Below are 576,716 nucleotides of genomic sequence, written 5' to 3'. Positions count from 1 at the left end.
ATATTAATGGAATAGAGAACTTTCAAGTATTCCTGAGGAAAAGACCAGAACTGAAAAGCAAATTTGACATTCAAAAGAAGCATAAAAAGGTAATCATGAAAAACTAATTATAAAGAATTCAATGGAAATAAACTGTATAAATTCCTATATAGAATGATGATTTAACTCCAAAGACATTTACCATTATGAGGATAGTTAGAAGTCTGAATATACAAAGTACATGGGTATGAGTCAATTATGATGAGAGGATTTCTGAAAAAAAAAGATGTAGGGATGAAAAAGAGGGATCCTATGGGAGAAGGAAGAAAGGAAGAATTAGGAAAATTTTCTTATATAAAGGGGGTACACACATTAAGGAAAATTTTTATACTGAAAGGGAAATGGATGTAGTGATGATGGGAAATGCTTCAGCTTTGCATTGGTATTGATTCAAAAAGGAAAGAATATACTCATATACAGAGAGAGAGAGTTAAAAAAGGGGGAAAAGCAGAATCTATCATGCTTCAGTTGAAATAAAAAAGATAGGGATAGCAATCATGATCTCAGACAAAGCAAAAGCAAAAATAGAACTAATCAAAAGAAATAATCAGGAAAATTATATTTTGCTGAAAGGTACCATAGGCAATGAAATGATATCAAATATGTTCATAGAAATTTCTCTGATAAAAGCCTCATTTTTCAAATATATAGAGAATTCAATCAACTTTATAAAAATAAGAATCATTCTCTAATTGATAAATAGTCAAAGGATTTGAACAGGCAGTTTTCAAAAAAAAAATCAAACTATCTATGGTCATATTAAAAAAAATGAATCACTATAGATTAAAAGAAGTCAAATTGAAACAATTCTGAGGTACTACCTTGCTCCTATCAGAAATGACAAATGCCTAAAGGAATGAGAAAAATAGGTACATTAATGAACTATTGGTTCAATAATGAACTGCTCTAATCATTCTGGAGAATAATCTGGAAATATGCCAACAGGGCTATCAAACCATTCATATATTTTGATCCAACAATGTCACTACTAGGTCTGGACCCCAAAAAGAGACCAAAGAGAAAGGAAAAGGACCTATATGTACATAAGTAATTGTAGAACCTCTTTATGTGATTGATGGCAAAGAATTGGAAATCAAGGAGATGCTCATCAATTGGGGAATGACTAAACAACTTATGGTATATGATTGTGATAAAATACTATTGTGGTATATGATTGTGATAATAAAAATTGTGGGGAAGGGGCAGTTTCAGAAAACAAACAGAGCAAGAACTATATGAACTGATACAAAGTGAAGTGAGAAGAACCAGGTTACCATTGTGCAGAGCAATAACAATGCTTTAATAATAATCAATTGTGAAAGTCTTGATTAGTCTGATCAATATAATGATCCAAGACAATTATAAAGAATTCATGCTGAAAAAAATGCTGGAAAAAAAAAGAGAACTGATGAACTCTGAGTGCAAACTGAAACATAATTTTCTCACTTCATTTTTTGAAATATGGCTAATATGGAAATGTTCTGCATGATTTCACATGTATAATTGATATCATATTGTTTGCCTTCTCAGTGGGTGGGAATAGGATTGGTGGGAGGGAAAAAATCTGGAACTCAAAATTTAAAAAGAAAAGAATGTTTGAAATAAATAAATAAAAACTTAAAAAAAACTTAGCTAAAATATTCATTGTCTGTAGGTGGCATTTCCTTGTTTCCTCATCTTCTAGTGTTTTTCCATCTAAGGTTAAATTGTAACAGTTTTTTTTATATATTTTGTACACACACACACACACACACACACACACACACAGACACACACACACTCAAGCTCACAAACACAAATATATGTCTATCTCCCGTGAGAGAAACATGTTCCTTGAGAAAAAGGTCTTTTGTCACTTTTGTCTTTGCATCCTCAGTGCCTGACACAGAGAAAGCACCTAACAAGTGTTTGTGATTGATTTTAATATGTATACTACTTCAGCAGACCAAAAAGGTATGTAAGGCATAAGAAGTATGAGCACACGGGTATTGAGAGACTGAGGAACTAGCTATTAGGCTAGATGAGAGAGCATCATTATGTATGAATATACAGATTATAGTGTTCTAGCATGAAGGTATGAGTTAAGCTTGAGAGAAAGACTCTGACCCAGGATCTGAGGAAGAAAGGAGAATACTCAGGGGGGATCAATAGATAATGACCCCAAGAATCTGAATTTGGTAACAAATTTGAATAATTTGAATCTTAAAGAAGAAAAATTGCTGAATGATGGTGGTAAAGGGTATTCTGAAAGTGGAAATGTACAAGGAGAATTTTGACTTTTCCACCATGACCAATTTGAGTAGGGTAGAAGTGAAAATACCATCAATCCTAGAAAGAATGACCAGGGATTAATTGTCATAGGTAGGACCCAGTCTCAATTAATGCCAGAAAGGAGCAATTAAAAAAACAGGATTAAGATGAAGGGAAGTTTGTCAGTTATGGACAGAGAAGAAGGAGTGGATAGGGTTGAGGTAGATAGGAATAAGGAAGCAGGCAACTGAGGAGAGGGAACAAGATTTTTATATTAACAATCAGGAGATTCCGAATCACTGGGATGGGGAGAGGATGAGGAGCTGGGAGTGTACCAACTTTTGCACAATGTGTTCAGGCAAAGTATTAGTGATTGGAGAGTGGCTTGTGATGGTGGTGGGAAATAGGGATCAGAGGTAGTGATTTGTGGTGCTGGTGATTAGATTGTTGAAGGCTTTCTCTCAAGGTCCAATCTTGTGACAGATGGCAACGTTATATGTCCTGTGAAGACAAAGGAAGGTCACTTCACCCCTTTCGGAAGTGTGAGTGTGTGTGGTTCTGGCAGGAGGCAAAGCAATATGAAATAGGCTGGTTGAGACAGGATGTCTGGTCTCTGGAAAACAGGCTACGGAAAAGCAGTAGTGTTGCAGGAGACCTTGGGTTGAAAATAGATCTAATAAGATAATAGATTGGGGTTGTTACAAGGTTCCATGAGGATCCTGAGGTAAAGATGGAATTTCTTTTCCAACCTGGCCATTTTCTAACCTGCCAGCTAGGATGGACTACCTTCTTGTCACCTCCAAGATTAATTCTGAACACTATAATCACACTACTGCCCTAGAGAGGGTGTTTTGTTTAACTATTTTTGTGTGTTCTCATCTTTGTAACTATTTTCCTTGGCTACCATTCCCCTAAATGTGTTATCTTCCCCATTATAAAATAAGCTTCTTGAGGGCAAAGACTTAAGCCATCTTTTTGAATTTTCAGTGATTCGCAACATGCTTATCATAGTTCCATCATACAGGAAGCTTCGCAAGTGAGGAAATACTTTCTACTACTGCAGATGATCACCTCCTCTGCAACTTATTGTCTGGCATAGTTTCTTGGGGATGTTGGTAAGTTAAGTTCCTTCTCAGGACAGATGGCCACTTTTGTAATAGTAGGACCAAAACAGAAGTCCAATCAATGTGTAACAAAAATCCTTAATTAACATTTAGTTCAGTTTCAGCTATTACTGAACTTAGCAATTTCAAAATTGAACATTAAGGCATTAAAGAAGCACAAGTGTAAAATGCTATTGTCATTAGTAATTTGTGCCTTAATAAATCTCCCCCTTTCTTACTTGATGACATATTGGGAAGAAAAGTGAAGATAGCAGAAATTGTACTTGAACCTATATCTTCATATTTTTCTCTTCCCTCTATCCACTTTGATAGAGTGAATATAAATGTATAGGTATATAATGTATAGTATGTGTTTTTATGCATGTCTATATCTACATATATATGTAGAAAAGTATATATAGTGTATTTAACATGTGTGTGTGTGTGTGTGTGTGTGTGTGTATACACATGCTCTCTTTGTTGGGAATGATCTATCCTTCCATAAGTGTTGTATCCTGCTTTCTAGAGCCCCCAAGTTGGGGTGACAAAACATACTGTGCTTTTTAGAGCCCCCATGCTAGGGTGATTAAAGTATACCATCTCAGTGGAGAAGTAATGAGGCGAGACTTCTGAGGATGGTGGGAAAATGGAGTCCATTTATTACAAGGTCTTTTCTCCTTTTATACTCTCATACCCTTAAGTAACAAAAACACTGGGCATGCGCTAAGTATATACTGCGTACATGGGACCATATGAACAACTTGCTATTGTACGTAGTTTGCCACCTCTGCTTCAATCACAATACAGGTTTTCACTGCCCCTTGACTTCTCAGGAAGGCTGAGAACCCTTAGGAGAGATAGGGAGCCAAACCAGACATTGTCAGAAGGTTCTCTCTGGGCTGAAGGATCTTATACCTCACCCAGAGTTTCCCCGCTGTCTGTGACCCTCTACATCTCATCCTTTCTTTTGTTTTTAATTGGTTAAATCCATCACTATGGGAGGAATCACACAAGCAAGTTGTAATATCAGATAAGCAAGTAGTAACAAAACAAATAATATGAATAAACAAAATGTTATAAAAATTTCCACAAATCCCAGAAGAAGGTATAGAAAATAACTATCATTTCACAACCACACATACACTTCCTTTAGCAGCCAAGAGATAATCCAAAGCCAATCTATTTATTGTCCATTACTTCATGTGTCAGGGAATCCAATGATTCCTGCAGGTTTTGTAGTCCTGCATCAGTCTTATTGAGAATAATTTTTGATGTTCATGACTCAATTGCCATACACAAAGGGTTAACTGCCAGGCTCTTTCAGTGGTAGGCACAGTCAGCGATGGAACCACGTGATGTTTCTTGGGTCTTCTCCTTTGTTTCAAGGGTCTGCTCCGTCTCTCTCTGATGGACAAGGCGAATACGGCTTGCTGGCACCCATCTGATTCCTTCTCCATCTGTAGAGATACAAGCAAACCCTCTCCCCCAAGCAGTTAGCCTATCTGGTCCCTTCCATTCACCACTTTCTGGGTCTTTCCACATCACCTGGTGATTATCTAAAGAGAGTGGAGATGCTTGCACTGGACACTGCCCTTCTGGTGGGTTATAAAACCTGTCTGCCAGAGTCAGTGCATCTTTGTCAAAAATCAGGAAGTTAATAGTATAAAGAGCTAGATTTAGAAGTTCTCTCTGGTTACCTGTGGCTCCCCCTTTCTTTTATTTTTGGAGGATCATCTTGATGTCTTCAAATTTCCATCTCAAAAGAGCAATACTAAGTTCAGCTGCTATTGATTCTCCCATGCCAGACACTTGGGTGTTTGCCGTAATCTTTGGTGAGTGACTCGGATATTAGTTACACATTCCCCAGTTTCCCACATCAGTGCATAGACACTGTTTTATAAGCATTCTCAAAAGGTGAAAGGGTCAAGACAAAGGTGAATGGAGGCAAGGGATCTATAGACCAGACAAGGACAGATTTCAGTTCTCCAGGGGATCCCTCAGTAGTTCCAGCAGCATTTAGCTCTATTCTTCCTAATTGCAATCTCCCTCCTACACTGGCTTGCTTAAAGCCTCTGTGGGTGCAATGGCAGTTGCCATCATGCCCCAAATGTTTTTTGCCTGGGGTCCTGGAGCCAAGCCTCACTTCTTATAATGAGGACATAGAGGGTGGGCAAAACTGCTTCATGGGTGGTACTGATGGTGTCATCCTCCTCCTCCTTCTCCCTCCCCTCCCTTCCCCCCTATGAAGGTGGAGTTGAGGGAGGAGGGTCAGGAGATGGGGAATACCCTAAGGGCACATGCTCAGGTGTAGGCAAAATTGAAAATGAGCTTTGAAGGTGAAAATCAAGCTCATCAGCAAGGTACTTAATTTCTTTTCTACCCAACAGATCATGGTACTTAAGATACTTAAGTATTTTCTCACCAGATTGGCTGTGTCTTGCAGAGTATTAACAAGCAGAATAAATCAGTAAAATGCTAAAAAATACTTTTTTACCTCTGCCTCACGTGCTGCATTCTTTGGGGCTACAGGTACCAACTCTCTGCTTGATTTTCTCTTCATACTTCCTTGTCTAGCTGTCCAAGTTAAAGTCTTTCCTCTTTCTAAAACTTGTGGGATTCCTTAATCCATTGTATTCAGTTAGTGTTCTCCCACTAACTTCCACATTTCTAGCTCCAAACTCTCCTTACAAAGCCACGTTGCACTCAGAGCATCTGAGAAACTCAGTGATCTGCTTCTAAGTTACCAACAAATCTTGCTTCTCTGTTAACCTAACTATGCCTGCTTCATATTTCCCTTGGAGGGGAGGCTCTTTTCTTAGTATTTAGCTCATTTTGGTTGAAAAACAGAAGTGACTAGATTAGTCCTTACTAATTCTTCCCACTTGCCTATTTTTCTACTTAGCCTTCTGGGTCTCAGGGACTTCTCCACTGAGTTCTGCTGATGGCCTCAGCCAAGCTAATTTGTATAGGACCTCACCTAGAGCCTCATGTTGGGTGCCAATTATTTTGTCTTGGTTTCTAGAGCCCCCAGGTTGGGTTGGTTGGTTAAAATATACCATTCTAATGGAGAAGTGTGATGACCGCGTATTTAAAATCAGCCAGAGTCAGGAATTCAGGTTAAGGGAAAAATCTTCTATCTTTATTCTCAGTAGAGGTGAGAGAGGATTGTGATAGCAATATGGGCAAGAAGGATTGTGATAGCAATATGGGCAGCTCCGACAGGGAGCCAGATAACAGAGTGGGATCTGAGCTGAAAGGGCTGTTGCAATAGCAATGCGAGCAGTCTCTCCTTCCCCTTCCTTTTCCACTCCCCTGCCTCCACCCACCAAAATCGTCATTTCCTATACAACACATCAGGACTTGCACAAAGAGTGGGCGGGGCCATTCTTTCTCCAAGCTTATATTTTAATAGAGTATGGTCCAATTACTATTTAGCCTCATGTGCTTGGGACCTCAGTGCATCAACTAGAGCCTCAGACCATTACAGAGAAGTGATGAGGTGGGATTCCTGAGGATGATAGAAAAATGGAGTCCGTTTATTTCAAGAGCTTTCCCCTTTTTTATACACTCACACTCTTATGTAACAAAAACACTGGGCATGCGCTAAGTATATACTGAGCACGTGGGACCACATAAACAACTTGCTATTGTACGTGGTTTGCCACAGTATCATTCTTCCACCTGGTATTATTCTGCTTCAATCATAACACAGGTTGTCACCACCTCCTTACTTCTCAGGAAGGCCTAGAACCCTTAGGGGAGATGGGGAACCGAACCAGACACTGTCAGCAGATTCCCTCTGGGCTGAAGAGTCTTATACCTCAACTAGAGTTCCCCCACTAACTGTGACCCTCTACACATAAGTGTAGGGAACTCTCAATGAAGCAATTCCCTCTACCAACAAAATCAGGAGTTGTTCTATAACTTTTATAGAATATACAGTACACAGAGACATGAAGTCATGTTACCAAATGTTGCTAATACAGCGCAGGGCATCCAGTGGGTACCTAATTAATGTTTGCTATAATAAAGCTTTCTGTTTTTTCCTCCTTCTTCAAAACTTTATATACACTTATTTATTTACTTTCCATCTTTTTTACATCCCTATGGGGTAGAATGTAAACTTCAGGAGGACAGAGGATATTTTTCATTTTGACTTTGTCTCCCCAGTTCCTAGCACAGTGACTTGTACATAGTTGATATTATGAATGCATATTGCAATACATTGTCAGATTACATAGCTGAGGAATGTGTATTTATTTTACTAATAACTAAAGTCATACAACTACTTAAGCAGGTGCTGCAGTGAACAGGATGCTAGATCTGGACTCATAAAGACTCACTTTCCTGAGTTCAAATCTGGCCTCAGACTTAGCTGTGTGACTCTGGGAAAGTCACTTAATTCTGTTTGCCTCAGTTTCCTTTTCTATAAAATAAGCTGGAAAAATAAATGACAAACCATTGCTTTTGCCAAGAATACCCAAAATGTTGTCACAAAGAGTTGGACATGGTTGAACAATGGCTGAACAATAACTATTGGAAATCATAGATAGAATCAGAAGTTATGTAATTTGGCTCATATTTAAAACAAAATTCCTTTCTATGAGACCCCTGATAAGAATGTTCTAGCTTCCACTAGAAGATCCGTAGTGATGGGATTTGGTACTTCTGAAGGGATCTTATTTGACTTTTGATTGCCTTCAACTTGAGGCAACTTTCTTTCGCTACATCAAACCATACTCCACATTTCTTCAACCTTTGATCATTGCTTCTGTTTCTACCCTCTGAGACCAAGTGAAAGAAGTTTAATCCATTTTCCATGTGATAGTCCTATCAGGACAAAGATCATATCATATCCCTGGTTCTACCCCCTCTTTACTTTTTCTAAATAACTTGCCCTCATCCTTGTTCCTTGTATTCTATGGTTTTGATGCTTCTCACCCATCTCCCTAGCTTGTTAGTATCTTTGTTGAAATGTTACTTCTGCCTAAAGGAACATTCTGCTTTTCTTTATTTTTAAAAAAAAGGTCTGTGTTCATATAAGAACAAAAATGATTTGTTGTAGCAAGTAAAAGTCACTGAGCTTTCCTTTGCAGAAAACTTCATTTAAAAATGAGGTCATGTGACCAGAAATAGCCCTCTATTATTAATTCTACTGTTGAAAGGAAAGCCAATTTTTTTTATCAGAACTCTTCAGGTGGGTAAAGAAATATAATAAAAGAATGATTAAACAGGGGACATTTTAAGTTGGCTCCACATGTAAACAAATTTGAAAATAGATATGTCATGTAAATTGATTTGAGCAATTATAGGAAAGCAGTCCTTAAGCATGTTGATATCTCAAGGCCTAAAAAAGGCCTAAGGCTGAAATGCCAAGGCCAGTGGACTAAAGATGGAAAAAAAGTCTGGTTATCAAAGATAGATGGCACTTATTTCTGTATTTGAGAGAAACCAGGAGAGAAATTTTGGTAAATATACCTTTTCATCCTCGTGCCTCTGCACACAGGGGAGGAGGGATTTTCTCACCAGCAATATTGGCTCCAGAATCGCATCCTCATACACACCATGTGCTATCCCATGTGTCCCTTTGCCATCCGGAAAACCCCTGAGTAGGCAATAGTGGGTGATGAGATAATCTCCAGAAGAGAAAACAAGACATTTTTGGCCAGAATCAGAGAAAAATGGGAGGGAAAGAGGAGATCCATGTGGATACCTCCTTCTATCTAAGCAAATTGGAGAGGTCTTTCCCCTGATTCCTGCTGACATCTCCTGATGGAAATTTCTTCCCTTGACAGAGATACAGATGGAGTTTACCAACATGGGTACTGTAGGAACATTCTGGGATAATGAACAAATGCCCAAGGTAGCCATATGTTCAGTGGCCCTTCATTTGAAGTAACTCCAGTTGGGTGAATGTACAATTGCATTTTTGGCAACATTGGCTGAAGGGGGATCCTCAGTATTCTGTCTCTTGGTATTTTTTTCCCACATTTCCTTGAGTTTTAAACTGAAATACCAATTACTAGCACTCAAAAAGCAGTTATTTTCTTTTCTCTATCACCCCTTTCCTTTTATCCTGAACCAGGAATGTTTTCCTAAAGGTCAGTATGACTTGGCTAATGCCCAAAGTCAGGAAATGAATTCCATCTTTCATCTTTCATCCTTAAAATCATTTAAAAATATGTTCTGTATGTGACATATGCTGCCCTCCCAACTGCATAAGATTGTAAACTCCTTGAGATAGTATCAGTGGCTGCCCCTTTTTATCTCTGCATTTAGCAAAAGTTCTTACACATAGTAGGCTTTTATGAGATAGTTGCTAAATACAGTTTAACTGAATTGCAGCCATGAACTTTCCTCTTTTCCTGGTTGAAGGTGTTGGAGTAAAGGTGAGGACTGGGGAATTTGTAAATTATATCCTTTTTCATGGCCAAATATTACAATACTCCTATGCTGGAGGCATCTTGGTACAGAGGAAAGAACATTCATTTTGGAGTCAGTGGGCTGTGTTCAAATTCTTCTCTTTGGCCCTTTGTCTCTTGTTAGCTTATTGCCTGAGTGACTTTAGATAGGTTTACCTCCCTGAAATTCATTTTATCATTTGTGAAATGGAGAAGGTAAACTAGATAACTTCTGAAGTCTCTTTCTGATCTATATGCTTAATTAATTTTCTTTCCTAGTCACCTCTGAGAACTTTTCCCAGAATCATTTCTTCCCTCACTTTTGTCTTTATTTTTTTCTTATCCTTTGTTTTCCCTGATGCTTACAGACATGTGTAGGTTTTTTCTATTCTTAAAATCCTTTACCTTCACTCTCCCATTTTTTCAAGCTTATCCCCCCCATTTATCATTTATGATCTATGTGTTTGGGGGTAAAAGCCTTAACTTTTCCAGGCCTTGACTCAAAAATGACTGCATTGGATTAGATAGTCTCTCTTTATGATCACATGCTACTATTTTCTTTTCCCTGTAAAAGCCTAACTCTCAGAAATAGCCACTTACAGTCACTCATTCCTTTTATTTCCTCTTTTCCTACTCAACACTTCACAACCTGACTTGCAACTGTTCCCCTAAAGAAAATAACCTCTCTCCCCCACTTGTCATTTTTCAGCTGCTAAATTGAATTATTTTTTCTTAGTTCTCATCCTACTTTACACCTCTCCGCAAATTTTAATTCTGTCAATTACTTCTTCCTCTTTCTCTCTCTTTACATGGATTTTTTGCGATTTTCACTCTTGATACTTTCCTTGCCTGTCTGTTGACTGCCTCTGCTTAATCTTTATAGCTAGAACATTATAGTACAACTAATAATAGCACACACACACACACACATACACACACACACACACACACATATATATATATATTATATATGTTTACTTTGTCTCAGTTAGATAGTAGCTAGATGGCAGAGTGGATAGAGCACCAGGCCTAGAATCAGTAAGGTTCTTCTTCCTGAGTTCAAATTCAGCTTCAGATACTTATTAGCTATGTAAGCAGCAAAAGTAATTCAATTCTGTTTGCCTCAGTTTTCTCATCTATAAAATGAGCTGGAGAAAAAAAAAAAGGCAAACTACTCCAGTACCTTTGCCAAGAAAACCTCAAATGGAATTATGAGACTTTGTATACCACTGAAAAATGACTGAATAACAGCAACAGCATGTCAGTCAATGTACTAAGAGCTTTACAAATATTACTTCACTGTATCCATCTTCCATTTATTGTGTGAGTGGCATTTAAGGTTTTGTCCTGGTCCTTTTCTCTTTTTAAAGTGAGTTTTCTTTACTAGTAATTTCATCAAGTCTAGTGCATTTAATCTTATCAGTGGAAATCACCTCCAATTTTATACACTCATTCCCATTTTCTCTCCTGAACTGCAGTCCTGTGCTACTTCTGGATGTGTCCATCTGGATATTCCATTTGAATTGCAGATGAAAACATGTCTAAAAAAGCATTGATTATTTTTCTTCCTAAACCCACTCTTTTCGTAATTTCTCTCTTGCTTTTGAGAATATCACCATCTTTCATTTACTCAGATTTTCAATCTCAGATTCATCTTTGACTTTTTTCTTTTCATTACTAATTAATCAATGACCAAGCTTCATTGATTTCACTTCCACAACAATTTCCCATTCTCTCTGACTCACTGCTATTCACTCAACTACTCCCTTAGTTCAGGGCCTCATAGCCTCATACATTTCTCTTTTCAGTTCTCCTGCATTAGATTGTAAGCTCTTTGAGGACAAGGAATATTTTTCATTTTGCTTGTATTTTTATTCCCAATAGTTAACACAATGCTTGGCACATAGGGCTTTATAAATGCTGTTACTTTCTCTCTCTTCCCTCCCTCCCTCTCTCCCTTCCTCTCTCCCTCCCTTTTTCCCTCCTTTCCTTCTTCTCTGCCTGCCTGCCTTCCTTCCTTCCTTCCTTCCTTCCTTCCTTCCTTCCTTCCTTTTTTTCTTCTTTCCACTAACAAATTCACATTATAAGACATAAAGCCATTTTAATCCTCTGTTTTAAGAACTTTATTCATTCTCTGTAGCCTGGACAATGAGCAGATGTCCTAAATATTATATATATATTATATATGTTTACTTTGTCTCAGTTAGATAGTAGCTAGATGGCAGAGTGGATAGAGCACCAGGCCTACAATCAGTAAGGTTCTTCTTCCTGAGTTCAAATTCAGGCCTGAATCAGATTAAAATGTTGGGAAATTTGAAAAATGTTTAACAAAATAAATAAAAACAGAATACAGCATCAATGATGCTAATTTACTATTTTCTAAGTTCTATTATGTACTAGACACTATGCTAGGTTTTTGGGATACAATGAAAAAAATAAAAACAATCCCTATTCTCAAGAAATTTAAGGTAAATCAATGAGATTATGCCATATGAAGACCAGTCAAAAGAATTAGCTATATTTATTCATGAGAACAAAAGCAAAAAAACAAATCAAATCAAACTTTGTGTATATGTGGGAGGGGAGGGGGACAAGAAAGCCTCTGAAGTTAGAATGTGGAAGAGGAATTGTTTTGTTTGATTGCAAAGAGCATGAGTAGGAGCAATGCCTAGAAGCTGTGGAAAAGCTACTTTAGATCTCATGTAATGACAATTTTGCTAACAGAGTTATTCAAAGATGAAATGGATTGCTTCAGGAGATAATGGTTTTCTCCAAACCAGAGGACTTCAAGCAGAGGCTAGAGAATCACTTGTTGGACATATTGAAAAGGGAATTTTTTTTTTCAAACATAGGTTTAAAATCCTTCTCAATTCTGAAATGATGCAATTTTGTTTTTTAGTCTGCTACTTAAAGCAAGGATGTGCTGAAAGCTGCCATTTATGCTTCTTAGTGCTGATTGTTAAATTTTCAGTGTGGTCATTTACATCTCAGGAATTAGCAAACACTGCAAATCAAAACTTGATTATTTTGTTGCTTACCTAGACTTAAGAAAGGAAGAAAAAATGTTTATGGAGATTCATTTAAGTGTGTTCTGTATGATTCTCCCTACCTTCCCTATTCTATATCTAGTTTTTTTTATCAACATATACATATTTTATACAGATTTACCAGCATACTCACTACTTAATGCTCTCTTAAACCTGGCTTTCATTTATATTTTCAGACTTTAGTATAATATAGGGGGAATGAGCATTGGATTTAGAGATCTTCTTTAGAAGAGCAAGATTCAAATTTTACCATTGCATCTTACCACATGTGTGAACTGGAAAACAAGACACTTCACAGGTATGGATTTCAGTGGCAAGCACAAGAGTAGAGAAGTGACTGTGAGTGGAGAGAAGGGATAGGATGCTAGAGATGTGTAGACAGAAACAAGTTTTGATATCTGAATGATGGAGAATGAAGATTCAAGGTTGTCTGCCAAGTTATGTAATTCGAGATTATTGATTGATTGCTTTTGATGGAAAATTGGGAAGTTCAGAAGAGGGGCAGGTTACTTTAATGAGTTGTGTTTTAGACATGCTAAGTTTGAGATGTCTACAGCAACCAGTTTGAAATGCCCCAGGGGAGATTTGGGATGCAGGACTAGAGTTTAAGACAGAGATAGAGGGTTAGTTTGTTCTTCTACTGCTAAATTTAGGATACTGTTGTCTTTTTGATAAGTGGCACAGTGTATGAAGTAAAGAAAGAAAAGGAGGAAAAAAGCATTTTCAAAGTGCCTACTATATAGACACCTTGTAAGCTCTTCATAAATATGATCTAATTTGGAGCTCACAAAAAACTCTATAATGTGAGTGTTATTATTGTTCTCATTGGACTAAGACAGACAGAGTTTACATGACTTGCCTAGGATCACATAGCTAATAAATTTCAAAGGTTATATTTAAGTTTAGATAAGTTTTTCCTGACTCCAGGACCAGAGCTCAAACCATTGAACTGCCTAACCAGACGCGTACTTGCTCTGTGACTCTGGGGAAATCACATAACCTTTGTTCGCCTCAGTATCCTTATCTGTAAAATGGGGATGATAATAGCACTTATCTCCCAGTGTTTTTGTGAGGAGTATTTGAGATAATAATTGTAAAGCCCTTACCACAGTGTCTGACAAATAATAAGTATTGTATAAATGTCAGCTGTTGTGATAATGATTATGATGTCCCTACTATAAGTTTCTACTGAACTATAAAGTTTCTGAAAATAGAAGATAGTTCTCATTCATTTTGATTACTTCTGTAAGCCATAGTGCATTGTACATTGTACACAATCAAGCTGTGTAAATTTGAGTACACCACTTAATTCTTTTGAGTTTGTATTTCCTGATCTCTATATTTTTTTAAACAAGGTATTTTTTCCAATTACATATAAAGATAGTTATCAACATTCATTTTTAAAATAAGATATTTAGTTTCATATTGTTCTCATTCTTTTCCTTCTCCCTCCTTGACAACAAGCAGTCTGATATAGGTTATACCTGTGCTATCATTTTAAGTATGTGTCCAAATTAGTGTGGATATTAATTAGTCAATTAGTGTAAAATTGTGAAAGAAGTAACAGAACAAAAGGAAAAAAAACATGAGAAAAAACACCAAAAAAATAAAAAAATAAAAGTAGTATGCTTTGATCTACATGCAGACTCCATAGTTCTTTCTCTAGATTTGAATGGCATTTTTCTATCCCAAGTCTTTTGGAATCATCTTGGAAGACTATATTGCTGAGAAGAACTAAGTCTATCATAGTTGATCATTGTTCGATGTTGCTGTAATGTATGTACAATATTTTCTTGGTTCTGCTTGCTTCACTCAACCACCATATTTTTTTAAAAAGGGAAATAAGTGGGTCCTGATTATTGCAAATAATGAATTACTTAGAGCATGCTTGAATTTACACTATTTGAAGTTATAATTATGTAAAATATGGTAATTGGTTCTAGCCCAATGGGCATTAATTGGGACCAAGCAGTAATAATAGCTATTATGCCTACCTCATTGGATTGAGATGAAGGAAGTTATTTTCCTATACAAAGGTACTATATAAATGTAAATTGTTGTTTTAATAATAATAATTATGATTATAGCTATCAGCTTTTAATATAATCAGTAGTAAGATTTGTCATATTGAAGAATGAATAAATGATTGAATGAACTTGTGACATATTAGCTATGTGCTTTTTTAGGTCAGAATATTTTGGGTTTGGAGACTGCCTATGGTGACTCTTATGTATTTGTATTTGTGTGGTGTGTGTTTGGGTCCCAGTGAGTTGTATACCTTTTTGCTATCTCTGATGTCAACAATTGGAATCCTTTTATTTTAGTCTCTGAAGCAAAAGGCTGAAATATTGCACTTTTACATGAGATGCTGGCTGAGGGAAATATAGAAAAGGAAGAGGCAAAATAGCGGGTAGTCACATTAGAGGCAGCCATAGTAAAATAAGAAGAGAATTGGCTTTGGAGATAAGAGACAGAGGTTCAAATCCCAGGTCAGTTATTTATTATCTGTGTGAGCTTGAGCAATCAAACTTTCTGGGTCTCAGCTTCACCATTTGTATACAAAATGAGAAGGTTGAACATGAATCTAAGTTCCCTTCCAATTCTACATTCTGGTTTTTTTTGAACAAAAGATTAACTGTATTTGTGAAGGAGGGACAAAATTAAATGTTATTGTAATGATGTATGACTAAAAACTAATCTGAGCCAGTCATATAGTGGGAGTAAAGGAAAATCTAACTTCCCAACCTCCTTTTGCCAACTAAAAATCTCACTTGCTATAGGAAGCTGTCTCCAACCCCTCTTTATTTTGGTGCTCTCCTTCTGTTGATTATTTCCTAGCTATCTTGTGCATAGCTTGCTGTGTATATATGCATTTGTTTGTTGTCTGCCATGTTAAATTGTAAGCTCGTTGAGGGCAAGGATTGTTTTTTATCTCTCTTTTCCTCTTCAGAGTTAAGCACATAATTCAGTGTTTATTAATTATTGATAATTAATGGAGAAGGGTTCATAGCCTTATAGGTTTGCATGTTTAGAGTAGGGAAAGAACCTAGAGATAGCCTAATTTATACTTCTTATTTTACAAAGGAGGAAACTGAGGGTCAGGGAGATCAAAAGTCATGAGATTATTGATTTAGTTCTGGATTCAGAATTCAAATTCAACTCCAAATTTAGGACTCTATAAATTATGCCATGTTACCACCCCACTTGCTCTGTTGGTCCCCATGCAATGCTTACAGGAAGGTTCCTAGCACATTGGATGAATATGCCCTTCCCTCTATGGAAGATTTGCCTGAAAAAAACAAAAATGGGTTGTGTGTGATATGTACTACTGTAGAAGGTAGAAATGGGGTGCCTTTCTGGAGAACCCATGAGCTTTAAGAATGCATGATGAGTGGAATGCCTTGGGCTTCCTGATAGAGACTGCTTTGATTAGACATTGAATTGTGTGGCTATTTTTTTTTTTTTTGGCACAGATAAATTCCCCATACCTGGGTAAAAAAATCTTCATGAACTACTATGTCCCCCCATTCCCCAGAATTCCAAAGAAAAAAAAAACCAAACACTTGATGGTTTTACTTCTGATGCTCTTATTGACCATGGAGATAATGGAAGTCTCTTGGAGCTGGGCTACTGTTGTCCTTGAGCAATAGCCAAACTAAATTTCCCTAGGATATTTTGATGTAAATGTGAATTAAAAATGGGTGTGGTCTAAGAGATATTCAGTAAATTCAAGGCAAAGGGGCACCCATGGGACATCCATTCCCCAATATAACAATTAAGTCCTCTCTATAAACCCTATTACCATCCTATGTGCTAAGGCAGAACTGTGCCCTTCCTTATTTCAGAATGAAGGAAAGAAGGGCAGCCTGTTCAGACGGAGGTAAGCAGCTAATTCTGGAGATGTATTTGCTTCCTTCTTTTGGAAATATTCATAAAGAAAACATACCCTGCAGGTTTTATATCCTCATTTTCAACCCTCTAGTGTTGCTGTGCAAACTCCCCAGGTCTGGCTTCCTTTCTGGGGAATGACTTGGCACATACCTAATTAAGTTAGTCTAGCTCATTCCTCGGTAATATAAAACATATTTATAAACCCAGATTGTCTACTCAGGCCCTTGATTTGCCTAAAATTTCATCTGTCTTTTTTCCCAAGGTCAGCTCTTTTGGGGAGAGTGGGGTGGGGGAAAAAAGCAATAGGGATGAGAGATTGATGTCTTTTTTATTTTTTAGGTTTTTTTTTTTTTATTTTCTGGATGACCTGAACAAGACTTTGTAGGGTAAGTGGGGGAGTGAGGGGGAAAAGACAAATGTAGTTTGGCAGGACATTAAGGAAAACCACAATATTGCCTTGTAATGGAGCTCCTATCTGATCAAGGGAGTCAAATATGGTCCCGGAGTTGTGTCTCAGAGGAAGCTAAATCTGCCAGCTCCTGTCCAGTTGATGGCCTAGATCCTTGCAGAGATAGCTCACTGTCTGTCTGCTGGAGATACCAGCTGCTTAGACATTCCTGGCGTTTACTTCTAATCCTTTGTCAAGGCCCTCCCTTCTTCCATAATCCCCAGAGTAGAGGTTCCTAAAGTTTTAGGGTTGCTGAATATCTATTAGGAGTTGTTTCGTTCTTAATGGGTGCAATGATGGGATGGCACCTGTGAATCAGTGACTGTGAGTGTATAAGTCAGTGTTAGGGTATGACTGAGTTTACAGAGCCATGGGAGGGAGCGGATAGAGAAGGGGAATGTTGGCTATTATGGGTGAAGGGCAGATATATTTGAGATTACCTATTAGGAGTAGAATGTTATCAGTTTTCCTACCAGGAGATTACTTGATCACAGACTTTTTCAAGTTATTGCTCAGTTCCCTAGAATTACTCCCTTCCTTCCCCACACACTTTGTTTACCACTGTCCTGGAGGCTCTGAGAAGAAAATCTGCAGCCCTAGCCCCCATCAAAGCAGCAGGGCTAGTTAATAAAAGAGACTCCTATCTTCTGTTTTCCTTTTCTCTCCTGTAGCTCTCAGGCTCCTTCCCCTTGACAGTACAACCCCCATTTCTTTCTTTCTCTACAGGAGATGAAGATGTGTTGGCTGTTGCCTTCATTCCTGGGACAAATGGCCTAGTCATTTCCCTCAGAAGAGTCCATGCCAAGGCCTACCAAAAACATGAGGGGTTGCTATAAAATTTGTTTCAAGGGGCAGGCAGCAAATCTGTTCCCTTGGCAGAAAATAGAAGTAATAGCTTGTGACTCTCTCCTGATAATCAAGCCAGGCCATGGGACAGCCAGCATTTCAGCAGGAGGGCTGATATGTAAACAGACTATGCTCACTGGTAGGAAGTTGTTTCCACTGACATTGTTAGTCACACATGAGATGTCCAGGCAGCATTCCAAGCTTGTCTTAAGGGTCGGGAGAAGGGGATGCAAGAACATCTCTCTTGCTCTTTACATAAGGGGAAACCAAGTCTCTTTTAGGACTATAAGTCTCGTTGCAAGCCCCACAAATGAAGGCATAGCACTGTTTCCTGATATTTTATAATCTGGTTCTCTTAGCACCTCTGAGAGACAGGTGGTGAAGATTTTATTATACATTATCTGTTTTATAATTGAAGAAAAAGGCTCAGAGATGAAATGACTTGCTCAGGGTTTCATAGTTACTAAGTCATTTATTCATTCATTCAATCAACCATTTGTTTATTTTATTAAGCTCCTCCTATTTATTAAGCATTTATTAAACTCACAACCAAAAAACTGAAACATCCTCCTACTGATTCTGCCTCCATCATCTTTTCTGCATCCCTTCTCCTTATGTAATCATTCTGTCATCCTGGTTCAAGCCTCATAATCTCTCTCCTGGACCATTACAAGAAACTCCTAACTGACCTCCCAGTTTCTCTTCTCTCAGATGCACCCACAACATGACTGCCAAAGTGATCTTCCCAAAGTGCAGGTGGATCAGGCCACTCTTTTGCTCAATAAACACCAATGGATACCTTTTACTACTAGAATCAAAGAAACACTTCTTTGTTTGACTTCTAAAGTGCTTTACTACCTAAATCCGAACAGCATTTACAGCCTGATTATTTATTCCCTTTTATACATCCCATGGTCCAGACAAATTGGTCTTCTTGTTCCTCTTCCACATAGCATTGCAACTATTGTCTCTATGCCTTTATTCATGTCCTTTCTCCCTGGAACGCATTTTCAACTCACCTCTGTTTTCCTTCAAAGCATGATATAAATACCATTTCACACACAGGTATGCTCTGCAGCTGTTACTTTTCCCTTTGAAATAAGATTGTATTTATTTTGGATACATTTTGATTATGTTTCTATGTATAGTTACTTTCCTGATATTCGGATCATTTGATGCCAGATCCAGTGTTTGCACTCCATATGAGCTGTTCTTGATCTTTCCCTTCCTCCTATCAGAGGGTCCACCAGACCCCTTCCTCTGCCCCATCCAGTCTTAAGTGGCTTTCTCCAGGTGCACAGTCTATAACATGTCTATAACCCAAATCAGAGCTACAGATTGGAAGAGCTCTGATATCATCTAATTAGGTAAACACATTACTGCCATGTACAAACAAACAACAGATTAGCACGAGGCACAGCAAGGAAGCCCTGCACAGCAACCACCAAGTAGCAAAACTGTGTGCAGGGAGGCTCAGCCGTGAGATCGTGTAGACAGCTCACGCTCCCAGCACGCTGTCTTCCTGCTTTCCAGGATCCCCTCTGCTATCTTTCAGGTGTCTTTCTTCCTTTCTGGAGAAGATGACTTTGTCTGAAAGAGATAGCCTGTTCTTTCTTTTCTGGGCAGTGAAGTTATTTTTGAGGCTCTCAGGAGCAAAAATATATTAGGTTAATATTCCAATTTGTATGAGTTTGGGTATTCCTTGACAAAATAATAATGCTATCAATAATTTTATCAATAAAAATACTATTAATAAAATAAAGATTAAACACAGAAAAATTTAATCACCATAACATAGCTATAGGGCTAATTTTATGTATATATTTTATTTAAAAGAAGAGGAAAATTCCATTACACTATGCCTTGGTTATACAATTTATAGTTCATTGAGCTGAATTCTGGGTACCACATGTTAGGAAGTTTTTTGAAAAGCCAAACCATGTCCAGAGAAAGCTAAGTAGGATAATCCCATGAGCTAAAAATCATGCCATTTGAGAATGGAATGGAGGAAATGAGAGATGGAATGGTTAGCCTGGAGAACAGAAGGCATAAGGAGGACATATTTGGTGTCTTGAAATATATGAAGTCCTGTCACAAAGAAGATGGATTAGATTTATTCGGTTTGGTCCCTGATGGCACCACTAGGAGCACTAGAATGCTTCAGAGAAGAAAATTTCAGTTCAATACAAATAGGAAAAAGTTTGGCATAATAGAATGTGAGTTGGATTAGAAAGCTGAGATATGAGCTCAAGCCTTAAAACTATCATTTAGAGAGAGTTGCATGATCTTGGGTCAATGACTCAACCTATGACAACCTTGGTTTTCTCATCTGTCAAATACAGAGATTTAACCAGATTATCACTAAGATTTCTTCAAGCCCTAATCAACTCCAATTAGAGTCAATATGGAATCAGAAGTACAATGTGATGGTTTGGAATGAATTCTCTACAATTGGAAATCTTCAACTGGAAATTATGTGACCACTTTTAAGGGGAGATTGTAGATGGGATTCCTGCTCAGGTATAGATGGGATTGAGGGTTTTTTCAACTTTGAAATTCAAAGTTCAAGTCATGTGTTATATCTGCCAGTCTGATCAAGAACATGTTTTTGCTCCTTAAAAATTAATTTGGCACATCTTGGTTAAATTCAGTCCATGTATACTCATGTGTGTGTGTGTGTGTGTGTGTGTGTGCGTGCGTGTGTTTGTGTTTGTGTTGGTAGCAGAAGGATGTCTTTTCTCTAATACCATACAAAACTTAGTAAAGAATTCATAGGGTTATTCTCTAACCTGCTTGTCCACTCACACAACTGTTATCCACTTGCCTACACTCCAATATTTTGATGAATCTATGGCCTTAAATTTTTCCTTCTAAGGGCTCATATTTTTTTTGTTACTTATTTTTTACCTCTCATTCTTGTTATATGACTGATCCATCCCCCTTATCAATTATACACTTTCTTGGTGTCATCTTTTATATCATTACTTGTATGTTAGTCCTTAATAGTGATATGCTATATGACCTATTTACTTTCCCTATGCAAAGATTTCCCCCTTTCCTTTTGTTTCATCTAGTAATTTACTTCTGAGAAAATGGCATTTTATAATTCATAAACATAAGGTACTATTGGGAGAATATTGAGGCTAGACAGATGGACTTTTGAAGGAGTGGGCACTTCTTAGGATTATTGGGTCATACATAGATTTAGAACTGGAAAGAATCTTAGAGGTCTTTGAATCTAAGGTATTTCTAATAGAGGCAGAAACTGAGGATCAGAGAGATTTAGTGATTTGCACAAAATCACATGGGCAATAAATGTCAAAGCTAGGACTTTCACCTGAGTAGGTGCTTTGAATCCAAACCCAGTATCCACTGACAGTGTCATGCAACTTTCCCAATACAATCCAGCCCATTCTTTCCCTCCTCTGTAGCTCAGGGACCACTACATAGTCAATTTGTGGATCCTGTCCAACATATGTTTTACTCTTATGGATCAATCAATCAGACAATTAGAAATTATTCAGTATTTTCTATATGCTAAATGCTAGGGCTATAAAGAAAAGCAAAGATTGTGTGCAGAATTTTCAGATTTAGTCTCTTTCTTTTCCAATTCTAAATGATTATGCTACATATTGCCCCATTTGTTCTTAAGTATAATTACAATTGTTGCCATTTACAGGATGAAAATATATTGCATTTGTTTTAAAGCAATCTGGATGATAATAACTCATAGCTATATTGTGGTTTATGATTAAAAACACTTTATATACAGTATTTCATTTGATCCTCACAAAATCTCTTCAAAATAGTATTGGTATCATTACTTGAAAACAGTGTTGAATTTGGAAGTGAGGATTTGGGTTTAAATCCTAACTGAAACCTCTTAGCTATTTGCCTTTGGAAATTAGCCTCTTCAAACCTCAATTTCTTCATCTATAAAAGTGAAAGGTTTTCTTCCAGGAGTAGAGCCAGAATGGCAGAGTAGAGAAAGCACTCAACATTTCCATCCAAACAACTTTAGAATAATGCCTCAAATCAAGTTCTGGAGAGGCAGAACCAACATTTGTCCAGCTCAAAACAACAAAGGAGCTTGGATAGAGACACAGGAGTATTACAAAGAGTGAATACTGGCTTGGAGCCCATGTGAATGAAACACCAGTGGTAGGATTAGATGGTAGTGATAAAAGTCATAGCAGCTTTTGGAGTTCTCAAGCCAGACAGCTGGCAGGTGGCAGCTAATAAGTGACAATTGGTCAGAAAGAGATTATAAGGTACCTCTGTGCTGTGCAGAACCAGACACTACTTGCCAACTACATTGTCTATACACACTTCTGGATAATAGTTCAAGACTAGAAAAACGCACTTTTGGTGAAAAAGGAAGTCCCAAGAGACACTATCACTTCTGGCCCTAAGATATCTAAGACTCTAAGGAACAATATTATTTCTAATTCACAGGGAAGAGGCTCCCTGAAGAACAGTTTCAATTGCAATCCCAAGGGATCACAGATCTTTCCTGGATAAGCACCAGAATACAAGCTTGACAACTTTCCCCAGACTACACCACCATGGAAACACCAAAAACTTGAAAAACTCCAGAATTAGTATAGAAAATGCAGTGCAAAAAAGCCAAAAGCTTAATACTGAAACAAATTAGACCTTTAAAAATGAAATTGATCAAATGGGAAAAAAAGATACAAAAGAGCACTGAAGAAAGTAATTCATTAAAAATTAGAGTTGGGCAAATAGAAGTTAATGACTCCATGAAACACCAAACCAAACCAAACAAAAAAATAAAGTCAAAAGAATGAAAAAGTAGAAAAGAACAAATCATAGAACCAATAATTTCATTAAAGAGAATGACAACAATGTGACAGCAATCCAAAATAAGTTTCCCCAAGGGGGACTTAGGGGGAAATTTATATCTTTAAAATACATACATCAATAAAAGAGAGAAAAAGCAGATCAATGAATTACGCATGTGACTAAAAAAAAAAGACAGAAAAAGAACAAATTAAAAATTCCCAGTTAAACACCAAAAAGAGAATCTTGAAAACCAGTGGGGAAATTGATAAAATTAAAGATAAGAAAACTGTTGAACTAATAAACAAAAACCATGTGATAAAACCAAGTAGGATTTATACTAGGAATGTAGAACTGACTCATTATTTAAAAAAAAAAAAAAACTATCAACAAAATTGATTGTGTCAATAAAGATAACAACAAAATTGCATGAGTATGTCAATAGATGCAGAAAAGACCTTTTAAAAAATACAACATATTCTTATTAAAAACTCTAGAAAATATCAAAAGGAGAATGGCTGAACAAGTTGTGGTATATGATTGGGATGGAATATTATTGGGCTATAAGAAATGATGAGCAAGAAGGTTTCAGAAAGACCTAGAAAGACTTATTTAAACTGATGCAAAGTGAAATGAGCAGAATTGAGAATGTTGTAAACAGCAATATTTTATGATGATCAGCTGTGAAAGATTTAGCTACTCTGACCAAGACAAAGGTCCAACACAATTCCAAAGGACTATGATGAAGAATGCTATCCACTTTTAAAGAGAGAGTTGATCAAATCTGAATGCAGATTGATGCATACTTAAAAACAGCAACAACAACCACCTTTATATTTATTGTTTTATTCTGTTTGTGTTTTCTTTTTCAATGTAGCTAATATGGAAATGTGTTTTGCATGACTTCATATCTAAAATCAATATGAAATTATTTGTCTAAAGGAGAGAGGAGGGATGTGAGTAAGGAAGAAAATTTTAAAATATGATTGTTTAAAGTGTCTTTATATGTAATTGGAAAATATTTAATAAAATAAAAATAATTTTAAAAAATAAACTAAAAATGAGATGTTTTTATATTTATGAAGTTTAGATCTCTAAATTCCTTTCAGCTTTAAATCCTTGATCCATTATCTTTCCTGCTAAATATTGTGCCTTCTTCCTCCTTCTATTACTATTGAGAGTATCACCATCTTCCTAGTCCTTCAGGTTTACCTTCTAGTTATCACCTTGTATTCCTCACTCTCTCTCTCTTCCCCAACCAATATTCATTCTGTTGTCTAGATCAGTTGATTTCACCTTTGTAACCTCTTTTGAATATATCTCCTTATCTCCTCTCACACTATTACCATTATGGTCCAGGTTCTCATTACCTCACATCTAGATTATTCTAATAGTCAATTGAGGGGCCTAAATACCTCAAGTCTACTCTTTTCAATACATTCTCCATTCAGCTACTAAAATAATTTCTCTAAAGGTTAGGTTTGATCATGTTATTCCCTTAATCAGTAAATTCCAGTGGCTCCTTACTACCTCCAGGATCAATAACAGCTAATATCTATAAAGCACTTACTATGTGTTAATTACTATGCTAAGTGCTTTATAATCATTATCTCATTGATGGTTAGGTTCTATTGTTGTTACTATTTTTTCAGATGACAAAACTGATACAAATGCATGTTCAATGACTTGTTCAAGTTCACACAGCTAATAAGTGTCTGAGTTTGGATTTGAGCTGCCAGACCTGGTACTGTACTCACTATACCATCTCTCTAGCTGCCTGCTCAAACATAAATGCTTTGCTTATTTTCTTCCTTACTCTCCAACATGTACTTCTTGCTCTAGAGAATCTTGATGATAGAACAGCCAGGGGGCCTGGAATCTTCATCTCCATCTATTATGTTCTCTGATTACCTTAAAGTATTCCTCTCTTTTTTTTCCCCTAGTAAAAGTATTCATTTTTAATACACATTGTTTTATGAATCATGTTGGGAGAGAAAAATCAGAGCAAAGAGGAAAAACCATGGGAGAGTTTAACAACAACAACAACAGAAAAAAGAAGTGAACATAACATGTGTTGATTTACATTCAGTCTCCTTTCTTTTTCTGGATGCACATGGCATTTTATGTCCAATGTATGTTGCTATTGCTTTGGATCACTGAACCTCTGAGAAGAACCATGTCTTTCATAGTTGTTTATCACACATTCTTGCTGTTATTGTATACAATGTATTCCTGGTTCTGCTTTTTTTGTTCAACATCAGTTCATGTAAATCTTTCTAGGACTTTCTAAAATCAGCGTGTTCATCATTTTTATAGAACAATAGTATTCCATTGACTTCATATACTACAACTTATTCAGCCATTCCCCAATTGATGGGCATCTACTCATTTTTCAATTCTTTACTATCACAAAAAACCCTGCTACAAATATTTTTGCACATGTGGGTCCTTTCCCTCCTTTATGATTTCCTTGGGAATATAGACATAGTAATGCAACTGCTGCATCAAAGGGTATGCTCAGTTTTATAGTCTTTTGGGCATAGTTCCAAATTATACTCTCCAGAATGATTGGATCATTTCACAATTCTACCAACAATGCATTAGTGTCCCACTTTTCCCACATTTATCATTATCTTTTGCTATTATCTTAGCCAATACCTTAAAGTCTCAACTAAGATTTCCTCTTCAATAGGAAGCTTTTTCCAACTCCTATAAATTCTACTGCTTTCCCTTTTTAAAAATTATTTTCCATTTAGCCCGTATGTGGCTTTTTTGTGCATATCTGTCTCTTATTGTGTCTTTCTCTAGATTGTCAGGTCCACTAGTGCAGAGATTGTCTTTTGCCTGATTTTGTATCTCCATATCTTAGCACAGTAACTGACACATAGTAGGTACTTAAAAATGTTTATTGATTGACTACACTTTCCATTTTCCAAATGAGGAAACTGAGCCTCAGTGACTTTTATAATTTCCCCAAGAATCAGGCTATTCAAAGTTTTTAGCTCTAAGTACATCATCTTTTTTCTATCCCAATTGCTACTTGATTTCAAGATAAAAGCAAGGTAAGAAAATTTTTTAAAAGACCTATTTTCTAATAAACCCTAAATCCTCTTCCAATCTTGTGTTTGAACATATTATTATGATATATAATACTTTCCCTACTTTCACAATTTTTTTTTGGTCATTAAAATAACTTCTACATGGAATATTGGACACAAACATTGTATCATTTTTGTTTTACTGCCACTTTATATATAACTTACATATTTCTACTTTTACAAAGTTCTGTGAATTTTTCTCAAACATTTTGATAACATGAGGCCTTTGTATTATATCCCCAGGATTAATGCTCTAAAAAAAAAGTTACTTGGCCCATCCAAAGAGCATGTAGTAAAGAATAAGACAATAAGTTTCATTTCTACAATATTAAAGATTGCAAGATTACTTGAACTTTGAGGTCAGAAAGTCAGCAATTAAAGAAAATATTTCTGCAGTCTGCTTTAAAGTGGGGCCATTGAAAGGAAAAAAAAAACAGAATTTTTTTACTTATGTTTACAAAGTTGGATAATTCTATTGTAGTTAGAAATGTGAATTTCTTGGAGGGAGGGGAAGAAGAAATATAGAGAAGGAGGAAAAGAGGAGACAGAGAGAGACAGAGAGAAGAGAGAAAGAAAGACAGACAGAGAGAGAGAGAGAGAGAGAGAGAGAGAGAGAGACAGAGACAGAGACACAGAGACAGAGGACAGAGACACACAGAGAGATACACAGAAATTTCACATGAAATGAAGCTTCTTGTAATAGAGTACTGAAGTTTCAGTGATATTTTTCTTTGACTTTCCCTGTGTCTCTGTCCTTTGTTATCTCTGTCTCAACGAACGTTTTGTATGCTGAATCACACTGTAACCTTCCTGACTTCTGAGGCAGAAAGAACATGGTGGTGAATCTGTGCCATAAGGTCAGCAACAGCTTCATCCTTGACAACACTCATACTACCCTTTTTTCTCTTGGTGTGCTTGTGTCAATATTCATTAGATATTGGTAGTTAGAGATCATTGAGACTTGATATACAGAGCTTTATCTAACAAAGCACATTCCTTGCAATAATGCCATAGTAATGCAATATTGTCATCTCCATTTTAGAGATGAAAAAACTGACATATAGATAATTTAGGGCATTTTCTCAGGGTCAGACAATAGTAATGTAGTCTTGGGACTAGATTTTCTAAATAAATCCTTTGCTGATATTATTCCACACACTGCAAAACAACAGCATGACTCAATAGTTGGTATTTCTTTTGACTTTTTTTTGATGTTCTGCTTTATTGCCTTTTTAAAAAATACTAGCTAAATACTAGTATTTTGGGAACCTTCACTCATAATGAATACAAACAAGCAAAATTGGCCCACAAAACTACTAAATCTGCTATCATATCCAAGGTTTTGCTCCTGTAGCTTTCCTCTTCTCTACTAGGAGGAGAAAAATGTGTTTAATCACCCATCTTTAGGAGCAAGTTTGCTTATTGTAATTAGTCTGAGTTCTGTTACCATTTATTAACATTTTATCTTCAAAGCTCTCCAAAAAGAAGCATTCACTGTCATGATAATATACTCCCTACTTTCCCCTTTTCAAGCCCTATTTCCCTGAAAGGAGAAACCAAGAGCCATAGCTATTAACAGCCACCATTTACAAACATTCCATTAACAGACAACATAGCATGTAATGATGAATGGAAGCTAGAAGGCCCCTACTCACAACAAGAGGGAGTCTCCCTTTCTCAGAATTGAGGTAAATGGCAGGAGTGTCTAAATTCTTGGCCATATAGAGCTGCTGAAAACCATCCTTCCTCTAATGGGGACCTTTTAGCTAAAATTGGAGGAAACAACAGCAACAGCCTTAGTGTGATTGTCCCAGCAGTGAGCCCATTATCAAGTAAGGGAGCTGTGGAAGGCCATTTTTAATTGAGCTTATTTTAGAATGTGGTTAGCAGAGAGGGGTGCAGAGTGGGGAGAGAAGGAGGAATAGGGGAAATGTGTTGGCGGAAGTCTGAAGGGACCATCACTCAAACCTGAACCAAATAAAATAAAAATAGAGATAAATAAATAAAAGTGAGTTTCAGCCAAAAGGGGGGGCTGAGAAGAAAAAGGGAAAAAAAAAGCTCACATTACCAACCAATAAACCCAATAATCCATTAGTGACCAAGGTTGCTGAATAATATAGTACTTTTCCAGTGCCATAATTTATACTGCAGACTAGAGAATAGACACGGTTATTAGAGTGAGGGCTACTGGATGACACATGATGCATGAGCGAGCGGCATTGATCTTCACACAACAGGAAGGTGTCTAGACCGGGAGATATATGGCTGTGTGATTCCGAGCGGGGCATATTTCATGTGGGGCCTAATGGAGTAGTGGAGCCAATGATAGATGGGCTTGCCGAGTTTCAGTAGCAGTGCAGTTATAGCGGTGCTAATGTCTGACCTCTTCTGAGCCTCTTGTCCTTCATTCAGTCAGGGTGACCTCATTGAAAAGGATGGAAAAGGAGATGGTGAGAAGAGATAGGGAGGGAGGGAAAAGGAGGGGAAAGGGAGAATGGGGGCTGAAATGAGCAAGGAAAAAAAGATTAAAGGAGAAAAGGGAAAGGAATTTGAAGTACTAGAGAATGAAGCAGAGAAGAAAAGTGTAAGGTAGAAGGGGAGAAAAAGGAAATGGATTGAGAGAGATAGCAGAAAAGAAGAAAGGCAAGAGAGATAAGAAAAGCAGGAATTAATAAGGAAATGAGAAAGGAGGGGAAGACAGAAAGAGAAAGGGTAAGGGAAGAGAGAGAAAGAGGTGGGGAGAGAAAAAGAGGGAGGGAGAGGGCAAGGCACACATCAAAGAGAGAAGATGAAAGGGAAAAGGAAAAGCAAGTTTCATAGGAAAAATTCTCTAGTGTAAGAGAAGCTTCTTACCTCTCCCCCCGCCCCCCCTTCAACCTCTAGATTTTATGGAGGTTTTCTTAAAAGAGATTCATTTAAAAATGAACTTCTCCCCTCCCTACTCTCAGTTCCATTGACTTTTGGGAAAGCCTCCACTCCCCCTCACTGAGATAATTCTTTTCATCCCCTAGGGAGAAGAAACAAGAAGTAAGAGGCCAAATGGGCCACAAGGACTGGGGTTGGCGCTAATAGGGTGAGGCATTCTGTGATCAAGTTTGAGAGATTTGCATCGATCTTCCAACAGTGGAAAGCCTCAGACATGTCTTTGGGCTTTCCTTTTCCACCCCTCCCGTTCTTTAATCCCCCTTCCCCATTCATACCCTGTTAGATAATGCTGTATGCATTTTAATGCCATGTCAGAGTATCCCCAGGGAAAAGTGTATGCCTTGTGTATTGCCAATGCAAACCCTTTTATCCCACTTTCAGTGCAGGAAGGATAGGGCAAGGACCCTTCTCAATTCTTATCTGATAGTCATGCTTACTTTCTACTTCTCCTACAATCTTCATCTCTTCAAATAGGCTTCTCATACATGAACAAATTGATGAATTGGATTAACTGAGAAATCCAACTTCAAATCAGAATATTCTCCCTGGAGAAATCTTCAGGATGCATTTAAGCAAACTCCCTCTTTTGTAGATGAGAAAATTCAGATTGTGAGAGTATAAGTGACTTGCCCAAAGTCATATGTCAAATTAGTATCGAAGATAAGACTAGAACCCAGATATCCAGAGTCCCAGTCCTTTCCTTAACCTATTCTATCCCAGTCCTGTCTTAAGAGCTATGTATTAGCCCTGACGTAAGAACTCAGTTAATGGTTTTAATAGAGAGATAATATACATAAAAAAAACATAGGAGTGAAATTAGAAGATCTAGATTCAGATCCTGGTAGTTAATATAAACATTATTGTGTCTTCCTTCCGTGAGGAAACTGAGGTTCAGAAGGTAAAATTGGAGCCACAACTAGCATTCCTCCTTCATGTCAAATGATAGCCACTATGGAATAGAGAACAGGGCAATAGAAAGACTCAAATGGTTTGTAGTCGTTGAAGGAAGACTGGGTTCACAGGACATCAAGTGATTTCTGTGCTGCTGAAAACTAGCCAGTGATTGGGATAGAACCGGTGTCCTGATGGGGAAAGGAAATGTTCTACAGAATACAACAAAGTTCTTTAACTGCTGAAAGGAGAATGAGCAGATTCCTGAATAATGGACTTTACTGCCTCCCCCACAAACTCTGAGGGTGAGGTTGGTCAGAAAAAGTAAGCTTTCAACATTTTCTAGATTTCTTATTCTGAAACAAAGTTTTGATCACTCTGTCTTAATTGCATTTCTGAGAATACTGGCTTGATTAGTATCATTGAGGGAGTATGTAAAAATTCTAGTGTAATCAATGAGGGGGAAAGAAACTATTCCTTCTCAGGGGTTTAGATAGAATCTTCTCTCCACTAACTTGAATCTCTCAGGTTCTGAGCTAGCTAGCTTATTTTTTTACTGGCCTCTCAGCCAATCAGGACATATTTCTTGTTCAAGATCATTCCAGTTAATCCAGGACAGTTATTGTCCTTGTTTTAAAATCTATGATTGTTGTATTTATTGAGATTTGTTTTCACTGGGTTAAGGTATCATGGTGTAGCATATTACCATTTACTTAAAATAGAGAGATGACTTGTATTCCATCAACCTTCATCTTTATACTAGGTTTTGAGCCTAGTTCTCCTAAGTCTAGAGCTTTTCTCACTGAATTCTGATATATAATTTCCCCGTTAGTTGCAAGAGGGTCTTTTATTTATTCTCTCTCTCTCTCTCTCTCTCTCTCTCTCTCTCTCTCTCTCTCTTTCTCTCTCTCTCTCTCTTTCTCTCTCTCTCTCACTTTCTCTCTCTCTCTCTAACACACACACACACACACACACTCAGATCTATTTTTAAAAGCACTATTTCCATGTTCTAGTATTTGGTCTTGGACATCAATTGTTCAGCATAACATGATGTAGACAAAATGGTATAGCATCAACTCTAAAGACTTACAAGTCATAGAAGGAGCCCAATTAGGAGGGTCCTTAATTTTGCATGTGCTTAGTAAATGTTACTTGTTATTATTTTAATTCATATTCTATAAATGTCACATTAATGCTTAACAATAGCTACATTGTATCACACAATAGTAATGGTGCTGATCCACAGAAGCAAAGGTTATATGACAGATGTTGGAGATCTGTTGATTTTTCATTCTGTTAATGATTCTCTGGATAATCTATGCTTGGGAGATCTTGACAGAGAAATATTTTAGGGCAGAGCTTGGAAGAAATGAATGGTATAGTGAACTCTTTTAATTGTTCTTGTGCTTTTACCAATGAGACCAATTCAGGCTTCAGGGCAGGAATTCCAAAATCCTTCAGGACATGATCTTTTGAGTCCAGTGGTCTGTAGGGTGCAATGGCATGGTGAATAGTGAGAAAATGATCAGACTGGAAGGCAGATAACCCTTTCTTAATTGTGAGCAGGATTTGGGGAGAGGTAACTCCCTTCTTTTTACCATTATAAAAATTACCATAAGTTACTGTCACTATGATCAAGGACACTGTAATTTGAGGGAAATGAATCTTCCTCACCTCCATCAGAGCCTGCAGAACTTTTCTTGTATGGATGGATGTTCTGAAAATAGAGTGATCTGTAAACTACATAGGAAATACTTATCTTTTGAACAGCTTATTTCTCTAGATTTAAAATTAAGTAATAGGAAAGAGGACCACTTTTTATTTATCTGTAAAAAGTACTAAACTCCTTAAATTAAAAACATTATATCTCAAAAGACATATAATTTTTGAGAAATTAAAAAAAAAAGGATGCTCATTCTTCCTCTAACATGTGCAGATAACATTAGAGAAGGGAGAAGACAAACAGAAGTGTCAGTTTGTTGTATTACATTTACACCTTCTGGTATCACCTCAGATGGCTGGTTCCTAGAACAGTATGTAAAATAGTTTCCATCCAATATTATGCAACAGAATCTTCTCTTTCCAAGATCTTGAATGATCTCTTAAATTCTAAACCCAAGGAACATTTCTTCACAAGGAGCTTCGATGGCTCCCTGTTTCTTCTAAAATAACATATAACTTCATCTGATTGACATAGTTGTGTTTTTTCTATATATCTATAGCTATATTATTGAGAGAGAAAGAGACAGAGACAAAGAGACACACACTTGTATTGATATTGATGTACTTAACTGTATTTCAACAGTATGCTGGATCTATTTCCTACTAGCTTGTGAAAGATAATTTTGAAATTTTCAGAGTGACCATTTATAACTCATAAACACAAAAATCATGGCTTTATTATTTCCTTGACTATATAGATTTAAGAAAGTGATGTATAAAATGTTATTCATGCAGATTAAATGTTAAGAATACACTTTTCTTCTCTGGAGAATTAGTTATCAAACATCTGACAGCATACCCCTATGTATAATTAATCTATTATTCTCTTTTGTATTCTCTGTATGTGGCATCTTCTCTCTCCTTGCCTTTTCATATGGCTAGAATGTTCTCCTGCTTACCTAGTACTTTTAGAAGCTCTGACTTCCTTCAAGGCTCAGATCAGATGACTCCATCTTCAAAAGGCCTTTCCAGATTTCACCAGTTATTAATGCTCCCCACTCTAGTTACTTTGTTGTATATTTAATTATTTGTACAGAAGTTGTATTCTCTTTCTTCCCTTTCCTTCTTCCCAGTCCCTTTTCCTAACTCAACAGAATGTAATCCTCTTTAAGATAACTACTCTGTTTTGTACTCTTTTTTGTTCAGTGCCTTCCCCCCACCCCCAATCTCTTTCTGTATATGACTTTTTCTCTATTTATATGTCTTTGTCTCTACCTGTGTCTCTGTCTCTGTCTCTTTTTCTCTCCGTGTCCCTATCTCTGTGTCTCTGTCTCTCTCTCTGTCTCTCTGTCTCTGTCTCTCTCTGTCTCTCTGTCTCTCTCTCTCTCTCTCTCTCTCTGTCTCTGTCTCTTCTCCAAATTCTGCATGTCTTTATGTCTTGTCTGTCTCTGTCTCTTCCTCTCTTGATGACATAATGATGTAGCTATAGATATATTGAAGAAACAAAATTCAGGCCTTCTATTTATTGTAGAAACAGACAAAACTATGGATAGAGGTTTGCAGTATTGTACAGGAGGCAGCAACAAAAAAAAATTCCAAAGAAAAATAAAAACAAAAAAGCAAAATGACTTTCTGATGAGATTTTCTAAATAGCTAAGAAAAGAAGGAAAACAAAAAGTAAAAGAGGAAGGGAAGTGAATGCAAACTTTCAGCAAATTACAAAGAAAAATAAGATTTCCATAAATGAACAATGTAAAACAAAATGGAAGACAATAATAGCATGGGAAAAACAAGAAAATTAGAGACATCAAAAGAAAATTTCATACAAAAATGGATGTGATAAAAGATAAAAATGGTAGAGATTTAACAGAAGCAGAAGAGATAGCAAAAACACATAAAAGAACTTTACAGAGAAAGATCTTAACATTATCAGTAACCATGACAATGTCATTACTGACCTAGAGCCAGTCGTCCTTGAGAATGAAATCTAAGTGGGCCTTAGGAAACATTTCTAATAATAAGGCTGGTGGAGGTGATGGAATTCCAGGTGAGTTATTTAAAATACTAAAAGATGATGCTATTAAGTTCTATACTCAATATGCCAACAAATTTAGAAAACTCAACAGTGGCCAATGAGTTGTAAAAGATCACTTTACATCCCAATCCTAAAGAAGGGAAATGCCAAGGAATGTTCAAATTTTGGGGCTTATTTCACATGCCAGAAGGTTATGCTTAAGATTCTGCAAACTAGGATTCAGCTATATGGGAGCTGAGAAGTATCAGAAGAGCAGACTAGTTTTTGAAGAGGCAGAGGAACTAGAGACCAAATTGTCAGCATTTGCTGGATTATGGAGAAAGCAAGAGATTTCTAGAAAAGTAGCTACTTGTATCTCATTGACTACATCAAAGCCTTTGTATGAATCACAAGGTGTGGCAAGTTCTCAAAGAGATCTTACATCCTCTCTGAAAAAACTTATATAAGGTCAAGAAACAACAATTAGAACTAAACATGGAACAACTGGTTTAAGATTGGAAAAGGAGTATAACAAAGCTATATATTGTCATCTTATTTATTTAACTTATTTGCAGAATATAGCCTGCAAAATATCAGGCTGGATAAATCAAAAGCTGGAATTAAAGTTCCCAGGAGAAATATAAATAATCTTAGATGTACAGAAGATAGAATTCTGATGGCAGAAAGTAAAGAGGAATTAAGAAGCCTCTTGATGAGGGTGAAAGAGGATAATATAAAAGCTGGATTGAAGCTTAACATCAAAAAAATGAAGATCTTAGCAATTGGTCCTGACATATAGAGGAACAAGAAATGGAAGTAGTGTCAGATTTTACATTTTTGGGCTCATAGATCACTGCAGATGGTGACCATATCCATGGAATCAAAAGATACTTGTTCGTTAGAAGAAAAGTTATGACAAATCTGGACAACCTACTAAATAAGTGTGAGATCATCTTGCTGATGAAGGTCTAGATAGTCAATGCTATAGTTTTTCCAGTAGTAATGTATGTCTGTGAGAGTTAAAATTTAAGGAAATTTGAGTGCTGTAGAACTAACACTTTTAACTTATGGTGCTGGAGAAGACTTTTGAGAGTCCTTTAGATAGCAAGAGGATTAAACTAGTCAATACTTAAAGAAATTCATTCAAGCTACTTTCTGGAAGATCAGATACTGACACTGAAGCTAAAATACTTAAACATTGAAAAAATGGATCAAATACTGACACTGAAGCTAAAATACTTAAATATTGAAAAATGGAACTCATTGGAAAAGAATGATATTGGGAAAGATTGAAGGAAAGGAAAAGAGAATGTCAGAGGGTGGATTGAATAGATAGTTTCATGAAAACAATGAATATGAACTGGGACAAACTTTGAGAGAGAGTGGAGCATAGAAAAGCTTGGTGGACTGTGCTCCATGTAGTTATGAAGAATCAGACATGATTGAGCAATTCAACAACAACAACAACAACTACTACTACTACTACTACTTCTGGAATTAGAAAAAAATGATAGAAAAAATGGAAAGAGCTTATTCAAAAGCCCTATGGCTTTTTGTTGCTACATTCCTTCCTTCCACTGATCTAGATCATTATTCTTGTATACCTTAAGAGACAGTCTTTATGAAGTGCTTTTGCCAAAAATATAAATACTATGTTGTTCAGCCTTCTAGTTATAAGAATCTCTGTTCCAAATATTGGTCCACAAGCAACTATCAGTTACTGGTCCCATACCCACAGACTTCATTATCAAGATCTTTGAAACTCTGGATTGCCTTCTCACTATAATGAATAAGTCACTCAATAAATATTTAAATATTTAATCAGCACCTTCTATGTGCACCAGACACTGTTCAGCACTGGGAATATATGGAAGAACAAAAAGCAGTCCCTGTTCTCAAGAAGTTGACAGCAGGAGTCTCTAATGGGAGAAGATAACATATAGAAGGAAGATGAAAAGGAAAAATATAGGTGTGGAAGTGTGAATGAAGTCCAGAGGAGTGTAACCAGATGGAAAATAGAGAATTGTAGAAGGACTTGCACAGATAGTGTAGCTCTCACCTTTTGCAATTTGTGCAAATTTTGGCATAACATACAGGCCCTGGCATACACATTTGTCTCAGAGAATGGCAGAAGGCATCACAGTTCAGTAAAAAGAGCATTGGATTTGGTCTTTGGAACTGCTACTGATTCATTGTACAAAGTGAGGTACCTGAGCTTCGCTGAAGTTTTATTTCATTTTATTTTACTTTTTGAAGCAAATAGTGTTAAGTGACTTACTCAGGTCACACAATTCATAAATGCCTGAGAATGGATTTGGACTCAGTTCTTCTGACTCCAGAGCTAGCGCCCCTTCAATGAACTTCTAATGGACTTCAGAAGTCATAAAATTCAGCTTGCCAGCAGGAAAACTAGCAATAGTGACTTTTCACAAAGAAACATCTATCCTTAGCTTGAAGATTAATCTCTGGTCAGTTTGTGAGATAGTCCTAAATACTTTTGGAAAACATATGAAGGAGAAGGCATTGGAACTGAGATTTGAAGGGTACTAGAGATCCTAAGAATTTGCTTTTCTCTGTCCAAGACATTTCATTTTTTATTTCTGTCCAGGCTGTTTCTCATGTCCAGAATATTCTCTTCTCATTTCCACCTCCTGGAACTCTTGCTTCTTTCAAGGCCCATTTGAAGTTCTAAACCTACAAGAAGTCTTTCCTGATATTCTAATTATTAATGGACTCCACTCCCTTCCTCTTCCTCCCAGCTAATTTGTATTTCATTATTAACTTCCTTGTAATTCTCAATCATTTGCCTTAGTTCTGTTCTCTGGGACCAGTTCTACCAATTAAGATAGCTTGTTCATTCCTATACATTCTCCACCTCATCTCCTGATACTGACTTTTAAAACAAAACAAAAAATGACCCTTGTGAAAAAGTCTTTGTAATTATATTCTTGTGTCTGAATCTCTCTGTCTCCCTCTCTTTTTTTCTTTCTCTCTCTGCCTCTCTCTGTCTCTCTGTCTCTGTCTCTGTCTCTGTCTCTCTCTCTCTCTCTCTCTCTCTCTCTCTCTCTCTTTCTCTCACTGTCTGTCTCTCCTTTCTTCCCTTTGTTTATTTCTCCTTCTTTGTGGACAATATAGTTTGAAATAGGGTATATTTGGGAAGATGATATAACAAGATATCTAAATCCTGTTAAGTTAATAAGTATTTAACAGAAAGAATAAAAGATTATAAAAAGTTGAGCTTGAAGATCCTCAGAATGTCAAATGATAGAATGGTAAGGACATCAAAGAAGAAAATTACAATTAAAAAGGGGTGAGTTATTATTATTCAATAACTTCACTCCAGTTATAGGAGATCAGATCATGACCCAGACCTATTTATTTCTCAAACAATGAACCTTGAATGGTTGGATTGTTTTTTCAATAGGAAGAAGAATGACTAAAGAAATTGATTACTTTTTTTTTCTTTTCCAGCCTATCTTCTCTTGATGATAAGTAGTCAGAACAGTTCTCAGATACTCGTTTCACTTACTACTGATTTGTAGCCCTTCTGCCATATATACTCCCAGTTATCTGACTTCAAAGCACTCTAGAGATCTGCTTTTGCTCTATATTCCCACTTCTGATTAAATGAACAATTATAAGGAGAAATAAACCCTAGCTGTAATAACTCTTATCCTATGCAGTAGCTGCAAGGTAGACTATTGGTGACATTTTAATAGGATCATAAAAACCCCCGAAGGCAGAACTAGCACCAATGGATAGGAATTACAAAGAAGTAGTACATATGACTTTAAATACGGAGAGAATCTGAAATCACCAAACCCAAGCACATCATTTTACAGATGAGTAAACTGAGGCCCAGAGGTAAAATAATCAGAGGACACACAAATAGAAAACAGCAGGGCATAGATTTGAACCTAGGTCCTTTGACTCCAAATACAATAATTTTATTTTTGTAGTCAGGTTGTTTTTAGCGTTGTTTTCCCTGAGTGATGGCTATGGGGCCAGACTGCTAGTAGGGATAGTGGTGGTTGTGGCCAAGGGGAACCCAGCTGCTATTCCCAAAGCTCTAGAGATAGATAGCCTCTGAGTCCTGGCTTCTGTCTATATATGTCTGGGTAGAAGTCAAGGAGTAAGGGTAGTGATGGCTTAACTTGCCTGTCACAGACTACCTTCTTTCTTTTCCTCAGAGTCTGACTTCTTCTGTTAGGCTGGCTTACAGGCCCATAGGGAGAAGCTGGTGATGGCTGGCCCATTCTACAAAAGAATTGTCAGTACTTGGAGTTAAGAATAGAGTGCAATGGAGTGCTGTTTCTAGAAGTTCTTGAGTTTCACTATTCATTAGTGTCAGTTGGTCAAGATCGTGGTGGTCACCAGGTAGTGGAAATCACTACCATGGGTTGTTCTTCTTGATGATGACTGTAGGAGCAAGCTTAGAAGTGAGATTAGTATTTTGAAGAGCACTGCTACTCTCAAGGCTCCTGGGTTCCATTACCAGGTTGTGCCATTTTTATTCCTTTTTTTTTTTTTTTTACAATAACTCTTATATCTACCCCTTTCTTTCTATTCACATAATAATATATTAGTTCAAACTTTCATCACTTTTCAATTTGACTATTTTACTTCCTAACTGGCCTTTTGATTTCTAATTTCTCCTCTTTCCAAATCATCCTCTTCCCCACAACTGCCAAAATAAGGCAACCTTTTAATTTTCCCTGTTGCCTCTAAGATAAGATGTCCGTGACCTGATATATAAGATATCCAATCCCAACCTGGCTTTCCTGTTTTATACCATCTTATGCCAACTTGCAAACTCCAATTTCCATCAAAAATAGATTTCCGTTTCTTAAATTTAGTATTTCATCTTCTGTCTGTACAACCTGTACATACCTAGAAGACCCCTCCCTTTTTAAAACAATGCCTGTTCCTTGGAATTATACTCTTTCTGCTTCATATGGCTATCCCCAACACCTCAAACATTCTTTTCCATATTTGCCTCCTGGCTTCCCTGACTTCCTTTATATCTCAACTAAGGTTTGTCCTTGTGCAAAAAGACTTTTCCCAATTTCAATCTTTTCTTCTTGGACTACCCCCAATTTATCATATACCTATCTTGTTTATATGTAGTTGTTTGCTTCCTATTCTCAAGACATGAGTTCTTGAGGGTAGGGATTTTTTTTGTCTTTCTTTATCTACAGAACTTAATATTATGCCTGACACATAGTAGATGCTTAATAAGTTCTTATTGACCAACACTCCATAAGTACCAATGTTATGAACACATAAGAACGGCCCTCTGGCATTCAAAATCTCTTCCAGCCACCCACTTTCTAGATCTCTCTCTCTCTCTCTGTCTCTCTCTCTCTCTCTCTCTCTCTCTCTCTCTCTTTTGATTGACTTATTTGGGATGATGTCCTATTCCTTACTGTCTCACTCTAGCCACTTAATCTCTAAAAACAAATTGAGTTTTCTAAATTTCAGGACCAGGAACTCCAATTTGATGTAATTGAGTATACCTTTAACCAGGGGTACAGAAGTAAATGCTTAACAACTGACTCTCCAAAAACATACTTATCAGTTTCATATGTATCAATTAACATTTTAATAATGTTACCACTTTCTTAAGTCTAGGTAATCCATAATCCACACAATTATAAATTAAACTCTGATTTGTAGCACTTTCCTATTTCCAGTATATCAATGCTACCTAGTCATAATCACTGAATGAGCACAGTCTCATTTGATCTGTAAAAAGCCTGGATCTAAGTGAGTGCAAGGGATAATGCTGTAAAAAATTACCCTGGCATGGATTCTGTCAATAAAAAGTTATTAAAAAAAAAAGCCTGGATCTCCCAGGTGATCTTGCCCAGCCTCCCTCACTTAAATCCAATTCACTTGTACGTCATGGCGTCACTTGCCTGATGTCTTGGTCCTCTTTGAGAATGAAGGGCAATTTAATAGCTCATGCTGACAATTTAACAATCAACTCCCTCTAGCCTGTATGAACTGGCTCTAGTATACCCCCAACTTTAACTATCGTTGATTAGAAAAGACAAAACATGCATAAAAAACATGTAACTATTGGGTTTCAGCACCAAGTCAGAGATACTACAGAGATATTATTAACTTTAAGCCTCAGCTCAGATATCCAGGAAACCTGTCCTCATTCCCTTAGTTGTTATTACTCTGTCCTTTCTCAAATTATCTTCTGCAAGCATTATCTAGCTCTAGCAGAATATAAACCTCTTGAAGACAGGAGCTATTCTACGCATTATCTTCTCCAGGACTAATACAGTTTTTTGTGCATAGCACAGCTTTCCTAAATATTTGATGAATTGGATTTTGCTGACGAGAAAACAGCTGGGGAAAGTGACTTGCTGACAGCCACATTGTAGCAGATTCGAGAATCACTGCTTCTTTTGTACTGCAGTGATCTTGCCATATTATTGATCTTAAAATGAACGATCCTTTTGATCTTACATCTCTTGCAGGTGTTCTCTTCCCTCTATTCACATAAACACCATTTTAGTAGAGGTTGCCATTTTTTTTAAACCTAGATTATATTATAAGAGCCTTCTAATTGCTGTCCCTGCCTCAAATCCCTCCGTAAGAGTAGCCCTTCTAATTGGGGGAGGGGGGGCAAGCATGCAAACAGATATATACCAAGTATGGTAAAACAGGAAATAATTAAGAGAGGGAAGGCACTGGAATTGAGAGAGGCTGGGAAAAGTTTCTTCTAGAAGGTGGGATTTCAGGTAGGATTTAAAGGCTTCCATGGATGGGAGTGAACAGAGTAGAGGAATGAAATTGTTGCTGACATGGGGAACAACCAAAGAAAATTCTTGAGGTGGAAGGAGGGAGTCATGCATTGCCAAGAACCCAGTGTCACTGAATAAAAGAGTATGTATTGGGGAATTAAAGTGTAAGAAGAATAAAAGTTGGAGGATCCTAGGTTGAGTAAATGCCAGTCAGAGCATTTTGTATTTGTTCCTGGAGGCAATAGGGAGCCAGTGATATTTATTGAGTGGGGAAGGATGACAAGATCAGATCTGAATTTTGGGGAGAATTCGCTTAATGGAGAATGACTTGGGGCATATCCTGAGCTCCTTTTTTCTCCTCCCATCCAGTAGCATGTTTATTCATGTAAAATCTGATGAAGAGGAACATCAAGGACTGTCTCGTGTTGACACATTTAGGAAGGCAGGCCAATGAGTTGTGGGAGAAAGAAGGCAGAAATTGTTAGCAAATGCCCTAATTAGCATGGCAGATTTTCTTCCTGTTCACCCTTCAAAGGCAATTTAGGTAGTAATGAAAATCAGGACCATTGAGAATTTTGGATTGGTATTATTAATTTCATCCATTCGGTAAAATTAATTGTATAATGATAATAATAGCTAGCATTTATGTAGTTAATGTTAAATACTGAGTTTTAAATATGATTTCATTTGATACAACTCTGGGAGGGAGGGAGGTACCACTAATATCCCCATTTTGCAGTTGAAGAAACTGAGGCAGTCAGAGGTTAAATGTCACACAGCAAGCAATTGTCTGAGGCTGAATTTGAACAGCTATGGATCTAGCATTCTATCTCCTGAGCCTTTTAACTGTCTCCTTAGAAAAATGGAGAGCAATGATTTCTTCATTGCACAGTGAAGCAATTCCAGGGTATACAATTGCCTAGATGACTTTTGCTTTAAGTCTATGTCTTATGTGTGTGTATGTGTGTGTGTACACATGTGTGTTTGTGTTATGTCCATCTCTGAAAAACCATCTTGCACATTGGGTTGTGCTACATAATGCTTGCAATATTAGTCACAGAACTTATCATCAAGGCTGGGAAATGATGGATTTCAAAAGGTCAGTTTGTGGTATGTACTTGACAATACCTTTTGAATCCTACTCCATTTTCTTGGATGTGACAACATTAGAGATTATAGGATACTGATACCTTAACAAGAAGCCTAGTATCGAAGAAAGAACACTGAACTTAGAGCTAGGATTCAGAGCCCATATTTCTTCTGGCTATGTGACCATGAACACATCACTTAGCTTTTCTGATCCTCAGCTTCCACATCTGTTAAACAGGGTAACTAATTTCACCATCATCCTCAAATCATCCTGAATAAAACTCTTGAAAAAGCCAAAGTTTTATGCAAATGTGAATTATTATTAAATCATGAAGCTCAATAGAGCAACATGAAACCCGTGGAGTATCTGTAATGATGCTTACTTTATCCTGGGTATAGAACTGATGGAGTATTAATAGGGAAATTTCCCTCCCTAATTCCTTCCTTAAAGAGAAAAATCAATCAAGTCAGTGACCAGGCCTAATCCTAAATGACAGCCACTCCTAATCTGAACAGTTGATGCTTAGTTTTCTCTTGCTGTTTACAGAGACAGAAAACAGTTCAAATGTTCCCTGCATCTCCCCTTTACCTTCCTTTCCACCCTATTCCCCATACAGAATACTCCTCCCTGTCTCTTATTCTCAGATACAGAGGCTGAATTGAGCAGATTGTAAAGGACACTCCTTGTCTCACAAAACCAGATTATAGGGAAAGTCACTTGAGCTTTCTAAACCTCAGTTTCATCATCTCTAAAATAGGGATAAACATATTTATATTACCTGTTTCACAGAAGTGATGGGGACTATTGTGAGCCTCATTCTCACAGCCCTGGGGACATTTTGATTGTGAAGCTCAACAGTGTCATCTCTTAATGATAACTTGACTCCTGTGAGTAGAGATAAAGAGATTGTATCGCCAGCATCGAGCTCTGTTTGCCATTGAACATTATAGGCTATTGCTTTGATGACAAAGAGGCAGCATCTGTTGATAAGAGCCCCTTTCAGTTGTGTGACTACTGCTGATTGCTTTGTATGTTTCTCTTTTTTTCTATCCCAGTGTGTTTTTGACAAATCCTTCCCTCTGAAAGACCTTCTCTTTGGAGCCATGGCTTTGATTAGGCACACATGGTTATATTTACTAGAAGGCTATGTTGGAGAATATATCAATAAAGTTGACATTATTTGGAATAAGGGAGCAAGGCATTCTTGTGAGACAGTTGTCTTGTTTATATGCTTATTACAAAAATGTAAACGCATGTTTTTGTCTTTAGTACTGATCATCAAAGGTCATATCTTCCTCTTCACTGTTTAACCCCATGCCTGGTCCTCCAAACATTTTGGGAATCCCCAAATCACTGGATCAGGGAGATCATCCCAATTTATCATAAGCAAATATTCTGTGACTATTATTAATTAATAGAAGCAAAGCAGAAAGCAAATAGCAAGCAAATATTGGGCATTAAAACTGTGACAAAAGAGGCATTAGTGATCATAAATGAAATCTGAAATCCACCATTCATTCATTCTAGAGTGATCTAAAGAGAATTTGGAGAATGGGAATGGTGGTTTGCCATCATTTTTAGTGCTCAAGTTTCCAGATTCTGTTGTTAAGAAGTTTGCTAATTCATTAGATAAACTTAACCTGTAATTATGGAATAGCAATCAATACCAATTAATCAATAAACATTTATTAAACATCTGCTTTATGCTAGACATTGTAAATGGTATTACTGATATGAAAAGAAGTAAAAGAGAGCCCCTGCCCTCAAAGAATTTACAATCTAATTGAAAAATAGATAAATATTATTCCCTGACCAGGACCAAATAATATAAACAGAATGATTCTTCCATAGACAGATTTTAATCTACATGAAGACAAGAATTGTATATAGTCCTCTTGGACTCTAGATCTACCTGTTATGGAAGATTTACAGGAAAAAAAAATTCAAGAATATTAGAGAATGAGGAAGATTTTTAGGAGTTAATGGAGGAATACCTACACCAATGAGATAATGTATTGAAAGAAAGATGTCAACTTATTCTTTTTTAAACATAGAATTATAACTCTTTGCTAAAACATCTAACTATAAAAATTGATGGTGAAAATAGTTGTATAAAACAAGTTCTGAAAAATTTACATCTATGTATAACTTGGCATCTTTCTCTCCAAGCCTTAATTATAATTCTTAATAACCTACAAGTAGTTGCTAAAAGACTTTGAACTTATATTAAAGACCATTGCATCCTGAGCAATGTCATTAATTATAAATCTTTAAAAAGTTTAAAAAATATGGTTAGAGTAATAAAATCAAGGATATATCGTGTCACTTCATTAATTATTAATGTCTATTGGTTTAAGTATCCTAGAATTAAAGGGCAACCTGAGGTTTCCAAATGAATGAAGGACAACGCAATTTGTTAGATCATACCTGACTCAAAGAATAACTAAAATGAACTTAGATTATGTCTGAAGCAGCAAGAATAAAGGATGAACACATCTCCCAGGCTTACTGTACTTACTATGAGAATAGGGAAAATGGGATTCATCTTCAGAGGAAGTAAAAAAAAAGTCTCTTCTACCCCAAAGAGTAATTCTTCCCAGAAAGAATTTATAGAACTCAGAAAATAATTTAAAAATCAAATCAGAGATTTAGAAAAAAAAACAAACAAACTTAAAAGGGACCATTCAAGAAAACCAAGAAGATTTGGGGGGGGGGGAATGTTAACTGAGCAGAAAAGGAGATACAAAGTATTAAAGAATAAAATAATTCTTTGAAAATTTGAATTAGGAAAGAGGAAGACAGTAAAGCTATGAGACTAAGAAATAACAAAATAAAATATAAAGAATGAAAAAGTAGAATAGAATGTGAAATATAAGGAAAAAGAACAGATCAAAAAGAGAAAATATAAAAATAATTTAACTACCTAAAATCTGGGACAAAAAAAAATTAACCTAGACACAATAATGTAGGAAATAATTAAATAAAATCGTCCTGGAGTGATAGAACATGAAAGGAAGTAGGAATAGAATAGATCCAACAATCATTACCTCAAAGAGATTTTACATGGAAAACAGATAGGAATATTAATGGATAAATTTCAAAACCCCCAGATCAAAGAGAAAATTCTAGAAAAAAACGATCAGACAAAAAAACCCAACATTCAAGTATGCTGGAACTACAACTTGGAATTGTTTAGGATTTATCAGGAGTTACAATAAAAGACTGCAGTTCCTGAAACTTTATATATCGACAATCAAAAGAACTAGACCTGTGGCTAAAAATGTCATATCCAGAAAAACTAACCATGACATTAAACAAATAAACAAACAAAAAGAACATTTAACAAACTTTCAGATTTTTAGGATTTTGTCTCAACCAAACCTGAGCTTATTAGAAAATTTAACGTATAAAAGCCAACATCAAAGACTAATTTCAAGAGACTCACTGAGGACAAACTGTTTATGTTTCACATGTGAAAATATAAATCATATGTGTAAGATTGACATCTGTAACTTAGTACTTCAAAAGAAAGACTGAATCAGACTTAAGTATAATCTGGCTCAAAAAAGCAAAACTGTTTAGGAAAAGGTAAAAATAGTAATAATAATATACAAATGAGGTGCAAAAGAAGAACCCAACATAGAGGCATTAGAGGGAGGAGGGCTAGTAGTTCTGAAGACCTACTTAATTTGAGAATGGGTTAAATTGGGAACCATGCATATATATACACAATGATGTATGTAAATATGTATATATCTACATACACATATACACATATACATACATAAAACATGAATGGTATTGCATCCTTAAAAATCTATAAAGATATATATATATATATATTTCCTCTATAAAGAGAGAAAGAATAAAATAAGATAAGGTATAGAAGGGTGTATAGATTTATGACACTGGGATAAGGTCTGTAGATTAATGGAAAAAGGATAAAGATGAAAGGGAAAGATAGCAGGAGAAGATTAGAGAGGGATCCCTGTGGAAGGAGGCTAAGTAATAAATAGCAAGGCAAGTTAAGAAGTGGAATTAAAGTAAAAGAATTAATAGAGTTAGAAAATAAGAGATATACACATACACAATAATAAAGATTAGGAATAAAATTTATTAGAAAAAAAAGTAGGACCAGAGCATAAAATTATAACCTACAATCAAACAGAAGATAGCCATGAATTTGTAATTTCTTCTATTATCATATATGCTTTCTTGAAATGGAAATCTATTGTTACATATTTTGAATCCTCCCCAATTTTCTGCTGGGCACATGATAATGTTTTATTTTCCATTTTCCTTTTCTTTCTTTTACTTTCTCCTTTCTTTTACAATTTTTTTTCTATTTTGTACTTAGTTTTAAATGGATTTTAAAAAAAGAAAAAGAAAGTAAAAAATTATGATTCAATCTATACTCAGACTTTATTGGTTCTCTCTCTCTGGAGATAGCATCTTTCTTCATGATTTTTTCAGAATTGTCTTGGATCATTATCTTGATTAGAGTAGCAAAGTATTTCACATCTGATGCCCCTTTCCTTCTGCCTCTGCTCACTTCACTTTTCATCACTTCATGTAGTTCTTACCAAATTTTTCTGGATGAATTCTGCTCATAATTTCTTAAAACACAATAATTTTCTGTCACAAGCATGTACCACAACTTGTTCACTCATTTACTGGTTAATGGGTATCCCCTCAAGTTCCAATACTTTGCCATCAGAAGAAATGATATAAATATTTTTGTGTATAGAGATCCTTTCCATTTTTTTATTTCTCTGGGATATAGACTTAAAAGTGGTATTTCAATATCAAAGGATATACACAGTTTCATAGCCCTTTGGTTGAACTCTAGTAGTTCACAATTACACCAACAATGCATTATTAGTATCCACATTTTCCCTCATCCCCTCCAGCATTTGTTATTTTCTTTTTTTATCATGTCAGCCAATATGATATGTGTGATATAATGTTACTTTGTTTTAATTTTCATTTTTATAACAAAAATTATTTCAAAAATATTTTAAGTGATTATAGATAGTTTTAATTTCTTTTTCTGGAAACCACCTGTTCATATTCTTTGACCATTTATGGATATAGAACAATGGCCCTTATTTTTATAAATTTTATGAGGTTTCCTATGCATTTGAGAAATTAGGCTTATATCAAGGAAACTTCCTATAAATTCCCACCCATCCCAGTTTCCTGCTTTTCTTCTAATCTCAGATGCATTGATTTTGCTTATGCAAATTTTTTTTAATTTAATGTAATCAAAATTATCCATTTTACATATTGTGATATTCTCTCTTATTCGATGATTAATTTCTTTACTTATCCATGGATCTGACAAGTAATATTTTTTCCATGTTCTCCTAATTTATTTATGATATCACCCTTTATGTCTAAATAATATACTGATTTTGAGCTTGTCTTTGTATACAATATGAAATGTTGGTCTATATCAAGTTTCTGCCAAACTACTTTCTAGTTTTCCAGGAAACAACTATTACAAAGCGAGTTTTTGACCCCAAAGACCAGATCTATCACATCCTAGTATTGATTGTATACCTAATGTATTCTAATGATCCATCATCCTATATTTTAGCCAAAACCAGATTGTTTTGATGATTATTACTTTATTATACAGTTTAAAAATTGGAATTGCTGACTACTTTCACATTTTTTTCATTGATTTCCTTGATATTCATGATTTTTTTATTTTTCCAGATGAGTTTTGCTGCTATGTTTTTCTAGAGCTAAAAAATAAGTAATTGGTAGTTTAATTGACAAGGGATTGAAGAAATATATTAATTTAAGTAGAATTGCCATTTTTGTCATACTTACTCAGCCTATCCATGAACAATTAATATTCTTCCAGTTATTTATTTGTCTTTATTTCTATGAAAAGTGTTTTGCAGTTGTGTTCACATAATTCCTGGGTTTGTTGTGGCAGGTATTTTATTATTTCTATAATCATTTCAAATGGGATTTCTCTCTATATTTCTTCCTGCTATATATTTTTTTGATAGTACATAGAAATGCTCATGATTTATGTGGATATATTTTATATCCTGCAACTGTGCTAAAATGTTACTTGTTCAATTAGTCTTTTAGTTGATTCTCTAGGGTACATTAAATATACCATCAATATAATTTAAAAAGAGAGTATTTCCTCCCCACAAGAGTTATTTTAATTCCTTCAAATTCTTTTTCTTATATTATTGCTATAGCTAGAATTTCTAGTACAATATTGAATAATAGTGTTGTTAATAGGCATTCTTGCCTCACCCCTATCTTATGGGGAAGGCAAAAACCTTTTTTCTATTAAAGATCATGTTTCCTTATAGCTTTAGATAGATACTAGTAATCATTTTAAGGAAAACTCCAATTATTTCTATGCTTTCTAAGCTTTTTAATAGAAATGTGTGCTGTTTTTTAGTCAAAAGCTTTTTCTGCATCCTTTGAAATAATTGTATGATTTTTATTGTTATTGATAGTTTTTCTAATACTGAACTAGCTCCAACTTCCTGGCAAAAATCCTATCTAACGATAGTGTATAATTCTTTTGATATATTTCTGGAATCCCCATGCTAGTATTTTATTTAAAAATTTTACATCAATATTCATTAGGGAAATTGAGCTATAGTTTTCTTTCTTTGTTTTTATTCTTCTTGTTTAGTTATCAAAACCATATTTGTGTCACAAAAATAATTTCGTATGATTTTTTATTTGCCCATTTTCCCAAATAATTTATATAATGTTGGTATTAATCCTTCTTTTAATGTTTCATAGGGTTCACTTGTAAATCCTTTTAATCCTGAGATTTTTTTCTTGGGGATCTCATTTACTGGTTGTTAAATGTCTTTTTCTAAGATAGGTTTTTTTCCTATTCCTTCTTCTGCTAATGGAGACAATTCAAATATTTTGTACATATTCATCCATTTCATATAGGTTATCAGATTTACTGCCATATAATTGGACATGATTATCAAATTTTCAGTGTGTGCAGTTATAGCTCAGAAATCAGAAGGTTGATTTATGGTTTTATTGATTTCTAAACAAGAAAGTGATAAAGAAAATGTTAATTACACAAATTAAATGTAAAAGCTCATGGTATACACATTTTTTTTCAAGAGGGATCTGATTGTTAAACATTGATCAGAAACCTTTCATTTAAAGAGCTATACCATGGAAGAGGAAATTGATTTGTTCCAAATGATTCCACAGGATAGAGTTGGGAGCAATGGATTAAAATTACAGAGAAATCAACTTTCACTCAATGTAAAGAGAAGCTTCCTAACAAAAGTGTGATAAGCTGACTTGGTAAGTAATACATTTCTTCTTGGGAGAGCTCTTTAAGGAAAGGTTAAGGGATCAAACTTTAAGAATATTGTACAGAAGATTCCTATTCTTGAATGATGGCATTAAATAAGGCTCCTTCCTATCCTGAGATTCTGTGTTGCAGTGATCCTATCATGAGGTTATCATAGTTTTACTCATGACTTTAAACACCTCTAAGCAAAGGAGGAAGACTAGTGCAACAGACTGTATGATCATAGGGAAAAATATTCCCATAAGATACTGAGAAGTTATTGAAATCTCTGTCAAAAACCAAGAACAATTGGTTTTTATTGTGACTAAATATACCTCACTGTAAGATGTAGAAAAAAATTTAAATGCATGATTATAAAATGAATTTTTCAAAAACCAACCATATTTTGCTTACGTCCAGAGGAACATTTAAAAGAGTTATTTAATAAATTGTTTTGAAAAGAAAAGAGCTGTTTCATTAAATTAAAGAAAGATTTATGTGCATATACTACCCACATCTAGACATATATTGGGCTTGCTTAAAGAGTTTTATACTTCTGTTGCCCCAACTGACTGGGCAATGTATATCTGATTGTGTATTTATGAATTATAATATAAAGTAGAACTATCTTTGAATCTCTCAAAATTGTCTGATAATGGACTTGGGGATTTGATTTTGGGGCAGCTAGGTAGAGTAATAGATAGAATACCATAGTTTGTAGTCAGAAATCTGGCCTCAGACACTTACTACTTCTGTGACTTTGGACAAAGCTCTTTACCCTCAGTTTTCTCATCTGTTAAGAGCTGGAGAAGTAAAAAAAAAATAAACTATTCCAGTATCTTTGCCAAGAAACTGCAAATGGAGTAATAAAGAGTTGGATATGACTATAACAATTGAACAAGAGACTGTAGTAAGGAGTTTTTTTCCCCCTTCTACTTTTATCCAATTCAATCTGACAAGTACTTATTATGTACTTATGATCAGTTTCCTAAGTGCGAAAGATATAAAAGCCAGTTGAGAAAACTACTCTTGCTCTCAAATGGCTTACCATTTTTTTGCCAGTAACTTAGCCTGAGAACATTTTTAGTTTTTAGATTATAAAGTGGGATTAGTGCCTCACTACCTCAAAGGGGATGTTATATCAAGATATCTATTTATGTAGCCATTCCTTTATTTCATCCATCTATTCATTGTGTTCCCTATGTCTTTATCACTCTTTCATCCACTTACTCTTTGAATAAGCATTATTGAATACTTCAATCATCCTATCTATGAGGAAAAAGAGAGTTTAGAACATGTGTTCCTTGTTTTTAGGAACCTGCAGCCTGGTGAGGAAGATATAATAGCCAAAGCCATTAGAGAACGGTTATAAAATCAACCTGTGTAAAATATGGGAATATATTTAAAATCCACTATTTCCTCACTTCCAGTATGGGAATCATCTCCATAGATGGACATCTTTTAATAGTTTACTACATCAGTCCTAGGGATTATAAAACAAGAGTTAAGGGACTTACCAAACTTTCTGTGACTAGAGTCATTGCTTGCATTATAACTTCCCTTTCTGCCTCTAAACCCAACACTGTTCATTATGCCATACTTCATCTCGATATGTAAACTGTTACTTAATAGACTTCATGTAAGTATTAGGAGGAATGGAATAAAAACAGGAGTATTTTGGAACCAGCTGAATTATTCTAGATTATATTTATATACTCTAAACTGTCTCAGTAACTCTTGGTTATTGTTTTCCCCTTTGGGGCAGCTTGATGACTCAATGGATAAAGTGTTGCCCCTAGAAGCAGGAAAATGTAAGTTTTCATTCTGCCTCAGACACTTATAAGCTATGTGACCCTGAACAAGTCACTTAGCTCTATTTGCCTCAGTTTTCCCACCTATAAAATGAGCTAGAGAAGAAAACAACAAACCACTCCTTTGCCAAGAAAACTCCAACTGGGGTCATGAAGAAATGGACATGACTGAACAACATAGTCCCTCTCGGGACACATTTTTGCTATCCTCCTAGGAATTCTACTGGCTTCCTAGTTTGTGGTGTGAAGACACTAATTCTGAGCTCTGTCCTCCCAAATGAATTTATTAAATATAGTTCCGCGGCAAATGAAAAAAATATGCTGAAAGCAAATAAAGGGAGTGACATGAAGGGCCAAGGAAAAGTCTCCACATACTTTTAAAAGGTAGGATGGCCATCTGGCCTGGCAGATATACTCGTTTTACATTTCCACTGGTACATGACTGACATCATTTACCATTAAGTTCTATTTGAATAAAATGGCAGTAGACATTTAGGTAATATTACAGGGCAATAAATGTTTAAGAGCCTTAGGGGTATGAGCTTTCCAAATGCAGTCCAGATCCAGATGCTAAAAATACTGCTAATATATTAACCTTTTTCAAACTTTTGAACAAATGATAGAGGTTTTCCCCCCTCCATACATACACCCCATGCCCATCCACCCTTTCTTTTCTCACTCTGAATTGTTTAAGAGTTTCCTGGTTACAATTTTCCCTCCTTTTCCCTGCTTTTTAACTGCACTGGATAGAAGAAGCATGAGGGAAATGTAGTTAAAATTCAAAATGCTTCCCCTTTATCATTACCATGAATCAACACAATAAATGAGCCCCTTCAGAGCACGGTAATAAGAATTTGATAAATCATCAGCCAAAAATTAACTAGATGTCAAAACAATCTTTGGGAAGTGTGATGGATTAGGGGTGATAGCAGCAATTAATCTCCCAGCATGACTTCACGGGAGAGACACAACTAGTGAGATGGATAGAGGGGGGGACTGAGGCCCTGCAAGGTCAGGACACTGCAGAAAGGAGAAAGGGAGCAAGTAGTGGGAGAGCAGAAGGCGGAGAGAGGGGAAGAAAAGAGAGATGGGGGCAGCGCAGGAGATGGAGAAAGGAAAGGATGAGAGAGAGAGAGAGAGAGAGAGAGAGAGAGAGAGAGAGAGAGAGAGAGAGAGAGAGAGAGAGAAAGAGAGAATGAGAATTCAACTGAGTCTGCAATACCCAGGCATCCAGCAGCTGAGCTAGAGGTCAGTTACATGCCTTTGAAAAGCTTTTCTGTATCCAGCTGCTCTCTCTGATGAGGCAAGCATTTTTCCGCCTGTGCTAATAAATGCCACAAGCCAGCTCATGGGGCTCAACACATGGCCAGGGTGAGCAAGCAGGAGACCAAAGAGCTCCTAATATGGGGAGATGGGTATCTTTGTAAACAAAAACAAGAGAAGGAGACCCAGGAGGAGCCCTGTAAGGGCTGGGTGGGGGTAGGAAGGGACAGGTAAGAGAAGGGAAAAGGAGATCCAGGGCTTAGAAAAAGGAGATGAGGGAGCCTCTTCCTCCTTTAATTCCCTTTCCCCTTACTGTATCTACCTCATAAACCCCAAACTATCTGAATTTTGCCCTAGATGTGCTCTGATGGAAGCGATGGGACTACTGAGAGATTTCAGTTGAGCAAGAATGGAGAAAGGGTATGCTGCAGGGAGGAGCCTGGCCCAGGAGCCTGGGGGGGGGGTGTGTGTGAAACTTTCTATTGTAAATTTCTTCATCTTTTTGATGGGATTGATTCCTGCATTTCTTCTTCACAAGAGAGTTTATGAAACTGGAAGCAATAGCAGCTGGGAAGGGGCTTGGGGAAAAAGCCCAGGAAGGGGAGAGGGGTATGGTAGGAAGGCTCTTATCTCCCCACTTTTCTCACCAATGGTAAGGTCTAGCATCCTGAGGCTGTGCCTCTTGTCTCCCACTCTCCCTAATGAGGGCCTCCAGGGTGGAGAAGAGTGGTCCTGAGAGCTTAGTGCTGAGCAGGCAGGCTGAACTGATGGGAAGAGGATGGGATGTGCTGGAGGGAAAGTGGAGAAATGAGCACAAAGCTAGATGTGAGTAAATTACCCAGGAAAGCCAAATGAAGGGAGAAAAGGGAAAAAAATGTTTCATTCTAGTAGGAAATCAATTAGAATTATGGGATTTCCAGTCTTAGACATATTCAATTCAATTTAACAAACATTAAGTGCCTCCTCTATGCAAGGCTTTCAGGAGGCAGTATATCATTATGGAGAAGACAGTCATCCTCAGAGTCCTGGGTTCAAAAGCCACTTCTGATGTACACTGGCAGTGTGACCCTGGGCAAGGCACTTCACCTCTCAGGGCTGCAGATAACTCTAAGACTATAGATTGCTTAGAAGATATTGTCTTGGGTTGATGAATAGGATTTCCTCATCTGAACGTTTTTTATACTAATAAAATTACAATTCTAATCTCTATCTCTAGCTCTTTCTTTCTAACTACAAGGTTCTATGCTACAAATTCAGAATATAAGGACAAAAGCAGAAAGGAAAAGGTTAAGGTTAAGGACTTTGCATCTTGGGGTGGTGGTGATGGTGATGGTGTAACATATACCATCAGTAAATTTAGTGATAGTATGATGCAGGTCTTATTAGTCATTCTTATTCACCCCTTAAATCTCTTATGTGGCGGCTACCCTTCCCTTGAAGCCTGATTTCTAACCACTTCTTCATCTCTTCCCTTCTGGGAAGAAATTTTCTCTCCAACAAAATCCGGAAAAGATAACAAAAAATCCTACCTCAGTGCAAACCCAGCTAATTGGCTCACCCCAGGCACTGCTACTTTCACTCACTACTTAGAAGTCTAGGATAAGTGATCTCCTTTTGCTCTGAGAAATTGTAAAAAAATGAACCAGTAGTTTCCTCTACATGTCCAAGCACCCAGCCAGAAATAATACTCTGGAAAAACACCCAAGTTACTTTTTTCTTTGCTTAAGCCTCATGAAAAGCCCCCCTCTCAATGCATTCAGTGATCAAGAGCTTTTATCACAATTTCTGGGAAAAAATAAATAAGATGTGAAATAAAATTTTGTGAAACAAAGATTTTTAGCACTCCAGAATAATGAACAGAAAAAAGTCTTCTTCTAAGACAAAGGGAGATAAAATGGAAAGGGGAATGAAAGTTCACTAGTCTAGTCTTGGGACTTGGGAGTTCTGACTGGTTCTAACAAGGCAGCACCTGTTCTGTGTCTCTGATGCAGGCTATAATCACAATATTTTGGCATAAGGAGTTCAGAACTACTCATGACAGCTATTTCCTACTCCCCCACAGTCCTGCCCCTGCCCTGCTAGCTTATTTTCTCCAATTCAGTTTAGCTTTTCTTAAGATTCTGCTTCATAACCCTATTTTTAAACCTTTATCACTAACATTTAAAAATGTTTTTATTTAATATTTTGAGTTCCAAATCTTATTCCCCCTCCTTCCTTCCCCTCTCCCCTCCCTGAGATGGTAAGCAATCAGATAGGCTATACATGTGTAATTATGTAAAACATTTCCATATTAGTCATTTTGTACAAGAGGATTGACATAAAAAACAAAAAGGAAAAAAATGAAAAATAGAATTCTTCAGTTTGTATTCAAACAGTATTAGTTCTTTCTCTGGAGGCAAATAGTATTCTTCATCCTCATTTTGGATCATTATATTGCTGAGAATAGCTAAGTCATTCCTTCATCAAACAATATTGCTGTTCTTGCTGTTCTTGTTCTGTTTACTTAACTATGCATCAGTTCATACAAGTCTTTCCAGGTTTTTCTGAAATCATCCTGCGTATTATTTCATATAGTACAATAATATTCTATTACAATCATATGCTACAGCTTGTTTAGACATTTCTCAATTGATGGCAATCCTTTGATTTACAATTCTTATTCACCAAAAAAGAACTGTTAAACAATGGATAGAATACCCACCCTGAAATCAGGAGGACCAGAGTTCAAATCTGATTTCAGACACATTCAGCAATGTTATTGCTAGGTCAAAGGGTAAACACAGTTTTGGAGCCTTTTGGGCAGAGTTCCTAATTGCTTCCCAGAATAGTTGGATCAATTCACAATTCTACCAACAGTGCATTAGTGTCCCACTTTTCCCATGTCTCCTCCAACTAAAATTTTTCTTTTTTGTCATATTAACCACTCTGATAGATAGATGTGAGGTGGTACCTCGGAGTTTTCTTAATTTACATTTCTATGATCAATAGTGATTTAGAGCATTTTATAAAATATGACTTGGATTGAATTGTCTGAAAACTGCCCATTCATATTCTTTGATCACTTATCAGCTTGGAAATGGCTTTTACTTTGATAAATTTTACTTAGTTCTTCATATATTTGAGAAACAAGCCCTTTATCAGAGATGTTGCAAATCTCTATTCCTCCCTTTAGTTTTCTGTTTTTTTTTTTTAAAATAATTTTGGTTACATTGTTTTTGTTGATGTAAAAATGTTTTTATATAATCAAAACCATTCTATTTTACATTTTGTAATGTTCTCTATATCTTCTTTGATTCAAAATTATTTCCTTATCCACAAATCTGACACATTCTCTTAATTTGCTTATGATTTTATAAGTAAATCATATACTCATTTTGACCTTATCTTGGTATATACACTATCAGATATTGGTCTATACCTAGTTTTTGCCATATTCTTCCCCAGTTTTCCCAGAAACTTTAGTCAAATATTGAGTTTTTGTGCCAAATGCTTGGATATTTGAATTCATCACATACTTTATTACTATGATAATTTACTATAATGAAATACAATGTATTGTAATGTAATTTATACCTAATTTATTCTAGTGATCCATCAATCAGTACTAGATTATTTTGATAATTACCACTTTATAACACAGTTTGATCTATGGCTAAGTCACCTGCTTTTTCATTTTTTCCATTTTCTCCATCTCCACTCTCATCTTTTGTTCTTCCAGATGAATTATATTATTATTTTTCTAGTGCTATAAGATAAGTTTTTTGGTAGTTTGATAGGTATAGTATATGTAGATTAATTTAGGCAGAATTGTCATTTTTATTATGTTGGCTCAGCAGACCCATGAGCAATTAATATTTTTCCAGTTGCTTAAAATGGACTTTATTTGTATGAAAATTGTCTTATTTTTGTATTCACTTAGTTTTGGGGTTTGTCTTGATAGGTAGACTTCCAAATATTTTGTATTGTCTACAGTTATTTTAAATGGAATTTCTCTTTCTATCTTTTGAGAATGAAGTTTTTTTTTGGTAATATATGGAAAAGCTAAGGATTTATGTGGGTTTATTAACAACTTTGATGAAGTTGTTAATAATTTCCAGTAATTTTATACTTGATCCCCAGGATTTTCTAGTTAGCTTTGCATTTTGCAATTAGTAAATTGAACTTTTAAAGAGGTGCTTTGTTCTTTGGATTTTTTTTTCCATTACACAAATTCTGTTTTTCAATGAATTGGTTTCTTTTTCATATCTATTTTGTAAGGAGTTATTTGCTTTTTTCCATTTTATCACATCTATTTTGTAAAGAGTTATATGATTTTTCTATTTCAATAAATCTATTTTAAAGAGTTTTCTTCAGATATTTTCTGTGTTTTCTTTTCCAAACTCTCTTGTAAAGTTCTCATTTCCTTTCTCCATTTTTTCTTTTAACTATCTTTTAAGATCCTTTTTGAATTCTTCCAAGAGAACCTTGTGAGATGGGGACCAACTCATGTCACTTTTTGGGGCTTCATCTGGAGATGATTTGTCTTTAGGATCCTCAGGGTTTAAAATCTATTCTTTTTCTCCATAAAAACTGTTTATGGTCAGAATTCTTTTTGCTTTTTTCATCATTTTTTAAAGGTTAAGGTCTCTTAGGGCTTCTCAAGTTTCCTCTACAGGTGACAGCAGTCAATGCTGCAATTCTGTTGGAATCCTTACAGACTGCTAAGATTAGAGTTGATCTAATCTTACAAGAAGATGTTTTGGGCAGAACCTGAAACAAGGTACTAATTAGAACCAATTAGTACAATGCTTGTGTTTGCACCTTTACTCACTGGAGTTCACAAGTATGCCAGCTTCACAAAGTAAGCTTTGTAACTTTGGGAATTCACACCTCCCTTAAAGCTCTTAGGGCCAGAGAGCACTATGGGAGAAAACCCATAATCCCTCTCTCTCGTATCCCACAATTCATCCCTCTTGTATAAAAGAAACAGACAGAGGCTCTCGGTCAGATTTCAGTGGAACTACGCCAGAAGCCCTCTCTCCGAGGCAAGGCAGAATATTTTCCACTTGGCTGGCTGGTGGCAGAAGAAGAGTTTTCAGAGGAAGAAGCTACAAGTCGAGAGTTCAGTGGACAACCAGATTCATCTTCATCTCACACCACTGTGGTAGGTGGCTGGGCTCCTGCATGCCCCCCACTGAGACCAAGCTGGTCTGAAAGACTCACCAGAAAGCTAGCCGAGCCCCAAGTGAAGGAGCCAAGAGATTCATTCCATCTCTGTGCTGGTTGGAGGCTGAAGAAATTAGAGGCAGAGGCTGAAGGACAAAACCTTTGGATTTGGCGACATTCGGAGGGAGCTCTTGGAACCAAGCAGAGAGATAGACCTCTAAACTAACCGGGCTATATTGGAGATAATAAAAGATCTGAACTTTTATCACCTGGCTGCGTTTTGAGAAGAAAAAGCTCACCACATTTTGGCGCCCAAACAGGGACCGACAAAATCCTGATTCCAGGGAAGGCACCCAGAGAGAACTTTTATAATATTTTATAGAACAACAAGAACCCAACATTTGAACTCACAACACAATTCCTTCCCACCCTGGGTGGGTATGGCATGTTCCCATTATTGTGGGATTCTGAGGCTCATTATTTGCCCTTTGTATTTGTGTTGGATGTCTCACAGCTAATCTGTTGATCTAGTGGCATATAGCCAGGATAGAATAGCCAACCCTGCTGTATTTTGGCTAAGGACCTCCCCCTAGATTCCTATGCAGAAAGACATTACACTGCCTTAGGTCCCTGCATTGTACCTGCACTCGGCTACTTCCCCACTACACCCCGCCTCCTCCCCACCTAATTGAAACAGACATTTTCTGAAATTCTTCCAAAATATCTTCCGCTGGAAATTTATTACACTCCAAATATTTGTGGGGTTTATCACTCCAAAACAAGTTCAGAGGCTTGATCTGATGTTGATTTGGGGAACACTATCTGGGAGAACTCAGATAAAGACCTATCTTCTCTCCTCCATCTTGGTTCCATTCTCCTCCAGGATTTTCTAAGTATGACATCATATCTGCAAAGTGTGAACATTTTGTTTGCTCATTGCCTATTCTAATTCCTTTAATTTCTCTTTCTTCCTTTATTGATATAGCTAACATTCTAGTACAACATTAAATAATAGAAGTAATAATAGGCATCCTTGCTTCACCCTGATCATTTTAGGAATGCTTCTAGATGATCCTATTTTTCAAATAATGCTTGCTGATGGTTTTAAATAGATAATACTTATTATTTTAAAGTAAGCTGTATTTATTCCTATGTTCTCTAATGTCTTTAATAAGAATGGGTGCTGTATTTTGTCAAAGGCTTTTTCTACATCTATTGAAATAATCATGATTTGTTTTATTGTGGAAATGGTCAATTATTTTGATAGTTTTTCCAAAATTGAACCAGTCCTGCATTACTGGTATAAAATAGTGTGTATTATCCTTGTGATATATTGCTGTAATCCCTTTGCTCATATTTTATTTAAATGTTTTTGCATAAATGTTCATTAAGGAAATTGGTCTATCATTTTCTTTCTCTGTTTTGGCTCTTTTGGTTTGGATATCAGCACACCACTATCTTATGTTAAGGACCATGCCTGGGTGAAGAGACAGGGCAATTCTCCAAGAGCCCCCGCAGCTGTGGATCGTGACACTTGAAGGAGTTGCAAAGCAGCCTTTATTGACACAGGTGTTACTTGTGGGCTGGGAATGAAATAAATTGGAGGCAGAGGGAAGAGGAAAGAGAACAGCAACTGTCTCTCAGTCTCCTTGTATCATCATCATCATCCTCTCACATGAAGAGATCCATTCTACAGGTCTGAGTTAGACTTCCAACAGCCAATGGCAGGTGACTTCCTTATCACAACAATTTCATCCTGTAACTCATTCAACTTCTTCAAAAATTTGGGTGATAATACCTTTTGGTGCACATATATTTAGTATTGATATGATTTCATTGTCTATAGTATCTTTCAGCATGTTGTAGTTTTTTTCTTTATTTCTTTGATCTATTTTGAACTTTTGCTTTGTCTGAGATCATGATTGTTACCTCTGCTTTCTTTATTTCTAAAGCATAATAGATTCTGCTCCCTTACCTTTACCCTATGTGTATCTCTCTACTTGAAATGTGTTTCTTATAAACAACACATAGGATTTTTTCAAAAGCCATTTTGTTATTTAATTCCTGATCACTACCTTCAGTGATATACCCTCTCCTTTTTCAGTCCTCCTTCCTCTTCTATTATCATCAATCTTTTTTACTTCTTTATAGGATAAAAATAGAATTCCTTATCCAACTACGTGTGTTTGTTATTTTATTTTATGTTTTAAAGCCAATTCATTATAATTGCTTTTTCATGCCTCTTTTATAAAGTGAGACAATATATTGCATTCCATCTCCCCCCTATTTCTTCTTTTAGTGAAAATTTCTTTCTTATCATTTTTTTTTGGGGGGTGGTATCAAATCCATACTCTCTAATCATATATACTCCTAATGTCTCTTATACTAAGTTGCCAGTAGTTACAAATATTATCTTGCCATGTAGAAATATGAAGTTTAACCTTATTCAATTTCTTATGTTTTCTCTCTCTCTTTTTTTTAATTTTCTGATTTTTTCCTTGAGTCTTTGGAGGTCAATTTTTTAATTCAGCTTTGGTCATTTAATCAGAAATCCTTGAAAGTCTTCTATTTCATTAAATATCCATCTTTCTCCTCTCTCCTTGCCCACAAAGGCTATATACAATTTTGCTGGATAGGTAATTTTTTGTTGTAATCCTAACTCCTTTGCCTTCCAGATATCATATTCCAAGCCCTTTGGTTCATTAACATGGAACCTTCCAAACCCTGTGTGTTCTTTACTGAAACTCCATGATCTTTGGATTGTTTCTTTGTGGTTACATGAACTACCTCCTCTGACTGTGATCTCTGGAATTTGGCTATGATGTTCCTGGGAATGTCTTTCAGGTTTTAACTGGTACATTCTTTTAATTTATAATTTCCCTCTGGTTCTAATATATCCAGAGCAGTTTTCTTTGGTAATTTCTTGAGAGATATTATCTAGGCTTTTTTAATCATATTTTTCACATAGTCAAATACTTTTTAATATTAACTCTCTTGCATCTATTTTCAAGGGCAGTTATTTTTCCAATGAGAAGTTTCATATTTTCTTCTTTTTGTTTTTGTTGTTTTTGTTCTTGCTCTTGTTCTTTTTAATTTTTTGATTTTGTCTTTATCATATTTTCCTGTCCCATAGAGTTATTAGTTTCCACTTGTTCAATTCTAATTTTTAATTAATTATTTTCTTCAATGAGCTTTTTTGCTTTCTTTTTCATTTGACCAATTCTATTCTTAGGGAGTTATTTTCCTCAGTAAATGTTTATATATCTTTCCCCATGCTATTGATTATACTTTCATGATTCTCTTGTATTAAATTCATTTCTTTGCACAATTTTTTCTTCTACTTTTTTAACTGTCTTTTTAAATTCTTTTAGATTTCTTCCAGAAATTCTTTTTGGGCCTGAGACAAAATTCAACTTTTCTTTGAAGCTTCACATGTAGCCATTTTGACACTATTGTCCTCTTTTAAGTTTATGCCTTGGTCCTCCTTATCATTGCTATAACTTTCTATAATCAAAATATTTTTTGCCCATTTTCTGCCTTTGTTGATGATTTGATATTTGGTGCCTTGGCTCTGTTCCTGTGCTGTCCCACTGTTTTCATGCTGGGCTTTGCATCTTACTTCTAACTTTCACTGAATTTCATGACTTAGATGCTCTGGAGGGCAGCATTTCCTTCTGGCTTGTATTGGAGTAGAGTCTTCTCTGGAATCTGAGATTTTAGATTTCTTACTCCAGAGATCAGGTCTCACTGCTGGGTTGCTATGATAACAGAATCTCTCTGGCAGTTGACCCTGGAGGAGGGATATTATTGCTTTTCTGCCCCTGGGGTGCTCTGCTCATGAGCTGCAAAATCTCTGTGCTAGAAGATGCCAGGGGTGAGGTCTCATTGTTGGCCAGCTGTTGGGCAAGGCTTCACTACGGCTGGTGACTTGTGCTGATGGTGGGGGGTCTCTGAGGTGGAACCTTGCTGTGCTCACATGCTGAAGGCCCCCCTGCTTCTGCTACTATTGCTCCTTGTAGACGTTGCTTCTCTCCCACTCCAGTGAGATAGACCTTTTTTCAAGTTCTGAAAAACTTCCTCCCTGCTCCTAGATCAATTCTGAGGTACTTTTCTACTTCTTTGGAGGAGAATGTGGAAGGACTTCAGAGGATTCCTTCCTTACTCTGCCATCCCAACACTAGAAATATATAATACTATTTTTTTTTTTTTTGCTGCCACATAATCCTTTTCCATGGAAGGAGCTAGTTTGTCACTTTAGGTCAGGACTCACCAGTAGCAGGGTAAGGATAAAGCTGGAGAGGAGGAGGTAGGGAGAAACAAGAGAAAGGGTATGTTAAGAGTTTCAGAATACTGACTCTGGAATCAGAGGATTTGGGTTCAAATCGGTATGTCTTTGGTCAAGTTACTTTCCTGTGTGCCTTGGTTGCTTCATCTATAAAATGTGAGTTTTAGTTGATAGCTTTTAAAGCATCTTCTGAGCCTAGAACTATGGTTTATGATTATATGGACACCCACCTCCAACATTTTGATCTTGTTGGCAACATCATAACAGCATTACTTAAGAATGAAGGGTCTGGTTCAAAGACAGGCATAGAAAACAAAACAAAAATATTTTGAGAAAATCTGGAGAAAAGGAGGGGAAGGGGGAGGGGGAGGGGAGGGAGAGGGATATCTAAAGTATGGTAGTTAGTGGGGAAAAGCAAGGGAAGTAGAGAAGCAGAGATCAGGAAAAACTATAAAGAAAGGGGTTAATCATGATGAGACAGATAAAGATTTTATAAGGCAGAGTGACAGAGAGAACAAATTCTAGGAATAAGGGACAGGTCCTATATATGAAAGAAAAAGATTACATGACGTATTGGAAATATGTCAAGCAGCCCAGTCTGGGTGGAATATAGAGAAGAAGATTGTGCAAAATACTTAGGAAGGTAGGTTGGAGCCATATGATGGATGAAGGTTCTTAGCTGTTGGGATAAAGACATTTGCTTCCTCTAAATCATTCAAATCAGGGGAAAATACTGAAACCCAATCTTTACCATCAGCTCAAAATTGCTTTCTTTCATAGGAAGGACCCTTAGTCCTAGTTTCTGGACTCAAATATATGTTGAAAGTTGTACTCACCTAAATTTTATGACAAGAAACCTTCACCCTAAATTGCCAGTGAAGTGGATTTGGCCAGTATACTGACCTACTCTCTGACTTCTGAAGAGTATAACTGACAAATGCTATTGCTTTCCTTTCCCTGGCCGTAGCTCTCTGTTCTGAGTGCTGATAGATTTGGGCACAGTGCTTCTGTTCTCAGTGGCCAGGTCAGAATCGGAGGTTATACGGCTAATGGGCTTAGGCCAGCACTCCTGCCTCCTTGTTCTGTTTCAATGTGTACAGCTCAGCATTTGTGTTTCCAATGGAGCCTTCCCGCAGCTCTGCAGTAAATACACACACACACACACACACACACACACACACACACGCACACATATACACACATATATACATATTGTCTATAGGAGCAAGGAACGGGAGCAAACTTTTAATTGCCTTTTTTAAAAGGCCATATGTCAAGAATGAATCTCATTTCCCCACATGTTGTTAGATTGTAAGCCTCATGTAGATAGCTAGGGCACACAATCATTGCCATAGGTCCCTGACTTTGTATTTTTTGTGCTCTATGAATATTTGATAAATATTTTCTAACAGATTGAGTGGACAAATTAATTATTGGGTTGGATGAGAGGCAATGCAAGCTACCGGAAGGAACATCACAGGGTTTTTCAGGATTGATGAGTTAGAAGCTTCAGCTCTATTCCAGACATGCTGTGTGACTTGCTGTGTGCCTCAGGTCTTGTATCTATAAAAGGCAGAGGATAGCATCTACCCCCTACTGCTCTCTTCATGGAATTGTTGAAAGGATGAAGTAGATGATGCATTTAAAAGTGCTTTAAGGTTTTTATACAAAAGGTACACTATGGAAATGAGGTATTATTACATACACTAATGGAAGTGTATATCAGCCAACAACTGAAGTCAATCTGGACCAGCCTTAGAATTTTTCCTCTGGCAGACCAAGTCTAAGTACTTGGAAAGACTATGATGCAAGGAATAGTTTTTCTCATAATTTCTTCTTTTTTATTATTCCTTGAATTTCAGCACTGGTGATTCTGGTAAAATGATACATCCCCATATTTGTAGAACAGGACATTGGTGTGAGACTATGGAACTTAATAAGGTATGAATCATAGGATTTTAGAATCTTACAGTTGGAAGCAATTTCAGAAGTCATCTAATTAAGCCTGAACAGGAATTCCTAGTACAACATCTCTGACCAATGGTCATCTAATCTTTCCTTGAAGGCTTCCAACACTGGGAAATTTACCTACATTATGAAACAGCTTCTTCCAGTCTTAGCCAGATCTAATTTATATTGGGCCCAGCTCTGCCTCTTTAAGGAGAACTTCTAACCATTTTTACTACTCTGGAATAAAACAAAAGAAACTTAATCCCTTTCCCACATGCCAGCTCTTTAAATATTTGAAGGATGCTTATCCCCATCTCTTGCCCCACCAAAAATGTCCCTCAAAAAAGCACAATCTTTTAGAGCTAAAAAGGATCTAGGGATTACACAGCTCATTCATTCAACAATTGTACAGGCTAAAAGTAATTGAATCCCAGAAGAATGAATTTGTACAAAGCCATTCAGGTAGAAGGTAGCAGAAGAAGGACTAAGAACTGATTCTTGAACTAGTGTTCTTTCTTTTATTACTTTCTATTTCCAAATTTAGATAGAATAGTGGTATAATTAATTATACCAAACTCCAAAGCTTTATCCTTCCCCCCAAAACCCCAACTCTCCCAAGTATCCAACTTAATTTTCCTGCAGCATTTGCTGAGCAGTTGAATATAGAGCTCTGTAATATCTCTGGGTTAAAAAAAAGCATTACATGACATCAGAAGCACCAATGCATAAAAAAACAACCTGAGTACAAATTCCCAATGGTACTGTTTCCTTTTTCCTGTAGTCTTAATTCACATCTTCCTCTCAGTGCCCTTTCCTGTCCTGAAGAAACAATGTAACACCACCTCATCTTTATTTAATCTAATAATATAGAAATAACACACAAAATCAATTGTTTCTTCATCTTTGAGTCCAGATACTTATTGGGATCATCCCACCTTGGTAGGGAATATGGTGGAAGTATCATCAAATGCTATCTATGATAGCTTACTTTACCTGAAAATACAGTTTCTTCCCTTCCTCCCTTCCTTTCCTTTTCTTTGCGTGCTTTTTTCCCCCCTCACCTGAAGCATAATGTATTCTGCTCTAGCCTTTTACCTGCACTTTGTATGCATCACTATACTTTAAATGTGTTTCTTGTAAACAACATATTGTAGGATTCTGGCTTTTAATCCAGTCTGCTGTCCACTTCCATTTTATGGGGGAGTTCATCCCATTCACATTCACAGTTAAAATAATTAATTCTATATTTCCTGCCATCTTATTCACCCCAGGTTATGTTTTTATTTCTTTTCTATCCCTTTCCTTCCTCCCCAGTATTTTGCTTTTGATGACCACCTTCCTCAGTCTTCCCCCTTTAGACCCCCTCCCCCGCTTTTTACACCTTTCCCTAATTCTTCTGTTTTCCCTTTTATTAGTCTTTCCTTTTCTTTTCCCCCTTTCCCTTCTACTTCTCTATAAAGTGAGACAAATTTCTTTACGATACCAAACGTCTGATATTCTCTCTTAGAGCCAAATCTCTTTCTCTTATTTTACCTCCTTTTTCCTCCTCTTTCAGTATGATCCCCTTGCCATCTCTAGTTTCTTTTTCATATTATCATAAGAAAATCAAGTTATACCTGCATGCTCTAAGTATACACAAATATAGTTCTCAAGAGTTCTTTCCTTTTTACCTTTTTATGTTTCTCTTGAGTTCTGTGTTTGGAGATCAAATTTTTTGTTCAGTTCTGGCCTTTTCATTAGAAATAGGTGAAATCATCTATATCATTGAATGTCCATCTTCTTCCCTGAAAGATAATGCTCATTTTAGCTGGATAGCTTATTCTTGGCTGTAATCCCAGTTCCTTTGCTTTTCAGAATATCAGATTCTAGCCCTTCGATCCTTTAAGGTGGAAGCTGCTAGGTCCTGGATCATGCTCATTCTGGCTCCTCAGTATTTGAATTGTTTCTTTCTGGCTTCCTGCAATATCTTTTCCTTGATATCATAGTTCTGAAATTTAGCCATGATATTCCCTGAGGGGTAAATTTTGGGGTGTCTTTCAGGAGGTGATTGGTGGACTCTTTCAATGACTATTTTACCTTCTGATTCTGAAATATCAGGGCAGTTTTCTTTTATGATTTCCTGTAAAATAATGTCTAGGTTCTTTTTATCATCATGGCTTTCAGGCAGCCCAATAATCCTTAGACTGTCTCCTAGATATGTTTTTGGTCAGTTGCTTTTCCTAGGATATATTTCATATTTTCTTCTATTTTTTCATTTTTGTTTTTACTTGATTGATTTTTTGAAGAACACTTCAAGAACACTTCATTGAGTCATTCACTTCATTTGTTCAATTCTCATATTTTGTATATTATTTTCTTCAGTTACCTTTTTTAGCTCCTTTTGCAATTGACCAATTAAATTTTTTTGTTCATTGCATTGTTTTTCCATTTTTTTCCACTTCTTCTTGCAATGATCTCATTTCATTTCCCCATTTTTCTTCTAACTCTCTTTTAAGATCTTTTATGCAGTCTTCAAAGAAAGGTCTGTTTTTCTCTCTTTCCATTTTTCTTTTTTTGTTTTTTTTTAATTCATTTTTTAAAAGCTTGAGGTATGTTCAATGTAAAGGAAGGATAGCTGCTTTAATATGTGCTAGGGCAGTTCTCCTGATTGATTTCTGGTGCTGGGTAATGACAGCTAGGTCCACAGTTCTTCTAGGGTTCAATGGTTGGCAATTTGTCTTTTACAAAAGGAAAATCTGCCAAACCACCTGCTTGTAACCAGGTCTGAGTGACCTAAGAGGCTCACAGAAGATTTCCAGGTGTGTTGAAGCTACAACACTGATTTTCCACTCAAGCTTCTCACCCTGGTCTCCCTATGCTTTGGTCTGGGCTCAGCAGACTGTTCCCCAGTCTGATTGAAACAGACCTGTTCTGAAGATCTTCCAAGGTATCTTCTCTTGGGAATGTGTTGTACCACAAATATTTGTGGATTGTTTGGCTTCAAAACCAGTTTAGAGGCTTAATCTGCTGTTGGTTTGAGAGAAGGTTAGAGGAGGTTACAGAAAATCATGTCTGCTCTCTGCCCTCTGCCTCCCCTTCTTCCCCCTCTTTTCCTCTCTTCCTCTCCTCTCCCCCCTCTCCTTTCAGATTGTTTGTAGCTTGATTTTTGAAGACTGTGTGAAGATTATTTTTCCTTCCCTGATTTTTGTTCTTTGGGAGCAGGGATGGGGATATTATAGCTTACTCACAGACAAATGTTCCATACTTGGTGATTGATTAACAACTTAATTCTTATCACTTACTGAATTGATTACTTTCCCCTAGTCTGTAAAATAGGGATTAAAATATTTGTTCTACCTAACTCACAGATTATAGAAAGGAAAGTACTTTGCAAATTATAAGCATCATAAAATTTTGAGTTGTTGCTATTAATATTGGTAAATCGGTGCAAATCCATCACCACTATTGGAAAAGCAACCCAAAGCACATCTTATCAACAGTAAATCATTAGCTATGTTATTCTCATAGAATAACTTTGTAAAGTACCAACTTTATTTTCCTCCAAATCTCATAACATTCATTGCTTATTGTTTTTCAGTATTTTGCAAAGCACAATTCAAACTTAATTCTTGTTGCATTTTAAAATAAAATAATTTTTATCCCATCTTAAAGCATAACACTTCCAAGTTCATCATTAGGATTTCCCATAGTCTTCAATTTGTTGGGGATAGGAAGGAGAGAAGAGTGTTGACATGGGAGGGACATCATAGCAGTATTCCAATTTTGGAAAACTGGAAAAAAATATAAAGTTTCAGCTATTCAGATAAAAATCTAACTTAAATGTTACTCTAAAGTATCTTATCTTCTATGTTTAAAAGTGATAGTCAAATGAAGTCCTTGAGAAATGATTACTAATAATGAATATCTTGGGTAGTTTGAGAGACTCTACCCTTCCCCCCCAAAAATTCCTTATTTTAAAGAGTTCCCTATTCTAAGACATTACTGATAATAAGATTACAGGAACTCTCCTGATCTTGATCAGCCCCCACCCTACCTTGCAAGGAATTTAATCTAGAATGGAGGATCTCATTGTGTTCCACTCAAGCTTGGATGGAAACACTTTGTCTTAGAGAGCCAATGGCTGAGTATGGTCTGAGTAGAGACTGTGCAAGCATCATTCTTAACCCTTTCAAAGAGTCTAATGCCATGATTGCCTTTGATCTAAGAGAGTAGTTCAAATGAACATTCTTTTATTAGTAAACTGCTGGCTTCATTAATAAAAGGATTAAAATACTCAAAAATTATGTCTTTAGAACCTCTTTAAATATCATAACTGGTAATAAGAATTTCAATAAGCATTTATATAGTTATTTAAACATTCGTACGTACACATATATCTACATATCTATATGTACACACACATACACACACACACACACACATATGCCCTTTGTCTATTTTGAGAATCTACCTCATTGGGTTGATTTGAAGGTTATTGAGAAAGCAAGTCTAAGGGGAATTGAAATTTAGTGAATATTTAGTTTGTTTACTCCTCTTTGCTTGATAGCTTGCTGCCTCTATAATTTTATATTTGTGGGAAATTAGGAGGCTAGTCCAGATGATTTTTCTGTGCCTTTACCAGGTCTTATTGGTTACATTTTGAACAGAGAATGCTAGAAATCACAATAGCAATGAAAAAGTGATGAACAGAAGACTTGGAGCTTTTCAGGATGTTTTATGCATATTCATATAAAATGGAGCCAAAAAAATGACCAAGCCATGATAAAAAAAATTCTAAACTCTGATTATATTATCTAGTAGCTCATGAAAGAAAACAGTGACTTTAAAAGTGAAATGAAACAAAACTGAAACTACCTTGTAGCCATGGATTAGAGCAAGGGGAAGAGTTGATTAATGAAAAGTTGGGTAGTACTAATAAAGTTGTTCCTGAGCAATCCCTTGTTTGATTCACTAAATCCCAAAACAAATATATTTATTAAGTATATATTATGGACGAGGAACATAGAGAGATGGTTGATATAGTGGGTCATGTATTGGTCTTGATGTCATTAATATCTGAATTTAAATATTATTACAAATATTAATTGTATGACCCAAACAAATCATTTGACATCTCTGCACTTTGGTTTTCAACTTCCGAATTTATAAAAAAATGAGATATAATTTGACAATCTTTAAAGTCCCTCTTAGCTCTATGACTCTGTGAAGTCATTTAACCCTCAGTGTCCCAAATAAATCTTCAAGAACAAAAATAATAAAATAGTTACTAATTAACATTGGTGAAGAGACTTTTCTTATTTGGAGTTATCTACACCCATGAAATCACAGTTCTGTACCAAAATGAAATAAATGCAAGATGCTGTCCAAGATAGTGAGGGTGTAAAAGCAAAACCAGTTTAATTCCTAATTAATTCCAATTAATGCCCTCATGGAGTTTCCATCCTGGAAGATTTTCCCAGTTACAGTAATTTACTTGCTACTAATATGATCTGTCAAATTATTTAATTTTTCTTGGACCATTTCCTCATTTGAAGAGGAGGTGATGATTAGGGTAAATGTTTTCTAAGTTCTTTCTAGTTCTTAGTCTATTGTTTGTTGTTCTATTAATAAAATTTTAAAAATAGGTTTAAGAGTAAGGTGCATGTGACAATAAATATGACACTTTGATCATAAATTCAGTGTAATACATGCAATTTTACATATCTTCTAAAATAGACAGGGAAGAAGTGATCCCAATGAATTCAATCTAACAGCTTCTCTTTTTCCTCCTCCTCTCTTCCCTCTTTCTTCTCTCTTTCCTGTCTTCTTCCTCCTGTCTGTGGCAAATTAGGTTAGTTGGTTAGGACATGGTGCTAATAAAGTTAAGATCTGGAATTCAATTACCAGTTGTGCCAACAACTTTGCTGTATTCTGTGACCATCCCTTGCATCTCTAACCTTGACCAGAAGAAGATGGAGGTGGGAGGAAGAAAGGGGAAGAAGGATTTGGATGAACGAATGTGTGTGAGTCAGAACAAATCTGTTCTCCTATAAGATATTTAACTTGCATTTTATATCTTACTGTAGATGAGTCTTTAACTTTGGTCCTACTTGGTTCTACTCTGACCCATCCAACCAGATGATAAATTTTGTTGATTTTAATCTCAGCAATTATTCTGAAATTTCATATCTGTCTCCTCTTTACTAAATCCCACTGGCATCAACCCAATTCTTACTCTTGTTACTTCTGACTTGAGAATTGTCAGGATTTCCTATTTAGTTTCCCCTTCTAGGGAATCTTATCTCTAATCATTTTTTTTTTTCACACTAATCCTAGATTAATCTTCCTAATATACTTACTGGTCTAATCTTGTCATACAATTGCTCAAAAAACTCTCAGTGGCTCCCCCTGACCTGAATATAATCCCCATTCCTTAATCTGGCATGTAAGGTTCTTCACAATTTGGCTCAATAATATATTTCCCATCTTATTTTACAGAACTCCTTTATATTGGATTCTAGCCAAACTCTAATGATTGTCATACTTGGGACACATCCATTTCTCATAATATTTCCTATACTTGGAATGTTTTACCACTTTCCCTTTCTCCTAGCTATTGGAATCTTTCCCTTGGAATTTCTGTTCTCTAAAGACAACTAAATTTTCAGTAATAAAGGGATTTAGTGTAAAGTCTGATAGACTTGAACTCAAGAAATCCCAGTTTGAATTTGAGTATTGACACACATTAGCTGTGTGACACTGGCAAGTCAATTTACTTCTATGACATTCAATTTCTTCATCTGTAAAACAGGGATAGGGAGCTAAGATGGCAGAGAAAAGTTCAGTGACTCACTGAACTCTCCCCCAAACCTTCGAGAACACCTTTAAATAATAAAATAATTCCTGGAGTGGCAGAGACTACAAAAGGCCAGGGCAAAATAATTTTCCAGTCAAAAATTTTCTACAGTCACATTAAGGTAAAAGTTGAGCACAGTCCAGCACAGATAGGCCTTAGCAAAGCAGGAACAGACTTTGGGAGCCACTGAATCTGCTATTTGCAGAACTCTCAGCCCATAAATAGTAAGAGGTTAGAACAATTGATCAGAAGGAAATCATGGGGTTCATTTTGTTAACATTGGGTGCAGCACACTCTTGTTTTACCCATACTCAGACCTGGGTAGCAATCCTGAAAGGAAATCTCAGAGTGAAGAAAAACACTAACACACAAGAATTTGTGACTGCAATGGAATAAGAACTCTCCCCATAGTTCTAGGGCAGAAAAGAGTGCTTGTGGTCACTCACAGAGCAGAGCACAGGCCCAGGAGACTAGCACCTTACATCATATCACCTTAGAAAAACTGAAAATTTACATATCCTAGAAAAAAAAACAGCTGGATAAAATCACTGACATGTGGGACTGTGTATTCTACATCCTGAAATCAGAGCCCCATTTTAACAGAGTTAAAAGTCAAAAAAGATTTGAAAAATGAGCAAATAACAGGAAAATTTGGGGCTACAGAAAGCTACTATAGTGACAAATAAGATAAAAACATACATTCAGAAAAAGATAATTGTAGAGGGCTGCAAATAGTGGGAGAACTTTGGGTAAGGTGTAAGAGCCTTCAGTTCAGAGGAAATCTGCCGACAATATCTGGTTTGGCTCCCCATTTCCCTTTGGCGTCCTCACCTCCCTTCCTGAGAAGTCAAGGAGTGTGTGACCACCTATGTTCTACTTGAGGCAGGGGATATTTACAGCAGGGCTGCTGTTGAAGCCCTGCCAGCACTCTCACCTGTTCCTATTCAATGGAAAACTGATACACCAGTGTGGATAGAACAGTGGCCCTTAGCTAGTGAAAAAAATCAGGCCTTATTAGATATAGTACAGGAGCAAGTTGATCAAGGACACTTACAATATTTTCTAAGTCCTTGGAATTCCCCAGTATTTGTTGTAAGAAAGACATATGGAAAATGGAGGATGCTGATTGATTTAAGAAAGGTAAATGAACAGATGGGAATTCTTCAGCCTGGACTTCTATTGCCTACTCAGTTGCCTAGAGAATGGCCTCTTTGGGTTATAGACATTAAGGATTGTTTCTATTCTATCCGTCTAGATGAGAAAGATATGAAAATATTTGCCTTTTCAGTACCCAGCATTACCTTAGCTGAGTCTTATAAAAGATATGGACAGTTTTGCCACAGGGAATGAAAAACAGCTCTACTATGTGTCAAATGTATGTTGCTGCTGCTCTTACTCCAGTAAGAAAAGCATTTCCAAATGAATGGATGCCCATCAATTGGAGAATGGTTGAGTAAATTGTGGTATATGAACATTATGGAATATTATTGTTCTGTAAGGAATGACCAGCAGGATGAATACAGAGAGCACTGGTGAGACTTACATGAACTGATGCTTAGTGAAATGAGCAGAATCAGGAGATCATTATATACCTCACCAATGATACTGTTTGAGGATGTATTCTGATGGAAGTGGATCTCTTTGATAAAGAAAGCTAATTCAGTTTCAATTGATCAAGGAGGGACAGAAGCAGCTACACCCAAAGAAAGAACACTGGGAAATGACTATAAACTGCTTGCATTTTTGTTTTTCTTCCCGGGTTATTTATACCTTCTGAATCCAATTCTCCCTGTGCAACAAGAAAACTGTTTGGTTCTGCACATATATTTTGTATCTAGGATATACTGTAACCTATTCAACATGTAAAGGACTGCTTGCCATCTAGGGGAGGGGGTGGAGAGAGGGAGGGGAAAAATCGGAACAGAAGTGAATGCAAGGGATAATGCTGTAAAAAATTACCCTGGCATGGGTTCTATCAATAAAAAGTTATTTAAAAAAAAAAAGAAAAGCATTTCCAAAAGTAATGTTATTACATTATATGGATGATATATTGGGATGTGCACCTGAGGAATAAATGTTAGAAACATGTCTACAAAAGACTATAGAAACACTAAGGAACTACAAATTGCACAAAGCTCCAGAAAAAATTAAAAGATATGTTACTTTTCAATATTTAGGATATGAAATATACCCTAAGGTGCTTATAGTACAAAAACTTTCCTTAAGAACAGAGAAGCCAAACACTTTAAATGACTTTCAGAAATTGATAGGTAATATCCAATGGATGCATCCAATATTAGGCTTGACTAAATTGCAACCATTACATGACATTTTAAGGAGAGACATGCTTTAAACTCACCACTCTAGCTTACAAAAGAAGCTCAAGAGGATTTGAGAGAAGTTGAACTGGCTTTATCCAATGTGGTTGAAAGAGTCACCTGAAAACCCTTGGAAATATCAGTTTTTGCTACACAAGAAGCACCCATAGCAGTCCTTCATCAAGGAGACAGTGTGATAGAGTGGGTGAATTTCCCAGCACAACCAGAACAAAGTCTTACTCCTTACTCAATCTTGTGGCTAGAATTTTACTAAAGGCCATTAAGCAAACAGTACAATTATCTGGGATGAGACCTGACAAAACATAACCTTTTATACTAATGCACAAATTAATGTATGCTGTGAAACCATACCAGAGTGGCAAATTTTAATGGTTGCACCTCCAAATTTTACACACGGGTCTCCATTAAAGATAACCAGACTGTTACATAATTGGTGATGGATTCTTGAAGAAAAGGTTTCTAAGGTTCCTCTTAAAGGACCAACTATCTTTACAGATGCATCCAAACATAATATTTGTGCAATATACTCTCATGACTTACCTATAAAGAGAGTAGTCATAACTCTTTTTCGGTCCACTCAGCAGAATGAATTGTATGCAATTATGCTAGCTCTTACTTATCCAGGAGATGTAAATATAATGTCTGATTCTGCTTATTCAATAGGTGTGGTCCAGTCTCATAGTGGACTTCCAGGTCTTATTTTTGATGGTATTTCAAAGGCAGGGAGCCTTCTAACCATGTTGGCCAATACTCCTTTATTTCAAGCAGCCCAAGAATCTCATTCTAAATATCATCAGGCTGCTTGAGCTTTACATTTACAATTTGGGATAAGAAGAGAGAAAGCTAGTAAAAATCTGGACAGCTTGCCTTCCTTTCCATGCTCCTACATGCCCTCCAGGGAAAAACCCTCATGGTTTGAGACCCAGTGAAATTTGGCAAATGGATGTGACCCATTATAAATCTTTTGGTCATCTGTCTATTATCCATGTTGTAGTAGACACCTTTCAGGATTTACTTTTGCAATACTAGCAGCAAAAGACAGCCTGAGTGGTCACTGAATTCCTTATATAAGCATTTGCAATTATGAGTGTTCCACAAGCAACAAAAACATATAATGGACCTGCATATACTTCTAAACATTTTGCACACTTTTGTGCACAATATAAGATTTTACACACCACTGGCATACCCTTTAATCTTCAAGGACAGGCAATAGTAGAGAAGAGAAACAGTGACATCAAGACACTCCTCTAAAAACAAAAGAAAGAGGGAGCCACAGGTAACCCTAGAGAACTTCTAAACTTGTAGTTCTTTATACAATCAACTTCTTGATTTTTGATAAAGATGCACTGGCTCTGGCAGACATGTTTTATAACCCACTGCAAGGGCAGTGTCCAGTGTGAGCAGCTCCACTATGTTTAGATAATCACCAGGTGATGTGGAGAGATCCAGAAAGTGGTCAATGGAAGGGATGAGATAAGTGAACTGTTTGGGGAAGAGAGTTTGCTGATATCTCTACAGATGGAGAAGGAATCAGATGGGTGCCAACGAGCTGTATCGATCTTGTCCATTTGGAGAAAGACAGAAAGAGAGAAGTCCATTGAAACAAAGGAGAAGACCCAAGAAACATCAGGTAGTTTCATCTCTGACTGTGTGCACCACTGAAAGAGCATGGCTATTAACCCAATGTGTATGGCAATTGACTCATGAACATTAAATGATTGTTGAGCTTGATGCAGGACTTCAAAACCTGCAGGAATCATTGGATTCCCTGACACATGAAGTGATGGACAATAGATTGGTTTTGGACTACCTGTTGGCTGCTGAAGGAGGTTTATGTGTGGTTGTTATTTATATATCCTCCTTCTAGGATTCATGGAAATTTTTTATAATGCCATGTTGATGCATATTGCTTGTTACATAGTTTGCTGTAATGATGTAATCATACTGAGGTATTTAAGGGCTGAGAGGAATGGAAATAAAGAATCCATCTTTGACCATCCTCCTGGTGGCTCTCCTGCCTTCTTCACTCCTTCACTAAGATCAAAGCTGGTCCCAAAATCCTGCAGAGAGCTAGTTCAGACACAAAGTGAAAATTCCTACATCCAAAGCCTCCAAGAAAAATGTTAATTGTTTTCAGGCCATGGAAGGGCTCAAAAAAGATTTTGAAAATTAAGTAAGAGAGAGAGAGGAAACATTTGGAAGAGAAATGAAAGCAATGCAAGAAAATCATGAAACATGAGTCAACAATGTGAGAAATACTCAAAATTAGGTTTTTCACAAGATATTGCAAATTTCATGGTAATGTAAAATAACAACATTACTGATCAATCAGTTTTCAGAAGAAGGAACTAGCCTAACCACAAAGCCCTGATAAAGGGGCTAAGCTAGAAAATGGCTTAAATTAGCCAACTTCAGTGACCTGGAGAAGGCTTTTCTTCACTGAGCTTACTTAATAGGCTCATTACATATTATCTGACACATCCTTAGGGCAGAAATAGTCACTATTTTTAATATAGGATGTATGAACAGGGAGGGGAAACATATATAGGAGTAACATGTAAAGTTTGGATTTCCTGACACGTGAAGTGATGGACAATAGATTAGTTTTGGACTACCTCTTGGCTGCTAAAGTCCTTCTAGGACTCATGGAAATTTTTTATAATACCATGTTGATTCATATTGCTTGTTATATCACTTCTTGCTTGTGTAATACCTCCCATGTTGATGTATTTATGTATGCCTGTTTCAAGTAAAACAAAAGCAGAAGATGTAGAGGGTTGCAGATAGTAGGGGATCTCTGAGTAAGGTATGAGACCCTTCAGCCCAGAGGAAACCCACTGACAATATCTGGTTTCACTCCCCATTTTCTTTTGGTGTTCTCACCTCCTTCCTGAGAAGTCAATGAGGGCTTGATCACCTGTATTCTACTTGAAGCAAGGGATACATACAGTAAAGTGCTTATAGTTTGCACATATTCAGTGTGATTGATGATATAATGGTTCTCTTATTCATTTACTGCATCCTTTTTGGGATTCATAATTTTATTTATAACAACAACTTGGTAAAGGAGACACAAAAAATACTGAAGAAAGAAACAATTGAAATATAATGGAGCTACAGTCAGGATAATACAAGATCTAGAAGCTTCTACATTAAAGGATCAGACACCTTGGAATATGATATTTCAGAAGGCAAAGGAGTTAGGATTGCAACTAAGCATCATCTAGCCAGCAAAACTGAGGATAATCCTTCATGAAAAAAATAGATATTCAATGAAATAAAGGACTTTCAAGGATACTTGATGAAAAAAAAAAACAGAACTGAATAGAAAATTTGACTTTCAAATACAAGGTCAAGAGAAGCTTGGAAAAGTAAGCAGGAAAGAGAAATGTTAAGTGACTTAATAAGGTTAAATTGTTTGTATTTCTCTATGTGAAGTTGACATTTTTAACTCATAAGAATTTTCTCATCATTAGGGTAGTTAGAAGGAGTATATTTATAGACAGAGGAATTAGAGTTGAGTTGAATAGGAAGGAATGCTACCTAAAAAATAAAATTAAAGGGTGAAAGGAAGGGGGAAGGTAGAATTGGGCAATTTATCTCACATAAAATATGTGAAGTGAAGATTTTAAAGTGGAGGGTAAGATGGAGGAGATGAGGAGTGAGTGAACCTTATTTTCATTAGAATTGGCTTAAAGAGGGACTTCCGGCCAAGATGGCGGAGAGGAAATACACTTCTGTGTAATCTCCGTGTTTTTCTCTCACTATTCATTTCATTTCATGCCTCTGAATTAATGCTCGACTGAAAAAAAAACCATACAATTACTTACCAAGAGAAACCATCCTTGAGACTCGTCAAGAAAGGTCTGTTTTTGCGCGAGGGCGGGGACGGTATTTGGAAGCAGTCTGCGGGTAGCAGCAGCTGCAACCAGAGCACAGATAGCAGCTCAGAACCGGGTGGAGCGGAGAGGGGGTAGGACCGCAGCCGTCTCTGCGGTGAGAGCTTTGCTATAGGAGCAAGTCAGCAGCCCAGCAGAGAAGCTAAAAACACCGGGGGTGAAGAATACAATCCCAAACAGCTGGAGTTTCTAGGGACCTGGCCACCCCTCCCCCACAGTGTCTTAGCCCGCTCGGATCTCAGTGCGCAGGCGCCATAGCACAGTAGGACCTGTGCCTCACGAATACCCTGCCCCTCCCCCAAAGAAAGCAGCCTCCATTCAAGGGGTTTTTTTTCCTTCTGTTTCTTTGATAGTTTGTCTTTGATAAATAGACAGAATGAGCAAGAAACTGAAAAAGAATTTAACCCTGGACAGCTTTTATACAGATAAAGAGCAGACTCCAAACCCTGAGGAGACTAAAAACAAACAGTCCCCAGGTGAATCCCCGAAGGAGGAGACCTTATATCCCCCAGCACAGATGAATCTCATGGAGGAAATTAAAAAGGCTCTCACAAGGGAGCTAGAAAAAAAATGGAAAAGGAGAGGGAGGCTCTGCAAAAGGAGAGGGAGGCTTGGCAAAAGAGCCTGGAGAAGTCAGTTAAAGAGAGAGTGGATAAAGAAACCAAATCCTTGAAAAATAGGATTAGTGAACTGGAAACAGAAAACAGCTCTCTAAAAAACAAAATTGGCGAAATGGAAAAAAATTCCACAGAACAAAAGAACTCAATTGGACAATTAGAAAAAGATCTTAAAAAAGTGAGTGAAGAAAATACCTCACTGAAAATCAGGGTCGAACAATTGGAATTGAATGACTCGAGGAGACAAGAAGAATCAGTCAAGCAAATCCAAAAAAATCAAACAATGGAAAAGGATGTGAAATACCTTCTGGGGAAGACAACAGACCTGGAAAACAGATCCAGGAGAGACAACCTGAGAATCATCGGACTTCCAGAAAAGTATGATGAAAAAAAAAGCCTGAACACTATCTTCCAGGAAATTATCAAAGAGAACTGCCCAGAAGTCATAGAAACAGAAGGTAAAATAGACATTGAAAGAATTCATCGATCCCCTACTGAAAGGGATCCTAAAATCAAAACACCAAGGAATATAGTGGCCAAATGCCAGAACCCTCAGGCAAAGGAAAAAATACTGCAAGCGGCTAGAAAAACCCAATTCAAGTATCAAGGAGCCACAATAAGGATCACCCAGGATCTGGCAGCATCCACATTAAAGGATCGAAGGGCCTGGAATATGATATTCCGAAAGGCTAAGGAACTTGGTATGCAACCAAAAATAACTTACCCAGCGAGATTGAGCATCTTTTTCCAGGGAAGAAGATGGTCATTCAACGAAATAAGCGAATTTCATCTATTTCTGATGAAAAAGCCAGAACTTAACAAAAAATTTGATCTACAAGCACAGAACTCAAGAGAAATCTAAAAAGGTAAAGATTAATCTTGGGAACTATATTTCGGCTGTAAAGATGTATAAAAAATACATGTATACCTTGTTCTAGAAACTAGTTGAGGAAAGGACATTGTACTAGAAAAAAGGGAAAGTGGGGGTACTACATTTCATGAAGAGGCAAAGAAAACCTAGTATATCTGAGAGAAAGAATGGAGAGGAATGAAAATAGTGAGTATTTTACTGCTTTCAGAATTGGCAGTAAGAGAAGAATTTTAGACATATTCAATCTATGGTGAAACTTCTCCCACCTCATTGAAAAGTGAGAAGGGAAAAGTGAAAAAGGAAGGAATAAGCTAAGTGGAAGGGAATACGGGAACTGGGAGGGAAAGGGGTAAGTTGGGGGGGGGGAACTTTAAGGGGAGGGGAGGGATACTGAAAAAGGGAGGGCTGTGAGAAGCAAGGGGAGCTCACAAGCTTAATACTGGGAAGGGGGGTAAGGGAGGGGATAAGGGAGTAAGAAGGGAGAAAAGCATAAACCGGGGTCAACAAGATGGCAAGTAATACAGAATTGGTCATTTTAACCATAAATGTGAACGGGGTAAACTCCTCTATAAAGAGGAAGCGGTTAGCAGAATGGATTAAAAGCCAGAATCCTACAATATGTTGTATACAGGAAACACACCTGAAGCGGGGTGATACATGCAGGTTAAAGGTAAAAGGTTGGAGCAAAATCTACTATGCTTCAGGTGAAGCCAAAAAAGCAGGGGTAGCCATCCTGATCTCAGATCAAGCTAAAGCAAAAATTGATCTAATCAAAAGAGATAAGGAAGGGCACTATATCTTGCTAAAGGGTAGAATGAATAATGAAGAAGTATCTATATTAAATATATATGCACCAAGTAGTGTAGCATCTAAATTCATAAAAGAGAAATTAAGAGAGCTGCAAGAAGAAATAGACAGTAAAACTATAATAGTGGGAGATCTCAACCTTGCACTCTCAGAATTAGATAAATCAAACCACAAAATAAATAAGAAAGAAGTCAAAGAGATAAATAGAATACTAGAAAAATTAGATATGATAGATCTCTGGAGAAAATGTAATGGGGACAGAAAGGAGTACACCTTCTTTTCAGCAGTTCATGGAACTTATACAAAAATTGATCATATATTAGGACATAAAAACCTCAAACTCAAATGCAGTAAGGCAGAAATAGTGAATGCATCCTTTTCAGACCATGATGCATTGAAAATTACATTCAATAAAAAGCCACAGGAAAGTAGACCAAAAAATAATTGGAAACTAAATAATCTCATACTAAAGAATGATTGGGTGAAACAGCAAATTATAGACATAATTAATAACTTCATCCAAGAAAATGATAATAATGAGACATCATACCAAAATGTATGGGATGCAGCCAAAGCGGTAATAAGGGGAAATCTCATATCTCTAGAGGCCTATTTGTATAAAATAGAGAAAGAGAAGGTCAATGAATTGGGCTTGCAACTAAAAATGCTAGAAAAGGAACAAATTAAAAACCCCCAATCAAACACTAAACTTGAAATTCAAAAAATAAAAGGAGAGATCAATAAAATTGAAAGTAAAAAAACTATTGAATTGATTAATAAAACTAAGAGTTGGTTCTATGAAAAAACCAACAAAATAGACAAACCCTTAGTAAATCTGATTAAAAAAAGGAAAGAGGAAAATCAAATTGTTAGTCTTAAAAATGAAAAGGGAGAACTCACCACTAACGAAGAGGAAATTAGAGCAATAATTAGGAGTTACTTTGCCCAACTTTACGCCAATAAATTCGACAACTTAAATGAAATAGAAGAATACCTCCAAAAATATAGCTTACCTAAACTAACAGAGGAAGAAGTAAATATCCTAAACACTCCTATCTCAGAAAAAGAAATAGAACAAACTATCAATCAACTCCCTAAGAAAAAAACCCCAGGACCAGATGGATTTACATCTGAATTCTATCAAACATTTAAAGATCAATTAACTCCAATGCTAAATAAACTATTTGAAGAAGTAGGGATTGAAGGAGTCCTACCAAACTCCTTTTATGACACAGATATGGTACTGATACCTAAACCAGGTAGGCTGAAAACAGAGAAAGAAAATTATAGACCAATCTCCCTAATGAATATTGATGCTAAAATCTTAAATAAAATATTAGCAAAAAGATTACAGAAAATCATCCCCAGGATAATACACTATGACCAAGTAGGATTTATACCAGGAATGCAGGGCTGGTTCAATATTAGGAAAACTATTAACATAATTGACTATATCAACAACCAACCAAACAAAAACCATATGATCATTTCAATAGATGCAGAAAAAGCATTTGATAAAATCCAACAGCCATTCCTAATAAAAACACTTGAGAGCATAGGAATAAAAGGACTTTTCCTTAAAATAGTTAGGAGCATATATTTTAAACCTTCAGTAAGCATCATATGCAATGGGGAAAAACTGGAACCTTTCCCGGTAAGATCTGGAGTGAAGCAAGGTTGCCCACTATCACCATTATTATTCAATATTGTATTAGAAACACTGGCCTCTGCAATAAGAGTCGAGAAAGAGATTAAAGGAATTAGAGTAGGCAATGAGGAAACCAAACTATCACTCTTTGCAGATGATATGATGGTATACCTAGAAAACCCCAGAGATTCTACTAAAAAGCTATTAGAAATAATTCATAATTTTAGCAAAGTAGCAGGATACAAAATAAATCCCCATAAATCCTCAGCATTCTTATACACCACCAACAAAATCCAAGAGCAAGAGATACAAAGAGAAATTCCATTCAAAATAACTGTTGATAGCATAAAATATTTGGGAATCTACCTACCAAAGGAAAGTCAGGAATTATATGAGCAAAATTACAAAAAAGTTTTCACACAAATAAAGTCAGACTTAAATAATTGGAAAAATATTAAGTGCTCTTGGATAGGCCGAGCAAATATAATAAAGATGACAATACTCCCTAAACTAATCTATTTATTTAGTGCTATACCAATCAGACTTCCAAGAAAATATTTTAATGATTTAGAAAAAATAACAACAAAATTCATATGGAACAATAAAAAGTCGAGAATCTCAAGGGAATTAATGAAAAAAAAATCAAATGAAGGTGGTCTAGCTGTACCTGATCTAAAATTATATTATAAAGCAGCAGTCACCAAAACCATCTGGTATTGGCTTAGAAATAGATTAGTTGATCAGTGGAAAAGGTTAGGTTCACAAGACAGAATAGTCAACTATAGCAATCTAGTGTTTGACAAACCCAAAGATTCTAAATTTTGGGATAAGATTTCATTATTTGATAAAAACTGCTGGGATAACTGGAAATTAGTATGGCAGAAATTAGGCAAGGACCCACACTTAACACCACATACCAAGATAAGATCAAAATGGGTCCATGACCTAGGCATAAAGAACGAGATTATAAATAAATTAGAAGAACATAGGATAGTTTATCTCTCAGACTTGTGGAGGAGAAAGAAATTTGTGACCAAAGATGAACTAGAGACCATTACCAATCACAAAATAGAAAATTTTGATTATATCAAATTAAAAAGCCTTTGTACAAACAGAACGAATGCAAACAAGATTAGTAGGGAAGTAACTAACTGGGAAAACATCTTTACAATTAAAGGTTCTGATAAAGGCCTCATTTCCAAAATATATAGAGAACTGACTCAAATTTATAAAAAATCAAGCCATTCTCCAATTGATAAATGGTCAAAGGATATGAACAGACAATTTTCAGATGAAGAAATTGAAACTATTACCACTCACATGAAAGAGTGTTCCAAATCACTATTGATCAGAGAAATGCAAATTAAGACAACTCTGAGATATCACTACACTCCTGTCAGATTGGCTAAGATGACAGGAAAAAACAATGATGAATGTTGGAGGGGATGCGGGAAAACGGGGACATTGATGCATTGTTGGTGGAGTTGTGAACGAATCCAGCCATTCTGGAGAGCGATCTGGAATTATGCCCAAAAAGTTATCAAACTGTGCATACCCTTTGATCCAACAGTGTTTCTATTGGGCTTATACCCCAAAGAGATACTAAAAAAGGGAAGGGGACCTGTATGTGCCAAAATGTTTGTAGCAGCCCTGTTTGTAGTGGCTAGAAACTGGAAAATGAATGGATGCCCATCAATTGGAGAATGGCTGGGTAAATTGTGGTATATGAACGTTATGGAATATTATTGCTCTGTAAGGAATGACCAGCAGGATGAATACAGAGAGGCTTGGAGAGACCTACATGGACTGATGCTAAGTGAGATGAGCAGAACCAGGAGATCATTATACACTTCGACAACGATATTGTATGAGGATGTATTCTGATGGAAGTGGATTTCTCTGACAAAGAGACTTAACTGAGTTTCATTGGAGAAATGATGGACAGAAACAGCTACACCCAAAGAAGGAATACTGGGAAATGAATGTGAACTATTTGCAATTCTGATTTTCTTCCCGAGTTATTTTTACCTTCTGAATCCAATTCTCCCTGTGCAACAAGAGAACTGTTTGGTTCTGCAAATATGTATTGTATCTAGGATATACTGCAACATGTTTAGCATATATAGGACTGCTTGCCATCCTGGGGGGGGGGGGGGAGGAGGGAGGGAGGGGAAAAAAACGAAACATAAGTGATTGCAAGGGATAATGTCGTGTAGAAATTATCCTGGCATGGATTCTGTCAATGCGAAGTTATTATTAAATAAAATAAAATTTATTATTAAAAAAAAAAAAAAAAAAAAAAAAAAAAAAAGAATTGGCTTAAAGAGGGAATAACATACACTCAACTGGGTATAGCATCTTTCTTACCCTAAAGGAAAGTAGGAGGGGTGGGGTAACAAAAAGTAGAGGGGTTGACAGAAGGGAGGGCAGATTCAGGAAGGGGATAGTCAGAATCAAAACATTTTTTCAAAATTATTTATTTAAGACTAACTACAAAATAAAAAAATAGGGAAAGAATTACAGAAATAGCAAATTTTAAAACAAAGAAACAAAAACATTATCATGTGCCTAGCAGAACATCAGGAAAGATTCAAAGTATATAACAATAAATTTCCATTTCAAAAAAGCATACTTAATAATAGAAGAAATTATATTCATGACTGTTCAACTTTTTCTTTTCTTTCTTTTAGGTTATCCTTTTGTTCTCTGGTGTGCATTTTTAATTTTATTCTTTTCCCCCCCTTTCATCTTCACTATTCCCCCCAAGCAGGCAGTAAAGGAGGAACAGGGTGAAAGGAGATACTAGAATAAATAGTTGGGAAATAAAATAGAGGGAAATGTAACTATGAAAAAATTTTGAAGCAAGAATCTCTGATAAAGGATTCATTTCTAAAATATATGGAAAATGGAGTCAAATTTATAAAGATAAGAGGCATTCCTCAACTGATAAACCATCAAAAGATATGAAAAGTTTAAAATGAAGTGATCAAAGCTTCTATAGTCCCATGAAAAAAATGCTCTATTTGGCTATTGACTGGAGAAATGCAAATTGAAACAAATTTGAAGTACTGATTTACATCTATTAAAATGGCTAATAGTATAGGAAAGGGAAATGACAAATAGTGGAGGGGATGTGGGGAAAATCAGGCATTAGTACATTGATAGTAGATCTGTTACCCGATTTAACCATTCGGTAGAGCAATATGGAACTATGTCCAAAAGATGATAAAACCATCCCTTTGGTCTAGCAATACTATTACTAGGTTTGTATCCAAAAACAGATTTAAAAAAGGAAATGGGCTTATATGTATGAAATATTTATAGCAGTTCTTTTCTGGTGGCAAAATATTGGAAGTTGAGGGGATGCCCATCAATTGGGTAATGATTGAACAAATTGAGGTCTGTGACTGATTGGGAATGATATTGTTCTATAAGAAATAATAAGCATAATTCTCTTAGAAAAACCTGGAAAGATTTACAGAAACTGATACAAAGTGACATGTACTGGGTACAAAATAATGACAATGTTGTTGGTTGATTAGTTGTAAATGACTCAGCTATTCTCAACAATGTAATGATCTAAGACAACTCAGAAGAACTTATAATGAAAAAGGCCATCCATCACCAGAGAAAGAATTAAGAGTGTCTGAGTATGGATTGAATTGCAGCTTTTTTACTTTATTTTTCCTAAGGTTTTTGTGGGGGGGGGTGGGGGAGGGGTTTTACAATGTGACTAATATGGAATATATATTTTACATGACTATACATGTGCAACCCATATCGAATTGTTTGCTTTCCCAATGAGGGTAGGGAGAGAGGAAGGGAGAAAATTTGGACCTCAAAGTTTTATAAACAAATGTTAAAAATTGTTTTACAGGTAAATGAGGAAAAATAAAATACGAAACAAAAATATTAATAACCAAATTAAATTAATTTGTAAGAGATGATAGTTAGCTTTTTAGTGTTAATGTTTATACCTCAGAATTGGCAAACAGCATAGAGATTGATTTATTGTTTTATTGATTGGCTAGAGTTAAGGGAGTAATAAAGAAACTGTTAATAATGAAGATTAAACTTAAAAGTATATCCTGATGTACTTCTTTTTTGAGAGCTGAATGTTAAAAGATTTATTAAAACACTGCAACTTACAGCAAACTTTCAGAGAGAACATTACATAATGATAGGCATAGCTGTAAAAGAAATACTAAGGTTCAAGTACCTTCTCTGAAATAGACTGCATGACCAAAGAGAAGAGATTAATTTCTCACCATCCTGTGTAGACTCTAAGTGGCAGAAAAGTTGCTGATCTGTGTTTCCAGGGAGTTTCCTCAAATAAAGTTCCCTGGACTGAGGAAATCTTGGATTGAAATTCTCTTTCAAAACAATAATGACAACAAAAAACTGAAGCAACTTTTTTTTTTTTAAACCAGTGTACCTCACAAGGCTATGGTAAAGAAAGTATTTATAAGGATTGCACATATTTAACCTATATCACATTGTTTGCTGTTTTAGGAAGAGAGAAAAAGAAGGGAGGAAAAGCATTTTTTTTTCTGATTGCAGATGGCATTTTCTATCCAATGTTTACTGGGATTGCAGATGGCATTTTCTATCCAATGTTTACTAGGATTGCCTTAGGTCACTGAAGCATTGAGAAGAACAAAATCTTTCATAGTGGATAATTGCAAAATCTTGATGTTAGTGTGTATAATGTATTCCTGGTTCTGTTTATTTCATCCAGCTTCAATTCATGTAAATCTTTCCAAGCTTTTCTAAAATCACTTTTTTTCATCATTTTTATAGAATAATAATATTCCATTACCTTCATGTGCCACAGCTTTTCCAGCCATTCCCCAATTGATGGGCACCTACTCATTTTCCAGTTCTTTACTACCACAAAAAGAACTGCTACAAACATTTTTCATATGTGGGTCCTTTTTTTTCTTTATGATTTCCTTAGAATGCAGATGCAGTAGTGACATTGCTGGGTCAAAGGATATATACAATTTTATAACTCTTTGAGCATAATTCCAAATTGCTCTCTAGAATGGTTGGATCATTTCACAACTCTACCAACAATGTATTAGTTTCCCATTTTTCCCACATCCCCTCCAACATGTATCATTATCTTTTCCTGTCATCTTAGCCAATCTGAAAAATGTTAGGTGGTACTTCAGAGTTGCCTTAATTTGTATTTCACTAATCAATAATGATTGAGAGCATTTTTTCATATGACTACAGGTGGCTTTAATTTTGTCATCTGAAAATTGTCTGTTCATATCTTTTGACCATTTATTAATTGGGGAATGCCTTGTATTCTTTTAATTTTGATAGGCTTTTATGTATTTTAGAATGAGACCTTTATCAGAAATGGTGGCTATGAAATATTTTCCCCCAGCTTTAAGCTTGTTTGTGTTAGTTTTGTTTCTGCAAACCCTTTTTAATTTAATGCAATCAAAATTGTTCATTTTGTATTTTATAATGTTATCTAGTTCTTCTTTGGTCATAAATTCTTCCATGAGGAAGAACACTTTAGAAAACAAAGTCTTATAAAAATGAATGTTGAAAACCATCTTTACATGCATTTGGAGAAATAAAATACTATTAAAAAAAGAAAGTACTTCATAAATTTTAAAACATAACAGAAGCATCATTTATTTAATTGTTTACATTCCTCTAATGCTTTAATGTTTTCAGAGACCTTTTATATATTACTTTGCTTCTTTTAGAGAGCATGATAGTTTCTATTACTTCAGTAAGCAAGAAAATTTATTCATACGTGCATTCAGCTGACTAGGAAAAATTTACTATGTGTGCTAGCTGGGAATGGCCAAAGGCCACTATGGAGAAAAGGCTGGCAGTGATACAGATGTTTCACATCTTCATCTTAATGTATCAGTCATACATGCTTTTCCTTATTGATTGAAACATGATAGGGTGGGTACCTGCTACATGTGTACAATTTTGCTTCAATCTATGAGTTCAAACCTCTATGTATGGAATTCTCTATCTAGGAGTGGTCTTTTTATGATTGCCTTCCTTTACATGATATATACATTTTATCTTCTTGTGCCTGGATCACCAAGATAGGTAAGCTATTCCTTCCTCTTTGATTTGTGGTTAGGTTTAAATTACCATTGGCCAAACACTGTTCTGTTAGCAGTGCCCTCATGCTTCCTGATGGCCATTATTTTCTAAAAATCCTGTCTCCAATAATATCCCCAGTTGTACAACCCCCATTCATTATAGCTTTCCTCCTTCACTTATCACATCACCCACCTCAAATCCTATCTGTTCTTCAAACACGGCTCAAATGTCACCTTTCATAGTATTATAGGTTTAGAGCAAGAAGGGACCTCAGAGTTGTAGTCCAAATATCAGGCACACACACATACTTCAATTTATTAGATAAAGTTTAATATTATAGCTTGTTCTACAATCCAATCTCTCAGTCATTCTTTCCATTTTTTCCTCTACTACGTCTTTGCTTTTCATCTTGAAGCTGACATCAGTCCTTGAATTCATACACTGGAAGTACCCTACATTTCTGTAGCTTCTCTCTTCCTTTCTGATTGGATGTTTTTTCCTAGAATCTTAATTTAAGGATAGTACTCTGCCTAATATGTTGAATCCTCTCCAGGATGCTCTCTGGATTTCCTCTACCATGTCTCTATTTCAGATACCTTTGTTTCCCCTTTCCCTACAGTTTTCTTTTTTTGTATTGTTTTTACCCATTAGAATGTCAATTATATCCATAAGATTACTTTGGTGTGTGTGGACAAGGGTGTATTGATAAAAATTTAGAAAACTGATAAAACAATAAACCAGCTTCTGGTTCACAATGTTTGCTGGTTTCTGAAATGTATTTGTTCACACTGAAAAACTGAATAATTGGTTTCCCCCAGCCAGCCTGAATTGGCTCCAACATGTCCTGAGTGTGGGGCACAGATCACAGAATTTTAGAGTTAAAAGGGACTAATGAGATTATTTGCTTCAACTCAAACAAGAACAGAAATGATCTCTATATCAATCCATACAAGTTGTTCTTCAGCCTCTCAGAAACCATTACTTCCCAATTCTATTTTTGCATAATGCCCGTTGTTAGACAGTTTTCCCTCATATCTAGCTTAAATATTGCACTTTTCAGTTTCCATCTATTTTTTCTAGTTCAATCCTCTGGGGATCTCTTATAAGTCTTTAGTTATCTTCAATGATATACTCATATGCTTCTTCTTATAGGAAGTCTTTCCTGATTTTTCTAGCTCTTAATGTACTTTCTTCCATCAAACTATTTTGTCCTATATAATTTAAAAATTATATGGTGCAGTGGATAGTTCACCAGATTTGGGAATCAAAAAAATCTGAACTCAAATCTGGCCTCATATTAACAAGCTGTATGATTCTGGGCAAGTCACTTAGCCCTGTTTGCTTCAGTTTCCTTTTCTGAAAAAAAAAAAAATGAACTGGAGAAAAAAAATCCCTTCAGTATCTTTGTCAAGAAAACTCCAAATGGGGCCATAAAGACTTGAGCATGATTGAAAAAACTCCAACAACAATGAAATGCTTCAGTAGAATGTTAACTCCTGGAGAACAGGGATTATTTTTTATTTTTTTCTTTGTTATCTTCAGTGCTTGGTATAAGGTAGCTAGATGTTTCAGTGGACAGAGTGCTGAGACTGGAGTCAGGAAGTTGTCGTTCAATTGTTTAAATTATCAGGGAATCCTGAGTTCAAATTCAGGCTCAGGTACTCATTAGCAGGGTGACCCTGGGCAAATCATAATTTCTTTCTGTCTCAACTGCAAATGTAAAATAATAATAATATGTACCTGTTCAAGTTATTCTGAAGCTCAATTGAGATGATATTTTTAAGTCCCTACATAATATTAACTCGATAAACTTCTTATTATAGAAGCACTTGCACATACTCAATATATGAAGGTACTATGATTTCTTTGGCATAGATTTGGCCATTTATAACTTAGAAGGAAAGCCTGAGAGAATTATTTGAGGATTAGACAGGGTAAATGACTAATCCATGGATATATTCTAGTGTGAGAGGCAGAATTTGCATCAGAGTCTTTATGATGTCAAGTCCAGCATTCTATCCATTCTGCCTTTCTTGCACATAGTAGATATATCATTCATGTATATTGAATTGAAAAAGATCAAGTCTAATTGTTACAAATTTAATTCCTTTATTTTGTATGACAGACATTTAAATACTTGAATACAGTTATGATGCTTCTCCTAAACCTTCTCTTCTCTAATCTAAATATCACCAGTTCCAGCTGCTGATCCTCATCCTTGTATGACATGAACACAAATGTAGGACTTGACATTTACCAGTATTAAATTTCATATCGTTAGCTTTAGCTTATTGTTCAAATCTGTCAAGATCTTTTTAGATCCTGATTCTGCCAGTCAATATGTTAACTTTCCCACCTAGTTTTGTGTCATCTGTAAATTGAAAGCATGCCATCCATCTTTGTTTCCATGCCTGTCATTAATAAAAAATAGTGAACAACACAGAGCCAGGAAGAGATTCCTGGGGTACTCTATAAGAGACACCCCTGCAAATTGACATTGATTCATTAATGAATATTCTTTGGCATAAATCATTAAAGCAGTTCCAAATCCACCAACCTGTACTATCCTCTCCTCCAGATCCCTCAATTTAGTCCATATGGATTACATCATAGATAATGGATTTGTCAAATACTTTGTTCAAATTCAGGTTTACAAAGTCTATCGCATTTTCTACAAAACTTTATTATTTCTAGGATGTGTGACTTCCTCAGCATATTTACTCCCCTCCCCTCAGTATCTTATATTATGTTTAAAAATCACTTTTGCTAGGATATTTTTAATACTTTAACCAAACTGCTAATGAGTTTTTCAAAATTAGCAAAATTGATCCCCAGAAGGCTGATATACAGTTTTTCACTGTATGCATATTGGAAGACTTTTCATGATTCCCTGGAGGATCTGATAGAATCTGTTCTTTTCTAACATAGCCTTTAAAAAAAAATCAGTGAGGGAGAATTCTGGGAAGATGTCAGAGTAGGTTGGTAAATTTCAAGCTTTATAGATTTCCCTCAAATAAAACAAATTTGCACTTCAGGGCTAAAATAGACTGATGAAAAATCAAAAAGACTTGGGGTAGAACAGGGGTCTTCCAGGTATAACACAAGAAGATCTGAAGAAAGACCCAGGCAGGGATTAACCAGGGTGAAGTGCAAATACCTCCAGGCTATCTCCAAGCAAACACTTGTGAAGCCCATTGGGAAAACTGGGAGTAGCTGGAACCTCAGCAGAACCACATTAAGTGAGGAGTCAGGGATCTGAGTCTAATAAGACAGAATGAATTTTGACTGAGCTGTGTTGCAGAACTGTGGCACGAGGCAAAAAGGAACCAGCTCCCAATGAGTTTAGAAGCAGCAGGGCTGGTAAACTGCTGGCACTTGCTGCAGACACTTGCTGAAGGATGGAGCTCTTGGTTTAGGATTCCTGGTCAGACGGTGAGCTGCAATGAAGCCAAAGGCTCTATCCCGCCATTCTATGATTAGAAGTGCTTACGTATTAGTGTACCTTTTATTTAAAAAATGTTGAATTGACAAAGAAGAAAGACCCAAAACACAGAAAATTACTATTGGATCAGGGAAGACTAGGTTTATCCTCAGAGGAGGACACTGAAGTAAAAAGCTTTTATCCCAAAGAGTAATGTGAATTGGCTCCCTTCTTAGAGAGAATTTTTAGAAGAACTCAAAAAATAATTTTGAAATCAAATGAGAGACATTGAGGAAAAACAAAAAAAAAAGCCAAGAAAAACAAGTAGATTATGAAAAAAAAGTGAACCACCTAGAAAAGGAGATAGAGCCTCAGAATGAAAATAATTTTTTGAAAATTAGAACTCGGCAAAGGAAAACCAATGAAGCTATAAGAGACCAAAAAAATAACAAAACAGATTATAAAGAATGAAAAAATAGAACAGAATTTCAAACATTAAAAAAATGACAAATCTGGAGAACAGATTAAGATGAGTAAATAGGAGTAGCTACGTGGCACAATAGATAGAGCACCAGCTCTCAAGTCAGGAGGACCCAAGTTCAAATGTGACCTCAGACACTTAACACTTCCTAGCTGTATGACCCTGGGCAAGTCACTTAAACACAACTGCTTTAACCAAAAAAAAAAAAAGTTAATAAAAGAATAATTGGGCTGCCTGAAAGTTGTGGCCCCCCAAAAACCTCGACACAACAATGCAAGAAATAACCAAGAAAATTGTCCTGGAGTGGTAGAATGGGAAGAGAGAGCAGAAATAGAAAAAAAAAATCCACTGATCACTATCTCAAAAAGATCCTTTGTGGAAAACACATAGGAATATTATTGCAAAATATCAAAACCCTTGAATTAAAGAGAAAAATTTGCAAGAAATAAGAAAAAAATTAGAATGTGTTGGAGCTATAATTAGAATTGTCCAGGGCTTATCAGCAGCCACAATAAAAGACTGTAGGTTCTGGAATCGTGTATACTGACAATCAAAAGAACTGAACCTGTGGCCAAAAATATCACATCCAGCAAAATTGCTCATAATATTGAATGATAAAAAATAGACATTCAACTAACTTTCAGATTTTCAGGGCTTTCTAGCAACCAAACCTGAACTATTTTTCTATTTTTCTCTCCAGGTCAATGTCAAAGATTAGTTTTAGGAATTCAACATGGAAAAATTGTTTATGCTTTATTTACATGGGAAACTATATGTTTAAGATTGATTTCAACAATAGGTTGGCTCAAAAGAAAGACTGGGTAGAGTTAAGGTAAAAATATTGATTATATTATATAAATGAGGTAGAGAGGAAGAATTGACGTAGAGGCAATAAAGAGGTAAGGAGAGGTTGTAGTTCTGAAAACCTACTCACACTGGGAATGGGTTAAATAGACAACACTACATATATCCTATGTAGGGTATAGCATCCTCCACAATCTATAAAGAAACAAAGCCGGGGGAGGAGGGGTGTGGGCAGACAGGGAAACAAAAGTAAGGGAAGACCAGAGTGGGTGAAGGAAGGTTAAGTAATACCAAGAAAAATTAAGAAACAGATTAAAATAAAGAGTCAGCAGGGAAAGGAAAAATATGTGTGTATAGGGGCTGTGTTTGTGTATGTATGTGTATGTATATATTTACATATGTATATATAAATATATTTTCTTAACTATAGCTTGCTTGGGGGGTTAGGGATGAAAGGGGAAAAAGAATAAAGTTAAAAAGGTACACAGCAGAGAACAAAAAAAAATTTACAAGGAAGTAAAGAAAAATGGAAATTCATGAATATAATTTCTTCTACTAACATATATATATATATACATATATACTTTCTTGAACTGGTAATTTATTGTTATATATTTTGAATCCTTTCTGATGTTCTACTAGGTATATGACAATGTTCTCTTTTGCTGTATTTTCTTTTGTTTAATATTCCTTTTATGTTTATCTTTTTTTCTCATTCTGTTTCTTTAAATAAAATAAATAAAAGGAATCAGTCATGTTAATATCAGTATAAGGCATCAAAGATGAAAATGCATAGAATTTTAGAGTTAAAAGGGACATAAATAGAGATTTAGTTTAACTCATGCTCAAAAAGAGATGATGAGTTTTATACAAACTGACAAGTTTGTCAACTATTCTTTTCTTAATATAATTAATCAATTAACAAGCATTTGTCAGGTACTCACTATATGACACATGCTGTGCTAGCCACTCAGGAAACGAGATTGTCCCTGTCCTCAAGAGGCAGGAGGAAAACCAGTATCACACAAGGAAACCCATCCACTTTGTGATGACTCTAATCCTAAGGAAGTTTTTCTTTTTTAAATTTTTTTTAGTTTAATTACTTAATTATTCATTTTCCCCAGTTACATTCAAAAAGATTTTTACATTTGTTTTTTTAAGTTGTCATTTTTATTAAAGCTTTTTATTTTTCAAAATATATTCATAGATAATTTTCAACATCCACCCTCGCAAAACCTTGTGTTCCAATTTTTTTCCTCCTTTTCTCCTACCCTCTCTCCTAGATGGCAAGTAATCAAATATATGTTAAATATGTGTAATTCTTCTATGCATATTTCCACAATTATTATACTGCACAAGAAAATCAGATCAAAAAGGGAAAAAAATTAGAAGAAAACAAAAACATGCAAACAATATCAAAAAAATGAAAAAACCTCTGTATTTTGATCCACACTCAGTCCCCATAGTCCTCTCTCTAGGTGCACATGCATCTCTTCATCACAAGGCCATTCAAAGTGTTCTGAATCATCTCATTGTTGAAAAGAATATTTTTCATCAGAATTGATCATCGTATCATCCTACTGTTGCTTTGTACAGTATTCACCTGGTTCTATTCACTTCACTTAATAATCATGTAATTCTCTCCAGGTCTCTTTGAAATCATCCTGTTGATTGTTTCTTAGAGAACTATAATATTCTAGAATATTCATATACCATAACTTATTAAGCCATTCTTCAACTGATGGGCATCTACCTAATTTCCATTTATATTTATTTTTAAGATTTTTTGAATTCTAGGTTCTCTCCCTTATCCCTACCTACAATTAAGAAACCACACATGAATTTATTCAAAACATTTTCATAATAGTCAGGATGTGAAAAAATATATAAATCTCCCACCTAATGAAAATAAAAACTCTTGAGAAAAATTAAGTTAAAAATAAAGAGAGAAATAGGGTAATAGAGAATGCTTTGATCTATATTTATATTTGATCAGTTCCTTCTCTTGGTATGGATAGGATTTTTCATCATAAGTCCTTCAGAGAAAGTATAGATGATTGCACTGTTGAGAATAATAAAGTCATTTTCACCTGGTCATGCCATAACATTGCTATTACTTTGTATACAGTATATTTCATTTGGTTTATGGAGGACTTTCCAGGTTTTTAATTTTTTTTTTCCTAAGGGCATCCTGTTCATTATTTGGCAAAGAACAATAATATTGAATTAGAGAAACTTGCTTCATTTTTTTTTTTACAATGATTATTGCTAATTGTATTTTCCCCCATTTATTCTGTCTCCTTTCACTATGTCCCTTCTTAAAGGTGTTTTGTTACTGACAACTCCCTCCCTCAATATGCCCTCTTTTTTTTATCATCCTCCCCACCTCTCACATCTCATTCCCTTCCTATTTTCCTGCAGAGTAAGTTAGACTGCTATACCCCTATTGAGTACGCATGTTACTTCCTATTTCAGCCAAGTCTGATGAGAATAAAGTTGACTCACTCGCCCTTTTCTCTTCACTTCCCTTCCACTGTAAAAGCTTTTTCTTGCCTCTTTTTTAATGGCAGATAATTTGCACCATTATAATTCTCCCTTTCCCTTTCTCCCAGTATATTCCTCTCTCACCCCTTAATTTCATCATTAAAAAAAACAAAGATATTACCCTTCATGTTCAACTCACACCTGTGTCCTCTATTTATATATATTCCTTTTAACTTCTAATGAGTTACAAGTATCATCTTCCCATGCAGGAATGGAAATGGATAAACCTTACTAAGTCCCTTATGATATCACTTTCCTGATTACTTCCTTATGTTTTTCCAAAGTCCTGTATTTGAAAAACAAAATTTCTGCTCAGGCCTGGTCTTTTCATCATGAATGCTTGAAAATCCTCTTTTTCATTGAATGACCACCTTTTCCTCTGAAGGATTGCACTCAGTTTTGCTGGGTAGGTAATTCTAGGTTGTAATCCTAGCTCCATTGCTCTCTAGAATATCATATCACAAGCCCTGTGGTCTTTTAATGTAAAAGCTGCTAAACCTTGTATTATCCTGATTGTGGCTCTATTATACTTGAATTATTTCTTTCTGGATGCTTGCAATTTTTTCTCTTTGACCTGGTAGTTCTGGAATTTGGCTATAATATTTCTGGGGGTTTTAATTTGGGATCTTTTTAAGGAAGTGATCGATGGATTCTTTCCCTTGCTATTTTACCCTCTGGTTCCAGAGGACCATATGGTTTTCCTTGATAATTTTTTTCCCCTGAGACAATTGGGGTTAAGTGACTTGCCCAGGGTCACATAGCTAGGAAGTGTTAAATATCTGAGGCCAGATTTGAACTCAGGTTCTCCTGACTTCAGGGCTGGTGCTCTATGTACTGTACCACTTAGCTGTCTCTGATAATTTCTTGAAAGATGATGTCCAGGCTCTTTTTTTGATCATAACTTTCAGGTAGACTAATAATTTTTAAATTTTCTCTCCTGGATCTATTTTCCAGGTCAGTTGTTTTTCCAATGAGATATTTCACAGTTTTCTATTTTTACTTTTTGGCTTTACTTTATTGTATCTTGATTTCTCATGTGGCCATTGATTTCCATTTTCTCGATTCTCTTTTTTAATGAATTATTTTCCTCAGTGAGCTTTTGTAACTTCTTTCCCAATTGACCAATTTTGCTTTTAAGTCATCCTTCTCCTTATTAGCTTTTTGATTTCTTTTTGCATCTCTCGCAATGCTTTTCCTATTTTTTCTTCTATCTCTCTTATGTGATTTTCAAAGTCCCTTTCCAACTCTTCCATGGCCTGAGTCCAATTTTTATTTTTCCTGGAGACTTTGGATGTAAGAGCTTTGACTTTATTATCATCTTCTGAGGGTATGTTTTGATTATCCTTGTCATCATAATAACTTTCAAAGATCAGAAACTTTTTGTTTTGTGCTCATTTTCCTAGCCTGTTACTCTGTTTTTTAAACTCTACTTTAGTAGGGCTCTGTTTCCAGGGTAGAATGTGCATTGTCCCAGGCTTCAGGTGTTTTGTGCAGCTGTTTTCAGAAATCCTTCTGAAGAATCTGACCACTAGCCCTCTTTTCTGCCCTAGGGCTTTAGGTGTTCCCAGTGGAGATGTAAGATCTAGTGTGCTGGCTGAAGCTGGGGCTCTGCTGACCAGGAGTGTGCTGGGACTGTACTCCAGACCCCCACTCTATTGCCACAAACCCTTTCCACTGACCTTCTGAGTCCTCCCTGATGTCCTCAGTTTGAGCCATCCAGAAGCCTCCAGCACTGCTGCTGACTCCAAGGTCACTCCTCACTGATGCTGGGGTCCTGGCCAAAACTGGGGGCTGCGCCTGGTTCCACAGACCTTTTCTGCTGACCTTCCAGGTCCTCTTTGGTGTCTCTGAGCTGAAGGTTCCAGAAGCCCCCAGCACTGCCGCTGATTCAGAGGTTGGGCCTGGGCAAGATTTGGGTCTAGAGCCGGGCTGCCCAGCATGTCCTGCTCTGGGACAGCCACCCTGGAGTCACAGGCCTTTTCTGTGGAGCTTTCAAATTATCTTGGGCTGGAAAATGTTCTAACCCATCTTTTGGGGTGTTCTGATGCTCTGGAATTGGTGCAGTTTAAACAACTTAAAGGAATTTAAATTTAAATTAAAGGAATTTGGAGCAATTTGGAGGAGAGGTTGGGCAAGGTCCTGACTTTATTCTGCTATCTTGGCTCTGCCTCCCATAAGGAAGTTGTAACTGACATCAAAATTTCACTTGCATCTTTGGAATTTCCATCCATTATGCCTTTTATTAATTCTTTGAACTGCAAATCTAGTATTTCTAGTATTTCTTCCACGTGACTGTCTTTCAGATACTTGAACAGATATGTCATGTACACTTCTGAGTCTTCTCATTTCTAGGCTAAGCTTCTTTAGTTTTTTCAATGGTTCCCAAAGGATGTGGACTGAAGGCCAATTTCCATCACAGATGCCTTCCTCTGGACATGTCTCAACTTATCACTCTCTCATGATGTGAAAAACAGAATTCAATATGTCAGATATGTTCTCATCAGGAAGAGTACAAAGGAATTATCATCTTCTTATTCCTGAAATGTATCCTCCTTCCTGGAAATGAAGATAACATTAACTTTTTTGGCTCCTACAATACAAATGATTCATATTGAGTTTCCAGTTCTATAAAACTCCTAGTTCTTTTTTAGACAAATTACTGTTTAACCTTGCCTCCCACATCCTGTACTTGTGAAGTTGATTTTTTGAACTCAAGTGTAGGACCAGTCTATAAACTCTGTCAAGAACAGAAATGAGCTTAGTTTGGGAGTATGATTTGTTCTTGAGGAAAGCATGCTGATTTTCAGTAATTCTTTTGTTTAGTTCTAAATGATTATGAACCATCCTTTAATGATATGATTTTGAATTTTGCCAACAATTAAATTAATTTACTTTTAGTGTGAAATATTTTTATTCCTCCTCTTCTTCATTCATTCTTCTTCTTCTTCCTCTTCTTGTTCTTGTTCTTCTTCCTCCTCCTCCTCTTACTCTTCTTTCTCTCCTCTTCCTCCTCTTTCTCCTCCTCCTCCTCTTCTTCTTCTCTTTCTTCTCTGGAATTGCTAATTGTATCATTCTTCTTCTTCTTCTTCTTTCTTCCCCATCTCCTCCTTCTCCTAGTAATAATGAAATTTGTCCTTTTTAAGTCTATTACTCCTTTTTGTCTTTGTCAATAATTTTTCATAGCTACCTTGACAGTGTCCTGCCAATCAAACCCTTCTTTTATGCCTAAAATTTAGTTCATTTAGACAAGCTAAGATCATGGAAGAAAGACAGATGCTCTGTAATAACCATAATACTTATTTACAATATTAATTTTGTTAACTATCTTAGAAGTAACACAAATTCATGTTAGGTATGTCTGTATTTCTCTAAATCTTTTGTTCCTATAGAGGTGCAATTTAGGATTGCCCTTACCTGGCACTCTGCAATGATAGCACCAGTTCCTCTTATAATCCTCAGATTCACAGGGCATCCAACATAAGACAGATCATGTTTCTAAAATTAAAATATACAAAAGGAACTTAATACCTGAGTTACTCTAGGATTCTTCCAGTAGGCTCCATTTCATCCCACCTCAGACTCAGGGTGGAAACCCCTTAATATCCAAAAAGAGGAAAGTTAGTGTCATGCTTCCCTTTACCTGTCAGTGCCAAGCATACCTGTCTCTTTCTCCTCTTTCTTCTTGGTGCCATTGCAGACATCCACTACTCCAACTTGTCATTGTCCCAGACATCCACTGCTCCATCTTGTCATTGTATTCATTGCTACTTCACTGGTTCCATCCTCCCAAATTGCTATCAGCTGAATTATGGCCATAATGATCAAGTCAACAAAGTATTCCCATGTTCACTTCTGAATGTGACATTTTAGGGGAAAAAAACACACACCCCATAAATTACTTGATATTCCATCTTGTGTAGAAGGGGATGGTTGGGATGTTGAGAAGACCAGAAAATATGTCACATAATAATGAAAGAAACAGAGAATATTGAGAATAGAGAAGAGAAGACAGAGATAATATAATGACTATCTTCAAGTCCTTGAAGGGTCATCTTATAAAGCAAGGAATGGGTTGTAGCTCATCACAGATTAAGGGCTAGAAGGGACTTCAACAGCTATCAAGTTTGTTACCCTCATTTTGTAGATGAGAAAACATTCTAAGAGAAGTCACATCCTTTTCTCAGTGTCAGACAGATAGGAAGCACCAGAGGAAGTATTTGAACCCCATTTCTTTGATTCTAAGGCCAGTGTTCTTTCTCTTGTAGCATTCATTTTGTCTCACTCATCTTGTTCTGATGATACCAGGGGAAAAAAAGGAAAGCATTGGATATAAAATGCAGAAAGACCATCTCAAGTTAAATGTAAGTTTAAACAGACAAGCAGAGAAACCAAAAATGTGCAATAAGAACTATCTGAAAGTAAAATAGATTTCTGCTTTGAGGTATAGTGGGAATTTTATTGCTACCCTAAGATCCCATCTTAGGAAATCTTCAAGCAAAGACTGTGCAGCCAGGTGTATCAGAGATGATGTAGGAAGAATTCTGGCACAAGTTTGATTTGTACTTGATGGTCTCTCACAGTTCTTCAAGGTTTTAGAATGCTTGAATCTGTGAGATTATTTGAAATCCCATGTGATTGACAAGGATATAACTCTTTCTTGCCTCTTAAAATTGAAATACTCTGGGCTATTTGATTCTTCTGTTCTAGGATCTATGTTCTTATATATAAAGTTGTCACTGAAAACCAAAGCCTTCTTCTGATATTTTGGGAATTTTTCTCTGCTGATCTTGCTGTATTATCCATTTCCTATTCCTGGTAACATTAGGGTGAAACTTTCAACTTTGTCTTGGCTTTCCCCCAGGACTTGTACCTCCCATTCAGTGAACTTCTCCTAGTATATCTCTTTGGAACTAAGAAAAAAACAAAACCAAAATTTGTAGTCCTTATATGCCTTTCCTTCTCCTGGATTCCTCAAGGCTGCTTGAGGTTCCTGTCAATGAAAATTATCTGGGGTGCTCCTTGGAAGAGCTCCAAAAAGAAGGGCAAGGGGAAAAACCATGGCTGGCTCCCAATTCTTACCATCTTCAGAAAAGGATGGGTGACTCTCCTGCAAAGGTTAAGATCCTGTCTTTTCCAAATATGTTTGAAGATTATACTTTCTGGAAGCAGAAAAAAATAATCAAAATAAAAATAACTTTATCTTCTTTCTGTCAGCCATCATTATCAATCTTTCCAGTTGTCCAAGCATTGTAGCACTTTTATTTAGGATCTTCCTATCCTCCAAAACCAATGTCTTAAAATGTTCTTTTTGTTGCCATTATTATGATATTCATTCTGAGTAAGATACTATGATGTCAAATTAAGCAATCTCTATAGGAATCAGGAAATACTATATTTTTCTTTCCTGTGGGTTGACTCACACTTGCCAATAATTTGAGTCATCACCTAGATGAGAGAAATTGGATGGGCTCTGAATTGGGATGTGAGCAAGTATAAACCAAAATGACAGGATTTCCTCAAAATACTGAAATCAAAGAAATTGATATAGGAATAGGGAAGTAGTTTCAAGTGCAGTAATTCAGGTCAGGAGATCAGAACTAGATCAAGGGTCAAGATTCTATATGATTCCTGATCCTGGACCATTTGTCTGAATCAATTTGGCTCCTCAAAGATTCATTCTTTTTGATGTCACATATGTGACTGACCCCTGACTTTTTCTGATTTCAGTGTAGTGTTATGGATCAGATTCATTGATTTCCCTTCTGCTCTACCTCCTATTCACACATTTGAATATTTTTGAATATTTCACCTAAAGCCTAGCTGTACATTTTATAAAATGTGTTTAACATTTATTTGTTGAAGAATAAATTAATGAACATGAAAACAGTAAATGACAAAACCCATGGATCTACTATGGATACTATTATACTTCATGAATCAACATATCTTAAGACTCATTTTATTGTTACCCTCATCTGTCAAAGAAATTGACCGGATTCAGGGTAATCATAAAAAGAAATGGTTGGGGGTATAGAGGGTAGAAGGCTGGGTTTGAAGTCTGGAAGACTTGGATATAAATATGATCTCAGGTAATTATTAGCTCTGTGTACCTGGATAAGGGACTTAACTTCTGTTTAACTTAGTTTCCTCAATTCAATTATTATTTACAGTGGGATAATAATTCGAGTTGTAGTGAGAATCAAATGTAAAAGTACTTAAGAAAGTGTCTGGCACATAATAGGTTTTTATGGAAGAAAAAGAAAGGGAAAAAAAGGGAAAGAGAGAGACAGAGACAGAGAGACAGAGTAAGAGAGACAAAGAGAGAAAAAGAGGGAGGGAGAGGGGGAAATGGGAAGGGAAAAGGTAATAAAGGGAAGCAATAGTGTGAGTATGTGTGTGTGTGTGTGTGTGTGTGTGTATGTATAAGAGAGAGTGAGAGAGAGAAAAAAGACAGACAGAAAAAGAGAGAGAGAGAGAGAATCAATGTCTTAAAATCTTCTTTTTGTTGCCATTATTATGATATTCATTCTGAGTAAGAGACTATGATGTCAAATTAAATAATCTCTATAGGAGTTAGGAAATACTATATTTTTCTTTCCTGGGGGTTGACTCACACTTGCCAATAATTTGAGTCATCACCTAGATAAGAGAAATTGATGGGCTCTGAATTGGGATGTTACCCAAAAAGAGAGAGAGAAGAAGAAAAAGAAGAAAGAAGAAGAAAGAAGAAGGAGAAGAAAGAAGGAAAGAAAAACAATGAAATATTGGCTTTGTATTTTGAAACTGATGCCTGGGCTTAGAAATCACATTATTTACACTAGTCACAAAATACATGTGTGATCATTACTTCTATAGGAGACACCATATTTTTTATTCACTGTATTTTGACATTTTAGTTTAAATATTTATTCAAATAATTATATGACTGACTAATCAGAATGATTATCAAGCAGCCTTACATAAGTGAAACACCTTCTAAATAATAATACTGTTCATAAAGGACATGTATTATATTTGCCCTTCACTAGGAAAAAACAATTAAAATGTACTGAGTCATCACTGGTTGCAGAAACAGTGCATTAAGGGCTAAGAGATAGGGGTTTGTAATATTAAAAAAAAATTCTCTAATGCTGTCATTAATTGACATGCTTAGAGAATAAGATTTTTTGGTTAACCCTCAGAAGTAAGTGTTTAGCACATAGGGGCTTAAGAAATGTTTGTTGATTTATTGGTTTTTGATCGTTTGACACTTTTTGTTTCATAGGCTATCAGAGGAGCTTCCAACTTTTTATTTACTCATCCAACATTCCATTTAATACATGGACCTATTGCTACCCTTATTGAAAATCTTTCTAAAATATATATTCATTCACTTTATGTTTTGGTAATTATACATTGACTGAACATAATTGGCCATCTCCTAATATTTGAAAATCTTGCAAGATTGCATTTAACATTGTGAGTATCCCTGACCATTACACTTACCTTTAGGTTTAGGTATTGGAGACTCAGCTTAATTTTACCTGAATCTATAGCTTCTAGAAGCTCATTCTCTGAGCTTGTTTCTATTTAATTTTTTCTTTAATTATCTGTCTTGAATAACACTGTATATATTTATGTATAAACATGTCTAAATACATATTGATGATATTTTAATGGATTTATATTTTAATTAGTATAGGTATATCCTCTACCAGTACAAATGATACTTTATCCATATCTTCTTATCCTGTGATATTATTGTTTATATCCTCAATAGAAAGTTTGCTAAATTCTCTAGTGTATGTGTCTTCCTGTTTGTCTGTATATAAACACCCACTGTTTGTCTTACTTTGTGCCTCATCATGATTTGGAGGGATCTTTGGATTCTCAAAAGTATGCTAGAAGATTACAACTTTTAACTGGCCCTAATAAGCTGGAGAGACTTTGACAACATATTCACATTATGAATATCTTTTTTAGGAATTAATTTAGGAAGGAATTTAAAAAAACAAAGGAAAAGGAAGGAAGGAAGGAAGGAAGCAAGGAAGAAAAGAAGGAAGGAATAAAGGAAGGAAGGAAGGAAACTTTGTTACACACAATCACAGTCAGGAAAAAAATATTTTTTACATTGGTCATAGCAAAAGTTGATACACAGCGCCCCATTATTTCTCTGTTAAAAGGTGGGCAACATTCTTCTTTATCAATCCATTGGAATCATATTTGATTATTTAATTGATCAGCTTCTTAAATCTGTCAAAAATTATTTTAAAAATTTAATTTATAGAATAAAGCAAACATTTTTATGACATAAAAGATTGTACATTAAACTGAAAAAAATCTACTATATACAACTTGTTATTCCTTTTAAATATATAATAAAGTTATATTATAAAATTTCTTTTTTTCTTCATTTTTTCTCCTCAAGGTGGCTACTATTTGACATAAACACACACACACACACACACATTTATGTACATACTTCTTTTTATTAGTTCTTCTTTGGATGCATATAGTATCTTCCTTCATATGTCCTTTGTAGCTAATTTGGGTATTTGGCAATAGTCAAAATGACTTCTTTGCTCAAAGTCAGTTTTAAAACAATATTTCTTTTACTGTATAAAATGTTCTCTTGTTTCTGCTCATTTGATCTTCATTATTTTGTACAAGACTTTCCATATTTTTCTAAGATCATTGAATTCATTTTTATATTATAGCAGCATTTCATCAAAACTGTTCCTTTTTAAAAAAATTAATATTGATGTTATAATATAAATTGTTCTGTTTCTGTTCACTTTAGCCTGTATTAGTTTGTACAAGTCTTTCAATTTTGGTTTCAATGAAACCATCTTTTCCCTCATTTCTTACAATGCAAGAGTATTACCTTTAATTAATATATCACAATTTTATTCACCCATTCCTCAATTAATAATATTCCTTTGGTTTCTATTTTTTCTTTTTTCTTTTTTGGCCTCCACAAAAAGAACCAGTATCAATAAAAAATATTTTCTTCTTTCTTTACTCTTTTTGAGGATATAGATCTAGCAGCTATATTATTTCCAATCTGTGCATAATTTTGACTTGCTTTTCAGAATAGTTGAGCCTATTCATGGTTCCACCAACACTATATCAATATGCCTGTTTTCCAGAAGTCCTTCCAATATTTGTCATTTATTTTTCTCTTTTTTGATCTTCTTTGCCAATCTGATAGGTATAAACTCAAAATTGCTTTAACTTGCATTTTCCATAATACTATAGATAGCATGGATTTGTCCCTTGAGACCTACCTATTTATAGCCTTAAATCATTTATCATTCAGAGAATTATAGTTTATTCAAAGAAAAATAAAACATATAATTTGGAAGAACAAAAATGACCTTTTAAATCCCTTCTTCCATCAAATGGTTCTCATGCATACATAATTCCTCAAAAGATATATTGACAGGAACAATTTCTTAATAATCTATTGATCCCTTATCAAATAACACATAAAATTAGAAAATGTAAACTCACCTACTTTATCATGAAGGTCATGCCTTGTATAAGTGGAATTGCAGTGTACAAGTGGAATTAAGATTTCTAGCAAATAGAATGTTCCTCCAGAAATTCTTATTTGTGGATATTTGCTAATCATGTCAAGTTATAGGATTTTGCAGAACAATTGATATCAATTGAAATCCATAAAGACTGAAAAAAATTTGGCCTAAATAGCCACATAGTAAAATATGTGAATGAAAATGCCTACTGTCCAAATTATTATATGCAGTTGAGATAAAAAAAAGAGCAGGTCCATTAATACATACATTTTGGATGGTCACTTTAGATGGACCATGAACTGGGCCTTGAATTGAATAAAAGAACAGTACAACAGAGAACCTGACAGAAACTGAAAAGTACTTTTATTGAAACCAAGATTTTCCATGAACAAAATCTCCAAGATTTTAGCATCACTAAGCTTCCCACAATTTGGTTTGACTTTAATTATGAAAGACAATTATCTCTGAAAAATAAACTCATTTTTTATTAATTTATTGATAAATATAATTACATGTAATAAATATAATTAAATTATTATTGATTTCCTCATTAATAAATTAAAATTTGGAACCAAAAGTCAAAATGAGAGATTCATGGTGGTTATGAGTAATTTTCAACAAAATGCCAAAAGAATTGCACAGAATGCAATCAGAGAGATTTCTGATAAGAATGGAGATGGGCCAATCATGAAGCAAGAGGAAGGCTAGTAATAATCAGTGTGTGTGTTCCACTGGGAGTCTATAATATTTAAAAAATCAAGGAGAAAGTCTTCAACATGTTGGGTGGACCTCTTGTGGGGGATTTAGGGAAGGACATAAGCAAGAGACATGGTGAAAAGATGTCTATTGGTTTACATTTGCATAATTGGAAAAAGCATCCCCTATTGATCAGATCTCAGATCCATCAAAGTGTTGAAATATATAGAGGTTAATTTGCATATATAATACAATGTATATGTAAGTATGTGTATATATGAAACTACGTGTATGTGTATGTGTGTGTGTGTGTGTGTGTGTGTGTGTGTGTGTGTGTGTATAGTCTGTACAATATCCTTTTACATTATCTCCTCATGATGTAGAAGGAACAATGGATTCTTGAAGGCCAGGCCAATGTATGATAAGCTTTGGCAGGTACTCCTAACCAACTAAATGCAAAGGCCAAATAGGTACAATAGTGCTTTCAGTGTCTGCTACTTGAGTATCAGACTCCCTAAGTACAGAGAGGATATTTGCTGGGCTGGTTGCAAGAGGGTAAGGTTTTTTTAAATCATCATCAGTAAATAGGCAACAAATATTAATTAAATATTTACTGTACTAAACTTTGGAGATGCAAAAAAAAAGCCAAGAGAAAGATAATTCCTGCCCTCATATTTTATTAGAGGCAGAATATGTAATATATATATATATATACACACACATATATAGAGAGAGATAGATAGATAGATAGATATAGATATATATGTAATTTATATATAAATTAAAAAATAATAAAAGGGAGCTGACAGGTAATGGTACAGGATCATAGTGGTGAAATCTATAGTCAGAAGGGTAATCTATTAGTCAATAGGATAATGAAGCAATATTGCTTAACTAGATCAGTTCCCAAAACAGAGGCAGAAAAAAGGAACTCACTGAAAGGAGAAGGGGCTATTGCAGTGAAGGATATTCCAGGGTGAGAAGGCCCTAAATCTGAGGAACATTTCAGGGTAAGAAGACAGAAAAAGTCAGTAGTCAATAATCACATCTGTGATGGGGATGAAGCATGACCAGTCTTCAAAATGAACTTCAGGGAAAAGACACAACAACAATAAAACTGCATTTTTCTTTTGATGAGGCAATTGGGATTAAGTGTCTTGCCATGGGCCACACAGCTAGGAAGTGTCTATGAACTTTGGCCCTCACAAGATTAGAAGGGAAACAATAAACTGGGAAAACATTTTTACAATCAAAGGTTCTGATAAAGGCCTCATTTCCAAAATATATAGAGAATTGACTCTCATCTATAAGAAATCAAACCATTCTCCAATTGATAAATGGTCAAAGGATATGAACAGACAATTCTCAGACAAAGAAATTGAAACTATTTATAGACGTATGAAAAGATGCTTCAAATCATTATTAATCAGAGAAATGCAAATTAAGACAACTCTAAGATATCACTACACACCTGTCAGATTGGCTAGAATGTCAGGGAAAGATAATGGGGAATGTTGGAGGGGATGTGGGAAAACTGGGACACTGCCACATTGTTGGTGGAATTGTGAACACATCCAGCCATTCTGGAGAACAATTTGGAACTATGCTCAAAAAGTTATCAAACTGTGCATACCCTTTGATCCAGCAGTGTTTCTACTGGGCTTATAGCCCAAAGAGATACTAAAGAAGGGAAAGGGACCTGTATGTGCCAAAATGTTTGTGGCAGCCCTGTTTGTAGTGGCTAGAAGCTGGAAAATGAAAGGATGCCCATCAATTGGAGAATGGTTGAGTAAATTGTGGTATGTGAATGTTATGGAATATTATTGTTCTGTAAGGAATGACCAGCCGGATGAATACAGAGAGGACTGGTGAGACTTACATGAACTGATGCTAAGTGAAATGAGCAGAACCAGGAGATCATTATATACCTCAACAATGATACTGTTTGAGGATGTATTCTGATGGAAGTGGATCTCTTCGATAAAGAGATCTAATTCAGTTTCAATTGATCAAAGATGGACAGAAGCAGCTACACCCAGAGAAAGAACACTGGGAAATGAATATAAACTGCCTGCATTTTTGTTTTTCTTCCCGGTTATTTATACCTTCTGAATTCAATTCTCCCTGTGCAACAAGAAAACTGTTCGGTTCTGCACACATATATTGTATCTAGGATATACTGTAACTCATTCAACATGTAAAGGACTGCTTGCCATCTGGGGGATAGGGTGGAGGGAGGGAGGGGAAAAATCGGAACAGAAGTGAATGCAAGGGATAATGCTGTAAAAATTACCCTGGCACGCGTTCTATCAATAAAAAGATATTAAAAAAAAAAAAGAAAGAACTTTGGCCCTCCTGACTTCAGGCTGGTGCTGTATCCACCGCACCCTCCACCTATCCCCCAAACTGTACATCTTAAATGGATCCTTCAGTGTATCTGAGATTACATCAATGCCATTACTGCCTTAGTGCCACTATTGTATAAGTCCAACAATTTTTATTCTAGCCAGCCCTCGTCCATCCCTTTTCATAAATCTTCCATAGTGGAGCTATCCATTGTAGTGTATATCTTCCTCTAGATTATTTTTCTTTCATCAGCATGTGGATAGCCAGTTAATTAAAGGTTCTGGTATCTGGGCTACAGCTAATAAAGATTTTACTGTCATAGAAACAGTATCTGTCTGCCCTTGAGGAATTTACAACCTAAAGGGAAAAATAAGAAAAATACACATGAAAACCATGTATTGCATACTAAAGAAATCATAAATAGGCACTTTAATTATAGCTGCAGAAAGCTATGTACATAAATGTCATAGAAATGTTGAAAATGATTGGAAGGCCTAGAAAATTGTAGGATCCTAGATTTGGAGGCAAAAGGAATCTGAGAGCTTGTGAAGTCCAACCTCATTTTTTTTTTTTTTTGGTTGATTGCATTTGGGATTAAGTGACTTGCCCAGGGTCACACAGCTAGGGAGTGTTATGTATCTGAGATCAGATTTGAACTTCAGGACTGGTTTTCTACCCACTACATCATCTAGTTGCTCCAGTCCAACCTCATTTTAAATGTGAGAAAATACTCACAAAAATTACTTACTTAAGGTCATTCAGCTAGAATGTACCTGAAGTAGGAAGAGAACCCAATTGTTCTTGGAGCCAAGTGCCCTATTCAGCTCATCATGGTTAGTTAGAATGATTTCTTGGGATAGGCAAATTCTATTAATGGTTTTGAGAAAGAGGGACTTAACCTAGCAAAATGGAATAAAGAGTCAATTATTCCCTATTAGTTTGTGGGTGGAAAGAGGTGGTGGTACAGATATTTGAGCACATTTTTGAGATTTTTAAGGAAAAAAAAAACCATGAAAACAGCAATGAGCAAGTGCCTTTCAGTCCATTTGTAGACATTTCCATCAAGGTCACCAAGATGTTGTGTGATCATTAATGTTGCAAGGGAATTAAGAATCAGATACCTAAAGTTCTCATCCTAGTTTTGACTATCTCCCCTATGATTTTTATAAGGGAATATGAGACACAGGTAAGGTGGAGTAGCATATAGTTATATATGTATTGTATTAATCAGAGTCATGTAATCATTGCTGCCAGTGAGTCATAACCATAACTTAATTTGAGAAAGACAAGATTTGTGGTCCAAATCACCACAAAACTGAGGGAAAAATTCTTAACTTTCACTGTTAATAGGTTAAGAGCTGGTTTAAGATGAAGAAATTGACATTAAGGTTAATAAGGTAATTGGCCCAAAGTCAAACAGATTCAGGATTTGAACTTCAGGTCTTTTGATATCAAATCTACAGCTCTGTCACTATTTCATGCTACCTATAGCTTCCTTTTAGAATTAGGACTCTTAATCTAGGATCTAGAGGTCCATTTCAAGGGGATTTTTTTAACTTAGAAGGGGAAAAATATTTCATATTTTTTCTAAATTCTGATTTACACTAATTACTTCCTTTAGTTATTTAAGAAAATGATTCTGAGAAGGGTTTCATGGTCTTCAGAAGACAGAATGTGAAAGAGGCTCATGATTCATAAAAGGTTAAGACCCTCCTTTAGATTGTCATGAAGAAGAAAAAAAATATGCCCCAATGCTTTGACTTCTTGATCGAGATCCAAATTTGTTTGCTTCCTTTTTGTTGGCAAGCTTAGTCAAAGGCATAAATGTTTCCTTACTAGGAATGTACTAGTAACTTCTCAGAGTCTTTTACTATAGTCTGACAATTGCTACAGAGCTCAGGCAACATCTGTTTAAATTCCTGAAGCAAAGTTAACATTGTCAGGCCACAGGAAATCTGCCTAATATCTGAAGACATACATATGATCTCTCTGCCAAAATGATCAAATAACGACTTTTAAGTTGCAATCCTTGTAAGTCTCATGCTCTTTGGGCTATGTGGATTTTATATTTTCTCAGGAATTCTCCTTTTTAAAATGTTTTAATATAGAACTGTAGCTTCTCACTTATGAATGGCAATGACTACTTTTAAAAACATGGTGTGTGTGTGTGTGTGTGTGTGTGTGTGTGTGTGTGTGTGTGTAAAGGACACTAATGAGGAAAAAGCTCTCTTATAAAAATACTCTTGATTTATATTGAAGTTTAAGACATTGGGCCCTCTCTGATTGACCATGTTCATACTCTGGAACTTAGAAAATGATTATCTTTTGGATTCTGGTAACATTGTGCCATCCTATGATGTATAAATCCAAATTACTTGCTTTCAGTAACGTTCAATTTAATTAAATTCAACAAGCATTTATATAGTACAGACTACAAGCTTAATACAGTCCTAGGTGGTGTGGACACGAAGACAAAAATTTAAATGATGTCTACTCTCAAGAAACTTTTGTTCCCCTTGGAGTGGTAGTAAGGAAGTAGCTCTTGGGCAGAATTTTTTTTTTTCCAAAAAAAAAATTATTTTTATTCAAGTAACTGCAAGAAAATAGGATACATACACAGAGAGACAGAGACACACACACACAGAGCAAGGGAGACAGAGATAGACAGAGGGGGAGGGAGGGAAGGAGAGAGGAAAAATATGAAAGGAGACATCAAGTCAGACAATGAAGGAGGGATGAAAGGAGGGGGAAAAAGAGAGAAAGCAAAAATGTGCCAAGATTCTCATGTATTAATATTCATTTAGAAGTTCCCCCATTTACCCTTATTTTTCTCTTTTGATAAATCTATTTTCCTGAAATCTTATGTGGTTCTAATATTTTCATTAGAGTATCCTTTTCCTCTGTCACCTTTAAAATGCTATTATTGCCTTTACCTCCACTTCAATTTTACAAACCCAGTCTCATGTTTGTCATGTCAAAGAAGGCTAGGACCAAAATGGAAAAAAAAGAAACAACCCAGAATCTTATTTTAAATGTTTTTTAACCTACATTTATCCTAGAATTCTGGTACTTCTTAAATCTCTGTAGCTTTTTTTAATCAACAACTCCTTTTTTTGTTTCTCTATTAGTTGCCTAATGAATCTTGTACAGAAGACTTCACGTGTGTAAGTGGCTTTAGGAGGGTCCCCAGTAGAGTAGAATCATATTTCAGAGAAATTTTTACCGGTAGGGTTTGTCTTCTTCTGACCAAAAAAAAAAAAAAAAAAAAAAACTTTTGAGGGATGGAGTTAATGTAATGAAGTACAGAACTTTTCAGATTGCTCTTAATATATCCATCATGTCCAGACCTCTTATTGACATGTTGGCTTTCTTGTTTTTGATTTAAATTGTCAGACTCGCTAACATGGCCCCAACATCCTTAATGTTTGTGGCAGAACACTGACAAGATGTTACTTACAGTTAATTAAGGCTGAGAGCATAATAAACAATCCTGGGATCCTAGCAGCCTCTTTTCCTCTGGTGTTGAGTTGGCTGGATCTTGACCTCCATGCTTTACAATTAAGGCAAGGCTGGCACAGGGTGCAAGGTGGAAACGGTTGATTAAAACCTTGGGCAAACTAACATCCTTATGGGAAAATAAGACAAGCCAAAAGACCTGGGGTAATGAGGAAAGGAAGGGTCAGGGCAGGAATATAGAATAGGAGATTATGACCCCAGAGTTAACTTCTAGGTCCAACGTGAATGTGATTAAAAATCAGAAATTACATGGGTTATAAAGGGAAAATGCTCACAAAAAAGGGAGATGGTCAGAGAAGAAAATCACATACATTTGTTTTCAATCTGCAGGTAGCATGGTGTGGTAGAACAATCACAGCACTTGGGATGAGAGGATCTTTTTTTGGTTTTGTTTTGTTTTTCAGAACCTTTCCCATTAAAAATGCTTTCAGATTGAGTGATCAATTTGCCCCAATCTTTTTATTCTCTTCACGTAACATGGTACCCAGCACATAATAGTCACTTAATAAATGCTTATTAAGGGAATGAATGAATTTAGTCTTTGCTACTTATCTCTTGAATGATCTTGGCCCAGTCACTTAATTTCTCTTGGTCTCAGTTTCCTCATCTATAAAATAAGAGATTCAGTACTAAATTGTGGATTTTCAAATAAGCCATGGGTAGATTCTGGGGGAAAGTGGAAACATTTCAATTATTTTTCTTGGCTTATCTTCAGAAAAGACACTAAATGGATAGAATCTTCCCATTTTGGTCAGGAATTTGAGCTTTTGTTCTCTAGAACCACAAGTCTGCTACTGTCTTTGGGCCTTAGTGTCCTGCTAACATAGGGTCTCTCTCAGTGATAGGACTTCAAGTCTCATCAGATATATCAAAGGGACATTGTTAGATGCTACTAAATGGAGGAGAGTTTGAGAATTTTTCTTCTTCCCTGATATAAATCCAGTTAAGAGTGAAATTTTGTCATTTCCTCTGTGGGACACAGAGGTTTTATTCAATGATAAGTGAATGGATTTCTTTTCTGCTACAAATCTCTAATTCTTATGTAGTTGCCAGAGAAAAGGGGGGAAAAACACTATCCTCCTTTGGCAATAAACAATTTTTTTTGCCTTCAAAAATAATTTTTTTTTTTACATTTGTGTTTTTTTTGGTAGGAGATGAGGGCAAAAAGTGAAAAAAATAAAAGAGAGAAACGATCCAGCTCCTTGTAAGATTGATCAATGAGTCTTTTCTTTATCGCTTCCTTTGCCAGCCTTGGGGTCCTGTGAATTCCTTGGCAGAGCCCTTGTCCTCTCTTGTAGTAGGTTCATTTGCTAAGCACATTTATCCTCCAAGATCTGAACTCACCAGCCAGGAGTTTAGGAGTGTGTTTTTGGACTCTGATCACTCCAGGTGTTAGTACTGCTTGGAGGAAATTAAAGGGGAAAAAAGTGCATGTGTATACATGCATGCATATGTGTGTGTGTGTGTGTGTGTGTGTGTGTGTGTGTGTGTGTGTTTTAAAAGGAACATTTGCTAGGGGGTGACCCATACATTTAGCAAGACAGCTGGTCTTTTTGGAGAAGGAGAGTCCCAGTATGCAGGAGGGGCTGAGGTAGGTAAAAAGTTAATAATTATCAACAAATCAAATGAAAAGCTTTAGGGGCTAATATGTTTTAAATGGAGAACTTCTCTATGGGCTCCTTGTAAAGCAAATGACATCATACCCAGCATGGTAATACATTTATTGGTTAGTCTAGCGCCTGATTGAGGGGAAAAGGGGGGTGTTTAATAAGAGAGCTGGATGTTCTGCCACCTTCATCACAGAGGGTGATAGATTAAAAACATACGTGCACAAAAACCTTTATTTTAATGAAGTAAGAGGCTTGGTTTAGATTGCTTTGCTCAGTGACTTAGAACAATAGGAGAAGATACTTTCTTTGGCAGTGGCAAAACTAAAAATGGTAACCATCATATACCTAACTTGTTTAGGGTATAGTTATCTACTGTAGCCTTCTTCTAAAAAAGGGGACAATACTTCAGAGTATAAATTTTGGCCCTCTTACCAATGACATCTGTTCATGGAGGAATTCTACTATTTTATTTGGCTCCCTGTTTCTCACCAACTACACTGTCTTTGGACTTCTTTGTATCACTCCATCTCACCTTCCCCAAGAAATTCCTTAAGGAAAATCTCATTATCCTGAAAGTTGAATCTTCCTGAGGCTCATATCTCATCAATACCCTATATCCCTTTGGATGGACTTTCTGACCAGGGAACAGGACAATGATCTCTAGATCTCCATTTCAGAAAGGGGTTTTAGCACAGTTTGCTCCCTATTTCCTATCAGTTTCTCTGTTTTTGGACTTACATGGAATTCTCCATCATTCCCTGCAAACCGATACCTCTTTTTTCTTCTTGCCTCCAACCCCATCCCAAACTTTCTTTTATGCTTTATTTTCTTCTATTAGATTATAAGATCCTTAAGGGCAGGGACTGTCTTTGTGTTTTAAACAAACAAATTTGTATTTGTATGTATCTCTTAGCACAATATCTGACACACAGTAAGTGCTCCATAAAAATTTATTGATTGATTGATCAGTGTTGTCTTTTCAAACATCCTAGGAAGACTGACAGGCTCTTAAAGCTCTAAGAAATTATACACTGTTAGAGCTGGAAAGGACCTTAGAATTCACCTAATTTAACTTCTTCATTTTACAAATGAGAAAATGGAAGTTCAGGGAAAAAATGTGACCTGAATAAAGAAATCAGTGGTAGATTAGAACTCAGTTCTCCCCTTCTTATTGTAATTGATTTTTCATTCAACTTGACTTAGTGGCTTGGTGGATAGAGCATTGAACATAAAGTCAGAAAGACAGGAATTCAAATCCTGTGTTAGAAACTTCCTAGCTCTGTGGTCCAAGTTTCCTCATCTATAAAATTATTGTGAGGATTAAGTGAGATTTTATTTGTAAAATACTTTGCAAACCTTAAAGTACTATATAAATACCATCTATTATTAATAAACTAACTTCACTAATCCATGCTTACAATGTTCCAATTGGAAACTATTATAAGAAAATGTGGTATACATTTCACTCTGTACTCTGTATCTCAAGTTAGCATTAGAGAAGAAAAAAATAATCATAAATTAAACATATTTTATGTTAAAATATAATACTAAAAGTAGCACAAAAAGGGTACAAACAGGAAATTTCATTACTATAGTAAAAATGTTGTTTTAGAGTTAAAAATAAACATATCAAAATGTATTTTTTATATAATTCTCATTTTTATTCTTTGTTGCATATGGATGTTTTCATAATTATTCAATGATTATTAAGTTCATAATAAAAAAGAACACATCTTTAAAAGAAAATAAATTATGACATAGTGGAGACCAAATTCCAGAAGACTTATAGTAAATTCTAGCTCCAATTTAGTACATAGCTCACCATATAACATGAGCACAAGTCATTTCCCCCTTTCCAGGCCTCAATTTTTTAATATATAAAATGAGGGATCTTATTTATTTATTTATTTATTTATTTTTTCATGTTTCATTTTTTATTTGCTCAAACTTATTAGTAATTGTTTTTTTTTTTTTTTAATATAACTTTTTATTGACAGAATCCATGCCAGGGTAAAATTTTTTTACAACATTATCACTTGCACTTGCTTCTGTTCTGATTTTTCCCCTCCCTCCCTTCACCCCCTCCCCTAGATGGCAAGCAGTCCTATATGTTAAATATGTTGCAGTGTATCCTAGATACAATTATATGTTTTCAGAACCGAACAGTTCTCTTGTTGCACAGGGAGAATTGGATTCAGAAGGTAAAAATAACCCGGGAAGAAAAACAAAAATGCAAATAGTTTACATTCATTTCCCAGTGTCCTTTCTTTGGTGTAGCTGCTTCTGTCCATCATTGATCAATTGAAACTGAGTTAAGTCTCTTTATCAAAGAAATACACTTCCATCAGAATACATCCTCATACAGTATCGTTGTTGAAGTGTATAATGATCTCCTAGTTCTGCTCATTTCACTTAGCATCAGTTCATGTAAGTCTCTCCAAGCCTCTCTGTATTCATCCTGCTGGTCAAAATGAGGAATCTTAGAACTAAAAAGGATCCCAAAGAAGGAGTAGAAAAGACCAATGTCTCAAAAACCTTGAAAGAGAGAGTAAGAAGGAAAAAGATGGATCAATAGTATCAAAAGTTGAAAAGAAGAAAAACAAGGAGTGAGAAGTGAGTAAAGGTCATTTGATTTGTCAAGTAAGAAATCCCTGGCAACTCTGGAGAAAAGAGTCAATTGAATGATGGGGCTTGCAATGTTCTTCCCTCCTCAAGTCTGCCTCCTGACCTCCCAGGCTTCATTTAGGTGCCAACTAAAATTCCATCTTTTATAGGAAGCCTTTCTTAATCCCACTTAATTGTTCCCTCCTCCTGTTAATTTTTTTCCTATCTGTCCTGTATATAAATTACTTTAACTACGTTTGATTTCATGTTATTTTTCTTATTTGTAAGTTCTTGAGGGCAGGGACTGTATTATGTCTCCTTTTGTATCCTCAGGATTTAGTATAGAGTCTGGCATCTAGTAGGAACTTAATACATGTTTATTGATTGATTGATTAGTTTGTAGTCAGATTGTAGGGAGTTCAAAACACAATGATAGGAAGGGGGAGGTGCTGACTTCATATGGCTTATCAAGGTCACAAAAGAGAGGAAAAATACAAAATCATAGTAGGCATGAAATTAATTAAGGGAAGTTTATATTTTGTATAATTTGTTGTATGCATATGAGTATGAATACAAGTATACCAAATCAGTTTGTAAATGATTAATGAATCTCCTTATTCCGATAAACTTAATTTGCTGCTTCACCTTACCTAGAGAATGAAATGACTTATCCAAGCTCCAATTACTAAAGTTACCTAACTGTAATCCAAAGAGAGGACATTAATCTTTACTGCTCAAGGTACTTTCCTGATCAGGAGTTCCCTACCAATAAAATCAAAAGTCCATTTCCATGCCATACCATCAAATCCCATCCTCAAGGTATCCCAAGAAAATAGAATTTGTACTTAGGTTTTCTGATTCCTAGTCTCCTTCCACTGTGCTCCCTTTCATGTACTAGACAATTTCCAAGCTTTCTTCCAGATGTATGATTCTACTCTATTTCTGTAGATAAGAGGTATTACTGACTTTGTTTGAGCTGCTGAAATATGGAGAGAGTGGAGAAGTAAGACTCATTCAGATAAGCACCCATTTAAATATTGGTCCCAACCTATCAGGTCCTTGGGCACATTTCTAGAAGGGATTCTGTGTGTACTCACTATTTAGGTATTAGAGGTATCAGGAAAACTGCTTTTCCTGAGATATGTCAACACATTTCTTAAAGGCCTTTAAAGGATTCAAAATTGCCACTTGGCATGGATTTAGTAGAGGGCAATTTCTGATCAGGTTTACCCTAAACTCCATGATTTTGGAGGCCCTTTCCTCAGAATTCTGATATTCTGTCATTAATTATGAAAACCAAAAACGTAGGATCCAGAAGTTCAGTCGCTGAAATGAAAAGTGAACAGGAAAAGAAAAAAAAAAAAAACACAAAACCAAAACTCTGGGATATTCACATTTCAGGACTTCAAAGGTTCATAGTGTCAGCTGTGACTACTTAGGGGCAGGAAAGTAGACAGAATGATGGATTTGAAGTCAGGAAGAGCCAAATTTGAATATTGGCTCAGATACTTATGAGCTAAGTGACTCTGGGCAAGTCATCAGCTTCAGTTACCTCACCTGTAAATTGAAAATAATAGTACCTACCTCACCGAGTGGTTGGGAGTATCAAAGGAGATGCCATATGTACTTTGTAAAACTTAAAGCACTATAGAAATGCTAATCTTATTAGTAGAATTATCTGGACATAGATAACAACCTGTTTATGCTTTTTAGCACATGGTTCTTCATGAGCTTAGTCAAAAGCTCTTAGTGATTCATCCTTAGTCAAAAGAAATTCATCCTTAGTGATCAACCTCTTGAAGGAATGTTTATCTCTGATCTTAATTAGGCTGGTCTTTGGTTGCTATGTATAGTGCCTCCTAGCCCATATATAAAAGGCTTTCTAACTTGGTGAAAAACAAATAGGCTTTTCACTTTGTTAGCATGCTTTTTGAGTACCCAACCTTATGCTTCATAAACTCTGAAACTGTATTCAGGAAGATGTGAATTTTATTTTGCCCTCAGATTCTTAACTATTTCTGTGAGTCTGAGTAAGTCACTTATGTTTGCCTCAGTTTTCTCAAGTATAAAATGGGGATAAGAGCACCTACTTTGCAGGATTGGTCTGAGGATCAAATGTGATAATATTTTTAAAAAACGTTTAGTATAGTGTCTGGCACATATCACATGCTTATTCCCTATTCTTCCCTGGTAAGAATCAGAGAAAGGCTTTAATGATGAGGTATATTCATAATTCACAGAAATTAAATTTGAATTTTTGGGAAAGACTTTAAGTAGTTCATCTTTCTAATTCATAAAATTGAATACTGGAAGGGACCTTACAAGAAGAGAAGAAAATGTCTGGTCTAAGGTTATGCATGTAGGAAGTAGTACTTGCTGGGATTCTAAGCAAGTTCTCCCAATTTCAAATCCAAAACTCTGTTCACTTTGCCATGTTTCATCTTCCCAGAACTCCATACTCTTGAGCACAGATGTGTCGGTCTGGTCTCTGGTCTGCGGTTAGACACCTGGATGGTGCCACTGAAAAGTGCCTGGCAAATCAAAAACATGAGCTCTGTCCATTTAAGCAACATACATTTCTTTTGCCCATGAATGAGCCTGAAAAGAGAGTTTATGGAAAACAAATAAATTGGATGTATCTCAGACCTGGCACCCTCACATTAAAAGCTCACAGGTCTCTCTGCTGCAAAGAATACAGCAGACACTAGAATGAGGCCATATTGTGTCCTGTAGTACAACTTCATTACTACCAAGGAATTTCTCAGTCTTCACAACAGGGCAGGGGGATGTGCCCAGGAACTAGGAATAGGTAGGAATATGCAATTCCAGGGCAGAAACTGCCAGAATTGAACCTCACTTAAGTAAACCCAGATCTTTGGGTTCAAGGGAATCCTTATATTCAGGATGATGGTTATCTTTTTAGGGAACTGCTCATCATCTCACATAGCCTTACCCATAGTAGACCCTTGATAATAAATATTTTTTGTTTGATTAATTTAGCAGGGTGGGAATAAAGGCCCTTTTCTTGTTCTCCTCACCTCTAACTTCCCATCTTTCACTTTCAAAAGAAGAGGAAAAATTACAACTATACCATTTCTTGCCTGCTTTAGGTTTCTGGGGAAAATTTGGAACTGCCCCCATTTTCAGCTTGTGTTTGCTTGGGGCTCTCAGTTATTCTGCTCCTTTCTTCTTCACTGTCAGCCTCTCTCCTGCTTCCAGCTGGGCCTTGTGTGTGCATTAGGGATTCAGTGGGAAAGGTGATGCTTGCTGACCCCCAGTCATTAATCAATCTACTCGAGCCAGGGCCTTTTTCACAGCCAGAGGCTGCAACTCATTGGCCCTGGGGAACTGCCTAATAAAATGACAAGAGGAATGAGTTTATTTCCTGTCCTCAAGTTCTTGGTGGGAACCAATGGTGGGGTGTGGATGAGGGTTTGAACTGGAGTGGAAGGTAAAGGGGAGTAGAGAAGTGATTTGGGTGTTGAGTGACATGATGGGAGTGATGGTAGGAGTGGGAGGGAGGAAGGAGGTGGGGTTGGGAGCCATTCATGATACTTGCTCAGACTAAATTTTCTGCCTTCTGGAAAGACATTTGGCAACATGTTTGGGGGTGGGGGAGGTGGAGAGTGTTTATTTGAGAAACCATGTTTCCTGAGCCTGAGTTCACTCTGTGGCTCATGGTGTCTGTTTTTCCCTCCCCTTACGCCCACCTTGTTGCCCAGTACTGCCCTTCTAAAGGAAACTTTGCAACAGGAGGGGAAGAAGGAGGATTCTTTGAGCTGTTGCTAGCCTACAGTTGCCAAATACCTGTCCCCGATTCCAGGAACCATCTGAATTGAGCACAGCGTTGAGAAAAACCAAGATCAACACAGTAGGTATTTATAATCAGCCATCCAAACTTCCAGCTCATTAATCATCAGGTCAGCCCGGGAAGCTGGGTCCTTCCAGTCCTGATGTTCCCATCCCTGGGGAACACTTTGAACATTGCACAACTGGTAACAATTTTCTCAAATTGGAGAGGGTTTTTTTTTTTTTTCTATTTCTTTCACTCCCCTTGAACAGCCCCCAGCCCTGCCTTGCCTCCCACCAATCCCAGTTAATGGACCTTTTGTTCTGCCTGCTATTGCCTCACTAATCAGGTTACATCATATGGGAGCTATCAGCAGAGAGAGAGGGCAGGCACTGGGAATGGAAAATCAGGCAATCACAGAGCAACCTTTAGTGACTCTATGACAGTATGACATCCAAGAGATAACCAAGCTGGGCTGACCTGGGCTACAGATCACTACCCCTGAAGGTGAATGTCTGTAGCTTTCACTCAAGGGCTTCCCCCAATTATCTAGATCATGAACAACCACACCCAAAGTGCCTCCAGTGGTTCAATTTCCCTCTATGCTTTAAGAAGGGTTGTCTTTACTCGAGTTGTTGTCTGTTACATGAAAAATGAAAGTATTTCCCTGGAAACCCTGGCCTGACTTTCAAATTAGAGTCTGAGAACTGCACTAGAGAAGCATTCTCCCAGGGAGTCCATAGACTCCACTGCAGTGGGGACCAACATAATGAAGGGAAAAGTGTTCTTTATTTAAACTCAAAGGACCTGAGTTCAAATCCTAATTGACATTGACAAACTGTATTAACGTGGACAACTTATTTAAACCTCTCTGGGTCTTAGTTTCCTCAACTGCAAAATGATGGGGTTGGATTTCTAAGGCATCTTCCAAATATGAATCTGTGAATCCTTCAATGGGAAATGAAAAGAGCATTGGACCTGATGTCAAATGATTTGGGAATCTTATTTAATCATAAAATATTCGTTATGCTTTCAGGCAAATCACTTAACCTTAGGCCTCAGTTTACTCTATAAAAATGAAGAGAGTTGACCTGGATGCAGAAATAGTTCCAAACTCTAGTTTCTATGATTCAGTTAATTTTTTTTTATTGCTGTTTGGCAAAGACGTGCCACTGGGGTCTATATTTAATTTTGAACTAAAAGTTCCTTGATTACAAGAAGCACATTTTTCATTTTAGTATAAAATTATCAAAGCTCAGAGCTTAAAAATGACTTTAGGATATTTAATCTAACTTTTTGCTGAAATACAAAACCTCACTACGATATCCTCAACAGATATAGTTAAGCATGGCAATGTTTGAAAATAGGAAGGAAAATTAAAATCAAAGGTCCTGTGTTTGGATCCCAGCTTTGTTGCTTATTAACTATGTGAGCTTGTAAAACTCTAGGTAAATTCTAAACTTCCAGCTAGCCATAATTTCTATAATCCTAGCCATGCAGCTTGTGCTTGATGTTCTCCAAGAGTAGGGAACTCATTACTATTCCTATCTCCCTTCCTACCCCTATTTCAGACCAAGAAAGCTAATTCCATTTTTTGGGCAACTTCATAATGGTTAAAAATTTATCTCCCCTTGTACCAAATCAAAAATCTATCTCTGAGTAGTTTCTACTCACTGGTGCTCAATCAGTCTTTTTAGGTTGAAAACAAGCTTAATAACCTAATTTTTCAGATACTTGAGGATAGTCATTACATCTTCTTAAATTTTATCCTCTCCAGGCTCAAACTTCTATTTTTAAATTTTTTCCAACAGACCCTTAATCTATGGTATAGTTTTGAGTACAACTTTCCATCTTTTCCATCTTCCTCTTGATATTCTCTAACTTACTGCTGTTCTTAAGATGTTTAGCTTTGAGCACCGTAAACTAAATGAAGTCTGAACAGGACAGTCTATTACAAAGAGTATCTAGTACAGTGATAGACATTAATCATGCCTCAGGAGAGATACTTTTATTAACTGATTTATGTCTATACCATGTAAAGCTTTGAGATCATGCTTAGGAGAATCAGAGCTTGTGGAAAGGAGTCATAGGATTATTGATATAGACCTTGGAGGATAGACAGGAAGTCACCAAATTCAATCCCTATCCTTTACAGATAGGTAAATTGAGGCCTGGAGAGATTAAGTGTCTTGCTCAGGGACATAGAGCGAGGAAAGGTTTGAAGTGAGATATCGATGAAAGTCTTACTGACTTCAAGTTCTACACTCTCTCCACTTATGGGTGCTGCTCAAACATCAAAGGGCTTGTTGATAAAGGGGACCCTACCTTAAGCTGATGCATTTTCGGAGTTTTCAGCCAAGAAAGTGAGTCCATCCTGCAAGTCAGAAAAGTTCTTCACATGGCCTTTGGCTCAGCTAAGGTACTGTTTTATCTCTTTTCAACCCTGTCATTGAGATGAAGGGAGTTGGCCTGGATGTGATGGGGGATGTGAGCAGGGCTGTCATTTCAGTGTTGTCTGTTATCCATCCACAAGACCCCTGGGGCCAGATTTTTCAGACTTGTCTGCTTGCCCAGAAAGGGGCAGGCCTAAGCCCTACAGAAATTAGAAGCACATATGCTTGGCCTAATAGAAATGGAGAAGAAGAACAGGCTGGTTCAAACTAATGCTTTGAATCATCACATAGAAGTTAATACAGCTTGGGGAAACTTGGGGAACTTTTCTTCCCCTGTACAAAGGAAAGAATCCATAATTAGGTTGACAGACTCAGAAAATGTCAGAGTTGAAAGAAATCTTGGAGAACATTTAGTCTAAGGCCTTCATTTTACTGTGGAAGAAATGCGACCCAAAGTCAAACCTTCCTCTTTTAAATTCTGAGTTCTTACCAACACACTCTGTGTATGAATATTGGTGGTCATCTGGTCCAGCTTCTTAATTTTTTCAGACAAGGCCTAAGTATCAAAAGGCCAAGATTACAGAAACTCATACAAGCAGAGGTTGAATTCAAACTCGGCTCTAAGCTTTTCCCCATTTCCCAACGTCTCCCTCAGAGCCGGTTTTAAAGATGCTCAGACCTTGGTGACCATTGGATTAGAAGATCTCCATTTCTGGGCTAAAAGCTGGTTTTTGTTCGCGCCTGTCTCTCTTAACGTTGGGCCCTCTGGGAGCTGCTCATGGTGGAGGGGAGGAGGTAGATCAAGTTCCACAGTGGGCAGGGCTCCATCCCTCCCCAAGGGAGCATCTTTGTGCCCGAGAAGCGCCTCTTTGCAAGCTGCTCTCCCCACCCCCCGGACCTCTTCCCTGTTGCAACTATATCATACCTTTTACAAAAAGTCACTTTGAGGTCACTGTTTTTTGTCCAGTATTTCAATACATTAAATGCAATTACTTCATTGTTGATTTACCTGTCATTACAGGCATGTGTTGGGACATGATTTATTGAGTGAGCTTTGTGCCAGTTGACTTGCAGTGGATTGTGCAATATTCAAAGGGCCTCATTTGCTTGGCATTACATTAGAAGCATGATGATTGCAACACAAAGCAATGTAAATGAATTCTGAGAGGCTCCATCATTCATGTTGTCATGTACTGAATCCTATTATTATTTATTACCATAATTGTACTGTGTTTCCTGGGGCGATAAATTAGGACTGATGGGCCCCGCTGACAGTCAAGGGCTGGACTCGCTCTATATAATTTAATAGGGATACTGTAGGGTCTGTGTTGTGTGTTCAAAGAAGATTGGGGAGTGAATTTGGTAACTAGGAAAAAAAAAAAAACATCCCGAGTTCCCCCTCCCCCTCCCACTATGCTTCCCCCAGCCTTCTGCAGGGTAGTGGTGCTAGGGGGGCCTGTTTGGTTTGGTTTGGGTTTTTTTTCCTTCTGCAGTTTAGGGTCCTGATATAAGCTGGGTAAGAAGGAAAAGCTGACTGAGCTGGAAACTCATGTAGCACAGTAGCAAAACCTGGTTTCCTGTCCCTCTTTGATACATAGTAACGTAAGTCACTTAACCTCAATTGTCCAAAGCAACTTTTCAGAGTGTACATTACAGAAAAGATACTTATTTGCATTGGTAGAAGCTTCTACACCTGAAATCATAGATCTAGTCACGAATGTTCTTCCATTGCATCTCCTCAACCTCCCCCCAAGTGGAGAGAGCACTAATGTTCCAAAGGAGGGAAAGATTCACTGCTTCCCATCCCAGTGCACCGTGTTTAGATGCTAATAAGTTGCTGTGATTTGCATCAGACAAGGAACAAGCCCTTTTCTTGGTCTCAGTCAAGTGAAATTGTCCTTGGGTCTTAGATCAATGTGATGGCTGCCAAGATAATGTTGTTTAAAAAAGAAGTCACAAATCAACCATCACAACCCTTTTATGTTGCAGGTAAATTAACCAGAGCACAGAAAGGAAAGGAATTGTCCGAGCCCACACAGCTACCCACCAAGCCATTTAAGTGTTCATTCTTCTTAAGAGTAAAACAAAATTGAGATAATAAAAAAAAGGGAAGATACCCAAGAAGGTGGTGAAGTATTAGCTTCACTCCCATACTACCTAACTCCAAAAGTCACAGCCTTTATTTAGGTCTTGGAAATGCAAGCATGAGCTGTGTGTCCCACAAAATCCAACTCAGATGAAGAGCAATTGAATAGAAACATTTTAATTAAAAATAACTGATTTTTCTGAACACTTTCAAGGTATGTGAAGCTCTTTATAAATATGAGCTCATGTGAAAATGGGCACGTGATGGCCAAGGGCAACTCCCCCCTCCCCAAATCCAGAAAATTCAATGTTTCAACGAAACAAACATTTATTATTACGCACCTGCTGTGTGTGAAGTGGTGAAGTATATACACTGGAGAGTCACCAAAGAGGGTGACGTCAAAGGAAAGATCCAGATGCCTTCCCTTCTAGATCTGGAATCCTCATTTCTTACTTTTAGAAAAAGAACACACTAGAGAATGGTATAGAAGTATTGCCAGACAAATAAGTCTCTGTAAATCTCCATTAAGCACAGATCCTACCAAACCAACTCATTGTTATAGTCTACAAAAGCATTATTGTATCTAGCTCTGAACCTGGGACCCTTAGCAAACATTTATTAATTACCTACTCTATGGCTTTACAACAACTCTGTGATATTGATGGTATAAAGATGGATATCTCTGTTTTATAATTAATCAATCCTCAAGTATTAAGTAGCTACTCTATGTCAAGAACTGTGCTTGAAGCTGGAGATACAAAGACAAAAACAAAAATCTCTTTCTTAAAGGAGTTAGCATTCTATATGGGGGAGAGGAGGAAAAGCACAAAACATATGGAAATCAGTATATACAAAGTAAATATAAGGCAATTTTGGCAGGGAGACAAGAGGATTCTGGGATGATCACAAATGACTTCATTTAAGAAGTGGCATATATATATATATATATATATATATATATATATATATATATATATATATATATAATTAGGGAATAAAAGGGAAAAGGAAAGAGAGAGTATATTCTGGGCAAGAGAAAAGTGTGGAGGTAAGAGATGGACTATAAGTCATTTGTGAGAAATAGCAAATAATCCAATTTTGCTAGAACATGAAAGTATGAAGTATGTAGTACGACTGGAAAGGTCTCTAGATAATGAAGGACAATAGTGAACCACTGGAATCTTTTGAGCAAGAAAGTGATATCATTAGCTCTGTGGTTTAGGAATACCACTTTGGCAGTTGAGGGAGGATGGATTAGAGAGAAAAATGACTTGAGACAATACATATAACTAAAAGTGACATATGATGAGGGTTTGATTAGGTAGAAAAAGTTTTTCTGATTGGAGAAAATAGTACTGATGCAAGAAATGACATGAGGATAAAATTGACAAGACTTGGCAACCGATTAGTTATGCTAAAGATGTCTCAAAGGTTGTCATTCTAGTTAATTAGAAGGATGGTCACACCCTCAATGGAGAGAGGGAAGGCAAGCATGAGAGATGTGGGGAGAAAAGTGGTTTCTTTGGAGTATGCTGAATTTGAGCAACCTACTGAACATCAATTTGAAAATGTCTAACAAAGGGAAGTAGGACTGAAGCTCAGAAGAGAGACTAGGTGGGATTTATTTATCTGGGCATCTGAATAGAGAAAATAATTGAACAATGAGGCTGAGGCTCAGAGGGATGAAGTATGTATGCAATGCAAATGTGAGCTGCTAGCAAACAGTTCCTATAAATGGCAAAATAATCTGATGAATCTATTTTATAAAATATAAAATATATTTAATATATGCATTGGTTGCTTTTCATATATATCCAAAATATGCTAATATGTAATATAGCCAACAATGCCAATATATACTATATTATACATATATTATACAATATATAATTATAAGGCAATTTTGACAGGGAAATGAGAATCCTGGGAGTATCAGAAATGGCTTCATGTAAGAGCTAGCACTTATACTGTATTTATGTTATATGTAATATATTGTAAGAAGCTGGTGAATTCTGCTTAAATTTTATATACATATGTATATGTACTTAGGATGTACATTGAATATTCCAACAAATGCAAATATATGACATATACAATGAATGCATATATATATATAATCTATGTTATATATATTTATATATATGTATCTGGTGACTCAATTCTACATTACATATCATATGTCTATATCTAACTGTGTTATATATATGTGTGTGTGTGTGTGTACACAAGGATATATATTCCACATGCCCAACGTGTACAAATATATGCAAATGCCATTTATATTATATTATTTAACATAAACTATATTATACTTGTATGTGTTGCTTATGTTGGACATATGCAATGTACATCCTATGTATACACACTTATCTGTCTATCTATCTATCATCTCTCTGTCTAAGATAGATTCATTAGATTCTTTTGGCCTTCATAAGATTTGATTGTTAAACAACTCACATTTACATTGTGTACTTTTTTCATCTCTTAGTCTCAGCTTTTTTATTAAATTATCATATATAATTATGTACATTTGCATTTGTTGGACAGATAAGGTAGATAGGTGATTCACTGAGCTTGAAATTGAATATGATATGAGTTTGGATAATATTCAGGAAATTGCTCCTTGTTTTTTAATGATTCTTAAACAGTTTGTTCTTGCAAATACCCATTTTTTTTTTTTTTGTAACCAGTATTCTACTGGTGATTATATATTTGGTTTTCAAATCAAGGAAAATCATGATTTTTTAGGGAAAAATATCATTGTATGTAATCCAAAGATCTAGAAAACTTTTCATGATATACATAAGGAATCTTTAGAATATTTCTAGAGATGGCTTGCACTTAACAACTGACCTAAAAGAGCATCAATAATTTGTCTGGCCAGATAAGTTGCATCTGCAGAATATTCAAAAGGAACAAAGAAAAGGCTTTAGTTTACTGGGTACTTCCCTCATAGAAAATTTGTGGGAGCATGTACATAATTAGAAAATATAGGAAGGCAGAGGTGAATTGTAATATATACTGGAAAGGGAGTAGCCATGGGGATGAAACAGGATCTTTACTAAAGTAAGAGCTATCCAACATGACCCAAAATCCTATCAGCAGATGGAATTTCTTTTTCTGCTTAGTTCTGGGTTCATGAACAAAATCTAACTCAGTATTATTGACTTGTCTCACCCTTCTTTTCATTTTAGTGTTCTTTGAAATGGCTTTCTCAGTGGTCATCAGGTATTTTCTTGTCTTACAGCAGGTGGCAGAGTCTGTTTCTAAAAGACCCAGGAACAGTCTGTGTAAGCTATAGAGGCTCACTTTAAAGGCCATAGTTTGTGAAAATTGTCAAAGTTAGTAAGCAAGTGATATTTAAACTTACCACACAGCTTTCTAATCCTAATGCACAGTCAACTCAATCAAAATTTTTCTGGGAGAATTCAGAGCTTTGGTCTTAGGATGGTGATTTCTATTTGTGTAGTGTTATAATAATAATGATACCCAAAACAAGACTATGTAGTATTTTAAAGATTATAAAGCACTTTCCTCAGAACAACCCTATGAGGTAGATAGTATAATTATTCCCTTTTATAGTTTAGTAATGTGAAGCTGTGTAGTATTATGATTTTCCTATGGTTACATAAAAAATGTTAGTTTCAGATTTTGAATCCACATATTCTGACTTCACATTATATGGAATAGAAGTTCTAAGCTACAAGACACTTCAGAGGTAATCAGTCCAATCCCCTCATTTTACAGTTGAGGAAACTGAGACCCGAATAGATTAAATAATTTGCTTAATGTGACATCGATAAACATAATGCAGAACATGACTTCTACTGCGGTGTTAATGAAAATTAAATGATATGACTATATCTGGGGTTGGATGCTAGGAACTTGGGGATCATTCTCAAGCACAAATTTATTTTCTTTTATAAATTCTATATTTCAAATAAATAGGACTATTAGCATTCCTAAGTTAGATACTCAAATATCCTTTTAAAATAAAATTCACCCAATGAAAAGAGCCATCTGCATCCAGATTGAGGACTGTGAGAACTGAGTGTGCATCACAATATAGTATTTTCACTTTTTTGTTGTTGCTTGCTTGAATTTTGTTTTCTTTCTCATCTTTTTCTCTTTTTGATCTGATTTTCTTGTACAGCATGATGATTGTGGAAATATGTATAGAAGAATTGCACATGTTTAACATATTTTGAATTATTTGCAGTCCAAAGGAGGAAATGGGGGAAGGGAGAGAAAATTTTGGAACACAAGGGGAAAATTTGTATATGTTTTAAAAATAAAAAAGCTTCAAATAAAAAATAAAAAATAATAATATTTATCCAAGTTATTCCCCAAGCCTAGATTTCACTTAATCCTTATCTTCACCTTTCAAGATTTTTCCTGTACATCAATATTCAACTCATATGCTATCCCTTCCCTGAAGTTTTCTCTATTGGCTACAATTAGTATTCTCTTCTTTAGTTTTCTTTATACCACACTTGTCTTCAGGATAGGTGTCTTCTTTTATATTTGTTCAAAAATGCTCCCCTAAACATAAATATTTGGCTCTTCTATACCAGAACCTAGCATAATGACTTGAATATAGTTAATTGTTAATAAATGCAATTATTGAATCGAAACTCTCTTTTCTCCATCTTCCCACTTTTTCCTTTTTCTCTTTACCCATACTATTTAGTTTTTTTTTCTCTCTTTAATCTCATCTGCCTTCTCCTAATCCCTCTCTTTTATATATACCATTCATAATGTCCACTTGCCACAAGAATAGAACAATATAAAACAATATATAAACAGAAGTGCAAAATAACTGAAGAAAACCAAAGGGACCTTCTTGATTTCCAGTTCAGACCAGATTAATAAGGATTAAGAAAAACAACTGCCACATTTATCCTATGTGGTTTCCAGTGTTTTGATTCTTGCTACATCAGTAAAGACTTATGTAATGTTCCCATTAAGCAGAAATGGTAGAATGATATTAGTATTTCACTGTCTGATTCATGTTCTTCTAAAGACATAGTTTTGTGGTCTAAACTGATAATAGATTCTGTTCATCAAAATATAGTTCCCTCTAGTGTCCTAGAATTTGAAGAAATGCAGAAGCTAGCAAAATGAGGCCTTCTATTTATAAAATGGTCATGGCCATTAGATAAGCAACAACAAAAGATATAACTCAAAACATCAACTATGAAATACCATTACTGGATCCATTGACCCCAAAGTTACATAACTGTCAACAATTAAAATATAACTTTTTTTTTCATGGTTCATGAGATTGTCTGTGAATTGGGATATGATGGTGTAGTGATATACTTGTGTGTGCTAGACAACTCTAAAAAGATTTACTAAGCAAAATCCAAGAAAAGATATGTAGACCCCAAGTAGGAACTCTAATTTATTATGGATCCACCAAAAATGAATCAGATTTACTAACATAATTATCAAAGCTCATGGTAGAAAGATTAAAAAATAAGTATTTCTAAATTCACTTTGTTTTTATATGACAATAATTTCGAATAGTTCTACACTCTGTGATGAATAATATTTTTCTAATTTTTTTTTTCCTTTTTTTGATCTGATTTTTCTTTTGCAGCATGATAAATGTGGAAATTTGTTTAGAAGAATTGCACATGTTTAACATACATTGGATTGCTTGTGGTCTAAGGTAGGGAAGTAGGGGAAGGGAGGGAGAAAAACTTGGAACAGGGTTTTGCAAGGGTGAATGTTGAAAACTATCTTTGCATGCATTTCAACAATAAAAATCTCTTATTAAAAAAGAACAATAAAAGAAAGTTATATGCTGAGTAAGCAGAGAAAAATATTATTCATCACAGAGAAGAGATGATGAAATGTATATCCCTGCTTTCAAGTGACAAGTAGAGGACTATGGGGCAGAATGTGGCATATTTTGTCAGATGTACTCAAAGTTATCACTTGCTTTTATTTATTATTTTTCATTATATAGGTAGATTCATTATCAGAGTGTGGAAGATGTATTCAAAATAAAACATAAACTATATGTTTTTTCATAACTATAAATATATTAACATTTTTCTATAACTACATAAATATGCATATATTTATGTAGTGAAATAAATTTAATATATAGTTCCATAAGTTATATGTAATTATACATATTTATATAACTACATATATAAAACTATATAACATAATGCTAATAATATTTATGTAGTTATAGAAATATATGACTAATTATATAACTCATGTAACTAACTATATAATATATAACTATATATTTAATTTATTTCTAGATAAAAATATTAACATATTTATAGTTATATGTTTATAGTACTATATAACAAGTTATATAATTATATATGCAACTAGATAAATAATTATTCCACTGGTTCTATTTGCCTTCCTTGTGTCAGTTCATACAAATCTTTCCATGTTTCAATGAATTCCTCATTCCATATTGCATATTCCATTATATTCTTATACTATAATTTATTTAACCATTCCTTAATCATTAGAATCCTACTATGTTTCCACTTCATTACCACCAAAAAATGCACTCCAAATAATAACTTGGTTTAAGCCTTTCTTTGTGATCCTCTGAGAATATAAACACAATAATGACTTTACTAGCACAGAAGGCATAATAGTGCCACTATTCTCACATAATATCAAATTGTTTCCTAATCTGATTAGATAAATTCACAGTGCCATCAACAGTTTAGTAATATTCCTGTCTTCTCATAGTCATTATAATCCTTCGTGCATAGTCCTTTTAACATCTGAAATCTTTTGTCCTCTTAGAAAGTTTTCATGTAAGATGAAATCTGTTTTACTTTGCAAGTTTTCATAGGAACATTGGGTCACTGATAGGTTTCAATTCCCCTGTTCAATTAGCGATAACAATAATTCTTATTAACTTTAATGATGCTTTCTTATATCATGATTATATTTGTGCTTCAACATCAGTTGGGAATTCAGCAGAATTTTTGCTACTCTCTCATTGGCACTCCTATGAAAATGCCAGTAGGAAGATCTGATACAGTCAGAGAAAGATATATATTAAAAGAATCCAAAACTTAAATTCTGAACAACTTACTATATACATGTATGTCCATGACAGTAGGAAAAGAAGAAGAGTATTGGTGACGATGAATTAGGGACAAGGGAAGAGTAAAATGAAAAGAAAAATAGGAGAAGTCCTATTGGACTAAGTTCTGAGCCAATTGCAGATGTGAATTATTCAAAACCTGGACCACATTCAAATCAGCCTGAATACTTCCTAGAAGCATCTTATTGCAACTTTTTGATTATTTGAGACCATTTTCCCCAAGTAAGCAGAACTAAAAATAATTAAAAATAGAACTATCCCTTAGTGGTTTTGAAAAATAAATTCTTAATATTTATTCCCTTGCCCCTTTTCTACCCTCAAAGAAAGCAAATGGCAGGTAACAGAATGCAGGCCAGATGTCTTACTCTAAATACTAAAGATAGATGAAGTAAACTATAATATTTTGCAGCAGGATGCTGTAAAAACTGAAACCCTTCAGCCTTGAAATCCTTCAGTAGAACATTTTGTAAAAGCTGAAGGTTATTTTCTATTGAGTATATATAGTTATACTTCTGTTGCTGTTAAAAGACTATGCTGGCATTCTTTCTAGCCTGAGAACACTCCACTATCAATTAATTTCCTTCATGGAGAAAAGGTGACCTCTAGGTGGAGCTGCTCAAAATTAGCCCAGCTCATCTGTGATGTTATTCATTCATTCATTCCGCAAACATTTATTAGGTATCCAATGTCCTAATGTTGACTCAGACATGTCTAGCTTTGAGAAGCCTGGACAAATCTCTTAATCTCTCAACCTTGGTCTCCTCATCTGAAAAATAGAGATAGTAGGTAATAGCATCTTCTTGAAAAAAGGATCAAATAAATATCATTAAAGCATTTAGACACTACCTGGCACATAGTGGGCCCTTATTAAAAGTTTGAGTACTTGACTAAGTCATCTTGCAAACCTTAAAACTCTATAAATGTTAGCTATTTTATTATTATTTATTATATTTATTATTAATATGTGTAGAATACTATTTTTGGAGCTAAAGAAGAAACAAAGTTTAGATAAGACATGATCCTTATCCTCATGAAGTTGATAGTTTAGAAAAAAGAATAAATACCAAAAAAGAACTTTAGTAAAGAACATTATATAAGTACATTTGAGAGATGTAAAACAAAAGATTATTTGAATTCAGAAATGGATAAGTAGAGGATTTGACCCCAAAGAGGGCAACCAACTTTAGGGACCAACACAGAGTTAAAAGATTTCATTGGATTTTATCTGATTGCTTTTGAACCAGTTCCAGTTTTGCTGTGATAAATCATAATTTATACAATTTTGATCTAGTCCTCATCTTTAGGGGACAGATATTTGCTGGTGGGCAACTAGCTTTCTTAAGGCTCCATCTGGCTCAATTTCATTTTTGAGTCTTTCTCCAAAAAGTGCTGTATTGGAGGCAAATGATTTGGATTACAATATTGGCTTTTTTGTGACCTTGGACAGATAAATTTGTCTCCCCAGTTCTCAATTCTGTCCTCAATAAAATGTGGGTTTGAACTAAATGACCTTTAATGGTCCTTTCCAGCTTCAAATTTCTATGGTTATAAGATCTCTTCTGATGGGGAGTACAATGTGTTTGTTCTTGGAATGAGTTCTAGACATTCTCTAAAATTCAGGCAGGCTGAAGGGTTGTGGTTTTCATGGATCTGGCTGGACATTCCCTCTTCATGGTGGGGTCAGGGAGAGCTTTGGGAGGGGAAGGGTTGAAAGTAGAGTAAAAGGAATGTAGACAAAGGTCCATAGGCATAGAGGAAAGTTTTTTGGGAGATTTCTGAAAATAATTCAATCGGATTTGCCTTCTTCCCATCCCAAATGAAATCTCACTTAGCATTTGTGGTTGGAGTTTCAGCAGGAAGGAAAATGAATCACTTTATCCCTTGTCCCACATTGTATAGACAGTTTGAATGATAATTTGATATCCAATTATCCTGGAATTATACTGGAAGGGAAATGCTTTATTGGGACTGGAATTGAGGGGTAAGAGTAAGGTGTTAATGAAAAACATATTTTGATTCCAAAGTAGCTGGGTTTTATGTTTATTTCAGAGAAAGTCCTCAGGGCTCTGAGGAGAGAAATGTAATAAAATGATAATTAGGGGCCCAGGGACCCTCACAAAGGTGTAAGTGATTACTTCATAGGAAGTTGCCTGCTGTTTCTCCCACTGTTATTGGCAGTCTTTCTATGTCCTTGGTTTTTTTTTTTTTTATTTTTGCCCCAAGTGGATACAAGAAAGTTGAATGAATTGCCTTCTTCATTCCCAGTTGTATTGAGCTCAAGTGTGACCTTTTATGTGTAATTAACTGTATATATGTGTGTATACACACACACAAAGAGAATGCTCTTCCTCATTCCATTTAAAATATATATATATATATATATATATATATATATATATATACATATATATATATATAAACACATTATATATCATAGTATACACATAAGTGTGTATATGTATGCATGTACGTATGGGATGGCAAATAACATTGTACTAAGTGTCAAGAGGCTGGAATCCTCAACTCTAAGACTGCATTATTTGGGCCTCCACTTGGAAAATCGGTTGGGGATAAAGGAAAGATATACTTGGAAATGAAAAAAATGTAAAAATCCAAATGATCAATAAGAATTAAAACTCACCTATTGGATAGTTGAGTCATATGTAGAAAAAAGCATTCAGGAAATGGAACTAGGAGATTTAGTGTACTATAAGCTCAAGATCAGTCAACAGTGGGTTATGATAACTAAAGGTAATAATGCAATCATGCTATATTAAAAGAAGTATATTGGAGTATCACAGACATTAAAAAATGGAAAATCAGTATCACAGAGAACAATGAAGAGATACATGATGGATGTAAATAGGTTGCAATATTGAGAGGATTATGAATGAGATATGGGGTACGGGATATCATTACAGAAATATATGAGAAAACAAAAGAAGAAAAGAGAAGCTGGCCACATATTTAGAAGGAAGGATAATTGATGAACAGTTGCTGTATTTCACTCTGAATCTCAGGAATTTGAGAGAGAATAAGCAAGATCTCCAGCACAATAGGTGATATACTTATGGAAAAAGGTAAGTAAGAGTCACACAGGATGAACAGACATAGATGGGTTGGAATGAATACCCATATGGATGAGCTTATTCTTAAGTGGTGTACTGGAGTATGGGGAAGGGTGACAAGTACTTCTGTGCTCTAGTCTAACTATACCAAGAGTATTATGTTCAATTTTGCTTACCAAATTGTGGGAAACTGTAGACAAACTATTGGCCAAAATGGAAAAGTGACTTGAAATAACAACAATTATTATTATTGCCATTTTTAGGATGCTTCTAAGGTGAATAAAGTTCTATATATGCATATGATCATTTGCCTTAGTATTACATTCCCTCCATACAGTATTCCACACAGAATAATCCTATAGTATTCAAATTACCTTTGCCTTCATATTTGAAGATCTTTCTCCTGGATGCTTGCAAAATTTATTGATTGCTTTTGGGATTGTAAAAATTAACCATTGCAGGCCTTGGAGTTTGCAATATAGCATTATTTCAGGAGGCAGTCTGAATTCTTTCACACAAGGCTTTGCATTCTATATTTAGAAATTCTGGGCAAAGAGAAATTCTTGTATATTTCTTCATTGATAGTTTTAATTTTTAAAACTTATCTATATAATAGTAATAGGTGGCAACCCAAGAACACTTGGGTTCAAAAACCACCTCTCAAATATTGTCTAAAGTATTAATTGAATAAAAGGCATTACTTGCATCCATAAAAAAGGGGTTTCCTTGTTGAGAATTCCCCAGATCAATTAAATCAGAGGTCCAGTCCATATTTCTAGTTCTTAGATCTCTCTTCCTAGCAATAGGTAATTAGATTTCATATTCTTTTGTTCATTGATCTGGGTTTTTCTTTGATGTCACTACTGATCCTGTGAAACTTGTGATTCAGACATCAAAGTCCCTTTCCCTATGACCCATATGTGACAGAGGAACATTTAGGATTTGGGGGAAGAAGCTGGGGACATTGACCTGCTGTTTGGTAGAACTTTCTGTCTAAACACAGGACACAAACATAGTTACCAGACAATGGGACCATTGTGGTGAGGCAGATTCCTGCTTGGGCAGGTCTTCAGGTAATCTGATTTGGAAGGTATAAAATAACAGCCATGCATAGTTAAAACTCTTGGAGGCCAAGAGAAGCCTGTAATGGAGAGACGTTTTCAAGCCCACAGATTCAGGAACTTGCTCTACTGGAGCATAGCTGGTTCTGATTTCCAACATGATTTAAGGTTGTTGATAATGTTGATGTGTCCTTAAATAGTTCATTTCTGTTTTTAGCAATTTCAGTAACAGCCAACATAATATTTCCAAAGCCACTTTCCTATTTCCTCTCCTTTCATACTCCCAGGGGAAGAAACCCTGGCTCTGGAGTTGGAGGTTGTTGGTTGCTATGATTGTTCAGTTGTTTTCAGTCATGTCTGACCCCATTTGGGGTTTTCTTGGCAAAGATAATGGAGTGATTTGCCATTTTCTTATTCAGTCCAGTTTACAGAGTAAGAAACTGAGGCAAACAGGGTGAAGTGACTTGCCCAAGATCACATGGCTACTATTTTAAGTCAGATTAAAATTTAGAAAGATGCGTGTTTCTCACTCCAGACCCTGGACTCTGCATTATGGCCTCCCCCTAGCTGCCCAAGAGTACATTTAGAAGCCAGTTTTCTAGGGTGCTTTAGAACAAGTTTCCTTAATGGAGTTCTTTGTATAGTACCTCTGTGTCTAGATATTTTCTTGGTCTAAAATCCATGTCCTAGTGTCTTATGGTAGTTACTTTCTTTTTCATAAGCAACTAAGAAAGTTAGATTTCTTCAATATAATCGTATTTCTTTCTCCTAAAATTTATTTTTTTCTACTCCCTTCCTAATTCATAGCTCCCCTCATTTCTCTAATCTTCTCTGTACTATGAGAGACAATTGGAAAAAAATCAAAGAGTTGGATCCTTGTTCCTTCTACTTATCTAAGTCTCCCAATCAGTCCATGAAACTTATGTTATTTTTTATATGTGGATAAATGTATTTCAACATAGTTGGTTTCTCATATAATCCTATATAATTTATATATTAAAAAACATTATTCAGAGAAGGGGTTTTTATGTTTTCTCAATCAACCAAAGGGAGACCGACACAAAATGGTCAAGCACCCTTACTCCATTTTTCTTCCACAGTTTGTTAAAATATTCAATAATAATAACTGAGCAGCTAAGTGGCACAATGCCTAGAGTGCTAGGCCTGGAGTCAGAAAGATCCATTTTCCTGAGTTCAAATATGACCTCAGATAATTTTTAGCTGTATGATCCTAGGCAAGTCACTTAACCTTATTTGCCTTCGCTTCCTTATCTACAAAATGAACTAGAAAAGGAAAGGCCAAAAGGAAATGACATTTTTGCCAAGAAAATTCCAAATTGGGTTACAATGAAGTGGACATATCTCAAATAACTGAACAACAAGTCATCAAGAGCCCCAGCATTTCCTCAATTTCCCAGACATATCCTCAACTCTTCATTTTTTCTCTTCTCACATCCAATGTATTGCCCATTGATTTCACTTGGGTGACATCTATCCAGTGGGCTCCCTTCTCTCTTATGACTTTGCTATCACTGGCCTTTCTCATTGTGGACTACTGCAATACGCCTGGGGGTTGGTCTGCCTGCCATTAGTCTCTCCCTATTCCAAACCATTCTCCATTGAGCTGTCAAAATGATTTTCCTAAAGTGCAGGTCTGGTCATGGCAGCCCCTACTCAATAAATTCCAATGGTTTCCTATCACCTCTAGGATCAAATATGAAATTCTCTGTGTGATGTCTTTTATAATGTAGCTCCTACCTACTTTCCACTGATCTTATGTTTTTCTCCATGCTGTACACTCTTCATTATGGCGACATTGGCTTCCTGCTGCTCATTCAACAAAACACATTCTCTCTGGCTCCAGGCTTTGTTTCTGGCTGCCCCCCAACCCATGTATGTAATGCTCCCACTCCTCATCACCCCTGCTCAGTTTCCCTTGGTTATTCCAAAGCTCAATTAAAACCCTGCTTCCTACAGAAAACTTTTCTGAATTTCTAATGTCTTCTTTCAGTTGATTGCAATAGACCACTACATATCCCCAAAGAAGAATATTGTAAGAAAATAGCATAAAAGACATCATCAGAAATGTGTGATTGGAAAAAATATAAAAGCAAGTTATCATTTAATGAGCCCCCATGTATTAGTATTCACTGTGTATTAATAGGACCAAAGAAATGTCTCTTCCTCCTTGCAAAGATTTTCTATGGAAAATTTAAGGAAAACATAGACACAAACTACAGCAGAAACTACTGATGGTTGCCTTTCTTCTCTTATAGTAATAATTCATGCTGTCAAGATCTGGATCCAGTGGAATGTGTCTAGGTCACATGTATCTAAATAAAATATACTTCTACTTTGAAAGGGGCAATTTCTAAGGGAGCTTAGATGATTGCATATTTATTCCAATCAAATTTTAATTGTTCAATATTCTTGAGAATTCTACCCTTTCTTTTATTAATAGAATCACCTTCAGAGTCTGTGATTTTATCTGAAAATAGAGATAGCTCTGTAGTAAAGATATTTCAACTTGGCTGGAACAACACTCACCAATCAGTGAGTATTAGCAACTGGTCTAAGTCCATAGCTGTAGGTTATGAGACATGGATTCCAGGCCTGTGACAGGACTAGATATAACTTTAATTGTATAGTAGTACCTAACCTATTCATTTGTCACCCAATCCTAGTCTTTACTTTGAAATTCTTTGAGAATTTGCCAGACATATCATTTTGGTCAAGTTACTTATAATTTCTCTAGCCTCTGAGTTTCCCTTTGTAAAATGAAAAGCCTAGCTAACACACATTTTGGTGTGTGCGTGGAATATTTCCTTCTGGGGAGGCTGAGACTATCAGATCTCTTCACCTAGAGTTTTTTTTTAATAATATTTTATTTTCCCTCCAATTAACTGTAAAATAAATTTCTAAACATTTTTTAAAGTTTTGAGTTTCAAATTCTATCCCTCCCTCTCCTTACCTCTTCCTGAGTTGGTAATCAATATGATAAAGGTTATACCTATACAATCAAAACATTTTCATATTCATCATTTTGTACAAGAAGACTTGAAAAAAAGATAAAAAAAGAAAAAGGAAAATATTATATTTTACTCTGTATTCAAATAACATCAGTTCTTTCTCTGGAGGTGGATAGCATCTTTCATCATAAGTCTTTTGGGATTATCTTGGATCATTATATTGCTGAGAATAGCTAAATCATTCACAGTTGATTATCATGCAATATTGTAGTTGCTGTATACAATGTTCTTCTCATTCCGCTGACTTTACTGCATCAGTTCATCTAAGTTTTTCCAGATTTTTCTGAAATCATCATGCTTTTCATTTCTTATACAATAGCATTCCATTATAAACATATACCACAACTTTTTCAACCATTCTTTAATTTTTGCATATTAACCAATTCTCAGCTAGCACAAAAAGAGCTGCTATAAATTTTTTTTGTGCAAACAGGTCCTTTTCCTTTTTTTTTTTTAATCTCTTTGGGATTCAGACCTAGCAATGGTATTGCTGATATACAGTTTTATATGCTCCAAATGAGCTCAGGAGTTCCGAGTTACAGTAGGACTAAGATGAATGGGTGTCCACTCTAAAGCTGGAATTGAGATGGAGAGTCTCAGAGAATGGGAGCTGATAGATCATTTGAGGATAGGTGAACAGACCCAAGTCTGAAAATGAAGAAATGCAAAACTTCTTTGCTGGTCACAGTGGGACTTGGATGAGGAGTAGCCTCTGCACTTCCAGCCAAAATGTGATAGAGAGATCTAGTTTTCAATAACAAACAAAAAAAGAGAAGACTACAGTAGATGATCTCTAAGGTTCCTTCCAGTTGATAAATCTGTGATCCTATGGAAACTCTTGGGATTGTCTTTTCTAAATAGTGAAGCCTCATTCTTGTACCCTTAGGCAGATGTTTTAAACATTTAGTGACAGACTCTGGTACAATTGAAACAATTTCATAAGAGACAACTATGAAGTAAATGAAAGTGTTAAAAACCAATACAGCAGAAGAGCTAACATTGTTTTTACTAGAACATACTTATTCAAATGTTCTGTCCTTCTGAATAGTTTCCTTAGAAATCTGTAATTTTATTTTAGTAATGTTTAGTAATGTTATACCAGTCTTTAGAATATGATTAACAATGAGATTATTGAATGTCTCTGAAGATAATTCCAATGCACCTAGGCCAAAACAACACTTTTGTCTTTTGGTTCCTGAAAGGGAGAAGGGAGGGAGGAGAAGGGAGGGAGGACAGGGAAAATAGATAAAGGAAATGAGACACTTGGAGGTTTTGATTTACATAGCATCTCATAGGAATTTTGTTTCTGATCTGAGATTAAGAAACTATACTCTTACTCTGCATACTTTTCCCAAGTAGCTGATTAAAGGAATACCAGGTTACTTGTATATTCTGGATATCCATTTTCTTTTTTCCTATTAGATACTATACTATCAATTTTGGGGGGGAGGGGACATTGTGCTGGTAGAGTACGCCAAGATAATGTGGAACAGAGGGTAAGAGATTTGCTTTTTCTTCCTAATCTTCCTGGTTGGTTATTGAAGGATCTGAGCCTGTATCTTAAACTTGATGAAGGGCATCAGCTTCCTATGATAACAATCTCTTTCTAGAATTAAACTAGAGAATCCTTGCCATTGACTCAGGATTTTCTTCAATAGAATATAAACTCATTGAAAATGGAAAATGTTTTTTTTTTCTTTTTCTTTTTTAAGAAATCTTTGCATACATAGTATCTATCACCATCACTGTGCTGGTAAATGTTTAACAACTGGCTCTCTGAAAAAAAAATTCACATGCAGCACTCTTAATGTTAGTTTGCACGAATATTTTCTTCATTGTTTCTTTTAAGCTGCATTGACAAAATCTGTATTACATTTTTCCACATGCGCTCTTAAGTCTAGGTAATTTGTAAATCCAAAATTTTCAGTGTTTTAGTATTTTTCAAGTGTAAATACTTTCATTGAAAATTTAACAATTGGTTCTCTAAAGATATTTAGAGCTGGCTCCAGCTTAATTCTTAGTGCTTTAATCAGTAGGTTATACATATCCACATGCTCAAACATTCTATGATTTCATAAATGTGAATGTTTCCTTTGATCATGAAAATTACAATCCATGATCTTGACCTTCCTAAAGCAACTCTCCTTTTCTTATATTTACTGGGTGGGGGAGGGGTCCTCCCAATAAGCTAGGTATATTTTTCTATTTTTCCTGAAATCAATATTTTATCAAGAAATTATACAGGCTGTCTACTTACTATTCTTTTGTTCAAAGTTAACTTGTTCATGCCACAGATACATTATAAAGGCAGTAATGTGGTTACAAGCATAGATGATTACCTAGCACTCTTAGCTTAGTTTTTATGCTTGTTTAAGTTCATTTCTGTGTTAAGTTCCACTGAATTTGTGGGAGATTCAGAAACAGACTGACCCTTGAACTTTGCTGTAAATATGATTCTTTGCAATTCTCTCCATTCCTCCTAGCTCTATCTTCTAGGATCAAATATAGCATACTCTAGCTCTTCATAGCTTGCTTGAAGATAGCTATCAAGTCCCCTATAATTCTTCTTTTCTCCAAGATAAACAGTATCTGTGTCTATACTAATTGTTGTATGGCATCATATTTTTCCCTTTCGCCATCTTAGGCTTCTGCTTTATACATACTTCAATTTGTCAATATCGTTCTTCTAATGTGGTCTTAAGTACACATGGTATCCTAGCTGTGGTCTGACTAGGACAGTGCCTCTAGCTTAATTAGCTGATCTCTAACTTTTTAAGATATTCTTTTTATGGGGAAAGGATGAGATGGGGAAAGGAAGCTGTCTGGGAGCTATATAACTGGGGAAAGAGGCGAAGCGGGAAGTCAGGAATCCCGGGTGCTCAGGCGGCGGAGGCTCTGTGGCTGCAAGGAAATCTTGTGGCAGATGGAGTGCAGCTTCCCTCGGGCACAGTGTTCACTCCTCTCCATCACCAATCCAATGTAGCCCTTGTCGGGCCCCTGGCAGAGGCGCACGGACTGTTCCACGAGGTCCTTGTCTTGGTGGCAGTCGTCGGCCGCTGGGAGCCCCAGCCCAGCCCTATACCAGCTGCACTCTCAGATGCTCAGCCCCTATATCCTCCGGGGCCTCGATGCCTGAAACTGGCCAGGTGAGGGCTCCGGAAGGATTCCAGGCCTCCTGCCAAGAGATCGTGGCCGGGATAGACTGTGAAGCCCTGATGAGCAAGACGTAGCTGCACCGGCAGATGAACAGGACCCGATTGTCAGTGAGCATCTCGGAGCTGAGAAAGGCGATTCCTCTGAAGAAGTGGAGGATCTTGGCCTCGAATCTAGAGCATGGGCCATCTACGGGCCTGACCGAGTACTGGAAGCAGATGTTGTTCTGTTGACCATCTAGGGCCACGCCAAGTGATTGTCCTTCTTGGGGGACCAATTGGCGGTGTGCTGTAACCGCCTTGTCCTGCGATGTTGGCCCCACGTGTCCTCCGGGGTTTTTGTGTCCGGGCAGAGCTGCAGGTCCCTGCAATGCATCTTGAGCTTTTCCCGGGTCGGCTCTGTGAGGAGGAGGACCAAGTTGGCTTCGATTCTCAGGACGAAGCTGGTGGAGCCCCGGAAGCTGCCGAGATCACTTTGATATGCTCTTTAATCTTAAAGTGCTTCTGCGGCTCTCAGAAGGCCAGCTGTAACCATCGCTGAGCTGCTAGTATTAGGGCATGATGGTGACCTGGAGGCTGACCACCCAGCTCCTCAGGTTGATGAGTTCATCTTCCCTCCCTTATACCTAGTCTCCAGCCATTGTCCTCTATGGACCTGCAAGTACTGCAGGGCTTCAGGATGCTCCTCAAACTGCTGCAGTTTGGCGAGTGAGGTACACCTCTGATGAGAGCCAACAGGCGAAGGTCTTGAAGAGCCCTTGGGGCTGTAGCGGTTCCCCTGGAAGAGGTGCAAGTCTCTGTCTGTTGCTACCTTTTCTCCCAGGAATCAGATCTTCTGAGCACCCAAGAGCTTTCTTTGGGGGCAGCCTCTTGAGCCTCTTCCTCTTGGAGAAGCCCTCTTTCAGGGCTCTGGAGGCTGTGATGAGGCTATAGTCAATGTGAGGATTCATCTTGAGGGAGCCGGGCTCAGAGAAAATCAACTGAGCTATGTCATCTCTGACATAGGTGGGCACCCTGACGCCCACCCAGTTCTTGAGCTGCAGGCTGGAGGCCTCCTGGTGCAACACCTTCAGCAAGTCCCTGAGGTGAATACCAGCAGCTCTGGCACAGGCTGGCCACGTCTTGGTTGGCCTCCAGCACATGGTTGAGCTTGCAAACCTCCATGTTGATGTATTCCTTGAGTTATTCCGGAGCCACCGTGGACTTGATCTGCAGGTAGCTGTCAGTGAACCTGAAAATGGTGAACTTCTTCAGGAGCGTCAAGGTGGTGGCTTTTACCCATCTGAGCTTGTACTTGATGATCCTTTGTCTGGGATCCCAGATTCTGGGGAGCAGCATTTGCTACTGAGGTCCTTTGGCAGCTGCTGGGAGGGTCTCCCTGGCTTCCTGTGAGGAGGGGGTGGCCTATTTCTTCATGAAATAGTGGGCCAGCTCCTCCTCCCTTTGATCCCTCCAGATGGTCTTGGAACAGTCTACTTGGGTGCTGGGGCCATGGAACCATCCTCTGCCTAGAATGTCCTCTGCTCCCACCTCCCATCCTATTTTCTCTTTCTCTTCCTCCTTAGTCTCATTTAAAATGAAGCCATGGTGTCTGGGCTTCTCTCTTGACTCCTCTTTCTCCTTCTTTTCCTTTTCCTCCTCTTTCTTTTCTTCCTCCTCATTTTCCTCCTTTTCTTCTTCCTCCTCCTTCTCTTTCCTTCTCTTCCTCCTCCTCCTCCTCTTCATTCTCCACTTCTCCCCAGTCCTCACTTTCCAACTCAGAATGGGATTCAAACTTGGATCTGGACTCAGACTCAGATTTGGAATAGGAACAGGACTTTGATGGCTCAGACTATTGCAGCAACTGCTGTATGCACCACCTGGCCTTGGCCCTCCACCTGTTTCTGTAGACTATTTTCACCTTTCACTTCTTCAGGAACCTTTGGGGTGCCAAGTTGAGACATCTTCAGGTAAGGCCATCTGGCCATCATCTCCAGGTAGCTTTCAGGTGCAGGTGCAGGTAATAGTGCTAGTGCTTCTGTTAGAATATCTCTGAACTAGATCACTGGGACCCAAGACATGCCAGTTCCTCATAGAATCCCTTGGGGCACCTGTGAACTCAATGAATTCACACCTTAAGGAGGAAAGTCATTCCACCTCAAGGGGGCAGCAGACAGGAATAATTCTGAAAGGAAAAGCAAGTCTTTGTCTTCTTGCAATTAAAGAGCAAGGGGAGGTGGGGCATTGAGCCTCCATTTTAAGGGCCATCAAAGACAAGTCCCTCTAATATGAAAATATGTCTTGCATGACTGCACGGGTGTTGCCTAGATCAAAGTGCTCGTCTTTTTCAGAAGGATCTAGAGGGAGGGAGAGAATTTGGCACTCAAAATGAAAAAAAAAAAAAAAAAAACAAAGAATGTTCAAAATTGTTTTTTAATTGTCTTTGGGGGAAAAACAGCTAAATGAAAACCCAAGGCACTGCCCTCAAGCAGCTTTCATCCCAATGGAGGAGACCACAGGCAAGAAATGGAGTCCAAACCAATGGATAGAAAAGTTGGACACAATCTCCAAGGGAAGATCCTGGCACCAAGGAACTGCTGTATGTGAAAACATTTCTTTGTTCTCTTTCTGGCTACACAATTATCTGTTAATTAAGGAGCATTTATTAAGCTCTTACACTGCTTCAGGCACTATGCTAAACAGACAAAAAGGAAACAGTGACTATCCTTTTCAAAAATAAATTTTACAGGTGTCTTTTGTCTTTCATATCTCTATATATCTATATCTATATATTTATGCAGTTCCATTTAGAAGATGCTTTGAGTCTTTAAGCTCTAATGATGGGGTCTAGATGTGGGGTAACTAAATGAAATTAGGGTTTAATTGAGGTCTAATGGCAGGTTTGGGGTTTAGGGAGTCAAATAGAGCTCCCCTGCAACCCCTTTGGATTCGGCACAAGGATACAGAATTAAAAGGGGTCTAGAAGCAGCGCGAGAGTTCCTTGCAAAGGAATTTACAGGCCTGAAAAGCTAGATTGATAAAAGAAGTTTATTATGGGGTTTGGAAGTAAGGTTAATGTATAGTTAAGGAAATAGGTGAAGGTAGAGATAAGAAGGACACTGGAAACAGGATTCCAGTGGACAGAGATTGCTGGTGTGCCAGGCATAAGGCTGGCATGTTTCAATCCTCTGCATAGAGACAGCCCCAGCTTGGATTTTTTATAATGAGAGATTCAGCTAAAGGGGCTTGTGGGTGGAATCCCAAGTTGGCTCAGACAGGTTGGAGCTGGGACAGGTCTGAATCTTCTATTGGAATTCAAAGGGACCAGGATTTGTGAATCGGAGGTCCTAGCTTCCTGGATCGATAATCCATCAGCTAGGAGGGGTGGGGAATCAGAAAGGAAGGAATAAATCAATTCTTAAAGGGACCACAATCCACATCATTACTATCACCAGTATTTTGTTCCATATCTCTCCCCTCCCCTTTTTCTCCTCTTATCTTTATGTTAAATTTATCCACAACTTCAAGAGGGATATTGAAGTCTTCATTACTATTGCTTTTCCTTGTCTTTTTTTTTTTTTTAAGTTCTGTTTGTATTACTTTGAGGACTTTAAGACTTTAAGATGTTAAATCTTTGGATTATATAAACTTATTAAGGACATTGGTTTATTGTCTATGACATCTCAAAACAATGTATTTTTCTTGTTCATTCATTTTTTATTTTTTGAATATTTGCATTTGCTTTATCAGGTGGCTTAGTTCCAATTCTTGCCCTTTTGAATACTAGCAGTAGGGAGAAGACCCATTGAAGGTTGGTGAATTGAATGCTTCCATTGTATATATAAAGAAATTGAGTCCTAGAGACGATAGATGACTTGGTCAGTATTGCACAGCTAGTAAAAATCTGAAGCAGGATTTGAAATCAGATCTTCCTGATTCCAAGTCCAGAATTTTTTCCTACTTGCCATCTACTTGAGTATATCTAGATAGTATTTTGTGATGTATGTTTGGTCCAGGAGAGAAATGTATTGATTTTTGGGATCTGTTATCATGGGGATGTTATTTTAATTGATATCAGCTGATGAGATTCGAAGTAGAAGGAAGAAAATGAACCTTGGGCAGAGCCTCAGACAAAGAAAGCAAGAAGACAAATAGGACAAAAAAAAAAAAACCTAGAAAATTAGTGTCATGGAAGACAGTGAAAGAATGTGTATGAGAGAAGTGATTTGAAGGAGTTATAAAAGTTATCAAAAATTGCAAAAAGGTTGTTAGAAGTATGTTACTTATTATACATGACACATTTTTATATACTTATTTTAGCTTCCATTTGAATATAAGCTCTTCATGTGAAGAAATTGTGTCATTCTTTTTATTTGTATCCCTATTGTATATTGGAATGCCTAGTGTATAGTAAATGCTTAATAATTGCTACTTAATTGATTGAATGATTAAGCTAGTTAGGAGTTATTGGGAACTCTTGGAGTAGATGCCCCTTATTGCCTCTACCACTGCCCTGTCTCCCAGAGAGCAACTGTTTCATTTGCTGCAAACATATGAAAAACATGTTTTTATCCATGGATAAAGCATGGTGCAATGGAAAAATAATGCTTGATTTGAAGATGGAAGAACTGGAGTCATAATCTCTTTTCATGACTTTTTACCTGTATGACTATTTAATCTCTTAGTCTCAGTTTTCTCAATTGTAAAATAAAAAGTTTAGATTTTAGTTCCCTCGAGGATTATTTCAGCTCTAATACAATTTGATACAATGTTCTCCATCCCACTTCTAATAGCTTCCCATTATGTCTAAAGGTAGGGCTGACCCTTAAGTCAATTAAAAGATTTTTTGAAACATGCAGAATTGTAGTTCTTGAGGGAAGCACATTAGAATGCTTGAGGAGAACATCATTAGGTTGTAAGGCCATGAAATAAAAAATGAGACCAAACTGGCACAAATTTGGAGGGAGCCAAGAAGGGTGATTTGCATTCTGCCAGTACATTACTGCAAGTTGTCTGTCTAAAATACTAAAAGTCAATGGAGAAGCTGTTGAATAAACATTTGGAGTATCATAAAAAAGATATTCTATTTATCTATACTTTCTCACTTGACTCTCTTATTTTCTTAATGCTGAGTACATATAGCTCCTTTGTCTTGACAAAAAAATAATAGCACCTTCTACAGGAGACTACTCAAAGCAATTTCACTCCTGGGCACGATCAACATCAAGTTTAGTAATCTATCTACAATCCCAGGCTTAATCTCTACCAATCAGGAAACTCATAAATGTTCTGGATTTTTGAGTATTCCTCTTACATTCCTTGTATCTATTTGGCTAACTAGATATTTCCTTCACCTCTACCCAAAAGGGGAAAGGATAAACAGAAAATTTTCATTAACTTTTGTGCCAATAGAAAACAAAATGACTTGAATTAATATACAATTCACAAGAAAAGATTCCATTTCTTCTTACCTTTGAAAGTAGAAAAGTCTCTGCAGAGTTAAGGAATCAGGATATGGAAGAGGGGGATAGGTTGACTTTACATATTTTAGACTCTTGCTTTGCTTGATTTGCTAAACATATCAATGGTGATCAAAGATTCTTTCCGCATTCTGTTTGTTTTGATAAGATCTATAGAAGCAAATAAACTCCCCCTACCTCCCTCAAGCCTTGAAGAAGTTAGATTTAGACACTTAATTAACAACAATCAGGATCTTTAGCCCAAGTATTGGAAACATTGACTTGTCTTATATATATATATACACACACACATATATTATATATATCCACATATATACAAACATAAATACACACACACACACATATATATATACATATATATTTATACAATGTAGTTCAAAAAGGAGAAAATTGTACAGTTACTACAATTATCACCTCCTTTGTTTTAGGCACTATGTTTCCATTAATTTAGCTTTAAATGACATTGATTTTTTTTGGCTGTCATGTTGCATTATTGGTGTATAAAACTTGTGTCCCATAATTACTTATTCTACTTTAGAAATAAGGAGAATCCTAGTCTGTAATCTATTTCTAATTATATTATTGTTGTTAGTTGTATCTATGTAGAGCAATAAGAATGAGGAGGAATAAGTACAATGACTGTGTATAGCAAGAGTATATTCATATATCTTGATTTTAATTTGCTGATCTTAAGCTTTATTTTAATGAAGATATCTCACTTTCTCTAAGAATCCTGAAAAGAGAAATTTATCCTAGAAATGGAGCAAAAGATTTTTGTTCTATTGGATTCAGAGAATAATTGGAAAATGGAATTAGATTTGAGCTAAGCTGCTTAAGAATGAAAGACATTGTTTTATTTTCACCAAGATATTCCAAATTAAGAGGTGGTGTTGGGCAAAGGAATGGAGCAAATTCATTTTATCACTTTGGTGATAGCATGAAGTTTGTGATAGGGAAGGATAGCTGATTGTGTCTTTATAATAATGATACCATATGAGATATATACATAAAAGAAACAATGTAGCAGAGCATAATAGAAAGAACACTGAATTTGAAATTTGAAAACTTGGTTTGAATCCTACTTTTAACATTTCATAATTAATTGTGTTACTATAAACAAATCACTTAACTTCTGAGAAGAATTGGGGTATTCTAAATTGGTATTGGAGGTGAATGAGTAAATGGTTCTATGTTAGAGAAAATGGTTGTACAATTTGATAAGCTTATTACTGTCTCGTTATTTACAGTTGGCTATGCTATTAGGATTTGATTGAATCCCTTCTAATAGGTTATGTGTATCAAAGTGGCCAAATCGAAGAATGTATAATGAATAATGAATGGAATTTCAAGGTATGAATAGAAGCCTTTTTGATTATACGATAAAACCATGGAAAAAATGGAAAATATCTTAGATTTAAGACACCTTGGCTCTAGTTTTGATATTGTTATTTAATTGTTTTTCAGTCAGGTCTAACACCTTGTGAGCCCATTTGGAACTTTCTTGGCAAAGATACTTGAGTGGTTTGCCATTTCCTTCTCCAGTTCATTTTACAGATGAGGAAACTGAAGCAAACAAAATTAAGTGACTTGCTCAGGTTCACACAACTAGCATATGATTGAACTTAGGAAAATGAATCTGTCTTCCTTGCTTTATGATGATGCAAGGCTATAGGCTGAACACATATGCATCTTGAAAATACATTTAAATGTGTGCTATTTGAAGTTACAGTTATATAAAGTGGGATAATTGGACTTGACCCAGTGAAAATATGCAGTACAAATGTGAATAATGCAGTCATTCACAGGATTCATTATTAGGACTCATCAGGATCTATCTGTCACATTTAGCAATACCAGTAGTAAAAGAAGACTTACTTTGGAATCAGAAGTGTTGACTCTTTCATTAACTAATTATGTGATTGCATACCACTGACTCTCAGTTTCTTCATGTGTAAAAGATGTGTGTAAGAGAAGATCATCTTTCAGCCTCTCTCCACCTTAGCCATTGAGGAATTGACTTACTTTGTCCTGTGTGCAAGTCATTCACCTCTCTGAATCTTAGTTTTCTCATCTATAAAATAGTGATAATAACTCTTTCTTTACATAACTGTGATAAAGCACTTTGTAAAATTTAAAATGCTATTGGAATTGGAGGAATTATTAGATTAAAGCCTAATAAAATTTTTGGAGTGCTTTCCTTTACATTGTCTCTTTAGCCCAAGTGGTTTGTGGCACAAGTTGACAGCTACCTTCCTTTCTCCAAGTGGCTGCTGTGGAAATGAGATGCTTAACTGCTGGGACTTTGTAGCTTCATAAAAATTATGGGGATTTGACATGAAAAGAGCTGTATTAGGTTTGGGGCAATGCTCATATCAAATCAAATAGAATCAAATTAACTTCAGTCCTTTTTTAAGGTCTTGTTAGTCATTACCAAGTATACCTAAACTACCAGTTTGGAATTCAGAAGCATCCCTTAAGTCACTGGCTAATTTCTTGTCTTGGCATTTCATAATATGGTAGATGCTTTCCTACGCACCTTTCCCAAGGAAGCACTATGACTGCTCTGAAGAGATTAAGATATTGACCATTTTCATTTTCAGGTGAGTTAGTATTCCCTTCTATCTTGTTTGAGAATCACTTACAGCGGAAAGAGTCTTAATAGTCCAATGACACTGAATACAACACATATAATTGTTCTAGGTAAAGGTGCATGGGGAAGATCCATCTCTCAAAAAAAAAAAAAAACAGATTTAGTACTTCTACAGACAGACTTAGAGACTGGGAAGTAGGTGCCCCTGCCCTGTTCTCCCCCTCTTTCATCCTAATGTGATGAAAAATGAGAGCATTATTTCTACCTGTTTCCTCAAATGCACACTCAGGAATTATTCCAATTTCCACTCCAGTCTTTTCTCCAGTCATGCACCTATTTAGACTTTTTATTCATTCATTAACACAGGGGGAAATACAGGCCATTATGACGGTTAGCAGACATAATTTTAGACAAATACAACTTCTTATCAAATAAGCCTGCAATAAGTGTTTGATGAACAGGGCCCTTCAATAGAACTCCCCACACTAATTTAATGAGAAGTATCAAATGAATTTTTTTTATTCTGATATCTCCCCTGAGACAAATGATACTTTGCAGGCCTATTTTTAACAAATGAATTATTGACTTAAACTGGCACAATTAATCACAATATAATGGGATCAGGGGATGTTAGGGGCTCATTCATCATAGCAGATGATGAGTACCGACTCTTCCGAGAAATGAAACTCTTTAATCACTCCCAGATTAACAGCTACACGCTTTCAAATTTCAATCATAGGAAGCTGGCAGTGTGGAATGAGAAGGAGCCAGAGCAGCAGAAGTAAAGGGAAAGGAATAGAGTGTGGAGTAATGTAGTGATACCTAGCAATCTAACTCCTGATCCTGGGTTATAGATGGTAGAATTGGACAAGCTAGGCGTACATTTATTAGGAGAGTGCCATGGTATGGGGGAATGAGCACCCCAGGGGCAGAATTTTTGTGTTTTTCTTGCCTGCCACAAACCAGCTGCGAAATCTTAGACAAGATACTTAACCTCCCTTGTCCTTGGCTTTTTCATCTCTGAAAAGGTGGGAATACTACCTGATTTTTCAGGATGTAGCAAAGACAAGTCAGATAATGGAAAAGAAATTGAAGTCATATATGACCTCCCAAATAATGCAACACAATGTATTAGATACTCTTCTCATTCTCTGACTTCAGGACTTGTGTTTTGATTTCCTGTTCTTGATGTGGTCAGAACCATGCACAAGAATCTGAACATAAGCTGATTGGATAAAAAAAGCAAATAATAAAAAGGTCTGCTAAATCTTTCATTCATTCAACAGACATTTATTAAACAAGTGTTATGGGCATGTGTATTAGGCACTGTAGGAGAAACTGAGAGTTTCTCACTTATCTATAACATTTTAAGGTTTTCAAAGTGCTTTCTTCATTGACAAACTATAACTTTGTTATTACCACTATTTTGTAAAAGAAGAAACTGAGGCTTTGAGAGCATATGTGTGACTCTGCAAAAAAAAAAAAAAAGAAATATTTCATTTTTCTGAAATATAAAAAGATCATAATAGCATTTTTTACTACAACATAAGCTTTGAGATTCAAGTTAGAGGGAGGATTTTAGCTGGAGGTCAGCTGGGGTCAGAGCAAGGCCTCTTGGGAGAGGAGGTACTTGAATTGTCCATTAAATGAAGAAAAGGATATATATATAGATATATGCATATCTATAAATATATAGATATGCATATATCTATATATCGTGTATATACCGTTTTTCACAATTGAGAGATAGTCTACCAAAAAGCATAATTTTGTTTTCTGAATTAGGTTATTAGCTTCTTGAGGGCAGAACTCATATTATTACCATCATCATAACTAATATTTATAAGGTGTTTACCAGATACTATGCTAAGTACTTTACACTTATTATTTCATATGATGCTTCCTGGAAGGTAAATGTTATTATTATCCCCATTTTACAAATGAGAAAACTGAGGCAAAATAGTAAAGTGTTTTGCTCAGGATCATACAACTATTAAATATTTGAGGTAATATTTGAAGTCAAATCTTTTTACTCCAAGCCCAGTGGTCTATCTACTGTTTCATCAATATAGATGGCATATGTTACAATTCATGTGAGACAGAATGGAATTAAGAGCTTAATAGCAAAGAAGGAGAGTGTTATATGATTTCAGTGAGAGTATTATCAATAATAATTATTATAATAGCATTTATATAGTGCTTTGATTTTTCAAACAGCTTTACAAATATTTCATTTTATCTTTACAACAATACCAGGCATATTGCCAAACACTTTATGAATATCTCATTTGATCCTTACAACAATTTTGTGAGAAAAGTACTATTATCTTCATTTTACAGATAAGGAAACTGAGGTAAAAAGGAGTTAATTGATTTGTTTGGAGTCATCTGAACCAGATTTAAACTCTGGTCTTTCTTATTCCACTTCTAAAACTCTATCCATCGTGCCATCTAATTGCCAATAGGATTAAAGTCACTGAAAAAGAATGTATAAAAAAAGAGAGGATTTGAACTGGATTCTAATGGAAGTAAGACTTGGGCGAGGGGGTGGGGGAGGAGATGAAAAATATCCCAAGAAGTAGCTTGAGCAAAGGTTTGAAACGGATTTGAGAATAGAAGTTGTTGTTTAGGTCCACAATCAGTGCTGAGTCTGAATATTTAGAACCTGACAAGCCATGATCTGATTGTCAGAATTCTACAACAGAAGATCAATATCTTTTATATTCTGACAAGCAAAAATCTCCCAACTTTACGTATATAGAACTCAAATATATGTAATAATTTAACCAATATGTTCTGCTGAAGCCAGTCTGTTAACAGAGAACAAATATGCTGTTTTATTTTAACATAAGTCCATAAAAACTTAAGAATAACATTGTATTAGCTATCATTAGCTAAATACAATTTCCAAGTTATATGATGTTAAATGCTTTTTAAAAAGAGAGATGTATCAGAATAAAAGAATGGAAGGAAGGAAGAAAGAAAGAAAGGAAGGAAGGAAGGAAGGAAGGAAGGAAGGAAGGAAGGAAGGAAGGAAGGAAGGAAGGAAGAAAGGAAAGGTTAGAAAGAAAGGAAGGAAACAATTATTTATTAAACACCAACTGTGTGCCAGGAACTGTGCTAAGTGCTTTAAAAATTTTATCTCATTTTTCCTTCACAACAACCCTTCAAGGTGAGTATAGATGAAATCTAAATCTTGGAGGAACAGGATGAAATGAATATTGTCCTTGTTGTTCTATCTGTTACCATGGTTGTACAAAGGATAGCCTTCTGCCTAATTTAGTAAACTGCAAGAAGCAGTTGTTTTATTTACCTTTACAATAATGTATAGAACATTAAATTGAAAGAATAATAGCAGGATAGTGACTTGTACCAGGACTATAAGGGGAAAAATGAAATAGTGACTATAATATTATACAGTTGAACCCAGCTAGGTGGGTGAATAGAGCACTGGGCATGGAGTCAGAAAGACTCCTTTTCCTGAGTTTAAATATGGTCACAGACACTTACTACCTGGATGATCCTGAGTAAGTCATTTAACCCTGTTTACCTCAGTTCCTCATGTATAAAAATAAGCTGGTGAAGGAAATGGCAAAGCACTACAGTATCTTTGCTAAGAAAATCCCAAATGCCATCATGGAGAATCAGACATGACTGAATTGATTAAACAACAACATTACATGGTTGATGCATTAGAAAGACGCAAAATAATCAGTGAGCTTCACTAATAACCAAAAATACTGGAGAAAGTTTCCTAAAGGAAGTGGAATTTCATAATTGAAAATGTATTCAGAAATTCTCTGGTCTAACCAGGACCTTAATAGAAATATATTGTTGAATGTTACCAGATAGTTTGAAGGCCCTTACCTTTTGAGGGAGTTCATTCTACTTTGAGGACAGTGGTCCTATTGCACTTTTTTATATCAGGGAATCCCTTTGCCATCTGTTGAAGCATATAAATCTCTTTCCAGAATAATAGAATAAAATATATAGAATTACAAAGGAAATCAATACAATTATAAAAAATATGTTTTAAAAACAATTTATGGACTTCAGGTTAAGAATTCATTTTAGGAATATTTTCATTCTATGGAGTCTAAATCTTTGTTTCTTTGATACTTATCCCCCCTTTCCTCTATTACCTTATTGCTCCTGCTTCTGAGGCCAACAAGGAAAATGTAATTCTGTGTGATAACCTCTTAGCTACTTGAGCTGTTTCATATATCCCACTCAAACTTTTCTTCTCTAAGGTAAACAATTGTCATTTCTGACAATTTCTAATTTTCTGACCAAGTGGGAATCTATTAATTTCTTTTAAGCCTTAGTATCTTCATCTATAAAGTGGTTAGTGAAATAACTGCAAGTAGGCATCTCATAGGGATTAAATAAGATGATGTTTATAAAACATTTTGTAAATATTAAAAAAACACAGCTATTATCATTAATATCATCTTCATCTTTATCATCTTCATTGTCATCATCATCCATCCATTGTTATTGTTGTTTCTTGACCTGATCTTGATCCTTCTCTACCACTCAGACTCCTTTCTCTAGCTTTAACTTGTTAATAACAATTCTAAACAGGAGACGGTGATTCAGTAGGGGAAGAAGGGGATGGAGGACATTCTAGGAACAATGTTAGCAAAGACATGGAGACTGGGAATCTCAGGATGGAGCCAGTCCCGAGCCATGAAAGGCCAATCCAGCCTCTTTGGCTTATGAATATTTGTCCTTGGTGGCCAATATTTGAAACATGTAGTGCTAAGCAATAGAAGGAATGCCATCCTGTCCTTTTCAGTAACTGGCTCTCCTCCCAGGGGTAGCCATCCCCAATCTGCAGAAGAGTTAGACATGTGAAACTTCACTTCTTCTATTACCAGGTGCTAATTGAATCCCCAGTGAAAAGACAGGAGTCCTGTGCAGACTGGGGGTGAATTAGCTGAAATTCATAAACTGTAAATACTGATGACAACAGAATAGCATCCCTCCTGTTGTTATTTATTTTGAGATTTTTGCTGGGGCAATAGCTTTACATTTGACATTTATATAGGTCACAGTGAGCTAATAGCCATCTGCCATCTGGGGACTTTTTATAATGAACAGTGCAGTAGACTCTGGGAAAAAAAAAATCTCTGGCATTTCCAATTTGAACACAAGCTGAGATAGGGCTGATCTTTACAATATGCTGGACCTCTCCTGTGCAGCTCACATTAGTCACTGCTTGGCCTGAGTATCCACTTCTGCACAAGTATCCTGTCCTGGGGGATGAGCGAGGAGGACCACTTGGTTTTCCTCCAGGAGTCATCCACACGACCCATGAAAACAAGCCCTGGTCTACATACCCCTGACCTGAAGACATCCAGGAGAAGCTTAATGAAGAACAGGCAGGGTAGCAAGTTGAATGAGTCTTTTTTTTTTTTTTAATATTCAGTCCTTTGATTACTATTTCCTTCAGCGTGGTTTTCAGGGAGAATATAGCGTAGAGTGGACACGCAAACTTTTTGTAGCCAGATTTTTCAGACTTCTTAGCTGTCTCAGAAGGAATCTCTATCTACCTGTAAGGCTTGGCTTTATATACTACCTCCATCAATAACTACATTATTGTTATTGATATTTTCAATTTAAGAACCTGGGAGAATCCATTCTCAAAGTACACAGGACTCTTGCCTCTCACTGGGGATTTATTTATCTGCTCTTAGCTCATGTCCTGCTACCATAGTAGTTTTCTTTTGAGATTTACCTAATTAAGAAGAACAAAGTATGGTCTACCTCTCTGATCTGTGGAGGAGGAATTTATGGCCAAAGAAGAACTAGAGAACACTAAGAAATGCAAAATGGATAATATTGATTATATTAAGTTAAAAAGTTTCTGTACAAACAAAACCATTGCAGACAAGATTAGAAAGGAAGCAGAAAACTGGGGAAAGATTTATATACATCAGAGGATTCTGAGAAAGGCTTCATTTCTAAAATATAGAGAGAGAATTGACTCAAATTTATAAGAATAGAAACCACTTGGTCCAGCAGTGTCACTATTAGGTTTATATCCCAAAGAGAGCTTGAAAAAGGGAAAAGGACCCACCTGTGCAAAGTGTTGACAACAGCTCTTTTTGTAGTGGCAAGAAACTGGAAGCTAAGTGGATGCCCATCAGTTGGAGAATGGCTGAATAAGTTATGATATATGAATGTTATAGAATATTATTGTTCTGTAAGAAATGACCAGCAGGATGATTTTAGAGAAGCCTGGAGAGACTTACATATACTGATGCTGAGTGAAGTGAGTAGAACCAAAAGAACATTGTGCAAAGCAACAAGATTATGTGTTGATCAACTGGATGTGGCTCTTTTCAACAGTGAGGAGATTCAAGCCAATTCAATTGAAGGAGAGAATCATCTGCACACAGAGAGAGGACTATGGGGACTGAATGTAGATCACAACATAGTATTTTCACCTTTTTGGTGTTCTTACTTGTTTGCTTTTTTTTTTCTTTCCTTTTTTCCTTTTTGATCTGACTTTTCTTGTACAGCATAATTGTGGAAATATGTATAGAAGAATTGTACATGTTTAACATATATTGGATTACTTGCTGTTTAGGGGATAGAATGGGGGAGGGCAGGGAGAAAAAATTTGGAAGACAAGGTTTTTCAAGCGTGAAGGTTGAAAACTATCTTTGTATGTATTTTGAAAATTAAAAAAAAACTTATTAAAAAAGATTTACCTAATTATTTGTATACTCTCATCCAATTATCATCTTATATGACTTATTTTTTTTTACATATTCCATCCCATTAGCAGAATATAAACTCCTCAAGGGCAGGACTGTATTTTTTTTTGGGGGTCTCCACAGGGGAAGTCCACAGTGACTTATACAGATTGGATGATTAGTAAATATTTGCTGGATTATACCAGCATGATAGGTTACTTCCTCTCTTGGGAACTATTACCTCCTCCCTAAAATGAGTGAGTTGAATTTCATGATCTGAAAGTTATTTTCCAACACTAAAATTGTATTATTCCATTATTCTAGCTATGAGCAAGTAATTTTATTTCTCTGGGACATGATTTTCTTACTTCTAAAATGAAAGGGTTAGCTTATATCAACAGTTCTTTACCTGGGATCTGTGAACTAAAAAATCTTTTTTTTTGGGGGGGGGATAACTATATTTTAGTAAAATTTAGTAAAATTGCAATCTTATGTATTTTATTTTTATGCATTTAAATACCTACTTCTGGGAAAAAGTCCATAGGCTTTACCAAATTGCCAAATAGAATAATATGTAAAAGAATTCTTAGACTCAATCATGTCTGAGATCCTTTCAATCTACCAAACAATACAATTTTATCATTCTTAGGGGGGCAAATAAGGATGTTTGTAAAGGCAAAAAACCTCAAAGTGAATGTATGTGTATTTTTGCATATGCATGTGTGTGAGTAAGAGGAAGGTATTAGTCTAACTTAACAAGTCCAAGAAAATTCAGTTAGCATAATAATTTTGTCAGAATATGTTTGAAAGGTTATATAGTTATATAGACAAGTACAATCAAAACTGTACAAGTGGAATTGTCTCAGCATCTTACAATAGGTAAGGTAGGGCAAGAGACTGTGACAAATTTTCCTATTATCTGCCTCATAGGAGAGTAGTTAAGTCTCTTCAGGAGACATTTTGCCATTGTATCTGCCATTCTCTTTGGGACCACAAATGACCTAGACGACTTTTAAAAAAGATTGTAATGATGGTAACTCATTTTTATTCATCTTTTTATTCAATTAGTCAACAATCATTTATTAAGTGCTTACTCTGTGCCAAGCACTTTGATAAGTATTGAAAATATAAATTATAAAACAAAGAAAAAAGCAAACAACAAGACAAACAAAACCAGTCTCTGCTATTAAGAAGTTACAATTCTAATGGGTGAGATAATATATAAATAACTTGGCACATACAATACTTATATAGTAGATAAAAATAATCAGAAAAGAGATTCATTCAACAAATTTTGATCTACTAGGTATAAAGTATATATTATATAACAGGGATGAAAAAATTCATGGAACCTTTGGTTAAACTTAGAATCTACTGGGGGGTTGTGAAGATATGACTTAAATAGATGTGTGCACAGTAGAATAAATCAAATGAAAAATAAGACAAAATTGTTTTTTTTTTAATTTGAGGATGGTTATGTCACTTTCAGTTTGATACTTAGCATAGTTAGGTAAGGATAACTTTCATGGGAGGGATAGTAACTGAAAAAAAAAACCTTAAGTAAAGAGAAAGATTTCAAAAGATAAAAGGAAAGGAGGGCAATCTCTGTGAATACCCAAAAGAGCAAAATGAGCTCAGGGAAGATACCCTGTGGGACTGGAATATTGAATACTTAAAGGGAGTGTATGGATAAATATGTCTGAAAAGTCATATTAGAATCATATTATTGATGCAAGACCTCAATATCAAGCTCAGAAAATGTTATGTTTTGTTATGAGCAGTAGGGAGCCATTGGCATTTTTGAGTGGAGGTGACAAAATCAAATCTGTGCAATTTAGAAAGGATCTTACAAGTTGACAAACCTTTTCCCCTCCTAATAGCCCTTTGCAATAGAAGGAACATTATCTCCATTTTACAGGTGAAACATTCAAGATTTAGACTGGTTTAGTGACATCCTACAGCTAATAAAAATTGGCAAATGTTGTTTAGCTGCTGCCTCTGTAAGGCTTGTGTTCTTTCTAGTACTCTCCTCATCTCCAACACACACACACACACACACACACACACACACACACACACACACACACACACACTCTGCAAGGAAACTTTTCCTCTTATATGCAGATATTGCCCTAAACTGAAGAACTTAGTATCTCTTTTTACTAGGAAATGAATTATCTTTTGTATTCAGGAAGCCATAAGGATTCAAAAGCAGAAGTGAGGATTTTATTTAATTCATACCAAGGACAGAAAATTGTGAATATAAGGACAGAAATTGTTAATATCAACTTTAGTTATCTGCCACTTCCTTAATGATCTTAGTAATGTCAGAATGACAGTAGAATTCTTAGCAAGTAGGGGATTAGGTTGTACAGGGTCTGACTTTAAGTCCTGAGATTTTGCCTTATGGAAGAATCTGGCTTAAGCTGGATCTAGTCCTCTGATGTCCTTGCTCCCTTCCATTGGGATCCATGATATGAAGGGCAAATCAGCCAAAATAGTATTCCTTTCTTGGATTGCTAAGAGTGGCTGGGATTTCATGAACAAGCCTTGGTACCTCATGTTTTCTCCTTCTCCTAAACTCCTCCTAATACTATAAAAAACATTTTTATGGATTTCATTGGTTGGTAAATTCATTGGACATTCTTCAAGGTGACATGATTTCTATCCTGTTATCTCAAATAAAGATGCTTTACCATTTCTAATCATATGAAAAAAATATTCTAAATCACTATTGATTAGAAAAATGCAAATTAATTCAAGTGTGAAGTACTATCTCACACATCTCAGATTGATTAAGATGATAGGAAAAGAAAATGATAAATGTTGGAGGGAATATGGGAAAACTGGAACACTAATGAATTGTTAGTGGGGTTAGTGCGATGCAACCATTCTGGAGAGCAATTTGGACTATCCCCAACGGGCTATAAAATTGTGCATACCCTTTGATCCAACAGTGTCTCCAGTGGGTCTGTATCTCCATAAAAGAAAAAAAGAAGCCACATGTGCAAAAATGTTTGTAGCAGCTTTTCTTGTAATAGCAAAGAACTGGAAATTGAATGGATGCTCATCAGTTGGGAAATGCCTGAATAAGTTATGGTATATGAATATAGTGGAATATTACTCTACAAGAAATGATAAGCAGGCTTATTTCAGAAAATTCTGGGAAGGCTTGCATGAACTAATGTTAAGTGAAGTGAGCAGAACCATTAGAATATTGTACAAAGTAAAAACAAGATTATATGATGATCAGCTATGATAGACTTGGCTCTTTTCAACAATGAAGTGATCCAATATGTTTGGAAATATATTTAAAAGAATTATACGCATTCAGCCTAAATCAGATTGGCTGCTGTCCTGGAAAGTTGGGAGGGGGGAAAGAAAGAAAAATTCGGAACCCAAGGTTTTGCAAAGGGGAATGTTGAAAACTATCTTTGTGTGTATTTGGAAAAATAAAATATATTCAAAATTAAAGATGCTTTATTCCTCAACTCATGACTTTGATTTATTTCAGGACTTGATACCAATTATAAACTAATTTACTTAGAAACTGAGCTTTGAATCTAAAAGACTTAGGAAATTAAATAAAAGTATTAATACACCTGAGTTTTTCAGAGAAGCTGCTCTAAGTAGAAAAACTACTGGGAGAGAAGAGGATTGAGAGCTAGAGACAAAATGTGACTCTGTGGTTCAAGACACAGTTTGATAGAATTAGGCTCAATTATGACTCTGCAGACACTGCACACCTTTAGGCAAGTTCATTCTCCCCTCTTACTTCTCTACTTCATCAGCCTCTTCCTCTGGGAGATTAATGATCTCTAAAGTTCACTAAAAAGCTCTAAATTCTATGTATTTAGATAACTTTTTGGACACATGAAGTTCCTCTCTGGTGTCATAGGACACTTTAGATAGTTGGTTTCCTACCACTGAGGAAGGACAGAAGAGAAAGACCAGTGGTCTCTGCTTCTGGTGCTTCCAAAGAAAAATAAAAACGGAGTAAAAAACATAAGACAAATATCAAACTCTTGGTTTTAGTACAGACTCTGCTTCCAAGTGACTGAGTAACTTTAGGGAAGTCCTTTAACTTTTGATAACTTCAGTTGCTTCATGTAAAAGATGAATGAAAAGGGGTCTCTAAGACCCCTTTAAGTTTCACGTCTTTTATTCAGTTACACAGCAATTAAAATTGAGGTTCTGTTTTATCCTAGACAGGCTAAAGGATTAAAACAAAGCAAAAAAACAAAAACAAAAACACTCAAATTGTTGATTTCCTCCAAATCCCTGCCAAGTTCCCTGCTTTCACTTCATTTCCTGGAAGCTTTGTGGAATGCTATATTCTGAGGGAATGGGAGGCAGGAGACCCTGGGAAACCATCCCCTTTGGTGGTCTTATTTACTGTGCATCCTGAGACTCAGCCCACTATTGCAATCTACTGGTTTTCTTGTCTGTTTTTAGGTTTCACTATCACTATTTGGTCGCTTTCAGCTGAATCGAAGAAGTTTATCTTATATACTGGTAATAAAAAGATGGTAAACTATGGGGAGGAAGAAGAGAATGACAATAATTGTGGCTAAATCCAGTTCCATGACCTCTATCCATTCCATTTCTAAGTTCTTTCCCAGATCGTCATCCCTCTACTGACTATATTCTCCTTCTTTCCCTATCTTAATCCTTCAACTCTCATTACCAGTTTCCTATTAGACTCCTCCAATTGTATGTGCCATAGATGTCTTAAATTCAATATATCTGAAACAAAACTCATCTTTCTTTCCAAACCCTGCCTTCTTTTGAACATTTCTATTACTGTTGAAAGCACCGCTATTCTTCTAATAACTTGGGTTCCCAACCCAAGTGCCATCATTGACTCCTCACTCACCTTCACTCTCCATAATCAATGTCTTGCCTAAAAGCAATTCTACTTTTACTATGTATTTTGCATGGGTCCTATTATCACCATTTGATACCACCCTGATTCAGGCCTTAACCACCTTATGCCTGGACTATTTCAATATTCTGTTGGATAGTTTTCCCATCTCAAATTTGTCCTCTCATCTCCATCAAAAGCAGATGAATTAGAAGAATTATACGCATTCAGCCTAAATCAGATTGGTTGCTGTCCTGGAAAGTTGGGAGGGGAGAAAGAAAGAGAAAAATTTGGAACACAAGGTTTTGCAAAGGGGAATATTGAAAACTATCTTTGTGTGTATTTAGAAAAATAAAATATATTCAAAATTAAAGACCCTGAAGCAGAAATCATAGTTAGGTAAAGCAATGGATAAAGTACAAGGCCTAGAGTCAAGAGGACCTGAATTCAGTTCCTGACTTTAATACTTGTTAGCTGTCCCGTACCTGTAATTTACTTGATCTCTCAGCCCCAGTTCCCTCATCTGCACAATGAAAATAATAATAGCACTTATCCAATAGAGTTCTTGTGAAAATTAAACTAATATAAGTAAAACATTTTGCCAAAAAATCATTCTATAAATGTTAACAAGTATTTTTAAACTCTAGTAGCTCTCTATTTGGCTTTTGCAAGCCTTCAAAACTTGGTTCCTTCCTACCTTTTCAAACTGTTTACCTTTTACTCTTTTCTAAATACGCTACTATTCAATGACAATAATCTGCATGTTTTTCCTCACATGCTGTTTTCTCCATTTTTTGACTCTAGGCCTTTCGTTTTGTACTTTGTAATTTCTACAAAATCCTAGACCTGACTTTTCCCTCTGGATTCTCCTTTTAATAGTTCTCTTTCTCTTGCTACTCATTATTTTTTGCCCTAAACTCTCTCTTGACCTCTGTGTTATTGTTGAGGGTACCACCATCATTTTTATCACCTAATCTCCCAACATAGGTATGATCTTCAACTCCTTATTCTCTCTTAGCCCCTATATCCAGGCTATTAAGAAGGCCTGCTAGCTTCACCTTTGTAAAAATTTTTCATATTATCAAAATCTCATATTTATTTTCTGAGGATGCTATTATTATGGTGGAGACCTTGATTACCTCACATTTGGCCTGTTGCAGTAGGCTTCTGGTTGATACCCTACCTTGAATTTCTGTACTATAGTTGATCCTCTACTCAACTAATAAATTTATCTTTCTAAAGTACAGGTATGACCATGTCACATCCCTCCCACCCCCACCCAATACACATACATTCTTGCCATTCAGCAATCTCCAGTGACTATGTATCATCTCCAGAATCAAACTTAAAGTCCTCTTTGGTGTTTACAGGCTCTCATAATATGGGCCCCCTCCTATTTTTCTAATTTTCTTTCATCTTATTTACTCTGTGATCCAGTGAAGCTAATGTTTTGCTGTTCCTCTCACAAGATACATCTCCTGATTTTGCATTTTTATTGGCTAATGTCAATGCCTGGACTTATTAACCTTCTCATCTGTACCAACTAGCTCCCCTGGATTTCTTTATGTCTCAGCTAAAATTCCACCTTCTAAAAAAAGTCTTTCCCAATCCTCTTTAATTGTAGCATCTTCTCTCTGTTGAGTTCTCCCAATTTATCTTGTATGTATCTTGCTTATAAATAATTGTTTCATGTTGTTTCCTCCTGTAGACTGAAATAGGGACTATTTTTGTGTTTCTTTGTATATCCACTATTTAGTACAATGCTTGCCAAGTATTGACACTTAATCAATTCTTGTTGACTGACTGTTGCTGCATGTCTGGACTAGATCACATACCCAGACAGTTCAGAGAGCTAAAGATGGGTAGAATTAGTACCTATGCATAACAGTACCTGGCTGGAAAACATGTATATTCAACCACCAGTCAGAACTCCAAAAATCCTGTTTATAAGAGCTAATATCAAATGCTTTCTCTGACATTTGCTACCCTTGTGCACCTGAAAAAACAACATTTTTTAAGACAGTAATTACCTCTTAGGATTAATGGAAATCCATTGCCACTTTTTTATTGTATGTATGTATGTACAAACTCAAAGATTACAGAATATTTGGAAAGTATTTTAGAGGCCAGCTGGTTCAAACTCACTCTTTCATGATAATTTCTTATTCTCCACATATCACAACATCTCAACAAAGTGATCACAATATCTTTTGGCTTAGTGTTCATTAGTGAGACAGTCCTCTACCTCCTGAGACAATCCAATCCACTTTGAGATGATTAATTTTTAGAAATTTTTCCTTAAACTAAGTCAAATTCTATATTTGATTTTTCATCCATTGTTTCTATTTCTGCCCTCTGGGGCCAAGAAGAACAAGTCTAATCCCTCTCAAACTTGAAATAATTTAAGATAGCCATCACATCCCTTCTGTCTTCTTTTTCATAGTATAATACCTCTAGTCTCTTTAGCTTATCCTCATATGGCAGGATCTAAACATTCTTTTGCTTGCCTTCATTTGAATGCTCTCCAGCTTTTCAAAATTTATCCTAAAATGTGGTGCCCAGAAGTAAGCCCAATGCAGCAGAGGGAGGGTCTGAACATTTTACCTTTCATTGTGGTGACTAAGATTTCATTAGTATTTTTTGCCACTATGTCAAACTGTTAAATTCAAATTTCACTTAAAATGTGCAAAAACCTACATCACTTTTTCAGAATAATTACAGTCTAGCAATATCTTCCTAATCTAGTGTTTGTGAAGCTCATGTGTAAGGTTTTTACTTTTATTGGCTCTTAAATTTAATTTTACTAGATTTGACTTAATTCTATCCTATTGATATATTTTTGGATTATTATTTTATTATCCAAATATCATTTGAAAATTCAAATCTTTGAAGAAAAAGAACTAAGCTCAGATTCCTACAACATTCAAATGAAGATCTTCTAAGATGAGAATGAACAATTGATGACAACACTTTGTATTAAGACACTCAATCAATTTTAAATTCTTCCAACTGGACAATTCCTCTAACCAATATATCTCTCTCTTATCTATAACCATAGCACAAGAAATTATCAAGTGCTTTGCTAAAACATAAGTAGACTATATTTGCAGCATTATGCTCGTCTACAAATCTAATAACACTTTCCAGATAAATGAGGTACATCTGACAAGGACATGCTGGATTTTTATCATTACTTCCTTTCCTCAACATTTATTAATATTTAGTATTTTATTGAATTTTTCTAGGAATCAGGGCCAATTTTACTGAGCTAAGTATTGTAGATGACTCCTCCTCTTCCTTCTCTTACTCCTTCTCTTCCTCTTTCTCCTCCTTCTTTCTCTTGTTCTTGTTCTTTCTTCCTTTCTTCTTTTTTTTCTTATGTTTCTTCATAAAACTGAGATAGGTGGCATGCTGTATATCTGTGGCTCTTCCTTTATTTACTAGGATCTTTCAAAGTACAAATGCAGTAGACTGATCAAGACAAGATATGAAGGATTGTATCCACCAGCTTTTTTTTTTTTCCTACTTGAGATGTAACTTGCCTAGTTTTGGTGATTTGAATTCATCAAGAGTAATTGATTAATCTCTAATTAAACCCTTAGGTTTCAACTTCCTATTCATTGTTATTGTTCTGTTACATTCTAAAGATTGTTCTTAAAAAAGAAACAAAATAATATTTGAGTATATTTTTGTTTTTGCTATCATCAATTATCATGTTTCTATCTACCACAAAGACTATTCTTTGTTCCTTCCTTTTCTTTTTTAATAATAATCTTTTCCAAATTACATGTAAAAACAATTTTTAACATTCTTTAATTTTTAAAAATTACACATTCTCTCCTTCCTTTTCTTCTCTTCCTTTCCCCTTTTATGAGATGGCAAGCAACTTGATAGAGGTTCTACATGTGCAATCATGCAAAACCTATTTCCACATTAGTCATGTTGTGAAAGAAAAGAGATCAAAAACATGAAAAACTAAAGTGAAAAATAATATTCTTTGACCTGTTTTCAGACTCCATCAGTTCTTTCTTTGGGTGGTAGACAACATTTTTATCATGAATCCTTTAGAATTATCTTGGATTATTATATTGCTGTGAATAGCTAAAATATTAATAGTTGATCATCATACAATATCATTGTTACTATGTACCATGTTCTGGTTCTGCTCATTCACTCCACATCAGTTCATCTAAGTATTTTCATGATTTTTCCTGAAACCATTCTGCTTTACCTCTTTATAGAACAATGATATTCCATTAGAATATATGCCACATATGCCACAGCCTGTTCAATCATTCCCCAATTGATGGACATCCCCATAGTTTGCAATTTTTTGCTTCCATAAAAAAGAGCTGCTGTAAACATTCTTATATAAATTTTTATATAAATAATTCCTTTTCTATTTTGTTTTTAGTCTGCCTGGGATACAGACCTAGTAGTGGCACTGCTAGGTAAAAGAGTATCACAGATTTATAGCCCTTTGGGCTTAGTTCTTCCTTTTCCCTAATAGAGCTGATACGCCATTCTTTGTTGTCCTTAGCCTTCTCTGTTAGCATCAGCTCATTCTGAGTTTTAGTGCTCCTGACACTATTCTTACAGGACAGTGCCATGTTTTTGCTTTCTTTGGCTTCCATCTTCTGTACATGTCTTTTTAATATCTAGGTTAGTTAATGACTTCCCTGCATAAATATATCTTTTTTTTTTGGACATCTATTCTTTTTCTCTTTGTTACTATGATTTCCCTTTTTTTCTCTTTAAAATCTCACTGTTTAGAATATTTATCCCTCTTGTTCTAACTTCTTCCACAGAATTTTATGGGTTGCTTCTCTAATCATTTTGAAATATGATCTATCAAAATCTGAGATAAATATCAGCCTATTTTAACATAGATTCTAAGATGGACTCTCCACATTTCCCTAAATATTTTTGGGAACTTTGCCAGTTTCTCTGTGTGGGTCAGAATCAGACTCAGAACTACAGTTCATTTTGTTGCTTTTTCCAATATGAAAGTTTGATGAAACTGTCATGAAGACATTTTAAAAAATTATTCTTAGGCAAAAAGATTTTAAATAGATACCTTTTTTTCTGAGGATAATCGAAGCTTCTCATCACTAATCTCTCACATCTCTGTGACAGCTTTTTAATCTGTTTCCTGAACTCCTCATCAATTTTCCTTTTCTACACTGTTGGTCTCTAGTGTACCTCCAAAGTAATAGTGTTTCTCTTTCTTCTTCTATTGATGTTCATGCAAAGACTCTCCTCCACATTCCTTCTCCCTGAGTCCTGATTTTTCATTCCTGTGCATAGCTTCTTAATAGAGTGTGTTATTCTAACCCTGCCTTTTTTTTGTCAAAAGATAATTCTATCATAGTGGTAACATATCCCATCTCACCAGGTTTAAGTGATATATATTTGATCAAATGTCCTTAGTTATGTTAGGCTCTCTAATTCCTCATATATGTTACATAGACTTTGAGCTTTTGTGTATAGGCAACCTAGGACTGTATTCTTGGATTTTTTCCCTTGGGAACTTCTCACCATTTCCCTGCTGTGGAGCTGTTCTCTATTGCATTTACTTTGGATTTTATTCTTTGTTGAGGACCAAAATACTCATTATTTTTAGCCATCACATTTGGAAAAATCATGATACTGAGGGAGTCATCCATTGCCTATCTCCTTCTAAATCCCCTTTATTTCATAGCACAATTTCTCGCACATTCCTTTTTCCCCATTTCTTGTCCTTCATTACATTTTTTTTTCTTCCCCATCCTTAAAGACAGGGAGATAATAATAACAATAACCATAGCTAACTTATTGCTCTTTTTATGCACAAGGCCCAGTGCTAAAATCTTTACAATTGTTATCTCATTTAATATTCATAACAATATGGGGAGATAGTTGCTATTGTTATCCCCATTTTACAGATGAGAAAACTCAGGTAAAGAGATTAAATGAATTGCTAAGGTTCATACAATAAGATATGAGGCTGAATTTGAATTTAAATCTTCTTGACTCTAGGTCCAGTGAGTCACCTAGCTGCTTTCTTTTATCTGTATCCCCTTTGGTTAGCATTGTGTCTGGCACATAAAAAACACTTTAAAAAATGATTTATCATTAATCATTCATTTTTACCCTGTCATTATTTTTTCTCTTACTCTGCTTTTTTAGTTCACTACTTTCCCCCAAAAATTATTGTATTTAAAATAATCCAGAAAACAATCCATTTTACCAGTCCCTTGTTAGGTTTATTCCATCATTGGCCAAGAGTTCATCATCCCCATGTTTTAAGCCACGAAGAAAAAAGCATCAGATGTCTGAGTATATGTATGGCAGTAATGGAGGTGGAAAGAGGAGATGGCTTTGGGCATTTGGTTTATATTTGTATCAATTCCAGTGACTGCCATGATTCAGTTATATATAAAATAGTCACCACATGGAAAAACTATCATGAGAGCTACTTTCCAATCACCTTCAATCATCTGCTTCCATGTTCCAACCTCACTTGCTTTCTCAGACAGTATGAGTCGGAAGAAGATTTTTTTTTTTTTGGACTTTTAGATCGCCCTAACTCTTACAACCAGTAACAACCAGTTCAGCTAACTGGATTTTACTACTGACATTTGCCCCCAGGAGGACAGTCTCAGAGAGCATGTGACAGCATCCAGGTGTTGATTCCTTCCTGCCCAAATGGAGATTTGAAAGGATATAGAAGATGGGGGTGGTATTTGCACCCTAGGCTGCCTGCTTATAAAATCCCCAAACCTAAACCAGCACGAAGCCATCAAGAGATTTCTTTCTCTTCCTCTTATTTGGATACTAATGGCTAGATGCTGTTTCTTATTAGGAAACTTCAGAGTGGGAACAAGGCTCTTTAAACAGAAACATGCTGTGTTTTGGCAGAAATCCTTAATGACTTAGAACATAAACCTTTGTCAGAGGAAGAAGGAGGGCCTTGCATTCCAGAGGCTGAATTCAGTAACTCATGCTGTAGCTCCTTCATCTTATTCTCTTTGCTCCATCCAGCTTTTGAGGAAAGGCTGGGGGCCTGGGATCTCCCCCTTGTATAAATTAGTTGGCTCTGTTGTGTCTAAGGAAAGGCCTATTTATTTTTCTGGGCTGAGGCTTTCAGGCCCCCTGGAGACCAACCTTCTACCTGATGAAAAGCATAGGGAGGGGAGGATCAGGACAGGGAATGTAACCATGGAGGAAAGCGCAAGGGTACAACCGCTACCCTGTGATATCCTTTGTCACTGAACCCCTCTTCCAGCCAGTGGAAGATTCTCCCATCAGAACCCTTCTATGATTATCAGAAGGATTAGAACAAAGATGCACTTGGTCTGCTGCTAGCCAGTCCTTCACTGTCAGACACTGGTTATTTATCAATGTACTATTAAAATTACAATCTTTCCTGTATATCTATTTTACTCTGTATATCCTTTTATACCCTGTATGTCTATTTTATACACGTCATTTGCATTGCTCTGGTGCATTTATTATAAAGGATTCTGTTTTCTAGGTAGCTAAGTTTGTGTAGCACCTTATTTCAGTGGAAGCTCATTGAGGACAGGGACAATTTATTTTTTATCTTTTTATCAGTGAAAATAAAGCCTATCCTGCAGCTTAAAGTCTTGGGTCATTAAGAGTCCAAGTGATTTACTCAATTGGATCATAAAGCCAACCTGTCTTAAAGGCTCTTTCATATGTAGATCCCTTTTGGGGCACTATTCATTCTTTTTTATTTAATTATCCATACATTCAGGTACTTATTTCTTTTAAAAAAATCTATTTTCTCTTCCTTCCATTTCTACCTTCCTTATGGAAAAAAAGAACATAGAAAAACAAAAGTCTCATAACAAATAGGCATAATCAAGCAAAAAAAAAAATCCCGCATTATGTTCAAAAGATATATGTCTCATCTGAACTCTGAGTTCATCAGTACCAAATCTCCAATAACCAATTTGATCATGGATCTATTTTGTGCATATCCCATATGATAATTTGAATCAAATATCATTATAACATCAATAGTTCACCATTACATTGATCAGATTTCTTAAAGCTTTAAGTATGTTTGTCTTCAAAATTGTTTGGTAATTGCATAAATTGTTTTGGTTCTGTTCATTTTCACTCTATATCAGTTTATATAAGATTTTCCAAGCCATCTCTGAAATCATCCCTTCATCATTCCATTAAAAAATAATTTTATTGATGTATTTTGTTATTTTGTTATTATGATTTCCTCTAGTGTCTTTCTTCCTCCTTCTTCCAGACAGTTATTCCTCAATTTCTAACTTCTTATGTAAACTATGCATTGCTACTGTTAGCTTTCATAACTCTCAGTGTATGTGTGTGTGTGTGTGTGTGTGTGTGTGTGTGTGTGTGTGTGTGTGTAGACAGATAAAGATAGATGGAGTAAGTTATAGATATATAGATGCTTGATTAACTAGAATAACACAAATTATTTTATCCCTATTATTGTATATGACACTATGTTTGGTGCTACAGATATATAAAGTTGATAAATGAATAATTGCTGATCACCAAAGAAATTATAACAAAATGAGAAATTCAATGTAAGTAAAGATATAACTATCATTGGATTTCTAAGTGTGTAGGCTAAGTGAAACCAAGAGGAGAAAGAGGAAAGGAGCAAAATTTTCAATGTGAAGCTTTGGATCAAGGATGGTTTCACTAATTAAGTTATAAATGAGTTAAAGGCAGACAAAACTTCCAACAGGTGGAGGTGTAGAGGTGGGTGACTATTCAAGGGATGGAGAACAATAATTACATTGCAATCACAATAACAACAAAGTTATGTGTATACTATGATGGTTTCTCCTTGATAGTCTTATTATTTCAGAGATATTGAAATAATCTGTGTAGGATCAGAGGAATATAGTATTTTTAAAGTTGTAAAATACCTTGGAGATACTTTAGTCCAATTCCTTTACTTAACAGATAAGGAAACTGAGACAAGACAGACAAAGTAATTGTATGATTCTCTGATTTATACAGAATCACACAGATTACTAAGTAAGAGAGATGGGAATTATACATAATTGTAGTAATATCAAATATCCAACAATCAATTTGATCATTGACATATTTTATGCATATCCCATATGACAATTTGAAACAAGTATCACTATAACATCAAAAGTCTGCTATGTAATTAAGTCATAATCACTCAAAGACAGTCAAATTGAATTCCTGGCTTGCTCATGACCTGTTTTGCCATTTGTCATGACTCTGAACAAGACAGCTATGCATCCCCCAAATTCTTCTAAGTAAGCTCTGCATGGTCCCTGCTCACCCCATCTAGGAGACTATAACTTAGTTCTTTCTTTACAGAATGAGCTGACTTCAGTAAAATTGGTTCATATGACAACATGTAGCCAGAATAATGATGTTTGAACTTGAAACCAGTAAACCTGGATCCAAATTCTGATGTTGACTGCCTTTATGATCCTAAGTAAACCCTTTCAGCTGTACGTTACTCATCTGCAAAAAAAGAATATAACGATTCTCATGATATTTATTGCAAAAAAGTTGTTATGAATGTTACAGTGCTTTGGGCTGCCTATGAACTTGGTAGTCGTTGCAGATGACAAATGGAAGTAGTAGCTCATAACTGGCCTATGTTAAGCTTTCTGCCAGCCTACAGGAAAAAGAAAAAGGCTTACAATTAATTGACCTGCAAAGAAGTATACAGTTTTTGCCTCCAGGGGCTGGTATACTCATCACTGGGCAAGTTGTTTCAACAGTGAATATTCCAGACTCAAGCTCTAGTTTACTCCAACCTATTATATCACCACAACTAACCAGACAGAATTGGCCAACAAGCCTTTAGACTACTCCCCATCTGACCAGAATTCACATAGCTTTTATTAAGGACAGTAAAATTGCTCCCATCTGAAACTGATGATGAAATATGGAAAGAAATAGAAAATTGCTCTAAATTATTTCTTTAATCATGGGAATCCAGAAAAGCTTCCTACAGAAAGTGAGATTTTAGTTGTGATTTAAAGGAAGCCAGGAGATGGTATTGAGAAGGGAATACATTTCAGGAATTAGAGAAAACATCCAAAGCCAAGAAAAGTATCTTGTTAGAGCATCAGAAGAAAGTACATTGTAGGGAGTAAGATAGAAACTTAAAAAGGCAGGGACGGTTCGGCAGCCACAGGTCTCCTTGACCCTCCTTTGCCTTTACTATGGAAGTTTTCAGTAGCAAGACCCAACTTCTGGAGCTTTCTGCTGCACAGATTTCACATTCTTCTAATTTCCTCCTGGACAAATAGAAGGATATACCCCACAGCCTTTCCTAAATGCAAACTCACAATAAGGAAAAGCGGAAAGGTTTAAATGGGGCATCCACTCACAAAGCTGGCACTATCTTACAACTTCTCACAGAGCTTCATGCCTGTCTTGAATTTATACTTGAGTAACTGTTCTCAAAATCCTTTGAACTCATATTTCCTTGTGGAAGATCCTCAGGCTTCTAGAGAAATGAAACCTGTTGCTTTGTAAATAGTAAATCACAGATATTACTTTATAAACTTTATAAAGGACTTCAGTGGAGAGTTTGGGGTTAAGCACTTTGCAGACCTCAAGTTCTATTATATGTGAGTTTATATCATTGAGATATTAACTTTAGTCAACTTTTGTCAGGATCTCATTGTGTATAGACTGCTTTACAATGTTTAGATAGCACATTTCCTTTGTCCTCAGAGAACTTATATTATGACACAAAATTACCCAAAAAATACATTCAGAGGTATAATAATAGTAAATATTTAATTACTGCCTCTCTAGAAAAAAAAATGATGCACTTTAAAATTTTAATTTACATTAAGTATTATTATTATTATTATTAATTAAAATCTAGATGATTAACAGAATAATAAATCAGGGGCTGATTTGTATAGCATTTGCCAGTTTCCAAAGTTTGAATGTTCATAGAATAATTCATGATAAATACTTTGAAGGCATGCCAGCAAAAGACTCTACATGAGATCTAAGGGGGAGGAAAAGCCATTCTTGAATGGGGGACTCAGAGAAGGCTTCCTGAAGGAGGAAGCACGTGGTCTATTTTACGAGATGGTTAGGATTCCAAAGTATAGATCTATACAAACTAGACTGTAGTGCAGATTGCTTGGAGCACAGATTTTTTTTTTTTTTGAAGGAACATGCTGTGATATGAGACAAGACTAGAAAGGTAAGATAATGCTGATTGTGAGGAATCTGTTGACCCCCTGATGCAATTGGGATTAAGTGACTTGCCCAGAGTCACATAACTAGGAAGTGTTAAGTTTCTGAGACAAAATTTGAACTCATGTCCTCCTGAATTCAAGACTAGTGATCTATCCACTGAGCCACCTAGATGCCTCCAGGCTGTGAGGAATCTTGCATGTCAGTGAAAGGAGGATGGACTTTCTTGGTAAGGCAGAGGGATCGCTAAGTGGTATTGAAAAGGCATTGTGCTAAGTGCTAAGGTGCTCTAAAGGAACTCACAGTTTCATGAGGGATAAAGTAGCACGTTTACATCTGAAAGAAAACCTAGCCAAGGAACATCCCAATTTTAAAAGTTTTCTAAGTTATTTCTTATCCCATCCAGGCTACATTATTGACCTGTTACTTGTACTTCCTTTTTTGCCCCTAACATATCATGTAAAAAGCATCTTTTTTGATTGTCCTTAGTTTTTGGCAAAGCCTTGTCTTCATCTAGGTTTATCCCTCCTGGAGCTCCCCTAATGGTGCTGCTGCTTCTGTGTATTTCTCTTCAGCAGAGTGTTTTTGAGTCTTCCTTCCCCAAAGTGGTGGTTGGGTAGGAAGTAAGTGGTCAGAATTGGGGATGTGGTTAGGTTTGGGAGGGTGTTGCCTGGTTTAGAGATAATGTGGTCAGGATCAGCCGGCGTGCTTATGGGGAAGGGGCAAGTTTGGTTCTGTTTGGTTTCTGTAGGATCTATTTTGGGGATTGTGTGGTTAGAGTTAGGAATGTGTGGCTATATGGTTATGTGGTAGTCTGAGTTCAGGCGATGCATTTAGTGCTGGAGATTTGGTCAGAGTTGGAGCAATGTATTCAGAATTGGGGATACAAAGCAAGGTTTAGGAGATCTGGGTTAAGAATGAGCTTGACATTGAGTAAAATTAAGTCAGTGTATATATTCAGAATCATAGTATTTGGTCACAATGCTAGTGTTATGGCACGATAATATTAAAGTGTGTTTATATGGGCAAATTTGAATGATTCTGAGCTGATGAAATATCACCACAGTCATAATTAGAATTGAGCTATGTATTCAGTTTTGAAGGTAGATCCTGTGTGATCTTGAGTAAGTAATCTTGAACATCAGTTTCCTCATTTACAAAATTAAGGGATCAGCGCAGATAGTTTTGATGGTCCCTTTTACCCCTAACATTCTATGATGATGTAATTGAGGTTTGGTGATGGTCATAGAAACTCTCAAGTTCTTTTCTTTCCAATCATTTGGAAACCTGGACAATTAATGGAATACCTGTGTATTCCTGTCTTATTAAAGTCATATTAGAAAGTAAAATAGCAGAGAAAACAACATTTTATTTTTTAAATTATTTATTATAGCTTTTTATTTACAAGATATACGCATGGGTAATTTTTCAGCATTGACAATTGCAAAAGCTTTTGTTCCAGTTTTTCCCTTCCTTCTCCCCACCCCCTCTCCCAGATGGCAGGTAGAGCAATACATGTTAAATATGTTAAAGTATAAGTTAAAAACAATATATGTATATATGTCCATGCAGTTATTTTGCTGCACAAGAAGAATTGGACTTTGAAATAGTGTACAATTAGCCTGTGAAAGAAATAAAAAATGCAGGCGACAAAAATAGAGATTGGGAATTCTATGTAGTGGTTCAGACTCATTTCCCAGAGTTTTTTTTTTTTTACTGGGTATAGCTGGTTCAATTCATTACTGCTCTATTGGAACTGATTTGGTTTATTTCATTGCTGGAGATGGCCACGTCCATCAGAATTGATCATCATATAATGTTGTTGTTGAAGTATATAATGATCTCCTGGTCCTGCTCATTTCACTCAGCATCCGTTCATGTAAGTCTCTCTGGCCTCTCTGTATTCATCCTGCTGGTCATTTCTTACAAAACAATAATATTCCATAACATTCATATACCACAATTTACTCAACCATTCTCCAACTGATGGGCATCCATTCAGTTTCCAATTTCTGGCCACTACAAACAGGGCTGCCACAAACATTTTGGCACATACAGGTCCCTTTCCTTTCTTTAGTATCTCTTTGAGGCATAAGCCCAGTAGAAACACTGCTGGGTCAAAGGGTATGCACAGTTTGATAACTTTTTGAGCACAGTTCCAAATTGCTCTCCAGAATGGCTGGATGTGTTCACAATTCCACCAACAATGTATTATTGTCCCTGTTTTCCTACATTCCCTCCAACATTCCGCATTATCCTTCCCTGTCATTCTAGCCAATCTGACAGGTGTGTAGTGGTGTCTTAGAGTTGTCTTAATTTGCATTTCTCTGAATTAATAATGATTTGGAGCATCTTTTCATATGTCTATACATAGTTTCAATTTCTTTGTCTGAGAATTGTCTGTTCATATCCTTTGACCATTTATCAATTGGAGAATGGCTTGATTTCTTATAAATTAGAGTCAATTCTCCATATATTTTGGAAGTGAGGCCTTTATCAGGACATTTGATTGTAAAACTGTTTTCCCAGTTTATTGCTTCCCTTCTAATGAAAACAACATTTTAGAGAGGCTAAAAAGAAGTTTAAGAGAAATATGTCAAGAAAGAGTTAATGTGCTATAGTGAAAAGAGCACTGGGGATTTTTATGAAAATATAATTTATCAAGTTAGGTGGGTGGCTCAGTGGATAGAGCACCAACTCTGAAGTCAGGAGGATCTGAGTTCAAATCTGACCTCAGACATTTAACATTTCCTAGCTGTAACCCTGGGCAAGTCACTAAATTGCTTCAGCAAAAAAAAAAAAATACAATTCATCATGTGCATAATAAAATCTTCCTCTTCTCCAAACTTTTCTATGTTGAGATTACTCTCATTGGTGGTGTGCTGTGAATATTTTACTTCCAGATATGAGTTAGGAAGTTGAGAAGAGGGGAGGAGAATTATACACACAAACCATTTTTTCATTTTATTTTATTTTTCACACAACCAACTTTTATATTGAATTTGCATTTTTAACATTTTCCCATCACTTTCTTGAAGTCTAGACAACCTACAAAACAACATCAATAATAAAACCAAGTCATTGTGAGGTGTCTCTAGCATACCCCTGACTATCACTCTCCTGGTCTTATAGATTAGAAACCTGGAATCACCCCTGGTGCATCATTTATCATACCATTTCCAAATAGTTGCCTAGTTTTGTTGATTCTACTGACCCAATATCTTTCACATCCAGACCCTTCTTTATTCTCTTATGACTATCAGTATCTTAGTTCAGATTCTTTTTTTTTAATTTAATTTTTATTTAATAATTACTTTATATTGACACTCGTTTCTGTTCCAATTTTTTTTCCCTCCCTCCCTCCACCCCCTCCCCTAGATGGCAAGCAGTCTTTATATGTTGGATATGTTGCAGTATATCATAGATACAATATATGTTTGAAGAACCGAACAGTTCTCTTGTTGCATAGGGAGAATTGGATTCAGAAGGTATAAATAACCCGGGAAGAAAAACAAACATGCAGATAGTTCACATTCGTTTCCCAGTGTTCTTTCTTTGGGTGTAGCTGCTTTTGTCCGTCATTTATCAATTGAAACTCAGGTCTCTTTGTCAAAGAAATCCACTTCCATCAATTAGTTCAGATTCTTAATACCTCCAATTTGGACAATTGTAACAACCTCTTAATTAGCTACCTTCTTTCTTATCTTTCTCCTTGTATTCTGTCTCTCAGATAGCTTCCAAAGTCATCCCTTTATAGAGCATATCTCACCGTGTCGTTCCCTCAGCAGTCTTCTGTAATTCTCCATTGCTTTTAGAGGAAATATAAAAAATTCCGAACTTAGTATTTGAGGTTGCCCTCAATTTGACTACAAAGTACCTTTGTAGCCTCATCTCATGTACCACATTTTCATATACTCTATCCCAGCCAGACTGATTCTATGATTATTTCCAGATCTCAAAAGCTCCCACCCCTGTGAATTTTTTCCAGTTATAGAATTAACTTCCTCATAATTTCTGTCTTTCTTCCTTCAAGGCTTTGCTCAGATACCATCTCTTCCATGTAACCCTATCTGATTGCTCTAGTTGAAAAAGTTTTCTCCATATTAAACTATTTCAAAAAGATTTTGCGCTTCTCCTTTCCTCCCTTTATATTCTGTCTTATCTGTATAATTGTCACATCGTAATCTTGTTATATTATGGACAAAGATTGTTTATTTTCTAAATGAGAGATTCACTATAAATGAAATCTTTCAGATCTTCCTACTTTGTGAGAGTAACACATTGTTACAAATCCCAGAACATTATATGATGTCATCATTGATGTCTATAACCACTAAAAAATGTTATCAATTTAACAATCTACACAGGAACAACCAAACAGAGAATATCTAGACTCTTTTTAGGAAGTATGAAGAATAACATCATTCTGCACTAGTAGCCAGAGAATCTTAAAAGATCTAGAGTGTAGTATATTGGATACTGTCTAGAAAATTTATATTAGAAAATAAAAAAAAATTGCAAAGGATGATAAGAAGTTTTGAAGGAAGTAGACATATCCAAAATTATTTGTTCATTGGGGTAATGGTGAGAGAAAGAAAGAGAGAGTAAGAAAGACAGAGAAGTGAAGGAAAAAGTGATGATAAGTATTAGGGAGGGAAAGAAGGATAGAGGGAGAGATAGAAGGAGTTGGGAGTGGAAGATGGAAAAGGAGGGAGAAGAAGAAATGTATGAAAATGATAATGGCCTTGAAATTAGGAGATGTAGGTTAATGTTCCATCTACACACAACATTAACTGTGATAATTAATTTCAAAAATGAATCAATAAACATATTCACATATTAAAATATATATATATATATATATAGACATATGCACACATGTATATCTGTGTATGTATATGTACCTATGGATTTCAGTCAGTCAGTCAAATAGTGTTTGACAGACTTTGTGCTAAGTGCTGGGAACACTAAGATTGACCCCTGAAAACATTCCTTGCTCTCAGGAAGCTAACCTTCGCTGTATTGAGACATCATGTGCAATTAGAAGAATATGAAAATGATAATATCTAGAATTTACATAGCACTTGCAATGTTCACAAAGGACTTTACAAAATTATCTTATTTTATACTCACCACAATCTTAGTTAGTAGATACTTTTATTATTTTCATTTTATAAATGAGGAAACTGAAGCAGACAAAGATTTAATGACTTAACTAATTACTCAGACATTCCAGATTCCAGGTCAAGTACTCAGTACCAAGGAAGAGCACTACGAGCTGAGAGGAGATCAAGAAAGGCTTCCTGGAGAAAGTAATGCTCAAAGTATATCTTTTTTTTTCCCATAGCTTTTTATTGACAGAATATATGCATGGGTAATTTTTCAGCATTGTCCCTTGCACTCAATTCTGTTCCAACTTTTCCCCATCCTCCTTCCATCCCCTCCCTTAGATGGCAATCAGTCTCATACATGTTAAATATGTTAAAGTATATCTTAAATACAATATATGTGTACATAATTATACAGTTCTCTTGTTGTACAAGAAAAATCGGATTCAGAAGGTAAAAATAACCTGGGAAGAAAAACAAAAATTCAAGCAGTCCACACTCATTTCCCAGTGTTCTTTTGCTGGGTGTAGTTGGTTCTGTTCATTATTGATCAATTGGAACTGATTGGATCCTCTCATTGTTGAAGATAACCACTTCCATCAGAATTGATCCTCATATAGTATTGTTGTTGCTATGTATAATGATCTGGTTCCTCTCATTTCACTAAGCATCAGTTCATGTAAGTCTCTCCAAGCCTGTATTCATCCTGCTGGTCATTTCTTACAGAACAATAATATTCCATAATATTTATAAACCACAATTTATTCAGACATTCTCCAATTGATGGGCATCCACTCAGTTTCCAGTTTTTTGGCCACTACAAACAGGGCTGCCACAAACATTTTTGCACATGTGGATCCCTTTCTCTTCTTTAATATTTCCTTGGGATATAGGCTCAGTAGAAACACTGCTGGATCAAAGGGTATGCACAGTTTGATAACTTTTTGCTCAAAGTATATTTTAAAGGAAGAAAGAGATTCTTCTGGGAGAAAGTGCATTCCAGGCATGGGCGATGGTGAATACAAAATTCTTTGCATTGATTATTATTGTAGGCATTTGTGAAACAATAAATAAAGATGGTGTTTGAATTCAGGGGAAATTATATTCACTAAATCTTGCTAATGATCTTTCTTTCCTCTTTGTAATTGATTAAATGAAATGTATGCTTCCAAGTTTAGTGTCTTGAGTTATTTGACAAAGATATTTTTTCCCTTTTTCTTTTATTCCTTTTCCTTTTTTCTTTTTTTGACAAGAAAAACTCTCCTACTTTCATATTATCATAATTCAAAAAGCAGCCCAGGGTATTTACCCAAATATGACATACATGTGTATATATTAGATAGATGGAGATGGATTATAAAGTACGTACATATCTACTTTTGGACTGGGAGCAAATATTTAACATTTTATGCAATGGGAAGCTATTTTTCCTGGTAATTTGTTGAGTGATAGGGAGCTGGGGTTCTAACAGGGGTTTCCCATCTGTAAACTTCTGAGATCAAATGGGTGTAGTCAAAAATAAGAGTGTGTCTGGCTACAGCTAGTGTCATTGGTGACACTTGAGTATGATAATAACCTAGCCCTACCAGTGAGTAACCTAATCAAGACATTATAGGAAACAGAAGACCTTTGCCCTATTTGATTTCTTTCCATAATGATGTAAAGTGCACATTAATGAAGTCACAGGGGTCTGGGCCTTTCCTTGTCCAACCCGTTGGAAGCAAGCCTATTGAGTCCCTACACTGGCATTCATCACCAGTCCTGTCCCCAATTGAGTCCCTACACTGGTATTCATCACCAGTCCTCTCTCCAACCAGCTGCCCCTCCCTGGTTGCATTGTCATGTTGGCTATCCAGTGAAGCTTTCTGGTGGCTGCAGCCCCCGCCTGCATTTTGTCTACATAAATTAGACCCTGTGCAGCATATTGGCCTGTCAGGGGACTAGGAAGAAACTGTATATTGTTTCTGGCATTCCTGAGCCCTTCTGCCCCTGACATCTGCTGTGCTTGTGACAGGGAATGCATTCTTGACTCATTATCCGAGCAAGTGGAATCCCACCCTGACAGCACCATTCATCAGAATCAAGCAGTCCGGCAAATAAAAGAGAGAGAGAGAGAGAGAGAGAGAGAGAGAGAGAGAGAGAGAGAGAGAGAGAGAGAGAGAGAGAGAGAGAGAGAGAGAGAAGGAGTTAGGAAGGGAGGAGCGAGGGAGGGAGCAAGTGAGAGAGAGGGAAAAAAAGAGAGGGAAAGAGAGAGAGTAAAGAGTAAGAGTGATGAGAGAGAGGAGAGAGGAGGGACAAAGGGAGAGAGGAAGGAAGGGAGGAAGAGAGAGAGATAAATACACAGAGAGAGAGAGAGTGAGAGAAAGAGAGAGAGAAAGACTTAGAGTGATGAGAGAGGGAGAAAAAGAGAGAGAGATGGAGAGAGCAGAAAGAGAAAGAGAAAGAAAAAATAAAGACAGAGAGAGAGAGAGAGAGAGAGAGAGAGAGAGAGAGAGAGAGAGAGAGAGAGAGAGAGAGAGGAAGAGAGGGAAGGAGGGAGGAAGGGAGGAAGGGAGGAAGGGAGGGAGAAAGGAGGGAGAGAGAGACATTTTCCAGTTCTGGCTTTGATGTCATTCAGGGGCCTGGACAACTGGCAATCTATCTTTCTGAGTGACAGCCCTGATGGATGGTATTATTTATGCTTTTGTGTATTAAAAGACAGCTCTGGCATCAGCTTGTCACTTTCACAGAGGTTTACAAAAAAAGTTGAAATTTAATTTGGAGGAAAAAGAGGGCAGAGATCAGAGGATGCTGGTGAATGAGTGCTCTCTTTGGAAGACAAGAAAGGGCATGGAGGGCGTTGGGGCACAATGACTCCCCTGGACCAGAGGTGGAAGTCTTGTAAGGCGTAGGGGACGTAGAACTCAGCAAAGTCCCATCTGCCTCTGGGTGTGTGGGGGTCTTTGTCAGTGTGGGCATCTGTATGTTATAAGGACCTAGATCTAGAGATAACACCGTATGTTAATTATTTCATTGACATGGCTGTGTGTGTGTGTGTGTGTGTGTGTGTGTGTGTGTGTGTGTGTGTGTCAGAGCAGAAAAGGAAAACTTATAAGTATTCTTGGTAAATATAATCAATTTGATTTTCTCAGTAGCCAACTTCTGTTGAAGTGTTTTACAAAGTAATTACTCTATAGGCGGTTTCTGTGAAATGGATATTTTAAATACCTAGTGGCATTACATACTGTGCATAATAATAAGCAGCAGATGATTATGATATTAATACAATAAAATTACTACAAATGATAGTTCTCACCATCATGTCAGATAAATCTCTCACTTTATTGATTCAATAGACATGTTTCCTTTGCATTTGGCCACCATCTTTCTAAGTCTCATTCTACCTCATATTCACAATCAACCAAACCGAAATATAGACATCCAAAGACATATGCAAACACATTGAAACACAATTTCTGACATACATATTGATGTTTTGTCTATCTTGACTGATGTTGAGTTGTCTAAGCTACAAACAGGCCTAACAATTTATAAACAATTAATACACTTTGACTATCACCCATTAAGTGTCAAGCACTATGTTAAGACCTTGAAATAAAAAGACAAAAGTGAAAAAAAAAATGTATGCTTCCTGCTCTAGAGTAAATTATATTCTAATAAAAGAAACAACTGTTTTTTTCCCTGAGACAATTGGGGTTAAGTGACTTGCCCAGGGTCACACAGTTAGGAAGTGTTAAGTGTCTGAGATCAGATTTGAACTCAGGTCCTCCTGACTTCAGGGCTGGTGCTGTATCTACTGCACCACCTATATGCCCTGAGGAGACAACTTTTAAGTGTGTATAGCCATATATACCTATCTATCTATCTATCTATCTGTCACCTATTTTACAAGGCTCTTCCACAAAGGATGCAGATATGTACAATAGCTTTGAGCATCATTTGTAATAGTGTGAAAATGAGAGCTTTAAATGCTACTCCCTTACTTGATAAATTCTAGTGACTTCCTACTGCTTCCTGGATCAAATACAAAATGCTACGTATTGTGTGTAAATTCTTTAGAACCTAGTCTTCTCCTCTATATCTGGTCTTCTTGCATCTTACTTCTCACCATGTTCTCTTCAGTCCACTTAACATTGAGTTTCTGGCTATTTCACAAAGTGGATACTTCATTTCTCAGCTCTCTGCATTTTCTCTGACTGTCTCTCAGGTCTGAAACGTCTTCTCTCCTCAACTTGTTTAGAGACTCCTCTGGTTTTCTTTAAATTCCAGCTAAAATTTCACTATTTACTGGAAAAATTTCCCAGCCCCTCTTAATTGTAATGTTTTCCATCTATTAATTATTTCCTAATATATATATATATATATATATTTATATACATAGCTGTTTCCATGTTGTATTCTCCAGTCTTCAAGACTATAAGCTCCTTGAGGAATAAAATGTCTTTTGCCTCTTTTTGTATCCCCAGTTCCTGGCCCATAGTAGGTATTTAAAAAAATGTTGGTTGATTATGGAACAAAAATATTTCAACTAAAATGTAGTTTTAAAACTGAGATGAAACAAAAACTAGGGATTCCAAGAAGTAAATGTAAAGAGGGATAATATTCTATTTTTGAGGGACAACTAGTACAAAGGCACAGAGCTGGAAGAAGGAATATCATGTATGAGGAACAGCAAGTAGGAAATATGGTTCAACTACAAAAAATAGGGAAGGAAATTATATATAAAACTGGAAAGGTAGGAAAGTGGTTGGAAGGTTATTGGTACTTTCAATAATAATAGGAAAGGCCCAAGAGAGGTATGTTTTGGGAAAGAAATAATGAATTTTGTTTTGGATATGTTTAGGTTTAAAACACCTATAAGACATTTAGTTCAAAATTCTTTTTTTTTTTTTAATTTTTTTTTCAAAATTCTTAATAGGAAGTTCATGTTACATTTATATAATATATTTAAGTTTTATAAAGTGCTTTCTCACAGAAACTGTGTGAGTGAGGTAATTTCTATTTTGGAGGCTTTTTGAAGTCTGTAAGGCTTATTTATGGCTGTCTCTCCCCTGATGGTTTCCTCCTCCAGTCTCTTTAATCTGTCTATTTTCTGTAACCCTCCTTATCTAGAATCTTTCATGCTAGAATCTTCCCTCCTGGGAACTTCCAGACCTCTTCCTCTATCAATTTGACCTGATTAGCCTCTCCCAAGCATATTCCTGGCTTGTGACTTCAGAAGTGAAAAGGCAATCAGAATCACCTGCTAGAAACTCTTAACCTTCCTCCAAAATGCGAGTAGGTAGAGTTAGACTTGGAATCAAAAAAATCAGAATTTGAATCTTCTCTCAGACATTTGCTAGATATGTTACTCCAGGAAAGTGACTTAAAGTTGCCATGTCTCTTTGTCTCCTCCAGCCTTGTGAGGATTAACTGAGATCATCTTTCTAAAGCACTCAATACAGTTCCTGACACTATGTATGTGCTACATAGTAGGGAGGGGATAAACAAGCATTTATATAGTGCCTATTGTGTGCCATTAATTGTGCTAAGAGCTTTTGATAAACATAATTAATAATAATAATAGTGAATACTTAAATAGCATTTACAATGTGCCAGGCACTGTACTAAGTGCTTTATAATTATTATTTCATTTGATACTTAACAACAACCCTGTGAAGTAGATGTTATTATTATCCCTACTTTACAAACCAATCAGTAGACATTTATTAAATATCTACTACATTTCCCTCCAGGAGCTTGAAATCTAATAGGGGAGAATAAGCACAGAGATATGCACAAACAAGGTATAAACAAATAAATAGGAAATAATTAAAAGGGCAAAACCAGTTGAATTTATAGAAGATGGGATTTTAGAGCGAGAATGTAGAACTCAAAAGTTTTAAACATACACACACACATATGTAATTGTTTTAAGTGTAACTGGTGGGAAATATTAAGTAAATGAATTTAGACCAGTTCAGAATTTACCTCAGACAGAAACTAGGGATTTCAAGAAATAAAGGTAAAGAGGGAGAGCATTGATCCAATATTTCTGGATCAAAGTACATTTTGGTTAGTAAAATGTAAGAAGACTGGGAAATATAGCACATAACTAGGTTATGAAGGGTCTCAAATGCCCAGAGCAAAAGCATTTTGTGCTTGATGTGGGAGGATGTGTTTATTGAGTAGGGAGTAGGAATGACATGGTTGGACCTATATTTTAGAAAAAGCACTTTAGTGGTTGAATGGAGATTGAAGTGGAGAGAGACTTAAGGCAGGCTGACCCACTACAAGCTTATTGCCAAAATCCAGGTGTGAGGTGATAAGGGTCTGCAGTCTGAACTCACATTTGAGCTAAGATCTTTCTGACTCAAGGCCCAGAACTCTGTTGTATGCCCTGGTTTTCTACTTTGAGGAGATTTTTACAAGGATTGAAGATTCTACTTTGGAGCCACTAAGGTCATATTCAACTCTGGGACTCTATGATTCTGTCCTTGTTTCCCTGACATAGAATGGATCTGGTATTCTAAAGCCTAGTGTAACCACGTCTTCTCCTCTAGGATAAGAAGGCTGCATTTACAGGGTTGTGGGGATAGACTTGGAAGGTTATCCAGTCCAATGCCCTCATTAGTTTCCTCACTGAGGAAACTAATAGGCAGAGAAATTAATTGGCTTGCTCAAAGATACACAGTTAATAAACATCAGACGATGGATTTGAATCAAGTTCTTTCAGCTCCAGAAATCTTTCCCCTGGACCATGCTGCCCTCTTTTGATTGGAGAAATGTGATGAGAGCAAGTAAATACACATCTGTACTTATAACATCTGGATATCCAGACCAAACACACACACACACACACACACACACACACACACACACACACAGATGTAGGGAGAGAATTTTAGTGATGAACAAAGATAGCATTTTATTCCAGAGTACTAGATATTTTGAGAAGTTTCTGTGACCAAAAATGGACACCTGATTGTCATGGAAGTATTTTTTCCTAACAAGAACAATCTTCAAATGACAAAAGTGGCATTTTTTGGAGTGAATCCATTTCAGTGGATGTGGAATAAAGGAACTATTGGAGTGGGAAGGAAACCAATTCTTTTTCTCTGGAAAAACAAAGGGATAAGTCAAAGGAAGAGCCATTTAGGAAGTCTGAGTTAGGGAGGGGCTATTTTGGAAAAGCCATCTCTTCAATTGGAAAGCTCATAATGAGAAGTTAATTTTCAGAAAAGGAGACTCTTTTCCCTGACTATTAATCCATAATTTCTATCCTTTTCCCCACTACCCATTCACCTCAGCTAATCTCTATTAGTTGGATGGTTCACTTCTGGTCCTCTGCAGTTCATCTGGTGAACTCAGCTGCCTGTGAGCCTTCAGGGAATTAGTTCTTCATTAACATCAGTGAGAAGTGCCTGACTAACATCTGGGTTGTTGGGGGCTGGGCTTGGTTAATTTTACTTGGAGAAACACCAGTATTAGTTCTGCTTGGATTAACACCAGCATTAATGATGACATAAGACTGACTTCATTAGCCTGATGAAGGGAAAAAATCTTTTGGGTTCAGCCACAGCCAAGGAAAAAGGTCCAGGTCTGTGGCTCAAGAACTGAACTTAATGAGTGGAACTATACTTAATGGGATGTAGTGACTGGATGGAGAGAGTTGGCTTGGGCAGAGAGGGAGAGGCTGTTCTGGGGAAGAGTGTGTTGAAATGTTCACTCTGCCATCAAGGCAAGTATTTTCTAGATGAGAGAATGTGCCTTTATTTTTCTTGTTTGTTGCTGTTTACTCATCAGTCTATACCCATTAAAATCATTTACTTTTTTATATCATTGATGTCAAGTCCAAATAGAAAAGAGGGGTAAATAAGCAGTATATAAAGATCTCTGTGGGTCTTAACTTAGAAAATCACAAATTATACTATGTTATATCATATATTTATTTTTAAAAAATATTTCCCAACTACATTTTAATCTGGTTTGGGGAGCACTCAGTATTGTAGGGCACATGGAGCTTTATATTTGACACTTCTGTTGTACATCACTTTCATTTCTTAGTAGTTCTCTTACCCTTTCTTTCCCCGTGAGTTGTCATTTGTAACAAAGAGCAAAAAAACAAAAGAAGAAAGTGGTTCAGCAAAACAAATCAACACATGTCAACCCAGTTTGACAGGTGTTCTATAGCAATGGTCTTCCGTCTCTGCAAAAAAAGCAGTATTTCCTCTTTTTTTAATCACTTCTCTGATCTAAACATAGACATTATAATTTTAGTGTTCATTTTTTCTTGCTTTTTAAAATTTTTTACAGTTAAATTGTTGAAGGAAAAAGAAAAAGGATCTCTCTATATATATATGTATACATATGTACTCATATAATGTATGTATACATATAATATATATTTATGAATTTTATATTTTATATATATATATATATATAAAACATTTTTTACTTTTTGTTGTGGCAAAGCAAAATGTTTTCCTGATTATTCTTAACATTTTTCGTGGTTGTTATTTAGTCATTTCTGAGATATCTGAATCTTTGACCCAATTTGGGGTTTTCTTGACAAAGATTCTAGTGTGGATTTTTATTTTCTTCTTCAGTTCATTTTACAGATGAGAAAACTGAGATAGAGTTAAATGACTTGCTCAGGATCTCACAACTAATAAGTGTCTTAGGCTGCATTTGAAATCAGGTCTTCTTGACTCTAGGCCCCAAGCCTTATCCATCATCTTGTTGCCCCATGCTTAATTTACTATGCACCAGTTCATAAGAGTGTTCCCATGCTTCTCTCTTTAGCCCAACTCTTATTTGAAATGTCAGAATTATTAAAGAGTTCCCTAGGAATTTTGGAAAGAGTTTAGGTCTTTGAATCAGATGATCTGATATGAATTCCTGTTTGTGACACACTCCAGGCAAATTACTTAACCTGCCTCAGTTTTCTCCTCATTGATAAAATGGACACAAGAATAGCTTATAATATTTTTAGGATGCACAATTAGAAAGAACCTTAGAGATCATTTAGATGAGCAATTTCCAAAATTTTTTGTCTTAGTACCCTTTTTTACTCTTAAAAATTATTGAGAACTTGAAAGAGCTTTTGCTTAAAGGGATTATATATTGATCTTTACTGTATTAGAAATTAAAATATTAATTCACCTAATACAACAACAAAATCATTATATTTTAATATATTTGATTTTTAATTTTTTTCAATTATGTATCAAAATTAATATTTAGTTTTTAAAATTTTGCGATACATTCTCTTTTTCCCTTCCTCCCCTTTCCTCCCCCTTCTTGAGAAGTCAAACAATTAAAATTATATCACACATGTGAAGTCCTGAAAAACATTTCCTTATTAGCCATGTTCTAAAAGAAAACAAAGGGCATCCCCCCCGCAAACAAACAAGAAAAATAAAATTTTTTAAAATTACACTTCAATATTATATTCAGACTTCAGTTTTTTCTCTGAAGAGGAATAGTATTTTCATAAGTCTTTCAGAATTGTTTTGAAGCATTATATTGCTGAGAATAGCTAAATTATTCATGCTTGATCATATACAATATTGCTCTTCCCCTATACAATGTTCTCTTGATTCTGCTCACTTAATTTTGCAGCTGTTTATATAACTCTTCCTAGGTTTTTCTGAAACCACCTTGCTCATGATTTCTTATAGAACAATTATATATTGAAACTTTATTTAGTCATTTCCCAATTGATAGTAATTCCCTCAGTTTCTAATCCTTTGCCTTTTTTTGTAGATCTCTTTGGGAGATAGGCAGGATGCAAAAATTGGAATAATAACAATGTATTAGTGTTCCAATTTTTCCATATGGTCTTCAACATTTTTCATTTTTCTTTTCTGTCATGTTAGCCAATCTGATATGTATGAAATAGTACCTTAGAATTGTTTTAATTTGCATTTTTAATCAATCGTGATTTCGAGTATTTTTATATGATTTATAGTTTTAATTCTTCTGAAAACTGCTTGTTCATATCTCTTTTGACCATTTATCAATTGGAAAATGCTTAGTATTCTTATAAATTTAATTTCACTTCTCTATATATTTGAGAACTGAGGACTTTTTAAAAGAGAAATGTTCTGGAAAAATTTCTCCTCAGTTTCCTGCTTTCCTTGCAATCTTAACTGCATTGGTTTTGTTTATGCAAATTTTTAAAAATTTAATGTAATAAAATTATCAATTTCATATCCCATAAAGTTTTCTATGTCTTGTTTGGTCATAATTTCTTCCATTATCAATAGAGCTGAAAGGTAAAATTTCCATTCTTCCCTAATTTTCTTTGGCTATATCTCTTTATATCTAAAATATATATCAATTTTGAACTTAGCTTGGTATATATTATGAGATATTGGTCTATATCTAATTTTTGCCAAATTGCTCCAAGTTTTCCTAGAGGTTTTTGTCAAGTAATAGGTTCTTGTCCTTAAAGCTTGTATCTTCAAGTTTATCAAACACTACATTATTATGGTCATTTATTACTGTGTATTGTATATCTTATCAAATCTACTGATGAACCACTCTATTTCTTAGCCAGTACTAGACTGTTTTGATGATTACTGCTTTAAAATAACATATTTTAATGAAAATAATTATATTTTCCAAAAAACAATTAGTGAGGGAAACTGCCATAATTTTTACATATTTTTGCATATCTCTTTAATGTTTGACTTGGTGAAAATAGCTGGATTTTCATATCTGTTTTTGCATTAATTCTAGTTTGGAAAAAATCAAGTTGTTTTGGTTGAAGTTTATGAAGAAAATCTGGCTTCACACATACATGTAGTTGGAAAAGGAATGAATCTTTTAAGAGATTAAGTAACATCTTATTATTAGTATTGAAATAATTTTGATCTCACACTTCTCCAAAAGGACCTTGGGATTCCCAGCAGATCTCAGATTATGTTTTGAGAACTGTTCATTTAGGTCAAAGATTCTCAAACTGTGGGTCATAATCCCATATGGAGTCATGTAACTGAATGCAGGAATTGTGAAGTATTTGGCAACAGCAAAGGATAGCAAATATTCCACCAAGATTTAATTCCTTATGGAAAAATAAACATGCACATCCATCTCATTAGTATGCAAATTTGCTTTCATATTTAATAAATGGAAAAGATATTACCATAAATAAAATTTTGTAAATTTTGAGAAATTCTTTGTAATACAAAGAATTGTATTAAAATAAACTTTATGATTTATTATTAGTAAATGTTTGGTTTATATGCCTATATACTCAGAGTCATATAAAAATGTCTCTGGTGAAAAGGGGTTGCAAGTGGGAAAAGTTTACGAAGGTCTAATTTAGACCAACTTCTACATGTACTGCTGAGAAAATTGTAGTCCAAAGAAGTTCATTGACATACTCAAATTCACACAAGCAATAAGGAGCAGAGTTATAATGGTAAGCCAGATCTTATTACTCCAAATTCAAGGCCTTTTCTACTATACCATGCTGTAAACTTATAAATATGAATTATTGTCTTTTTTTCCCTCATATGCTTCAATGTGTGTTAAAGGAAAGAAAAACTCACACCTTATATTGAGAGCTTGAAACAGGTTAATGGTTTATTTCTAAGTTTGGAAAATGGCAACTCTTCTGCCGACTCCTGTCCTCACATCGTATACACATTAATTTGTATTCTTACAGCTTTTTCAAAAGTTTTTCTGTCACATATTGTTTTCAAACACAGCTGACATAACACATATCTTAACATTCAAATTCACGGAGAAAAGAAATATATTTAGTAATACCTGTCTCCTTGGTTCCAACTGGGGCTGTCTGTCTCTTCCCATCCACCCTCTTCCTCTTTTTCTTTTCTCTCCCCTCTCCTTTCCCCACTCTTCCTCATTTTCTCCTTCTTTTCTTTTTCTCCATTTGAGATATTTCAGTACAGCTTGAACTTTGTTGTTTGGTATCCAGTGACTCTCAACGGGACCCAGCTATGGACCAGAAACACAGGTAGTGCTTGACAGGTTGGGACTGCCGCTAGAACCCACTAAATCCCCAGAATGAAGAGCTCTGGGTGAAAACCAAGGGCTGAGCCTTTTCCCTGAGAGTTTGGCTTCCTTATTGGAAACAAATCACTTCAGGCCATCTGATTGTAGCCAACCCAATACCCAACGAACGCCTACATGTTAAAGTTTTATTCCTTCTACTGTTTGTCTAATACTTAAGTCCCAATTGCATGTTTATGCAAATATAATTGAGCTGCTGTTTAAGTTATAAAAACAATCAACAAACTTGCTATGACTACTTGTCTGGTGCCATTAAATGCTTCCTAGGCTGCAGATGCTACTTTTCCCTTTTTATTTACATATTATATTAAGCCCGTGACTGGTGAAGGCCTGCTCAATGAATCAAATAGCCTCCCCAAGTTCAGTCGGAGCTCTGTTCTTTGGCAGCCCGCAGAACTCATTAGCCAGCAGAGAGACTGCAGTGTATCCTAGAATCAAACATCTCGTTAAGACAGGATTTGAGAACTTACAACTTAATTTCTCTAAACAAACAGAGAGCAGTTAGCCCGGGCTGCTGTAACCCAGTCGGGTTTATTGCAACTGACATTATTAAAATCAAATGTTTGGGGGGTTTGCCTGTTCTGCTTTTTACTGACCTGATGAAATGGAAAAAGGCAGGGGCAGGATGGTGACTTATTTTTTTTCCCTTCACTTTGTGGCAGAAGGAAAGCTGAGTTCTTAGTTTTGTTCAGCCCGGCTGGTGGGGTACGGGGTTGGTGGGGGAGGAGAGAAGCAGGAAGTACAGCAACAACACTGGACCGATTGGGCATCAAGAAGTATTGATTTAAGTCCAGGCTTTGGACTTGGACAATTCTCTATTTCATCAGCTATAAAATGGGAGTAGATGACATGATCTTGAAGATCCGTTCCTATTCTAAAATGCTCTGATCTCAATCCAGTGTCCCACCAGCTTTTCAAACCCAATTATTTCGTTTTTCTTTGCTAAGGCAATTGGGGTTAAGTGACTTGCCCAGGGTCACACAGCTTGGGAGTGTTACGTGTCTGAGGTCAGATTTGAACTCAGGTCCTCCTGATTTCAGGGCTGGTGCTCTATCCACTGTGCCACCTAGTTGCTCCTTAAACCTAAAATGTAGAACAAAACAAAACAAAGCAAACAAAAACCCTAAGCATGCTATCCAGAGTCCACTCTGCTCCTCTCCCTCCCATCTCCACAAAACAAACAAATCCTGATTCCTCAGGACATGGTGCAGCCCTTAGGAATGATGGAGCAAAACTTGACAGCTACCTAGCCTTAAGAATGATATTTCTTCCCTTAGACTATCTTGCCTTAGTTTACTCTATAGGGCCAGGATGCTGAGTCTAAAAATTGCTGGCTGTCAGGAACAGCCTGCTGGTCAGTGACAAAGGGGTTTCTGAAACTCAGTAGCATAAGTAATGAGGTGTCTAAAGTCAATGCAGGTGCAGAATAAAATTGGATGCCCACCACTTAACCTAGAAATGTGTCAAGCCTAAAAACATCCTTCCAGAAGGTATTCCCTCTTCTCCCCAGCTCTGCCCAGGGAACTGGGGGTAGGACACCAGTGTACAAAGAAAGAACCTGACCACACCTCAATTCTACTTCTAAGCCATAAAATTAGCCTATCAGTGATATGAAGTATCTGGTTTCTCTTACTTTTCCCTATAAATTTACCTGCTTGCTCCTTGTTCTTTTCTAGTTTCTTTTGGGATTTATCTTACTTTAATTGGTATTATATTTATAATAAATTTGGCCTCTTGACTTGCAGATTTTTTTGAGACACCTTGCCACACTGAGCTGGAATCTCCACATTTTAAGAGTCTTACTTAAATTGCTTTCCCTATTTTGGACAATGGCATTAACATTCTTTTTAAACTTTTTTTCTGGTTATACATGTATGTTAATTTTTAAAATATACATTTCTTTCTGAATCATGTTGAGAGAGAAAAATCAGAACAAAAGGGAAAAATGATGAGTGAAAAAAATAACAGGAAAAAGTGAACATAGCATGTGTTGATTTACATTTAATCTTCATAGTTCTCTTTCTGGATGCAGTTGGCATTTTCCATCCAAAGTTATTGAATGGTCTTATGAGAAAGAGTGTCATCTGTACCCAGAAAAAGGACTGTGGGATCTGAGTGTGGATCACAACATAATATTTTCATTTTTTTTGTTATTTGCTTACACTTTGTTTTCTTTCTCATTTTTTTTCATTTTTGATCTGATTTTTTTGTGCATTATGATAATTGTAGAAATGGTATAGAAGAATTCCACATTTTTAACATATATTGAATTACTTGCTATCTAGGGGCGAGGATGGGGGTAAGAGAGAGAACACATTTGGAACCCTAGGTTTTGCAAGGGTGAATGTTAAAAACTATCTATGCATATGTTTTGAAAACAAAAATCTTTAATTAAAAAAGCAACCTCTCCAAAAAACAACAAAATTTATTGGGATTGCCTTGAATCACTGAACTGTTGAAAAGCACCACGTCTTTCATACTTGATCATCACACAATCTTACTGTTACTTGTACAATGTACTCCTGGTTCTGCTTATTTTGCTCATCATCAGTTTGTATAAATCAGGCCTTTCTAAATTCAGCCTCCTCCTCATTTTTAATAGAATAATAATATTCCCTTACTTTCGTATGCTATAACTTATTTAGCCATTCCCCAATTGATGAGCATCTATTTATTTTCAAATTCTTTGTCACCACAAAAAGAACTGCTACAAATATTTTTGCACATGTGGGTCCTTTTTCCTCTTTTATGATTTCCTTGGGATACAGACCCAATGGAAACACTGCTGGATCAAAGAGTATGCACAGTTTGATAGCACTTTGACATAGTTCCAAATTGTTTCCAGAATAGTTGGATCATTTCATAACTCCACCAACAATTCATTAGCACTCCAGTTTTCCCACATCCCCTCCAAAATTTATCATGATATTTTTGACATTAACATTCTTTCTATCACTTACATCTCAAATGTTCAGTCATTTACTAAATCTATTGAGACCTTCAAAATATCTCTTGCATCAACTCCCCCCTCTATTCCTACAGCAAACAATCTAGTAGTAACTCTGATTATCACATATTTGGATTATTGTAATTATCTAATAAAAATCTTTCCATCTTTATTGTCTTTCCTCTCTTAAATATGTAGAAACCATGTTCAAATTTACTCTCCTTAAATCAAACTTGCATGTTTGACTGATTGGTTTTACTCTTTTTTTATATATTATAGTCTCTTCCTTTTAAAGTTTCTATCCTTTCCGCTCTGACATCTATTTCTTCCTTATTGATCATAATCAGGACTAGATTAGCAATGGACTTTGTCACTTTCTTTGTCATTTGAAGAATAAAAATTTCCCTGTGACAAGTTAAAAATTTATCATGCTCTGCTTTTGACAGATAGCTTAAGCTTATGTACAAATGACTGAAAAATCCCTTCACTATAAAACCAGATAATTAAAGTCCATGCTAGCATTGTGATTTGCTTTTAGGACTCATTAACCATTCTTTCTTCTATAAGAGTGATTTGTATCACCTCTCCTTATAATGTTATTTAGATTCTTCCTCCAATGGATCTTCACCAAAATTATATGAATATATCTTGTTTTTGGGGTCATTCCTCCTTTTTTCTTGAAGAAGATCAGTGACATCACAGGATTATGTCATGAGTATTGCATGTGAATTGAATTTAAGTGAAGCAGAATTTCATAAAGTCATCAGCCCCACTCTGTTCTCCAGAGCCATCAAAATTAGGTGACAAGACAAAAGTCAAGACAACTAGCATTGGCCCAGGATATAACAGAAAACCTTCAGATGGAAAACATTCTCTGAGGAAGGCACTAGTAGTGGGAGGGACCAGAAAAGGCCTCTTGGGGAAGGCAGGATTTGAGCTGAACTTTGAAAGAGATCGGGGAAGAGAACAGCAAAGGTGAGCTTCATATGTTGTGCCCCCATTATGTTGGGTGGACTCCATATGGAAGATTTGCTGGGAGACATCAATGAATATCACACAGAATGAGAAATAATGGATCATTTGCAAACTGCCCATTGCAAAGAATAGTCCTATTCATGAGATCAGAGAACCCTGAAATATACAATTGCATCTATTTCCCCTTTAAACAAATATTTCCTTATTCTAGTAATCATTCATATCCTACTAAATCTCATTGATACTTACTAGTCTAAGTTATCTCAAAGAATTATAGGATCTGAAGTTGGAAAGGTCCATAGAAATGATATAGTTCCAAATCCTCATTTTAGTACTGAGGAAATTGAAACCTACAGGGGCTAAATATCAGGCAGGTATTATATGAAGTAAGATCAGTGGTTCACTTTGTTTATTTGTCATATTTAACACTGCTTTTGGACAATTCCTATATATAGTGTTTTCTTAGATAAAGAATAGGAAACAAGCATGTAATCAGCACTTACTATGTATCAGGCACTGTGTCAAGTTCTTTATAAAATATTATCTTATTAGACCTTCGCAATAGCTTTGAGACGTAGGGCTATTATTATCCCCATTTACAGATGGGAAAACTGAGGCAAAGGTAAAGTGACTGGTCCAGGATCATACAGCTAGTAAATTTCTGAGGCAGGATTTGAACTCAGGTCTTCCTAGCTCCAGGCCCAGTGTGATACCATCTTTTGTACCACTTAACTGCCAATAATTTGTAATTAAACTTTATCTTATTAACTAATTTTTCATGTCTTTTCTTAACTATAGTGTAATATTTTTAAGAAAAAAATAATGTATTAAGTTTTTTAGTATCTTCCACAACTAATGTAACATAGTATTATACATGCAGTAAGCACTCAAAGAATATATATGGAACGAATGAATAGTTATAGCCATAGCAATCCATGGAACAAAGATACCAAATGACTGTCTTTTGTTATCACTTACTCTTTTTTTTGCACTGAAGACAAAATGGAAAAGAAGATGGAGGGTACTAAAAATTTCCCACAATTTTAAGACCAAATATCTATATCTACATATACACATACATATATACACATTAATTGAACTGTTAATAATTTACATGTGAGAGCATTGTCTTCTTATACATTTAGATAGCAATATAAAGTTTGCAAAGCACTTTGGAGATATTATCTCATTTTATACTAACAAGAACTCCAGGAGGTAGTTGCTATTATCATCTCCATTTAACAGATGAAGAAACCGAGGTAGACAGAGGTTAAATGTTTTGCCAAGAGTCACATAGCTATTTAGTGTTAGATGTCAGATTTGAACTAGTTTTTCCTAGCTCCAGGTACAGTGCTCTCCCTATTATACCACCTAGTTGTTTTACCAAAAGCATTCTACTGAAGAAAATGAAACACATCCATTTTAACATTTTCTGTACGTGCCAGAAAACAAAAGAAAATGGCAGATAAATAGAAGTATGGTTTGCAACGATGATTTGCAAAGTCAGTTTCATTGTATAGCTAAATTGGTCTCATTGTATAGCTAAATACAATGTATAGTTAAATGTGACAAGAAATTTCATTTCCCAGGATGCTTGATCATCTTTCTTTGCATTGCTTGTGATGATAAAGAGAAAGATCACCATAAAATAATTGGGGTTTATGGAACAACAATGGTTGGGAAACTCTGTGAGTACAATTTGACAAGAAACTCCAATTTAAGACAACATATGTGTTAATATCTGGTACTTCATTAGGAAAGTGAGCTAAGAGTAATACAGGAAACATACAATAGAGATTAAAAAAACAAAGGATGAAGAAGACCTTTTGACAACTCAGAAGTATTCAGTAAGTATAACATGAGTAATTTCTTAAAGAAGTAAATTTGAAAATTCTGCAAATATTGAGCATAACAAAGATCACAAACAAAGAAAAGAAATGGAATATATCTTAACAGAAATTTTAAAAAATGTTAGTTACTATTGTGGTGGTCACTTCAAAAATCAGTTGTCCATGTACAGTGAGAACATCTACTTCTTTTGTTGTTCAATTGTTTCCGTCTTGTCTTACTCTTTCTAACCCAATTTGGGGTTTTCTTGGCAGAGGTACTAGAGTGTTTTTGCATTTCCTTCTCCAGTTTATTTTATGATGAAGAAACTGAAGCAAACAGGGCTAATTGACTTGCCTAGGGTCACACAGCTGTTAAGTATCTGAGACCATATTTGAACTCAGAGGTGAGTCTTCAGAGAATATGTGCAGACCTGAATTTAGGTGTGGCAGTCTGACACTCTACCTGCATAGTGAAGCAATAAAACCAATCCTATATATTAGAAGAATGTAGGTTAAAGATGAAGAGACATTATTTTCAATCCCAATAGTTCCAATTTGACTTATTCAGAGAAGTTGTTGATGACAAAAATGGGAAATGAGTAAAGGACCAGGTGCACTCATAATCCATCATCATTTCCTGCTGACATCTAATGAAGCATTTTCTAAAATGAAGCAATAAAATGGTCCCCAAACTTTCTCATACAACAGTCTTGATCTATTTGTCTTGTAAATAGATATGGCAGTCAAGGGCAATATTAGGAAAACAGTTCAAAGGAGAATAGTAGGCTACAAGTAGTATGAAAGAAAAAATGAATTTGCAAGAATCTTGGCACGAAACCAAGATCATTCCAAGAATATTGATCAGTGAAATTAAATTAATGAAACTGGAATAATTCCACAAAACATAAGAAAATTTTAGACAGATCAGTTAGCATTTATGTGATAAATTATTTACATCAGACATAATAGTACTACCACATCATTTAGATTCTAAGATATCAGTACCTGTTATATTACTAAAGGACCAAGTGAAAATGGCATTAAAGAAGTGTAGGGCAGAAAAAAGAGCTAGGTAAGACCATGAAAACTCAGAAGACATATGTGTTGATGATGACACAATTTTTAAAATGATGTATCCATTTTCAAAATGTATGAAAAGTGGGAACATATGAACTACTGGAAAATCACAAAGAACATTATTACCATCCTCTCTCCTCCCCACCAAAAAAGACAATTGAAAGGTAATCAATAACTATTGTCTTATATGCCCATTTTCTCATCTTTATAAAACCTCTGGGGTAATAATAAACATGCATAGTAAGGATATTCTTTGTGAAAATATGAGAAGGAAATAATATGTAGACTTACATTACTGCCTTTAGCAACTCCATCTTTCCCCCACCCCCAATCCTAGCCTCAAGCACACAACTGACTGACAGGACCAGGGAAAATGATTCCACTGGGTTTTGTTTGACAATAGTTCAAAATGTAGCCTTAAAAGTTTATTATTTTTTTCTATCCAGGGGATGCAATTTTGTTTTTACACAATAATAAATGGAAAGCTACACTATTCTTAACAGATGAAAGAATAGAGATGATAGAATAAACATATACTTAAAAGCTAGGTTGGGCATAGAGTGAACATGAGAGCTGGATGGTCTAAAAGCTGTACTGATATCCATGAAATATGAAAAGACCAAGAGAAAAGGGAAATATACCAAGGGACAATATGAGGAAAGAAATATAGTCAATGGGTACAAACAGGTAGTTTTCAAGAGAAAGAATACAACCTATCAATAATTATATGGAAAAAAATAAAACATCCCCAAAACAAAAACTGCTATAAGTCAATAACAAAAAAGGGTTAAAAAAAGCAAGTTAAAATATCCATGAAGTTTCACCTTATCAAATTGCAAATGTCACAATTTTGAGATTCTTGGAAGACAAGCATACTAAGCACTGTTGGTAGAATGATTAATTGATCCAATCCCTCTAGAAAGTAAATCAGAACTTCAAAAGTCACTAAACTATGCATACTCTTTGACCCAGAGTTATCACTCTTAGGAATATATTACCAAAGAGATCAAAGCTTCGGGGAATAGAACACAAAAATATTTATAATAATTCTTTTGGCTACATCAAAGAACTGGAAAATAAAACAAGTGCCAATCACTTGGGGAATGTATATATAAATAAATAATGGTATAATAATGCAATAGAAGATTGTTACTCTGTAAGAGATGATGAATATGACAGCTCCAGAGAAACTTGGGAAAACTAGAAATTGATGGAGTGAACTGAGCAAAATCAGGAGAACAATTTACACAATGACCACAGTGATGTAGTAGAAAACAACTTTGGAAGACTTCAGAACTTTAATCAATACAGTGATTTATCATAACTTTAAAAAGACTGCAAATGGAGCACCTACGCCATTTTTGGAAGAGAGATGATGGAGACAAGAATGAGATATCCTCATTTTCATATGTAACCAATATGTGGCATGGGAGCAATTCTATTTATCAAGCAATTTCACAGTTAATAATAGGTGAGGGATAGTTGGTGAAAAAATGATAGAAAAAGTACAAAAGGGTATCAGTGGAAAAAAATACAGAAAAGAATATGTGCACAGCAGAAGAAAGTTCAGAGTAATATATATAAAATAAGCAAGACAGTTTTGTTGCTATTTTAATTTAATATAATCTATAAAAACAAACCATACAAAATAGAAGTTCATAGCTTCATATGCCAACCTCTTTCCCATTATCTGTATACTAAAATATTTAAGTGTTTAATAATAATTTTAAAGAAGAAAACAAAATTATAAAATGAACAGGTTTTGTCTTCATTTGCATAATTGGAAGAACTACTATCTAAGAGTTTCTGGATCCATTACGAAAATATTCCTCATGTTTCTGTAGCCCTTCAAGATTTAGAAAGCACTTCTCTATTAGCTCCAATATTCCAACAACAAGCATTTTTCCCTGGCTGTTCCCCATGCCTGGAAATCTCTACCCACATCATCTTTGCCTCTCAGCTTCCATGGTTTCCTTTAGGTCTCAGCTAAAATTCCCCTTTCTTCAAGAAGCTTTTCTCCATTTTGCCTAATGCTAATTCTTTCCTTTCCTTCATGAACTTCCATTTGTACTAAATATATCTTGCTTGTGCATGGTTGTTTCCTCATTAGACAGAGTTCCTGAAAAGCATAGGCTGTCTTTAGCTTTTTTTTTTTTTTTTTTTTGTATTGTCAATATTTTAGCACAGTATCTGGAACATATTAGATGCTTAATATATTCTAGTTGACTGATTAACTGATGTAGAAGTCTAAGTATTTTATCCTCAATATTAGAAGAGAAATTAAGAGTAAGAACATTATGATTTGACTATCAAAGTGAAATTATTGAACAGCATATTAATATTTGTAACTCTGAGTACTCTTTCCACTAGACAAAAGGAAGGAAGTAAGTTTGGAAATTTGAAAGGAATGAAAGAAGGAAAGGAAATTGATGGAAAATTCTGCATTTCAGTTTTATTTTGGAAACTTTTTTTATTTTTTATAATAGCTTTTTATTTTTCAAAATACATGCAGAAATAGTTTTCAACATTCATCCTTTCAAAATCTTGTGTTCCAATTTTTTCTGGCTCTATCCCCACTTCTCCCTCTTCTAGATAGCAAATAATCCAATAAAAGTTAAGTATGTGCAATTCTTCTATACATATTTCCTCATTTATCATGCTACACAAGAAAAATCAGATCAAAAAGAAAAAATGATAAAGGAAAAAACAAGGAAGCAAACAACAACAAAGGTAAAAATACTATGTTGTGATTCATATTCAGTCCCCATCATTCTCTCTCTCAATGCAATGGCTCTGTCCATCACAAGTCTATTAGAATTAGCCTAATAATTAGGTGATCCTCATTGTTGAAAAGAGCCAAGTGGATCACAGCTGATCATCACAAATCTTGTTGTAGAATCCGCAGACATAGCATTCAGATCAGTCTGTAACTGAAACTTCTATTTGAGTTTCTGAAGGGATAAGAATTATCAGTTTCAAAAAGAAATAAACAAACACCAAGCCAATTAACTTAAAAACACACAATTCCCTACCTCCTTATGATTCTTTATTCCCAGGAAAATTTAATGTGGGAAAAAATACTGGTCTTTCAAGCCAATATGTCAGGCTATTGCAAAAACCACAGTCTTTGAGTGCTGATTGGGATGGATCAGTTTTCAACATTGGCTTTAAAACCAGATGACATATTTGTTGCTAAACTATTTTGTCTCCTTGGGATTGTAAGATCAAAAAAGCCTGGGATAGGGATATTTACCTCTGAGGAGTCTAGAATAAGAAGGGGGATTCTTCAAACACAGATATGATGACCTCTTGTAGGACATGTTCTAGGGGAGATTGATTTTATATCTGGATTAGACTAGATGGCCACATAGTTCTCTGAGTCATATTCTATGATTTTGTGTATCATTGGATTTTATGTAGTCTAAACATCTCATTTTATGGAGGAGGAAACAGACATGCATTTAGAGAAATTCCTTACTAAAAGTCAGAGAATGAGTAAGTAGCAGAGGAAGCAAACTTAGGTTTCCCAGATCTGTTGCATCACTGGCCGCACTCATTGGTTTCTCAAACAATTATGCACAGAGTTGCTGCTGTTGGGTTGAACACAACTCTTCATTACCCATCTTGGGGTTTTCTTGACTAAGATACTGGAGCAATTTGTAATTTCTTTCTCCAAGTCATTTTATAAATGGGGAAAAAACGTAGGCAAATAAGGTTAAATGACTTACCCAAGATCACACAGCTAGTCAGTATCTTAGACTAGATTTTAACTCAAGAAGAGAAGTCTTTACTTTATAGCCAAAGCTCAAATAATTCAGTATTTTCTATTCCATGAAGTTTCTTTCTGGTGTCCTGCAAGAGATCATAGTGATATAGTAATATTTTTAAAGAAACATTTCCAGAGATGATTATAGCTAATTATCACATCACCATGTCATTATTATAAATCAATACATTACTGATATCCTCCTATGCACTATGGGTATAAAAAGGGAAAATACTTGTTCTCTATTTTTGGGAAGTTTACAAAAAACCCTAATATATATAAATGCCAAATGTCATATATGACATTGACTTTAATAGTAGTAAAATTTCAGAAAAGTCTAATACTAATGTGGAACATATTAGAAAAAAGCTTCATCAAAGAGGTAGGAGAAGCAACAAGTTATCAAACTGTACATACCCTTTGATCCAGCAGTGTTACTACTGGGCTTATACCCCAAAGAGATACTAAAGAAGGGAAAGGGTCCTGTATATGCAAGAATGTTTGTGGCAGTCTCTTTGTAGTAGCCAAAAACTGGAAATTGAATGGATGCCCATCAGTTGGAGAATGGTTGGGTAAATTGTGGTATATGAATGTTATGGAATATTATTGTTCTGTAAGAAATGACCAGCAGGATGAATACAGAGAAGCTTGGAGAGACTTACATGAATTGATGCTAAGCGAAATGAGCAGGGTCAGGAGATCATTATACTCTTCAGCAACAATGCTATATAAGGATCAATTCTGATGGACATGGCTATCTTCAACAATGAGAGGATCCAAATCAGTTCCAATTCATCAGTAATAAACAAAACCAGCTACACTCAGTGAAAGAACACTGGGAAATGAGTGTGGACCATAACATAGCATTTACATTCTTTCTGTTATTGTTTGCTTGCATTTTTGTTTTTCTTCCCAGGTTATTTTTACATTCTTTCCAGAGATATAGAACTCTTGGCCCCTAGATACAGACCTACTTCAAGAGTGATGATGTAGTTATGTTCTTGGTGGAATGGCTTGTCTTCAGGTCCATCTTTGAGATCTTAATCTTAAAACTTAAAAATGTCTGAGAATCTGAAAAAAAAAATTCTCCCTGAATTTCCTGGCAATGTAAAGGTCCAATGGATCACCAAAACAACAACAAATATTTCTTGAAATTGATGTGTAGCTTCCTGTCTTGGGGAGGGGGAAAGGGAGGAGGAAGGAGAGGAAGAAAATTTTGGAACACAAGATTTTGTTGAAGTGAATGTTAAAAAACTGTCTTTGCAAGTATTTGGAAAGATAAAATATTACTAAAATAAAAAAAACGATTAATGTGTGGCATTACATTATGTATGTTATGTAGAGTCATGTCTGACTCTTCATAACCGCATTTGACATTTTCTTGGCAAAAATAATAGAGTCGCTTGCCATTTCTTTTTTCCTTTTTCTTTTCTTTTCTTTTTTTTTATTTTGCTGAGGCAATTGGGGTTAAGTGACATAGCCAGGATATATTAAGTGTCTGAGGCCAGATTTGAACTCTGGTCCTCCCGACTTAAGGGCTGGTGCTCTATACACTGCACCACCTAACAGTTCCTCTTTCTTCCTTTTTTGGGGGGAAGAGAAGACAATTGGGGTGAAGTGACTTAAGTGCCCAGTGTCACATGGCTACCAAGTGTATGGGACTGTATTTGAACTCAGATCCTCTTATTTCAAGGCCAATATTCTATTTATTGTACCACCTAACTGTGCCTTTCCAGCTCCTCTAACTCATTTTACAGATTAGGAAACTGAGGCAAAGGGACCTGAGACACTTCTCTACGATCACACAGCACACAGCTAGTAGCATCTGAGGCTGTTTTTTTTTAAATTCAGGTGCTTCTGATGTGGTATTCTCTCCACTATCTCTTACCTGATGATATATCTCAAGGGCTCTATTCCAGGTGGATCTACCTGCTTCCTAAGCCCCTTTCCCCAAAATGCCTTAGGCATTCCTGTCTCTGTACTTTTGTTCCCCATCTAATTCCTACTTACTGTTCAAAGTCCAACTCAAGCCATCTCTTGACTACCCCAGCCTATCTGGGCTCTCTCTTAATGCATACACACTGGTTGCATCTTGTATCGACTTGTTTTGTTTAACTGAATTAAAATCTTATTTTTAAAAAGTACATCTAACTATATATACTACATGTCTTTCTTTCCATTTATTTATTTATTTATTTTTGTGGTACCTCTCGCCTAAAAGATGGTTCGTAGGCACTTTTTTTTCCTTTTTCTGGTGATTCAAAAGTAGCATAGAGGTTACAGAAAGATGACAGGAAACAGAGTCAGAATACTTGAATTCAAGACTTGTCCTTATCTCTAATTATTCAGCCTTGCATAATTGGTCAGACCAGGTAACATTCTTTTGCCTAAATTTTCTTCCCTGGAAATGGTTTTGGTTATATTTTCAGGACCCACCGCACAGAGATGTTATAAGGATTTAATTAAATAAAATATTTATATGGCTTTGTAGCCATAAGGGATTACACAAATAGAAGGTATCACTATTATTTATTGCATCATGGCTTTATCAAAAGGAAAAGTCATCTTCCCTGTTCCCTCCCCAACAATGACCCCTACCCAACCTCTACCTAGTCTGACCACCTGGGTTAGCTTAAAAATCTGCAAATAATAGTCTTCATGACTCCAAAGTTTATTTGTTTTTTTTTTTTTTTAATTTCTCTAAAATTTCAATTTAAAAGGTCAGCAGTAGGCCAACTGTTTAAATATCTCCACCAGCAAAGTAAACAGTGAATCAAATTACCTATTCACTCAAGAGTCTTTTAATTCTTTCTCCCTCCCCACCCTTTTATTGTTCTCATTCATTTTATTCCCCCCGGCAAGAAAAGTTAAATGAGACTGAAAAAATGGAACTGATTTGGACAGATGAACTAAGCTGGGGGAACCTTCTTGAAACCAATCAAGTCTTTAAAACAGATAAATGTTGTTATCCACAGACACCTTGGCACCTGGAACTGGAATAACTTTGAAAACCTCATTTTAATTTTTTTCTGGCTAAGATCACAGAATCTCAGAATTTCATAGTTGGAAGGACACTTAGAGGCCCTTAAGATCACCTACACCTGCCCATGATAACCGTCTATACTGTCCTTACAAATCAATCAACCTTTACTTTAAAATCATTAGTGATAGGGCTTCAGAGTTTAAGTTATTAGCTCTATAAATTACTTTTCCTTACATTAACCCTAAGTCTTCTTATAATTTCCATCCATTGATTCCATTCTCTTGGTTAGTTAAAAACTTGGTTAGTTAAAAAATAGGTTAGTTAAAAAACAAAAACAAAAAAAAATAAATAAACTTAATTCTTCCTATTCATGTCATCTCTTAAAATATTTCAATCTCCCTTATATTTGTCCCTTGTCTTTCATTTTTCTTCAGGTAAAATATTTTCAGTTTTTTCAGATTATTCCTATATTATTCTTGTATGGTGCAATCCATCTAGTTCTATGATCATTTTGGTTGTCCCTTTTCCAATTATTCTTCCACTTCTTAATGGTCTTTCTAAAATATTGTACCCCAAACACAACACAGTATTCTGCTTGTCCATGTAAAGGGACATTATCATTTCCTTTATTTTGTGACATGATACTTTCTTTATGAAAACTGGGGAGGAGTGAAATTTCCATGTAGTGTTTCATGATCTCTTACCTAATCTTCGCATTTCAGAGGGAAGGGAAGAAGTGAAATGAAATGAGATTACTTATCTGACCTGTGTTATCTATCCATCTGTATTTGCCTCTTGCCTCATCTCTAGCCTCCTCAGAAAAGAAATATGATACCTCACACTTAATGATGAAAATACTCACCACTGATCATATTCTACATATGTCAGTGATTCTAAAATCCTATCAGTCATCATCAAATCTATATATATTCCTCATCCCTCCCATCTATTTCTTACTCTCATTCACCACAACATTCCTATTCCAAAATATTAAACAAATGCCACCAACCCCTGCCCACTGTTCTCTGTTTCATTGGCAGCAAACTTAGCTTCATCCTCAATCTTTTCCTCTCCCACTGCTGCCATCTTCTAATTATCACTGGGACTTGAAAGGCCACCCTTTCCCTTTTCACTTATTCTCTTAGTTCATGGTTTTCATGGTTTGAGAGTTAAAATACTCCTTGCTCTTTATTTTCATTTCCAAATTTTCCCACTATCTTTATCACTCAGATGGAAAGCAAATGGATTATGATCAGATAAAGGAATTTCAGAATTCTTGAACATGGAAATGATGCACTTTGACTAATGCATGGTCAAGGGTATGGCCATCTTTAAAATGTGTGTGGCTGAGATCGGGTGGAAGAAAAGTTCATGGAAGCTCATGGGAAGTGAATAGATAGAGGAACTGAATGGCTAGATTGCTTGATGAGAAATACATGTATATATTTTTTTTCCCAAAAAATATACAGATATGGTTATAGATATCTATCTATCAATCTATCTATCTAATTATGTTGTATTCCCCAAAGACAAGAAGCCCAAGACAGTTTCCTTTCCATCCTTGGAATATAGCTCAATTTAAACAGAAAGAGAAAAGGACAAAAAAGAATCTGACCATAGAAAGTTATTATAATAACAGGGAAGCTCAAGATGCAAATTCAGGAAAGAATAACAATGTCAAAACACCTATGAGCAAAACCCCGAAGTAAATCAGCAAGTGGTCTGAAGCCCAGAAAAAACTCATAAAACTCATGGAAGAATTCAAAAAAGAGTTTAAAAACATATAAGAGAAGAAGATGAAAAAGTGAGAAAAGAAATGAGAATGATGCAAGAGAAGTATGAAAAGAGTCAGCAGTTTGGAAAAAGAAAGCAACTGTCTAAAAAGTGAAACTGGGCAAATGGAAAAGGAAGTACAAAAACTAACTGTGAAAAGCAACTTCTTAAAACTTAAAAGTAGGGAAATGGAAGCTAATTATTTTTTGAAACATTAATACTCAATCAAATGAATTGAAAAGAATGAAAAAAAATAGAAGAAAACATAAGTTACCTCATTGGGGGAAAAAAAAAAAAAAAACTGACTTGGAAAATAGATCCAGGAGAGACAATGTCAGAATCATTGGACTATTTGAGAACCATAATCAAAAGGATCTTGCAGGAAATTGTCAAGGAAACCTGTTCTGCTACTCTGGAATTAGAAGTCAAAATAGGCATTGAAAGAATCCATTGATTACTTCAGGAAAGAGATCTCCAAATAAAAACTCTAGGGAACATTATAGCCAAATTCAGAACTATCAGGTCAAGCAAAGAATAATCAAAATTATTCAGCAAGAAACAATTCAAATATGGAAGAACCACAATCAGAATTATACAAAATTATGGCAGCTACAACATTAAAAAAATCAGAGGTCATGTAACATGATATTCTGGAAGACAAAGGAGCCAGTATTACAACTAAGAATCACCTACTTGACAAAATTAAGCACAATATTTCAAGGGGGGAAATGGTCATTCAATAAAATGGAAAGATTTCAAGTTGTCATAAGAAGGCCAGATTTGAACAAAAAATATCAATTTTCAATATCAAGACTGAATTGATAACTAAAAAGGGAAAAAGGGGGAAAAGGAAAGAAAACCCAAGGAATTCAATGGAATTGAACTGTTTACATTTCTACATTGGGAAATGATGTTTATAATTCTTAAAAATTATGCCACTAATAGTACAAATAGTAGGAATATGCATAGACAGAAAGTATGAATATAAGGTGAATTTGAAGGAATGACAAAAATAACTAAGAGATGAGAAAAACAAGTACATGAGGTGCTAAAGGAAGGGAAAGGTAGGATGGGGTAAATTATTTCACATTACCAATTACAAGGGAGAGAAAGATAGGAAAGTGGATGATTGGCATCACTTAAGCCTTACGCTTATCAGTACTGACTCAAAAATGGAATAATATAGACAGTCACTTGAATATAGAAATCTATTTTACTCAACAGGAAGATAAGAGGGGAGCAAATTAAGTGAAAGAGAAGATTTAAAGACAAGAAGGTAGATTAGAGGTGGTGATTAAATCAAAAGACTGGTGAGAGGAGAGAAAGGGTAAACAGGATGAAAAATAGGATGGAGAGACATACAGGGTTAGAAATCAAAACTGTGAGTGTGGATGGGATAAACTCTCCCATAAAATGAAAGTGTACAGCAAAGTGACTCAGAAATGAGAATCCTATAATATGTTGTTCTTAAGACATACACTCGAAGAAGAGAGACACGCAGAGAGAGTAAGGAGCTGGAACAGAATATATTATGGTTTAGCTGAAATAAAAAACAAACAAATAGGGGTAAGTATCCTGATTTCAAAGAAAGCAAAAACAAAGATAGACTTAATTTAAAAAGATAAAGAAACTACATTTTGATAAAAGGTACCATACCTTTAGACAGTGCAGTAATATCAATATTAAACATATATATCAAGTAGCATAGCATCCATATTCTTAAGAGAGAAGTTAAGTGAATTACAGATTCATGATCAAGCAAGATAGAAAACACTATAAAATGTAAAAATAAATAATTTTGATTATATTAAATTAAGAAACCTTTTGCATAAACAAAACCAATGAAATCAAGATTAGAAGGAAACAGAATCCTGGGAAACAATCTTTATAGGAAGTTGCTCTGATAAAGGCCTCAGTTATCAAATATATAGAGAACTAAGTCAAATTTATAAGAATAACAGCCGTTTCCCAATTGATAAAGGGTCAAAAGATGTGAAAAGGTAGTTTTCAGATGAAGAAATCAAAGTTATCTACAATCATATGAAGAAGTGTCCTAAATAATTTTTAATTATGAGGTACTACTTCCTACCTATCAGATTGGCAATTATGAGAGAAAAGGAAAATGATTAAAATTGTGGAAGATGTGGAAAAATTAAACACTAATGCACCCATTCTGGAGAGCTATTTGGAACTATGACCAAAGGGCAACCAAACTGTGCATAAACTTTGATTCAGCTATACCACTACTCAGTCTGTATCCCAAAGAAGTCATAAAAAGGAAAAGAATCTCTATGTGCAAATGTATTTATTACAGCCATTTTTGTGGTGAAAAAATATTGGAACCTTAGGGAATACCCATTAATTGGAGAATGGCTGAACAAGCTGTGGTCTATGAATGTAATATAATATTATTGTGCAATAATTAATAGTGAATAGGACCATTTCAGAAAAACCTGGAAAGACTTGTGTGAACTGATGCAAATCAAAATGATCAGAACCAGGAAAACATTGTACACAGTTTCAGCAACATTGTGTTGATGCTCAACTCAGCTCTTCTCAGCAACACAATCATCAAAGACAAGTAAAAAGCACTCAGGATAAAGAACTGATATAATCTCAATGCAGATGGAAGCATACTGTTTTCACTTAATTTATTTTTATATTTTTTTCCTTTTAATTTGTTTTTTCTTTCACCACTGTAATTAATATGGAAATAGGTTTTACATGATAGCACATATATAATCCATATCAAATTGTCTATCATTTTAGGAAAGAAGAAGGGAGAAAAAAACATGGAAATTAAAATCTTGTAAAATGAACACACAAAAAAAATTGTCTTGACATGTAATTTGGGGGAAAATATCACTTTTTTGAAAGAAAGAAAATAACAGAGCCATTCTGAGTGGCTTACAAAAATCTCAACTAAATCTTCCCCACTGCTAACCAAATCTCCTATATCTCTGTGATCAACTCACTATAGCATAGACTCCATAGCAGTTTTTCCCAAACTTTTTCATGCCTTCTCAAACCTCCCATGGCTTTCTTTTCTTCCTTTTCTTATCTGAGATCCTTGCTATATAGTTTACAGCTAAAATTGAATTCATGTTTTTGTGAATTCCACTTATTCCCATTTCCCTCATTTCATATCGTATTCTTTTTGTTTTAAACCACTATCTCTTCCCTTCATCCTTGCCTCAGACAAAGAGATGACCTGACTTGTTACAAAACTAAATTCCTCTACTGTGCAATCAATCCCATTCTCCAGCAGACTGGCTCCTCTGTCAGATATCCTTTCTGTATCACTTATTTTCAATCTCTCCCTATCTACTGACTTTTTCCCTGTTGTTATTATTCAGCTATTCATTTGTGTCTAACCCTCTGTGACCCCATTTGGAGTTTTCTTGGCAAAGATACTGGAGAAGTGTGCCATTTCCTTCTCCAGCTCATTTTTAAAGATGAGGAAGTGATTTCTTTCTTTCTGCTAATAAGCATAACCATGTCTTCTCCATCCTCAGAAAACCTGTCCTTTGTCTTTTGTGGTTAACATCTTCAAGAAACCTCTACAAAAGGGGGGCTCCATTTTCCTCTCATCTCTTAACCTCTAACAATCCAGCATTTGATTTCATCATTCCACAAAAATTCTTCTTTCCAAAGTTACTCATAATTTCTTAATTCTCAAACCCAATGGCTTTAACTTTAAAGTCCTCTTCTGCAGCCTCTGACGCTGCTCATCGCCTTCTCCTTTGATACCTTCTTCTCTCAAGATTTTGGAACAATACTCTCTCTTGGTTCTCCTGCTACTATCTGATCTCTCTTGCTCTTGTCTCCTTCTTTGCTGAATTCTCTTCAGACCATGTCCCCTAACTACATATTGGGTAGAACTCTATCTTGGGTTTTCTTCTTTCTTTCTCTATACTACTCCACTTGCATTTGGTGATCTTGATAGCTCTCATGATCTACCTATTCTGCCCTAACTTCTCTGTTCATTTCCAGTCTAGCATTTCCAAATGCTTTCCACATTTTCCGTTGAGTAGACTCAATGTGCCTCAAAATGAAGTCATTATCTCTCCCTCTAAATCCTTCCCTTACCCCTCCAAATTTCCCTATTCTGTATGAGTTATTTACATGGACTACTATTCTGACCTGTGGAAGAGCATTCTAAGCCCATATTGGTCTGATCAGCCAGAGTCAGACACTATATCTCAATTCTAACATAGTGATATCATTTTGGTCTGCTTCAAAAATGAAGGACAACAACATCACACACATTACTGTATAAGTACCACTATCCTGCCAATCCTTCAGAGTCTAAACTAAGGTGCATTCTCTGACTCCTATCTCTCATTCTCCATCTCTTATCATTGCCAAGACCTGTCTATATTTTGCCTTTGTAACATTTCCCCAACAAGCTCTTTCTTTCCTCTGATTCTGTCTTTGCTCAGTACTAGCCTTCATCATCTCATGCTGAGACTATTACAATAGTCTCTTGCTGGATCTTCCTGTTTCAAGTCATTCACTACTTCAATCCTTCCTTCATTTAACCTCCAAATGGGTTTTCTTAAAGAGTAGATATGACCATTTTTCTCCCAAACCTTTCCCCCCAGATCAAACTCCAGGGACTCCCTCTCACCTGCAGGATCAAGTACAAAATCTCTGTTAGTTGGTCAGAGGTTTTCATAACTTACCTCCCCTCTGACCTTTCCTCTCTTTTTAATATTTATTCCTTTCTATATAATCTTTGATCCAGTGGCAATGGCCTCTTTTCTGTTCCACAAACAAAACACTCCCTCTCTAATTTCTAGGCATTTTCTCATCTGTACCCCTTGTTGAAAATGCTCTTCCTCATCTACTTCAACTGCTGGTTTATCTAGCTTCCTTTACCCCCCTAAGATACCATCCTCTACAAGGAAGCTTTTCCAAACTTCTCTTAATTCTAGTGACGTCCCTTTTATTTCTTATTTTTTCTGTATCTAGCTTGTTTATGTATATTTATTTGCTTATTAGATTGTGAACTTCTTGAGGGGAGAGCTGTCTTTGAAACTTCTTATATTCCCAGTGTTTAGTATAATTTCTGACAATTATGAGTATTAAATAAATACTTGTTAAATGACCAATAAAGCTCCAAATCATTAAATTTAAGTTATGTTAATTTTTTTTGCATTATCATATTATACTGTTGAATCACATTGACTTTGTAGCCAATAAAACCTCCAGACCTTATTCACAAAAATGGTTAGTATCTAGCTAATCCTTTTTCTATCCTGTACTTACAAAGTTCATTTTTGAAATCTCTATGTAGGGAAGCCCAGTGGTATAGTGGAAAAAAAAGTTGGTTTGGGGATCAGAGGACCTGATTTTGAATCTTACCTCTGACATTTACATGTTCAATTATCACTTCTATTTGGGTGACACATTAATTTTTATATCTAGTCCTTGTTTTTCTCCTGAACTCCTATACCATCTCATCTCTTTCCTTCTCCAACTAGATGTCCCATAAGTATTTCAAACTCAATATATTTAAAATTGAACTTATCTTCCACTCAACCCCAGTTCTCCTTTTTCTGACCTTATCTATTAAGATAAGAACCATCCTCCCAGTCAGCCAGTCTTACAACTGCAATCATAAGATACACCTAACTTTCACTCATCCCACACACTGAGTCTGTTCATAAATCTTGCCATTTCTATAGTCACTGTTTCTCGTAAGATGTTTCCTTTTTTTTTTACTCACATAGTCATCACTCTTGCTTATGATCTCACTTTTCAATCACACTATTGCAGTCACCAAATTGGTCACTGTACCTCAATCCTTCCCAATGATCTACTACAATGATCTATTCTCCAATAGCTGTCAAAAGTAATTCCTTAAAGCATAGCTCTACCCACCCTGCCCTCTTCAGGAAATTCCAGTGGCTCCCTGTTATTTCTAGGATAAAGTATAAAGTTCTGTGTTTGGCATTTAGAGCTCTTTAAAACCTAATAACTTTTTATCTTTTCAATTATATTCATTCTTTTCTCCTTTTCACATATTCTGTGATTCAACTATACAAGAATACCTGTTGTTTTTCATGCATCACATTTCATCTTCTATCTCTATGTCTTTGCTGCTGATGTTTCTCATGCCTGAAATGTTCTCCCTCCTCATCTCTGCCTCATTTACCTGGCTTTTGTTAAGACTCCATTCAAAAGCCATTTTCTACAGGAGGTCTCTCATGATTTCCTTTTCCCCCAGGATCCAAGATTACCTTCTGTCTATCCTGTAGATAGTATATATGTTACTAGATATTTTCATGTTGTCACTTCCATTCAAATATGAGTTTCTTAAGAGTAGGGACTGTTACTCTTTAAACTAGCACAATGCCTGACATATAGCATGTGCTTAATATTTGTTGACAGACTACTGACTATTACTCTTTTAAGAATTTAATTCTTTTAAATATGTTTATTCAACTAGTTCAGAATCCTCCAGAGGTGTAATATAATATAACATATTGTTTTATGTGTATATATATATACATATGTATGTACACACACACACACACAAATCCATCTTATCCATGATAATAGCATGATTTTTGAACAAATAACTTGCTGAATTCCAGGTATATTGTAACTGGAATAATAGTTAATTCTCATGGTAGTAATTCTTTTGAAATAGTAGTTATAGTAAGGCTATCAAAAAGAAATGGGTGAATAAGATTATCCTTTCATGATCTTTTCTTGATGAAGTCATGTTTCTTCTTAGTCATTGATGTCACCTTTTTTGTGTGTTCAAAAACTAGTAAATAAATATGTAATAGATAATATGCTGGATCGAAAGCAGTCTCTTATTCAATAAAATGATCGGATATTTGCTTTCTACAAACATCTCCAAATAAAATCCTCAAAAAAAAGCAATTATGTACCAGATAAAGTATATTCCATATTGCTAAATCCATGAGGTAACAACAGAGAATTAATCACATGGTTTAAATAGCTCATAAATTAACAATAAATCACTTGGATATTTTCAGTATCCCTATTCTTAATCAACTTCAAAAAAAGCACAAGCATGTTCATAGGCTTCTGACTTAGGGTTGGCCATTGTGATCCTATGTAATAGTAGCTTTAGCCCCAAACCCACAACACTGTAAGAAATGACAGGTATTGATTATGCTTAGCCATTATTCAAGAAAAAGGAGTAGAATTAAAGACGTTGGCAAAATGAGAGGGACTTAGAGCCACATATTAGAGGGAAATAGCATGCTAGACCCAAGAGAAGAGAAATTAGAAACCTAGTTGTGACCAGTTCCCTCCTTCCAGAGGTTACTCTGGGCAGGGACCTGAGTGTGAGATTGACCTTGCAGGAGTGGCTGAAGCTATCCAGCATCTCAGCCTCAGGGTGTGTGCAGTAGCAAAGGAATACAGTACAGAGAATCAAATAGATCCCCCAAAATGATGGAGTTGGACACATAAGAAAATCTAAGACCAAAAGTTTAAAATCAAAAGTCTACATAAAACCCCAAATTACAAGTAGAAAAACTTTGTTGTTGTTCAGTCATTTTTTCTTAGTCATGTCTGACTCTTCATGACCCCATATGGAATGGTTTTCTATTTACTGCTGTAGCTTATTTAACAGTTGAGAAAACTGAGGCAAACAGACTTGCTCAGAGTCACAGTTAGTGTCTAAGGCTGTATTTGAGTAGGAAGATGAGTTTTCCTGAGTCTAGACTTGGCACTTTATCCACTGTGCCACTTAGCTGTTTAGCAGATCTTAAAAATAGAAGGAATAATGTACAAAACCTCAAAACAAAACTGAAATGCTTTAAATAAAAGGCACAATACAATGAAACATGAACAAACTCTACCTGATGAAGAAACGTGGTTGAATCCCCAGAGAACATAGGAAAACAGCAACAGTTCAAAAAAAGTAATAAAACTCTCAAAATACAAATTCGGTATAAATTTATAACAAAAATCAAATCTTTAATTGAAAAATTGAAAAAACATGGTAAAAATGAATATGTTATATAGAATCTCTTTAAAAATAGAAATTCTGAAACAGAGAATAGTATATTTGTATGACCAAATATAATGAATAACAGAAAATTGGGAAGCGATACAAAATAAAACAACATAAACTATACATTTCCTTTAAGTTAATAATATATCCTAGAATTTTCCAGGAATTGAAATTAAGCTTACCAGAGACTCCATATTCAAGGCTTCCTTGGTAAAGAGAGATCATAAGTAAGGGAAAGAATTTTTGTTGCAATTCAGTTATTTCTCAGTCATGTATGACTCTTTTTGACTCCTTTGGGCAAATATATTAGAATGGTTTGCCATTTCCTTCTTTCCAGCTAATTTTACATATGAGGAAACTGAGGCTGACAGGGTGAAGTGAGTTGCTCAGGGTTACATAACTAGTAGGATTGGATTTGAACTCACAAAGATGAGTCTTCCTTACTCCAAGCCCAGCACTCTAATGTACTATCTAGCTGCCCAAGAGAGGATAACTGTTGAAAATGCTATTTTTATAATCATAGACTCTTGAGAGGTATTAAAGTAGAATGGATAGATAGTGAACCTTAAAGTCAAGAAGATATGGATTCAAGTCCCTTCTATTACATATGTCAACCAGGTAATCCTAGGGAAATCATTTAGCTTCTCAGGGCTGGAGTTTCTCCTTAAAATAATGAATTAGAGGACAATTAACTACAGCTCTATACCAGAAAGCATATTTTCTCCCTATGGTTTCTCTATAAAAATATAATCAAATGTCTGGATCCTACTTTATAATAATAACAATAATAATCTAGGGATGGAAATAACTTTAGAAATCACTTAGTCCAACCCTTATTCAAAGCATGTCTCCCATTTACATTTCTGATAAATGTCAGCTAGTTAAGGACTCCATGTGAATAGAAACCTACTTCATCAAAAGGAAGTGTATTTCAGTTTTGGACAAGTGTAACTGATGGAATTTTTCCCTCACAGAAGCCTGAAATCTGCTATTTTACAGTTTTTACTCATTGCTCATACTTCTTCCCTCTTGGATAAAGCAGAACCTGTCTAATTAATTTTCCATATTTTCCTATATTTTAAGATGTTTTCAATGTTCTTCAATGTTACTTCTCTTCTAGTCTTCCATTGATTTATTGATTTAAAGGTATTTATTTAGTAAATACTTTGTACTAGTTTAGGGGGTGAATGGAGTGTTCAGGGAGGATTACCACCTTTGGAGGAATACGGAGTCCTCCACCTTTTGTGTCCATCTATCACTTAACTCTTCCTTATCAAGAAACTATAGGATATTTTATGGCTATAGCAGCATAAAACCATTTCAGTACATGGGCTAAACCAGGTTGAGGATAACCAACAGGCCTCCCAACCACTAGTGAGTTGGGGGGTTGTCTACCACATGAAGTATGTAAAAATTCCTTGAGCAGAATGAGCAAATGAGAACAATTTATTCCAATGGTTATGAAAGAGCATTGAAGACACTAGGGTCCACTCCAGCCTGGGCTACCATCAATACATTTAGACTTTTGTCCTGTCACCAGACTTTTTTGATTTCGGAAGAGTGAAGCTGATGACATTGAATGATTCTGCCTCACTTAAATCCAATTTGTGTGTGAAAGGACAAATATTTTTAAACTAGACATCATTTGAATAATTAGGAACAAACAGAGAGAAGCAAAACAATACCTATCTGTTCTTAAGGTGCTCATATTCTGTTGAGGAAAAAATGCACATAAAAATCAAATTATAAAAGTAATTTCTAGGAAGTAGTCACTGTCAAATAGAATGATTAGAATAAGATTTCTTTCGCAAGTGATCTGAGTTTTGAAGAAAGCAGAAAATTTTTTGATATGGGAGTGAGCTGGGTGTATTTTCTAGCTATTGAGAGCAGGTTATACAAAGCCATGGAAATGAGAATAACCCCAATTAATATTTTGATGGCAGGGTTTTAAATATTTCCATTAACTTGATTATTCTCCTCTGGACATAGCATGTAGATGAGAAAGAACAATGGATCTGGAGTCAGAAAATCTGGCTTATCCCATCAGTGTAGTTTTTATGTCTTATTTTGTACCTTTAGTAACTTTAGATAAATAACTTCAATTCATTTTTCTCACTTGAAAAGTGAGGGGGTTAGACTAACTGATACCTACCAACTATATAACCTTATATTCTAGCTTGTCAGAATTCTTCTTAAAATTCTGTTACTTAAACTGAACAGAATATCTCAGATGTGTTCTCATAAATTATAGACAGGAATATATTGCAGTCAGCTTGTACTGGCTCAAGAGGATTGTTAGATTGTTTCATTATTATTACTTTGTAAATTGACAAGTGAAAAATCTGGGCTGAATTTGTTGTTTTGTTGATTGTCTATACTTCACAAAGTGACAGAGAAAATGTTGATAAAGGAGATTAAACTTAAAAATTTGTCTTGCACACATATACACACATATTCGGAGATGCTATTGTTAAATATTTACCAACACACCTCTGAGTATATACATGGTGCACAAGGGTTAGCCCCTGAAGTTTTGTTAGCAGAGGAATGAAGTGATGGCTAGAGATGTATCTTGTGGAAATTTATATGACTGTGGAATATAAAAGAAAGTGGAAGGCATAGACACTGATGGTAGAGGAATCACCAATTTCTATCAGGTCAGAAGGCTATTTCACTGTCATCCTAAGAGAAAATAGGCAGCTACATGGCACAGTGGATGGGAGGACTAGGCCTGAAGATAGGAAGACCTAAGTTCAAATGTGACTTCAAATACTTACTAGCTGTGGGACCTGGGCAAATCACCTAATCCTGTTTGCCTCAGTTTCCTTATCTGTAAAATGGTGTGGATTAGGAAGTGGAAATCCACTCCAGTATATAAACCAAGGAAACTCCATATTGGGTCACAAAGAGTTGGATAGGACTGAAGACTGGAATGACTGAACAATAACAAAAATAAGGAGGAAAATACTGGTGTTGATTTCAGAAGAAATTTCAAAAAGAACTGGAAACAAAGTGAATAGCTAACAAATGGGGTGGGAAAATGCCAATATGATTTGTAAGTGTAATAGAATTATATACCATAAAAATGATGACTATGACATGTCAGATAAAATTTTGTGAAAATTCATATGAATTGAAGCAAAGTAAAATGACCAGAGCCAGGAGAACAATTTACATGATGGCCACAATAATGTAAAGTTTAACAACTTTAAAAGGCAACAGAATTTTAATCAAAATGGGCAACAATCTGTTGCTATAAAATTGATAATTAAAAATGTCTTCCATTTCTTTACAGGGAGGTAATGGACTAGAGGTGCAAAATGAGACATCAATTTTATTTTTCTTTTATTTTGCCTATGATTTTAATCTAATTTTTCAATTAACAGGCATTTATTTTCTCTTTCCTTTCTGCTTCCAAATGAAAACATATTTGTATATATATATAATATAATAGACTGTTAATAATAAATATTAATAATAAAGAAAAATAAATTCTTTAATTGTACATGTCTAAAATATAGAAATATATGATATGATATGGATAATATGCTGATTTTTATTGCTCAATTATATTTATTGTTACAAATTTCTAATTGGAGGAGAGGGGAGATACCAGGTTATGATAAAAGTACACAAATAAAAAAATAACAGTAAAGCACTTAAAATCTATAAAAGATAAAAAAAATCAGAACAGCATTATAGGGGCTTTTGATACTACCTTATTAAATTTAAGTTCTTTTTCATATGCCATTCTTCTTTAGTTCTTTGAATATTGAAATGTTTACATTTATTGTTCATGTTTAAATTCACAAAGAAATAAATATTTCAAAAGTAGAATATATAGGATTTGATAATAATTTTAAGTAGAAAAAGAGTTTGTGATCAAATAAAAGAGATTACAAAAGAAAATGGACACTCTTGATTATATGACATTAAAATACTTTTGCACAAAGAAAACCAAATGTAGCTCAAATTAGAAGCAAAACAAGTATCTGGGGAAGCAAACTTGTGGCTAGTTTCTGTGATAAAGGTCTCATTTCTAATATAAATAGGACTGTGATTCAAATTTATAACAATAAGAGCCATTTCCCAAGTGATGAATAGTGTAAGGATATGAGCACAGAGATTTCAGAGAAAAATACCTGTTATCAATAACCACCTTAAAAAAAATACTCCAAATCACTAGTAATTATAAGAATACAAATTAAAACAACTTCCAGGTTCTGCTTCATACCTATCATATTGGCAAAGTTGACAATCATGACAACAAGAAAAGAAAAATTATAAATGCTAGAGGGACTGTGGGAAAATAGGTATGTTAATGTGCTGTTAGTGGATTTATGAATTATCAGCCATTTCAGAAAACAATTTGGAACTGTACCCCCAAAACTACTGAACTGAGTATATACCCTTCGATCCATCAATTCTACCTCTTGTTCTATATCCCAAAGAAATAAAAGAAATAAGAAAAGAACTCATGTGTGCAGAAATATTTAAAACAGTTCTTAGTGTTGTGTGAAAACACTGAAAACCAACCTGATGTCCATAAACTGGGAAATGGCAAAGTAAAATATTGTTTGTAATGGAATGGAATATATTATGCTATAAAAATAAAGATGCGGTTGATACCAGAGAAACTTGGAATAACTTGTATGAACCGATTGAAGTTAGTGAACCAGAACAATTCGCACAATAGCGTTTGTAGGGTCTGGAGTTCCTACATAGCTAACTTTCCATTTATGACAGTTGTGTTTTTTTTTTTTCTTATTCCATTCTACCTCCATCTCTTTAGCTAGCTTCCAGTTTTCACCCTTTAAATGGAAACTCCTATTAGGGGTTTCCTTTAATGTCATGATCAATGGCTACTCCACATCAGCTACCATCCCTTTACTGTCCGTGCCCAGTGTAATGCACACATTTCGACCAGAAGGGACCCCAGACCCCTCAGTTTTTTTGGGGGATATCCCTATATTCATGAGGTATTCCACATGTGTCCAACACGTGGACTACCCATCCCACATTGAGAACCAAAATGACTTTACTTTGTCAAAGTTCAGTGTGTCTGATTGTCTGATCAGACCAATAATGGGTTAAACATTTGGAGAGGAGATGTCTCTAAATTTGTGCATTTCACCTTTCTCTTGATTTATTACAAATATGCATTGTTAGGTGCAGGCACACCATGTGTGGTGATCCAAGCATCTTCTGTGTTTTACAATATATTCTGAACTCTTCAGAAGGAACTCGAGTATGACTTTGTATGACTTTTTGAGAGGTTATTTATTATTTATGATGATTTTAAATTTAAGAGACTAATATATTTCTTATTAAAAACACAAAATAACTATCTTGTGATATGTATTATAATAGTCAATTTTTAAACTTTATAAAACCTGTCATTAGATGCTGCTCACCAACTGAATGAATTGCTCTTATGTGCTTTAGCACAGGGTCTGGAGTCTGGACTTTTCATTTTCATCTTCAAGTTCAAATCTGGCCTCAGATACTCCCTGGTTGTATAATCCTGGGCAAGTCACTTTACTCTGTTTGCTTCTGTAAAATGAACTAGAGAAAGAAAAGATTAAACACTTCAGTATCTTTGCCAGGAAACCCCCAAATAGTGTCATTAAGAATTGGATAGACTGAAAATGACTGAACAACAACAAAATAAGATAAAGTTTTGATGTATATATGGTAATTTTAATATGGTCACATGTTGAAAGTTCTATGGTTAATAGATTAGTTGACCAAGATAACCAAATAAAAGAACTTCCCATCCTGATCTGCCAGTCTGAGAGTGTCATTCAGAGACTGCTGTACATAATATGCCTATTGTACTGTTTTCTTAAAAATAAAATTTTGTTGTGTAAATTTAAAATTTTTCTATCTCTGTTTCTCTGTTGCTGTCTCTTATCTGTCTCCCTTCTCTCCTTTTTTGTAGCTTCTTTCCCTATTTCCTACAGTGGAGTTCTATATGTTAGTAACATTAAGTAAGTATTTCTGAATTGTAGAATGTGTGGAGACAAGTAATGTTTAAGAAGATTGGATTTAGTCTGGGGGGTAAAATGGGATGATAAGGTCACACCTGCAGTTTAGAAAAATCTTCTTGGCAGCTTTACACAGGATAGATTAGAGTGAGAAGAGCCTCGAGGCAGGAAGATCAACTAGGATCTCTCTCTAGGGATGAGGTGAATCAGTGAAAACAGAGAAGATTTAAAGTAAGGAGGAGGAGAATTGAGGAAAATCCCTACAAGATGGCACTGGGTTTATTTGTTTGTTTATTTTTTAGTAAAGTTGGAAAGGAAATTATCACCTGAAAATAAGAGGCAGTATTGGGATAGAGATTTTAAAAAAATAGAAAAAGGCTTAGAACAAATACTTTGTGGAAAGAACTAGAGTATCAAAAAGTATTATATATATATAAACAAGTTTCAAAGGAAGAATATAAGGCCCTGCAATAGAAATTTATAATGGCACACCACAAACCATCTCCTAAATCAAACATGCTATTAATCTTCAGGGACAAGATGACTTTGGTTAATGTAGACCCTGCCTTTCTTTAGCCTGGGGTCATTTTTTTAAAGACACATTTTCTCTTCATGACATAGAGGGCTTTATTTTTTTCCTCTATCAAAACTATTTCTTCTTGCTCCTTTTCTGAACAAAGGCATTAAAAACCAGAGACTTTTAGAAGTGATAAGCCCATGATGTAAGGGCAAAGGGTGGGTAAAGTGATCTGAGATCTTCCAGATTGAATGGATTGGCAGGATAAGAAGAGGTTTTAGAGTTCCTTTAATATAACTCTTATTTTACAGCTAAAGATTATAGAATCTAGTTGTCCAAAATGGCACAATTGCTTGGAGACAGAGCTAGGACTGGCACTTAGGAATCCTGAACTCTAATATGACCATAAAAAAAAATGACTTTGCTGACAGTTTTCTTTCATCAGCTTACAGAAGTAGTGATACCTTTTTCCACGGAAGAAATGGAGAAGGCACCATGTTTACTTTTAAAGATCCTCTCTGTACTAATGAACTGTTCTAATTTATTTGTCCTGTTTTTTTTTTAAAGGAAGGAAGAGAGGAAGGAAAGGAGAGAGAAAGGAAACAGAGATATAAAACAAAAGAGAGAATAAAAGAGAGAAAGAAAATGGAGGAAAGAAACAGAAAGATAAAATAAAGAAGAAGGAAGGATGAAAGGAGGAAGGAAGGAAGGCAGACAGGAAAGAAGAAAGAGAGGAAAGAAGGAAAAGAGAAAGGGAGGGAGGAAGAAAGGGAGGGAGGAAGGGAGGGAAGGAAAGAGAGAAGGAGGGAGGGAGGAAGGGAGAGAAGGAAGAAGGAAGGAAGAAAGGAAGGAAAGAAGAGAGGGAAGGAGGGAAGAAGGAAAGGAGGGTGGGAGGGAGGGAGGGAGAAAGAGAGGAAGGAAGGGAGGAAAAAAGGAAGGAAGGAAGGAAGAGAGGAAAGAAGGGAGGAAGAGAGGAAGGAAGGTAGGAAGAAAGGAGGAAGGGAGAGAGGGAGGGAGGAAGTACATGCACACACATATCCGCTAGAATCCTATCCCTCTCTTGGAAGTCAGTTATGCCTTTTTACTTACTCTCTGGAGATTATCTGCTCTTCTATAATCAGAGCAAACTGTGGGAGCAGGAGGACACCAAGAGACAAGAAGCAAGAAAACCTGGAGCTGCCAGTGGAGCTGTCAGAAGAGACTGATTTCACAGGAATTAATTAGGTTGTAGGGAAGATGGAGCTGATAGAGGCTTCCTTCCCCTGGTAAGTATGCAGCTTCGAGCCCCTCCGTGCAACCTGATCGCCTGTCCCTGACCCAGAGGGAAAGCCCCTTGCTTGGCAGAGGGGCAGCAGCCGATAGGTCATCAGAGATGAAGAAGGCATGTTTCACCTAGCAAAGGCCTAAACAAACAGGGAACATGAAAGTGCTACCTCGGTTAATCCTAAACAGGCCTCAGCCAGCCAAGCAAGCGGCCAGTCATAACACTGTGTCACAGGATATCTCCAAGAGCAGGGACAGCTGGGCGACCTTATGTGCTGTAATCTGCCTGGAGAGCAGCCAGAGAATGCTTTTCTGACAGGGGTGGGAGGAGGGGGCAGGAGCGAAGGAAAGCAGAAAGGAGGGAGGGGGGGACATTGAGGTGGGCTTCCTATTCCTGAGGATTGAGGTCATCTCTTTACCATCTAGGAATGTCAGTTGTGCACATAGCACTTATCAGGTTTTCATTTTCCACCTTATCCCTCTTCCCTTTCCTCACCCACTGCTGCCCAAATGATATTCTGAAGGCACAGGTCTGGTAACATTCCTTACTTCCAGTCGTTTTTAGTCACATCCAACTCTTTGAGACCCCAATTGGGGTTTTCTTGGTAAAGATACAGGAGACGCTTGCCATGTCCTTCTTAATCTCATTTTACAGATGATAAAACTGAGGCAAACAGGATTAAGTGATTTTCTCAGTGTCAAACACCCAGTAAATGTCTAAGACTGGATTTGAATGCAAGAAGATAAACCTTCCTAATTCCAGGCCTGGCACTCTGCACTGTGCCATCTAGGTGTCTCAATATCTCTTTCTAGCCTAAGCAAGGACAGAGAAAACTGGGACAATTAACCGTTTCATCAAGTGTAATTTTACTTTATGATTTCTTGAACTATAGCTCTGGCAAACCAGACTTTGATAAAGCTCAGATGGAGATATTTGACTATGCTTTTAAACCACGTTTGACTCTCACTGATGGGCCAATAATAGGACCCACTCCTAGCCTTACTTACTCGTTGTTTGGATTTTGATGATTTGATAATTTTTTTTTTTTGTTCTGGTGAGAAATTTTGAAGGCCTTCTCCCTCCTTGACAGGTTCCTTTGTGAAGGTAAATAGGACCATCTTCTCCCTCAACTTACTTAGTCTTTAACTACTGAAAGGATGTTGCTTCAGATAAATTGAGACCTGAGAAAGTCCTTAGCTTAAAAAGGCCAAGGTCTCCCACTGCATCCAGGACCATCTCTGGTCCTTCTGATGTATGTCTTGTCATTAGACTAAAGGAGAGAGCCAGGCTATTTATTGACTTTGCTGTCTTACTTAAATCCAATTCACCTGCAAGCTAAGACATCCTCCTCCTGATATCATTGGTCCTTTTCAAGAAAGAAGGATGGACAACTAGCCCCAAATATTTCAGTGCTTCCCTTTTGCCTCTAGAATATGATAAACACTTGTGTGGGGATTTAAAGAGCTTTAAAAAAAGCTTTAAAAAAAAGAGCTTAAAAAAACAACTGGCTGTTTTACATCACTCCTGCTCATGCGACATACAATCCAGCCAGCAGCCTGCTTGCTGCTCCTTTGAATGCACAGGCTGTCTATGCCTTAATGCCTAGAATGTTTTCTTCTCAGCTCTGATTCTTGGGATCTCTTTTTTCCTTCAAGTCTCCATTTAGGTGCCATCTCCATGAAGACTATCATGATCACTCCAGTCAAGAGGACTTCTCCTCAACCACCAATCTTCTCTGAAATGACTTGACATTTATATTTTTCTATTTGTATCTTTTCTATGTATTTAAAAGAATTTAAGGTCCTTGAGGATGGAGATTTTTTTTGTTTTTATCTTTTTTTTTCTTTTTTATCCTATCAATGTAGACGCTGTAATGATGAGTATATTTTAGAGCTTCTCTCTTTCATAGGGGACTAGGACAAAGGATTTACACTTCTAGCCAATTGGAAGAGTTTCTGAAGCTCCAGCCTGCTTAACACACCAGTGATCCTTTATGAGTGAAGTCTAGCTGAAATTGGAGCTGCTTGTAGCTGCCAGGAACCACAAAACTAGCCTTAACTAGAACAAGCACAATCTTGACGCTACAAACTCAAGATCTAGCTCTGGATTTTCTAAACATTGAACTTACTGTGATTTCAAATGATCCTTCCTCTGATCACTATCCCCTCTTTGAGAGCCTTGAGAAACTATTAATATTTCACTGTTTTCCACATCCTGAGAACTCGCTGTCTTGCAAGGTTACTCTTACAAATTCTCTTCAGACAATAAATGCTTTGTAATATGTTGTTGCACTCATTTAGGGTCCTTCTTTTTGGGCTTAGGATATTTTTTTAGCAACCCCCAGCTCTAAATACAGTGCCTGGCACATAGTAGGCCTTTAATGGTGTCTGTTGAATAAAACTCCACTTTTATTATGTAATAATAAATAAAGATGATAAACAATCTCATCATTGGTCACAGAAAGGGAAACTATTATCAAAGAAAAATCCTGAAGTTGTAAAGGTTCATTTAGTTCAATGCTTCTCAAACTTTTGTTCTCTCTATCTTTATACTATTAAAAAGTATTTGAGCATCTGTCCAAAGAGATTGCATTTATTTGGATTATATTTGTAGATTTTGGCCATATTAGAAATAAAAACTAATTTTGAATTTGTAGACACTCTGGAAGGGAACCCCCAGGATTCTCTGTACCGCATTTTGGGAACCAATGATTTTGTTTAACCCCCTATTTGAACCGACATTCAAATTAACATAATTGATAAACTCCCTGTTTGAAAATGCCAAGTGATGGGGAATTCACTTTCCCTTGAGGTGGGCCATGTTACTCTTAGGTAGAATTAACTGCTAGAAAATGTTTCCTTTACATTCATGAGAGCTCCATCTCCATATAATTTCCAACTGGGCGTGTGCTGGAATAAATCAAACTGCTTCTGGAACTTATTGTTAAATTTTCAGTGTGAGAAGTTACACTTTAGAAACTGGTCCTACACATCAGAGATTGATTTATTGTTTTGTTCATTGTCTAGACTTAAGAAAGTGATGAAGAATATATTCACAATGTGGATTAAACTTTGTGTCTTACTAATGTTTTCCTGAGAGCTGATTGTTAGACATTTACCAGCACACCATTGCTTCCAGCCATTCCTTCTTGTTCTGTCTCTGGGGTCAAGCAGAACAACTGTAATACCTCTTCCACATGGACCTACAAAGTCTCTTCCTGTCTCTCAATTCCACTAGCCAAGAGATGATGCTATTTTGTGTCATTCTATAACATTCCCCATAGAAACTCATAGTATTTGGTAGACAGTTGCCAAATTCATCCTTGCAATTGGAGTTTAGCTTTTTGACTGTTAAATGGTATAGCATTTAAAAATTAAAAAAAATAACTCTCATTTTCTATGCTGTGCTTTCTTAAGTCATATGGAAGTGTTCATTCTCTCTGAGAAGCTGCAGAGATGAACTTACTGAGTCTGGGTGTCATGAAACTGCTTTCTTGGGTCATGTTTGGACAGAATGACAACCAGAAACAAATGTAGGTATCCCCAAGGCTATCTGTGCTTTCATTGTTATTGAGGAAAAGCTCTGATTATGATCACTTTTAGGTACCAGAATAAAGAACCTTGGGATAAAGTTTCTTAACTTTTCTTTTAAAAATGATAATTAAATTTTCAATATAACTTGATTCTTTTATAATCCTATATATTTTGTTTTATATCTTTAAAAAATGTTAGTCTGAGAAGGGGTATCATTAGACACTCCAAAGTTATGAACTCTTGAGGACTTAGTTTTACATTGACTGTGGAACTCCATTTCATAAGAAAATTTTGGAGTGAGGAATTAATAAGACAGGGTAAAGAATAGATGAAAATGGTAAAAGATTAACAATTAAAAAAACATCATTGGTAAAACACAATGCTCAAGGCAATATATAAAAGCAAAAGCTAAGCCTGTATGACACAGAATCTACTCTTAAGTTACATATTGTCTTAGAGAAGTGAAAACTATGTGTACAAATAACAGATTTATAAGGGAGAATGAAATAAGCACAATGGTCTAGAAATTCCAAGAGGGAAAGAAAGTTTTCACAGACTAGATCAAAAGAAAGGAGGGAAGAATTTTGATGAATGGTGGTGGTGGACATGAGAATAATCTATTCCAGGAATAAAGGGTGGCAAAAGAAAAGTCAGAGTAAAGATATATTTTATATTAAATATTTATAGTATGATAGGCACTGTGATAAGCATTGGAGGTACAAATGAAAATAAACAAAATAGTCCCTATAAGGTAGGGTACACCTTTCTGAGTCAAAACATGACTTCAGACACTGACTGATTGTGTTATCCTAGACAAGCTATTTAATTCTGTTTGCCTCAGTTTCCTCATCTATAGAAGCTGGAGAAGGAAATAGCAAGCCACTCTGGTATCTTTGCTCAGAAAACCTCAAACTGGTCACAAAGAGTGAGATATGACTGAAAAATGCCTGAATAACAAAAACAAGCTTCTAAATAAACACTTTATTGTAAATTGATCTATACCTTGACACTGGATCATCTATTAATATAAATTTCCTCACCTTATAAAATAATGGGTTAAAATATGTAATCTTCTAGGTTCCCTCTGATTTATATTCTATGATTGTACTCATTGTTCTCTAAAGGATTTACATTCCCTCCTGAAACATTTCTTCCAGAAATAGCCTTTCCCTTTCTTCTTTGTTCAATTAAAACCAATGTTCCTTATTCTGAAATCCTAGCTTCCTTAATCACTACATCTTCACTTAGTTTTAATACCATTCATTTGACACTCATTATGTTCTATTTCAATTTAGTTCAATAAATATTTGTTAGATACTTACTATTTGAAATTTACTTAATTTTATTTTTCAGTTTGTTAACATTAGAATCTCAATGTATTAGAGCATATAATGTGATGAAATTAATGGAAACAATTAGAGAAAGAAGAGCTGTAGAGGAAATCAAGTTAGAATAAATAAATAGAATGCTTTTAAAATGATTTTTTTAAAACATATATCAGTATTATGGAGGTGAGTCAGAAGTCTAAAGGAAATAGTTTCTATACTACAGAAACAAATTCTACTGGGAGTAGGGGGGAATTAGTATTATATATATATATGTATAATACATATACATATATATATGTATATATGGATGATGAAATACAGGAGAACTTGGGAGGGAGAGAATATTGACAAAAGGGGGCATTGGGAAAGAACTCAGGAGGGATGTGGGACTTAAAATGACACTTAAGGGAAAATAGCTATTCTAAGAGTTGAAGTTAAGGAAAGGTTATACTCTTAATGTGCTGGACTGGCTTTGAAACCAAGGCAGGAAAATAAGAGATATAAAGTGAAGTTCAGGGAGGTTCTAGCAAGTTGGTTTTCCAAGCATTTAAGGGCAGGGTTTCTTAATTTTTTTCCCACCAGCAACCCGTTTTTACCCAGGAAATTTTTATGTGACCCAAGGCATATAGTATATGAAATAGGTATCCCAATCAAATATATGCTGATAGTAAATCATAATGTGGAGTCTCTGCTAACTCCTTTTGGGGATTAGTCTGTTTGCTAACCATCACAATAGCTATTACCTATTAGGACTCTAAGCTTCTTTTAGAGTTATCCCTGTAAACCCCGACTTGCCATGTCTTAATTGTGTCTCCACTAGAGCAGCCCAATAAAATCTTTGCCTCTTGATTTGGAGGTCTAAGCCTACAAATTTTTTTGAGACAACTGGTGACATGGGCTGGTAACCTCAATATACTTTGGGGCTATCACCCTACACTACATTATTTTGAGGGATAATCTCATCATTTTGGTGACCCTGATATGGGGACAGTCTGACTGTACCCCATAACCTCAACAGATTAATATGAAATTTCTGGAAAAAATAAGAGGAAACAAGACTGTGGAGATTTTCATTGTAATACACTAATTTTAGTTGAATATTTTTTATATGAATCTCCTCTCACTACTCTAACTAGATTGTAAATAGCTTGAGAATGAGATATTTTATATCTATCTTATATGTGGGAGGTACTTAATAAAAATAATCAATCAATAAGCATTCATTAGGTACTGGATATAGTGGAAAGACTGATTAGATTTTTTGAGTCAAAGAATAATAGTGGAATGGTGTGTGTAGGAGGAACTGCGTACTAATTTGGCTGCAAAAAAGGAGTGCATGGAGGGAAGCATTTTATAGTAATCTTGGAAAGGTAGTCTGGTGCCAGAACATGAAGAGCTCTAAATATCAGAGAGCTTTGTATTCAAACTAGAGAAAACAGGGAGTTAATGAAACTTTTTTTTAAAGAAAGGAATGACTTGTTTAGAACTGTGCTTAAGGTATTACTTTGGCAACTATATGGATGACTGATTAGAGAAGAGACAGATCCGAGGAAGGGAGAACTATCAGAAAGCTCATGTAATAAATCAGTTGATGCTGAGGATTTGAACTAGGTGGTGGAAGTGAAGGGTGGGGTTAGTCAAGTGAAAGGAGAGAAGGCAATAAGGTGAATGAGAGAGTGGTGGTAGGATTGGTGAGACTTTGGGTATGGGAAATGAGTATCAAGCATCAATCTTAAGTTACCAAGCTTGGAGAAAGAAAGGATGGAGGTAGAAGAAATTTTGGGGAGAAAATTAAGTTCTATCTTAGAAAACATTGTTTTAAATGTCTATGGGATACCCAGGTCAAAAAAGTCTAAGAGGTGTTGTGGGACTGATGTTTCAGAGAGATTATAGCTAGTTATAATAGATCTTGGAATCATGTTAACAGAAATGATAACTAGACTCATGTAAGCTAATGAAATCATTGAGAAAAGGAGCTGTTCATCCTTCATTCAGATGAAAACCAATGACATTATGAGGGGAATGTCTAGGCTTGCCAGTGAATTGGATATGAGTGCGACAGAGTTACACAAAGTCATCCATCTCAATTCCTTCCCCAAAGTCATCAAAGTACAATAGAAAGCAGAGGTCGAGATGATTGGCCATGGACCAGAACTGGATGATTTTGACCTCTCTAAATTAAGAGCTTTTTCAGATCTGTTTGTTTGAGATAACGCCCATTCAAAGACTGGGGCTAAGTAAGAGTTGAAACAAAAAACAGCTCAATTTGCCATCACAAAGATATCCCTCTGGAAGGGGAAGACCCTCAGAGTTTCTGGCCAGAAGAGTAAAGAATTGCTTTTTACACTCATTCTAAGCCAGCAAAACCTGAACTGTGAGCCATGGAGGCTTACATTGGAGCTATTTGGGGGCATTCAATGAAAGCCAGAGTGATTTGGATTTTAAGGTGGAGGGAGTCTAGTAGCTCCTTTTAAACACACTAGGTCTCAGAAAGGGAGCATATATGCACTTTTGGGGTATATGTGAGATCAATACATAGGATGATGATCCAGCAAAGGAGCCCGAGGATTGTCAAGATGATAAGGAGAACCAAGGTAAAACAGAATGTCATGAAACCCAAGTTGAGGGCTTCCAGTCCCTGTCCTCCATTTACCGCCTCACCCCTCCCAGGAATTCAGGTGTAAAGAGGAAGAGATAAGGAATGAGAGACTAACAAGAAAATAGGGTAAAGTGAAGGGTCTTTATGCTGTTGTTGCTGTTATTGAAGAATGAAGGGGACCTAGGCATGTTTTTGATGATGAAGAATTGAACTCCTGTCAATGTTCTGTAGATTATCTGCACTTTGGAAGTGGATTTTACACAAATTTTGTGGCATGTTAGGGATTGCCTTCAATTCTATGGTCAACATTTGTTATTTTTGCTGTTGTTTCAACTTTTCTGGTATAAGAAATGCTGGGTTTTGTGTGAATGTTGCAGTGTTACCCCAAATGGGATAATAGCCAATGGGATAGGGGTAAAAAGTACAGAAATGCTTGTACTATATGACTATCCCATGGTAGAACTGATCCAAAGATATGTGATATTTCCCTTGAGCAGGGGTTCTTCATTTGGGATCTGTGAACTTACTTTTTTTTTTCTTTTGATAACTACATTTCAAGATAATTGGTTGCCTCCATAATGACATTTTATTTTATGCATTTAAAAACATTATTCTGAGAAGGAGTTAGTTGCCATCACCAGACTGCCACAAAAATCATTCAGAGACTCTCCCTGGAAGATTGCAACACCTGCTGTTCATCATTAAAAGGCTTTCAGATAAAAGCTCTCATTCATTGCCTAGACTTCAGGTTCTCCACTGTCCCCAAATGATGGTGAAGGAATAATTGGAGCTCATTGATTTAATGTATTTTCATTTGTCTCCAAAGGACAAGGGTAAGATCCAGGTGTTTCCCAGAAACACACAGAGCTTCAGTTTTTCATGACGGGGGCTTTAGTTTTTTGTGATGGGTTCAGGGACCCCAAGAATTTCAAGAATGATTAGTATTTGCTTGTCTGGATGGGAGGTGGTGGTGGTAATGGGAGCTCCAGGAACGCTTGAATAGAGCCTCCTTTAAAAACCCAAATCCCTGTCTTTGAGAAGAAAATGACATCCCGAGTCCTTCTCGACTATTCATCACTTCTTTTCTCATTCCGTTCTTTCTCCCTCCCAACGCTTTTTTTTCAGCATCATCTCCTCACCACATGGTCTCTGCTAGAATATTGCTATCACCTGTCCTACCTCTTAGCCAGCTTTTTTTTTTCTGCAGTGAGTTCCCATCTGCCAAATGAATGGACCAAGGAAGGAGGTGCTTGTTTTTTTTGTTTTTTTTTTTTTTTTCCCCAAGGGTGGTGTTGTAGACTAGTGTAGGTCACCAGGGTGCAATGGGGTGAGAAACAATCTGAGTATAAATGGGGGAGCCAGCAGTTCAGGGAAGAGCAAAAGAAGGGGGCTGGATGAAAGAAGATGCCATTCTCCTGCCCAAGATGCTGCCCCTCGGAGAGCACAGGTGTTTTTGTTCAGATGGGTGGAGAACCTGCTTCAGCTGAAGCCCTTCTTTCATCACTGGGTATTAGAGTCCAAAGCACTGCCTCGTTGCCTATGTACACAGTGCATTCTATATCCTGTCATTGCAATGACAGATTTGTCAGGCTCTGCGAATGAGTTGGCAGCTGGGCTATGTGGAGCAGAACTGGTCTTTCCATTGAGGGGGGCCTCCCTGCTCAGCGCCCCCCTTACCCCCCCACCACATACCGCTTCTCCCTCTCTGTCCCCCACCCATCTCCACTCTTCCCCCAGCTTTTTCAATCAGGGAACTTTCTTCTCTTCTTGCTGTCCTTCCTCCACCCCTCCCTTCTTCTCAGCCCGCCCTCTCCCAGCATCCCAAACCTGAGTGAACACTTCTTTCAGTAATGGGTTTTTTCCACCTGGTTGACTTGATGAAAGGTTTACGAGTTGACATTATGTGAAAAAGAACAAAGTGTGTGTGTGTGTGTGTGTGTGTGTGTGTGTGTGTGTGTGTGTGTACACGCAGGCGCAGGATAGCAGAGGGTGCGCCAGCTAAAGAAGAGCTGTTGAAAACTTTATTACAAACTAAGAGACATTGGAAGCAATAAATCACTCATATGTCTGCTATTAAGCAATAAAAACAGGGCAGATTTTCAGGAGAAATTGGACAGACACGTCCCTCCCTCATCTCCTCACTGTCAGGAGCCTGTTTTTCTTTTGATTTAGGTTTAGACATTGTTGTTTTCCTCTCTCATTCTTCTCTGTTCTTTCTTCCTCCAAAGAATAAATAAAAATCTCAAGTAAAATGAAGAATGAAATAAAAGGCTCTTAGCTTCCTGGGAGGTGGGACTTTTAGTACTTTCTAGTATGGGAATAAATTAGGAAATCAAAGGCAGGAAGCAAGCTCCCCTTGAGCTTTTACATGTCTGCTTTTTGGGGGTGATGGTGGTATGGGGGACTGGTGCATCCTCCTTCAAGGTTGGTAAAAGATAAGGCAAAGAGTCAGGGTAGAGCCAAGGAAAGACCACTCGATTCAAAGTCAAGAACTTGACCTCAGCAAAATTGTATAGATTTCAAATAAGATGGTATGTATAACGTTTTGTGAACTTAGAAGCACAACATTCATACCAGGCTTAATTATTACCTACTCAAGGTATTTTGCTTAGTGGCTATAGAGTCACTTATGGAGTTAGGAGGTCTAAGACATATATTACTTGTATAACTCTAAGCAAAGACCTCAAAGGGTCCCAGACAATTCTGTAAGAGTATGGCTTTGGCTATATGCTTAAATCTTAGTTTCCTTGATAAAATGAGGAAAATGGACTAAGGATATTAAAGTTCCATTCAGTTCTAGATTTTTTAAAATGATTTTGATGATTTTTCTCTTTTTTGAGCTGAGAGCTTGTATCTGATCATGTTAATTCAATGATTTCAAAGTTGTTTTCACTTATTAGGATTGAAATAGGATTTGAATGTTCTACTAGCACAGGAGCAAATCCTTAAAGTGTTGGGGTTTTGGAGAAGTTATCCATTGTAATGAATGTACCCCTGCACTTGTCATACTGTTCAGCATCCAGTGGGTGAATAATAAATGTATTTTGAAAGACTAGATGTATACACATATGGATAAATGAATGAATATTCTGGAAAAGAAAGGCGCAGAAGTATAATCTTGTTCAAATGAAACTCCCTTGAAGTGTGTTTGTAGGAATGGACCTAAACATTCCATCACAAGTCATATAGTCAGAAGCAAGAACCATCCTTTGTTTGATGTAGGAAAACAGGGACACTATTGCATTGTCGGTGGAGTTGTGAAATGATCCAACCATTCTGGAGAGCAATTTGGAACTATGTCCAAAGGGCTACAAAACTGTGCATACCCTTTATTCAGCAATGTCGTTACTAGTCTGGATCCCAAAGAAATCGTGAAAGGAAGAAAAGGACCAATGTATGCAAAAATGTTTGTAGCAGCTCTTTTTTGTGATGGAAAATAATCAGTTGGGGATTGGCTGAAAAAGTTATGCTATGTAAAAGTAATGGAATATTATTATTCTATAAAAAATTATGAGTAGGCTGATTTTAGCAAGGCCTGGAAAGATTTACATGAGCTGATGCTGAGTGAAACAAGCAGAACCAGGAACACATGGTATACAGCAAAAGCAAATTTGTGTGATAATCAAGCAGGACAGATTTGATTCTTTTCAGAGGTTCAGTGATCCAAGACAACCTCTTGGCATTTTGGATGGAAAATGCCAACCGCATTTAGATAGAAAATGATGGAGACTGAATTTAAAATAACACATGTTTTGTTCACTTTTTTTTTGTTTTTTTTCTTTCTTCTTTTTTTCCTCTCTTCTGATTTTTCTCTCCCAACATGATTAATAAGGAAATGTATATTAAAAATGAATGTATGTATAACCCCAAAATGTTGTTTTTACATGCAATTGGGGAAAATAATTCTTTTTTTAAAAAAGGATGCTGAAACAAACTTGGTGTGATAATTACTTGTCAGGTTTGGCTTTGAATAAATTACTCCACATAGGAGTTGAATAATCCCAGAATTTTAAACTTTGATTCTCAACTTGTATTTCTTTTTTTTTAATTTTAAATTTTATTTTATTTAATAATAACTTTGTATTGACAGAATCCATGCCAGGATAATTTTTTTACAACATTATCCCTTGCACTCGCTTATGTTTCGTTTTTTCCCCTCCCTCCCTCCACCCCCCCCAAGATGGCAAGCAGTCCTATATATGTTAAATATTCAACTTGTATTTCAATATGGGAATGGTAAAATTCTGATTTATTATGAGAAAATATTTGATTTATATGCCTATTTTATATACTTATATAGCTACGGTCATTTAAAAATTTCTCAGGTCAAAAGGGGTCAGGATTGGAAAAAGTTTGAGAAGCCCTGGGATAGACCACCACAATAATTTTTTCCTCCTCTATATCTCTTTGTGATTCTTTGAGAGCTGGAACATCTATTATAGGTAGTTAAGAAAACCAAAGTGACATGATAAAGGCAGAAATTTTCTGTGTCTCAGATATATCTGGAGCTATCCATTCCTCCAAAATTCGGAAGATAACAGCACGCCCTGAAGAAGAAATTGTTCTTTTGGGCTTCACCCCATTAGTCATCTCCTCAGTGGAAACATGCTATGGTTGGTGAGATCAGTTGTGAATGTGACAAAAGCACATAGAATTGTCTGGCTGGCTTCTGAGAAGGGGAAAAGGCAGCAAGATGTCAGGTGGACAATAGGGGAAAAAAGGACACCTATGCCCTTCCCGACCTTTGGCTGACTGTTGCTCTATTACTCTTGCCTTCCTGTCAGTCCTGTCTGCCCATCATGTTGGGAGATAACCCCCCAGAAGAGCTGTATTGACTATCCACCATACCAGCCCCAGAGGAGGTAATTATCAGCATGACCAAATTGCCAAGCAAAGCTTTTCATGAAGCGGCCAACCAACAAACAACAGACCCTCCTCCACCCCCAGGTCAAGCTGCTATGCTCAGCTCTACTCTCAGTCTCTGGGGCTCTGCTTACGCACTCTCTCTCTCTGATGCATTTTGCAGCATAAGCTATTCTCCTGCTCCTTGAAGCAAAGCAAAAAAAAATTAAAAGACAAGCTTGAAATTAGAGCTACCATAGCCCTGGGATTCAAAGAATCATGGAAACATAGAGTAGCAGAACTAGGAAGGATGGAGTTGGGAACATTACCCTCATTTCATAACTAGTGTAACAAATTGGGGGCATAAAACCAAACTAAAAAAAAAAATCCAAAATCATTAAGTCAAGTTTAAAGAGAAGATTAGGTGCTTGCTGGTGGGAGTAAAACCAAATTTAAAAAATATATATGTATCCAAAAAATCATGAAGTGAAGTTTAAGGAGTGGTGCCTAATGGTGGGAGTAAAACCAAATAAAAAAAATATCCAAAAGATCATGAAGTCAAGTTTAAGGAGTGGTGCCTGATGGTGGGAGTGAATGACGTTTCCAAATTGTGCAGAGATACTTTCATCTTTTAGACAATCATAGATTTATTTTGTTGTTATTGTTGGTCCTTCCTTTTTTCTAAGGGGAGTAATGATAACATGGGTGATGTCCTGACTTGCAAGTGATTGCAGTTAAGTAAGGCAGTTTTACAAAGTCATCAATGGCACTTTCTCTTTCAGAATTGTCAAAATCTAATTGCAGGACAAAAGTCAAGACAATTGAAGATGGCTTGGGAGGTAATGGATGGTCTTGGCTAGAAGGGACCTTACAAGTCCCTTATTTTCAAAATCCAGTGAATTTAGATTATTTGTTGGGAGACATAGATTGCTAATGTCTGAGGAGGTTTTTAACAGAGATCTTACTGATGCTAGGTCCATCCAATATACCACTGTACTTTGCATATAATTCTAAGTAGAGCTTGGAGAGTCTGAACAGAAATGGAATAAGTAAGAGGGCTTAAAAATCAGAATCAGCGTTTTGGGGTTGTTAGGAAGTAGCTTGGTCTTCTGACTAGCTCATTCTATTATATGTTGCCCAGGTTGTTACTATCCAAGAGAATCCATAATTCTCAGTGTATTTCTTAGGATCTATCTTCTCACTGAGGTAAATTCTGCTCTCCTCAGTAAGGGGCCCATGCCAACTGGTACTTAATATTGCTGGGATTCAAGAATAAGTTTCAGGCATAGTGAGGCAATTAGAAGGGCAGTATATAAATTCCTAGGGCTCTTGTCAGGACCTGATTAAAAATCCTGCCTCAGATCCCGATTGGAGGCTGTCTTTGAACTTTGGTGTTCCAGATTCCAGATGTAGCACTCTGCCACTCAGTGGTCTTTACACTACGCAGAACAAGGAGAAAAAAGAGTGGGGAGATAAAGTAGATTTCTAACTTCCTTCTATCATAATGCTGGGTTTTATAAGAGAAATACTCATTTATGTTACTTGTAATTTTAGATTCCTGTTCCCTTTCAACTTCCTAAAAATCAGGGAAATAAATATGGCTTACCTGAGACTTATAAGCCTTCTACTTGTAGAATATTAGCCAAAGAGGACCTTGGGAAATTATCTAGTCCAGTCCACTCATTGGAAATAGAAGGAAACACTCCCAGAAAGGGACAGTAGTTGGTCAAACAATGAGTTGTGATTTGGCCCAGACTATATAAATTAAGTTCCCTAAAGTTTATTTTTCCTCTTTATTTGTGCTACATCACCTACCCCCTAGCTCAAGTGAATATTGGATTAATTTTTTCACCATGTTTTAAATTATTTATGTCTTTTTTTTTATAATATGGTGCGAGTGGAGGGAGAACCAGGATATGTATTACATACTTTACCTGACCTAATAAGTTAGTATGAGCAACTTACCTATCTTTTCCCTGATACATCATGAATAAAGATTAATGAATGCATCCATTTATCTAAGTAAAGCAGTAAAACAAAAGCTTGAGTGGTATGCAGATAAGAATACACCAAATAATGCACAATGATAAAAGATGTCTTTGGGAGGGAACAAGGACTTGTGTCTTTTGATCCTAAAACCCTAAATAAATTTCAGTTACACTTCATCATACTACTTGGAGGCAAGTCATTAATGGAATGGACTAAATTTAAATTTAATTGTACTCGAAAGCAGCTTCCTTAAGGCCCTGATTCCTATTTTTACAGAACTTTTGACTCTAGAATTCAACATTCCAGGGTATGGTCCTTCTAGGTAGGGGAGAAAAGGAAGGTGATATCTTTCACATACGTGAAGGCTTCAGGGTTGGAGGTGCAATGGGCCGGGAGAATACATGAAGAGACAAACCTTCACAAAACATTGACCTGTTTCTGATTCCACAGCCCAATTTTTAGGGATTGGGTCCTTGCATTCCCTCTTCTTCTTGACTGTATGTTTTGGTTTCACACTTGTTGACTAACATTAACACATGAGTCCAACTGTTGCTCTCAGGGATCCCCATTCCCATGAATAGGGGGCAGACAGTGAGAACAATGAGTTTGTTTGCCACCTGTAGTCTTTGGGGAAGGTCTGTCATCCCTATTACCTGTGTCAAAGGGGTTTTCAGGCTTAGAATAAAAGAGAGGAGGAAAGCAAATTCAAACTTGCTGACATGGCTCTAGTGAAACCTTCTGCCTTTTCTTCTGTGCTTCCAGTGTTACAAACTTTGTTCTAGCTGAAGAGACTTTTAATTAGAGAAATTATAATAATCAGTGTTTTTCCTGGGGATGAGTAGGGAAGGGGAAGTAGTTCTACAATGTGTGCTTACCTCTATTCAAAGAGAGAAGACTGTCTGTCTATAGAGACATGACTATACACCCCAATACACTCACTTGTTCTCACCAATTTCCCTTTGGATGCTTTCTGGGCAAGAGGTAGACATATCTCTCTGGATGGACTATCACCACTAGTTGAAAGATGCAAAAAGGAGGGGAAAGATGCTAACAATCCCATTTCCAGGGAACTATTGCACTATTAGCAAAATGCTCAAGTGAGGCAGTCTGCAGGGATTTTAGTTATCCTCATATTTACCCTGAAACATTCTCCATGGTCTAATGTTATTGATGATCCTTTGCCTTTCTCCACTGGACAAAAACATATTTTGTTTTAGATGAGGAGATCTTGGAGATCAGAATGTCTCCCTTTTAGGGATGAATCATGAGGCTTCCCAGTTTAAAAGGAATGTAGTGATGATTTAGTCCAGTTTTTTTTTTTTTTTCCATTTTACAGATAAGGAAACCGAAGCTCAGAGAAGGAAGTACTTCGATAACTCAGTATGGGAATTTAGGACTTGGAGAAACCTTAAATTCCTTTCATTTTAAAAATGAGGCAACTGAACTCCAATGAAGAGAGTAACTTGTCCAAAGCCATAGAGCTAGAAAGTGATGGGGCCATGACCAGAATCCAGGTCAATTGACTATTAGTATAATTCTCTATGAGCTATGACCAGAATCTAGATCAACTCTCTCTCTCTCTGTATATATATATATAAAATATATCTCTCAATCATGTTAAGATCTCAAGGAAAGGGTGAGATTTGTAGCTGCTATGTAGTTTACCCAAAGACTTGAATGCTAAAGTTCTTTGTTTTAGATCTCATGTTTGTCCAATGTTTACTAAAGTATTTAGCTTTTAGGTGTCTCACATTGACCATACACTGGTCATAGAAACAGTCCTGATTAAAAAAAAATACAAAAAAAAACCATCCTAAGAAGTTATTCTTTCAATCAGAATACCTGGGTTTGAGTCTTAGTTTTGCCATTTATTAAGTCTGGGGAAGGCAGTTAATATCTTTAAGCTTGTTCCTCATTTGTTAAATAGGTGTAATAATGCTGGTAGTACCTAAATACTTGATAAGATTGTGAGGAAAGCACTTTACAAAATCTTAAATCAATGTAGAGGTTATTATTATGGCTTTAGAATACATGTTAAGGATAATGTAAGTGAAGGACTGGATTTCTTCTGCCTCCAGGCAGAACAACAAAATCCCAGAGAGTTGTATTAGAAATAACTTGCAGATTTGACTATAAGAAGCTTTGAGACTCATGGATAAAAGATACTACACATTATGCAAATATACTGAGGATAATATAGAAGGAAAATTTTTTAGGAAGGAAAAAAGGACGGCTATTAGAAAATGAAGATGACGGAAACAAAAGATACCAATAACTTTTTTTAATATGAAAGGGAGTAAGAAATGCAGAGAAAGAGTTTTTCAAGTCTAATAGGGAAAAATTAATTCTGTGATCCAACTTTAGCCTTTGGCACTTTTTCTTACAGCAGTGCATTACAGTGGAAAAAGCTCTGGATTTGGAAATAGAATCACAAAATTTTAAATCTGAAGAAGTGAAATATGGTGAGAGTATCCTATACAAATTATATTTGAAAAATAATTTCCATGAAAAGAAAGTCAACAAATATTCATCCATTGCTTGGGACGATTTTTGAGAAGAGCCTGTCATCTTCTAAGGCAATTCTTTCTACTTACAAATAGCTTTAATTATTAGAATGATTATTCTGATGCAACCTTATATTTTCCTGAGTTCAAATTTAGTTTTTGATTTTTACTAGATGTAGCCCTTTAAAGACTCACAGTTTTTTCTGGGTGCTAATTTGCCCATCTATAAAATGGGAAACTGGGATTTGACCATCAAGTCTCTCTAGTTCTAAATTTCTGATCTAAATCAATGACTTCTATCATATAGATATATTCAGATCATTTCATTACAAGGACAAACATTTTTAGTTTTACTAGCTACATAACTGTTTAGAATTGGCTTTCACTGTTAGACTATCACCTCTTTTCTCTCAGTGACAGAAGTATTCCCATAGTATATGAGATTATAGATACTACTTGATGTCTGAAAAAATATATATACACATACATTTTCTTTTTAAAAATGTAATTTTTAACTTTTGAAACAAAATGAGCATTCCTATAACATACTAGAATAATAAAAAAGATGTTTTGCACATGAAACTGCAAATCCATTATGTATAACTTGCTATTCCTTTTAAATATAAAATAAATATATCATGTAGAGTTTTTTTATTTTTTAAAAAATATTTATTTTAATCTTATTGAAAACAATAGCATTGGATTGAAAGGCAGGAGACAAAAGACTCCCATCCTATTTTGGACACTAACTTGTTGTATGACTGTGGGTAAATTATTTCAGTTTTCTGATGTTTGGTTTTCTCATCTGTAAAATAATAGGGTTGGACTCTTTTATGGAAACATTGTACAGTGATGGATAAAGACCCAGCTTCAAAGTATTAAAAAAAAATTAGTGTTGAATCTCGCTTCTTCACTCATAAAGGTCACGTGACCCTGGGCAGGTCAGTCTTTCAGGATTTGGAGCTACTTTCTAAAACTATTAGTTTCAGAAAAAAGTGTTGACTTGCATTGTTAGAGGGAGTTTCCTCACTTGGGAGTTCCTTATATCAGAGAAATAATAGGTCTGGTACCTATGCTCATATTCTTTGTGCCTCTAAATTCTCTTTCATCTTTAATGTCCTATGATTCTGTAATTCTTTGATCCTATCTGGTACAACTACCCCAGAGTACAGATAATAATGGTCACTTACTTAATTGGTGGCAGACTCTACGTAAGTTAAATATATTATTATGGGGAAATCTAACCTTCCAAAGGGCAGCGAGGTGGTGCAGTGGATAGAGCATCTCTCCTGAAGTTATGAAGACTCATCTTCCTGAGTCTAAATCTGCCTTACAGATGCTCAGACATGTGATTTTGGACAAGACACTTAATCCTGTTTGTCTCAGTTCCTCATCTATAAAATGAGTCAGAGAAGGAAATGACAAGCAACTCCAGTATCTGCTAAGAAGACTTGAAATGAAGTCATGAAGAGTTCTGAAATCACTAAATTAACAAAACAAACAAACCAAAAACCCAACCTTCCAAGGGCTCCATAGTTTTAGTGAGGCATATTTTAGTTTTCAGAATGTAACTTACTGTCATATATCACTTCTCATAGGCATGGGATTAGGGTAGGGGTAGAAATTACACTTAATTTCATTAGAGTGTAATGAAATGGTTGTCATTTACCCAGATATTTTGGAAATCATTTTTGAGGAAAGACCTGGACTTGTCATCCTCCATTGCTCTCCTGACTTTGTGTCTGATTCTCTGGATGTCACCATTATGTTTCACAAGTTCTCTCAGCTCCTGAGACCTTTTTACTCTGAGACATTTCTCCATCTACGCCTCCATCATCTTTCAATGGTGAGATCCAGAATCTTGATCATGTTTTGCTTCTGACTCTTCCCATTTTGTCACCATGCCCTTGTATAGAACCTTCAATGCCTTTATCTCATATGTTGCTTTCTTGTTATGTGTTATTCCAGAGGAGAGGGAAAATTTAGGGTGCTTTTCTGAAGCTCTGATTTATTGACATGCTAGACTAGTAATAATATCATTTTTGCTTAATATAGTGCAGCTGTTTGCTTCTTTTTGACATAGGCACACTTCCTACTCCAAGGATACCTTTTTGGAAAGATAGACCTTCAAATTTTGTTCTGGCAAAGCATGTGTGTTGGTATTGTAGCATTTATATTTTAAAATGAATTTGATTTAGATTCAGAAGATTCATATTTAGGGACTGATGCTATATTATTTTATTATTTATATTATTACATTATTTTATATTTTAATACATTATATATATTATTATTATATATTACATTTGCTAGCTAAGTGACACTGGGAAAGACTTATTTTCTTTAAGGGTGACTTTTCTCATTGGTTTCTTCAATGGAGGTTACATTAGCATAGGATTCTCTAAAGAACTTTGAAATCAATTGTGAGACATGAGAAACATTGGATGAGGATGTCCCAGAATGGCCCTATCAGAGCAGGTGTTGTGGTCTATGAGCAAAGCAGAATTGAAGGAGCTGAATGGAAAAGTGATATGTGCAAATTTAGGGAATCCTTCACCTGCAAATGCTCACATCATGCTATTTGTACCTAAACTAAGGTAGAGCCTTACAAGCTCACCTTGGTCAGATCAGTCATAGTTGGGTACATTGTACCTTAATCCCAACATGGTGATGTCCTTGTGGTCCTATTGAGAAAGAAGGACAACAAACTAGCCATCCTCAAGTCTTCTGACTCTGAGTATGTATGGTGCTTTTTCTACTATATTATGACATATACTGATATTCAAGATTTTTAAGATTATACACATAATAGATTAGCAACAATAGGATGTCAGATATCATCTATCCAGTGTTTCCCAATCTAAGTGTTAATGGATTGGAGTTATTGCAAAGAATTCAGAAGCTCATATACATATCCATTATTTCCATTTTAAATAATAAACTATAATAAGAAAACATACTATCTATATTTAATAATAATGTTTAATAATATACTTTTAAATAAGCCATGTTATTTAAATAATATAGATATTTTAGATATATATATACATACACTTGTGTATCTATATTGTTTAAATAATATAGTTCAATAATATGTCTAATAACAGGCCTTTAAATGAGCCATATTATTTAGATAATACAAACACATATCTATATTATCTAAATGATATGGTTCATTTAAAAGTGTTATGAATTGATTTCAATTTTTGCCCCCCCTGTATTTTCTTAAGCCACTTGTAATAATCGCCCTTATATGGAGACTGGCAAAATCTTTTGACACTGAAAAGTGATGTGCCTACTTGACCTTACCCCATCTACCTTCCCCATTAAAAATAGTAATGGTTTTATTCTTTATATCTTGGATACCCAGCCAGCTGAATCAAGGTGCTTTTCTGAAGCTCTGTAAGTAGATCAATGTGGGCAGACTACTTTTCTCCTCAGTAATATAGTGTGTGTACACTCACTTTATTCATGTATCAGATTCCTGAACGGAAAAACACTGCCAGGCCATTAATAATCTTCCCCCAAACACCTTGAATCTTGACTCAATGAGGGCACATTGCAAATGGGCTCTAATGGCTTTTATTTCTCATTCTTGTCACCTCAGATCTAATCAGCTATTTGGCCATTTTTTATCCCTGCTTGGCAAACTCTCCCCAATCTCCCTGGCCTCCTGAATTGGGACCTAGAAAAGAGGCCAGGCCTTAGGACTCGCCCTCAGAACAGCAGGGAGGGGTAATGGGAATAGAAAAAAATGGATTTATTTGCTAGTTCTGTCTGCAGTTTATGTTCAGTGTGTAGAGACCCCATCTGTCTCTGTATTCTTCTCCCAAACTAAGAAGGCCTTCTCCAATTACTTGCTGATGCTCTAAATTGAAAAAAATGAAATTCAATATAAAAATATGTCCAAGGAAGAATTGAAAAGTTAATTTAAATTCATACCGAAGTGAAAAAAGTGATGTAATAATCTTTCCTGAGAGGAAGCTTTGATAGATCATAAATTTAGATTTGGAAGGGACCTTGAAGGTCATAGGTCCAACTATCTCATTTTACATATGAGGAAACCAAGGATCAGAGAAATTAAGAAATTTATTTGGAGTGGGACAATTAGTAAGTGTGTAAAGGAAACTTTGAACTCAAGTTTTCCATCCTGAGCTTTGCTCTTCTGATTGGCGATTACTTGGAATCACCACCATGTGGAGACTGGCAAAATCTTTTAACATTTAAAAGCGATCTTCCTCCTTGACTTTACTCCATCTTCTTCCCCATTTAAAATAATAAATCATAATTTTTAAAGATTCCTAGCCATTCTGTTGCTTTCATTCCCACAGGCTGCTCTGGTATCCTCTCTATTACCTATTTTCCAGTCCCCCCTTTTTATTTTATCTTTCCCTTTCAGAATATAAATTCTTTGTAGAAGTGATTTTGTTTTCTTTTATTTATAGTCTTAATACTTAGAGTGCATGGTGCAGAAAAAAATCACTTAATAAATACGTTATCTATTCATCTATATACATGTACCACTTCAGTTATCTGCTCATTTATCCATCTATCCATTCATCCATCCCTCCATCCATCCATTCATCTTTCCCTTCCTATCTCCAATCCATATCTCTTTCTCTGTCTCCCTCTTTCTTTCTCCCTCTTCTCTATCCCACATGTAGTCTTCCATCCACTGTGCTACCTAGCTTTTGGCAAGGAGGGAAAATAAGAGGCAGAAAAGGGAAGAGGAAAACCCCAAGACACTTCATTTTCCTCCCTCTTTCTCAGATGCATCTTCAGCTGTTTATTGATCTCTTCCTTTTCTGAATCCTTTAGAATGCGTATTATACAATTTGGGACTTAGTTATATATTTTATAATGTTCTTTTAGATATTATTTCGTACATTCTTGACTCATACCTACATTGTAATGTCTTTATGGACCAAGTCCACCTCTTAAACTATCCTGAATTCTGGAAAGACATTGAAATAGCACTGGACTGTCATTTAGGAAAATGGGGGAGCTTAAAGTCAGTATACTCAGATTTTGAGTATAAGGATTTTGTCCTTTTATGAACTTTGGGCAAATTCACTGAAGTTCTTTGTACGTTGGTTTCCTCAAATATAAAAAATAACAGTCACATCCAACCCTCTTGTTTAACAAATTAAATTTAAATCAAAATTTGCTCAAGAGATACTAATTGTCACAATTAATAGCTATGTTAGGAAAACCTAAATTCATATCCAGGCTCAGATGTGTATTGGAACAAGTTACTTAACTTTTACTGGCCTCAGTTTCCTCAGCTATAAAATGGGGTTAATAATAGCATCTACCTCAGACAGTTATTATAACAATCAATTGAAATCATATTTTTAAAGAACTACCATAATTCTGGGCATATATGGCCAATTATTAATAAATGTTTCCTTCCTTCACTCCTTCATTCATTCCTTCTTTCCTCCCTTTAAATGTTTAGACTAGTTAATACCACCTCGTTGTCATTATAGAAAGCAAAATGAGGTTGGAGACAGATGAATACACTTATTTCTGGTTGTTGATTGATGAATAGCCTTTCTGTCCACAAAATTCTGTGGAGATTAAGGGGGGTAGGGGTGGAGAATAGTGGGCTAAATCAGAGTAGGCGATATTCAAATAAAAGCATTATACTCTGAATTATTTATGAAGTAGGAAAAGTCAGAGAATCAATATTTCACCTTCATATCATACTCTCTCTCTTGACATGAAGGACCTGTGAACTTTGGGAACTTTATATTTCTCTGACTTTTCACTCTACCTAGATCATCTGGATATTTCAGCATCTGACACCTATTTCCCATACAAGTGTACTGGCTCATAAGGCTTAAAAATGAATTTTTATTTATGAATGAAGTTAATAGTAAAAGAAAGAACTCATACTGAAAGCGAGTGACTTTGTCAAAAATCTATGTAATTTCAGTGACTTCTATTATGGTCCAGCAGGAGGTGCTGCAGATTTGATCTGAATTTTATCTACCTTGGTGCCCCTTTGACCTGCTATTGTTGCTCCTTTCTAAAGGAGATTTCCGCGCCCCCCCCCCCCCCCATGCTTCCTTCAGCAGTTAGAACTGGTTAATACTTTCTCATATCCTCTACCATTTTTCTTTTTCTCTTCATATTTTTACTCTACTCAGCTCCAGAAAAACATATTCTTTGTGTCTCAGGCCCCTATCCTTCACAGCTCTTTTATCCTCTTCAGTTTCCAAGGGGGGAAAAATATATATATATATATATATATATATATATATATATATATATATATATATATATATATTCAGTTTCCAAGGGGGGAAATATATATATATATATATAATATATATATATATATATATATATATATATATATATGAAATTACTTTCCCAAGTAGAGAAATTCTCCAACAACTAGACTACAGATTTTAGTAATTTACAGATTAAATAATAAACCTCCTTATTTTTCCCCCTTAGTCCTTCATTTGTACATGATTCACACAGCTGAAGGCCTCATAGCAAGTAGACTCCTGTAGTCTTAAAAAACCCTTTCTCCTTTCATCATGCAAATGAATTTCTTTTTCCCAACTTTACATAATTTTATGGTGACTTACTGCATACAGTTAGAATTTTCTTTGCCAGTGCCTAGGCATTGTAGTTATATGCAAGTTAAGGCTTTTTGTTGTGTCTAAGGAATTAATGGTACACTTATATTGTCTACAATATTTCCTCTGCCCCTTTCCATTCCCTGAGTTAATTGGAGGGGGTGTTATTCAAATGTCCTGAGATTGTATTTTGAACTATATAAGAAAGGGATTGAAACAGAGCTGGCTGCTGCTGACACATTTCTGGATGCAAGAAAGGATTTCAATTCATATTACAAATATCCCTCGTTTTTCTTTCCTATAACTAAATATTTTTGTTTTATTTCAAAGGAACTATGTAGCTTTGAAGAAAACAACAACAACAAAGGAATAACAGGTTTGTAAAGTACATAAGCAATGGCACTAATGTTAGATACAAATCATAAAATTCGCAGTGCAAAATTGAGCCCATTCACAAACCAAGTTCAGTTCAGTTCAATTGAATTCAACCAAACAACTATGTACTAAGCACTTATTCTTTCTAAGAACTGTGATAGGTGCTATGAACTTAAAAAATAAAATAAAAAAGTTTCTTTCCTAAAGGACATTTAATCGAACAGGAGAATATAAAATGTACACAGTAATTATCATCACCATCATTAGAATAACAACTAATATTTATATAGCCCGTGCTATGTTCCAAACACTGTGTTAAGTGTTTTGCCATTTTTATCTCTTTTGATGCTCACAACAACTCTGGGAAGTAAATTCTATTATTCTCCCCATTTTATAGATAAGGAAACTGAGGCAAACAGGTTCAGTAATTTGCTTAGAGCAATAGAGCTATTAAGTGTGTTTCAGACCAGATTTGAATATATACAGAGTCATTTCAAATAATGCATTCTTATCCCAAAAACTGGGGTCTTTGGGTTTGTCAAACATTAGATTATTAAAGTTATTGGCTGTTTTGAACTTTGAACCTAACCTATTCCATTGATCAACTAGTCTATTTCTTAGCTAATGCCAAATGGTTTTGGTAACTGCTGCTTTATAATATAATTTTAGATATGGTGCAGCTAGGCCACCTTCATTTGATTTTTTTTTCAATTAATGCCCTTGAAATTTATACAGAGTCATTTCAAGAAAGATAAAGGACAAATTCATGAGAATGGGAATTGATCAATATTATCTTCATGTAGGAGATGTCATCTGAGCTCTATTTTCAAGTAAAATAGAGATTCAACAAGGCAGAGATTAGAGGAGAATGTTATATGAATGGCTAACTATGTGTGCAAAGATCAAGTAGTAGTAGTGAGAGGTAGACTTTGTATATGAAAATAACTAAGAATTAAATAAGAATGAAGAGTGCTTAAAGGGAAATACATTAAATAAAATAAGAGGAGATGTATAGGAGGGGAGGAAAATTCTTAACATGCTTTAAATGCCACACAATTTTGTAATTCCTAAAAATAATAGGGAGTGATTAAATATTTTGTTTAGTAGGATTGCATGTTCATATCTGTTTTATGAACATGAATTTCAAAGTTATAGAGCTAAGGAGGAGAGAAGATTAGAGCTAACTGGATAGACTTACATTAACTGATGCCAAGGGAACACTGTGCACAATAACAACAAGATTATGTGATCATCAACTGTGATGGACTTGGCTCTTCTCAACAATGTGGTGATTCAAAGCTATTCCAATAGAGTTGTGATAGAAAGTGCCACCCACATCCAAAAAAAAGAGAACTAGGGATACTGAATATGGATCAAAACATAGCATTTTCACCTTTTTATTGTTGTTTGTTTGCTTTTTTCCTCCTTTCTTATGTTTTTTCCCCCTTTTTGATTGGACTTTTCTTGTGCAGCATGATGAATATCGAAATATGTTAGAAGAATTGCACATGTTTCACTTATATCAGATTACCTGCTGTCTTGGGGAGAGAAGAGAGCAGAGGAAAAAGGAGAAAAAAATTGAACACAATGTTTTGCAAAGGTGAATGTTGAAAACCATGTTTGCATGTATTTGCAAACATCAAATACTATTAACAAAAAGACTAAAGTTAAGAAGATAATTAGACTATTGCAACACTCTATTGAACTAGACCAAGAAAACTGTAGCAGTAATCTAGGTGAGAGATAATGGTAGATTGAACCAAAATAGTGGTTGTGTGAGTGGAGAGAAACAAATGTGAAAGATGGTGTGGAGATAAGGTTATGGAGATATGTTAAGTCAAGTCATCAACATTAAGTGTCTGCTTTGTGCCAAACATTGTTATAAAGTCTGGCAATTGATTAGATATGGCAATTTAGGTAGAGGAAAAATAAAGAATATTTCCAAAGGAAACACTGATTACTGGAATTATGATAATGTTATGATGAAAGAAATAGATGTTTGGAGTAATGGAAGGCTTGGGGAAAAACAAAATTATATCAGCTTTGGACATGTTGAATTCAATGCTTATAGGATATAATACCAAAGAAGAAAGTGTGGAGAAAGGAAAAAAGTGACCTGGGAGAGATCCTTGGGGTAAATCCATACTTAGAGGATAGTATGATGATCATCTAAAAAAGGACATTGAGAAATCCCAGTCTAACAGGTAGGAGGAAAACCAAGATGGAGTAGCATTACAGAAGCCACGGAAGATGAATGTGTCCAAGAAATGTGGATAGTCAATAGTCTCAAATGTTACGAAAAGACTGAGAAAAAAGTCATTATATTTAACATTTAACATAAAGCTGGTAACCTTGGAGAGAATAATTTCAATTGATAGGGTGAGGCAGTAATCATACCATAAGTGCTTTAGAAATCAGTGGAGAGTTAGGAAATGGATGTAGGAAGTGTAGATGACATTCTCTAATAATTTTATTGTAAAAGGGCAAAGAGCTGAAAGCTTGAGAAATGGCAAGGTGACTTCAGAATTTTTTTAAATCCAAGGAAGATTTGTGAATGTGTTAAGGCCAAGGAAGGCATCAGTAAATATCTGGCAATTGAAAATGAGAGAAAAAGAGAATAATTGAGGGAGTAAACTCCTGGATGTGAGATGAAAAAATGAGTTACAGAAAACAGGTGGAAGAGTTTACCTGGCATGGAGAAAGTTAATCTATACGTCAGAGACTGGAACATAAGAGAAGGGATTGGGGGATATTGGGGTTGTAGTGTGGAGTGAGAGGGCAAAAAAGGATCAATGTCTTCTAAAAATAGGGAAAAAGCAATAAGAAGATAGAAATTCATGAGAGAAAGGGTAAGAATTCTGAGGAGAGAAAAGGTTTAAAAAAATCTTTTGTGGAAAGTTTGACACAGAATCAATCAAGAATAGTCACATGGCAGGGAAAACCTATTAAACATAAGACAACATATTTGTGATGCTCAGTTGGGTTAATTATATCACTATCTCTAGGAATATCCAGTATACATGTGAGTAGAAATGTATGAGACATAGATATTATGATAAGCTAGATCCGGGTTTTGGAAATATGTGACTTACATAAAATGAAAGACAAAGAATCTAAAAGATAGTTAATGGCATATGACTGAACTTGCCAATTGCAAGGTTGCAAATATGAAGACAAGAAAGAAGACTAGAGCAATAAAAAGAAATACCTTAGAAAGCATAGCTTCTAATATGTATAACTTTCAAATTAAAAAAATACACTAAGCTGCAAAAATTTAGGTATATTTAGCCATTATACTCTATCATGAGAGCTGATTGCTAAATTTTTAGGAAACAGAATAGACCACAGAAATAAGCAAAGGCTATAAATCAGGACTTGAGTTATTGATTTGTTGATTGCATCATCTTAGTAAAATAATGGAGAAAATGTTAATGCTGATGAAAGTTAAAAGTTTGTGGTGTGTACGGTTTTTTTGAATAGTCAATTATTATATATTTACCAGCACAGTATTGTTGTAATAATAATAAAAAGAAGCAGTGGTGGTAGTGGTAGTGGTGGTGAAGATGGTAGTAGCTGTAGTTGTAATAGTAGTAATAGTATATATGTATGGAGAGAATGAAGGTAATTGATCAAAAAACATGTTTTTTCTGTCTTTACATTTGCTGATATATTTTTGTGCCAGTTTTTAAATCAAGTGGCATAAAATTGTGTAAAATGAAATTTAAAAAGCAAAATATTTGTTATCATTACTTGACTATATCCCTCATGTTGTCTACCATAAAAAGATAAGACAAATAGTTTAGTGTGTCAATCTTGCTGATAGAAATGTTTTTACAAAAGAGAGTTCTACAGACTTCATTCATGCCCATTGAAAGACTGCCAGTGAATTGGCATTACAAAATCTTCATAAAGTAGCATCAGATGGGACTGACATTAAAGATGCAGGAAGCAAAGCTGATGACATCACAGCAAATTCAGTGGATAAATATAATGGAGTGCAAGCAAACAATCTTTAGGAAAACAAATTTGCCCAATTTGTTTCATATAATCAAATTTTAGTTTAGCAGTTCTAATGTTGCTTCTTTTAATAATGTAACTCTTCCATTTTCACAATATTACAAAGACTTTTCATGTTAATTTTTTTCAAGATCTACCAGCTGCTGAGAAAATGTTAATGAATAAATTGCAGACATCTTTAAAGGTTATTCAGAAATGAGCTAGTTTTCTAAAATAAATGCCCTAAAATATCGCATTCACACAAGAATGGCATTTGAGGTATTGGAGGATACAACTGCAAACAACAGTAAAACTAGAAGCCATTTCCACCACTACACAAAATCTTCTCCATTGAATAACTTTACCAGGATGGTTCAGAAACTTGGCTGTAGTTTTACTAGTGTATCTGAAAAAAATCTAAACCATTTTCTAAACTGACATTCAAGGATTTGGTAGATTTGCCCTGATGTTTTCAAAATGGCTATTTGGATTGAATGGCAAATTCAGTGCATCACAAGGAGGAATAATTGAAAAAAATTTCATTCATTCTCAAAAAAATGACAAAATTGGGAATTCCCACAATTTTCTATCAAAGAAAAAGGAGGGGGTTGAACATAATGGAGATATATAAAATAGTACATGTAATACACAATAAAACTTAGAGGAATAAAACAAAACAGTGACAGTCAAATTAAATGAAGAAACTGGAGAGAGAACATTCAGAAGATGAAAAATGATTACTCTTCACATATTGGAAGGGCTGTCCTTTGGAAGAAGGATTTGACTTAATCTGCTTAGTCAGAACTAGGAACAATAGGTGGAAGATGCATCAGTAAATTTAGTCTTTTTATTAATAAAAATTTCGTAATAATTAGAAGGATACAACATTGGATTTACTATCTCCAGGTTATTATCTTAGGAAGTCTTCGAACAAAAGTTGGTTACCTGGTTACCACTTTATTAGATGGTATAGAGGAGACCAGTAAGTACAATCATTGAGATAACTTCCTTCTCCGAATTTTGAGTTCTATTCCTTGAGCTTTAACTGTTTTTTTCAAGTGGAAGCATGATAATTATCATGATAAAGAAAATTCATATGAAGAAATCTAGGAACAAAGAATCATAGGGACTTGGGGAAACATCAATGGAAAGAAAAATATGAGGAAAAACCTTGGTATATGCTACAGACTATCTAGACAAAAATTAGAAATAAATAAGAAATTCTAGAAACAGATTGTGGACTTGGCATAGAAGCTTGATATAAGAATAAGATATCTTTTGTAGCTCTGTTTCTACTAAAAACAGAGAAGCTAATAATTTGTTATCTTGCCCTAATAATATGTTCATCCTTCAAAGAGTAGAGGAATCAACAAAGGGAAATTCTGTTCTGTCATTGATATCAATAGGGATTGAAATGTGGGAAAACCAAGAGGAAAGTGACTGTTTCCTCCTAGAATTTGTGATGGTAAATGAATAGAAGGGTCTCATAGATAGCCTAGATTGGGAGAGAACAGATTTCAAAGAGTGCAGTGAAAGAGTATGGACAATTCCAAAGCCTAAAATTCTACAAGAAGAGAGATGGAAAACTTTTTTTTTTTTTATAACTTTTTATTGACAGAGCCCATGTCTGGGTAATTTTTTTTTTTTACAACATTATCCCTTGCACTCACTTCTGTTCTGACTTTTCCCCTCCCTCCCTTCATCCCCTCCCCAGATGGCAAGCAGTCCTATACATGTTGAATATGTCACCATATATCCTAGATACAATATATGTGTGCAGAACTGAATAGTTCTCTTGTTGCACAGGAAGAATTGGATTCAGAAGGTAAAAAATAACCCGGGAAGAAAAACAAAAATGCAAACAGTTTCCATTCATTTCCCAGTGTTCTTTCATTGGATGTAGCTGCTTCTGTCCATTCTTGATCAATTGAAACTGAGTTAGATCTTCTCTTTGTCGAAGAGATCCACTTCCATCAGAATACATTGTCATACAGTATCGTCGTTGAGGTATATAATGATCTCCTGGTTCTGCTCATTTCACTTAGCATCAGTTCATGTAAGTCTCGCCAATCCTCTCTGTATTCATCCTGCTGGTCATTTCTTACAGAACAATAATATTCCATAACATTCATATACCACAATTTACTCAATCATTCTCCAATTGATGGGCATCCATTCATTTTCCAGTTTCTAGCCACTACAAACAGGGCTGCCACAAACATTTTGCCACATACAGGTCCCTTTCCCTTCTTTAGTATCTCTTTGGGATATAAGCCCAGTAGAAACACTGCTGGATCAAAGGGTATGCACAGTTTGATACTTTTTGAGCATAATTCCAGATTGCTCTCCAGAATGGTTGGATTCGTTCACAACTCACCAACAATGCATCAGTGTCCCTGTTTTCCCACATCCCCTCCAACTTTCCGCATTATCTTTCCCTGTCATTCCAGCCAATCTGACAGGTGTGTAGTGGTATCTCAGAGTTGTTTTAATTTGCATTGAGAGATGGAAAACTTAAATGTATATCTAAGGACCCAAAGAAAAATATCTCATAGAGTTGGAGTTATTTAGGGCTGATGTGGATGCATAGAGAACTCACAAATCAACTTAAATGATAATATGCACACACACACATATATGCATACCTATTGTATATGTACACATTGTATATGTATATATAGTATGTGTGTATATGTTACATCAAAGACATCAAGGTTATCCACTGCATCCTGGTGCATCACAAGTCATCTTGACTTTCTTCTTGCCACTCGATCTCAATGATTCTTGAAGAGAGAGCAAGGCTAATGACTTTGTACAACTCTGCCTTACTCAAATTGAATTAATTGGTAAATGAAGATATCACTCCTTGATGTCACTGGTCCTCTCTGAAAACAAAATATGAACCACAAGAAACAATAGCACAAATATTCATGAATAACATATACATGTATATACAAATATGTGTATATACACACATGAAAGCAAGGGAAAATTACGGAGGATATATATAAGATAGATGTAAAAATATAAATAGCATGACATTGTCAGAATTGTATAATTCAAATTATAGAGCTTCGAAAGATCTGAAGCTGTTGAGGAGAGAAAAGGACAGAGATGGTTGGTCAGAAGTTCGGCTGAAAATCTGAATTGAGAAGACATTCCTTATGTGAATAAGAAGATTAAAAATGATATTAATATTAAAAATAATAATAAGTTAGCATCTATGTAGTACTTTCTACATGCCAGGCACTGGGTTAAGCTAAATATATCTTTAAATCAAATAATATTTCATTTGCCTATGAAATTTAATAAAATCTTATCTAGGATAAACATATTAGTGCTCTACTGCCCACACATAGACTTTTGTATTAGGGTTTGGTTACCAAGTTTTCAGAAGGGCAATGACAAATCACAGAATATCTAGAAAAAGTCAACCTAAATTGTGAAGGAACTTGAAACTATGCTAAGCTATATGACTCTTGAGGGAGTGGTAGACTATTCATGTCTTTAAAGGGTTATTATGTGGAAAAGGAACTGAATATATTCATTTTTTGCTAGAGGGAAGAATCTGGAATAAAATGTGGAAGTTACAGAGAACAATCTCTTTGTAATTTCCACACTTTATTCCAGCGATAACAAATCTACACACAACACAAGATCTTTGATACCTTGATTAGTTTTTCCCCTAAAATTGTGATCAAACTGTCTCAAAGACTTATTGGTCCAGAGCTCTAAAGTTCAAATTTTTAAAATGATTTTCCAGTCATCTAATGGATAAGAGTTCAGTATTCATATGCTTGATGAATTTCCCACAAGCATGAGAATCAACTTACCCTTCTGACCATGTATACCATTGTGGCAAATGAAGAGGTGAGGAGAGCTACAACAGGCTTCTGCATTATCTTTCCAAGATTTCACTCAGGAAACTTCCCTTTGTTAAAGTTTTTATGGTCTATGGCTGCCTCATTTCAATCGTAGGAAAATTTAGTCTGTCTTTCTGTCAGGAAAACATCCCTAATAATCAAAGCTATCTAAAAGAAAAATGGGTTCTGATGGGAGGTTCCTGCTTATCAGAAATCTCCAAGCAAAGGTGAAAATATTATTGGTTGAGGATATAATAGTGCAAGTTCTTTTTTCTGTTATCGGTTGGACTATGTGGCCACTGAGCACACTGAAATTGTTTAATTCTATTATGAAGATAAATCAGAGAAGTGATTGTTTCAAGAATCCCAAATGGATTTTGAATTCCTTTCTGGTTCTAAGGTTCACAGAATGGAACAGGCTGAGTTCAAAAGAGTTACTGAGCAATAAGATGTGAAAGTTAAGAAGGCGCTTGATATTTCAGAATTATGCTTATACTGTCAGTAGACAAGTTCAGACAATATACACAGAACTGACTGGCTCATATTGAATTAATAGCAACTCTTGATCTTTGCCATCTGATATGGAGATAAGCCCTTAGGGATTGCTTTCCAAGACACAGAATTGGAATAATGTTTTCATTTGACTTTGTTACTGCTTTACCCTATATATCATCTCACAAAATCAGAGAATCAAAGAATGTAAAAAGTCAGAAGGGTTCTCAGAGAACCAACTCCTACCTTAACAAGAATCCCCACTAAACCATATTTTGCTAGGGATCATATGGACAGGACATGAAGACAATAAGTCAGGAATAATCTACTATTTCCTTAGGAAGACCATTCCATTTTGCCATAGTTATATTTATTTTCCCCCTTATTTTGAGATGAAAAATGTTTTTCTCAACTTTTGCCCTTGCAAAAGTTCTGCCCTCTGAGGACAACCAATATAAATCTAACTTCTCTGTTTGACAGCCCTTTTAATACTTGCACACAGTCTGTACACAGATTAAACATATCCAGTTTCTTCATCTTATTCTTCTATATTCTGATCTCCAGCTCTTTTGCCAACTTCACTCCTTCAAATGTTTTCCAGTTTATCAATTTTCTTACTGAAATGTATTGCTTAGAATTGAATAAAGTACTCCAGTTGATTTTGACAAAAAAAAAAACAAAACAGGAAACTGAGGCAAACAGTGTTAAGTGACATACCCAGGGTACACAGCTAGTAAGTATCTAAACTCAGATTTGAACTTACAAAGATGAGAATTCCTGACTCCAGGCCTAGTACTTTATTCACTACATTATCTAGCTCCCTAATTCCTAATGCTCAAACTTTCCCAATTCCAACATTTTTCTCTTCTCTCCAGGATATACACACCTGAAGTATATTCCCCAGCAAATTAAATATTATTGCCAAGCAGTCACATCAGTTATTGTTATGGATAGTGCTTGTCTCTCTATGGTGGTATTTTAGTGTTAAGCTCCAAAATAAAAGATATGTGCTTTAACGTTATCTGATGTATTTTTCCACTTTTTGTTGTACTTTAGTATTGCCTTTATTTACATTATTGAGGCCATTTACTATATTGTTCTTCTGGCTTGGCTTTTTTCATTCTACATCATTTTAAACCAATCTTCCCATATTTCTCTGGATTTTTTCATGTGGTTCATTCCTCTAAGTGCAATAGTATTTTATTATATTTATATACCACAGTTTGCTCAGCCATTCCCTAACTATTGGGCACATATATTTCTTGAATGTGTTTCTTATTGTGAATAGTGCTGCTATTAATATTCCTATAAGTTTTTTTTTTCTTTAAAAATCTTTGCTCTGGCTGCATGGAACCTTCTTGTTATTAACCTTACAAGTCTGTGAGATCTTTGTATCAAAAGATATAAACAATTTGGTAGCTTTTCTTTTATAATTCTGTTTTGTTTTCCAGAGTATTTTATTTAATTTGCACCTCTACCAACAAGGAATTATTGTACCTATCTTTTTGAATTAGTCCCACCTCCTATTTTGAGTTTTCCTTCTTTAACATATTTTCTAATTTGAAAGGTCTGCGTGATACCTGTTATTTTTTTTTCCTGATTACTAGCAATTTCCAGATGTATAATGTGAGCTCCATGCTTTAATGTATCCATATTCATCTAACATAGCACCTTAAACATAAGTGCTTAATGCATATTTCTTGAATTAGTAACAGCAAATAGAATCTAAAACATCAGATTATCTTTTATTACCTTTTGCATAGGATTGATTGCTGAATTTATATAAACTTTCCATTGAAATCACTGAAAAACACATTTATTTTTATAAGGTAAACAATGACTTCCAAAAAAGCATATCTCTTTCACACTGATATGGAAGAATCAAAATTGCAAGTAATCTAGATCTCAGTGGAACTTTGCTTGATGAGCATAGGCAGGCAGGCAAGTGCCATGTTATTGAAGATTACGTAAATAAAAAAATGGTAGAAAAGGAAATGATATCAAGGGTATGTGAGACAAGAAAAGAAGGTAAATTGGTTAATTATAGCCAACAAGTATTTCTGAGGATTAAAAAAATCAATGTTCTATGAAGTCTCCCTAGAATGGTAGGTGGGTCTTCAAAAGAAGAATTATGAAAAGGCTTGGGTAGGAGTTGCATTTTGTTGTTGTTGTTGTTGTTGTTTTTAAAGGAGAGTGTAGGAGGGGCATTGCCATTTTGTACCACTAGAAGGAATGTCCATACCAAGGAAAGCATGGAGTCATTAAAGTAGGTCTCACTCTACTTGTAGGTTTAATAACAAGAAAGTTCGTGACATTCAGAGCAAAATGTTTTTAAAAGACCTATATGTATAGGAATATTAATAAAAGCACTATCACAATAAGAAAGACATTAAAATATATTACTTTCAAAGGAAAATAGTTATATTGTAATCACTTGTATTTCCCCTTCCCCTTATTTTCCCTTCTATCTCACTCACTTCTTCTTGCCTTTACTTCTTCCTTCAACCTAGTCTTACATGAAGAAGATGCTCTCATCTGCCCAAGTCAGACTGTTCCATTTATTTTTTCTCCCTCTGTTCTTAATTCTCTCTCTTGCTTCTGATCTCATCATTCAACTGAATTTGCTCCCTCTAAAATTACCAATGATCTCTTAATTTCCCAAGTACAAGCTTTTCCTTAGTCCTCATGTCTTTTGACTTCTCTACAAACTTTCCCACTCTCACTTCCCTTTTTCTCCTTAATATTCTTTTCTCTCTAGATTTCTGTGAAACTACACACTTGTTCTTCTTCTATCTGGTCACACTTTCTCAGTTTCCTTTGATGGATCTTTATCCAAATCATGTCTGCTAAAGGTGAGGGTCTCAGAGCTCTTTCCTAGGGAATTTTCTCTATGCTTTTTCTCTTGATGATCTCATCAGTTCTCATGTATTCAATTATGATTTCTATTGTCATGGTTATCCTCAACTCCTAATCTCTTGTATTCAGTTGTGGTCAAATTTACCTTTGTAACCTCTTTCCCATATGTCTCCTTTTCTCTTCTAAAACTGGCCACCATGGTGTAAGCCCTCATCATCTCATGCATAGTCTATTGCTTGCCACAAATCTTTACAATTCATCTTTTATTCAGCTATCCAAGTGATCATAAAGTGAAGGCATGTCAAGTTTTTAGTCAAACTTTAGTCAATGAACTCTAGTACAACCTTATTGCCTTTATGATCAACTATAAGATCATCTGTTTGGGATTCAAATTCCTTTCTAACCTGCCTTCCAGTTTTCCAGTCTTATTCCTTACAACAATGTACCAAGTGCTTTGCAGTCCAAAAACACTATCTCCTTAAGTATTCCAAGAAAATACCTTATTTCTTCACTTTAAGAATTTTCACTGATTATACTCTAATTGTGGAATGCTCTCCCTTCTCATCTCTGTACCTTCAAGTCCCAGCTAAAACTCTACCTTCTACAAAAAGCCTTTCTTAGTCCCTTAATATTAGGGGACTCTTTCCATAATTTATCTGTATATCTGTATATATCTTATTTGTAGATAATTATTTGCATATTATCTTTGCTATTAGATTGAAATTCCTTGAAAGGATTATTTTTTGCCATTCTTTGTACCACCAAAGTTTAACAGTGCCTTAAACAAAATAGGTAAGTAACATATGCTAATTGACTAGTTTAAAATACTGAAAGAAATGATTATTTCTCATATTAATAACCAATTATTAAATTGGGGAAACAACAACTTTTTCTCCCCAATTTAATTTTTTTGTCTAATCTCTCGAAGACAGGATTAGTATTTTCTTCATTCTGAGTATGGTTATTTTTATTTCTAATCTAAGATGAAACGCCTGGCCCATTTTCTTTTTCTCAGGCTTGGTTCAGAGATATAGATTCTTTGTTTAGAGTGTCCCAAGTGGGAATGGGAGTGGTAAGGGAAGGTGGGTATAATTTAGAAATAATGACATAATCCAATTGCATTAGAATAGATCCAGACCTTCTTTGTATTATTCATTCTTTCATTACCTGTTAGCTAATCATAATTGATTGACACCCTCTGGAACACCCACTTTCCTAAAGCTATATAAGTTTTGAACTTGTAGCCATAGGGTCTTTGGCATTTGAGAGTATCTAATAAATAAACAAACAAACAAATAAATAGACAAATGAATGAATAAATGAATAAATAAATAAATTAGTCACCTTTTTAATTACAATGCTGGCATTGTTAATAAAATGACTAATTATTTGGAAATTATGTTTCTTGAACTTTTTAAATGCCATGATACTTTCCCTCTTTTTCTTTAGTTTTTGGAATCTCTTGATCCCTTCAAATGCAACTCCAGTTTCATTTCCTATAGGTCTTAACTGACCTTTTCCAATTACTAATGATTTTTTTCTCCTAAAATTATACTTGCTTTGTGTATATTATCTATTTACTTACATATATTCATGTTATTTGCCTCGGGGAGTATTGCTTCATTTTTGTTTTTATATCCCTAACATCTCGCATAGTGTTTGACAAATAATAGATATTTTTAATAAGTGCTTGCTGAATTGATTTGGGCAACACCCTTAATTTCTATTAGCCTTAATTTTGTTATTGTAAAGTGAGTGCTTTTACTAGCTACTCTCTTTTTTTAGGTATTTTTAAAAATTTAGCTTTGCTATTATATGTGTTTTTTCCTTTTTTTCTCTTTTCCCCAAATTTATTTTATTTAAAGAAACAAAATAAGAAAAAAGAAAAACAAAACAAAAGAGAACATTGCTATTTACCCAGCAGAACATCGGGGGATTCAAAATATAGAACAGCAAATACAAGTTCAAGAAAATATATATATATATGTGTGTGTGTGTGTGTGTGTGTGTACACATATACACACACATATATATATTAGTAGAAGAAATTATATTCATGATTATCCATCTTTTCTTTATTTCCTTGTAAATTTTTTTTGTTTTTTTTTTTTCCTTTTTTCCTTTATTCTTTTTTCTCCCTTTCATCCTTGTCTACCATCCCCAATCAGGCTCTGATTAAGAAAGAATATATTTATATATACATATATATGTATATATATATATATATATGTATATATATATATACACACATACATACACAAAGACACATAAATATTTTTCCTATCCCTGTAGACCCTTTGTTTTAATTCTGCTTCTAACTTGCCTTATTACTACCTAATCTCCCTCCACTTATGGATCCTTCCCTTGTAAAGTATGAGCTAATTCCCTGGAGGGCTTCAGGATCAGCCAAAATCAGCATAAATCAAAGTCCTTGGTCTTTGTGGGGAGAAGTGAAGGAGGCAGGCAAGCTGCCACATGACTTGCCAAAGATATATCCTGGATTCTGGAGTCCAGAGTCTCCAGCCTCTCTCCTCCTTATCCTGCCGCCAAGTGTCTCTCATTTTTCTCCTTCTGCCCTCCAATCCTTGCCTATGATCATCTTACTACCAAACATTCAGCAAGCACCAATGGTGAGGAGAGCCATCATCTAAATATATGCTAATAGAGTCATTATCTCACATTGAATAGTTAGCCTTAAGTGCTCTCTTGTCTGATTCAGAGTTTCAGACCTCTACATCCCTTGTCTTCTTCCCTCACCCTTTGCTTTCCTGTCTGCCCATCCCTCCTCCCTTATTTCTTTATTGTTTTTGGAGAGTGCTATACTCTTCATAGTATATATGTAGTGTTGCCCATTGAACCCATTCCTAATTTGAGTAGATTTTCAGAACTATGAGCTCTCCTCCTGCTTCTAATGCCTTTGTGTCTATTCTTCCTCTGCACCTCAATTGTATGACAAAAATTTGCTATTTTTACCTTAACTCTGTCCTAATCTTTCTTTTGAGTTGTTATATTATTGATGTTAATCTTAAGTATATACTATAAACTATTTGTCCATATTGAGTTTCTTGAAAATAATCTTTGATGTTGGATCTTATATGTTAAATTTTCTATTCAGTTTGGATTTGGTTGATAGACCTTAAAATGTGCAAGTTTGTTTAATGTCCATTTTTTTCATTCAATATTATAGATAATTTTGCTACATATGATAATTTTGGCTGTAGATCTAGTTCTTTTGAAGTCAGGAGACATGATTCCAGGAGCTGTGATTTTTTATTGTTGCTGCTGATAAGTCCTGTGCAATTATAACTGTAGCTCTAGCTATTTGAATTTTTTTTTTGTTTGTTTGTTTCTTGCAAAATTTTCTCTTTCATCTGGGGCAGTGATGTTCCTATGTATTTTCCACAAAGGATTTCATTGAGATGGTGATCAGAAGATTTTTTTCTACTTCTAGTTTCCTCTCTTATTTTATCACTCCAGGACAATTTTCTTGGATTATTTCTTTCATTATAGTGTCAAGATACTTTTTTTGGTCACAATTTTTGTTTTCTTTTTCTTTCCTTTTTTTATTAACCAAATCAAGAAGATATGTGTATTAGTAGAAGAAATTGTATTCATGAATATCCATTTTTTCTTTGCTTTGTTCGGTTCTTTACTGTGTACACTATTAACTTCTATTTTTCCCCCTTTCATCATCATACACTACTCAAGCAAGCTAAAGTTAAGAAAAGATATGTTTATGTATACATATGTAGATACACACACACACACACACACACTACAAACACACACATACCCTACAAAACACACACATTCTCCTCAAGACTTGCCTTGCTATTATTTAACCTCCCTCCACCCAAGGATCCTTCCCTTGTCTTCTTCCCTCACACTTGGCTTTCCCATCTGCTCATCCCTTCCTCCTTATTTCTTTAAAGAATTTGGATGATATATATGTAGTATTGCCTATTAAACTCATGCCTGATGTGAGTAGATTTTCAGAACTAAGAGTCCTCTTCCTGTCTAATGCCTCTGCGTCTGTTCAGCCTCTGTACCTCATTTGTATAACATGATTATTATTTTTACCTTAACTTTGCCACTCTTCCTTTTGAACTACCCTATTGTTGATGTGAGCCTTAAATATATAGACTACATTTTCCATGTAAAAAACATAAATAATTTGTCCATGTTTAAACAGTTTGTCTATGCTGAGTTCCTTAAAAGTGATCTTTGATATTGGTTCTTATATGTTAAATGTTCTGTTAAATTCATAGTTTGCTTGATAGAAAGTACTGACAATCTTCAAGTCCATTGAATATCCCTTTTTCTCATTCGAAATTATAGAAAATTTTGCTAGATATGATATTTTTGGCCATAGTCATAATTCTTTTGATTGTCAGTAGATATGATTCTAGGACTTGTGGTCTTTTATTGTGACTGATGATAAATCTTGTACAATTTTAATTGTAGTTCAAGTGTATTTGAAGTTTTTTTTTCCTTGTTTCTTGCAAAATTTTCTCTTTGATCTTGGGGTCTCAAAATTTGGCAATAATATTCCTATATATTTTCCACAAAGGATCTCTTTGAGGATGTGATGGGTGAATTTTTTCTATTTCTACTTTTCCCTAATGTTTTATCACTCCAGGATAATTTTCTTGGATTATTTCCTGAATTACTATTTCAAGGTTCTCTTTTTGATCACAACTTTCTGGCAGTCCAATTATTCTTGTTTTCTCTTCTTGATCTCTTCTTCAGATCTATCATTTTTCTTTGAAGATGTTTCACATTCTGTTCTATTTTCTCATTTTTTATGATCTGTTTTGTTATTTCTTGATCTCTCATAGCTTCACTGCATTTCCCTTAACCTATTCTAATATTAAAATAATTATTTTCATCTACCTCTTTTTTCACTCTACCTCCTTTTCTAGTTGGTTAACTTTTTTTAATCATAATCTTCTTGTTTTTCTTGTATAATTTAAATCTATTCATTTAGTTTTTCCTCAATGTTTCTCATTTGATTTTTTTCAAATTAAAGCTTTTTATTTGCAAAATATATACATGGGTAATTTTTCCAACATTGATCCAAAACCTTTTGTTCCAAATTTCCCCTCCTTCCCCCACCCTTCCCCTAGATGGAAGGTAGTCCAATACATTTTAATATGTTAAAATACAATGTACTTGATTTTTAAATTCTGTTTTGTGTGTCCTTCTATAAATCCTCTCGAGTGTGGAGCTCTCCATTCTGACCAGGAACCCGAAACAAGAGCTCCATTCTCCTTTAAGTGCCCACAGTCAGCAGTGTCCCTGCCCTGCTGCCTCACAGGGTGCTAGTTCCTTCTCACCAAGGCTACATTTCAGCAGCACAGCTCTCTGTCTTCCTGAACTCAAATCCCAACTCAAAAAACATTCTGGGAAGTGAAAGTCTTCTGCTAAGGCTCCAGCCACACCCTACTAGTACCAGGGGTCCCCAATAGATGTTTTCTATGGAACTAGCCCGGAGGTGTTTGGACTTCAGACAAATTAATCCCTAACCTGGGGTCTTTCTTCTGAGCTTCTAGAGTTCTATCAAGAGGATTCCTGTACTGCCCCAAGTCTTTTTGAATTTTCACTAGTCTATGTTTGTCCTGAAGAACAAATTTGTTCTATTTGTGGGGAAAATCAGTGTAGCTTACAATTCACCAACCTATTCCACCTTCTTCCCAGAATCCTCCCCCTCACTAGCTAATAGCAAAAGTCACTAGCTACTCTTAATCCTATAAAATTGTGTGTGTGTGTGTGTGTGTGTATAACAAATGAATTTCATATAAATATACACACAGACACACACACATATATATATACACACACATACACATACATATACACAAATTCATTTGTTATAGAGAGGTGGAGTATACAAATAATTCTTGAATTTGAATTTCAAAATCTTACCTTGACATGTCTTGTCCTTACTATGAACATATGTTTTACATTTCATTCTGCTTACACACATAGGTACACATGCATCCACATGCACAGAATAATACCTCCCTCCACTACCTCATCGGAGCTCCCCACTAGCATATTGCTCCAGACCTTAAAACTAGTATAATGCATTGATCATAATTGCAGCTCTGCCAGCAGTCATGTAACTGCTTAAAGACCTCAACAGCCTTCTGGCACTTATAGGAAGAAAAAAAAACTATCTAATTAATCACAGGTGAAACAGCTTGGACTGTCTCCAAAAGCCCCTGAATTTACTGCCAAGCTTTGATGCTAATTTTCTTTCTAAGTAACCCCCTAAAGAAATTTACAATTTGGTAATTAAAGTAATGAATGAAGAGATACTTAGAAGAGAAGGGAGGAGAGAAAAAATGGGGAAAAAATGGGGAAAATCTTGTTTTTATTGTGTTATGAATGTATCTGTCTTCATCATCCACAAACTACAATTTGAAGTTTTCCAAAATATTTTCCCTAAAGCAAAAAAAAAATCCATATTTGAGGTGTTCAAATAAGCCATAAGCTGTAACAATGAAAATTGTTAATCTATCATATTGTTAATTTGGGGATGGGCATAAAATCATGAAGCAGAGAAAGAATTGCCTCTTCTATTTTCTTCCCTTGGACTTTTTTATATTCTAAGTGTCAATCTATGACTATCCCTTTTCCTAGTTGTTTAAAAGTGTCAAAGATTGGATCACCCCATTTTCTTATCTTCTGAAATGATCAATGTACATTTAGATTAGACAACAGGATTGAGTAAAATTCAGTGAGTTTGTTTGAGAAAGGCAATCAAAGCCTGAAATAGCACTCCCTCCCCCCCCCCCATTTGGGGGTTAGGAAGAGCAAGCTGTGAAATTGTCTGGAAAGTAATTGATGCTATTTACAATTCTAGGAAATAGAGAAGAGTGAGATTTTGTGATCCATCATAATCAGCCTCTTTTTAGGACTTCCATGTCTTCCCTAGAGAAAAGAAAGATATTGATAATAGGGCTGGGGTCAAATGTCCAGGACTCATCAATTCTGCCATTAACCTTATGTGATCCTGGACCAATTCCTTCTCTTTTTTGGACCTGTTTCTTCACCTTTAAAGAGGAAGTTGGGGAGATGGAGCCAAGATGGCGGAGTAAAGGCAGGAACTCAGGACCTCTTAAATCACTCAAAATTCCTTTAAACAATGACCCTAACCGAATTTTAGAGCATCAGAACACTCAAAAAGACAGAGTAGAACATTTCCACTGAAAGAAAACTTGGAAGGTCAGAAGGAAAGATCTGGGAAGCCAGAGTGGGAGCCCAGCCTAGTGCAGGCCATGTCAGCCCCAACTGGGGCTTTTGCCCAGTTCTGGCCCCCAGCCAGCAAAGCAGAAATTGGGTTATGGACCTCTGAAATAGCAGCATCACTGATGGTTTCTAGATCTCTCAGCCCAGAGACACCAAAGGCAGCTTGAAAGATCCAAAAGAAAGGTTTCTCAGTGGAGTGAAAGGGCTTTGGCAAACTGGGAAACCAGCAAGCCAAGAGTGGGTGAGGGCAATGGTGTCTGGAGGTCTCAACTTATCAGCAGTGAAGAAGGACTCTGTGGCTTTAGCACATTAGATCTTATAGCTACAGTGAAGTGGGGATACTCCCAACAGTGCCAAGGCAGAAAAGAATGCTTGTGGTTTGTTCCTTAGAACTGCACAAAATGATTGAAGCTTGGGATGGTGTGCCGTCTACCCTGGAAACAGAGCCTTACTTTAACAAAGAGTTAAAAGCCAAGTAAGAGGCTAGGAAATGAGCAGACAACAGCAAAAAAAGTTTTTGATCATAGAAAGTTACTATGATTTTAAAGAAGATTAAAACACACTCTCAGAAGAAGTCAAAGCTCCTACATCCAAAGTTACCAAGAAAAGTAAAAATTGGTCTGAGGCTATGGAAAAGTTCAAGAGGGATTTTGCAAATCAGGCAAGGGAGATAGAGGAAAAATTAGGAAAGGAATTGAGAATGGTGCAAAAGGAAATGAAAAACAAGCTAATGAGGAGAAGGATATTTTAAAAAACAAAATTGGCCAGTTGGGAAAAGGATGTACAAAAGCTCCCTGAGGAAAATAATTACTTAAAAATCAGAATTGAGCAAATAGAAACTAATTACTTTATGAGAAATCAAGGTAAAATAAAACAAAATAATTTTTAATAAATTAAAACAATGTGAAATATCTCATTGGAAAAAAACAAAAACAAGCAACTGACCTGGAAAATAGATCCAGGAGAAATAATTTTAAAATTATTGGTCTACCTGATTGTCATCTGGAAATTCTCTTTCTAGAAATTATCAAGGAAAACTATTTTGATATTTTAGAATAAGAAGGTAAAATAGAAATTGAAAGAATCCACCAATCACTTGCTGACAGAGATCCCAAAATGAAAACTGCCAGGAATATTATAGTCAAATTCCAGAGTTCCCAAGTTAATGAGAAAATAGTGTAAGAATCAAGAAAGAAACAATTCAAGTATAGTGGAGCTATAGTCAGGAAAAACATAAGATTTAGCAACTTCTAGATTAAAGGACCACAGGTCTTAGAATATGATATTCTGTAGAGTAGTGGAGCTAGGATTCAAACCAAGAATCACTTAACACTGCAAAACTGCATAATCCTTCAGGGGAAAAGTGGAAATTCAATGAAATAAAGGATTTTCAAGTATTTGTGATAAGAAGACTAGAACTGAATGGAAAATTTGATTTTCAAATACAGGACTCTAAATGAGCATAATGAGGTAATCAGGAAAGTGATATAATAAGGATTTTAATAAAGTTTATCTGTTTACAACCCTACATGGGAAGATGATATTTTTCATTAAAAATATTAGTTTATTAGTCAATATGAACATCATTTCTTTTATTCTTTCCCCATTTTACTTCTTCCCAAAGAAAGAAGATATAAAATTTCTACTTGCTCTCCCCTTCCCTTTTTGAAAAGATATTTTGTTTGAAAAACAGTAAGAAAAAAAAGAAAAACAGAAAAGGATTACAAAACAAAATAAAACAAAACAAAAGGGAAAATTGTCATGTGCCCAGTAGAACATGAGAGGATTCAAAATATAAAACAAAAAATTATCAGACCAAAAATTACATATATAATCTCTCTCTCTCTCTCTCTCTCTCTCTCTCTCTCTCTCTCTCTCTCTCTCTCTCTCTCTCTCTCCTTTTTAGTAGAAGAAATTATATTCATGAATGTCCATTTTTTCTTTACTTTCTTATAAATTCTTCTTTGGTTCTCTGCTGTGCAACTTATTTACTTTATTCTTTTTTCCTCCCGTCTCATTCCCCCCAACCCCCAAGCAAGCTACAGTTGAGAAAAAAAGTATATTTATGTATACATATGTAGATACATACATACATATACACACTCACACATAAACACAACTCCCCCCCACACACATGTTTTTCCTATTCCTACTGATTTTTAAATTAAATTCTATTCCACAATTTGCTTTGTTATTACCCCAACACGAGGATCCCTCCCTTTTCTTCCTCCCTGACCCTTTGCTTCCCCATCTGCCATCCCTCCCATTGTATTTTTTAAAAGATTTTGGAGGGTGCAATACCCTTCATGATAATATTTGTAGCATTAAACCTATTCCTGATGTGAATAGGTTTTTAGACCTGTGGGGCCTTCCTCCCTCTGTGTCTGTTCTTCCTTTATACCTCATTTGTGTAAAGTAATTACTATTTTTACCTTAATTCTGCTATTCCTTCTTCTGAGCTACCCCAATGTGGATATGAATCTTAAACATATAGTATACATTTCCCATGTAAGAAACCATAAACAATTTGCCCATGTTTAAACAGTTTATGCTGAGTTCCTTAAAAGTGATCTTTGATATTGACTCGCACATGTTAAATTTTTTGTTAAGTTTGGGTTTGATTGATAGAAAGTCCTAAAAATCTTCAAGTTCATTGAATGTTCATTTTTTCTCATTCAAAATTATTATTATTATTATTATTTGTTTACATTATTTTTATTATTTTTATTTTTTAATGTATTTTGTTTTATTTTATAATAACTTTATATTGACAGAATCCATGCCAGGATAATTTTTTTACAACATTATCCCTTGCACTTGCTTCTGTTCCGACTTTTTCCTTCCCTCCTTCCACCCTCTCCCCTAGATGGCAAGCAGTCCTATATATGTTAGATATGTTGCAGTATATCCTAGATACAATATATCTCATTCAAAATTATAGAAAATTTTGCTGGATAGATATTTTTGGGTATAAGTCTAATTCTTTTGATTGTAGATAAGATTCCAGGACCTGTGGTCTTTTATTGTGGCTGCTGATAGGTCTTGTACAATTCTAATTGTAGCTCAAGTGTATTTGAATTGTTTTTTGTTGTTGTTGTTGTTGTTGTTTGTTTGTTTCTTGCAAAATTTTCTCTTTGATCTTGGGGTTTCAAAATTTGGCAATAATATTCCTGTATAATTTTCCACAAAGTATCTCTTTGAAGTAGTGATGAGTGGATTTTTTCTATTTCTACTTTTCCCTAATGCTTTTTGCTCCAGGACAATTTTTTGGTGTTATTTTCTGTATTATTGTCTTAAGGTTTTTTTTTTTTTTTTTTTTTTTTTTGTCACAACTTTCTGGCAGTGCAATTATTCTAATATTTTCTCTTCTTGATCTGTTCTCCAGATTTGTTGTTTTTTTTATGTTTTACTTTCTATTTTCTCATTCTTCACAATCAATTTTGTTATTTCTTGGTCTCTCATAGCTTCACTGGCTTTCCCTTGAACAATTCTAATTTTCAAAGCATTATTTCTTTCAGATTCCTTTTTTAGTTGATTAGCTTTTTTTCATAATTTGTTTTCTTGGATTGTTTTTATTTACCTTTTAGATTTTCCTCAATGTCTTTCATTTTATTTAATTTTTTTTTTTTTGAGTTCTTTTATAAATTCTCTCTGAACTGGGAGCCATTTTATGTTACTCTTTGGAAAAGAAGCTTTTGTTACTAAAATATGTTCATGGGAGATAAACCCTGGTCTTTATACTTTTCAACCGTGGGGTTCTTTCTTCTTTGCCAATTCATTTGTTTAAATAAGAGGTATTTGTATAATCTCTTCTAATCCTGGGGTGGGAGTTTGGTGCCTCAAGCTTCCCTTCAGCTCTGACCTATAGCCCCAAACTAAGAGCTCCACCCTCCTGCAAGGGTCGAAGCCAGTAGTGTCCCTGCCTCACTGCATCTGCAATTACCTGGTGCTGGTTCCTTCCTGTCCAGGGCCACATCTCAGCAGCACAGCTGGGTCTGGTGTTCCTAATTAGCCAAAGTTTGGACTCAGATCCGAACTTGACAGTCTGAAAGGTGAAAGTCGCTGGTTCCTGCTGAGGCTCCAGCCATACCTAGCTAGCAGGAAGGGTTTCCGGGTAGACGTTTCTGCAGAGCTAGCTCGGAGGTGTTTGCATTTCAGACAGGTTAATTCTAGCCTGGGGTCTTTCTTCAGATCTTTGCAAGTTCTACCCAGAGGATCCCTATTTTGCCCTACATCTTCTAGATTTTTCACTAGTCTATATTTGCCCTGAAGTACAAATTTATTCTATTTGTGCAGGGAATGGGAGAGGTTGAAATTTATCAACCTACTCTACCACATTCCCAGAATCCTCCCACAGGATAACATTTTTAACTCATTAGAACACTCTCATTGTTATGGCGATTAGAAAAAGTATTTATAATTATAGGACACAGGTGTGAATTGAATATGAAGGAATGATATAAAAAATGAAATTAAAGAGTGAGAGAGGAATATACTGGGAAAAAGGGAAAGGGAGATGTGTAATAGTGTAAATTATTTGCTATCAAAAAGAGGCAAGAAAACGCTTTTATAGTGGAGGGGAAGAGAGGGAGGAAAGGATAAGAGAGTGAATCTTACTCTCATCAGAATTAACTCAAAGAGGAAATAACATACACACTTAATATGGGTATAGAAATCTGTGTAAAACTGCAGGAAAATAGGATAAAAGGATGTGGGAAAGGGAAAGGGGTGGTAAGCTAGAGAGAATATTGGGGGAGAGAGTGATCAATAGGGAAACATTTTTGAAGAGGGACAGGATAAAAGAAGAGATTGAGAGTAGAACAAATGGGGGGGAACAGTTAGCAATAGTAATTGTAAAAAGAATTTGAAGAAAGTTTTTCTTATAAGATCTCATTTCTCAAACATAGAGAAAATGAAGTCAAATTTATTAAAGGAAAAAAAAAAGAGCTATGCCCCAATTGATAAATGGCTGAAGGATATTGTAATGCTGGAGAAACTGAGGCAAGATAGAGATTAGAGAGTTTTAAATATTTTATTTATTGGAGAGCTTAATTGATTGATTGGATCAGACTCTCATCTCAAAGTATCCAACAGGAATGTGAGTTCTCAATAACAGATTTATAGCTCTTAGCTCAGATAGCTAAACTAAGACAGGGGGTGAAGTCCAAATTCTGTTGAGTGGGAATCTCCAGGCAGGGACCATCAATCCATTCTGACAGGTTGGTGGTAGGACCATAAATTCTTACAAACTGGGAGTTGAGGAGGTGTCCGGCTTAGATCCCAGAAGTCTGAAATTTAGAATTATAAAGAATGCCAATTAGTCATCTGAAATAGAACATCTGGAGTCTTAAACTGAAGCAGAACAATTTAGGGAAATTGAGGCAGGACAATTAGGGAAACTGAGACAGGACAATTAGGGAAACTGAGGCAGGGCCATTAGAGAAACTGAGTCAGGACAATAAAAGGAAACCGTGGCACAACATTATGAAAAGTCAGTTTTCAGATAAAGAAATCAAAGCTATACTCTAACTATTTATTAGAGAAGTGAAAATTAAGACAACTCTGAGGTACCATCTCATACTTCTAAGAAATGAGAAATGCTGGAGGGAATGAAGGAAAATAAGTATATAAGTGAACTTTTAGAAGAGTACTGAACCGGTCCAACTATTCTGGAGAGCATCTGAAATTATACCCAGAAAGTTTTGACCTAGCAACACCACTCCCAGGACTATTCCCCAAAGAGATCAAAGATAAAAAGGACTTGTATATATGAACATATTTAGAGCAGCTCTTTTTTGTTGGGTCAAAGAATTGTAAACTGAGAGAATGCTCATCATTTGGGGGGATGTGACTGAACAAGTTGTAGTAAATGATTGCCTTGGTTTAGTATTGTGTTATAAGAAATGAAAAAGATGGTAGTTTCAGAAAAAACATGACATGACCTATATGAACTAATGCAAAGTGAAGTTAGAAGTACCTGAGCAAGACACTTCTGCTTGCTAGTTTCTTCAAGTGAAAAATGAGAAAAATGATAGAAAAAAAAATAATAACCCTCCATGAAGTTGTTGTGAAGACCAAATGAGATGCTACTGTAAAGGTGCTTAGTAAAGTGCTTGGCACATGACAAGCACTTAATAAATGCTTATTTTTTCTCTTCTCCTTCAATCTTAATAAGTACAGTGAACAGAATAGAAGGTAGCTAGGTCGTACAGTGGATAGAGTGCTAGGGTTGGAGCCAGAAATACTCATCTTTCTGAGCTCAAATCTAGGCTTAGACACTAACTAGCTGTGTGACTCTGGGCAAATCATTTAATTCTGTTGTCTCAGTTTCCTCATCTATAAAAGGAGCTGAAAAAGGAAATGGCAAACTACTCAAGTCTCTTTGCCAAGAAAACTCCAAATGGGTTCATGAAGAGTTGGATACAGCTACAGCTGAATAACTAAACAACAGCAACACAAACAATGGAAATTAGCATTTTTGCTTCAGTTGTTTTATAATAGCCTAATTTCCAGGTTCTCACAGTGCTTTTCATTATGCTGAATGAATTTTCTCTTGTATTGGTGCTTTGTTTAAATAATGTTTGTACTTTTGTTGATGTTTTATGTTTATTTCATCTGGACAATTTGAGAGTAACTACATTATACAATGCTATACTTTTATACATTAAGTATGAATGCTATATATTTTATTTGATTTTATTTTTAATTATCCACAATATTATATACATAATAGCTTCTCATTAAAATTTATTATTTGATTACTTGTTTAAATAGAATGATGAAAGTTTAGTAAATTGGGATAAATGTGTATTTACCCCAGGACCTACCTGATATAAAAGCAAAACATAACAAAATAAATCTAAAAGTTGGGTTTGTTTTCTTGTCATTTATCTTTTTTTTCCTTCTAGATGGAAAGGAGAATTATAGAAAGTTGTTCTTGCTAAGTTCCTAGAGTCATATCAGCTAACTTTTTTTTTTTTTAAAACAAATTAAAAAACATACCTAAGTGAAGGGAAGTTACTTGGCCTAAGTCACATGGACAATTGGGGAAAAAAAGCAGAATAAATTTAGAATTAGAACCCAGATTTCATTATCCATAGGTCCAGATTCTAGGTAATTAAGAATGTATTTAGCTTTGTAAATTCCTGTTTTAAAAGTAGAAATGGAAAATGCCAAAGAAATACCACTGTTCCTCATTTCCTTTTCACAGTTGGAAATTCTAAAATGTGCACAAGAAAAAAACATATCTAGAGGCTGTGCTTAAAGTGAAATATTGCATATTTAAGCATCTATACAAATTACAAGATATATATCATGTCTTTCTTGTATCTAGAAAAGGACAAAGGATCCCTGATTCAGGGTTTTGAAGACCATTACTTTAGGAAATATGACTGTGTTCTAGTTTTTTCCCACTACCTACAAAGTTATCCATTACATTAGTTTCAATACCACCAGTCAGATTTCATAATAATTTTAGAACTACAGTGATTCTATGAATTTAAAGCATTTTGTTAGACTTTGAATATAAAGCATATTGTATTAGACCTAAAACAGACTTTAGAACAAGTGTTTTTAATCTTTTAACTGCTTGTCATCAATACTTTCAGCAAGCTGGTATAATTTAAGGGCAGATTTTCAGAATAATAATTTCTATATTCGTATTAAAGGAAATGCTAAATTTCAATTAAATATTAGTAAAAATTAAGTTGTATTTTTCCCCATGTAAGTTTATGCACTTTTTGCAAAACATCCATGGACCTGTGAGATGTTTGCATGCCTCAGGTTAAGAATCCTTGCTTAGAACATAGAACATTCATATTGAAACAATCTTGACAACACATAATTATTAGGACAAAACAGATATCAGAACAGAGATTATTGAGAAAGGAAAATGCCCTAGAATGTACAAATGTAGATTGTTAGAACTTTAAATCAGAGCATATAATTTAGAGCTAGAGTGGAACTTAAACTTTATATAGTTTTCTTTCTAATATATATATATGTGTGTGTGTACCTTTTAAAATTGAATATTCTTTTTCTTTTCTTTGATGATTAAGCTTAGAATTACTGGATAGGTCACATTAGATTGCATCTTGAGTTCCTTTGTTTTTTGCAACAGATTGTTCCATTCTCTCCTGCATTTTTGGTGGGTATAGAATAGTCTTGTGTTATTCATTTTTTCCTTTATATCTGAAATTATTTCTTGTCACTTTCAGAATTTGCTGTTTATGGTTGGAATTGTTTCTATATTTCTTGGAGTTTGTAGCACAGAGTCTCACACTCATTTTTTTTTCTGGAGATCATCTATAAACATTTTCAACTGGCACTTTGTTTTCTATATGCAGACATTTTGGACAGTTTTCTTGTATTTTTTTGCATTAGGATGTTCAGGATTTTAACTTGTTTTGCCTTTTTGGTAGCTCTATAATCATTAAATTATCTCTATGTATCCTATTTTCAATATATTTATATCATTTCTTTAGAATACATTTTTTAAAGTTACTACTTTTTAAAATCTACTACCATTTTGAACTTCACTTTCATGTATTTATAGGTTTAATCAGTTAGTCTCTCCCCCATCACCCTGCCCTCCTCTGGTGAGACATCATGAATTCAAGATTTTTTGTTCTATCAATTATTTCTGTTGTCTGGGTGATAAATTCTGCTTTCAAAATTCTTATTTCTCTTTTAAACTATTCAGGAATATCTATTTTGTATTTCATGTTCTCTTTGGAATCTACATTTTCTGCCTTATCAGGTAGTTGCTTAATATCTTTATTTGAGATTTCTTTTCTCTGATGTCTTAGTAATTTCAGTTTTCTCTTGCCTCCCCCCCTTTTTTTCTTCTATTGCTCACTTTCTAACCCTCTTTCCTTTGATGGAAATTTCCCTTGATCTCAGAACTGTCTGAATCTTCTCTAATATTGATGAACTAAATTCTCACAATTGATATCTACTTCAATTGGCTGTCTTGTCAGAACTGACCCCTACTAATGTCGAGCTCTTTCTGTCAGGCTAAGTGGAGTGCTACATAGCCTCATACACATTTCCTGTGACAGTTCCCTGTTTTTCAGTTCTCTCACTAAGCTGTGTTGGGGCTCAGACCATTACCAATCATTACTGCTGTCATATCCTGAGCAAATTTCTGTCATTTGGGTCTCTAAGACATAGAGAGTAAAAGAAAAGAGTTGTTAACCCTACTACCATAGTGTGGTAGATACTGGAAAGGGGGTGCTGAGTGAGGATGTTATTATATTATTATATTATATTATTATAATGTTATCATAAATAATATAGCATAATATTAAATATGTTAATATATTATAATATTGCATATTATATAATAGTTACATTAATTTATTAATTTGAGTTCTTTTTCTTAAGATACTAATGTATTTTTAGTTATGCACATCTGAAATTTGTGCATAATTCCTATTTTAGAGAGGTTTAAGAGATCATAAGGATCAGAAGCAAATGTCTAGTAATTCAGCTTGTTAGTCATAAGACCCAGTCAAAATGATTTTCTTAACAATATTAAGCTGTAATATGGTAAATATAGATAAATGTAACTGGGGTATGCTGGAACCAACTCATACAGACCCAAGAGAGAGCTGATTGTTAAACTTTTTTGGCATTCACACCTCAGATGTCATTAAATGCTGCAAATTAGGGCTTGATATATTGATTAGAAAAGGATGAAGAAAATCCTAATAATGCACATAAAAGTGAGAAGTGTCATGTATACATTTTTCCTCTTTATAATTGTTTTTTAAGCTTTCACATAAAATAAAACTGGTATAAACAAAAAGACCTTTAACATTTTTAAGAGTGTAAAGGGGTCCCAAGAACAAAGACTTTGAGAACTGCTGATCTAGTCCAATACCTTCATTTTCCAGGGAAAGGAGCATATGGGTCTTGGTTACCTGTCTCGGGGAATAGAAAGGGTCACAAACAAGAGAGATACCAATCATTGCTTTGAAAAGATTTTTGGTACAGCTGCTTGATGAGGTGTGTCTTTATAGTTATTGCCCTCATCTTAAAAGTGGGAAAAGGGCAGACACTACCATGATCTGGCATTAACTACCTTTTTACCACCCTCCTCTCTTTTCCGTTCCTCTTGCTTTTTCTCTTGACTGGCTGTTTGTATCCTTTAACTCCTAAATAGACACATTACAGACAAAGCTGTTGGGACAGAGCTAGAATGTTTTTTCAGTGTTATTTAATGGGATTGTGAAATCTAAGTGCTTTTACTTCCCCAACCTTAGCATGGAGGACCCTAATGGCTAAGGTAAGGGCCCTCTGTTCCCTTCCTAATTGGCTGAAATGTGAGTGCTAATGTAGGTTGAGAGACCAATTAACTACTCTTGTTTCTGTTGAAGCTGCATCTGAATGTCAATTATGCTCAACAGCACAGTGTATTAAGACATTGCCCTGCCACTCTCATTTGCCATGGGACATCGTGGTATGGGACAAAGAAGAGCCATTGCCAGCCTGAGTTTTGACCTGTCTGCCTGGTTGCTAAAGATACTCAGGGATTTTGTGTGCTACTGTTGCTTTTAATGATGATTTTTTATATGCTACTAAATGTTAATATGGGGGTCCAAAGTTGGATTTTCTCAGGGAAATCAGAAAAGGGAAGCCAGATTATAATATGTGAACCCTCTGGCTCTGACAGATTCCAGTGTGTATCTGAGAGGGAGAGGAAAAGAGAATTAGAGAAGGGCAGCAAGTTAGGTGAGATCATGGTAAAGTGGGTTGGAAGGATTGTTCCAATTGTATTTGCTCTTCCAGGAATTGAAAGTTCAAAAGATTTCTTTGAAAACTCAATTCTGCTTGGTGAGAGCTGGGAGGAGTGAAATCTAATATGGTTTTTCTCAAGTATCATGAAATTATTGGATCATTGATTGGGAGCTAGAAGGGATTGTGGAGGCCTAAGTCCAACTCCATCATCTTAAAGATTAGAAAACAGAAATCCGGAGAGATAAAGCAACTTGATGGCCCAGTGGATAAAGTGCTGCAAGGCCTGGAGCCAGGAAGACCTAATTTCAAATCCAATCACAGACTTTCCCAGTTATGTGATCCTGGCCAAGTTACTTAATTGCTTCCTGCCTCAGTTTCCTCAAGTTTAGAATGGGAATAATAACAGCACTTATCTCTCAGAGCTGAGAGTATCAGATGAGATATTTGTAAAGTATTTAAAACACTGTACTTGCCACTTAGTAGATGCTACATCAAAACTTATTCCTTATACCACAGATACTAAACTACAGAATTTCTAAATCATAGAACCACAGATTTAAAGCTGAAAGTGACTTTAGAGTTCATTTTTGTCATTTGACAGATTAAGATACTGAGGCCTGCAGTGCTTAAATGACATGCCCAGGATTATAAAATTAGTAAGTGCCGAGTTAAGTTAGAGCCTTTTAAATATTATTTCTCCTCACAATAATAACCCACTTTTATAAAAAAGATTGATAGTGAGTCTAAACAGACAGACCACGGCTGTTCCCCATGTGAATGGCACTGGCCCCCTTCCAGTGTGACCTCCCTCTATGGCACTGTATAGATAACAGACTCAGAAGATGATCTGTCTCCGAGGGCAGCAGTCAGTGGTTCTCTTACTATTCCAGATTTGTGACAAAGTGGATTATTTATCTTCCTCCACCCCCAACTCCTTGTCGAAGGTAAAGACAGGATTGTTGACATCAAAAATTTCCCTGCCTCACACATTCTACTTTGTTTGGAATCTCCTGTATGATTCCTCCATACAAAGCATTAAAACCTGCCTAACATCAAAAAGTCAGGTAAGACAAGCCACTTTGCAGGACCACAGTACATGTTTAATATGATTACTTCTCCCCTTCCTGGTGATAATAGAATTATGCAAAAGAGGCCTTGACCTAGTAAGGATTTTCCCTTTCTTTAAACTCGACATCCTCCCCTTTATCCTCCACACAGTTCCTCTCCTCTCCATCTATTCTACTTTCCTTTCCTGTGAAGCCAAAATATCTTTATCCTGCAACTGCTGCAAAACCAGGGAACAGCCTCATAAATCCTTTTGAATGATTGTAGGGGAAGGGGGGAGAAGGGCGGATAAAAAGTCTATAGTTAGCTCAGGTGGCTGCCCATAAACTTACTGAGTCTATTTAAGAATAGGTTCCCTTGCCCTTCCTGCCTCTGCCTCTTCTTGCAAATCATTCTGACACTGGGAGGTGTGAGCAGCTGTCACTGGTCATCAGCCACCCTTGTGATTGACAGTGAAGAAAGTGCCAGTGACATTTCCCCAGCTAGACAGCCCTTGGAGGTGAGATCTAGGAGATAACCTACTGAGCCTCAAGATTTCCTGTCACTCTGAAAGAAAGCTGTGCATGTATCTCATTACTAGTTGAGGAATAGGTTAGGTTAAATAATTTTGAGGTCATGTCAAAAGCAATGATAAATTGAGGGGGGGAAGGAGGGCCGGATGGAGAAACAAAGTGATGCAGTGGATAGAGTGCTAGTCTTGAAGTCAGAAAATCCTATTCTTCCGAGTTCAAATCTGGCCTCAGACACTTACTAGCTGTGTGACCCTAAGGATGTCACTTAATTCCTTTGCTAACTTGAGCTGGTGAAGGAAATGGCAAACTGCTTCTGTATCTTTGCCAACAAATCCTCCAAATGGGATCACAAACAGTTGAATGTAAGTGAACAAAAGGATGCTGAAGATAGAAAGGAGAATGAAAATAGTGGATTTTACTTAGTGATGGATATAGTTCTACAAGGAAAGCACAGTTCTATACCTAAAAAAGGCAAAGAAATGAGCAAGAGCAGCAGTTTCTTATAGAAAGAATATATAGGGAAAAGTAAAGATACTGGGTTTAGAGTTCCAGACTTAAGCTGGATGTTAGTTCTATCACTTAAAGAGGGGAATGATGAAAAGCAAGTCACTTACCCTTTTTTCATCCTGTTTTCTCACCTACAAAATAGGGATAACAAGACATATGTTACATATATATCCTATTTTGCTGGTGTACTTATAAAAACAAAAGCACTATGCACAAATGAATTATTATTGTTGCCACTGTTTGTTATATATTTTAAAGAGTTCTTATAAAATCAAATATAACTAATAAAATATATTAAAATATAAAGTGTTTTAAAAAGGTCATTTTATTACTATTTTCAGCTGTCTTCAAATATTTGTCTAAATAATAGATTATGTGGGTTTTTTTTAATCTTGGTGCAAAATTCAACATATGAAGATACCTATTTGTATATGATTTGTGAAGAATGTTGATGTTATAAGGAACTGCAGTTCCTTTTTCTCTTAAGCTTCCTCTGTTAAGGATTTTATATGATTACCTGTTCTAAAAACTGGACTTGTTCTTAGAAATAGTAGAGGCTTTGTTAAATAGGTTCTCCCTAAAGTCTCAGTGCAGTTTAAAGCTATTACAACTTAATTTAGAAGCAATTAAGTGGCTCAGTGGATAGAGCACTGACCTTGAAGTCTAGAGGTCCTGAATTCAAATCCAACCAAAGACACTTGACACTTACCAGCTGTGGGACTCTAGACAAGTCACTTAACCTAGATTCACATGCACATATACACAAAGAAAAGTGAAAATTTTTAATAAATTAATTTTATTTATTTCCTTATTTTTGACTGAGGTAATTGGGGTTAAGTGACTTGCCTATGGTCACAAAGCTACCAAGGGATCCTCAAACTAAGGCCTGTGGGCTAGATGTGGCAGCTGAGGACGATTATCCCCTCACCCAGGGCTATGAAGTTTCTTTATTTAAAGGCCCACAAAACAAAGTTTTTGTTTTTACTATAGTCTGGCCCTCCAACAGTCTGAGGGACAGTGAAATGGCCCTCTATTTAAAAAGTTTGAAGACCCCTGGTTCAAATTTCTGAGCTCAGATTTGAACTCAGGTCCTCCTGACTTCAGGGCTGATGCTCTATCCACTGTACCATCTAAATTTCCCTAACTTATTCAAGCTTAAAATTACATTGGTTTTAAGGATAACACGTTTTGACATCTTGGAGCCCTCTCTCTGTCTTTTCTACTCTAAATCTGCTAAGGTATAGAAGTTAATAAGTTATCAGTAAGATAAGGTATCAGGGGATCAAGTTATTTTCTACTAGCAAAAAGTTTAAGCAAAATCCCTTTACTTTTGGAGGAGTCAATTTTTTCATCTATAAAACATGAGAGATGGATAAGATAGTCTCTGTGGTGCCAGAATTTGGGCATACACTAAGCCCAAATGCTGGTGACGACAAGAGATTGAGGCTCTGTCACGCCTGCTAGCAGGAAGACTTATGTGACAAGTACGGATACAACAAAAAAGGGGTCACTGGTTTAGTAAAATTGTTTGCCTTTTGGGTGTGGTTTGCAAAAGATGGCATCATAAGTCTGGATGAGATAGTGTAGGACCTTTCTCATGGGGGCTTGTTGAAAGATTGACTCACTGGGTAGCCCAACCTCACCTCCCTTGAAAGAGAAACTTACAGGCTATTGTGAATTCTTTTTATCTTGGAATATTTTCCATGGTATGAAAAAAAAGTCTACCTTCACTTGTGATGGAGACAACCATCTGCATCCAAAAAGAGGAATATGGATCACTATATAGTATGTGCACCTTTTTTGTTGCTTGTTTGCTTGCTTTTTTCTTTCTCATTTTTTATCTTTTTTGATCTGATTTTTGTTGTGTAGCATGCTAAATGTGGAAATATGTAATGAAAAAATCACACATTTAAGCTATACTGGATTGCTTGCTGTCTAGGGGAGGGAGAAAAAATTAGAACACAAAGTGCACAAGGGTGAATATTGAAAACTATCTTTGCATATATTTTGAAAATAATTTTTTTATTTTATTAAAAAAAAAATTCAACATAAAAGAGTCTGTCTTCTACCCAGTATGTGATGGTTACCTTGAATGCTTGTATGGAAAGTATTAAGTTTATTGTTTGGATAAAACTAGGCACAAGCTAAACATAAGCTGTATTTGTAGATTTGTAGAATAAACTCTTAGTGGTTGCAATAAATAACTAAAAGTATGATCTTTTGCAGCAGAACCTTAGATTAAGACCTAGTTTAAGATGTCATAGAACTTGGGAGATGGGGATATCCTGCCCTGAGTAATGCTAATAATACTGTTAACTTTTCAACAGCCACCAAGTGTTGGTACTTTAAAATTAAAGAGTAAATTGGATGGTTTCACACACACACACACACACACACACACACACACACACAATAATGAACTTTCACTGGATTTGTTGGTAGTAAATGTCTGCTATACTAGCTACTGGATCTGAAGTAAATGGATGAGCTTTAATGGGCTAAACTGATTGGGAATCTACACTAAATCTAACATTGATGTGGTAAGCCCCTGGCCGCAGGGACCCACTAAGTTGCCTAAGGTAGGATGAAAGGTATACTTCAAAAATGTCAATGATTCCCTGACAATCAGAGTTTCATAAGCAGCACTATATTTCTGGCTTAACTATGATAGGCAGCTTGTTAGTATAATGGATAGAGCCTCAGGTCTAGGTGAAGAAGATCTGAGTTCAAATCTAGCCTTACATATTTCCTAGCTATATGACTGGGCAAATCACTTAACCTTGTTTTTCTCAGTTTCCTCATCTATAAAATGGGCTGAAGAATCAAATAGCAAACCAGTTCACTGTCCTTGCCAGCAAGACCTCAAAAGGGGGTCACAAAAAGACCCAGTCTTTAAAAAATAGATTCGCTATTATAAAAATGGCAAATGTATTGGGTTAATTGCTGGATATCTCATCTCTGTTTATTATACTTAGTTGAACTTTACAGTATTTTTTTTCTTTCTAAAGACAACATGCATCACAACAAAATATGATATATAGAAGGCAAAAATGATATAATGAAAGCATTAGATCAGGAGTTAGAATATTGGGGTTCTTGTCAAAGCTCTGAAATTAATCCTTTTTATGAAACTGGACAAATTATTCAGTATCTCTGGTCCCCAATTTCCTTATAGAATAACCAGTCTTTCCCAACTTTAACATTTCCATGATGGTACAAATCTTTGATTCTCTTATGATATTCTTATATTTCATTTTATTTTTAGCTGGCAGTGTCCAAGAAATAAAATGAGTTTTAAATAAAGAGAATTTTATTTTATGTACCTCCCAAAATGCATTATCATTCATGTGAAGTTTTGAACCTTCAACTTCACTTAAGGGAAGTAAATACTGTTGGGGCACAGAGAATAGATGTTTTGGCACTAAAAATAGATCCCTTTGTGCAAAGTAAAACAGAAAGATATGATTCAATGCAAGTCCTTGCATTTTATACTAAAGGTTCTTGCCATAGTGTTCCTACCCCTGGTCTCAGCTCTGGCTTTGAGGTACACTGTGGGATATACAAGTGTTGCCAATTATCCAATACTTGTGAATTATTTTCCCATCAGCCAAAAGGGCAGCCATCAGGCCATGACAAATGCCAGTCATTACTGCCCTGGGTCGACTCCTTGAGTCGACCAATCCTCCTTTTTGTAGTCTGTTTGCTTCTGGCTGGTTCAGGCACCACGCAGAGTTAAAATTCATGTGTAAAATCAATTAACTGCACAGGAGGGTTTTTAAGTCGATTGACTTTTGCAGTTGAAAATAATGGAGCTGCTCCTACTTGGGTGACACTTGGTTGGATACAGACTGGCCTCCTGAGTTTAGTTGTCTGCTCCTGGTAGAGTGGATGTATAGTTCCTGCTCCAATGATGCACTCTCTGCTTTGTAATTCTTCCTGGCTGAAGTTGTAGCAAGCCATTGAACTGGCTCCTCATAGGAGTGATCTTCTGTTTGAGCGTGTTTTTGACTTTGAGTCTTTATTCACAGAACAGAGAAAAAAATCTTAGAAAAATTATTTAAGAAAATCTCTGACTTGAAAATGAATAGTTATTGGCCTATATTTATGTACTTAAAAAAAAAAAACCTTATCTCCATCTAAAGATAGAGCAGCTAGGAGGCTCAGTGGATAGAATGCTGGGTTTGGAATCAGGAAGACACATCTTTTTGAGTTCAAATCTGGCCTCAAACATTTGCTGGTTATGTGATTCTAGACAAGTCCTTAAATCTGTTTGCTTCAAGTTCTCATCTGTGAAATGAACAGAAGGAAATGGCAAACCACTCCAGTATCTTTGCCAGGAAACCCCCATATAGGGTCAGGAAGGGTTAGGCCAAACTGAAGTGACGGAACAAAAACAACAAAATCAAAAGATATAAATAAGTCACCCAGAGAGATTTTCATTCACAAGCCATGGATCAAATAGGAAAGAGAGCAAAAAGGAAATCCAACTGTTTGGGACAAAAAGTCCTACCCAAATTGACTACTCAGAGATCACTCATAGAAAGCAAAATTATTTATTAGAATCTCGAGAAACGGACCCCATCCTGGTCTGTGAGCCAAATTTCACAGCAGGATATGGCCAGAGGCTTGAAAATGTTCACAGTTTTTATACATTTCAGACAAAGAACCTCCAAAATCCCACCCTCTACATGTTGTGATTGGTCACATAAGTCTCCTGTTTCCCTACTTGGTCAGTGGAATGCAGTAGACAAGGTGATGTACAGCTTCTTCGCCCTTAATCCCTTTGTTGGACAGTGAAATGTAGTCCAGGCCTTATCTAAAATCACGTGACTCAGGAAAAGCCGAAACTGAGGCCTATAGGCTTGATCTACTTTAGCTAATGGTCTCTGATCAATACATGCTGTAAGTTCTTCACCTTTTCCTACACACAATCATTTACTTTGCCCAAAATGTAGACTATCTATCTTTCCAAGCAAACAGGACTCATGACTTACATTGTCATCACTTAAGCAACACTCTCTTCCTTTCTCTCTCTCTCTCTCTCTCTCTCTCTCTCTCTCTCTTTCTCTTTCTCTCTTTCTATCTCTGTCTGTCTCTCTTTTTCTCTCTCTCTCTCTGTCACTCTCTGTATGTCTGTCCTCTGTCTATGTTTCAGTCTCTCTGACTCTGTCTCTGTGTCTCCCTATCTCTTTCCCCTTTTCCTTCTCCTCCCCACCCATTTTGGTCTCTATCTCTGCCTCTCTTTCTCTTTTTCTCTCTCTGTCTCTCTCACAATGATCTCAGATTTCTCTGAGTCACTCTTCTAATTAACCTAAGGTTTTTTTTTTTTTTTTTAACCTTATGCATTCACACCGGAATAATCATTTGGATGAAAAATGGCTTTTGTATAAATTATGATATGGAATTAAATATTACTACTATTACTGTTACTACTACAGTAACTATAACTACTACTATTACTACTACTGCTACTGATGCCAGCACCTCCACATTATTAGTTGAACGCAATATAATCTTGTCTCCTCCTTCTATTTAAATTACAAGGACAATTCAGCCACATTTAGGGCTAATTTGAAACACACGCATAAAGATATACACATATACATGCATAAAATAATACATATGCATATGTTTAGAAATACATATGTGTATATGTATATATTTGTATCTGTAAATTTGTCTCAGGCCCTAAAAAAGGATAATGAGTTGGCTCCAGTATTTAGAAAGAAAAAGACAAAACTCTATTGTCTTTGGGAAATTTCAAAGTTCCTTTCATAATCCCAAACTTGAATCTAAAACAAGAGCTTAACTTTTTAATATCATTTTTTACTGGTATTATATGGTAAGAAAAAAACAGGGAAAACTACAGTTTCCAAAGAATTATAAAAGCAGATCTCTCAAAGGACAATGGAGGGACACAGAGCAGACATCTAACAAGAAAATAAGAAGGAACAAAGTAAAAAATACCAACAGATAAATGTATTATTATTAATTAATTATTCTTTTAATATTTTATTTTATTTTATAATAACGTTATATTGACAGAATCCATGCCAGGGTAATTTTTTTTACAACATTATCCCTTGCACTCGCTTCTGTTCTGATTTTCCCCCTCCCTCCTTCCACCCCCTCCCCTAGATGGCAAGCAGTCCTTTATATGTTGGATATGTTGCAGTATATCCTAGATACAATATATGTTTGCAGAACTGAACAGTTCTCTTGTTGCACAGGGAGAATTGGATTCAGAAGGTATAAATTACCCGGGAAGAAAAACAAAAATGCAGATAGTTCACATTCGTTTCCCAGTGTTCTTTCTTTGGGTGTAGCTGCTTCTGTCCATCATTTATCACTTGAAACTCAGTTAGGTCTCTTTGTCAAAGAAATCCACTTCCATCAGAATACGTCCTCATACAATATCGTTGTCGAAGTGTATAATGATCTCCTGGTTCTGCTCATTTCACTTAGCATCAGTTCATGTAAGTCTCGCCAGTCCTCTCTATATTCATCCTGCTGGTCATTTCTTACAGAACAATAATATTCCATAACATTCATATACCACAATTTACCCAGCCATTCTCCAATTGATGGGCATCCATTCATTTTCCAGTTTCTGGCCACTACAAACAGGGCTGCCACAAACATTTTGGCACATACAGGTCCCTTTCCCTTCTTTAGTATCTCTTTGGGATATAAGCCCAATAGAAACACTGCTGGATCAAAGGGTATGCACAGTTTGATAACCTTTTGGGCATAATTCCAGATTGCTCTCCAGAATGGTTGGATTCGTTCACAACTCCACCAACAATGCATCAGTGTCCCCGTTTTCCCACATCCCCTCCAAGATTCATCATTATTTTTTCCTGTCATCTTTGTCAATCTGACAGGTGTGTAGTGTGTAGTGGTATCTCAGAGTTGTCTTAATTTGCATTTCTCTGATCAATAGTGATTTGGAACACTCTTTCATATGAGTGGTAATAGTTTCAATTTCATCATTTGAAAATTGTTCATATCCTTTGACCATTAGATAAATGTATTATTAAACAAGAAGATGGATTAGTCACATGGTGAAAAAGAGGGATAACCAATGAATCACCAACTTTTTCCCCTGTTATAGCTACGATGGCAAGAGAAAGCTAGAAAGGCTTTTACCCTATTAGGGCGGACACTCTGTGATAATGTAGTAAAACAAATAATCAAAGATTTTTAGGCAATTAAATAACATAGGGGCTCACTATCCTCCAAAAACAATCTGATCAGCAAATGTAGGTTCTGTAGAACTTACATCCGAGTGAATCTTTCACTCATGTCAGATGGGATCATGAAATAAGGGGGAAGGTTTCTGACAGCCACACCCACTCACTTCTCCCCCCCCCCACCCTTGCATTCTACTCCACTTTAGATTGGAGTAAAAATGGGAGAGAAACCCCCCCAGACAAATGTCCTGGATCTTTTACCTTTTCGTTCTTGTTCCCTCCTTTTAGGAGTGGGATACCCAATCTGGCCCAGCAACATGAGCCAGGACAGAAGCCAGTCATTATAAATAACCTATCAATAATGCCTTGAGAAACATGGTCCTCACTCTAGCCTAGCAGAAACCAGTACTATCAGCTTTGTACTAGAACTTGGTGAGTCTTATGCTATTTAGGAACAGAACTAGACTATGATCCTAATCCCACCTTCCTAACATCACCCCCCTCCAAAAAACAACCAAATAAACAATCAAAACTAAAATCAAAACCAAGATGGGTATTAGCAGGAAAATGTATGGTTGTTCTTGTTAAATCTTTGAAATAAATATCCCTAGCAGGAAAATGTATGGTTGTTCTTGTTAAATCTTTGAAATAAATATCCCTTTGTCAGTCGAATATTAAATAGTTAAAGGGAACTGGAATGGTAGTCACTGGAACTCTCAAAACTGTGGAAATATAGTAGCATAATATTGGGCTAATGGCAGAAAAAAGTTATCCATAATTCCCTTAATGTACCAGAGGAAACTGAGGAAAGTAAAATATTAATAGACTAGCCTTAAGAGAGTGTGACCAAGATCATCCTTATTACAATCTCATCAATTTTGCTGAAGTTCAGGAGAAATCATGGGACAAATTGCTATCCTGCTACTATTCTTTTATATGTAATGTTCCCACACTATTTTCTGTATGGATGAAATAATTACTGTAATTGAATAAAAGTACTGAGAGGGAGCTCAACTTTGTAGGCTTGCTGGAAATATTTTTGTTACAATTCTAATGCATGCTAATCAAGTAGAATATTAATAAGGATAATGTATCTCATCCTATTTTCACATGGTTTTAATTTATTCTTCTAGGTGCTTGTGCTAGATCTAATATTCATCATTGTTTCCATGATGAAGATTCTTCCCACCAACCATAAAATATGGAGATCCAGGCCCTTTATCTTTTCCTAGTCTTTAGAGATGAGCTTTTTTCTAAAAAAAGAGACAAAACTGCCTCAAGAATGGATTGTCTCATGACAATGGGTCTTGATGGGATTCTTTCCTCTTACTCCTAAGATAAGGTAAATTAAGACTACTCCTCTGGCAGATTTTTCTACAAAAAGAGATAAAGGGGCAGCTAAGTGACCTAGGTGAGAGCATCAGCCCTGAAGTCAGGAGGACTTGAGTTCAAATTTGGCCTGCAGACATTTAATACTTCCTAGCTGTGTAAGCCTGGGCAAGTCCCTTAATCCCAATTACCTTAGCAAAAACAATAAAAATAAAAAAGAAATAAATAAAAAGAAATATATTTGTCCTGATACCTAATATTTCCTGATGTTGATTTTTAGTCACTAAAGCATAAAAAGCCCTGGGTACTCGAAGTCGAATGTTCTCAGACTTGGTCAGTCCAGTGGAAGAGAAAAGTCAGGATGACTAGCAATGTCCCAGAATGAAGTGAATGACCAGGAGTGTTTGAGGTCTGACCAAGCTCTAAGGGCTCCACAGAGTCTGCTTTAGCTACTTTAATGGTCCATTTCACCAGGGGAAGTCATCACATGCATGGGGCAAACATCCCCTAAATCACCAATGGTTTTGAAGCCCATTGGTTGCCCTCAAGTTGGTTTAGCATCTGCTGAGAGGATGTTATGGAGGTATGGCTTTTGCACATGCTACACCTTCTTAGAGTCAGGATTCCAAGTAATTAAATACCAACAGATTAAAATGATGTTTTGGTACAATTTCCTTTTTGCCCTACAAGGAACACTCAATTATATTCAAGGGTGATGATAATATAATTAATGGTAGGAAGATGTAGCAGACTTAAAAGTCTTTTTCTAGGAGTAATCGCTCATATCAACTATTCTTAACTTATTGTGTTGGTGATGGGTTTTAAATAGTGAACAGTTTTCCATATGGACATCAGTTATTTTGGCATCCTTGCTAAACTTAGATTTAGTATATATACCTGTAGTATAAACTAAGCAATGAATGTAGAACTGAGTCAAAAAGTTTAAGTAAAGGCATCAACATTTCTGTATTTTTTATTACCTTGTTCAATAATCTTTGAATTGATGAGTAGTTTTTCCTTTTCTGGGACTTTCTGGCCTTCTTTTCTGCTCAGCCAAAATATTGTTTTATTGAAATATTTATACATTTGTTGAGTGGTAAAGCTTTGAATACTTAGAATAGTCTTGAATACTTTGAATACTTAGAACTGGTCTTCATTCTGAGGGTTAAATGTTGATCTTAGGTTGGTGGTAAAAAGAAATATAGAATTGGGGATTGGTTATAGATGTTAGTGCATACGAATAATATATGCACAACTGTGAAGTGTCTGAACCAATAATTGTATGTCTTATCTGAATCTTCCTACTTCCTAGTTTTTCAGAAAAACTAGAATTTTAGTCACCAGCCTTGGCATATCTACCAATTTTTTTTCTATATAAGGACATAGTTCACATGAGCCAGATGATTTAAATTCATGAAGGGAAACTAAACTCACTTTTATTGCTTGTTGATTTATCTTGGGAATTAGTCATTTTTGTTCTATTTTTTCTATCATAGATCATTCTCCTTGGCAAGCAAATATGTACATGAAAAGTTTGAAGACAGTCAATTCAGTCAGTAGATTGCTTCTGGACAGTTCTTTGTTTATTTATATCACTGCTGTATGAAGTTTGTGACTCATAAAAACATCATAAGAATGGACTGATTCACCATTGAATTATGAAAATCTCTTCTTCTTTTGAAAAATGAAGTCCTTGTATTAGTTGATCTACAAGGCCCCTTTCATCTCCAACTTTCACCATCTGCCTAGACTTAGGAATACTTAAATTCAAATCTATCTTCAGACACGACTTTGGGCAAGACAATTTTTTTGATTAAAGCTTTTTATTTTTAAAACATAGACATAGATAATTTTCAACTTTCACCTTTGCAAAACCTTATATTCCAAATTTGTTTCCTTCCCTTCCCCCTACCTCCTCCCCTTGCCAGCCAGTAATCCAATATGTTAAATGTGTGCAATTCTTCTATACATATTTCCATAGTTATCATGCTGCACAAGAAAAATCATATCAAAAAGGAAAAAAATTGAGAAAGAAAACAAAATACAAGCAAATAACCATAAAAAGATGAAAATAGCATTTTGTAGTCCACACTCAGTCCCCAAAGTTCTCTGCCTGGTTGCAGATGGCTCTCTTCATGACAATACCATTGGCTTGAATCACCCCACTATTGAAAAGAGTCATATTCATCAGAATGGATCATCATATAATCTTCTTGTTTCTGTATACCATGTTTTCCTGTTTCTACTCACTGCACTTAGCGTCAGTTCATGTAAGTCTCTCCAAGTCTCTCTGATTGTTTTTTATTGAACAATAATATTCCATAATATTCATATACCATAATTTATCCAGCCATTCTCCATCCACTCAGTTTCTAGTTTCTTGCCACTAAAAAAGGGCTGCTATAAACATTTGCACATATAGATCCTTTTCACATTTGGTATAGTGGGCAAGATAATTCCCTATCAGATTCCTCAATGTAAATTGTGGATAATAATAGTATCTACTTACTATGGTTGTTAGGGGGGAAATAATTTCTATCATTCAACATTTGAGATTCATCATATGACATAGATATCAAACTCAAGAGGGCAGAACCAAGAGCAAAAAAAGGTTAGAAAGAGAAACCTTTAAAGTAATGCTAATAATAATAGTAATAATAATGGTAATAACAAATAGCGAGTATTAATAAAGCATGTTAGAATTTGCAAAGTGTTTTACAAATATCATTTCATTTTATACTAATAGAAACCCTAAGAAGATAAGTGCTATTATTCTCTACATTTTACAGATGAGATAACTGAGGCAGACAAAGGTAAGTGATTTGCCCAGGATGACTCAGCCAATAAATCTGTGGTGTTTAACTATGGAATTATATTTGTATTCCTTACTTCAGTTTCAGGTTTCTATTCACTATGCCAGATACTTGATACCTTTTTATCTCATTGACTCAATGAAAACAATATTGGACTTTGAATTCCAAGACTTGGTTTTTAATTCTTTCCTTGATATAAGGTATCATTTGAGTCTCAGCATTTAAAATGAAGAGAATAGATTAGATGATTTCTCTGGTTCCTTCCAGCTCTGTCATTTTATAACTCTAAATGGCAGAAATCACTTTCATTTTATAACTCTACGTTGCAGAGATAAAGATGTCTGCTCTAGTTATGGAACACTTTCCTAAGTAAGAGAGCTAAGAGTTGAAAAGGCTGTTCTAAGAAATAGTGGATTTCCTGTCATGGAAGGTCTTGAAATAAAGGTAGGTTGTTCACTTGTATGAGATGTAGTATAAGACATTCCTGTTTAAAAAGGGACTGGGATAGTTGATCTCTGAAGTTCTGGGACTCTTCTGACTCTGAAGCACCAAAATGAAAGGTTAAAGCCCATTCTTTCTCGCCTGACTTGCTGTAGCTACTAAAATCTTTGTCATCCCAAACATCCCCTGCTCCTCTTGTACTCTCATCACACACCCACATACCAGACTGCTTTCCTTAAAAAGAAAACTTATTTTTTCCCAAAACAAGAAGGCTGCCAGGTCCTTCCTTACCTCTTCTCCCCTCTTTTAAGCTTCAGGGAACTGTTAATTGACTCTCCAGTAAAATTACAGAGGGTACCTACATGATAATGATAGCAAATAATGGACATCCCCATTTGTGACATCCCAGGAAAGTTTGCACTTAGTTTTGACTGAATTTTTCATCAGCTGCTCAGGTTCTATTCTTCTCATCTTGCTATGGCTGGACTTAAGCTGCCATCCTTCAGACCAAATTAGCATTAGGGTGTCTTTTTTCCAAGGTTGCCCCTCGATGTAGCCTTCAGTCTCTAATTTCTTATATCCCACAAACATGTGGGTCAAGATCCTAAATTCTACAATCCTGAGAAAGTTTCTTGCTTTTAATTAGCATGTGGTGAGCAGACTGAAATATAGAAGGTATGGAGATGGTGGTGAAGTGAGGATGTTCTCACTTTTCCTGGGAGAAATCAGGATTAATCATCTATATAACTTCTTCACACACTGAGGTAGTAGGATCATCCCATCATTTTTCAGAATTTTATGCTTAATGAAATTTATTTGGAATGGTTGTGACGTCAAAGAGCCAGAATGCAAAATGTAATCTTTCCAAGGGCAGCTTGGGATAGTAAAGGTAAACTATGGACTTCTAGTCAAAGTATCTCGGTTCAAATCCATATGACCATATATGGTATATAGGTGTATATATGAAAGAAATTAAAAGTTGGATGAACAAAGACTTTGGATTCAGGAACTCTAGGCTCCAGCTCTGCTGCTAGCTGAGCTCCCATATATGTCACTTAAATTTTATGAGTCTTAATTTTTCCAAATATAAAATGGAGACAATATTTTCACCAGCTACCTCAAATGATATGAGGAAAATACTTTGTAAGCATTAAAGTACTTATGAATTAATGTCTATAACAGATCAAGATGCAGTGGATTAGGAATCAATACATTTTCATACTTTCTATTTATTTCTCCTTTACTCCTCTATGCAAACATCATCAAAAAAAGGTAAAATGTGGTGAAATGGTCTAATAATTCATATGCATATAAAAGAAGTAAAGACTCTCAGACTAATGAAATGAACAATAATATGCCTACCAAAAAAAAAGATATTATAAGGATACCCAGAAGAAGAGAATGATTCCTCAGCAATTAAAAACAAAGTCCAAAAGAAAAACATATATACAAAATAAAGCAAAAATTAAAACTTTAAATGACTTTGTGAATGAAATGAGAAAATATAATTCAAAAAGAAATGAGAATTACAAGGAAATCACCAGGAGAATTAATAATCTCATACAAAAGGTAAAAAACTTTATTTAATAATAATAGACTCCTTGAAAATTAGAATGGGCCCAACAGAAGTTAATGACTCTGGGAGACAAGAAGAAATATTAAAACAAAGTCAAAAGACTTAAAAGGAGAAACTATAAGATTTATCTATCATCCATCTATCTATTTATCTATCTAGCTATGTATATTTATAAATATAGCTTTATAATTATCTATATTAGGAAATAGAACAAGGAAAGATAATTTACATGAAAGTTATGACCAAAGAAAGAGGGAACCGACATTATATTACAAAATATCATGCTGCTAACATCTACAAAGAAAGAGGTCAAGTATTAAGGATATGCTGTCACAAGATTTGGCAGCTATTATCATAAAGAAGCAGAGAGGTGTAATATAATATTTCAGGTGGCAGTAAGTGTAGTTAAGAAGACATATGTTAAAAGCAAACTAAAATCATCTCTGTGACCTTTGGCAAGATACTCAACATCTCTCAGTCTGTTACTTCATCTGTAACATGTTCCATCACCCAGAGTTGGTGTGAAGAACTATAGACAATCTACCAAAATGTGGGGGATGTAGCCAAAATAGTTTTAATGGAAAATTTTTATTTCTAAATATTTTCCTTAACAAAAGAGAAAAAAAAAGACCAATGAATTGAGAATGCAATTAAAAATGTGCTTAGAAAACTGGTCAATTGGAAAAAAAGATTAAGTACAAAAGTGAAAATTGTGAAACTCTAAGATAAACAAAATGGAAAACAAAGATTGAAATGAATTAAATTACAATAATGTTTAAAAGCAATACAACAGATAAAGCATTAGTTAATTTGATTTTTTAAAATGCTAAACTTTAAAAAAGTTATGTAATCAAAGTCATCCATTTTAATTCTTGTGATCATTCTATCTTATCTTTGGTCATACAATCTTCCCTTTCTCACATATTTGACAATTTAGTATTGCTCCTCCAATTTTCGTCTCATTCTTTATGTCTAAATAATGTGCTGATTTTGATTTCACCTTGTTATATAAAATATTAGTCTATACTTGGTTTCCATACCACTTTTCAGGTTTCCCAGCAGTTTTTGTCAAATAGCCAGTTCTTGCCCTAAAATCTTGAATCTTTGGGTTTATCAAACACTAAATTACCGTGATTGCTTTCTTTGTATGTGTACTTAATCTCTTGCACTGATCAACCATTCTATTTCTTACCTAATAAATAGATTCTTTTGATGATTATTGCCTTGCAATAAAATTTATAATCTGGTACAGCTAGATCATCTTATTTTCCTTTTTTTTTCCTATTGATTCCCTTAATATTCTTGATGTTTTGGTTCTTCCAGATGAACTTTGTTATTTTTTCTAATTTTATAAAATCTTTTCTAATTTGATTGGAGTGAAACTGAATATGTACATTTGGTAATTTTTTTTCATTTTTACTATATTGGCTCATGCTTTTTATAGTCAATTAATATTCCTCTAATTATTTAGATATCTTCATTTGTGTAAAAATATTTTGTAACTGTGTTCATATAGTGCCTGGGTTTGTCTTGAAGGTAGACTCATAAGTACACTATGTGAAGTTATTTTAAATGAAATTTCTGTCTCCTGCAGCAGAACTTTTGGGGCATGTGAGTGTATATGTGTATGCATGTCTGCATATATGAAAAGAGAGATTTATGTTTAGATATCTATTATATATAAATGCTTATATTTATGTTCAATTATTTTATATCCTGCAACTTTGCTAAAATTGTTAATTATTTCAACTAGTTTTTTAGTTAACTCTGCAGGGTACGTTAAATATACCATCATATAACTTTGTGATGATATAATTCTTTGTAAAGAGTGATAGTTTCTTGCCTCATTGCCTGTTCTTATTCCTTCTATTTCTTTGCCTTATTTTATTGTGATAATTAGTATTTCTATTGTGATATTGAATAATAATGGTGATAATGAAGATCCTTGATCATTCCTGATCTTATTGGGAAGTCTTCTAGCTTATCCCTCCTATAGATAATGCTTGTTTTTGGTCTAAGAGAGATACAACTTATCATTTAAGAAAAACTCCATTTATTCCTATACTTTCTTGTGTTTTTTAGTAAGAATGGATGCTTTATTTTATAAAAAGCTTTTTATACACTTATTGACATATCTATATCTATATCTATATATATATATATATAGATATTGATATGGTCAATTATGCTGATAATCTTCCTAATATTGAACTAGCTCGCCATTCCTGGCATAAATCCCATTTGTTTATAGAATATTATATCTAGAATGTATTGCTCTAATCTCTTTGATTAGGCACAGTGGAGCACCAGCTCTGAGGTCAGGAGAACCTGAGTTTAAATCTGGCCTCAGATACTTAACACTTCTGGGCAAATCACTTAACCCCAATTGCATCAGGGAAAAAAAAAAAAAAAAAGATTTTCTTTCTCCATTCTTATTGTTCCTGTTCAGGTATCAAAATCATATTTGTGTCATAGAAGGAATTTAGTAGGGCTACCTATTTTTCAAATAGTTTAATAGTATTGGAATTATTGTTTTCCAAATGTTTGGTAGAATTCACATGCAAATCCACCTAGTCTCGGGGATCTTTTTTTTTTTTTAGGGGGCTCATTTATAGATTGTTCTTTTTTTTTCTAAGATAGGGTTAATTTAAGTATTCTATTTCATCTTTTATTAGAATATAATTGGGAAAAATCTACTAAATTTGCTTTGATTTCATTTTAATTGGTACTGCATTTACCCCATTTTCTTAATTTTAAACCAAAAATGAATTATCAGCATTTCTATATGTTTCCAACAAAACCCAGTAGGGAGAGATGGAGAAATTCTATTTTAAAAAAAGACAGTCAATCTACCTGCCAAAACTAACCTAGGCACTATATGAATTCATTTATAAGATGCTTTTCTCCTAAATACAGATCTAAACAATTAAGAGAAATATTTGTTACTGGAAGGCTGAGCCAATATAATAAAAATGACAATTCTACTTAAATTAATTTAATTATTTAGTGTCACAACAATCAAATTACTGAATATTCATTTTATAAACCTAGAAATTGATATTTTGATGTTCTCTCTTTTTAAAATGACATTAGCTAATGGATTCTCGTTTTATTGTTTTTTCCCATAAAACTATCTCAAAGTTTTGTTTATTAATTAGTTCAACATTTTATTTTTTCACTTTTAATTAAATCAATATATCCTTTGATTTTAAAATATATGTATTGATGTTTAATTTGGGATTTTTAAAAAATGTTTTTTAGTATTTTTAGTTGCATACCTAATTTATTTGCTTTCCCCCTTTTTTATTGATATAAGCATTGAGATATGTTTTCCCTGAATTGCTGTTTTTCCCTGCATTTCACAAATTTTTGCATGTTATCTCATTTTGTCATTATATTTAATGAAATTAAATTCTATGATTTGCTTTTTGAACCATGCACTTATTAGATTATTTAGTTTTCAATTCATTTTTGATATATATGCTTACAAGGTACCTAATTGAATGTAATTTTTATTTCATTTTGGTCTGAAATAGGTAAATTTTGTATTTGTTTTTCTGCATGTGTTTGTAAGATTTTAATGTCCTAATATATAGTCAGTTTTAGTGAAGGTGCTGTGTAGAACTGAGAAAAAAGGTATTTCAGTTTCTATTAAGTTTTCTTCAGAGGCCTATCATATCTAACTTTTTAGAAATTTTGTTCATCTCTTCAACTTCTGTCTTATTTAGTTGATATTTAGATTTATCTAGCTGTACAAGAAATAAATTGAGTTCCTCCCACTAGTATAGTTTTCCTATTTCCTTCTGTAACTAATTTAACTATTCCTTCAAGAATTTGGATAATATGCCATATAGTGCATATACATCTTACTATCATATTACCTCATTAGTTAAATGTGATTTTACTTATTTCTTTTAATTAGGCCCATTTTGGGGCTTATTCTTTGTCTGAAATCATAATAAGGACCCCTGCCTTTTTTTACTTCAGCTATAATATAATAGATTCTCTTATAGTCCTTTTGGAAAAGTAAACTCTGTTTTACTGGGTAAGTTATTCTTGATCATAATCCTAGGTCCTTTGCCTTTTAGAATATTAATTCCAAGCTCTCTTATCCTTTTTGTAGTAGGTGCTAAATCTTCTGTGTTTCTGATTGTGACCCTATAGTATTTGAATAATTTCTTCCTGGCTGTTTGCTGTTCTTTCTCTTCACCTGGGAACTCCAGAACCTGGCTGTTTTCATTTTGGGATCTTTTACAGGAAGTAATCAGTAGTTCCTTTCAATTTCAATTTTGCCCTCTGGTTCTAAAATATCTGGGTATATTTCCTTTACCATTTCTTGATACCATATCTATACTTTTTGTTGATCATGGTTTTCATGGCCCAAGAAGTTTAAATAGTCCCCTTAAACTATTTTCTAGACCTGCTGCCTTTCCAATATTTTCCAAACATCTCACATTTTCTTAATTTTTCATTTTGTTGATTTTTATTTTAGTGCTTCCTAATGTCTCCTGGAGTCCTCAGTTTCCAATTCATTAATTCACATCTTTAGGGAATTATTTTCTTTATTGAGGGTTTGTATCAATTTCTCTTTTTTCTTTTCCATTTCATAAATTCTGCTTTTAAAGAAATTATTTTCTTTAGCACTTTTTGTGCTTCTTTTAAACTGAAAATTCTTTTTCCCCATAATTCTTTTGTGTTGTGATATGGGAGCCACCTGCCAGTGGCTGCTGGAAGTCTAATTCAGACCTATAGAATGGATCTCTTCATGTAAGAGGATGATGATTGAGAGGCAGTTGCATTGTCTAACCTCTCTCTTCTTCCCTCTGCCTTTCAATTTATTTCATTCCCAGACCACAAGCAACACCTGTGTCAGTAAAGGCTGCTTTGCAACTCTTTCAGATGTTATGATTCACAGCTGTAGAGGCTCTTGGAAAACCTGCTCCTTCACCTAGGCATGGTCCTCAACATTCTTGCATTCATATTATTTCTTTTCAAATTTCTCCCCTCTCATTTGATTTTCAAAAATCCTTTAAAGCTCTTTTTATCATTGGCTCTTCTAGTAATTCTTTAGGCCTTGTGTTAAATATACATTTTTCTTTAAGTCCTAGCCTGTAGATATTTACAAATCTTTGTTTTCTCCAGAGTTTGGGTCTTGAGTCTATCTTTCAGCACAGTAGCTTTTAATGCTCAGAACCTGATTCAATTTTTTTCAGCCTATTTCTTTACTTTGTACTTCGATTTTAAGGACTTTACTCACTTCCAGAGAGAAGGGTGGACTTTACTTCCAAGCTTCAGGCTTTTTTGTCCTGCTGCTTTCATATTTAATTCTGGGGGTATGTAAATTTTTGGTATTTCCAAGGTGATGTGATCTGCAAAGAGGTGTGATTATTGCTCTCCTGATTTGCATTCTGATCCTAATTCAGGAAGAGCCCCTTTATGATTGCAAATGCTAGCATTCCACTCTTTATCCTGGGTTTTGTATCAGGTAGTAGAGACCTTATTCTCTCTTAGCTCTGGAAAGGCTACTAGGATCTCTACTCCCTTAGGAGTGTAACAACCTCAAACTGAGTAATGGGCCATGGAGATGCTAAGTTATACCTGGTTCTGAGAGCAGTGCTTGCAAAGGGGCCAACTGTAACCTCTTTCTGACCAATTCCCTTACTATTTTTGGGCAATGAGAGCTCCTGAAATTGTTGCTATTACTGCTACTGTTGTCATGGCCTCCACACTAAAGACCTCAAGGTCCACAGATGGTGTTTCCTCCAGACAGTATTCTTGGCCAGCTTCTACCTCAGTGTCACAGACCTCATTTTCCAACCCCACTAAGTTTTCTTGGGCTGGACAAACGTCTCACCCAAATTTTTATCGACTATGATGCTCTAGAATTCAATTTAATATATTATTTTAAAGGTGTTTTATATGCAATGTTGGGAGAATTTGACTGCAATTCTCCCTCTACTTCACTACCACATCCCATAGAATGCATATTCATTCAGAATATGTTGTGAATATGACATAAAATTTGGTCTAAGCCCAAATTCTACCACATTGTTTTTCATTATTTCCATAAGATTTGATCAAATAGGGAGCCCTTACCCAAATAATTTATATTTTTTCACTTTATAAAACATTGCTTTATTGAGTCCTATTATTTCTAATATTCCTACTTCTTGTGTGTTCTATTTATCTACCTCTCTTTATTATTATTGAACCATTATTGAATAAATTTTTATAACTCTTGTTTTATAATATAGTCTGAAATTTGGAAATGTGATTTCCCCTTCACCCTCACTTCCCATTATTTCGCTAAATAGTCTAACTTTCTATTTACATGCTGCAAAATAACTACATTGATGCATTATTGGTGGAGCTATACATTGATAAAACCGATCTGGAAAGCAATTTGAAATTATGCAAACAATGATTAAAAGATACATATGCATAAGATACATACACAGTAATTTTATTACTAGACATATGTACCTATTGAAGCCAATTAAACAACAAAAAAAGATTAGTCACTAATGCAAAGCAAAGTTTTAAAATTTTGATAGGTCCAAACTTCACCAACACACTCTTAATTTTTTTCAATAACATATAAATTGAATTTTAATCTTTTTTGATTTAATTTTGAGTTCTAAATTCTCTCCCATCTTCCATTGTCTCCCTCTTCTATTAAGAAGGCCAACAATTTTATAAAAGTTATACATATGCAGTCATGCAAAACATATTTCTAAATTGTGAAAAAGAAAGCAAACCAAAAACGCCCTAAAACACATGAAAAACAAATTTTAAAACCCCTTATGCTTTGATCTGCATTAAGATTCCATAAGTTATTTTCTTTGGAGGTGGATAGCATTTTTCATCAGATGTCCTTCAGAATTATCTTGGATCATTGTATTACAAAGAGCCAAGTCATTTACAATAGTTCATTGTCAATTTTGTTATTGCAGTTTATAATAGAACCTGTATAGTTTTAGCTGCACTTTTTGTGGTGGCAGAGTGTTTGAATTAGGATATCCATAAAATTTTATTCATTTGTGTCTGACATTTTGTGACCCCATTTAGAGTTTTCTTGGCAGAGATATTAGAGTGGTTTGCCATTTCCTTCTCTAACTCATTTTACATATGAGAAAACTGAGGCAAAGGGGATTAAGTAATAGTACTCCATCCTACTCCATCCTAAAGATGTTGATAAACCAGTTATCGTTTATGGTTTACTCAATCCAAATTCTGATCAATGCTGCTTGGATCATAATGTGTCTCTCTCCTTCTTCCTACCCTCTTGTTGATGAGTTTCAAACGCTCATCTCTCATTTTCTCAACTAAGTCATTCATGACTTCTTCACTCCATCTCAGGTCCAAACACCTATGCCCATACACATTTACATGACTTTTAGTTCAACCATGGATTTATCTCAACTCTCAGCATCCTCTCTTCTCTGATTTGAGGGCTGGAAGCATTAAACTTTTGCCAAATCTTTACTTTATAGAGGAAGAACTTAAACTTTGCAATTCATTCCATTTCACCTCCACAGCCTTGTGAGGTCTTAAAACAAGATTCACCCCAATCTCACCTGACCCTCTAAACAAGTACCTTCTGGTAACCCTATTTCTACTTTCCAGTTTCCTTTCATGTATGGTTTTCCTCCACTAACTTTTAAGCAATTCGATATTAGGGACTATCTTTTTCTTTCTTATTTGCATGTTTCCTTAGAACCTAGAACAGTTCCTGGCTACTATTTATTGAATTGAATGTATTAGATCTTACCATTACCCACAAAAGGAACACTTCCATATTCATGAATTCTGTTTTCCTCATCTGATCATAGTCTGAAATTGCATCCCTTCTTTTCACCTGTAACCACAAACTCTGAATTCAACATTATAGTGACCTCCAATCTCTTCCACTCCTATTCTTTCCCAGGGCATCACCCTATATACCAATTACAACCTCTTTTATTTCCTATTTTGAACCCTTGGTGAATTAGTATTGATTCAATACTATTACCTTGAGTCCCTTGCTTCCTTCCTTACTTCCCCTCTCCTCTTGCCTTTCTAAATCTCGGCCTTATATAATATTAGCTACATTCACCATTGTAAGTTATTTCTCATGATCAGATACTACTGAATGCAGCTAAATGGATCATGAAATTGGGGCGACTGAATCCAATACAAATTTATGTAATCTCAACTAGGTCCTTACATGGCAAAGAAGTTATTTTATAAATCCTTATTTGACTTACTATCCCACTTAAAATAATGGGATATTTTCCATGCCACTTCATGTCTTCTCAAACCTCCCATAGCTCCTTTTTCTTCTACTATCTCAGATGAAAAACCTCCTTCATGTTTCATTGGAAATATGAAGCCATTCAGAGAGCTCCCTCTTCTCTACTCCTCACTTCACATCACTCAGATGCCTTCAGTTTTTCTCTCTTTCTTCACCCTCGTCTTAGATGAAGAAGTCATTTTCTTTTGAAGAAGGCAAAGAAGACTTCCATATCTTAGCCAAGGCAAACTTCTCTAGCATGCTCAAGTGGTGCCATTTCATCTCATTTTCTGTGGATTTCACCTTTTATCATTCTTACTATCTCACTTATCTTAGATCTTTCCCAACCAGTTGCTTCCCTACAAACATAACTACATCTCCCTCATCCTCAAAAATTCCTCAACTGATCTATTAATCATTTTCAGTTGCCTTTCCATATCTGTCCTCTCTTTTGTGGATAAATTTCTTCTTTTGCTTTTTATTGAAGTTTTTTTTTTCATAACATGTGCAAGGATAATTTTTCAACATTGACCCTTGAAAAAACTTGTATTCCAATTTTCCCCCTTTTCCCCCAACCCCTCCCCTAGATGGCATATAATTCAATATATGTTAAAAATGGTGAAGATATGTTAAATTCAATATAGGCATAATATTTATATAATTATCTTGCTGCACAAGAAAAACTAGATCAAAAAGTAAAAATAAAATAAAATAAAATGCAAACAAACCATAATAAAAAAGGATGAAAATGTTATGTTGTGATCCATTCTCAGTTCCCACAGTCCTCTTTCTGGGTGTAGATGACTCTTATCATTATACGATCATTGGAACTGGCCTGAATCATCTCATCATTGAAGAAAGCTACGTCCATCAATATTGATCACCATATGATCTTGTTGTTGCCATGTACAATAATCTCCTGGTTCTGCTCATTTCATTCAGCATCAGTTCATGTAAAACTCTCTTAGGCCTCGCTGAAATCATCCTGCTGGTCATTTCTTATAGAACAATAATATCCCATAACATTCATATACCATAACTTATTCAGCCATTCTCTAACTGATGGGCATCCACTCAGTTTCCAGTTTCTGGACACTACAAAAAGGGCTGCCACAAAATTTTTTGCACATGTGGGTCACTTTCCCTCCTTTAAGATATCTTTGGGATATAAGCCCAGTAGAGACATTGTTGGATCAAAGGGTGTGCACAGGTTGATAACCCTTTGGGCATAGTTGCAAATTTCTCCAGAATAGTTGAATCTGTCTACAATTTGTGGCTAAATTCCTTGAGATGATGTAAAATTGATGTCTCCACTGGCCTTCCTGTCTTTCCTTTTCTGAATTCTTTGCAATCTTTGCTTCTGAGCTCACACTTCAACAAAAATTGCTTTCCCTCCAAAGTTACCATTGAACTCTCATATTTATTTATTCATTCATCCATTCGTTTATTTATTTTGATCATATTTCCATATTTATCATGTTGTACAAAAAAATTAGGCCCAAAGGGGAAAAACAGAAGAAAACAAACCAACAAAAGGTAAAAATACTATGCTTTTATCCACTCAGTCTTCATAGTTTTTTCTCCGGATGCAGGTGGCATTTTCCATCCTAAGTCTATTGAACCAAAGAGCTCTTAGTTGCCACATCTCATGATCTTTTCTCATCATTTTTAATCTCTCTATATTCCTTGACACTGTCAGTTCCTTTCTTCTCACTGATAGAATCTTCTCTAGAGGATTCTATGGCCCCATTCCATTCTGATTGGCCATCGATTTATCTGACCACTCCTACTCTGGCTCTTTTGATGGATCTTCATCTATGTTAAGTCTTAAAGATAGGAATCCCACCGGATCTTTCCTGGACCCTCTTCTCTTCTCCAAATATATTATTTCCTTATTCATATCACTAGTTCCCAAAAATTCAATTATCTCCTCTATGCTTTTGATTATCAAATTACCTTATCCAACCCGCTTTCATGATGTCCACTCTTTCATTTTCAACTGTCTATTGGAAATCTATAATTAGATGTCCTATAGATGTCTTAAATTCAACATATTTAAAACAAAATTCTTTCCTCCCACTCTAAATATTATCCCTTAAAAAAAACCTTCCTTATTGTTAAGGGGATCACCATTCTCTCAGTCACCCAGGCCAGAAATGAAGCTATTTTCTTTTATTGCTCTGTCTCTTACCCTTCCCCTTATTAAGCAATCAGTTACTAAGCCTTTTCAATTCTATATTCTGAACATCTTTCATATATGCTCTTTTTTCCTTTGACACTGCCATTGCCGTGGTACAGAGCTTCATGACCTCAAGTCTGTGATGTTGCAAGTACATGCTGATAGGTCTCCCTGCCTCAAATCTTTCCTCATTCCATTATATTCTCTATTCAGCTGTCAAATATTTCTTCCTAAAGTGCAGGTTTGATCATATCACTCCCCTACTTAATAAACTCCACTGGCTCTATACCAATTCCACGATCAAATATAAAATCTTCTGTTTAGTTTTCAAAACCCATCATAATCTATTCCCTTCTTAGTCCCTTCCCTTTCCCGAACCCCTATCCCACTAAGCCTTGTACTCTGCACTGCCACTGATCTCTTTGGTGTTTCTCATCCTAGATGCTTTATCTCCAAGTTCAAGGCTTTTTTTTAGTGGTTTTCTCACACATCTGTAATTGTTTCCCTTCTGCTCTCTGCTTCCTGGCTTCCCTGGATTCCTTCAAGTCGTGATTATTTTATTTTGAACAAGAAGCATTTATTTCTCATACTGCTAAAGCCTTCCTGCTATAAATTAACTCAAAGTTATCCTGTATGTCTCCATCCATCTATCTATCCCTAACTGGTTTATATATAGTTATTTGAATATTGTCTGTCCCATTAGACTGTAAACTCCTTGAAAGTAGGGCATTTTCTTTTTTTTTAATATCACATTAATGTGCACATTAAGTACATTACAAATGCTTAATTAACTGACTGAAACCTAACTCTCTTAATACTATAAACACTGGTAAAATATTTTTTTTGTCTGTAAAAGTTGAAAAATCTTGACAACAGAAGATTCAGGGTAATTTGTTAATGTGATAAGTACATATTGAGTATGAAGTCAGTTATAAATGAGAAAAGGAGAGACTATATTTGTGTTCCAGTACCCTGCTGAGTCTTTGAGTTTTCCTTTGTAAACAAGTGTGGATGAGAGGGGAGGGGAACTACATGGGCTTAGAAGTAGGTCATCAGCAAACCCTATTAGCTAATTAATATTCTCTAAATAGACACAAAATAGACACGTTAGTCGGAACTCTTATTTTGTGGCTTTCAGATGGAGGTACCACAAGATAACTTGACCCTATAGTAGCCATTACTCAGTTTACCATTTGAGTAGGCTAATTTAATATATCTATATCTAATATATATATATCTAATATATATACATATCTATTCTATTATTTCTTCTTTTATTATTTATTATATATATACACCTATATATGTAGACACACATACATATATATGTACACACATAGACACCATATACATATGTGTATATATATATACATACATATATATAAATATATAATGCAGCAATATAATACATATGTATTTGTGTATGTATATGTAGATTTAGATATATATATGTACACAGACATACGTATAATTCTGAATACATGCATACACACGAGCACATGTAAATAATTAATATATGCCATGCATATAAAATTCAATAAGTAATAGTGATATATGCATATATATTTAAAAATAACAAGCATGTAAAACCACTATTTCTTTTTGAGAGATATAGAAAAAATCTGAGAAATGTTGGCCCCAGAAAGCAAAAGCAGGAATAATAAGTTAAAATTGCAAAGCAGCAAATTAAGTCTTCATGAAGGAAAATATTCCTAATCATAAGAACTATATGAATGTGGAAAGGAATATCTCATAATATAATAAATTCTTTGATTTTCCCATATTAAAGGTCTTCAGATTAACCTAGGTAATTATGGGGGATATTTTAGAATGGATTTCTTTTTAGGTACAAATTGGACTAGACGGGTTCCAGAGGATCTTTCCAAAATGAGTAATTTATGATGTTATGATAGGATTAAAAAGCACTAATTGTTTTAATTTGATCAAAATTCAGCAAAATGCTGATTTTGAATGGAGATGAAGAGGTAAAGAGAAGAGAAAAAAGAGGCAATATTAAGAGAACAGCTGGTACTTTGGATGAGATTCACTTAAATCCCAGGTCTTCTGACTCCTGAAACCCAATGTCCATTACCCAATATCACTCAGCTAGGGAGCCTTAGATGAAGATGAGTAACATGAATCTATTGTAAAGGACCTAAAGGTCCTTTCAGCAGGTGGGAAGGATGTAGTGGAATTTTGCCTCCAATGTTAATTACCCTTATTTAAATGCTGTATCAGTTCTGGTGAGTTCTAAGGCCAAAAGATTCTTGGTAACTAGGAGAGAGAAACAGTTGATAAATGGCAGGACTAGAACCCAGATCTTCTAATTTATAAGCAAGAACTTTTTTGCTTTTGGGAAAATTAACAAAGAAATTTTGCTGTAGAGCTGTAAGGAATTATCTATTTTTATTTATCCTAATGTATTCCTTTGCAATAACTCAAACTTTTTTTTTTTAATTTTATTTCACAGAGACTGGTTTGTCTGGTCTTGGTGCAGTTTTCCTGACATTTTGTTGCAATTCAATTGGCATTTCCAATGGCCTATTGCTACTAATCACCTAAACTATGTGATTTATGAATAACCGTCTCTCTCTTGGTTTGTTGCTTCTTAGTTTCAGGTCGAGTGGGTAATGTCTTCTTGGCTTCTGCCTCCATAGCCAAGAATAATGATTTACAGAGCATTGAAATCCGAACGATTGAATGCCTATTGAAAGAGGCTGCAGCTTGTGCTTGTGCTTCCTCATCTTCTTCTAAATCCCCTGTTTCTAACGCTATTCCTCTTTTTGGAGGTCTCCTTCCTCTTCTTTCTCCCTCTTCTATCATCTCTTCTTCTTGTTCTTTTTCTTCATCTTCTATTCTCTTTCCATGTAAAACCTCAGATCCTCTTATGTTATAACTAAATATTTTTGATTTAGATTCTGAAACTGACCTAATAACTGTACATGATTCACTATAATGAGCAATGTTGAATGGGATGGCACAAAACAGTAAATCTGTAGGCTGTAGTTTAAAATCATTGTCTGGCCGAGTGATCACAAACCTGTAAAAGAAATCAGAGTTGAGACTTTCACCAATCCCAACAGTGAAGCTATGCTTGGAGTAGGCATTGGCAATATTTCTACACAATTCAGTAGAATCAGGGGAACATGATTGTCAGGGGGAAAAAAGCCCATTTTTATGATTAAGATAGAAATTCAAGGCTAAAGGAAAAAAAAAGGATTTCCCTCCTTTATAGAACCTGACCATTACATTCTCATATTCAGTCATTTGGTTGGAGACTTATTGGGCATCTGGATTCTAGCATACAGTGTCAAAAGATGCAAAATGCTCATCCCTGAGGAAAGAGTTCTAACTGGTAAGGTCAAAGATGAAAATGAACAAAACTATGAAAGTCTCAAATCTTCTGGGTTAAAAAAGGGATTATCCATTGTCTGTACTTTAATCAATCGTTTACTTTAAAGATTCATCCCATTTTCCCAGTTCTCCTTCCCCTATAAGTCATCTCTTCAGCAACTTCTCTGTCTTTTCCAAACCCAAGCAGTTGGTTTATTCATTAATGACTGGAATTGAACTTAAACCAATTTTTTGTACCAAGCTGGGCAAACTACATTTTCAGAGCTAGTATACTCCCCTTCTTTGTAGTGGATTTTGGATTTCCTCATCTATCAGGCGATATATGCCAAGGCACAGGATACCAAAATTGTCCAATGACCCACAGAAGACCTCTCCAAAAGTATCCCTTGCCTAGGAGAAAAGAGAAAGCCCTATTATTATTGGATAAGTAAATCAGTCAACATAAATTTATTTTGACAACACTTGGTCTCCTTTAAAGCAGAAGTAGAGGTAGTACATCTGCTTCCTAACATCACAGTTTGAAGATAGTTACTTAGTCTAGTTAATAATTTTTAGAATCCTTCTCTGGCTAGTTTTATGTCCTACCTTCTAGAGATGCAAAGAAAAGTAAAAACAAATTGAAAAACAAAAACCCAAAGATCCAGTGCCTACTCTAAATTAGTATATCACAATCTAATGAAGAAAATAAAATCCAAATAATTATGTACAAGCACAATATGTCTAGTATAAGTTCAAGATAATATCAAAAGGAAAGCTTTAAGATAAAGTTTTGGGAAAATATTTTTTTTAATAGAGGATAGGACTTTAGCTAAGATATGAAGGAAGCCATGAAAGCCAGGATGGAGAGAGTTCTAGGTGTGGGTGACAGAGAATGAAAAGTACCAGAAGTGAGGAATTCAAGAATCATCAAAGAGGCTAATGTCACAGGATTTCAGAAAATATGGAGGGAGGTGACAGAAGATAATGTTCAAGAAGATTGGAAAGAAAGAAAGGAAGGAAGAAAGTTATGAAGGGCTTTGAAAATAGAGAAGCAGAATTTTATATTTAATCCTAAAGGGAATAGGAAGCATAGGATGCTTTTAAATGAAGGTAGGAGAAAGGACATGATGTTAGTCAGATCTGTACTTGAGGAAGATCAGTTTTACAGCTGAGTAGAGAATGAACTGAAGTGGGGAGAAACTTGAGGTAAGTAATACAACCACTAGGCTATTTCAATAGTGCAGGTATGAGGTGATGAAGTCCTTTACCAGGCTGATGGAAGTGTCAGGAGAGAGAAATTATATATAGGACAGAAATGATAGGACTGAGATAAAAAAACAAAAATCTTTAACAGACTTGAAAATTTGATTTTCAAGTTATTTAATGAGTTTGAGCACTGAGACATCACTAGGTCATGTTGTATATATTTTATGAAAAGGCATTATTATAACGTCATAGTCTCAAGGTACTCCCTAGAGCCCAAATGAATAAGAAAGTTAAAAGACTTTTAAATAGAAGTAATGGTCATTAGGATCAAACAAATCTAAGAGTTTCTCTCAGGTGGAAAAAGGAAATAAATCTAAACACCAAAATTCAAAATAATGTTCCACTGAGAAAGAATGAAATGAAGAAGTGATCCTTGCAAATCAATGTGATTTTTCCCTGACAGCATAAGGAATTTCAGGATGTCATGTTTTTCTAGATCATAATTACTTATTGGCACATATGCCAATATCAGTTGAAATATTCTGAACTAGGGAAATTATAAAAAAGGAAGCAAAACTGAGATTTAGTATTTCCTTTCACTTTGGGGATTTAGTTTCAGCCTCTGAAATTAAAATCCAAAAAACACAGTAAGATGTGAACTCCTTGAAGTGGGGGGGGGTTGTATTTTTGCTTTTCATTGTATTATAAGCATAGTGCCTTGTATATTATTGTTGTTGTTTAGCCATTCACTCATGCTAGTCTTTATGCTTCCATTTGGAGTTTTCTTGGCAAAGATACTAGAGCAGTTTGTCATTGCTTTCTTCAGCTTATTTTACAAATGAGTAAATTGAGGCAAGCTGGATTAAATGACTTGCTCAGTCACACAGTTAAGTATCTAAGTTCCATTTGAACTCAGATCCTCTTGGTTCCAGGGCTGGTACTCTATCCATTGCACTGCCTCGCTGTCCTACCTTGTACATAGAATGTGCTAAATAAATTCTTGTTGGCTTACAGTAATTTTGAATAAGCTGGAAGCTATATGCAGAAACCCACAGAAAGAAATGGTGATATCTTGGAGCCTGTACCCTGCACCAGAAGCAAGCTGTTCCATCTTCTGCTGCAAATTTTCTATTATTTCCCCAAAACATATCAATTATATATTTTTCACATTCTATTGGATTCTACTAAATATCAAAAAGTTGGGAGATCACAATATCCAAGTGTATCAAACATATCCACATATCGATCTACCCCAAGCCCACAAATATTTCTTTTTCTATTCTGATCCCCTAAATGTAAAGTGGATCTATTCACATTTATCAAGGTCACCCAATGCCCTTTGGCATCTTTATCTCCTGATTTCTCCATAGCTCAATGGATTAAACAAACAGAGAATCAGCCTTCCTAAACCACAATATCAGTTAAAATACAAGTTCCCCAGAAAACAAAGCTAGAAAGAATTGGTAAAGAATCACAGGTACTTTGCAATTCTTTTATGCTCACCTTCCTACTAATCCATCAAAATTTTTTTTGTTACCACTCTATATGAATAAATATTTATTCATTAGTTATTCTGAGCTTGAATTAAAACAGTTAAACTGATTGTTTTCAGATACCATCCAGACTGAGGAGAAAGAGAAATCGATAAAACAGTAAATTTTTAAAAAATGAACTTACAGGAAGTTCCAATAACATTGTTTGGTTCAAGGAGAGAAGAGCCAGCTTACACCGTCCTCTTCCAATCAAAAGTGAATAAATGCTATCATGAAAGCTATCACTGTACTTTTCATCATTTGGCTCCATTTCATAACTCAGTCCTCCTGTCACTAGCATTTGGAGTAATTCTAGGACACGGTAGTTGTAGAAAGCCTGAAAAAAGATAGACATAGGCAAGTGAAATCGTGAGTAAAGAGCTGATAATCAACTGATAGAGACTTAGAAACTGAGAGTCTGGGTAGAAATTTTTTAAACCCACCTTCCCCAATTCATCATTATCCTAACTCAAATGCCAATTGTTCCATGAAGCTTTTTTATATCCCTTGTTTATATACATCTTTTCCTTATTGGAGCTCCCATACTCATCTTAAGTACTTATTCTATTTTCTATTTTGGAGATTTACATGGGTCTTACAGCTCCTTTTTTAGAATGATGGGCACTTATATACTCAATGTTTTATGCTCATATTCTATCTTTCTCCCCTGACTATGAGTTCCATGAAAGTAGGGGCTATATCTTATCTAAACTTATAATCTTTCCCTATGCTGAGCATCATGGTCTGTACCCAGCAGGAGATTAATAAAAGTGTTTACTGAATTGAATTTGATTTCCAAAAAAATTTTTAAATTCCAAATTGTGTATAATACATATTAAACTAGATACAAAGGACATCACAGTGTCTAGTATCTGTCTTAGACCAGCTTATACATTAAGTAGGAAATAGAAAGGAGAAAAAAATGACTTAGAGATAGATAGGCACTAGTTCTAAATGATTTCACAAATTGAAAGAGAACTATTGAAAAAAAAAGAAAGAGAACTATTGTTAAATATATTACAATTTATGTTATTACTTGCATATTTGTTCATTTTATACCCTTTATTAGATTGTAAAGTCCAGAAAATAGCAATTTTGTCCAATTTTACCTGTATTTTGCAAGTTCCTGGCATAATTCTTTGTTCATCACAAATGTATATTTTATTAACTGAACTGAAAATACAATTTTTCTCACTTTTCCCCTACAAATTTGCATTACAAAGAGTTCTTGGTCACTTTTTTTTTCCATCTCTCTGTCGCATCTTCATCAGTCTGTCTATCTCCTATACTCATTTCCCTTCAACAATGAGAACAGAAGCCCTTGAACCAAGCACAATCAAATAAAACAAATCTTTACACTGGCTAAATCTAAAACTATGTCTCAATCTGAATCACTTTTCTATACCAAAAGTGCCATGGAATTGCTGTCATTCCTTTGGTTGATCAAAGTTGTCAAATTTTTCAAAGTTGTTCTTACAATAAAAACAGTTTTTATGATTTGACTGTTTATACTCTGCATCATCTCATATGGATTTTTCCATGTTTCTCTAAAACTCTTCATTTTGTTATTTTAATACCATAAAGTTCCATTATATTTATATATCATTATTTGTTCAGTATTTCCCTAAAGATACATACTCTCTGTGGTTTCCAGTTCTTTGGCATGACTAAAAAAGCTACTGTCAATATTTTTGCATATATGTCTTTTTCCTTTTATATAATTTTTTAAGGAATTTGCTCAGAAGATATATTCCTGAATACACACAGGACAGGCACAGTTTAGTAATTTCGAAACATACTTCCAGATTGTTTTCTAAAATGGCTTGTCTCAGTGCTCGATCTGACAGCACATATACTAAAATTGGAACGATACAGAGAAGATTAGCGTGGCCCTTGCGCAAAGATAACATGCAGATTCATGAATGATTCGATTTTTTTGAGAAAATAATTGAGGAAATATAATCAACAATAATAATTGTAAAAAAAAAGTTTAGAAGCTAGTTTCTTTGATGGAATATTATTGTTCTCTGGAAAATGATGAGCAGGATGCTCAGGAAAAAAAAAAAAAACAAAAACAAAAACAGAAAAACACAACAAAAATCTGGAAAATACTCCATGAACAAAGTGAAATATACTATATACAAAGTAATAGCAATGTTCTAGGATGACCAGCTGTAAATTACTTTTTTATTCTCAGTAGTATAATCAATCATCCACACCTACTCTGAATGACTTATGATGAAAAATCCTATCCATACTCAGAAAAGGAACTGATCGAGTCTGAATATAGATTGCAACATTCTCTATTGCCCTCTCTATCTCTCTTTTTATTTTCAACTTAATTTTTCTTGAGATTTTTTTATTTTTATTAGGGTGAGAGATCTATGTTTTCTTTAACAACTTAACTGTTATGGAAATATTTTGCATGTGGTTTCTTAATTGTGGGTGGGGATAAGGAAGAGAACCTAAGACACAAAAATCTTAAAAACAAATGTAAAAAAAAATTGAATGTAACTGGGGAAAATATTAAATAAATAAATTTAAATAGAAAAAAGCTAATATTAAAAATAATAGCTAGACTGATTCATAGCTCCACAAACTAGAATATTACTGTGCCTATTTCACATAGACCTTCCAACAATGACCATTTTCCTTTGTTGGCATCGTTGCCAGTTTGATGCATAAGAGGTAGGACCTAAGAATTGTTTTAATTTAACTTTTCCTAATTATCAGTGATTTGTACTATTTTTATGTGGTTATTGATTTATTAAAATGATACATTTCATCTACAATATGAATGGTTTAAAAATGTTCATTCATTTCATCTATTAGTTTATTGGCAAGAATAGCATTTGCTAGTTTATTTTCTCTTCAATTTTTAGGAATTCTCTTTTTCAACATAAAGAATTTTTTTTTCTTTTTAAAAAAAATTCAACAAGTTTACTTTTTGGATATGCTGTCTGAGAGCTGGATGGAAAAGAACTTGAAAGAAATTTTGGGAATCTTTGTAAACAAAATTTAAAAAATATATATTCGGTAATTTAATTATTTTTTCTTGTTGACTTTATTCATTTGTTATTAGTTGTTATGTTTGCTATATTAGAAGGTACTTTTGAAATGTGGAGGAAAGGGTAAGGTAAATTTGACAATCTAAAATCAAAATATGTCAATACAATGTACTTTGAAAATCAGAATAGTATTGTATTGGTTGTTTTCTTTCAGTTTTCTTATTCCCATATTTCATTTTGAAACTTCCTTTTTTGGTGATTAGTTAGTTGTGTGTGTGTATATGTGGAAAATTAATTCATCTGCTATTTCTTTTGTTGATGAAAGTATTTAGAGGCATATACACTTTCCCCAGGAACTGCTTTAGCTTTAATCATCTAAGTTTTATTAAATTACTTTATTATTGCCATTTTAAAATGAATTTTCTATTACATCTTTGTTTTATTCTTTCACCTATCAAAGAGAAATATGCAGACTCCTTTCTATTCCCATTCATTTAGTTCATCACCATATATATTTGTATATATTAACTATTTTGGTCAGTGTCAATTACACTAACTCAGAGTTCACTATACATATTGCATGGCACAGGAATTATGGCATGTTTATGATTTTATTGGACAAGATGTCAAAAAGTCTGTGAGCCAGGGTTTTCATTCCAACTATATTATTCACTAATGTTACTTTAAATGATTTTCTTTACTTCTCTTTCAGTGTACGTGCTTGCAAATTGAGGATAAAAATAATTGCTTTACCTTCCCCCAATAAGATTTTGGTGAGGAGCCAATAAGATTGTTATCTTTCCCCTAAGTCCCCCCTCCTTCTATTTTTCCTGTTATTTCAGAGGGTAACAACTTCTTCCCAGTTCCTCAAGCTCACAATCCAGGTATCATTCTGGATTCCTCACTATCCTTCACAACCCCTTCCACCATATCCATTTTTTTGTTTGCCAAAGCTTCTTTATTTCACCTTTGCAATGTCTTGATTATGACCCCTTATCTCCTTTTCCTCTATTCCTACTCTAGTATATGCCTTCATCATTTCACACCTGGATTATTGCTATAGTTCGCTGGTGGATCTGCTCACTTCAAGCTTTCCCCACACCAATTCATCCTCAAGTTTTCAATTAAGGTAATTTTTCTAAAATATAAAAGTGTGATCATAATCCTCCCCACACATATTCAATAAACTCTAATGCCTTCCTGTTGCCTCCAAAAACAAATATAAAATGCTTTGTTTGGCATTCATAGCCTATTCCCCCTCCAACTTTCCAGTCTTCTCACACCTTACTCCCTGACATATAGTCTTCAGTTCAATGATATTAGATTCCTGGTTGTTCCTTTCCACTTTCTGGCTCCAGGCATTCTGTTTCCCATGCCTGGAATGTTTTTCCTTCTTCTCTACTGACTTCTCTAGCTTCTTTTAAGTCCTAACTCAAACCCCACCTGCTACAAAAAGCCTTCTCCAACCCATCTTAATTCAAATAACTTTTGATTATTTCCTATTTTTCCTGTACATTGTTTTATATATTTGTGTGTGTATGCTATCTGCCTCATTGGATTATAAATTCCTTGAAGGTAAGAATTACTTTTGCCTCTTTTTGTATCCCCAGTTCATATTTGCATAGTGCCCAGACACATAGTAGACACTTAATAAATGTTTATTGACTGATTGATAAATTGTGCATATAAAAGACATTTAAAAAATAAATGGGAACAAGACCCACATGTAGCTGAACTTGCTGTATTTATTTTTTGACTATTTAGGCCAGAATTCATGAGCAGTATCCTATCAGGTACTGCTTCATCTATATAACATTAATACATAAACCAATGGGCCCTCTCTTTTAATTCATCTGCAGTTTGGTAGGTTTAATGGTCAGAAAAGCTATTTAATGAGTATATGAAATTATAGAAAGGAGGAAATAATGCAATGTTCTTGAGCAAAAGAATTCAATGCAGTTACTCATTCTCCATATTACTGCAATAGTTATACTAGAAAAATAATTGTAATAATATATTTTACTTGTATGGCATTCCTTTTCTCCCTCCTTTCCTATAAAAGATAATATTAAATCAGAAACAAAATAACTAGCTACGAAAAAAGCATTTTAACTTGGGTATGTATTTTTTTTAAAGCATGCCTTTTTTGTGAAAGTTAAAAGTCTCATTTCCTAAATCAATTTTTCTACAGATACAACCAGTAACATCACATTCTTATGGATGGTGTTACCTTTTCTTTTTAATAGTTTCCAAGAGAATGCTGGAGACCTGATTGTCAAATTTTCATTGTAAATGAATCACAGCTGCTCATAGGATGTTACCCAAAGGCTGGGGACTCACCAAAGACAACTTATCTTGCCTTCTAAGACTTATATTCCCTTTCCACATCTGCAGATTAGAAAGCAGAATCTTTCAGTTGCCTGCATCATTCCTTTGGAATTAGAATCTTTGTTGGTGAACATTGGTTGGTCCGTTGTCACTCAAACATGAGCCATAAGGGAGAAGTTGGACCTAGGATAACTTACTTAAAAATGCAATCTATCTTTCAAAAATGTTAAATTTCTTCTACTTTTTTTTTCCAAAAGAGATTGCCCAACATTAAGTCCTGTAATTATTTTAATTGGGGATGATGATGGAGAGATTTCTCTGTGTATATAATCTCTTGAGGTATAGATAAGCATTTTCACATATTTTTTTTCCCTCTTTCCTCTTTTCTTGACAATGGAATGTAGCCTAAAGCAGAGCAATTGATTGCCATTGGGGCCAGACTTAATAACTGATTAAGACTGTGCTCATTTCTTTTCATTTAACCAAAAATCAAGGCTGTCTTTTTGACTAAAATTAAGAGATATATTTTCTTATTAAAAATAAATTTTCATCATGAACATTCTATAAATCAGAGTTTCATTTATTACTTTGTTGATTGTACTTAATGTTGGTTAAACACTAAGAAAGTTAAGGAAAGGGAGAAAATTATAATAATTTTATATTTAATGTAAAGGGGCATTATGCAGAAATTTTTTTTCAGAGAAAAAATTTGCCAGCCTATCCCCTCTTCTGAACCCATGGTTTATGTATAAAAACTTCACTAAATGTAAATGAAATAGCCCTTCATTGGAATTGTTAAAGGAATGAAACACACATACCTATACATTCATCCATCCATACACACACTCACATGTTTCATAAAAGTTTTTTTAACTCAAATCTGAGTTTCTCCCTCTTGTGTTTATACTTTTTCTGAATTACTGATAAATTTGATCTCTCTATGGAATTCTGATTTTGGAGATCTCATAATTTGAAAAAGACAATGAGAAAGGCCCTGCATCCACTGTTGTTCACATGTTTAATACAGCATTCCTTGAGACCAAAGATCCTTAGTAGCATTCCATAGATAGTGGTATGATCTATTCAAGTAGAATCAAGGGAAATGAGAAGAAAAACACTGATTGAATACTTCCCAAATGCAATGAAAGTGTCACACTTCTATTTCTCCACCTTAATCTCTGTTTTCAAGACATCTCATAAGGGAATATGATTCTTCCTAATTCTCCTTTGCTCTCCTGCTTCTCAACTCACCAAAATCCAGACACATGCTTATGGAATATGCTCCCTTCCACCCCACCCTCTGCCAGTATTAAGGAACCAAGATGGGGATGAATGGAATTATTAAATTCTGTCTAAGTCCACAATCCGATTAAGATCATATGACCATATTGTAAAGTGATCAAATATAATGCGGTTAGTGTAATTCTCTACTGTTTAAAGTCAGGGTTTATATTCCCGCGTTATCCCAGAGTGGTCTGAGGGATTTTGCATTTTGCATACTTAACAGAGGAAGATTTTACTTTTAGAAGCAGCATTTCTTCATATTTGACATCAAAAGGATCATATTTCTATGCTGGGAGAAATAATGGGATTTATGTGTCACCCTTATGCTGGGCTTTCTTCTTTTCTCATTACAGCAGACTCAGGTGCGCATTCTGCCTTTATTATGGAAAATTTGTAAGTTGCAATGTGCTTTAAATGCTTTAGGACCTTTAAAATTCCAATATATGAATACTTGCTAAAATAACAGAAAAGATGTGAATCTAAATGGAAGCAGCTGGAAGACCAGTACCTGTAGACTGAGAGCTCTCTCAAGGGTAGATTAGCACTTAACACAATAGACAGAAATCCCTGAGCCATCTGGTGTACATTTAAAAAACAAAAATTTTTCCAAAGGAAATTCTGCAATGAGGCAACCTGGTTCTAGAGCACTAGAACCCATGGCACCTGAATAATTCCAGCTCTGCCATTAATTAACAATATGAATCTCAAACAAGTAATTTCTTCTTTGCTAAAAATAAATGGCAATGACAATCCTGACTAAGATGAATTAGCCCCAAATGAAGAGGTTCAGAAGTTTTCAAGTACATTCATATAGTGTAAATGGTGGCAATTAAGTGGGACAGTAATTAGAATGCTTGAGTTGGAGTCAGGAGGACCCAAGTTCCAATATGGCTTCAGATCCTTAATACTTCTTAACCTCACTGCAGTAACCCATTCTCCATATTACTGCAATAGTTATATTAGAAAATTAATTTTAATAATATATTTTACTTGTATGACAAGAACAATTTTCCCTCCTTTCCTGTAAACATAACCTCTATTTGCATCAATTTCCTCAATAATAAAATAGGGAGAATAATAGTACCCACCTCCCAGGATTATTGTGAGGATTAAATAAAATAATTGTTCAATAAGCATTTATTCAAACATTTTCTATGCATCAGGTTCTGTGCTAAGTACTGTACAAGCAAAGAAAGACAAAAGGTAGTCCTTGCTCTCAAGCACTTCATAATATAAGGATAGAGACAAGCAAATCTGTAAATTTACACAAGTTAAATAGTTGGGACTTGAAGGCAGCCAAAAAACCTAGGAGGCATAAATGAAGAGGGAGAACATTCCAGGAATGAGGGACAGCCAAAGAAAATGCCTGGAGCCAAGAGATGGAATGTCTTGTTGGTAGAACACCTCGGCAGTCAGTATTCTTGGATCAAAAAATTATTGGGTTACAGGGGAGGTTGTAAGGTGTAAGATGATTGGAAAGATGGAGGGAGAGGGACTCGGTCAACAAGGGCTTTGAATGCTAACAAGAGGACTTTTTGTTTGATTTTGGAGTAGATAGGGAACCACTGATGTTTACTGAATAGGATAATGGCATGGTTGAACATTCACTTTAGGGAAATATTTTTAGCAGCTGAATCAAGATGAATCGGAATGGGGAAGATGCGAGGAGGCTGACCTACTATCAGGCTACTGAAATATCCAGGTCTAAGGTGATAAGGACTTGCCCTTGAATAGTGGCAGTGAATCAGGAGAGAAGGGAATGCATTTAAGAGATACTTTGAATGTGATATTAGCAGATTGTGGCAAAAGACTGGATATGGTGGGGTAAGGGTAGTAAGAGATAGTAAGGTGAGAAGGGTTGTTAGGAATCAATTACTTTCAAATTCCAATGTTATAGACAGACCCAAAAGAATAAATGACACATCTAAAATTGCAAGGAAGTAAACTGAGTCAAAATTTTTCCCAAATCCACTGCTTTCCAAGGATACATTTAGACTCAAAACCTACTATTTCCAGAAAACCAGGAAGAAAATTAGGGTGTATAGTTTTTTTTTTTTTTTCCCTAGAGCTAAGGATTTAAATCTTTTTCTTTTATATTCTTTCCATCTTTTGGCTCAGAGAACTGTCTTCCTTATACTAATATAGTCTCCCTGGACTCCCCCTTTATTAATGGCTGTACTTTTATACATACCCCTTTTCACTATTCAAGTTGGGGGAGAATATTCCTTGCTTCCTGTTGCCGCTTGCATGATCTTACTCGATCATTCTCACCTCTATCATTCTTAAAGTTCACTCAACCATATCTATCACCTAATCAAAATTATAGTAGCTATTATCTACCAAATTCCAGGACATTTCCCTTCTTTTCTCAACTAATTCCATGTCAGGCTTACAAGCTTTTCCCATTCCACAAATCTTGCCTCCATACTGGAGACATCAATATACATATTGATACTTCCTGAAACACTTTACCTTCACAATTCAATTTATTCATTTCACATGATGTACTCTTCTACTCCTCCACATAAAGGGATAGATGGACCTACCTTTCATATTGCCACTATCCACAATTTCACCACTGCCATGATTACTAACTTTGAAATTCCCTTCTCTGATCACAATCTATTTTCATTCCACTTCTTCTTCATTGTTCTTGCAACTCCAAATTATTTTTTGACTTCTATACTGTCAATGCCTTCTACTGCCTTGTCGCCTCAGCTTTTTCTCAAGCATTCACCCTTAAACTCAAATTTGACTGTATCCTTTCCTTTTTGCTTGAGTTCTTTGCCTACTTAACTTAGTGACTATCTTGTCCTGCCAAAGATTCAGCCTTGAATCATTCAAACCATATGCTTCCTTTACTCCTATATAAATGATCCTGAACAAAGCTGTAGAAAATCACAAAACTGTGCTGAATGAGTACACTATAAATTTTTGTTATGTAGCCACAACCAGGTCTTTATTGCTTCAAGGCAATCTGTCTCTCTCTTTTTTTTAATCCTTTCCTAATTAACTCCATCTCCCAGCATTTTCACTGCCTGTCCCTTATGCCTGGAATGTTCTCCTCATTTTTACCTCCTGGCTTCCCTGGCTTCATTCAATTGACATACTAAATTCCATCTTCCCCTGGAAGCCTTTCCTAATTTCCTCTTAATACCAGTGCCTTGCTTATCATTTTCCACTTTACTCTGTATAAGCTTCTTTGCCCTTGTCTATTTACATTTGTGTCCACCATTACACTGACAGCTTCTTGAAAACTGGGACCATCTCTACTTTTCTTTATGTCTCCAGTGCCTGACACCTGGTAGGTGCTTAATAAGTGATTATGGACTGATTGGCCTTTATAAGGATGCTGGAGAGTAGAAGAAAATCGCACAAAAGAGAAATGTAAGGAAAAGAATTGTGCATTTATATCTTAAAATGTTTATAAGTCTTTTATTGAAGGAGAGAGTTCAGAGGGAGAAAGAGCTGCTTGTTGTACTCCAAGCTCAAGGGTACTAGGGCAGCTATTTGTCATTCTGATAATATCACTAGAGTAGTCTGTTCTCAACCTGGGCACCATACCCAAGACATAACTGAGAAATCCCCCTGAAAGTTATCAAGACACATGATTACTATGTACTCCTGATAATTTATGAGGCCATAAATAGCACTAACTGAAGGAACCCAGAAAGTGTTGCTAGAAATTATAAAGTCTTAGATAAAACACTGAAAACCCCAGTGTTATGGACTGTTTTCTTCAGTTTATCCATTACAGTCAATGACTGAAAAACAGAAGATCTGATTTTTTGTGAAATTCAACTCATGTCTAGAATATGATTCTGAGTGAATATATCTTATTAAAAAGATCAAACATACATAAAGGGAAAAGTTACTTAACTACATATTAAGAAGTTATGCTAATGTGAGAAGAAAGTATTGGGGAAAAAATAGCCGGCATGCTGATGGAGAAAGTGACATTGTTATGTGTACACTAGAGACCCTCAGGACAGAAGATAGACCGAGATGAGGAATTGGGGAAACAGATCATGCGCCTGACACAGAGACATGACATAGTAATGATTGGGGACTTTCTGTTTAGCCAAAATTACTAACAGCTCTGTGACTTGCCTTAATTAAAATTCTGTCTTTCAAAAAGATGAAAGAATAAACAAGGGGAAATTCTACTCTGGTTCTTATTCCCCTTAACAGGGAGAAAATGGACCTTGGTGTGAAAATATGGGGACCCTGAGAGGAAGTGAAAATTTTTTCTTAGATTTTGTGATAGAAATGTAGAGGAAGTCAAGTATAATTTAACATGCATGTTAGAATTAAAGAGGAAATATAGATTTCAGGGGCTTCAAATGAAATGCAGATAGGATTCTATGTGTTGAGATGTTAGTAGGAAATCATCCCAAGAAGTGGGTTGGGAAACTCTCAAGAATGAAATTCTGAAGACACAAAAATAAACAACTCTGATGTGGAAAAAAAGAAAAGATGGTATTTGTCTGAAAAGACTGATGTGTATGCATAGGAATCTTGCCAACCAAATTAGATTTTTAAAAGATGTACTAAAGATGGAAACAAAGATAGGAAATAGAAAAAGGATAGAAGATAATGGCATAGTTTTGAGAAAATACTGTCAGGAATGTGAAAACTCAGAATAAGTTGATGTTGGCAAAGAATGGTAGGGACAACAAAATATGTATATTTTAAAGCTAGATTGAGGGAAAGAGGAGTCTTCAAGAAGGACTGAGAGTTCTGTGGAAAGATAACTGATGAGAAAGTGAGAAAGACAGAGAGAAAGAGAAAGAGACAGAGACATAGAGAAAGAGAAGAGAGAGAGAGAGAGAGAGAGAGAGAGAGAGAGAGAGACAGAGACAGACACACACAGAAAGACATAGAAACAGAGAGAGAGAAAGAGACAGAGACATAGAGAGAGAGAAGAGAGACAGAGAAAGAGAGACAGAGACAGAAACAAAAACAGAGAGAGGAGAGACAGAGAGACAGAAAGGCAGAGACAGAGACAGAGAGAAACAGAGAGACAGAGACAGAGAGACAGAATGAGCATGTGCAAATTATGGCTCAATTCTTTTTTGTTTTTGTTTTGTTTTGTTTTGTTTTGTTTTATTTGTTTTGTTTTGTTTTTGGCCTACACAAATGATCTTTGTAGAGGTAGTGACGAGTAACAACAATAGCAAAAACACTAGCAGGAAGTTAATTCCCAAGATGTCAATAGGAATAAGCTTGGCAACCTTTTATTAGCTGAAGTCACATGTTCCAGATAGTCTTTCTCCTCAAATGTATGAAAATGACTAATAAATGTAATTTCTGAGTGAATATCCATGAAATGTGAAAGGTAATGGTGAAGAGGAAATGTACTCAAGGACTACAGAATAAATATTGTCTGTAAAAAAAAAGGAAGTTAATAGAACCTGCAAACTTTAGACCTGTAATCCTAAACTTCTATTTCTGGAAAAATTCTGGAACATATCAAGAAAGTGATGAATAGTGAATATGTAAGTAAAGGAAGAGGTGATGACAAAAAGCCTCCCAGGTTTCATCCAAGTTTTGTCAGATTAATTATCTAAGGTTAATTTTATCTTTTATTTGACAAGATTATAAATGGGTATTTTTGGGGGATGTTATAGATCTCTTGTTGTTCAGTCGTGTCAGACTATTTGTGAACTTGTGAATCGTGGAGTTTTCTTAGCAAAAATACTAGTGCCATTTCCTTCTCCAGTGTGTTCCCACTGAGAAAACTGAGGTAAATAGGGGTTAAGTGATTCCAAATTCTATGGGTCACCTATCTGTTCCAGATTTTACTTTGATTTTAGTAAAACAGTTGAGAAAATGCCTCATAATATTCTTATAGAGAACAGGGAAAGATGTGGACTAGATGCTAATGCAATTAAATGGATTCAGGCCTGATTGAATGATCAGATTCCATAGTCAGTGTACACTTGGCAGGAGGTTACAGTGGTGTTCCCTGGGCATCTGAGTTTGGCAGCACACTACTTGACTTGGATAAAATGAGAGGAATTGTTGAAGGAATTAAAGACATTTGCTCTGGAGGACAGAAGTCTAGGAGTGAAAAGTGGGCCATGACAGCTATATTCAAGGGGCTTTCATAGGGAAGTAAAAGGTATCAAATATTCTGCCAAGTTTTAATTCTTTTTGTAAAAATAAACAAGCACATCCATCTCATTAGCATCCAAATTTGCTTTCATCTTTAATAAATGGTAAAAATTTTATGTATGGCAAAGAATTGTTTTAAAATAAATTTATGATTTATTACCAGTAAATGTTTGATTTGTGTTCATATTTTATATACTTATATACCCAGGATCTCAGGCAAAAGGGGTTTCTAGTGAAAAAAGTTTAAGAAGCCTCAATGTATCCAAACAGTTGCTAACTTTTACTGTTCCTGCCCTTCCACCCTGCCCCTCAACATGTCTTGCATCAAAGCCTTTCTCGACATTCATACAACCACCACTTTAGTTTATAACCTCTCCACTGTTATTGAAACCCAACTCATTTCTCTGCCACATGTTCCTTTTTATTTCAGCTCTTCTACACGGATGACAACTGATTGTCCTGAAACAAAGATCTGAGCGTATCATTCTCTATTCAATAATTTATTTCATCTAGATTCAAATAAACTCCATTTAGCTTTTAAAGTCCTTCAAAACTTTGACACAAACTATCTTTCCTCTGCCCCCCCCTCAATCAAACCAAGCTGCCCTTCTTTCTGTTCCTCACGTGCTTAAAAAAAAGCCCTTCTATCTCTTGTCTCCCTGCCTTTGCACTGACTATTCCACAGTTCCTTTTTACATTTGCCCCAAAGAACCTCTCTGTTCCTTCAAGATATAATTCAAGGATCATCTTTGTCCTGAGATTTTTCCTGATCCCCTCAACTCTCCAAAATTGAATTGTATTTAACTCCTATGTATTTATTTATATCAATTATGTATATGTTTATATCTGTCCTTGTCTCTCCCTTTGGAATATTAATCCCTTGTAAATAGAGATGGTTTTCCTGGTAGTATTTTATCTCTAACACCTAACATAATATCTGGTGCATGGTACACAGTTATTTTCTTGTTGAGTGATTCCTAACAATTATAGAGATCTAAAAGTTGCATGATATGCCTTTGAAGATAATGGTCAGCCCCTCCTCCAGGTCAATTTCAGATCTTCAACTGGAGATGGGATGACCGCTTGTCATATATATTATATTGCAAAATGCCGTTCAAGTATGAACTAGGTTAGATGTCCAGAAAAATTACTTCTACTTCAAATATTCAACTGTTCTATGACTTAAAAGGTTACATGAGGTTTGATAGTGAGAAGCTGCTTGCAAAATAGATAATCATCCTAAAGAACATCAATACAAAAGGCATTTGCTCTTGGGATGATAGTTAACTGGTACTAAAAAAAAAATTTGGAGGGCTAAAAAGGATAAAGAAAAAATGAGTTTTCCTTAATTCCTCATCATAAATTTTTTTTAGCATCTGAGAATATGGATAGAATGCTGGACATGAAGCCAGGAAAATCTGAGTTCAAATTTATCCTCAAATATTTACTAGTTGTATGATCATGGGCAAGTCACATAATCTCTGTCTCCTTCAGTTTTTTCATCTGTCAAATGGGTATAATAATAACTCCTAGCTCCCAGAGTTCTTGAAAAGATAAAATGAGTTATTTGTATAAAGTTTTGCAAACCTCAAAACAATGAATGAATTAATAAGAATTTATTAAACATCTATTATATAGCATATACTGTTATAAGCATACCAAAAGTTGCAAAAACACAATTCCTGACCTCAAGGAGTTTATAATCTAGTGTGAAGACAACATTCAAATAAATCTATTCAAAACATGCTATATACGGGACAAATAGGAAATAGCAGAGGGAAAGTACTAGAATTAAGAGAAATTAAGAGAAAAAGAGAATTCTTTCTGTAAAAGGTGGGAGTTTATTTGGGAGTTGATGGAAGCCAGGGAAGAAAGCAGGCACAGTTGAGAAAATAGCTCATTGTTGTTTGTTCTTCAATTTCTAAGACAACCAATGACATTACAGGGTGATGTCTTGACTTACTAGTGAATTAGATTGAAATGAGGCACAGTTGCACAAAGTCATCAGCCTCACTCTCTCTTCTGGAATTATCAAAGTCCTGTGGCAAGACAAAGGTCAGGGTGACTAGTGATGGCCTGGGACGCAGTTTAGTCAAACACTAAACTCTCCACAGTGCCTGCTTCAATTAACCCCATGGCTCTTGGAACAAATTGTTCTCATCCACCCATTCTGCCAGATGATGTCTTCATCATATGCTTAGGGGAGACATCTCCCTAAATCATTGAAAGGTTTGATACCTGTTGGTTATTATCAGCCTGATGTAGCTCATCTGCTGAGATGGCTTACTGAGGGTGTCACCATTTCACTTGTGGCACTTTCCAAATTAATTATTTTAATGAAAATTATTTTATTTTTGTTATTATAAAATTATTATTAATTAATTAATATTAATGTTGTGTTTCCTCATTACTAATGCTAATTTCTTTTCACATACTATCTCCATCTTTGAAGATGGGGAGGGACATCTGTTCCCTTGGGGATAACTTCATGACTCCTGAAACTGCTTTAGTTTCCAGAAGGAGGGGTGGAAAATAGGAAGAGGATATATCTTCAAAATTTTTATCCATAGTTCAACTATGTCAATTTAATACTAAGTACTCCCCTATGTTTCCTTCATTTCCTCTTTTTTTCTCTTCTTTTCCACATCTTCCAGATCTTCACAATACTAGGACATTACCTGGCACAAGAACCACTTATGAAATGCTCATTCATGCATCTTTTGATTCCTCATCCCTTTCTTAAGTCTTCTTTTATCCTTTTACTATTCCCCTGTTATCTTCATTCTCTCTCCTCCTTGCCTTCCTTCCCTTTCTTCCTCCTTGGCTTCCTCCTTTTTCTCCTCCTTTTTTTCTTTCTCCTTTTATTCTTTCAGCCTAACCATCTTTTCTGGCATATTCTAAGTAACTCCTTGCTCCTCTTTATGAATAGACCATTCAATATTTGTCCAAGGTTCCTTAGCTACAGAAACACATTGCTGTCATATGAGCATTTCTGCAGAGAACTTGGATCTTAAACCCAGCAGCAATGTTACCCACCAGAGACAAGTCATGTTACATCTCATTGCTATCTTCCTGACAAAACTAGTCATTTATTACCAGATAGCTGACTGACATATCGGTGACAAACAGCAAAACGACACTTTTCCCAACAGTTCCACCATCCTAGGAAAGTAACTAGACTTTGCTCTCTCCTATTCCTCGCCAAGTTCTTTGGCTAAGATTTTAGCTAACTCTGCCTGCTTATCCTGTCAGAAGATTCATGGCATATTTCATTCCAAACCCTCATAGAAGCAGTATTTTATTTCTGAGATCTCACGGTGGTTGGTGATGCTCCTAGAGTACATATGATAGAGACCTAAATCTAACACACTTCTCTCAAGCCCAAATCCCGTTGAAACATAATGGTGGTTGGGATGGGCAAAGGGACACACCAGATAGTGTAGGGTGGACCATATGCAAGAGAAACAATGCTACAATAAGATCAGTCCAAGCAAGCTGTTTCTTGGGGATTTGTCTGTTATTGGTTGTTTCTGAGGAAGAGAAATAAATGGTTTAGATTCAGGTTTCACTCCTTGACTTTTTAATATGAATATTTCTTGCAAGCAGAGAGCATAGCCTGTAATCCTGTTCTTGTGATACTATCTGTATTTATATGGTACCATGACTTAAGTAATGTGTGCATGTAGGCTCCATGAGGGGGTATTCATTGGGTCAGCAGGGAATCTCAGGTGGAAGTCAATTCTTTTCAGTTCCTCCACTAAAAGTTCTTTGCAAACTTGGCTTTTAACAGATTATACCATAGACTTATTATCTTTGGATTGAGTAATTACTGAAGGAATATGTTTAAGTGCAAATAATTTATGCATCTGAATAATAGGTATTGAAGCCAGATATGTACCTCAAGAGAATGAATGGAAGGATAAACTTTGGCCTTGCATTTAAGGTATGTTACTACAGCCTCAATAAGGCAGCTAGATAGCATAGTAGATAGAATACTGGACTTGGAACCAGGAAAATAGTCATGTTACATCTCATTACTATCTTCCCGACAAAACTAGTCATTTGTTACTACTGGACTTAAACTTTACTAGCTGTGTGACTAAGCAAGTCACTTAACCCTGTTTTCTCTGTTTCCTTATTTGTAAAATGAGATGGAAAAGTTAATGGTATAGCACTCCAGTATCTTTGCCAAGAAAACCCCAACTGGGATCATGAAGAGTTGGACAAGACTAAAATGATTCAAAAACAACAAACACTCTCAAAATAATGCATCATTTTATAGGATTTAGAGAAAGAAGAGAATTTAAATGAAATATAGTTCTAACTCTTCATTGTTTAAGTGAGGAAACCAAGGCCCAGGGATGGCATATGAATGGTTCAAGAACCTTTAGGTAGAAAACAGCATTTCCCTTATTAAACCATGATATTTCCACACTAAATCCATTGACTTTTCTTTTACAGTGTCATTCTCTCATGCACTAAGATTTATTCTTGCAAGGTCCAATCATCAGTAAATCAATACTCTCTTGAAAAGGATTTAATAGCTGTGATTCAAGGAGCTTTTATAAAGAAAAGAAGAAAAGGGAAAGTCTAAGGTTGTGTTGTGTTGAAATGTGTTGTGTTTTGTCATTAACAGGTCTTTGAAGGTTAGAATCCAAAAGTGGTGTGGTCTAACTAAAAGAACCTGAAGTTTTCAAAAGGCAGACATGAGTCCTCTTCTGGGTTCTGCCGTCTTGTAGCTGTGTGTGACCTTTGTCAAGTTGTACCCCTTATATATAGTGCAAAGGGCAAATGAATTGGTATCAGAAGACCAGATTCAATACTGATTCTGCTATGTACTGTCTACATGACCTATAAAAATCACAAGCTAACCCTGGGTTATTTCCTCACTTGAAGAATGAGAAATTTGGGTTTAGATTTCCTAAATCTGTTAACTCCTCTTACTTCTTGGGCTTCAGTTTTTCCTATATTTATAATGGATATGCTGGACTAGATGATCTCTAAGTACCTTTCTAGCACCCAATCCCTGATGCTATTATTTCTAAAGTTTTTTTATGTATTAATTTCTTTAATATTATGACTACAACTTTCTCCCAGCATTACTATAGGTTCTACATTTTTTGAATAGGACTAGTGGTTTAATCTTTTTTTTTTTCTTTTGTAAGGCAATCGAGGTTAAGTGACTTGCCCAGGGTCACACACCTAGAAGTGTTAAATGTCTGAGGGCACATTTGAACTCAGGTTCTCTTGACTACAGGATCAGTGCTTTATCCACTGCACCATCTAGCTGCCTCTAACCAGCTAGATTTAAACTTTTTAAATTTAAGAAGAAACTTTCAAAAAACTTCACTTGTCAATGACTATCAACAGATTCTCTGCAACTTAAAAACTTAAAAAGTTGTAACTTAGAAATGGAGAAAGTTGTAACTTAAAATCTACTGAGAGGTTAAATGACGAACCCATGATCACACAATCAATAGATAAAAGGAACAAAAATTTGAGTCTTCTTGACAGCAAAACTAGATCTATGACACAACATTGACTCCCAACTGCACAACTGTTGCATGGTTTTCTAAGTATAGCCTTTTGATATATCATTTAATTTATTTTTGTTTATTTATTTTTGCTGAGACAATTGAAGTTAAGTGACTTGCCCAGGGTCACATAGCTAGAAAGTGTTAAGTGTCTGAGACGAGATTTGAACTCCTGACTTCAGGGCTGGTATTCTATCCACTAGCTGCCCTTTTAATTCTGTGGTATAATGATCCTATGGCAGACCATCCATGCAATGGTTGTACTTTCCATATCCCAACCCTACAGGGACAATATATATGGATATTCTTTGGTAACTTTACCAGTACTGTACACATGTTTAATTTCATAATTACTTTCTAATTCCTTAATCACCTAAGTCCCAAGCTCTAAAGGACTACAAACTTCAATATTCAATGTTAGGGATGCAAACTTCAATGTCACACTTACCGTGGCCAACAGGGAATCTAAAAAACTATCCGAAAAAACAGCACCGGTAGAGAAAGAGGTACTCAGGTGCAAGCTTGGTCCTAGGAGACCACCATGCATTCCACTGAGTTGCTCAATAAAATGAATGTTGGAAGGATTTTCTGCAAGGCAAGTAGACAAAAAGAACAGGCCAACAGGCTAGGATTAGAAACAAAGGAATTGACTCAGGAGCACCAATGTTTGTATCTGACCCTGCCAAAACATCTTACTTCAATGCCTTTGAAATGCATCTTTCTAATTCAATCTATATCCCTTAAACCCTTTTGTTTATGAAAAATATATATAGATATAGATAGGTACGTAGATAAATAGATGGGTGAATGGATGGATGGATAGACAGACAGATAGATAGATGGATAGATAGAGGGGTGTATGGATAGATAGATGGATGCATGAATGGACAGATAAATAGATATACAGATATATGGGGGCAAATAGGTGGTTGCAGTGGATAAATTGCTGGGTTTGGAGTCAGGGAGACTCATCTTCCTAAGATCAAATCTGACCTCAGATACTTCCCAGGTATGTTTCCCTAAGCAAGTTATTTAGTCCTGTTTGCTTCAGTTCCTCATCTCTAAAATGAGTTGAAGAAAGACTTGGCAAACCACTTCCGTATCTTTGCTAGGAAAACCCCAAATAACGTCATGAAGAGTAGGATATGACAAATGACTGAATTATAATTCTGCCCGCATTTATGTATTTATGTACACAGCTATATATTTTCTTTACATATGTATAGATATAGATATGTATATATAGCTCTATATAGATATACATAAATATATATATATATATGCTTATTTATAAACATGTATACAACATACTTTCTTATATTTTTAAACTATGAAGTACAGAAAGGATTCTAGTCTAGTACCCTCAAGGCTGTTGGCTACTTGACTATGAATCACACAGCATTCCATACTCTCATGCCTGAAACCAGGCTCAGAAACCCATAGTCTACCTTCCTTTCCAGCAGCTGAGAGAGGTAGCTCTCTGAAGTCAGAGTAATTTGATAAGCATAGTCTGCTGTCACAAGGTCCCTCATTTGCACTAGTCATTTTAGACTTCTCTGAAAACTGAATGCTGAAAGGAATCTCTCTTTTTTTGATTTCTCAATCAGTCTTACAATATGCTGCCAATTAAGACTTTTTAGTACATATCCACTTTAGGAAGAAGTTGTGACACAAATGGAGATAGAATTAAAGAAAAATTTAAGGGGGTGAATAGTAAGAAAGAATTTCTGTGATTAAGGGGGTTATGAGAGAATGAATGGTAATAGATAATAAGCTTCTGTACTCTATTTAGGATTAGAATATCCCAGACTCCTAGGATTACAGTGAATGCCATCATGATTCAGATTTGCTTGGGGCTTGGTATTACAGAATCACTGGTTAATTCCTCCTGATTAATTTTTAGAACTGCCCAGAAGAACTTCAAAGCCCTACCTATGGCAGAGTTTCATAGTAACAATAATGACAAATATTTATATGGCAACTTAAAATTTTCAAAAAACTTTATGTGTATTATTTTCTTACTATTACACCTGAAAATGCCATTTTAAAATACTTTGCTACCCCGTGCGTTTTTATCAGACTTAGATAAAAAGTCTGTTCCTGGGTCTGATCCTGGGCAAAATTGCGAAGCAATAGTTTGTTTTCCAAATTCCTACATCCCTGTTCTTGTACTTTTTCTTTCCTTTCCTTTTCTCTCCACTAATATCACCCCATTTCCAAATCACATCCCAAATACTATTTAGCTCCTAGTATCTTCAAATTAATTAGGACATAATACATTCAAAAACAGTATCAAGCATCTTAGAAGTATTGGATTTTACTAAAAAGACCTCAACAAATATATACCAATAACTCAACTAATGGAATGAATCTTGAAAAGCAAAATTTCAGCTATTAGAGGACTTAGAAGGGCTTTTGTAGGGCACAAGTCTCTTATGAGCACCCTTAACTTCCTTCCATAAATGTTCATTTTTTTTCTAGCAACTGAGGTCTGCCCTATTATAAAATCTCCTTGTACACAGAGATAAAAAGTTCATCCTTTTTCTTGAAGCAGGAAGAGCCAGACCATGAAGATGTTGACCTTATCTCTCAACATCAGGTTTATGATGGGCTTTTACTAGATAATGTCACCAAAGTTCTAAAATTTCAGTATGCCCCACTGCCTCTTTTCACGGTCACAGCATCTAGACAGACCATGAAGGTTTTTTTTTTTTTTTTTTAAAGATTATAGTTCTTTATCTGAGAATTACAAATAGAATCCAGGACCTCATTATATAACGACACAATAATCCTGGCTCCCATTATTCCTGTGAATACCACCTCCTTATGTATCTCCTCTCAAAAAACAAAAGGAAAAGAAAACATACTCAGTTCAGTTATGATGGGAATCCGTCTAAATTTTTCTTGAAATGTAGAATATGAGGTATGTCTAGAACACCTTTCTGTAAAAATAGGGAGCAAAAAAGAGAAAATCTGGTAAATGTGAAAACAATAACTTGAAGACTTTAAAAAATGTAAATATGCTCTAAGCACTTTTTAATGATACTATGCATGCCCCCAAATCATGTTATTTCCTATAGTTAGCTTTCTTCCTTTCTCTAGCTCTTTTTTTTCCTCTTTTGTCTCTGTCTCTGGTTGTTGCAGCTTCTTTGTAAGGTGAATTTATTTAGCTGACACTTCCAGGGATAGAGAATAAATAATTCTCTGGAGATTCCATTATTGACATCATAACAAAAACATAATTATGTTTTGTTAAATGGAAGTGCTGGGTGTCAGTTGTTACTTAGCAGCCCAACTCCCTCCCAACATTCTTTAGAATATTTTTATAGTGATTTTTCCATTATTTTTTATTTTTATTTTCCCAGTTACATATAAAAGAATATTTTTGTTATACATACACATTCATTGTTTTTACAAATATCCATATGAATCATGTTGGGAGAGAAAAATCAGGCAAAAGGGAAAACCACACACACACACACACACACACACACACACACACACACACACAACATAAAACCTAGAAGAAAAAAAATTGAATATAGCATATGTTGATTTACATTCAGTCTTCATAGTTCTCTCTCTTGATTAGAATGGCATTTTCTATCCAAGTTTATTGAGATTGCTTGGATCACTGAATTTCTGAGAAGAACCAAGGCTGTCATAGTTGATCATCACATAATCTTTTCTTTGTCTTATACAATGTTTTTCTGGTTTGTTCAGCATCAGTTTATGCTTTCTAAAATCAGCCTGTTGATTATTTTTAGTAGAATCTATCCCCCAATTAATGGGCATCTATTCATTTTCCATTTCTTTGCAACCACAAAAAGAACTGCTATAACACTTTTATATATGTTGGTCCTTTTCCCTCTTTTATTATTTATTTTGGGATGCAGACCCAGTAGTAGCACTGCTGGATCAAAGGGTATGTATGCACAGTTTTATAGCTCTTTGGGCATATTCCAAATTACTCTCCAGAATGGTTGGCTCCTTTTACAACTCCACCAGCAATGCATTAATGCTCCAGTTTTTTCACATTCCCTACAAAATTTATCATTATCTTTTCCAAGTTATCTTGGCTAATCTGAAAGATATGAAGTGGTACCTCAGAGTTGTTTTAATTTGCATGTCTCTAATCAATAGTGATTTATAATATTTTTTTCATATGAATGTAATTGGTTTTAATTTCATCAGCTGAGAATTGTTTGTTCATATCCTTTGATCATTTATCAATTGGAGAATAAATTATATTTTTATAAATTTGAATCAGCCCTTTATATATTTTATAAATGACTCCTTTATCTGAAATATTGGCTGTATTTTTTCTCATGCATTCTGCTTTCCTTCTAATATTAGCTGCATTGGTTTGTTTATGCAAACCCTTTTTAATTTAATATAATAAAATTACTCATTTTGCATTTCATAATGTTCTCTAGTTCATCTTTGATCACAAATTCCTCTGTGAGGCAAAGAGCTGATAGTAAACCATTCCTTGCTCTCCTACTTTATGTATAGTATCATTTTTTACCTAAATCATGTGCCCATTTTGACCTTATTATATTATGTGATGTGAGATGTAGGCTTATACTGGGTTTCTGATATTATTTTCCAGTTTTACCAGCAATTTTTGTCAATTAGTGAGTTCTTATTCCAGAAGCTGGAGTTGGGGATTTATCAAGTACTAGATTACTATAGTACTACAGTCATTGATTATTTTGTCATGTGTATCTAAACGTTTCCAATGCTCCACCACTATATTTCTTAGCTAGTATTAGATGGTTTCAATGACTGCTGCTTTATAATAAAGTTTTAAGTTTGTTACTGCTAAGATACTAATTTTTTTTCATGAATTCTCTTGATATTCTTGACCTTTCTTTTTTCCAGATGAATTGCTTTGATTTTTTTTTCTAGCTCTATAAAATAATTTTTGACAGTTTGGTATGGCACTGAATAAGTAGATTAATTTAGGTAGAACTGTCTTTTTAATTACATTAGCCCAGCTTAACCATGAACAATCGACATTTTTCCAATTGTTTGAATCTGATTTTGATTGTGTGAAAAATGTTTTGTAATTGTGTTCACATAGTTCTGGGGTTTGTCTTGATAGGTAAACATCCAAATATTTTTCTGCCTATTTTAAAAGGATATTTTTTTTTATCTTTTGCTACTGTATTTTGCTAGTATCATATAGAAATGCTAATGATTTGTGTGGATTTATTTATGTCCTGCGACTTTACTAAAATTGTGAATTGTTTCAAATGAATTTTTGGTTGATTCTATAGAATTCTGTAGGCATCCCACCATATAATCAGCAAAGAGTGATAGTTTTATCTTCTCATTGCTGAGTTCAATTCCTTTAATTTATTTTCTTTTCTTATTGCTTGAACCAATATTTCTAGCACAACATTGAATAATGGTGATAATCCTTGTTTCACCCCGATCTTATTGAGAATGAATTTAGCTTCTCCACATTACAGATAATTCTTGCTAATGGTTTTAGATGGATGATGCTTATCATTTAAGGAAAACTATTTATTTCTATGCTCTCTTGTGTGGTTTTTTTTTATTAGAAATGGGTGCTGTATTATGTCAATAGATTTTTCTGCCTCTATTGAGATTATCATATAATTTCTATTAGTTTTGTTATAAATATACTCAATTATGTCAATAGTTTTCCTCATATTGAACCAGCCCTGCATTCTTGGCATAAATCCCACTTGGTCAGAGTGTATTATACCGCTGATTAAAGTTGTTGTGAAAAAAATAATTAAAAAAAAAGTTGTGGTGATCTCTTTACTAATGTTTTGTTTAAAATTTTTTCATCAATATTCATTAGAGAGATTGGTCAGCAATTTTCTCTGTTTTGGCTCATCCTGTTTTAGACATTCAGCATCATATTTGTGTCATAGAAGGAATTTAATATAACGTCTTTGCCTATTTTCCCAAATAGTTTATAAAGTGTTGGAATTATTCTTTAACTGTTTGGTAGGATTCAATTGTAAATCCATTTGGCCCTGGAGAATTTTTTCTTAGGGATTTCTTTGATGACTTGTTTGATTTCTAAAATGGGGTTGTTTAAGTAATTTATTTCCTCTTCTATTTATCTGGGTAATTTATATTTTTATAAATAGTCATTCATTTCAATTCGATTTTCAGATTTTTTGGCATACAATTGAGCAAAATATCTCCTAATTATTACTTTAATTTCTTCTTCATTGGTAGTCATTTCATTCTTTTCATTTTTGATGCTGGTTATTATGTTTTTCTTTTTTCTCTCTTCTTGTTTATCTATTTTATTGATGTTTTCATACAACAAACTCTTAGTTTTTTTAAATTAGATGAATGTTTCCTTACTTTCAATTTTATCAATCTCTTCTTTGATTTTCAGAATTTCTAATTTGGTATTTAATTGGGGGGTTTTTAATTTGTTATTTTTCTATTTTTTAGCTGCATGCTCAATTGAGTGATCTTTTTTCTCTATTTTATTCATTGAACTATTTAGAGATACGAATTTTCCCCTAACTGCTTTGGCTACATCTTATAAGTTTTGGTGTATTGTCTCATCATTGTCATTCTCTTCAATGAAATTAATGATTGTTTCTATTATTTGCTGTTTGACTCACTCATTCTTTGAATTTATATTATTCATTTTCCAATTGGTTTTTAGTCTATCTTTATCTTACCTTGGTTATAATGTATTAATCACACTTGGTGATGGTGTATTATCCTACAGAGAAATTGTTGTAATCTTTTTACTAATATTTTATTTAAATCATTGCATTGATATTCATTAGGGAGATTGGTCTATATTTTTCTTTCTCTCTTTTGGCTCTTGCTGGTTTAAGTATCAGTACTATATTTGTGTCATAGAAAGATTTTGACAGGACCTGATTATCATTTCTTAAATCACAATATTATTCCATTACAATCATGTAGCAGAACTTATTTAGATTAATTAGAAATTAATAAGAAACCTTCAATTTCCAATTCTTTGCCATCACAAAAAGAGTTTCTATGAATATTTTTGTATGTAGAGAACTCTTTTCTTTTTTTTTATTTCATTAGTATACAGATCTAGTAGTTCTATTGCTGGGTTAAGGAATATATACTTTTAAAGTCCTTTGGGAATAGTTTGAAATTATTCTCTAAAATAGTTGAACAATAGTATATTAATATACCACTCCCTCCAACATTATTCTCTAGGACTTATTTTCCTTTTTTGTTGGCATATTATTCAATCTTACAGGTATGAGGTAGTATCTGAGTGTTTTTTGTTTGTTTGTTTTATTATAGCTTTTTTATTTACAAGATATATGCATGGGTAATTTTTCAGCATTGACCTTTGCAAAACTTTCGTTCCAACTTTTCCCCTCTTTCCCCACACCTCCTCCCCTAGATGGGAGGTAGATCAATACATATTAAATATGTTAAAGTATATATTAAATACAATATACATATACACATCTATACAATTATTTTGCTGCACAAGAAGAATCAAATTTTGAAATAATGTAAAATTAACCTCAGAAGGAAATAAAAAATGCAAGCAGACAAAAACAGAGGGATTGGAAATGCTATGTTGTGGTTCACACTCATTTTCCGGAGTGCTTTCGTTGGGTGTAGCTGGTTCTATTCATTATTGAACAAATGGAACTGATTTAGTTTATCTCATTGTCCATCAGAATTGATCATCATATAGTATTTTTCTTGAAGTATATAATGATCTCTTGGTACTGCTCATTTCAGTCAGCATCAGTTCATGTAAGTTTCTCCAGGCCTTTCTGTAATCTTCCTGCTTGTCATTTCTTACAGAACAATAATATCCCATAAAATTCATATAGGACAATTTATTCAGCCATTCTCCAATTGATGGGCATCCACTCAATTTCCAGTTTCTAGTCACTACAAAGAGGGCTGCCACAAATATTTTTGCACATACAGGTCCCTTTCCCTTCTTTAAGATCTCTTTGGGATATAAGCATAGTAGTAACATGGCTGGATCAAAGGGTATGTACATTTTGATAACTTTTTGAGCAAAGTTCCATATTGTTCTCCAGAATGGCTAGATGTATTCACAAGTCCACTAACAATGTATTAGTGTCCCAATTTTCCCACATCCCCTCCAACATTCAGCATTATCTTTTCCATCCTAGCCAATCTGAGAAGTGTGTAGTGGTATCTCAGAGTTGTCTTAATGTGCATTTCTCTGATTAATAATGACTTGCAGCATCTTTTCATATGGCTACAAATAGTTTCAATTTCTTCATCTGAAAATTATCTGTTCATATCCTTTGACCATTTATCAACTGGAGAATGGCTTGATTTCTTATAAATTAGAGTCAATTCTCTATATATTTTGGAAATGAGGCCTTTATCAGAACCTTTGACTGTAAAAATATTTCCCCAGTTTATTGTTTCTTTTCTAATCTTGTCTGCATTAATTTTGTTTGTACAAAAGCTTTTCAATTTGATATAATCAAAATTTTCTATTTTGTGATCAATAATGATCTCTAGTTCTTCTTTGGTGACAAATTCCTTCCTGGTCTGAGAGGTAAACTATCATATGTTCTTCTAATTTATTTATAATATCATTCTTTATGCCTAGATCATGAACCCATTTTGACCTTATCTTGGTGTACAGTATTAAGTGTAGGTTAATGACTCGATTCTGCCATACTAATTTCCAATTTTCCCAACAGCTTTTGTCAGTGAATTCTTATTCCAAAAGCTGGGGTCTTTGGGTTTGTCAAACACTAGATTAATAAAGTTAATGACTATTTTGTCCTAACCTATTCCACTGATCAACTAGTCTATTTCTTAGCCAATCAATACCAGATGGTTTTGGTTACCACTGCTTTTATAAATATAGTTTTAGATTTGGTACATCTAGGCCATCTTCATTTGATTTTTTTTTTCATTAGTTCATTAGTTCCCTTGAAAGTCTTGACCCTTTCTTCTTCCATATGAATTTTGTTATTATTGTTTTAGGTCATTAAAATAGTTTTTTTGGGAATCTGATTGGTATAGCACTACATAAATAGATTAGTTTAGGTAGTATTGTCATATTTATTATATTTGCTTGACATATCCAAGAGCACTTAATATTTTCCCAATTGGTTAAATCTGATTTTATTTGTGTGGACAGTGTTTTGTAGTTTTGCTCATATACTTCCTGATTTTCCCTTGGCAGATAGATTTCAAAATATTTTATACTTTTGGCAGTTACTTTAAATGGAATTTCTCTTTGTTTCTCTAACTGTTGGATTTTGTTAGTGATGTGTAAGAATTCTGATGATTTATGTGGCTTTATTTTGTATTCTGAAATTTTGCTAAAGTTGTAGATTATTTCTAATAGCTTTTTAGTAGAATCTCTGGGTTTTCTAAGTATACCTTCATATTATCTGCAAAGAGTGATAATTTGGTTTCCTCATTACCTACTCTAATTCCTTTAATCTCTTTCTCAACTCTTATTGCCAAGGCTAGCATTTCTAATACAATATTGAATAGTAATGGTGATAGCGAGCAACCTTGTTTCACTCCTGATCTTATTGGGAATGGTTCCAGTTTATCCCCATTACATATGATGCTTACTGATTGTTTTAAATAGATGCTACTGACTATTTTAAGGAAAAGTTCATTTTTTCCTTTACTCTCAAGTGTTTTTAGTAGGAATGGATGTTGGATTTTATCAAATGTTTTTTCTGCATTTATTGAGATGATCATATGTTTTTTGTTAATTTGGTTATTAATATGGTGAATTATGCTAATAGTTTCCCTAATATTGAACCAATGCTGCATTCCTGGTATAAATCCTACTTGGTGGTGGCGTATTATTCTGGGGATGATTTTTCCTAATATTTATAATGTTAACTTTTCTAATATCCCATTTATCTTTTTAGCTTCTTATTTGTTTTGTAGTTTGATTTATCTAATTCTGAGAGTGCAGGGTTGAGATTTTTCACTATTATAGTTTTGCTGTATATTTCTTCTTGCAACTCTCTTAACTTCTCCTTTAGGAAGTTAGATGCTATATCACTTGGTGCATATATGTTTATGAAGCATGATATTGCTTCATTGTCTATGCTACCCTTTAGCAAGATAGTTTCCTTCCTTATCTCTTAATTAGATCAATTTTTGCTTTTGCTTGATCTGAGATAAGAATGGCTACCCTTGCTTTTTTGACTTCACCTGAAGCATAATAGATTCTGCTCCAGCCTTTTATCTTTACTCTGTATGTATCACCCTGCTTTAAATGTGTTTCTTGTAAACAACATATTGTAGGGTTCTGGCTTTTGATCCAGTCTGGTATTTGCCTCCTCTTTATGGGATGAGTATTCTGAAAATTAATAAGATCGATAAAAATTCATTTGAAAAAAGACTTCTGATCTTTGCTCTAAAACAAGGCAAAAGTTATTTTGACATTGGAAGAGATCTTATAGATCATTAAGTCTAATTCTCTCATTTTCCAAATGAGGATATTGGCTCCGGATTTGATCAAGATCAAATAAACTTTAAGAGACAAAACTGAAATTTAAACTTAAGTCCTCTGATTTCAAATTCAACGCTTTTTCTGTTATATTGTTTTCTTGCCCAGGGCTCCCACAACTACCACTCCATACCAGTATTTTTTGAGCCCCTCAGCAGTCAGAATTTCTGATCTTTCTTCTCCTCCTTTTTTTAAGTTGGAAAGTCCTCAGAGAAAGCTTGTTATGCAGATTGTGCTAACTAGAAGTGTAGATATACATGATATACGAAGCATAGAGATAGATGAGAACCTAGACGTTATTGAATTTTCTTTCCTGATTTCTTCAAATTTGGGGCATTAGCTCGCTATATTTTTTCTAAAGAAATCAGGACTTATTTATTTCATGTAGTAGTTTTGAAGCACAATTATATCACATGGCCAACCAAAAGACTTTGACTGGGATCAGGCAAAAGATGATGAGATGATGGAACAGTATAGTTTTGTTTAAAATTCTTAAGATAAATTAAAAGGAGAGAAAAGATAACTATACAGAACAAGAGAAAATGAGAATTATAAATGTGTTGTTACCTTCTAGATTCTTTTTTTACTAGGCTAACCTCATAATTTCTTTGACTGCCATTTTCAACTAATGTTAGCAATTGTGATTTGTTCTTTCTCAAAAAAAAAAAAAATGGACAAAAGTGCAAGAAAAGTCACCAATCATCTTTTTAGGCCCTTCTAAAACTGGAGTGAGGAGTCTAATGCTGGGATAAGTAGAAGTACTCCAAATTTTCTTGCAGGGTATTTTTCCATGAACTATCCAGCTATATCCAAACCATGCTTCTTCCATAATGACCTACAACTCTTCTCACAGAAATCCAGCTGCTACTTTGGGGGCTTAACACTCTCTTTCTTCCAAGTCTGATTCCTTTATATATTGTCTTTTTCTATTAATGTACTCTCTTTTAAGGCAGTTGTTTGCTTTCATTCTTATTCCTAGAACTTAGAATTTAATATTCATTAATTGATTGATTAATTAATTCATTTATTTATTCACTTATTCATTCATATTTCCATTCATTCATTTAGTACTCCAAACCATACAAAACAAAGGATCTATGGGCTTCCTTGGAGCAAATGTGCTTATGAAAGAAAGGAGTATCACTCCCATAACTGTTCCTATCACAGCTTTAAGCATCTGCTGCTGATGCCAGCTGAAGGATAGGGAATGACTTACTACTTTTATTCCACTGTTCTCTGTTCAGTACCAGTTAATTTGAATATATGTCAGATCATAGCTAGGCTACATTTTCCTTATGTCAATATTTTTGCTGCAGAATAGTACACAGTACTCTACCTGAAATCTTACAGGCTGGCAGGGTGCTATTACAAGAGATTGCTTAATTGTAGATTACGACTGTACATTTAAATTTCAGTAGCATATTAAGTTGTCAGACTTAATTACCATTATATGTTTAGATTATGCCACAAATTATTTAGTTCAGTACCTAGGTTTGCCAACCTGTTCCCTTTGTGATATGACAGGGCAGTAATTAGAGCATTACAGGAAGACCTAAAATTTTCCATGCATAAGTTTGGAAGGCCTGGGCGTTGTTGCTGACCTTCAGGGAGGGCTCATAGTGAGGGCTGTAAATGCGAGCCTCCTGTATGGGCTATATTCTTGAAAATATATTGAGTAGCAGTACCCTGGTTCTCCAACTTGACTTTGGATATAAGCTAATTTCGTTGAAGACTTTGAAACCTCTACAGGTTCTCCACTTTAATTGCCCACATTCCTCCAGCCATAACCCAGAATCTGAGAAGGAAAGACAAATGAATGAGATGGGGAAAGAAGATTTTCAAAGTAAATCAGTTAGATCCAGTTGTGGGACTCAGTGCAAGGAAAGAAATCATTTACTTTCTTATCAAAAAGAAAAGACTTTTCATAATCCTTCTTTATTTTTCAGATCTATAATTTGTACACTCTCTTTCTCTTCCTCCCTCTCTCACTTCCATCCATCCTTCCTTTCTTATTTCCTTCCTTCCATCCTTCATTCTTTCCTCCCTCTTTCCTTTCTCTCTCCTTCTTTCCCTCTCTCCCTTCCTTCATTCTTTGCCTCTTTTCTTCCTTTTCCCCTTTCATTTCTTTCTCTTGATAGAACAATCTCATATTTTAATCTTATTTTAATTGTGAAAAAACAAGTACAGAATGATCTGTTGACACACTTTTACATTGAAAATACCAGATTATGCCAGACCTTAAGCTATATTATAATGCATCAGTCATCAAAACCATTTGGTACTGGCTAAGAAATAGAGTAGTCCATCTATTCTACATTAGGTTTACTGGACAAAATAGTCAATTACTACAGTAATCTAGTGTTTGACAAACCCAAAGATCCCAGCTTTTGGGATAAGAGCTCAATATATGACAAAAACTGCTGGGAAAATTGGAAACTATTATAGAAGAAATTAGGGCTCTATCCACACCTAATACCACATACCAAGATAAGATATAAATGGGTTCATGATTTAGACATAAAGAGTGATATCATAAGCAAATTAGAAGAACATAGGATAGTTTACCTCTCAGATCTGTGGAAAAGGAAGGAATTTGTGTCCAAAGAAGAACTGGAACCCATAATTGAACACCAGATAAATAATTTTGATTATATTAAGTTAAAAAGTTTTTGTACAAACAAAACTAATGCAGACAAGATCAGAAGGGAAGCAATAATTTGGGAAATTCTATTTATATTTAAGGGTTCTGATAAAGGCTTGATTTCTAAAATATATAAAGAATTGATTCAAATTTATAAGAATCCAAGCCATTCTCCAACTGATAAATGGTCAAAGGATAAGAACAGACAATTTTCAGATGAAGAAATGGAAACTATTTCTAATCATATGGGTAGGTGCTCTAAATCACTACTGATCAGAGAAATGCAAATTAAAATAACTCTGAAATACCACTACACATCTCTCAGATTGGGAAAGGTAACAGGAAAAGACAAAGACATATGTTGGAGGGGATGTGAGAAAATTGGGACACTAATACATTGTTGGTAGAGTTCTGAACAGATCCAACTATTCTTGAGAGTAATTTGGAACTATGCTCAAAAAGTTATCAAATTGTACATACTCTTTGACCCATCAGTGTTACTACTGGGCTTATATCCCAAAGAGATCTTAAAGGAGGGGAAGGGACCCACATGTGCGAAAATGTTTGTGGCAGCCCTCTTTGTAGTGGCAAGAAACTGGAAACTGAGTGGATGCCCATCAGTTGGAGAATGGCTAAATACGTTATATTGTATGAATGTTATATTGTTCTATATGAAATGATCAGCCGAATGATTTCAGAGAGTCCTGAAGAGACTTAAATGAACTGAAGCTAAGTGAAATGAGCAGAACCAGGAGATCATTATATACTGCAACAATAAGATTACATGACAATCAGTTCTGTTGAATGTGACTTTTTCCAACAATGAGATGGTTGAGCCCAGTTCCAATGATCTTGTGATGAAGAAAGCCATCTACATCCAGAGAGAGGACTATGGGAACTGAGTATGGATCATAGCATAATGTTCTTATTCTTTCTATTGTTTGCTTGCATTTTATTTTCTTACTTATTTACTTTCTTTTTTTACATCTGATTTTTCTTATGCAGCAAGAGAATTGTATACATATGCTTACATATATATATATATATATATATACATATATATATATATATATGTAAGAGAAAATCTGAAACACAAGGCTATGCAAAGGTCAGTGTTGTCAAATTATCTGTGCATATGTTTTGAAAATAAAAAAGCTTTATAAAAAATTAAAATAAAATAAAAAACCCACCAGATTATTATGTTGTTCATACAAAGTCTTTGCAAAGATGGAAGCTTCCTTCTTAGTCTCTTTGATTGGTTATAACCAAGTAACTTAAATTGTGGGGATAGTCTAAAGACCATATTTGACCTATTGCTTTCTCTTGTGTTTGTCTCTTCTTTTGATAAGACTTCTTGGCAGTTGGCATCAAATAAGAAATAATGCTAAATGTTGGGAAGCCCAACATCTTCTTCCTCCATGGCTAATATATTGTCCTCTGAATACAAATCTTGGTCCTTTGCTTTATATTCCTTCATTTTAAATGAAGGAGAATAATCTGGAGGCTATAACCTTGTGAATTCTGAAAGATAAGAGAATGAACTATAGAAGAGTTTTGCATCCAGCCCAACAATGATGCTCTGGGGAATGAGGAACCATTATTGGGACTTATGGCAGTAGCTAGGATAAAGATCCATTAAACTGGTAAGCTGTAATTGAACATGGATTTGGTAGGACCAAGTAGGAACTATATTAAAGATGAGCTCAGTGTCTTCAAGGGCTGCGGTAGTATATAAGAGAATGTATCTTTGGAGTGCTAGGAAGAATACTGGCACTTCTTTTTATACCTTCAAAGTAGTAAATATCCCTTAGGAAAATTGATATTAATTGGATCTATGGAAATGGAGTGCTAGTTAGTGCAATTGTTTTACAGCTGGGTAACACAGCAGAGGTGGGAGCTCTAACATATGGCATTAGTGAAAGATATTCTGAGTTCTCTGGAACACTGAAGGAAAGATGACTTTGTTTTGGGAGAGTCAGGCCCGAGAATATTTACTACCAAATGATACAAGTTTTGGATGAGAAGGAGGATAAGTTCTTTCGTGTCATCTTCTCTTCAACTTCTGCCAGGGGTTCTCTCCAACTCATTCATTTCTAATCTCCCAAGTCTGCAAGGACAGTAGGTCCTGCCAAGCCTGGATGATCTGTATAGTTTGAGAATTCACTTTCATTGGAAGTCTGAAGCAAGGAAAAGAGAGGGCTCTGAGAGGGTATGGGCAGCATAGGCAGAAATCCTGTTCTTTCTCCTAAGTATGAAAGGACCTTTGCAAACAATTTTGATCTCTAAGAAACTCTAAATTCTGTTCCATACAAAAATGGGTCCATTAACTTTTGAATATGAAGATTATAAGGCTGGTTATAGATTCTCTTCAAAGTCATAGATTTTCTCAAAACAAGCTAAATTCATTTGATTTTTCCATGATTTTTTTTTTTTTTTACTGAATGGAATGAACTTCAGCCACACACACATCTCTCGGGAAAATAACTTTTGTAAACTGAGTAGCTAATATTTTTATTTTAATCAAAGATTGATGTCTTAGCAATATCAATGCTATTTTTTTCTTTCAAACAGCAACATCATCAATTATGAACTATAGTGTAGGACCCTGGTACTGGGCTTATACAGACTGAGTTCAATCTTGAAGAACTTCTCAAAATTTACTCTTTGCCTCATATCCCCACCCAGTGTCTTTCTGGAGAATATCAGAGAAATAGCTATGTTCCTATCACTAGAGAGGCAGGGAAAGAGGGGCTCTCAACTCCTATAAAAGCACATAAGTTAACAGTATATATTTGATATAGGACAGTCTATATTTCACTCAACAGAAAGAATACCAAAAAAACCCCATCTATATAGAGGAGCTCATAAACATTAAGACCGAAGGTGTCAAACACACAGTAGCATAGCCTACAACATGCTTGAGTGAAGCCCAAACCAAATTAATATGTACCTGGGAAATATTTAACAAATAAATAAAAATATAATAGAATATTATAAATTATCAAACCTGGTTTCTAAGACAAAATAAGTCGAGCAGGAATCCTTCTGTACAGCTTAGTAGCCTTCTTTCTATTTGAATTTGATACCAGTGGTCTAGATAACTTTCATTCATTCCCCTGTGAATTCTATTTTCCCCTAGGGAACTGTAATTTCTTAAGACTTATAGCACCACCCTGTGGTTAATACTCAACTAGAAAAGAAATTTATCTGAGGCTCAATAAAGAGACCCTCTTTCCCAAAGAATGTACATTAAACCACAGTTTATTGAAATACCATAAGTTTGAGGTACCCTGAAACTCAGTCAGTTGATAAAGCTGATATAGAGTCAGCTTTCCCATTGGATCTTCACAGTCTGCATAATTTATAGAGTTAGCAAAGGCCAAGATCAAGGATTGCTCCTCCCACCTTATACCTCTGTCACTTGCTATTTCCCCTACCTCATGGCCATAGACCTATTCATCTTCTGTCTAATATATTTTATTTGTAAACTTGAATGGAACTTGTTCTTTTGCCTTCAGAAGATTAGGTCCAGGAACACAGAACTGTTAGGAACAAATCATCCTTTTTTTTCCCCAATGTGAAAGTTCAGGAATTCTTAGTATTCCACAACATTACTCTCACTCCTTCTCTGCAGTCTTTGGACATAAACTATTTTTTGGAAGGCTCTTTTGTTTTGAGGCCCAAATTCTCTTTATAGAATTCTTTCTCAGCTCCAGTGCTTCTTCATTTTAGCTCAAAAAAATTTAAATTTCTGGCCTTTAAATCTACTTTAATAATTTTAACCACCAAGTAGCATTGAATACCTCTTGATAGAAGATTGCTCAATTTACTCACTTATATATTCCCTTATGGGTAGAAGGACTGCACGACCAAAATCAATCCATATGGTTGAGCAGTTTTCTATGTTTTAGCACTAACTCAAAGAATCATGAAATTTGAAAATAATAGTAGGTCGTAATGGCCATCTAATCCAACTCATAGACCAAAAAAATATTCATTAGACCATATAGCAAATGCTAATAAAGCCTCTTCTTGAAAATCTCCAAAGAGATAGAACCTCAGCTGATTCTATATTTGAACAGTTTAAGCTATTAAGAAGTCCTTTCTGTGACAATAAGAACTAAAATTTCTTCTTTGCAATTTCTACTAATTTCTTCTGATTTTCTCTGAGAACAAAACATCTAATAATCTTCCACTTGAAACACCTTCCGGTATTTTAACACAATTAACATATCTCCTTTAGTCTAATTTTTTTATTTAGACCAAACATTCCTAGTTCCTTCCACCAGTTCTCATATGTCATGGGCTCAATGCCCTTCACTATTCTGGTTGCCCTTCTCTGAACTTTGTCCAGATGATTTATGTCATTTTATAACATGGTGCCTAAAACTGAACATAATATTCTAGTTGAGATTTGATGAGGGTAGAGTACAGTGGGATTATCACCTCCTTATTCCTGTAAACTATGCACTTCTGAATGAAGTCCAAAATCTCAATCATTTTTTTCTTCTGGTTGCCATATCACACTGCTGAGTCATATTGAGTTTGCCATCCAAGAAAACCCAAAGATTCTTCCAGACCAAATGCTGTCTATTTATGTAGCCTTTGTCTGTTACTTGAAAAGTTTAATGCTTTGTGCAAGAATTTACATTTATCTGTATTGAAATTTATATTATCAGATTCAAGCCAATGCTCTACCCTATCAAGATGTTTTTGGATCCTGTCATTCAGAAGATAAAAATAATACTTTCAGTTTTGTGGTCAAATTTGATGAGCACACCTATTATGCTTTTATCCAAGTCAAAAAGTACAAGCTAAGCACAGATTTCTTGGGGTATTCTACTGGTGATCTCTTTCCACACAGACAATGTGCTAATATTAATACCAACTCTAAGCCTGGACATCTAGTCAGTTTTGAATCTATCTGTTTAGATCATCTTCTACAGAATATATAGATATGACTCAATCTTTTCTACAAGAACAATGTAAAACACTTTTTCAACATTTATACTAAAAATAAGTATGTCTACAATATTTCCATTTTCTAGTGGTTTAGTAATTTTGTCAAAAAAGAAAAAAATATGTTTATCATGACTTGTAATTAATGAAACCATTCCAGCTCTTTGTAATAAAAGTTCCCTTCTTAAAAGTAGAGGAACCATAAGGTCAAAATGGGTTCATGATCTAGGCATAAAGAATGAGATGATAAATAAATTGGAAGAGCATAGGATAGTTTACCTGTCAGACCTGTGGAAAAGGGAGGAATTTATGACCAAAGAAGAACTAGAGATCACTATTGACCACAACATAGAAAATTTTGATTATATCAAACTGAAAAGTTTTTGTACAAACAAAACAAATGCAAACAAGATTAGAAGGGAAACAATAAACTGGGAAAACATTTTTACAATCAAAGGTTCGGATAAAGGCCTCATTTCCAAAATATATAGAGAACTGACCCTAATCTATAAGAAATCAAACCATTCTCCAATTGATAAATGGTCAAAGGATATGAACAGACAATTCTCAGACGAAGAAATTGAAACTATTTATAGACATATGAAAATATGCTCCAAATCATTATTAATCAGAGAAATGCAAATTAAGACAACTCTGAGATACCACTACACACCTGTCAGATTGGCTAGAATGACAGGGAAAGATAATGGGGAATGTTGGAGGGGATGTGGGAAAACAGGGACACTGATACATTGTTGGTGGAATTGTGAACACATCCAGCCATTCTGGAGAGCAATTTGGAACTATGCTCAAAAAGTTATCAAGCTGTGTATACCCTTTGATCCAGCAGTGTTTCTACTGGGCTTATACCCCAAAGAGATACTAAAGAAAGGAAAGGGACCTGTATGTGCCAAAATGTTTGTGGCCCCTGTTTGTAGTGGCTAGAAGCTGGAAAATGAAAGGATGCCCATCAATTGGAGAATGGTTGAGTAAATTGTGGTATATGAACGTTATGGAATATCATTGTTCTGTAAGGAACGACCAGCAGGATGAATACAGAGAGGACTGGCGAGACTTACATGAACTGATGCTGAGTGAAATGAGCAGAACCGGGAGATCATTATATACCTCAACAATGATACTGTTTGAGGATGTTTTCTGATGGAAGTGGACCTCTTTGATAAAGAGAGCCTTAATTAATCAAAGATGGGCAGAAGCAGCTACACCCAGAGAAAGAATACTGGGAAATGAATATAAACTGCTTGCATTTATGTTTTTCCTCCCGGGTTATTTATACCTTCTGAATTCAATTCTCCCTGTGCAACAAGAAAACTGTTTGGTTCTGCACACATATATTGTATCTAGGATATACTGCAACCCATTCAACATGTAAAGGACTCTTGCCATCTGGGGGAAGGGGTGGAGGGAGGGAGGGGAAAAATCGGAACAGAAATGAATGCAAGGGATAATGCTGTAAAAAATTACCCTGGCATGAGTTCTATCAATAAAAAATTATTAAAAAAAAAAGTAGAGGAACCATTTCTTTAGCAATCCTTTCTATTTTTTCCAGTATCCAAAATTAAGCTCATTGGTCTATGGTTGAAAGATTGGAATTATTTCTCTTTCTCTCTCTCTCTCTCTCTCTCTCTCTCTCTCTCTCTCTCTCTTTTTTTTTTTTTTTTTTTTTTTTTTTACAAATTGGAACATTTGCCCTTCTTTGATCTTGGGTAACCTCTCTTATTTCCCATGATGTTACAAAGATCACTGTCAATGTCTCAACAATGACATATACCACTTCTTTTAGTACACAAGGCTATAGATCATCTCGGGCAGGAAACTTTATCAAGAGCATCCAGGTGTTTTATTACATTTTTACTTATATTGGCTATCTGTTCCTTTTTGATTGGCTTTGTTGTGTCATTTTTAGTTTAAAGGACATTTGCTTTTGAAAAGAAAATAGAAATTATATTCAAGCAGTTTTACCTTCTTTTTCTGATAAGTCATCACTATCTTATATACTGCTAGTAAAAGTCCTATCACTTCTTTTACCCTTCTTTTACCCTTCTTTTTCCAAACTATAAACAAAACCCATGATATAGCATTTATTAAGCATCTATCAAGTGCCAGGCACTATACTAAATGCTTTACAAATATTTTCTCATTTGATTCTACCATCCTTTGGGTAGAGGCTATTATTATATCCAGTTTACAGATGATAGTAATGAAAATAGTTAACATATGTATGGCACTTACTATGTGCCAGGTACTAAGACTTTTTGAAATTCTGTCAGTTGATCCTCACAAGAACTTCCATGATAGTTGCTATTATTTTCCCATTTTATGGAAGAAGAAACTGAAGCAAAGAAAGATTACATGATTCTCCCACATTTTTACATCTAGTAAATGAGGCCAGATTTGAACTTAAATTTTCTGACAAAACAACCCCGCAACTTTTTTGTTTTCCTGAGCTTTCCTTGTCAGCCTTAATTAATTCTAAGCTTTAGCATTCCTGACACTATTTTTACAAATCATGATATACTCTTTTGTTATTCTTCTGTTGGCTGCCCTTTCTTACATTTATGCATATTTATTTTTTAAAATCTAAATTTCTTGGTGATCTCCATGCTTATTTACTTCAGTCTCTTTAGACAAATCTCATTTTTCTTGTTGTTGCAATGGTTACCCTTTGTATCTTCTGAATTTAATCCCTCTCTATCTTTCCTGTAGAACCTACTTTCCCAAAATCGCGAGTGCATGTTAAGATACTGTCCAGATTTCTTCCCCTTTGATATCATGAATTCTATTATAAAGTAGCAATCTCTTCCTTTATCTCATACACCTCTAAGATCCAATCATTTCTATCCTAATAAGATAGCTCTTCCTTATTTGTGAGAATTATATGTACCCTTTTTGGTCCCTTCATGTTCTTAAGGATTAAATTATCAATAAAAAAATGTCATTAAGTTATTAGCTGTTCTATTTACATGGATAACTGAAATACCTCGTCCCTATTATATCATGTTTCTATACCAGGTTCATGATATACTTCTCAAAGATTATTAAGTACTCCTTACCAAATAAGGGAGAGGGGCTTCTGGGAAAGTGGCACTAAAGGAGTCAATCCCAAATTATAGCTTAGAAACAAAGTAATCAATATCATCAAAATCATCATTCAATTATTCATTAAGCATTTAATATATATTAAGCAGTGTGCTACATACTAAATTGTGGAATCTAAAGAAATGGAAAATAGTATTCTTGCCCTCAAGGAGCTCACATTCTAGGGAAAAAACAACCACCAAACATCTATATATGTATAAACTATCTATCTATCTATCTATCTATCTATCTATCTATCTATCTACCTATCCATCTTAAATAGATATAGGCCCAGAGAACAAAGGCATTAGCTTAGGCAAGGATAGATGTTGTAAAGGGAGATTTCTTGCAGAAATTTGGTTTTGAGCTTAATCTTGAAGGGCTTCAGGGAAGCCAAAAGTAGAAATATATTAATATATCATTTAGGGACTAAAAAGTTTTATAAATAGTTCATATCTTTTTTATGCCATGTCCTTTACATAGTGAATCTTTTGCCTCTTTTTGTATGCACAACACAGTATATACATAGTGCCTAGAATATGGTAATCTTGATTGATTGATGGAATATTCTTCATTTCTGCCTTCTGACTTCCCTAGCTCCCTTCAGTTCCCAGTTAAAACGTCACCCTGTATAGGAAATAAAGCTCAATCTGTCTTCAGTTCTTCCTTCCTTCTCTTGATTATTTCCATACTTATCTTGTGTACAGCTTGTTTGTACACAAAACTTTGGAAATAGTTCACACTAAAAAAGAGAAAATGTCCCCTCTCTCAATTTATTGTCAAAAGGGTTGTCCATAGTTTGCTTTGGGAGATTTTTTTTTTTCAAAATCAAAATAAAGGTCTCGTATTTAGTCTTGTTAGATTGAGTAGGATATTCCTGATCTTACCATTTTTTACTACACTTTATTTAGTAGCTCTAATACTGCTGGGACTCCAATACTGTGGAGTCCCATGTATATTCAAGATAATTTTTTAGTAAATGTGTAATGCATTTCTAGTTTCTTCTTAATAGGAAAGAATGGATGAAGCTCAAAAAATAGGTGAACATGTGCAAAAATGTTTGTGGCAGCCCTCTTTGTAGTGGCAAGAAACTGGAAACTGAATGGATGCCCATCAATTGGAGAATGGCTGAATAAATTATGATATATGAATGTTATGGAATATTATTATTCTGTAAGAAACGACCAGCAGGATGATTTCAGAGAGGACTGGCGAGACTTACATGAACTGATGCTGAGTGAAATGAGCAGAACCAGGAGATCATCATACACTTCAGCAACAATATTATATGATGATCAATTTTGATTGACATGGCTCTCTTTTACAATGAGATGATTCAAACCAGTTGCATTTGTTCAGTGATGAAGAGAGCCACCTACACCCAGAGAGAGAACCATGGAAACAGTGTGGAACACAGCATAGCATTCTCACTTGCTGTTGTTTGCTTGCATTTTGTTTTCTTTCTCAGTTTTTCTTTTTCTTCCTTCTTGATCTGATTTTTCTTGTGCAACAATTTTTGAGGGCTCATTATTCTTTCAGTCATATTTTTACCTTGCCTCAAAGTTTTAGACCTCACCTTTATTTCTCTTTATTAACCTTCTTTCCATGGAAATCTGAAGCCTCACCTTCTATTTTTTATCTCTCTGTCTCTCTTTTTTATTAAAGGTTTTATTAAGCAAATGCATTGGTAATTTTTCCAACATTGACACTTGCATAACCTTTTGTTCCAAATTCAACAAATTTTTAATGTTCCTGTGTCCATTACATACACATGGGTGCATGTGAAGAAGAAGAAACTGAAATAAGAACTAATACTGCCATTCTTGTTTCCATATCCCAAGCTTAATGTAATCCAAGAGTCTCCACACCTATTTTCAAGCATTTCTCAAAGCCCAGTAAAGCACCTTTTCATTCCACTTAAGGCAGCAATAATGAGGCTACAGATGATATTATTTACCCTATTTCATTGCATTTTTAACAGAATCTCAGAACTAGAAAAGACTTCAAGGCCATCTTGTTTGATGTCCTACAGAATGTCAGAATCTCTTCTCTAATATCCTTTCTGGACTATCTAATCTCTACTTGAAGATTTCCAGATCCAGGAAAATAATTACCCTGGTAGTTCAAATCTTGAGATTTGTCAATTTACAAGAGTGCAAGATACGAGGATGCTCAAAAGGATGGCTACAGAGAGAAAAGAGAGATCTTAGTAGATACAAATTATATTAAGCATTATCATCCTTTGTAAAAGGTATGAGCCTGAGATGTCATTGTTCACATGCCTATGGAAAAGTAACCATTTAGATTTATTTGCATTTTATTTTATACCTAAAGACAAAAACAAAATACTAATTAAAAACAACAATATTTAGGGGAGGAGGAAGGCAGAAGAGAGGGAGAAATTGGAATACAAGGTTTTGCAAGGGTTAATGTTGAAAAATTATCCATGCATATCTTTTGAAAATTAAAAAGCTTTAACAAAACAACAACAACAACAACAACATTGTATATTTCCACAAATATTCCAGCAAGAAATCACAATTACCTATTGCTCAAATCAAATGATGTGTTTTGATGTTCCTTATAAAGAAAAGAGATATGAAAATATTTTGAAGTATTAAATGTACCTTAGAAAGACTGTACCTCAGATCTTATTTCCTAGCAAGATATCCTTTTCCATGTTCCAAGAGCTCCATATTATAATAACAGAATAGAAAGTTACTAACATTTAACTCAGATAAAAAGTAACTTTAAATTGTCCCCAAAGGAAGGAAATATTATGGAATATTACACTGAATACTACTACCATTTTTACTCTTGATGATGTTCCATAGGACTTAAGTAGCGACTATTTTAGAATCTTAACTATTGAAAAGAGCTATGAAGTTTTCAAGTTCAGCTTCCTTCTTTCAGATCACTTTTCTGCTTTAAAGAAGGATTTGCTTTCTTTTCTGTCTTCCTTTTTAGGAGAAATCTTACCTGATGTGTCGTGGTTTGACTGATTGCTAGAGACTCTAAGAGAACCAATATTGAGAGTAGCCAGGATAGACTCAGCATCGACCAAAGTTTGGTCACTTGATAGCTTAGATTGGTTGGACAGGATCGCACACATTGAACATTCTTGAATGTTGGCTGCAATTAGGTCTCCAGGATAGAGAGCAGATCCCTGCATGGAAATAGAAAGGGAGGAAAGAGACTAGGTTAGAAGTTAGGCAGTTACCTAGTTACCTAATCTTGTGGATGATAATGAAAGGAAAACCTAAAAAAAATAAAGGCATATTTACCCTAATTCTCAATTACCTAATTCTCAAGGCTCAGTCCTGAATGTGACTTAATCCTGAAGTCAGTCAATCAGCAAGTATTTATTGAGTGTTTATATTGTCTCTAGCACTGTTAAGTATTGGGGATATAAATGCAAGAAAAAAGAAAGACAGCCCCCTCCCTCAGTGAGCTTAATGGGGTCAGACATCACATTAAAAGGAACTGAAGAGAGTAAAAGTGGGGGAAGAATAGAGAAGAATATGTATACATTAACAATCAGTTACTTGAGAGTTGGCCAAGGAAGCAATTAATATAGGGTCCTAAAAATTCCTATATAATGGTGAAATATGACAATTTAAGTAAGTTAAAGAGTAAGACAGATTTAGAGGTGAAGCAAACTTTTGATTTGATTCTTTCATTTTACAGACAAGGAAATAGAAACCAAGAAAGTGGAAATAATAGGCCCAAACTTTCAGTCAATAAATAACAATAAGAATCAGAATTGAGATTTGGACCCAGGTTCTCTGACTCTGGATGCAGTATCCTTTCCACTGTATCAATAATGCCTACTAGAATTGAAAGTCCTTCATGAACAATTTTTGAGAGATTTCTTTCTTCCACTTTCTATTGCAAGGGTAGAAAAGCACATGGGGAGAAAATAAATTTGGCTGTGTATTGAGATCCATGTCTAAATCATGAAAATGTGTCCTTCCTTCCTTCCTTCCTACTTATGGATTTACCATGGCCCAGACATGTTGGAGGAATTCTTTATGCGTAACCAGGCTGGTTTTCAGGAGGCAGTCTAGTCTTAGAGCCAGAAGATTAGATTTAGAATCTTAGTTCTTTCACTCACTATGTGTCCAAGCTTTGGCTTGACCTCTTAAGACCTTGATTTACTCATAACCAAAATGAGAGTTGAACTCAGCAGAGCTTAGGATCCTTTCCAACTCTCTATTATCCTCCAAGGATAAACACATAGTTCATCAGCATCTCTGCAAAGTCAGCAATAATCTTTTTATTGCTAAATCCAATCACCTTTGTTAAGTCTTAAATCCTCTTGACTTCTCTAGAGCATTTGATATTATTAAGAACCATTCCTTCTGGATACTCTATACTATAATTCTGGTATGATTCTCTTCCTATCAGTTAGGCTGATTCCTCCTTGCTAAATCATCATCCATGTCTTGCTTCTTCAAGTATCTGTTCAAATCATATGTTGTTCAAGGAATATTTCTTAATACCTCCAGTTTTTTTTCCACCTTAAATTTGCATTTCTTTAATCAATAGCCTAATACCTCTACTTGCAGCTTCCCTTTACCAATCACTATATATTTTTTGAGGGGGGTGGTATAACCTTTAATCATCTTGAAGAACCTTTAAGAAAGAACTCAGGATTACCTTAGTTGCATGACCAGATATTAGAAATAGACTATTTTAAAGGATTTTATATAAGTCATTATATTTTTGTATCTGCTTTATTTTTCTTACAAGATCAGACTGTGATTACCATCAAGCCATCACCTATGTTATATTTTTATATCTCTCTCGCGCTGATTAGTACAGTCCCTTATATACAATAGACACTTTTAAAAAGCCTCAAAGGTCTTGTAATATTTGCTAAAGTTTGAATGCAAATATAAAAATACAATAATACTACATTAATAGTAAATCTATGGATTGTGACATACCACTGAAGAGAACATACACATTAATGAGAAAATAGATACACAAAATCTATTTCTGAAAAGCTCAAAGACTTTAATAACGCTAATTAAATAAAAATAACATGAAATTACATTGACATAAACACTTTAAGGTTTACCAAAGTCTTTCTTCCTAATTATTGTGAAGTTCTTTTTTCTTTTTTGTTTCATTATTCATATTGTTATAAATTTTTTATTCAAATTTTGACCCTCTTTATAGATAAGAAAATCTTGTTATCAAGAGGGGCCAATTCATGCTCAGATTTTTCCATCATTTTACAATCAGCATTGCAACAATGAAAAGACCACCTCTACTTCCTCCCCCTACATTCATACTTACTGGGAGGATGTACAGCTTGGGAAAATGTCTTAGGAATCTCCATTCTCTTTGCAGGTAATCCAAAGCCCCAATGAACACAATGTCCTTCAGTTCTTTGAAGGTATAGTTACTGGTTCTTAAGGGCATCACAAAATTCCGAAGGCCCAACAGAGGTGATTGAGAATCTCCAAAGACACAGACAACAATATGATTCTGAAATTTTACAGCATCAAGTTCAATATGTTTCTAAAAGAGAAACAACCCAAAGAAAAAATGAGAAGTTTTCTTTTTTAAATCCCCAAAGATACCATTTCTAGAAATTATAGAATGAATTTCCTACAAGTATACCCTTTTTTTCTGTTCCTCTTCCATAATTAAATTTGTCTTGGCTTAAATCTCTGCCTGTCTTGAATATGACATTAAGGCAAGAGTGGGTTCTGCTATGATAAATACTATCAAGTTCTAAAATTTGGATTAGGTAAATGATCAACATCACTGAGATGAAATTCACAGAACCACTAAGTACCACATAAAGATCCTTTTGGGCTGCAAATTGACTAAGAAACACACATATTAACATCATCGATATTCTATTGAATGTTTTTTTTTAATATTTTCCTATTACTTTTTAATCTAGTTCACTAATGTTATAACTCAGGAATGTTACAACTGTGTTTAACACTTCTGGGCCTACTTGTTCATGTGTATTCATATATTCACTGGGAGATAGTTAAGTGGTACAGTTGGTATCACACTGGATTGGAGTCAGGGAGACTTAAATTCAAATTAGGCCTCAGACAATTGCTACCTGTGTGACACTGGGTAAGCCCCTCAACCCTTCTCTACCTAAATTTCCTTCCCAATAAAGTTGGGATAATAATAGCATCTACGTCTCAGGATTGTTGTGAGAACTTAGTGAAATAATATTTTTAATGTTCTTTCCCAGGTTTAAAATGCTGTCTAAATGGGAGCTATTACTATTATTTAACTCATCCTTTTCTATATTATAAGCTTGTTAATGTCAAGGATCATGTTTTTTCTTATCTAAATTTAATATTTTTTTCAAAATTATTACAGTACACAATATACATTAATCTCTTAGTAAATGTTTATTACATTGTACTGTCTTTTAAAAACCTCAATCTAATACCTTGTGTAAAATGCTAAAAGATAACTAAGAGGGGTGGAAGATAAAATACACTGCCTGTCTGAGGTGGGTCTACTATCCCTTGGAACTCAGATCAGTATTCTCTAATTGTATAGCCTTCAGTGTATATCATGACTCATAAAAGTGCCTGGAGTTTCAGAGCTGATGTCAGTTATTTGGAAGTCATAAAAGACAAGGTGGTACAAAAGAAAAAGGTTTCTGTACAGGTACAAATTTCTGCTGTCATAGGAGGAGTATTTAGGATCTCTGGTCCTCAGTTTTTCCATATGTAAAATGAAGGACATGGTGAATGAACTCCCTGGATCTGGAACTCCTAGGAAAGTCCCTTTTGACAGTTCTCCACTGTATTGCATGTTCGGCTACTAAGTGAGGGAGGTGGAGGAAAAGTCAGGGACTGAGGCCTTGGAAGCAGATATTTCAACCAAATGGAACATGTCAAATTAGCATTAGTGCTAAATAAAACTGCCATTAAAGAGCTCCCCCTATATACTCTGCAAAAGGAAACATAAGCGTGTTGTCTGGGGGGTCCACCATGAATGATCCGAATTTTAAACAAATCTATTTAAAAATTGTTTTTAGCTAAGCAGATTAGTTTTAAGTTGAATAATGAAGCCTCTAATGCTATTTAATGTAACATGCCTGAAGTCCAACAATTACTCTTCTGAATAGAACTAAACAATTAGAAACAAGATGCATGGCACAGGGTATTAATAGGCACAGCTAGAGATGCTTCCCAAGAGAAGCTGTGGGACAAAGCTGTTTCTTAGCATGAAGAGCAGCCCTGGATTTGAAATTATAGGAGTTAAGTTTGAGATCTGGTTTTGAAGTTAACTGTCTGTGTGACTAGGGCTAACCACCTCTCTGGGTGTTGGCTTCCTCATATAAAATGATAGGAGTTTAATTAGATGTCACTAAAGTTATTATCTAATTCTCAATGCTAACCTCCAGTGAACTGAAAATAATAATGCTTTGTGAATGGAAGTATAATTGTATTTTTTCAGGATTAAAAGTCTTTCTTCCCCACCTCTTGCCCCTTTCCCCTATAGGGATAGGGTGGTAAAATGCATAGCATTTTGAGGTTGAAGTCCAGAAAACTTTGGTTGTAGTCCTGCCTTTGATGCATACATACTAGCTGTGTGGAATTCTAAAAGCCACTGTCTCTCTCTTCCTGAAGCAACTGTATATTCTAAAGCTAAAATGGATTGCAGACTACATTAGTGAAGGGAATTCCTATACTCTAAATTCCTCAGAATAACAAAATCATGGATTTTCCAAATAGTCCAAACATAAGAATGCTCAAACTCAGATAGATTCATAGATCGTTAGATACCAATGTATTTATCTATAGATATAGATACAGACATAGATATGTTTGGAGGAAGAGTTTCTGTTGACCCCAGGATAATCACTTAAGAGTTCACTTAGCATAATCCTCTAATTGTGTAGATAAGGAAACTCAATCTCATTGACATGGCCACTTCAACCAAAGCCAAACAATCCATGCCATATTTAGAAAAATAAGTAGATCTATTATAATTCTATGTACATTTGCACATCAAAAATCTCCAAAGAGGTTTTAGAATCTCTTTCTAACATCTCACAGTACAATTTTCACACCACAAATTCAATAAACAAGAGCTCACATTATTATTATTATTATCATTCTAGTAGTATGGATTTTCTCACAAGTTTGCTCACTGCTATCATCCAAGAGAGGTGTTTTTATACTAAGATCAGTTCATTAGAAGGCCCTGTGCAGAAGCTGATCTACTTGTAAGGAATGTTGTCATGGCTATCCTTTTGTGGGGGATTGGTTGGACAAGATTTCTTTAAACTCTGAAATTCTATACTCTATGATTCCCATCATATAGATTAGAAAGCAGATGTTTAGAGAGGGTTCAAGGGCTTGTCCAGTGTTCATAAAGTTCAGCCATATCTAAAAAGGGACATAACTGTTTCAGATTTGATTGCTCTTCCTGTTATAGAATTCCCATTATTAGCCTCTTGGATTCTTTTGTTCTACAATGAATTGCCCAACTTTCCCACTGAAAGCATGCTTGATTTCCTTCTCAAAGGAAATTTCTTTTGCTTAGTTTGGAATGAGACAATTATTTGCAAAAATGATTAGTCTCAGTCCCCCTGTGTTCCAATTGATACTACAGCTTGGAAGATTCCCTAGTTTTGATCCAATATTGGTTAAACTCTTGAAAAACTGGATCTTCTCCTTGACACAACAATGGCATCAAGGCACAGGAATGCGCCGTGTGTGTGTGTGTGTGTGTGTGTGTGTGTGTGTGTGTGTGTAGTATAATGAATATAATGTAGTATAGTGAAAACACACATACACACCCATACACACACACACACACACACACACACACACACACAAACACACGTGCCTATCTATATGTTTCTTAAATAGTATAAACTAACTGTATATGTCAAATAGATCTTGTTATAAAAACACCAAAAGTTTGGTTTACAACTAGTCACAGATGAAATAGCTATGCAAGGAAAAGTTCTATAATTCATTTATATTAATCATATCATACTTTAGTTTCTGCTGCTTGGAAATGAATTATGAAGGGAATCCACAAAACAAGCATCATAATTGGTATGACGCCAAAAGATCCTATAAGTCTTAGCTGTAAATGATCCTAAAGGTCATCTAGTCTGATTTTTCTTTTTACATAGAAGGAAATTGAGGCAAAGAAAAAAAGTGGTAAATTGCTCAAGTACACAAGTAGGATCATTTAAAACATTTTCCATGATCTCAGACTGATTTTAAGGCAAGATGGTAATGCATACTTGATTGGAAGGCATACTTAAGAAACTCAATAAATGAAAATCTAGACTGAGAAAACATACAATTAGGAAGTGTAGATGTGTATGTGCCATTATAAAAATGACAATAATAATGCTGCTTCATTATACAGAAGAACAGGCTGCAGGATTATTTTAAAGAGTGAGCTCCCTTAGTACATTAGAATTGATTGACTTCACAAATTTTTAAATATCTCTTTAGGAACACATTTACTTGATAAACCAGGTCATTTGATATTAATTCAGCTTGAAATCTAAGTCACATTTTAGAAAAAAGGAGGGGATCAGGGGCACATGGCACATGCTTATAATCTCTGCTTCTGGAGTAGACTGAATGTAATGACTAGCTGGAGTTTAAGATTTCTGATCTCTCCTAGGGCTAAGACCAATTGCATTTTCTCTATGTTTAGCATCAATATAGTGAACCTTCAGTGAAAAAGGACACATAAAAGACACATAGATACTGTCCTGGATCTACAATGAAGCTGGTCAAAGCTTCCATATTAATCTGTATTGTGAATGAACCCATGATTGGTGATACACTTTCAACCTAGACAAGATAAAAATCCTTAGTTTCAAATAAGTGAGTGGGGCTGGAATGTTAGAGAAGTAGGGAAGGCAATAGGGTTTTGTTGCACAAGTACCTACCAGAATTACATTTTCCAGGGGGACTGATTTACACCAGTGAAACATGCCACTGTTATCAAAAAGGTCGTTTTTCATATCACTCTCCAACGTCGACAGATCCCTAAGCAGAAACAGTAGAGAATTAATATTATAATTTTCTAGGGACTTCCCACAAAAATTCTAGCATGACAAATTCCAATTTAGCTCTGCTTTCTGGAGAAGTCCTTCAGGAATGAGGAATAGTCCAAAGAAACAAAGAGAAAATACCAATTAGCTCTCCTATTCTTTCCAAAACCATATAAGAAACAGCCTAAAAACTGTGGACATCTTTGAAGAGGCTATGGGCAATTTCATGTGTAGGAGTGCTAGGAAAACTAGATCTCAAACCAACATAATCTCCACATTGAGATTGGGAGAGGGACCTGAAGCCAGTGAATTTCTCTGTCGTCTGAACCAGGAACTGATAGCAGGACATGGGCAATCTCCTTATTTTGACCAAATAGTTGACGTCTACATTAGTAAAAATACAAAGAGAATGTCCAAGATCAATTTGATTTCCAATTGAAAAACTGTCAGGAAACAGGGGCTAATATTGCTGCCTATAGCAATAGGCAAGTCCAGATTTCAGCTCTAGGTTCAATTCTGTGTCTCAAGTCACAAAGTAGAGAGGAAGCAGGTTCTGGGCCAAACTGACTTGGCAAACAGGCCAAGAGTGAAAGAAGTCAGACCAGAACCTGGCCTTCTAATCCAAAATGACATCCGTACTATATGGAGTGAGGGAGGAGATAGTTACAGTCACTTTTTCTCAAGACTGTCAGAGGAAGTTAAAAAAAAAGCATCTGGTATGAATGACAGATAAGTGGAACAGTGGGTAGAGTTCTGAGCTTGAGTCAGGAAGACCTGAATTAAAATTCCATTTCAGTCCCTTATTAACTGTGACAATGATTAAGTGGTTAATGATTAAGACACACCACTTAAACTTTGTTGATTTTTTTTTTTCAGTTTCTTCATCTGTGAAATTTGGATAGTAACATCACCTACCTCCCAGGGTTGTTGTGAAAATCAGATAAGATAATAATTATAAAGTGGTTAGCATATTACCTGGCACTATATAAATTATATAGACACTAGCTATTATTAGTTATTATGTCTTGATCCATGAATTGAGGTAAAAGACAAGTCTAATATAAAGAAGAAATTAGGTAAAATATTTCCAAGGGGGAAAAAAGTCTCAAAAGAAGAAAATAACTCAAGCAATTGGAAATAGAATCTCAGAAAAAAGGATCATCCAGAAAGATCACATGAGTGATTAAAAAGTGAAAAGAGAACTGAAGAGATAAAGAGTGAAATGAGAGAATTGAAAGGAAACTGACTGAAATTCGAAAATGTTGCCCTAGTAGTGAAAGCTCTAAAAATAGAATACTCTTTAACATAAAGCAATAATTTTATGATAAAACAGTAAAAATATTGCAAATATGAGAAAACACTAAGTATTTAGCATCACACAAAATTATATAGAAATTATTATTAAAAAAAGAAAATATTGGAGTATATTATATTCAGGGATATACTAGAAACAGATATTATTGGCTTCTCACTATACAGTTAATCTGTTGTAACACATTGTCATTTTCTACCTCTACAACATCCATGTATCCCCTTCTTTTTGCTCACAAATTACCTCATCATCTCTCATTTGAATTGTTACCAGAGCTATGTAACTGGTCTCTTTTTTTCAAGTCTCTCCCTACTCAGTTCTCCACTGAGTTGTTGAGTTGATTTTACTTAGGTGTATTTTTGACCATACCGCTTCTCCTTTCCCTCAACTATCTCATTATCCTATTCCTTGATCTCTAAGTCCCATGGTTTTTTGCTGCCTTTGCTGGTCATTGTCCTTCATGCTCAAAGAGGAACAAGATGTCACCATCATGTTAGAATCTAAATTTCTGACTGTGACAATATAAACTCAGAAAGTCCTACCACAGTTCAGGCACCAATAGTCTATATGAACATTAGGAGTAAATTTGTGCATCTCCCTTTTCTTTTGAGCTACTATAATTCCATTTGTGTCATAGAACAAAGCACATGACCTTCTTTCATTGGGCTCACCATACTAAGCAGACCTGTGATGGGTCTCTCATATCTCACAATTTATTCCAAAGTTCTTCAGGAAAATCTTGACAGTGTCCTTGTGTTATTGTTTCAGTCTTCTGTGTAATCTCTTGTCTCGTGAGCTCTCTATAAAAATCTCTTTTAGGTAAATATACATGTGATATTCAAACAACATGGCCAGTCTATTGGACTTGTGCTCTCTGCAGGTGAGTTTGAATGCATGGCAGTTCTGCCCAAGAATGGACCTCAGGAACTTATCTTGCCAAGTGACCTTCAGAATCTTCCAAAGACAATTCCGTTTCTATGATTCAGTTTCCTGACATGTCATGGATATACTGTCCAGATTTCACAGGCGTAGAACAATGAGGTCATTGCAACAGTTCTGCAGTCCTTCAATTGGTTAGGCAGTCTAATACCTCTTCTCTCACCCACTTTCTTTTAGAGTCTCCCAAACACTGAGCTAGCTTTGGCATTATATGCATCCACTTCATCATCAATGTGGACATGCCTGGAAAGTATGCTACCAAGGTAAGTGAACTTATCCACAGCATTCAAACTCTCTCCATTTGCTATCACCAATGGTTCCACATATGGATGGTGCAGTGCTAGCAGGAAACGAAGTTTCCTTGGTGTTGATTCTTAGGTCAAACAAAGCACAAGTGGCAGAGAACTGATCGATACTGTTTCATCTCAGCCTTAGTCTGCAATGATAGCTGCACACTTTAATATCAGGTTATTCCAAATTAAATAATTTCCCATCTCTGCAGTAACTGACCTGATGTCATTTTTATCTTCACTAAAGGCATCAGAAAATATCACAGAACATATGCTAAAAAGCATGGGAGCAAGCACATAGTCTTGCTTCATTCTATTGGTGACTGGGAAAGCACAAGAGCATTGTCTATAGGCACACATGCTATCATGTAACTGACATACAATACTATTAATGAACTTCTCCATGCAACCAAGAAGACCTTGTCCACATCAATGAATTTTGTCTATAGAGCTTTGTTTGCTCCTGGCATTTCTGCTGAAGGTGTCAGGCAGCAAGCACCATATCCACTGTTAATCACCCCTTTTGAAAACCACATTAGCTCTTGGATAGATGACTAGCTTCCTGATGAAAGATGAGCCTTTTAAAACCAACTCTGGCTAGAATCTTGCCAGCAATGACTAAGAGAGAAGACATCCCTTGTCCCCTTGAATGTCCTTAAATAGCTTATTTTCTTTTTCAGGATTCTTTGCCACATCCAGGATCAAATGTAAACTTCTGTGATGGACATTTAAAGTTCTTCAAAACCTTTTCACTTTTTCCTCATGTTATTTCCCTTCATGTATTTTATGATCTAGCTATGATGTAGTGGCTATGCATTCCACTTGACATCTCTGCTTTAGTTTCAGTGGCCTCCATGATTGTTTGTTTTTTTTTGCCTCCTCACATTTCTTTAATTTCCCTTAATTCCTTTAGGACTAGAATCAAATACCACCCTGTGCAGGAGGCATTTTTTTAGTGTCCCCAAATTCTAGTGCCGTTTTCTAATAGAGATATTTTATATATTCTTAGTCATCTCCCCAACAGAATGTAAGCTCTCTGAGGCAAGCAACTGATTTTGCCTTTGAATCCCCAGGGCTTAGTACGTGTTGTGGTGAATAGTAAGTGATTTTTTAAATTTTTAATAAATTTATTTATTTTAATACATATTACTTTATGAATCATGTTAGAAAAGAAAAGTCAGAATAAAAGGGGAAAAAAAAACATGAGAGAGGAAAAAAAAAACAGAAAAAAGAAGTGAACATAGCATGAATTGATTTACATTAACTAGTTCTTTTTCTGTATGCAGATGGCATTTTCTGTCCAAAGTCTATTGGCATTGCTTTGGATCACTGAACCATTGAGAAGAACCAAGTCTTTCATAGTTGCTGATTGCCCATTCTTGCTGTAATTGTGTATAATGTATTCCTGGTTTTGCTTGTTTAATTCAGCATCATCCAAGCCTTTCTATAATCAGCTGTTTCATTATTTTTATAGAACAATAATATTCCATTACCTTCATGTATCACAGCTTATTCAGTCATTCCCCAATTAATGGGCATCTACTCATTTTCTCATTCTTTGCCACCACAGAAATAACTTCTACAAACATATTTGCACATGTGGGACCTTTTCCCTCCTTTATAGTTTCCTTGATATGGGACCTTTTCCTCCTTTATAGTTTCTTTGGTATAGAGAACCAGTAGTGACACTGCTGGTCAAAGGGTATGCACAGTTTTATAGCCCTGTGGCAATAGTTCCAAATTTCTCTTCAGAATGATTGGATCATTTCACAACTCCACCAACAATGAATTATCCAAATCCCTCCAACATTTATTATTATCTTTCCCTATCACTTTAGCTAATCTGAGAGGTGTGAGGTAATATGGATTATTCAATAAATGTGTTCATTGACTGATTAGAGGATGGAATAAAAGAAGGGATCATGGGAAATGATGTTTTGTGGATGTAAAATGAGAAGGAAAGAAAAGGGAGCTTACCAAAAAATATCCTTAATTTTTTTTCAGGAAATTATCAAGCAAGGTCTTCAGGCAAGAGATTATAGGAGATTAAAGAATACAAGAGAATGGTGAGACTTAAAGAATTATTAATCATTAAAATGAACAACTTAATGCTTCTAATAAGAAATGGCAATCATTGTTTCACTGAAAACAATTTATTAGGTAAGATGCATAAAAGAGAGAAGCCAGGAAATGGCACTGAACTTAAAGGTACAATATATTAGTAAAATACTATGGAAGCTAAATACATAGTCACTAAATTTTATATCTAAATACTTAAAGGAAAAGATAATCAAACTATAGAAAGGAAAAAAATAGTAAAACAATGATTGAAGGGGGCTATAATATTCCTTTTCAGATTTAGATACATTTAATTTTTTTAAAAAAAGATAATTTTATAATCAGGATAAAATGATAATTATATAGTAAATTCTATAATCATTAAAAATGAATTCTATTAAATTCATAAATGAATTCCATCATCATTAAAAAGGAAACAACTCAAGTATTATATAAATTATTAAAAAATAAAAAAGCCATCTTATTAAATGTCAATGAGACAAACAGCATTCTGATACTCAAATTAGTTCCTGGTACAGAAAAAGAAAACTTTAGTTAATCTATCTATAGAGAGTATTGATGCAAAAATATTGATGAAATATTAACAAAAAAGTCTATAGCAACATATTTAAAAGATTATGTTAGGATGTAAAGTGGACTTAAAGTTAAGAAAACAACACTTAAAGTCAGTTTACAATAAAACAATTCACCAAATCCAAAGATTATATAAAAATGTGGAAAGAGGTTTTAAAAAATTTTACAGGATATAAAATTCATTTATAATTTGAAAATAACCCAGAAAGGCATAGGAATGAACAGACCTTTTCTTAATATGGCAAATGTTATATTTCTTAAACAAAGAATCAGAATTTTCTATATACACATCAAGAAAGACTTTTCCAATAGGATTGGGGATAAAGCAAGTGCATTTATTGTAACTTTCTATAGTGTCTCAAAAATGATAGTTATAGAAATAAGTGAAGAAAAATAAATTAAGAAAATAAAAAATAGGCAAAAAAAGCAAATTTATCATTCACTTAGAGATCTCTAGAAAGTAAACTAAAATTAATTGAGGTGATTAATAACTCCAAGAAACTAGATATAACATAAACCTATGAAGCCATCAGCCTTCCCATACTTAATAATTCCTTAGCAAGAGTACTGGAAAGAATTACATTCAAAATTACTTAAAAATATATAAAATATCTTGGAGTATGTCTACCCTAAAAATACATCAAGGACTTAAGAAATAAATAGAAAGGTTACTTTATAGAATTAAAAGATTGAAATAAGTAATAGGAAATATAGTTGGACTATACTAATATAAAATATTTAATAAAGTTTTATTTAACTTAGTAGTTTTACTACCATAGCAATTAAACTACCAAGGTGTTACTTTTTAAACCAGGAAATAATTCAATTGGAAAAAATTCAAGGTTAATAATAAAAGAAAGAAAAAAGTGAAGAGGCCACAGGAATATCAGATCTAAATCTATCCTATAATACAGCAAAATTAAATTTTTTTGTTTGATAATTCTGAAACTTAGCTACAATATTCCTTGGCAGCTTTCTTCCCTTTTTGGGTGGGTGTTGCCAAGTCATGCATGATGCTACGGTTTAGAGATTCACAATTTGTCTTCTGTAGTTGCTTTGGAGATCTCACAGTTAATTTGCTGATTCACTGACTTCTGAATCAGGAAAGAGTAGTAATTGCTGCTGGATTGAGTATGAGCCTCTTATTAGATTCCCCTGGGAGACTGGAGGCCACTTTGCTCTGGGTCCCTGAGGTACACCTAGGTGTGGCCACTTTCCTCCCCTTGCCTGATTGAAAGACATCTTTTCTGAAGTTCTTCTAAAATATCTTCTGGTGGAAATTTGTTACAGTCCAAATATTTGTGAGTTCTGTCTCTCTGAAACTCATTCAGAGACTTGATCTGGTATTGATTTTAGGGAAGCCAGAAAGAGATTAGACATTTACCTGTCCATTCTCTGCTGTCTTGGTTCTGCCCTCCAAATTTTGTAATGGATTCTAAACTAAGAAAGTTGACCAAATGAGATCAGCTAGTAAAAAATCCAGAAGCAATAGAACATAGTATCCTAGCCTTGCACTAAACCAAACAATAACAGTTGAGAGTAAAGTCTTCTTATTTAATAAACCTTTTTACAAAACTGGATAACAGTCTGACAGAAATTAATTTTACACCAGCAAGTTATACCATATAGCATAACAAATTCCAAATGGATTCAAAATTTAAATATAAACGTTCATAATATGAAAAAATAAAATAAAAAAGGTAAGGAGATTCCTTTCACAAACAAGGGTGGGGGAAAATTCTAGGTCTGTATCAATTAGTGAAGACAGCTGATAATATCAGTAATATAAACTTGAAAATCCAATATACAATGCAAAATCAATATTTGAATAAGAAGTGAAAGATGGTTAACTGGGAAAACAATGCAAAAACCGTGTCACTAAGAATATCTCTGACAAATATCTGATATCCAAGTTATAAAAAGGATTGATAGAAATATATAATGACAAAATCCCTTTTTCTAATAGGTAAGTGATTCAACAATATGAACAGATAGTTTTCAAAAGAAGAAATACAGTATTCATGGCTGTTTGACAACTGTCAGCATGTATGAGCTTGTCCAAATGTATGGCATTCATTGGGAATATGGCAAAAGACAGGAAGGAGACAATGTTAATTAAGTTCAATAATTGGTATGCAAAAGTGTTTTATTGTAATGAGTTCTTAACAATGAAAATGGCAAAGAAGCATCAGCCTTTGCCCTCAGGAAGCTCACAGTTTAGCAGTTATGAATGACAAAGTAGAGAAAACATTAGCTATTGAATCAGAAAACCTGTATTTAAGTCATAAATATCATTTACTAATGATGCAACTCTAGATGAAATACTTAACCAGACTGAGCCTCAATTTCCCCATATTTAAAAGGGAAGCAATAGTGCTTTCATTATTTCCTTCAAAAGACAGTTATAAAAACCAAATAAGTCAATATCTGAGAAAAGCTTTACAAATTGTGAAGCACTATAGAAATGAATGGCCATTAATCATAGATCTTAACATCTTATGCCAAAAATCAAGAATCTAGGTAGTCTATGTTTGAACCCTATAGAATATTCAATTTTTTAAAGGTTCAAGAAGGTCATTAGTTACGGATACAATATAGTATCTGCCCCCTTTTTTTCTCCCCCCATGAAATATTTACATCTTGAAACCCATTCTAAGTAAAATTATTTAAATAAACTATTGTCTCTATGACGGATGCAGCACAATTTTAAAAGCACTCAGGTATTACTTTTTAAAGATATCTCAAATAGGGGAAAATGTTGAAAAGAAATGGGAATTATCAAGGATGATACTTTTATCCCCCCAAAATTTAAAAAGGACTAAGTTAATAAGCACTATAACATATGTCTACTTTCTCATTATTATAAATTCTTTATGAGAATGTCCTATATATGCAACATAGTTATCTTCTATGAAAAGAAAAGGAATAGACAGCCTTGTGCAGATTATTGTCTATACCCTTTCACATATTCATAATCTATCATACACTGAGAGATGTAAGGAGTATAAAATCTCACTCTTTCAGAATAACTGATGTAAAAACATATAACTCCATAGAATGAAATGTAGCCCTAATTTTTTTCCTCAAATATATGATCATATAAATATATAAATAAGCTTAAACAATTGAAAATATGTGCTTATATAAATGTTTATGTATGTCTATACTATGCATATATACACATGTAGTATATGTGTATATATTTCTTAAAAAAATCCCCCCAAATTCAGCTACAAATTTATTTATTGATCTGTACAGTGCTAATATCAAATGGACTCTAAAACATGGAGACAAATATGCATTCACCAGGATTATAGATTATGTCCTAAAAAGGTACAGATGAAAGGATTGACATAAATAAATATAAGAGGTTTTCAATTAAATAGAGTCTTAGAATATGATGCAGTCTCCTAAGTGAAATACAAAATAATATAAGAGGTTAGAAGGCTAACCACACATAATGAAAAACAAATATTGTTCAATTATGATATTCAGCGGAATAAATTCATCTACAGATATATACATACATACATATATAATACATACACATACACAATATCAGAATAGACTATATAAGGAATAGGATGGATGGGAGAGTACAGAAGGGAGTAATTTTGCCATTTTACCACTATTCTCTGGCACACAATAGATAAATGATGTATGTTCATTAAATGGAATAGAATTCAATATATATACATGCAAATTCAAACACACATCCAAATATATAGAATATAGGAGTAATCCTGACACCTTTGATCAATTTACCCAAACTGAGTTAATTAATCATAAAAGATAAGTGGCAGATCACAGAGTTAATACAATATTATGTTCTTAAAATGCAAAAAGTTGTTTAAAAGTGGTACTTCTCTATAGGGCATGGAGAAGTTTTCTGAGCAAAATTAAAAGGCAGATAGACATGTGATGGCTAAGGATTGGCCCTTTTGAAAAGTGGGACAGTTTCTCAATAGCCAGTTAAGACTAAAGACAGTATGAAGAAAATGTGGCAATAGAGAGAGTTAGTTATGGAAGAACCTAGCCTTTAAGAAAAAAATATTCCTCACCTTTCTTGGAATGAAGGGAATTTCACTTGCATCTCTTTTGTCAAATCATCCATAACTTTCCTTGGGGCTATTTTCCTAGAATAAGACACCAAAGCTAGTACAGAGCAAGTCTATTAAGCATATCACAATACAAAAGAGTATTTGTAAGTTTAAAAGTAAGTAGACCCTGGATATTGGTTGTTGAGGTACTGAGAGAAACAAAGTCTAGGCAACTCAGCTGAGAGAACTCCACCAGAGATATAATTTTGGACCCTGTAGTGCTGGAGGTATGAGTTGCCTTGGCCACATATATTTTCTAAAAGTATGTCTTTACACTAATATACTTAAAATGTGAGACTATTCCAACTGGCAATATTTGTGCTAGAGAAAGTGCATTTCAGTTTTATGGGGAAATTTTTGTTACTATTTTTTTTTTTTTAATCTTTGGGCTAGTTTTGCCTACTTTCTTCCCATTAAAGGTAAAAGTACCAGTTGAGGCACATGAGGTAGAACTTCATGAGTAAGATCTCACCCAGTTAGTTGATTCTGAGAGCACCAATTCCTCCAGGGCCCCAGAGTGTATGAGACTTGGGGGTTAACCCAAAGGAGGCAAGGCACTATATCACTACATATGTATGTGTGTATGTTTATCAGATATATACATATAAGCATCTTTATGGGTATAAATGTATACATCTTTATGTATTTCTTTGCGTGTATGTATATACACACATATAAATAATGCGTATGTGTCACTACTGCCAGATAGATGGTGGATAGGGATCAATGTCTTCTTACCCAGAGTTTTAGATAGCATGCATGTATGTATATTCTAACCTTATGAACAGAAGAATGAAAATTCCTGGTTGAAGAAGAAAAAAATAATTCATCACTAGAAGAGGGTGTTTATGTGTATGTATATACATAATACATCCTTCTATGCATGTATGTATACATGCATATGTCTATCGAAATACAAATTGAAATATATCAAAAATTGAATTGTAATTGGAGATAAGACTAGACTGCATTTGGAAAATTTTAAGATATATTCAATGATACCGATCTATACAGTGATAGAAAAGTTCATCACTTTGATAACAATATTCTCCTCGTGCTGCTATAGAATTTCAAAGCCAATAATATATTGGATTATAGATAAACAAGTAGAATGGAGCTTAGTGCTTATTTATATTATATCTTTTATTTTATTTAATGAAGAAACTGAGGCTCACAGATTATAATGTGACAAAGTCTGAAATTGACTCCACAACAAATGTTTTTCTGCATCATGAAGCTTTTCAAGCATAGATCCATTGGCTAATCAATTAACTTGAAAGATTCCACCCAGTGCTCAGACTAATGAATATTCATTCATTGTTTCAAGAGGAAAGAAAACTCTTATGCATTTATCCTTGGTAATTAGTAGTTAAAAAAAAAAAAAAAGAGGATAATGGTACATGGCCTTCATGATGATGAAGGAATATATATGGCCTTCCCATTACCCTGAACATCCCAATTCCCACCACTTTCAGGAGTATAGCAAATATGTAGCAGACTTTCCCCTGGCGTTATTGCAAACTATCCATATTTTAGAGCAGAGTTTCTTAAACCTTTTCTATTAGGGAATCCTTTTCACCTGAGAAATTTTTATGCAATCCTGGTTATATAAGTATATAAAAGAAATATACAAACCAAACATCTGCTGATAACAAATCATAATTTTGCAACCTCCATATTTGAGATTGCAAACTGCAGTTTAAGAAACTTTCTAGAGAATAAAATTCTAATATCATTAACAACTCAGATTGTTCCACTCAGATAAGTTAGCTTCCACACTGAGATTTGAGTTCAGATTCATGACAAAAATCTATCCATTTAAGGATATTGTATTTTGAATACTAAATTTCACCCGATCAAAGGAGAGAGAGAGAGAGAGAAGGAGAGAGAGAGAGAGAGAGAGAGAGAGAGAGAGAGAGAGAGAGAGAGAGAGAGAGAGAGAGAGAGAGAGAGAGAAAGAGAAAGTGAGGAGAGAGAAAGAAGGAGGGAGATGTGAATGTGAGGTTGGCAGAGAACTTGATAAAACCATACTTTGTTTTGCCTAATTTCCTCTTTCTCAGACTTAGGACAGAAACTTGGCAGTTTCTAAAAACTCAGTAGTTTGAGACATGTAGTATCACAGATCAAAAGGTTATTTCAACTCAAATGGGCTACCTTGTTCTCTCAAATTTATAAACATATAAAGTTCAGTACTCTACAAAGCTATTAAAAAATAAATAAAAACCTCACAGGCTCAATTAATAGAACAGGGCAGGTCTCAGAAGTCCTGGCTTTGATGATTACTCAGAATCTAGAAAATGGCTTTTTTATTAGCTCAAAAGATGATCCTTTTCTTTTCACCACCCTTGGCTTCCTCTCACCCAAAATTCTCTAAAAGGGTGTCAATAGTTCCATTTAAGCTTCCCTGAGCTTCCTGGTAACAAGGAAAGCTGGCACTTATAAGAATTCTCTGGTTATATTCAGTGTAGTGTACTAAAAAGAGTATGGGATTGGTTGGTGAGAGATATAAAATTTCAGATCTGGGCTCTAACACTTTCCAGCTGTGTGACCTTGTGCATGTAATTTTATCTGTCTGATCCTAGTTCTTCCATAAGTATAAATCGAGATGATACCTGCACTGAGTGCTACACAAGATGCTGTTAAGCTTTGCAAAGCTGATGATGCTGTAGAAATTTGAGAGAGATTATGCAGTTTATCAAATGCTTTCAGAATGAGTCTCCCACTGCTCCTCCCCTTCCACACAGGAGATTATGCCTCTTTGGCCCTTGGGCCTTTCCCTAATTCCCTTTTCTATTTTCTCCTTTTTTCCTCACAAAACCCAATGATAAATGGTCTTTGCCTTGGTGATTTAATGCTGTTTTGGCAAATGAGAGATGATCTTCTTACAAGCACTTTTAACTTAGCTCAGAATAGCAAATCAATCAGTGTACACTTTTCTATCATAATAAAAAACATGATCTATGTACACAGGCTGTCACAGATGACATCTTTCTTCATTCTGATGTTATGAGAAACAGATATGCCTTAGAGGAAACACCTGTTGGAGCTCCAAATCAGAGAAAAAGCTACAAGAAACCCACTTCATCAAAAAGGCATCCACCTGGTGTCCTTGCCAAGGCAAAAATTAATGTAATTTAGTTCACCATTCCTTAACTAAAGCTCCCTTCTGCCATATGCTTTGCAAATGACATGATCCTTGCAGAAATCTGCCTTCCTAGGGAGGCTAATAAATCATCTTCATGAATGCTCAGCACTGGGAGCCTAGGAATGGGAAGCCAGGGAACAGAACTGGAAGGCTGACGCCACTGGAGGGAGAAGGCAGCTGTGGGGCACAAGCCAAGCTCCAAGGGCTGGGGAGGGAAAGTCACATCGAGACTCCAGCTGGAAGCCTCTTGGCAGAGGGGGCTGAGAGAGCCTGGAAAGAAACCTAGCTGAGGGAGAAAAGTAGGGATTGGGCTAGAACAAGGCCGGACAACCCAAAAAAACCACGGTATATTAGGCTGGGGATGGAGTCATTCACCTTAATATCCCCGGCTTACCCAATATTTAGCTAAATCAATAATAATAATAACTATTTTTATTTATATCAATAACTTTTATTTACTACCTATTATATATCAAATATTTTACCAACATTATTTGATCCTCACAGCAATCCTGAGAAATATATGCTGTTATTATCCTTATCTTAAAAGTGAGGAAATTGAGGTTCAGAGAAGTTAAGTGACTTACATTCTCTTTCAACTATACCAGACTTCTTTTTAAAATCACTGCATGCTCCATTTCTATTAGAAATGTCTTTCAAATACCTTAGGACTCAGGAATTTTGAAAGCTAACTCTAGTAATTTGAAAAGAAAAAATAATTTCAAGAAATAAACACAGGCATAAATGATCTGCTTTGAGAAGTTTAGAGATTTGATAATGTTAGTAAATTATTATTTAAAATAGACTCAAATAAATCATTACTTTCCAATTTATTACTAACAAATCCCAGTCGGTAGTGATATAAAAATTCTATTTATAATAACTAAAGAAAATATAAAAATACATGGCAATCTGCCTATTAAACACAATAGGAATGAGATGAATAAAACTACAAAACACTAATTACATAAATAAGTAGAACTGTGTATTTGTAGACATATTATTTGTCTGTGGTTTGGCCTTGCCAATATAATAAAAAAAATCAATATTACCTAAATTAATTAGTTCAATGCCTTGGCAAACTGATAAAATTAAATTTTTTATTTTTTGTTGTAGGAAGATAGGCACATTAATGTAACGGCAGTGAAGTTTTTCTTTTATTTATCCAGAGATAGGTAGATGGCAGAATAGATAATTAGAAAGATCTGTGATTAAATTCCACCCCAGATACTTTCTTGCTATATGATCCCAAACAAGTCATTTAACCCCTGCCTCAGTTTTTCATTTATAAAATAGGAATAATAACAGCATCTTTCTCCCAAGATTGTTATCTTGATCAAACATGATATTTGAAAGTACTTTGTAAATCCTAAGGTACTATATAAATACTATGTGCTGTGTTTTGCAAATAGTAAGTGCTTAATGCATATCTTTTTTATTCATTGGTTCTGCCATTCTGGAAGGATATTTGTAATTATATTCAAAATATCATGTTCGGGAGATTGGGTTATAGTAGTGTTGTTAAATAAAAAGAAAAGGAAGAAAAAAGTTATCATGGTAGCATTTAAAAATGGATCAAAGAGAACAGAAATTAAGGATATATATACATATATATGTATATATATATACACACACACATACATATACATATATATATATATATATAGAATGCTTAGAAACTATTTTTTTGAATTTATTATGTGTTTAAAAATCACCAAAAAACAAAACCTAAAACTATATATAATAGAAACTCACTATTTCATATACAATTCATTTTTTTCAGAATTATAATATAGTATTCATGCAAATAAATTTGATTCCTTTTACTTATTATTAAACTGGAAGGGGAAATCATAAAGCAACGGGCTACTCTCTGTGATCTTAGCAAGTCACTCAATTCTCTCTACCTCAATTTCTCTAATTTGTAACAAGAGGAATTTTGTCTAGATGATGTCTACATTTCCCTCAAGTAAAATCTTACTATCTGATTATTAGTATTAGTTGAAAGGCCAGAAATTATCTGATTCAACCCATACCTGAGGTAACACTAATTTCTGTAACATTTCAGACAAATGTTGATCCAATCTCCTCTTAAATTCTTACTCAGGAGGGATAGCTTATTACCTCCTTTATTAATTCATTCTACTTCCTATTTGTCGGAAATGCTTCTTTATGTCAAACTTAAATTAACTTTTCTGTAACTTCCAAAGAGGGGTATGGTTGAATTCTCTCCAAAAAAATAAGTTTTTATTCATGAAAATTGTAATTAAACTCCTAAAAGATTCATCCCCTGGTGAAAAATCCCCAGTTCATTTAACTCATCATAGAAAAAAACATTGGTTAGAAGATTAAAAATCTGGATTCAATAATAATAATAATAATAATAGAATTTATAAAACTTTAAGGTTTTATTTTTTGATCACCTATATTCTTTCTGACCCTATTTGTCATTTTCTTGGCAAAGATATGAATGATTTGTTATTTTCTTCTCCAATTCATTTTACAGATGGGGAAACTGAGGCAAACATAGTTAAGAGATTTGCTCAGGTCACACAGCTATTAAGTATTTGAGTCCAGATGTGAATTAAAGATGAATCTTGCTTATAGTGCCCTAAACTACTGTATCTCACCTCTACTATAGAGATAATGCCCTACCTACTGTGCCACTTAGCTGATATATTCAGGTAATTACAAATAAATAAAATAGATCAAATACTGTGAGAATTCAGAGGGGAAGCTAAGTTTGCCCTCATAATAACTCTGAGAGGTAGGTATTATTATTACAAGTTTTAAAGATGGGAAAACTGAGGCAGAGAGTAAGTGATTTGTCCAGGGGTCACATAGCTAGTGAATATTTGGGACCATGTTTGAATTACTGTCTCCCTGACTCCAGCTTCAGCATTCTATCTAATAGGCTACTTTGCTGGCTCAGGGTTTGAATCCTGACTCTATTATTTAATATCTGTGTCTCCTTCGTGAGCAGGCTGTTTTAACTTTTCTTGGTCTCTGGTTTCCTTTTCCACAAAGTGAAAGATCTTTAATAGATTCTAAATCTTAATTCTATAACCCCAAGGTTTCAAATTCTTTCCTTACCCTGCTGAACTTCTTTTGGAGCTACTCTTGATCATCAATGACCTTTTTAAAATACAATCCTCAAACATAAACCATTCACAAGAGGAAGCAACATAGCAACCTTCTGGACATTATTATGCTCTCTTTGTATGTAGGTTGAGATCCCAGTCGATTTTTTCTTCATACACCTCACACATTAGATTTGCTATCCTCTTAAAACCTCCAGATAATTTTCAAAAAAAATAAATAAATAAACTGTTGCCTAATCACCTTTTCTGAAATTGCCTAGTTGAGTTTTTTTTAATCAAACTCTGTGACTTACATTTTTATCCATTTGATTTTATCTTTTTAGATTCAGTCCATTGTTCTAACCTGCTGAGAGTGTTTTGATTCCTGATTCTTTATTCCTACATACCTGATGTCACAACCCAGTTCTGTAAAAGCTATGCATATAAAATCAGAGATAACTCCAGGTTTTGTAAATATTACCAAGGAATAAAAAGGTTTTAGGTTTAAAAGGCACTTTCCAGAGTCACTTTATCCTGGGGAGGTAATTTTCTTGGAAATTCTTGCTACATAGGTAGGTAGCTGGCTTTCAAAATGCAAAGACCTATTAGAGTGTTGTGATGAATGCAAAGTATTAGAAACACTGAAGGGGACCTAATACTAAATGTAGATAGCATTAGAGGCACTCAAATTCTCCTGCATCTGGAAACCATCAGTGGAGGGAAGTCTGTTGTGGAAAGACATGCTGAGTGTTATAACATTTTACTTAGCACCAGTGACCTGTCAAGACTCAGTGGAGATAATGGAGATGAAGGCCAATTGGGATTTTTCATTGTGTTGTACTGCTGCCCTCTCTCTGCTTTCTTGGTTATATGATTCTTCTGATATTTTTAAATTGAGGAATCTTCAATAATGATTTAAAGTTAGAGAGTAGGACCTCTGGTGGGTAAGGCAAGATTGTGTTTGCTATTCCTTAATGGAAAGAAGTGGTTGAGTTTAGAACTTTGATTCTAAAACATTTTGTAACCCTTAAAGAAATTGTGTATTATTCTTATTAATATTATTTGGAGGTAAAAGGTAAGAGTTGGAATCAGGATATAAGAATCCAACAAGAGGAGAAATCGTTGGGAGAAAGGATCTAACGTATTCTATTGTAAAAGCTCTGGAGATTGATTTTGAATCACAGAATGAAGGATCTTAGATTTAGAAAGGCGCTCAGACGCCATTTAATCTAATTCCTAAGGAAAAATAAGTCTCATCTACAACATTCTCAGCAAGTGGTCATTTTTTACTCTGTTGAACATAGTAAATAGTGAAGAATTTGCAATTTGCTAAGGCAAGGTCTTTGACTTGCAGACAATACTAAACATATGGAGCATTTCCACATGTTGAGCTACAGAGTGACCTCTTAAAAGATTCCATTCACTGACACTAGTTAACCCTCAAGGGCCTAGAAGAACAAATCTAATCTTTCAAAACAATCCATTCAATCTTAATGAAAAAACCCTCAAATATTTCAGGATAACAGATATATTATCACCCTTACTTGAGTTCTCTTTTTTTCAGACTAAATACTCCTGGTTCTTTTAACTCATTCTTGTTCTTTATATTAAATATATGTTAGTACACTGCTAAAATTTTGGATGACCATGTCACTTTATTGACTCAAATTGAACACAGAGTCTTTAAATCACCCCAACATTTTTATATAAATTACTTTGTAGACAAATCTCACTCAGCTTGCACTTGTACAATTGAAGTTTGGAACCCACTTAAGGGACTTTGCACATATCATTTGGTCTTAAAGTTTGCCACATCATAACAGCATTAAAATTTGTTTGGATCCTTATTCTGTCATGAAACCTATTAGTTATCTATCTATCTTAGTTTCATGTAATCTGTAAACATCCACAAGCATCTATATCATCCATATCATATTCATACCATCTCAATGACTTTATCCAAATCACTGAGGAAAAAGTAAAGAATCCGTCTCTGTAGCATTCTACTTGAATTCTTTTTTTCCTGAATGATATATATCTATTAATCACCATTTTTTTTATCTGTTGTTAACTCATCCTAAAACTACTGAATGTGTTTGCTATATTAATACCTTCCTATTCTTGTCTATCAGTATACAAAAAAGGTTTTGTGAATATTTTATTGAAATTCTGTTTATACTATGTTTTTAGAATTTGAAAAATCTACCAGCCTAATAACTCTTTTAAAAAAAATGGTAGTCTTGCATGATCTAATTTTGAGGAACCCATGCTAACTTACAATGACCACTGTTTGGCCCTTTAAAAGCTTACAAACCATGGCTAATGGAATTTTGCTATGTTTACATGAAGCTCACTGGCCCATATTAATTTAATAAAGACAGGAAGAGAAGAATCTTTATTAAGTGTCTCCTATGTGCTAAAATATTTTACAAATATTATCTCATTTGGTAATAGGATAAACTATCTTTTTTATTTCTTGAACATGGAGTACTTTCTTGCTCTTTAATTTATGCAATGATTTCTTTTTTTTCCCATTCAGTTGACTTTTCTTGCATAGGATTCATCTCTATTATGCATTTTCACCAAATGTGGCTGTAATATTTCTATTACTAGTGAATTATCTCCTTCTATCAAAAATGTCTAGGTACCCAATCTTACTATTTATGAATCATAACTACATAGCAACAGAAGTCTAGCATTAGAAAAGATCATGGGAAAGGGCATATGGTCTGATTTTTATTTATCCAGAATTTTTTTCCCACACAGAATGACCTAGGTACAGTGTCTGGCACAGAGTTATCACTAGATAAATGTTTGTGGATTGACTGAAAGATTGCACAAGAGCTCTAGATAGATAACTGCTATATTTTGTGGCCAATAATAGACTGAGTGTACATGCTTCACTTAGCAATGGCATTTACAGCAGATGAAGCCCAACAGGCATTTTCCTTCTGAGGACAGCAATCTGAGATGTAACGTTTTCTGGCCAACAACCATCCTGATGACCTTGGTCAGCTGTTCTATAACATATACTTCTGGTCACAGACGCCCTGAGCAAGAGTGATGATAATTCCCAGAATACACCATTTCTGCCCCAACAATAACAAATCAAACTACAAAGTCTATTAATGATGAGAAATCTCTCTCTTTCTCTCTCTTACACACACACACACACACACACACACAAAATCTCTCTCTCTCTCTCTCTCTCTCTCTCTCTCTCTCTCTCTCTCTCTCTCTCTCTCATAGAAAGCCCAAGAAAGAACAAGAGAAAGTGTTGCAAAGGTGTCCTGTACCAGTCAAAGCCTGTTGTTCATTCCTTGCATTAGACTGCAAATATATATGCATGTAAAATAGCTCTTACTCTGTATAACATCATCACCTTTGAGTATAAGCATTGCTGATATAACTGAAATATGAAAAAATAGGATCTTGGAGCTTGGGTCATAGTCTTGTGAGAAAAGCCTTGGATTAGGGAGAAGGCAGTAAATAAGGTTCTCATTGGATTTCCAGTCCAGACTCACTGAGTGCTTTCTTTTCAACTCATATTCCAATCAATTAAAATGATAACCTTCCGTTTCCAGCTTCAGAGAAATAAAATGTTATGATGAAGATCATCTTAACCTTTCTTGTGCTATGATTTTCATATAAGAGAGTTTTCTGCAGGATAGTTTCAGAAATATGAGATTATTAGAATCTAACTTTTTTAAACTTTTTTTTTAATTTTGATTCTTTATTGTAGGAGATGACCCTAGGTTCTTAAAAGTTAGGAGAACAGAACATAAGTTTTGACATATCCTACCAAGTTGGAAAAGCTTTTGTTTATTTTGGCAATGGACTGTATCTTTTGTATCAGAATAAATGAATGAAATATAAAGAACCTTGGTAAAAAGAAAGACAGCTAGTTGGAATAGTGGATAGAATACTGGCTCTGGGGTCAATTGAATTCAAATCCATCCTCATACTTATTAGTTGTGTAAGCAGTAACTCATTTAATCCTCTTTACCTCAATTTCCTTACTTACTAGAGAAGAAATTAACAAAGCATTCCACTATCTTTTCCAGGGTACTCTAAATGGGGTCACAAAGACTTGGACATGATTGAAAAATGATATAATAACGGTGATAGGAAGTCAGCTTTTGATCATAGTTACTTTCTAAAGAGTATTTGCTAATATCTATGGGGATTGTGATCTAGAGTTTGGTAGAGAGAATGTTCCCACTGATGAAATATCAGATATTTTGACATTTTAATGAATTATATAAATTATATAATTATATAAATAAATTATATAATATGAATTATATAAAGAATAGGGGGTCAGATTTTTGGGGAGTATCCTGAATTAGCTAATTTTGCGGTCTGAACAATGACAAAACTTTCAAAAGGATGTAGGGTAGGATAATGAAAAGAGCACTAACTTAAAGACTATGTCACTAATAGGCTGCATATTCTTGATAAGTCATTTTCCCTCCTTGGGCCTTATTTTCCTTTTAGAAAATGAAGGGACCTCATTTTAAATTCTAGGTTAGTTACTTTTTATCCATGTGGCCAGTATGGGCATGTCTTGTTACCATTTTGGGAATCCTTTCCAAATTTAAAATTCTATGCATAATGCATTCTTTCCTTTTATGGGTGGTTGTAGCTCTTTTAGGTCTCAATAAGGAAAGGATCATCCAAAGAATCTCTTGTTAAGTTTTTGAGCATGATACTCTCTTTTTTAATGTACCATGCTTATTTGTTTAACTTAATGCCCTTCCCATAATTAAAAATATTTCCTTTAGGTGGCATTTGGGTATGATTTATGGCATTAGGATAATTGTCAGAATTACTCTAGGTAATTAAAATACAAAATGAATGCTGCCAAAGACTTCCAGTCACTCTCAGTTTCCTCATTAAAAACTACAAGCTGACCGAATTATAAATAGACTGGTTTGCACAACTTCCTAGCAAAACCTAATTATGAAATTTATCCATATTCTCTCAGAACTTACTCCATCAGCCATGCAAATTGTGAAAATAATGGAGTTATTTTTAATGCTAAAATTACAGAATTAATAATTCAAGGTTGGGAAACAGTAATTAAGCAATTGTGCAGGACTTTACTGCTCTTTTCACCATGACCTCAATTCTTTAACATGCTTTGAAGAGTTAAAGAATTAAGTATATGATTATTAAGCATATAAAGTATATAAAACAAACTTTCAATGAAATTCCCTAAGAGAAATACAAGATAAGGACAATGTGGATCATCAGAAAAACAGTGAATTTGGAGTCAGAGGAATGGGAAACAAAGCTCACCTTTACTAAGTACTCCTTATAGTAGTTTGTTGGTTAAGTCACTGGATTTTTCCTTTTTGATCTCCTTATTTTAAGATGTGTGTTGGACTTCCTCCATCCTTTAAGTTTATTATTCTATGAACTATATTCATTCAAAGGAATCTAAGAATCATATACTATGAGAGCTAGAAGGGCCTTCAATGAATATCTAGTACAATATCAACATTGCCCTGACAAAATTGAAAACAAGTGGTCATCTAGCTTCTGCATAATCATTACCAGCTATGTTAAAAAGAGGAGAAGGACATATAGAGATTTCCAAGATGAGAAGGCCATTGTATTAATGAGAAGAAAACATAATAGATTTTCTGTTAATGTATGAACTTGTTTGCTTTCGTGGATAACAATGAGAGCAGCAATCATGGATACGAGAGCTCTCTACATGAAAGGATTGCAGTGCAACTGGGAAATCACACTATTAATACATGCTCGGGCAAAAAGAAAATACCCATTTACTCAGAATAAAATCGCATGAAGAAGCTTGAGATATCTTTCTATAGAGACAGCATGGTGTAATGGATTGAGTATTGGACTCAAAGTTTGGAAGCCATATATAATCTCACCTGACATTCCATGTATCTCCGCAGGCAGGTCACTTAACTTTTATGAGCCTGGGTTTCCTGATTTTTTTCCATGATTTTTTAAAGTGGATAGAATATTGCCTATAGTATCAACATCACAAAACTGTTGTGAGTTGAAAGGGATTTATGAACTTTTAAATCCTATACATGTCAGCTGTGATTAGAGTTTGTTTGTCACAGATTCAATTTAGAATTCATTTTATCCAACCTCCTCATATGGATGAGGGAAGAGAGCTTATGTGACATAGGATCATAAGGTAAGAATTGAAAAGGATTCTAGAGGCTGTCTAGTACAACTTCTTAGGTTATAGAACCCAGGTGCTTTAATACTGAATCCAATGCTTTCTTTCATTATATGACAATGCTTTGCTCCCAATTACTTGCTCAGTACTGAAACCATACAGTAGGTATGTGGTTCATTGGTAGAATACTAGACTAGGAATCAGAAAAACTCATCTACAAGAGCTCAAATATGGCTCAAGTATTTATTAGCTGTGACCCTGCATGAGTCACTTAACCCAATTTGCTTTAGTTTCTCATCTATAAAACGAGCTAGAGAAGAAAATGGCAAACAACTTCAGCATCTTTGCCAAGAAAACCCACAGATGGGGTCATGAAGAGTCAGATATTGCCGAAATGATTGAAAACCACTGAATCATAGCTTACATTCTGGCCTTCACAAGTAACATGACTGTTTTTGGACTTTGCTAAGATTTACTGGTTTTGATCTCCCTTTCATATGAAAAAATTCCTGTCAAGTTGGCCCTTTCAATTGTCCTTTTGGGGCTTTAAGGACTCTCAGTTCTGCCTCCCAACTGTGTCCAGAGGAAAACAATTCCCTTTCTGCAACTCATAACTCAGAGAACTTCTATTAGAACTTTGAGTTTCAAAGGTTTTACTTCACTGATGTACTTACTGTCCAAACTCAGGATCTTGTCTCTTCTTACACTTGGAATAAATAAGTAAAAGAGTTTTTTAAAAGAGATTGGACTGGATATCTTCCATTCCAATTCCAAAATTGGACTATTTCTTCCAGACTTATTAAGTAGGATCATAAGAGGTCAGAAGGTGTTGGAATAGAGAGGTAATTTTTCCCCTCCATTTTCTACTTGAATTTCATTCTAATTCACATTAATACATAAATCCTATCTCTAATATATTCACATCTAATGCTTTATACATAGTCTTCTTAGTGTCTAAATGCTTGTGAATAATGGTAGTAGAATCAGGGAAAAGAAATAGAGACAAAGTGGTTGCAAAGTAGGTTTCATATTAATATATAAAAACTCAAAGGGAACTCAGAGGTTCATTTGGATGAAATAAACATGTTATAGTACAAAGCTTCCTAAAGTAGGACACAACCCAATATTGGGTTGTACAACTAAATTATGATTTATTTTCAGTAAATGTTTGATTTATAGACCTATTTTATATACCTAAATACCCAGGTTATATAAAAATTTCTTGGGCAAAAAAGGCTTGCAAATGGAAAAAAGTTTAAAATCACTGATGTAGTACACTGGATTTGAGAAAGACTGCTTTGGTCCCTGGTTGAGACAGTAGGTGTGTCTCTAGAAAAGCCATTTCTTCTTTTTCCTCATATGTAAAATGAAAAAGTTGAACTTGATAGTCTAATGAGTTCCCTTTCTCTTCTAAATCTATAATCTATTCAATAAGTCTGGAAGAAAGTGGAGATATCCAGGCCAATCTCTTTCAGATAACTCTTATCACTCATATCACACTTATATTGAAGTATAAGGGTGGAGCCAAGATGATGCTGTACAGCCAAGGACTCAGGCAAACTTTTCCAATATTTCCCTCCAAACAAATTTCAAATAATATCTCAAATTAAGTTTTGGAGCAGCAGAGCCAACAGAAAAGGGAGAGACAATTATCCAACAAAAGACAAATTAGGAGATCCATAGAATCTGTAACAGAAGAGGAGGTGACAGCAGCAATAGCAACTTTGGGTACTCTCAGTCTAGAGTCCATAAGGGGGTTGGACAACTTGTCAGAAAACTATTACAGGGGATTCTTTGCTGGCACTTGATGGAGTTGGAGCTAATTGGCAACTCTATAAACAGTTTGGGGTTGCAGTTCCATAGTGAAGAGGAATGCTTATTATATCCAGTCTACAAGGGAGCAGGGAACCTGTTCATAATTCCATGATCAAGAGAAGCACTAGTATTTGTGGCTACAGGACAGCGGGGAACCTTCCTAGGCAAAAACCAGAGTGCTCACCAGGGAACGGTGACCATATCTCTTTCAGGTTAATACTACTTTAGAAGTAACAACAACTTGCATGATCCCAGAACCCACTCTGAAAACAGCAGAAAAAAAGAATGCTTGAGGCAGTGTCTGAGCACTTTTGAGCAGAGCCCAACATAAAGCTCAAAGTAAGGAAATAAGCTGAAAAAATGAGCAAACAAAACAGAGCCAAGATGGCAAAGAGAAGCCAGAACATTGCCTGAGCTCTCTCCAGTTTCCCTCAGAATCAATACTAGATAAAGCCTCTGAATGAATTCTGGAGTGACAGAACCCATAAACATTTGGAGTAAAACAATTTTTCCAGCTTTAGGTATCTTGGAAGAACTTCACAAAAGGTCTGTCTCACTTGGGCAGGGAGCCCAGCACAGGTGTGGTGCAGGGAATCCAGGGAGGCTCTTAGTCAAATGCATACCAGCAGCTTTGGTCCCTTTACCCTGGAAGGCGAATTGCGAGGCCCTAAACCAAAGCACAACTGGGGGCAACAGGCCAGGCCAAATCAATGCAATGGAAAAGCCAGCAGCACTACTGGCCCCAGAGTGGAAAGCCAGTGAGAGGTCTCTGTCCTTCTGCTAAAGAAGCTTGGGACAATTCCTCCTGTGCTATAGGAGCAGAATTCAACTTTGTAAAAAGAGCCTGACCATAGAAAGCTGCTATGATGACATAGTAGATCATAAAAAAGAGAGCAATGACAAAATGCCTACATGTGAAGCTTCAAAGGGGCATGGGAACTGGTCTCAAGTGCAAAAGGTTCTCTTTGAAATGCTTAAAATGTATTCTAAAAATTAAATAAGTGTGATAGAAGAAAAAGTGGGACAAGAAAAGAGAGATATGCAGGAGAATTATGAAAAAGAAGTTACTAGCTTAGGAGAAAAAAAAAACATAACAGTTCGAGAAAGAAAGCACAGAAATTGATTGAAGAAAATAACTCCTTAAAAATAGATTTGGCAAAATGGAAAAAATATATTGAAAAAAATAACTACTTAAAAATAGAATTAGTGAAATAGAAAAAAAAAAAGTCCACTTAACCAAAAAAAAAAAAAAACCTTATTTAAAGGTACAATTGAACAATGCAAAAGGAGGTAAAAAAGCTAAACAAAGATAATAATTTACTAAACTTGTAATAGGACAAATGGAATGAGACGTCAAGAATCAGTCACAAATTTTTTTTTTAAAAAATGAAAACAGAAAAAAAACAACATAAAATACCTCATTGGAAAAACCATCAACCTGGAAAATGAACCCAGAAGAAATAATTTAAGAATTATTTGACTACTTTAAAGCCATGATGAAAAAAGAGTATGGACAACTGTTAGAATCCTAGTGTTAACTCAATGGGATTGATAGAAACAATGCTTGTGTTTACACCTTTGAGAGTTCACACATTGGCTCACACATTGGAGTTCACAAGTATGGGAGATACACAAAGTTAACTTTGTAACTTTGTGAATTCACACCTCCCATAATTCCATTCTCAGAGGAGGAGTCAACCTTTGAGTTTACATCTCTGAAAGAGCATAAAAAGAGTTGAGCTCAGTCAGGAGAGATCAGTTGAAAAAGATTGAAAGCCAGAAGTCAGTGAGTTTGGGAGATTGCCAAACTAGAGACTGCAGTCAGGCAGAAAAAAAGGATTAGGAGGAGTAGAACCAAGATTCATAGGGAGCTGGAGGTGACAAAGGACAAGCTGCAAGAACTCGTGGAACCAAGGAAGAAGATAGGCCTCTAAGAAAACTAACTGGGCTATTTTGGAAGAGACAATAAAAGACTGTAGTTAAATCCCTGCCTGTTTTTGAGGTGATTATTACCCTCAACTGAAACTAAGGCTGCCTCCAGAAAACCTCCCCAAGAAACCTGCTCCCAGAGAATCATCATATATTATAAAAAAAGAAGAGAATACCACAGACAACATCTTTCAAAAAAAAATTATCAAGAAAAATTGCCCTAATATCCTACAGTCAGAGGGCAAAATAATTATTGATAGAATCCACAAATCACCTCCTAAAAGAGACCACAAAATGAAAATGCCAAGGAATATTGTAGCTAAATTCCATTGTTATTAGACTGAAGAGAAAACACTGAAAGAATCCAGAAAGAAAAAAATTCAAACATACAACAAAAATTAAGTGTAATAAAAAGCAATGAAAAAATAGACCAAAAGTTAATTAGAAACTAAATCTAATCCTAAAGAATGAGTATTTGAAACAACAAATCATAGAAACAATTGATAATTTCATCTAAGAAAATGACATAATAATAAAACATACCAAAATATAAGAGATGCAGTTCTTAGGGGAAATTTTATATTTCTAGATGCTTACATGAATAAAATAGGGAAAGAGGAAATGAATCAATTGGGCATGAAACTATTAAAAAAAAAACCTAGAAAAAAGGGAAAAAATACCAAATTATAAATTCTGAAAATCAAAGGAGAGATTAATAAAATTGAAAGTAAGAAAACTCCTGAACTAATAAATAAAATCATGAGTTGGTTTTTATGAAAAAAAAAACAACAAAAGAGATAAATCTTTGATTAATTGATTAAAGAAAAGAAGAAAAATAAATTATCAATATCAAAAATGAAAAGGTAAAACTTACCTCCAATGAAAAAGAAAATAAGTCAATAATTAGGAAATATTTTGCTCAAATGTATGCCAATAAATCTGACAATTTAAGAAAAAATGTTTGAATGTTTACAAAGGTATAAATTGCCCAGATTAGCAGAAAAGGAAATAAAGTAAGGAATTGAAGAAACCATCAATGAACTTCCTATGAAGAAATCTTCAGGACAGGGGGATTTACAAGTGAACTAAAGAACATTTAAAGAACAGTTAATTCCAATATTATATAAATGATTTGGAAAAAATAGGGGAAAAAGAAGTCCAATCAAATTCCTTTTATGCCATAGATATGCTGCTGATAACTTAACCAAGAAAAGCTAAAACAAAGACAAAATTATACAACAATTTCCCTAATGAATATTGATGCAAACATATTAAATAGAGTATTAGTAAAAATATTATGGCAATTTATCACCAGAATAATATACCGTGACCAAGTGGGCTTTATAGCAGTAATGCAGAGCTGGTTCAATATAAGAAAAACAATCATTGACCTCATCAACAACAAAACTAACATAAGTCATATGACTATCTCAATAGGTAGAGAAGAAGTATAATACTTATTCCTAATAAAAACACTAGATAGAATAGGAATAATTGGAGTTGTCATTTAAAGAATCAGTAACATCTATCTAAAACCATCAGCAAGCATTATATATAATGGGATAAACTAGAACTATTCCCAATAAGATCAAGAGTGAAATAAGGATGCCCACCATTATCACTACTATTATTTAATATTAGTAATATTAATAACAGAAATATTAGCTTTAACAATAAAAAAGAAAGAGAAATTGAAGGAATTTGAATAGGCAATGAGGAAACAAAGCTAACACTCTTTACAAATAATATGATGGTATATTTAGAGAATACTAACAGACCAACTAAAAAACTACTTGAAACAATTAACAATTTTAGCAAAGTTGCAGGATATAAATTAAACCCATATAACTCAACAGAGTTTATATATGTTAATAATAAAGCTGAGCAGAAAGAGATAGAAAGAAAAAATCTCATTTAAAATAATTGTAGATAATATTAAATATTTGGGTGTCTACCTGCCAAAACACCTCAGAAAATTATATGAACACAATTAAGAAACACTTTTCACATAAATAAAGTTAGATCTAAACAATTAGAAAAATTGTTAATTGTTTATGGATGGGCTAAATTAATATAATAAAAATGACAATTTTACTTAAATTTGTGTATTTATTCAGTGCCATGCCACTCAAACTGCCAAATAATTACTTTATAGAGCTAGACAATATAATAACAAAATTCATCTAGAAGAATAAATGAGGGAAAATACAAAAGAAGGTGGTCTAGTTGTACCAGAACTAAAACTATATAATAAATGGGCAATTATCAATGCCATTTGGTATTGGGTACAAAATAGAGTAGTGGAATAGGTTAGGTACACAAGATATGATAATCAATGACAAAAGTAAGATTCCAGCTTCTGAAATACAAAATTGCTATTTGACAAACATTTCTGGGAAAATTGGAAAATAATATGGTAGAAACTAGACATAGACCAACATCTAACTCCCTATACTAAGTTAAGATAGAAATGGGGACATGATTTAGACATAAAGTGTAATACTATAAACAAATTAGGAGAGCAAGGGATAATCTACCTGTTAGACAATTTGCAGATGAAGTAATTAAAGTTATTTAGAATCACATAGAAATACTTTAAATCACTATTGATTAGAGAAATGCAAATTAAAATACCACTTCATACCTTTCAGACTGGTTAAGTAACAGGAAAAGAAAATGATAAATGTTGAAGGGGATAAGGAAAAACTAGATTAATCCATTGTTGGTAGAGTTGCAAACTACTCTGACCATTTGAGACAGCAATTTAGGACTATTCCCAAAGGACTATCAAACTGTGCATACCCTTTGACTCAGCAGTGTCTCAACTGGGTCTGTATCCTAAAGAGATCATAAAAAGGGAAAAGGACCCATATGTGCAAAAATATTGGTAGCAGCTTTTTTTTTTCCAGTGGCAAGGAATTGCTTGTCCATCAATTGGATAAGTTATGATACATTAATATAATGGAATATTATTGTTCTATAAGAAATGATTAGTAGATTCATTTCAGAAAAACTGGAAAGAATTACATAAATTGATGCTGAGTGACATAAGCAGAAGCAGGAGAACATTATACATAGTAGCAACAAGATTATGTAATGATCAATTATGATAAACTTAGTTATTTTCAGCAATGTGGTGAAATCAGACAATTCTAAATTGTGGAGTGGAAAATGCAATCATCACTCAGAGGAAAAAAAATTGGGACTGAATTTGGATCGAAGCATAGTATTTTCATCTTTTTTTTTTGTTTTGTTTTGTTGTTTACCTTTTCTTTCTCTTGTTTTTCCCCCTTTGCTCTGATTTCTTTGCATAGCATAACAAATCAAGAAATATGTTTAAAAGTATCAAACATATAAAACTTATATCAGATTGCTTGCTGCCTTGGGGAAGAAAAGGGAAAGGAAGGACAGAAAAATTTGAAGCACAAAAATCTTACAAAAATGATTATTGTCTTGACACGAATTTGGAAATTTGGAAATACTATTGAGAAAAACATGGGCAAGCAACAGCAACAGATGTTACCCTAAAGTATAACATTAAATGGCTACCTATCCAAAAAGAATTTGTAGAAGAATTCAAAACAAGACTTTAAAACTCAAATGAGAGAGATTGAGAAAAAACTAAAAAAAAAAAAAAAAAAAAACTATTTAAGAAAATCAAGATTATTAAAGGACTAGAAAACTAGAAAAGGAAATCCAGAGTGTTAAAGAAGAAAGGGTTTTTTTTTTTTTGAAAATTATAATGGGCAAGGGGAAGTCAGTAAAGCTATAAAAGAAAACAATAATAAAACAACATATAAAAAATAAAAAAGCAATATATGAAAATGTTAAAAAAAAGAATATGAAACATTTTATAAGAAACACAATAGGAAGGGTAATAAAAGAGAGGGCATTTTGGGGGGGGAGTGGCCAGTAGCAACACATTTTTAGGAGGGACAGGGTGAAAGGAGAGAGAGAATAAAGGAGGAAATACAGTTAGCAATAGTAATCATAAAAAAAAAAATTGAAGTCTCTCTGCTAAGGATTCATTTATGAAACAGAGAGAACTGATTTAAATTTATAAAGAAATAAGAGCTATACCTCAATTGATAAATGATAAATAGGTATGATCTATGCCCACAGGGATGTAAATTAATGCATATTCTTTGACCTAAAAATATCACTATTTAATATGAATGCCAAAGAGTTTGTTTTTTTTTAAAGAAAAAGAAACTAAATGTACAAAAATATTTATAGAAGCAACTCTTCTCAGGATAAAAAATTGGAAATTGAGGGGATGCCTATGAATTGAGGAATGACAGAATAAATTATAATTATGATGGAACATTATTGTTCTGTGGGAAATGATGAGCAGGATACTCTTAGAAAAAACCTGAAAAGTCTTACAGGAACTCAAGCAAAGTGAAATGTATTGTGGACAAAGAAATATCAATGTTCTAGTATGATCAGCTGTGAATGACTTTGCTATTCTCAGCAGTACAATGATCCATGATTACTTTGAAGGACATTTTAATAATAACTTTTTATTTTCAAAACATATGCAAAGATAATTTTCAAAATTCATCCTTGCAATTCTTTGTGTTCCAATTTTTCCCTCCCTTCTCCATCCCCTCTCCTAAACAAATAATCTACTATATGTTAAACATGTGCAGTTCTATACATATTTCCACATGCTGCACAAGAAAAAATCAGATCAAAAAGGAAAAAAATGAAAAAAAAGCAAGCAAACAACAACAAAAATGTTAAAAATGTTATGTTGTGATTCACATTCAATACCCATCATCCTCTTTCTGGATGCAGATGGCTTTCTCCATTCATCACAAGATCATTGGAACTGCCCTGAATTATCTCCTTGTTGAAAATAACCATCCATGTCCATCAGAGTTGATTATCATATAATCTGAAAGACTTTCTATAACCGTAGAAGGAACTGATTATGTTGGAATACAGATTGAAATGCTCTCTCTCATTCTTTTTATTTTTCTCTCTCTCCTTCTCTATCTCTCTTGATATTTGCTTATCACCAATGCCTTCCTTAATTACTTCATTTTATTACTCCCCCCAATATATTCCTTTTAAGCAGTTTAACTCCATGCATTCCCTTATAGATAGTGTTTGATGTTTATCTTTTTATGCTTCTCTTTAGTTTTGTATTTGAAAATTAAATTTTCTATTTAACTCTCATCTTTGCATCAGGAATGCTTAAATGTCTTCTATTCAGTTTTGTGTGTAAGGTGCTAAATCTTGTGTGATTTTGACTGTGGACTGCATCATAGAGGAATTGTTGCTTTCTAGCTGCTTGCAATATTAACTCGATGGCCTGAGAGCTCTAGAATTTGACTATAATATTTCTATACTTTTTTGATGTCTTTCAGGATATAATTGCAAATTCTTTCAATTTCTAGTTTACCCTCTGGATTTTGCATATTTTGGCAGTTTTCCTTTATAATTTCTTGAAATATGATGTCTAGGCTCTTTCTTTGATCATGGCTTTCAGGCCGTAAAATAATTTCTTCTCCCCCCCCCCCTTTATCTTTCTTTTCCACTCTTTCCCTTCCTCTTTATCTTATTCCCATTAATCTACATACCCTTCCATACCCCACCTAATCCCTCCCTTATTATTTTATAGATTTTGGAGAGTGCTATACCCTTCTTGGTATCTAATACCTATGTCTGGTTTCTTCCTTTGCACCTCACTCATATAATTATTATTTTTACCTTTTTTTCTAGCAATTTTGCTTTTCAGAATTGGATAATAGCTCTGCCACAATCTTTCTTTTGAACTACCCAATTATTGTTGTCAGTCTTAATCATATGTATGGCTTATGTTTCTGTATTAAAAAAAAATAAACAATTTGTCTTTGTTGAATCCCTTGAAATTAGTCTTTGATGTTGGCTCTTATATGTTAATTTTTCTATTAAGTTCAGGGTTTGTTAACACAAAGTCCTGAAAATCTTTAAATTTGTTGAATGTCCATTTTTTGTTCAATATTATAATTTCGCTGGATATGATACTTTGGACAGTAAGCCTAGGTATTTTGATTGTCAATATATATTATTCCAGAATCTATGGCCTTTTATTAAAACCATTATTGTAGCTGAAACATATTTAAATTGTTTTTCTTTCTTCTAAATTTAAAAATTCTTTTTGATCTGGGGTTTTGAAATTAAGCAATAATGTTATTATGTGTTTTTCTTATAGGGTCTCTTTGAGGTAATGAATGATGGGTTTTTTTCCTATTTCTATTTCCCCCTGTTCTTTTTTCCTTGATTATTACTCATTTTATTCTTGTATTATGTCAAGGTTCTTTTTTCATCACAGTTTTTGGGTAGTCCAAGTATTCTTATGTGCTCTCTTCTTGATTTGTTCTGCAGAATTTTTTCCTAACTAAGGAATAACTCCTTACCTTTATTTTTTTATTAAAGCATTTTATTTACAAAACATATGCATGGGTAATCTTTCAACATTGATCCTTGTAAAACCTTATGTTCCAAATTTTCCCCTCTCTCCCCTTACCCCTACCTCTAGATGGCAGGTAATCAAATACATATTAAATATGTTAAAATATATATTAAATTTAATATATGTATACATATATAGAGAGTTATCTTGATGCACAAGAAAAATTGGATCAAGGGGAAAAAAACTGAGACAGAAAACAAAATGTAAGCAAAAAACAACAGAAAGAGTGAAAATGTTATGTTGTGGTCCACACTCAGTTCCCATGGTCCTTTCTCTAGGTGTAGATGGCTCTCTTCATCACAAGATTATTGGAATTGATCTGAATCATCTCATTGTTGGAAAGAGCCATGTCTTAAATGGATATTTTTAAAAAAAATTTTCCATAAAATTCATGTTATGAAAGAACACATAGATTTCTCTCCTTAAAATAACTTCAAGAAAAAGAGAGACAGAGAGTTAGAGAAACATAGAGACAGACAGAAACAGAGAGACAGAGACAGAAACAAAGACAGAGATAGAGAGGAAGAAACAAGAAAATGAGATAAAGGGATATACTTTGAGATAAAAAAAAAATAATTAAAATAGATAACTAATTAAAGGAGATAACCAGGGAAACTAACAATTTGCTAACAGCTACCATAGACAATAAAGTTATATCAAAAAAAGTTTCAATAGGTTTCTCTGATAAATGCTTCATTTCTCAAACATATGGTGCACTGAGCTAAATTTATAAAAATAAGAACCATTCCCCAGATGATAAGGTCAAAAATATGAATAAGCAGTTTGCAGAAGAAGAAATCAAAATTATAGTCATATAAAAATGATCTAAAACATTATTCATTAGAGAAAGGCAAATTAAAACAAGGCTGAGGTACAAGTCTGATGAGGGAAATTAGGTACATTAAAGAACTGTTTGTGGAATAGTGAATTGGTCCAATCCTAAATTAGTCTGGAATTATGCCCAAACAACTTAAAATTTTGTATGATCCAGCAATAACACTACTATATCTGTATCCCAAAGAGATCAAAGAAAAAGGAATATGACCTATATATACAAAAACATCCATAGCACTTCTGGTTGTGGTGGCACATAATTGGAATTTAAAGAATTATCCATCAATTGGAAAACAGCTGAAACAAATTTAGGACTTCACATTTAGGCCTATTACATTTTATTCACTTAGATTTTGACCTTGTTTACAAATGAGGAAATAATCATTCCATAACTTGCCCAAATACATATAAGGGTTCAGTGGGGAAAACCCGGTATCCTGAGGTCCAGCCCAGTATTATTGCTACCGCATTGAAGTTCTCTCATGTGCCTGGAAAAATATTTCTTGGTTGCAGGACTTTTTGAAAATAATATGAAAATTTAAGAATCTTCAGTGACTCTAAATTAAAATATAAACTCCTCTATTTAGCACATAACACTTCAGAATCTAACTTCAACCAATACTTTCTAGACTTAGCAATCACTTGATAATTTCTGAGATTCCCCTGTACACATTCTGGGTTCTAGCCAAACCAGCCACTTTGCTATTTCCCCATCTTGCCATTCTATCTCTTGCCTCTTTGCTTTTGTCTGGATTGTACTCCATGGCTAAAATAATGTCCTTCTTCACCTTGTTCTGTAAAAAAGGGGGAATTTTAGTTTTCTTTGCCTATACTTAAGAGACAGAAGGAAAGAAAAAGGAATAAAAGCAGAATATCAGAAATAGTGAAGGGTATGATTAGAAGAAGGAAATTAGGGATGAAGCTGAGACTTAATTGACTTGCCTGAGGTCACATAGATAATTCAAATCTAAGTCCTTTAACTCCAGATCTAGTACTTAGTTTTCCATTACATTCTGGATTTTCTCCAGGAAGGCTCTGATTTGAGATGATGGGGTGTTGGATGGTGGGGTGGTGTGTATATTCATGGTAAAGATAAGGTATAGGATGAGTAAATCAGAGTATAGGGCATGTGGGGAAGAGTAGCTGTGTAGGAGAGGAGTCAGAGCCCAAGGCTGATTTCAGTTCATGGTACTCAATATTGGCACTGCTTGGGAGATAACTTAATTGAGTAATGTTTACATCCTTTTAATATCTTCTTCCTGAAAAATATGGTTAACTTTTTGCATGGATTAATAATAATAATAATAATAATAATAATAATTTTATAGTTGAGGAGACTGAGACACAAAGAGGTTAAATGACTTGTCCAGAATCACATAGCTAGAAAATATGTGAGTATATCTTTCTGATTTCAGGCCCACTGCATTAGCCATTGTGCTATCTAATTGTTTACTATTTATAATTATTTATAATTCAATTCATAATTATCTTATTTTATCTAAAAGGGCAGGTGCCCTTTCTGACAAAGAGAAATAGCTCAAAAATTTTTCTCATATGTGTGCAGAATTAAAAAAAAAAAGTTGAAAGCCACCAAAAACATATATCTTGCCTACTCCAGTACCTAAAAGCTTCTTTGGAGCTTACTTTATTTTTCAGAAATATTCTATGTGTATTTTTATTTTTCTACTAATTATTACTATTTTAGATTTCACTAAAGACGTATGGGCAGCTGATGGCAAAATGGATAAAGTACCAGGCCTGGAGCTGGGAAAACCTGAATTCAAATCTAGCCTTACACTCTTGATGATAATGGGCAAGTCACTTAATCCTGTTTGCCTCAATTTCCTTATCTGTAAAATGAGCTAGAGAAGGAAATGGCTTACCACTTGACTATTTTTGCTTGAAAACTCTGAAAAAGGTCATGCAGAGGTGGACAAAGGATTTTGGTTTTGAGAGACTGGAACATAGTCTGTAATAGGACCTTCCAAGTTTATGAAAGCCTGAGTCTTGTCAATTGTTTCTCTAGTTTCTCATCTTCATCCCTTTCTCATCATTTGCATGTTCTCCATGGGCTAGGTGACCTCAGCAGTTCCCAAGGATTTAATTTTCATCTATAGGTAGATGACTCATAGATCTCTCTATTTAGCTCTAACTTCTCTTCTGAACTGTGGTCTTTCACCATGAGCTAGTTTATCTCCCAAACCAGATTTCACAAAGTTATTTTATATGCAACATATTCAAAACTCATTAGTTTTCTCTAGATACCCATCTCTTTTAAAATTCTCCATTTCTTTCAAAGGTATCCCTATTCTTCAAGCTTCTCAAGCTCATAACCTTGGTGATATCTTCACTTTGTGGTATCTAAACTTTCCCTTGCTGCCATATCCAATTCAACCTTGCCATATCTGTTTCCACATCTTTTGTTTCCACTCATTTTCTTATTCACACAACTTCCTTAATTCAAAACTTCACCACCTTTTATGTGGATTGTTGTAGTTACTTTGTAATTGGTCTCCCTGTCTCAAAGTGTCTCCAGACTATCCCAATCTATCCTTCACATAGCAATAAAAGTGGTTTGCCTTAAGCTCAAGTCTGACCATATAGCTCTCTTGTCCAATAAATTCCAGTGGTTTCTTATTACCTCTAGAATAAAACAGATACTCCTTTGTTTGACTTTTAAAGTTCTTCACAAACAGGATCCAATCTCTCTTTCTGGCCTTGGTATAAATTCCTATCTTTTCTATTTTTTGCAGTCAGTGAACTGGGTCTTCTGTCAGACTCTCAACTTTGGTATTCCTTCTTCCACTTTTTTGCCAAGAATGTATGTCTTTTCATTTTTATCTTATAGAATTTCTAACTTCTTTCAAAGTACATATAGGTCAAATTCAATATTCTACATGCATTCTTTGTTACCCTGTCTGCTCAAGTGCAAATTTACTAACAACTTTTTCTTTAATATATGTACTGGCTTGCAGTTACATTACCAATATCATGGAAGACAAGATATTTTCTTTTATTCTAATAATCTTTTATATCACTCCAAAATAAGAATTTTGCAGAAAAAATAAATGATTATCAGTTATCTTCATGGTCTAGGGCAATAAATATTCAATCTTTCCTCTCATGCCTCTAATTTGATGCAAAAAGTACAATAGATAATCAGAAAATGAGTAATAGGGGAAAAAAAAGATAAAAAAAAGATTTAAAATTAATAAAGACCTCAGGAGGAAGACAACTCAATTAAAGACCTTGAGTATAAGCAGATAAATTTATTTATATGTAAAATATATTTAACAGTTATTAAATATTAAATATCAGTTATTAACAGATTAATAACAGAAGGGAAAATGGCCTCCAGTTCAGAAAAAATATTCTGGCATCTATGAATAAATATAGCACAACAAAGGAAAATTAATCAACATCTGATGAGGCAGAGGACCTTGTGAGTTCCCAAGAGAGCAGGGAAGCAAGCAGAATGTTCTTGAATGTTTAAAAGGAAAAAAAAAATTTTGAAAATAGAAATTTATGGCCTACATAGCAGAAATAATTGACAAAAATTATTGATGATCTCGCTAAAGAAAGAAAATAATTTCTCTGTTTTCCATTTATATTTATTATTGTTGTTCATATATGTTCAAGTTTATTATCTCTCTTGACAGAAAGTAAGAACCTAAAGAGAAGGAATTAGTTCATTCTTTATATTTGTATCCCTACCAGTGCCTGACACATAGGAGATGTTTTATAAATACTTGTGAATTGATGTTTGCTTGATTTAAGTCCTCATACTCTTTCAATAGCTTTCCAATTGATCTCCTCACATTCAGTCTCTTCCTCTCTCTATAACAGATCCTCCACATTGCTACCAAATTAAAATTCTTAAAACACAGAACTGACCATGTCACTCTAATACTCAAAAATATGCACTAGCTTACTCTTCCTTCTATGAGAAAATAAAACTTCTCAGCCTGACATTTAAAGTCCTTCAGAATCTAGTTCCCATTTTAATCTTATTATTTATATCACTCCTCTTCATAAACTCTTTGTTCCAGTCAAACTGACCTAGTAGCTATTCTGTACATAAAATCTCATTTCCTGTTTCTAGGACTGTTCCCCATCCCCTTCTCATTTATATCTTATATTTTTTCAAAGCTCAGCTGAAATGCCACATCCCATGTGGGACCTTTGTAAGATGTCCCTGGTTGTTAGCATTTAGCACTATTCTTGGCACATAGCATATGTTTAATAAATATTGACTGATTGACAATACTTTCTCCATTGAAAAGTATTATCTATTGCCTTTGATTTTTTGGCTGAACCTATAATTTCAAAGGTAGAATCCTGGAGGCTGAATTTCTCTCTTACTATCTTCATTACCTTCAACATTTGTTGTTATTCACTTGTGTCAGTCTTGTCCAACTTTTTGTGTCCCCAGTTGTTTTCTTGGCAAAGATACTGGAGTAGTTTGCTGTTTCCTTCTCCAGCTCATTTTCTCAAGGAGGAAAGTGAGAAAAACAGATTCAAATGACTGCCCGGAGTCACAGAGCTAATTAAATGTCTGCGGCCATATTCGAACTCAGGAAGTTCTTTTCCTGACTTCAGGCTTGGTTCTCTACCCACTGCACTACCTAGCTATCCCACCTCGCACAAAGCAGATGCTGAATAAAGTGATTTTAGCTGAGTGTATTCTGGGCAACAGATGGTACATCTGTCATCTTGGGAGCAAATAGCTATATTCCAAGAGTCTTGTGACCAGTAAGGGCCCACAAGGTGATGAATCGTTTGAGGTCAAAAGAGTTCATGAGATAGTCTAAGGCAAAAAGAGCATTTTATATATGACTATATTTCAGGTGCCCACCCCAATGAAACTGCAGCTGAATCAAAGCACTGAAGTCTTGAAATATTCTTTCCTAGGGCCCAATTTCTGCTAGACGTCTAATTTCTCCTCTGGATACTTGCCTATTAGTCACTCAGGGAGTGTTCTGTTCTTTTTTTTTTTTTTTTAATTCATCTTTTTCTTTTAATGCTCAGCTTTTCAGGAGGAAGCTTTGTGACGTGTTCATCTTCAAGTTCTATGTTGTGTCACTGAGAAAGGCATTCAAAGAAAGCCAGATGCCTCATCTGGAAAATGCTTTTTACAGGAGAAAAATACAATCACCTCCACTCTTGCTTGACAACCAAACGGGGCCCCTGCCAGGCAGGATTTTCTAATGAGCCAGCGGAACTGGCCTAAACAATCTGACAAAAGGAGGGATCCCTTCTCCCACGAGCACCCTTCTCCACCTCTATCTATCTCCCTTTTGCTTGAGAACACAGAGTTTTACACTTGTCCTTCATACAAATAACCCGAGGGTGGGAATTATTCAGAAAGCTCATGTTCAACACCCCATCTGTTCATTTCTGACAGCAATATATAATGTAAGGCTATAAAAACTTGAAAAATAATGCAACATAAAAAGGGATTGACTCAGATCCAAGAGGCCATAAACGGTAACAAATACCACTGGATGATTTATTTCACGCTGTAATCTTTACAGTAAGTCATCTTTCAGACATTTCCTTGTGACAGGTTTTAATAATATTAATGCCCAGAGCAATCCAAATCATTGCCAATAGGCGTATTTATCAAGCTGCCAATCCAAGTAAATGAAATTCTATAAGCAATAATGTAACATGTTTAAAGGAAGCTAATAAAACAAGTCAGCAGAGAAATATTACTTCAAAGTATTCTCTCCCTCTAATCCAGTCCTGTGTGTTATACAGCCAAAATGCAAATCTTTCTGTACTTGATTTATTGCTCCAAAAATACCGATGACCTTTTTCTGAGCTCCCGTATATATTCACTCACACACATTCATGAAGCTCACAGTGCATCCTGCCAGATTAGCTGAACACTAGAGTGCTTAGCATTATTGTTTTGTTTGCCTTCCTTTGGGGAGGGTCATGATTGGTGGCCTCTGTGAATTCCATGGAAGTTCCTAACTTCTGTTAAAACCTGACCGGTTTCAAAGCTGAAGGTGTGGCTCTAGAGCCTTTGTTTTGTCTAAGAGTAATCTTTACTCCCTTTTAGCCCCGATTCATTTTCTCCCCTGAATTTCCTCTTATCCTTCCCTGAAAAAATTATTTTTTTTTGATATGCACATTTTTGCCCATTAAATCGTTAAATTTTGTGGGAGCTGCTTTCCCCCACATTAAATTTATGTTGTATTTGAACAATATCTGTAATTCCATGTGTCTATTGTTTTCAACATAATGCTATCATTCTAAGAGTGCACACTACAGAGTCATTAGCTGATAAACTAATACACAGGGGCAAGAAATATGGGTTTTAAAAATGAATTATGTTAATTAACATGACAAACCGAATGCTATTTTGTTAGCTTTCAATGGAGCAGAAGATCCTTGAGGACAGGGTCAGTTTTTCTATCTTCAGTGCTTAGGATAAAACCTGGAGCACAGTAAACATCTGAAAAATGCTTACTGAATTGGAATGGGTAGAATTTACAAACTAGAAAGCATTTGTTGAAGAGTTTGACCCTTGGAAGCTGAATCAAGCATCAGAATATGCAATTCTAATGCTTTTTAGGATTTGGAAACAAAGAATATTTTAGAGTCAGCATTAAGTATATTCTAGGCCTTCATCAATTCCCACAGAACGTCTGAGCTGGGATGGACCATAAAGAGCACATAATTCAACCCATTTATTTGATAAATGATGAAATAAAGGGTTTGAGTTGCAGAACTGAGTTTCACATCCAGATGCTCTAACTATTAATTTATCCACATCTTCTAACAAGGGCTTAGAGAAAAAAACTTTTTATAAGGTCCTTCTTGGGATATGTCTTCCAGCCCTTGAATAAGCCTACCATCTGGTGAGTTAGCCTAGAAGAATGACCTGGGGATGTTATTAGATCTTGCATACACCATAGGACAAAGGAGCAGCACTAGACCAAAGAGAATTATCCTATTCTTCTCAAGATGGGATAGGATATTTTCTCCTGAATAGCCTTGTTTCTTTGTTAAAATAGTCTTCTTGTGGATTATCACAAGATGGAGATTACATGGGATCTTCCCAGGCTAAATTAGGTGCTCTTGAAGGTCCTACCACACTGGAGGTATTTTTATACTTAGATGGACTGTTCATCTGTCATCCAACTACCATCTGAGATAGATTTGGAAAAGTTCCTCTTCAAAAAATTAGCCATAATGAATTTTATCTATTTGAACTAATGAAGACTATCAAATAATTCACAGAAGGAACTGAATAGCAGAGATAGATACCTCCACTGAGGATTATTGAAGTACTGAAAACATGAAATACCGAAACCTGTAATCAGATGTCCCACATGGTTTACAATAGTCTGTTAGAAAAACCCTAGAGTCTTCTAGCTGGATGGGAATTTGAGAAATCAATCGAATCTTACTTCTACCTTTAGGCCAGATGAGTATCTAAATCTTTTAGAAGAGATTATGTCCTGTTTGAGATATTCAGCTGCACCCTACAGATTGGCTAGTGAGCTAGCTAGACCAGGCAGAAGAGCAATATTTAATGGAAAAGAGCAGAAACTATGGTTGGATTGACTGAGTGAATAGAACAAAGAAGGGATTAAAGTGTTATCTGGTTAGTGTTTAGCATTTAATCTTGAGACATTTTAAATTATTTTTTAAATATCTCAAGGAATTAGTCAAAAAAAAAAAAAAGCATCTTTGTGAGAAGCTACATTTATTAAAAGAAAGCTAAAATCCAGCAGTGAGATCTAGAGAAGATACTAATGATGGGCCTGAGGGTAGGTGAATAATATATGCTGAATCTATTGGGGTTTATTTAAGATTTGCCAACCTTGATCTAGGTATATATAAACAAATGGAGTTTTGCCTCCAAGGATCACAGATACTCATTTGTGTTTGGGGAATACCAGCAAACTGATCAAAATTATTTTATTTGACCTGAATCTAGCAAATCAGTACAAAAAAAAATAGAAGTTAATTTCCCATAGATTTAACATTTTAAAAAACTTTTAATGAACTCAATTGAAGTAATTAAAATGCAAAGACAGTTATTCTAACTCTTGAATTCACGAAATGAAAATAATCAAACAAACAAGAATCATTATTGAATAATGAATATAATGCTGGACCTAGAGTCCTGAAGACTCACATTCAGATCCTGTTTCTGACACTTGCTATGTAAATCTGAACAAGTTATTTCAATACTCTAAGCCTTAATTTTGTCCTCTGTAAAATGGAAAAGTTATTATCTCTGGTTGGTACCTTGTATGATTACTAGGAGGATCAATTGAGATGATGTAAGTAAGGCAATACATTAACTTTTAAGCACTATATAAATAGTAGTGAAAAATACTGAGATTGAATGCCTATAATTATCTTTCTTCCAAAGCAAACCAATTTATACTATTTATTAATTACTTGTCCAAGATGTATGACAAAACAAAAATATTGTTGGATAAAGATATTTCATTTAGATAGTCTCCCCACATTTCCTCTCATTCAACTGGACTCTCCTAGATTTTTTCAATCTGAATTATTAAATACCTTGATGTATCTATGATATCACTATGTGGGTATTCCTTACAATATTAGAGTACAAAAACCATTCAAAGCTACTTTTGCCCGTGCCCTATTATCTATATATAATAGAGGATCTATCTAATGCATTCCTTTAGAATGTAGAGCCTATATCTGTGTGTATAATAGCTTTTTATCACTTTGCTTAGTACAATATGGAGATCTCCAGAAAATGAGGGAACATATATAGATGTGTCCTAATTTCTAAACTTGTAAAAGAATTCTTTCATTCAATAAACATAGTAAAAAACTTTTTGTGATATACTCTAGTAGGTGCAGTGAGAGAAACAAAGATTAGTCTAAGAGCATTCTTTTCCTCAAAGAGTTGATAATTCAGTAGGGATAATATAAGTCATGTACATAAATAGGGCAATATAATTCTTAATTTCACATATGCATAATAAAAGTATAAAGAAAGGTGAGTAGATTCATAGGAAGTAAATGATTCCTATGGGCTACGAGAATCTCAAGGAAAACCATTTAAAGCAGGTGATGTTTACTAGATTTTGAAAGATGAAGAGGAATTTAAATGGCAGAAATGAGAGAAGAAGGCATGCCAAGTGCAAAGAATAGTCTGAGTCAAAAGATAGAGAGTGGAAAAATATGGAATGAGTTTTCAGATTGAGAAATAGCTCAGTTTGGCTGGAACATAGAATCTCGCTCAGGAGTATGGATGAAGTTGGAATCAGATTGTAGGGACCTTGAATTCCAGGCTAATTAGTATCTCATTAATAATACTTAGAATTAAAGTCCCATCCATTCCTTAAACTGAACAATTGAGAAGTTTGAGACTAGAGAGCTTGCAGCTATTTTTCCATTTATTAATTACTTTATGATGAATTTTTTAATGTAATTATTTCCGATTCATACCTTTAGTAGGTGAGATATGATGTGAGCTACAGTTTATCATATGAAAGACAGAGAATAGAAAAGCAGAATGATTTCCCTAGGCAAAAAGTGGTGTTCAAAGTCAGTACTACACAATTATAAGAGTTGGATTACACTTAGAAATAATTGAATACTGCCTACCCATTTTACACATGTGGAAAATGAGGCTCAGGGAAATAATATGATTTGCCAGTGTCAACAGCTATTAAGTGACGGAGGTAGAGGACTTGAGAATCCAGATTAGATGATCTCTACTGGCCATTCCAACTCTAGATCATAAGACATTATAACTTTCCAGAATAACTTAACTTCTGTATAGCACCCACATTTCTTATAAGCTACTTATAACTGAGCTACACTGATCTTTACTGAAAGAGATTTCTCAAATCAATAAGGAAGATATCAAGAAACAAAGACCATAGAAAATGCAAATAGAAAAAAATATATGTCATAGCCCTAGGGAGATGGCAGAAACCATGTTCTTTTTGGTGCCCACATGTACTAATGAAAAGGCCAAACTTTTTTTTCTTTTTGGATATTGAGAGGTAAGAGAGAGTGAGGAGTCTAGGATGAATCCAAGACTGTGAGCTTGATGGACTGTCTTCCACTGTAATAGGGAAGAGAGGGGCTAGGGAGAGCTTAAGGGGAAAAGAATGAATTCTACTTTGTACATGCTTAGTTTAAGATTACTACTAGCATCCAATTCCAGATCTCTGAAGGGTGGTTGGAGATGCAAGAGCTAAGCTTGTTAGCAAAGTTATTAGGGTCATATGTTGAATTGAGAACCACCATAGTTAAATCCATTGAAGCTGATGTCATCACCAAGTGAAATAATGGAGAGGGAAAAGAGAAAAGGACCAAAAAAAGAATGCTGAGAGACACTTATGGCAATCAGATAAGTAGGAGAAAGTGATGTCCCAAAACCTTAGAAAAAAGAGTTTTGGTGAGATAATTATATTTTCTACATAAAATAATTATAATATAAAATTATATATAAGTTATATAACGTTATATTTGGTCACTGATAGTTGGTCACTTTGGAGAGAGCAGTTTTGGCTACTAATGTCAGAATTGAGACGTGAAGGTTTTAGAAATGAGGGGAAAGAAAGTGGAAGCATGTAATGTAGATGGCTAATTCAAGTAAACTCATTATTGTATGAACTTTCCATAAAAGTTAAATTTATAGTGAAAAGAAGGTTGAGGCTCATCCCTTTACAAAAATATTTATCATTTGTTGTTGATTTGTAATGTGCACTTTTGGCTAACTTAACAGAATCCTATATCTTATGTTTTCTATATGAAGTTTCAGTGGGCTTAATGGGGACTGAGTAAATATTTGAAGTGCCAATTGTATCCATAACATTTTAGGGATTGGGGTATAACAACATCAACAACAACAACAAAAAAAAAAAACCAAAAAACAAAAACAAAAACTGTTGCCCCAGAGAACTTCTATTTGTGGTAGAAAGCATGAGAAGCATTAGGGTTTAATGAATTGGGACACAGGATACCCATATTGTATTTTGTTGTGTGACCTGGATCATATCTTAAAATTTCTGAATCTTGGATGTGTTCTGTGATCTTCCCTGCCCCTTCTGCTGAGCTGGTTGTTAACTATTAGTACATCTCTGATTCTACCATTTGTGCACTATGTGATACTGAACCAGTCAGTTCTTGTTAATAAGCTTTAGATTCCCCATCAATAAGCTGGGAAAAGGAGAGTAACAATTGGATGAGATGCTCTGTAGCCTTCCTAACAGTTCTAAACTCCTATGATAACTTTTAAGGTCAATTGCTTCAGCTATGTGACTCTATAAACACATCTTCGCATGTGAAGGAAAGTATACCTATTTCAGGTGACAAGTCCTGCCCCAACTCCCACCAGCATCCTTCCTGAGGCATCAATAAGCACAGAACAGGGAGATTTGTATCAAATAGGGTTGTTTACTTTTGTCTTTGGCATTCACTTCATTGAAATTTCAAAATGAAAAAAAAAAAAAAGTAAAGTGTATGTTTCTTTGGCAGCAACAAAGATCTAAGGGAAAAAATAAATTAGAAATATGCTATCCCCATCATGTAATCCCAGAGTATAGAAGCTCACTTCTCTTAAATACCTCCCTCTGGCATAATTGACTTTTCATATGCATTTTAATAATGATATTTCAGCAGGTTGCATGAGGATTTTTTTTCCCTGTTGTTGTTGTAAATTATGGTTAAGAAAAAAGTGTTATAAATCTAATTACACTTTCACTTATATTAACAAGTCAGCACAATCTACCAGCTTGTTTACCAAGCAATTCCAATATTTACAGCTGACCTAATTGGTTGTAGAATAGTCAGAATGAACAAGGTTACTTTGTCTCGATAGTGTGCATGAGCTGAAGAATGCTTCTGAGATGTAAAACTACCCAGAAATCTTAGTTTATGCTTCATCACCTTAGTGCCAAATACCATTGAGGTGCTAAAGTGGGGCAGGGAGGCTATTAGATTAAAGATGCTTTTTGCAAACCATTTCTCTGATAGCCAGCTTTCTTATGATTCTGAGATGTTGGGAACCTCTGAGGGGAGCTGCCTATATAGAAGTGGCTAAAGTAATAACTAAAGTATCCTCATTTTATCATGTGTCACTCTTCTCTTTCTTATGCCCTAAAAACTTCAGTGGCTTCCCATTGCATCTTGGGGAAAAATAAACTGCAATATTAAAAAAAAAAGGTGGGGGGATAGTCTCAGGAGGGGGTAACTTCCAAATTAGTCTTGCAGGAGTCAAACCATAGGTCTTTAGACAGAAGTTAACTGCCCCCTTTTCAGATATATTGTAGAGATTGGGCATTTCTATAGAGTGGAATAAATAACCTCTCAAATCCCAACTTTGAATTCTCCTTTAGTGGATTAAGAATAGGAGTTGAAATCTGAAGACTCTAACACTGATTATCTGTGTGCTGTGGGCAAATAACTTAATTGCAGATCCTATTTCCTTTACGAAATGAGGATAAAAATAGGTGCAGCCTCCAGATCACAGAACTGCCATAAGGTTAGATGAAAAAAAATTTATTAAAGTGTTTGATAAACCTTGAAGCAACAGATTATTCCCTTGTCATATGGACTCTATTCTCCATTCAAATGGGAATATGACTCTTTAATGATATTTTATCTTCTTTAGCTTTTAAATGTTTGCACATGCTACTTCTAATATAGGATGAACTCACATATTTTTCTTGTTGATATCCTTCACTTCCCATAAAATTCAGCTTAAGTGACTCTTTTTACTCAATCCTTCTCTAATGTTCCCAAATGGATATGAGCTACCATTCCTTAGCTCTCACTTCTTGCTTTCCTATGCAGGTGATTAAATTTGAGCCTGTATAAATTTAAGGGTAGTACACATCTTCTTCCTAGTATAAAATATAAATTCCTTGAGCGTAGGGATTGTCTTGTTTTAACTTTGTATTCTCAACATGAATTGCAATATCTTGTGCAAAGTGAGTACTCAAAAAGGTTTGTATACTTGAATTAAAAAAAAAGTTTGTATAAATTCTATTTGTATAAATAGATGGCAGATCCAAATTAATATTTTTAGAAATGTCCTTAAACTTAAAGGTTGGTTCAAGGACACCAATCATGACCTTTAATAAAAAGTCTTGTTTTCACTATCAGAGGAAGAACATTGGGATGGGATCTATCCATACACTTGGCATAGGGAAAAATGTTCATAGATTTCTGTTCTTATAGCAGGAGATAACAGATTAAAGAAACAGACTTTCCTCCCAAAAAACAATTATTACCAGAATGGGCTAACTCCTACAGAGCAAGTTGCATAACTTGCTAGAATTTTTCAAGAAGAGCAAGCTACAGTTTCTTTCTTCTCATCGGGACAAGTGTTGGTTTCCACACAGGTTCAGGAATACATGTTGATTGTTATCTGTGGAGTTCAACTGTGTTTCTATATTAAATCTAGTTTTTGATATGAGTCTAGCAGACTCTAGTATCCACCTGATTTAAATAATCAAACATAAATTGGGAATCTCAGAGCCAGGTACTTCAGAATTTATCTAGTCCAAATTTAATCTGAACAAGTATCCTGTCTATATTATACTTGATGAAACACTATCCAATCAGAAAGCAAGTGTCCAGAGACAATGATCTCACTCACCTCTTCTCAGACCTTTAAAAGTCTTTCTCTTTGTCTGGCTTTTTTGTCATTCAAAGTCTTTCCCAATTTGAAGCTCCACAGACCTTGTATTATTCTCCTCTACGTACTCTATGCTGCAGTCAAAATGTGCTATCATATGCTCTAGTTTCCTATGTCCATGTTTTGGATCATGCATTCCTTAATACTATTAGAACTCAGGTCAGAATTACTGCATTTATGAAACCTTAAATGATAGCCACTCCATTCTCCCTCTCTCATATAACATTTTTTTTGTATTTATCACAAAATAATTTGTACTCTACTTGTGTTTATATCTTGTCACATTCCAAGACTGTGGACAAGGACAGTGTGTTATCTGAAATTTGTTTAATGCAAGTTGCTTAGCAAGACTCTCTATAAGCAAATATTATTTCAATATTTGTCCAATAAAATAATTGATTCACACATGTCACCATTAATGATGGGAGTATAAGAAACAAAAATAAGTGAATAAACTTTAATTTATATGAATATCAAGCTCAATGAACAAAATTTCATAAAATATACAATCTATGGCAGCTTATTCTTTGTCTTACTACTCAGCTTGTCTCATGAACATCTTTTCCCAATTATAGTGTTTAACAGAGTTTAGCTACTTCACAAAGTTTTTCAGTTTCTCCCTCATTTCTATTTTTCTTGTCTTTTCCATTATTTATGTTTTTAGGGAATGAGAGTCTCTAAGGTAAAAACAATTCTATGTTAATATGGATAATCAAGATATGAGTATAGACAAGAATATGCATGTATTCTCTTTTTTGGGGTCTATATTCTTATGCAGGATTGCTAAAGTTCTTCACAAAATATTCAAATAGGAAAATACCAAGGGAAGGAAATATATATATTCCTTAAAGCAAAAAAAAAAAAAAAAAAGCCCTAGGAAAATCAATAAATACCAACTCTTAAGACATTTTTTTTTCATTCCTGTAGCATTTTATACATGCATCAAGGACACCAGGGATAGAAGTATTAATAGGAATCAGGCAAGTCTTCACAAATGCAATTCCACAATAATTCATATCTCTACTATTACCCAGTTTAATGAAAGTAGAGGATATGTTTCCATTGTGTCATTGATTGTTGAGTATAAAAAGAATGTTGAAAGAGCAACATACTCTATCAAACATTAAAAGCTTTCTTCTAACAGTGTCTCTCTTGTCCATATACAAAAATTTAAGATTCCTTAAAAGATATAATAACATAAATATCTCTATAGACAATACTTTGACCAAAAATAGCAAGCATATAAAAAGAGAGGCATGCGCTTGACAAAGATCATTGTCCTTGCCATGAAGGAAATCTAGCATAGAGTCTAAAAGAAAACCTTTATGGATATGAATTCCTCCAGATATCCTGTTTCCAGTGGATATACTTTGATTCAATTAAATCACAGAATACTGCAGGATTTAGTGTAAGAAATTTGAAATATTCAGAAGATTTTGGCCTAACTATTCTTACGGGAAAATTTGTATGGATGAAAAATGGCCTTTATGCAATAGTATATGAGTTATTTGAGGTAAAGAAAAAAAATAAATTCAGCTCCACATATAAATCTTGCAACTTTTTTTACATTTTTAAAATATGACTTGTTCTCTTTTGATGTTATCATATTGTTTAGAAGATTTGATATTGACATCATAAGATACAATTGCATATTCTTTTATTTAAATATATACATATTTAAATTTAAGTATATATAGTACATACATATGTTTATGTATATAATTTAAGTATATATAATATATAGATATATATTACATATAAGTACATAGTACATATGTGTAGGATATATATATTATATATATATAGAGAGAGAAGAGAAAGTAATTGTTTTTAGAAAAAAATCTAGAAAATGAAAAATTTAAAGCAAAAACATAAAATACATTCAAGGAGAAGAGAGGAAAGGGGAAAGTAAGAAAAAAAAAAGAAAAGTAAGCATCATATGCCATGAGGATACACAAGAAGGTTCCTCAGGAAGTGCAAGAGTAAACAAAGATACCTACTCTCTCCAGAGAACTAGAAATGCTTTTTAAAAAAAGCAATAAAAAGAGATTTGAGGTATAAAGATAGATGAAGAAGAAATATAACTATATCTAATTGTTGATGACATGATTTACTTAGAAAATCCTAGGAAGGGAAGCGAAGCCAAGATGGTGGAGAGTAGACTGGTCTTAGTCTAAACTCTTCTTGGCTTTGCTCAGATGAACACCAGATCAAACCTCTGAGCAGATTTTGGAGTGATGGAACCTACAAATATTTGGAGTGTAACAAATTTCCAACAGAAGATATTTTGGAATATCTTCAGGAAAGGTTTGTCTCAATTGGGCAGGGAGGGAGGTGGCCCAATGCAATCACAGTGCAGGATGCAGGGTGGAGAGGACTCCATGTAGGGGAACTCTACTGCAAGGCTCTTAGCCAAAGTACAGCAGTTAAGGTTGCTCTCTCCTGGTTATAAGCCAATGGATAATCAGACACACGCTGTGAGATATCCAGTGCAACTACAGAAGGCAAATACTGAGCCTCTGAACCCCAGCATAGTGCTTACTCAGCATGGGAAGGAAGCCAGCAACACCAGCTCCAGGGCAGTGTGAAGCTGATGTCACCTGTAGAAAAAGCTTGCAACAATCTCCCTTTAGACCAAAGAGCAGACCTCTACCTTTAAAAATGAGCAATTAAGCAAAAAAAAAAGCTCTGACCATTGATAGCTATTATGGAGACTGGAAAGAATAGATCTCAAACCCTGAGGACATTAAAAGCAAAATGTGTAATATAAGTTGGTCTTCATCTCAGAAGGCAATCTTGGAAGAATTAAAAAAAATATTAAAAGAGAATTAGAAGAAAAATGGGGACAGGAAATGAAAGCTTTTCAGGAGAGTTTAGAAAAGGAAACAGAAATTATCTGAAGAAAACTTAAAAACAGATTTTGCAAAAAAAAAATAAAAATGAATATAACTCCTTGAAAATAAATTTGATGACATGAAAAAAGAAAAGAACTCATTGAAAAACAGAATTGGATAAATGAAAAAAGAGAACAACTCCCTAAAAAATAGAATTGGCAAAATGGAAACAAAAAAGCCAATTAATGAACAACTCATTTAGAAGTTCAATTGACCACATGTAAAAGGAAGTAAAAAAAGTTAACTAAAGAAAATAATTCACTAAAAATTAGAACTGAACAAATGGAAGTGAATGACTACATGGGACATCAAGAATTAATCAAATAAAAAAAATAGAAGAGAATGTAAAATACCTCATTGGAAAAACAAACAAGCTGGAAAATAGATCCAGGAGAGACAACGTAATTATTAGAGACAATGTAAGTATTGTTAGACTACCTGAAAACCACAATGAAAAAAAGAGCCATCATAACATCTTTCAAGAAATCATCAAGGAGGGAGAATTCTGGGAAGATGGCTGAGTAGATTGGTAAATTTCAGGCTCTTCCAATTTCTCCCACAAGTAGAACAAATTTGTATCTCAGGGTAAACATAGACAAGTTAAAAATCAAGAAGACTTGGGGCAGAACAGGGGTCCTCCTAAAACAAGAAGATTAGAAGAAAGACCATAGAAGATCCAAAGAAAGACCCCAGCCTGAAATTAACCCAAGTGAAATGCAATTACATTTCAGTGAAATGTAAAAATTTTACATGGGGATTTCTCAGGTGAGCTGGATGTAGCTGGATCCACAGCAGGAACCACAGTGACTTTCACCTTCCATACCATTTGTGAAGTCCAAGTCTGAGTTCAGGAAGACTGAAGTAACCTCTGCTGATTAGAAACACCAGCCCCAGTTAAGCTGCAGAACATGGCTCTGGGCAAGAAGGAACTTGCACAGCCATGAGTGCAGAACCAGTGCAGGAGAGAGGCTGCTGACTGTGGGTACTTGCTAGAGTGGGAAGCTCTTGGTTTGAGGTTCCCAATCAGAGGAGAAAGCTTAAGTAAAGCCAGAGTACCACTCCTTAACCCCTGGGTTAGAGATGCTTACATTAATGCATCTTATGTTAAAAAATGAACTGGCAAAGAAGGAAGAATCCAACATAGAAAATACTAAGGAAGACTGAGCTTCTCTTCAGAAGAGGACACTAAAGTTTAAAAAAAAAAAAAAAAAAAAAAGCTTGTACCCCAGAGTACCATAAAATGACTCTATCCAGAGAGAATTTGTAGAACTCAAAAAAGAATTTAAAAATTAAATGAGAGACATTGAGGAAAAACTAAAAGAAAAAAGAAAAAAATCCAAGAAAAACAAGAAGTTTATGAAGAAAATGTCAACCAACTAGAAAAAAAAGATATAGAATCTCAAAGATGAAAATAATTCTTTGAAAATTAGAAATGAGTAAAGAGAAGCTCCTAAAGCTATGAGAGAATAAGAAATAACAAAACACATTATAAAGAATGAAAAAGTAGAACAGAATATAAAATATAAGAAAAATGATCTGGAGATCTGGAGAACAGATCAATAAAAGAAAATCTTATAATAACTACACTGTCTGAAAGTTGTGACCCAAAAAAGGATCCAGACACAAGAATGCAAGAAATGATCCAATAAAATTGTCTTGAAGTTATAGAACAGTAGGGGAGAAGAGAAATAGAAAAATCCACCAATCACCATGTCAATGAGATCCTTTGCAGAAAATACATAGAAACAATACTGCCAAATTTTGAAACCTAAAGATCAAAGAGAAAATTTTGTGGAAAAAAAATGACCAAAAAAAAAAAAAAACAATTCAAATACCCTGCAGCTACAATTATAATTGTACAGGATTTATCAGTAGTCACAATAAAAGACCACAGGTCCTACAATCATATCTACTGACAATCAATAGAACTAGGGTTGCAGCTAAAAATATTGTATCCAGCAAAAATATCTATAATATTGAATGAAAAAAATGGACATTCAATGAATTTATAGATTTTTATGATTTTCTATCAAACAAGCCAGAACTTGCTAGAAAATTTAACATATAGAGCCCATATCAAAGATCCATTTCAAGGAACTTAACATTGACATATTGTTTATTTTTTTAACATGGGAAATATTCAGCATATGTTTAAGGTTGACATCAACAACAGGGAAGCTCAAAATCAAGATTGGGGAATTAAGGTAAAAACAATAATTGCTTCATACAAATGAGTTGTGGAGGAAGAATAGACACAGAGTCATGGGGAAAAGGAAGGAAGGCTTGTAGTTATGAAAAAGCACACACACACACACAAATACAATGCAGGGTCTACCCTCCAAAATCTGTAAAGAAATGGGGAAGGATGGGCAGACAGGAAAGCAAAGGGTGAGGAAGAAAGATGAGGGAAGGATCCATGGATGGAGGGAGGTTAAGTAATAGCAAGGCAACTTAGAAACAGAATTAAAGCAAAAGGTAAGCAGGGATAGGAAAGAGGTGTGTGTGTGTGTGTAGGTATGCATATATACATATGTGTATATAAATATATCTTTTCTTAATTATAGCCTGCTTCAGGGAGGTGGACAGTGATGAAAGCCTGGAAAAAGAATAAAATAAAAAAGCATGCAGCAGAGAACAAAAGACCAGTTTATAAAGAAGTAAAGAAAAAAAAGACCCTAATGAATAATTTCTCTCTCTCTCTCTCTCTCTCTCTCTCTCTCTCTCTCTCTCTCTCTCTCTCTATATATATATATATATATATATATATATATGTAGTGTAGGTTCTATATACTGCCAAGTAAAACATATATTCCTTTCTGTCTCCATTCAATTTTCTGCAAGTCTATCATATTTAACTTTTCTAAAATTCTATTTACCTCCTTAACTTCTTTCTTATTTATTTTGTAAATTTATTTAGTTCTGATAGAGCAAGACTGAGATCCTCCTAGTATAGTTTGGCCATCTATTTCTTCTTATAGTCATCTTAATTGCTCTTCCGGGAATTTGGATGCTACACCACTTGATGTATATACATTTGGCACTGATATTACTTCGTTATCTATGGTACCCTTTAACAAAAGTAAAATATACTTTATTGAACTTGTGTTTGTTGTTATATATTTTGAATCTTCTTTGATATTCTGCTGGGTACATGACAATGTTCTTTTTTGTTTTGTTTTCTTTTATTTTGTTATATATTCCTTTTCTGTTTTTTGTTTTTGCTTATTTCGTTTCTTTAACTAAAATAAAATAAATTTGAGATTAAAAAGAAATCCTCAAGGAAAATTGCCCTGATTTCTTAGAACCAGAAAATAAAATTGCCATTGAAAAAATCAACTAATCAGCTCCTGAAAAAGACCCCAGCTTCAAGGAATAGCATAGCTAAATTTCAGAATTATGAGATCAAGGAGAAAATACCTCAAGGAACCAGCAAGAAACAATTCAAGTATCAAAGAGTCAAAATCAGGATTAACCAGGACCTAACAACTTCCACTTTAAAGAAATAAAGAGCCCGGAATATGATACTATGGAAGGCAAAGGAGCTTGGACTGCTGCCAAGGATCAACTATCCAGCAAAATTAAGCATTATCTTTTTTTTGGCCAGAGGGGGGGAACATTCAATGAAATAAGGGAATTTTATTTATATTTTATGAGAAAGACAAGTGCTGAACAACAAAAAAAGTGATTTTCAAATACAGGACTCAAGAGAAGTATAAAAAAGTAAAAAGAAAAGGAAAAAAAAACCTTTTTTGTTAAAGGTTAAAACATTTACATCCCTATATTAGAAGATAATATATTTCTTAGGGGCATACTTAGAGGGTATAGGTATAATTTGACTATTGGGATTATACAAAAAGAAACTAGGGGTGGAAAAGGAATTGTACTGGAAGAAGAGGAAAGGGGAAGTAAAAAGGAATAAAGTGCATCACATGATGAGGCAAAAAAAGACCTATTACACTTGAGGGGAAAAAGGGAGGGGGTGAGCATTGTGTGATCTTTAATCTTATAAGATTTTTGCTCAAAGAAAGAATATCAGACCTTTACTTGATAGAGAAACTTGTCTCACCCTTTGGGGAAGTAGAGGGTAAAGGGAAGCCAAGAGAATGACAATGATGAGACAACATATGGAAATTTACGGGATGCAACCAAATCAGTTATTAGTGTAAGTTTTATATCTCTAGATGCTTTTTTGCAAGAAAGAGAAAAAGAGAATATCAGTAAATTGGGCATACAACTAAAAAAACTAGAAAAAGAACAACTTTAAAAGTTCCAACTAAATAACAAAATTGAAATTCTGAAAATAAAATGGGACATTAATAAAATTGAAAGTAAGAAAACAGCTCAACTAATAAACAAAACAAATAGTTAATTTTATGAAAAACCAACAAAATAGATAAAACCTTTAGTTAATTTGATTAGAAAAAGGAAAGAAGAAAATCAAATTGCTAGTATCAAAATAGAAAAGAATTAACTTTCTACCTAAGAAGAGGAAATTAGAATAATTATGATTTATATATTCCAACTATGTGCCAATAAATCTAATAATCTAAGTGAAAAGGATTAATTCTTTTTTTTTTTAATTTTTATTTTTTAAAACTTTTTATTGACAGAACCTATGCCAGGGTAATTTTTTACAGCATTATCCCTTGTACTCACTTCTGTTCCAATTTTTCCCCTCCCTTTTTCTATCCCCTTCCCCAGATGGCAAGCAGTCAAAAGGATTAATTCTTACAAAAATATAGATTGCCCAGATGAATAAAGGAGTTATATTACTTACACAGTTCCATTTCAGAAGAAAAAATTGAACAAGCTATTAATTAATTTCCTAATACAAAATCTCCAGGGCCAGATAGATTTATATGTTAATTCTACCAAATATTTATAAAGAACAAATGGTTATAATACTATACAAAGTATTTGGAAAAATAGGGAAAGAAGGAATGTTACAAAATTTCTTTTATGATACATATATGTTGCTGATAACCTAAAGCAGGTAGAATCAAATCAGAGAGAAAAAATTATAGAATAATTTCCCTAATGAATATTGAAGCAAAAATCTTAAATAAAATATTAGCAAAGAGATTAGAGTAAGATATCACCAGAATAATATATCATGACCAAGTACCGTTTATACTAACATAAAACATATAATTATCTCAATTCATGCAGAAAAAGCATTTGACAACACCCAACACTCTTTCCTATTAAAACGACTTGAGAGCATAGGAATAAATGAGATTTTCCTTAAAATTATCAGCAACATATTTAAAACCATCAGCAAGCATTATTTGTACTGAGGATAAACTAGAACCATTCCCAATAAAATTAGGGGTGAAATAACATTCCCTACCATCAGCATTACTATTCAATATTTTATTAGACATGTTAGCTTTAGTAATAAGAAAGAAAAATAAATTAAAGGAATTAGAGCAGGTAATGAGGAAACAAAAGTATTACCCTTTGCAGATGGTATGATGATATAGTTAAGAGAATCCTAAAGAATCAAATAAAAACTATTAGATACAACCATTTTAGCAAAGTTGCAGGATACAAAATTAATCCACAGAAATTATCAGCATTTATATATGTTACAAAGTCCAGCAGCAAGAGATACAAAGAGAAATTCCATATAAAATAATTGTAGATGCTGTAAAGTATTTGGGAATCTACCTGCCAAGAGAAAGTCAGGAACTATATGAACATAATAACAAAACACTTTCCACAAAGTTAGAATTAAACAATTAAAAATATAGCAAGTGTTCATGAGTAGGTTGAGCTAATATAATAAAAATGACAATTCTACTTATATTAATCTACTTATTCAGTGTCATTCCAATCAAATTGCCAAGAAATTATTTTACAGAGCTATAAGAAATAATAACAAAATTCATGTGGAAGAATAAAAAGTCAAGAATTTCAAGGGGATTACTGAGAAACATAGAAATGAAGGTGGCCTAGCTGTACTAAACCTAAAACTATATTATAAAACAGAGATCATTGATATTGGCTAAGAAATATAATAGTTGACCAGTATACTAGTATAGTTTCACAAGATACACTAATCAGTTGTAGAGAGCCAGAACTCTGGAGAAGTATATTTGAAAGAAGGTATTAACTCAGAGGAATTAATGACACAATGGCTATCTAGTTTACGTATCCTTAGTACTTAGCATGGTGATGTAATAGTTCCCTAGTTCACACACATTCAGTATACTGTAATGATGTAATTATAATAGGGTATATAAAAATTGGGGACAGGAAGTCAAACAGAAGTCAGACTGGAAGACTGGCAGATTGCTGGAACAGACTAGGTCAGGTTAAGATTGGGTCAGATTATGACAGACACAGATTGTGTAAGAGACAATAAAGACTTTGGACTCTATTCTTATCCATTCTCATGGTGTCTATCCTCCTGAGACTAAGACTCTTCTGAAGGACCTCCAGAAAGCTAGCCCAGACATTACATTTTGGCACCCAACTAACAGGTGTAGGTCCTTATGCAAACACTTTAGCACAGATTAATTACCTTACAGCAGCATATGAGAAAATTGTTTCTGCAGCTATCAAAGGATGGGGCACCCTCCCAGGAAGACAAGATAGAGGGGAAGCCTTCAAGAAAATAGCACAAGATCCAAATGAACCCTTTGCTGATTTGGTGGGACATCTACAGACAGCTGTCATATGAACGATTGGTGAAAATTCAGCAACAGAAATTATGATAAGGCAACTTGCAAAGAAAATGCTAATAAAGTTTTTAGAAGAATTATACTAGGACTATGCAAGGATCCTTCTTTAGAGGACATCATAAGATGCTGTGCCACAGTGGGCACAAATGCTTTTTATACCCAGGCTAAAATGCAGACTTCTCAAGATCTGAACATAGGAAGACAGGTCCCTTTTGGCAAGGGACTTCCAGAGAGACTCATCAATGCTTTCAATCTAGTAAAGTAGGGCATCTGAAAGCTCAATGTAGGCATAGAGACAGAGTGAGAAAACAAGGTGGGAGAACAAGACCCAATGCCCCATGTCCAAAATGCAACAGAGACTTCCATTGGACATCAGAATGTAAATTGATTCAGGGAAATGAGAGGTGGGGCCCAGCTCCAGGGCCCAAAGCAAAAAATACTTGGAGTTTGATGGCAACTGATGTTACACCCAGAGAATCTTTAGAAATTCAGAATTCCGACATGATCAATTAGCCGAGAAGCAACTTGATGGGAGAAAGGGATTACAATTGGGGAGAACAGAGTTGTATGCATCTGGGACTACTGAGATAGCCCCTGGAGAGGTGAAATCTGTCCCTGTCTGGCCTATAGATCCCTTGCCTCCAGGCACAGTAGACTTGACTATTTCACCTCTCAAGAGCACTTACAAAACAGTGTCCATCCATACAATGATGTGGGAAACTGGAGAATGTGTAGATAATATTCCAGTCACTAATACAGGTAGACAATGTGTGACTTATCACCCAGGAGAAGCAGTAGCATCAGGTTTACTGATACAGACTCCTAATAAGCAATCTGGTGATAGTTGTCCAGATTCTGACTCCAAGCAACAGAATCCAGGAATATTCTGGACTGCAGCTGTGACAGATGACCGACTTATGCTCACTATCTATGTAAATGGCCTACCATTGTAAGGATTGGTAGACACAGGTGCAGATTGTACAGTCATTAAAGGTGCCAGCTGGCCCAGTCACTGGCCAAAGATTAAGGCAGACACCTACATGTCTGGCATAGTAGAATCAATAGCAGCTGAAGTTAGTGCTACCTCTTTGAGATGGACTTTTGAAGGTGAAACAGTCAGTGACTATAATAATGCAATGGTTGATAAACCCAAAGATCCTAGCTTCTGGGACAAGAACTCACCTTTTGACAAAATTTCTGGAAAAATTGAAAAATAATATGATAGAAACTAAGCACTGACCAACACCTAAAAACCTTCTATACCAAGATAATAAGGTTGAAATGGTTTCATGATTTAGACAAAGAGTGACACTATACGCAAATTAGAGAAACAAAGAATAGTATACCTCTCAGATCTAAGAAGAAGAAAGGAATTTTAATCCAAAAAATAATTAGACCATATTATGGAATGCAAAATAGATAATTTTGATTATAGTAAGTTTAATTAGTTTTTGTACAAACAAAACCAATGGAAACAAGAATGGAGGCAGAAAACTGGGAGGGGGGAATACATCTAAGTGCTCTGATAACGTTCTCATTTCTAAAATATATAGGGAATTGACTCAAATTTATAAGAAAACAAACCATTCTGCAATTGACAAATGGCAAGGATATGAATAAACAATTTTCAATTGAAGAAATTAAAAACATTTCTATATATGTGAAGAAATGCTCTAAACATTATTGATTAGAGAAACACAAATTAATATAACTTTAAGACTGGCACACCTCTTGGATTGCCTAAGATGACAAGAAAAGACAATGATAAATGTTGGAACAGATGTGGGAAAACTGGGACACTGATGCATTGTAGATAGAGTCATGAACTGAGTCAACCATTCCGAAGAACAATATGAAATTGAAGAGCAATAAGCCCAAAGGGCTATCAAACTGTGCATACCCTTTGATCCAATAGTGTCTGTACTGTTCCTATATCCCAAAGAGTTCATAAAAAGGGAAAGGCCCCTCACGTGCAAAAATGTTTGAAGCGGAAATTGAGTGGATGCCCATCAGTTGGAGAATATTTGAATAAGTTGTGATACATGAAGGTGATGAAATATTGTTTTTTTTTTTAAAATGACCAAGAGGATGATTTCAGAGAGGTCTGTAGAGACTTACATGAACTAATGGTAAGCAATGTAAGTAGAATCAAGAGAACATTGTATACAACAACAACAAGAATATGTAATAATCAATTCTGGTGGACATAGCTCTTTTCCACAGCAAAATGATTCAGGTCAATTTCAATAGACTTGTGAGGGAGAGAGCCATCTGCATCCAGATATAGGACTGTGGGGACTGAATGTGAATCATAACATAGTATTTTCACTGTTTTTGTGTTCTCTTGCTTTTTATTTTCTTTTTTTTTCTCATTTATTCCACTTTGGATTTGATTTTTCTTGTGCATCATGATAATTATGAAAATATGTATATAAAAGAATTGTTCATGCTTAATATATATATATATATATATATATATATATTTAGTAAGGAGTAAGAATACTTGATCATGGACATGACTTTCTTGAACAATAAGATAATTCAAACAAGTTCCAATTGTTCAGTGATGAAGAGAACCATCTATACAGAAAGAGAGAATTTTGGAACTGAGTGTGGTTCACAACATAGCATTCTCACTCTTCTTGCTTGCATTTTATTTTACTCCTTTTTTACTGTTTTGATTTGATTTTTCTTGTGCAGCACACATTAGATTTCTACCATGTTTAACATATATTGGACTACTTGTCTTTTAGGGGAGGGTATGGGGAAAGGGGAAGAAAATTGAAACACCAAGTTTTGCAAGGGCTAATGCTAAAAAATTGTCCACACATCTGTTCCGAAAAATAAAAAAAAGCTTTAATTAAAAAAAGAGATTTCCTGTGAACGAGAAAGTAAATTATAAAGCCAAATTCTCATTTGAGAGATTTGGTAGAAAGGGACCCCAAGGAGTTTAAGGAGAGACAAAAATGTTTGGAAGAGCTGCTATGGGGAGTGGGATGATGAGTTGATAACAAAGATATATTAGAGTTGTCCACTAGCAGTTAGAGCCAAGTTGAAATTGTGTACATAAATTTTTAGTGAGTCCACTCAGAGCACTTTTGATGTTTGCTCCTCTTTCTTTGAGTAGCCTGTATTTTGGGGAAAAATGCTAAATAGTAGGAGTGGTCCAAGGCTGAAATGATAATATCTAAGGATTCAAGGGAGGATGACAGCAAGGAGTTGAACTGGTTCATCAAGAGATCAAGGTGGAGCAAAGAGAAGAGATTGGTTAATACAGAGGAGATGACCTGAGAGAGAATGTGTGCATTTATGCAGATGAATGTGTATATATATATATATATATATATATATATATATATATATATATATATGTATATATATATATATGTGTAAATATATGCATATATATACAAAAATATATATGTATGTATAGTGTATGTATAAATAACCAAAAGTATATAGAACCAAAAGAAAAATGTTCCAGATTATTAAAATAATAAGAGAACTACAAAGCAAAACAGTTTTGAGGTTTTGTTTCATATTTTATAAATTAGCAAAGGTGACAAAAATGAATCATTTGTGGGATAGTGGGATGATTGGTATATTAGCGCATTGCTGGTGAACTTATAAATCAGCAAAACCATTTTGGAAAGTAAATTGGAATTATGTAAATAAAGTCATCAAAATTGTTATAATCTTATACTCTGCTATATTATGCTATGTTATACTATACTATTATATACTGTGCTATATCATGATATGCAATCCTATATCATACTTACCATCCTATAGTATATCATACATAATATACTATATTATGTTATATATATATATATATATATTATATATATATATATATATATATATATATATATGTTACTGCACTGGTATTTTTCTGCTATCATTGGCCTATTTAGTATACAGAGCTGGTAATGGAATATCTCAATTGGGTTCAAATGTATTCTACCTCCAATCTTTCCTCCACATAAGATTTTCCTTATATGTAGATCTGACCATACCCAAGATCATTTGCATAGATCAGTCTTATTCTTAAAAACTTTAATGGCTTCCTTTTGTCTTCACAATAAAATGCAAACTCTGCTTAGATTTTAAACTCCTTTACAATGCTGCCCCAAACCCATCTTTCTAGGTTCTTAGATATTAAAAACCAAATCCTGAGATTCAGCTAAACTAATTAACTGTCTGTTCTTCACATGCCATACTCCATCTCTTGTCTCCAAACCATTCCTGTTTTCCTGCCTCTTTCCATACTTTCCTATAACTTCCCTCTTCCCTCAAGATGCAGCTTCAGTTCCACTTTCTACATAAATCTTTTCCTGAATCCCTCACATCCCTTCTCAAACTGCCTTTTTTAATACTTAACATTTATTCTGTATATCTGTCTGTGTCTGCCTTCCTGTCTGTCTTTATAGATAGATATACATATAAAACATATTTATTAGAGATGAAATATTATGCTGCCATTGGTCACAGCTAGGTGGATCAGAAAATCTAGGTTCAAATCAGATCTCAAACACTTAACTAGCTATGTAACCCTGGGCAAGTCACTTATACAGAGTTATCTACCTATCATCTGTCTCTCTCTCTCTGACTATACATGAGGCATATGTACATTTAATCTATACACACATATACATACACTAAAATATAGTAAACCTAGAAGTATATTTGTATTTTATATATGTGTTTATCATATTTATATATTTATAAACATACATACATGCACACATATACATTTGTATATGTGCGTGAATGTGTGTATGTATGTATGTATAAGTCCTTGTTGTCTTCTCTCCCATTATGCTATAAATTCCTTGAGAGTAGCAGTTATTTCATTCATTTTATTTCTCTCTCTAGTTCTTGTTTTTACCAGAAACTTAATATTTATAAATTTTTTTTCTTTTTTTTCTTTGTATTCCCTTGTAATTTTAATGCTTAAGAGAATGTCTTACAGTGTGATAAAATGAAAAGAAAGAGTCTTGTCCTTGGAATCAGAGGATGTGTATTCAGATTCTTCCTTTGATATATGTGACCATGAGCAGGGCCACAAATCCTCCTGAAAATCAATTTGCTCATATAGAAAATAAATGTAGATTTATAAATGCAAAATTAAATACAATCAAAATGAATGAGATACATAATAGTTGAGTAATAACATTTTGTTGAATTTTAAAATGATTACATGACTTGCCCAAGAGTAAATGTCAAAATAGTAATTACAATTCATGTCCTCTGATACACAGTCCAAAATTGTTTTAAGGATTTATTACCTTATCTTTTTTACGGACTTATTACACACCAGACACTGTGCTAAGCACTGGAGATACAAAGATATATATATATATATATATATATATATATATATATATATATATATATATATATATAGAGAGAGAGAGAGAGAGAGATAGAGAGAGAGAGAGAGAGAGAGAGAGAGGTACACAGAGACAGAGACAAACAGAGAAAAGAAAGAGAAACAGAGACAGAGACAGAATGAGAGACAAGCAGACATGAAGAGACAGAGATAGACAGAGAATCTCAAAAGGGAGGAAACTGACATTAAAGAAGCTTAGGAAATACTTCTTAGAGGAGAGATTTTGGCTGGGACTTGAAGGAAGCCAGAAAAACCAGAAAGCAGAGATGAAGATGATGATCATTCTAAGAATAAATCAGTTATTGAAAATATAGAGGTTTCAGATAGTGTTGAGAAGTAACAAGTTGGCCAAAGTGATTAGGTGGTAGAGTACTTGATAGTACTAGGATATAAAAATGGAAAAAGAGAAAGAGATTAGGTTACAAATAGCTTTGAAATTTAAACAAAGGATTTTATATTTGATTCATAAAGCAATAGGAAATCACTGTAGTTTTTTGAATAGGGAAAGAACATTCATCAAAAAACTTCTATTACCTATAATGGAAATATTGCAGTGTTAGAAAGCAATATTATTTTATTACAGAAATACTTTTTTTGGGGGGGGGAGAAAGGGGTTGTTGTTGTTGTTTAAGAATCAAAGGAAGAAAAAGTAATTTTAAAGCCAAGCCTCAGCATAAATTTGCTTAATAAGATTAGGTCCATTCCTTCCCAAGAATTTTGATAAATTGAGGTGTTTTACATATTAATTAATTATAAGGAATGGTTATTCCCAATATATAGAAAGACATACCCATAATTATTCTGGAAGCCATCTAAAATATAAAAATTGTTTAAGAGAAATTATTACTGACTCATGTTCCTAAAGGAAAATTTAGCCTACAAAATAGCCAGTCTATTAGGTTTTTATGGGGAAAAAATATATATATTGAGATTGGTGTATTTGCTATAAGCAACTGCTGGAATTTTCCTCTCATTCAAATTTGAAGAAGAAGATGCAGGGATGATTTTTTGAGATTCAATGGCATTATTAAATATAAAAGTGATTAAAGTAGACCCCCCCTTTACAATACTGACCCCCATACTAAATAGAATTACTCTATCATTTAGTTATTTGGAGGAAGAAAATCTGCCTATGGGAAGCAGAGTTCTCTCTGACTTTCTTACCTGAAGATGAAGTTTGACAAAGTACTACATTGTCTAGACAGCCTTTTTGGAGATTCATATTCTTCTATTTCTCTGTTCCTTGTCTTGGGAAAATTTCTCAAATTAAGGACAGGTGTGCCTGAAATAACAGCAACATTAGTAAATCTAAGAAGAATGCATAAAATTTTCTTCTTAAGCAATTCTTTCTCTGATACCAATGGTCTCATCATTACTCTAGTACCTTGCCTGTGTGCTTGTTTCACTAGCAGTATTTTTAAATAATTTGGTTTTAGGAAACCTTCACACTTTTAAAAATTATTGAAGACCTTCATCACAGCAGCTTTTGTTTATACAAGTTAAATCTATCAGTATTTACAATCTTAGAAATTAAAACATTTTAGTATTCATAAGAAGGCCAAAGTATTATTTAAAAAGTCAAGGATCCCCAGAAGTGTCTTAGGTAACCCCAAAGGTCTTCAGAGTACATTTTTGGAAGTTTTGCACTACATATTCAGTATGGTGATAAGATGGAACCATAGCTAATTGGGAAGTTCATAAATTAGGCCAGGGAATGGGTAGGAAATATGGTACTAAATTTCATGTGGTAGGTTTAAAAATGAATGCCCCGTCAAGTTCTTTCTTTTATCCCTAGAATGTACTCATGTACTTCACAGAATTATATTGAGGAAAATACTTTGTAATTTTTAATGGAGGACTATAGAGATATAGGTTATGGTAACTACAATTGTCACAGATTCATTGCATCTGAAAAGAGATGGAAGGGGCTTTGATGGTCAAATATTCTGAATTCATTGGGAAAGGAATCCCAAATAAAACAAACCAGTAAGTTTTCTTCCAGCTTCAGTGTAAAGGATTTTTCCATTACACCCCTGAGGCAGCCCATTCTATTTGTGGCTTATTCTAAGCAGCAGGAAGTTTTCTCTTATACCCTGATTCAATTTGCTTCTTTGCAACTTTACCCATTATTCCAACTTCTGTCTTCTATGCCAAATTTAATTTTAATTTTAATCCCTCTTCCATACATTAACCTTTCATATCCTAGATTTAGAGTTGTCAAGAATCTTTGAAGCCATTGGAATACTTGTTCAATAATCTAATACTAAAGGTAAAGAAATTGGAACATAAAGCCCTTAACGGTCACATAGCTTAATCAGAAATGTGAACTTCAGATATAAGTACAGAGTTCTAGCCACATACATCACCGTGTGTCATATTCAAACATATAAAAATATTATTCTCCCAACCTATCTTCCAGCCTTCTCCAGATAAAATATTCCTAGGTCTTTCTTCTGTGTCTCATATGATACAGATTCAAGACCTTTCTCCAATTTTTTTGTTTTCCATACCTCCCTGTTTACAACTTTGCTTCTTTTACTGAGTAGCCCAGAACTGAACATAATACTCCAGATATAGTCTGACCAATGTAGAGTTTAAAGGTATTCCATTTTTTCCCCTCTGATATCTATACCTAAGGGTGTGCTGGAGCCAATTCTAATTAGCTTAATTGTTAAATTTTCAGTATGAGCACTTATACTTTATTGGATAAATTAAGATTTGATTTATTGTTTTGCTGAGTTTTTCAGACTTAAGAATTTCATAGCAATGAAGATTAAATTTAAAAATTTATGTGAATCTTTTTTTTTTCTGGATGATGCTAAATATTTACCAGCACACCTCTTTATTGCTGCTGTACCAACATTGCTTAAGCTCAGCAAGAATGAAGTAGAAGTTTCAATGAATGAAGTCATTTTTAGATTAAAGGACAGGTAACTACAATTAATAATAATAATAATGATTATTATTACTATAATGATGATAGGCATTTATATAATGCTTTCAGGTTTGCTTTTATACCATTCTAGCCTTACAATAGCACAACTACCTGTTCTGTACATCTCTTAATGCAACTTTTTTACTTTTTGTCACATTTATATTAAACTTGCAATCTATTACAATCTTTAATCTTTTTCAAACAAAACTACTGAATTCCTTTAACTTTCTGCCAGTGCTTATGAGAAATAGTTATTTTGTGCCTTAATCTCCAGAGTATCCTAATCTATCGGAAGTAGAAAATTAGGGTGTTTCTCCTTACCCTGGTATTTTAGATAATTGGAATTCTGAAAAGACTTAGGTAGTGAGTTAGGAGAAGAACAATTTCCCATCTCTGTTCATGCACATCCTCATTAGACTGTATATTTTTCTTTAATGACAACTTTCAAAAGAAAAAAAATGCCCTCCTCCAATGCTGCCTTATGGTTTATTTTTAGTTCATCTGACTTTGTGTAACTGTCTCACTTAAATTCAATTTATGTGCAAGTCAAAACATCACTTCTTGAAGTCATCAATTCACTTTGAAGACAAAGGATGAACAATAACAAGAAGGATCATTTTAATTAGAGAACAATGAGAAATAATGAGTTTTTTTTTCTTTTATGCCCAAAGTCTACAAAAGATGGCCCTGCTACTGGAAGTTGATTAAGGAGTTGGAAGTGTCTGATTAGGGAAGTTTAGGACTTGGATATGGATGTTATAATCCAGAGAACAAACCAGGTGAGCTTGAAAAGCATCAGATTCACCAGACCTGTCTCTGGCTTTGATCATCACCAAAATGCCAGACTTTGCCAGAACTATATCCAACATCAGAAATGGCTTCCCTGTCTGCTGCTCCCCAACTTTAGTCTGTCTTACTTAGCATCTCTTAGCCAAGGTGGGTGAAACAAGCCAAAAGATGGTTTCTAAAAGGCACAGAAGAACTTAGAACCTGTCCTGATTTAGTGATGGATTCCCTATAACTACCCCACTCACCCACCCAGGAAGCATTTGATATTCAACTTGGCCTATTAACTCCTTAACTGTAAAATAGAGATAATAATACCCCTGCTATAGAATGTGTGCAGCCAGCAAGAGTTCTTTTGAAGTTAATTTTATTCCTGATTCCTCAGGGCCTTGGTATACCCTGGTATGCCTGATTTCTTGATGGCCAGGCTCATAATTGGGCAGAATTGTTACCATGAAGTAATATAAGACTTGAAGGAGAGCCATCATCATCATCACTAACCTGCCAACTAATGGGCAAGTAACAGTAAGATCACTACCAATATAAATAAATAAAATGAGGCAGGAAAAGGCAAGGGTTTTCTTCCTAATTGACTGAAGCTTTTGAATTATCTCTAGGTAGAGATCTCTAGTCTGGAGTCAGCAAGACTTGAATTAAAGTCCTAACTCAGCCATTTATTAAGTGGTATAACTCTGGTTAAGGGACTTAGCTTTCGTCTGCCTCAGTTCCTTCAACTGTAAAATAAGAGTAATAGCAGCACCTACCTCTCAGTGTTGTTATGTATTAAATAAAGTAATAATTGTAATTTGTGTCTGTTATGTACTAGGTACTTAATGCTTCCTCTCTTTCCCTTCCTTTTTCTCCCTTCTCCTTTTTTGTCCTTCTCTTCCCCCTCACCCCATCCCATATATATTTTTTTTTCACAAATACTGTTCCTATACCTATTCCTGAAGTCAAAAACGTCCCTCTGAGACTTGAGCAGGGCACAATGTGCTCTAACAAGTCCAGAGGGAGGGCTTGCAAGGGACAAACCTTCAAACCCACAGATCTCTTCATCCCTGAAACTGACAGTCACAGAGGGCTGGAGGAGCTTTTTGCTGCTTCCTCTGCTTTTGATGTTGTAACCATTTGCAAAAGGCTTTAATCCATACAGAAACATTTAATGAGTCAAAACCGACTTCTGACAGAAAAAGGACATCCTTTGGATCTGTGATTTGTCAGCTTTAATCAGCAGTAATTGCATCACACAGGTGTGCTAAGAGTCTGTGTGTTTAGGCTTGGAAGGGGATCCTTCCCTACCTGCTATCCCCAGTAGCCTCAATTTACATATGCAGACCTGTCTGAGTTTATCAAGTTGACTGATGTTTCCTTATTTCGTGGTTGGTGTTTGCCCTGGGGAGGAATTCGACCAAGGAAAGGAGTATCTGAAGAAAAATCTTGCTGAGGTCTGATGATGTTGCTGTCAGGCTTTACAAAACAGTGAGCCTTGCGAAGCTGCTGGAAGCTGAGATATGGAAGCTAAAGGAAAACATATTCAAAATGGCTAGCTGGTGAGCAAGCAGGAGAGCATGTGAGCAGCATCACAGACTCAGTCTCATTTGATGTTTTTTAAAGGAGGGATAGAAAAAAATGGAGTTTTACACTCATACACATAAACACACACACACACACATATATATGGTATGCATATGTATATATACATACATACACACTGTATATAAAATATAATATATACATATATTACATAAGTAAATTTCTCTATGTATACATATACATATGCATATATGCACATAGTAATACTTACAAATATATCGGTATACATAAGTATAGATACATACAGCCTTCATATAGGAAATGAATTATTTGTATTTCTGAATCATAAGTCTCAAGCTGGGACCTCAAATGCCATCTAGTGAAGTTTCCTTCTTTTACAGAATCTTTTACAGGCCCCCTAAAGTTAAGTGACATCTCCAAAGTTATACAGCTACTTTAGAAACAAAAGTAAGATTTTAATCTAATTCCTCTAGATTTCAAATCTAATATTGTTTTCCAGTGGACCAAATTTAGGACTTCTCAAATCCCTTTTTTGCTATAAGGTATAGTGCCAAGGCCATTGGATTTGGTCATGTAAACAGCTTTTTATTTTTTAAATTATATGTAAGGATAGTTTTCGACATTTAATTTTTATAAGATTTTCTCTTCCAAATTTTCCCCTTCCATCCTTTCTCCTTTCTTTAAGACAGGAAACAGTCTGATAAAAGTTATACATGTGCAATCATGTTCAATACATTCCCACATTAGTCATGTTTTAAAAGAAAAAACAGAACAAAAGAAAATAAAAACCCCAGGGGAAGGGAAAAAAACCAAAAGTAAAACTATCATGCTTTGATCCACTTTCAGTCTCTGGTTGCAGGTGCCCAAATACATTGGAAATTCCTTGAATCAACTCATCGTTGAAAAGAACCAAATCCACCACAGTTAATCATTATATAATCTGTTAGTGTGTACAATATTCTCTTGGTTCTGTTCACTTCATTCAGAAGCAATTCATGTAAGTCTTTCCAGAAGACATTGGATTTGAAGTCAAATAAAATAAATTTGAAATATGCCTATTTATCACTTTGGGCTAAACTACCATTTCAGAAAGTTATCTCCAAATAAATGTGATTTATAACTCTGTATCTATTGACAAGTTCTTGTTTTGAAAAGTGGAGATCATTTCAGGGCATAGTGCCTCTCAAGAGTCCTTAAACTGGTCAAAGAGATAAAAATATCATACCATAGGATATTTGGAGAACTCATTTCATACAGAATCAAAGAAGGCTTTTAAAAGAATTTCAGCTAGGCCTTGGAGAATGAGATGTTTTTTGAAAAGTGGAGCAAAAAGGAAAGGTATTTCAACTGGAAGGAAGATAAGGATGAGCAAAAATTGTATAACATTAATTCCACTCTTTCACATTGAATTCAGTTTACTTACAATATATCCGTATTGTAAGAGAGTAGAGAAAAATAATCAAAGAGAGTAGAGAAAAATAATCAAAATGGTAGGTAGGACTAGGTCTAAGAGGTCCTGAATGCTGTACTAAGATAGTTCAACTTAACTTGGTAGAAAACTGTAAGGTACTGAAGGTTTTTCACCTAGGATGACAAGATGGGAGATGGATCTGTCTATTATTGATTGGGAGTGAGATTGGCCTAGTGGTACACAATTTTAATCTATGTGACTAGGTAGCACAGTAGAAAGAACACTGGACCTCACAGGAAGATCCAAGTTCAAATTTGGCATCAGATGCTTACTAGCTCTGTGACATTAAGCATGTCATTTAATCCATATCTGGTGGATGACTTGAATTCAGGATTTCTAAGCCCACATTTTCTCAGAGAGAGAGAGAGAGAGAAAGAAAGAAGGAAATATATAGGGAGGAAAGGGACAGTAGAGAAGAAAAAAATCAAGAAAAAAAGGAAAGAAGGAAAGAGAAAAAAGAAAAGAAAAAAGGAGGAATGGAGGAAGAGAGAAAGAGAGGGAAAAAGGAAAGAATGAAGGAAGGAAGGTAGGAAGAGAAAAAGGAAAATATGAAACTAAGGAACAGAGATTGATAAGGTTTTGAACTGGGATGGGATAGTGGAAAGAGAATAGATAGGAGATACAGTAAGGCGGTAGAACTGGTAGGATTTGCACTACAATAATAGCTTTAGGATTTATAGTGTGGAAAAACAAGTGGCTTTGAATTTACTGAGTAGATAAGGAATGCTATATGAGTTATACAGTTAGCTACACATCTGGACAATGGTCAATATTTATCCTCTTGGATTTTCCAGTGTGTATAGTTAGGGCAGACAGTCAGTCAACTCCCCAGTGCCTTGCATGTAGGAAACAATAAACATTTGTAGAACTGGATTGGAAGCTGCAGAAGAATAGATTTTTACTCAGAGTATGGAAGGAAATGTCTGAAAGCTACTCAAATGTGAATAGGAAAATGAATTCCATTTCTCTAATATTCTTCAAGCAAAAGCTGTATAACTACATAACTATATATATAAAACTATATAAAAATACATACATATACATATGTATATATATATGTGTATATATATATATATTTTTTTTTCCCCCCTAACATCCATTTCACCTCTGAATTGCTTCTCTTATTCTTTTTCAGCCTGGCTTTCATTCAGAGGAATCTATGATCTCTCTCTCTATATATCTCTCTATCTATCTATTTCTATCTATAGATACATAGATAGATATGGATATAAAGATATAGATAAATATAGATATAAATAAAGCTATATGATGTTAGAGTAGAGAAAGGGTAAGTGAGGGGGTGGAGCTCAGAATGAATTGATCAAATATAGGTTCCATATGACTAGGATTTAAAGCAGGAAATATTTTAGGTACCATTTAGTCCAATATTTTAATTTAAAGTTGGAAAAATTGAGGCCAGGGACATAGAGTAACATGACCAAGCTCACAGAGCTAGGAACTGGCTCTTCTGGCTCTGATAAAGTTTTCTTTCCACTCTATCACAATGATACTGTCTTTTTAAAGGAAAAGTAAACCTTGACTTTTCACCAAAAGATGAAGTGTGATAAAGAAGATCTCAAGTGTGATATAAATCAGTATTTCTTAAAATTTTTAACCCACAACCCATTTTTGCCCCAAATTTTATGCAACCCCCAGTATTTAGGCATATAAAATAGATGTAATTCAAAAATTTACTGACAATGAATTATAATTTCAAACCTCCTGCATTCAGTTACAAAATCCCAAATAGGGTTGTGACTCACAGTTTAAGATGCTTTATTATAGGGGATACACCACTGCTTTTAAATCTGGGTATGAATCCCAGTTCTGCTATTTTGGGGACTATAGGAAAAATCACTTAAACTCTGTGCCTTTCAGATTTTTCACCTCTAAAGTGAAACTTAACTCCATGACCTCTAAATTTTCTTCCTCTTCTAAATCTATGATCCTCTACTCCACAAAATGTTAATTTTTTCATTTAGAGGCAACTGATGAGTCTCCCTTGCAGTATTTTTCTAATGCAAAAATATTAACCTGGTCAATGAACTTTATATTTTATGCACACACACAAAACGAAATAATTATTTACTATTAATGTGCTAGGCAGTGTGCTAAGTGTTTTATATATATTATTTCATTATCTTTCTCTCTCTCTGTCTCTGTCTCTCTCAAATATATTATGAACCCCTGCTCTAGACTAGTCTAAAAGCTACCAAAATAATGTTTCTCATAACTAACTATATGGGTAAAGGAAGCTGAGAAGGGGAAAGAGATTATCTTGGCAGATGTTTCCCTGCCCATCAACCCAAAAGGATATGAAGGACCCTTTTTAGAGGGAGCATCCTTCATACAACACTTAGCATGACATTGGATAAAAGTGACTTCCTGCGCTTATAAAATTATCCAGCTCCACATTTTCTCAGACTATGTAGACATTTAATAATCCTCTGGTGCCATCCTGTGGTTTGTGGATGGAGAAGTAGACAGAGACTGGCTGCTACAGCTGTTTTATCTTCTGCTCATTTTAAAGATGACTTATTAAGCACTCCACTATATACGAAGTAATGGGAAAACAAAGGTAGAAGTGAAACGGTCCCAGTTCTCAGGAAGTCTATATCTTTTGGTGGATACAACACAAAATTAAATAAGTAACTACAAAATAATTTCAGAAATGTAGAGAACTAAATAGCCAGAGATTTCTTGGGATAATTATTTTTTAACAAATTAAAATTTAAATAAAAAAAAAACAACTCTGATAGTGACCTTAGTGATCATCTACATTTTACAGATGAGGAATAAGGACAAAGAAGAGGATTACTGATTTGGATAATTTCACAAAATTAGGAGAGAGGCTAGAACTCAGGACTGTTGGTTTCCAAGCCAGTGCTTCCACTATGTCTGTTCCCTCCACCCCACACACACCTCTCGGTCATATTTTTTCTTTATACTTCTTTGACATTAGCAATAGTGAATGGGTAATATTAATGGTGGTTGAGAGCCATAAATAATAAGTTTTCATGTGACAAATGAGAAAATCACACAAATAGAAAGCACTTTTTGTTTTTGTTTTGTTTTGTTTTTTGGCTATTTCAATTTCCCATTAATTTTTCAAGAATGTGAGTATATAACAAATAGATGTCATGTATGAGTTCAGATACTTTAGATCTATGATATAGGGGTAAGTTTGTAAACTCAATATGATGTCAATATGCCTCACTTTAAGAAGATCATTTTCTCCTGCAATAGTGCCATAGTACTGGGGAAATTTAAATGTTTTACCAATATACAAAATGGAGAAGAGAACTGGGTTTGCAAACTCTGGTTCAGTTGAAGCAGACTTTTCATTACTAGCAAATTCTACAATTAGTTATTAAAGAAAGGTAGCAGTGCTTCCAAAGCTTGAGAATGACTATCAAAAACATTGTAGGTCAGTAGTGATTCAGTTATTTAAATTATGTCTGACTTTTAATGATCCTATTTGGGGTTCTCTTGGCAAAGATACAGGAGTGGTTTGCCATTTCCTTCTCTATATCATTTTACAGATGAGGAAACTGAGGCAAATAGGATTAAGTCACTTGCCCAAAGTCACATAGCTAATATCTGACACAAAATTTGAACTCAGGAAGATAATTCTTCCTGACTTTAGATCCAGGTCTCTATTAACTGTACCATCTAGTTTCCCCATAATAAAAAATACCTTCCTTGTAGTTACTTTGTGTGTTTCTTGTATGTGCCTCTATTTTTATATGTAAGTATGTGTGTATATGGTTTATGAGGTATTAAGAGAAAGTTTGTACTTCTGATGTGAGGGCTGCTGAGTCCTCTTTCAGAGCTACTTTCTACCTTTAATGTCTCACCTAAATCTCACCTAAATCTCACTTGTGGCTCCAAGAAGCTTCAGCATGCACAATAGCCACACTCTACTAAAACTATTTCAGCAGATGGATTAAACCAACTTGAAGGTAATTAATGGGTTTCAAACCCATTAGTGAGTTAGGGGATCTACTCCCAAACAAGCAAAGAATTCCCTAGTAGAACAGAACACTTTGTTCAAATGGTCCATGAAGGTAGAAGAAAAAGGTGCTGTGGAATGCTTAAGAGTTCAGTTAAATATCAAATCTGTATCCCAAGTCATCATCAGGCATCTTGCATTTTTTTTTGCCACTAGACTACAATAATTCTGAAAGAACAAGACATCAATATTCACAATTCTGTCTCACTTAAATCCAATTAATGTATGTCCAAAAGCATCACTCATACCATTTTTACCATTTTTTTTTATCTACCTCAAGGTCTGTGGTGATGAATAATTGGTGAAGAAATGTCTATTGGTATACTGGGAGCTGTAGTCACAACCCTGCCCAAAGGCAGCTCAGGGCATAGGGTTGTATTCTCAATGGGCTGATTTGGCCATGGGATTCATCAGCCCTCTGGGTGTCTGAGTCCCCTTTTTAAAGAATTTCACAGTTTACCTCCTGACATGAGGAAAGAACTAGAAAAGATGCCCTAAAAATTGTCTATTTCACCTAACCTAACCCTGATTTGCTTTCTGTAGCAGGTAGGGATCTTACCTTGTAGTCAACACACACACACACACACACAAATGTCCAAAAACCTTTGTGACGATAATTCCACTTGCCACTGATACGAAATGGCTCACACTCATGGATGACATGAAATCCAGTAAATCTGAAAGATGAATAGCTCTTGTTGTAAGAAACCTCAGGAGGTATCACATGCAAATAGCAGCTCTCAGTGAAATAAGGCTGGCAAATGAAATCAGAGCTGAACATGTGTTTTTTCTTGAGTATTCATGATGAAGAGCACTGTGAAGCTAGTGTAGGCTTTGCAATCAAATCTAATCTAGCCAAAGAGCTCGTCTGCCTCCCCAATGAAGTGAAAAAAAAAGCTTGTGACAATGTGATTCTCACTTGCTGGAAATTGCTACCCTATCATCCTCAGTATGTATGATGAATCCTGATTAGGTCAAAGAAAATTTTTATGAAGACCCAGCAGCCCTCATAATCAGCATGTTGGAAGAGGAGAAGCTTGTAATTTGGGGTAAATTTAATGGCAGAGTAGGGACTGATTGTCAGACTTATCAGGGAATCCTTGGGACAAGTTGAAGCTGAAACAGCATCACCAGTTGTCACTCACTATTGAGGACTTGTGCATCTCATGAACTCATTACTAATACTGTCTTCCATTTAACTAAACACAACAAAACTTTGTGTATGAAACTTTGCAAATAATCAGGATTTAATAGATGATGTCATTGTAAGGATAAGAAGCTGACTGGATGTGAGAATGACAAAGGTGATATGCAGTACAGAGTGCTGGAATAACCATAGACTTATCCTCTCCAAGCTGAACATTAGCATTAATGAAAGAGGTAGCCCTAAGGTAAGACTAGAGGACTCAAAGTAAGGAGATCATAGTGCGTTTCCATACATGAACAGTTTGTTGCTAACTTGGAGGGAAAGATGACACTGATTGACAACAGGGGAGCAGAAAAGGAGTGGGTAGATTCCAAAGATTTGGTACTCAGCACTGCATTTACTCATCCGGATCATAATACTCTCAAATATCAGAATTGGCTTGCTAACAATCAGGAGGAAATTCCAAAGCTACTAAATGAAAAATGAGAAATCCATAGAGTTTACTAAAAGGATAATTCATCTGTCTCTAATTAGGTAGCATTTAACTTCATCAAAAATAAAGTGCAAGCAAAGGAGTATTCTTGGATCATAGAAAGGCAGATGAAATTCAGTTTTATACTGCTAATAACAATCCAGAGTGTTGTTATGTGTCCTAAAGGTTATTTATGGGCCAAAGATTTAGTGCATTTCAATATCTTTGCACAAAAGGGACCACTTTGATAGTGAGAAGGACATGGTTCTGCATACACAGGTTTCTCAGCATTGCTGAAGCCACTGCTCATATATCTTAGATTGAGGTCAGTCCCTTTATAGGGACATTTCTGACTATAAGAAAGGTTTTGAATGTCACCAGACTCCTCCCCTATAGTAAGATGCCATGTGCTGATTCTATTGTACCAAAGATTTTTTTTTTTCATATGCTCATATAAAAGCTTACAAAAATCGTTTGGGTTTTATGGCAAAAGGTGACTATCCTTCAAGAATTTAATGATCCTTCAACTGTCCATCTCTATAAAGGAAAAGGAAATATGCTGTCCTCTGACTATCCATATACTTATATATGCATATATATATTATATATATATAAAACATACATGCGTATATGTATCTGTGCATATATGTGCATATAGTGTTTATTGTTCTTTGCACTCAAAGAAAACCAAAATGTTATTACCATGTAGGTATATATGTTTCTCTCTCTTAGTCCTTTCTAATAGGTTTATTCTTCACCTAGAAGATGGTCATCTCCCTGAAAACTAGAATGGTCAAGAAGGTGTTTACTGCCTGATAACTCTAGCAGAAATTACAGGAGCAGGACGAAGGTCTGTGTACAACATTTGTCAGTCGGACCAAGGCTTTGATACTGTCAGATGTGAAAGTCTGTGGAAGATCATGGTGAAATTGGGTTTCCTGGAGAAGTACATCAGTATTTTGTTCCACTTTCATGATGGCGTACTTACATGGATTTTGGATAATGGATGATGCTCTCACTTTCCTAGTCCTCAGAGGGTAGAAGCAGCAAAATATCAGTAGTTCAAAAGAAAGACAAATTCATTGTACCACTTAGTAGCCAAGTAGTGGAAAGTGTTTGTCTTACTTCTTTGCTCCGAGCTGTTTAGCACTTTTATAAATAAACGAGCCCAAAGCATTAATGACATTCTTTTCTGTAGGTAACTGGATGTAATAGAGATAAAGACCTAACATATTGAGTAATGAAGGCAGGATTTAAAAAAAAAATCTCAATAAGATCAGAATTAATAGGCTCAAATGTAAAGTTCTCTATTTGGGTTCAAAAAGGCAATTTCATAAGTACAGTATAAGAAAAACTTAGCCTGATACTAGTTTTTTTTTTCCTGAAAAAAATTAATTTTGAGATTCAAAAAGATTGCCACCTCCAAATGTCGCAACAGTAATTTGGCATTTGGCATTAGCCTGCATTAATAGACATGTGCTCTAATGAGAAAAGTGGTTAAGATTTATTCTATTTGATTTCAGAGAATAAAATAGGAGTTAGACATAATTTTTACTCATTGGAAGAAAAACCTTTCTAATAATTAAAGCCATAAAAAAGTGGAATAGGTTGCCTCTGGGTAGTAGCTTATCCCTTACCAGAGGTCTTTTGGGGCAGGTGATGGATAGAGTGCTGGACCTAGATTCAGGAAAACTGATCTTCCTGAGTACAAATCTAATTTTAGACACTTACTACCTGTGTGGCCCTGGGCAAGCCACTTCATCCTATTTGCCTCAATTTCCTCAGCTAAAAAAATGAGCTGGAAAAGGAAATTGCAATCTACTCTGATATCTTTGCTAAAAACACATTAATGGAGTCATTAAAAGTCAGACATGACTGAAAAAAGATGAAACAACAAAGATCTTTAACTGGAGACTGAATACCACTTCCCAGGGATGTTGTAAAATAGATTATTGGTTAGACATGGATGGCTTGTCTGGGCTCAGACATCTTTTCTAACTGAGATTCTGTGGGGTTTGCTTGGTGGTATTTTTTTTTCCTTGCATCTAAAATAGAGAGGTTCCTAAAAATCTGAGTGTGGTTTTAATCTAGCAGAAACTTATTCAACTTAAATTAAACTTCATTAATAATAAGCTATTAAGTTTTAAAAGCTTAAAACCATACTATGATTTTGGAAGTATCCCATATTGTTTGCATTAAGGCTGTTTCCCCTTCTCATATTCTATGTTCAAAGCTATAGCTCAAACTCTAACATTCCATTGGCTAAATTCCCTCTAGCTCTAATATTTTATGTTCTAAGTGCAGTTATTTCCTATTCTATGTTAATTCCCCATCTAATGCAGAGAGAAAGACCTGCTGCTTTATGAGAAATTTGAGAATGTCACCACTCTAAAAAAGCCAAATGTCGATTAATGAGAATATACTGAAAAAGAATGGGAATCTAAAATGATTGTTAGTTCTTCTTAGAGTAAAATTTATGTTAAGAAGGAAGTTTATTTTTGGCTAAGCAGAATGAGGAGCCAAAGGAGGGAAGTAGGATTCCTGTGAGACTCAGAAAATTGGTGAGAGAGAAGAACCATTAAGTGCTAAGAATTTCATTTCAAGGCTAGATCAATCATACTAAAACACAGCTTTCATAATAATAGCTCCCATTTATATAGCACTTAAAGTTAAAAAAAAAAAGAACTTTCCTCACAATTGCTTTATAAGGTAGGAAGTAACAGCCCCACTTTACAGATGAGAAAACTGAAACAATGCCTTATCCCTAAGCTATTATTTTTCATAGGCAGGACGCCATCCCCACTGCCATTGCTCATTCACAAAGATGTTAATACAGAACATTACTTTAATTGGGAAATCTTAAAGGGTGTACTTTCTCTGTATCCTACAAGTTGAACTTCTTAATCTAGTTTTCCTGGACTTTATGACCCCACTCTTTCTTCTATTCCCCAATGTATATCCCTTGGTCCAGTTTGTGTGTGTGTGTGTGTGTGTGTGAAAGAGAAAGAGAGAGAGAGATAAAGAGAGAGAGAGAGACAGAGACAGAGAGAAACACAGAGAGAGAAAGAGAGAGAGAGACAGAGACAGAGAGACAGAGAGAGAGAGACAGAGAGACAGATTGAGAGGGAGAGAGGGAGGAGACAAAGACAGAGGAAGATTGAGAGGGACAGACAGAGAGAGAGAATGCACTGATGTTTTAAGGTTTGCAAAGCATTTTGTGAATACATCATCATTTAATTTTCTCATAAAGACCCTTTAGTATTTAAGTGATATCCCCATTTTATAGGTGAAGCTGAAAGGTTAAGTCACTTGCCCAAGACAATACACTTAATAAATCAAAAGAGGCAGAATTTTAATTTATATCTTCCAGACTCCAAATCCAGCATTCTTTGCACTGTGTCACCCAACTATCTTATTCGGCCATCTTACTACGTTCTGTATCCACCATGTTCCTTCCTCACTCCTTTTTCTTATGCAATTTCCTCATTTCTTAGGGGGAAAGGAGGAAAGGAAAAGGAATAGGCATTTGCATAATACCTACTTGTGACAGATACTGTGCTAAATACAATACAGACACAATCTCATTTGATTTTCATAATAACCCTGTGAGGATTTATAATAGAGAGAAAAGGTAAGCAAGGGATAAAGAATTTTTTTTTTGCAGAGTCACCCAGCTAGTGTCTGAGGTGGAATAAAAATTCAGATTTTCCTAACTCGAGGCACGGGGCTATATCTGTTGAGCCATCTAGCTGCCTCTAATTCTTGGAGGCTAGAGTACAAAGTTCTTTTCATATATAGTTTAGCTTTTAATTGAGCGTTTAATGTGTCTTATTTCTCTAACTAGTGGAAGATAGAGACCATGGCTAATGCATCCTTTCCATTCTACATAGCTGAACACTGGGATGGGCACATTTTAGGTACTCAAGATATTCCCCTTGATCCTTAGGTTGATGCATACAAAACTGATCACTACCCCTTTCCTTACCAAGAATCTATTTTCTTTGCAATTTATCTGAGAGGTTCTTTGCTCTTAACTTCTTAGCCATTAGGGAATACTGCCCCACACTAGAACTAAGATGGTAGATATTGTCTGTTTGTTTATTAAACCTCCTTGTTTGTTAAAAGGATTGTAGTGTTTTAAGTTTGCAGACCTTGACTTTAACCTCTATTCCTTCAAGGCTTCTAACTGTCCCACTATATAATCCATGGGCACACAATAAATTCTTGATTATTAATTCACGATTTGACTCCTTTAAGATCCACTTTCTCCAATAGCAAAAAGAAGAGTAAGAAGGCCTTCCAGACTATTGTAAGGATGAAGGAGATGAAAGAAATCTTTACAAAAAAATGTAATGGATACATCCAGAATGTTTTGAAAAGAGAACCAGACTTCAAAGGCCCAGGTTCAAAATCTGGCTTCTCTACTTGTTACCTTAGTAATTTTACCAAGGATTCAGAGATCATATGGTCCAGCCCTCATTTTATAGATGAAGAAACACAAACCTAGAGAGTTTAACAACTTGTCTAAAGTTATTGTAAATAGCACCACAAGATTTTAAACTCATGCTTTCTTGAACAGCCAAAACTTGTTCTATAAAAGAGGCAAAATAATTTTCATGAGAACTTTTTTTAAAGAAAAGGATTAGTAGATGCTAGACACAGCTGGCACAATCATAACATATCATAATATCACAATTATTTAAACAGGCAGGAAAAGTCTTTTTAATGATGTGGATGTTATCTCTGAATCATCTGTCTTTCCAAAAACAACTTAACACTTAACTACTATTTTCATAAGGTTTGTTTCTCCAACTGATTTGAATGTAGAGATCATGGGTTATACTTATCTAATAAGGATAGCCTTACACAGGGATGCATACTCAAGACAGGTACTCAAGACATTGCTGTTCACTCAGACCCTTGATTCATCAGATAAAAGATCAGAATTAGTTTTTAAAAAGAAAAGAATAACAATGAGGAAAATATGATATAAAATTGAAATAACCCTCAACTATTGAAACAATAGTTTAAATAAGGAGTGACCCTCCACTTTGTTTAGAGGAGAAGAATTTTCCAAGAAGGGATATAGGACAGAAAATCAAAATGAGAAACAGACAAATGGAATCATATGAATTCCTACTAAAAGCATTTTGTCCAGAATTTTAACCAATATAAATTGCCCAAAAAAATAAATTAGAAGTGCCTAGAAAGTTCCTTAGCTATCAGACAATTAGCTAACAACCCATTCTGAGAGAGACATAGCTGCCAAATCAAATTCTAGGCTGGGATATGAACACAGGAAAGTGATGGATGACTGTGAGGAACATGGTTTCAAAGAGTAGGAAGAAGCAGAGGGGCAAACTCAGTTTAAAGAAAGTTTAGAACGATTATCAACTTAGCAAAGTGAAATCAATGACATTTGAGGATGAAAATGGCAGGATTACAAAGAGAAAACTTGGAATGATTTACAAAAGTTATTGTAATTTCTTTTCCTATTAAGGACAATTAAATTATTATGTAGAACAATGTTCTAAGCAACTGGATTGGATATATAGTGTATATAAAAGAGATACATGCTGGAAGTAATGCAATTATGAGGGCATTTAGAAGATGATATATAAAGCATCTGAAGGAGAGAAAGATACCAAAGGTATAAAAATAATATTGGACCTTATTGATGCCCAAAATGGTAACTGAGAGAATATGTATAACTAATGATTATTGTATACTCGCTGCAACTGTAAAAATTCCTTAGGAGATCATCCATATACAAATTTAAAGCATGTGGATAAGAGTTTTAGAAAGGGACAAATATGTTTTTATTCAACAGTGGGCCACATCTTTACCTTTTACAAATTGAATTATATAATTGATACAGCAAACAGAATATTCTACTATGCTTTTTATTGTGAAAAGGTACTTCATTAATTAGAACAAAATACTACCTTGCAATCCCTTCTACAAGGTTTCTCTCATTCTTATATTAAAATTAATCAAGATGCCTTGGAAGGTTTAACAAGAGATAAAAATGATTCAAAGACTCTCTGATAATAATAAACATCAGGTGATGCATAAAACAATATGAGATATAGCTTAGCCAAATATATTTACTGCTGTAAGGGAATTTATCCAGTGAAGAGGCAAGATCAAAGATCCTTGTAGATGTTAAAAGTCCTCTGGATTCTCTGTTTGTAGGTGACATGATTGCCTCAAAACTTCAAATAGTGCAGAACCTTCTGTAAGAAATCTGTAATCATTTGAAGAAATCCATTCTATCTAACCACACAGGAAAAATAAGTTGATGTATAATATCTGTTTCTCAGATTACAATGTGCATTTAGATGGATTATCTATAGAAATTGCTCATCAGTTGTAAATGACTTTGTTATTCTCAGTAGTACAATCATCTATGACTACTCTGAAGGACTTATGATGAAAAATCCAATACATTCCAGAGAAGGAACTGATTGTGTCTGGATATAGATTGGTTCTTTTGTCTCCTTTTTTCTTTCTTTTGAATTTATTTTTTCTCAAAGGTTTTTATATTTATTAGAGTAGGAGATCTATATTTTCTTTTACAACTTGACTTTTATGGAAATGTTTTGCATAACTTCATCTGTGATTTCTTAATTGTGGTTGGAGATAAGGGAAAGAATCTAGAACTCAAAATTTTAAAAATAAATGTAAAAAATTTAGTTTTAGATATAACTGGGAAAAATCTTAAATAAATTAATCAGATAAAAAAGAATTATATATATATATATATATATATATATATATATATATATAAATTGTTTATCAGTATGTACATCTTGGCCTTGAATGAATGAATAAATGAATGAAATTTTATAGGCTGCACATTTGCACATTCTTTGTACATTTGCAAAACTCCTTTAATGTTACATGAAATTTCCTATGAAAATAAATTCTCTTCTTTTTAATACAAGGACACTTAGCTTTGCCCTTTCAAGTAGATTATAAGGGGCTTTTCCCAAAGACTGATCCTCATGGACCAGTTCTTTATTATACTAATGTTCCCTTGAAGATATGCAATGCAAGACATATAACTCCTTGAGAGCACATGCAAAAATCCTCTGATTGTTTTCTGTCATCTGTGATTGACCCTTAATTGGCTATTGAGTCAGAACTCTAAAGGGAAAAAAACCAAACAAACAAAAAAAACCTAAAAACGGTATCTTTTCCTTTAAGGCCTCTTCTTCCTGCTGGCTTAAAATATAAAGATAACCCTCAAACTCCAGAGGGTGGGGATGAAGAGATTCCTTTCATCCCACAGTCTTTAAGTTATGACTTCATGGCTTTCCGGACAAGACTATGACTGGGATATGTTCACCTTTGTATTTTCCTTCCTTTGCTAAGGGTCCTCCAGAATTCTCCAAAGGTCATTGCCACCTTCCTTTTAATGGGAGAAGTTTCACCTGAGCAACGGACAGACATCTGAGTAGTTGTGGAAGAAGTTGTAATAGATACAGATTAGTCAAAGCAGTGTCAACCATAAAGAGACTGAATGCAGGGAAGGAAAGGATCCATTTTGTGCTGATTGGACTATAATCAGTGGAGGTAAAATCTTCAGTAGATAATATGGATAGAGTATCCCTACTGCAATTTCTAAGTGGACCTTAAATACTAGCTTTAAAATTAATTGTATTTTTTCTTAGCATTGCTCTTTTCATGTAATAAAAACGCCTGATCCATACTTGACACATGTTTGTTTTCGGGATAACTCATACTTTCTCTACATCCTCACCACTAATATTTGAAGAAAAATCCTTAGACAAAACTTAAAAATGGAATTATTCCTCAGTAATTATAGTTTGTTGCCTGGAGTTGAAGTATTGAAATTGTAGTTCTCCTACGGAGGAGATAGCCCTATTTGTTGTGAAAGAGGAAGTTTGGTAAAGGACAAAAGCTGGTGAACGTTGCTCCCATGACATCAGCCTGGTGGTACATGCTTAACCATAATGCTAGATATCAAGGAACTAATCCATTTTTGAGAGGCTGATTCTAGTCAGTCTTAAGTGCTCAGTCTCATTATGGAGCTCTACACATTGTCAGAATTTACCTGGTCCCATTTTAAAAATACTCTGTGTATTAGTTTTCTTGTTGGGTGAGGTTGGAATCACATTAGGATTAAGAAGAATCTAGTAGGGAAATTTGGGATACTCCTTGGTAGAGGATATTAGAAAAAAAAATTGCTTGGACTTTCGATTGGGATTGTTCAAGGATCCAGAAAAGATTTTTAGTGTTTTCTCTATGGGAAGAAATATCTCGAGATTTTTGTCCAGACCCTAATTGGATGGCCCTATGAGCTAAAATTTGATCCTAGAAAATTTGCTTTTTCCTAGTTTATTTGGGTGAAAGTGTAATTTACAATGGACTGGTATTAAAAGTCTTTGAAAAGAGCTCCACATGTTTAGGGAGCTAGACTTGGATTTGAGTTTTTCTGAGATGTAAGTATTAGTTTTAATTTTCTATTTTCCTTTTCCATTACTTGATTCTGTGGTGAAGGAGGAAGGGGTAAGATGGAATGGGTATATTACTATTTTAATTTTTTGCTTCTCTGTTTTCTTGGATTGTGACAGGGTACTAAGCTTGTGATAATCTCTACAAAATGTCATTTGTTCTATACACAGGACTATATTTTGTGAATAATACTGATTTCTACCTTTAAGGTGGAAGACTAACTTCTGTGCCACAACAACCAAAACTTGAATATAAGGTTCTAAAAAAGAGCTATGATATACTCCTTGAAACTTCAGAGACTGTTCCCAATTGGTGATATAGATAACAGCATTGCTAAGTGTACCCCAGAAATAATGAAGGATTTCAAGAGAAGGAAGAATATAAAGAAGAATAAAATGTCCTCCCCCCTCACCCCCCTAGGGATCTGTGATGAAGGCCTCCCACCCCAAAACACATATAACACAATACACACACACACACACACACACACACACACACACACACACTCTTCAGAGTTATCAGGGATATATTCTATTTACTATAAGTCACAATGATTCTTTAAATTGGTTTCCTGAGGTGAAACTTAGATTTTTTAAAGGGGAAGTCTCTAACCCTAAATCCTCTTCTTCCTTTTGATCTCAAAAGGTAAGGATGATTCTCTGAAGTCTGAACCTCATACCAAACGATAAGTTATGAGATCACAGCATCCTCAACAATATTGTGTCTCAAATGAGGACAGCTGGTATCTTTTTTCCCACCCCTTTTAAAATCTTATTTAATATTTTATTTTTCCCAACTACATGTAAATCAATTTTAAAATTCTTTTTTTTCTTCTTAAGATTTTGAGTTCCAAATTCCCTCTCTCCTTGTTCTACCTTCATTGAGAAGGTAAGGAACTCAACATATGTTAAACACATATAGCCATGCAAAATATATTTCCATGTAAGTTATTCAGTAAAAGAAAACATGATAAAAAACCAAGAAAAGCAAAAAATACATATCTTTGATCTATACAGAGGTTTATCAGTTCTTTCTCTGAACACCTTTCACATAAATCCTACAGAATTTTCATGGTTCATTCTATTGCTGAGAAAAGCTAACTTATTCATAGTATATCATCATACAATATTGCCATTACTATATATGATGATATTCTAGTTTGGATCATTTCATTTTGTATCAATTCATGTAAGTCTTCCATGTTTTTCTGAAAGGATCCTGCTCATTTTTTAAAGCACAATAGTATTCCATCACCGTCATATACAACAACTTATTCAACTTTTCCCCAATTAACAGACATCTTCTCAATTCTTTGTCAACACTAAGGAGCTGCTATACATATTTTTGTATAGATAGATCATTTTCCTTTATGTTTCTTTTTCTTTGGGGATACTGGTCTAGTAGTCATATGGCTTATGTATGCAGAGTTTTATAACCCTTTTGGGTATAGTTCTAAATTGCTCTCCAGAATTAGGATACTTCACCAATAGCATGTTAGTGTTTTAGTTTCCTCACAACCCCCAAACATTTGTTACTTTCCTGTTCTATCATATTGGCCAATCTGACAGGTATAACTCAGAGCTATTTTAATTTGCATTTCTCTCATCAATAGTGATGTAGGAGTTTTGACTTTGTTATCTTCTAAGTGTGTGTTTTAATCTTCCTTGTCATAATAACTTTCTATGGTCAGAAACTTTTTTTGTTGTCTGCTCATTTTCCTAGCCTATTACTCTGCTTTTCACTCTTTGTTTTCAGAATGGAATGTGCACTGTCCCAAGCTTCAAGGTTTTGTGAAGCTCTTTTCAGAGAACCTTCTAGGGGACCTGACCACAAACCCTCTTTTCTGCCCTGGAGCTTGTTAGGAGCATCCTTAGTCCACTATAATTGGAAGATGCGGTGTACTAAGGCAACAGAGTCCTGCTTTGCTGACTTGGGGACTGGGGCTATGCCAATGGAGCTTACTCTGAGACTATACTCCTGACTCCTACCCCATTGCCACAGACCCTCTCTGCTGACCTTCTATGTCCTCCCTGGTGCTCCCAGACCTGGATGTCCCACCTAGCTGATGCTGAGACTGGGGCTGTGCCGGGACTGCATGTGGGAACCCCATCCTGTTACCACAGACCCTCTGCACTGACCTTCCAAGGCCTCCCTGATGCCCTGGGCCAAGAGATCCAGAAGCCTGCACCATTTCAGCTGGGCCAAAGGTCCCAACTTGCTGACAGTGGGGATGGGCCTGGGCTGGGATTGAAGCTGGGGCTGGAGCTGTCTACACTCGGACTTACAGGCTGAACTCTATCCTGATGTCACAGAACTGAGCTTCTAAGTTGTCTTTGGGTGGAAAATGTTTTACTCTTTTCGAGTTTACTGATGCTTTAAATCTTGTTTAGAGTTATCATTTAAAGGAATTTGGAGCTCTGGAGGAAGATTGGGCAAGTTCTTGGCTCCACCCTCCATCAACAGTGATTTAGAACATTTTGTTTTTCATGACTATAGATAGTTTTGATTACTTTGTCTAAAATTGCTGTTAATATTTTTGACCATTTGTTAATTGAGGAAAGGTACTTTTTTGTATACATTTGACTCAGTTTTCTATATGCTTGAGAAATGAAGTCTTTATCAGAGAAGTTTATTATAAAGTATTTTTCCCAGTAATGATTACAAGCTATATGTATATATGTACATAGGTATATAGCTAGCTAGCAAGATATATTACCCCCATTTATCCTGCCATCTTTCTTCTTTAACCCTGTCCATTTTCAATAGTATTTTGTTCCTTATTTTTACCTCCTCCAAACTGTTTTCTTGCCTCCTTACATTCCTACTTTCCTATATGCTGATAAACTTTTACATTTAACTAAGTGTATATATTATTTCATTTCTGAGCTCACTGTGATGAAAGTAATGTTCATGTGCACCTTCTCTCTGCTTCCCCCATTCACTATAAAAATCTCTTTCAAGCTTCTTTTACGTCTGATAATTTATCCCACCCTACCTCTATGTTTCCCCTTCTTAAATAATTTATTCTAGATTTATTTTTCAGGTCAGCTGTTTTTCCAATGAGATTCATATTTCCTTCTATATTTTTCATTATGTTTTTTATTTGTTTATATCTCAAAGCTTCCTTTTGCCCAATTCTAAATTTTAAGTAATTATTTTCTCATTGAGCTTGTGTACCAACTTTTCCATTTTCCATTTAAAGCATTCTTTTCAATGCATTTTTGTATACCATTTACCATTTTGACTTATTCTCTTTTTTAGGACATTATTTTCCTCATTTTTTGTATCACTTTTATCAATCTGTTGACTTTTTGAAAATTTTCAGTCATCACTCTCATTTCTATTCCCAGTTTTCCTCTGCCACTTTTACTTGGTATTTAATATTCTTTTTGAGTTTTTTCAAAGGCCTCATATTTTGTTTTGAGGTGTTAAGATGCAGGGATTTTGATTTTGTTGTTTTTTGAATGTGTTTTGATCTTCCTTATCAGGATATTAACCTTATATTGTTAGTTTTTTTCTTCTGTTTGCTCATTTTCCAGTCTATTTCTTGGCTTTTAATTCTATGCTAATGTGAGTCTCTGCCTCCCAAGTGGAGGAGCCACTATCGCAAGCTTCAGGTTTTTTCTGCAGCTGTTTTCAGAGATAATTCAGGGGTAACCAACGAGTGTTGGCTCTTCCAAGTGGTATGATGTAGGTAGAGATGTGTTTACTACTCTCCCATACTGTAATCTGGTTTGTGAGTGACCACAAGCATCTTTTTACCCTAGAACCGTAACCATGGTCCCTGCTCCCCTGAGGACCACAAGTTCTTCCTTCTTACTGGAACTAAGACCCTGGACGGAGACCCAGATCCAAGTATAAGCAATGCAACAAAGTCCTGCCTCTGCTGCCCAAAAAACACCTCCTGTAAATCCCTTTCTGACTCATTTTCTAATTCCCTTACCATCTGTGGGCTGAGAGGGCTGGACATTGTCACTGCTGCCACTGGTTCTCTCACCCTGAGACTCCTAGTTTGCAGGGGCCAGGTCTGTACTTGCACAGGCTACACTGAACTCCACTCTCCCCCTAGAGCAGCAGACCTTTCCTGCCCACCTTCTAAGACTTTTTGGGCTGGAAAATTGTTTTACTTTGTCTTTTGGGGATTTTGCTATTTTAGAATTTGTTTGCAGCCATTATTTAAAAATATTGGGGGAAGAGAAAAAGACAGACATAGAAACACAGACACACACAGAGAGAAAGAGTTTACTTGGTGTTGATCAGGTTGTATTAATAAAACATTAAATAGTTCATGACTGCTCATTTGTTTCTAGAGTGCCTGACTTTTATAACAATATTTGGGATTTTTGTGAATGTTGAAAATTATCTTTACATGCATTTTGAAAAATAAAGAGCTAATATTATTAATATTATTATTATTTACAAAAAGAAAAGTTCATTTTCTCTTAAGCATTCCCACTCACCTGATTGCTTTCTCCCTGAGCTAGTTTTCAAAAAAGCTAACTCAGCACGTACTTAAAGAAAGGTTACTCACTTGCATTAATTTGCCGGCCTTTCTTGATTCCACAGCCACAGCGACCAATGAGCTCTGGGGAATTCACATCACTATGACAGTTGATACAGTAAAAATAGGCTCTGGATAATGAAAGCAAATCAAGAATGATTCTGATGAGGTTTAACACTCTGCAAAAAACAGACTAAATGAAGACACCTGCCAATTGCATTTACTTTAGCGCTCCACCACCCCTAACACAAAATAACATAAAATAAAGTTACCTTCTGACTTCCTCTACAGATTTGGCAATAAAAAATCCTGTTGTGTTCCTGTTTACCTTAATCAGTGCAGGTGGATTCAACATTAAGCTTCTGCAAATGCAAAATGAAATGGTTATTGTTAATTGCTGTTATTGAAACAGTTATGTAAGTGTAAGGCCTAAAACTTTAAGCCTCAAGTCAGGATGACCTGAGTTCAAATCCTTTCACAGGTTGGTTGTGTGAACTTGAGTTAAAACATTTCTATTTGCCTTAGTTTCCTACATTGTAAAAAGGGGAAAATAATAAAACCTGCCTTTCAGAGTTGCACAATGCCTGGCACATAGTAAGTACTTATTCCCTTTTCCCTTTCATTGATGAAGGATTCTCACATTTAAATAATGATGATTAGTTTTACTTTACTACCAAAGAAAATGTGCACTTGATTTTTACCACAATTATGATCAGAATTAAATGCAGAATATATTCAAAGTTGCATTCATTCCTTCTCCCAAATTTTACCTATACACACACCATACACACACACACACACACACACACACACACACACACACACACACCTACACACACACACACACAGAGGCAGTGAAAGCCAGTTACATCTAAGTTTAGAATTCCTGAGTCAGATTGTCATTATCTTTATCAATCAATCAATCAATCAAAACCTAGGATGAATTAAATATCTTATTATTATTATATTTATAATTTATATATATCACATATATAAATTATAGGTATAATAATATAATATTATAAGCTAGAGGTCTAAAGACCAAAAACGAAATAATCCATTCTCACAAGAAGTTGGCATTCTTGGGGAGAGGAAGAAGAAGGAAGCAACACATCTATGTAAAACACATATAAAAGAAATACAAAGATTTTTTGAAAGGGAAGCCCTCATAAACTGGGAAGAGGAATCTAATGAAGGAAGGTGTTATTGAAGAGAAAGTGTTTAAACAGAGTTTTAAAGGCAAGCCAGGACTTTAAATTGCTGTTTGTGTCCTGTTTATTCATTTTTCCTATCCATAACAAAATATGACTACTGTAATAATAGTGCTTTCCTTACAGATATCCTTTGAGGTAGGAATTGAAATTATTATCATGCATGTTTTACAGCTGAGGAAACTAACTCTAAGGGATGTCAAATGACCTAAGCCAGTGCCATTTCTCTAAGCATTAAGTGTTGGGGCTAGCACTGAAGCCCAAGTAGCTTGGTTACAAGTTTGATTGTCTTTCTGATACATATTTAAGATAAGAAGTTCATATTTGAATTCATTAACAAGAATGAAATGTCTAATATGCATAAAAGTATGATGGCGGGAGAAGTTAAATTTTTAGATAGCATAATATCGCTTTTTATAGTTTTTAGTAGGAGGATAAAATGAAAAGTTATATATATTTAATATAAAATACTGCATAAGCAACATGTGGAAAAAAGTAAAGTGGAAAAAGTGTTGGATTTGAAGTCAGAAAACAAATATTCAAAAGCTGTCTCTGTTACATTTAACTAGACATTTGTCAAGTTAAAGACTTCTCTAGACTTCAAATTTCCTCATCTGCAAAATGAAGGGATTGAACCAGATGATCTCTAAAATCCCTTCCAACTGTAAATCACTAAGCCATCTGAATACCAAGGAAAAAGTAAACTCTTACATGACTACTTCTTATCCTGTGGGGCTTTCCTTTCTATTTCTTTTTGCCTCACAAAGGTCAATTCAATCAAGGAGGCTCCATTCCATTTTCCAAAGTAAAAATAGTCACCTTTGTTTTCAATATGTTTTTATTTTCCATTAATATAACACATATTATTTTGATCATATTTGGTCTTTCCTCAATAGTTTATATATTTCAATATGCATTCAGACTCCACCAGTTCTTTCATTAGTGATAGATAGCATTTTTCATCATTAGTCTTTGTAATTGACTTGGGTCGTTCCATTGCTGATAATGGTGAAATCATTCTCAGTTGATTATTATATAATATTATTGGTAGTTTAGAATAGTTTCCTAGTTGTGCTCACTTCACTTTTTATTGGTTTATGTAAGTGTTTACAAGTTTTTCTACTTGTCATTTCTTATAGTTTAAAAGTACTCCATCAAAATCATATAACAAACCTGTTTAGCCATTCCACAAGTGATAAGCATCCCCTCAATTTCCAATTCTTTGCCACTGGAAAAAGAGCTAATAACTATATTTTTAGATATGAGTTCTTTTCATTTTTCTTTAATGCCTTTGTGATATAGATCTACAAGAGGTATTGTTTTAAATGATATGCATGATTCTATATCTCTTTGGACATTGCTCCAAATTGCTCTCCAGAATGGATGAATCAATTTATAACTCCACTAAAAATGTCCCTATTTTCCACATTCTGCCCCTCCCCATATTTGTCATTTTCTTTTCTTTTTTTTCTTTCTTTTTTGTTATATTAACAAATCTGATAGGTATGTGGTAGTACCTCAGAGTCTGTTTTCTTCTTAATTTGAACAATAATGAGATTCTTAGAAATTACAATTATCATCTTCCCATATAGGATTGTAAATAGTTTAAGCATATCAAGTTTCTTATGATTTCTCTCTCATTCTTATTTTTTTATGGTTCTCTTCAGTCTTATATTTGAAAGTCAAATTTTTATCTAGCTTTGGTCTTTTCTTCAAAATCCTTAAAAGTTTTCTATTTCATTAGATATAAATTTCCCCTCTGGAAGTATTATACTCAGTTTTACTGGATATGTTATGTTTGATTGTAATTCTAGCTTCTTTATTCTATATTTTATCTTCCAAGTTCTCCAATAGTTTAATGTGAAAAGTGCCCAAATCTTTTTATGATTCTGACTGTGACTATGATATTTGAATTATTTTTCTCTGGTTCCTTCAATATTCTTTTTCCACTTTACCTAAGAGCTCTGAGATTTGCCTATAATTTTCCTGGGAATTTACATTTTGTAATTTCTTTCTAAAGGTGATCATTTGGCTCTATCAATTTTTATTTTACCCTCTGGTTCTATAATACTAGGGAGGTTTTCCTTGATGATTTCTTGAAATATGACTTGTAGTTGTTTTTTGTTTGTTTGTTTTGTCTCGATCATGACTCAGGTAATGCAATATTCTTAAATGAATTCTCAGTCTATTTTGCATATCAATTGCCTTTTCCAATGAGATATTTAAGTTTTTTTTTCAAATTTTTTTCTTTTTTAGAATTTTTTTCTTGTTGTCTCATGGAATCATTAGCTTTTACTTGACCAATTATATTTTTAAGGAGCTATTTATTTTAGTAACCTTTTAAAATTTATTTTAGTAACTCATTTTTCCAGCCTATTTATTGACTGTTAATTTTCTGTTAAAGTTGGACTCTATGCTAGATATGGAGTAATGAAGATAAGGTTTTGAATGCTGAACTCTGTAAATATGGGAAAGTCATCAAAGCAAATAATAAATACCTAATATTTGGAGGAAAAGGCAGGTTAAAGGGTCACTTAAAGAGTCATTCACTACACATAGAATCTCAGTCTTCCATGGGAAAAATCTCCTTGCAGCCCATAAGGCCCCAGATTCTAATCTTCTAACTATCTTCTACACACTCTTAATCTATTTAGTTAGCAAACCCTTGCCACCTACTACTCTCCCAATACCTTTGAAAATTAATCTTCATAAATCTAAAAGTAATATAACTTCTCTGCAGTTATTGTCTCATACTCTTTTCCCCATCCTTCTCAAGCCTTTGTTTCACATATCTCATTCCAACACTTCCTGCCTTTTTCTGTTTCTTTGATATTTACTTTTCTTCTGACAAACTTTTCTTCATTTTGTTTGTCTTCCTCTCATATTGCACCTGTCTTTTAGGACTCATAAAAAGCTTTATTTTCCACATGACATTGATTCCGGCGCCATCCTTTCCAGCATCTTTGAACTACTCTCTTCAGTGTATATGTGTGTATGTGTGGGGGGGGTGGGGATGGGGGAGATGAGACAGGTAAGGGATAAGCATTTATATATATTTTGATATATGCTAAACACTGTATTAAGTACTTTACAAGTAGCTGACTATCACAACAACCCTGTGGGCTAGGTGCTATTATTATCACTACTTTATAGTTAATGAAAGTGAGTCAAATAGAGATATATACATCTAGTACATATCTGAAGCCAGTTTTTAACTCAGATTTTTCCGATTCCAACCTCAGCATTCTGATAGTGATCTTTTTATTACCAATTTTTTTTCCTTAGTCATAAGCTTTTTTGACTTCTCTGCAGCATTTGACACTATTCTCTGTTTATTCTTCTCTTCTTTAGTTTATTTTGATAGTGTTTTCTCCTAAGTCTTTTATATATCTCAGCATCCTTGCTGGTCCATCCTCTACATCCTGTACCCTAATTTTGAATATAGCCTAAGATTCTGTCCAGGTCCTCTTCTGTTTTATTTCTATATCCTTTTAATTATTTTCTTCATCAGTTTCCACAGGTTTAAAATATTATCTTTTAAAATTTTCATCAGAATGCATATTTCATTCATTTTTATGCTATAACAGATAGGACTTGTTAGATCTGGGATTTCATTGATATAAGAAACAGCCAAACAAGGAATCATCTTGCGATGCAAGCTGGCACATCTTCACATTATATATATATATTTAAAAATTGCTTGGAATGTTGAGAAGTTATGACTAAACCCGAGACCCCAGTATTAATTACTTCTAGGCTAACTAAAATATCATCTCTATAAAGATTCACATGCAAACACACACACACACACACACACACACATACATGCATACACACAAACTTACTCATTCTCTCTCTCTCTTTCTCTCTCTCTCTCTCTCTCTCTCTCTCACATACACACACACACACACACACACACACACACACACACACACACAAACATACAGAATTCTCCCTTTTTGTCAATTCTATCCCACAGTTTCCTACTGGACTTTTTAAAAAGTTTTTTAAAAATTTCCCAAGTTATATGTAAAACATTTTTATATTTGTTTTTAATATTTTGAATTCTAGATTCTCCCCTTTCCTCCCCACATTCCTCATTGAGAAGGTTCACTTGAAGTTGTGCAAAGCATTTCCATAAAAGTCATGTTATAAAAGAAAGAATAGATACCGCCCCCCAAAAAATTCCTCAAGAAAAAAAAATTTTAAAGTATTTGTCAGTCTGTACTTAGACATAATCAGTTTTTTCTCCATCAAAGTAGTCTTGAGTAAATGTTTTGCTGCAAATAGCAAAGTCATTCACAACTGATCATCCCATAACTACATTGCTATCACTATATAAACAATACATTTCACTTTGCACTTATAGAGGACTTTCCAGGATTTCCTGATAGCATCCTGCTAATCATATCTTATAGAACAATAATATTTCTTCATAATCACATACCACAATTTATTCAGCCATTCCCCAATTGATGGATATTACCTCAAGTTCCAATTCTTTGCTCTGAAAAAAAAGCTGGTAGAAATATCTGTACATATATGTTTTCTTTTTTTAAAAAAAATCTCTTTTGGGATTCATGCCTACAAGTAGTATTGTTAGGTAAAAGGATATGCATAAATTTATAACTCTGTGGACATAAATCCTATCTTTTGATTATTTCTCAATTGAGGAATGGCTATTTTTAAAAAATAAATATTTGACTCAGTTTCCTATACCTTTGAGAAATTTAACCTTCATCAGAGAAACTTGCTTGAAAATTCTTTTTCCCATTACTATTTCTAACTGTATGTTGCCATATATTCTATTCTCTATTTCCTTTCACTCTGTCCCTCCTCAAAAGTGTTTTGCTTCTGACCTTCCCTTGCTACAATGTCTTCATTCTTCTATCACCATTCCCCATTCTCCCATCTTCTCCTTCTCCTACTTTCCTGAAGAGTAAGATAGATTTCTATACAAGTCATTCCCCAAATGATAAATGGTCAAAAAATTTTTCCAATGAAGAAATTAAAACCATTTGTAGTCATATGAAAAAGTTCTCTAAATCACTATTGCTTAGAGAAATGCAAATTAGGACAACTCTGAGGTATCATTTCACACCTCTCAGATTAGCTGACAGGAAAAGATAATGGTATATGTTGGGTGAGATGTGAGAAAACCGGGACATTAATGCATTGTTGGTAGAACTGTGAACTGATCCAACCATTTTGGAGAGTAATTTTGGACTGTGCTCAAAGGACTATAAAACTATACATACATAATGCTTTGATCCAGCAGTGTCTCTACTAGCTCTATATCCCAAAGAGATCATAAAAGGGGAAAGGACCCACATGTGTAAAAACGTTTGTAGCAGTCCTTTTTGTAATGGCAAAGAACTTGAGATTGAGTGAATGCTCATCAGTGGGGGAATAGTTGCATAAGGTATGATATATGAATATAATAGAATATTATTTTTCCATAAGAAATGGTAAGCAGGGGCAGCTAGGTGGCACAGTGAATAGAGTACCCTAAAGTCAGGAGGATCTGAGTTCAGATCTGGTCGCAGATACTTAATACTTCCTGGCTATGTGACCCTGGACAAGTCACTTAACCCCAATTGCCTCAGTTAAAAAAAAAAAAGAAAGAAAGAAAGAAAGAAAGAAAGAAAGAAAGAAAGAAAGAAAGAAAGAAAGAAAGAAAGAAAGAAAGAAAAAAGAAAAGAAAGAGGAAAAAAAAGAAATGGTGAACAGGCTGATTTCAGAAAAGTCTAGAAAGATTTATATGAACTGATGCTAAGTTGAGCTGAAATGAGCAGAATTAAGAAAATATTGTATATAGAAACAACAAGATTATGTGATAATCAACTGTGATTGACTTGGATCTTTTCTTTTTCCAGTTGATTCAAGGCAATTCCAATAGGCTTGAAATTGAAAGAACCATGTGCATCTGGAGAGACAATTATGGAGACTGAATGTGCATCAAAGCATAGTATTTATACCTTTTTGTTGTTTGTTTTGATTTTTAATTTCTTATTTTTACCCTCTTGATTTGATTTTTCTTGCACAGGAAGAATATGAAAATATCTTTAGAATAATTGCACATGTTCAACCTGTATCAGATTGTTTATTGAGTAGGGGAGGGAGGAGTGAGAGAATGAAGAGAAAAAAATTGGAACATAAAATATTACAAAGATGAATCTTGAAAACTATCTTTGCATATATTTGGCAAAATGTATCAAAAAGATAGATTTTTATTTCCATAAAGAGTGTATGTTACTTCATTTTTAAGCCAATTCTGATAAAAGTAAGATTCACTCAATCCCCCTCTATAATAAAAGTTTTTTCTTGCCTCTATTATGGCAGGTAATATCCACTATTCTCCCTCTCCATTTCCTTTTCTCTCTCAGTACATTTCTCTTTCCCCCTTGAGTTTATTTTATTTTTTAGTTATTATCCCTTCATATTCAACTCAAAATAGTGTCATCTCTCTATATACATTCCCTCTAATAGCCATAATCATGACAAAAAGGTTCTTAGGAGTTACAAATATCTTCCTATGTGAGAATGCTAACAAATAAATCTTAAGTCCTTTATGATTGCCTTTACCTAATAGCTGCTTATGTTTCTCATGAGTCCTGAATTTAAAAATCAATCTTCTATTCAGCTCTGGTCTTTTCATCATGAATGCTTGAAAGTTCTCTATTTCACTGAATTTCCACCTTTTCCGTTGAGAGATTATAGTCAAGTTTTCTGAGTAGATTATTCTTGCTTGTAATCCTAGCTCCGTTGTTCTCTGGAATATCATATTCCAAACCTTCTGGTCTTTTCATGTAGAAGCTGCTATTTGGACTGTGGCTTTACAATACTGGAATTGTTTCTTTATAGCCGCTTGAAATATTTTCTCTTCAACCTGGGAGTTCTAGAATTTGACTATAATAATTTTTGGGAATTTTCATCTTGGGATCTCTTCCAGGAAGTGACAAGTAGATTTTTTCTGTTGGAATCTTTACAAACTGCTAACTCATTAGAGTTGATAGATTATTGATCTGATCTTACAAGAAGATGTTTTGGGCCAAAACCTGAAACAAGGTACTAAGTAGAACTAATTGATACAATGCTTGTGTTCACACCTTTACTCATTGGAGTTCACAAGTATGAGAGATTCACAAAGTTAACTGTATAACTTTGTGAATTCACACCTCCCTTAAAGCTCTTAGGGCCAGAGAGCACTATGGGAGAAAATCCATAATTCCTCTCTCTCGTATAAAAGAAGTAGACAGAGGCTTTCGGACAGATTTCAGCGGACTTACACCAGAAGCCCTCTCTCCGAGGCAAGAGAGATCTATTCCAGAATATTTTCCACTTGGCTGGCTGGTAGTGGAAGAAGAGTTTTGAGAGGAAGAAGCTATGAGTGGAGAGTTGAGCCGGAGATTGAGAAGGCTCTCTCCGAGGCACAACCAGATTCATCTTCATCTCACACCACTGTGGTGGCTCCTGCACTTCCCCCACTGAGACCAAACTGGTCTGAAAGACTCGCCAGAAAGCTAGCCGAGCCCCAAGTGAAGGAGACAAGAGATCCATTCCATCTTGTGCTGGTTGGAGACTGAAGAAAGCAGAGGCAGAGGCTGAAGGACAAAACCTTTGGATTTGGAGACATTAGGAGGGAGCTCTTGGAACTGAGCAGAGAAATAGACCTCTAAGAATCTAGCTATCTGGGCCCAAGGAAAGAGACAAGACTTGGAAGGAGAAATAAAATTTGTATTTTTACCAGCTGGCTGCATTTGGGATAATTGTTGATCTGAACTGATACTAAGGCTGCCTCCAAGAAAAACCTCTCCCGAGAAACCTGCACTTCTCCCCCAGAGAGAACCATTCTACTTATTTTAAAAGAAGAAGATTTTACCCTCTCATCTAAGACAGTTTTCCTTGCTAATTTTCCTGAAAGATGATGTCCAAGATCTTTTTTTGATCATGGCTTTCAGGTAGACCAATAATTTTAAAATTATCTCTCCTGCATCTATTTTCCTAGTCAATTTTTTTCTAATGAGTTATTTTCCATTTTTCCTATTTTTCATTCATTTGGTTTTGTTTTATTGTTTCTTGATTTCTCATAAAGTCATTAGCTTCCATTTTCTCAAATCTAATTTTTAAGGAATTATTTTTCTCACTGAGCTTTTGTATTTCCTTTTCCATTTGGCCTGTTTTGCTTTTTATGGAATTCTTCTGCTCATTAGCTTTTTGTATTTCCTTTTGCATCACTATCTTTTCTCTTCTCAATTTTTCCTATACCTCTCTTTCTTGATTTTCAAAATCCCATTTGAGCTCTTCCATGGCCTGAAAACAATTCTTATTTTTCTTGGAGGCTCTGGATTTGACTTTTTGTCATCTGAGTGTATATCTTGATCTTCTTTGTCACCATAGTAACTTTCTATAATCAAAATCTTTTTCTGCTGTTTGCTCAATTTCTATTTTTAAAAGCATACTACTTACTTGGCTTTTAATTCTTTGTTAAAAGTAGGGTTCTATTTCCATGGTGTAGCTTGTGATGTTCAAAGTTTTAGGGGTTTTGTGTATCTATTTTCAGACATCCCTAGAAGGAATCTGTACTGTGAGCCAGCACTGCTACCCAGAGTATGGGCAAAGCAAAGTGCCAGCAAAGAGGTCCCTGTAATCACTCTTTGACCACCACCCCTCTTAACTTCAATATGTAGGCTGAGATCTCAGGAAACTGCTGCTTCTGCTGCAGTTGACTTAAAGGCTCCTGATATTTGGGTTGGGACTCCTCTCACACCCTGGTATACTTAGTTGCCCTTGGTCTCTGTGGGCTTAGGGGGTCTAAAGATCACAGCCACTCGTGTAATTCAAGGACGCCAGTGTCTATTCCTGTTTTCCTGGGATGTAGGCTTTTCTGGCATGGCCTGTGTCCCGATTGTTCTCCAGACCCACCCTGATGCACCAGAACTCTCTTGCCAAATTTCTAAGCTGCCTTCTCCTGGAAAATTGTTCTACTTGTTTTTTTGAGGATTCTGATACTCTAAAATTTGTTTAGAGTCATTATTTAAAGGTATTGGAGGAGTTTAGGGGAGAACTTGGGCAGCTCCCTACCTTCACTTCATTATCTTGGCTCCTCACCTGGACATTTTAAACTGGATATCCCATGTATACTTCAGATGCAATATATCCAACACAGATTACCTTTCCCTCTAAACATATATCTCTTCCATATATCCTCATTTGTTTTGAGCACATGGTTATCCTTCCAGTCTTTTAGGCCTGCAACCTTGGAATTATCCTTGACTCTTTTCTCTCACTGCAACTGTCAGAAAGGTTGCCAAATTTTGAAGCTTCTGTTTATGTAACATGTTTTACATCCATCTCCTTTTCATTATTCACACAGCCAATTCCTTATTTCTGGTTCTAATTTCAGTCAATATCCTCCTAACTGATCTCCCGGCTTTAAATTTAGATTGTGCTTAAGATATTGCCCCAAATTTTTCTGTCCATATTTTTAATGCTGGTATTCTGCACATATTATTTTATAGTTGCAAGGAATATAATACTATGATCTAAAGAATTGGAAAGAGTAACAGCCAAACTTTATAATTTTCTGTATTAGGCCCAATGATAAAATGCAAAACTCTTAAGTGATGCAGTTGGTTGATGTTCATGAAGAGGAATTTAGAAAATTCTAAGTGATAAATAAGAACTAAATTTCCTTTTTTCTTTTTTTACATAAGAAAGTTGTCTTAATATGACTCTGTTATCAGCACAGAGGGTGATTACTAGCCTAAGAACTGGTAAATATTACAGGCAGATAAAAGTTTGATATAGAATCCAAGAAAATAAATTATATCTTAGTCTACATTGAGAGTCTGACCTAAGGAGGTCAGATCGTATATAGGAAAATATTATCTTATTATAGATCTTTCCTCTGTCTTATTGTGTTTAGTTCTAAGTGCTGCATTTCAAGAAGATTGTTGATAAGTTGAAGAGCATTCAAAGAAGAGTAACCAGGATTGTGAAAGTTCTCTAGATCATGACACATAGGATGATTGGTTTAAAAACAGTTTGAATGTATTTTTAGCCTGAAGAAGAGAAAATTCAGAGGGGATGTGATAACTGTGGTCAAGTATTTCATGAACAATCATTATTTTGTGATTAGTCCCAGAGGAAAAAAATGGTAGAAATGATTAGATATTGCAAAGAAACAAATTTAGGATTCATATAAGGAAATAGAGCCTAATATTAAGAATGATCTGGTTTATCATTTTGTTAATGGTCTTTTTTAGTACTAATGGGTCCACAGTCTGAATCCTGCCAGTAACAATAGCTTGGATCATTCCCATCTATTGAATGAACTGATTTCACAATCTTTAGCTAGTTAGTAAGAGTGGACCAACTCTATAATAGAGTAAGTCAGCAGGTAAAAACTGTTTAGCTACATGTAGTTTTGTGTCTTCAGGAAAAACAAAATTCACCATACCAGATTTAGAGTAATTCTAAAAAAATTCAGAGGAAAAAAAAAAACTTAATTACCTGATTCCACTTGCATTTGCCTTATATTCAATGGCTATTAGCATGACATGAAGCTTCACAAAGCAGAGCCTAGGCAAGAGGAAAGAAAGGCACCGATAAGAAGGCCTGGAGGCAGAAGAAGGTGGTCTCTAGGTATGGTTGCACAGAGATCTCATTCATGTTCTACCCTGGCTATCAGAAGAGGAAAAGGTCATCAGTATTGACAAAGCCTTTTCCCCAAATTCTCTTGCTTTTTTAATGGCTTTCCCTAACTCTCTGCTTCCTTTTTATAAAGGCTGATGTCAGGGAACTTACAAACAAACAATATTTCTGTCCATTTTAATTAAATGAACATTTCTGAATTGTGGACTTTGTGCCACACAGTGTTCTATCTGCTGGGGACATAAAGACACAAATGAACCAGTTCTTGCCCTTATACTTCTTTTCTCTCCTCTCATAAACATTCTCTGCCTTCTTTGGTGGAGGTAAAAGGAGTGTTAAAATGGAGATAGAGGTATGTATCTCCCTGTGACTTATGGAAAAGAAATCCAATCAGATAAGATAGTTGGGCAGGTGCTTCTAACTCCCTCATTCTCACTAAGTCTCATAAACAATTGCTCTTTGGTGCTTATAGATTGCCATCTCTCCATGAAAAACTCAGGACCCTTGCTTTGGAAGATGGAGGCACTAGGAAGAAGGCAAGATAAAATATATAAGCAAGAGGGAGTTCACCTGCTGATCAAGCCATCCTGTATGTAAGGAGAGCACACTGCTAAATGTACTTGAAAAGATAGAGCAAGTAGAAAAGACAAAAGAAAAAAATATTGACTTACCGAGAAACTTCAGGGAAAGTCATTCCCTCAAAGTCATTGGAGAGGACATGAGTCACAATGTTATTGTTCAGGCCATCCAGGAAATATTTTTGCCAGGCTTGTTTGGGGATGATCTAGAATACATAAACAGATAGCAAAATGTGTACAGGTACAGAAATCAGGAATACTAAAACACACTGGGGCCACTCTGCATTTTTCTTTCTCCCGCTCCCTCTGTTTTTCCTTCTCCCTTTTCCTTTCCCTCTTCTCTTCTTTTTCCTCTCTCTCTCCTGCCCCCTATCTCCTTCTCTCTCTCAAGATTACTTTATTTCTTTGTATAACCATGTATTTATTTATTAGTGTAAGAAGGAAGAGAGAAGAAGAGAATTAGCACTTAGCTAGTACCTACTATGTACCATGCATTGTGTCAAGTCCATTACAAATATCTGATTTGATCTTCACAACAACTTGGGAGGTAGGTGTTGTTATTATCCACATTTTGCAAAGGAGGAAACTGAGACAAACTGAGATTAAATGAGTAACCCAAGGATAAATAGCTAATAAGTATCTGAGAGCAGATTTGAACTCAGATCTTGGTAACTTCAGTCTCAGTGCTCTATCTATTGCATATTTTAACTTTCTGCAATATAAGTTTCTCAAAGGAGTTTCATTTTTGTTTTCTAATTCTCAGAAGCTGACACAGTGTCCTACATGTAGTGAGCACTTAATAATTTGTTATTTTGAACTGAAATGAAGTGAAATATGGATACCACCCATCCTCTGGAATTCAGCAGGTAGTCCTGGCTGAGAAGCCATAATCAAAGGAAGTTGAAGAACAATATCAATTATGAATTTTTTATACTATGAAAGTGGAAATGCTTAGAATGAGGGATGATTTATCAAGTGGTATGAATGCTCTTCTCTGATATTCTAAAGTTTGTTATATTATGAATGAGAGCTTAGGCTCAACGAGATAGATGTAGAAGCAATGGTAGAAATAGCAGAGATTTGAAGCACATTTGGGGAAAATGTTTTAACAAAGAAACAGAAGAGTCCAGGAGTACAATATTTATATTTGAAGGAGTGAGTTCTTCTTCCTGGAGATGTTCAAGGAAAAACTGTATGCTCATTTCTCAGGGTCATGTTAAGTATGAGACTTGTTTAGCTGGATGAGTTGACTTTTGGGCTGTTTCCAAGTTGGAGAATTCTCACTTTAACAATTGGTTTTAATAATGAGTGGAAGCAATTCAGAAGCTAATTTGATCTCTGTGTAAAGATATATCCTATTAGAGCTATTCTGAAGTGCAATTGGTCATTTCAAGAATAGTTGGTAATTAAGTAGTTAGTTCCTTATTACTTAAGGTCCTATCATAGGCTGGATAGCTTCCTGTTGGAAATAGTACAGAAAAGATTATAGTTCAAGTACAACTGAGATTAGTAGGGGATTAATAAATGCTTATTGATGTCCATATCTTTCCAAGTCTGAGATTTTCTGATTCTACATACCTCCAAGAAGGCATTAGTTTCCTTTGTCCATGGTCAGGTAACCCCAGAGGGCAATGGGGTCTTTTCCTAATGGCATAAGATGTTACTGTAGTTTTCCAAAATTATAAGAGTGAAGGAATGGAGAATAACAGTGCCTTAATATCCTCTTATAATTCTGCTGAGTGGTCTGGCCCATTTTAACTGAGTTGTGGAATCAAAGGAAAATCAAAATGTGTCCCCCAATTTTGTCACATTTTCATTGACCCATGGAACCAACATGATAAATACTGTGAGTAGTAGTAGATAAACATGTTGGCAAAGGGAGGAAAGCTTCCAAAAAGGGAGAAGAAGATCATGACAAGGCAATATGCAACCAGAGGAGCATATGTTTGGAAGGAGAGAGAGTGTTGTTGCTAAGTGACCAGCTCCAGATTTAGTTGTGTTGCCTTGGAGATCAGATATGAGCATCATCAGGTGAGAACCACATTCTTCATTTACCAATTGTGTCACCTGGTTTCTTTACCTGGATGAAAGATAAAAATCACAACTTTAGATACCTTGGCCCCTAAAGCTTAGGTGGCTCTTCAAAGTATAGGATCAGGGGTAACTGACCATTTCCTTTGTGGACTACTCTGGCTAACTGCATCTTTGTTTGGGAGTGATTAAATGAAGGATGCTGTCTTTCTTTAACAATTGTGTCCCTCATTCAAAAGAAAGTATCTGGGTTAGACAAAATCTCCCCATTTGGCAATTCAGGCCCCTTCTGAGAACTGAGCTGGATCCTTCACCCACCTTTACTAGAAGTTTTCTGAATTCCCTTGAATTCCTCTAATGAGCTGGACTCACCTCACTAGTCAGTCTATTCCATGGTTTAATTCCACATTACCCTGGAAATTGGCTTATTATCTCTAATCTGAATGTTCCCATTTTTAGCAAAGGGCCATAAAGGCTAATCATGGAGATAAAAAAGGACCTTCTGGGGCAGTTTGAAAAAGATTAGAAAGGAAAACAAGAAAATTTGGATTATGAATCCTAGAACTATCAGATCGTAGAGAGCTAGCCATTTCTGATGTTGGTTTAAATCTGAAAGAAATACTTCACTGTAATACAATTAAAACAAAACAAAACAAAACCTCCTCATATTACTCTTCATAATTATTTACTATATAGGGTAATTAAATACATGTATCACCAATCTCAATTAGACTTTTTAATCTAGGAGATGAAGGAATCAACCAAAAAAACCATCTTATTTATTTGATATAATAGTTCAGTTTAGAGTTTGGAGTTTTAGATTTCCATTTTACAGATAAATGAACTGAGGCCTAGAAAAGATAATTTCACACATTTCTGTAAGGCTTTAATAAAAACAAAGGATTTCCCTCATAGTATATAATTTGTGAAAGAGAGTAAAAACATTATTATTATTGCCTTACAGATAAGAAAAGTGAAGCTAAAAGAATACATAGTTTGTCTCTTGAACAAGATAAGGAAACAAGCTAAAAGTCAAGATGAATGGCTTACTGTCACAAAGCTAGGAAGTGACAGAGCCTTGATCTGAACTCAACTTCTGAATTCAAGTACAATGTTCTTTCTATTTTACACTAGTAACAAGAACCAAAGATAAGATTTGGAAATTGTGACTTTCGAGCAACTTCTTTTTCTATTGGAACGTCAAGTCTTAATAGCAGTCAGTGTTTTCCTCTCATATTGATGAGAACCAAGAAATAATGAAGAATTTTAGAAAGCTTTGTTTTATTTTAAAACTTAAGATTTTCCTAATTTGAACACCTTAAAGTTTTTTACAGACTTCCCCAGCCATTACAAGAGCTGTTAATCAAATACCTAGCTTACTTTTTTGTTGTTTCACAAAATGCCATTGCAAATGAAGTTGGTATTGACACAATTATCTTCAAAGAGAAAGTTTCAACTTCTAAATAAGAGGAGAAAAACTAGTTGGTTTCTTTTCTCTCTTTACCAGCAATAATCCCATGATTATACAGTCCTCAATTTGCTCAGAACAATTAATTAAAAATACAGCAATCACAGCAGATACTGCAATTCTCTGTCACTTAGTGAATACAGAATTCAATTTCCTTGAATTCATGTCATTTACTGGAGACATATCCATTGACCACTAGGTGATAGTAAAAGCATATCCAATGCAGCAACATGAGCTTTCTTTAGGCAGCATAATGCATGATGATTATTCTTTATTTTTATCTCTTTATAATATCTCCTCATATTGGCTTGAGAGAATTGCCTAGCAATGTTATGTTATTCAAAGGTTGTTTCTTCTTTATCAAGTATATATATTTTCTCTTCTTTCTCTCTTGTTACTGCTACTTTTACCTTCCCAGCACCCACCATGGTTTTATTTTATTTTATTTTGTGACTGTAAAACGTCAAAAGACCAAGAAAGATTAGGAGAAAAAACCCTAGCAATTCATGAATAAAGGCTTTGGAGTGCTGTGTGTGTGTGTGTGTGTGTGTGTGTGTGTGTGTGTGTGTGTGTGTGCCCATGCATTTTGGGAGATGGGAATAGAAAATTTAGATAAACAAAAGTTTTCAAAGATCCTAAGAACCAGTAAAGAGTATAGAAGTATAGAATAATAAAGTAAGAAGCATTAAGGGTCCTTAATCATTTTTCTCTAGGTATTCTTAACCCAGGGTCTTTCAATCTGTTTTAAAAACTATTTCGATAGCTGTATTTCATTATGACTAATTTCTTTTGTACTAGGATTACAAAGGTAATATATTTTATTTTAGTATTTGCAAACATTTTTCTGAGGATAAACAGACTTCAGCAGGCAGCTAAAGAGTCCATGATACAAATAAAAAGATTAAAAGAACATTTAATTCTAGTCCAAGTTTTTCATTTTGTAAAGAAAAATGAAGCTCACATAGAAACAGTGGGTTGCACAGCATTAAAAATAGGTGGTGAATGGCAGAGCTGGGACTTGAATCCAGGTTTTCTGACTTTACAATCAGGTTTATTTCTACTATACAGCCTCAGAGAGAATCCAACCTAAAGACTTTCTTCTGAGGAGGGAGCTTCAGCACAGTATGGGATTCTCAAAAGCTATACCAGAAGAATACAAACTCTGATTTTACAAAGATAGAAAGACTTTCAGTACAGACCTAGCCATAGGCTATTCACCAAAGGCCAGCTTAACAAATTACAAAGAGACTTGTCACCAAAAAGACCATTGGTAGCAATAGTGAATGATTTTGGGCAAAATGATGCAAAGGACTTTTTAAGACATGGAGGAGTTGCAATGTGCAGAGAGAGCACCCACATTAATTAAATTATGACTCTCTGGATCCATCCCAATTGAAAGAATGGAATAACCCTAGCAAGAGGATTAACATCCTCCAAGTAACAGAAAGGAAAATTTTACTAGCCTGTCTACTATGTGTCCCATTCTAGCCATTCTAAAATGATTACTTAATTACTATTTGTTGATTGTTATAATGCTTTACATAATTTTCTTATTTATTACTCATAGTTTCTATGTGAGGCACTATACATATTTTTATTCCAGTTTTACTGATGAGAAAAATGGGATTCAAAAGGATTAAGCAACTTGTGAGATTATAAGTGTTTGAGATGGGGTGAAAACTGTTACCTCCAAAATTTAGCACCTTACCCACCTAGGCTGAGTTTTCTCATATTGTATCATCATATTTCAGTACAGTCTATTACTATATCTCATTCCTCTCATCTTGTAATGTAAGTTGTGTGGACAGATAGGGGATATAGAAGAAAGTGTTCTGATCTTGGAGTTGAAAACTAGTTTTAGATTCCTGCTAGACCTGTGACTGAGGGAGAATTATTTCACTTCTTTCATTTCAGTTTCCTCATCTACAAAATGGGAATAATAATAGTCTCTAACTCCTAAGTTTTAAGATCCAAATGAAATAATTATAAAATACTTTGCAAATCTCAAAATGCTATATAAATATGAGCTGTTGATATTATTTTTCATTTGGACATTTTAAAAGTAATTATAAATAGTACTCTCATAGCTTACTGATGGTTCTTTTAAGCATACAATTGTTTCTTTCAAACTGAAGCAACAGAGGGAGTATCCTTGCTAGTAAGTGTGTGGACTTTTTGGAGCATCAGTATACTCCTTTCTGTCTCCATTCAATTTTCTCCGAAGATGTATCACAGCTAACTCTTCTAGTATTCTATTTACATCTTTAACTTCTTTCTTATTCATTTTGTGGTTTGATTTATCTAGTTCTGGGAAAGCAAGGTTGAGATCTCCCACTATTATAGTTTTGCTGTCTGCTTTGCTATCTTCTTTCAGCTCTTTTAACTTCTTCTCTAGGAATTTGGATACTATAGCACTTGATGCATATATATTTAGTATTGATATTGGTTCATTATATATGGTACCTTTTAGTAAAATATAGTTACCTTCCTTATTTTTTAAAAGTAGATCTATCTTTGTTTTTACTTCATCTGAGATCAGAACTGCTACCCACCTTTTTCTTTTTACTTCACCTGAAACATAATAGATTCTGCTCCAGTCCTTTAGCTTCACTCTATATATCTCACTATGTTTTAAATGTGTTTCTTTTAAATAACATATTATAGGATTCTGGCTCTTAATTCAATCTGCTATTTGCTTCCATTTTATGGGAGAGTTCATCTTATTCACATTCACAATTAAAATAACTAATTCTGTATTTCTTGCCATCTTATTCACCTTAAATTATGCTTTTCTCTTTCCTTTCTCCCTTTTCTTTTCCCCAGTATTTCCACCTCCCTTAAACAGTCCTTCTCCTTTAGAGACCCTTTCCATTTTTAACACTTTTGCTTTACAACTTCTGTTTTCCATCCTATTAGTCTTTCTCTTTCTTTCCCCCCTTTCCCTCCCACTTCCCTATAAGGTGAAACAAGTTTTTGAAACCAAATATGTCTGATATTCTCTCTTAGAGCCAAATAAGATGAGAATAAGATTCACACACTGGAGCATCATCAGCATTTAATTCTGATTATTGAGTAGTAAGAAGGCTCAGTGAATAGAACACTGGAGTCAGGAACACCTGAATTTAAATTTAGCCTCTGACACTTACTAGATGTGCAAATTTATGTGTTTCAGTTTCTCATCTGTAAAAGGAGCTAAAGAAGAAAATGCAAATCCTTCCAATAACTTTGTGAAGAAAACCCCAAGTGAGTTGACAAAGTGCTGAACATAATTGAAAAACAAATAACACCCCCTCTGCCATGTAGCAATACCATTACAGTACAATGGAGTATATTTAGCGCAGAAATACCTAAGTTAGAATCTTTGCTTTTGTGATTCCTGACAAGTCATTAAATCTTTTGAGACCTCAGGTATTCATTTTAATAAAATAATTTAGTTTTAATAATACCATCAGCTAGGTTAATCCTACATTTTTGTTGCTAAAATAATAATAGCTAATATTTACATAATTTAAAGTTTGCAAGCAATAAGAGCACTATCATTTAGGTTCAAACTTATTTTTTATCATATTCCTGAGGTAGAGAGAAAGGCATACAACATTTGCATTTTATAGAGAAAACAATTGAAGTACAGAGAAAGCAAATAAATTCCCCAAGGTCAATTAGCCAACAAAGAGGTCGAGACTTAAATCTGTATTTCTTGATTTTATTTAGTAACTTTCCAACTATGTGCTATTGATGGTAGCCACTACCCAGTTCCTCTATGTGTTCTCTATTGCTCACATTGTCATCTATTTTTAAATACAGTAGACTTTGGCATGGGGATTGGATACAGACTAGATAATTTTTTTTTTGCACTTTCTGGCATGGTTACCTTTTTGGTCTGTTCCACAAACAGGGAAGTTAGGAAAGTAGCTAAGCCTGGAACCAAACAGCCTTGAGCAATGAATCCTAGGTTCAGTTCAGCAAAGCAGATGACATTGTCCCCAGAATACCAGTCCCAGTTGGGAATCTTTGGCAGGTAATACTGTTTAAGTTGGAAAATAGGTTAGGAAAATATGCACAAGCCTAAAAGCTCTTAAATCACTTGTTTTTCTTTCCTTGACATAATCACAACTCAATGATAATAACTCACTTTTCTTCAGCTTTGTTTCCCTCTAAACAACCCTGAGACATGATTAAGGACATTAACAGTATCCTCATTTTAGTAAAATTAAGTTCTGAATAGTGATCTTGCTTTCCTAAGGGTGACATGGAGCTAGTAGGATGTAGAATCAGGGTTCAAATTCAGGGCTTATGGACATTTGCATTATACTTTATTTCCTCTATACATGTACATAAAAGTAGTTCTCAGTGCTTACTTAGCTCAGTATTAGTATGAGAAGAAATTCATCATTTCTATTTGGAAATGCTGAATATATTATTGTTCACCAGTATCTTGTACAATACCTTGTATCAAAAGGATACATATTGAAATGATTTCACAAAGAATTTGATTTTAGTAAATCCCACTTTGCCAATCGTTAAATTCAATAAATTCAAGTTAAATATTAGGGATCTGAAACAGACCCAAAGTCATACTTTTGTATGACTAAGTTCAGGAAATATTCAAGTTTTACCAAAGAATGAAGAATTTTATTAAAAACCAATATAAAGTCATATGTAAGACTATAGCTAAGTAGAAAACTTCATCTTGGTATATTGGATAGTAGAAAAGAAATTAATCTTAATTGTAGTGGCCAAGGTTAGGAATAAGACAGCTGTCCTTTGTTTGTAACTAGTGAGGTAAAATCTGTCATATCATTTTCCATTCAATGGATCAGATTTTAGAAAAGGCATTGATAAGCTGAAAAATATATAGAGGAGACCAACAGGACGGCGAACATCCTTCCACGCTTTGTGGGACAATGAAAGTCAATGGGGATATGTAGCCTGATGAAGAAAGGACTTTGGGGGATATTACAGCTGATTTCAAATATATGAAATACTGTCATTTGGTAGAAGGATTCTACCTGTTCTGCTTGATTCCAGCATAAAAAAGGTAGAGGCAGAAATTGTAGAGAATGATTTTAGGGGGACATAAGTACACAATTTCCTAACAATGAGATCCATCCTAATATGGAATGGAGTTTAACTTGGGAGGTAGGATTTCTGCCCTTCTCTGGAAATCTTCAATCAAACAATGGCTGATTCCATGTTAGGAAGGCTAATAGGACTTTTTGCTGAGATACAGTGGCATTGGAATAGTTTAAATTCTGTTATTCTGTGCCTTGGCCTTAATTTCTTAAATAATGGGGTTGGACTACATGTCCCCTAATTTGCTTCTTAATTCTAATCTCTGATTTTTATGACCTAATGACATTAGATATAATTAGCAGTTTTCATACCTTGTTATGGGATTGAAGTATCTGTATGATGACTCTGGCCTTAGGGTAATAGTTCTTGATAGAGAGTACCCTATGTAGAAAACACATATGTATTAGTTTACTTGTGTGGCCTAAAAAGTTTGTAATACACACTTACTGGGGAGAATTTATTGGTTTTGATGCAAGATTAGTATCTAATAATGTTGGTGCTTAGGTATTTTGTTGAATAATTATGTGTGTAGATAGAATTTTGAGGGAAATATAGTATATTCTTAGGTTCAGCAAACTATACTTGGGGAAAGTTCAGCTGTTCATATTAAGAGGCCATAGACAAAATATTATCTGACATAAGTAGACACATGTTATGCTGACACACAGAACAACTTAATGGGGATGTATACCAAAGGCTAAAGTGATATATCCAACTCCTCCTCCCATTCCATATACCTATGAGGAGAGAAAGGGCCCAATTTTCAGCCTAAATTATCTTCAAAGGCAAAACTATAGAGTCCCTTCAAAATGGATTTTGTTGACTTTGCACATATTCTGTTCCCTTTAATAGAATGTAAACTTCTTGAGAAAAAGAGCTGTGTCATTTTTACTTTTGTATCCCTACTACTTAGCTTTTCTAGCATATATGAATCATTTAATAAATGCTTGTTGATGAATTTTACATAACCAAAATCTCATCTATTTTGAGGTTGTCATTTTGATCTTCCATCAAATACACACATACACACACGCACATATATGCATATATTCCTTATTTTATTCATTCATTGATTTATATGAGTGCAAAAACCATATTTATGCATATATATATTCTTTATATTAATACATACATAGACATATGAATACAAGTAGAGGAACTATTATTTAATTTTCTTGAGAATCCTCTACCAAATTTATATTAATATTTTATATTGATCTGAATATATGAATATGCACATATAATATATGCAAAACAAAAGTCATGGTTCTGATGCCTGAATAAACCAATGAACTTTTTAGTGTTCTATAGCCACAAACGGCAATGCTAGGCTTGCCCCATCATGCCATTGGCCAAAAGGAGAATCAATGAGAGTCTGCATGGTTCAGCAAACATAGTAGAGATCTATTACTTAAAAATAAAACAAATAAAAAAAAAAGATCCCATAAAATCTCCCAGACTGATATGGGTAATCAAAAGTGTCTTCAGTACAATTATAATTATTACATGTGACTAGTGACCATTTACTTCATTTCTTTTTTCCATCTTTAATAGAATTCTGGAGGAAGTGAGAAGAATAGAGAGTTTAATGATTCGAAGTGAACATTTTTTGGTAAAGTCTGAAAGGTGCTGTAACAAGGGTGCATTGGAGATTTTATCTATCTTCTTTCCCTCAGTGATTGCATAGTGGGATTGAGAAAATAAAAAGAGAGTTGTACTTCCACAAATAATAGATTATGACATAGTGCAATGAAACAATGCCTAAAAAATGCCTTGGATATAGTTTCTGTTGTATTTGTTGAACTGAATTGTTTTAGGAGCTAATAAATTCTCCATCACTGAAAATGTTTCAGCAAAAATCAGTTGTATACTTCTAAAGGATCGTCTAAAATTATTTTCCAAACCTAATGAAATTCTCCACTTAGAGATGGCACATCCTTGTTTTTACTGCCGTTCTGAGGAGTTCTGAAGAACTTTCTCAGAGAAATTGCAACATAACAAGTATTTAAAAATAAAACATGTTAGCCTTTTACCTCATGATGTTAGAAGTATCTTCAATGTATGAATCAGCACACATAGGATTGGCTAAAATCAGGCAGGCTTCTGCATATTCCACCTATTCTTCAAGATCAAACAGGAATCATCTTGTCAAATATATGAGGAACTCCTGAGTTGCTCTAACTTCAAGCTGTCTTATGATATAAAGGCAAAAGAGTCATCAAAACAACAATAGTGAAGTCTCTGCCATTACAGAGGCAGGGCATTTTGGGAATCCTTCTTTGTACCAGTAACACAGCTCTCAAATGGTCCGGGATAATTGGTTGAGTGGCAGAGAGAAGCTAGTAATAATAACTACCAATATGTTGTGAAGTTTGAAAATTACAGTCTTCACAGAAACCCTAGGAAGGAAGTAGTTTTTTCCCTATTTGTCAGATAAAGAAATAAATATTCTGGGAAAAGATGTGATTTCACCATGGCCACACAGCTTATAAGGCAGGAAATTGAGCTGGTCTCCTGACTATAAGTCAGGTCTGTGTTAAAGAATTAGCTTTTTTCAGCTCCCCCGCCAAAAAAAACAAAAAAAAACCCCAAAAAAACTTATCCTTAAATTGTCAGTGAACATTCATACTTACAAAATCAGAAAATGTTACATATTGTCCTTTATTTATCTTTTCTTTTATTGTTGATTAAGAATATGATGATAAAAATAATAATATAGATTAAATATATATATATATATACATATACATATCTATCTATCTATCTATCTATCTATATATATATACATATACATATATGTGTGTGTGTATTTTGTCTCAGGCACTGAGAGATAACTATTAGTGGTGATTCCTTTAATTTCTGTATAAAAAAAGCCCTGCCATTTTCCTTCTATCTCTTTGTTTCTGTCTGTCTTTTCTCTTATTATATGAAATAAAAAATCTTAATAGATACCCCCTCAACCGAAATCTTTCCTCTCACCCAGTCATAGGACTATGAGGGACTGATTCAAGCTATTTGTTTGTATGACTATATAACTGGTGCTTGTGTATGTGTCTGCAGGTAACCATACTTGTCTTTAAGATTTAATCAAGGTATTCTTTTTCCAGAAAATTGGAGAGAATGAGTAAAAATGGTTGGGTTGTAAGGGTTTGAGGGTTGATTCAGGATTTGGCAGATCTGCTTTGGCAATAAACCATCCCTCAGGTCCCTCAGCATTCTTCTCTATTAAGGACTGAAGCTCTCAAAGAGATTCGGATGGCTAATTTTTAAGAGAAGTAAATTGAAAATATCTCAAAGGGCTGTGTCTTAATTTTTTTCAGAAATTTTAAAATCAGGAATTTTTGAAACAATATCTCCTCCTACTCCACCCTCATCAATTGTCATCATAGAAACTATGGCATTCACCTTTCCCATCAGGTGAGGGGTGAAAATTATGTTGAAGCAGAAACATTTTAAAAGCAACTGTGGTTTTACAGCTCACGTGAGGGATGACCAGAAACAAGGATGTCCAGAAAAAGATCTTACCGCAACTCTCTTTAAATCTTCCATTTTCAATGCAGATCCATAGAAGAAACTAGTATAAGCCAAGTACAGCTTGAAAATTGTCTCCAGCTCCAGGGAAGGAAGGGTTCTGGGTAAAGAGGAAAGTAAAAATGAGGGCCCAGAGAGGAAAGAAATCTTCACAAATTGCATAATTAATGTTATTCTTTAATCTAGTATGTCTAGATAGATTTTATATATAGATATATAAATGAAAGAAGAATGAATAAATGGATAGATGAATAGATACATAGATATAAATAATTAAATAGATGACTACTTATTAATCACTTTCTGTGTATCAGGAACAATAAATTCTGAGGATAGAAATTCTAGAAAATAACAATCATTCAGAGAATTTACATTCTAATTAAGGATTAAAACTTTTCAAAGGGAGTGGTGCCTTTCAGGAATTACAGACACGGAAGAAGTAATTGTTGATTGAAAGACTTGGTAGTAAGGTGGGAAAGGAGGTCCCATCCTATTGTTTTTTTTTTTTGGAAAATGTGAAGCCACTAATTTAGTGCAATAAAGTCATCCTATAAGGGCTATCAATGTGGTTTGGAAAGGGCTGTATAGGCAAAAGCAACTGTCTGAACAGAATACTTTGAATAGCATCAGGAATGTTCTTTCCTCCTCCTACTCTATCCTGTGCTTAAAGTATTACTATTAATGGCAATAATAAGCTTCAGGACTTAGAATGTCCACATTTTTTTTCCTTGAAGGATTTTAAATGGATTTACAAACAAATTCCCTGTGTCTGAATGTACTGATTATTTTGGATGCTTTCCCTTCCTAGCATGTTTAAGATATTTATGAAGTAACACACACACGTCTATATATGATGTATACTCAAAATATAATTTAAAATGGTACACCTGTGCATCATTGTGATCAAAGTTATATTTGGAAAACCAATGAACTAAATACTGAAAGTTACCAGTATGTTTGTTACTGCTCCAATATTTTTTTTTCTATTTTCTTATTTTATTTTGTTTTTGTTTTCCTGAGGCCTTTGGTGTGTAATAAGGAAATCAACATGTCACTCTAAAAGCCGGGTTCTTCACTCAGATTTTTACCCAGGAGCATGAAATAAGAGGATATAAATGAATTTTTTTAAAAAAAATCTGTGGATATTGAGTTCATCTGTGCCTGCTTCAACCACAGTTAATTTTCAGGCATGTTTTTAATCTGTTTTTAATATTATTATCCTTTAGGCTGTGTCTGTCATATCTCCGTGTTTTCTGCCTCTATTTCCTCATAGCTACTTACTAAAATTAATCTACAGTTTCTATATGTGACAGCATGGAAGGGGGTTAGAGAAAGGACAGCAACCTAGGGATTTGTGAGGGAACCTGCAGTTTTCTAGGAGATGAAAGAAGTCCTTAGAACTCTGACCTGAGGCCTGGCTATTGCTCAAATGGAGAGCTGTGAAAAACTGATGTGAAGGTCACTATGTGGAAAGTGTCAGGTTTAAAATTTATGGCATACACGAATTGGTTCAAGTTATTTTAATCTGAAGAAAAATTAGGGGTGACCTAAGAATTCCCTTCATTTATTTTAAGGCTTTCATGTTGGAAAGGGGGTTACATTTGTTCTACTTTGTCTCAGAGGGCAGAATTAGATGCAGAAGCATTGAGACTTAATTTAAGGAAAAAGTTTCTCAATAATTAATGTTGCCTAACTTGATTCAAATGGATTTTTTAAATACCAAACCATTTTGATGAAGAGGATAATGATGATGGTGGTAGTAACAATAATAACATTTAGATACACTTTAAAGCAGGGGTCCTCAAACTTTTAAAATAGGGGGCCAGTTCACTGTCCCTCAGACTGTTGGAGGGCCGGACTATAGTGAAAACAAAAACTTTGTTTTGTGGGCCTTTAAATAAAGAAACTTCATAGCCCTGAGTGAGAGGGATAAACATCCTCAGCTGCTGCATCTGGCTTGTGGGCCATAGTTTGAGGATACCTGCAAAGTCTGCAAGGTGCTTTACAAATGTGATATTCACAAGACCCTATGGTACTTGAAGCGCTGTTATCTCATTTTGCAGATGGATAAACTGAGGCCTAGAAAAGTTGAATGCTTTCCCAGAAACTAAGTGTCTGAGGCAGTATTTGAACTCACATCTCCCAGACTCTGGGAGTTTTCAACACTGTAATACAGTGAATTTTCTAGCACTGCAAATGTTTATGTGGCAGAAAATCATTTGTTCAGGTTGTCAAGGAACAGATTAGAGTGGGTGACTTTGGATTGCCTTTCTTACCTCTCTAAATTTCTATGTTTCTGTAAAATTACCCAGTCTGCTTTTTGATTGGGTAATTTCATTCTGTGTGAGGGTCAGAACACCAGAAATTTCAGGTGAGTTACTGGTGGGTTTTCTACCATATTAAGTCACCTCGTATCATTCCCTTTGGAATGATAAGGAACTTGGATATGAGACCTTGAATTGAAGGGAGACAGTCTACCCAACAACAGCCCAGAAGCCTTGGTTCTTCAATATGATTTCCCTAATCAAATTCCTTTGCCCTGCAGCATCAGGTTTCCTTTATGAGTTCTGAGATTAAATTTAGAAGCTCTGAGTAATGCAGATATACTTACTCTCCCAGGAAAATGATCTCAATATTCATTTCCCCTGCTTTGGGCTGAAGGAAATTTCTCAGGAAAGCAGTTACACTCTCCACAGTGATATTTCCACAAACTACAATGAATCTGAGAAGCAAGAAGAAAGCACAGAATAAATATGCTCTTTGGAGGACAAAATCACCTTCTTATCAGGGATTAGATGCAAATGAGTTAATTTGGAATACTAAAATGTATCCCACCTTTAACAAATGATAGATGTGAAAATCCAGCTCTATGAGATATAATAAACAAAGAAATCTTCATTTTGTAAAATAATACAGAAGAGGATATGTTTAAAGGAGTCTCTAGTTCCCCTCTTATATCTACATTCAGTCCTTTAAAGAGCAAAAATTTGCCCACTCTTCCTACCACCAACTCTCCTTTATAAATTTGTACTGTTGAAATCAAGTAGAGCAGAAGCAGGCCATCCTATAATCTGCCCATTGATAATGAGGCCTTCCCACAGGAAGCTAACACATTTTACAACACACCAGAATAGTCTAGCTCTCTCTCCATCCCCACAGATTCATACTCACAGGAAGCTACTGGCTGGATGCTCATCTTTTTTCTACTAGAAACCCCGACTCACTTTTTTCTTTCTCAATCCTTTATCTCCCTTGCTATAACTCTACTCAATCAATCTATTTCCCTTCTCTCAAACCCCTCCCTAAAGTCATCTCACTGTAGGGTTTGTGAAGATTATATGAAGACAAATTGTGTGATTTCAGCATTCTTCTTCCTTAGAAACCCACCTTTTTATTTCTTAAATGCAATTGTATTTTCAATGAAATCTACTTCACAAACTTTCCTTTCTTTCTACTACCTTTCTTTAACCAGATATGCATGTCTCAGAAAATCAACCATTTCTGGGACATTGCCATATTCCTTGTCCATGGTCAGTAATTAAATTGGAATGAGGGAGTAAAAATAAGGGAGAGACTTAGTACTTCTCTTAAGTTATAAAATGACTTATCAGATTTTAAATCTTTTATTCTGAACCAGTTCTGGACCAGATTTGCTTCCGTTATCCCAGTCATCCTCCAAGAATTGGAAACAAAAGGTTAAACTAATGCTTTGGTGATCATATAAATTTCTATGCCCATAACAAGATACATTTAAAGTATAATTTGTATATATTTTTAATAGAACAAAAAAGGGATGGAGAACATATACATGGAGTGAAATCTGGGACAAAGTCATGGGCTTGAGCTGTGTTCTAAGATCTACTATGACATGCTGCTTTCTTGATCTGACAAATGCATATTAACCTATTTCAATTGAGATTTATACTGTATTTGAATTTTGAGTCCTCATTGGCCTTTTGAGCCAAAATTCTTTTATACCATGTGGTCTTATACCCGCTAGCAGTGTTCACTTAATTGTTATGCTTTTTATGTCTTTGCAAGGAAGACTCAGGTAAAGTTTTTCAATCATTTACTATATTGTAGAGTTAAACCTCTGGGCCTTCTTTCTTGGCTAAATGAATAATACCATAAGTAACAGTATAACCCAGAGGAGCATACATGGTATAGAGAGTAAAGAAACCCTTTTTTATCTATCTTCACAGCTACCAAAGTCAACTACAGATCAAACCATATTACTTCATTGCCCAAGAAGCTTTATATTTCTTCTAGGATACTTTATAAAAATCACTCTATCATTTAAAACCCTTTACATAATGATTACAAAACAAAAATTTTCCACATATTTCCTATTTCTCCTTTTCATATAAGGCAATCTGACTCACTTGCTATTATCTGACATATATGTCAGAGAATAAACATATTGCATTTCTTACCCCTTTGCTGAACCCATTTCTAAAATTTGAGTCTTTCTCCCTCATGGTTCTTGTCTCTTTGAATGCCTTCCTTTTGTTCAAGACAGCTTGGATTTCGATTATCTTACAAAGTCTTTCCTGAACACCACAACTGGTAATGCTCCCTTCATTCTGTATTACTTTGTATATACTTTGTTCACGTTTTATACTTATCTATATACATGTTGTCCATCACTTGTATACCCAAGTAAAATGTAAGTTTTTTGAAGGGAGGAACTGTTTGTTTTTTGTCTTTTCATATCAAAAGTGGTATGGGGAATAAGTGCTTAAAATGTTTGCTGAATTGAATTGAATTTCCCTTTCTTTTCCATGCCTAGTAGTGACAAGTTTGATAGTCTGCAATCTGATAAATCGAATTATAATTGGCTTAAATATGGTCAGTACAATAGATTAATTGCATATAATTATAATTGATATATAACAAAACAATATGAATTAAGGAGAATTCTTTCAATGAAAGAACTATTTTAATATCTTATTTCAGGATAGATATTGCAATGAGTTGTTTAAATATACATCAATAGGTGACAAGCTCTTGCAAGTGTTATTAGAATGGAAAAGTTTCATCCTATGTGACCCCACAATGGACTTTTTGTGTGATATACTGGGACAAGGGCAGATAGAGATGCAGATAGAGATGGCTGGCCACCATTTGACAATTTGAGTTTGGTTACAGTAATTCAAAAAGATTTCCTAAAAATTAGAGGGCTTGAGATTTAAGATGGAAGAAGTGATGACAATAGTACTGAAAACCATAGATGATATAAAATGCTAAATTTTATTCAATTCCACTAAAATGTATATATATATATACATACACACACACACACACACACACACACATATATATATATATATATATATATATATATACACACACACACATGCACACACACACATACACACATGCCATTTAAATGATTAATTCTGTGCTAGACTCCCAGAAGTTAAAGACAAAATCATCTCTGCCCTTAAGGAACGTAAATTCTAGTCCTGGGAAATAACACTAACATATAAATATTTAATATCTGTTTATCTATGATTTATATCATCTATGAATGCATAGTATATCTATTTAGATAGGTACATATATACATATGTGTACATGTATTCACAAAGAGTAAATATTAATTGGTTATTGGACAGGAAACAGTTATCCCTTCCACATCACCAGGGTTAGGGATGCAGCATCCCCATGGTGTGGAAAATTCACATAAAATTTTTTGGCCCTTTCTTCATACCAGAGAAGAAGTTTGAATTATTATGGTATTAAAATATTTAAATTTAATTGGCCATACATATAATTTATGCATTTATGAGTTTCTAAATATTTTCTCTCTTATATGCTGGCTCTTGCATGTTCTCTGCTGCTTCTACAAAACTCCCCCCAAATCCCATTTAGTTTATTATGCCATCCTGCAACATATTTAAAACCAGGATGGAAAAAATTGCATTGTGGAAGAGATGATAGTTCTAGACTTAGGGAAAACAAAGCCACATTAGTATAGAATTTTAAAGGAGACTGAGAATTCTATGAAGCAGATGGGAGGAGAGGGAGCATTTCAGTCATGAAGGGTAGCCTGTGAAATACAATTAGAACTTTATGTAATATGTAATACATAACTATGGAAAATCAATCTGTATGCAATGCCAGTTTTAAAATGCATATAACTTATAATTGAATAAAAATTCCACCAACTTTTCGGATTCTTTGGAAAATTGTTTTAATTGCTGAAAATAAACTACTGTGAAATTTTATAAAGTGTGATTTTTCTTGGAGCTCATTTCCTTTGTAAATAAATATGAATCGAAGACCCCATCTGCATGAGAAACTATAGGGATGTGATTGAATTATTAGCTTAGAATATTTAACAAATAGAGAATTATTACACACATACACACACACACACACACACACACACACACACAAACAAACAAATAAAAGCACCTACTTTCTCCCTCTGACCACTTCATAGGAATGGGAATATTTTTTGCCTTTTGCAAAGGTTTCCATAAGTTCAGGAGCATAATTTGCAAATAATATCTAAAATGACAAGCAGATATGATCTTAGTAATTACTCCTCTGATATGACTTAGATTTGAAAGTTGTTAGCACTTCTGAATGATACTTCACAATTCCATATTATTTATAAAGATAGCTATTAAAAATTCCTCTAAACTGTAGATGATAGTCTTTTGGGGGTCCCAAACAAATGCCTTTCAGATTCAAAGATGAGGCAAGTTTACTATGTTCAAGCCTTTTAATTTGATCTGATCTTGGAAAAGTGGATCATTAGCATTAGTGTTAATTCAGCAATATTCCCTATGTAGTGGTTTCAAAAAAAAATAAATTTGAGAATTAGTGTTAGGAAGGGAAATAAAAGAAAGGAATTTAATCCTGATTGTTTATAGTTTGGAAAGATTTAAGCTGTTTTGAGAGAACAAGAAAAGGAAGTAGGATTTTTGGGAAATGGTAGGGTCAAAAATGAGGCTGATGGGAAGGAAAGGGAAGGAAAATTTGGAACAATACTATGATGTACTTTGTTTACATTTAGAAATCAGGAGATACAATTGGACTAAATCTTAAATAGTAATAATAGCTAACATTTAGATAGTTCTTTGGATTTGCAGAGAACTTCACAAATATCTCATTTTATCCTCACAACTCCCAAGAGATAAGTTCTATCATCTCCAAATTACAGGTAAAGAAACTGAGTCATACATAGGTAAGTGACTTGCTTGGGATTACATAACTAGTGAGCATTGGAAACTAGATTTGAAACTAGCTTTCTTGACTCCAGATTGAATGTTCTATCCATTGTCACTTAGCTGCCTATTAAAGGGAGTGTTACTTCCACCACTTCAAACATTTGCGTGTATGTACTCCAATGTGCTTAAAGGTGACTGCTAAAAGAGCTTATCTCAGTCCTCTAGGAGCTAAAGGATAAATGAGGAAGTAATACAAAAAATATAATTCTTTCTTTGCCCTTTATGATGAGAAAAACTTCATTTCTCTAAAGGAAAAATGATAAAGAAGAATTAGGTTACCTGTGTCAGTTGAGATAGGAAAATACTCTAACTTTTCTTTTCTGTTTTCATTCCCCCATTCTTATCCCACTCCAATTGATGGAGTTGGACTTCGACTTTACAATGACTTTATAAACATTTTTTAACTCATTGAAACTTTTCTGTCATCACAAAAAATGTACAAAAAATTTAGGATATTTTTTGTACACATAATCTTATTTCTTTAACTATTTCTTGCCTATAGAGAAAAAGATACCAAATTTTGAAGGGTTTTTGGTATCAGAATTTAGTGGCTTCAGGCATCATGTAGTGTAACTCCTTCATTTTAAAGATGAGGAAATTGAGTCATATAGCAGTTAAATGACTTGTCTGAGTTAAAACAGAAAAGTAGCAGAGCTCATATTTAAATACTAGAAGGTACATTACATATATATATACACATATGTATACATATATATGTGTGTATGTATTGTATATACATGTTTATGTATATATGCTTGTATATAGTTATATAATTACACACATTTATATATATATACACTCTGTGTGTGTGTGGAAAGAGCACAGAATTTTCGATTGGGAAACCAATGCGTAGCTAGTTAAGAAAATGTTGGTTAAAATTTAAATTTGCATTTTTGAACTATAGCTTACAACTTTTGACTACAGGTCCTTCCTGGCTAGGGAAACATGCATAGTTTTTATTTATTTGGAGTCTTGAAATATAATAAAGTTGGTTTTAATTTAAAAAAGGTGATGGGAAAAAAAAAGCTGTCCATCTATAATCATCCATTGTCCACAAGGTAACTCAGTGGATAAAGTGCTGAGCATGGAGGAACACCTGAGTTCAAATCTTGTCTCAGATACTTACTGTGTGATCTTGCAAAAGCTATTTAACCCTTGCTTGCTTTAGTTTCCTCATCCATAAAATGAGTTGGAGAAGGAAATGCTGAACCACTCCAGTATCTTTGTCAAGAAAACCCCAATTAGTGCCATGAAGAGTTAGATACAACTGAAAAATGACTCAACAACAATAACAATATATCCATTCACAGAGATACACCATAGAAAATATATTTAAAAGGGAATTCTATAAAGAATAATGGAGACAAAATTATCTGAAAAATGATTATGAAAAGCTATCACTATGAACATCTTTAAACATATGAAGTATGGGTAGCAAGCACAGTAAAACACATCAAATACTTGTGAAGACATGAAAGCTGCTAAGATAGCATAGGTAGAAACACTAGGCAAGGAGCTCAGACTCCCAACAGGAGACAAGGCTAGCAAACACACAGTAGCAGAAAAGGATAGAACTGCACTTCTGTAAATTATTCCTGAACTGCCATAGGAGAGAAGACCAGAAAATTATTGAAGAAGGTGGAATCTCTTATTGGTCACCAAACTCAGGACCAAAAAAGGCCTTCTCATACCTTCCAAAAGCACAAGACCAGAGTCTGACCCAAACACAGCTCCCCCAATCAAGAAACTCATGTTAAAGATATATAAGTAAACAGGAGAAAATGCTGGACATAAACTCCCCTTCCTCTAAAACCAAACAATAAAAAAAAACAACAAAAAATTCCTCTGCATTTATTTTCTGTGTAGAATGCTCTTTTCTTCTTTTTCTCCCAAAGAAATCAAAACTTTTTAGTTCCATAATGCAAGAAGTTAACCCAGAAGGAAAAAAAATAGAAAATTCCATTAAAAATAGCAATGGAATACAAACTACATTGTTGTCTATTTACCAACATATCCTTGGCAACTAAATTAATGCACCTACAGAACACTCCACAGAAATAGATAAATCTAAATAATTAGAAAAATATTAATTATTCAATAGTAGATCATACAAATATAAAACAAATGATAATACAGTACTATTTCATTTACTTATTCAATCCCATGCAAATCAAACTATTGCAGGTTCACTGCATGGATCTAGAAAAAATAATAAGGAAATCCATGTGAAAGAACAAAAGGTCAAAACTCTCAAGGTCAATAATGAAAAATAAAGTGGGAAGGAAGGTGGCTTCTGTATTTTATAAAGCAGTAATAATCAAAACATTGGTTACCGGTATAAAAAATAAAGGTGTTAAACAATGGAAAACATTAGGCACATAACAGAAACCAAAAAAAAAAAAAACAGTATTGGAGTGCTCAGTAAACTCAGTTGACCCCAGAAACTAGGCTAAGGACTCATTATTTGGCCAAAAAAGCAAAACAAAATAAAACCTACTGCAAAACTGGAAGGAAGACTAGCAGAAATTAAGTAGAGACCATCATTTCATACTATGTAACAAGATAAACTTCAAATGGACAGGCAACTCTAAATACATTAAAGATTCAAGGAAAAATATTCATGACCAACAAAGTAGATATAGAGGATCACATAGGAGAAAATAGTTTTGATTTTATGATAAGTTTTTGTACAAACAAAGCCAATGTATCTAAAATTAGAAGGGAAAGAGAATGTGGAGAGAAAATCTTTCTAAGAAGTTTCTTTTCCACAACATACATGACAGTGTTTTAAATATATAACAATTAAGCTTAATATCCCAAGAGTTAACTGTTTAAAGAATATGAACAGGTATTTTTTTAAGGAATAAATCCAAGTTATTAACAACTTTAAGAAATGATATTTCAGATCATTAATAAATAGGGAAATAAAAATTAAATTAACTCTGCAGATCCACTACATACGCATAAACTAACAGTTATAAAGAAAGAAAAATAACAAATGTTGATGAGGACTGCAGAAAACAGCTATAATGATGCACTCTTAGTGGAGCTATGAATTGTTCTACCTATAGAATTATACCCTATATTACAGAGAAAAATCTGTATGTACTAATTATGTATAGAAAAGAATTGGAAACTAAAAGATACCTATTGTGGAGAAATATCTAAACAAATATTATATATGAATATGATGACATTTTTATTAAATGTTAAGAAATGAATTCTGAGATATTTGGAGAATCTTTTATGAGCAGAACTATGATAATATTCTATATAGTAGCATACAATACCAACAAAAATATAAAGAAAAGAAACAACTTTGAAAGACTGATATCAAAGTATTGAGGATGAAACATGACATTCTCCTGAAGTGTTAGACTCAAGATTCATATTAACACATAAAATATTGGACACAAGCAATGTGAAAATTAGTTTTTTTGTTTATGCATTTCTTTTATGGGGTTTTGTTTTCCCTTTTCATTTGAAGATTTCATCAATTCCCAGATATTTGCCATCACTATGTAGATAACTTCAGGATGCATATATCTAGCTTCTTAGCATATTATTTTAGCATCTCTTCTGAACTCTAATTCCATATAATTCTGTTCACTGGATATTTCTTACTAGATTTTCCACAGGAATTTCAAACTCAGCACCAAAAAAATTGAACTCTTTATCTTCACTCCTAAACTTGATCCTCTTCACACTACCTTATTTCTATAGAATGACAAGCATTTTGCCATTTGCTCAGGTCCAAATTCTTGATATTATTCTTTATCCTTTATTGTCCCCCATACTAAATATTTAGGTAGTTGTTAACTCTTAAAATTTCTATATCTACCGTATCTCTTCCTTCAACATCTACTCTCCATCACACTGGCTTCTTGGTCACTGGCTTCTTGGTTCAGATTTTTAATTGCCTCAACTTTTGCAATAGTCTTTCCTAATTCAAGTTTCTTCTCTTTAGCCCATCATCCACCACATGCCAAAGTGATTTTCTTAAAAATATAGTCTGACCATGTCACCAATTCCCCCCCTACACACCACTAAACTCAAATAGTTTCTATTATGTCTAGTATCAAATATAAAGATCTTTGTTGATGTTGTCTAGATATTTTCAGTGGTTTCTAACTCTTTGTGTCTCTATGTGGGATTTTCTTTTTTTTTTTTTTTAATTTCCCCTCTCTTCTATTTAAAGAAAATAAAGCTTTTTATTTCCAAAACATATGCATAATTTTCAACATTTACCCTTGCAAAACCTTGTGTTCCAAATTTTTATCTCCCTCCTTTCCCCTAGTCCCTTCTCTAGATGACAAATGATCCAAAATATGTACATATTTCTACAACTATCATGCTGCATAAGAAAAATCAGATCAAAAAGAAAAAAAAGTTAGAAAGCAAACGAAATGCAAGCAAACAATAACAAAAAGTGAAAATATTATGTTGTGATCTACACTCAGTCCCCAGGATACTCTCTCTTGGTACAGATGACTCTCTTCATCACAAGATCATTGAAAATGTCCTGAATCACATCACTGTTGAAGAGAGCCATGTCCTTCAGAGTTAATCGTGGTATAATCTTGTTGCTGTGTACAGTGTTCTCTTGGTTCTACTCACTTCATTTAGCATCAGCTCATATAATTCTCTCAGGCGTTTCTGAAATCATCCTGCTGATCGTTTCTTAGAGAACAATAATATTCCATAACATTCCATATGGAATTTTCTTGACAAAGATACTACAGTGGTGTCTCATTTTACTAAATTTATAGATGAAGAATTTTAGGCAAATTCTGTTAAGTGAATTGCCTAGGATCACATAGCTCATGTCTGAGGCCCGATTTGAATTCAGGTCTTCCTGATTCTACACTGATTACTCTACCCACTATACTAACTAGTTGCCCCTTTGTTGATAGTTATTAAAACCTGGTCTTTTCCATCTTTCCAATTTTCTTGCAATTTGTTCTCCTCTATAAACCCATTATTCTTGCCTATTTTTGCTGTTTCTCACACTGGATATCCCATCTCTTCACTCACAATGCTCTATCTCCTAACTGTATTTATATTAGTTATTCTATATGGCTGCAAAACTATCTTTCCCTTTCTCTGCATATTAGAATAACTGATTTCCTTCAAAACACAGCTCAAAATTTACTTTTCTTCAAGAGCTCTTTTCTGGTCTTCCAGGCAGTAGAGACTTTCTTTCTTATGTTACCTTCCATGTATTCTGTATGTGTCATATCTGTTAATGCAGGATGGTTGTAAAATCATCTTCACAAGGACAAGATGGTATAAGCATATTTGATAGCAGTTTATCTGAAAATAATCTGAGTATTTAGGAGTAAAAAATGAAATATGGCTGCCAAAGTAATTAATGAAATCTGTAGCTTCAGTGAAAGACAACATCAAGAAAAGAGGAGATTATAATACCAGACTAATTTTCCTTAGTTATAATATTTATAATAGTGTATTCTGTTTTGAATACAATATTTTAGGAAAGATATGCTACATAGAATCCCAAAGAAGTAAACTAGAATTTCAAACTTTTAAGTTCGTAACATATAAGTTGAAATAATTAAAGATGTTTAATTTGGAGAAAACAAAAACATGACCTGATGGTTATCCTCAAAAGATTGAAGTGTTATCTTATGGAAGAAGTAGTTAGGTAGTGGTTTGGATCCAGAAGGAAAAAACTAGGAATAATTGTTAAAGGGCAAAAAATTCAATTTTGATTTAAGGAAAAATTTACTCATGATTAATTAAAAGTGGAATGACCTGCTTATAGGCTTGTATGTTTGTCTTAACTTAGTCTTTAAAAAAAAGTATTTATTTATTTTCAGCTCCTAACTCACATCCTCCCCCTGTAAAAATGTAAGAAAAATGCTACCTATTACATGAATGAAGTCATGAAAAACATGTTTCTGCATTAATGTTATTCCAGGGGAAAAATAAGTAAAATAAGTGAAAAGAATATATTTCAATCTGCATACCGAGTTATAGCATTTTTCATCAGAGACCATTGAAGTTCTGTTGTAACCCTATATTGGTCAGAATTACAAATTTTACATTTATTTATCTTTAGAATATTCCTGTAACTGTGTGCATTGTTCTGGTTTTGCTCACTTTGCTCAGCATCAATTCATGTAATTCCTCTTGGACTTTTCTAAAACGATCCCTCCATCATTTCTTACAGCACAGTATTCTATCACATTCCTATATCATAGCTTATTCATCCATTCCCTAGATGATGTCCATTCTCTCAATTTCAGTAAAACTAGAACTGCTATAAATATTCCTCTAAGTGAGATTTTCCCATCCACCCCCTTTCCCTTTTTGATTTCCTTGGAGTACAAATTGCTATTCAGTCATTCAATTGTGTCTGACTCCATTTGGAGTGGCAATGGCAGTGGAGAGTTTTTATCCATTTCCTTTTCCAACTCATTTTACAAATGAAGAAATTGAGGTAAACAAATTTAAATGGCTTGTGCATAGGCACTCTACACTTGGGTGGCTCCTAGCAACTCCATGCTATATATACCTAATATGTAGCCAAGTTTAGATGCAGTTTTAGGGCCCCTTGGGCAGAGTTCCAAATTGTTCTCCTTCAAGTTTTGAAGCAATGATTAGATGAGTAAATGTTGGGGTGAGTTATAGAGGAGATAATTTTTCAGGTATAACTTGGACAAAATAGTCTATACAATCCCTTCCAAAATTGGTAATTCGGTAATTATGAGAACTAGATTCAAATGCTGGCTCTGCTACTTACTGGCTGTGTCACTTTAGGAAAAGCACTTTCTCTCTCTGGTCCTTATTTTCCCCATCTGTAAAATGAGGGGGAGGGGGTGTTGGCAAATGTGGTTTGATTAAAAGAATTTTGGATTTTGAATCAGGGAACCTAAGTTTGGTCTTGACTCAGACACTTGGTATCTGAGTGGCCTTTGACAATTCAGAATCCTTATTTTAAAAAATGAGGATATTGGGTTAGATGTCCTTTCAATCTCTCATATTATGATTCTATAAACTGGGTTCATATCTTGGCTCTGATACCTACTACCTATCACCCCTGGGTAACCCACTTTAAACATGATTTTCCTCATCTATAAAATGAGGACATTAGAGTACATGATTTCTAAGCTGTTATTTAGTTCAAAATCTATGTCTGGGGTTATCTACTATGTCTTCATGATTTAGATCCCCTGATACTCAACCGTTTTTCCATTATAACACGTGATGGTTTTCTTCTGAATCCTTCATATTACCCACAAAGTGCTAAGCATATATTAATCTAGCAATAAATATTCTTTTTAATGCTAATTGAGTGATCAAATTGAATATCGATAGATAACACTTCTTTCCATTTCTTTTCTTCCATTTCTCTTTATTGCCAAGTCTTCTACCCATTTTTAAAAAAAGTAAATAGCCCAACTATTTTTGTCATTTAGGAGCTGTCACTATTTCAAAAAAGATTAAAATTTTTTTTCACCAAACTCATAATGATGAAGCAAATGATGAAGGTCCGTCCCAGGGCTGTTTTAGCTACAACGTCTCCAAATCCGACAGTTGATGTTGTTGCAATGACAAGATAAAAGGCTTCAAAATAAGACATTATCTGGGAATTTCTACCTTTGAGCCAGGGATCACCTGAGTTTTCCACCTGTCCAAAGAAAGAAGACTCAGGAAAGATTTCATAAAGGAGTGAGGGAGCCCACCAACCCGAAATATGTTATAGAAAGGAAAGTTTCTAGAATTTAGCTTTGCTTTAGCATTATTGATTCATTTTTCTTAATGCTATGAAAATATACTAGTCAAAATTCCACTGAGTGATTAATAATGTGTTGTTTTCCTTATCTCTAATTAGCAAATAACTGGACAAGAATTGTCCAATATTAGTCTTTAGGGACAGCTAACTTAGATTTTTAAAGGATGTCCCATATCCAAAAAGTCACCTTACTTGCTTAGATTTAATATTGCCTAATCCTATTTCTATATTTGTTGTTAGAGAACAGAGAAAAAAATCTCCTGTTTAGAAAGAAAGATCTTTTGCTATCAGCATGATTGTATTTGTGCTGTTACTGTTATCATCATTATTAATTATTTTATTAAATCTGTACTTTGATATCTGTTTTAATGTAAAAATGCTTTATCAATAGATAACAAATTTTAGTAGTGGTAATTACATGAAATATATAAAAGCTGTAAAGATCCAATCAGAGACTATATATTTATTTTATCTGAGGACTAGAACAAGTCTAGAAAAGGGTCATTTTGGTCATATGGCAGTGATTCTTACAATATTAGCAACTCAGGAAGACCAAAGCAGAGATGGATTGCCATCTATGATAGGAAAGTGATACTCCCCACTAACAAAAAAAAAGACAAATGCTTGAAATATTGAAATGTATTATTGAGCACAATCATTTTAGGTATGCAGTGCTTAATTATTATTCATGTAAATTATCACAAGAAATTTAATAACAATGATAAATACTGTAAATAAAAACAGCTTAATTCTGTGGTTGTTTCTATTATTTATTAATCATGAAATAATAATTTTGAAATGATATACCATACTTTTTGTTTTGAATCAAATCAATGATTTCATTGTTTTACAGAACTTCCAGTGAGATAACTTTCTCTAAGTATTTTCCCTGAAATATAGAGTCTTGTCAAACTGAGTAAGTTGCCAAGAAGCAAAATGCCCAAAGATACATAGTCAGCCTGTGTCTGAGTCAAAATTGGACCCAAGTCTTCTTAATTCCAAGGTTGTTTTCTATCCACAATTCAATCTGATTGTTATTGGTGATGATAATTTGATTTCATCTTGATTGTTAATTATAATCATCAATTATGAGTGAATAAGAACTCACTTTAAGAATGTAATACATCATTTCAAATGTCATAGGAAAAGAAAATGAAAAACGTTCATACTATCTACTCAATACATTAAAAAAATCAAAGTTCAGAAGAATGAAAATGTTTCATAATCATCTTCTCTTTTGTCTTATTTTCCTTGGGGAGAAAAATTCCCAATACATTTTTTTCTGAATTTCTCTGATGTCTAACTAACCTTCTATTCCTTCACACATATAAATGTAATAGTTAAAATGTATATAAAATATCTATCTATATAAAATACACACAGGTATAAATATAATACTGCCCACATATCTCTTTATGTAATATTTGATCTCATTCAGTCCACACAAAATGGTCTATTAATTAAAACTTTCAAAAAATCTGTAATTTTTTCATTGTTAGGAACTGCTTGTTCCATAGCAGATATGAAATCAAAAGAGTCTCAGATTTATTAAATTGGAAACCTAGGGAATTGCACAAGGCACTCAAGAGTTTAAATGACTATTTAGTGTCAGTCACAAAGCTAACAAGTGACATAAGTAGAATTTGTGACCAAATCTTCCTCCAGCTCTCCCTTCAATATGCTAAAGTGCCTCAATTCTTATAAGTAAACTAATTTATAAATGATATTTTGATGTTGCTTATTGATGGAAGTCATGAGATATTTGACTTTTATAGCTCTCTCTCCTATTACTCCCTCCTCAATAGTGGGAGAGGGGAAGGGGCTGAAGATATATCTCTTGCTAGGGGAATAAGTATCCCAGAGTAAGTAGAGAAATACTGTGATAGGAGAATTTTAAGCATGGGTGGGGCATTATGATTGATCCTTTAAAGACAAACCTAACATGTTATGAAGTTTTCATGGAAATCTGATATTTGTTTCATTATTTCTTGTGAAGACTGAATTTCTTAAAATTTTTTCTCCTATATTCACTCCATCTTACCTAACTCCAACTCAAAAGGACAAATAAAAATTAAAGACTACAGAGAGAGGGAAAGGAGTGCAGGGCTAGAGAGAAGCAAAAGTATGGTTCCAGATATATTTCTTGTTTGTCTGTACTTGAGTTTCCTCATTGTAAAATGGGGATAATATCTTCACTTTCCACCTTTCATGTTACTTTGGAGAAGAGCCCTGGTTGTAATCTCTCTGCTGTTCTTCCTAAGTCTTTTCCTTGAAAATATTGCCTTACACTGGAGTAATAAGAATAAACCTGAATGGGAAGGAGAATCTCTCTTTCCAAAGTTGTTTCTTTCAGTTCCAAATTTCTATCATCCAACTCTCTTCCTCCTTCCTTCCTTCTCTTCTTTCCTCCCTCCCTTCTTCCCTCCTCTCTCTCTCTCTCTCTCTCTCTCTCTCTCTCTCTCTCTCTCTCTTTAGATATAGAATTTTTTATTGGGGGGAAATCCCCTCACAACAGAGACAGTTTCAGAACTGATTCAGCCAAATCCTCTGTCTGAATGGAGAGACCTCCCTTTAGAGAGAGCAGTCAAGGACCTTTTAAATGGCATGAGTCCCTCAGAGATGCCAAATTACATGATGAACTTCTTCTTGAAGATCATTTCAATCTCCTTGCTTTTCAAAGGGACAACTGCTTTTCTGAGTATCTGTGAATGGTGCAAAATAAATTTCCACAGCAGCACTCAAAGCCTGTCAGACTCATTTTCTTTTTGATGAGCAAAATGGTAGTTCTTTTCTTTTTGTTTGGATTTCTCAGCCTAGTTCTCTTCCTCAGAGGAGCTCTAGGATGGCTTGAGAAAAGAATCCAGTGAGGGAGATGGCTTCATCTGCTTAGATATTGCCTAAGTCTGGCCTGATCTCTTAGCTGCTCACTCACATTCAAGCCTCAAATCCCAAATCTTAAAATAATCCATGGTCAAATCAATGCCACCATTTCTCTCTTTTTTGTTCTAGTTTTTGACTCCCTTGAATTGGGATCCAAGAATATTTTTCACTTTGTCCACATTCACTTCTAGCTCTTAAACAACAAGAAGGGTGGAGAATAAGTTTAATTTTCATAGAAACAGAATAATTTTGGAACTAGCAGGAAAAATAATACATCATTCCCCTTTTGTCCAACATCTCTGTCCTAGCTTGTTTGCAGATGCCTAAAATTATATAGATCAAAGGATTTAGATCTAGATAGTATCATAGTGATCACTTAGGTTATAATCTATTCATTCTATAGATAAGGAAACTAGAATTCACAATTGGGGAAGGGATTTGATAAAAGTCAAATAAATCAAATAAATTCAACTGTAATTTCTATTTTACAAGGGAGGAAATGGAGAGTGAGAGATGAAGTGACTTTATATATTTTTTCTATTTACATTATCCCACCCAGAAGTTTTGGCATGCATCATAACTTAGCAAGAATATTACAATAGCTCTATGATGCATATCTCTACACCATTTCTTCCCTTTGCAGTCATCTCCTATACCTGGCTTATGAAATAACATTCTTAAATCACAGATCTAACCATAGAAGTCCTTTCTTCTTTAACTTTAAGAGGTTCACAATTGCCTATACTATTAAATATAAAATCTTTAATTTGGCATTCAATGCTAGTTGACACTCCTTTCAAAACTCTATGTTTCAACCTGTTTGGAGATTATTAACTCCTCAACAATTGTCAAGTCATTTCCTACGAATATTAATTTGTTTATATCATCAAAACAATTTGAATACACCCTCTCCTTTCTACTTTCAGAAATCTTAATTTATTTCAAGGTTCTTATCAAGTTCTATGTTCACTGTGAAGCCCAGCTAATGCCCTCTTGTTTCATAAATTATCTTCATTTTGTACTTAGCTATGTATAACCAGATCCCAATTAGTCTGAATAATGACATCTGTAAAGTCATCCCATATAGTTACATTTTTACTATACAAGTTATAATTGTGTAATTGTAGTGTGTTTCTACCCAATAGAACTACAAATTGCCAATTCAAATAACGTTACCATCCTATGGACTTCATTATTCCCTCTAATGAGGATTTTGCTATACAAGTTATATGTGCCTTTAAGTAGGAACTTTTGAGGGCAAGATTTCATCTATCTCTCATCATCCATCCATCCATCTATCCATCCATTCTTCTATCTATCTATTATATTTTGGTTTATCTATCATCTATCAATCTATAATTTATCTATCTATCATCTGTCTGTATTTTGTTTATGTCATTAGTGTCTAGATTAATAAATGTTCATGAACAAAGACTGTTTAATATTTGGTTCTCCCATCCATCTGACAAATCCTTTTTTGAATCATCATCTACCTCTTCCTTTCCTTGTGTAGGCATATGTGCCTTTGGATTCTGTGCAGACCCCTCTTATTTTTTTTCTCTTCTGTTCTTTTGTTAATCTTTTAGGATCCTATCACATTCCATTTAACTATCATCTCTTCAGATGACTCATTTATGAATCAAACTTTAATTTCTCCTCTTGACTCCAGTATTGGCTGGATGTCTCCTTAGGTAACTCAAACTCAGCATTTTAAAAACAATGATTTTTATTTTTTGCCTTGATATTAATCCCTTTTCCTAAAGCCCTGATTTCTATTGAGATCAACATCATCCTTTCAAGTGTCCAGATTCATCACTCCAGAGTCATTCTCCTTCAGCATCCAAATTCAAGCAGTTTTTAAACCTTATTGATTCCATTTCCCCAACTTCTTTTACATCTCTTCTCTGCTCTTCTCTCTCATGAATACTCCCCCCAAGTCTTCATAATCTCCTGCTTGGGCTTTTGATCAACCTCTTTGCTTCTATTTGTTTGCCAAACTAATTCATATTCCACACAGTTGCCACGTTGATCTTCCTGACTTGATACTTCTCTTGCTAAGACATTTCAATGGTATCTATTGCCTTTTAGTATAAAATAACAAATTCTCAATTTGGCACTTAAAATCTTTTTTGGTTCTACTCCAACTTGTTATCCTAGTCTGATTTCATTTTATTCTTCCTTTTTTTTTTCAGTTTTCACTCAAGACAAATTGGTTTACTTGACATTTTCAAAAAAGGGTTTGCCATTTCCTTCCTTCACGATGTTTGCAATGCAAGCCCTCATGCATGAAATGTTCTTTCTCCTCTTTGGGGGCTTTTCTAATCCTTCTCTCCTTTCAATGTTAAGTTCAAAAAAATATTTTCTGCACAAATCCTTTCCCAGCATTTACATTAAAAATGCTTTCCCTACTCTCTATCAATTTTACTTATTTTGCACATTTGTTTTTACATATAGGTTTGCATGTTGTTTCTTCCCCTTTGAATTAAGTACCTTGAAGATAAGAGCTGTTCGTTTTTGCCTTTATACAACAAAATTAAATTGAATTTATTTCATTGGTTATTAGCTTAATAAATGTTTGCTGCTCAATTGATTGTTAACACCAGACCAATGATTAAACCAAAGTTATCTAACTTTCAAAACCACTGATTCTTCAATAGACTAAAGGGACTTTCTACTCACAATTACAATAGCTTTTCTTTGGTTTGTTGTTGTTCAGTCATTTAACTCATGCCTCATTCTTTGGGCCCCATTTCTAGTTTTCTTGGTAAAGATAATGCAAGAGTTTCTGATTTACTTATCCAATTCATTTTACAGATGAGGAACTGAAGTAAGCAGTGTAAAGTGATTTGCTTAGGATTACACAGCTAAATAAAATATGAAACCATATTCTTACTTCACTTTCAGAGTTTTATCTACTACTTGATTGTTCTTTTCTCTGACTTAAAACATCTCATTACCTGTTAAACTCAAATACTTCTGATAAGACACAGAAAGTCTTGTGTTTATAACTTAGCAGGAATAAATGTTATTAGATTTTGCCTTGAGAACAGGTGAAAAAGACCAGGAATGGTGATGTATACTTGTAATTCCTGCTACTGTGAGAGATTGAGTATGATGGATTGTTTGAGCTCAGGAGTTCTGAACTGCAGTGAATTAAGCTGATCAAGTATCTCTCCTGAGGCTGATGCTAATATGGTGAGTCCTGCCCTGAGAGGAAGTAGAGAATTGAAGGGACACCATAAGGAGAGTCTAAGAGAAAGAAAGTAGATCAAAGTTTCTGGGCCATTCAGCCAGGGAAACAAATCCTGGAGTGCTGCATAATGAGATGGCAAAATCTAGTTTCAAACAAGAAAACAAACAAAATTGGAAAGGAGGGAGTAGCATATTGTGAAAAATATGGGAAATTTGAGAGTGAGGGTGAAGATTTCAAGAAGGGGAGCCTACAATGAAACTTCATCTGGCAGATTACTTAAAATACAGGAGAAAGACTTATTGTTTTTTGAGTCTGGTCTGCTTTGACATATATTTACTATCTATTTGAATTTGGGGATATTATTTTACTTTTTTGGGGGAGTTGAACTATGGATTGTCTCAGATTCTTTCCATTCCTAAATCTGTGAACCCACAACTTGTTTTATGAGTTTGCCTGAGTGAGAAATCCAAGAAGTTAATAACTTTTGCCTTCTTCAAAAGGAAAAACCATCCTTACTTAATTCTTTGTTGGAGCCTGGGATCAGGTAGGTACTTACAAGGTGAAGGAATCCTGCAGCCGTAAACCAAGTGCTCACAACTATAGATAAGAGTTGGGAAAACTTTACTGAACTACTGCAGAAAGAAAGAAAAAAGTTCAGATGAGGACATTCAGGAAATTTCTGAAATATGAAATCAATTCTATACTCTAACATATGAAACAAAATTTATACAGATAACACACATAATGAACATACCATTCACCCATACTACAAGACAGTTATTATGTTTTAGGTATCCCCTGGTGGCAGAGATTAATTAGGTTTGCTAGATAATATCAAAAATACATTGTGGTCCTTAAACTCCTCATAAGGCAGTGCAATGCCTAGTATTGGTAGGATCTGAAGTCAAATCCAGCCTCAATCACTTAGCTGTGTGTCTGGTAAGTCATTTAATCCAGTTTCCCTCAGTTTTCTCTTCTGCAAAATAAGCAAGAGAAGAAAAGGACAAACCATCCTAGTATTTTTACCAAGAAGCCCCTAAACAGTTTTAAATTGTTGGATGCTACTGAAATGGCTGAACAACAATAAAAATGATTAAAAATTTGGAACATGTAAAGAAGGGGTGAACATTTTGACTAGCACATGACCTACTCTGCATTTTGTAGTTGATATTAGACAAATAGAGTATTAGATTTGGAGTCAGATTAACTGAATTCAAATCCTGGCTTCAGTACTCATAGCAACTACCTGTACAAACTTGGGCAGGGAAGTAATGCTCATTTCTCTGGGCCTCAGTTTCCAGATTTTCAAAATTAAGGGGTTTGATTAAACAGACTTGAGTTTAGTGTGCATTTGCAAAAGATTCCTACCTCCCTTTGCCTACCTCAGTTTAAAAACTACCCGTAGCCCTTCAATATCAGGGTAACATTTATGGGTTGAGCTGAATGATAGAGATCAGAAAATATGTTATTTGAAATCAAGTGCACTAACAGGATTCTTTTATCCAACAGATAAATTCAACAAATCTTTATTAAATAAATATCTTGTAAAAATTAATGTGTTCAAATATAAAATAAAATAAGGAATTTGAAAAAAAATTCATGTGCAAAACAGAACATTTGAGAGGATTCAAATATATAACTATAAATTTCAATTTCAAGAAATCATATATAATAATAAAACACTTTGTATTCAAAACTGAGTATCTTTTATTTGCCTCCTTGTAGATTATTCTTTTGTATTTTTTTTCTTTTTTTCTTTATTCTTCCCCCTTACCTCCCCAAAGCACAAGTATATTTTTGTATATGTATAGGTACACATATATCTATATGTATATTTATATCCATATAGATATGTACATATACACTCACAAACATATACACTTATATACATGCACTTATGCATATGCATATACATCTATACACATACATATATATGCATTTTCACATTTCCCATTCCTGCTAACTCTGCTATTTTACATCTACTATCTAATTTCCTTTCTATTACTTAACCTCCCCTCCACCCCAAATATCCCTCCTGGATTTTCTTCCCCCACCCTTTCCCTCACTCTATATCACTTTCCCATTAATTTACACACCTTACCCAACTCTTATTAATCTACACCCCACCTTGTTTCTTTCCCTTCCTCCCCTTATTTCTTTAGAGATTTTGGAGGGTGCTATCCCCTTCTTGGTGTGTATGTGTGTGTGTGAGTATATACAACAAAAAAAAAGTTTTGCATTATTTTTGTATAAATGTTTTATTTACTCATCTGTATATATATATATATATATATATATATATATATATATTTAGATAGGGTTTCGTTGCTGTGTCTTGGAATCCATATGGGGCCATTAGAAGATGGTTTTAGGAATAATGAAATGTGTTTTTAGGATGATTGTTTTCCAAGAAGGAAAACTTGCTTCTTCAGTAATGGAGTCTAATCTTAGTCAGTAGTCTTCTGAGAAAGTAGATGACTTCAAGCTATGATAAAATTCTATGACTATATTAGGGAATTCTTATTTGCATACTTTTGTGCTTACTACATAAACACCTCCTAATTTTAACAAAAGTTGTAGGTTTTGTGAAAGACATGTCCCACTAAGAACTATTTATTTTCTTTTGTTACAATCAAATTTACTTAAATTTTAAATTTAATTTTACCTTTTCCAATAAATGAGCATTTCATTTTTGCTTTTCAAGTTACATAGCTAAAAAGAGAGAGCAATATAGTTCACTAAGTACATGCAGAGTTAAGTCAAATAAATCCCATATGGTCTATGTTTAAAAATTTATGTGAGATCCATTTATTTTGCAGTAGACACAGGTTTATTTTTTTCTAAAATATATATAGACAAGAAAATTATTCTATAGATAAAGAAAATTGATTTTATGTGCCTTATGTCTCATACCAACAATGTACACAATGAATTACATTGAATTGAATTTATTTCTATCTTTGAGAAATGGCATTTTAAAGAAAAAAAAATCTCACCTCTTATCTACCATTTTAAAGTAGAATATAAGGCAGACATTAGTAGTTTCTTGCATCAGTGTTTCCTTACCTGGTGAACTGTGATTTAAGAAAAATGTATATATGTATATAGGTGTACATATATATGTATAAAATGATTTCCTTTTATCATATAATGTCTTTTATTTTATGCACAAAATATTCTAAGAGGGGATACACAGGCTTAACTAGATAGCATATAACAAAAAAGTTTAAGATCCTCTGTAATTGACAAAATAAGTAGTGGTTTGTATTTTGCATATATATATTATATATATACACACATGTATAGAAAGTGAGTTGACTTTTTTGTAAAGTCATCACACTAAACTAATCTCTACTTAAAAGCCTTACCTAGTCCTGATGGCTCGTAAATATTGTAATATTTGAGGGAGTTCTAGTAACCGTAATGATCTCAGGAACCTCAAACCTGTATAAAATGAACAAAAAAACTTTTTTTTTTTTTTTAAAGAGAGAAATAGTACAAGAGCAGAAAAGACAACATAACAGAGAAAAATGTGATAATAAAACAAACAAACAACAACAAAATAAGATGGAAATACTATACTTTGATCCGTATTCAGTCTTCATAATTCTATTTCTGAATGCGGATGGCTGTTTCTATCACAAGTCCATTGGTATTCTTTTGAATTACCTCATTGTGGAAAAGAGCCACATCTGTCAAAGTTTTTTATCACAAAATCTTGCTAATTGTTGTATACAATGTTCTCTTGGTCCAATCCATAGAACATCAATTCATATTAAGTCTCTACAGGCCTTGAAATCATTTTGCTGATGTTTTCTTATATAATTATAATATACCATTATATTCATATACCATAACTTATTCAGTCATATCCCAACTGATGGGCATCCACTCAGTTTCTACTTCCTTGCCATTATAAAAAGGGCTGCTATAAACTTTTTGCACATTTGGACCTTTTCTCTTTTTAATGATTTCTTTAGGATACAGACCCAATAGAGACACTGAAGGATCAAAGAGTATGTACAGTTTGATAGCCCTTTGGACATAGTTCCAATTTGCTATCCAGAATGGTCAGATCAATTCATAACTCCACCTACAACGCATTAGTGTTCCAGTTTCTCCATATGCCCTACAGAATTTATCATTAATTTTTTCTGTTATTTTAGCCAATCTGAGAGGTCTGAAGTGGTACCTCAGATTTGTCTTAATTTGCATTTCTCTAATCAATAGTAATTTAAAGCATTTTTTCATATGACTAGAAAGGGTTTTAATTTCATCTTCTGAAAATCGTCTGTTCATATGCTTTGATCATATATCAATTGAGGAAAGAGGTGTATTCTTATAAATTTGAGTCAATTCTCTATTAATTTTAGAAATGGGACGTTTATCTGAAACACTGTGTATAACTTTTCCCCAGATTTCTGCTTTCCTTCGCATCTGAGCTCTATTACTTTTATTTTTACAAAAAACATTGTAATTTAATGGAATCAAAATTATCCATTTTGCATTTCATAATGATCTCTAGTTCATCTTTGGCCATAAATTCATTCATTCTCCTCAGATCTAAGATATAAATTATCCCTTGTTCTTATTTGCTTAATGTATCATCCTTTGTGTTTAAATCAGGAACCCTTTTTGTCCTTATCTTAATATAGAGTGTTAAATGTTAGTCAATGCCAAATTTCTGCCACACTATTTTCCAGTTTTCCCAACAATTTGTGTCAAATAGTGAACTCTTTTTTCAAAAGTTGGAGAATTTGGGTTTGTCAAACACTAGATAACTATAGTCATTGCCCATTATGTCTTGTGAGCTTAACCTATTACACGTATTCACTAATTTATTGATTTATATATCACTGAATAAGCAAACTAATTTAGATAAAATTGTCATTTTTATATTAGGTTGGCATACCCACCAGAACTTGCTATTGTTACAACTGTTTAGATCTAACTTTATTACAGATAAAGTGAAAAGTGTTTTGTAATTGTGTTCATATAGTTCCTGTCTTTGTCTTGGCAGGCAGAGTCTCAGATATTTTATATCTATTTATATTTTGAATAGGATTTTTCTTTCTATTTCTTGCTGCTTGTTGTTTTGTTGTTAATATGTAGAAATGTTGATCAGTTATGTGGTTATTATGTTTGCTCAAGTTGTTAATCTTTACTAGTAGTTTTTTAGTTGATTCTCTTGGATTCTCTGTGTATACCATCATATCTGCAATTTGCTTTCCTCATTTCTTAATCTAATTCTTTCAATTTATTTTTCTTCTCTTATTGCTAAAGCTAATATTTCTAATACAATATCGAATAGTAGTAGTGATCACAGGCAACCTTGTTTCACCCTGATCTTATTGGGAAGCTTCTAGTTTTTCCTCATTATATATATAATGCTTGTTGATGGTTTTAGGTAGATGTTATCTAAACATTTTGAAGAAAACTCCATTTTTTCTAGTCTCTATAGTGTTTTTTTTTAAACAGGAATGGGTTTTGTATTTCATCAAATGCTTTTTCTTCATCAATTGAGATAATCATATGATTACTGTAAGTTTGGTTATTGACATAGTCAATTATGCTGATAGTTTTCATGATATTAAACCAACGCTTAATCCAATCCCATTTTAAATAAAACATTAACAAAAAGATTATAGCAATTTATCACCAGAATAATATAGTATGTCCAAGCAGGATTTATATCAGGAATGGAGGGCTGCATTATACCAGGAATTCAATATTAGGAAAACTATTAGTACAACTGAACATATCAGTAAGGAAAGTAACAGAAATCACATAATTATTTCAATAGATGCAGAAAAGACATTTGACAAAATACAACCCCTATTCTCAATAAAACACTAAAGAGCGTAGGAATAAATGGAGTTTTCTATAAAATGATAAATTGCATCTATCTAAAACAATCAGAAATTATTCCTCCCCTACCTTCCCTATTACTGTAAAGAACACATCATTCTCCCAGTTCCTCAGATTCACATATTAGGAGTCATTCTCAACTTCTCACTATCTTTTACCATCTATATCCAAATTTTTGTCAAGATTTGTTTATTTTAATTTTAAGACATTTCTTGAATATGCCTTTTTCTTTTTTCTTCCTCTTGGCAGGAAGAAACAGAAGATGCATGATGAGACTGGAAATTCTTCTCTTACATTTTCTCTTCATAGGAAATCTATAGAATTAAGATCTATTATTACAGCATCAATTAGACACCTACCAATAAGAGACTAGAGACATGGGTGTGCTGAGGTCACATTGAGTTTCTTGATGGGAGCTGATTGTTAAATTTAGTGGAAGAATGTAACCCTTAGAAATTGGGTTGTAATGGGGACATATTACAAATCAGACATTGCTTTTTTGTTTTATGAATTGTCTAGATTTGAGAAAGTGATAGAATACATGTTAATAATGTAGATAAAACTAAAAAAAATGTATTTATATTCTTCCCATCCCCCAGAGATAGCTATTAAACATTTTCCTACACACTCCTGGAGTAAATAAGAATGTCCATATTGTTTAAAAAAACCTGACCTTGGTGAAGACTCCTTTCAATCAATTTTAGGTAGTAATAGGATTTAATTTTGTTTCAGGTTTGTGAAGACAATGTTCTCTGGAGTTGTATTTGTGAAGTAAAATTTTGATGCTTGAACTTTAGAGATTAGAGCTGTTTGACAATTATTTGTTGACTGAGATTTGATAAGATGAATGATAATGGAATAAGTCAACAAGGCAAGATTTATAAGAATTTCCCCCTTATTTTCTAGAACATTCCTTCCCTTAATACTTCCACACCAGATTTCAGCAAGATATAGGAAATGATGATTGTTTTTGTCAGACTTGAAGATTTTCAAATATTCCTTAAGTTCTGTTATTAAAAAAGTAAAACAAAATAAAAGCAAAAATAACATTTAGTTTGCTTATATTTTATAAATAAAACAAAAACTTGACTAAAACTATCATATTATGTCAGTTGATCGTATATATTCTTTTTCTTTCAGCAAAACTCCTTGAAATGCTTTCTGTACCCAAATTTTCATTTTCTTCCTTAGTTTCTCATTAGGTATTTGTTCTCTGGTTTATGTTCTCATCACTGAAATGTTCTCTCTAAAGTCATCCATGACAGACAATTTCCAAATATTATAGTCTTTTCTCATTTTAAAACTTCTAAATCTATATGCTGGACTTGACATTGTGGCTCTCTCTCTCTTCTTTGATATTCACTTTTCTCTGGGTTTTTCTGACACCCATTTTCTTCTGTTTTTTCCTGGTTTTACTGCTGTTTCATCTTTTATATAACTTCACTTTACTATGGGTTTTCCTGAAGGTGCTGTCCTTGGACCCTTTCTCTTCTCGTTTTACTTTTTTTCTTGGTAACATCATCAGATCTTATGTTTTAAAATTCTTTGTATTTATTTGATTCTCAGATTCGACTCTCTCACACACAGATTCTCTTCTGCACTTTAATCTTAAATCATCAATTTCCTATTAGATATATCAAAGTGGATATCCAGAAATATCTAAAACCAAATTCATGATCTCTACCATTAAATTATTCCTTTTCCCCAAATTTCCAACTTTCTATTGAAGAAATTACTATCCTTTTACTATCTCAGGTTTTTAACCTCACCATTATCTTACATGCCTTATTCTCTCTCACCTCTTTAAAACTAAAAATTTGCTATTTTCACCATCACAATTTTTCCTGCTTCCAATCTGGTCTATTCAAACAGCTACTACATTCCTCCAGTCTTTAATCACCTTTCTCCTTCTTAATGCTCTCTTTAATAGCTTCCTTAATAGTCTACTTGTTTCAAGTAGCTAAACATTCTGAACTACTTTCCATACTGGTACCAATGTAATTTTCCTTAGTCAAATATTTGATCATATGACTCTCCTAGTAAACCAACGCTAGTGAACTCCTGTGCCTTCCAGGCATATAATAATGAAATATACTATTTTTTCCCTGTATGTATTTTTGTTCTCTCTTTCTATCCTATCCATCCTTAATAGTGTTTTGCTTCTAATCCACCCCATTCTGTACCTACCCTCCCTTCTACCACGTCTTCTCTCTTCTTTTACCCATTTCTCCTATTTTTTCTGCCCTCCTTTTTATCCAGCCCTCTCTTTTCTTTCTTTCCCTTTTCTTCTCCTTTCTTCTCCTACTTCTTTTCTCTCTATATATGTATATCTATATATAATTGATCGATTAAGTTTTTCCCCTCTTTGAGCCAAAACTGATGAGATTAAGTTCCAGACAATGCTCATTTTTATATAAAAAATAAACTTAAAATATAAACCAATAAAAATGTGAACCTGTTACTACAAAATGAGCAAAACAAAATAGAAAAGGAAATTTTATTAAAAATAGCTACAAAAGTGAGCAGGTCATGATGAAAAAGATCACAGACTACAAGTTTTTTCTAGTCATTAATTTTCAAAAACTCCACAAAGAAGGATTATACTCTGGAAGTAGAATAATTGCAGTTTATCTCCACAGGTCAAAACAAATAAACAAAAAGTCTAAAAAGTTAACAATTTTATGAATGAACAACAGAGGATAATATTCTTTAATAGAACTGAATATTTTTCCAACCAGCTTTAAGATCTGGGAAGAAACTTGTAGGAATGTCAGAAGAGATACCTCTTAGGTTTGTGGGGGGGGGGCAATCCAAGACAGGGGACCCTTAGAGAATTGTCAGCAAGTCCAACCTCAGCAAATCAGCAGGAGATCCTCAACCTCAAATGATGCATCAGGCAAATGCCCATAGCAGGACTTCCCATGTACCTTGGCAAAACGAGGAGAGACTGAGACTCTACCTCCAGGAATCACCCAGGATAGCCCTAGCCATTTGGCATCTTCAGCCATCAGACTTCCATATGCCTCAGCACAGCCCAGGGGGATTAGGCATCCTCCACATATTTCAGTGTAGCCCCAGGAAAGTAGAGAAGGTTTTATAATAAAGGAATAGGGGGCCTGGAATACCATATCTTAGAGGGCAAAGAACCAGGATTACAACCAAGAATTAACTACCAAACTAGACTAAGCATCATCTTTTAGGGAAGGAGATTAATTTTCAAGGAAGAGACTTTCAATAGTTTTTATTGAAAAAAAACAACTATGTAGAAAATTTGATTTTCAAACATGGCTCAAGAGAAGCATAGAAAGGTAAACGGTGGGAAATTGTATATAAATTATATATATATATATATATATAATATATATATATATATATATATATATATATATATAAAATTCAAAGATTAAAATGTTTGTATCCCTAGATGGGAAAATGCTATCTATAACTCTTGAGAACTCTATCTGTTATTGGGACAGTTAGAGCTGTCATACGTAGATGGACAATGTAGTTGTGAATGGACTTTGAAGGTATGATATTAAAGAAAAAAAGACATAAGAATGGGAAAAGGTTTGCCCTGGAAGAAGAGGAAAGGGGAGGTATAATGAGACAAATCAGATAACATGAAGAGTCACAAAAGACCTATTATAATAGAGGAAAAGAACAGAGGGGGATGAGCATTGTCTGGTACTTAATCTCATCAGTTTGGGCTCAAAGAGGGAATAATTTAATTACTCAGTTGGGTATAGACATTTATCTTACCCTATGAAAAAGGAGGAGAAAGAAGAAAAAAAGGGAGGGTCTGGGCAAAAGGGAGGGCAGAAACACAAGGAAAAATGGGTAAGAGAAGGGAGTTTGGGCAGTAGAAGGGAAGGCAGGTAAAGAATTGGGAGGATTAGAAACAAAACCCCACCATGGAGGGACAGGGTGGAAAGAGTACAAAAGTATTTTTTTATTTAACATATTAATATAAAGAAGTACACATATTGATATAAACACACAAAAACAAATACATAAAGATGGATGTTCAAAAGAAGCATCATAAGAGGTACTCTTAAAAATGATCTGATTATGTGTATATATACTTAAACATATGCATACGTATATACATGCCTTTTTACAAACACATATACACACAGATATCATTTATCTGTCTGTCTGTGTGTCTATCTATGCTGAATGGTAGCCATCTCTGAGGCGGGCAAGGAAAAAAATATATATATGCACATGATTATTTTGTTGTATTTGGGGCAGGATAGCAAATTGTGCATGATCAATTTGCAATTTCATGTGCAATTATCTTTTTTATTGTACTGTGTTGTGAAAATGGTTATTTTGTTCTGTGAATTTTAAAATAAAATAAATTTGTTATTAAGAATGATGTGAGCAGAATGTTCAATTTGCACATACTTCAGTCAACAGAAACCCAAGAAGGTAAATACAATGACCGAGGAAAGGAATATGTAATTAAAATTTCCCAAGATATAGATTTTTTTGTGTGTGAAAGAAAAAGAAAATGCCTTACAGAGTTATAACAAAACAAAACAAAAGAGCATTATTAGGAGATTTTTAAAAGCATTCAATAAAATAAAAATATAAATGCAATTAAAAGAAAAAAATAGATATGAAGGTGGAAAAACAGGTCTAAAGGTAGTAAACAATTTCCACCTCCCAAGAGTAATTAACATGAAACACAGTTTTTGAGTGGGAGACAGCATAAATGGGGAGGTTGAAGACAGAGAGCAATGAATGAGTAATTTACTTTTACCAAGTCCATGAGGAAATAGTGAAAGAAGAATAATTTCTCTAATCTTCTAGTGGAAGGGAGAGTTTCAACAGAATAGAGAATAGGGATCCTACTTAAAAAAAATCTCTTTGGGAAGGAGGTATACATTTGTAATGGGAAATAAAGAAATAAGGGTGATTGATATGAGTGAATTTGGAACAAAAACCATTTCCCTTGAAACAATCTTGTACAAAAACCATTTCCCTTGAAGCAATCTTGTATCCCCATGTAGATTAGGGGAAAAGAAACTGCACTGGGGAGAAGTAGTCCTGGATGAGACCTCCAGAGGTTCTTTTCTAATAAGATTTTGACCTTATGTCTTTTTTCTGAACTCCCCCAGGCTGTCCCTTAACCAGCTGCTGCCAATTTTAAATTTCTGCTCCTGGCCATCAAAGCACTCAATATCACTACCTGCCATAAGGCAACATCAACAGAGAGTCTGGAGTAGTCTACACCCATCTCTCCCGCAATGAACTTCTTTCCAGTGACTGGAAAGATAAAATTGCTTAAACTCATCTCTCAATGGTTAGAATACTCTAACTCCATCAAATTTTCCTCATTTCAGTGATAACAAGTCTTAGTCATCTTTGGACAAACTCTATTTACTGTGTACCGATATCTGCTCACTTAACCCCATTCCCTGCAACCTTTCTCATGTTCCCACAATGTCCAATTCCAACTTACCCTTCCTGATCTATCATTATCAAATGTGGCTTCATCATAATTTTTTTTTCCTTTCTCATTCCTCCCATTTTTTGCCAACACTGAAATCTGGCTCATCTCTGGCCATTCTTTCTACTCTATATTTTTACTCTTAAGTTCTGACTCATTGGTTATAGTGGAGGAGTATGAATGTGCTTTGACAAGCATTGTGATTTCCAGACTCTCTAACACTTTTACTAGTAGTCTCCGTCTTTTGAGGTTCAATAAATTCATATTTTTAACCTGTCAAGATTCGGGTATCTGTTGTTTAAAAAGCTTCAAGACACTTTTTTCCCTCTGAGTCCAATGTCCAATTCATGGTCTCTTTTCATCCCTGACACCTGGCATTATACTAAGAAACTACTACTTCTTCAAATACTTTAACTTCCCAGTTTTTCAACTATATTTACTGTGACCCATTCCTCCAAATTACTTCAGCTATACAGACATGTGTACAGACATGTCTTTATTTTGTCATTTTACTTAACAGTGTTCTAATTTTATGTTCATAAACTCTGATGTTCTTTTATAGTATAAAAATCTTTCATCATATCATTGTTTCTCCTGCCTAAAATGTATTCTTCATTCTTATCTGTGATTTACAAAATCTCTATCTATCCATAATTTCTTTCCATAGCCATCAACTCCCCTCATTCTTCTCTGTCTGTCTTGATCCTTGTAATCTACACTTTCCCCTACTCCTTTCCCCCCTTATCTTATCACTACATCACCTCTTGCTGAGATACAGGAGATTAGATTACTTGCATTATTCACATCCTCTCCAATCTTCATCCCTATGCTTCTGGTGAATGGAGCTAAAGAAAAATTACAAAACTATATAGAGTGAGTGTATTATTAATTTATGTTACATAATCTTAGCTGGTCTCATTTTAAAACAAGGTAATTTTAACCCTGTCTAATTGCTTCATTTTCCCACTTATCATCATGGCTTTTCCAAATCTTTTCATCTTTATAATAACTTCTCAACTTCTCCTCTGAAGCTTTTGGCTGCTATTTCTTTGAAAAAATATGGCTATTTGCCAAAAGCTCCTTCTTCTCTCATTTTACCACATATCACAAGATAGTTTTCTCTTAAATCTGCTTCATTCTGTCTCATATCAAGAGTCCCTTTGCTAAGACAAACAAAATGGGCACATAATCCCATTCCATTTTGTCTTCTCTTTCAGATTTTCTCCTTTGCCATCCCTACTCTTTCAATAATCTTCAATCTCTCCCAGTCTATTGGCTGCTTCCCTGTTGCCTTCAAACAAATTCCTATTTCTCCCATCCTTAAAACCTCACTTGATGCATCCATCCAGTTTGTCACTGTTGTATCTCTTTCCTGTATTTTATAGCTAAACCTATTGAGAAAGCCCTTCACAATAGATGCTGCCACTTTCTTTTCTTTAAATATCTTAACTTTATGCCATTTAGCTTCCAACTACATCATTCAATTGAAATTACAAATAATCTCTTAATTTCCAAATCTAAATCTTAATCTTAATTAGTATTGATTTTTCTGTAACTTTTTACATAGTTCATCATTCTTCTCTTACACACACACACACACACACACACACACACACACACACATTCTGTTTAGAATTTTCTCAATAATGCTCTTTTATAGTTTTATCTTTAGAATCTTTTTTTAGTTTCATTTGCTGGATCTTCATTCAGTTCATGCCAGCTAACCGTGGGTATCATCTCTTTCCTGGGCACTATTTTGTCCTTCTCTTTTCTACCCCTTCTCTTGGTGATCTCATCAATTCCCTTGGATTAAATTTAATTTCATTAGTCACATGATTTTTACATTTATTTATTCAGCCTTGATCTCTTATGACTTCCCTTCAGGCATAAATTTCCAATTGAGTGTTAGACATCTGGAACTCTATGTCCTATAGACATCTTAAACCCAAAATGTCCAAGTTGAATTTATTATATTTCACCCCAAACCCATCATCAAAAATTCTAATTATTGTCAAGGGGTATATTGTATTTAGATATGTATATTCACACCTGAATATTATGTATGTGCATGTAAGATGTATAGCATACACACATATGTATAGATACACATGTGTATGTATCTAGACTCCCTTTCCTTTATGAGATCCACATATAGACTTTTGCCTGAGCAAAGAAAAGTAACTATGTGCAAATGCCATTAATCATTATTGATTTTGAAAATTTAAATAAAATCATGGCAAACACATTATAGTAATATATCTCAAAAACGTTTTCCTCATGATCATGTTGAATTTACACCATGAAAGCTAGCATTGTTCAACATTAGGAAAACAATATAAATTGAAAATGAAAATGTTGAAATTTAATACTATATAAGAATTGTTAGCCTACCTGAAAGTTGGTCAAAATAAGAATCTTGGATACAATATTACAAGAAACTATTAAGGAAAATTGTCCTGAAGTTCTAGAACAAGAAGATAAAGTGGAGCTAGAAAGAATCTCCCAATGATTCCTGAAAAAGATCCTAAGAAGTAAATTTACAGAAAAGTCATTGCCAAGTTTCAAAATTCCCAGGTCAAAGAGAAAATATTGTAAGCAAGCAGAAAAAAAAATACTGCATAAAAACAAGCAGGTCACAAGACCTAGTAACTTTTACACCAACAAGTCATAATATGTCTTGGAACATTATATTTAAAGAACAAAGCAAGTGGAGTTGTATCCAAAAATAACTTATCCATCAAAGTTGAGCATAATCCTAAATCGAAACAAAACAAAGCAAAAGAAAAACTGGATATTTGCTGAACTGAAAGACTAATAGGTACAGAAAAAAAAAACAAAAACAAAAACACACATACTCTTTACTGAATGCATCACCAATTCATGCTAAAAACACTGCAAAAAATAAGAATTAAAGAATATTTTTAAAAAGATGATAATAAATCATGTATGAAATCCAATATAACTATTATATTCAATGCAAAAAACTAAATGCTTTTTCCAAAAACACGGTGATATATCAAAAATGATCCTCTTCCTCCTTGTTATTTCACACAGTTTTAGATTTGCTAACAATAAAAAATTAAATATTTTTCAGAAAGAAAAGTACACCAATTTATTATTGGCAAAGCTTTGAATTTGACCATTCTGGAATGCAATTCAGAATTATGTGAAGAATATTTTTTGGCCTGGAGATTTTACTTTATATTAATGAAAAAATATCAATGAAAAAACAAATGACTTATGTATGCCAACATTTTTTGTAGCAGCACTTCTTTTTTAATTTATATTTTATTCCCCCCCTCAATTACATAATAATTTCTAACATTCATTAACTGAATTTTAAAATTTCCCTCCCCACTTCGTTTCCTGATTATGAAGACAAGCAATTTGATCTAGATCACATATATGGAGTCATTCAAATTACTTTCATGTTTAAAAAGATTCAAGAGATTGAGTTTCTGGATAATTTAATTATTTTGTTAATAAAACTATTAATAAAAAGAAAGATCATTTGGTTGCTTCTCTTTTATCAAAGACCGCTAATGGTTGTGGGGTCACAGTTTGTATGCCCTTTAAAGAGGTGTTGTTCATGACTATCTTGGGGTACATGATGGGGTCCCTCAAATCTTGTTAAAATACACATCAATTTCCATATGGTCTGTCTTGTTAGAAATAATTAACATGTCCCTATGTTTCTCTGAGTGAACACAGTAAGCAGGAATACACTCATATCTAAAACTTAGAATTTCTTTTATTGATTTATTAGATCTAGATCTGGTAAATCTTTAAGAGGGATTTCCCACACTGGTTAATTACTGGATGAGGAAGTGAAAAATGGGGAAAACCTCGATCCTTATGCACTAATAACTTCTTAAATGTGAGGGAAACATTCATTTCTCACAATATATTTCCATATCAATCATATTGTGAAAGTAAAGGTTGGAAAAAACAAAAAAAAAGTATGTTTTGATTTACATTCATACTCCATTAGTTCCCCCCTGCCTCCTGGAAATAAATAGCATTTTTCATCATAAGTCCTTTGGACTTTTCTTGGATCATTATGTTGCTAATGATATTTGTTATTTACAGTTAATTATCACATGATATTGATTTTATGGTGCATACTGTTCTATTGGTTTTGCTCATTTTATTTCAATTCAGTTCATATAAGTGTTTCCAGGTTTTTCTGAAAGCATATTGCTCATCATTTCTTATAGCAAAATAGTATTCCATCACAATCATTTATATATACCAAAAATTATTCAATCATTCCCTGATTAGTCTCTCTTTGATTTCTAATTCATTGCCAACATTAAAATGTGGCTATACATATTTCTGCACATGTGTATGTCTTTTTTTCCCCCTTTATCTCTTTGGAATAAAGGACTAGTTGTGGTAGCTAGGTCAAAGGCCATAGTTTTATAGGCCTCTGGGGATAGTTCCAAATTATCCTATAGAATGGTTGGGCCAGTTTATAACTCCACCAACAATGCATTAATGTCATGATTTTCCTAGATCTCCTCCAACACTTGTCATTTTCCTTTACTTTCATATTAACCAATCTGACAGGTATGAGGTTGTAGCTCAAAGTTATTTTAATTTGAATTTTTCTCACCTATAGTAATTTAGAGTATTTTATAGAACTTTATAAAGAGCTTTGATTACTTTGTCTGAAATCTGCCTGCTCACATTCTTTGAACATTTATCAATTGAGGACCCATTATTATTTCTATAAATTTGACTCAGCTTTCTATATTTGAGAAATGAAGTCTTTATCAAAGAAACTTACTGCAATTTTTTTCACAATAATGATTACTGACTATATATGTATTTTCTATTTATTTCCCTCTACCCCATTTTCCACCTGTTTATACTATGATAGACATCTGGAGAAAATTGAATGAGGATAAAAAGAATAAACCTTGGGAAAACTGGAAAATAATATATCAGAAACTCAGCATAGACTTATATCTTTTATCCCATTCCAAAATAAGGTCAAAAGAGTTACTTGGGGGCAGCTGGGTGGCAGAGTGGATAAAGCACCAGCCCTGAAGTCAGGAGGACCTGAGTTCAAATCTGAACTCAGACACTTAACACTTCCTAGCTCTATGACCATGGACAAGTCACGTAACCCCAATTGCTTCAGGAAAAAAAAAAGGGATACATGATTTGGGCATAAAAAATGATACCATAAACAAATTAAAAGAACAAGGGATAATTTACCTATCAGATCTTTGGAAAATGAAGACCAAAAAAAGAACTAGAGAATATTATGAAAGGCAAAATGGACAACTTTGTTTACATTAAATTCAAAAGTTTTTGCATAAACAAAACCAATAGAAACAAGATTAAAAGGGAAATATGAGGCTAAGGAAAAAAAAATCTTTACAGCAGTATTTCTGATAAAGGTCTCATTTTTGAAATATATAAAAAACTGTGTCAAATTTATAAGAACACAAGTCTTTCCCCAAAGGATAAATGGTCAAAGAATATGAACATACAGTTTTAAAACTCAGGAATCATATGAACATAATAACAAACACTTTTCATACAAATAAAGTCAGATATAAATAATTGGGAAATTATTAATTTCTCATGATTGAGCCCAACTAATATGATAAAAATTACAATTTTATATAAATCTATTTGCTTATTCAAGGCTATGCAAATCAAAGTACTAAAATATTTTTCTAATAAGAAAATTCATCTGGAAGAACAAAAGATCAAAAATATTGAGGGAATTAATGAAAAAAGAAATACAAAGGTGGTTGGCAAAGGTATATCAAATTTTAAATTATATTATAAAGTGACAATCATCAAAATCATTAACTAAGAAACATAGAGGTAGATCAATGGAATACATTAGATACACAAAACACAGTAATAAATGACTATACTAATCTATTATTTGATAAATCAGAAACTCCAGTTTCACTTGGAAAACATTATTTGACACAAATTTCTCAGAAAACTGGAAAACAGTGTGTTCAAATCTTGGAATAGATCAACATTTCATACTATGTATGAACAAAAGGTCAAAATCGTTACATTATTTAAATGTAAAGGGTGATACCATAAATAAATTAGGAGAGCAAAATGTAGCTTACCTTTTAAATATATGAAGAAGACTATTATCAAAAAAGAGATAAATAATATTTTGAAAAACAAAATGGATAATTTTTATTACAATAAGTCAAAAAGTTTTACATAAACAAAACAACTGCTACCAATGTTAAAAAAGTAAAGCACAAAGATGAAAAATACATTTTTATTGCAAGTGTTTCTGATAAAGGTCTAATTTCTCAAATAAATAGATAGTTGAGTCAAACTCATGAAAATGCAAGTCATTCTCCAATTAATAAATTTTCAAAGGATATAAACATGCAGTTTTCAGATGAAGAAATTAAAATTATCTATAGTAATATAAAAATGCTCTAAATAACTACTGATCAAAGAAATGCAAATTAAAACAACTCCGAGGTACCATCTCACACCTGTCAGAGTGACTAAAATGACAGAAAAAGAAATGTTGGATGTTGAAAAAGTTGTGGAAAAACTGGGACATTAATGCACTATTGGTGGAGTTGTGAACTAATCCAATCATCTGGAGAGCATTTTGGAACTGTGCTCAAAAGGGCAATCAAATTGTGCATACCTTTTGGTAAAGCAATACCATTAATAAGTCTATATCCCAAAGACATAGTAAAAATGGAAAAGGACCTATATGTACAAAAATACTTATAGCAGCTTTTTTATGGTGGCAAAGAAGTGGACATTTGAGATGGACAATTGCCCATCAATTGGAGAATATGTCAACAAATTGTAATCTATGAACATAAAAGAATGCTATTGTGCTGTATGAAATGATAAGCAGGTGAATTTCAGGAAAACCTGGAAAGATTTGTATGTTCTGGTGCTGAATGAAGTGAGCAGAACCAAGAGTGAATTGTATACAGTAATAGTAACATTGTGTGATGATCAATTATTATTGACTTAAAGCTTTTTAGCAATAGAATGGTCCAAGATAATTCCAAAAGCCTCATGACTGAAAATGCTATCTACATACACAGAAAGAGCTATGGAATTGGAGGTAGGTCAAAGTATATTATTTCCAATGTTTTAGTCATTTTATTTTGTTTTTTCATTTTCATGGCTTTATGCCTTTTGTTTTGTTTCTTCTTTCAAAACATGACTAATGCGATAATATGTTTAACAAGATTGTACATGTAGAATCTGTATCAGATTGCTTGTTGTTTGAGGGATAGGGAATGGGAGAAAGGGATAAAAATTCAGAACTTAAAATCTTATGAAAATGAATGTTGAAAACTATCTTTGAAAATTAAAAAAATAAAATATTTACTTAAAAAAAAGAGGTTGAATGATTGTAATCATTGGTACTTGGATGTTAATCTATCTTCCTTAACCCTTAACCCTAACTTAACTTCACTTTAAGTTGAATGTCTCGGAGATTTTTGATACACCCTATACTGATTGATAACTTTTGATTTGTTTTTTAGGTTTTTAAAATCAATATACATAGTTTGTTGTTGTTGTTGAGCCATTTTTCAGTTGGGTATGACTCTTCTTGGCCTATTTGGGATTTTCTTGGCAAGTTACAAGAATGCCTTGTTATTTTCTTCTCCAGTTAATTTTATAAAAGAGGAAACTGAGGCAAGCATGGACATGTATAGATAACTTCCTTATAAAAATTTGGAGATGATACGAACTATAAAGGATAGGGAACAAAGTAAATAACCAGTTTATAGTCAAAAGAGAAAAAAATCTTATCAGGTTGGAAAATCTGGTGAAATTACAAATATAAATTAATATTTGGATTAAAACTAAATTCTCAAATGCAAGATAGATATGTAGCTATAGAGTAATTAATCTTATCAAAAATTTGGTATTTTATGTAGTGAATTGACTTTAATTTATAAGAAATCAAGCCATTCTCCAACTGATAAATGGTCAAAGGATATGAACAGACAATTCTCAGATGAAGAAATTAAAACTATTTCTAGACATATGAAAAGATGCTTTAAGTCATTATTAATCAGACAAATGTAAATTAAGACAACTCTGAGATAGCACTACACACCTGTCAGATTGGCTAGAATGACAGAGAAAGATAATGCTGAATGTTGGAGGAGATGTGGGAAAACAGGGACACTAATACATTGTTGGTGGAATTGTGAATACATCCAGCCATTCTGGAGAGCAATTTGGAACTATGATCAAAAAGTTATCAAACTGTGCATACCCTTTGATCCAGCAGTGTTACTACTGGGCTTATACCCCAAAGAGATACTAAAGAAGGGAAAGGGACCTGTATGTGCAAAAATGTTTGTGGCAGCCCTCTTTGTAGTGGCCAGAAACTGGAAACCAAACAGATGCCCATCAATTGGAGAATGGCTGAATAAATTGTGGTATATGAATATTATGGAATATTATTGTTCGGTAAGAAATGACCAACAGCATGATTTCAGAAAGGCCTGGAGAGACTTACATGAACTGATGCTGAGTGAAATGAGCAGGGTCAGGAGATTTTTATATACTTCAACAACAATACTATATGATGATCAATTCTGATGGATGTGGCCATCTTCAACAATGAGATGAACCAAATCAGTTCCAATAGAGCAATAATGAATTGAACCAGCTACACCCAGGGAAAGAACTCTGGGAGAAGACTATGAAGCACTACATAGAATTCCCAATCCCTCTATTTTTGTTCACCTGCAGTATTTGATTTCCTTCATAGGCTTATCAGACTTTGAAATAGTGTACTATAAGCCTATGAAGGAAATCAAATACTGCAGGTGAACAGAAATAGAGGGATTGGGAATTCTATGTAGTGCTTCATAGTCTTCTCCCAAAGTCTGATTCTTTTTGTACTGCAAAATAACTGTTTGGACATGTATATTTATATTGTATTTAATTTATACTTTAACATATTTAACATGTATTGGTCAACCTGCTATCTGGGGGAGAGGGTAGGGGAAAGGAGGGGAAAAATTGGAATAAAAAGTTTGGCAATTGTCAATGCTGTAAAATTACCCATGCATATAACTTGTAAATAAAAAGGTATAATTAAAAAAAAAATCTGGGTATTTTAATAGACTACAAGCTTAGTAATTAAAATATGTAACACAAGAAAAAAATCTATTTTGATCTCATCCTGCTTTTACAAAACCAAACTTTCTATTAAAATATTAATTGTATTCTATAGGTTGTCTTTCTGCATTATGTTTTGTGGCTCTTCAAAGGACAGAAACAGATACAATAGTTAAAAGCTCAGGAAAGTAAAGCAATCAAAGCTATCTTTACGAAGAATAGGCTGCCTCATAATAAGGGCAACAACTTCCTGTAGTCCTTCCAACAACCTGCCAAATATTCCCATAATCTCATGGAGGTCTTCATGTAGAGGCTGGATTACTATCTATAGTTTATGTTGTAGTGAGGACTATTTAAAAATGGTATTTGGATTAAGTAGGGACTAAATTTCCTTTCATTTTAAAGTTTCTCTGATTCTGAGATTCAAAGAGCTTTCTGACTAAAGTTTAACTGTTTCATGTTTCATTACTGAATCATTTTTAAATTCTAATAATTTTTATTTGAAGCCAAACTCATAGATGAAAGATGAAATTACCTTTATCGTTCTCTTTATGTTTTATTTTTTTGTATGTGCAGAGCCATGTGAAATGCCAAATATCTTAAGAAATTATGCTTTTTCTTTCCTTTGGATACATAATAAAACAACTGAACCCATCTGTGACCCATCATTTTTATATGCAGCTTTTTCTTTTCTTTTAGTTTCTTTATCATCACATCATATTGATGTCTCATTGTTTCCGGGAGAATGCTATTTTATTGTTAATTAAAACAGTTTTAATATTTTAGGAACCACCAAGCTTTTTTTCTACTATCCTTCTACTATCTCCATGGAAGCAGAAGAAGGTACCTCTACATTCAGGAACATTATAATTATAAAATTGTTCTTTGTTTCATGCTTTGTCCTGGCCAAGTAATGCATAACTTAATAGTCATTCTATAGGTTGAGCTATGATTTGATATGCAGAGGTAATAACATTTCTCGACATTTAGGTATCAGTTTTTGAAGAATTAAACTGTTGCCTGAAAGAGCTATTATTAGTTAGTCAATTATAAAAATTCTATAACTGAATATAAATTACTTGAATTCCCTCCTCAAAAGAAAAGGGACTAATTAAATGGATTTTAAAAGATAACATTATGTTTATTACAACATTGGTCCTCAAACTTTTCTAACATCAAATGTATTTCATGTATCTCTATATCATAAAAGTTGCATTGATTGGGAAAATTCTTAAAGACTAAAGCACAATACTTTGAATAATTATTTGCAGTTACCTTATAACAACTTCATAACAACACCTCACAAGATGTAAAATGTAGGTTGTAATCACTGATATAGTTACTTTATCTAGGCTTTAACTAAAGAACTTTCTGTCACATAAACTGAATAATTTTAAACCATGGAGAGGAAAAACATATTGTCTGTCTCTGAAAAGATGGAGAATAATTCAAGAAAAAAAATTTGAAAGTAAAAAATAAAAGACCTTCATAAGCAAGATATATATGTATATAAAATTATAGATATACTTACCTAGCCAGTTAATGTTCAGATAATAAGAAACAAAAGTTGGTGGAATGGTAAACATATCTACCAAAGAGTTCATCTCGAACCAAAACTTGATTTTGTTATCAGCAGCCACAAACTAGAAATCAAATTAAGAAATTCAGTGGTTAAATTTCTATTTAGATAGGTTCAAATTTAAGGCATCATTAGCATATAAGCTTAATCAATAATAATGAATTAATTAAGAGGGAATTTAATTTCATTCTTTTTTTTCCCAATTTTCAGCTAATTAAAAGGTGAGCCTTGTGATGATCCCTATATATTTCATCCTTAGTCATATATAGAATTCCAAAAATTTTGTCCCAAACTGGGAGAAACATGGAATGTGAACCAGGTCTTTTTGACTATAAGATTAGCTTTCTATGTACTATCTTATGTTAATTCTCAGTAACAGTTGCATAGTATGGCCCTCTTTATGTTGGTAGATAGAAATTTCATATAAAAATTTTTAACACCATGAAAGTATAACTCTGGTTCAAAATAGAAAAATTGAGTTGTTTCTTTTTATTATATTTTTACATTTACATAAATCTGGTTCAAAATAGAAAAATTGAGTTGTTTCTTTTTAATATATATATTTATATTTTAGTGTAAACTTTAGTTTCCAAACATTTAATTTTTCCATCCATGACTTGAAAACACATTCTTGATAGCAGAAAATATAAGAAAAATTTAAAAAAAACACAAGCAGTTTAGCAAAAATAATCCCACATCAACACAAAAGACAGCATAAAAAAGGGAAATAATCCCTGGGTTGAAGTCACAAGTTTGGTTTTGATTTCCAATACTGTCATTACAGGACACATAAGTAAAATCTTATCTGGAAATATAGGTATAATAATACTTAAACTAGCTGCATAAGAAGGCTAGTTTTTAAGAAAGTAACTTTTGAAAATCAAAATGTTATAGAAATGTGAGGAATTTTTTTCATACCATTCATTTTACCCTAAGCTTAATTTTGTGTTATATTTTTTATCTGTGGAATAATAGACTACTGGATTCAGAATCAGAGAAACCTACTTTCTTTTTCTTTTTCTTTCTTTTTTTTTTCTTTTTTTTTGATGAGGCAATTGGGATTAAATTACTTGTCCATAGTCACACAACTAGTATCAAATGTCTGAGGCTGAAACTCCAGTCTTCCTGACTCCAGGGATAGTGGTCTATCTACTGTGCCACCAGAGCTACCCTCAGAGCAGTATTTACCTTAAATATTCACTAGCTAAGTGACTATGGGCATACCATAAATCTATCTGGCCTTATTTTCCTCATCTATAAATAATAATAATAAATGAAAGATAAGATGTGTTAATCCTAAGTCTACAGTGAGATGATCAATGAAAACCATTTTGCAAATATAAAAATTGTATGTTAAAAGCAGTAGTCATAATCTTCAATGATTTCTCCTCTGATAAACCTGGGGTTTATATCTTATATCCATCATTTATTTACTTGTTCTATAGGAATAAACAAGTTGTTTATACTTTTTAAGTTTTAATTCCCTCACATGCAAGATGGGGATAATATGACTTTTGCTACTTATCAATAATGCTGTGAAGATAATCCTTTCTAATATTTATAATGCCATATAAAATACTAATTATCATAATTTTATATTAATAATTCTATCTAGGAAGCAAGGAACTCTTTTCTACCCATAGGACCTTGACTAAGGTAACATCATTTTTCTACTCATTGAAATTTTCATAACCACAATATCATCACATCTACTCATTACGGTTCCCTGATCCACTCTAATTTCAGATTCCTATCATCATCTTTCAACTGGACTATATGTACTCTAAATTAGATTCTTCTCAAGCCTCTTTCCTCTCTAATCTGTCCTCCAGAGATCTGCTAAAGTAATGTCTCTAAAATGTCTAGCTGACCATGTTATTCTCCTATTTGATTAAGCTCGAGTGGCTCCCTGAGTCTGTGATTGAATATCATCTCATATTTATCTCATTCTTTTAAAATTTATATTTTGAAAAATTTGCAATGTAAATAATTGTATTATATTTCTTGTGCATAATTTATAAACCATCAAAGTACACCCTCCTCAATATGCATATACTGGGGATGCATATTTAGTTTTTTAAACTATTAGATTGTATGAGTAAAAATGTTTGGAGATTTCTGATATAAGAAATTCTCATTAAAGCAAACATGTTACCAATACAAAATAGCTCCTGATCTACATCTTTTAATTTTTGAGAGTTTCCTGGGCCATTGAGAAGCTCTATGTCAGAGGAAGAACTGGGACACAGGTCTTTTCCACATTAAAAATATAGGAAGCTAAAATTAGCCCTCTGTTCATGATACCATGTGGTCTCTAAAATTTATGCTATACTTTCTCACAGAAATCTTTTGAAACAGTGGTACAAACAATATTTATGTTTTACAGATGAAAAAACCAAGATCAAGAAAGGTGAAATGATCAGCTGCAAATGATTATAGAAATTAGTGACGGAGTTAACATGCCAATATACATAGCTGTCCCAAATCAAATGTGTGTTTCTATGCGATTGTACCGTTCCTATCTTTTTTAAAAAACAATCCTAATGATGACAATGATGCAATTTAGAGTAGGGGTTTTAACCATTTTTTTTTATTATGGACTGTAGGTTAGGCTGTTTAAGTCTACGTATTCATTCTCAGAGTAGTGTTTTTAAATTTATAAAACAAAATGCATAGGATCACAAAGAAAATTAATCATATTAAAATACAGTTATGAAAATACTAAAACAACAATTACAGCATGCAAATTTATGGATCTATATTAAGAACTCCTGATTTAGAGCATCCATGGTAACTTGGCTGTTGTCCCTCATTCCCAAACATTATCAAAATTATATCATTATGTTGGAGAGAAGGTCAGTTCACTTGACTGTGGCTGATCAGACCAATATCAGCTCAGGAGTTTCTGCCACAGGATGGACACAAGTAGTCCATAAAGAGTTGGTAACCACAATACATCAACAAGGGAATGGCTAACTCTTTGCATAAGAATGTAATAGGATATTGCTGTACAGTAACAGTGAATATAAACATTTCAGAGTAGACTGGGAAGACTTTAAATGTAGCAGTCAAAAAAGCAATGTAAAATATTAATAACAATGTAAATAGAAAGAAAACAGAGCAAAACAATTGAGATTGAATGCTGGAAAATTATATTGGCCAAGTGTAGAAGGTGTAATCCTAACCTCTTCCCAACACGCATTCTAGTCCTCTCCCATCTACCTGAAAATTACATTAGTTTGCATTTTAAAAGTATTCAAAACATCCTCTAGATTTGGTTGCTTGAAATGACTATAGACTCTTATTATTGACATCACCACCCTATAAAATAGATCCCAAGAGCAGCTAGTATTTGGCTGATAGATCAGGATAAGCAACTAAGTCAAGAGAGTTTCATGTGAAACAATTTAAGGTGTCCTCAGAGCCTTAGCTGTTAAAGAGCTTTTTCCTGATAGGATGTTGATAAATAAAAAATAATAATAATAATTTTTAAATTTAATTAAATTTAAAATTTTAATAATTAATTTAATTTTTTAGGCATCTAAGAGTGACTCATTTTGTTCCAGCATTAAACTTAAACTACCAGGAAACTGGCCTGAGTCAAGTCCAACTCAAAACAAGTCTAGTACTAGGAGAAGAAAACACAGGACAGAACATCTCCCCCTACTTTTTCTTTTTTTTTTTCAGGAAGCTGGTTGGTACAGTGGATAGAGTGCCAGGCTTAAGATCAGGAAGAGTTAATTTCCTGAGTTATATTCTTGCTTCAGACACTTATGAGATATGTGACACTGGGAAAGTCATTTACCTCTGTTTACCTTAGTTTCCTGGAGAAAGTAATGACAAATCATTTCAGCATCTTTGCCAAAGAACTCCAAATGGCATCATAAAGAGTTGGATATAAACTGAAATTACTGAACAATAACTGCTTTTTTTATAGAAACAGGTAACTATAGATGTGGAGCAATTCACAGAAAAGCTTTATCTGAGCTATTAGTTAGGTGTTCTAACTACACACTATCAGCCTCCCACTTGGTCCCTTGTTTATTTTATTTTTTTGTTATAAAGGATTTTTCCCTGGTAGAAATTAAAGTGAAGGATACAATAAAAAATGTAGATAAGATAAAAATGAAAAAAAATCAATGAATGTATTTATAAAAACAGCGACAGTGACATTTAGCAGTATTGTTTATTTTCCTTCTGGTGAACTTTCAAGCTTACATAATAGAATTATCAAATAGGATTTTTGTTAATTCTCTACAGAGCAAAAATGAAACTCGTTGTAATGTTAGGACAATGTCTGTCTAGAGAGAAAGTAAGTTCCTTTCCTTTTCAAGGGAAGGACAAACCATGTGGTGATTCAATTTGTCTAGAGGGTTTGCTTGTATTTATATGGAAAGTGAGATTTCCCCAGATTTTAGGAAACTACTTCACTAGCTACTCTTATTCATTCACCTTCTGAGGGAAGTACAAACAGGGTGGCACCATGAGACTATGAGAACATTTTCACTTTAGGACACTAGGGCAATGGGATTCATTGAGTGCTGAGATGTATTATATTGATTGCTTAAGAAATACTTTGAGTCATTTATCTATTTTTGGTACATTGTCTATAGAATATTAAGAATTATTTGCATTGGTTTTACATTTTCTATTGTGCAGAATAAATATCAACTTATGTGCCAAAACAAACAGAACAAAACCCAAAACAAAAAATGACAAAAGCATCAATACCACCAAATAGCTTATATTAACCCAATATTATCCCAACAGGGCTAGTGAAATACTTAAGCTGAGATATGTAATTTGTTTATTTTGTTTAGGATCAGAAGATCATATATTTAGAGATGTAAAGGGCCATTAGAAATTATCTGATCCAAATCTCTTTGTTAACATATAATGTACATATATACATATAAGCATTTATGTGGGAAACACTATGATAAGTGATTATTGAAGTGGGAACAATATAGTGTTAAAGGTAAGTAGACCTAGGTTTGAGGAGCAGTTATAACACTTAAGACACTATGACAATGCCTTTAAACTTTCTAGTCCTTAATTTTCTCACCTTATAAAATGGATATAATGCTATTCTTATATCTCTCACATAATATTCTCAGGAAATTTTTCTAGAAATGTGTTATTATCATTAGGAGTTAATTATCTAGTTGGGAAACCAACAATGAACCAAGACAACAGGACAAAAAGCATAAAATGATATTAACAGCCCTTTAGAACCGTATTGTATAGCTGATAAACCACTTTAACATTTGTTCTTAGGAATATGGCTTGAGACCAAGGAGGGATCTTAGATAACATTGAAATCCATCCTATAATTTTTACAAATGAAGAAACGGAGACTCAGAGAAGTTACTGAAAATAACTTAAAGTTATGAAAGTCACATAGATAATTACTAAGCTGGATCCTCATAACAACTTCAAGGTAAACAAAGTAATCATTTTAATTCTTATTTTTCTAAACAGAAAATACACACATGCTATTTTTTGAATGGAAAATGAAATTTTATATCAGCAATTTTTTTTTCAAAGTTTGCTAGGTTTGGGGTTGAGTACTATTTTAAGAATGAAGCATATTCTGGAAAATATTATACTTAAATTATCTAAATAGATTTTTCTTTTACAAAACGGCTCGTGTCATGATTGTACTGAAACCTCTATGACAATAATACTCTTTTTAATATCTTACTTACCCGCAATCCAAAATAAAAGGCAAAGAAAGCATTGAAGAGCAAATCAATAGGAAGAGTTTTGTCTTCAAGTCCTGAGCAGCTTCCAACAGGACTGGAGGAGAAATTAGAACATGGTGCATTCAGACAGGATATTGAAATGCTTTACAAACTATTTATTCATACTACAAAATGACTCTGAACATGTGTCAATTATCTGGTTATTTTTGAATTCCACATCTAGCCACATCAATGAATGATTAGAATGGGATTTGAAAAAAGCATTAGATGTAAGTTAAAAGGGAATGTTTAAGTACCATCTTTACACTTAACAGCTATATGTATTTGAGCAAGTCACCAAAAACATGGCATCTCACTTTCCTATTAAAGAAATGTGCTTGTAATAATCTGTATGCTACACAATTCATGGAATATTTGTGGAAAGATAATTTAAATTATTACAGAAATACTTATATACATATACCCACATAATCTATATATACACATACATCTATGTATTGTTCAGGTGCATATACATATATGAATACATACACATATATATTTATAATATGTATACACATATAGATGATGTTTACTGTTTTAAAAGTTATTTTATTAAAAATTTACAACTCATAAATGTCAAAGATATTTCAATAAATGTGGCATAAATTAAAAAAGGAAGCCAAAACATCCCAGGTTCACACGACTGACTAATACAGTTAATGAGCCCGGTCTTCCTGGCAGGGAAAATATTTCTAATGAGTGCTTTAAGATACACATGACATGCTTAAATTCATAGTATGCCAGTATCAAAAGCAATCTTGGAGATAACCTGTACAATGTTTCCTTCCCCTCGTTATATTTATTTTTGTCAATTATTTTGAAACATTTTGCTTTGATAAAAAACACTTCTCCCATCATACCCCAGATTATCTTCTCCTACGGGAAGAATGTGAGCCAAATCACCTAATACAGAGTTTGTGAAAGTACATATAATCTTCCATTTCTGTAGTTCATTATTTGTTAACACAGATGATTTAAATTTTAGCTTTGCTAGTCTGATATAGTACTGTCTAATTGTCTTCCTTAATTTGATGATTCAGATTTCTATATCTAATATGATCTAATAGATCATCAACTATTTGTACAATTTCAAAAAATTATTTTATTGGAATTTAAAATGTACAAAACTGAACTTTTGGTCTTTGCCCCTAACCTAAATGTATGACTCCTCATGGATTTCTTTTTGACAGGACTATTTTTTTCAGTCCCTGCAGGTCTATTGTTGTTTGTTCTTCATTTTCAAAGAGAATCAAAGTCATCACAAGAGTGATGTTCTGACATGTGTGTGAATTGAATGCAAATGACAGAGACAGTTCTGGGATCATTTTCTGCTCTTTACTATCCCTCACTGTCCCCTGCTCCCTTTCATATCAAAACAGTAGACAATTCCTTGATTTTATTAAAGTTATTTGTATTACTTATTTCTTTTTCTTTACTGATAGAGCCCCCACTTTACCTAAAGACCTCATTGCCTTTTAAAAAGAATTGATCAATTTTTATGCTTCATTTCTCAATATGCCCCTACTCCTCAAAACTTATAACAAAAATTATTTTTTTAATGTCTTATCCTCCATTTTTGTCTTTTTTTGAATAGCATTTTATTTTTCTATTACTTAAAGACAATTTTAACATTACTTTTAAAATGAGTTATAAATTTTCTCTTTCCCTAGTCCCCAAGACAGTAAGCAATTTGATATGTTATATATGTACAATCATGTAAAATATATTTATATATTAGCTATGTTGTGAAAGAGGAAACGGAGCAAAAGAAATAAACTATAAAAATAAAGTAAAATGATATGCTTCAATCTGAATTCACTTTCTCTATGTGTGTATGTGTGTATAGTATTTTCCATCACAAGCCATTTGAAATTGTCTTGGGTCACCGTATTACTGTGAAGAACTAAGTTGATCATTGACAATTTTGCTGTTAGTGTGTACAATATGGAGTAAACAATTCTTAAAAATACTATTCAATAAAGTAATCAGCTCATCAAAAGTCTATGATAAAGTGTGCATTATTCTTGACTGGCCATTCCCTATACAAATGAAATCCCCAATCCCATCATAAAATATTTTAGTTATTTATATGTATGAAGAATAGCTTCTCCAAATAATTTCAGTTCCTTTAGTTTATTACTGAAAAAAAGACAGATAAAACAACCAAAACAAAATCCCCATATCCTTTTCTCAGGGTTACAGGATGAAAGGGAGGAAGGAGGGAAAGAAGCCCTTTCCCCATCATAAGTTCAATATATGTATTTGTGCTGTGGATCTAAAGAACCTTCTTTTCTGGATATTGCAGGAAAAGAGGAAGACTCCCTCATTCTGGTTATTTTAAGACATAGTATATGAAAAGAGGTTACTGCTATACAGGGATAGCAGTAGGGATAGTTGTAGGGAAATGTAGAATGTTTTCTCCCAGAAGTAGGGTGTTTTTATCTTAGGTGATCTAGAAATGTTCAGCAAAGCTCTTCCACCCTCCTTTTTGGTTATTATTGTTTAGTCATATCCAACTATTTCTAACTCCTTTTGAGCTTTTCTAGGCAGAGATAAAGAAGTGGTTTGCAATTTACTTCAGTTCATTTTACAGAAGAGGAAACTGAAGTACACAGGATTAAGTGACTTGCCTAGGGTCACACAGCTAGTAAGTGTCTAATGCCATATTTGACCTCAGATATTTCTAACTCCAGAACTAGTGCTGTTTCCACTGTACCACCTAATTACTTCTGTACATTAATAATAATTGGAGAATTTATTCAAAAGATTGTTCACATTTTCTTTTTCTTCTCTGTAAAATCATTTCTTCATATGCCTTGACAATTACGACTTGGAAGAATGATTCTTATCCCCAAAAGATTTGTCAAATATTCATATATTTTTTTAAGTCAGAATTTTCCTCAGATATCTTTGAAGTCAACTTTTTCTCATCAGTACTTTCAATTCTTCTAGCTGTATCTGTTTTTCTAGGCTAAAGTTTTAAAATATTATACAATAAAAATGCCTATTTTGCTAATAGCTAGTTATATTTTCCTCTTTTCCTTATATAAACATTAATTCTTCTACACTCTACAATTTTTACCATAAGGCTTTTTTCTCCTTGAAATTTCATACTCTTTATATTTAACTCATTCTTCCATTTGGAATTAATTGTGCTATATGGTATAAATTATTTGTCTAAAGCTATTTTCTGTCTACCATACTGTAGAAACCTTTTCAGTCTGAAACTCCATCCATCCCTGAATCATTTCACAGGTTAGAAATAGTTACTATCTCCTTATCCTTTTTCTCAGTTTAACTGGTTCATTTTAAAATCTATAAATTTAAGGGAGTGACCTAAAGGAAAATTATATCTTTATTACTCTCCAGACTGCACTGATGATATGTTCACAGAATTTTCTTTATACCACCTGGGAGTCAGGTACCTTCATCTTCCCTCCCCCTTTATTCAGCTTTCTTTTATATGTTTTCTTAACCTATTAGAACTTAAAGTTCTTCTTTAGACTTGTATTTACATTCTTAGCTCTTAGCACACTCGCTCATACTCTTAAAAAGGTTTATTTACTTCAATTAACTTGAAACTTTTTTTCTGTGTACTTCTCATTAAATATCTTTTCAATAATTTGTGTTTTTTTACTTTATTAAACACTGGCCTTCTTTATGTTTCCTTATTGCATTCTCTTGCTACTATATTCCTATGGTGTACTTGTCCCATTTCAAACTTATGTTTGAACCAGGTACTTTTGATAATTGCTTTATGAAATAATTTGAGATTCAGTAATGTTCATCACCACTTTTACTTTTTTTTCATAATTTCCCTTGAAATTCTTGCTGCTTTGTTCTTTAATATAAATTTTTATACCTGTGAACTAATTAACTAGTATCAATTTGTTACTATTTTGGGCATGGAAAAGCCTCAGAAAAATTCCAATTAATTTTCTTTTGATTTTGCTTTTGAGTCATTTTTTTCAGTCTACCAAGTCTCTATTATCTCCTTTGGGGTTTTCTTGGCAGAGCTACTGGAGTAGTTTGCCATTTCCTTCTCCAGCTCCAATTATGTAGGTCATCCTTCATTTCCATAAAAATTATTTTATGATTCTAGTTATATAATTCATTTGTATGTGGCTTAGTCAGATAAATCCCAACTACTTTATATGTTATGTAATAATTTCATAATCATTTTATTTTACTAGTTTTTTTTCTTGCTATTTTTTTTGGTACTGTAAAACAATATCAATGCTTTTATAAAATTTTTAATGCTGTTGCTTTAATGAAGCAATTAATTGCTTTGATTACTTTTTTTAAAGTTAATTTTCTGAGGGTTTCTTAGTAAGTAGGACTTGCAAAAATGAATTATTTTGTCTTCTCATTGCTAATAGTTATTCTCTAAGTTTTTAATTTTCATTGCTATAGCTATCATTTAAATTGTGTCAAATAGTAATAAATGTAGTGGATATTCTTGAGTTATTTCTGATTTTATTGTGAAAATTAAAATAATATTGCTCTTTGGTTTTAAGCAAATGTTTTTGATCAATTGAAGAAAAGCATAATATCTGACTCATGGAAGATACTTAATAAATGTTTACAGATTGAAAAAAAAATTGTTCCAAGATATCCTTGTGTTCCAAATGTTTTTCTCCCTCCTTACCCCACCCCTTTCCCTAGACAGCAAGTAATCCAATATATGTTAAATATGTGCAATTCTACGTATTTCCACATTTATCATGTTGCACAACAAAAATCAGATCAAAAAGGAAAAAGAAAACAAAAAGCAAACAAAAAAAAAAAAGGTGAAAATACTATGCTGTGTTTCACATTCAGTGCCCACAGCCCTCTTTCTGGTTATAGATGACTCTCTCCATCCCAAGCCTATTGGAATTGACTTGAGTCACCTCACTGTTGAAAAGATTCAAGTCTATCAGAATTGATCATTCATAATCTTGTTGCTGTGTACAATGTTCTTTTGATTCTACTCAGCATCAGTTTATGTAAGTCTCTCCAAGTCTTTCTAAAATCATTCTGGTGATAATTTCTTATAAAACAATAATATTCCACAACATTCATATACTCTAACTTATTCAGCCATTCTGCATCTGATACTTGATCCTTTTATGTGATATTTTGTTAAGTTCTTATTTTTAATATATTTTGAATTTTTCATTGCAGAATTCAGTTCATTAACATTCAAGATTATGTTTTAAATTTCCTCTAACACTTTTTATTACATTCTTAAAAAATATGAATCTTGAATGTTAGAGGAAAATCCTATGTAAGGGATTATGTTCAAACTGTCACCCTCTATAATCTTAAAGTTAAAAGAAATTAACTAAAATAAATAAAAGCAACAAACCAAGAGGGAGGAAAAAAGTATTCATAATATAGGCAATCTTGCAGAAAATTAGCAGAAAATTATGATAGCATATTCTTCTAAGAAGTGATGAGCAGGATATATTCAGAAATGAACTGATACAAATGCAAGTGAGGCAAATCAGGCACACATTATGACAGCATGGGCCATATTATCCATGATGTTTTCTTGGCATAGATAGTGAGGTGCTTTGGTATTTTCTTTTCTTGTTCATCATGAAGAAACTGAGGCAAATAGGGTTAAGTGATTTATATGCAGGGTCACACAGCCAGTAAAAATCTTAGGCCAAATTTAAACTCAGGTATTTTGAAAATTTCCCTGGAGAGTTCAGCTGACTCCAGACCCTTAGCTGCCACCTCCAAAACTGAATAAATAATAAAAAGAGCCCTCAATATACCAAATGAATATATGTTTTATCAGTGGATGGCATTCAGAATCAAAAACTCTCACCTCCAATGAAAATTACAGCACATCTGTGTTTAAGTACTTAAACTGCAGAGGCTACTTAAGGCTCAAAAATGACAGTGTAATATAGTAATAAGCAAATTCAACAAAATAACACAGATAGAAAAACAATCTCTAATAAAATCAAGAGAAAAATTTATTAGAGAATTTTTTGACAAAGACTACATGGAAATAATTGGATAAAATCTTCTATTGAATTTATTCAACAAACACTTAAGAGTTTACACTCTTAGTTTACCTCTCAGACCTGTGGAGGAGGAAAGAATTTGTGACCAAAGAAGAACTAGAAATCATTATTGATCACAAAATAGATAATTTTGATTATATTCAATTAAAAAGTTTTTGTACAAATAAAACTAATGCAGACAAGATTAGAAGGAAAGCAATAAGCATTTTTACATCAAAAGAATCTGATAAAGACTTCATTTCTAAAATATATAGAGAATTGACTCGAATTTATAATAGTTCAAGTCATTCTCCAATTGATAAATGATCAAAGGATATGAACAGAGAATTTTCAGGTGAAGAAATTGAAACTATTTGTAGTCACATGAAAAGGTGCTCCAAATCACTATTGATGCAAGAAATGCAAACTAAGACAACTCTGAGATATCACTACACACTTGTCAGATTGGCTAAGATGACAGGAAAAGACAATTGAATGTTGGAGAGGATGTGGGAAAACAGGGACACTGATACATTGTTTTTGGAACTGTGAACAGATCCAACCATTCTGTAGAGCAGTTTGGAACTTTGCTCAAAAAGTTATCAAACTGCAATACGCATACCCTTTGGCCCAGCAGTGTTTCTACTTGGATTATATCCCAAAGAGATCTTAAAGGAGGGAAAGGGACCCACATTAACAAAAATGTTTGTGGCAGCCCTCTTTGTAGTGGCTAGAAACTGGGAACTGAGTGGATGCCCATCAATTGGAGAATGACTGAATAAATTATGGTATATGAATGTTATACAATATTATTGTTCCATAAGAAATGACAAACATGATGATTTCAGAGAGGCCTGGAGAGACTCATATGAATTGATGCTAACTGAAATGAACAGAATCAGGAGATGATTATACATGACAACAACAAGACCATATGATGATCTATTCTGATGGATGTGGCTCTCTTCAATAATGAAAGGATTCAAACTAGTTCCAATTGTTCAGTAATGAAGAGAGCCATCTACACCCAGAGAGAAAACTATGGGAACTGAGTGTGAACCACAACATAGATTCTTACTCCTTCTGTTTTCCTTCTCAGATTTTTTTCCTTTCTAGATCCAATTTTTCTTGTGCAGCAAGATAACTATATAAATATGTATACATGTATTGGATTTAAAATATATTTTAACATATTTAACATGTATTGGGCTACCTGCATCTAGGGAAGGGAGTGGGGGAAGAAGGGGAAAATTTGGAACAGAAGGTTTTGCAATGGTCAATCTTGAAAAATTACCACTGCATACATTTTGTAAATAAAAAGCTATAAAAAAGGGGTTTACTCCTTTATATATCTCATAGGAATTGGATCTTAGTTTCATATTGTATCTGATTTTTTAAAATATCTTGAATATAATGTCCTTCATATAAACATTTAATGCCACAATTCTGCCTCCAATTAATGGCTCTCCATTTTCCATCCATACTGAATACATTTATATATTATTTGGTAGCATGATTTTAAGTTTTGCTTTTTTAGATCATCTTTGGTAAAATCAATTTCTTTCTACTCTTATTTTAATTTTATGAAGGATTTAACTTTTTGATGTGCATTGTTCTTGCATAGAAGTTATTTTTTATTTTTATTTTTCATCCACGTTGCTATTATTTCACTTGTTGAATTGTATAAGATATTTACATATAAAGTTATAATTGTTAAGTTTTTGCTTTTTCTTCATTAAAATTCATATATTTTATATAACCATACTTTATGTATATATTACAACTCCAGCTTCTTAAACTGTGATTTGCCATTCCATGTGGGGTCTTGTAACAGAATGTAGAAGTTGTTAAATTATGATTTATTATCAATAAATATTTGGTTTATATAGCTAATTTTATATTGCTATATACTTGGTGTCATGTAAAAATTTCTTGGACAAAAAAGTGGAAAAAGTTTTCAAGAAGCCCTGAATAATTAATCTATGATCAAGTGTACCATCCCTTATTTAAAAGACTTTTAGAAGATAAAAATAAAACAAATCAGTAAATCTACCCAATGCCACAATTAAATCTAAATGTAAATACAATACTGCACATACCTCTTTCATTATATCTGCAAAGTTTAGAATAGGATTCATTTTCTAAGTTTCTTTGTTTTTAGTGCCAACCTTCTTGATTGCTATAGAAACACAGCATTCAGTTTCAATTTTTAAATTCATTTCGTTTATAATGTTATAATCATAGCATACATTGTTTTTCTGGTTTTACTTTCTTTTGATTATATTTATAGATGTCTTCCCATGGTCCACTGAGTAGTTTATAGAAAGTTTGCCTTTCTTTTTATTGAAATTTCCTTGATGCATGCTACCTATTTTGTGACAGAGAGCTGAAGGACTTAAGATGCAGAATGAAACATATTTTGGGGACATAAGTAATATAGGAAAAATAGAAATAAAAAAATGAAATTAGAACAAATAAGGGAAGAAGGTATAGTTTACACAAAAATCAGTCAATAAGCTGATAAGCATTTGTAAAATATCTGTGATGTACCAGGCACCATGCCATGTGCTGAGGATACAAAGAATAGCTGAAGACTCATAAATCAAATGAAGAAGACAATATTAATTATGTACAAAGAAGTTGTATGCAATAAAAATGAAAGAAATCATTAGTAGTAAGTAGTAAGATGCATTAGGTAAGATTTCTCATAGAAAATGAGATTTTGGCTGGAACTTGAAGGAAGACAGAGAAAGCAGGGAAGCTAGAAGGCAAAGAAGAGTTGAGAAAGTATTTTTGGCAAGGGAGGACAGTCAGGGAAATTGCCTGGATCTGAGAAATGATGTGTCTTGTTTGAGTAACAGCAAGAAAACCAGTGTCATTGAATTTCAAGATATATAACGGATGAGAAGAGGAAGAGGAGAATACAGTTTAAGAAGACTAGAAAAATTGAAGGAAATCAAGTTGTGAAGGTCTTTGAATAAGAGATGGAGGATTTTGTATTTGATCCTAGAGGTGACAGAAAGCCAATGGATTGTACTGGAGAGGAGGTGAAAATTTTTTCAGTATGTAACAGATATCCTGAAAAAAAAAACCCAGAATGGAGCAAACTAATCCAAAGTTTAATGATACAATTAGAAACAAAAAGGCAAAGTGAAAAGATTGAAACATTAAAAGAATACATGAAATACCCTCTATCTCAAATTGTTACATAAAGGAGAATTTAAGTGTCACACCAAATTCAGTAGCCTTTTCCACATGACTTGAATAATTTTAATATATCTTTAAAACTGAATTCAGTTTTTGGGAAAATTTGACATCTGTGCATTCTTTGAGGAAAGATGCAAATCAATCCTCATTCTGGACTGAATCTGTGTACTGGGATGGGGTGCAGAGAGACTACATGAAGACAAAAAGAAATAACAGAGAACATTTTTATCTTGAGAGTTTGAATGATATAACTATCAAGGAGAAAATTTAATGAGATGTTTCCTGAGAGAAAAAGTCTAATTTTTACAAAATACATTAAGAAAATTCTGGAGAAGAAATTTTTAACTGGTATTCTGTGAACTGGATCATTAAAGGTTAGTCTCTGATCTTTCTCTCTTTGATTCACTGGAAATAATATGCCATTGTTTTGTTTGTTACACAGGTAATAAATTGTAAAGCAAGTAACCCTGGATTTTTTTAAGTCTAAGGAGTTTAATATTTTAAAAGTAACCTGGCCAATAGAGGCCAACTTATTGGGAACTTATATAGAATGTTCTGCCTGCTAGAAGTAGGAGAAGATGCTTGACAAATCTACTTCAGAAATTTTGTCGACATGTAATGGAGAAGCTCTTTTCACTATTCAGGACAGGACATTTTAAAAATCTTTTCACCTATTTTATTCTATTGGACATTGCATATAACATGAAATGGGTGAAATCTTATGGGGAAAGAGGCTAATCCATTTTATTTTAATTTTAAGAATATCTAATATGGTACAAGCTGGGGACAGGTCATAGCTAATTGATTAAATAATTAAATACATTTTGAATTAGACTATGATCCTTGATTGCCTTAGAATCCATGATCAGAAAAATAAAAATGAGAAGTAGCTATTAAAGAGGAATGAGCAAGAACAGTAGATAGAAGGCTAGATTTGAAAACATAAAAAAACTGAGTTCAAATCCATCCTGAGACACTTAAAACTGTTTAACCTTGATTAAGTTATTTAACCCCTTTCTCATATATTTCCTTATCTAAAAATGAAGATAATAATAACACCTACCTTCCAGGATTGTGGGAATAAATGGAATAATGTTTGAAAGGTACTTTATAAACTTTAAAGGTGTATATATGTATATATATATATATATACATATATATATATATACACACACACACACACACACACACATACACATGTACATATCTATGACATACACCCTCATATACACACTCAAATGGCTTGGTGTGGAAATTCATTAGTGTAGTGTAGAAACACATTAAGGAAATCAGCAGCTAGGAAGTACAAGAAGATTGAACACTGTACTTCTAGTCTGGAAGATCTCAACTCAAATCCTGCTTTAGATATCTATCAGCTGTCTCTAAAACAGGGATAATAATAGAACCTGCCTTAAAGAGGTGTTGTAAGGAATGAAATAATGGTAAAGTGCTTCATAAATCCTAAATGCTATATAAATGCCAGCTCATAGACTGAGAAAGGAAAAAAGCAGGAGGTTGAGAAAGAAGAGATTTGGGAAAGGGATGGTCACAACTATGGGAAGGTGGGGTTAAATAGAGAGAACAAATGAGACCATGTGATCTTTGTCCAAGTTGGGTGAAGAAAGGAAGGATAATGGAAGATAAGCAGACAATTCCAATTAGAAATACTCCTGTTTTCTTGTTCCTTTTTCTTGTCCAGTTTCTTTTTCTTTGTTAATGGAAAGATAATGATACAAAAAAAGAAGTAACATTGTAATACGTTCAGATGTGGCGAATATGCATATATTAGTGAATATATTAATGAAATTTATTTAATTACAAAATTATAATAAAAGCCTTATATTTGAGATTAGAGTTAGTGGATAGTGTGAGAGATTATAAAAGAAGACAGAAAACACTGATAAAACATTGAATTATGCAAAAGAAAAGAAGTTTATAAAGACACAAAGGCAATTTTATTAGTATTTTATTCAATTTCAAATATGCTAAAAACTGACTTTATATTTGTTAGTAGATGATCATAAACTCTAGGTTTTGATAATTTAAATTTTTATTTTGTTTTTTTTTTAATTCTCTTATTACAATGTCTCAGCATCTACATAATCTATGAAAGAAAACAATCCTGTGGCCAGCATCTGCTTTACTTAAGGCAGAGTTGGGCCCTTCCTGGGTCAAACTAACCCATGGCTTCAAATACTTTGACAGCCTTGTCTTATTCTGATGATCTATGTTCTAGCCTTTCATACTAGCAATATCTTTGAATATCACTTATCAAGGATAAAATGTTCAAATGAGCAGGCCTGCTATTATAATTCTGTCCCATCTTTATATTATTACCTTTTTTAAAAAAATCTTAACATCATTGTGTAATGGGAATCATTCCATGTCCCAAATAATGAGATCTCATCTTACTTTCAACCTTTAGTAGCAGTTGTCTCAGTTCCAGAGGTCATATTATCCTATCTCTATCTTTATGTCTACTTTGTCACTCTAGGTGATGGCTGCCCTTGATAGCTTATATATCTCTTCTGTTGGGATAGGGCAATCCAGATTGGTAAAACTATTCCTCAGATTAAGTAGTGTATTTATTTGAAAATTCCCCACAGAGGAAACCCACCACAAAAATGTATCTACTTTTTGAAGACTATAGTTTAGTGATACACTTTCCTCATCTCAATTTTCCATTCATTGACTTTTATCCTAGTCTTCCACAGCTCCATCTCCTCCCTTCCCTACATTACTGAGTGACTAAATTAAATATTGTCTCTTCACTGTTCATGCAAGAATTTTGGGGGAGTTCATCACCAATGCTTCTCTATTTCTCTCTTTTTCTTTCTTGGTAGTACAACTTCAAATTTGCCATCAGTTTCTTCCACATCTATTTGCCCGACATCCATTGCTGATTCACTTATAGTGGATAAAACATTTAGTATAGGCACTATTTTTCTCTTGCAGATTTTTTAAGCTCCTTGTAAGTTTTTAAGCAATTAGTTTCTTTTATGCCTTGATGACATTACTTTGTTTTTTTTTCCCTTTTATTCCCTAGATTATTCTCCAATTGCACCTTTTAAAAACAACAACAATAAATTCATACGTAAGAGAATCAGTTTCATTAATATTTTTGTATAATTGTACTTATTTTAATTTCTTGTATTTTTGTTTTTATTGTCTTTCTAAACCAAATAATCTGCTCATCTCTCTTTTTTAATTTCTGCAGCAATGACTGAAACAGCTCTTATTAAATACTTTTCTTTCTCTCTGTATCTGGATTTTTCTGTCTGTCTGTCTGTCGGTTTCCCCCTCTCCCTTGCTCCTTTCTTCCCTCCCTCTTTCTTGCTATCTCATTTTTAGTTCTGTAAGATTTATTTTTCTGCATTGTTTCTTGAGCTCCTTTGCTTTTTGGAACATACATTTTCTCTATGATTAGATTTTCTCCCATGATTATTCATGATAATGGAATTGTACTATATTATTGAAATTGCATTGCTTATGCTTTCATATTTGAAGGTTTTTTTTCCCTGTGAAATATGTTTGCTTTGGAAATTATTATTATTATTGTTATTATTACTGGAGGTTAAGTGCATTTACTCAATCAATTCTTTTCATCTTTATTCAGAATATTAAAATAATTTTCTTACATTATTTTTGGTTTATTAAAAACCAAATGCCATTATTCTGGGATACCTACAGTGTTTTAGTAAACTCTCTTAATACTGTCATCATAGCAATGTGTTGATATAATATCTTTCTTCTAAATTTCTCTTCACTTTTAATAATTGTATCCAAATTTTATATTATTAAAGGCCATTTGATTTGAAGTCAAAGAACTTAGATTCAAAGTCTTTCTCTGCCATTTAGCAGCTGTGTGACCTCAAGCAAATAACATTTCTGAGCCCCATGATCCTCATTTATAAAATTTAGATGATTCAATTGAATGGTCTCTCAGAGGTTCTGTTTCTTACAGAATTTTTTTTTTTGTTCTGTCCTATGTAACACTTTGTGACCTAATCTGAGGTTTTCATAGCAGAAATATTTGACTGCTTTGCCATTTCCTTCTCCAGATCATTTTACAGAAAAGGAAACTGAGAAAAATAGGGATAAATGACTTGTCACACAACTAGTAAATGTCTGAGGCCAGATTTGAACTCAAGTCAGGGTCTCAATTTTCCTTTTTTTAATTTAATGTTCTTTTCCCTCTCTGCTTGCATTATCATTTTTTTCTTTTTTCCAGGCATGCACACTTTTCTTCAACTGACTGTAGAATCATTATAAATTCATATCTGTTAATGGCCCTGCTATGTTTCCACATTAGGAATATTAGCCTGCCCTAATATAACACCTGAAATCTCATCACCATGCAGTTATAATGAATTTTTGATATTCACCACCATTACAGTTCCCTTAGTTGTTTCTCCCCTCTAATTGGAGAGCTAGAAGGAAGAACAATAAACTTCTTCCATATAAAGGACTCCGAATTTTCCAGGTAACATTGCATTTTCCATCAGTGTCTCTTTGATTTTAGTTCCAAGAATATCTTGTCCAACAGCTGATACTCTTTTATAATCTTCCATTTTCTATTACCCCTTTTCAATTTCCTTGCATGTACTATCTTTCATTGTTAGATTCTAAGCTTACTTACAGAGAAACAGATGTTTGTTGGTTTCATTCATTTCTTCCTTTTTTCCTTCCTTCCTTTCTTCTTTCCTTCCTTCCTTCCTTCCTTCCTTCCTTCCTTCCTTCCTTCCTTCCTTCCTTCCTTCCTCCCTCCCTTCCTCCCTTTCTCTCTCTCTCTCTCTCTCTCTCTCTTTTTCTTTCTTTTTCTTTCTTTTTTTCTCTTTCTTTCTTTCCTTATCTATTTTCTATCCCCAGAGTTTAGCACAGAATCTAGTACATAGTAAGGGCTTGTAAATGTCAGCTGAATTTGAATACTTAATTTCTATAGACAAGACATCCTTCAGCCTGCATCACTGGTTAAAAGGGTCTGTGGATTTGTGTGCACTCATTGCTTCTAGGCTCCTGTTGGTTAAATGCTGTGGTGGATGAGATTTCTCCAAATTTTTACCTCTAGAGGTTTCAATCTTTTTGTAAGTATTACTTAGACATCTAGATTTCAGTCATACAATTCTTTGTCTGAGGTTATTGGTTTTTTTAGTATGATTGAAAACAACTTCACCTTATGCTTCTAAGTTTTTCTTCTTAAGATATGAAACTATTAACAATACCATGCACCTAGATACTTATGTTTAAATCCATTTATTGTTTCCCATTTACCTTGAGCATTAAATATTCACTTTTCACTATTTCTGAATTTCTGCATTTGATTGTGGGATTTTTATGTCCTAATAAATTTTTTTGGTAGGTGCCATGAATTGCTGAGAAAAATTATCTTTCTTTATATCTCCATCCAACTTTCTTTAAAGGTTTATCATATCTAACTTTTCTAAAACTCTATTCACCTCCTTACCTTCTTTCTTATTTTGTGGTTAGATTTATTTAATTCTAATAGGGGAAGGTTGAGATCCCCCACTAGAATAGTTTTGCCATCTATTTCTTTTTGTAACTCAAAAGTGTAACTCACTTAATTTCTCTTCTAGTTATGTGGATGATATACCACTTGGTGTATATATGTTGAGTATTGATATTACTTCATTATCTAAGGCATCTTTTAGCAAAATATAGTTTCTTTTCTTATCTACTTTAATTTGATCTATTTTTGCTTTTGCTTGATTTGAAATCAGGATCACCACCTCTACTTTTTTACTTCAGCTGAAACATAATAGATTCTGCTCCAGTTGTTTATCTTTACTCTCTATGTATCTCTCTGTTTTAGATTTTTCTTGTAAAAAAAACAAAACAAAACAAAACAAAACAAACAACAACAACAACAACAACAACAACAACAACAACAACAACAAAAACCTTGTAGGATTCTGGCTTTTAAGTCCATGCTGATATTCACTTCAATTTTATAGGAGAATTCATCCCATTCACATTCACAGTTAAAATTTCTAACTCTTTTTCCTACTATCCTCTTTTTCACAAGTTATACTTTTCTCTCACTTTCAGCATTTTCATCATTGCTTTTGTTTTGAATCTGACAATCACCTCCCTCAATCTGCCTTCCCTTTTTTTTCCAGACTTCCTTTCTTATCCCTTTCCTTTTTTCTTCTGCCCTTCCTCTTATTACCCTCCCCTTTTTCTTTCCCCTTTCCCCTCCTACTTCCCTATAGGGTAAGACAAATTTCTATACCCACCTAATTATGTATTATATTCCCTCTGAGCCAAATTTAATGAGATTAATGTTCAATGCTTATTCCCTTCTAATCTTTTGCTTAACCATAATAGATCTTTTGTGCCTTTTCACATGATATATTTTACCTCATTTTAGCTCTCCTTTTCCTTCTCCCATTACAATCCTTTTTTCACCCCAATTTCTTTTTTATATCATTACATTGAAGTCAACTTATTCCTACCCACTAAGTATATTCTTTCCAATTTTCCTGACAAAGGTATAATTCTCAAGAGTTACACATATCTTCCCAGAAAGGAATTTAAACATTTTAAAGGAGGGAAGAAAATCAAATTAGTAGTCTTAAAAATGAAAAGGGAGAACTTTCTACAAATGAAGAGGAAATTAGAGAAATAATAAGGAGTTACTTTGCCCAACTTTATGCCAATAAATTTGAAATTTAAGTGAAATGATGACTATCTCCAAAAATATAGACTTCCCAGATTAACAGAGGAGGAAGTAAATTGCTTGAATAGTCCCATTTCAGAAAAAGAAATAGAACAAGCTATTAATCAACTCCCTAAGAAAAAATCCCCAGGACCAGATGGATTTACATGTGAATTCTACCAAACATTTAAAGAACAATTAGCCTCAATGCTATATAAATTATTTGATAAAATAGGGAATGAAGGAGTTCTACCAAATTCCTTTTATGACACAGACATGGTACTGATACCTAAACCAGGTAGGTTGAAAACAGAGAAAGAAAATTATAGACCAATCTCCCTAGTGAATATTGATGCTAAAATCTTAAATAAGATATTAGCAAAAAAGACTACAGAAAATCATCCCCAGGATAATACACTATGATCAAGTAGGATTTATACCAGGAATGCAGGGCTGGTTCAATTTTAGGAAAACTATCAATATAATAAGCCATATTAATAACCAAATTGACAAAAACCATATGATCATCTCAATAGATGCAGAAAAAGCATTTGATAAAATCAAACATCCATTCCTATTAAAAAACACTTGAGAGTATAGAAATAAATGGACTTTTCCTTAAAATAATCAGCAGCATCTATTTAAAACCATCAGTAAGCATCATATGTAATGGGGAAAAACTGCAACCATTCCCAATAAGATCAGGAGTGAAACAAGGTTGCCCACTATCACTGTTACTATTCAATATTGTATTAGAAATGCTAGCTTTGGCAATAAGAGTTGAGAAAGAGATTAAAGGAATTAGAGTAGGCAATGAGAATACCAAATTATCACTCTTCACTGATAATATGATGGTATACTTAGAGAACCCCAGAGATTCTACTAAAAAGTTGTTAGGGGGCAGCTAGGTGGTGCAGTGGATAGAGCACCAGCCCTGAAGTCAGGAGGACCCGAGTTCAAATCTAGTCTCAGACACTGTCTAGCTGTGTGACCCTGGGCAAGTCACTTAACCCCAATTGCCTCAGCAAAAAATAAATAAATAAAAATAAAAAATAAAAAGTTGTTAGAAATAATCCACAACTTTAGCAAAGTTGCAGAATACAAAATAAACCCACATAAATCATCAGCATCCTTATATACCACTAACATCCTTATATACCACTAACAAAATCCAACAGAGTTACAAAGAGAAATTCCATTTAAAGTAACTACTGATAGTATAAAATACTTAGGAATCTATCTGCCAAGGGAAAATCAGAAACTTTATGAGCAAAACTACAAAACACTTTTCACGCAAATTATGTCTGATCTAACCAATTGGAAAAATATTAAATGCTCTTGGATAGGGCGAGCAAATATAATAAAGATGACAATACTACCTAAACTAATCTATTTATTTAGTGCTATACAAATCAGACTCCCAAAAAACTATTTCAATGACCTAGAAAAAAATAACAAAATTCATATGGAAAAACAAAAGGTCAAGAATTTCTAGGGAATTAATGAAAAAAAAGTCAAATGAAGGTGGCTTAGCTGCACCAGATCTAAAATTATATTATAGAGCAGCAGTTACCAAAATCATTTGGTATTGGCTAAGGAATAGATTAATTGATCAATGGAATAGGTTAGGTTCAAAGGACAAAAGAGTCAATAACTATAGCAACTTAGTGTTTGACAAATCCAAAGACCCCAGCTTTTGGGATAAGACCTTACTGTTTGACAAAAATTGCTGGGAAAATTGTAAACTAGTATGGCAGAAACTAGGCATCGACCCACACTTAACATCATACATCAAGATAACGTCAAAATGGGTTCATGACATATGCATAAAGAATGAGATTATAGATAAATTAGAGGAACATAGAATAGTTTACCTCTCAGACCTATGGAAGAGGAAAGAATGTATGACCAAAGAAAAACTAGAAATCATTACTGATCACCAAATAGAAAATTTTGATTATACCAAACTGAAAAGTTTTTGTACAAACAAACTTATGCAGACAAGATTAGAAGGGAGGCAATAAACTGGGAAAATATTTTTGCAGTCAAAGGTTCTGGGACTCACTTCCAAAATATATAGAGAATTGACTCTAATTTATCAGAAATCAAGCCATTCTCCAATTGATAAATGGTCAAAGGATATGAACAGACAATTCTCAGATGAAGAAATTGAAACTATTTCTAGCCATGTGAAAAGATGCTCCAAGTCATTATTAATGAGAGAAATTCAAATTAGAACAACTCTGAGATACTACTATACACCTGTCAGACTGGCTAGAATGACAGGGAAAGATAATGCAGAATGTTGGAGGGGATGTGGGAAAACATTGTTGGTGGAATTGTGAATACATTCAACCATTCTGGAGAGCAATTTGGAACTATGCTCAAAAAGTTATCAAACTGTGCATACCCTTTGATCCAGCAGTGTTACTACTGGGCTTATATCCCAAAGAGATCATAAAGAAGGGAAAGGGGTCTGTATGTGCATGAATGTGGCAGCCCTGTTTGTAATGGCCAGAAACTGGAAACTGAGTGAATGCCCATCAAATGGAGAATGTCTGAATAAATTGTGGTGTATGAATATTATGGAATATTATTATTTGGTAAGAAATGACCAACAGGATGATTTCAGAAAGGCCTAGAGAGATTTACATAAACTGATGCTGAGTGAAACGAGCAGGGCCAGGAAATCATTATATACTTCAACAACAATACTATATGATGACCAATTCTGATGGACCTGGCCATCCTCAGCAATGAGATGAACCAAATCAATTCCAATGTAGCAGTAATGAAGTGAATCAGCCACGCCCAGTGAAAGAACTCTGGGAGATGACTAAGAACCATTACCTTGACTTCCTAATCCCTATATTTTTGCCTGCCTGCATTCTTGAGTTCCTTCACAGGCTAATTGTACAATATTTCAGAGTCTGATTCTTTTTGTACAGCAAAATAATGGTTTGGTCATGTATACTTATTGTGTATCTAATTTATATTTTAATATATTTAACATCTACGGGTCATCCTGCCATATGGGGGAGGGGGGGAAGGAGGGGAAAAATTGAAACAAGAGGTTTGGCAATTGTCAATGCTGTAAAGTTACCCATACATATAACCTGTAAATAAAAGACTATTTAAAAAAAGTAATTGATGCTGTTATTTTGGCTAAAACCTTCCTACTAGGTTCCCTGCACTAGGGCCTCTCTGCCCTAGGTTTTCCTACATTACACCTGTACTCTATGTCATTCCTCCCTTACCAATTGAGACAGATCTTTCTTGAAATTCTTCCAAGGTATTTTATGCTGGAAAAATTATTACACTCCCAATATTTGTGTGAAGAGCTCAGGTAAAATCCTATCTACTCTCTGCCATCTTGACTCTGCTAAATATAAACTTTTATGCTTGGAATTTAAAGCCTTTTACTATCTTCCCAGAAAAAAAGATTCCTTTCACATATTCTAAGTTCCAGTCAAACTGGCCTTTCTATTCAATGATGTTGAAAAATTCTTCTTTTTTTAATTAAAACTTTATTTTCAAAAATATATGCATAGATAATTTTACCATTTACCTTTGCAAAACCTTGTGTTCCAATTATTTTTCCTTCCCTTCCCCCCCCACCCCCTTTTCTAGAAAGCAAGTAAAGTGCAATTATTCCATACATATTTCCACAATTATCATGCTGCACAAGAAAAATCAGATCAAAAAGAAAAAAAATGAGAAAGAAAACAAAATGCAAGCAAACAACAATTAAAAAGGTGAAAATACTATGTCATGATCACACTCGGTCCCCACAATCCTCTCTCTGGATTCATACGGCTCTCTTCATCACAAGACCATTGGAACTGACTTGAATCATTTTGCATTGAAAAGAGCCACATACAGAAGAATCGATTGTTGTATAATATTGATAATGTCATGTATAATGATCTCCTGTTTCTGCTTATTTCATTTAGCTTCAGTTCACATAAGTCTCTCCAGATCTCTCTGAAATCATCCTGCTGATCGTTTCTTATAGAACAATAATATTCCATAACTTTCATATGCCATAACTTATTCATCCATTCTTCAACTGATGGGCATCCACTCATTTTCCAGTTTCTTACTACTATAAAAAGGGCTGCTACAAACATTTTATACATGTAGAGATCACTTTTCCTTTTTTATGTTGTCTTTGGGATACAGGCCCCAATAGAGACACTGCTGGATCAAAAGATATGTACAGTTTGATAGTCCTTTGGGCATAGCTTTAAATTGCTTTTCAGAATGTTTGGATTGGTTCATAATTCCACCAACAATGTCTCAGTTTTCTCACGTCCCCTCTAATATTAATCATTATCTTTTCTTGTCCTCTTAGCCAATTTGAGAGGTATATAGTGGTACCACAGAGTTCTCATAATTTGTATTTATCTAATCAATGATTTAGAGCATTTTTTGATATGGCTAGAGATAGTTTTAATTTCTTCATTTGAAAATTGTCTGTTCATATCATTTGACCATTTATCAATTGGAGAATGGCTTGAATTCTTTTATATTTGAGTAATTTTCTAAATAGTTTAGAAATAAAGTAGAATCCATGAATATAATTTTTTCTCTGTTTATTTCTTTGCTTCTAAACTTGTCTGCATTGGTTTTGGGCAAACTTTTCTATATCAATGCTTTTGCACAGGATGATGTCCACTATGGCCATTCTCAGTATATCTCTAAATCTCTAGATACTAATGCAATGCCTCAGACATAGCAGGCATTTACTAATTCTCATTTGGATTGAATTTATCAATCATTTTTGGATTTATCCTTTGGTAGTTGTTAAGGTAAATTAATTCTGCAGTCTCTTCAAATGTAAGAGTTGGTGATTCTATGTATAAATTTTTAAGTAACATGGTATATTTTTGGCATTATCCTTTCCATGGAATATGTAAGAGAGAAGGTGAATAAACACATGCCACATTTCCTCCTCATTATATCACCCAACCTAATGGATTCTTTCATCTCTAGACATATCCCAAATACCAAGATAGTTCATCTGAAGTGGTTAATGATCTCAGCCTAACTTTTCCTCTATAAGTTCTCCAAAACTCTAGAGTCGTTCCAGGTTTTTGTTTGGTATCTATGTTAGTACATTATTTTTAATGCCAGCTAATAATCTCCAGGATTAGCCCATAAATAAACTTGCATTTTCATTTTTATGATTGTTGGTTTGGTTCCACCTTAGGGATTATACTTGGCCTCTTATATGTGGGATATAAGATGAAAGGGGATTAAAATGGGAGGAGGGGGAAAGTAGGTTATAAATGGAAATTCTAAAACCAGTTGTATACTCCCCAATATATGTTCCAGTATCAGCTTTTACTCCAAAAATACATCTCACAATAAAATTTTACATGGAAAAATCATGGAACCAAAGAGCTACAGAGTTGAAAGAGATCTCAGAAGGTATATAATCCAACACATCTCTAAATAAGGTGGCCATCTAAAATATCTCTGAAATTATGGCTTTAGCTTAAAGTTTGAATATCTCTAGGGACATGTAATTCACTGTCTTAAACAAGGTAATCTCTCAGATAGTTCTAATTATTAAGTATTTTTAAAAATGCTTCCAATTAGAAGGCTTATCTATAAAAAATAATATTTGGCCTTTTGTTAAGCATTGTCTTGTAATTAAATCAACATATTAATCATATGAAGTAGGTACTTCAGAAAGTATCATTCCCCTATTACACATGAAGAAACTGAAGACAATTAATTAATTTCAAAGACATTAAATGCCTTGCATATAGCTCCACAGTTAGTATATATCAGAAGCAGTTTTGGAGTCCAGGGCTTTTTTAATTCCAAGATCAGATTTCTATTTCCCATACCATGTCCTTTCCTCATTGTTAATCTATGAGCATCTATTCTAATATGAATTTTGAGCACTCAGCAAATATTTGTTGACTGACTAGATGACCAGTAGTAGATGGAATGATTTTTTCAGTCTTGTGTCTTGGATAAAGTCAGTCATAGAAGCCAAGAGATGGAAGGGACCTGAGAGATCCAATCCTGCCTGAGCAGGAATTCCTTCTACAACATCCCTGACAAATGATGTGCCAGAAAATAGGAATGCTTCAGTTTAACTTGATCTGGTTACACTTACTCTGCAGAGTTGATGAAATAGATTACAAGGGACCCAATGCTCAGTAGGAAGACAAGGATCATCTGAAAATAAAAGTGATAACAAGAAAATTTTCAAGTTAATTTAATGTTCTATTCTCTTCTTCTTTTCCTTCCTACATCCCTCCCTCCTCCTCCTTTTTCTTTTCCTCTCTCTTTGTCTCTGTCTTTCTATCTTTTTCTTTCTTCATCTGCATATTACATTCTCCTCATTGTGCACATATTTTTTTTTACTATTTTGCTTTATTCTGAAATATGAGCACTCTGAATTAAATAGGTAACATATCAATTCCTGTCACTCTGCTTTAACTCATGCTTGGTGTCTGTTTCTGTAAAATAGAGATAATACCTGTGATAATTTATCATTTAAGGATTTTTTTGTGAGAATCAAGTGAGATAAATGAAGCATAGGATAAATATGAAAACATTATATCAATGTCAATTATCATTAGATATTGCTAAACATGTTTATTATTAAACATTCAGCACACCCCTGGTTCCAAGGATTATCTGGTAAAGGTGAAGAATAAGAAAAATGTAAAAAGGGAAGTTCCTAGACAGCATAAATGGTTTCTTTTTGTTCTTTGTATTCCTAGTGTTTTTTTTATTTGGCATAAAATGGAAGATTAGTAATTGTTGTGATTGATTGATTATAAAACATGCATTACATTAATATCCTAGCAATGTTCAGAGATCTAGACATTTTTCTGGTGCTCTCTATGAAAACTAGCTGCTAGTGTCTTCCACCTTTAGATAACCTTCTTATTTGTTTTTATATTTTGTATAAGCCTATGTATGTAAATGTTTCCCTCATTTGGATTGTGAATTACTAAAAACAGGGACTATTTTTTGTTTGTTTTGATTTTCATTGTATCCTTAGCCCAAGTGGCATATGGTAGTTGCCTAATAAATCCTTATAAACTGAGAAAAGAAGACCCTCATTTCAGTGAATAAATCCCATTTGGGTTCCTATGAAATATCATGAAAAAACATTACAGAAAATGAAAAAATATGGATGGGCTAAAATCTACATCATAAGCAGAAGAATATCTATTGATGAGACCTTAAAATCCTCATGATTTCAAATTATTAATAGCACCATTATGATTATTATAATAATCATTATTATTCTTATTAACAAGCTTATTATTATTTTCCTTGTTATTTTTATTATATCCAAGGAATGGAGATTGAAATGGCCCTATGACAAGTTACTATTTTGTTGTTGTTTGTTATCAATATAATTATTAGCCTCAGCTTAGGATCCTCTTGATTCTGCATTCTCCAAGCATATCCATATTTTGGAGTCTATTTTCTCACCCTTTTTCCATGTGAAATTTGACCTTATTTACTTCATAGAACAATTTCTTCTTTTTCCAACCATCTATTAATAGTCTGTAGGATTCAGTTAGGCAATTGAATCTATTGTATAGGATTCTATTCACTTCTATGATTATTGAACACCTTTTTGCAAATAACGCTCTATGCTATCCTCTGGGGGAACAAAAGTGAAATAAGAGACAGACTCTGACCTTCATGATGTAAAAATCTAATGGGGGCAAAAAGAGATTCACACACTATATTGTTTATTAGTAATGTCATGTGTTAAAGTTAGTCTTCCCAATTAGACTAAGCTTTTTCAAAAAAAGAGCACTTCTTTAATTTATTTTTTATTACTTTATTTTATTTTTTTTAATTTTTATTATTTTTTTTCCTGTGGTAATTGGGTTGATGTGACTTGCCCAGAGTCACAGCTAGGAAGTATTAAATGTCAGAACAGATTTAAAGTCAGGTCCTCCTAACTTTAGGACTTATGCTCTATTCACTGTACCACATAGCTACCTCCTGCTTCTTTTATTCTTTAATCTAACACAAAATAATTGTTAGCACATTAAAAAATTGATTATTGAAAAATTTATTGAATTGGAGGAAAGGATTAGGAATGTTATTCTTTCAAAAACTTCAAAAAGCTTTTGGGGGAAGCCCCTTAATCTCCAGTCTAGAATCATTTTTATAATTCTGACTATTGGACCATTTGCCTGCACATGAGCATAAAGCAGAAAAGTTAAGTCCAATTACATAATTCATTCAAAGTTTCTATCACCAATTATTCTCAATCTAAATTTTGTCTTTGGTGTATATGTATGATATGTGGAGTACTTTTGTTCCTTATTGTATACTTTCTACATCCCAGGAAATATATATCTTGTTTAAAGACATTATGGTGAATATGGTCATGACAGAACCTTTGAACTCCCCCTAAAGAAGGATTTCAGAACTTCAGCCACACCATGCAAATGTCCCCTGAAGGCTTTAAGTTTTCATTGTAGCACATAAACTTTGTTATAAAACAAATAACTACATGTTGTAAGGAATGGACTTTTTGTTGTGGAAATATATGTACCTATTAAAAATTGTATTATCCATTGCTCTGCCTTCTAGTGGATTGTGTATCATCTTACCTGGCCTGTTCTTTTTTCCAATAGCTTTAAAACATTATTCCATTTACTTTAAATGCCATTTTTCCTTCACCTGCCTAATTTTTACACTTCCTTTAAGAATAAGTACAATTGTCATTGATTGCATCAAATCTTTCCTTTTCCTACCAGTAAGATAAGAAACTTTATTCATTCAATCAATCACCGAGCATAAGCACCCATCAGATAAGCACTATCCTGCAGCTGGTGAAAATAAGAAGTTTAAATATGATAAATTCCTTGTCCTAATGGAGTTCACAGTTTAATGGTCTTCATTTTCTGTTTTTCATTTTCTATAGAACATTTGTAGCATTCTATTTATACTTCCATCTGTTATTTTAGAGAATACTTATTTGTGGGTATGTATTTCTTACCTTCCATAATAAATGATATTAGATTCTATATAGATAGTAATAGATCCTATAAGGTCAAGAGTCATGTATTATTCTTCTCAGTAAAGATTCCAAACTGCTTTTTGGACTCTTGACAGTCTTTTGTTTAGGGGTGTTTTAAGAAAGTTGGTAGTTGACTATAGAAAGCTTAAAAGAATGTTCTAGAAGATGTTGTGTTAGGATTATTGAAATTAAAGAGGTAAATGGATTCAAATTTCAGTCCTGCCCCAAATTAAGTGTTGGTTTAGGTTGCTCAATGACTTAACTATTCATAAAGAACCACCATGAATAATAGCCAATATTGATTTTACAGATATAAACTAGTATATAATCTAAATTAGTAGTTTAGATGGCCATCAAAGTTGAGGCCACAATCCTCCAGGAGAGACCATTAGACTGTGAACTCCATTAGGACAAGGAATTTATCATATTTAAACTTTTTATTTTCACCAGCTGCAGGATAGTGCTTATCTGATGGGTGCTTATGCTCGGTGATTGATTGAATGAATAAAGTTTCTTATCTTACTGGTAGGAAAAGGAAAGATTTGATGAAATCAATGACAATTGTACTTATTCTTAAAGGAAGTGTAAAACACCTCAAGGGTTCCTAAGAATTTTTCTAGTTGAGAGGTGCAAAAATGAAATATATCCCTGTCCAACTTCATAACCAATTAAGACTTGTTGCCAACACAACCTTAACCCATTACAACTATCTCTATTACTTTTCCACAATTCTGAATCCCTACAAGTTACTTAGCATTCCTCCTCAGAAGGCATTAGTCCTTCAGAGCAACTATAATAGCCTCCTTTAGTTATTACTGATACCATTAGGAAAAGACTTTTTTCCCTATCATTTCCTCCTTCCAACATGTGGCTGGTGAGGATACAGGTAGTAATGTATGATTTAAAAGTTTGGGAGGACAGAACCAAGATGATGGAAAGTAGACAATTCTTTATTTGAGCACTTCCTGGAATTCCTCTCCATACCTCTCTGAGATCAAGCCTCTGTACTGGTTTTGGACTGACAGAACTCACAAATAATTGGAGTGTAACAAATTTCCAGCAGAAGATATTTTGGAAGAACTTCAGAAAAGGTCTGTTTCAACCAGGTATAAGGGGTGGGAGAGGAAGGAGGTCAGCTTTGGCATAGCAAGAGACCCAGGGCAGTGTAGTATCCATGCCACTAGAACTCTACCAGGAGGCTCATAGTCAAAATACATCAGTGTTGACTATACTCTTAGTTCAGCAGTCAGTGGATCAGCACATTAGCTGTGAGATGTCTAACACAAATACAAAAGGCAAATAGTGAGCCTCTGAACCCCAGAAAAATGTGGACTTGGTGACACTCACCCAGCACCAGAAGGAAGTCAGTAGCACCGGGCTAGGTCAGTGTAAAACTGCTATTGACGGTAGGGAAAAATTGGGACAATCTCCCCACTTTGCCCAAGAGCAGATCTCAGCCTTGAAAAAATGAGGAAAAAAAGGCAAAAATGACTCTGACCATAAAAAATGTAAAATACTTCCTTGGTAACACAACTGACCTGGAATACAGATCCAGGAGAGAAAATCTAAGAATTATTGGATTACCTAAAAACCATGATGAATAAAAGAGCCTAAACATCATCTTTTAGGAAATCATCAAAGAAAACTGCCCTGAAGTTCTAGAACCAGAGAATAAAATAACCATTAAAAGAATTCATTGATCACCTCCTGAATGAGATCCCAAAATGAAAACTCTAAGGATGATTGTAGCTAAATGTCAGAATTATCAGATAAAGGAGAAAATACTGCAAGCAGCCAGAAAGTAGCAAATCAAATATCCAAAAGCTATAGTCAGGATTATCCAGGACCAAGCAGCTTACATTTAAAGGACTGAGGGACCTGCAATCTGATAATCTGAAAGGCAATGGAATTTGGATTGCGATTAAGAATAAAAAATGAACATTCAGTGAAGAAGGTGAATTTTATTTATTTATGATGAAAAGATCAGAGCTGAACAGAAAATTTAATTTTTAAACACAGAACTCAGAAAAAGCATAAAAAGGTAAAAAAAGAAAGAAAAATAACTCTCTTTTAAAATTTAAAATGTTTATATCCCTATATGGGAAGATGATGTGTTTAACTCTTGAAAACTGTATCTCTGTTATGGATAGACTTAGAGAATACAGGTATAATTTGATTTTATTGTGATAATATAAAAAAGAAACTAGAGGTGGAAAGGAAATTGTACTGAAAAAAGAGGAAAATGGAAGTAAAATGGGGTAAATTACATCTCATGAAGAGATAAAAAAAAGACCTATTACAATTGAGGGAAAGAAGGAAGGGGAATAAGCATTATGTGAATCTTACTCTCATCAGATTTGGCTCAAAGAGAGACCATTAGATAATTTAGTTTCACAAAGAAACTTGTTAAACCCTATAGGGAAGTAAGAGGGAAAAGGGGAAGAGAAAGTGGGAGGTTAATAACTTAGAGGTGTTTTAAGAAAGTTGGTAGTTGGCTATAGAAAGCTTAAAACAATGTTCTAGAAGATGCTGTGATAGATTATTGTAATTTAAAGAGGTAAAAGTTATTCAAATTTCAATTCTGCCCCAAATTAACTGTTGATTTAGGTTGCTCAAGGACTTAACTATTCATAGAGAACCATCATGAATAATAACCAATTATTATTTATAGGGAAAACAGAAATAGGAGAAGGTTATAAGAAAGGGGGATGGGCTGTAAAAGGGGAGGGATGTTTGAGAGAGGTGGTGGTCAGAAGCACCTTCTGCAGAGGAAGGAAAGAGAAAGTAACGAGTAAAGTATAACTTTGGGAAAATAAGATGGTGGGAAATACATAGTAATTTTAATTGTAAATGTGATTGGGATGAACTATCCCATAAAACAGAAGTGAATAACAGGCTGGATTAAAAGCTAGAATCCTAAAATATGTTGTTTACAGGGAACACATTTAAAACAGCATAATGCATATAATGTTAAGGTAAAAGGCTAGAGTAGCATCTAAAATGCTTTAGCTAAAGTTAAAAACAAAACAAAACACAGGTAGCTATTCTTATCTCAGATCAAGCAAAAGCAAAAATAGATCTAATTAGAAGAGATAAGGAAGGATACTTCCTTAGAATAATGAAGTAATAATATTGGCTAGATAATGAAGTAAAATCAATTCTAAACATATAAGCACCAAATGTTATAGCATCCAAATTCTTAGAGGAGAAGTTAAGAGAGCTGCAAGAAGAATTAGAAAGCAAAACTATACTAGTGGGGCATCTCAACCTTGCTCTCTCAGAAGTAGATAAATCAAACCACAAAATAAACCAGAAGAAGTTAAGGAGGTAAATAGAATTCTAGAAAAGTTGAGTATTATAGACCTTTGGAGAAATTTGAATGGAGGAAGAAAGGAATACTTTTATTCTCAACAGTATAGGAAACCTTCAAAAAATTGGCCATATGTTAGGGCATAAAAACCTCAAAATCAAATGCAGAAAGGTAAAAATAGTAAATGCATTTTTTCAGATAATGATCCAATAAAAATTACCTGTAATAAAGGGACATGGAAAAATAGAACTATAATTAATTGGAAACTAAATACTCTAATCCTAAAGAATGAGTGGATGAAACAACAAATCATAGACACAATTGATAGTTCCATCAAAGAAAATTACAATAATGAGACAACATACTAAAATTTATGGGATACAGCTAAAGCAGTTCTTAGGAGTAGTTTTATATCTTTAGAAGTTTACTTGCATAAAGCAGAGAAAGAGAAGATAAATTGGGCATGCAACTAAAAAAAGCTAGAAATAGAACAAATTAACTCCCAATTAAATACCAAATTTGAAATTCTAAAAAATAAATGGGGAGATTAATAAAATTGAACATAAGAAAACCACTGAATTATTAAACAAAAATTAAGAATTGGTTTTATGAAAAAAACAATAATATAGATAAATGTTTTAGTTAGTTTGATTTAAAAAAGAAAGAAAAATCAAATTGTTAGTATCAAAAACAAAAAGGCAGAGTTTCCATCAATGAAGAGAAAATTAGCACAACAATTAGTAGTTTTTTGCCCTGGTATATGTCAATAAATCTAATGATTTAGGTGAAATGGATGAATACTTACAAAACAATAGATGCCCCAGTTTAACAGAAGAGGGAATAAATTATTTAAATAGTCCCATTTTAGAAAAAGAAATTTAACAAGCTATTAATTAACTCCCTAAGAAAAAATCTCCAGAGCCAGATGGATTTACATGTGAATTCTACCAAACCTTTAAAGAACTATTAGTTCCAATTCTATGGAAACTATTTTGAAAAACAGGGAAAGAAGGAGTTCTACCAAATCATTTATATGACACAGATATGGTGCTGATACCTAATACCTAAACCAGGTAAAGTCAAAATAGAGAGAGAAAATTATAGAATACTTTGCCTAATGAATATTGATGTAAAAAACCTTTTTCTCTTGAGGCAATTGGGGTTAAGTAACTTGCTCAGGGTCACACAGCTAGGAAATGTTAAGTGTCTGAAGACAGATTTGAACTCAGGTCCTCCTGACTTCAGAGCTGATGTTCTATCCACTGTGCCACTTACCTGCTCTGCTGTTAAAATCTTAAATAAAATATTAGTAAAGCAATTACAGCAAGTTATCCCCAAGATAAAACACCATGACCACATACAATTTATACCAGGAATGCAGTGTTATTTCAGTGTCAGAAAATTAGAAAATAACAAAAATGATATGCTTATTTCAATAGATACAAAAAAGCATTAGATGGAATGCAACATTTATTTCTATTAAAAACACTAGATTGCATAGGAATAAATGGAGTCTTCCTTAAAATGACCAATAGCATCTATTTAAAGGAACCAATTGATGTTTAAAGAATCAGATGTAATAAGCATAAAGTAAAACCACTCCCAATAAGATCAGGGTTGAAACACAATATCTCAATACTATTCAAAATCGTTTTAGAAATGTTATCTTTCACAATAAGAGAAGAAAAAGAAATGAAAGGAATTAGAGTAGATAATGAGGAAACCAAATTATCACCTTTTGCAGATTATATGATGGTATACTTAGAGAAGCCTAGAGAATCAACTAAAAAACTACTACAATTCACAACTTCAGCCAAGTTGCAGGATACAAAATAAATACACATTAATCATCAGCATTTTATATATTACCAAGAAAATACAACAGCAAGGGAAAGAAAGAGATATTCCATTTAAAATTACTGTATTTAGTATAATATATTTGTGAGTCTATCTGGCAAGGCAAAGTCAGGAACTATATGAACACAACTACAAAATACTTTCCACACAAATAAAGTTAGATCTAATCAATTGGAAAGATATCAAGTACTCATGAATAGGCCAAGTGAATATAGTAAAAATTACAAGACTACCTAAATTAATCTACTTATTTAGTGCCATCCCAATAAATCTCCCAAGAAATTATTTTTACAGATCTAGAAAAATAATAACAAAGTTCATCTAGAAGAACAAAAGGTCAAGAATTTCAAGGGAATTAATGAAAAAAATGTCAATGAAGGTGATCTAACTATGCCAGACTACAACTATGTTATAAACAACCAGTCATCAAAACCATTTGGTACTGACTAAAAAGTAGAGAATTCAATCAGTGGAATAGGTTAAGTACACAGGACAAAATGGTCAATGACTATAATAATACAGTATTTGACAAACCCAAAAATCCCAACTTTTGTGATAAGGACTCACTATTTAACAAACTGCTGGGAAAACTGGAAACTGCTATGGCAGAAACTAGGCATTGACCCACATCTAATACCATATACCAAGATAAGGTTGAAATGGGTTCATGATTTTGACATAAAGAGTGATATTATAAGTAAATTAGAAGAAGGAAGGATAGTTTACCTCTCAGATCTATAGAGAAGGAAGGTATTTGTGAGCTAAGAAGAATTAAAACTCATTAATGAACACTAAATAGATAATTTTGATTATATTAAGTTAAAAAGTTTTTGTACAAACAAAACCAATGCAGACAAAATCAGAAGGAAAGCAATAAACCTGGAAAACATTTTTATATTAAGAATTCTGATAAAGTCCTCAGTTTTAGATATATAGATAATTTTCTCAAATTTATGAGAATTCAAGCCATTCTCCAATTAATGAATGGTGAAAGGATATGAATAGACAATTTTCAGATGAACAAATTAAAGCCAATTCTAGTCTTACCAAAAGGTGCTCTATATCACTATTGACCAGATTAATGCAAATTAAAACAATTCTGAGATACCACTACACAACTCTTAGAATGGCTAAGATTACAGGAAAAGATAATGATGAATGTTAAAAGGGATGTGGGAAAACTGGAACACTAATACATTGTTGGTGGAGTTGTGAACTTACTCAACCATTCTGGGGAGCGATTTGAAACTATGCCAAAAAGGCTATCACACTGTGCATATCCTTTGATCCAGCAGTGTTTCTACTGGACTTATATTCCAAAGAGATCATAAAGGAAGGGAAGGGACCATATGTGCAAAAATCTTTGTAGCAGGATTTTTTTTTTTTTTAGTGGATAAAAACTGGAAACTGAGTGGATGCCCATCAGTTGGAGAATGGCTGAATATATTATGGTATGTGAATGTTATGGAATATTATTTTTCTATATGAAATGATCAGCAGGATAATTTCAGAGAGGACTGGAAGGATTAAGGCTAAATGAAGTGAGTAGAACCAGGAAATCATTATACATGGCAACAGTAAAATTATATGATGATCAATTCTGATGGATGTGGCTCTCTGCAAGAATGAGATGATTCAGGCCAGTTCCAATGATTTGTGATGAATAGAGTCATCTGTACTCAGAGAGTGGGGACTGAATGTGAATCACAACATATTATTTTCACTCTTTTTGTTGTTGTTTGCTTGCATTATTTTTCTTTCTCATTTTTTCCTTTTTTGATTTGATTTTTCTTGTGCAGCATGATAATTGTGGAAGTATAATAGAAGAATTGCACATATTTAACATATCATTGGATTAGTTGCCATTTAGGGAAGAGAGTGGTGGGAAGGAAGGAAGAAAAATAATTCGGGACACAAGGTTTACCAAGGGTGAATGTTGAAAATTATTATGCATATGTTTTGAAAATAAAAAGCTTTAATAATAATCCTAGTAATAAGAAGAAAAAAGTATCATGTAATAGAGGTTGGAAAAAAAATTTGAAAAATAAATGTTATGCAAGGAAAAAAAAGTTTGGATCACATTGATTTCTATGCTTGAAGCAAATTAAAAAACAAACCAAAAAGATTTCTAAATCTTCTCACTTATATTCTGTTATATATTTTTTTCAGGGTAGAAACTAACACCTAAAACAGTGTCTTGCATTTACTAGGGGCTCAAAATCTTTATTGAATTGAAATGGATATAGAGAGGAGGGTCACAAATTGTTGGTGAATTTAGAAATTTTTGGAAACACTGTAGGAAAATTTGTTTAATTTTTATTAAAGCACCATTGATTGGCAGTATAGTTGTTCTAACAGGTATACTTTGGAATTGAAACCATTTGTTCAGACCATTAATTTAAAAAAAAAATCTGCTTCATAGCTAAAAAGTAGTTTTATTTGCTTATTGTAAAAAGCAAAAGTTAAACTAAATTTGATTTGGAAAAGAAAAGAGTTAAGGATGTTTTTAGCCACAGGGACATTACTTCATCTTATTGGAGAAAACCAGGAACAAGTGATTTCATTTTGTTTTTAGTACTATATCATAGTGATATAAAGTTTCCCCCTCTATTTATCTCCTCATAGATGTAATAATGGGAAGAATTCTGAGAAAAGAAAGATTGGAGGGAAAAAAAAAACAAGAAAAAATGTTTAATTATCCCATATATCCTTATCAGTAGACAAGATAAAAGGATTGAACAGATGATCAGAAGATTATAGAGGTCCCTGTAACTAAGAAAGGATTTATCTTTGCTCATTTAGTCAATGACATTTAGATAGTGAGTAGCTTGAAAGGTCAAGAAAATTAAATATATACACAATCATACAAAATTTTGTTTTGACCAAATTCAAGTTGAAGTGATTTTTTTAAAAAGCATAACTAGTAAGAAAGGTACCAAATTTTACTTCAGATAATTTTTTTTAAAGAAGACTGATGCAAAATACCTATCCAGTCCAATGGTTAGTAGTGGTTATCTGAAGTCTTTTAAACTTATTTAAGGTAATAATTTTTTAAGTGAAAAAAATATTCTTTTTATTTCAGTGAAATATACCTATGGTTTAAATGTCATTATATATGGCTTTTTTGACAGTGGGCAATATGTTTAAATGACTGATTAAGATGTTCAGAGAGGAAGTTTTCAAATCATATCCTGTAAAACTGAAACAATGAAGGGGCAATGAATGGCACAAAAGTTTAAAAAAGGATAGTTGAAATGATTTGGCAGTTTAGGAACTGGACATCTCTGACTGGACCTTTGATTAGCCATGGAAATCTGACCCATAATTATTTTGTTTATTTTAGTGACTGAGTATCTCTCTCCTCTAAACAAGCAATAAATAAAACTTACTTACCAGTACACGACCCACAAAAGTCTGTGCTGAGAGTAGCATGTCGATACGCTTGCGAAAGATTCCATAAAACTGGCTCATCTTTAAATGCTTCATTTTTATCCTATCTGATATTGACAAACCCTAGGAAAAAGAGAAACCAACTGAAAGAATATAAGTGCTAGATCTGAAAGAAAAGAGATTCTGCTCTCCAGGTAAAACTACATGAGTTAAAGCCTTTCATCTAAAGTCTCTACTTTCCCTAGGTTTATCAGCTTCAGGGTCCATTTGTAAAGATTTTTAGCTTTAAGGTTTGCAAAGAGCCTTACAAATATTGCCTCATTTTATACTCAAAACAAATTTAGGAGTTAGGTATCTTAATTATCTCCATTTTATGGATAAGTGGCAAAGATTAAGTCATTCTTTCCCAGGGTCATATAGCTAGAAAATATGTAAAGTTGGATTTGGACGCCATTCTTCCTGGTTCCTTCAAGGATACTGTCCCTACAGTGTTGCTAAGCTTTGGGGGGGAGTATATGTGTGTGTGTGTGTGTGTGTGTGTGTGTGTGTGTGTGTGTGAGAGAGAGAGAGAGAGAGAGAGAGAGAGAGAGAGAGAGAGAGAAAGAGAGAGAGAGAGGATGGAAAAAGAAAGAGAGGGAGGGAGAAGGAGAGAGAAGAGGAGGGGAAAGAGACAGATGAGAGGGGAGGGGGAGGAGAAGAGAAGGAGAAGGAGGAAAGGGAGACAGGGAGGGGAGGAGGAGAGGGAGAAGAATGGGAGAAAAGGATCCAAGATATTGAAGAAAAGTCGATGACTAACCTGAGCTGTTCTTCAAACCTCTCTGACCCTTTAGGTAATGCCATAAAATAAATTTTCAAACAGGAAAACTCAAACAAGGATGATGTGAAATAATTTTCCAGTCAAATATGATCTAGAAGATTGACAGGAAGGTCTGTCACAGTGGATAAGAATGGAGCACAATTCAGTGCAGGTCACACTAGTGTAGAGGGAGCACAGCAAACCAGATCCAGTTATTGGGAGCTACTGAATCAACTTCTTCTAGAACTCTCAGCCCATGGATGGTAAAAGGATTGAGCAGATGATTAGAACGTTATAGAACATTTGCAGCTTCAGTGGAGCAGGGACTCTCATAAAAATTAAAGAGCAGAAAAGAGTGCTCATCACCACTCACATACTTGAGCAGAGGCCAGGAGAGCAGTAAATACACCTCCCTTTAGATCATACCACCATGGAAGAAATGAAAACTTTCAAGTCCCAAAAAGTGTCTCTGAAAAGAGCTGCACAAAACTCCTGAAGTTTGGATCAGGACACTCTCTATCCTAGAAACAGAGCTATACTTTAACAAAAAAGTTAAAAGTCAAGTAATAACCTGGAAAAATGAGCAAAAAACAGGAAAAATATGAAATCATAAAAAGTTACTATAGTGATAAGGAAGAGCAAAATACATACTAAGAAGAAGAAAACACAACCAAAGTTCCAATATCCAAAGTCTGAGTGAAAAAATATGAATTGGTCTCAGGTCCTGGAAAAACTCAAAAAAGGATTTTGAAAGTCAATTAAAAAACATAGACAATTAGGAAGAGAAAGTAAAATGATGCAAGAAAGTCTTAAAAAAGAGTCTACAGTTTGGTAAAGGAGACATAAAAATACTGAAGAAAATAAACACCTTAGTGAACACGATAGGCCAAATGGCAAAGTATTTACGAAAAAGCCTATGAGGAGAACAATTTTTGACAAATTGAATTGGCCAAATTGGGTGGAGGAGAAGAAGGCACAAAAATTCACTGAAGAGAAAATACTCCTTAAAAAAGCATTAGCCAAACAGAGAAGGAAATACAAAAGCTCACTGAAGAAAATAATCTCTCTCTTTTTAAAAAAAAAAATTTATTTTATTTAATAATAACTTTATATTGACAGAATCCATGCCAGGGTAATTTTTTACATTATCCCTTGCACTTGCTTATGTTTTAATTTTTCCCCTCCCTCCCTCCACCCCCTCCCCAAGATGGCAAGCAGTCCTATATATGTTAGATATGTTGCAGTATATCCTAGATACAACATATGTTTGCAGAACCAAACAGTTCTTTTGTTGCACAGGGAGAATTGGATTCAGAAGGTAAAAATAACCCGGGAAGAAAATCAAAAATGCAAATAGTTCATATTTGTTTCCCAGTGTTCTTTCTTTGGGTGTAGCTGTTTCTGTCCATCATTTATCCATTGAAACTCAGTTAGGTCTCTTTGTCAAAGAAATCCACTTTCATCAGAATACATCCTCATACAATATCATTGTCGAAGTGTATAATGATCTCCTGGTTCTGCTCATTTCACTTAGCATCAGTTCATGTAGGTCTCTCCAAGCCTCTCTGTATTCATCCTGCTGGTCATTCCTTACAGAGCAATAATATTCCATAACATTCATATACCACAATTTACCCAGCCATTCTCCAATTGATGGGCATCCATTCAATTTCCAGTTTCTAGCCACTACAAACAGGGCTACCACAAACATTTTGGCACATACAGGTCCCTTTCCCTTCTTTAGTATTAAAAAATACTTTGGGGTATAAGCCCAATAGAAACACTGCTGGATCAAAGGGTATGCACACTTTGATAACTTTTTGGGCATAATTCCAGATTGCTCTCCAGAATGGTTGGGTTCATTCACAACTCCACCAACAATGCATCAGTGTCCCAGTTTTCCCGCATCCCCTCCAACATTCATCATTATTTTTTCCTGTCATCTTAGCCAATCTGACAGGTGTGTAGTGGTATCTCAGAGTTGTCTTAATTTGCATTTCTCTGATCAATAATGATTTGGAACACTCTTTCATATGAGTGGTAATAGTTTCAATTTCATCATCTGAAAATTGTCTGTTCATATCCTTTGACCATTTATCAATTGGAGAATGGCTTGGTTTCTTATAGAGTCAGTTCTCTATATATATTGGAAATGAGGCCTTTATCAGAACCTTTAACTGTAAAGATGTTTTCCCAGTTTGTTGCTTCCGTTCTAATCTTGTTTGCATTCGTTCTGTTTGTACAATTTTGATATAATCAAAATTTTCTATTTTGTGATCAGTAATAGTCTCTAGTTCATCTTTGGTCACAAATTTCTTTCTCCTCCACAAGTCTGAGAGATAAACTATCCTATGTTCCTCTAATTTATTTATAATCTCGTTCTTTATGCCTAGTTCATGGACCCATTTTGATCTTATCTTGGTATATGGTGTTAAATGTGGGTCCTTGCCTAATTTCTGCCATACTAATTTTCAGTTATCCCAGCAGTTTTTATCAAATAATGAATTCTTATCCCAAAAGTTAGAATCTTTGGGTTTGTCAAACACTAGATTGCTATAGTTGACTATTCTGTCTTGTGAACCTAACCTTTTCCACTGATCAACTAATTTATTTCTTAGCCAATACCAAATGGTTTTGGTGACTGCTGCTTTATAATATAATTTTAGATCAGGTACAGCTAGACCACCTTCATTTGATTTTTTTTTCATTAATTCCCTTGAGATTCTTGACTTTTTATTGTTCCATGTGAATTTTGTTGTTATTTTTTCTAGATCATTAAAATATTTTCTTGGAAGTCTGATTGGTATAGTACTAAATAAATAAATTAGTTTAGGGAGTATTGTCATCTTTATTATATTCGCTCGGCCTATCCAAGAGCACTTAATATTTTTCCAATTATTTTAGTCTGACTTTATTTGTGTGGAAAATTTTTGTAATTTTGCTCAAACAATTCCTGACTATCCTTTGGTAGGTAGATTCCCAAATATTTTATGCTATCAACAGTTATTTTGAATGGAATTTCTCTTTGTATCTCTTGCTCTTGGATTTTGTTGGTGATGTATAAAAATGCTGAGGATTTATGGGGATTTATTTTGTATCCAGCTACTTTGCTAAAATTGTGAATTATTTCTAATAGCTTTTTAGTAGAATCTTTGGGGTTCTCTAGGTATACCATCATATCATCTGCAAAGAATGATAGTTTGGTTTCCTCATTGCCTACTCTAATTCCTTTAATCTCTTTCTCGACTCTAATTGCAGAGGCTAGTGTTTCTAATACAATATTGAATAATAATGGTGATAGTGGGCAACCTTGCTTCATTCCAGATCTTACTGGGAAAGGTTCCAGTTTTTCCCCATTGCATATGATGCTTACTGAAGGTTTTAAATATATGGTCCTGACTATTTTAAGGAAAAGTCCTTTTATTCCTATGCTCTCAAGTGTTTTTATTAGGAATGGCTGTTGGATTTTATCAAATGCTTTTTCTGCATCTATTGAGATGAGGTTTTTGTTTGGTTGGTTATTGATATAGTCAATTATGTTAATAGTTTTCCTAATATTGAACCAGCCCTGCATTCCTGGTATAAATCCTACTTGGTCATAGTGTATTATCCTGGGGATGATTTTCTGTAATCTTTTTGCTAATATTTTATTTAAGATTTTAGCATCAATATTCATTTGGGAGATTGGTCTATAATTTTCTTTCTCTGTTTTCAGCCTACCTGGTTTAGGTATCAGTACCATGTCTGTGTCATAAAAGGAGTTTGGTAGGACTCTTTCAATCCCTATTTTTTCAAATAGTTTATTTAGCATTGGAGTTAATTGATCTTTAAATTTTTGATAGAATTCACATGTAAATCCATCTGGTCCTGGGGATTTTTTCTTAGGGAGTTGATTGATAGTTTATTCTATTTCTTTTTCTGAGATGAGAGTGTTTAGGATATTTACTTCTTCCTCTATTAAGTTAGGCAAGCTATATTTTTGGAGGTATTCTTCTATTTCATTTAAGTTGTCGAATTTATTGGCGTAAAGTTGGGCAAAGTAACTCCTAATTATTGCTCTAATTTCCTCTTCGTTAGTGGTGAGTTCTCCCTTTTCATTTTTAAGACTAACAATTTGATTTTCCTCTTTCCTTTTTTTAATCAGATTTACTAAGGGTTTGTCTATTTTGTTGGTTTTTTCATAGAACCAACTCTTAGTTTTATTAATCAATTCAATAGTTTTTTTACTTTCAATTTTATTGATCTCACCTTTTACTTTTAGAATTTCAAGTTTAGTGTTTGACTGGGGTTTTTAATTTGTTCCTTTTCTAGCATTTTTAATTGCAAACCCAATTCATTGACCTTCTCTTTCTCTATTTTATACAAATAGGCCTCTAGAGATATGAGATTTCCCCTTATTACCGCTTTGGCTGCATCCCATACATTTTGGTATGATGTCTCATTATTATCGTTTTCTTGGATGAAGTTATTAATTATGTCTATAATTTGCTGTTTCACCCAATCATTCTTTAGTATGAGATTATTTAGTTTCCAATTATTTTTTGGTCTACTTTCCCCTGGCTTTTTGTTGAATGTAATTTTCAATGCATCATGGTCTAAAAAGGATGCATTTACTATTTCTGCCTTACTGCATTTGAGTTTGAGGTTTTTATGTCCTAATATATGGTCAATTTTTGTATAAGTTCCATGAACTGCTGAAAAGAAGGTGTATTCCTTTCTGTCCCCATTACATTTTCTCCAGAGATCTATCATATCTAATTTTTCTAGTATTCTATTTATCTCTTTGACTTCTTTCTTATTTATTTTGTGGTTTGATTTATCTAATTCTGAGAGTGCAAGTTGAGATCTCCCACTATTATAGTTTTGCTGTCTACTTCTTCTTGCAGCTCTCTTAATTTCTCTTTTAAGAATTTAGATGCTACACCACTTGGTGCATATATGTTTAATATATATACTGCTTCATTATTCATTCTACCCTTTAGCAAGATATAGTGCCCTTCCTCATCTCTTTTGATTAGATCAATTTTTGCTTTAGCTTGATCTGAGATCAGGATGGCTACCCCTGCTTTTTTGACTTCACCTGAAGCATAGTAGGTTTTGCTCCAACCTTTTACCTTTATCCTGCATGTATCTCTCCGCTTCAGGTGTGTTTCTATATTCATCCCCCTCCATTCTTTCTCTCAGATATAATAGGTTTCCTATGCCTCTTCATGAGATGTACTACCCCCACTTTACCCTTTTTCTGGTACAATGTCCTTTCCACATCAGTTTCTAGAACAAGATGTACATGTATTCTTTATACATCTATATAGCTGAAATATAGTTCCCAAGATTAATCTTTACCTTTTTTAGATTTCTCTTGAGTTCTGTATTTGTAGATCAAACTTTTTGTTAAGTTCTGGCTTTTTCATCAAAAATAGGTGAAATTCGCTTACTTCGTTGAATGTCCATCTTCTTCCCTGGAAAAAGATGCTCATTCTAGCTGGGTAAGTTATTTTTGGTTGCATACCAAGTTCTTTAGCCTTTCGGAATATCATATTCCAAGCCCTTCGATCCTTTAATGTGGATGCTGCTAGATCCTGGATGATTCTTATTGTGGCTCCTCGATATTTGAATTGGATTTTTCTAGCTGCTTGCAGTATTTTTTCCTTCGTCTGAGGGTTCTGGCATTTGGCCACTATATTCCTTGGTGTTTTGATTTTAGGATCCCTTTCAGTAGGAGATCGATGAATTCTTTCAATGTCTATTTAACCCTCTGTTTCTATGACTTCTGGGCAGTTCTCTTTGATAATTTCTTGGAAAATAATGTCCAGGCTCTTTTTTTCATCATGCTTTTCTGGGAGTCCGATGATTCTCAGATTGTCTCTCCTGGATCTGTTTTCCAGGTCTGTTGTCTTCCCCAGAAGGTATTTCACATTCTTTTCCATTGTTTGATTTTTTTGGATTTGCTTGACTGATTCTTCTTGTCTCCTCGAGTCATTCAATTCCATTTGCTCGACCCTGATTTTCAGTGAAGTATTTTCTTCACTCACTTTTTAAAAATCTTTTTCTAATTGTCCCATTGAGTTCTTTTGTTCTATGGAATTTTTTTCCATTTTGCCAATTTTGTTTTTTTAGAGAGCTGTTTTCTGTTTCCAGTTCACTAATCCTATTTTTCAAGGATTTTATTTCTTTATCCACTCTCTCTTTAACTGAGTGGGATGACTTCTCCAGGCTCTTTTGCCAAGCCTCCCTTTCCTTTTCCCATTTTTCTTCTAGCTCCCTTGTGAGAGCCTTTTAAATTTCCTCTATGAGATTCATCTGTGCTGAGGAACAGATGATCTCCTCCTTTGGGGATTCACCTGGAGACTGTCTGTTTTTAGTCTCCTCAGGATTTAGAGTCTGCTCTGTATCTATATAGAAGCTGTCAAGGGTTAAAGTCCTCTTCAGTTTCTTGCTCATTCGGTCTATAATCAAAGACAAACTAGCAAAGAAACAGAAGAAGAAACCCTTGAATGGAGGCTGCTTTCTTTGGGGGAGGGGCTGGGTGGTGTTACCGAGCTTCCTCTACAGACTGCGGGGGAAGCAGCGAGGCACTAGCCCGACTGTGCTGCGTCTGCACTCTGAGATCCCAGAGCGTGCTGAGACACTGTGGGGGAGGGGTGGCCAGGTCCCAAGAGACTCCAGCTGTTTGGGGTTGTATTCTTCACCCCTGGTGTTTTTAGCTTCTCTGCTGGGCTGCTGTCTTGCTGCCGGAGCAAAGTATCCAGTCCTGTAGCAAAGCTCTCCCCGCAGAGACTGCTGCAATCATGCCCCACTCCCTCTCCTCTCTGCTAGGCTCTTGCTGCTGCTGCCTGTCTGCCCACAGCCTGCTTCCAATATAAACCCGTCCCAGCCCTCGATCAAAAACAGACTTTTCCTGACGAATCTCAAGGATGGCTTCTCTTGGTAACTAATTGTAGGTTTTTTTTCAGTCAAGCATTAATTCAGAGGCTTGTAATGAAATGGATAATGAGAGAAAAACGCGGAGGTTACATAGCTGTGTGCCTCCTCTCTGCCATCTTGGCCAGAAGTCCAAAAATAATCTCTTAAAAGTTAGAATTGGGCAAGTAGAAACTAATGACTTTATAATGCATCAACAGACAAAAGAACCAAAAGACTGAAAAAATAGAATACAATGTACAATATCTCGATATAAAAACAAGTGCTCTGGAAAATAGATCCAAGAGAGATAACTTAAGAATTATTGGACTGCCTTAAAGTCATGATCAAAAAAGATGCTAGACATTATTTTTCTTTCTTTTTTTTTATTATAGCTTTTTATTTACAAGTTATATGCATGGGTAATTTTACAGCATTGACAATTGCCAAACCTGTTGTTCCAATTTTTCCCCTTTCCCCCCATCCCTTTCCCCAGATGGCATGTTGACCAATACATGTTAAATATGTTAAAGTATAAATTAAATACAATATTAGTATACATGTCCAAACAGTTATTTTTAGACATCATTTTTCAAGAAATTAACAAGAAAAACTGCCCTACAGCCCTCTTTGTAGTGGCCAGAAACTAGAAACTGAGAGGATGCTCATCAATTGGAGAATGGCTGAGTAAATTGTAGTATATAATATTATGGAATATTACTGTTCTGTAAGAAATGACCAACAGCATGATTTCAGAAAGGCCTGGAGTGACTTACATGAACTGATGCTGAGTGAAATGAGCTGGACCAGGAGATCATTATACACTTCAACAATAATACTATATGATGATCAATTCTGATGGACCTGGCCATCCTCAGCAATGAGATGAACCAAATCAGTTCCAATGTAGCAGTAATGAATTGAACCAGCTACACCCAGAGAAAGAACTCTGGGAGATGACTATGAAACACTACATAGAATTCTCAATCTCTCTATTTTTGTCCACCTGCATTTTTGATTTCCTTCACAGGTTAATTGTACATTATTTCAAAGTCTGATTTTTTTTTGTACAGCAAAATAACTATATGCATATGTATACATATATTGTATTTAACTTATACTTTAACATATTTAACATGTATTGGTCAGCCTGCCATCTGAAGGAGGGGGTGGGGATAAGGAGGGGAAAAATTGGAACAAAAGGTTTTGTAACTGGCAATTCTGAAAAATTATCCATGCATATATCTTGTAAATAAAAAGCTATAATAAAAAAAGAAAAACTTCCCTAATGTTCTAGAAACCAGTGGGTAAAATAGAAATGGAAAGAATCAGTTGATCTGCTCCTGAGAGAAATATCTAGATGAAAACTCCCAAATATATTATAGCTGAATTCTGGAACTCCCAAGTAAAGGAGAAAATATTACAACTATCTAGAAAAAAAACAATTCAAATATAGTGGAGTCAGAGTCATGATAATAGAAGATTTAACAGTTTCTACATTAAAGGCCCATAAGACTTGGAATATGATATTCCAAAGAGCAAAAAAGCTAGGTTTGCAACCAAGAATCACTTACCTAGAAAAATGAGCATAATTCTTAAGGGGAAAAATGGAAATTCAATGAAATAGAGAACTTTCAAGCATTCTTGGTGAAAAGAACAAAGCTGAATTTAAAAAAAAAATGTCTTTCAAATATAAGAGAAGAAAAGCCATAAAACAGTAAAGAGGAAAGGAAAATCATAAAGGAATTAATAAGTTTAAACTTTACATTCCTACATGAGAAGGATATCTCATAAAAACTTTCTCATTATTAGGTCAATTAGAAGGAATAATATTAAGGGATAAGAAAGAGGAATATACTTAAAGAGAAAAGCAGAGGCAGAATAGGATACATTATCTCATATGTAAGAGGTAAGGAAAAGCTTACTAGAGGGGAAGAGGAGGGAAGTGAGTCAGTATGTGAATAAACCTTGCTCTCATCAGAATTGGCTCAAAGAGTGAAAAACATACATACCTTTTTGGGCATATAGGTATATCTTACTGTACAAGAAAGTAGGCAAAGAAAGAAGGAAGAGAAAGGATTGGGGGGGGGGGATGATAGAAGAAAGGGCAGGGGAAGAATAGCCAAAAGTAAGATTTTTAGCAATTTAGCATTTGTGCTATTGTGCAGTTGTGATTGCAAAAAAAAAAAAATTGAAGCAATTTTCTCTGATAAAGGCATTATTGCTCAAATACATAGAAAACTGAATCATTTTTTAAAATAAAAAATATTTCTCAATTGATCAATGATCAAAAGATATAAACAGATTTCAGATGAAGTAATCAAAATTTTCTATAACCATATGATAGAAAGCTCTAAATCACTATAGACTGGAGAAATTCAAATTAAAATAATTCTGAGGTAATACCTCATAACTATTAGATTCGTTAATAGGACAGAAAAGAAAAATGACAAATGTGGAAAATGGGACGTGGGAATAAGGGAAAGTTGAGACATTAATGCATTGTTGGAGTTGTGAACTGATTTATTTAACCAACCTGCAGAGCAATTTTTTAAAATTTTATTTTATTTAATAATAACTTTATATTGACAGAATCCATGCCAGGGTAATTTTTTTTTTTTACAACATTATCCCTTGCACTCACTTCTGTTCCGATTTTTCCCCTCCCTCCTTCCACCCCCTCCCCTAGATGGCAAGCAGTCCTATATATGTTAAAGTTGCAGTATATCCTAGATACAATATATGTATGCAGAACCGAACAGTTCTCTTGTTGCACAGGGAGAATTGGATTCAAGGTAAAAATAACCTGGGAAGAAAAACAAAGATGCAGATAGTTCACATTAGTTTCCCTAGTGTTCCTTCTTTGGGTGTAGCTGCTTCTGTCCATCATTTATCAATTGAAACTCAGTTAGGTCTCTATGTCAAAGAAATCCACTTCCATCAGAATACATCCTCATGCAATATTGTTGTCGAAGTGTATAATGATCTCCTGGTTCTGCTCATTTCACTTAGCATCAGTTCATGTACCATATATACTCGAGTATAAGCTGAGTTTTTCTGCCCAATTTTTGGGCAGAAAATCCCTTCCTCGGCTTATACTCGAGTCACTAGATAAAACATGTGTAAATATCCCTTTGAATGCCCCACTGCTGTGTAGTATACAGCGCGAGTGCTGATTGTGATACTACAGGGCCGGCTGTTGCTACAGTGATGTGGCTGTTCCTGTAGTATCACAGTCGGTAACCGGACTGTATACTAATGCTGGCAACCACTCTACATACGTATTCCGGCACCCACTTTCCTTCTCTGCGGGCATCGTTGCACTATCTAAACCTACTGATATAATAAGTTTTCCCAGATTTTTGGGTTAAAATTAGGGGCCTCGGCTTATATGCAGGTCAGCTTATACTCGAGTGTATATGGTCTCCAAGCCTCTCTGTATTCATCCTGCTGGTCATTTCTTACAGAACAATAATATTCCATCTGTAGAGCAATTTTGAACTATCCCTAAAGAGCTATAAAATCAGGAATATCCTTTTTACTTAGTATGTCATTATTTTGATTCCAAAAAGAGAAGAAAGACAAAAAAGGAAAAGTATCTATATATATAAAAAGAATTAGAAAATTAAGGGGATGCCTATCATTCAGGGAATGACTAAACAAATTGTGGTATGTACTTGTGAGAAAGTGTCATTGTGCCATTAGAAAGGATAAGCAGGATTCTCTCAGGAAAACCTGGAAAATTTTAATCAATTTGATACAAAGTGAAATATACTGTGTACAAAGTAATTGCAATATTGTAAGATGATATTCTCAACTATACAGTGATCCAAGATTGCTCTGAAGGATTTATTATGACAAATATTTATTCCCACAGAAAGAAATTATGATGTCTGAATACAGATTAACATATTTGTTTTCACTGAACTTTTTTGGGGGGAATGGGGAGTCTATGTTTTCTTTCAATAACATGATTAACATGGAAATATGATTTGCATGATTATACATATATAATCCATGTCTAAGTGCTTGCCTTCATAATGTAGCAGATACTGAGGAAGGAAAACTTTGGAATTCAAATTTTTAAAAATGAATATTAAATTGTTTTTACATGAAATTGGGGGAAAATAAAATGTTAAATAAAGAATCTCTTGTTTTAGGAAGCCCAGAGAAAAAGAAGTCACATGCACGCAAACGCCCGCACACACACACACACACACACACACACACACACACAGACAGAGACAGAGACAGAGACAGAGAGAGACAGAGAGAGAAAGAGGGACAGAGAGAGAGAGAGAGACAGACAGACAGACAGACAGACAAAGACAGAGAGAGAGAAAAAGAAAGAGAAAAGGAGGAAACTGGAGAGATGGATTTTGCTAGGGAGGGACTATTGTTCTCTTGACCCCTGGGAAATGCCTTAGCTTTACAAGGCAAAGAAGTGCCCGTAAACTATATTCTTATTATCTAAAATTATGACTCCTTAAGTTCACAGTTTTTAACTACTCTACCGAATTTGATCTGTATTCTATATCATCTATATTCATTACAGTGGCCTTGAAAATAGTAGACACCCAGTGACAAATATATATTTTTGCATGTGAAAATTAAGAGGTCTTAGCAATCGCTTTCTCCAACCTATTCTTATAATAGAAATCCTATTTACATGCCTGAGAAGTCACTTTTTAATAAATTAGGTGGCATAGTGAATAAAACACAGGTCCTAGAATCAGGAAGACAAGTTCAAATCTATCCTCTCACACACTTATTAGCTCCAGGATCCTGGGAAAGGCATTTAAATTTCCCCAACTATAAAATGGAGATAATAAGAGTACCTACCTCCCAGAGTTGTTGTGAGGATCAAATGAGTAAATATTTATAAAGTCCTCAGCACAGTGCCTGGTACATAATAGGTGATTAATAAATGCATATTCTCTTCTTCTCTCTCCCTGAAGACCTCCCAAGGCATCCCATTCCACTCTTTAATGTTGTAATTGTTAGGAATTTCTTTCTTATAAGATACCTTTTTATTATATGAAGAGCAAAGGGGGATGATACATATATAAATAAAAGCATACAGAAAAAAATTAATCTTAATAAATATCCTTTTTGCGGTTTCTCTTACTGTGTGTTCAATCTCTCAAAACAAGGTATTTTCACTTACTGTCTGACCCTGCGCTTCCTAGAATTCTCTCCCTCTTTGTATTTGACATTGCCTCCCAGCTTCCCTGACTTTTTTCAAATCTCACTTAAAATCCTAGCTTTTTCATATTTTCTCCCACCTTGGACCACGAATGTCTTGAGACCATAGAGTTTCTTTTATCTTTTTTTGTATCCTTAACACTTAGCAAAAATGTACCAACTATTATTGACAGTGTTGTTTGCTGCAATCTCAAATTATGGGTTTTTGCCTAAACATAGTCTTTCTTCTGCTTTCACAATTGTTCCCCTAGAGAAATTGTCCTAAATGGCTAATGTTAAATGGCAGTGGATAGAATGACTCACTTGGTGTCAGGAAATCTTGCTGAGTTCAAATCAGATCTTGGATTAGCTATGTGACTCTAACAACATTTTGGTATATATGAGTCCTTTATATTTTTAATGAAATCTTTGGGATACAGATTGAATAGCTGAATTCCTGGATCAAAGATATGCACAGCTTGATAATCCTTTGGACATAGTTCCAAATTGCCCTCTAAAATGGTTGAGTCAGTTCACAACTGCACCAAGAATGTTATTAATGCCCCAGTTTTCCCACATCCTCTCCAACATTCAACATTATCTTTTCTTCTCATTTTAGCCAATCTGAGAGGTGTGTAGTGATACCTCAGAGTTGTCTTAATTTGCATTTTTTTGATCAATACTGATCTAGGACACCTTTTCATATGACTATACATGATTACAATTTCATCTGAGAATTGTTTATATCCTTTAACTATTTATCAATTGGAGAATGGCTTGCATTCTTATAAATTTGAGTTAATTTTCTATATATTTTAGAAATGAAGCCTTTATCACAACCCTTGAATGTAAAATGTCTCCCAGTTTATTGCTTCCCTTCTAAATTTGTCTGCATTGATTTTGTTTGTACAAAAACTTTTTAACTTAATATAATCCAAATTATCCATTTTGCATTCCATAGTACTCCAGTTCTTCTTTGGCAACAAATTCTTTCCTTCTCCACAGATCTGAGAGGTAATCTATCTTTTGGTCTTCTAATTTACTTATATGTCAAAATCGTGAACCCATTTCAATCTTATCTTGGTATAGGATTTTAGGAATGGATCAATACCTAGTTTCTGCCATACTAATTTCCAAGTTTCCCAGCAATTTTTGTCAATTAGTGAGTTTTTATTGCAAAAGCTAGGATCTTTAGGTTTATCCTATAGTCATTTGACCTAGATTCCTATAGTCATTGACCATTTTGTCCTCTAAGCCTAACCTATTCCACTGATCAACTATTCTATTTCTTAGCCAGTACCAAATGGTTTTGGTGACCGCTGCTTTATAATATCGTTTTAGATCAGGTACAGCTAGGCCACCTTCATTTGTGTTTTGTTTCATTAATTCCCTTGAAATTCTTGACCTTTTGTTCTTCCAGATGAATTTTGTTATTATTTTTTCTAGCTTTTTGTGAAGTAATTTCTTGGGAGTTTGATTAGTATGGCACTAAATGAATAGATGAATTTAGGTAGTATCATCATTTTTAAAATTATATTAGCTCATTCTACCCATGAGCATTTAAGATTTTCCAAGAGATTAGATATGACTTTATTTGTGTCAAAAGTGTTTTGTAATTCCATTCATATAGTTCTTGACTTTGCTTTGACAGTTAGATGCTAAAATATTTTACATTATCCACAGTTATTTTAAATGGAATTTCTCTTTGTATCTCTTAATGCTGAATTTTTTTGGTGATATATAAAAATGCTGATGATTAATGTGAATTTATTTTGTATCCTGCAACTGTGCTAAAGTTGTAAATTGTTTTTAGTTTTTTTTTTTAGTTGATTCTCTAGGATTCTCTAAGCATACTATCATATCATCTGCAAAGAGTGATAATTTACTCTTTATTCTAATTCTTTTAATTTCTTTTTCTTCTCTTATTACCAAAGCTAAGATTTTTAATACAATATTGAATAGTGATGGTGATAGTGGGGCAACCTTGTTCCACCCCTGATCTTATTGGGGAATGACTGATGGCTTTAAATTGGTGCTATTGATCATTTTAAGGAAAAAACTATTTATTCCTATAATCTATAGTGTTTTTAATAGGAATGGATGTTGGATTTTATCAAATGATTTTTCAGCATCTATTGAGATAATCATATTGTTATTGTTAGTTTGGTTATTAATATAGTCAATTATGCTAACAGTTTTCCTAACATTGAACCAGCCCTGCATTCTTGGTATAAAACCTACTTGGTCATGTTATATTATCCTGGGGATAACTTGCTGTCATCTCTTTGCTTATATTCTATTTGAGATTTTTTTACATCAATATTCATTAGGGAAATTGGTATACAATTTTCTTTCTTTGTTTTGACCCTACTTGGTTTAGGTATCAGTACCATGTCTGTGTCATAAAAAGAATTTGGCAGAATTCCTTCTTTCCATATTTTTCCAGAGTTTATATTACATTGGAATTAATTGTTCTTTAAATGTTTGATAGAATTCACTTGTAAATCCATCTGACTCTGGAGATTTTTTCTTAAGAGAATTGATTAATACCTTGTTCAATTTTTTCCCCTAAAATCGGGGTATTTAAGTAATTTTTTCCTTTTCTCTTAATCTGAGCAATCTATATTTTTTTAAATATTCATCCATTTCACTTAGATTATTATATTTATTGGCATACAGTTGGGCAAAATAGTTCCTAATTATTGCTCCAATTTCCTCTTCATTGGTAGAAAGTCCATACTTTTCATTTTTGATATTAACAATTTGATTTTCTTCTTTCCTTTTTCTGATCAAATTAACTATTTATATATTTTTGTTTTTTCATAATAGCAGCTCTTATTTTTATTAGTTCAATAGTTCTTTTACATTCAATTTTATTGATCTCATTTATTTTCAGAATTTTAAATTTCATATTTTATTTGGGGAGGGGTGTTATTTGTTCTTTTTCTAGTTTTTTTAGTTGCATGCTCAATTCATTTTTCTTTTTTTTCTCTATTTTATACAAGTAAGCATCTAGAGATGTAAAACTACCCCTAAAAACTGCTTTGGCTGCATCCCATAAATTTTGGTATGTTGTCTCATTATTGTCATTCTCTAGGATGAAACTATTGATTGTGTCTGTGATTTGTTGTTTCACCCACTCTTTCTTTAGGATTAGATTATTTAGCTTCCAATCAATTTTTGTTCTATTTTTCCCTGTTTTTTTTATTACATGTTATTCTTATTGCATCATCATCTGAAAATGGTGCATTTACTATTTCTGCCTTTCTACATATGATTCTGAGGATTTTATGCTCTCCCTTCTGTCTGAATCCTTCCCCTACCTTTTTAAAATTTCTTCCCTTCCACTATAATAGGACTCTCTAGTTCAAGACAAATTGGAAAAAAATACTTCAAGAAAGGTCAGTCTCACTGGCATGAAAAGGGGATTCAGCCTGATCAGATAGACTCTGGAAAAAGCAGTAAGAGGGTCTTAATCACAGTAAATGAGCAACTGAGAATCTTGGTCCTGGTTCAGTAGCTAAGAATACCAGTGGGGCAGTTCCCAATCCCAATTTAGAAGGCAAACTCTGGGAACCAAGGCTGTTACCAGAAAGAAAGCAGATAAAGCTACACCCTGCAAACACAAAAAGCTGCTGTGCTCTAAGTCAAGGCTCAGAACTGCACAGGATTCTTGGGACAATGGCCCCTTTGCTCCAGGATCAGAGCGCATCCTTAAAAATAAAAAGAGGACCAGAAGAAAGGAAAGGAAATAAGTAATAAACAGAAAAAAAAAAATCCTTGACCCTAGAAAGCTATTATGATGACAAGAAAGACCAAAACACTGATTCAGACAAGGACAAAATGTCCATAGAAGTAATTTCAAAGAGTGATGTGAATTGGTCTCAAGCCCAAAGAGACTTCTTAGAAATAAACATAAAAGACTTTAAAAGGTAAATAAGAGAGGCAGAAGAAAAACATTAGAAAATAAATGAGAGGTATTCAAGAGAGAGTCAATAACTTAGAAAAGGAAGACAATTCCTTAAATATACAATTGGCCAAAAGCAAAAAAAAAATTCCACTGAAGAAAATAACACCTTTAAAAGTAGAATTAACTAAATGGGAAAAGAGATTCAAAAGCAAACTGAAAAAAATCACACATTAAAAATTAGAATGGGCCAAATGGAAGTTGATGACTGTATGAGATATGAAGAATCAGTCAGGTTACATTTTTTTAAAATAAAAAAATGGAAGAAAATGTGAAAAACATGTGGAAAATAGCCCAGAAGAAACAATTTAAAAAATATTTGTGTACTTGAAAGTCATGACCAAAAGAAGGTACCTGGATAGCATTCTTTAAGAGACCATCAAGGAAAACTGCCCCAATATTCTAGAAACAGAGTGTGAAATAGTCATTGAAAGAATCCATTGATCATCTCTGGAAACATATCCTCTGGACTTTAGGCCCAGCAGTCTCTTTACTCTGCCACCTAGATGCACTTGCCTGTATATATATATATATACAAATACACACACACACACATACATATGCACATATGTACATACCTACATATACATAAGCATATGCATATATGTGTGGGTATACACAAAACATGAATACAGAAATATGTATGAGTCTATCATAACATATAATTATTTTATTCCTTTGGTGACTGAGAAAGTACAAGAGCATCATCTATTATTCAGAACCCATGCAAACATGTCATGAAACTGATGTACAACACTGATGAACTTCTCCAGACAACTAATTTTTGCCATAATTTCCCACAAGTCTTCATGATTGCCAGTATCAAAGGAGTTTTATGAGCAAAATAATTCAAAAGAAATGCGAGGCACAAATTTAGAGATCTTCCCACTCTAAAATGTGCACATGACTATTTGTGCTGCATCTGTGATAGAGCCTTCTAAGCTGCTATTGGTCTGATCAGCCAGAGTTAAACACATTGTAAAGTCAACATAGTGATGTCATTTTGGTACTTTTTGAGAACTATGAACAACAACCAACTAACTAATAAACCAATTTCTTTCTGTCTCTATCCCTATCCTTATGTCTATATCTTTATTTTCCTATCTCATCTGTATTTTTCCATATCTCTGTATTTCTATATATCATATATCTATATATAAATATAGCTATTTATCATGTAGGGGTTGGAGGTAATATATGTTTAAGTCAATTAATATGGGTGTGAATCCCTAAGGATATAGGCTGATTCTCATTTTCTCTTTGTATTTCTAATGCCTAGTGTTCTACCTTATACCTTATATTGTCCTTTGTGTTTAATAAATTCTTAAAAGGTTTAATTTAATGTCTGTTCACTAGAAGTAAACCTGGCACATTATGATACTTAAACTTCTATTTCTCTTGAGCTCTTAGGAATAAAGGTACTTCATTGCTACATCTTTTTCTCATCATGATCATTATCATAGACCCTCTTTTAATCTTCGGGGCCCTTATCTGAAAGGCATGAAAGAACATGAAAATAGTATTGATACATGTATTATTAATTTTATATTCATGTGAGTTTTGTGTATTTGTGATTAAGCATAGAACTCTGGTTCTATAACCAGAGTATTTTTTCTACTACAAAACTCTTTAGTTAGGAAAAATCTCATGCCTTCTTCAAACTCAGATTTAAGCGGAGTGAAATAAAACAAGTACAAATACACAATAGTATACAATTTTCAATAATTAAATACATTTAATATAAATATAATCCAAGTTAGATTATATTAAGAGGATGCTAGAAGAACAATCACAATAACAACAACAATAATAATAACTAGCATTTGTATAGTGCTTACTATATGCCAGGCACTGCACTAAATACTTTGAAAATACAGTTTCATTTGGTTTTCACAATAATCCTATGAGGTTGATGATATTTTAATCCCCATTTTACAGTTGAAGAAATGGGAGCAAAAATGTCGAATGATTTGCCTAGGGTCACAAAACATTTGATCTAATTTGAGTTTTGTCCGCTGTGCCAACTAACTGTCCCTGAGAAAGAAAAGAGACTTTCTTACTGGCCATATTAGTAAAGATTTCTTGAAGTCTTGTTTTTTTTTTTTTTTTTTTTTTTTTGTTGTTGTTGTTTTTTTACAGAGAAGGAAGAAGGAATGGGCAGTCCAGGAACTGGGGGGAAATGGAACAAATTAAAGAATCTAGGACTAATATTGGATATCTATAACCAATGCTAAATAGTCCAGTTTTCTCAGTATAGAATGAAAGGATGGAGTAACAGATGCTAAAGGAAAATGAAAAAAAAAATAGATTGATAGCCTTGAATACCAGGCTAAGGAATTTGGAGTTTCTTTGGTATATGCCAGGGAACCACTGAAGTATTTAGAGCCAAGATCCCACATAATCAGATCAGTACAATAGAATAATGTGTAAAGGCAGATTTACAGGAAAAAGCGATTCAAGGTAAGAGCAAGTTAGAAGATCATAGCTATCTTTTGCCATGAGGTAATGAATCCCTTGATCTGGGTAGTAACTGTGGAAACAGAAAGGCAAGCACATATGGAAAAATTGTTACCAAAACAGAATTTGCCAAACTTGTTGATGATTCATCACATGAAGGGGAAGAGTAAAAAACACAGTGAGATTGTGAGCCTGCTTGACTAAGTGAAGGATGGTGCTACTAATAATCATAGAGAAATCAGAAGGACTGAATGTATGGAGGGAAAACAAGATGACTTCTTAATTTGGATATCATGAATCTGATATTCCAACAGGAGATCCAGGTGCAGAACTTTAGTTGGCAGTCAGAGACATGAGGCTGGAGCATCTCCAGATATAAATAGGATTGATTCTACATGTGGCTCTCAGATCTATATCCTCCATGTCGATTTGAGAGGCATCCATAGAGAAGTAAATCAATCAACAAGCATTTTATTTATTGACTGTCTATCATATGCCAGGTGCTATGCTAGGCAATGAACATATAAATATAAGAAGAAAAATAAGTCCTTCTCATAAGGAGCTTATATCCTAATGAGGAAGAAAATCATTTCATACAAGTAATAGGGGAGATAAGTACATAATCTCTTTCTAGATATATAATATATGTTCATGTGCTTGTATATCTATATATTCACATATGAATATACACATCATATGTACATAATAATATACAATTATATGGACATACAGGTATATGTTATGTTTATTATATATCTATCTATATGGATATATATGTAATACAGATATAATATATATAAATACACATACATGCACATATATGTGTATATATATACATATATATATATATATATATATATTATATATATATATATATATATATATATATATATATAAAACTAAAAATAAGGTAGCTGGAGACTTGGAGGGATGCTACAATCATTTAGCATTTGTGGGGATGAAAAATGGCTTCATGAAAGACATGGTATTTGAAGAATAAAAAAAGGATTTTTGGAGTAAAGATGAGGAAGGAATGCATTCTAGGTATAGGGTTATGGAAGAAGGAGATGGCAAAATGAATTCTAGAATCAAGTAGGTCAGTTTAACTGATCTGAGGAAGATAGGTTTGGGGAAAGATAGGGAATAACTTAAAAGAGGTATTTATAGTGTTAATTGAGTAGAGAAGCAGCATGGTTAGAACTTTGTTTAAGACTCAAGGAAGTCCCATTGACAATAAGACATGATATGGATTAGAATGAAGAGAAGCTTAAAGCAGAGGGATCCATTCAAAGACTGATACAGTAATCAAGATGAGGGATTATTAGGACCTGATCTAAGGTTATGATTACTTTTGTAGAGATTCAGAGTCAGAGATAAAAAATTTTGTGGGGCCTGCAATGACAATATTTGTCAACTGATTGGATATGTGAAGTGAGGGAGAATGAAGAGTCCAGGATAATGCTAAGGTTCAAAGCCTATGAGACTAATCAAAATGATAGACCTTCAATTGAAACAGGAGATTATCAGGAGATTATGGAGTTGGGCCTTTGGAAGAAAGATAATGGATTTAATGTAAGACACCTTGAGATGATTATGTCTCTAGGATGCTCAGTGTGAAATACCCAATATGCAATTTGTGATTTAGGACAAAATTATGAGGAAAGAAAGGGAATTATTATTGAAATGATATATAAAGTTATTAAAGTGGAGAAGATTTTTATGAAATAAGAAAGGTAGGTCAAATACAAAATCTTGGAGAATACCAAAATTAAGGCAATTGGAAGAAATGTTATCTTTCAGTAAGAGATATAAGCAAAGAAAAAGGAAATGGTAATGCCATGTAATTGAATTATAGAAATGGTTTATAATACATAATTTGACTCCTAGTTTAGATGCAGGCAGCAAGAGCAAGAATAGGAAAATCAAAAGCACTATCTGGAGAATGATAATAGTGAGTGACTTTAATGTGAAGGAAGAAGTGTGAGAAGTGGAAGGAAAGAACATTTTGCTTAAAGAGTTTTATTAGAGCTAATGATAAGCTAGATATAGCTTGTATATAAGATAGATTTATAAGATAAATCAATCATACTGATATGTGGCTATAATGGACTTGAGTTAGAGGTCCTAAGAGTTGAGGAGGTTCAAAAACTCTGAAGGTAGACTACTAGAAGGATCACCACTCTTAATACCAAATTTCCAAAGAACAATGAGAGGTAGATGAAGAAAATTATTGAGTGCTGAAACCTTTGAGGAAGGTACAAGAGATACCTGAAAGTTAGTCAATGTCATCAACAAGGATGAAATGTAGGGTAGTATAAGATCATATGAACTGGTTTAAGGCCTCCTTTCCACAGCATCTAACATTCTTCCCTTGTCACAAACATTAAAAAGATGTAACTGTTTCTACTTCTGAAAACATTCATCCTCAACCTGAAAATCTCACCGGGCATTCAAAAATAAGAAAAGAACTTTTCTTTTATCGGTCATAATGTTGAGGGATCATGGCAAAACCCATGTTCTGCTTAATTCACAAGATTAAATTTTTTTCCACAACATAAATTAATGCCAAATCTCTTTGATCTTTTCCTCCTGATTGAGATACCCAAGTAAATAATTAAGTTACTCTAAATTCTCTCTTACCTTGAAGAAATGACATTTTGTTGAGATAATCCTCACTAGTCTGCCAATGAATAAAATGACCAGTCCACTTAAGAAGGTCACAAGGGAAGAAAGGATGAATGCCTGTTGAACTTCAATTGGGCAGGCCATTTTTAACCAACAAGCAAGTCGATTCTATACCTTTCCACGAGATATGAAAACTTGGAATTTCAGGGCCTTTGTGATGCCATGATTACATGGCAGGAATTCTAGGAATAAGTAATAAGTAATGATTTAGCATAATTCTATTAGATAAGCAGCAAGAATTATTTTAACACCTCATTTACTGGGCACTGACTAAGAAGTGATGCTCAAGCTCATGGCACCAATTTCTTACAAAGCTTATTTAAGATTCAAAGGAATAGTAATCCCATCCTGATTCCCCTATTGTCTTATTCTGTTAGCAGAATTTGTATTATGTGTAGGATATAAACTGTAAGGGTCCTCAAACTAAGGTCTGCGGGCCAGATGCGGCAGCTGAGGACATTTATCCCCCTCACCCAGGGCTATGATGTTTCTTTATTTAAAGGCCCACAAAACAAGGTTTTTGTTTTTACTATAGCCCTCTAACAGTCTGAGAGACAGTGAACTGGCCCCCTATTTTAAAAGTTTGAGGACCCTTGAATATAAAGGATAGAAAGCTGTACTTAGAATCAACAAGAACAAACCTAAATTCTGTCTCAGATATTTATTGGCTGTGCAACCAGAGACAAATCTCTCCATCTCTTTAAGTCTCAGTTAAGTAGTTTATAAAATGTATATACTTGTACCTATATAATATACTGAGGTATGTTCAAAGAAGAGATGATGTAGGTAATCACTTTGTGAACTTTAAAACATTAGATGAATTTCAGTTATTATTGATCAATCAATGAAGGGATAATTAATCTTCATAAGAAAGCTTTCTCATGTGTTAAGACATCTCTTATGCCCTCCCCACCTTTCTATCTCCAAACACTTTTTTTCTCCAAGCTAAATATTTATAGTTTCTCCATATAGACAGACATTAAGACCCTTTATTATCATGTTTGTATTTTCCAATATTTTCTCTAGTTCACAATGTCTTTTCTATGAAGTACCATCCAGGACTGAATACAATATAGCAGATGGCAGTTTGCCAAACAGAGGACAATAGGTCTATGACCCCTTTAATCCTAGACCAAAGGCAACTAATATTGTGATTGTTATTCTGGGGTCCATATAAAATATGCATATTAAGTTGGCAAATTCTGTCAATGTCACCATTAATACATTTCCATTTTTCACACATATGAACAGGTAGTTATACCTAAAGTATCATGTATTTTTTGTAAAATTGATTAATTTGAACTGAATAATAAGATTTTAAATCATATATTGGCACAGTGGGTAGATTGTTGTACCTGGAATGAAAAAGACTTGAGTTCAAATTCTGGCTTTTGCATTTAATAGTCCTGGGCTATTGAACAAATCCTTAACTTGTGGATGGTTAGAGTCTAACATAGCCGGATAGAAAAAGGATGCAATAAAAATTACATATTAATGATGGGACAGGGAAAAATAAAAATAAAATTGATTTGAAATTAAATAATCTAATCCTCAAGAATGAGTGAGTGAAACAACAAATCACAGACACAATTGATAATTTCATCCAAGAGAATGGCAATAATGAGTATACCAAAATTTATGAGATGCAGCCAAATCAGTTCTTAGGGGAGGTTTTATATTACTAGAACCTTACTTGCATAAAAAAGAGAAAGAGAAGATCAATGAATTGGGTATGTAACTAAAAAAGCTAGAAAAAGAACAATTTAAACTCCTCCCAACTTGAAATTCTTAAAAGAGGGCATTAATAAAATTGAAAATAAGATAACTATTGAATAACAAACAAAACTAAGATTTGCTTTAATGGAAAAAACAACAAGATACATAAAACTTTAGATTAGAAAAAGAAAAGAAAAAATCAAATTGCTAGTATTACAGTAGTAGTAAGTAGTATTACTTTCTACCAATGAAAAAGAAATTAGAGTATTAATTAGGAGCTATTTCACTCAACTGTACACCAATAAATTTGATAATCTAATTGAAATGGATGAATACTTATAAAATTATAGATTGCCCATATTAATACAGGAAGAAATAAATTAGTCCAATAGTTCCATTTTAGAAAAAGAAATTGAACAAGTTATTAATCAACTTCCTAAGAAAAAATGTATTTACATGTGAATTCTAGCAAACATTTAAGTAAAAATTAATTCCAATACTGTGCAAAATATTTCCAAAAATAGGGAAAGAAGGAATCCTACCAAATTCCTTTATAATACAGATATGTATCATAAGTATCACCAGATATGGTGCTGATACTTAAACCAGATGGGATCAAAATAGAGAAAGAAAATTGCAAATCAATTTTCTTAATGAATATTGATGCACAAATTTAAATAAAACATTAACAAAGAGATTAGAGTAAGTTATCCTAGGATAATACACCATTACCTAGTACAATTTAAACCAGGATTGCAGGGCCTGTTATTTCTGAATATTGATTCAGAAAACTTAGCCCAGTTAATTTTATCAATAATCAGACTAAAATAAATCATATGATTATCTCAATAGATGCAGAAAAAGTATTTGACAAAATTCAGTGTTCATTACTATTAAACACATTAGAGAGCATAGAAATAAAGTTTTTCTTAAAATGATGAGTAGCAATTATTTTAAAATCATCAACAAGTATCATATGTAATGGGCACAAACTAGAATCATTCCCAATAAGATTAGGGATGAAACAAGATTGTCCATTATCACTATTACTATTCAATAATATATTAGAAATGTTAGCTTTAGCAATGAGAAGAAAAAGAAATGAAAGGAATTCGAGCAGGTAATAAGGAAACAAAATTATTGTTCTTTACAGATAATATGATGATATAATTAGAGAATCAACTAAAAAACTACTAGAAATAATTAGCAGCTTTAGCAAAGTTGCTTGATAAAAAATAAATACACATAAATCATCAACGTGTTCATATGTTACCCACAAAGTTGTGCAGCAAGAAATACAATGAGGAATTCTATTTAAAATAAATGTAGATAATATAAAATATTTGGAGTCTGCCTGCCAAGATAAAATTAGGAACTATATGAATACAATTACAAAATACTTTCCACAGAAATAAAGTCAGATCTAAACAAGTGCTCATGAGTAAGCTGAGTTATTATAATAAAATGACAATTCTAACATAAATTAATATATTTATTCAGTGCATACCAATCAAATTGACAAGAAATTACATAGCTAGGAAAAAATAACAAAAGTTCATCTGGAAAAACAAATGATCAAGAATTTTAATGGAACTATTGAAACAAAACAATGCAAAAATGGTGGCCTACCTATACCAGAGCTAAAACTCTATTATAAAGCAGTAATTATCAAAACCATTTGATACTGGTTAAGAAATAGAGTAGTTGATCAGTAGAATAGATTAGCTTCACAAGGCAGAATACTCAATGACTATAGTAATCTAGTGTTTGATGAACCCAAAGACCCCAGTTTCTGGGATAAGAACTCAATATCAGACAAAACTTTCTGGGAAAATTAAAAAATATTATGGCAGAAGCAAGGCATTTACCAACACCTAACATCCTGTGCAAAGATAAGGTCAAAATGGGTTCATGATTTAAACATAAAGAATGATATTATAAGCAAATTAGAAAATCAAAGATTAGTTTACCTCTCAGATCTGTGAAGAATGAAGGAATTTATGGCCATTGAAGAACTCAAGTACATTATTGAATGAAAAATGGATGGTTTTGATTATATTAAGTTAAATAATTTTGAACAAACAAAAGTACTGCAGACAAAATTAGAAGGGAAGCAATAAACTGTTAAAAACAATTTTAACATTCAAGGATTTTGATAAAGGCTTCATTTCTAACATATATAGAGAATTGACTCAAATTTATGAGAATTCAAACCATTGTCCAATTGATAAATGGTAAAAAGATATGACAGATAATTTTCAGATGAAAAAAGAGAAACCATTTCTTGTCATATTAAAAGGTGTTCTAAATCACTATTGAATAGAGAAATATAAATGAAGACAACTCTGAGATACCACTACACACCTACTTCTAAGACTCACTAAGATGACAGGAAAAGATAAAGAGGAATATTGGAGAGGATGTAGAAATACTGGGAAACTAATACATTGTTGATAGAGTTGTAAACTGATCCAACCATTCTTAAGAGCAATTTGGAACTATATCCAAAGAGCTATCAAACTGTGCATACCCTTTGATCCAGCAGTATTTCTACTGGACTTATATCCTAAAGAGATCTTAAAGGAGGCACCACAGCTGCAAAAATGTTTGTGGCAGCCCTTTTTATAGTTGTTGGAAACTGAAAACTGAATAGATATCCATCAATTGGAGAATGGCTGGATAAGTTATGGTATATGAATGTTATGGAATATTATATTTCTATAAGAAATGATCAGCAGGATGATTTCACAGAGGTCTGGAGATACTTACCTGAACTGATGCTAAGTGAAGTGAGTAGAACCAGAAAAATCATTGCACACTGCAATAACAAGATTATATGATGATCAATTCAGAGAGACATGACTCTTTTTTTAATGATGAGATGATTCAGACCAGTTTTAATTGTCTTGTGATGAAGAGAGCCATTTGCACCCAAAGAAGGGACTGAATATGTATCACCATATAGTATTTTCATTCTTTTTGTTGTTGTTCACTTACATTTTGTTTTCTTTCATTTTTTTCTTTTAGATCTGATTTTTCTTTTGCATCATGATAATTGTGGAAATATGTATAGAAGAATTGCTCATGTTTAACATATAATGGATTAGTTGCCATCTAGGGAGAGGATAATAGGAAAGAAAGAAAAATTTGGAACACAAGCTATAGCAAGGGTGAATGTTGAAAATTATCTGTGAATATGTTTTGAAAATAAAAGCTTTAATAATAATAAAAATAAAGTTATTATTTTTAAAAAATTGTAATTAGAACCTTAATTTTAAAGAGAAGAAAATGGCTTGTAAGCAAGGATGCTTGTGGCAGGGATTTATTCTTACTTGGAGGGAACACTAGCTGTATGGGGAGATCTCAATAAGTAGGCCAGTAGCTACACAGTAAGTTGTATCCCTAACAGTGAGGAGTAACTGATTCATCACTGGAATATGGGTACTTGTCTAGCACTTGTCTAACCTGAGAGAATACCTGATGCATTCAAAGAAATACAGTAATTATATGATTTTTGTCAAAGTCTGAGATCATCAGGGTCCTCAAACTTTTTAAACAGGGGGCCAATTCACTGTCCCTCAGACTGTTGGAGGGCCGGACTACAGTAAAAACAAAAACTTTGTTTTGTGGGCCTTTAAATAAAGAAACTTCATAATCCTGGGTGAGGGGGATAATTGTCCTCAGCTGCCGCATCTGGCCCGTGGGCTGTAATGTGAGTTTCCCTGATTCTACAGTATGAGTGCAAAAGATTGTTGGTATCTCAAGTTCAGGGCAAGACTTGCATCTTAGCTCTGGAAAGCAGAGTGAGGATTTTTTTTTTTTGGGGGGGGGTTGATGTTTACTTTGACATCACAATTATTTCCCAACCTAAGTTCTGAAAAATATAAAATTTTGTTCTCAAAAGAGTTGAAATTAAAAAAAAATATATAGAAGAGAAATAAAAGCTGTGAGAAATAAAAACCATAACAATTGACCTTCAAGATATATACAGATAAAACTGAAAAAGTCTTTGGTGTTCCATAAGAACATAATAATTTTTAAAAATATGAATATATTCCTGCCACAAAACAAAAATAAAAACATGCTTCAAATTTCAAATATTTTTCACTTTGAAAGACAATTAGGATAACATGGGCTTAATCAACAATCATGAAAATTTTGTGAAGAAAATGAAAAAGTACAGCATAATCTAAAAGGAAAAAAATTCAAAATCAAATCCAAAAACATTTTGTCAACCCAAACCTAATCATCAATGGGAAAAGATGGGAATTTAACAACAGAAAAGTGTTTGAGATATTTCTATAGGTAAACAATAAAACAAACAAACAAAAAACAAAACAAAAGAAACATTAGCAAATCGCTCAATTGGTAAGCACTCCAAAAAATTAAAAGGTAATAAAGGCACAAATATCAGATAACAAAAATAATTTATATTTATCTATCAAGAGAAAGATTTGTTTTGATAAATTTTATTTATAATATTACTTGAGTTTCCCTTTGTATTTTTCGAATTACTTCCTCAAAGAGAGCATTTACTTCTAAAGAATATTAAAACAAAAAGGAAAGAAAAAGAAAAGTATTCAAATTATCAGTTAGCTGATCATAATGTTACAAATTCCAAACATAGGCAATTATGTTACAAGCAATTTTGTGCACCTGTAAATTTCAACTTCTACAAAAGACTTGGGGAGATATCCTCTCATCTCTTAAGTTTCTTTATTTTATTTTACATCATTTAGTTTTTAGTATTTTGTGGTTATTTCCATTTATATTTTCACATTTTGTATATTCCTTGCACATTTCTCCTTAATATCAGCTTTTGCTTCAATTTATTTGTTCTACTTTATTGTCATTTTTTTGCTAACACACATGTGACTATTCTGTTATAAATATTTTATTGTGTACATAGTCTTTTTGTCAGTGTCTTCCTTGGGGAATGTCCCTAGCAGTGGACTCTCTGAGTCAAAAGGTACAAACATTAGTACTTATTATTTCCATCTTCATCACCTTTGACAATTTGCCAAGTGTGAGGAAAAGCTTCACAAATGTTTTGATTTGCATTTCTCTTATTGTTAATGATTTGAAACATTCTTTCACATGTTTGTTAGTTTGCATTTTTTTTTCCTTTTGAAATTGTTTATATCTTTTTACTGCTTGGGGATAACTTTTACTTTTATATATTTCTTTTAGACACTATATATTTCAGATAGTGAGTCTTTATCAGAGATATTTGATGCAAAGCAGTTCCCCAAAAAGTGATTCTTTTTTTTATCCTAATGCATTAATTTTATTTAGATAAACCATTTTTAAAATTCATGTAGTCAAAATTATATCACCTTTTCTATTTCTCCTCTAATTTTTGTATGGTTTGACCTGTAATATTCAATTTACATTCCCTTTGGAATATTTTGCAGGCATGATTTCAGATGTTAGTCCAAATCTAATTTCTGTCAGATTATTTTCCAATTCTCCCAAGTTTTATAAGCAAATAAGGAGTTTTTTCCTACATAATTTATATTTGGAATATTATCAAACACTAGATCATTGTGTAATGCCAGAGAAACTGAGGCAAGAGAGAGATTAGAGAGTTTTTTAATATTTTATTAATGGGAGAGTAAGATTAACTGGACAGGACACTTGTCTCAAATTATCCAGTCAGACACAGATAAGTATACTGGGACCAAGGAATCCATGTTGGTCCCAGGGCTGGAGGAGATTGTCATCCCAAAGAATCCAACGTCCAGCATACAGCTGCCAGCCGCCAGCCTCCAGCAATGAATGGAGGAACCCCAACTTCTTAAATACCTTTTCTCTAAACAAAGGAAGGGGTAAGAAGTGAGGGAAAACCTCTATCAAGATAGGGGAGCGCCACAAATTCTAAGAACCCAGAGACAGGATGTCTGAATACAAAGAAATAAAGATATCAATGAGATATCTTGGAATATTTTAGAGGGATATTGTAAATCAGGAGGTCTATTCTCTTGTTTATCTTACTAATTTATAACCTTTGAACAAATAGTCCTCAGTCTTACTGGGTTAGAGGGGGATTTACAACTAAAGAGATTGAGACAGAACAGTTAAGGAAATTGAGACAAGGGAAACTTTTACAGGGAAACTGAGTCAGGACAGTTAAAGAGAACTGTGGCATAACAATTGATTTTTGGTATTTTAGTTCTTCTGTTTTTTCTAATGATCTACTTTTTGATTTTTAAAAATTTATATAAAAATACTCTTTCAATCTGAAATTTAGTGCCACAAAATAAATAAAACAGCCCCTTAAAGAAAAAAAAATTGATTAACTTCTATGTAGAGTGCTATCCACTGAATTTAAAGACTTTGCATAATCACTTTTACTTAATTTCCATATTTTCTTTTGTCTCTGTTTTTTAGAAATAATTACTTAATGATTCCTGTATTTTAATTTTTATTGTTGTCATATTTTTTAATCCTATTCTAACTTTTTAATTTCCCTCCATCCCTCCATTAAGATATAATTTATTTATATATATCTTTTTCCTTGGGTGGTAATTTTTTTTAACCTTTTTTGTATTTGTCATCTGGGGCTATTCACAAAGGAAATGATGTGCTCAAATCTATTTATATTTAGGAATACTTCAAATATCCTCTCTCCTT

The 576,716-nt window shown here is 34.5% G+C and overlaps 1 protein-coding gene and 1 non-coding gene across 2 annotated transcripts; one reads left to right on the top strand and one right to left on the bottom strand.

Annotated features, from left to right (window-relative positions):
• Window positions 1-299,754: 299,754 nt before the first annotated feature.
• KCNU1 (potassium calcium-activated channel subfamily U member 1) lies at window positions 299,755-568,451 on the bottom strand. The gene is given in 28 exon segments (XM_051975505.1): window positions 299,755-300,306; window positions 300,886-301,010; window positions 303,483-303,674; window positions 322,057-322,196; window positions 324,476-324,550; window positions 345,773-345,959; window positions 348,098-348,322; window positions 352,716-352,815; window positions 362,075-362,149; window positions 415,342-415,459; window positions 439,567-439,667; window positions 439,809-439,898; window positions 451,263-451,331; window positions 452,075-452,187; window positions 459,352-459,504; window positions 460,865-460,934; window positions 462,587-462,669; window positions 464,079-464,184; window positions 466,696-466,806; window positions 470,509-470,600; window positions 478,806-478,976; window positions 485,711-485,786; window positions 488,523-488,598; window positions 507,123-507,234; window positions 512,879-512,969; window positions 534,933-534,994; window positions 546,382-546,501; window positions 568,323-568,451. Coding segments are annotated over 28 exon segments (3,552 nt in total). The 3' UTR covers window positions 299,755-299,816.
• LOC127552546 (U6 spliceosomal RNA) lies at window positions 305,169-305,275 on the top strand. The gene has a single exon (XR_007951422.1). It is a non-coding gene; the product is annotated as a U6 spliceosomal RNA (small nuclear RNA).
• Window positions 568,452-576,716: the final 8,265 nt, after the last annotated feature.

Source organism: Antechinus flavipes, chromosome 2 (assembly GCF_016432865.1).
Source record: "Antechinus flavipes isolate AdamAnt ecotype Samford, QLD, Australia chromosome 2, AdamAnt_v2, whole genome shotgun sequence".
NCBI classification, from domain to species: Eukaryota; Metazoa; Chordata; class Mammalia; order Dasyuromorphia; family Dasyuridae; genus Antechinus; species Antechinus flavipes.
This window is presented reverse-complemented; position numbering and strand designations above follow the sequence as displayed.